Here is a 454,869-nt window from a genome sequence, read left to right on the forward strand (position 1 = left end):
CGGCAAAAACATTAAAAATTATCCCCTGCTCCAACATACCATAGGTGTAAATATATATATGTGAAGTCATTGTAAGAAAGAAGTGATTAACCTTGTGAAGGACTCCATAAACAGCCTCTTCACACTTTCTCTTTCTGACAGGTCTTACCAGGGGATCGGAGTCTCCTCTGCAGGCTCTGCAACATCTTCGTTTCTCAAGCTGTGAGGTTTGCAAATGAAGAAAGAAAGAAAAAATCCCTAATCACCTCCAAAGAATTGTAAAATCCTGGCCAACTTGACCCTCCCAACAGACAACACCACCACATGCCTGCAAATGTGCACAACACTGAAGTCATGTTAGCATAACCCTTTGTGATTAACTACCCACTGCCACTGTATGCAATGTAAGACTACAAACATGAACCCATTCAATTATTAAAAAAGGCACAACCTTTCATTGCTGATGTACTGAGGAAGAGCTGCGTTAACAAGAAACAACTTTAGAAAAGAAACAGAACTTTGGTGGTAGGCTGAAAGAATCTACACCTTGGGTTTTTATAATGGAAGAGCTGAAAAATGAGAGAACAGCGCTTTCCTCTTTAGTTCTCAAGTCTTCACCAGCCTCCATCTGACATCTTTCCTCATTCCTTTCATCTTCAAGCCCTTGGAACGGGAACATCCCACGGCCATTATTAACATGTATTTCATATGTTGCAGCAACAGATGGCCGACTCATTTCATTTTTGCTGTTTTAATTTAATGTGCCCACAGAACGTGTCTGTAAATCATTCAAGGTTCTGATTAAAAGCAAAAAAAAAAAAAAAAAAAAAATTGTCTGGAGCAATAACAAGGTAGATTCTCTTGATCTGTTGCTCAACTAAACTCTTTGAACTCCAACATTATCCTTGCCCTGTGAAACTGAAATATGACGCTTTTTAAAACAACGTGTACGTTTTCCCGACCTTGGAGTACCCTTGCCTGCAGTTATTAAATTAGTTTTTCTCAAGACAACAAAGCTCCTTTTTTTTGCGTGATTGCAAGTTAACTTGTAATTTTCTTCAAGAAAACTAGCTTTTAATGTAATAACATACAGTGAAAAATGGGAAAACAAGCTGCCTTCAGATCACAGTGCTTATGAGAATCTTGAAAAAAAATGAGTGGTTCCTGTGTTAACACCTAGTTTCATCATTCATTAGTGCCGTCATGACAGTAAGGGAGGGTCTATCATTCTAAGTCAAGGCATGAACAGTACGAGGGAGTATTAGGGTAAGAAAAAAGTTTTTTTTCCTCCTCAAATTTCAAGTTGAAAGTCAACTTGTTGAGAATAAAGTCAGACTGCCCAGAGTAAAATAATCTTTTCAAGAATGAAGATGAAATACTCGATTCAAAACAAAGACCAAACAATAAGAATAAAGTGGCCATTCAACGTCAAGAGTGGAAAAGCTTAGAAAAAAACGTGACATTTCAAAATGAATGCGGAGTCATTGAGATTCGATCAAAGCAGCACAGGCGGTAGGCCTGATGGCTACAAAATGCCTTGTTTAAATGAGCTGCATTTTTAACCGTGTACAACAAATCATGTCTTTTTAATAAAAAAGCATCCTTCAGTCAGTGAGAAGCAGATCAGCTTAATATCGACAAAAGTCAACTGTTATGTATGCGCCCAACAAACTAACCCTGGAAATGTATTAGAAAATTACAATTCAGCTTCTTAATGACCAAATGTGGCCTTGCAGGAATTCATGTTGGAATTGTAAGACTCTTTTAGAGCCATCTTGTTCAACCGTGTAACGTCAAGCCAAAAACAACCTTCTGTACAGAGGTTTGGGAATTATGTTGTGAAGTTCAACTTGAAGAAGAACAGCTGGTTGTTTTATGTTAACTTGGCAAAGAGGACAAGTTGTTTTTGGGAAACCATCACGACGGCGTCAGCTGTGTAAAAAAAAAGTGCGAGGATCGTTTCATCGCGGAGAAATCTGTTGCAAGCTTTCTTGATGCATTTCTATTGATAACTAACAAGTAGAACAACTCTGTTTGTCAGTAATAATCAGCACAGCATAATGCGCTGCCCTGCTCGGGGCTTTGTATTCTCTGAATAACAGCTACCATCCAAATTGGGTTGTAAGCTGTCAGCTGTCATCACAGAATACATATTTCTCAGACACAGCACACGTATGTGCTCTTTTTTTTGTGTGTGTGTGTGTGTGTATACACAGATACGTTGCCTTTCATTCAGAATCCCTGCAGTTTTAGCCACACTTTTCCTCACAAAAAGGTTCATTTATTGCGCTGAACAAGAAAATGATAAAAACACAAAGATAAAATATGTACATACACAAAGCAATAAAATTATTCATGTATTTAGAGAGAAAATTAACATTCGATAAGGAATTTCAGATTGCATTTGAAAATTGCTAAAAAGAAAAAAAAAAAGAAAAAAAAAAAAAAAAGAGCACCACAATCTGGAGAGAACAACTAATCCCCTGTGGCGTCTGAGCAACTGCAGCCAGAGGAGCTCGTACCGTTGATTTGTGCATTTCATTTTTTTCGGTTTCAAGGCTCGGAGCAATGGGAGCTTTACAATAAGGGTGAGAGCACACAACCACACACACCAACACAAGCTTTAAAGTGGTGGGTAGCTACATGGTCTCCTGGAAAGTGGAAGAAAACAAAATCAAATAAAGGATTAAGTTAATCAAAAAGGGCTTAATCTAACTATTTAAAACCAATCAGAGAGGCTTAAAACATCAAAGACTCTCATAAATGTGTTAAAATATAAAAGAGGATGCCCTTTGAGGTAAAACCACACACACACACATTCACAAACAATCAAATCTACATGATCATCTTCCTTTCTTTGAGGTCTTCTCCAGCACCCAGTCAATGACCTACAACAGAAAAGAATTAACTAAGAATTAGTTGTGAATTAAAAAACAAAAACAAAAACAAGTCATCATTTTGTTGTAAAAAAAACTCAATCATGTGGAGAAGCCTTTATTTGGTGACATTACTTGTTTCACATTGCTGTCGGCTGCCTTCTTCATCTCGTCGTGCAGACCCCGGGAGGTCTTCAGATCCTGGAATCGAACATCAGAATGAGGAAAACTCCTAACGGCTCCTTTTTGGAATCTTATATATTGGCACACTTTTGAGGTTTCTTATATATTGGCTTCTTTACAACACATTTACAGCACATGCAGGGCTTCTTATATCAAACGTAAAGAATAGGTGAATAAAAAAAAGCCCTACTTTGGTAGCAACATGTTAGTTAAACGTTCTTCCCATGTCAAAAAAATAAATAAAACAGGGCATTTCCAACCTCTTTTATACAATCTGCAGTGTGACTTTGCCTTTCTGTGGGCCACTTGCTCTTCTAAAATACTCGAAAGCAAGGAAAGGACAACACAAAATTAATATTTGAAAGCATCGCTGAACTTGATGCAGAGTAAATCGAATTCAACCTTTAGCTCGACTGTTAGAGAAACTGTAGGATTAGAGGATTAGTTGTATGCAGACGACATAAGTTGACTTTTCATAAAGAAGTCTCTGTGTTTTTTAACCTGCGGGTCTCATTCAAACTAAAATAGCCCCTCATCAGGGAAGAAAAAGCCATTTGATATGGTAAATGTAGAAGTTATTTGTAAAAAAAAAAAAAAAAAAAAAAAACCTTAAAAAGACATTAACTACTACGATGTGATTAAAAGGCATCTTATTAGCAAATCGAAATGATCTAAATCATGTAAATGATTCAAAGAATAAATCCTTTACCACTCTGCTGTGATTGCATTGTTGGCCTACTCATACAATAACTAACAGACAAAAAAAAAAAACACCCCAGTTTTACATAATACTTGTACACTACATTTCAGAGAAAAAAAAAAACAACTTTCAACTATATTCATGTGATGCTTTGGATACAAAAAACTCACAAACGTATGGAAAGCTTATGAGATATAGTGTTATGTCTCGTCATCAGCTAAAGTAAAACTGAAACAAGAGTAAAGAAAAAAAACAAAAAAAACTCATGTTTCAAACACTTTACATAGATATACACAGACCACAAGGATTAACATTTACACATATATTTCAGTGATATGTAAACCAAGATGTATAAAAACATGTACATAAATAAAAACTAATTACAAAACATCCATATGCCACTGGCTTGGGAAGAAAAAAAGGATCTGTTAAAACGACACAACAAAACCAGACACAAGTCCTTCATGTACAGAGAAAATGGTCAACTAAGAGGAAAACATTGGCTGTGTGAGAGCAGTGAGAGGACTAACCTTGAGGTAGAACTTTGAGATATCAAACAGTCTCTTGCTGCAGGCCTCAAAGCACTCGTGCTCCGCAGTGATCCCGTGGTGTTTAAGTGTCTTAGCTACTACCTCCTGCAGCATCTGAGGACAAACAGACGCACGCTATTTTATTAGTACAACTGTAAAAACATGCAATTCTGTTTATTCCCTAAACACCTCATGGTAAGACAGTTCACAGGGACTGATTTCAGCACGGCTTCCTTTATGAAAACAAATGAATGTCAGGGAGTCTTTACTTTTGGGAACATCCTTGTGTAAACGCACGCCTTTGCATTCACAGCGGGTGTTTGCAGGTGCAAACATACAAATCACTCACTGGTAACGTCGACGGGGAAAACACGTTCCTGAAATAAATAGATCCGCCTTTGATCTCGTCAAGGCAACGGTTCTGAGAGAACGCCATAAATTATTGTGAAAAATCATCAGTGCCATTCAGTCTCAGGAGGAGAAGAAAGGCGGCTTTTAATCTCTGTCCTGAATAACGTGCTATCGTTATTTCTGAATAGGGCCAACTGTTCGTTCTTTTCTCAGGTTTGGATGATAAGCGCGTTAGCAATCATAACAAGTCAAGGTCGGGATCGGGAGCACAGGGTGAGCCATGCGTGGGACAGAAGAAACCGCGCAGAGGTGTGTGTGTCCTTGTGTGAAAGCTTTGAGAGTAAAGTCTGTGGCAGCAGGCAGTAGATGGCTGTTAAAGTGGATCTGCCACAGCATAACAATACAGCCCACACATTCACAATGATCATGCCAAATATAAAATATTTATCTCTGCTTGAGCTGTTGCATGGTTCTAAAAGTGGAGCAGGAAGACTCGTGTCTCATTGTGTGTCCATCTGCGACATTATACAGTGTGGAGACCCCAAGAGTTACGTGTTCATCTGTTCTCAGATATTCATAGAAGTGAAACAGGTCAATGTTAAATAAAAGAATGGTGGAGATCTGGGTCTCACTTTGTGATATGGTTCCAAATCAGGTAAAAATCCAATGGGACTAAGAGCAACACAGCAGTCACTTTATTCATCAGCACAGCTTAGCCTCGACCAGATGCCCCCTAAACCAATCAAAAAAGAGGAAAAGGGACCTAAAAGGACACAGATACCGAAACCTTACATAAGGTATCTCTAAATGAGGGAATGGCAGTTTTGCATGACTTTAAAAGAAACCTGCATGTGCTTGTTACTCAAATAGTTTGTTCTGTCTTATGTGTGCCTGGGGTGACATTTTTGTAGTCCAACCAATCTAATCTTCACTTGTCAATATGAAGTTAACTGAGATTCTAACATGGTTTGAGGGATTTTAGAATGTTTGAACTAAAATATTCTTAGGGGGGACAAAAAGTCTGAGGAGTGTGAGATATATTAGATATTCTGATGTGTTTCTGGTAATTATAATCACAGCATGAAAGACTTGAAACGTGAACACAAACATGTGCAAACATAAGCAAGAGTTGGAAAAACAACACAAAAGTTGCAGTAAACCAGGGCTTCAAAAAATTCCTTTTTCACTACTTTGCTTCGATAATTACAGCATCGTGTGTCAGCAGCATCTGAGCAGAAGTAACACAAATCTGCTACACTGAGCGCTCAGTGACCTCAAAGGGCAAGTTTTGTGTTTTTGTTTTGCAAGATACTTGATAGCGTTTTCATTTCAATCATCTATAGATTTATTCATTTTAGACCGTAGTGATACTTATCTCATTTCTTATTAGCCCCCTGTACAGGTTGTTCAGTCTTCCTGTAAAACTGCGTGAGTAGAAGAGTAGCTGACATGCACAAAGTGAGCTTGGCATGCTGAGATGAGAACTTAACTACTTTGGGTTGTATCTATTTTTTTTATTTTTTATTTTATTGTGGAACTTTAAGGCATTAATGTGCTGAATTGCATACAACATTGATGAGAAAGCTGATAATGCACACATCACCTACCCTGTTGTGTTTCTGGGAACGTGACTCTTTGGAAGGTTTGTCCTCAGCGTCTCCTTGATGCGTCCTCTGCTGTTGAGGTTTAGCTCTCTCAGGACAGGATAGAGTCACCAAATCTGGGGAGGCAGGTCAGGAATATTAACAATGAACCACGCCAGTACAAGTCGTGCAGTAAAGAAAAAAAGATAAACAACCGTGCGAGTGTGCAAGCCTAAAATGTTAAGGTCTGTGTCTGTAAAGTGTAACTGTTGAGTGACTTGGTGCATTGAAATACGTTGTGTAGACCTTCCATGAGCCACAGCTACACTTTCTTACATTCCTATCATTATATACACACAGTGATAACAAGACTGAATCAAGAATTGTTGCACGGTGTTGTAGAAAGTGTAGAAGCTGGTCCAAAAGTCAAGTTGTCTGCTTTTACCGGAGGTCCGTCTTGTGGCTGAGGAAGTGCCAACGCAGGATGACGTGGACTGGGATCTGCTCGGTTGCTGTCGCAGAGTCCTAATGGCGGGATGGGTGCCGCTGCTGCCACTGCTCTGTGAACAGAGGGAGTCGCTGCTTTCTGACTTCACCAGCCTGGATCATTCAGACAAACAGGTACAAGCACGCGCAATCAAGATTAAGAGCATTAAAGTGATAACGTTTCATTTCCAAGATCTGTCCTATGCTGGCATCATCCTCACTAATTCACATATTCTTGCGGCTAACTAAAAAGGAACAAACGCCATTGTACCTCTTGCGAGGATACCCTCCGACCATGTCTGTTTCCCAGGACCTGCGCTTGAGCCGTGCCACATCATTGTTCTGCAGAGTCTCTCCATCAGGCACACTTCCTGGCTCCGACATCACAGCAGGCGAGGGGGCGGGGCTAAGGGCAAAGGGGAGCGCACAGGGCTCCTTGGAGCAGGTGGTCTGGGTCTCATAGCGGATCAGACGGGACTGAAGCCGCGCAAAGGTCTGGTCTCGGTCTAGGGACCGCTGATTATCCAGGCAGAACCTATATGAACAAATACATATGATTTTTTTTGTGAAAGTAAAGAAACATGGTACAGAGAGGGACGAGTCATGCTTGAGGGTCATGCTTGACAGCTGCTTGTGATGAACACTTTTTAGAAACTTACTCTATGCCGTGGTAATGAGAGGCTGAAGCCTTGCTGAAAGGCATCCGACTGATTCTTCTGGGAGAGAGGTCAGGCGACAACTGGAACACATTATTACTGGACAGAAAACAGAAAAAGGATGGGAGACAGAGGGAGAGAGAAAGCGTTTTTTCTCAATTCAACATTCTCTTCATTAAACAACATTTTGGTCTGACAGAATTTGTATTAGTGCTTATTGATTACTGCTGTGCTTATTCCCCAAGCTCACTGACCTTGCTCTAAAAGCTGTAAACACGCTGTATAGGGGGTAGTGATCATTATCAAACCCTAATCATAGGCTCATTAAGCGATCGTCATTCAGATCCTCGAAACAAACCCACATCGACTACACATGTGCCGTTTATCTGGCTACAGTATGCATGTGTTCAATTATAAATCTGAAAATGTTCCATCTGCCTGTGAAGGCTGATTTAAAAGCTTCGGCTGGCACTCACTCTGGAAAACACAGCTCAACAAGCCAGGGAGATGCTATCTGAACTCTCATGACTGAACTTACCCTCTGTTGATAGCCAGGGGTTGTAAATCCCCAGTGGGTAAGCCATCAGATGTGAAATGTTTTAGAAGTTCTTTGGCGTCTAGTGAAGCAGAGGAGCCCCTCTGGTTGTCTTTGGGACCAAAAAGACTGTCACTAGATCCTGGACCTAACAGACCGAATCTAAAAGAGACACACACACACACACACACACACACACACACACACAGAGAGAGAGAATTAAATTAATAAAAGAATGATAAAAGAAAACTAAACAAAAGCATAATGGAAAACGATCAGCCCTTTGGAGGCAAATTTGTTCAAACAGAGACTGTCCTGTTTACCTTCTCTTTTGTCGTCTCCTCTGCAGGTTTTCTATGTTGTGGAGGGCGCTTCTCTCAGGCCAGTCAGGTGGTTGCTGGGAAATAAGCTGAAAACCTAAAATGAGAACAATAAAGTTTATTCCTGCAGTTTTAGAAAAGCTGCATCTGCAGTGCTGAGAGCATTTCAAGTGGTATGAAACATTTTTAAAAGTGACACTGATGAGTCAAAATGTGCAGCTGAAAAGGCAACTTCTCTGTCAAATCATTAATTAGTCGGTTTCAATTAAAAGCCGGAGCAGTGTGACGCATTACATTTCAACGGAACAATGAAAGCAAAAGTACATTGCAAATGTAAATGAGCTTCCACCTGAATAGGACACTTCGCTGCGAGGCATTTACGTGCCTAAAAATCCAAATAAAAGCTTGACCTCAGATGCCTCTGTAGTGTTTATCTGTGCTCAGCCCAAAAGCTGGGGCACACAGTGGTTGATGACTTAAAAGAACAAATGGGAGATATCCATCATTTTCAAATGCTGATGGATGAGCATTCACAGCTTTATGCAGGAAATAAAGTTGCTGCTGACAGAAATAATGAGTCAGACCTTATACAGGTGGCATTATACATTATCAAACCTCTCACAGATCACAGGCACTTTCCAACAGAAGCAGCTGTTACAACATAAACAAACCAAGTGACAGTGCCCACACTCAGCATGCTGGATAATGTAAGCACCATCTACTGCATGATGGATTGCACAAGTTATCTGAACTTTCACTCGATGCGAGTTAACACACATAACTCTTAGTAGACAGGACTCTGAACAGATGAAGCATCCAAAATATCCCCTACTCTGCACTCTTTTTGTGCTTGGATAGGATGTTATCTCTTGTTGGACAGAAATATGATAAATCTAGATGCAGCAGATTTACAGGCGACGAGAGGCCGTGTGCGGTGATGGCCTGAGGATGCAAGCTTTTCGTATGAAGAGACCGACGCTCTCTGCCAGAAGTTTGGCAGCCCACACAAAGTTGTTAACACCTTCAGGCAATGTAGGAAGAAAAAATGCAAAACACAGACCTAATGGCACAAAGGGTGAGAAAGGATTAGGACATAAGCTGATTTTCACTTTTGACTGCTTGTCTATACATGTGTTCAGTATCTTATCTCCTCTGCTTCTGATGCTCTCTGGTTCACATCTTACTGAGCTCAAAGTGCTTTCTCGGAGGGGTGGCATAGCCACAATGCGGGTAAATGGTGCGGAATAGGAAACTGATAGAGCACAAAACAACATACGTTCATGCTGGGGGCTGTTTGTTTAACTAGATAAGTGGCAGTTTTGCTAATAAAGGTGCTCGTCCATTGCAGTTTATGCTAAGGCTGTTACACATGCTGAGCCAACGACTCCATCCACAAGCACTGATGATTATACGATAAACATAATGACGGAGAGTGTTGAGCAGGCACTCAAAACCAAAAAAAACCCAAACAATATAACGTTTATGACGCCAAACTGCTAGACACGTGGGTCTATTAGGCCCAAAGCGATATCTTTAGAAGTAGAACTGCCTCCATCGTACACATTTAGCTGTGGCTGCTGGCAGTAATTTGTTTTATTACTAACAATTTATTAGCCGTTATTGTTTCCTAAAACTGTCACCCCACGGGGGCACATGTAGTGAATAATGATGCGCTGCTGTGTAATTCATGGCATTTTGATAAAGAGGGTAAACAGACATCAGACATCCTTTTCGTCTTGCTTGAATTCAGGCACACGGTGTTGTGAGGATTCCTGTTTCTCCATTTATTGACTGTATATGCTAAGACCAAGCAAGGTCTATAAAGGTCAGTGAACTGTAGCAGCAACTATAAATACAGTCTTCTGAGTCAAGTGAGTTTTGCTTAGAATTTATTCCATACCTGATTGTTGCAGCGCCTGCTGGTTCATCAGGCAGTCGGCGGCAGTGGGCAGAGTAGAGTCGGCCATCCTCAGGTATTGTTGCCTGGCCAGATTCAGAATGGCCTTCAAATCACTCACAGGTACTGAATTTGAGGCGGAGGCTCCTTCTTTCAGTCCTGATTACACAGAGGCATGTGTTCATTTTAGCAGCGTGTGAGATTTTGTGTGCACTCACTGGGAAACTCACAAGAGCTCCAACGAGTCGGCTTAAGTGCTGATGTTGAATATCAATAAAAGATCCTCATTTTGGTTCAAATGAATTCCTCTAATTAGTTTCATTTTAAAGCTCTAGAGGGAGGACAAAATCATAAGTGAGCCTTTCAGAATTTCTCTGAACAAACCAACATTTTAGCCTTAATGTTTGAGATAAAATAGTTTGAATAAATTGAAACATACTGTTGGTTCTTGGTTCGCGAGCAGTTTGATTCATGCGCTTTATTCTATCTGAAGTTCATTGTGGAGAAGAAATACAATGACACAATACAACCCGGAATGGGGTTTTTTGAGGTAATGCTGCCCAGTTAGAGATCCGGTGAAACTGTGAGAGAATGATAAAATAAGTTCTTGACACACGCGTCGGGCCTGCACACTTATCACACACATGCAGAGACACAGACTGATTGCAGTGCAAGAGATAAAAAGACAGACCCGCGATTGTGTGTGTGTGTGTGTGTGTGTGTGTGTGTGCACATACACTTCACTAATCAGTAAAACTTCCAACAGTTCCTCTAAACTTTTGCAACTTACTCGGACATGCCATTCCACTATTTAATGCCAAGACTGAATAAATTGGGAGGAATTTCATTAAGGCTCGTAGTGTGGCAGGATTTTCAACTCTGCTCGTGGCCTTTTTCAAATAACAGCCCCGCTGCTTTTCTTCAAGAATGAAGAATTTTACTCCACTTTCTCTAATCTGGCTTCACTCCGCTGATGTTTCAGTATCTTGGTCTGGCAAGGGGACATTATGTGTGTCAGTAAAATAATGGGGCTGTGGAGAGCTGAAATTCCTCGACAGTTCGGTGAGCTCTGAGTGGACTTCACAGTTACACCGAGTCTATAATATCAGCCAACACTGAGAACCGCGGCTTTTTCTAAACCGGCTCAATTGAATCATTCTTAATGTGAAAAACATGTTGTTGTTTTTTTCTTAAGGTGCAGCTGTAGTAGTTTTTTTAACGTTTTTCAAAAGGTAAACCCTCCCAGATTCTTGAATCTGGTTCATTTCAGTTGGTAATAGAGAAAAATTCTAAAAACAGTTTCAAGCTGATTTATCGTTTTCATTATTTTCAGACTAACCAAACAACTGATCTTTTTGTCCCATTAAATTCTAAATAATTAAACAAGACCATACATATTATGCCTTAAAGGCTCTTCCTGCTCCATGGTTTTTCCCCACTATTGTTTGGTTTAGTATTGAAGCAATTTTTTTCCCACAGCCTCTGAAACTATTAATGGTTTTCTTCTCATCTGAAATGGTCGAATTCTCCAAATTTCAAGGAAAGTTTCTTCCTACATTATCTTTTTTAGCATGTTAAGCCATGGACGAACCTTTACGAAAGTAGATAAATCCCTGCAGTTACAAACTATTTTTTAGCACAAGTAACAAATAACACCTAATAAATCATATAGTTCCATGATTGTTTTTGAAATAGACAATGATAATGATAAAATCCACATCAGTTCTAAGTTTGGTTCCTGATCCTGAAAAGGGCTTAAAATGTGTGATAAGACACTTATATAGACTGTATAGACGATCGAACGGCTTTTTAAATGCTTCCTCTTAAAGGAAAGCTTATCCATGTTTCTGATCTTATAAATACTTCACTAGGAGGAAAACGTAGTCATATTCAAATGGTCTATTAAGACCTATTACCACTGTATCAACCTTAATATTTCCTCTCAGATGAAAGTTTTTTAAAGATTTGTTATCATTCATTATATCAACCGTTCTGTTATTAGCTATATTTTTAAATGCCTCCTCTTAGAGGAAAGTTTATCCATGTTTGTTAGCTTTTGTTAGTTTACTCAAATTATGTATTTCTGTGTTTGATTTTTTTAATGTTTTTATTTCTGTATTTCTGTGTTTCTGTGTTGTAAAGCACTTTGGATCGCCTTGTTGCTGAAAAGTGCTATATAAATAAATTTCACTTCACTTCACTTAAAAATGTGAACGGAGGGGTTTTCCTGCACCCCTGTTGCCTGGTTGCTGCCTGGGGTGGGGGGGGCCAGGAGGAGGAGTTGTCCTGCTGGTTCGGGGTCTGTGGTGGCTGGGGGGCTGCTGGCCCCCAGATGTGCCCACTGTGCCACACTCCAGCGGAGTTGGGGGATGGATGCATGTGCTGTGCGAGTGTGTGTGGATGTGTTTTTATTTTTTTTTTATTTTTGTTGTTGTTTTTTTTCTTATATGATTTATGGGGTGACTGGGTCTGGGTATGGGTCCTGCTGTCCTCTTGCCTGCTTGTGCTGTTCCTGATTGGGGGGGGGGGCATTGCTTCTCCCCGCTGCTCGCGGCCTCACCCACCTGTGGGCACGTCTTGACTCCCGGGGCGCTTGCCCAGGGGCACTGGGGCGTGCGCTGCACTGCGCTTGGCTATCTGCGGCGCCTGGCCCTCTCGGGTGTTGGGCGGGGCCTCTGCCGGGGGGTTTGGTGGGGCTCGGGCTCGGGCTCGCGGGGGCCGGTTCTGGCACGCGGCCCATGTCTGGGTTATGGGGGCCTGGCAGGGCTTGTAGGCTGCCACCTCTGGTCACCGGGGGGCCTCTGTCCGGGGGCTTCCTCTGCTGTCTTCTGAGGGGATGCGTGGTTGTCCCTATGGTGGGCTTCCCGGGTTTTGTGCTCCTTGGGGGCTGTTGGTGGCCTGGGTCTGGGGGCCCTCTCGGCCTGCTTCTGATTGCTGAGGGGGGTGGGGATTGTGGCCCTATACACTGATATTTAAGCATGGTTATTATGTGGGACCATCTATGTGTATTGCATGTTCATGCACACACGCGTACACACACGCACTCGCACGCACTCTCACACACACATTCATTAGCCCAGTAGCATGCTCGCTAAGCAGTTGTTGTGTTATCCACAGTTGTATTATATGAGATTGCTGCTGCTTGTGCTTTTTTGTTTGTTTGTTTGTGTGTTTGTTCTCTGCTTGTCTGTCTACAGGTGCTCCTGGTGCTTCTAAGGCTGGATTCCCCACAAAAGCCGTGAATCGTCTTCAGTTTTGTTTTTACAGGTGTAGCAGCTGGTTGTCTGATTTTTCATTGTTTTTTATGTTTGTCTCTTCATATTTCTGTTCCTTTTTTTCCCTCTCTCTCTGTCCCCCGGTCCGGTTCGGCACTATCACACTATCACATCATGTTAAGTATTGTAACAAAAATAAATAAATAAAAATAAGGAGTTGATGGGCATCAAGGGGAGCTTTACATTCATAAAGCTTTCCATTTGCACAGCAAATGTGTTTAGCATAAACGGTATTCAGATTACAATTCTGCTGCCATTTTGCTGGACAGGACAAGGGGTATAAAAAAAAAAAAAAAAAAAAAGATGTGAATGGACGCATCTAATGAAGCTTAAAAGTGTTGTTCTGACGGATAACACTAGTCGTTATCACACAGACGGTAGCGAACAGTTCTTTCGGATTCTAACAGTGCAAAATTAGTTGCTTAACCATCAACATGATGCTCAGTTCCAATGTGCTCTTTTTAACTTCAGATCCACAGTGCATTCCTTCAAATGTTGTACTTACTAAGATATTCTTTGAGCACCAGTGTCTGAACCTGGGCCATCTTCCTCTCTCTCTTCAGCAGGCGGTCTCCTTGGAAACATGGCAGAGGACGAAGGAAGTTCCCTAAAGCGACATCTGAACAAGACGAAAGAAATAGTGGAAGAAAAAACACAGACATGATTACTACACGTAACCTGTAAAAATATTATTGACCCATAACAATGAGGAAAAGTATGAATCAAAAGCATCATCAAATTATCTACAACATACAAAATAGCATCAGACCCATTTCTGCCACCCACAATAACTTTTCTTCATCTCTTTGCAAGTGATGAAGGATTGCAAGTAAGACAACGTTTCATTTAAAGGCATCATAAGTTAAAAGATCAGTCTGGATCTGCATTCGTAAAGAAAGAAAACCAGACAAAAGAGCAGGGTCAGGTTAGTTCTCCGATACGTTTCAGTAAACTTTTGGAGGTTCGATGACCTTTGAAACCTCTGCTGGCAAAAAAAGAAAAAAAAAAAAAGAAACTTTTCTCCTGAACGTATTTCTGGCACAAGATACAAAGGTCAGAATCAAGATTTTGTTTAGGTACAACAACTCTCCTGTGTGTATTTCAAGATGAATTTTAATGAAAGCTCTGCTGTGTCATTGAAGCAAGTGAGGGCATATTTTATAGTCCGACTCTGCATTTGAAAATATCTAAAGTAAAGAAAAAAGGTCTTCTGAAGGTTGCGTAAAATGTTAACAACAAGAAGGAACTCTCAGGAGGAAACATCATAGCGGGTCTCGAATCTCGTTCACAGCCGTAGAACAACGAAGCATCCTTCTTATTATAGAGTCCAAGACAAGAAAATTATCAAAAGAAAAACCACAACGATTGCTGCTGTGAAAGAAAAGAACAGCCAAGAAAGAGAGGGAAATCGAAAAAAAGAGGCCTATGTGGATTTAATTAAGGTAAGATCTTCAGTCTGGATGGCCAGCGGCAGTGAACACCATCAGTTTTTGCAACACAGAATAACATGATGAACACTGACAACCCTCAATTTCAGTCAATGAAGCCAGAGGGTCTTCTACTCCAATCAAGCTGACGCGCTCTGCACTTGAAGGGCTTTTTCTTTGCAAAATAGCAGATAATAAATGACTACTAGATGTTCCCAAAGCTACAAGTACTCACGAAATGCTCTTTAAATATGAGTAGAGGGCAACTGAGGTTTTCAGATTAAGAGGCACCTCTTCTTCAGAGAGATAGTGAACTTGAGCTGGAGGCACACATGGAGGCAACACTGTATTAGGGGCTGGTGCAACATCTGAAAGTTTAAATTTATCTATCGGTGATTTAGCCAGCCTTCCAGCTCTGTCTGCTGGAGCGACGACATACAGCTCACTCATTCATTTACAAAGGTGTTAGTTTCTCAAAATGAAAGTTTCAGAGGGGACCCGCGCCATCAGGCTTTGAAAACATTTACACTGAGACGACAGTTTTGTGAATAAATGCCACATCAAAACCCTCACATGGACAGTAGTGAACACACAAAAAGATACCTGATGATGGAGACTTCCCGCTTAGCAAGCTGGAGATGGTTGCCATAGCAGCCGCTCCATTAATTTGACTGACCGAGTGTATCATCCTGACCGTGCAGGCTCTAGACTCAACATCTTCTGAGCCCTGGACCAACAGGAAATAGAGGGCGCTCTCACCTTTCACCTCCACGTCAGGTACTACGGGTGAGGCAGGGAGGACAGAAATTGTATACAAAGTTAATCCATGGCATTAAACAGATTTTTCATGATTTAATGAGTAATCTTTACTAATGTTTACTTGAGCGCTCTCCGGCTGTTATTTCATCCTTTTTTCCAGAAAAACTTATTCCGCATTTTGTAATAATCCTTCATCAGTATAATTAAGCATCAAAGTGTTCAATATACCTAATCCCTGTCATCTTATTTATTTTCTTTTTCTTTTTATCTTCAACCAAATATAAGGAAGGGTACGGTTATTAGTTAAATCTTATTTTCTCAGGTTTTTCCAGCAGCGTTTTGCATGTAAATTCAGCACCAAACCGAGTCTGCATTCCCAACAAAATACCTCATTATGTAACTGTAATCAATTCATTTGACTGCAGAAGATGCCATGGCACATCTCTGTTACTGCTAGTCTTCAATTAACGGGGACAAAAGCTTGAAAATACACATTCTTACCTAATAAGGACTTTGGTGTCCTGGCAAGAGACTCTTTCCAGCGCTGAGAGCTGAGTTGGCTGGCTGCAGGCTGCGCAATGGGAGTGATTATACAGGACAGGCTGAACAAAGCTCCAACCTGGAGACGGAAAGACGGTAGATAAACATGCATTCACACAGACACCGAGTCCTTTAATGACATGCAAGACTGACCAATTCTGAACCGAGGCTTTGTTTAAAATAGCCTCTAAAACCTGGCAACTGTTCATCTCAGCCTCTGAAGAAACTATAAACACGAAATAAATACTGAGAGGTAAAACCTTCAAGCTTTTATTGTAAACTACTAACTTTGCCCGCCAATAGCTTTTAAAGATAAAGGTCAAATTAAAGGTGATACCACACATACGTCACTCCAGGTAAAAATGTGTTAATCTCATACGTCATCTTATTCATCGTCTTCAAGATTCATTTCTCAAGCAGATCTCTTGGTTTCAATGCATTTAAACTGTCCACTCAACCGGAAATGACAAATTATTTAAAGGGCCTTCTGCACATATAAGAACACAGAGACCAATACCTTTCCACGAAGAGACCTCAGTTGGTCCAAGAGAAGTTTAGCTTTGGCCGACTTCCCCGACAGACCTCTATTTGTGAATTGTGAAGGAAAAAAAAAAAAAAGAAAGAGTGGGACTTATCACCTTTAGAGACAAAAGTTACAGAAGTTAACAGCTGTAATTTAAAATGTATATTAAAGGTTTCAGCTACTTTATCATGTTCTTGTGACAGCCAAAGGGCTCACATGTCACAGTTAGCTTTCTGGTATTTAACAGGTTTAATTGGTGCTCGTTATATGCTGGAAGAGATTACTTTCTAGGTATTTAATGAATGCCTGAAAAAAAACAACTAACACACATCGTAGCCATTTCAACCAAACATACAGTGCGGCGAAAGTAGAGCTGATTTTATTTGACTTTTCAGGCACGTACAAAACATTCCCGTAAACAGACACATTTAAAATAAGGATACAGGTCAAACTGGGTGGTGGACATTAGAAAGCCGGGCACGTCAGATAGATTAACAAGCTGAACCAAGTCTAAAACCGGTGCGTAGTAATGGAAGACCTGCAACAACACAGAAGACAGAGGGTGAGTAAACACATACAAACAGAACAACAGTCCAAAGAAGATTCGTCTTTGTGATGCACACCTTCAGGATTTGGAGACTATTTATCGGTGAGAAGACTGAAATTGACTGAAGATACTGTGTTATTCAGCTTATCACAGAAAGTGATCTTCTGCTCCAAATCTGATATAGGATTGAGTCAACAAAACAACTTTTCTTTAAAGAAGCTCAAAACACCAACATCCTTACCTGTCTAATGAGCAAAAATCATGTAAGACATGGTAAAACAGGTCATTTGTTACCACGGAATGTCTCAGAAATAAGAATCAAGAACTTACATATCAATAGTTACCGGTCAATGCTCCAGTTTCCTAAGACAAAAACATTCATTCTTCCTTTTTCCAGCCCAGCGTCATCAAGACTTTCGATATTATAATAATATATAATATAACCTCTTCAACCACACTTTGTGAAAAAACACTGCCTGTGGCAACAGTGTTTTTGGATGTTCAAATGTGACCAGGAGTGACTGAAGATGTTACCGGAAGAGTGACTCATCGTTCTGCTTCTGTGCTGTGTCCTTGTCCTGGGTTCATCAGCTCACGGTGTACGCAGCCCTGTCTCTACTGTCATTAAACAGATATCATATTTCAGAAAAGAGCAGAGATCATATGACCCTTCAGGCTCTAAACTGTGTGATTGAGTCTGAATCTGCCATCTAAAGTGTGTAAAATTTGGAAAGGCTAAAAGGTTTTTGCAGGGATTTAAGAAGGCTGTCTAAAAGGTGCTATTTGAAAGTACTTAATCTTTTAAAGTACAAAGCAACTTGCCAAATCCCAAATTGCATTTTCGTACTTCCAGGTGGGCTGAGTTGCTGTTTTTGGTGGTCTTTAATGTCACTAAGCTCCCTAACCAGTTCATCCCTCATACAGCGAATGAACTGCTGCTCTGCCATCTTGGACTGCAGCTGTTGGTGGCGGTCTTTGTTGTGCTCACTTGAAAAAACCCGGTCGTGTCCTGCCACGCAAAGCTCATCACGGCCGCACAGCTGAACGAGGGCCATCCTCACCAGCTGCATTCCCAAACAGTGAAGGTGTGGTTCGGTTTGTATGCTGGACAAGACACTTTGTGGACGGGAGACTGAAAGATGTCCGCCGCAATTGTTACTTTTCCAACCAGCAAGTGGGAAAACAAGATGGTATAAGACCAGCTGGACCAAAAAAAACAAAAAACATTCAGCAACTCTAAATTCCCGAAGTAAAGTTATATGTGAAGCTCTTTTCCTCTTGACACGCAGGGTTGAGGCTCCTTTAAAAAAGAGCACTCAGAGAGATTAACTGTCACCATTTGAATATGCTGTATGGCAGATGGATCAGTCCAAGACTAAATTTACTATTCATATTTTCTCCCTCAATATGCAGCTCACAGGCTAATCAAATTAGGAGAATGGAAAAGGTTTCGGTGACATAAGCGACCTCCATAAATTATGAAATGAGTAAAAGAGCAAAAGAGGTGTACAGTTTCTCAGCACCATTTTCACTACGCCTGCCAATGAATCAGCGGAAATGATAATATTCCACATTTTACCTTTGAAAAAGTCAAACTTTCTCACTGTTGGGGAACAAAATGTTTACATTTCACGCCCACTGAAAGTGCATCCGGGTATCATTACAAGATAGCAGGAAAAAAGTAGACCCAAACTTCACCTTATGATGGGAAACTCGTTCCATTAGTCTTTTCTTAAGTTTTAGAAAAAAGAAGAAAAAAAATGTTTATATAAGGACGTTAATAAAATATTTATGCACGGTTCTTGTTTATACAACATCGTAAAAATCAGGTAAAAATAAAATGAAAAAACATCAGGTAATATGGTAAATCTATGACCTCACTGGCTCACTAAAATATGTTTATAGGTTGAATATTGCTAATCAATAATAACAGTCACAAAAATAAGTGCAACGCATTTCTCATTTTAGACATCACGAGCTGTGTGTCAGCTTCAACTTTCCCACAAGTATGTTGACAGTTCGTCTCGTATCTGGTCCCAAAGCACACTGAGATCTCTCTGTCCACGTTGGACAAGCAGGTCTGGATGTATGTAAGTATGTGTGTGTGTGTATTAGTTTATAATTATCATGCCAGACCAAACACTTTGATCATAGCTTAGATTACATTTGTATGTGTTTGAGGCGTTTGAGAGCAAGTAATTATTATTTTTTTTTCCACACAAAGATTAATCCCAGCAGTGAGTAGATGCTTGGGTTTTTTTCCCCTTTTTTGTTGCACGCCAAAACAATCATCGCCATCTGCTTCTCTGCACGCAAGTCTGATGAGATCTCACACAAACGCACCTCGTCTCATTCCCCATAGAAAGGTAAATGAGCATCATGCACAAACACACAGAAACCAAAGCAATAGACCTGTTTAAACTTACTAATGACTACACACGACAGAATTAATAGTGTAAACACCACACTCGCATCATAATAACCAAAACAAACAAAAAAAAACAACTTGAATTGATTGCCACAAAACCAACACCTAAAGAGTGAATGGTCCTATTTATGTTTGCATCGGAAATCCTTCTAACTGTCTTCGTTGCCAATCAAATTAGATGTGAATCAGGTGTGTGTGTGTGTGTGTGTGTGTGCAGCCGATATCAAGCCATAAAGTCTTGAGGGGCAGCTCCTGTACGGTTTTATTGTTGTGCTAATTAATCTATATAAGAAACTCATTACTACACGGTCCCATGTATTATGATAGCCATTATAAAGGATACTGTCATATGAAAGGCCCATTTTCCGTACTAATTAACATCTTTTAAAGACACAGCCTCCAACTCATGTATAGCTATAACGCTCGTTTTCCACAGGAAGGTACAAACGAACAGATTAGAATTTTGTCGTGTTCTACAAACGTAGGTGCGCTTACAGATAATCTCGGCAGACATAAAATCATGTCTGACCTTGAGTGGTAAAACAAACAAATGCATTTTTCTACCCCACCGCTCTCAAAGAACTACAGTTAAAACAGAATTATTTTCAAAGCTGCAATGCAGCCCTGAAAGCCCCGAAGACACAACCCGCAGGGGTCGCGTTGCCCAAATAAGTCCGAGCACCGCACAGACCTTCCTGCTACCTTGTGCACAGTATGGGTAACGTGCTTATTCCTGCAAGCGTGACTGCTGATAATGTTTGCTGCTTCACCCCCTGTTCCGTTTGCCTGTACGGCGCATTCTGCTCCTTCATCAATGTTGTAGATACGTGTAGTACTGATGTAAAAGCAAAAGAGTTGATAGACTCATCTGCAATCCTCCTTTATATGAGCCTCCCAAGAGTATTTGTAGTGAGAACACATCTCACACGGAGAGTCTCCTATTGTGGTGCATGAGTGAACGGGCTGCTCTGTACAGTGTCAAGACCAGATTTGCCAGACTTGATTTTGTGTGTGAAAATAGCTTATGTCACAGTACTAATTTTGAAAAATGATGCAGTGATTTAGTAAACTGATAAGTGTTATTAGACTATAGTTTTTTTTTGTTTCATTTTTTTAAAAATCAACCAACAAGATCAAGACTCTACAGCTATGCATGCAATTTAATGAGGCTAATCTGGGCCCCACAGTGACAATTAAGTTAGCATGCTTAATATTATTAAGCAGGTAGTGTTTTTCCCAATTATTGCCAAGATGATGAAACGTAAGCACTCCATTAGCTGAATACAGAGGACAATTCTCCACCAAATAGAAAAAGGTACATGTATGTGGTCTGGCAAAGACCTTGGAGAAAGTGAATTTAGCATGAAATTTTGAACAAATACAACTTGTAGGTTTCTCTCCCCATCTTTATGCTGCACTTCAGCACTGCCTTTGTAGCCCATGGCAACGGTGGAAGTGACCCTCATTAGGTTCTTTTGCATATGACTTTGAAAAGCCAGTACTGATGCGCCTTTCTTGTGCATCAGTGTCAAGAGAGAAAGTACAGAGGCAATATGGTGGGTCAAAGTTGACCCGCCACTGGAGGGTAGGAGCAGAAGTGAAAGTAGAAGAGCTGAAAGGGGCTATGTGTATATGACGCTGTCGTCTCTGGCTTATTGTGTTTAAGAACACACTGATACGATGCTGAGGTACCTCCTGTTTAGCATGTGAAAAATACCAAAAAGGAAAAGCAGCAGGTTAAAGGTTTTTGTGTGCCAATAAGGTGCAACCGATATGTGAAATGGGCTATTGACAGCGACTGGAGACTTCTCTCAACTCAGACCGGTTGTCATCACTCAGGCGTTGTGGATTCTTGCAAATTGCTTGAGGAGCACTAATGGGAGATCCACAGATTGTCTGTCCCAAGAATTTCAGCAAATATGACAAAAAAAAGTTTTAATCGTGTTATCAAGTTCTGCATTATAATACTCACTTGTGTCGTTAAGCTAGCTTGAACTAGCTTATATTTTCAATAGGAGTTAACAGCAATGATTTAGACAAAGCGTCACCTACGCTATTAACTGTTAATTGGGCAGATAATATGCAACAGAAAATCTTGAAAGGCTAATACTGGAACGGTGAAAGATGTGGAACCACTCAACACTGGCCTGAATCTATATTCCGACAGCTATTTTTCTGGATAAAAAGACATGAGACTGAAAAGAGGCCGGCACACATTTGGAAGATAAAATACATTTGGTTTATCTGACTGATGGTCACAGGTTCCACAATATCATGAAAGGACAGCCAGGAGGTAACCATTTTGACCTCATCTCCCTCCAGCCCGCGGAAATCATTAGGAGATGAACTGCAAGGAGCTCATTCAACTCCATAACCGGGAGGTAAGAATGAGGGCAACTGGGGTCAAAGGAACAGGCTCTGCCCTAAATAAAAATTCAGTCATTATCTACTCCTCCTGTCAATCCAAACTTTCCCTGGAGTTTAAAAGAGCACACAAATGGACAGAAGAATGTCATTATAGTCTTTTGGAGCTACAGAAATGGAAAACCCCTCAAACTGTGTTACATCTCTCAACACTGACTTGGATTGAGGGCAGACACTACAGCACTCTGGCAAAAGACTATTTGCAACAGAGGGGCAACTGCTGCTGGCGTAGGGAACTCTTTCTTTTTCCAGCGAGGACAAAGTAAGAAATGATTCAACTTTTGGAACCGCAAACTAAAATAAAATGGTCATTAAGGCCGATTAAAATGTGATCCCAAGAAGATAACCATGATCCTTCTCAAATCACTGCGAGCTTTCACTTCATTGACTTTGAAGTCGAAGTTAAATTAAACAAAAGGTTCGGTGATGTGGAAATGCTTACCTCAGAGTGCAGTTTATGATCTGTGGTGGCGTAGGGAGCTTGCAGGAGGCTACACTCTGGTATCTGATGCACAGGAAGGCGCAGAGAAAAGCCATCGAAGCGGAGTTCTGATACATGCTGAGGGAAACGCACACAGTGGAAAGAAGTTTAGAAATTCCTTTCTAACTCGGTCAGTACAACTGTAGACAGAAACGAACTGTTACACGACATACAACCGATAAAGACAAAGGGTTTGACCTCACTCGGAAGGCTACTGATATGACAATATGCTGCTATCTAGGGCTTTTTCTCATATTAAATGAAAAATGGCCACGTGGCTGTACGGTAACAGATCTGCATGCAGTCACGTTAAAAGAAAGATCAGCTGTGTTACATGACAGTGAAGTAGTCAGCTGTTCTTTGCCAAGCTTTTCCTCCTTTGTTTCATTTCTGCCCAACAGTGAGCCTTTTACAGACTGACAGCTGGAGCCCACTTACTTTTGAAGGGTTAGCTAATCAGGAGTCACTTTAACAAAGGAGCATGCTTGACTCGGCATACTTGCAGCATAACAGACGGATGAGGAATGACTGGAGAAGACAAAAACATTCCAGAATGCCATCGTTCTAAAAGCTGACTGGAATACAACTAAGGAGATACCGTAGTGTCAATGATGCAGACGACAGAGGATCTAGTAAAAGATGCATCTGCCAGCGTTCCGTCTCTTATTCAAACTCAAACCTCAGATTGTGGCTACTATTGTGTCCCAAACTTTGGGTAATGTTAGATGTTCAATGTCATCCAAATAGCAGGAGACCGTTCAGTTTATTAAAAGATATACTGGGCTGTGGCAAAAAAAAAAAAAAAAACTAATGAAAACCTTTGGTGTGTAACTTTTAAGCAGTCTCAAAAAAACCTCAACAGTACGGTTTTCAGAAATGAGCTGATCAACATTTAAAGTCATTGATAAATACCAACAGAGGGTCTCAGCCAGAATGAAAACACAAAACTAATGCGAGACGCGAGGGAAAATAAATAAATAAAAATAAATAAATAAATAAATCAGCAGGGAAACAGATTGCTTGTTCTCCCAAGAGTCGTGAAATATGCAAAAATTCTGTCCAAATATGCAAAACTGGTTCATCTGCCAGAGATTACCCAAAATGGAAAATAAGAAGCGTGCAGGAAAAGATGTTAAGAACAACAAAAATATATCGTCCCTTCACCTGCAACCATTTCTGTTTCAACCAAAACATGGTAAACTCTCAAATAAAGCGAAATGCAAAGACTATAATGCGATCTTTACACCTCTTATGCTGTTTATACATACAGATATAAAAGCTTATTCTCCTCTGAGAAGGCTTTTTACAATATCTTGTTGCAGAATTTGTTCTTTTTCAGCCACAAGAAGATCACTCAGGTTTTCTATAACAGGGCTCTTTGTAAGCCAGTCGAGTTCTTCCGCACCAAACTAAGATGAATTATTTTCTGGACGTGTACAGACCAGGACAGCGTTGAACAAAAGGATCTCTGACATACTTCCCCATCAGTGAATGCTCACGGCTTAGCATGTGGGGCAGGAAAAAGGCAAGCAGTGAGCCACACGCAATGACTGGACAGCCCACCTCCTTTCATTATTTTTTTGTGGTTAAACTCAGATTTCCTTAAAACACGAAGCGTAACACCCTGTCTGCTCGTCTTGAACCCAAAGCGGTGTCCACTGAGCGCAGACACAAACTGTCCCGAGACCTTCTCCAACATTTGCGCGTCGAAAATCATCAACCGCAGCCAACTTTCCAACTTTTGGAAACACGCTGGTCAGGGGCAGGCCAGGCGGAGTCAGCTCTACAAGGGCAATGCTGGTAAGACAGAGATATTTCCCATGACCCTTAAATGACCTGAAGTGACATTAATTCAGCAGAGGAGAAAGGCTCGTCCCCACTGAGAAAAAAAACTCACTCAAGTTAAAAGGAAAAAATGTGAAAATTTACCCTGTGGCCTTGTGTGCACTGCATGAGTAACTTTGTATGAAAGGATATATGGGCACAAAAACGGAGGCAAGAATCAAGCCTACAAACCATGATTAACCCTGGTCTAGAGGCGTCTTAACCAATTAAGACTTGATGAGAAATGTGTGAGAAATGTGTGCTACAGTCTCATAACCGCTGATAAAGAATTGTCTGATTGCTTCTGCAGCTCTGGCCCAGAAAGCACACGCACCAGTCATACTGACTCAGAGGTGGAAATACAGAAGAAGTTTTCTCTCTCTTAGTAACTTACTTGCAGCACACAGTATGTCTGTGTGCAGAGGTTTCTGTCCTGTGAGGAGACTCACAGATATACATCTGTACCATCTGTCTTTTCTTTTTTGGTAAGCCAAACAGCATCCACATACACACATTTCTGTCTCCAACTTTTCCTGTAACTTAGAAACTGCCAACAAAAGACATACCGCCAACAGAATCCTCCTGAAAACCCACAATTTATGAGCTAGTTCAATCCAGTTATTACTGTTATTATCATTAAAACAATAATAACACAGTAATACTGAGCAATTGTTTTGTTTTGTTTGTATCCACCTCTTCCAGTCTTTAAAAAAAAAAAAGGCACAGAAGAAAAACATCTAAGACATTTTTAGATCCTATTGCTTCCATTACATGGTTTGCTCAGACTGGGGAAAAGAAATATCCAAAGCACACATTTAGACGCATGTCTTGTAACTGTAAAAATTAGCGGAGATGAGTTAGGAAGTTTCAACGGTAATACACATGGCTTAAAAATGTCTCCATCTCCTGCCGCGTCTCTACTGAACCCGACTTGATGGTCAAACGGCTACAGAAATTGTCTCGGAAAGCCATGTCCAGCAGGAAATTTAGTTGAGGAAGGAGCGAGCCTTTGCGCTTCTCTCTCCAGCTCTATTTATTTATTTTTTCCTTACACAGCTGACTCGGTCGCTTTCTTTCAGATAGATCTCAGGGCAACACGATTAATGTGGCGTGAAAATGTGCGCCGGTGAAATTACCTTCTTCTCTCTGATAACCAGGCTTCCCCTCCACATTTCCTTGTGACTGATACAGCTGAGCAGATCAGCAGGCTCAACCAGACCAGCGCTCAGAGAGGATGCCGCTTTCTGCCAGCTGAATAGAGAGAACAATCAGTCACGCAGGTTGGAAAACTGGCACAGCAAGGATAAGGCTTAGGGAATGTCTTGATATACCTCAAAAAGTGGGCTTTTGTATAAGTATTTGATAAACTATTCATCCATTATGACAAGTCGACACTGCTCATATCCATTTATCTAACTCCCCCTTGTGGTAAACGGAAGCATTGTCATTTTTGGAGTGCAGCATTAGGTGAGGAAACATGGCAGAATGCATGCGTATTTGTCAGGTCCTCACCCAGCTGTGTGCTGTGTGACTACGCTGATCTTCGCAGCATGCCAGCAGGACATGTGTTTAAGGGCTCCCAGCAGAGGAAGAAGGTCCTTGATAGGTGGAGACTGCTCAGCAGAAGCCAGCAGCAGAACGTCCAGCAGGGCTTTACCTGAGAAGGGGGAAAAGGACAAGCCAAAGAGGACTTTGGTTTTCTCCAATGTTCTTGTATTTTTTTCCAAGCAAAAAAAAAAAAAAAAAAGAAATTTGAAAGGAGTGTGGACATTTTTCTGACAGCTGGGTAGAACTCAGTGCAACATATGAAGAGCTTTAGAAGAAAATCTCCTGATACCAGAACTGACCCCAACTCGTGAGTAAAGCGAATGTTGGCCTCAGTATAAAACCTTTTCATTTCTTGTTTTGCCAGCTTTTGGCAAAGATCAAATGTACTCTTAAGACATTGTTTTTTTTCTTTGTTGCTCTATTGGGAAAAAAACAATTGTGAGACGTGCAGAAGAGGTAATCTTAACACATTTGAAAAGTTTTGGAATCAGCAACACAGACGGAAAAATGATGAGTTGAACTACTCCAAACACACAGATATATCAGTTTTCTTTCATTATAACTAATATTTTTCAAGTGCAGGCCATTGTAAGGACACAGTGAAAGGTTTCATGAAGGGACCGAAGTGGCGACTGTGGTTGAGTCGAGCCTACCTGGAGGTGGCAGCTTGTCTGACAGCTGATGAAGTCCTTCAGCAGCCTCCTCCAACAGCCTGTTTGACAAAGACATTCAGAGGAATTCAGCTAAAATATTGTCTGAATGATACATCTGTGCCCATCTTTTACTTTTTATTATTACTTGTACATAAACAAAGATATATCTTGTGAAGTCTTGTGAAGACTGTATAAAACACACAAAATCTAAATTATTGGATTTCCAGTAAAAAAAAAAAAAAAAAAAAAAATCCTCACAGATGTCAGATATCGCTAACGTGGATGACACAACCTGCACTCACTCTGTCAGTGCGGGCTGGTCGTCATTTTGGTCCTCTGCCTCCTGGTTACTCAGTGAGGCTAAACATGCTTCAACTGCAGTAGGCTTCTCCTCCTCACTGTCAGCTTTGTGATGGTTTGGCCCCAACTCTTCCCAGTCAGAGCTGCAAAACTACAGGAAACAGATGATGGATACAATTACAGAAGAAATCTACTGATACGACTAAAGGTGGGTTCAACCTTTTACTGACAAAGGTGTGGTGGTATGTTGAATTTCCCATTTTATTTGTGTTTGGTATGGCAGCTTCTAGAGAAAAAAAGAAACTACCGACTCTTAACACTTCTCTGGTAAGAGAAAGAAAGAGTAAACGGAGTTGTAATGTTTCAATTGAGAACTACTGAAGATAGAAATCTAACAAGAGCAAGGTTTTATTCTCTACTCCCATACACCCCCCGTTCCACATTTACATACGAATTATCAAGAAATTATGCTGACAACTCAGGTAGTTCCTGGCATTTTGTTTGGAACTTAAAAACATTTTCAGAACTGGGAAAAATGTCCTTATTTACGTAAATAAGCATAAAAAGCTTATTTTAAAAGCCTGCAGGCACATCTCTGGCCTCGAACGATCACCTGTGTTGCCCCCCGGCAAGCCTGAACTGCAAAGTACCACCTCGGAGCGGATGGCTTTCCACTGAGGGAGCAAGCTGGGGAAAAACGAGCAGTAGGAGTGAGTTCAGGAAGAGATGTGGTCGAACGTATACATCTGTTTGAATAAACGATGCCCACCATTATAGGAGTTTTCTTACCTGGAAACACAGAGATCCCTCTCACTGAGTCCTGGGTTGAGATCTCATCAAGTTTATCAAATATACTTTTTTGTGGCTCCAAACCTGAGAACAGTGACACACTGTCAAGCTTCCTCACAACCAGATTACTGATTTCTTTGAGACTAAAATATATTCCAGAAAAATACTTTTAGGCTATCATTAGTCACACTGTAATCCTGAGAGGCACTGCACGTTGCTAATTTATAATCCCACCATTCATAAAACTGTTAATATTTACAAATCAATTTCTATTTTTTACTGTAAAATGGTTTCAGTTTGGGATCACACCAAACTCTGGGACCTGATAAGGATATTCAGCTCCTATAAATGTTTGTACTATAAAATTTGCCTTTGTTCCAAACATGATGAAGCCATAGTACTTACACAGAGTCACAAGTTGTTACATCTAGTGTTAATTCAGGAATTTCACTGTCTATGACACCAAACTGATCGGCCATTTGGATCTATTACCTACATCTACATCGGAAGCAAAAGTGAGCGATTCAAGTCGATTATGAAGAATGGTTATAAAGCAGCCAACGTGTTGTCGTAACTTTGAAAGTACAACAGTTACTGAGACTAAAGCTGCACATCACTTTAAAACTGGAAAACAACATTTGACTAAGCAGCGCTGACTTTAGCAACGCACTACGGTCGGTTTTCAAATAAAAACTTACATTTACAGTCCCGGTGATCAGCAGTTTGACAAAACGATATAACCAAGACGTATCGGTCCATTTCTTGAGAACATTCGTAACTTCAGGATCAACGTTTGTTTATATACATGGCAGCTTTTCCCGCGACGTCAAATTTCCCACCAGTTCTTCTTCTATGCAAAGCGACATGTAAAGAACGTCAACGTCAAATAACATGAAATGCAACACCGCCACCTACTGGACTGGGCCTGAACTAACAGATAGGTCAGTGGACATACCTGGCACTGTTGGTGATGCAAACTCACGATTAAGTCAAATCATTTGAAATGTCTGCAATGATATTTTTAAAGTTTGCAATGAGCAACATGGTCCCTTTGATTTTAATATGGATTATCCCAAAACCCAGCATGAATAACATTCCTCTTTATGAAAAATAACAATAATAACTTTATTTAAATATACTTTGAACAAAATATACCACACACTCATACATACAACATAACTTAACTGTTCTAATTAATCTGATGAAGGGATCCTGATTATTATAAGTTAACATTCACTAAATCATGACTTTATTGACTACAGCTACATGATGTTAAAACACTTTTGTCACTAGTTGATCTCAACAGTTTGTTCCTGTACATAGACGATATAGTGGTGCATGTTTTCTCCCTGAGTGAGGACCGTCAGAGTCTCCAGGCCATGTGCCTCCTCAACCACCATCACCTGGTTGCCATCCAGACCGCCCTCTGCATTCACCACCATCAGCTGGTCGCTGCAGTCGCTGACTTCCTGCTCCTCAGCCACCTGCAACTTCAAGAACAGCTCTGCATCAACATTCTGCCAATCCCTCATTGGTCCCTGAGAAGCTGACATGATGCTGTTTACCTGCTGTACTACTGTCACAGTGCCTGGAGCCATGGCAACCATAGAGGTGACTGCATCCTGAGTCTCTGAGCTGAATTCAGTGATCTGCTGGATATTAACTGAAGAGATAAGAGGCACGGTTAGTGTACTGTGTATTTCATGATGAATAATCCTCAGTTTATCTGTTTATCTCCCAATTTGGCTACCGTTGTCCTCCATGACTGCCAGAGGTGCTTCTGTCAGGTGCCCTTCATCCTCCACAGACACATACTGGGCCTCTACTTCCTCAGCCACCTGCATGTTCACAAATACGGCAGAGACTGCATCAAAAGCTCTCCATTGTGCTGCTGGTGTCTTGCTCAAGCCTGAATTTTTTTCTCTCTGTATCTGAACACTGCTTACCTCCCATGTGCCTTCTACCACTTTCAGACTGTGTTTGCTCTTGAGGTGACGGTTTAGCTCCCACTTTGTTCCGTAAACAAACTCACACTCCGGACACTTCATACCACCTAAACACAGGCACACAAAAGCAAGCGTGTTGAGATTACTTTTTTTAACCCAACCTTTATGATGTAAAAAATCCCTAAAGTTTACGACAAAATAATATAACAACAGACATATCTGATATTTTCTCAACATCCCTCTAGTGTTTTTTTTTTTTTAAAGAAGCGTTACACTGGTGAAGAAAGATGTGACTTTAGAGGGAAAGCAGAGATAGGACCTTGCTGCTTGAGAGTGTCAGAGTTAGGCAGTCCAGGTCCGGCATTCTCGTATGTCTGATCTGGGTGCTTCATGTTGTAGTGTCGCTTCAGAGCACCAGCGATGTTGCAGGAGTAGTGGCAGTGAGCACAACGAAACGGCTACAAAACACAAGCACACACCAAGAGAATTCAAATGTTATACATGTGAGATAAAGATGAAAAGTTAGCTTAGCATTTTCACCGGTTATTACTGCTCTTTAATCTAAGTTATAACACAACAGCAAAAAAGGAAATTACATTTGACTTTGGTAACACTATAAATCAGACTGACTTACCTCACATTGTTGGTTTAAACTGTAACATGTTGGTGACATTCTGAATTTATGCCAACTGCTTTTTACACAAAAACAGATTTAACTGGGTTTTTTTTTTTGTTTGTTTTTCTTTTTGCTGGGGATTTGCCATCACACCGATGTAGTATAGAGATGTCATAGACACCGAAACTGTGCATATTAATACACAGCTATGTAATAGTACTGCATAGTTGTTACTAATACTAGTACTAGTAATACTTGTTACTAATATTAGTAACAAGTGCATATTCTCACCTTGAACTTAGCATGTTGCTCCATGTGTCTGAGCAAGGACGGTTTAAAGACTGAAGAGAAGTCACACTCTGAACACTGAAAGCGCTTCCCTGGACAGAGACAAAACCCATCACTCTTCATGTTTATCATTGCCCAGTCAAAGTCCTGCTATTCCAACATGAGGCCTGCTGTGTTAACAAATCTGAAGCAGCCTGCGTCGTACCTTCATCCGTGTGACTCAGTCTGTGGCTTTTCAGCGTGAGCTTAGATTTGAACTTTTTACCGCACAGATCACAGAGGTGATGTCTCTCTATGTTGTGTCGGTTCATGTGAGTCTTCAGATTGCTCCGACTGCGGCTTGTGTAGTCACACACACTGCAGACATATGGCTTCAAACCTGCCCGCACGGACGCAAACAAACACACTCAGATCAAGACGACAGATACATTTCCATTGTGCGGAAACAAAGCAAGAAAAAGGTGACTTAATGAAGACAATTTCATTCTAAAATGCTGTTTTTTTGTTGTTTTTTTTAAATTAAAGGTCATTTGAGAGTAAGTACTTTAATCAAATATGGCTTTTTAGTGACAGTTGTGGACAAAGTTCTCTATGGGTGACTGATGTATAGGCATGTATGAGCTACACAACAGCTGCCAACGGCTAAAAACACCACAAAAAGCAGTACTGGGAAAATGAAAGAGATGTTAAAAACTGTGTTCTCTGAAACCTTCACCAACATCTGCTCCGAGCTGCAGTATCTCAGCCTCAGGACAGCTGTAACTTCAAGGTAAATAGCTCATCAAGGTGAAGGAGTACAGTGGGGGCCGGGAGGAGCATGTGTACGGGAAACAATTAAAACTGCACTGCATAGTTGCTGTGGCTCGTGTGTAAACTGCCTCCATCACTTCACAGGAGAATAAATGGGGGAGAGCAAAAATATGTGTGAAGAAACAGAGAAAAACTGCAAAAGCAAAACAGTCATTATAACCCCAGAATTACATAAGAGAATTACATAGTATGTTCCTACGACGCCTACATGTGCATTTTCATTCTGGTCCTCCCTTCTGGAGGGCAGCCAGGAGGACGAAGAGACAGATGGCAGCTGGGCTCATAAAGAAATGAGAAAGTCAAACTCTGCGCAGAGCTGTAACCCCGTGCTGTGAGTGTGTGCTTGTCTGTGTTAGTGCCGGAGTGATATCGCACCTTGGTGTGCCCAGATGTGCTGCTGAAAGTCACTGCTGTTCTTTAGGAAGTAGGAGTCACAGTAAGGGCACTTCTCGGCACGCTGCACCATCAGGCCTTTGCCTCGCACGGGCAGTTTGTCTGTCAAAAAACATTTATGCAAACAGAAAAAAAAAAGGTCCAATCGCTTGCAGAGAGCTAAAATGAACGAAATGCAGCTGAAACACTATCATGCTTTTAAAGACGGGTAGAAATAGCTTTTAAACAACAGACATTACTGAGCAGTAAGTGTGTTTTGGCTTTTTCTTTAAATACACTGTTGTCTTGGTGGAAAATGTTTCCTTTACCAGGGTGGGATGATTTAATGTGGTTTTTCAGCTTGTGCTCTGGATAACTGCGATGGCAGACAGGACAGGTCGCACTGCTACCCTGTAAACGTCAACAAGAGAAAGGAAGATTACCAAAGGAAAGGACTGACGCGCACATCTATTACAGATATAACGTCGGAGGTGTATTTCACCCGAGACAGCCTCAGATACTCTTAGAGCTGGCATGTTTGATAAATATAGTGTATCGAGGTAAAAATTAAAGGGGACGAAGTATATACAGTGTTTCTGTGCAATTGCAAATGTCTTCAGGCAGGTTACCTGTTCGTGGTGTGTCCTCATATGGGCTTGAAGTTTGTACTTATCAGGTGTGGAGTATTTACAGCTGGGACTGGAACAGGGCAGCAGCAAGCCGCTGTGTTTTTGGATCTGGTGCCGCTTTAAAGAACTTTTGGTGATGGAGGAGTAGCTGCACTTTGAACAGTAATGCAAGTGCTCCTTGGTGTGTGTGCGTACGTGGACATTAAAATGGACTTTGTACCAGAACAGTTTACCTGTGAAGCAGAAAAATGTGATTAGAAGCAGCTGATACTAGCATTAAAAATACATTTAAAAAAAACTTCAGAAAGCTAGTGTATAAAAGGGGCATCATCTCACCGCAGTATTGACATTCAAGGTCACCATAAATTTTTCTGAGCCTCTGGAAAGTCTCCATATCAAGCCGAGTCTTCTGAAGAGATGAAAACACCTGCTGGAAGGCACTCTGATGGAAAACCTCCGACACCCACCCAGAGAAAAGAAAAAGTCAGGACCAAGCATAACAGGATAAATACTACCTTAGGACACCACAGACAAATTAATATATGAGCGCAAACCAAATTAAAATGATGTCTGCTGGTGTGAAAATCACCACTGTTCCATGTAAATAAAGAAAAACCAAAGGTTGTTAATTACTTGTTGAACTGATAAATTCAGAAAAGGAAACACTCATGCCAATCCAGCTTTAAATTTACCTTTTCTGAGGGCAGAGTTTGGTCATTGTCCACCTGAGGACTAGAGGACGAATGCGTGTCTGTGCTTAAATCAGACAAGTTTGCGTTTCCAGATGATGAAGATGTGTGAGTATTTTGGGCCGCAGATGTGTTTTCTGCAGATGTTTGTGTGTTTTCTTTAGTCTTGTTCTCCAAGAGCGGGGTGTGAATGCTCTCTGGTGATAAAGAGGTATGCGTGTTCTCTTTAAGTCTTTCAGCTGCGGCAGTGCATGCTGACGCATTGTGTAACTTCTCCTCAACCGTTGCTTCGTCACATCTGTCTTGGGTACTTTGCCGAGTACTTCCTTTATTCAATTGTTCTTCTGCTTCTACATTTCTTTCCTCAGGTTTGGCTTGTTCTTCCTCCCTCTCTTCCCTCAGCTCCTCTCCATCCCCACTTCGCCGCTCCTCCCTTTCCGCAACATTACTTCCAACCTCCTCACTCATCCGGTCGTCTTGGCGTTCCTGGACCACGCTGTGCTCTTCCACCGTTCCTCTCTCCGTCCCCTCGCTCCCTGTGCCTCCCTCGGGCGGAATCAGGTAGTAACTCATGTTGATGCAGTCGGTGAAGGCCTGCTCTTGAGCCAGCTCGGGGTGCGACTCTTCCAGGTGACTCTTCAGTCTCTGCGAGCTGACCAACTTCTCATTGCAGACACAGCAAACGTAGAGAAAGAGGTGCTTCCTGATGTGCGCAGCGAGGGCGACCATCTTGGTTGCAGCGTGGTCACAGAGAAGGCAGGCGAAGGGGCGCTGAGGCCCATGGATCAGCAGGTGGCGCTCCCGCTCCAGCTGGTTCTTGAAGCGTCGGTTACAGGTGGAACAGCGGTACAGGAGCTGTCTGAGGCCCTGACGTGTCTTTAACCTGGATTACAAGGACAATGAATCAGAAAGGCAGGTGTGTTGGAGTTAAATAATTAAAAGATATGAAACATTCAGAAAAACATGTCTCCAAACAATACCACCATCCTTGTAAATAAACTATTTTACCATGGAGACAGAGTAATTACTGTGGGTTTCAACTATAGTTAAAATCTTTTTCAGACACAGTTAGTTTATGTTATTAGAAATGTGCCTAAGGAGCTATTCGCCATCCCTATGGAAATGGACTTTTATTCATATTAACTGTAGATCAAAATTGGTCGGCGAAACAGGGTCAAACCTCAGTTGTTGGTAGTTCTGGTAAACAGCCGGATCTTTCAGATTATGTCGTTTCTCCATGTGTTTCAGCAAGTTCTTCACATCAGAGTACTTTTTGTCACAGAAGATGCAGTGCTGCTTCTTCTTCAGATGGACCCGCTCTATGTGGACCTGCGTCACCAGAAACACAAGAGTTCCAGTTGCCACCGGGAAACACTATTGCCACGCTCAAAATGTATCCAATTAATTTGATTGCAACGGAATTTAATGATTAAATATTTAGACTCTAAAAGACACGGAATAAAAAAGGGGGGACTAATGTACTGTATTAAGGTAAGTGATGGCATAAATTAAAGAAGACAACAGTTTGGTCATGATGAAAAGAGTTTAGTCGATGCATTTTGTTTATGCTAATTATGTGAACAAATTAATAACAACACCTTAAGGTGTCCCGGGCTGAGGCAGCTGAAAGGACAGTGCTGACAGCTGAACTTCTCTCCTGTGTGCTTCCTCAGATGAACGTTCAGGTTTGCTTTAAAGGCAAAAACATGCAAGTAAGAAACACCACTGTCTCTCTTTCCATGTCTTCCTACTTCAGTTTCTCAAAACAGTATAGTTTTAACATTTTTGGAGTACAAACGTGTTCTTCGTTCTGAGTCCTGAGTCCGCATTTACCTTTGATGGCTGATGCGTAGTCACAGTTTGGACACTGAAAGGGTTTTTCCTGGGTGTGTGTCCTGAGGTGGGCAACCAGCGAGTGTCTGAACTTGAAGATCTTATTGCAAAACTCACAGGCAAAGATCTTCAACTGGCTCTGAAGTAAACTGGGAAGCAAGGAGTGAAAATAGTCATTTTACAAGTTCACCAATGTCATTGTTAATGCTACTGTAGTGATGGGAGGTGTTGTTAAAGTGGAGTAAAACAGATTAGTTCTTCAGTTGGCTACAGAGAAAACATGTACTGCCAACATGCAAACAATGGATTATTAGAGGGAGCCTTTACCTCCAATTCTAGAAATGTCACAAAATAAAATCAATATCTACATATTTACAAAAAAAAACATAATATTCTAATAGTACTTGGAAGCTTCCTGCTTGATAGAATATTCCTGGAAGCCTTTGCTGGCGGCTGCTGTTGTAGTAGAGGTTGGGCTAGAGTTAGGAGCAGAAAACATGAGGATCAGAAGATCAGGACATTAATAGGTTACACTGCCACTTCCAGCAACTAAAAACATCCAATTTGTTTCAATGTAGCAAGATTACAAGCTATCAGTTCACTGTGACTATGACATATGTGTTACATCTGAAGAATTAGAAGAAAAAAGTATATTTTCTATTACTATACCTTTGTTCCTGGTCTGTTGCAGGGTTATTTTCACGTGCAAGGTGCTAAAAACCCAGAGACATTCAGTGAAAAGGACCATAGAAAATCAGGATTTATACATAAAATCAACTGAACCGGTAATTGTGAGATAATAAAAACTAGACTAGACCAAACGTTATCACAGAATCGCCACATTTTATTCATAGATACACTGTAAAAGTGCCACGATTTATTTCAGAAAGCACAAGCTTCAAATGAAACGTTTATTATGATCAAGTTAAATCGGTTTACTGCATCACAAAATGCTGTCAACAGCTTTATCTGGAGCAGTCTGTAAATGTAACATGATGTAAAATGTTCTACAAAAACAAGTGGACTATCCAAAGTAGACCAAAATTAATGAAGTTTTATACACCACAAAGGTATTGTAGTGGAGGCACAAATGTCAACATGGTCTCATATCATTGTCAAATGTTAGTAAAAGTAAGTGAATTAAAACGTATTTGAAGCTGGCTGAATACAATGCTCCACAATATTCCTTGCTTACCTGCGGTTGAGCTTGGACAGCCACAGTTTCTGCTGAACTGTCCTCTACTGGAATCATTTTAGAAACCCCTGGAATTGAATAAAAACACACACACACACAGACATATATATATATACACATACACATATAATCTTCCATTTTAGCCAAAATGTAAAAAAAAAAACTAGCACAAAGATCTCTTTCAGACTGACCAGGAAGTGTTTCATCCTCTGTAAGAACAACATTGATGACTGTTTTTTTGTGCCCTGCTTCGGTTGATACACGACTTCGGTTACTTCTTGGGGGTCTAAAGTTGCTCACACCTTCATGCGGAGAGGAGATTGTATTTAGTGCAGACTAAAGGAGTCTTGTTTTGTCCGAGACTACATGTAGATTTCAAAACGTACCTTTTTCTCCATTGAGTCTCGGTCTTGCTGGGTTTTGTTTTGATTGGTTTGAATCTGCACTTCCAGAATCCAGATTTCCAGAGGCCTCACCCTCTTTTCCACCACAGATGCTCCCTAAAAGTGATCGGGACCGTCAATCCGCACAACCTAAAATGCCAGTTTCAATAAAGCTATACTGTCTGTTCTTTTTTCAAACATGTTAAGGTTAATCCAGAGATATTTATTCATCTTTTAACATGTTGCGTATATCTTCCAATGCACTACTGTTCTGTAGAAGCATCTATAGTACATATTGGCTGCACATCGTTGACACTTAAACAAGTCTGCCTTTACTTTCCTTACCATTCTCGGTGTCATCCTCCTCTTCATCCTCTTCCCTCAGGCAGATGTGTTTCAGGATTTGTCGCCTGTTGCGGAACGAACGATGGCAATCTCTGCATTTCAGCCCTAAAATCCCCTCTTCTCTCTCACCTCACCAAAGTAAAACAATAACAGTCAGAATGCAGTTATGCACATTGTTTTTTATAGGTTACAAATACATTGCAACAATACTACCTTGAGCAGAGGTACTATGTCGGTCTCCTTCCTTTTTCTTTATTTCTTCTCTTTTAAAAGGATCCTCTGGTGAATGGGTGGTGATGGCCGTGCCCTCAGTCAAATCCACACGTGTCTTCTTTGTAGAGCCCTTCGGTCGTCCTCGTTTTCGTTTCACTGGGCTCTCTGCGAGTCAATAAAAGAGTGAGATAATTAAGAAGGCAGCACTGTTTTTGTCTAACTGTAGCCTGCGTATCAAGTCACGTCACAAAACTCCAATTCCTTTTTTCCTTTCTGATCATGTGTATTTGTTTTGCATTTCAACTGATTGATAAACAACTATCTACAATTAATTTGATGGGTCCAATAATACATGCCCAGTGTTCAAATATATCCTTGAGCTGCAGAATGCAGTGATTCTTATTCTACCATAACTTCTACAATTCTAGAAATTCGTAGACACGTTCTGTAACAGTATTGCCAGGGTACTCTTACCTGCCAGCTTCTCAATAGGCTCTGTTACAAGGGGCTGCAATGCAATGATGATATCATCTGGAGGCTCATGTTGGGGGTGCAGCTGAGAGCAGTGGGTCAGGAGCTGAGAGCGACTTGGGGAGAAGAGGTTGCACAGCCGACACATGAACACAGACCCAGCTTGAGAGAGACGAGGAGAGAAAAGGTGGCAGATGCAGAGGCCAGTACACTGTTCAAATATACACTATACATGTATTAAACAACTACTACACAACCATTCATATACTTCCTTTTTAAAATTAACCACAACTGCTTGCCGTGGTCCGCTTAATTAGGTTTACGGTCTCAAAACTTCCTTTCCTGAACTTTTTCAGCTTGTTAACAGTCAGCTGGCACTTGAAACTTTCATAACAGGCACGTCAAAATACTCGGTAACTATTTGTACTTTTACGACAAAGTCTTTACTTAAAGGCCACAGTTTGACAGAAAATAAAAAAAAATTCAAATCAGCGCATGCACGGGTTTCGATGAGTTTAAATTGGAGTACGTTGGTTTATTTTGATTGGGCCCAAGATAAAATGAGGACCCAATAAACATATTCGAGTTTAAACTAGCCAAAATTCTCACCTGTTTTTTGCCCCTCCATTTGTTCCCACGTCTAGAAAGTCAATTAAATGTACTCTATCAAGTATATATCCTAATGGAATCGCGATATCAAGATTCAAAGCTTAATTTGACTTTACGAACAGATAAATTTCTGTCGAATCTGCGACACAAGTGCATCCAGCCAGCGGAAGTAGACGGGACTGTCACGCTGGCCCTGTAACCTGCAGCGCCTCTCAGCGGCGGGAGGACAATAGCTATACATTTAACCACATCTAAAATGGGTTTGGCAAAAAAAATTCTTACATTTCTAGGTACCATTTTGATATTAAGTTGGTGAATAACACTATAAGTTTTTACTAATAAAAAAAAAAGAAAATACTTAGACCATCAAAAAATTCTACAATGAGAGAAATAACTTACAACTGGAAAGCAATGAGAAATAGTTTTTAACTTACTAAGGCTAAATTATTACTTAGTTTTAAAGGTTTTCTCACTGGGTGGAGTGATTTGCAAGTGTCCAGGCTGTGACTGGAGCAGGCTGAATTATCCTTCTTGACCTTCCTAATGCAGGACTTACAGTAGTTCAAGGTGGTTGGTATTACCATCAATCACTTGCAAACTCACGGCTGCAGGCAGGCAGATGTCAGCAAAAGTGCAATTCTAATGTGCTCTCGACTTAATTTGAAGAGCCTACCATTCAATTACAAAAAAATTCAGATACAGATATATAAGGTAAGGTTTGCTACAAACTCATCTGAATGAACGTTTTGTATTGTGTTGTTTTTTTTACCTCTCTCAAGTAGCAGAACAAAAATGTTTTAGTTTTGGTAAACAAAATAATTCATAGTCATTATGTAGATAGGTGATTGAATAAGGTTCACCCACTGCTCTTGTTGTATCACTGATTGTATATGTAAGGTTTTAATTTCAATACATACATTGATCTTTTTAGATCATATATTATAAATGATATACTTTATTAGGTTCCATTAGCCATATGGAGCTCAGTCAGATGAAAAATTGAAAAAAGTCATGTAAAAAATGGAGGACCCATTGAACAGCGACAGTTTTGTCAGGCAAGACGAAATCTTTATTAAACAATGCAAAAATTTACAGACATACATACAGTTACAGCTTCTTTTCTTTTTTTTCCTTTTTTTACATAAAAAAAGTGTCAGCCCAGGCCACCTACAGGATACAACAATATCTAAAGACTGCTGGTCTCACACACACTCAAACAAACACATGCACACACATCATATGAACAATGCTCTCCTTCATCTTCCCTTAATCTGCCTCTTGTTTACTTCGACTTTACGTTCCCTTCTCTCTCTTTGTTTCCTCACAAATTGTTGTTCAGGAAATGAGATCAGGTTGAAGATGATTTTTAGATAAGACCACAAAAGCAACATACTAAAACATAAATAATGCACACTCTCTATCGTCAGCAAAAGTTATTTGTATATTAAGTGCCAAAAGCAGTTGTGTACATGCATTGTGAAGGAAAAATACAGGTGCAGTAAACACCAATCAAGTACGTGTTAGAATGCATTATGCATGAGGATTTGTCCAAATATCTCAGATGTTTTAAGACCGAAATTTGCTTTCGATATAAAAAAAAGAATTTTAGTTTTGATCCTCAGCATTATGTGTTACTAAGGATCTTCAATGTCATAAAAATAGATACTTACAGATGCTAATTATTGTTTCTGTGATTTAAACTTAAATTTTGCCGAGGTTTGAACATACTGAGGTCATCAAGTTTGATGGTCTGTCGTAAATCGTAATTATCAGACCCACAACAAAGATTTTCATTGGTGTCCCGATAAAAATCTGAATGTGAGTCACATACTTTAATACATTGTTCACCACCAACAACTTTGCATTCTTTCTAGAAATATCTATATGTAACAACAATCAGTTTTAACATCTCACTCCTGTTTTTTTTTTCTGTCCTTCAACCACTATGTGCACTTTTGTGCTCTCTCACCCATACGATGGAGCAAAGGTGCCCACAAAATAATCAGTGAAAGAGAAGAAATGATTCAAATTAAAGAAGCTAAATTTTGAGCGTGGCCAAATGGGGCCTCTCTTTCACTGTTTGCGACAGCATTGGATGGATTCCTGAGACATTAGTTGAGATGTATCATCATATGTATGCATGCGTTTGTCTGACTGTGTGTGTTTTCACATGGTGCAACATTTGTTCTTGTGCGTGTGAGAGTCTTTGAAACGGAGTCTGTGCTTCGATCGATATTTCTCCAGGTAGGTCAGCTGTTTACTGTTGATGGCTCCACGCCGCTTCCTGAAACACAAATATTTTACAGTGAAAACCAGTGTGGATATCCTTTAAATATTCTCAGTGATTCTCTGTATAGTTATTGATTACAGACATTCTCCATGTTTCACATCCAATACTTTACAATCAAGAATCAAAAATAAATATATATATATATATCTTTAGCTGTGTTTGTTTTACCATTGATCGGGTACAACATTAAAACCTCCTGTTTGATATTATATTGTTATCTATGAGGGCTTGGTATTCAGGGCCTCTGTGGACTGGCATTTTTCCAGTGTGTCCTCTGAATACTCAGTTGAATTGGGATCTGGCTTTGGAAGCTGGGTCAGATTTTTGTGGTGTTCTCTGAGTTGTTTCTTAGCGTTTTTTCCATTGGTGAATTGGCCTGCAAGGGAAGGCCACTGCAGTCGGGGAGTGCTGTTTTCATAAGGTAATTGCATTTGTCCTTAATTATGCTTAGATACTTAGATAGATACCTTTTAGTGGTTTTAATGTTGTAACTGATCAGTGTGTGTTCATTATGCATTTCTTCCATAATCAGGTTCTTCTTTTGGATTTAATGAAAAGGCTACTTAAAGTTTAATAAGAAAGATTGCTAACTGAAAACTGAACAACTGATTGAAATTATCAGCAGTTGTTTTTTTTTTTTAAGTAAAGTTTTCTCATGTACATTTGTGTACTTTGTTGCTACGATATGAAGTCAACAAGCTAGCAGGTCTTTAAACATAAAAGATGGCATGAATAAACATTGTTAAATTACAAATTCAAGGTACTTTTGAGGCACTGTTAGTATGAACAAAAGATCATTTTAGCAAGCTACCTCAAAAATAATCCTGTAGGATTATGAAAAACAGAGAGTCAGCAAGTCTGCTGGGAACAGTTTGCAAGCTTCAACACATTTTACAAATGGTTTAAGTTGCAATAAGGATACTAGTTAACCAATATGAGCCTTCTCTACATCACTTTTTAAATCTTTTTATGTGCTTACAGTAGAAGGGTTATCCTGGCGTACATCTACATCACCTCACTTAAACAAAAGTCATGCATATATGCCTATTGTGTCTGTGACGTACTTTGAAATCACTAAGCTTTTTTTATTATTATAAGTGTGTCTTATTTGGCACAGAATACATACAGATAAAAGAAGAAAAAAACATGAATTCATTCTTCTTCAACTAGTGCCATTTGTTTTGTCCATTTCTCTTAAGGATTATTGAAAAATTACCAAAATGGATTTAATTCAATTTGATTAATATTTTATGAACTTTGCTATAGGACTTTTAGCTGCGCTGTGTACGATCATTGCTTTGTTATATTTTATAAATCAAATTTATAATTCTCTTACTCCATGGCATTTGTTATTTTTGGATATAGTTGTGTATAATAATGTACTTACTGTCTGATGAGTTGAATTGCATCTTCATACTTCATCCCGCTTTCTATCAGAGCCAAAGCAACCATCACAGGAGCCCTGTATGCAAGCACACACTAAAGAGTCACATCGTCTGTAAAGACAGTTTCTAGGTAGATAGAAAATAGACATAGATAGAAAAATAGATAGATAGATATACAGACATGGATAGTCAAATACCTTCCCAGTCCAGCAACACAGTGAACAGCCACACAGCTTCCTGGGTCTTCCTGAAACTTCTTCTTCAGCAGACTCAACCAATCATCAACCAATTTACTGGGTGGTGGTGCTCCATCATCGAAGGGCCAATCCTACATGGCAGCCACAACAGTTACTGCCAGGAACTTTGCATCTTGTAACAGGATGACTACGTTTCAGTGAGACTGGCTGGTAATTTTGTTCTTACCACTACAGTAATGCCATCCTTCTCAATTGGTGTTTTGTCATAGGTGATGTCACAAACTCGCACCACGGTGGTTACGCCAAACCGCTTTAAGTCCTGAAAGGAGCAAACATGAATAAGACTAACTTCAACTAACCTTTTTTTTTTTTTTTTTTTTCAACAATTTGCATAGTTTAAATGGCTACTATTGTTTATTATTGGTCAGAGGGAGAGGCTCCGCACTCAGAATAAGATGTATGTATATGTAAGATATGTGCTTATGTGCATGTAGGCCCATGCCTTAACTTAAGAACACAAGTTTCTTACCTCTATGAAGGAGCTGAGTGTACTGTCTGTGGGGTTGTGTGTGATGAGGAATCTCATGTTCCTGTGGGATAGTTCCACTGGAGCTGGACGGTTCATGGTGGCTAGTTTAACCTTTGACACCCCAGGAGGACCTCTGACCTTTATGAGAAGGCAGGAATTTGTTAGAGGAAACTGTCTGCTCTTAAAATGACAATGATCTTAAATATCTAAACTATATTTAAAGCACCCTTTTTTGTAAAAAAAAAGAAAAAAAAAAGGGTGAGAAAAATGTTCTTCAATGCTGCCTTCATTATTGTCCACATTATCTTTGAGCATAAATACCTCGCCCTTTCAAAAATAATAACAGTCTTGAATGTAATGCTCAACATTTTTTAAAGAAAACGTGCCTAAGTCTGTAGGCTATGCCAAATATAAATCTTGAGCTAGCAGGCAGTTAGCTCAACTTAACATTAAGACTGGAAAGGACAGAAAAGAAATTGGCATTATTGCATGTAATCGCCTGTAAAATCACAGATTGTCTTTTTCACATTTTTTCTATATGTGAAGATTAAACAGACCTAAAAATGATGTGATAATAATGATCAAAATGTTTAGAAGCATGTATTGAGGGAGCATGCTTTCTCTGGCCTGTAGCTTTAATGCTAAGCTAATAAGATAAGCAACTCAGCATGAGAGGAAACATACAAAGTCGTATACATTTCCAAAAAACAGCAAGCTTTTGTTCAAAAACTCTAAAAACACATCATTTACAGCGAAAACAAGATAAACTGCCTATGGTACAACAGCATTAAAATGTTGTATACAATACTGCAGATAATGTAGGTAGGCTATGTAGGAAACATCAGTCCTCCCACACAGGTGTTATCAAACCTCCCTTGATTAGACCTTTAGTTTGGGTCTGTGTATGCTGGAGTACACGTGGCTGATATCTGAGCCTTAAGTAATTTAAGGGGGAACAGAACACACCACAATCAAATCAGACTTTTTGGCTCACACATGTTGGAATGTCAATGAATGAAAGGCGTATATGTGATTTTCAGAACTGCATTTAATTTAGGAGTGCTGGTTCCAAGGTCTATAGTATACTTTGTCCTCTGTCATGACTCGCTAGAATGGACCCATGCAGTTTGTCACTCCTAACTGTTTAGACAAGTCAAAATGTTGGCAGTAAAATCTTGACCACTCAACCTCAACAGCTCCCCTTAAATCTAGGTTTACAATATAAATGTGAGCATGATTTGTGACATTACAACTAATTGGGATGTCAGTCCTGGATGTATAAAGGACATGTGATGTGAAAACTTGTGGCCTGCAAAAACACAATGGACCCTCAGTGATAAATTAAGCATCTTGTTTCCTGTGGTTAAACTTCTGAAATCATTTCCATGTGAACTGTCATAGCTCATGGGATGTTAGAAAAAGAAAAACTTTTTTTTTTGCATTTTTTCACACTGACCATCTTAAAGAGAAACTGCTGCAGAATCTCATAACCAACCCCATTTTAGATACCATATCACATAAAGTTGAGTTAAAGTGTTTGCACATCACTATATTTAGTCCAGATCTGGTGACCAGTAACCCCCTCACCTTTAGCTCCAGAGAAGCAGTTAGTGATTATGTGTTCAGCAACACAGATTGAGCTCCAGGTGAGTCTGGGCTCCCTGTCCCTTTCAGGAATTCAGTTTCAATGTGGTTTTTTTGGCTGTGAGATCCAGTTATCCGGATTGTTATCCCATCTGTTGACTGTATCCAACAGTCCAGGAGGCTGCAGTGTGTCAGCTCTGTTTGTATCCCTGTGATTGTCACTGAACCTGGCTTGCCTTGTCTCTCTCAGTCAGTCTATCTTTGCTTTTTTCTCCAGATAGCTTTTGGTGTTGATGCTCCTCTTGTTACCCCCATGAGCTGGCAGGTTCAGAAGGCAAAGGCCAGTGGTCTTTCAGAAGTCATGGACCCAGGACTGCATGGTGCAGCATCATCCCAGGCAGGGTCTAAATGTGTTGAGCGTGGCAGTAGTCACCACTCTGTCGCACAAACTCCATCAACCAGCGATTCTACAATACAAAACAAACACAAAAAAGTTTAAAGATCCCACTTGCAAGAGTAGTTAGAAAGGTTACAAATAATATTTTAACCTCATGTAGGCTATCTTCAAGGAAATTATTAAACAGATAAATTACCCTAGCCCAACACAATATTCTGTGATTATTCAATAATGGCATCCTTACCAACAAATACAACATTTTAACTTAAAATCAGCACAATCTTAGCCTGCATATTACTCTAAAAGATTTTGTAAACATAGAATTTTCCGGCCGCTATTGCCGCTAAGGCTTAGATTAAAAGGGTCTGAATTGCCATATACCAAGATATTATCTCATGTAAATATTCAAAGCTACCGATATTTGCACAAACAAATCTTCCTCCTTACACATAATGGACAACAAAACTGGACAAACAGTTTACAGATGATTTCTAAAACAGAAAATCTAAGATTGCACATTAACAAACAAATTTAATCTGGTCTAGATAATAAAATTCAACCAAAATAAGAAAAATTGGGCTCTATACCATTAATATGTACAGGACTTTTGGCTGTTGCTCAGCAAGGCAAAGTTTATTGTGTCCTGTTTTGCAATATTTTGCACTGTTAAATGTACCAGAAAGACAAAGTGTCTCAGAAAGATAAGATTTTTGTTTGCTAACACAGAAATTAGGTTGATGACTGTTTAGGATGAGGGACTGATGGAACTATAAAGTAAGGAAGTCAAAGGTCTAAAATTGTGCTTACTCACGTGCTCAAATAATCAGAAAAACAACCAGGAAAAGCTTTGGTAATCTGTGGTCACCTCCAACATACTTACACACAGACTTACACACTCACGCAGAAGACTGAAGTCTGAACCAGGTTGTTTACTGATTATAATTAGAAATTTTTCCTGTGTCGCCTATAATCAGAGTAGAGATTCATTAACCTGAAAATGAGACATAGAGGAAAAACTAATATAAGGGCAATATATAAATCACTGCCACAAACCTGAATCAAATAAGATATAAACTCATCACAAGTACTGCAGTCACTTTAGGCAGTTAGCAGACATCAAAAGCAGAGTGATTTCATATAGTTATGATAATATCTAGACAATTGATTTATTTCTATTTAACACTGCAAAGCCAATCATCACCGTCATCTTAAAATGCATTTTTGTAGATGGTGTATCCCCAGTTATAGGCTGTGTCAGAACCTAAGTTAAAAGTGGATCTTTGTATAATTTTATATGTATAACGAGACATCTCGTGGAATCAAAAGTTTTCTGAAAGTAAGCTTAACAAGCCACATTAGTAAAAGCCTCAAATAGGATAAATCCTACAACAACATCAATAATTAACGTCCCCTGACTTCCAGTTAAACACCCAACAAAGAGATTTAATGACAGTGTCAGTAACTCAACTCACTCTGAAAAAGTCATGCTAAATACCTAAAATTGGGCTGTTACTGCGTGCTTAAGCCTTTTCCTTACCTCTTGGCTGCTGAACAGGGAAATCCTCAAAGCATTGACTGGTAGTTACACTAAAGTCCTGCAGAAGAAGCAGCCCCACAAAAGTTTGAGTGCTGACATTCAACCAGCTGACTGCCTGTTATAGTAAACCTTCATAGACACTGAATACCTACAGCTGTATTTATAACTCTAATACTAGAGGCTGATTCTATGACACATCAAATTTTTGTGGCAACAACTGTTTCCAGACTCTGCACTCTTGTCTTAGCACTCTCCTCCAATTCCAGAGAATTCTGTGATTAGCTTGATTGCAATCTCTGGCAGCACTATAAATGTTTACTGAAATTCTCACGAATTCTCGACATTCCTTATCTATCATATCAGCTTAATCTATCACATCAGAGCTTGTTAGAGAGGGGCACCACACTTCTGTAAATGATAACCATGAGGGAGTTTGCAACAGCAAAAAAACATATACAATTTGTGTCCTTACCACTTGGCTCTTTGATGTCCTCTCCAATAGACTAAATTTGAGTCCTTCTGGCTTTTTGCCACTTTGGAGATCAACTTGCTTTTAGTTTTTTTTCACCTGTAACAAGTGGCTGAGATGGTTGTTGGTCCAGCAGCAGAGAGTAAAGTCTTTCTGCAGCGACCTGCAGCTCTGCCCCACTAAAACATTAAACTATCCACCTCTCCCTGTCCCTTCTAGCCTGCTTGGTAATCACTGCGACGTGCTGCATGTGCCAGCTAGTTACTCCGCTCTGCTCTTGTACAGCAGTGTGCTGGGCTGAAGATCTGCTGTGAGCTGGTCTAATCAGGCTGAGGGGCCGTCTGACCCTGACAGTCCTGTCACCACCAGAATGCGCTAGAGTTAATGCTCTTAGAAAGAGAGGAGAGGAGACAAGGGTGAGTGAGAGGAGCCTCACTTCTCTCCTCCTCCATCTACTCCTCTCCGTCAGTGACTTCAGACAGTCTTTTCTGCCTCCTTAATCCTAGCTGTAATGAAGTGGTGCTGTGTTGGCCGATGATTGCATGGTCCATGAACTCTCGCACATGGGACCTAACACAAGATGAATGAGGGGCAGTGTTTTTCAGTTCACATTCCCCTCAGATAAAACAGAAAATTTGCAAAATAACTCTTTTCGCTAATATCTGTTGCAGTAACGTGTTGACTGAACCTCTGTTGTTTTCCAAACCTCCCTCACTTTCCCTCCTGGAATCTAAAAATAGATGGTCCTTTAAACTCCTCGACAGATTGGACAAGTGAAGTCACTGCGTCTCAGTTAATGGAATTAACTTTCTCTCGAAGTGACAATCGTCCAAAGTTTCCTTGTTTCCTTTTAGCTAATCTGTGGTGTGAGCTTATCCTGTAAGGTTACCTCACCGCATCAGTTAATGTCTTTGTCCAATTAATTAATGGATATGTGAGTACAAAAAGTTGCATGGTAGTCATAGCAGACACGGGACTTTTAAAAGCAGAACAAGTTGGGGCCTCACTTCTCGAAAAATCACTCTTAGTTAATATGACTGTTCACCAACTCACAGAGCGTGAAAACCCAATTCTTCCTGGCTAAAATTACCTGAAGAACTGGTAACTACAACTTCCAATTCATGATATTAAAATATCAATGCTGATGATCTCACCTACTGCTTTAAGTAATTCTGTGTATATTGTATGTATATTTTCTCAGAGCTCAGGCTGTTTTTGGATGGAATATGGTGACAAGTATTTGGCCCCTGTGTGATGGCTCACTGTTTTCCCACTTTTGCTTTTCGTTACGGTAGCCTGTCGCCTTTTGTATCCTAGATAACAAGCCTAAAAATAGACACAAGAGGCGATTAGCAAATTCCAAATACAAAGTGACAGTTTGATTGATAAACACTATCAGAACAGAGATGTAAGACCTTGATTATTTTTGCCTTGTTGTGAAATGAGAATTGTGACCACTAACAATATCTAATTGTAGAATGGTATTGTGGCTTGTTAACAGTACAGAACTGAGGGCATTTTACATATTTTATAGTCAAGTTGTCAACAGTATGTGTGTGAGGCAGCTGAGAGAGGCAGGAATATGATGGCGTAAAAGGTTCAAACGTGGAATTTAAGATGTGCAGTAAAATGTAGAAATGTAGGCACTCTACATTTCAAATTTCTGTTATTCTATATATATATTTATATTACTCTGATATATATGTTTGTTTATAATTAGCTGGTATTCAGTTGAATCCAAGCTTTTTTTCAACCAGTGAGATGTTACCCAAAAATAAGCCCAGAGCATGATCAATCCACCTCCATGCTTGTAAGTTGGAGAGGGGATGTTTAAAAAAAAATAATCCAAACACACCACTGCGCATCGATGCCAAAAAGTTATTTTTCTTAATTTTTCTGATGCAGACTTTAGTGGCTATGCTGATGGAAAGTTTTCCTCTGAAGACTCCTCCATGAAGGTGATATTAGTGTACCACAGTGTCTGTGTAAATTTCCTGAGGGTCTGTTGAAGTAAAATTAGGGTTTTATTTTTATTTTTTTTCTAAGCAATTTCAAGCAGTTCTCTTGAAATCTTTCACAGTCTTCCAGACCACAACTTGACCTCCTTCCTTCCTGATAACTGCTGTTTCCTATGAACAGAGGAAACAGCTACCTGACAACACTTCAGCTTCTTCTTATAACTTCCTCCTGCTTTGTCGGAGTGCCAAACAATTGATAGCTATAACTGCTAATTGCTGGAGAGTTTGAGGATTGAAGATTTACGTAGCCTGTAATATACAGTAACCTTGTGACATAGTCTTCATCTCATGTCTGTCTTCTGTTTCTCATGTCACCTTGTGTACTGTTCGATCTGCTTGTGGAACAGGCAGCTCCAGTAGGAACCTGTTTGGTTGCTGCAAGCCTTAAGATGGCTGCTGCAATGGTTTCTGGACATGTGAGCTGACACTCAGTAGGTCACTTGTCACCTGGCAGTCTTGTGCTTTTTAAGGGGTGCTGGCTATGGCTTCTCTCCAAGTTACATTAAATAGAGCACCAAGCTGACCTGCAAAGACTTCAGCACTGAATAGTTTTAGCGGTAAGGAAATATCAATGCAGTGTTCAAGTCTTGTTCCCGCAAACCAAAGACTGCTGATTGTGATGGTCACAGCAGTTAAAGTGAAATAACAGAGCTTTAAGTGAAACTCTCACACCAAACTTTTAAATTCAGATGCTGCAATGTTTTTGCATCCGTTTGTGTGAGAGGGCTTTTCAGTTTTAACAATGCTGAGCTTGTTACTAAAACGGGAATAAGGTTTTGTTCCAGAAACATTTGGGGTTAGCATAAGAGGTTAAAAATAAGCTGTTTAGGTATGGATTGATGTGACTTGAAGGTTATCAGTGTATGTGAAAGGCAAAAAAAATTGACTACACTCCATGAGAATCTCAAATAGTCCTTATACTCTTGAGCAAATACTGTTGGTGTTGTCAGTGTTGAACTAGATCCTTCTCGGTAGGCTATTCTTGGCATTATGCAATGAGTAGTTCTATTTAAACCTCCCATCACCTTTGAAGAGGAGCTCTAATCTGGCTCAGGAGCTTCTGCTCTCACACTGGTGTATTTGTGTTCGATGCACAGACATGCACTCTGTGAAAAAAAAAATGAATGAAAATAAGAGTTAAGGCAGCTTCTTTAACAATGTTTTGGGTAACTACAATTCCTATGCTACTTCTACAACATTTGCTGCTCCTGCGTAGACAAATTCATGACTTGATGAAGATTCTCAGTCATCAAGGTCATGGTAATCCTAAGAGCCTGAATAAGGGCAACTGGACAAGTTCATATCATAATACCACTAACATTTCTAAGAGTAAATTGCTTGAAGATTATAATTTATTTACAGCTGGTAATTAACAGCAAATAAAAGAGAAGTCAGAACTTTAGCAGCACTTGTAGTATATATGAAGAAAAACTTTCTGTCTGTTCAAGCTTGTGGCCTGAAAGTTACTTCTCTTGACTTTTTCCCTCTCCAGCCACTTTCAAAGTTGGTGAAGTTGTACCATGAACTCTTGTGCTTTTAATACGCAGCAAGTTGCCCATGTTTACCTGCAGTCTTCTCAGAAATTAGGCTAATCTATCAGAGACTCACCTCCTGGTTAGTTACTGGCTAAACATGTTTGGTTCTCAGTATTTCACTCACAGTGAATGACTAAATTAAGAATATGAGTACACGTGTGCTTTAAACTGATTAACCATGCTGATACGTAAAATCACACAGTGCATCCCCGCCTCTGGAGTAGTTTGTAATTCTGTCTAACAGGCACACCTCTCCCATTGCTGTTTGAAATACTACATCCTTCACTGAGAAACTGAGAAGAAACTAGAGATGAAAAGGATGCATAGCTCTTCAGCAAGTTAAAGCTTTTAAAACCTGTTTCACACACAAGTAGTGTTAATGAGCTCCACTCCTTGTCAGGTTTCAGATTTAATCCATCTTTAAGGGGCTTCCTGTTGAGCTATCTGAACATTTTCAAGTTCAGTTGGATTAAATGTATAAACAAATGATAGTGTGCGCCAGTATACTCTATATGATCACACCATATGGAATACGAAGGTACAAACTACTTGTTTGAAGCGGTTCTAAGCCAGAGATTTCTTTGGCTCAGTCACACATCCTCAGACATAAACTCTCTCACACATAGGGCATTACATTGACTTTCAATACCTGCAGACTCAAGCTGATCTTAGCCAAAATGACTAATTAACTAACAAAAGTCACAACCCCAACCCTAATCTTAAAACATTTCTATATTTGAATACTTGGTGCTTTAGGTCATGAGGTTTTCCACAAGGAAGACACATACTGTACTTAGAACTTGTAAACAGATTTATGTCTCCACAGCATGAGTAAGACCTTGATCACACAGACAGACTCACTCATAAACATACAAACAGAACACACACACACACACACAGCCAGGCATGTGGCAAGCAGCAGCAGCTGCTGTGTGTATAATTAGAATGTTTTGAAAGCTGAGAAACGGACATCAGACTTTTACCTGCAGACAGAAGAGTCCCCACAACAAGTTGTCAGCTTGACAATGAAACATTAGAGAAATTTAGAGAATGTAGAAAGTAAGAGAAGGAAATGTTCATTAGTTCTATGTCATCAAATACTTCTTTACTCTTCTCACTTTCCATCTCACCGTCCGTAGAGAAGACGCATGGGATTATCAAGAGAAATAAGAGTCCAAATGGATTCCCAAAAAATCTTCCCATTTCCATTCTGTTAACTGGGCTACTGCTGTGTGGGCCAGGACTCTGCCGAAACCTGGATTTTTCCTGGTGAGACTAAATTCAACCAAAAAAATGAAAAATATATGAATGGAAATTTAGAGCTAAAAATACACATAAAATAAGAGAATATCAACCAACTTATATAATGTGATTATAAGGAATAGTGATGTCCCTCGTTTATCACCTTGTAAAACAAAGCATGAGGATAACTTCCCGACCTTCCCCATGCAGTCACATGACAAATGACATTAAGAAAGTGGACATGAAACTCCATCTAGTGGACTCTACCTGGAAATGACACAAAGGTGTGCTGCTTAAACCACTCTTTGCACTGGATTCTGCCAATAATTCCCCCCTAAAAATGAAAGCTTATTAAGGTATATTTCCTGCTTGGCAATGACAGGACAGGCACTCATGTTTGAATAGTCACACTCACCTGTTTAGTTTATATTATCAGATAATTCTTTTGATTTTAAACTTAATTGATTTAAATAACAGTAACCAATGTGCCCTCCATTTTTGTTTCTAAATGAGGGATGAGCTCAAAGCAGTATCCAGTTTAAAATCAGACTTAGTTGAAAGTCTTTGTATATACAAATGTGAGCCATATAATAAACTATCATCATGCTTTATAATGGTCTGTGTGTTTTTAGGTAATTTCCTTTATCATTATTTAACATGTTTTGGAATATTTGAATTGTCAGACATATCAGTACTGGGTAGAAATATTGTGAGCTGGCAGGGTGAAAGTAAGATTAAGTAAGTGTGGTTTAATTGGATGGACACTAATATTCAAACACAGTTTCTAGAACACATCCATCCATCTATTTTCTATACCCACTTAATCCAATTCAGGTTCAAGGAGGGGCTGGAGCCTTTCTCAACTGCCATTGGGGAAGAGGTGGGATACAGCCCAGAAGGGGCGCCTGACCATTATAAGGTCACACAGAGACAAGCGAGACAAACAACCATCCACTACCAGACTTCCTTTTAACAGGAAAAACCTCTGGCAGAACCAGACTCAGGAGGACGGCCATCTGCCTCGACCTATTGGAGATGAGTGGACAGGAAAGAGGGGTCAACAAACACCATAACACCAGTCCAGGGATACTTGCTGAGAAAGACAAACACAAGTTATGAACAAAAATGGTCTCATATGTACATGGAGAGCAGAGTGAAGAAGGGTGCATCATTGGAGGTCCCCCCAGCAGTCTAAGCCGTTAGCAGCATAACTGTGGGGATGTTTTAGGGTCACCTGAGCCACACCTAAATACAAGCTCTCTCAAAAGGGAAACCCACTCTTAAAGATAGAGGATGTCTGCTTCCCAAACCCACACTAGCGCCTCGTTTCATGAGAGAGAAGCCTGACAACTGAAGGTTCTGTCTCCGATTCTACTTTTAGAAACTCCAGGAATCAGCAAGGTTAGTAAGGCTGCAGTCTAGAAGCAAAGTGCTCATTTGGGAAATTACTAAACTACAAGGTCTTTAAGATATGATAAAGGTTGGTTATTAAGAGCTAAGAGAGTTATTGAGATTATTGCCTTATACTGCTGCTGTTGATCAGAAACCTTACACCTTAAAAAATACTAGTTATTTAGGTAGTTTGAAGATAGAGATAGGGAGGAGATGTGAGGTTTTGCAGAAAATCTAACATCTAATAAAGTAACAAGGTTAGATCACAGCATTTTTAAAGTCTTGTCACTGGATTGTTATCTGTGGAATAAGAGACAGATGTGAAGGCTGACCAATAGAATTGATTTATTGAAAAAGCAGTTCTGACATATGGAGGCAAAAGGTTTTTAAAATATGATCTCTCGTGCTAGTTCTTATCAGAACTATAACTGCAGCATTTTGGATCAGCTGGAGGCTTTTCAGAGAATCTTTGGGACGGCCCAATAATAAAGAATTACATTCTTGAAGTAAGAAATGCATGGACTAGTTTTTCTGTATCACTTTTTTGGCAATATAGCTGGACAGTGTCCTCTTAAATTGCTCAAGTCCAATGACAACAACTTGAGTTTTATCTGAATTTAGAAGCAGAGAATTCAGTCATCCAGGCCCTTAAGTCTTCAAGACATGCTTGCAGTCTAACCAACTGATTGGTTTCATCTGGCTGTGGATAACCACAGCTGTATGATTTGCGTGGCAATGCAAATTTATGCCATGCTGTCTACTAAAATGAACTAACAGAGGCATGTACAGAGTGGATATTATCAGTCCAAGGGAATTCCATGACTCACTACAGAGCATGAAAATTCCTGACTTACATGAACAAAGTGGAATCTATCTGATGAATATAACTATAAGTGAATGAAAGTTAGTGACAGACTTGGAAAAAAATGATCGAATGAACTTGTTTTGAATGTAAGACGTCTGGTGGAATATTGGATAGAGGTTGATGGAGAAATAGGTTTGTAGGCCAGAGCTTAGTCAGGGCCTCAGAATGACTTGAAGCTGAGTAAGACCCATCTGCCTTCCGCTGCTCATCGGCCACCGCTAAATGGATTAAACCTGCTGCACACATGGCTTTTCTCCAGCACTGCGTGTTTGCTCCGAGCAGTTGTGGCATTATGTCTTTATGAAGGTGGTTACCGTGCAATCTGCTGTTTCCACTTAGCCAGCTGCTACTGTCTGCAGGGTAGTCTAGATACAAATATCCACCTCCAATATTGACTGGTTTTTGATTTATAAATCTTATAATTCTAAATAACATTCTGTAGTAACACAGCAAGGGGTCTTTTTGGACGATGCCTTTGCTATTACTGCATGGATTCAGTGTGTTTTAATTTGAGATTCAGTGTTTTGCAGTTATCATTTGTCTGTTGTTTGTGTTTTCAGCCATAAGACAAACACTATTTGATATATTAAGGCTGAGGAATAAAAAAAATGAAAATAAAAGAAACAAGACTCCAAGAAAGCTCCTCAAACCTATGAATATCCCAACTAGGCCTTTGTGAAATCTGCAAAGACATCTGGACCAAACAACACTGTTAGCGAAGCTAAGAAGAACAGACACAAACATATTATAATTCCATATGTGGTGGGAGTCTCTGAGAAGGACCTTCTCCAAACATGACATTCCAGTGCACTTCAAACCCAAGAACACACTCAGACAGAGATTTGTTCAACTAAATGGACAAAACACCCAAACGCAAACTGAGTGGTGCAATGCAGCGAAGAGAGACCAAACAACAGCTCCACAAGCACATGGCACAACATAGGAGAGCCGTCTCTTCAGGTCAAGACTCAGCAGTCACGTGCATCTCAAGGAGAAGGGACACTCATTTGAGGACAGTAAAGGACACATTATGGACATAGAAGACAGATGGTTTGACAGAGGAATCAAAGAAGCCTTCTATGTTAAACTGGAAAAACTATCTTTGAGCAGAGGAGGTGGTCTCAGGTATCACCTTCCCAGCACCTACAATGCAGCATTGTTTCTCCTCTTCAGCGAGTTTCAGAACCATTCACACTTTGGATCCTGTGACCAAAACTCCCCCTTTCAGACAGGTGGACAATTCATCGGTGAGGTGACTTAAATGACATGCATATTGGTCAGCGGGTTCAGTGACACATGACTGTAACGACCCTCTCTGCTACTTATAAGCTGATTCTCAGCAACATCTAGTTTAGAACTAAAGAAGTCTTTCGGATGAGAGGTCAAACGTCTTAAAGATTCAAGAAAACCAGTTCCCCTTATTTAAGCTATTACGACTATTTCACACAATTAAATCATGGACACTTAAACACTAATCCAAGGTTTATGATTTTAGTTGTTTTCCAAAACACACTAAAGTTACAAATATGTGTAATTGGGTTTAAAATGGAGATTCTCTGATATAACCCATTATGTCCTGGTGCAATATAGGTGCCATCTTACTTTTCAAGCCTGGAGTGGGCACACTATGTTAAACTTTCAAAAATAAAGATAAACATGGAGACCAAGTCAGTAATTTAACCTCTCAAGTGGTTCAATTTCATGTTTCTAGTCGAGCCTGAGACATAAAATGTTTTAGTGGACAGTAACAAATGCTCCAGAAAACCCTCAGCTTTTAGAAGGCTGTTCTAAAGAAAGCCTTGGGTCTGAAGAATCTAATTGGATGAGTTAATTTGATTAACATTCAAATTGGAGGGAAGGTTTGGAAATTGTAGTTTTATAACGTGTAAAACCCACCTTTTTCTGGGGCTTAAATGAACTTGCACAGTTGATTAATATAATGTTTTTATGGGCAGGTTTTGAAAGTAGATTTCAAAAGGGACATTTGGAGGTTGCTGCTGTGAATCTACGACAAGTAGAGAATGAAAATTTGGCTGATGTTGAATGATTGTACAATCAAAAATCCCTTTTAAAAATGACTAAAAAGCTCTCTTTTGGAGGTAGACGTTGCATTATACGAGTCTGTTACAAAATGAAGTCATCATTCAGTTATCACCCATCACTTTTCTTTTGTATTTTCCTACAGAATGATCACATCTGCTTAAAGTTAACCCACAAACTGTTTTAAATGTGTAAAAAGGAAAATATAATGCATCTGTTACCAAATGAAGCCTTGTAATGATGGCACGCTATCAAAGCTTTTTTAGGTCAACATGGATTAACCTGTTTAAGGACCTCTTTTCAGATGTTTTTGTTTGTGTATGTGAGTCTGTGTCCAAAGTAATACCCCAGTTAGGTTCATTATAGCTTCTGTGCTTACAGTAGAAGCATGTGCAGAACTCAGAGAAGCGATTCTAATTCATTTAATAGCCAACATTAACATGAAGGTCAAGATTACGGATGTACAGAGAGCAGCCTGCTTTACTGTGAAGAACAGACGGGCCACTGGGATTAAACAGCTGACCTGCTCAAGACTTGGCTGACCGTGTTGTGATTCTACTGATGCCTCACAACAAAACAAGAAATATACTCAGCTTTACTTGTTGATCAAAGTTCAGTCAACCTCTGTCAAGACCTATGGTGGATTTCAGTCAGTTTCAGGTGTACTAAAGATACATGAATCAAAGCTAAATATAAGACAAAAGAAGTTTAAGAAAGTCCAAGAAAAACGTAATCTTGGAGGGCTATGAATAAATTATCTATATCTTGTGTTTTTATCTAAGCACTTTAAGAGGCATGTTAATTTCAAAATAAAGTGTTTTGTTTTGTATTGTTGATGTTAACTCCTTGAAAAAGAAAAAAAGATCCTGTGCTGTCTTTGAGGAATCAAGCAGCCTGAGGTCAGATTAAAGAAGACTAGACCAGTTGGCCAAACCTGAGCCAGGTTGGCATTAAGGCTTAGAAACAGATCAGTGCCTGAGGATATAAAAACCAGCTTAAACATATAGTCTGTCACTTATGTACTGAACTGCTGCTCTCATCCGGTATCCTCCTGCAGGGCTGGCCAGAAATACAGACTGAAAGAATATCACATTTGAAACAAACCATTTACTTCACATCTCTGTGTATAGCTATTGTAATCCATCTTTGAAACAGAAGCCATGGCTCTGGAGGAGCATGACGGCGACTGTGTCTTTATGCCCCATATCACTGTGAGTATGACAGAAAACTCCAGTTCATCTTGAAGCTGGATCCATCTAATAGTTGATATTTGACATTTGGGTCGAATCTTAGATGGCTTTTTAGTTGGTGTTTAGTAGTGATTGAGCTTTGTTTCAATCAACATTAGAATTTTACAGTAAAAATAAATGTACTTTGTCGTCAATAACACTGTGCCCCCTTTTAAAATTTGAATGTACCTATTTTTATCATTTGTAAACTCTGCAGAGTGACCAACTTCGCATAATTTTGACTTTTGAGCATGGCTTGTTTTGTTTATGTTCACTATTCAACTGATTTGTTCTGTCTGTGTAAGAAAGGGACACAAACAGCTGCAAGTTTATAATGAATGACTGTTTTTTGTTTTAGGAAGAGCATGTGGAGACTCCGTATGGGGATGTCCACTGCACCATAGTAGGGACTATGAAGGCAAACCGCCCCGTCATCCTGACCTTTCATGATGTTGGACTGAACCGTAAGTTCCAGCTCTTAGACCCAACAGTGCAGTGTTTGTAATGTTTACATTCTTCAATCATATCCATAACAAAATTCATAGTAATTTTGGTATAACCCAGGTTTCTGATTTGTTTCATCCGCTTGAAATATTTCACGAGAAATTTGTGCATCTTGTCTTCTGTCATCTTTAAGCTTAATCCAAGCTCAACTCACAATTTTCTAAATTTGCTTAAAAGAAAGGTTATTCTAAATTGGGTGTTTTCCTATTGTTGAGTTTGCATCATCTTACATCAACATAATTTCATTTCATCTTTGTGTTTTTTTTCATTGTAGACAAGACCTGTTTTGAGTCTCTGTTCAACCATGACGACATGCAGGAAATCGTCAGACATTTACCTGTTTGTCACGTTGAAGCACCGGGGCAACATGAGGGAGCCAAAACTCTGCCTACTGCGTCAGTAGATGATCTTTATCTTAAGTCTATATTTCCTCGGATGTCTACTTCTCATTGTGTTTATATCTTCATTTCATTTAGCAATTAGACAATTATTTAACAAGTTACATGACTACCCATCAGTGGGCCCCTTGTCTGCAGCTGATAAATTTAATGTTTGACCCCTCAGGTATAACTACCCTTCCATGGACCAACTCTCTGAAGCGCTTCCCATTGTCCTCAAACACTTTGGGTATGATTGACCTGTAGCTTTAGAAATTTCTTCTCTTCCATGGTAACTTTTGAGCAATCAACATTTTGACTGTGCTTTGCAGGTTGCGTAGTGTGATTGGCCTGGGAGTTGGAGCAGGAGCACACATCCTGGCCAGATTTGCTGTGAGTTTGAACCTTTTCTCCAAATCAAATTAAAACTTAAAATGCCGTTGACGCTACATAAGTACATATCCGAACCTGGTATTGATTTCTCCCGCTGTATTTGGTAGCAGTGGAAGTGTCTCTTTACAGTGCCGACAAACACATATCAATATTCTCATCTATCCTCTGTGTGTAGCTGAATCACCCTGATTTGGTGGATGGATTGGTTCTAATCAATATTAACCCAGATGGCGAAGGCATAATGGACTCTGTTGCAAACAAGGTAGGCAATATTTGTGAGTTCATCAACCACTTACAGGATGATTCTTATTCATGTTAACATGTGGAAATGACAAGTATAAAAAAAAAACTTCTCCATGATTATGATTTTAAAACCAACCTATGTTTATACAATTAAAGGAACACAAGGTGCAACTATTTATGTTATAGATTACTGACTGGACCCATACTCTACCAGACAAAGTCATCACTCACTTGTTTGGAAAGGTAAGCTATCAAGGACACCCAACAGGGGCTGGCTTTCGTTACGATGACAAGAAAAGCTAATAAGACTATGCCTCTTAAAAAGATTAACGGATAGGATCTTTTTTTTTCTCTTAAAGTGAATAAAGTGATGAGGATAGAGGGCTACAGAGCAAATGTACAGAATTCAGACTTTATCTGCTCTACCTTTAATCCTAGGAGGAAATCCAGACAAACCATGACCTCGTAGCAACTTATCGTCACTACATCACAACAACAATGAACCAGTTCAACCTGAGTCAGTTCTTCCGCTCATACTGCAGCCGCAATGGCCTGGAGGTGGAGAGGCCCATTCCTGGAGCAAACATCAATGCCAGGACCCTCAAGTGAGTGAAAACAATTCACCTTTAATGATGATTTATGTCACTCACAGGCTTCCGCATTTGCAGCAGGCCTGTTCAGATCCTGAAGATTTTGGCCCCTCCGCCTAATTCACCTCTCTGTGGGTTTATAACGTAGGTGCGCATCTCTGCTGATTGTGGGAGATCATTCTCCAATTGTGGAAGCTGTGGTCGACTGCAACTCTAAACTCAACCCAACCAAGACCACACTTCTCAAGGTAAACACATATATAATGTTTAATCATTAAAATCCTTGAGGTGCCATCTTTTTTACGGTAAATTCTGCACCTTGTTTTTTTTCCTAATATGACTTTGTGCAGTAGTAAAACAGTTACCATGCATCACTTTTCTTTTGTTGTTACCTAGATGGCAGACTGCGGAGGGCTTCCTCAGGTGGATCAGGTACGAAAGGCTGTGCAGACAACACTTAGAACACAGGCTGCTTTTGACTGGTTAGGAAAGTATCTAATAAGTTTCATCTTTCTTTCCACAGCCAGCCAATGTGATTGAAGCCCTCAAATATTTCATCCAGGGCCTGGGATACCGTAAGGGAACATATATTAACTCTAAAATACTTACAGTAGAAATCAGAACAGTTATATATTAGTATTTCAACCGAGTCTTTGACACTCTTTGTTCTGTTATCACATCATCATTCAGTTCTTTCCCTGTTGGTTTGGTTGTTACAACCTACTGTTAAACATCACAACCTGTAAGCAGAAGGAGTGATCTTGATCATGTTTGCTGGAAAAAATGAATAGATAAATAGAAACCGTTACAGTGAGGAGATTCACTACAGGTTGAAATAATTAAACTTTGAGATAGATAATAAGAGACTATTAACCATTCTGATTAATTATTGTAAGAACGCACGTCTCCTTTTTCTTTAGTGTCCAGTGCCAGTATGACCAGACTTCGCTCCCGAACAGCCTCCAGCTCCAGCACAGTATCTTTTGATGGCTCTCGGAGCCGCTCACACACCAACGAGCTGCAGCGTGGCCGAACACACTCAGACATCACTGACGGGAAGCGTGGGAACGCACACACTGATATGTCCATGGAAAGTGTTTCCAATGTCAGCCAGAGCACCTTAAAGAACACTGAAGTGGCATGCTAGAGTGCACACCACTCTAAGCCTCATGCTCTTACCTCTTTATATCAACCCATTTGTTTGCTTCTTTCTATCTTTTCCCTCTGCACTCCTCTTCAAGTAATACAGAGACTGTATTCCCTTCCACCTCTGAAAATTCACAGGTCATACTTCATTCAACTTTCTTTCATCCCTCTCTTTGTCCATCAATTTCCATTGTGTCTTTTCTTACCAGCATAGGAGGAAATCAGAAAAGTTGTGAATAAATTCTTTGCTAAATATGTTTATATAAAACTTTGATGTGGTTTTATGTATAGCGGTTACGATAAAGATGTAAAAAAGAAAGTATAACTCAGTTTAAAAAGTGCATGTTCACAACTGTAAAAAAATTAGTGTGATATTATGCAACTATTACAGCTGTGTACAATTAACGGCAGGAATGTGTTATGGACAGCCACTGTAGTTCACAAAATGCCATGAATTGGAAAATAAAGTCATATTACGACTCAACTGAAGTTTTGCATTCAGTGTGATTATTACATTACCATACGTAACTATCTCTTGTGTTGGCAGTGAATATTTTTCGATAAGCATCTTTTCAAAGACCGTGCAAAACTGACTGTTGAAACGACAGAATGTTGTTAAAAGAAAGGTGGGTGCAACACAGTACTAACCGTGGCCCTGTCCAAAACTTTTTTTAGACGTGTTGCTGCCATCTAATTCAAGATGAGCTGATATTTTTAAGGGAAAGAGTAAAATGTCTCAATGTTTCTCCGCTGAAATGTGACCAAAACCTTATTCATTCCTTATTATTCTATTTTTAATCACATATAATTCAATAGATAGATAGATAGATAGATAGATAGATAGATAGATAGATAGATAGATAGATAGATAGATAGATAGATAGAAATTCTTCAAAATGACCACTAGGTGGAACAATATAACCGTTTCTTTTCTGTTGCTCTGAAACTCTGGGTTTGTTTAAGCAACTCAAATCCTTACTGTGGTTAATGTCACCTAACTGCAGTGTTAAATAAAAAAATGCATTCAAATGACTTCAATCATTTAACTTTTGATGTTTATTTCCAACTTCACTCTTCACTTCTTTTTCAGGCTGCTGCATTAAAGTGCACAGTAAAAAACAAGCTTGTCCCCTTTTAAGATGATGATTTTGTTCCCCATGTTTTCTCATAGACACTCACGTACCATTTATGTGTTCCATCATTCAGCTGTTTGCTCATTCCTACCCCATTTAAGGTATTCAACAATTTTTGGATTATCTAAAAAAAACCAATCTTTGCGGCATGCATATGAAAATAACAGGACAAAAGGGAACATAATGAGGTAGATGCCAGTCTTTGGCTGATAAAGTATAAAACTAGAATCACTCAAAATAACTTTATCATAAGAACATGTGTTTCATTTTCCAATCTATAATAAACTATATGACTGTTAAAATAATTACAAGCATCATTGTACAACCTTATCATTTATTTGTTCTTTTGACTGACCTGAAATGCCGTTTCTACTGCATAGAGGTTTATTGTATACAGTGCACTGTAATGATCTACAATATCTATGTTTCAATTGAAAAAACATGGATAATCGTTTTACTCCAAACATGATGATGCCAACTTGGAAATTTGGGAGGCACAGTTGGCTCAACATGATGTAATCGTGGCATCGTGAGTTTTTAACCCGTAGAAATCTAACCCTCCCTCACACCACAATTTCCATACCTCATCTGTGGGAGCAGAGAAATAATCTCTGAAATCAGTGTGCGTCTGCATGAATCTATGTTTGTATGGAAATGAGCTGCATGCATGGACGTACTGAACGTGTAGGTGGCACCGCTTGTGTAGGCTGGTGAGTAGACGGATTGTTTTGAGTTGTGACTGGAAACAGCCAAGATACAGACCCAAGGCAGCAAAAGGACAGTCAACATCAAAGTCACAATTGGTTTGTTTGTGTGCGCATGCGTGCATGTATGTGCGTGCGTTTGGGGTGCATCTTTATTTCAAGGCCTCCTTTGTTTGACTTGCAGCAGAATACTAGAATGAATAATTTATGATAGAAACCTCTTAAGATTTTAATTAGACATAAGATGTCAGCTCTCAGTTGTTAAGGAGTTGGAACCTTACATGTATAAGCCCTTTAATTTAGTCGTACTGGTCTGCTCCATTTAAAACAGGAAATCACATATTCTATAAAGTGGATAACATGGCTGCTCTGCCACTGTATTGATTACTTCCCCAAAGAAAGGCTGATAAACTGGAGAGCAGTTGACTCACCTATAGCACGGCTGTTTTGATCACCTCGGGGTATACTATATATCTATTTTGACACTCCCTACACACACACAAGGAAAAACACTGTATCATTCCAGTAAACTCAACACGACAGAACACAATATAGCAGAAAATACAGTGAAGATCCAGAGAACACATAACGAATAAAACGCAAAAAAGAATTGGGAAAGCAAAAGTCAAACAAAGAAATTAAACGGCCTCTCAGAAAACACATCCAAACAGAACTTATGCCCCTTTTCCACCGAACATTTTTGTACCTATACAGCTCTACACGGTCCCACTCTACCCTGATTGTGGTACTTCAGAGAACACAACAACCACAAAACACAGCATTTCGAGAAAACAACAACAACAAAAAGTGAGAAATTGCACATTTTAGTTAAAGACAAAAAAAATTCTCAATTGTCAGCAGTAGATTGCTTGTAGTTTGCTTAAATGTAGTTATTACTGATTCGTTGAAAAATCACAGTGTTTTCTGTTATGTGAGTTTTTGGAAGATGTTGTGTTTTATGGAAATTTGATATTCTTGTGTTTGGTCCAATATCACTTTTTTTTTGTTGCACCGTACAACTTAAACTTCTGGATTTATGTCAAAGATATGTAAGGAGAATTTTGAACACAAATAATGCCGTCTTTATGGGTAATCAACTAGTTAACTTTTGTGATGGGAGATATATTTAAAACAAAACCGGTACTGCCACCCATCAAGCACATCATCAACATCACTGTGATCACGAAGCCTCATGTGCACTCTGAGCAGTTTACTCTATTAGATTTATGGCTCCTTATATGAGCGGGGGGATCTTTCGTCGAAAAACATTCAGGGAGCCTTGATGTATTATTGGACACGTACGGCCCCCTCTCCTACTGTCAATGAGCTCTGCCAGCTGCAGCCATGTTGGAAAAAAATCAGGCTCCTCCAGCAGCAGCAGCAGCAGCAGTGCTAACAGCTAACGTCAGTGGACACCTTCAGCCGGGCACGGCGCTGTTGTGGACAAAAACAGACAGGGAGACAGACCCATGCACTGAACCGGTCCTGATATCAGCGGGAATAAATGCAAAATTCACACCTACTTGCAGGATAAGGTGAGCGGCTTCAGAGAGAAGGCGCGGCCGCACTTTGGGACTGAAGCGGGTGAGTATTGAGCCCCTCTTGGGGGCAGACTGAGTGGGAATAGCCCACCGTTAGCCGAACTAGCTTAGCATTAAAGGGGGGCAACACACGCACACACACACCCACACACACACACACAGACAATGGGGTTAACGTTAATGCTACACGCGTGGGTGTGTTTTCAGTAGCTGGTATCAAGATTAAGGGAAAGTATCGTGGACCAACTGATACGAAAGACGAGTCATTTTTGACACCATGAAGTCATTTGTATTCCTAACAGACCGACAGTGGTGCAGTGGCCGAAACCACCCCTCTGTGCTACTCCGGTAGGTGCAAAGGTCCAAACCAAGGAGGGTTTCTGTCAGCAGGAGCAACAACGCTCAGGCGAAACATCTGTGTTTTTGTTGAGCAAAGAGTTTCCCAGAGCTGGTCTCATTATTGCAAGCTATGCTATTTTTTTCTTTCCCCTTTTCTTTTCTTCTTTTCTTAGAAAAATAGGTAGATAGTTCTGTATTAACCTGTGTGTCTTCAATTTTTAACGCGCTGCCTTGTCAACCACAATAACGCACATTTATCTTTTGGTAGGGGGCCGACTAAACTATATCAATATTCAAATAAGGTCTGATTTTGAGAAAAGGGGAAAAAAAAACCCACAAAACACTAATTCGGCATACTTGGTAGGATCAAACAGAAATGGATGTGACGTAAAAATCTCCAGATTTCTACATTGTGATGCCCCGCAGCTCTGTGAATGTGTCGGTTTCCTTCCTTTTTGGTTGCTTTCAGCGGTTTTGATGTCAAAGCTGCCCTCTCGTGTCCTGCCGTTTTTCCTATTTTGTTTTCCACCAGCAGATGACTATTATCCCATATCTCGTTTTTGTACCCAACAGAACAAAAAAACAAGAGAATCAGGACGTGAAACTAGTGGGATATCAGATATTCAGATTTAGTTATGGAGAAAAAAACACTGGCTCCTATATGAACAGCTTGCTGACAGCATGATAAAGTACACTCCAGTTAGATGAAAAGGCAGTCAAGGTTGACATTAGCTCCTTTTTTTGTTGTTGTTGTAAATAGACTCGAATAACCAAGACATTTTTTTTTATTATCATCAAGTAATATCACTTCCTTGCATTTACAGTACTAACCAGTTCAGTTGATTGAATGAAACAAGTCAGCTGTTCTGCTGCAGGGTTGGAACAAAAACCTGCAGCCACACCGGCCCTTTCACGATCAGTTTGAGACCACTGCTATAGATGAACACGGACACCTTTCTGTCTAGATGTTATTGAAGCTCTTAATTTTGCTGTGTCGTATACCATCAGCTATATAAAACATCTCATTTTCCAAAAGACGGAAAGAAAACTTTATTGTATAAATCAGAGCGAGTATTTAGCAAGAGATGTGGAAGAGAACTTCTCCTCGCCTTCTCTGCTATTACCTCTACATATATGAAGAGGCAGGGATGAGGACAGCAACACTGAGGATGCTGGACTGTTCTTCACCCGCTGTCTTAAATTTCAGTTGGGGAACGGTGGAGGCGAAAGGTGGAGGATTGTGGATAGGATGGGAAGCAGAAGTGGTGAGAAGGTAATGGGAAATGAGAGCGTATGAGATCAAAAAAAAAAAGAAGAGGCAGCTGTTCGGAGGTAAAACTCAGCCCCCAGGTGTGTCGCTCCGAAACAAGTGGGCGGGCGTTTTCCCTCTTCCACACAGTGACAGCATACAGTTTACGAGGAAGTGGAGAGACCAGGAGAGGAACGTTCACGGACGCTTTGGGATTTTAGCAGAGGTTTGACCCTCTGTGAATCAACTGCCAACATGCAGTTCTTGGATTTTTTGGGCTGCACCACTGGAGGTATGTAGGTGCTGTGGTCATGCTGACGGCTCGCTGAGTCCGATAGTTTGGTATATGGGTGCTCGGCAAGTAGAGAGGGTCTGGCAGGCTGAGGGCTGGAAAGGAATTTGTGTTGCTCACCGCTGAGCAAGCAGTTGCATGCGAAAAACCTCACAGACAGGTAGAGAGTAGAGCGCAAACAAAGAGGCTTGAACATCTGATACGGTGACAGCCCTGTTGTGTTTCACTTTGATTAACCTGGCTGGTTGCTGCTGACAACAGATTTGACAGATGGGTTAAGTGGCGCAAATGTGTTTATCTCTCTGAATCTACTTTGGATCGCAGCTGCCAGGCTTCCTTCCAGGGAAAATGTGCTGTCTTATCAGAGTATGCTCATATATTCTGGTGAAAGATTTTAGATTCTTGCCGACCTGGAGATGGGATATCACAACCACTGCTGACTGTATCACAGTGATCCTGAAAGTGTTACATTTAATCGTCACTGACACTTATGCCAATGAAAGCCAAAATGTCAACAGCTGTAATTTAACAACCCGCTTATCTGCAGGAGCCATTTTCAATCAATTTTCAATCACCTGACTCTGTTATAATGTCCGGAGGTCATTTCCTCCGGCAAAACTTGCATTAATTGAGGCAAAGGGGTCTCGATGTTTAATCTGGTTCCGATGGTGTCTTTTATTTTGTTGTCTACTGTGCAGAAGGACCGTATGCAATCTGATCTTGTAGACTTCTTTGGGCCTTCGGGTTTGGTCATACCTGTGATGCCAAGTGTTAACAGATGTTCCTCTGTACAAATGCTGCTTAAAAGTGACAGGCCTCAGCTATCAAATGTCCCTTTTGTCGTCCACAGGAGGACGTGTAGGTGTGCAACTGTTGTCACGACGTGAGAACTAGTGGCGAACAATTCGAAAAGCTAAAAACACTCTTCTCACCGCTGACCCTGTAGAGGAGTAATAACGTAAAAGATCTGGTCTTGACTTTGCAGCCAGATGAAGATGGTCCTCAGGTCTATGGACTTAAATACATAGCGAGTTTATGGCTTCAGATGTAGGAAACAAAAGAATGCACACCCTCCTGATCTATTAGGGAGTTAAAACTTTACCCCGTTATCTCGGTTAAGTTGTGTGTCTCTTAGTCTTGCCTCCAGTGTGATTACTTTATTGTGCTGTATTGAATTCCAGGAGAGGTTTGCCTCCGACACCCAACCTGTGCCCCAGGCCATGTTTTCTGCTGCCGCACTAATAGATAGCTAAGATACCTTATAGTTTCTGTCATATCCTTCAGATCATATATCCTCTTTAAAAAAGCAGAAAGAAGACACTGATGGACCCAGTTCTTTTGCTGCAGTATCCACGAATGATATATGATAAGATGACAAAATTGCATGTACTTGATGGTGAACATATTCGCAGCCGATCGCTATTTTAGTTCAAAACAAACAAACTTTTGAGAAGACACGGTTGGGATCAGTGGTTTTTTTATTTCGATGAGCAGGTTATGCTTCCTGTTACAGGCAAAAGAGGAGAAAAGAAAAGATTGAAACACTCCTGCGCCATCATCAGTTGGCCCTTATTTGCATGAAGAGCTTGCTGTTTTGTTTATGTTATTCGCTACGGTCAGCACTTTGACTCAGGCACAGAGGTTATATGATGACAAAACACACCTCATGTAAGGTACTATGGTTGTTTGAGTTCACGTAAAGTTGTGGGTGCATCTTCTATGCGAGTTAATGTGGTATATTTGATTCCTCCATATGTCTATCTCATCACCCTCAGGCAGCCCGATATGGAAGAAGGTCAGCGTTGCTATAGATGGAACAATTGTGTTTACAAATGTTTCATCTGTCACGAACAAATGACCTAAAGTTTTGAAGTTTATCATTTATCACATTGGAATGACTTCTGAAGTCGTCATTGTATGGCGAACCTGATTTTGCAGCTAATGAATATTATTGTCCACATCCACAAACCCATTTGTGTAAATGACACAGTTAAAACTGTAAACTGCACTGATTTGCAACTCAGCACAACACTTTGTAACTGAAATAGTAAAAATCTCAGATGTTAAAACTTGTCAATTTTATATGCTTGTTTTTTGTTTTAAGTGCCATTTTATTGTGAATTTAACGACAGCAAAGTGTATCAAAGAAGCTTGGACATTAAACCTTTGGACCTCAGAATCCATCCATCCATCGACATGAAGGCGACTGAAGCTGCCTGAAGCTGGAAACGGGGTGCAGCATAATGGCTCCATGATTGTATCTGACAGCAGACGACAGCAACTGTTGACTTGAAAAGTTATGTTAGAAAATGAAATAAAACATCTAGAGGGACATCTCATGACCGATTAGGTTAATCGGTCACAAGTTAGTAACATGATTGGGTATAAAGAGAGCGTTCGTGATTGGTTGAATGGCAAATAGCTCAACAGTTTGAAAATAAAGTTTGTCACATGATGTCATAGACATTCATTTATTTATTTTTTTTGACATTTCAAATTTTTTAGTTCATCTGTAGAAAAATTGTGAGCAAGGGACAAGGCTAACAACCAGTATGAGAGGGTTGCTTTAAAATCAGTGAGAGTGAAAAGAAGCTTTTCGCTGCATCGTCAAATTCAAGTTAAGGCTTCACATTGTACAAAGCAAAAAAAAACATTAAAACAGTTCTTAAATGAGCCGGTGCTAATTTCAGTTGGGCAGAAGTAGAGGGGGAAACTATCTTGTAGTCTAACGTGAATCACAGTTTGAAATTCATTTTGGAAACACTACGCCTGCTGGAGTTAGAGGAGGAGAAGGAACCATCTGATTTGTTATCAGTGCACAGAACAAGTCCCGACATCCTTCATGGTATGTTAAGCATTATTGCATGCGGAAAGGAGTGAGTTGCACATTTGTGAAGACGCCAAAAAGGCCTAACATACAGGTTTTGGAGCATCATATGCTGTCTTTTTCAAGGAAGGTCCTGGTAATTTCAGGTAGACGATCCCAAACCACACAGCTCGTTCACTGCAGTTCAAATGCAAATCAATGTAAAAGCACATCCAAGCAGTTACAATTCAAAATACATTCAAGCCTAAAGTTATCGTTGAACCCATTTGATATCATAGTGTCGAGTGTGTATATCCAAAACAGCAACTCCCGTTGAGGAGTTTTTTGGGGGGTTTTTTTATGAATTTTTTTAAAAAGCTGATGTTGTAACCCACTGAATTCCACAACACCTCAGTGACGTAGGTGACGCATGTTTTGCTTCAGCATAATGTTTTGCAGTTGCACAATCCATGTTGCCGGTACATATTGCTGCTTTTTGTTCACTGATGCTTATCGTTTCAAAGCTCTTTTAGTTTGTCCAGCATATACTAAACCACAGGGACATCACAACATATAGATTGCATCGGGTAGATTTACAATTTACAAAATCCTTAATTGGAGTTTTGCTCCTCGTATGAGGGTGATTGAACGATTTAATATGTATTGCACAACAAGCACAGTTACCACATCTGTACATGCCGGTGGTGTTAGCCATGAATTCTTTTGTCTATGACACATTTGTGTTTATAACAACATTTTTGATGGTTGGTGTTCTCCTGAAAAATATAACAGGCAGAGGTCGTTGTTTTGGATCTATACCGTTAACACTATGGTACCATATCATAGACCTAACGATGACCTCAGCCTTAAATGTATTTGGAATGAGATTGTTTGTCTGTTTGGATGTAGTTTTGCATAGTTTTCTATTTGATCTCAAATGAAGATGTGACCTGAGCTGGATCCGGAGTAATTCTCTCTTCCTTATTTAGAGGTTGAGTTGTGAGACCCTTCTAAACACTTTGGAAAACTTGTTGGATTTTTTGGCGTCGCTCTCCACTGAAGAGTCCGCGGTTGAAGTGCGACCTCGTCCCTTTGACTTGTGTCAAATTTTCTCAGCCTTTTCTTCTGTTAACGGGCCGAGCTCTCTGGATCGAAGTGGAAGCACTTGCAGTAGTCGTGCACATGTATGGATGCCTAACATAAAAAATGCAGATGTGAAAAAGGGTGGCGGTGTACACGAGAGTGTGTTCTGTCTTCACTCCCGTGCCTCTGCATTAGTTCCACTTCTTCAGTGAGATTGTTTTTGTTGCCGCTTACAGCAACAGCCGCCTCATTAAAGCCGTAGCTGCCACTGTGGTGACTTTTTGCCGCTCTCTCTGATGTTGCATCGTCTCTCTGCTCGGCTGTACATTACTCTCATTACACATGACTGTTGTTGTTTCCCTGATGAGGATGGAATTGTGCAATGCCCCTAGCATGGACTCAGCTGGCTTAGTCTTTGTGGTTTACAGCTTTTTTTTTTTTTTTTTTTTTTTTTTTTTTTTTACACTTTGAGTGGGAGAGAGAACAAAACAGGCTGAGATCATGAGAGGGGGAATGTGATGGAGTGGGACGGGAGAGTCTGCGAGGACTTATCATACCAGTGAAAGGCAGTTGTAGTGACAGATGTTGCAGCGCCGCTTTGAGGTTCCAGATTTGTGGCATTGAAAGGTTAAAGTTGGGCTGTTTTTCATGACGCTGGGAGAATACGTCTTGATGTGAAAATGGTAAAAAGAAAAAAAAACAAGTCTCCTGGATAAAGTATGCATGTGTGTGCCGATGTTATGATTGTACTCCTTTGTGTTCATAGTTGGAATCTTTCTGAAGATACAGTAAAAAAGATCTGTGGACTGTTTTCAAGGGGAATAGAGCCTCAAAATTCTGCACGCAGATAAGCCCAGGAAACATTTCAATACATGTTTAATCCGTTGGCTGCCTTTTCTTGAATGTGCTGCCAGTCCTGGCTAAACTATGCCTATTCTCTATTAATGCTGTATGCATCACTGGTGGATGTTCGAATGAAAGTAAGAGAGAATAATGCCAGGATTGGTGTCATGTTGTTTGTTCATAGCTACTTTGTAACTTTGTAGCCCACAATTGGACACAAAGGAACAAATTGGATTATGTGATTATAACAAATTAATGTGAGGTGGCAAAACACACACTGAGCACCCAGTAAAAGTGGGTAAAGTATTGGATTGCATAAAGGAGCAGATTAAGATCATGTACACATGCAGTTTGATGCGTTAGCCATCAATTAAAGGAAAAACAAATTCTGTGAAATGTTTTTAGCATTCACTAAAATGTGGTAAAAAATGTCCCAGATATGAGGACGACCTCTACAGTATTTTCTCTGAGCAAATAGTTTACTGTAATTCTTTATCATAAGCACTTCTTATTTCCCAATTTATTTCCCAAACTTGCTTAAAATGCATATCCGTGGCGTACACAGTACACTTCAAAGTGAACTGAGAGCTGCTCAAGCACCCCGTTGAGTAAATGCTTGGTCCGTTACATTTTTTTTGTAAATCGATGCCTGCAGATGTGCGTAGTTGTCCGATGTCTTGTACAGATCCAGTCCACATAAATCTATAATTTGATGGCAATAGCCTGTGGACGTGACATGAGAGCTCCTATAGGTTTGAATTAGGTGTCAATCAAAAGTCTTCTGAAATCAGCATATCAAGAACGTTTGTATCCAGACTAGACTTCTAGGAGAGAATACATGAAAGATGAGGCACAGCGGCTGGCCATATGATGCCGAAACAGCAACATGTAGGAATATATTTAAGGAAAGGGTTTTTTGGAATAAAACCTTTAGTGAGCTTGATTTTCAGGATATTTGTCAGTAAAAAAAAAAGGTCTTGTTTTTCTTTTTTCACACTCTTGGGGTGAGTCTTTACAATACTAATGTTTTAATATTGGGGTAGTCTCTATGTTTTCTAGATGTTTTGTGGACAAATAAAAGTACGTACTTTTTTTTTTTTTTTAACTTACTTTAAGCAGCGGTTTACACAATGTATGCTAGTCAGGGTCTGTAAGAAGTTAGAGCAAAGCTTTTATTCCGTGTGTCTTCTAAAGGCAAAGCCATAACATTTCATATGCACTACAGTCCTGCTTTGTGGCTGTTGCTTAGTGACAGAAGTCAGCATAGCATCAGAGTGCAGGACTTGTAATCGTGTTGCTAATTTTGATGTCATTTTTTTTTGCTAGAGAATGCCACAAAGTGTTTGCGAAAAAGGTTGAATGTAGGAGTGGTGAGCAGAGGGTGCCTGGAGGTCATGAGGCAGCTTTGACAGTCGGGGTAAAGTTATTGCAGCATGACAGAGCAGATACACTCTGCCAAGTCATGGCTCTCGCCTCGCCCTAGCTGTCTGGGATGCAGCACACATCGTACATCCTCCTGATTCATTAATTAAACTTGCTGCATGGCCTGATCGGCAAATGCTGACTGACATGTAAACAAGTGGATGTGCTTAGCGAGATTAGGAATTGACTCGTGCCGATAAAGCGGGCGATCACTTAGACTGAATCATTAGGCTTTTCGAGGGCTCAGAGTCCTCTTTGATTTGCCTGTAACTGTTGTTCAGTTATATTTGCTGTTTGTCATTTGGTACTCAGGCCTTTCTTTCACATGGTCTCCCTCAATGGCTCTTTCTTTGTACCACTTGTTTTCTGTCCTTTTATACCCCCCATTTTTTTTGTATCCCTTTCTGTCGTCTTGTGAAGGCTAATGAGGAGCTCTTGAAACTGGATTGGAGAATGTAGGCAAACAAATCGCTCCTTAATGCACTTACAAAGAGACGCTGAAGGATGCACAGACGGCAATCTTGTCTTTTCATTCATGCAAGACAAATCTTTGTCATCGGCATGATGAGATGATTGGACAATGTATTCCATTTGTTTTATTATCGAGGTTCAGAAACGCCACATTCTTTGGAACACAGAACAGTCTTGCAATAATTGCACTGTGGTTGCATGCTGCGCAGTGCAGTGCGTTGGCTCTCATCGATTAATTGATTTTATGCTATTGTTCTGAATTATTTCCCTTTGTAAGTCACTGAATTTTCCGAACAGATTTATGGAAGTAAAATGGATTTTCTTCTTGTCTTTTCTGTTCCAGATATTTCCAGGATATCTTACTACACTGGTGAGTAAAAAAAAAAAAAAACGTGAACAGGTTTTTCCTTTTTTAATTGCATGTCAGTATTGTCGTTTCCACCTGTCTTTAAATACACTGCAGCATTACATACGTGTGTGTTTGAGTGAGCTGTGTTCTGCATGAGTTCTTGTGTCGGAACTGTTACAGAGGGGATGTTTCACTTATTTTTTCCTGAATATAGTTTTGTTTTTGAACATTGACGGTATATGATCAATTTTTCATGATTAACACATGCAATACACACAAGGTTTTTCAAAAAGTCACGATGCGGCTTTGCTTCAGTCTGAAAGAGATGCCTTCACTGTGTCACGGAGTGGATCGAGGAAGAGCAGAATATTTTTTAGAGGTATAGATAAGATGTTTTGTGGCCCCTTAGCTCCACTCTCCTTCCTTGGTTGTTGCTAGGTAACAGCTGATCCTACAGCATGTCTTCCATCAGAATGTTTGGAGCGGAGAACCTCTCTTTCTTAAAAAGGAACCGAAAAGTAATTAAGATTTCCGAAACTCAACTTTGGTTGCTCTCCAGTGGGAGGTGCACTGCTTTTTTTTCTCCGAGATTCTCATGAACTGAAACTTTAAATAAGATGATCTTTTTTTCGTATTTGCTAATGAATTGTTTTGCTGATCGGTATTACTTTTAATTAAAACCTAATGATCTGGCCTTGGCGGATGATGGGATGACTGAGCACTCGTGTTATTCTAGGGTTTCTCAAGTGCTTGACAATGTTGTTGCTTTCTTCACCCACTCGAACATACGCTCACTAAGAAATGGCAACAAAGCTGCCCTCTGATGCTGTGAGCAACCAACCACTGATCCAAAGCCACCCAGTGGAGGACAAACTGAGCGCAACATTCAGCCTCTGTATGTCTGTCATGGCACATTTTATATCCTAGAGTACTTTGATAAAACTCAAACCCAAAATTTCCGGGTTCTTGGTTTGCAAAGCCGGTCTGCCTGTGCTTCCTTTTACTGATGGTATATTAAACTGGTCTCAGCTTTAAACACGACGATTCTGTAAAACAGCATACATTTATGTCAAGTGCTCCCCCTGGAAATGTCTTCATATTGTCGGGGCTAAATGGGAAACAAGAGAATGAAACGATCAATTTACTGTATTAATTACAATTATGTCAAAGAAGTTAACAGATTCTTAACACGATCTCACAGTGGATGTATAATTAGATTCCTGATCTCCAGTTCAATCTAGCTGATGCTGGCAAAGTACCACTGAGCTATTTTTCACTGGCTGCTAAACAAATGAGAAATCGCTCCACGCACGCTCTTTGAATCAGTGTGTACCGCTGAGAAATTTACAGGCAAGCCGAGCACTAAACTAGCACCGAGGCTGTGGCTGCGGCCACAAAAAGTGGCAGGAGTCCTGGCAACGCTGTGCCACTGATCGCTTCTTCTGAGCATGCCCCCTACTGAGTTCATGTGCGACGAACCACAGTCTGCACTACACGGTTAAAAGCTGTCCGTCAATCAACCCCCAGCAAATCAACAGTAGTCATCCAGTTACCTGTTACCAGTTGTAATGTCTATTGAAACCACCTTCCTGCTGATGCAGTGTCTTACCTTTTTTTCATGGCTGATGACTCATTATCAACTCTGTAGCTTATTTTTATTACAGTCTTCAGTATCGTGCTGAACAGGATGAAACTGTGTGTTTCGCCAGTCTGGCTGCACCAGAGCGTCCTTCCATAATCCAGAACTTTATTTTTTTGTATGTGCTTTGAAGTATTGATTCAAAATGTAATCATCTTGAAGCCGAACGAGCTCATCTTAAAAGCAAATGTATTTCGCATCCGAAACGCTAGAAATGTAGCGGCCCAAGTCTCACAATTTCTTTGACAGATACGTGTCGATATTTGTAAGATGAGACCTAATTTAGTCCTGAAGGGCGCTGATATGCCGGGGGAAATGGATGTGCAAATCGGTGCATAAATTTGAGCATGAAAACTGTCTTTGTACCGCATGATGTTTAATTCAGGACCCCTCATCTGCTTGTTGTTCTCGTTTTAGAGAGGGAATATTTCCACGAGCTATGCTGTTTTAATTGAAAATGTAGCAGTCAGCTGATTTGACAGAGCTGTAGATGTTCTTTTTTGAAGAGTTATTTCACTCATTGCAGTTTCACAAAAGACACGAGCACTTAATGTGGCAACCGATGCACCTCAGAGTTGACAGCAGCGTTTTATGTGCCTCATCCACAGGCTGACTTTTGATAATCCAGCAATTGTGTTGATATTTGTAAATATAATTTTGACAATTTCCGTGGAGTGAAGATCTCTTGCCCCTCCTGTGATCTTTGGCGCCCCCCGTAGGGGATGGGGGGGACTCCAGGTTGGGAGCCACTGCTTTAGATAACAGTTATTCTGAAATCCAGGCCCATCTACACACCTACTGGCTATTTCTGAGTTATTTAACCAACGCTGTCTGGTCATATATCTGAGCGGAATCCAACTTCTCAAAATCACTATGCCACAACCACCATCGCATTACCCACAATGCCTCCTTCTTAAAGGAGAGGGCTCGGCTGGTAGAGTAACAGTTCTGAATTGGCTTTTAAGCAGCTTTTCTTTGGAAAGATTTCAGATTGCATGAAATTTTCATTTAATTGACAGCGAAGAGTCATGCAGTCGAAGATTTGAATGAATGACAATTAATACTTTCGAATTGTGATCATTTTGTTTGCTCTGAAACTTTTACAGTAATGATTTAATGTACACAATGCTTTTGCCACGGAAGGGGTGACATTTCACAGGAGCTGGCAAATACGTTTGGAGAGAAGGAGAGGAAACTAAGTGAAGATAGGAGGCAGTGGAGACAGAGAAGGAGAAAACAGAGAGAGAGAATCAAGTGTTGAAAGCAGTAAAAGGGAGTAAAGTACGTTTTCAATAGCTTAGCACTGATCTTCTAAGACCTTGTGAGTACGTGGTTATATGAGTGCCAGTTGATTATCGATGGGGAGTGTGGTCCTCTTTATCATAGTGTCCAATCAGCTTGCCTATTTTCCACTGCATCGGGTCTCAATTACAATATTTCTATCTCTCTATCTTCCTCCTCCTCTTTCTCTCCTTCCCTGCCCTACACACACACACACAAACACACACCCACGCACACTCCATCGTTGCCCTCCCTCGATGGTTTTGCCTGTTAGAGATCAGAGCAGCTTTTTCACAGCGTGGACACAGCAGAGGAGAAACACTTGGCTCATGCTCACTTTTTGCTGACACTCACACATGCACTCGCAGGATTTGACTTTTAATATTTCTCTCTCTGTCTCTCTCTCTCTCTCTCTCTCACACACACGCACACACACATGCAGTTGCGTCCCTCCTTACCAACATGCACACACACTCTCGTTCACCCCCTCCTGGCTTACACACATACGTTCTCCTTCTACAGGCTCTTTGGCGCACTCAGTTTGACTGCTCAAGGATTCAGCTGGATAAACTCTGTGTTTATGTTTTGCTGTGTTGTGTGTGAACGGTTGGAAATGAGACCGTGATCTAACTTCTCTTGCACTGCCACAGAAGAACGCCTTCAGAAGCCAGAGTAAACAACGCTCAGTGGATTTACTTTAATAACGGATTTACTGCATCAAGCCCGCTCTTTCAATCCAATTTTTCCTTTCGTAGTCTTCCTTCCATCCCTTTTCTTTTTTCCTTTTTCTTTTTTTTTTTTACTCTCTACATCTGCATTCAGGTCTCTGTCACATCATGTTCCTCTCCAACATCAGATACCTGTTTTGGCCTGGCTGCCTCTCGCAGGCTCTGAACAATGTGAGCGAGCTTTGGAGGATGTGAGGCTCAGCTTCTCCCTGGGGTTTCTCAGTTTTCTTTTTTTATTCTGCTCATTTTATTAACCCTTCTTTCTCTTCACAATTTATGTTTTCTTTCCTTTTCGATCTTTACAATCTTTTCCAACTCAAGATCTTATTCTCTGCTTTCCTGCTCTCTCTGTGTCCTTTTCTTGTCTTTGCTCTCCTTTTTCCCTCCTGCATTCTCCGCTCTCCTTTTCCTCTCCCTCACTATGCTCCATTTCTCTGCGTCCCCTCTCTGCCCTACATTTGTTTCTTTTTCCTGTGATGCCCATTTTTCATTTCTTCTTAATATGATTTACCATTCTCTTTAAGCATGGATTTACAGAACAAAAGTACTACTCTTTTGGAAAATTGCTCTCTGATGGTACTGACCGTAGTTATCCAGTGAAGGCTGCCCGTGTCATTTTCTAACCTGGATATTTGATGTGCATTGCCAATCCGAGTGACTTAAGATTTATGGCTGTGCGGACAAGACCGTCTTTGAATTTCATGTCACGGATTGATGAATTGGACAATTAGGTCTGCACTGATGGCCTGAATTTGATCATTTGTGAGGATTTATTAGACCACGGGATGACCTAATGGGCAAGGAAATGATCTGTTAACTACAGAAGCAAAGCTTGAGCATCTGATTTTTAAAAGCTTCCACCCAACTGAAGTATTCAGCACATTACGGAGTTATCTGTATCCTCTGAGACTCTGACTCCTTCAGATGAAGGAGCTAAAATAAAAGAGCTTCTTGACTGGAGATCATTACAGATCCCATTGCACAATGGTGAAGTTATTTTGCTGGGTCAAAGGTCATGACGTGAATTGAATGGATTGATTATGTGGACCTCCAACGCACGCTGCTTCAAGTCATGAAAACGTCTCAACAAGATGGAGAGGGCTGATTTCTTTCTTCCTGGGGTACTCTACATTCAAATCTGAGTGGATCTTATTTGATTGGTAAATAAATGATCACAGAAAAGAGGGACTGACTTCAAATGAACATTGCTTTGGACAGAGTAAGATGCCCGGAGCAGACTTTTATCTCATTCTTTCTCAAAGATGAATGTATTTGGATCTTGTCTATCAGTTGGACTAGTACCCTGATAACAGATGTCAAATGCAGAGAGAGCCACAGACAAGTCTTTCCTGGACCCTCTTCATCACCAGATTTTAGAGAACTATTTGACCTTCTGTTTCCTCTTATTGGATCATTGGCTTTGCTGAAGTAAGCAGCAACCAGTTTTCAGTACAGCGGGTGTCGAGGTTTAACTTTTTGTGGGATATTTTTTAGACACCCTTCTCGTTCCTCTTCCTCGACTTATCCAGATATATCTACCTGGAATTGTTTTTTTCCTAGAATAGACAAGCTTGGGACAAGGGTGGCAGATTAGGAAGTGGTCCTAGTCTTTGGCTCTATGCTCTTTTTTTGGGCCCAGAATCTCTGTCTGGGCCCCGTAGCCCAACCTGACACTACCTCCCCAAAGAGAAAATGGAGAACAGCGGCTGCATCCCTCTCTGCTGGAGCAAAGCTGCCTGCATCTATGCGCAGCGCTCCTTACCAAGTATGTACTAAAAATGGTCTCTGTCAAAAGTCCAGTCAGAACTAGAAAACTGTATGATGCAGTTAATTGTTTACTCTTTGTCATTAGATCCTCCAAAATGACCTCCTCGTGTGCACTAATCTTTCATCTGTCACCATCAGCTAAAATGTTCTCGTCCACCAAACAGGACTTTCTACTTTATAGTGGTGCAAATCTGACGGTCGTGAGACAAATCATGTATTTTACCTCCTTAGTTATTTGGAGAACTTCTTATTGGAAGATTATCACAATTTACTGTAATAGATGACAAAATACTGCAAACATTACTATGGAAAAGTTTCCGTCTTCTGTATCTGTTGGCCGTCAGTAATTATGACAAATCTCATTTTTAATTCATTTTTCCCTGAAGAGAAAAAAGGCTCCCAAAGATGGAAAGTTTTATTTGATTTGATTTATTTTAGTATTTGCTTCCACTCATATAAGAAACATTAGAGCTGGGGGTTATTCACATATTTTTATCAATATACAACTAGTGTTTACGCGTCACACTTTTGCCTCTCCTTTGTTGCAGATGATGCGCATCCCTGGCAGAGGAAAGTGGTGGATTAGTAGAGTGAGAGAGGGCGAAGGCAGAGGGAATTGTTTGTGGTGAAAAGAAAGATGAGAGGCAGGAAGGAAGAGAGCTGGTTCAATAGGACAGGAGGATCAAATGGAGATGATAAGACGGGAACGGAAAGGTCTGTAAGAATGAAAGAGGTGAGACGGGAGGAGTTCCAGCTAGGAGATGAGTTACAGATGAAAGGTGAAAAGATGGAGACGGATGGATGCGGGAAATTTGGCGGATGACAACTGAAACAGGAAGAATGGAAAAAGGGGGGGGATGAGCATGTGAGGAGAAGAGATAGAAAGGGGGTGGTAAATGGATGGAGAGGGCTCAGATCCCCCAGGAATGGGCTAACTCCAGTAACCCAGATACACTTAAAGAAGAAGATAAGCAGTCCTCCTGCTGCTGCTATGGGGCAAGGCCCAACCACAGCCTACTGCAGTTTAACGGGCTCACTGTCAGTTAGATGAGCCCCGCGGAGAGGGAGAGGCTGGTGGGCCTGCCAGCTGCTTGATCCCATCCTGGCTGCTGCCCTACTTGATTCGATTTCTGTCCTTGTGAGAGTTTGAGGGCATCTGTGTGTGAATTTAGTGCTGCCAGTTTGAGGAGAAATTGGTTCAAATGAGAGACGCTTTCATATGCAATATGTAGTGTAATGCACCTACTTTGATATAGTGCAATGTAGCAGTACGCTGTATCTTCGAACCCATAGAATGGTTATGCGTTCATATAATTCAAAGTTATAGGGTTCGATGGTGTATATTGGTTTGTTATTTTCATAACCTGATGGACTGGAATGCAGTTCTGTTTATCAGAAACATACCAGGCTTCAGAGCTTTCAATGATCTCAATGATGAAAAACTGAAAATGCACCATAAGTCGTTCCCCTAAAAAAAAGTTGGTGGTATTTTCCCCTATTACAGTACAATACAGAGTCCATCACATGCTAGTAGGTTTGAACACGATGGTGCTCAGAAACAGGCAGACATGGTTTTAGTACATTTCCCTGAGGTGTGATGTAACGGTATTTGAAGTATGAAGTGGGCCGTATGCATGCACGAGAATATAGAAATTCCTGCTTCTCTAATAGGATTTAGAAAAGCCGAGTTGTATTTAGATCATGGTTACGTGTACGCGATTTTGCTTCACCTTTGTGCTTTGTACATTGTGACACTGTTGCTCCTACTTAAAAATGTGTTGCGGACAAAATAATGCCCCCCGATGCATTTTTCTAACATTTCCCATAGAGAGGAAGAATGAAAGCAGGAGACGGTGCTGTTAAAACAGCCGAGGATGTGAGAGCCAACTGCCTCACGACTAATTCAGGACTTTCTTGATTCGTCACAATTATTCACAAAGTGTTGTAGTTTCAATTCACTCCCCACAATTTACAGTAAGGATTTGTTGACTGCAAATTAAGAATAGTCAGTGCAGTCTTTTTCCATTAAAACCACAGTCTTGAATTTGATTTCAATAAATCCAATGATCGAAGGGTGATTAGTTTCTCAGTGGCGATGTTTCTTACAAGAAACAACAAAATGTCCTGAAGTTACCAAAAAAAAAAAAAAATCATTTTTCATGGAGTAAACTATGAAGTTTATTTGCTCTGTAAATTAAGAAAGGATTGTGACTAATGGGATATTTTCAAAATGATAGGGAACACGCTGCCTGGGATTGTCTCCGCATAGCGCATCGCACAAAAAGCACAGCTCAGTCCAAGAAAAGTCAGGAGCAGCGTCAGCAGCTGCATTGTGCCTGCACCTTTTTAAATGCATGCTTGGATCTTAAGCAAGGCTTTTAAAACAGATAAACCACAGGAGCTATAAGGGATCCAGCTCAGAGTACCTCGAAATGTAAGTATCGTCACCCAAAGACACAGGACCAGGCTTTTATTGCCTCATTGTGAAGCTTAAGAGTTCAGCTGCAATAAAAAGTATCAAGAGGGATTCTTAACACCCTATGATGTAAAACCCCAATTATACATTTATTGGGTTCAAGGGAGCAAAATGATCTCATGTTACAGTTTTAACATATCCTCTGTGATGATAGGTTATAGATAATTAATATTTCACTGCTTTTGTTTCTGGGATCTTTTGACCTTAGTCATTGTGATGTTTCCGTGCTGTTGCAGGTGACCCCCTGCCGAAAAAACCCAAACGCAACAACCACTGTCACACAGTGACGATAAAGCATATAACAATCTCAAATGGAGGTTATATAAAACAGCTATATTAGATAATGGATTCAAAACTGTTACAAAAAAAAAAAAGCGATGACTTGAAGAAATGAAGAGCGAGAATCTTTCAAGCCAAAACAGCCACAAGAAAAACTTTGTCTCTCCATAGGACCAAGAAGTGATGTGTGCACGAACACAGCCACATTTAATGTCCTCATTTACACTTTTGCAGTCATTCACTAAGACGCATCACATATTTCATAGCGTTTTCCTCGAAAAGGCAGCTGGCGGTCAACCTCCTTAAAGTGCTGAAACAATGTTTTCTGGATCAGTTTCCGTATTTCTGCCTCTTTCTGTTTCACTAGAAAGCAATCTGGATGTGACCCGAGCGCAACACAGAAAATGCTGAATATACTGATTTAAATGTTAATGCAAGTTTTTTTTTTTTTCTGCTTGCTGCAGGCTGTTCATCTGCAGTAACTTTGTCTGTTGAATTTACTCTCTCAATATTTTGTAGATCAGGGGTGTAATCTAACGAACCAGAGCATGTTGATTCTAGCTTTGATTGGTATTTTCGCCAGTTATTTTAATACAATAGCCCAAAATCACAGTCGGTTGGGGCCAGTTCCTTTAGCGATGATGACTCAACAAACCCAGCTGGGATAGCCAGGAAGTGACAGTAAGCTGGAGGAAGCATCGGGGTATGCGGTATTCTCACTAAACGATAAGACTGTGGCAAGACTACAGTAGAAAGAGAGGATAAATCTATAACTCGAAACAGAAGATGGGGGATAAAGGATGTTGTTGTTTCTGCTCAATTCTGGTTGTTTGCATCAGTTAAGCTCTGCGACATATTTGTTGTAGCTTCATACTTCTGTGTCAGTAAATGTGCAGCCTTGCCTCCAGGATGTATCTGTAGTGAAAGTCGAGCTCCGAGTATCAGATGAAGAATCAGGGTTGGGAAATACCTGGATGTGGAAAGGCTTTCTTATCGTGGGCCACGACTAGTATGTCCGGAACTATCCACTTATCCTCCGTGTCTGACATATTGTTGTTTTGCTTCTAGCCGGGCAGTCACTTGGCCCGATCAGGGTGCTAGATATGCACACACGAGAGGCTCAATTCTGGCTCGTAGATGTGGGCCTCATACTCATTACACTGCGGGGAGGATGTTCTGACCAGTTCCCTTGCGCACTGTTGAACCTAATGCTTAACAAAACTGCCGACATAGTTCATTTAGAAACTGGCTGTCTTTACAGTTTTACAGCTTTATTTCCCAGTGTTTGAAGATTTGTTATCATGGTTTAGAATATTGTTCACTTAATGGACTCTCAGTCCCTTGGGACCTCATTAAAAAAATTTTTTCTCTACAACTGGATTTGTTTGCCTGTTTTGGTCATGACTGAGAGGCTGTGTGAGTGTCTCCATTTAAAACAAGATTGAGAAGTATTTTACGACATTCTCTCATCATATTAGCTCTGTTATACTGTAATACTGTGTTATTCTGAAGATAATTAAAGGACTTTCCCCTTGAGGAATTTTGAAGTTCATGAGAGTGTAATATAATGGGCACTAATGCTCCTTACACTAATATGTTTTTTCCATCCCCATTTTCAGAATATGACAGCCAGTTAGCCCCAGCAGGACCGTCTGAGTCTGGCATGGCATCGTCTTCCTACCTGGAACCAAGCCTCAATCACTCCGCAGCGGGTGGTTGTGGGGTTAAGTCCCGGCCTGGAATGCCTAGCGGTCCCAGCACAAGTGGCTCTGCTGGAGGACTAGAGCGGCCCCCAGGCTCCATGGACCGGGTTCTTAAGATCTTCCATTACTTTGAGACAAACAGCGAACCATGCATGTGGGCAAGTAATATCAGGCACGGCGATGCCACAGATGTTAGGGTAAGATGCACAAACCTTTCACACATGTCAAGTCCTCAACCGCTCCCCTGAGTGACTTTTACTGTCGCTTTTACTTTGTTTGTCGTCTTGTTTCAACAGGGTGTTATCCAGAAAATAGCAGAAATCCACAAACTGCGCTGTGTATCTTCTTTGGGCCTCCGGCTAACCCATTTGCACTCTGACGCTCTCCACTGGTTACACCCTGATTTGGGTGTGTCTCATGTGAGAGAGAAATATGAGAAACGGCATCCACAGGAGGAGTGGAGGTAAAATTCCCAAGATTCATCATCTGCTCCCACTCCTTGTCTCCGCCCTTCTTAAACTCCCTACTTTAGGAATACTAGAGGGTAATAGTAAGGTACAGTCTGTGGAAGATTATCAGTACTCAGTTAAGGCTGACAGAGTCTCTTTTTTGCTTGTTATTTTCTGCTTGACTTCTAAAGTAAACATCCCACATTCCACAATGTTGTGCTAATATAAAACAGCAGGGCAAAAAAACTGGCTTCACTCTGTTCAGAGTAAGATAACTGTCTGATCGATAAATAACCCTGCCAACTAACAATAGTTTATCACATCTGCCTTACAAGCTGTTGCTGGATCCCATTAAGCTCCTCATTTAATAGTCTCATGAAACATCACAGCAAGATGTAAAAAAAAATTGCCTATGTAAGCTACTCTATGCAAATAATATAAAATTCACCCCAATATTACCCCCAGTAGTAAGTTCCTGATACTTTAATACAGTCCAAAGTTGATCTTTATCATTCTTCTGTACCATACAAACGTTTGTGGATTATTCAATTCAAATCATTTGAATGCCCTTTTCATCTTATTAGGCGACACAGTTGCCAAATGTGATGTTTTATGGAGAAATCATTCATTACTTTTTCTTAATGCTCAGCATTTGAAACCAGCTCAGTCCATTTTTAGCCTGAACACCAACCATTCTGGCACTTGGCCGTCCTCAGGTCAGTTGATGTTCTTAGCAGCTCTCCTCAAAATTCAGTCCTCTGCCATTTGATGTTCCACCCGAAGTCATTACGATTTAAAGGAATTCAAAAAAGAATTCAACAAGAACCATTAAGATGGAGCGCAAGAGGTCTGCCATTTGTTGCAGCCAGTGTGCCTCAGAGGGCGGCAGAGCTGCAAGCCCGCAGGAGTTTCTGCTGCTGCCAAGCTATTGTTAGAACAGCAGCAGCAGCTCAGGGGATGGACTCACTCTGTCTCACTCCGTTCTCTCTACCTTGCGTGTTTAGTGTTATTCTTTCTCGTGTGTGCACGCTCTCTCCTTTCACTTTGATCCTTCTGTCCACCCTTTTTATAAATATTTTTTTCTCCTTTGCGTTCCCTCGTTTCTCTCGAGCACATTATTTTCTTTCCTTTGGATTGATTCATAATAGAATAGAAATGATTTATTCATTTTGTCCTCGGCCTTGATAAGCCTTGTTATCTAACTGCAGGCATGTAGCATCACAGCAGTGAGGAGCTCACTACTCTCCTGACCTATTTCTTTCTCCTTTAGTCACTGCAATGTGTCACTTATGAACAAATATGCCAATGCAAACATTCGTGCCCTATGTGGGCACATCTGTGGGCAAGTGTAGATGCACGAGTATGTTTATGCTCTGTCCTATTACAGCTTAATCACTTTCAGTCAGTTGATGTGTCAGCAAATCATTACGTAACATTTACTGCACCACCAGATATAGTACAGTGAATAGAGAGAGCCACGTCCTTCAACTTCAAGACACAAGAGTTTCATGCTCTTTTGTTGGCAAACGGCCACCATGTTAAAGTGATGCAGCGAAATGAGCACAACACACAGAATCTACCCTGATCCATCAGTACTGTCCTGTCAGATGCTCTCTGTACCTCTCTGTGCACATGGGGGGGGGGGATATCCCACTGTCACATTGTCCCTGTCATTCTCAGGTATGAGTTGCGGATACGGTACCTTCCTAAAGGTTATCTCAGCCATTTTTCTGAAGACAAACCTTCTCTTAACTACCTCTATCACCAGGTGAGGACACCCAGCAGGATCGCAGAGAAAGAGGAGAGAGAGAGAAAGTGTATTTGCTTTGAATTATGTCTATCTTTTTATTGACACCTGTTAAATGCGACTGCTTCCCATCTTTTACATCTTAACCACGCTGGCATGCATGAAATCGCTGAAACATACACTCGAAGGAATTTTGCTGAAACCTGAAATGGGATGATGATGTTGTGTCATTCCAGGTGAAAAGTGACTATATGCAACATATAGCAGACCAGGTGGATCAAGATGTTGCGCTGAAACTAGGCTGTTTGGAAATAAGGTGAGAAAAAAACAGGAGTAAACGCAGTTAGTAGCTGTGTTCCCACCCAACCGTCAAGCACACTTGAAATGCTTAAGGAGAGGCCTTCAGGAATTTGTTGCGGGTGGGGTTGTGTCTATTCTTTTATGCGAGTATGAACCATGATTGATTGGTTGGATTGGAATTTATTTGCAAAGGGCATTTTCGTTTACCCTGATATCTATCAACTCTTTGAAAATGAAAACTTTCTTGTTCAGTGAAGACGCCTTAAAGAATTTAGCATTTTCTAATGTGCGACGTGCATATACAAAGAATAGATGGAAAAGCCCACTGGTAACAGCTGTCTGGCTGTCAGAATTTAAGTTAACGCTTTCAGTCTTGGTGAGTTAGTCGTTGCTTATATCACATACATTGCGTAAACTATGACACAAATTCTAGTTTATTTACAGACATCTTTTAACTCTGCTAATACGCAATGTCACCTTCTGCCGATGAACTACACAGGAGGTTCTTCAGAGAGATGCCAGGCAACGCGCTGGATAAGAAATCCAACTATGAACTACTAGAGTAAGATGGATATTTGGTCCACACTGTGAACTATGTTGCCTCAAATTCAACTCTCATGATCATATTTAACAGTGTGTGAATGTAGATTTGTAACAAAGATAAACGTGGCATTGTTCTTTGCAGGAAAGACGTGGGTCTGAGAAGGTTCTTCCCCAAAAGCCTGTTGGACTCCCTGAAGGTGAGGTGAAACCGCTGGAAAACAAACAAAGCCAGTTAGGGATTTTTATGTGTACCACAGTCTGAAAAACTGGAGGCTTCAAAAGCAGTAATGATATCCAAACCCTTCTTAGTGTGCTGGTTGAATTACAGCTGACAGGCTGTTTGGTCGACTGACAGGAGAACAATCTTTATGACTGAATGGATGTCTGATTATTTGATGATTGTACTGAATTTTGTGAAACCCCCTGTTATCATCTCGCAGCATGCCCCATCAGTTATGTGTTGTACTTTTCTTGGCTGTGAACCAACTTTCTCTGAGGGATTTAACCCTAATGTAATGCATTTTTTTTTTCTCCCTCTCTCCCCTCTCTTTAGGCGAAGACTCTTCGTAAGCAAATCCAGCAGACCTTTAAGCAGTTTGCTAACCTCAACGATGAGCAGAGTATCCATAAGTTCTTTGAGATACTCTCTCCCATCTATCGCTTCGACAAGGAGTGCTTCAAATGTGCTTTAGGGGTAGGATGACGCTCTGCTTTTTTCTTCTTTATACTTACATTTGCAGTTTTTGGACCACATGCCTACTCAGATTTAGAATTTAGTTTGATTACACTTTTCTCTACAGCAATGTTTTATTACTTTGCAAACCTGTATCCTGTCTTTGGGGGGCTTTTTATATCAAAATGAGATCAGATGAGCATTATTCTTTATTTTGTAATGTTTCACCAAACATTTTTTTTTTGTCAGTACAATATTAAGACAAAAACAAAGCTATTTTTAATCAGAGATATTTGAATTTAATGTTTTTCTTGCTGTCTTTTCTTCTCGCCCTTAGTCTAGTTGGGTAATATCAGTAGAGTTAGCAATCGGACCAGAGGAAGGAATCAGCTACCTCACAGATAAGGGCTCAACGGTGAGTATGTACACATATCTTATACATGCATACTTACAAGTATACGTTATGCTCTTGATTGGGATGAATGGTTGCAATCCACCATAGAGCCCTCTACTGGTTTGTCTGTGTAAGCCAGATTTCCTCTCGTCTCCACAATTAGTTTTAATGAGTTTTTGAAATGCCTAAAAGCCCAAGCAGCTTCTGCTATAAGTAATGTGTTAGTATGTGCCAGTAAGAAGGCCAAATGTGTTATCAACAGGTCACAGTGTAATTGGGAAAACTGAACAGCACTAAGCAGGTACTGCAATAAGGAATCAAAATATAATGGACACGTTGAATAGATGTAGTATCGACATCTATACAAAAACAATAAGTCTCAAATATCATCCTCTTTGTGCTGTAAGCAAACCTCAGCGATTTCGGTCAAGTTCTGAGTCCTGCGCCCTCGACCCTGCCAACTCTCCCTCACATTTGCAGTAGCGATAACACCCGGAGGCACAGAATCACCTGATGAGATAAGCTTGTGTAAACAGCAGCTGCTGAGAAATTCTCCATCCATCGTCCTAAAAGATGTTGGTGTTTATATGTGAAAATTGCTTTGAAGTACTTTCTTGAGTTCACTGTGTGCACTTCTTGAAATCTTTGATTTACTGGTTAGAAAACCTATGATGTTAAAACTCTTTGGCCTCTCCTAAATGCTAAGTGGTGCACACTTAAACAGCACTGCTTTTTTTTCTCAGTCAAAGCTCTACAAGTTTTTAATGCAAGTGCACAACTCCAGAGTAGTGAAACACCCCTGGGCAAGAATATTCCCCCCACCATGTTCCACTCTGGGTTTGATACCCTGCTGCATAAATGCCTTTCTTGTTCATCTCTCTAAATAAAGTCCTCTCTTACCTTGGATTGATAAATATATAGAACTTTGCTTACATGCACTGTTATCTTTATTTCTGCTGTATTTTCAATTGATTTCAATTCAGTTTTATTCAGAAAGTGCCAAATCACACCTTCCTTCAAGGTTGGCTCTCCCCCATCATTGTGAAGTATAATTCGCCAAGCGGAAGATTGTTCACCCACTAAAAGGGAATGTGAGCTGGGTTTAGACTGTCGTGAGACCGGCTAGTTTTACCCCCTCTGATGATGTGTTGTTGCAATAGAAACAACACATCATCATTTGATACAGCTGATCTAGTTTCCACAGCGCTTCCAAGTGCCTCCCTGCCTCCTTAGAGATCTCCAGTCTATATTATTTGATGCTGAAAAAGCTCCTCTATTACTATCGTGATTTCCACTATTACTTTGTAATGTGCAATTTCCAACGTATGATGGAAACTTGAGACACAATCACACGTAGTGAGCTGCAAGAGGATTTTCTTGAACTTGCTTCTGTGTGCAATCTCAGCGGCACCTCAATGAGTACATCTCAAGTAAATCTGAAAAATTGTTGCCTTTTAGGAGCAGCTGGGTTTTATTTTTAGATTTAGAGATATGTTTAGAATCCATCTTGCCAGCATCCACACTGTCAGTTTGTGGTGAAATCGTAACAGTTAGAACCAGTTAGTGTCCTACATGGGTAGTTACAGGCTTTAGGTGTGATAACATTCACCAGTGGCTGCTCCCATTCACAGACTGGTTTTGTGTGATTCTTCTTGATCCATCTGATTGGCTGAAGAACACTTGGCTTTGATGCTTTGATAATTAGATACAGCATCAAATCGAATCTTTTTTTAAAAAGCCTGCCCTTTTTTTCAAACTGATCCTGACGACGGCTCGATGGTTGAGTGAAAAAAACAAAAACATGAGGCTCGTCAGTTCCGAGCAATGATGCAGAATCTGAAATAGTTTTTTCTCAGTTTACGGTCCAAACTTCTTTTCTCAATATCCGTTTCTACATGAATGCACTTTGTGATTAATTTAAGTTTGCACGTCAATCGATACTTGCATCATATGGGTCCGAATGTCTTTTGTCTCTGCAGCCTACTCACTTAGCTAACTTTAACCAAGTCCAGTCCATTCAGTACTCTGCTTTGGAAGAGAAGGACAGGAAAGGGATGCTGCAGCTAAACGTGGCAGGAGCTCCAGAGGTAAACATGTACCTTGAATCCTATTCCTTTGGCTTTTCCATTCAAGGGTGGCTAGTGAAAACGTTACTTATTGCTTGTTACATTAGAAGCACAAGTACTTTAGGGTACTTATATATCCCTAAATATACATATATATATATATATATATATATTTATTTAATTTTATGAATCTAAATCCAAAATCCCGTTGCTGGTATGTACATGGCTTTTAACCATATTTGGCGCATTGTATTTTAGGCACTATCTTGTTCCTTTTTTTTTCTTAAAGACCATCGTTACTAAGAACGAAAGAAAGAAACATACAGTATATTTATCTTGTTTAACAATTGAAGTTGTATTACCACACAGGAAAAAAAAAACAGCATTTGAGTATGTGAGGGCATCTGTTGCCATACCCACTTGAGAGTCAGAGTGGGTCTGTGTTTGCAGCAGGCCTCAGTTGATGGAAAAGCATGTGTGCATCACTGCGACAGAATCAGTGTAGGGGTGTGTACGCCTAGATCATGTGCACAGACTGGTAGGGGACGTTATTCCCAATAAAGCTCTCATTGTGCCATTGTGAAGCAACTCCCTGTGGCACTCTTACACTAATCCCTCTGTCTGTGTGGGTGTGCAGCCCCTCACTGTCACTACGGCACTGCTTACTACGGCGGAAAACATGGCTGACCTGATTGACGGCTACTGTCGGCTCGTCTCCTCAGTTACTCACTCCTTCATTGTCAGAGTTCACAAAGGTAGGGTGCACAACTGCTCGGATTTTACGCTAAACACGTGTGCCCAAATGTGGGTTTTCTGGAATGTTGTACAGCATTATACTTAGTGGTAGAGTTCTGCAGAGCAACATGATGATTGTGATCTTTTTTTTTTTTGTGTTATTTGAATAGTAGCTGTGGGAAGGGGAAGAGAAACCTTATAGCAAAAATAGTATCCAGACTGAAATTTTAAACTGTACTTAACTCTGATTGTTGCTAGAGAGACTTCGTGCTTGTCACTTTGAATAATAACCAGCCCGTGTGTTGTTAGTCCTCTCTAAAAATAGCTATGGCTGCAAAGAAATGGCTGCAGTTAAGTTGGGGCTCTAACAGGAGGTCAGTCTGCTCTCCGTCTAATTCATCTGCTCATTTTGTCTCTGCAGAGGGTGATAGAGCCCTTCCTTCTATACCAAAGTAAGTGAACTAATTCCCTTTATGGATATATAGAGATGTAAGATGTAAAAGCTTTAGCTGGTTTCACACACTAGAAGTGTTTTTTGTTTTTTTTTAATCAAAGGTCTGCTTATGGATAAGAAAACAGCATATGTTACCTCACTTTTGCTAGGACATCATTTAAAAAAAAAAAAAAAAAAAAAAAAAAAAAAAGGTTGATTCAATGTCTGGCTCTAATCCACAGCGACATCTTAATTTTGATAAGTTTTTCGGTCCTGTAATTGCTGATACGATGAACAGAATATTCCGAGGGATATACAGACACTTGCCTGGGTTCTTAGTTTAACACTGTGAAGCAGGACACCTGACAGCAGGAGCTTCCTTTTCTCTCCGCGTTTCTACAGATAGTAGCTTATTCTGACTATGCTGCTTGGGTTAATGTGAGCCAAATCTCAATAACGATTCTCTCATCTCTGCTGCAGAGTTTCAAATCATGAGAAGCGGATGGAGAAACGGATGGAAGGAGTACGAACGCGAGCTGTTTGTGTTTCAGGTATAAATCCCCGTCTTGTTTTCTCTTTGCCACTTTGTCCACTTCACCACCGTCTGCTTTAAATGTCATGAAGGACAGTGAGTGTTGGGTAAAAGCTTCATAGATATGTGTGTGCGTACCCAGCTTCCCTGATAAAGCCTCATCTGTGCGTGCAGTGAAGAGTCCTTGTCTCGCCAGATGTCCTAATGGAGAGCTTTAGTCACTGTCACTGGTTCTGCTCTGACCTCTGACTGACTCACAGTTTAGAATGAAAACATCTTCAGTGCTGTGGTTGGCGCTTAAATTCTAGATTTTGATCCCATTAAGAGGAAACTAATGCCTTGTTTTTCTCTAATGTGTTTGTGTTTCATGCTGCATGTGGCTTCTGCAGGTCACATTAGTGGCGATGGTAAACTCATTCTTTTTATTAAACCTCTTTAGGTAGTAACACAATAAGATTCGGGGGCTTTTTCTTTTGCAGTTAGTGTGTCGTACATATGCACCGTATCTTTGTGTCTCTTTTTTTGTGTGTGCGCTAGCTGATGTTTTTGTGTGACCCATGACTCAGGCTGGGTTTCTTAAGCTTGTTTCTCTGGAAAGAGAAAATCTTTCCATTCCTCCCCTTTCCTCTTGCCTGCATTTTTCTGCCTTTGTCTCTCACTATTGAACTGCTCTGGCTCATTCCTTTTGTGCATCTGTTCAGTAGTACATGAACATGGTAATTGTCGCCCTTGCGTTTTGAATCGGGTACGGTGGCAGTCTTTTGGAAAGGCACTTCTGTCTGATGAGTGTTTCTGTTGCAGTTTGTCTCTGTGAGGGTGTGTTCACTGAATTTTTTCGCTGCGTGCAGTGATTTGTGTTAATGGGAGGTGGTAGATGTCAGGAGAAGGGTTACAGTTTTTCATAACACAAAGCGAAGATCCAACTTTTTGTTCTGTGCTATGTCAAAGATGTGTTCTGTCATCTTTTTGAGTTTTTGAGCTGACTTTGTTGTCAGCTCTCTGTCTCTTATCTGTCACCAACTGAGACGTGATGTTTCTTGGCTCTTTCTCCTCTCATGACTTCATTTTGGCTCTGCAGAAACAGACGACTATGCTGAGATCATAGATGAGGAGGACACTTATACCATGCCTTCAAGTAAGTAAACATACGCTGATGGACATACACTCAAGATGTTGACGGTAGCTAATGTGTCAGGTGTGTCAGTGTGTGTGCGTTTCTGCTGACCAGTGTAGAATACTGTGAGTGTGTGTGCGAGCGTTTCATGATGTGTGTGCAGATGGAAAGGTTACGTGGTGATATGTGGAGAAATATGTTGACATGTGTCTGTGTGTGTGATTGTACTTTTAAGTTCTGCATTTAACAGCAGAGTTGAGAAAAACATTTTTACGTGGAGACCTCGTTATTCTGTCTGAAAACCAGATAAAGGATGTCTCCTTAAAGAATATTAAAGTCACATGGAAGGTCAGATTCAGCTTTGAAAAATGCATTTCTTTGAAGCTCAGGACCATGGTATGCTATTAACCGTATGTTATTTAATTAAGTCAGACATCAGCTTTCATTCGAGGTCTTTTCAGATGGCTAAATAGATGGATGACTGACCTTTGAATGAAACTACATTTTCCATAGTAACATTCAGTCTTCACATTCAGAAGAGGAAGCTTCTTGAAACACACGCTGTGTACTATTACGCTTGCAGTCTATATTTGTTTTGGTGAGTTGCCACAGGATTAAGCAAGATTTGGGGATTTCCCTTTGACACATTATCTACACCACGTCTGAATTATAGTCAACACTCTAAATGATTCTGTATCTCTCAGAGTGCCAGTGTGTTATTATTTTCAGTGTGAAACATTAGTTGATTAAGATATTGTACTTGAGGAAAGCCTGCATTAGCTGCTGAGTAGTGCCTGTTCATCAGGTTTAGGACTGTTGCTCATATTATGCTCACTGCAACGCTAAATGGGCAACATTGAGAGGCAGAGAAGATGGGTGATGTGACCTAAATGTAGGGGAAGCAAAGCTTGGGCATTAAGTAACAATATTTCACATCACTTGGAAAAAAAAAAAGACTTTTTGGAATTGCCCATTTAAACTGCCCCAAAATGCTGCCTGGATATTGTAAACTCATGTTCCATCCAGCGCTTGCTTTTTGACCATTCATGAATTATAGTTGTTTTACATCCAAATCAGTCAATTTTCTGGACTCACAGTTAGTTGTAAACACAAAGACCCTCACAGAGAAGAGAATCAGTGAAATGGTGACACTGTACTGTATTAAACTATGACGACTGTATCCATTCTGTTGAGCGTCACTGTCTCAGACTGTGAGATTTTGTTAGAGTAAGTCCAGAACTCAGTTGACCTTCTTCATGAACAGCTGTTCGCTGTTGGGATGAAGCAGACTCGGTGTGGCTGTCCTCGCCGTGCTAACACCAGGTTACCAAGCAATCCGCCATCGTAGCCTTTGAGAAATCTTCCAGCTCAGTAGTGACCAGCGGTTGTGTGACTTTAGCTTTCTTATGTCCTTTGTTTTAGCAAGGCTTTGGTCAACCTAACATCTAACAAAAACAGAGCAAAAGGTTTTGAATATTTAACAGTGCGCACACTGATGTTATTAACACTTTTCAGAAAAGACTTTGACATGCAGTCCCCCTAACCTATCTATGTCACTGTGATATTGACATGATTAATAAGGACAGCAGTAACTATTTATGGCTCTCTGTACTCACAGCTAGTTATTTCTGTCTCTTATCGCTAACCATTTTTCCCAGAATACTATGGACTAGATCAAGGTAACAACTGTACCATTGTGATGGCACTTGATTTGGTGGTTGTTGTGACCCCTCTTTATGTTTGCTTGCACTTATGAAATAAACTGAATATTTTCCTAAATCTTTACCCTGTTCATTTGACCCTCCTCTATAGATTTTTGGTCCGTCAGGTTTTAGCTTCCGAACTGAGTCCCAGTTGTTGGACACCGATCCTGTTTCTGCTTTTCGTGCAGAAGAAAATCAAATGCACCGATTTGTTTTCATTTAGCAAAATGAGTGAAATGTTTTCTAAATGCACACAGAAAATTCTACGGTAACACAAACCGATGTTACTGCTGAGTATCAACCACATGCCGGTGGTTCAGAAAAATCTTCATATACGATTTAACCAGGCAGGTTGACTCAGAACACGTTCCGTTTTACAACTCTGGACTTGAGGACGAAGTGTAGTGAGAGGGAGGGCTTCGAATGGATACATATCTTTATATACTTTTAAATTTATAACCCAAACCACTAACAAACCCGGTAGTCGCACCTCATTGATTAACCATGTTATTGGTTTTTCTTAAAGCTCCAGCTACATGGGCGACTTCAGAGGCACAGTATATATGAGAGCACAATTTTTATGGCCAAGTGGACTTTTTTCTTTACTCTGTGTCGGGCCCGTTTCCACATTTAGACCATACATGCCGCAGGCTTTTTACTGCCTGACATTATTGTCTTTAAAAGTCGCTCATGTGCTGGACATTTGGACAGCAATAATTATCACAAAGGGGAAGTTTCAGATCTCTGTAACCTGACAATTATGGCTTTGTGTCGTCCTCATATGCCTATTACATGGAAAAAGTCAGGCAAACAGTGTACCGCCTGTCAGGCAGAGCAAACCACCAGCTTTCAACAGCCTGGGTTTCACAGACCATTGGATCCCTATTTTTAGTATGAGAAAATGTAAAAAATTGGGAGTTTACATTTAACAGAAAGAGAATACCGACTGTCAAGAGATTGTTTTAGGCAAATAATACACTGGCCTTATATTAGCCAGTGAAGGATTCCCTATTATTCGCCTGACTTTATCCATATAACATTTGAATCAACATAGTAATTCATGGTCATATGTACATTAAGTGTTATTGGCTGTCCGTCTGTGTTACATGGCATGTCTCGCTGTGGTTTGCTGATCCTGTTGTTGCATGCTGTTGACGAGCTTTGCTGATAGCAAGAAAACCAAGCTTGTCAGAGCAGAGGGTCATCACCGTAATCGACGTCAGATTCCATGCACGATGTCACTTTGTTGCGTTTTGGGTGACATCTGAAATCAGACATCAGCAAATTTAGGTGAATCACATGGAAAAGAGACAATCTAAAGTTTTTGTCGGTGGCTAATCCTGCCCTTTGAATGCAGAAAGGAACAGGTCCGCTGTAAGGCACTCTAACAAGCTTGGAAAATGCAACGCCCGTTTGTGGACATAAATGCGTGCGATTGATCTGAAAATCTCCTCTGTTCTCATTTGTGTGTTGGTATCTGTGCGTGTCACGTCTTGGTGTGTTTTGCGTCTAGCATGGGACTATGAGATTCAGCGGGATTGCATTGAACTGGGACGTTGCATTGGCGAGGGTCAGTTTGGAGACGTCCACCAAGGAGTCTACATCAGCCCGGTATGAAGCCTCTGTCTCATGGAGACCATAACTTCTTTCTTTGTCGCACGTTTGGAGGCAAAATACGCACTTTTTATGTTCTCGCTCACATTCTGTAGATACTATAGACAGGATGTAATTTGTTTGATATAAGTTAATGACACAGCGACTGTTTTGTATTATATACTGTAAAGCTGTGCAACAGGAAAATAATGAGACAGGCTTATTACTCCATAATTTGTTGATGAGACAATAAACTCATAATATGTGACATAATATGTATTTGCAATGTTTCCGCTGAGTTCTGCGCAGAGGGTCAATACGCTGTATGTGGACGCCTTCGTTATCACACTGAAGCTGCTGCTGATTTTTCTGTGACGCGTCCGTTTGTTTCAGGAGAACCCAGCTCTGTCCGTGGCTGTGAAGACCTGTAAGAACTCGACGTCAGACAGCGTCAGAGAAAAATTTCTCCAGGAAGCATGTAAGGTCCTCGTGTGTGTGTGTGTGCGCATTAGTGATGCATTTTCTGCAGACAAAAAAAAGCAAAATCACCGTCTCCTTTGTCCGCCTGTAGTGACCATGCGTCAGTTTGACCACCCTCACATTGTGAAGCTGATGGGAGTCATCACTGAGAATCCAGTGTGGATCATCATGGAGCTCTGCACACTTGGAGAGGTAGGTCACTAATAGCTAGTATAAAGGTTTTCATTTTCATAGAAGTGTGCATTCGTTAAAGGTGATAGAGAAAGGTTGAATGGGGCATTAATCCTTGTTTTGTGATGTGATATGTAGCCCAAAAAAAATTGGTTGGGTCTGTAATGGCTCAGAACCTCCCTAAAAGGCTCTCTGAAACAGCTATGTTACTATGCTGGGTTTAGAATGCGTCGTTTGCCCTTATTGGCGTCGTTTCAGAGCCTATCTGGCAACCTCATTATGAAATGCAGGTAGGTGTTGGCGCTATTCGGTTGCCGATGCTTGATTGGCTGCCCTTGCTCTCACTGAAAACAGAGCTATAGAGTAATACACTGACTGAAAAGAAAGCTCATTCCCTTTAGATGAACAAGCCAGAGCTAACGTGCAATTCTTACAACAGGAATATGGCACAACACACATTTAAAACAAAATAAAATGTGATACTTACAGGCTGTACTGATTGCTGGGGTTGATTTTGTTCAGAATCAGAATCAGAATTCGTTTTATTGCCATTGTTAGTGAACAGTGTTCACTAACTAGGAATTTGCTGCGGCGTAAGGTGCAAACATGTAACATAGGATATAATAATAAAAAATAAAGAATAAAAATATATGAATATAAAATGTTTAAAATGTATATACAGAGCAACAACAGTGCAGCTTCATTAGTGCAATTTTAATGATGGTAAAGTGACTGGGGCAGGTTATGAGGTGATTATGAAGTGTTCATAAGTACAAGGGGGGGGGGGAACTGTTTTTGTGACGGGAGGTTCTGGTCCGAATGGACCGAAGCCTCCTGCCCAAGGGGAGTGGAGCAAATAGTCCATGTGCAGGGTGAGAAGGGTCAGCTGTGATCCGACCTGCTCGCCCCATAGTCCTGGAGACGTGCAGGTCATGGATAGATGGGAGGCTGCAGCCGATCACCTTCTCAGCGGAGCGCACAGCTCGCTGCAGTCTGTCTGTCCCTGTCGGAACTGACCCTCTACTGAGCAAAATTCCGACTGAAGCCTGCTCGGAATCGTGCAAGGTTTGTGAAACTGTACTCCGTGAAATGCGCAGAGCAAAGGAAAAGTCGGCGGTTGTATGTACTGGGGATCCTGTTAAAAATAAATAAAAGCCATTGATCGCGAACATTGCTTTCCGGGATCGTAGTCCGCTTTCACAGCCTTGGAAGGCACACCAGTTCCTGTTTCTGTTTCTTGCGGAAGGGGCGTGTCTGAAACGGGGTGGCTGTGGATTTGGGTGTGGGGGGGCGATTGCTGAAAAAGTGACGTCACTTTTTCACAAAAACGGATTGGCACTTTTTCTGGGGGATATTCAAAAAAGGGGGAGTACTTGAAACAGAGGTTCTGACACTTGCTGGCACTTCGTGTGTACTCCCCACAGCAGGGAGACTCAGAACTAACACCAAAAACGTGAAAAAGATGATTTTGATTCTCTATCACCTTTAAGGAGATTATTGAATTCGTCATAGAGAGATTTGAAAATATACTGTATGTACCCCATTCAACATGGTTTCCCATGCAGTGGGTGTTGAGTAATTTTTGTGGCGGTTATACGTGTGGAACCTGAGGCTCATTGTTTAAAAAAAAAAAAAAAAAAAAAAAAAGGGAAGAAAAAAGTGAGATGATGAATTTTCCATTTACTGGTGAAGCATTCTGAGTCTTGCTCATTGTAAAACGTGTTGTTTAGTTTAGATTCCCTTTGGCAAAAATCGGGGAGAAAATTGGATTTATTTATTTTCAGGGTTTTTGTTTCTGTACATTTAGACATCTTCCTAAAATCTTTAATTGGTTTCACAAAAAATGCTACAAACCATTCGTGCTTTCTTGTTTGCATTGTTTGTTGCACATTTGCTACAACTGTGCATGTTGTTATTCTCACATAGTGCTTTTCCTCCGTTTGGAGCTTTATTTTCCTTTCCTCTCTCAATTTCTTCCTTTATTCCACTTGCTTATTTGATCAACTCTTTCCTTCTTTTATGTTGCTTTTTTGGTTTCTTTCTCGTCATTTATATATCTTCTGTTTTTTTTTTTTTATGTTTTGTTTTTTTGGTCTAAATGATTTCTCCCCTCGTTGTTTTTTCCGTAGTTACGGTCATTTCTCCAGGTTAGGAAATACAGTCTGGACCTGGCCACTCTCATCTTGTACTCTTCTCAGCTTAGCACAGCGCTGGCATATCTGGAGAGCAAACGCTTTGTACACAGGTATGAATGAGCACATCCTGAAGCATTATATATAACCACAGCCCTGTGTGGCCACCTTCTGGAAGGAATTATTTCATTTATTATATGTTCTGCTAAAAATCTAAAGCCATCCTGATATGGCTGAAAGCTGCATCAGTTTTTAAGTATATGAAGTAAATGTCAACATGTCTCATTCTTACAATAAATCTGTTTTGCCATCACCAGAGACATCGCAGCACGGAATGTGTTGGTGTCCACTGTTGACTGTGTAAAGTTGGGAGACTTCGGTCTGTCACGATATATGGAGGATAGCTCGTATTATAAAGGTAACTAAATACACACTCTGTAGTCTTTGAATTTTCTGTTTGATCAGATGGGAGAAAGCTCTATTATTATTCATAGCTCATATGTGAACAGAACTGACAAGTGAAGTGTAACACAGTTGTCTTCATTGCCATTCCCCAGCATCTAAAGGTAAATTGCCCATTAAATGGATGGCTCCAGAATCCATCAACTTCAGACGATTTACAACAGCCAGTGATGTCTGGATGTTCGGTAAGTCTAAGCCTCTGTAGTGTTCTTTCCATCTTTGTGTCTGTTTTGTCAAATTTTTTCTCGTTGCTGAGCAGCGGGCATATGCTTAAAGTTTCTGTTCTGGTCAGCCAATATGTTTCTGTCTCATTTCGATTAAGTTTTAATGTTAACCTGTCTGTTCATAGGCGTCTGCATGTGGGAGATTCTGATGTATGGCATCAAGCCTTTCCAGGGTGTGAAGAACAATGACGTCATTGGCAGGATAGAGAACGGCGAACGACTGGCCATGCCTCCTCAGTGCCCTCCTACTCTTTACAGCCTGATGACGAAGTGTTGGTCGTACGATCCCAGCAAGAGGCCGCGCTTTAATGAGCTTAAAACACAACTGAGGTACGTAGGAAAGTGTTATTGTGAGTTCCGTGCATGTGGATTCTGCAAGTGTGTGTTTGGATAAACCTTATTAAAGGAAAGGTTGGAATTGTGATTACAATACAGGGTTTTTGTTTTCTTTGGCTGAAGTGGGATAAGCCTGCAGTTAAGTCTCTTGGTGTCTTTTTTTCATTGCTCTGCGTGTATTTGCAGCAGGTATTCATATCCTTTTTGTAGGTTTTTGGTAGGTTTGGCTGTAATGGTATTATATGTTGTATTAAAAGGGTCCAGCAGCATCATATTTCAGTTTTGCTACATTTTCATTAAATCACATTTGAAAATGGTTGCCCAAGAAATTGCAGCTGTAGTTTAAGTGAATAGATTAGGCAGGCCATAGAAAGAGCAGCCTGTCTGTGTTTTTAGAGGTGAATATTTGTGTTCTTGATTTCCATGAATTCCCAGTGCATGGATTTTCTTTCCTGCTTTCACCTCAGTAGTTATTCTAAAAGAATGTGACTCAGTAAATGTTTTCCAGATGAAGCGTTTGCTTACAACTTCCTGACAGCAGGTGTCACTCTCTGTATGAGGCAACTACATCAACGTTGAACACAGTGAGACAACAGATTTTAAACTTTTCCATTAAAGTGTGACAAAACCTTTGTAGAAAAGCTCACGTTTATTCATGTTTTGGAAGTCCGGATAAAGCCCTCCGAGTTGTTTTCACTTCTAATTTGCGTTTTTTTAGTTTTTTTTTTTTTTTTTTACAGTTGTAAAGTTAGAATTTCTTATTGAATGCACGATTAGTACAGTACTGGTGACTTGTTTTACGAAAACAACCATAGGTAAAATATTGACCAAACAAGCAAAAGTTCTTAATGTTGGCAAACAAAAATCTTAGTTTAGTTTACTCTTTACTCAAGAAGTTATGGTGAGTTCTTGACGGTGTTACTAACCAACAAGCACCGGCTACGTGTGGTCTGAGCTCTCTGGCCATTTAGGGTTATCGAGTACTACAAATCACAAGAGCGTAGGCCGTGAGGGAGAGAGGGGCAGAGTGGAGTCGAGAGGTTCACTCCATGCACTGACAAGATCCTCTTAAATTGGGATGTAAATTGATGCATTAAAAAAGGAGCAGCTATACTGTCGTTCTCTGATTATTTATTCCTTCGGTAAAGTAAGACTTCACTAAACTGCATCAGTTTCAGTTAAGGGCAAAATGTGCCTGCTTTAAGCTGCAGCTTACTTACTGCAGTAATCCACGCTTTGAGCAACACACTGTTGCTGTAATCTATACAGTTGATGTCCAGGAGTCTCTTTTTCCTCAAAAAAGCCGCAGACAGGACGTTTTTGCTCGGTTAAACAACTGACTTGCTGTTTGTTGTTGACTCGTTCTAAATACTGTATCCAGTCATCATATTCGTGCTGGATGGACAGCACGGGAATCCTGTCATTCTGTTTACTGGATGTATTTATCCATTGAGCCAGGACTCCAGAGAGTGCATTGAACCTCATGTTTGGTCGTCATAGCAACATAGTTGTGATGATGATGATGATGATGATGATGATGATAGAGATAAATTGAGTCACCGTGGTTATGCTTTGCCTTTTTGGTGAATTATGCATCACCGCCTTGTTACTGGAGTTGGGTGGAATGCGGCCTTACCTTTGTAGACACAATATCCTGGGCATGTTTTGATTAGATAAGACGAGGACACACGTCAATGTTGGTAATATAAAAGCCTGCTGAGTAAGTCCGACAGTAGTTCATCACAGAGAACAGGAAGTGTCCAACCTATTCATGAGTCAAATAAAGTCAGAATAATAGTGAAAGACAGCTTACAGTTTGTGAACAGTTTAATCAGGTGCATTCAGGTGCAGTCAAACAAAGAGACCCCAGAACAGACTGAGTGATGCTAATGCTATGATCTTACTGCTGAAGTGTCATCACCAACTGTGAGAATCAGAAAAAAAAACTACACCAGTAAGTTACATGTAGTAGCTTAAATCTTTGACCCTTGTGACCATAAGAGGGTATAAAACAGAAAATTCAAAGTTCCTGTTGAATGACTTACAAGTCATTGTCTTTCCTGGAAAGGGCATTTCACAGCCATCGTTGCTCAACAAGTCATAGTCACTGAGACAAGAACAGACCTGCACTTTTCTGGAAGTGATGTCTCACTATTGCCCCTTGATGGGAAATGGAAAAGCTGATGTGAAAGCGTAATCTCGCGTGCTTTGCCGTGTTTGGATATTTGCGCATGAATTTCGCTCAAGTCAAAGTCAGTACGTGAGCATCAGATAAGATGGGCACTAGTCATAAAGGAAGCTGCAGATTCAGCGTACAATAATGTGAAATGTTGACATTTGTTATATCTGTAAAAACAGGTGGTATCTAGTCTTTATAGGCCTTGTGTTGCCCGATAGCGCAGCTGTCTCAAAAGAAACAGTTTTTTGATAAACGTTTTGCTTCACACTTTGAAACTGAATTACAATTAAAACTAGATGTAACTAGATGGACATATACCCTAGTTTGTAATTTTAAAAAAAAGGAGCGCAGCAAGATGCCATCATTGTTTCCTTCAGCACGCACATTCTCCAGTCTTTTTCTCACTAACACAGAAACAGGAAAATAAGAGTGGACATTTTTCTCCTGCGGTTTTACGAGTTTGCTTAAAACCAGCATGACTCACACCTGAAATTCCACCTTTCAGCTTTCCTGTTTCTCCCCCTTATTCCACCTTTATCGTGCCTTTTTTCCCTCCTTCTCCATCTTCACTGTTTGTGCTCTTTCTTGGTCCCCGTCCTCGTGACCTTTTTCACCTTTGCATCATATCTTCTTGATCTGACGTTCTTTGTTTTTTGACTCCAAATTAGTTACAGACCTTCGTATCACGGAGGTCCGCGGGTTCGTTTGACACGGACCATATGTTTGTGGTTTGCGTGTTTTATCAGGCTCAGAACAAAATGTGAAACCGTAGATCTGCATTCAGTGCTCAGTTGACAAAATTAAGGACATTTATTCAAATTGACTGTAAAATCTAGGAACCCCTCAATGAACCTCATCAAGTGTCTTGGATACAAAGTCAATATTGACCATGTTCGTTGTGGCCGCCGACTATAAATAGGAGAAACTCGTGCCATCAACGAGAGTTTGGGCTACTTTTTGTCTGGCTGGATTCTGTATCATATTATCAATTATAGGTCTCTCCTGCCAAATATGCAACTCTCAGCTACTACTACAGTGTTGCTGGATGGTGAAGCAACATGAACGTGTGTGGGGGTGTTTACACAGTGGGCAGCTGCCAGGAGCTACAACTTTCCAATGAACAGAGAGAGAGAGAGTTAGAGAGAGAGAGAGAGAAAACTGAGAGAATGAAAGAAAGACGGAAAAAGCCAGGCAGAAATATTGTAGCCCCGCACTCCTACGGTCTAAGCTTGCCTGCTGAAGCTTCTTACACTCAGATATAATATTCTCCTGATAGCGATGTGTGCGTGGAAGGAGTGAGGCCTTTGGCATTGTCAGATTCGGCTGAAACAGAGCATAGTTTTCTAATCCCTCTAGGAGGAGTAGGATTTATCTGTTTCTTGTTGCAAGTGTTTGAAGTTGTTCATGCTGACCTTCAGCGGGGAGCCGGGTCTGAGTGCTTCTGGCCCTGCATCGTTCCAGTGGCTACGTAATTCTTCTAAAAGTGCCTGAGAGGATCCACTCTGGTATGATTGGATTAGCTCTTTTCTAAGGTAAAGTTGACATCCCTCTCAGTCTTTAGACCTTTATAATCGTTGCGGTGCCTAATCAGACTTATTTTTGTCTTTTATATAATCTTCAGCTCTGTAGAGTCGATGTTGCTGCACCTATGAGTTCAGTTCAGTTTTAAGCCTCTTTAATTGCTCTTCCGCGCCCCCCCCCCACTCCCTCTGGATTAGGTTCGGATTTAGGCTGATCGCCCCCTCATGGATAATTTGCAGCTGATTATATGTGACTGCATGATTATATGACTGCATGTTTCACAGTAATCAAATTGATAACCAAAAATCACCTCATTACTCCGTGTGTTTTCGTTGTCTTGCTTTTGTTGTGAATAAAAAAACAAGGAGAGCCATCACATGGAACGAGCAATGAAAAGAAAGAAGGCGTAACAGGAATAAACCCGGTGAGGCACGGACGAGGATGAAACGGCCACTGATGTCACAGGCGCTGTGGGGAGGTTGTTTTTTCTGTGTTTCCACAAAAGTTTTGGACACATCCGTTCTACGTCCAAAGCAATGTGTCGAAGGGGTGGCCAAATGTGGGTGATATTGATGAATGGTGTCCGGTATCGATGGAAAGAGTGCACGTGATTATTTTGGAGCCACACGTTTTTTTTCTGTTGAAATGAGTTTTGGAAGCAGAGATTGTGAGAGGATATTTTCATCTTGTCAAACATGGAGGGTTGTTTTTCAGCAATTGTTGGGGCGACCAGAATGGATCGCTTATACTTCAGTTGTGGATCAACTGATGTTGGACCTCCTGGCGGACGTGTAGACGGAAAGTTTGGAATGTTGCGACTTGCGGTTGAGCAGCCTGTAAGTGTGACGCTGTTACAGACTGTTTGAATGAACAGGCCAGGTGGGATCATCTGTGTTGTCCGTTAACCAGAGTGGACATATAAATACGTTACCTCAATTTATATGGTCGTAATGTGTTACTTCAGGGTAGAATTCCTTTTGGATGAGGATAAGTCTTGGAATGACTGAGCTTGATGTCTGTCTGTTTTTGTTTTTTTTACTAGAAAACTGTAGACTTATGTTTTGGTTTTGTTTGTGAACATTATAGATTGAAAGTTTAAACTGATTATTTGCGGGTGGTTACAGTGAGCTGTTTGATATGTTGATTTCTCCTGTTAAACAGTCTTCCAGTTGTAAATGTTACAAGGAGCTGTTACCAGTGCTGGTAGATTATTAACAGATCTGACAGCCTGTGATACAATGCTCACCGAATTGGAGTTAATTTGTTAGATGATGCTGAATGTTTTATCATTTTTGCTATGCCTTGTTTTGTTTCTTTTAAGGAGGCGCCTTTTATTTATTGACTGAGTCAGAAAGCAAAGGTTTGATATTGATCACTTTTGGCAGTCGTATTGTTTGATTACACATCCAGCTGGGGTTGGTGTGGTGAAGTGCGATTTGCTGTGTGGTATGATCTGAAATGAAGGGCAGCCAGGCCTCCACGGCATCTTGGGTTCTGCAGAGTGGATAATTTGATTTGTGGTTTTTCACTTTCATAATATCGGACCGTATATTTTTCCAAAACAGATCATTTTCAAATCCCTGAAACTTTTTTTTTCTGGAATGTGTCACTGTACTTTGCAAGTATGTGAAAAAAAATCTTCTATTTAGCTCTCTTTTTGAAAATGGCTCACTTTTCATACTGGCTCTAATGTGACATTTTGACCTTTCTGTCTTTGCTCCTACTGAGCAAAATCTCAGACACTTCTTAAGTCATCTTAGACCATCTTATTCGTTGCTACATAACGCTGCTTTCAGGATTAGTTTATGGGTGAGGTAAATGAGTAGATGATCTACGTCCAGTGTTCGTGAACCTGTCATAGAAAATCTTTAAGCCTGTGTGTTTGGCTGATCCTGAGTAAATAAACTAAGGAGACCTTGTTGTTCCAGGTGCTAGTGCTGCTGCGGGCGGGGGACGAAACTATATGTGTTGATGTTTCCCGGTGTATCATCATCACACATGCTAATGCATGATGTCATTTCCAGTTATTACTATGAAGCAGGCTTGGTGGACTGGTTGCATGTGGATTTCTAATGAACTGAACTGATCATAAAGATTCTAAAGAAAAAGGAAATTATTCAGCAGTTAAGCCATTCAAAACACAGAAAAAACACACTCGCAGCCAATAAGAAGCAGTTTTTTGTTATTTTGGTGCAAAACATTTAGTGTTTTAATCTTTTGGTTGTATTGCTATTAAATACAAAACTGTAAGTGGAAAATGTCATTGATAAGCTAAGTAAAAAAATAAAATAAACTACATAAAAAGAAGAAAACAACTACTGTAATGGTCTCTACAGCTGTTTTATGTTTTGTTTTTTTATTCTAATGTATACTGTGCATTTGTGCACAGTAATTGATCCCTAAGCCGCCATTCAGGGTGCCTTATTATAGGGAGGAATGCCATGTTTGCTGATATTGTTTTACATGAGTGCGACTGTGTGGTGATGGAAAGGGAGACTGGACAGGAGAGACTGACTTGGACAGGTGCAAGGACACACAAACACTCAGCAGGAGACAACAGAAGAGGAGGGCAATTATGTTACTAGAAATAGCTCTTACCCATGTGGAGGGAAGGCGAACAGAATGTGTGTGTAAACGCTGGATTGTTCGACAGTGCATTTCTCCGTTTTGTGGAACCAACAGCTCCTCACGATAGGCTCCTTCCTCTCGGATTCAGGGCTCGCTTTGGCCTCAGGAACTAGTCGGTATGAGCTTTTTTGGTATCTTTAACTACACATGACCTGTAAATGAAAAGTTATTGGCATGGGATTTTGCTAAAATTCTAAGTGACTCTGTTTTTAAGCAGTATTACCCAAAGATTTGCTCTTAATTTCCGCTGCAATTTGTCTTTAAAGACAAAAATGATCTCAACTGTGTTAGCATGAATGTAGAGAGAAGTGTAAGCATTTCCTACAGCATCACAACACAACTGGAGTTCGAGGACACCTGCAAGTTGAATGGATAGATTCGTTGTTTTTTTTTTTGTTTGGTTTAGCCTTTCGAGCCAAAACTGTCGACAGTGATTTGATATGGCTCTGAAGGTTATTGGGAGTTACTTGAGTGTTCAGGGATAAACGGCTGCGTTAAGAAGCGCAATAACTCATTTTGTGACGAAATGGAATTTTCCCCTCCGCACATAGTAGTTTGTGTTTTGACGGTCTGCGCTGTGTGCGAGGAATGCTCTGTATGCAGAAGTTTTAATGAGTGCACGCCACAGCGTACTGAAACTCTGACAGAGAACAGTCTGTGCTTTCTAATGGGGATCTCGTATTATTGGCCCGTTTAGAAAAAAACGAAAGAACACACTCGACCCTCGAATGTACAATTGTGTTTTCTGTAGCAGCTTGTAGCACTGCTTCATGAAGTTCCTTTACTAATAGGACCTGGCAGAGGATGAGAGAGGATATGCATCATAAACAGAGTAGCCTCCACTAGTTTTCAACACATTTGTGAAGGGATGTTTTACAATGCCCTCACTGCGGGATATGTCATGCCTGTTCTGAAATCAGCAGAGGTGGACATGCTTGTTTGTTGTGGTCATTGTTCACTTCCAACCTGGTTCGACACCATAGCGGGTGTCACAATATTTCATTTACTTATAGGCAGTCTGAAGTGTTTAAATGTCAATTACAATTTCCTTTTCTTTTCTTCTTTATCTCCAGCACGATATTAGACGAGGAGAAGCTACAGCAGAAAGAAAGGAGCAGGATGGAGATGAGGAGACAAGTTACCGTTTCCTGGGACTCTGGAGGGTCTGATGAGGCACCACCTAAAGTAAGACACTCCTTCACTGATTTGTGTGTGTTTGTCTCATTTTTATGGCTGCAAAGTCTGCTGTGTTTGTGCTGTTGTGAGTCAGTCACCCTGATCTTGCAGTCTTTATCTGGGATTATAGTCCTTGTTTTATTCTTTGTGCCAGACCTTGTTTCTATAGCTGACGTCGAGGCAAATATATGTTAAAAGATTTGAGTGCTTCAATCCATGACTTTTTTTTAAGGGACAGCATGAGGTGTGTGAGTCGTTAAGTCAACTGTTACGGGAAAGCTATCCATCCACAAAATGCGGTGGTTCTTAAGATGCAAAACATGTGACGAATGTGACGCCTAAAACTCCTAGTTTAATGTCTACTCTTAATAATTTACTCATAAATTTGTAACCGCCTTAAACCCCACCCCCTCCCACCTCAACTTTTACTGTCCCACCTCACAGCTTGTTGCCCCAGCTGCTCGTCACTTCACCCCAACTTACTGCCACCATTCCCTTGCTGTCAGCATCTGTTAACTGCCTCTTTTGGTTTCAACCAAAGCCATATATCTTGAATGGCAGGTTTCAAGCCTTCAGTCATTCAGTTGTCCATGTGTGAAACTAAATTTGGTCACTGGTATACAGTCAGTGACAGAGACATTTAGTTTTTCATTTCAAATTTACTATATTTACAGACACTTTCTTTAGGCTACTTCACTTTATGGCTTGGGATTGACTCATTTACATTTCTGTCTGTGTTTTGGTACTTTCCTGTTTCCTCAACCTTTTCACCACAACTCTTTGCCTTATGCGGTACTTTTTTCCCCCGCCACATGTCCTTCCTCTGCTTTTGTCTCTATGTTTGCAGCCCAGCCGTCGTCCCCTCCTGCAGCCCACCTTCAGTCTGGATTCTGTTTCTGCACCTCCTACTCCTCCTCCTCCTCATCATTGCCATCAAAACCAGCGCTTTGCCTCACAGCTTTCCCTCTGTATTGGAAGCTCTCATCCACCATCCCCCTGCATCTCATCTCACCCGCCCACTCCCCCTCTCTGCTCGCCACCTCTGAAATTTTCCCATCACTTTCCCTCTTCTGGCGGCCTAGAGCCTCACTCATCTTCTTGCCCAAGCAGCACTTGCTACAAATACTCTTTGTTAAATCCTGAATCAAACTCTCATCCCTCTTTGCTGTTCCAAGCGCAAACTATGTACTCTTCACCTCTCACATATTCAGACAGCCTGTCCAACGACAGCTGCCCCCACAAGACAAATTGTCAAGCTAATGTTCACATGCTAAGCTCTTCCCTGTCAAACTCCCATCCCTGGAACTTCTCTCCACTCCTTTCCCAAACTAGTCTGTACTGTGACTCACTGCCCTGCAGCATGTCCAGCGTCTGTCCCTACACCCCCCAAAATATTCAGTCAAAGTCAAATTCCAATCCTGAAACCCCGCCACTGCCCAGATTTCACCCTGACAGACAGACTAATCCTAATGCCCCACACCAACCCGACTCCAACACCCAGACCAAACACCCTGCTGTGCAGTCATGCGGGAGGCCCCAGCTGGTCCCTCCTCACGCTGAGAAAGCGCTTCCAGTGTTCTCAGCCTTTAGTCTGTCCTCCACCCACCGTCACCTACCCAGCACAATGTCCAGCCTCCCGGTAACTACGAACAAGCCCTGCTCTGCTATGTCTAAACCCCTTGAAGGCATGATAACAAAATAAGTGTCTGTGTCAAAAATCGCCATGTCATTCCAGTTTTTCAAGCATTTTGAACATATCTAGTGATCAGATGTAAAAGGAAACAGCCATGAAATTAAATTCCATGCTTTAAAAAAGAGGAAAAGTTGCAACATTATTTATCTCCCTTTAATATTTTCCATCAAGTATCAACCATGAACTAGTCTTTGTTTCATTAGTCATGATTTACTGAAGTGATTTACGTTTCCAGCCCAATCCAGCCGGCATGTGTCTACTCACCCCCTGGTAGCATGCTTTATCTATCCCAAACCTGCTGTTGAAATGTTCTCTGTCTGCCTGTATTTGTTTGCCTTTGTCTTGGATTATTGCACCCTATTTCTAGCCTGCTCAGAATGCCTGTGATGAATCCTAAGTTCACTGGGCTAACAGTCCGACTCATGTAACGCACGTAAAACATCCGAACAACACGCGCTGAGCTTAAAAAGCAAACGTTCACAGGGAAATGAAGCCCTCTGGTCACGAATTAAATGTGGTATTTGTTTAAAATGTTGTTAAATCTATTCTTTAACTAATAGGAAACCAATGTGTAGAACTAATGCTGCTGTACAGTGCACAGCCTCCATGTTGAAGAGGAGAGCGCTTCACTTTACGTAACCTATGTTACAGTTCAGTTGTATTTTACGTGTTGAATCATATTACAGTTATTTATTTATTCCATTTGCTACTGAAGCCTATGAACATGACAGAAGTGTTGGATTAAGACAGTGTCTATAAATACCTCGAGCTCAAAGATCTGTCGCCATCTAAATCTCCTCATACTGACAGCGTCACCTTGAACAACTGTAGGTGTTGTACATATACCTTGTATTTTTGCGCTGAAGTCTTGCCTCTTCACCCACAGAAGCACCCTACTGCCTCTGCATCTGCACTTACACGTATATATATTTAAGCCTTCAAAGATAAAGGGGGAGAAATAACGGTTGAAATTCTGACTCTGGTTAGAAACCAGTGAGGAGAAACTGCCTGAGTGCAGCATGAGTTTCCCTTCACTCGGGCTTCTGTTGAGTTCTCAGCTGGAAGGCGCAAAGTTAAATCTTTACAGCAGTCAGAATCTGCTTCTGCTAAAAGTGACCGTGAGACATTCCTGTTTCAGAGCTATTACTGTAAGTTTGCCCCACACTGTTGCCCTCAGTGGTGATGGATGTGTCTGCGTGGGAGTCGATGAGCTGTGCCCCGGAGTGATACATGAAGTCAAAGAAAAACCTTAATTACACAGTGCTACACAGCATTCCCTCAAGGCTCATACGGAGTTACGTCATTTATTTAATTTTTTTTTTCTTTTGGCTAATGTGTTTCACAATGATGGGTTGGTTTGAAAATGTAGATTTCCACTCACTGTTTATGTGCCGCTGTGAAATCTCTGGGTTTTTTTAAATGACACAAACTATTGGAAAAACGCATGCTTAGATATAATTTTCGGCTTGTTTTTTTTTTTGTTTTTTTCCCCCAGAATTCGTGTTTCAGAACTACACAGAAGCCAGTTTCCATGCTCTCAGTTTATTAGTGTTGGGGCCCATTCTGTCCATGCACATGAGGCGAGAGAATTGTTTGCTCCTTTGTTCATTTGTAACCGACGCAAAGCAAACCTCTTGAGCATGTCACAGCAAACGCATTTGTTTCCAGCTAGTTGCAGATGCAAAAGAACAAACATGGCTATTAAAAAAAAAAAAAGAAAGAAAGAAAGGAAAAGCAGAGATGGCAGTTATGGTCAAAAAGTGCAAGTGGGACGCTGCCGACACTGACCTGCTTGTTGATGCTCTGTGTCCAAAACCATTCATTTATTGAGTCATTTATTCTCCGATTCGGATATTTATCCAGAAGTTGATGAGATGGTATCTCGCAGTTTCCATTTTTCAGTGTGACCGTCCTGCCTAACAAAGCTCCAGTCAGTTGTCCACGTGTTTGTCTTTCTGTTTTTAAACCCGAATATTTCCTGGGAAACTTCCCTCCCTGATGTCTGACTGCCACCAGGAAGCGAATCTGATGAGGCAGATTTGAACTTCCAAATATGAAGAAACGTTTTCCCTCTGCGTGTGTGCTTGTTCCAAATGTGTCTTCACATTCAAAGCTACTGTTTGTCTCGTCTTCAGTGTTTCTGTCTCTCTTTCTCCCCACGATCCTGCTTTTTTTCTTTTCTCCTTTCCTTGTCTCCTTCCGTGCACTTTTCTTTCCTTTTTGTATCCCCCTCCCTGTGTGTCTCTGTGTCTGTCTTGCTGTCGGAGGTGTGGTCCAGAGAAAGCTACTGTGAGAGATTGTGGAAGGTAGAGGTTGCAGCAATTGGCTTCTGTGTCGTGTCATTAAAAGAAACGTTTTGTCATTCTACGAGGGGGAACTTCCTCAACTTTCAGCAGCTTCATCCCAACCAGCCAACAGAAGAATCAACATTTGTGGGTTCACCAAGCACTTCTGTTTTTAGCTGAAAGTACTAGAATTTGACGATTCGGGTATCGGACTCTCTATCTCACGCTGACTCTACCTTTTTGGTCAACTGTGTCCAGCAGAAGCTTGGATTGATCTGTATTAAATGCCACACAATGGAAAAAACCTCTTTATAGAACGTTTCTCTCATTCTGCCTGCTCAGCAGCGGTACAACCTTTACAGTCTAAAAACGTGCTTGAAAGAGAGGTCTTTGGTGAACATGCAACACACCCACATCACATCTAACCAGTTGTGAACAGTTCACTAATATAACATAGCTTCTTTCTTTTTTTTTTTTTTTAAATCAGTCTTCCATGGGTGTTGGTGTTTGTAGCAGAGGAACAGTGTTCTGTGGCATTTTGACTAACAGCTTGCTGGACTTGCAGCCCAGTGGGTGTTCCCTGCTCTGTTTGACCGCTAACTTGGCCACACAAACGGGGGTTTTGTGTGTGGATTGTCTGAATGTCCCATCCTCTAACATTTAACTCAGGATAAAGACGATGAAGCATCAAACCTGTTTTTTTTTTTTTTTTTTTTTTTTCCTCTGTTTTTTTGTATCACAACCTCTATCTTCCCCTTTCCTTCATTCATCTGTTTTTCTCTTCATTTCGTTCTCTTTCTTTTCTTCTGTCTCTGTTTATAGCCGAGTAGGCCGGGCTATCCCAGTCCTCGCTCCAGTGAAGGTTTCTACCCAAGTCCCCAGCATCCTGGACACTACCAGGTATGTACACAAGCCCATTGACTCTTCTTCTTGGGTCGTACGTGCTGTGTAACTCCGAAACTCAAAGCATGTTAAAAGATGAAAATAACGTGTTGAAAGAGAACAGATTCCTGTGTTACCAAGTGTCTTTATTTCTGCTCTGCCCTCTGCATCAGGTGGCGGCGTATCCAGGCCCTCACACGCTCCCCTCGGTGCCCAGTGCCCTGTACCCCCCACAAGCCGCTATGCTGGACACACACCACGCACACACACACCCCCGCCACCACGTCCACTCACACTCGCACGCACAGCACCTCCCCCAGCCGCATGGACCGGACATGGCGCTCTGGGGCTCTGCATTGGAGGTAGGAGACCAGTTTTGCACACACGCACACACACACAAGTATAAATGTTGTTTTTTTTGTCCCAGTCACAGCTCGTTAATTAAATCTGTGTGAATAAAGTTAAAATGCTCAGTCATTGAAAGTAATAAAAACTTCTTCTTTTTTTTTTTACACAAAAAATTGAGAGCATAAACATTGCTGCCTATACACAGACTCACAGGGTTTGGCTCCCAGTTTACATTTATATTCTGGTATACGTCAACACCTCATTGCTGTTCATTATTTTCAGTTACTGCACGTCCACCATTTCGGCTCATCTTCTCATCAGCCTGGTGTTTGCGTTGTTTCTGTCTTGTCTGTGTGCATGTTTCTCTCCATCTGTATGTGTTTGTATGTTTTCCTGTGTCGGTGTGCATGTCTGTTGTGCTCTGCTTGTCTTTTGTTGCGCTTTTGTTTCCGTGTGTGTGTGTGTGCGTGCGTTCGTGTATGCGTAGGACAGGGAAGTAGACATGCAGCAGTGTGTAGAACAGCAGTGCCTGTTAATGGAGGAACAGCTGATGATACAACAGCAGCAGATGGAGGAGGATCAGAGGTGGCTGGAACAGGAGGAAAGGCTGCTGGTAACACACACACCGCACACAGTGCAACATGCGCTCATGCACATCTGGCACATGCACATCACTTAAACAGTACATTTAGCTGCTGGTCTCATTTGATTTGCGGTACGTTGTTAGTGGCTTCACATCGCTGCTGTATTGTGAGCACAGTTTGGACATCTGAACTTAAATTAACTCTATATTTCAGTTACATGTGATGAAAAAAACTGCAACATGAATTTTATTCTCGAATGAGCATAAAGATTGAAAAACAGCACCGTGAATCTGCATTATTGTGGACATAAAGTACATAAAGAAACAGCTCTGAAACAGTGCTTTGTTCTTGGTGTTTATTTGCACACAGCGACGTTGTGCATGCTACATTTTATCAGTGACTCAGTGCATGTTGTCAAATTCTCGTCATTGTGTCAATGTTTCTTCTTTTTTTTTTTTGTTTAAATCATCAGCGTCTCAGCGCAATAAACTTCCACTCATTGGTTTACTGTACCAACAAGAAATCTATAGCAGCTCTTTTTTCTTATAGATTAGATTAGGATATGCTTGTACTTTTTACAGTGGCCCTGAGAGCTCAGTGAGATGGAAACATGTGAAAGCACACAAAAATAAGCAAAACACCATCAAACCATTTTGACATGAAAAAAAAAAAAGTACTTTCAATTAGGTGGCCTAAGCCATAACTCTAAAAAACACCTTCAGTAAGCCATATTGTACTCTTTAAGGGCACTTTCCATCATCAATGTTTGCATTAAATGCAGTGGGGGTGTCTTTGAGAATCACACTGAATCCTCAGCCTTTTGGATTTCCCATAAAGCAGCGAGTGCAGTGACATTTTCCTCTATATATTTACACATTGCATGTGAAGACAGAAGCTGGAGAGACCACCCATTTTCTCCAAAAGCCCTTCTTAAGCTGCTCTGATTGGTCACTTAAACTGACTCGATGAGGCTCCCCTAAACGTTTCTCATCAAAGTTTTGTGCAATATGACATTAAAAATTAAACTAATAAAAAAGAGAGACCCACAACTGCAGTATCAATGGTCATGTTTCGATACAAATCCCACATTTGTCAAGTCTGATTTGGGGAAAAAAAAGAAGCATATTTTGAAAAATGTAATGCCCCACATTGAGGTTTAGAATGATTTTTTTTCATGAATGTGCCTGTACGTACAGGGTTTCACGACACCTACTACATTATTGACTCAGTTCTGTGTTAGTGCTTACCTTTCTTGGTAATCATGCGTGCAGTATCCTCCTTCATTTTTATTTGACCCTAGGTCTCGAGTCAGCGCGACACTAAGACTGGCTGGATTGTTTTTTTCACCACTTTAGCAGACATTTGGCTTGTTTGGGGGAGGTCCGGGACATAAATCATGGCCTCTCCTGTAGATTTCTTTTCAGGATTCTTTAATGGTAGATTGCCTCCTTGTGCTGCCCTGACTGTGTGCACAGCCAAGTTCCTCTGCGGTGTCTTGTGATATGACGTTTTTTTCCCACTTGCATTTAACAGTTTCAGATTTCTCTTGAATTAACTTCTATTGAAGCATTAGTTGTGCAAAACCTACTAAATGTTCTCACTTTTTTTGTTTCGGGAAGTAGCTACATACACGGGCGGTCTTTTCTTTGGCTTCTCAGACCAATTTGAAAGGAAATCACATTTTGAATGGAAGACTGTTAAGTCCTTACTTCCTTAAACTCAGGCACAAAAAGATTAAGAGAAAAAGAAACATGATTAGACACTGCCCGGGAGATCAAGTGCATGTTGTTTTTGATAGATAGACTCACTGACAGAAAGACAACGTTGACAAGAGGGAGGAGGGCTTCATGCTGGTGCATTTTTCTTTGAACACTGAAAGAAGTAGCTGTCTGGTGTTTTTTTTTCCCCCAAGAATTTTATTGTACACGCGTTTGCATGTCTGTGTGTGTGTGAGAGAGAGAGAGAGAGAGAGAGAGAGAGAGAGAGAGAGACAGAGAGAGAGAGTGAGAGTTTGTAGGCAGGTGTGGCCTGTGTGAATTCCAGGCTTAATGATAGACTTACAGACTCTGACAGCCCAGTCAACAGTCTGTCTTTGACCCATAACCACTAACCGACAACACACAAGATTGCTGAAAAGCTGAGGGGGCATTAAATGTGTGTGTGAGCACGCGCATGTGAAAGTGTGCATTGTAGGCTGGCTGTTTTTTATAACAGCTTTACTTCAGTGAGAAGGGGAGGAGTAGGCTGAAGAGTTTGGGAAAGAAGAGTAGACACGCTCGCTTACTGACAGCTCGTTGGCAGCGTCCTCCATCCATCCGTCCTCCTCCTCCTCCTCCTCCTCCTCTCCTTCACTCTCTGTTTGTCGGAATCAGATATAAGTATGCTGGAGGCAGGAAGCTGGAGTTTAATCTGAATTATTTTCTTGATGAAGCTGCCGGCACAGACGAGGATACAGACAGGCAACAGACAGACAGGAAACCTTCAAACGGAGGCGGAATGATATTGTAAGATCAGAAGATAACAATAGGCAAAACACCTCAGACATCCCGGACACAAACGATTCATCAGGCGACTTTTGATGAACTCAAGGGCAATGCTGGTCTTCAAGTCCTGTCTTGGAAAACTGGTATGTGAGGACGGGTGTGCGAGAGACGGCTGGTGAAATGGTCTGGTTGTGTTGCATGCGTAGAGGTGACTGTCGTGTTATGCTGGCTTCATTTGTTGGTAATTAGGGTCGCATACCCATGGGTTGCTCCTAAAGTGCTGATCCTTCGGTTTTCTGCAGATTTGGACAGCGTGTTCCATCTTTAACTGAAATCTGTGGAACAGGATATGTTTGTTTATTTCACGCTGAAGTTCAGTCGTTCATTTCCTTAGTTTAGACATTCATTTTAAGAATTGGGATCTGATCAAAATAGTTTGTTGGAATCCAAAAATCTGATGAAGTAGTAAATCCACTGAATTAGGGGAAAGAGTTTGCACCCAATACGGCACGAATGTGACAAGAGCAGGGGCCACTGAGCCGTTTGTAGTCCATAAAAACAGTTTTGCCTCGGAGGATGTAGCGCTAATGAAAGTCCTTGTCCTTGTAAAGTCACAAGTAGAAAAGCAATGGCTCATTTTACTGTGGAAAAACAAACCCAGACATCTCTTATGACCTTAATGGCCTCTATGATTACACAACTGTAATGGTCTTTAAAGCTTTTTTGTTGGATATCTCAATGACTGCAGTTTGAAATCCAACTTGAGCAGCCCTGACTGCGACTGCTGTTGATATACGGAGATCTAAGGCTTGTGCTTGTTTGTGCTTGCTTAGAAACCAGACACAAGGAGTTCTAGAGGGAGTTTGGACAGAGAAGAAAGTGGACTCCAACCCCCAGTAAGTAACTTTTTCATTCTCATTTTTTTCAGTCTGTGGCTGTTTTTTTTGTCCCCACCCATCTCTGTGTTAGTTACCCTTATCCAATATCCATGTTGTCAGAGTTTAACTTCCCTGTTGATCTGTTACTTTTAAGCACTCTCTGTCATAATTATGACCCTTTGCAATCATTTTTCTTAGCTCTCTGTTTTTTTTCCCTAGCAAGGAGGATGTCTGATAAAGATAAATGTTGACTAAAGTCCGTGTTATGGTCGGACTCGTCTGCAATGGGCTGCTGAATCTGTTTGTTTTGATTCGAGCTGAGAGTATCAAACCGGGGAGAGGAAGTGACCTCTTGGGGGTGGGGTCAGCAATGTGGGGTCAATGGATTCTCACAGCATCACTGGATATTATTAGAAGTCTGCTGCAAGGGAAGTAAGCTGTCCATCGTCTTTTTCCCTCAGTGTTGCCCACAGTTGCTCAGCATGCTGTTGGTCAGTAATCTATCAGTCTTCGCCACGGGTCTATTCATTTAAGAGTGTGAAAAGCTTAATTAGAGGTGCATGTGGTCTCATAGAGCCAAAACTATGAGTGTTACACACTTTTAACAGGGTGTTCTGTTGCCCTGTTGGTAGCTTATAGGTTGCAGGAATAACATACGGGATCTTTTAAACTTTTAAGACTTTCATTGTCTCATAAACTGAATATTGTTTGATTTGTGATGAGCTTTTTTTTTTTTTTTTTAACCATGTTCTTACATTTTAGAGACCAAATCATGAATTTTTTTATTTACTTTTTTTTCTGTTAGAGCAGATGGAATTTCTGGGCTGTGTCATTTATAATAATTTGAGAGAGAGTAAACCGCACATTTTCTTATCTTTTTGAAAGTACTGAAACACAAATTTGCTCATTTCACAAAACACACTGATGATTAAATTGCTGTTAACATTTACAACCCTGATAGTGAACACTTCCTCTTCTGGGGATAATGTTTTCTGATCCTGGATCTTAACTCTTTTGTTGGTCAGAGCTCATGTGTAACTTTTTCCCAAAACTGGAGTCTGTGGAGCTGCACACTGAGCCGATTGTTGACATGTGTTATTTCCCTGATTCCAGCAGAAGTTGTTGTAGCAGTCTGAAGTTGCCACGGGCCAGATATTTCCGTCTCTGTAATTCATCTCGCTGCTAGTCCTCCTCCCATTGAATGGCTGTGGTTTGTGGTGGGAAAATCTCCCAGTTTGTGCGTGTGTGTGTAAATTACTGTACTGGAGTATTTTTGGGTGTCGGTTGTCAGACCACAACACTCCGATGGCACCAAGGATTCTGAAGCCATCTGTGCTGGTTTCTCACACGGAGAAAACGGCACAGATGCAGGAATAATACAACAAAGTGGATCCGTTACATGCTTGGCACCGCTAGTGAGTTTGTGGGCATCATTTTATGCTCACAGCCATCAAATCATAAGGACATTTTCAATTACTTTCCAGCTCTCAAGACAGGAAAAGACTTCTTTGTTTTCCCTGCGTAGCACCGCAGAACATTCTTGTTAACAAAAGTAACACAGACCACACACCATTGAAAACGGAGACAGCTCCTCAAGTGGAAACGACTGTGAACTTGCCGTGTACAAATTGAGAATTGGTGCCGTGTGACAGACTTAAATTGAAAGCTCTTCTCTTCTCAGAGACCACTGGTGGGGTTCTTTTTGTCTGTGGAGTTCTAATTTCCTGCAGAGGCTCTGATTATGTCTGTGACTGTACACTTGCTAAACCAATGTTTTGTTTGTTTTTTGTTCTTTGTTTTTTCGCAGACAGGAAATCAGCACATATACCAACCCGTCGGAAAACCAGGTAATTGACAGGCTTCCAGAATTCACATAACCACATAATTCAGACACATAACCACTATTGTTTTTTTTGTTTTTTTTTTTGCTCCTGTCTCTTCCTCAATCTCCCAAAATATGTAGCTCCCACATATAACATCTCTCTCAGCTCTGTTATCCCCTCTGACTGCGCAGATCGTGTGTCCTTCCTTTTCTTTCTTTGACACAGAAGCTCAAGTGTTAGTTTGTGTGTAGCGCTGTCTGCCTGCAGAGGTTACAGCCTGTTGCTTCATTATGACAGATCCGATTGTGAAGTCTATTCTTCTGCTACTGAGGAAATCGTCCTCTGCGTAAATGGACCCAGACGGCGTATTTGGCTCGATATGTTGTGTGAATTTATCAAACCGTGCCCAGCTCAGAGAAAATAGAAAAAAGCTTGTTTTTCTATGTTTCCTAAAACAGTTTTCCTCATTACTTCTTGTATTGATCGGAAAGCTTGCCTCATACAGGTTTATAGATTATTTATTTATTTGATCATTTTACAGATCATTGGTCAATTTGAAAAAGGGAGAACAGGAAATGATTAAATTAACCAACAACAGCACCTGAGGGAGCAAAGTGGAGTCTGTTTTTTCGTTTTGTGGCTATGAGCATGAAGACGTTTTTACATTTACTTTTGGTTTTCTGCAGAGCATGCGGCCCCCCCAAAGAAACCCCCTCGACCCGGGGCCCAGAGCCAAGTGGGTAGTCTGGCTTGTCTGAATACTGGAGACAGCTACAACGATGGAGTGAAGGTACACGTGCGCATAAATGATGTACATAACAACGGCAACAATTGTATGAACACCTGAAACGGCAACATGCACACACGCAAGGATACAACATTTACTAGTTATGCATGCATGTTTTTAATGCTGACAGCATTAATATTTTCCTTTTTATCTTCTTTTCTTTGGCTGCTCCGTCTCCCCCTCCTCCTCCTCCTCCTCCTCCTACTCCTCCTCCTCTCTGCCTTACTGTTGACCCCTAGCCCTGGCGGGTAAGCAGCACACTGTCTGTGTGTGTTTACTGTGCGTCTTGTCGACCGGATGGTCTATCAGGTCCTTGATTTCTCTGTTCAAGTAATCCCATTCTGTAATATCAACATTTGAATACGCTGATGCTGTTCCTGCAGTCATCCCTGTTGTGTATTGGTTGTAATCGTCTTTTTCCTTTAGACTAACATCTAATTCTGGTTGTTAAGTATTGTTTAAACTGTTATAAAACTAGACTGATAATCTTGATTGCAAGACAGAGGAGGCTTCCCGTGTTGCTCTCGTCAAACTTCATTCATTTTGTTGACATTATTAAAAGGTTTTTGAAGCCTCTCCTCCTGATCAGTATGTAAATAAACTGTTCATAGGATTAGATTTTATACATACATACTTACAGGTATGTTACATGTATTCAAAATGTGGGGGTATGTAGATGGTCAGTGGTCAGGAGAGGTAAGACGCAGATCGGAGAGTTGCTGAAGTGGAGCAGGGCCATTCGTGATCTGTTTGAAGATCCTTCAGTTGGCTTGAATTTGTCATCATCTGCACTCTGTGCAATACTGCCATCTAATGGCCAGAATTGAGAGCTACATCTACTAACGTTTCTCTGCTGTGGTTCTTTAAGCATTGAGGATCCAAATCATCTGCCAATATTTATTCAGTCATTCATTCATTCGCTCACTGCTCATTAATCTACTCATCAGTCTACCTCAGTGACTTAGTGCCCCCCAGCAGCTTCTCCTCTGCACCTGATACTATGAAAATATTTTTAAAACCAGCACCGAGGAAGTTGGGATTATCTTGGTTTATACCATCCGATATAAATGAGGGCAGATGGTTCTTGGTTAAGAAGAGCATCATTAATCTGTGCATCTCAACATGCATCCTGACAGGATCTGTGCGGATCGCTCTAATAAGAAATGTTGTTTTTTTGTTTGTTTGTTTTTAAATCAGAGAGCTCTTAGTTTTTTGCTTTTGTGCCTCCATCAGTTTTTTTTCATTCGTTTAGTCGGCCGTCACTGACTGCCTTTTGTCCTCTCATCGTTCAGCTGCAGCCTCAGGAGATTAGCCCGCCTCCCACAGCCAATCTGGACCGTTCGAACGACAAAGTGTACGAGAACGTGACAGGATTGGTCAAAGCTGTGATTGAGATGTCAAGCAAGATTCAGCCTGCTCCACCAGAAGAATATGTACCCATGGTCAAGGTAACAGGCGTGTCCTCGCAGTACATTTTAAATTGAGGCTTTGAGAACTTTTGTGTACTCAAATCAGGCTAAAACAGATCTGTCCTTTAATCCTCACCTAGGACCTCTGGTTGCTTTGTAACTGAAGATTCCTCAATAGTCATTATTCATTTGTTATTTTTAAATTCACCTCACAGTGGTTATATGTATTCTTGTGATGTTCTGCTGCGTTTTCACAGTCTCAGCAGAACGGGTAGCAGTAAAAAAAAAAAAGAAGTTTACTCATCATTCCAAGGCTCTTGCGCTGGCTTTGTTCTTCTTTAAGATGAACAGCCCGAACAGCCCATTTCAGCAAATGATACCAGATTAATACAAAGAGGATTTTTAATCTGACAGCTAAGTCTGATCATAATCTTTATACGTTGTGTGTTTTGAAATCTAATTTCTTTGCGTTTCTCTTGTTCAGGATGTTGGCCTTGCACTGAGGACATTATTGGCCACAGTAGATGAGACTCTACCTCAACTTCCAGCCAGTACACACAGAGAGGTAAAGCAAAAACACTCTGATTTACACTCTGATTGGCTGATTAAATCTCCTGGTTTAACCAATAGCTGTGTGTGCCGCGCTCTGTTTTACTCGACAGATTGAGATGGCACAGAAGCTGCTGAACTCTGACTTGGCAGAGCTGATCGGGAAGATGAAGTTAGCCCAACAATATGTGATGACCAGGTAGGTGCCAACAAATTACTATATATACAAAGAATAGCTTTCTGTGACAGGTAGTGTTCTGTCAGCTACAAGAAAACAGAGTAAAGGGCAAGTTGAAGTTTTGTCTCTGAAAGCAACTCATCAGTGCACACTGCTGTTTAACACGTTTTTTTTAATATATATGTTACCTCTAGGAGAGGCCGTATTTCTACACAGAGTAATATACTACATGCTAAATGTTCCTTTTTGTGCTCTCAGTCTCCAGCAGGACTACAAGAAGCAGATGCTCACAGCGGCTCACGCACTTGCTGTTGATGCCAAGAACCTCCTGGACGTCATTGACCAATCTCGGCTCAAGATGATGGCCCACTCCCGCCCGCACTAGCCCCGCGCCGGCTGAGCTGACTCACAGAAGACTCAGCACCTCTGCGGTACCTGTTGGTAGTGGAGAACTTAAGACTCCTGGATTTGGGAAAGTTGACGGGTGCGACTGCTTTACATTGTAGAACAACCGCTCCTCTACTGCGATCACACCCTAGGGGGAAAAAATCATTGTATGTTCAATCTTGCGTTGTCCTGGGATTAAATTCTCGACCACTGTGACTTTCCTAATACAAGAACAGAGCAAAAACGCCTCCTGAATCAGAGACCTGGCAGCTTCACTCTCTTTGAACTGGATTACAGGGACGTGAGGAGGAACAGCAGAGAGGATAACAGGAATTGATTTTTCAACTCTGGGTCTGAAGGCTTAACAGGTGACAAAACTTCTGACAGTATGCAACACTATCGTGGGAGCTTATTTGAGCTTGTGTTGCCGACATCGGGTGTCTCAGTGGAGTCCATCGATCTGAAACATATCTTTATGAAACTTCACAGTAAGATTGGAAAACCAGCCATCAGACGTGTCAGTGGGCTCATGGACATTGACCATATGTTTGGATCTGTGGTTGTGTACTCTCTTTGCAGTTGGAAAATGGCACAGTCAGGTTTGTATTCTGCTTTAGTGGTGTGTTGATGCTTTGTACGGATGCTTCAACAAGGCAACGTTCAAGGAAGACGGGCTCGGTTTGGTCCAGGAAAGCAGCCTTCCACCCTTTACGTCTCCTTCGGCTCCTGTGTTCCCTCCGGCTCACCATCTTTTATTTATAAACTCAAATTACAGAGGAGATGGAGGGAGGAACAGGAAAAGCAGATTAAAACTTCAGGACAGTTTAGCACTGCTCTTCTGACAGGAGAAAGAGCACACTATCCTCTTCCGTCTTCTCCTTTTGGCTCACTTTTCCTCCTCACTGGTCTTCTCTTCCTGCGGTCTTCCTCAGCTCCTCTCTGAGTAGGATTCAAAGACTCCAAATGTGAAGAATCCAAATCTGTCTGGACAGACGGGAAACCTCCCACTTCCCAGTTTAGTCTGCTCTTTATTTTTTATCGGCTGGCTCCATGTTTTTTGTGTTGTTTTAGCGGCCACCTTGCTCTTCCTCTGAAAACTGTTTGTAAATTGGAATGCAAGAATATATTCAGCCCCAGCAAGGACTGATGAGCAAATATGGCAAAAAAAAAAAAAGAAGGGTATAGTCCTCATACAAGTCTGATGTTACACCTTTATAGGTCTTATCACCCAGCAGTGACACAAATGCTGTATTACCAAGGGACATACACACACATCTGGAATCTTTGCAAGTCTAGTGTAACACTTTAAGAATGTCCCTGCCAATGATAGTCTCCAGAGAGACAAACGCACCCATGAAATGTGGAGCCACATGACTGGAACTTGTCTTGCAGACACAAAAGAAACACTGAACTGAAAATACAGCCGATCACATGTGTCTTCGTTGATCTCGACCCCATATGGAGTGTTACATAATGCTATATGAAACGTACCGGTGACTGTACTGGTGTAGCATGGTATACCGGTATGGAGAAGAGCATATTTGCACAGCACCAAAAAAAGAAAAGGAAAAAAAAACACATCCTAAACTCCTTTTTAATCCCGTTTTACCCAGATGGGATGTCCATGTTTAACCAGCAATTAAACTATCAAGTGTCTGGGTGTTATATGGATTAAAATGTTTTAAAAAAAACACACACACACACAGACAAAAAAACAAAACAATCTATTTTATCTCAATGTTGTTGCGTAGATCTGCTCATGTTGGTATATTGTAAGCTATACTGGTGTGTATCACTGGTGAATTGTACAGAACTCGTTCTAGTAAACACTGGTTTTTATTTTGTCTTCTCGGCTAAATCGGCCATCTTGTCAAATAGGAGGAAGAAACAAGGAAATAAAACAATGATAAAAGGTGATATGATACAGTTTTTATTTCATGTTAGCGTGCCTCTTTTAATTCCCCATTTAAATAAGAGTTTTGTACTTTTTTTTTTTTACACAGCGATTTTAAACAATATTTACACGATGCGGTATGTGGCAAACAGATTGCTCAGAGTGCCGTCTCTGCGGAAGCACTGCTGTGTCTGAGTATCACTGCGACAACAGCAGTAAAGCACCAACAGTGAGGAGCAGCAGTGTCGTGTGCGTGTGAATGGATTCTGCTCCACTGAAGTTACAGAAGCCGTAGCCACTGCAGCAGTTCACGGCATTTCCGTTTCCCTCTGAGTCGACCGATGCGGTCGAGGCAGCTCCTCTGCATGTGGCCCGGCTGGCACACTGCTTCACTATGGCCTTCATGACACCTGAACACACAATAATACACACAGTTCCCTTCAATAATCAAACTTGATATACCACCAAAAATTATCTTTATAGAAATGTATCCATCTCAAAATGAGAAAGTATTGTCCAGCATCAAAACTTTACTTTTAACGTTACTTTTTGTTTGTTTGTTTGTTTCTAAAGAGTTGAAGATTTTTTTTTTTTTTTTTTTTTTTTATTGACATTCAGAAACAAACATTCACATCCGGTACATGTGCATACATCTTGTATCTCTTGTCTGTCCTAAATGCCAAAGTGGTATTTTTGTTTTATATCTAAACCATGAAAAGAAAACCAAACAACAACAAAGACAGTTACTTTAAAGGAGTTATTGTGCAGAGTTATTGCTGTGGACAGGTATGACCTGCCCTAATGTTCATTATTATGATTATTGCATTATTTCTTTATCTCTGTTACCCAAAGTGTCCACGATGGTCATGCACGTGTCAAGCGGCTGCTGACACTCCTGACTGTTCTGATTGCATTCTTCATTGGTCGTCGAGGAACTGCACACGTAGCACTTCAACGACAGCACTGCACAGAAACATGATCCAAAGTAAGATTAAAGATTAAGCGATAAACTGCGTGCCATTAGAGTCAGCGCATGATGGTCAGAAGCCACAACCACAAAATTAGAGGTCAAGACCAGCGTCATTGTTGGCTCCACAAATTTTTTTTTTAAATCTAGACAGGCAGGAATTTTCATTTATTTATTGGTCACCATGGTGCTTATGGAGAAGGGTGTAATTGACAATCTTGTACAAGAAACTCACATAGAAGTGCATCCAAAGTAGAAAGAGAGCTACCTCCACTGTCTAACTTGTCAGGCTTGCTTCTTTAATCATAGAGGTTGCGTGTTGTTCCGCCCATTCAGAGATTATTGTTCTGCTCTCCTCAACGTAAACTTACGTATGACTTATATTGCTTCTAATATCTGATAAAAGCAAGGCAGCAACCTACCGGCACATCCTTTACACAGAAAAAAACAAAACAAATGCAACCTCTCGCATGTGATTAATTCACATTAAAGAAATCCATGTGGTGTTTGGGGCATTTCATGTGCGCTGCGTTCACTGGTATGTGTGGCTGTGTCCGGTTTGACAGCTCTCTGAATATCAGTCACACCTAGACAATTGCTCATATAAACTGCACATTGATGCACACAACCTACTGTTGCATAGAATAATAATCTTTAACTTGGGAATAGTGCGGGATATGTAAGTGTGTATTAAAATCCAAAAGGATCAGTCCGTTAAGCTCAGTATTAGAATTAAACAGTTGAAAATGGCAGGACAGCTGGTACAGTTGAGACTAAATGAACAACTAGAACTGTCTTGAGTGGAAGATGAAGCTGACTTAAACATGCATCAAATACTGTCATAAATAATTTAAAGAAAGAAATGACACTGTGTACACACAGATGAGAAACAGAAAGGCCAAGCGTGGAAAAGTAATGCAATAGTAAGTCATCTCTAAAGTTATAAAACTTTAGAGATGACTTGGCTAAAACGCCGGTTATAGTTATATCTCTGGTTACAACTCAAACACTTAATTTATACATTTGTCACCCTGTCTTTGCATAAGAAGCAAAATAAATCTGTTCCCTGTTTCATGGAGTGTGAATATTCTCAGGCAAATTCACATACCTGGAGAGACGAGGAGGAAAAAGAATGCGAGACGAAGCACCATCCTGTCAACAGATGATAAAGTCTGCTCGCTGTCGTCCGAGCGTCTGCGGTCTAACCTGTTGTGTTCTGCTCTCTGTGAGTTTTAAGTTTCTCTGTTTTGTTTGAGAGGGAACTCCTGAAGCTGTTCCTCCCACATCAGCCACCATCATATCACAAAGCTGAAAGTATGTGTCCAGTGTAAACCACAGCCCAAAAATGCACTTTGAGAACAATATGACAATGAATCAACCTTCTCTAAAGACAGTGCACTAAAGCATTTAATGGCCACGTATATATTTAATGGATTGCTTTTTAAAATAAAAATTCACTTATTTTTTTCTTTACTGTTATGGCTTGAGGAAAGTACCTGTGACCCAAATGTGAACATTTTTACAAGTCAGTGATTGTGTATTGTCTCACATTCTTCGGTCTCGCTGTGGTTTCATAGATACTTACTCTTTATTTATCTACTGTCAATCAGAGACACAAGCCGAGCCAACAGGTCTTATGTCATGACTTTCGGTGTGCGCAGCTCCACCCTTACAGCAGGACTTCTAAGATATTTGTCAGCTTCGGATTAGACAAAGTGTAAGATTGGAGCTTTGTATCTAAATCATAAATCAAAGCATTTAATAGGTTAGACAGTGAAGTTGTAATCACACATAATCACATACCATGATTAACGACTCTCAATATGACCATGATTTCATTTTGTTGATTGTATGTGTACTTCCATTTCCTCTTGCAAACACATTTTCAGGGAGACATAAGCAAATAAGAACAGACGCCCCCAAAAAAAAGCGAACCATCTTTAATCTACAGTATACATCAAAGGTTCACTTTGTTATGATGCCCACAAAACGCAGGACAGCATCTGTTTTTGTCCGCTGTTGTTCTGAGGAATGTACACACCCACGACACACCCATCACGCATGCACAAGCACTTTTTAAGGATACGCTTTCAATTAACAAACATTCACATCCCAACGCTCAACCTGAAAGTAATGCATTGAGAATATTCATTCATCTTTTAGGGGGGAAAAACAGTCGAGCCGTGTAGTTTTATTCATACAGACAGACGGACAAACCTGGAAGCTGATTTGTTCACATTTACAGGCACCTCGAGGTCATTAAAAGTTTTTTTTTTAATCCATTTATTCAAAAAAGAAAACAATGATTAAAGGTTCTGACTCGGGGTTGAAGCAGTTCAGAGAGCTAAGGAGCAAACATAAGTAGTGAGTCCATTTACAGTGTTTCTCAAACTGTGCAATGTGTCTGTGTGCTGACTGAAAGATAACAAGCAGCCTTTTAAACCGAACAGCTGTACTGCTTGTTTTATCTCTTATAAGTGAAACTGTGTTTCCACAGAACATCCTAAATAGACACAAAATGGTTTGCATGCGTATATCTGTGGACATGTTGCGCATATTTTTGTTCTCTTTTTTTCCCATCCCTCTCTGGTCGTCTTCTGTCCTATTGTTTCATTTCTACGCTCATCTGTATGGTAATGCTGTAAAGTCATTCTTCTAAAAGACAAAGTCTTTGCTCTTCATACACAACAGCACGGATTCTGGAAACACGGGTTGAACCACACAGGTAAAGTCACATCAGATATGCCACTAAAGTTACTCATTCTTTTTGATCTGTGCGATCAGAGAAAAAGGACCTCACTTTGTGGGCCTGATGTTCTTGCCGCTGGTCTGAAAGATGTGCTTGCAACCCTGCAGGTTCATAATTACATACATGTTTTGTCAAGTACTGCAGTGTCCAAATGACAGGACTATATTTTACATTCTATTCAGAACAGACAGGTTTCGAAAGCCATCAATTAAGTTGCATTGCAATAATGTCAAATGATGTAAAAAGATAACCGGAATGTTTTCCATTTGATCAAATGGTGCAGTCATAAAAAAAGTCTATGCAGCTTCAGTGAAATGCTGGAACAAGCACGTGGAATATTCTGTACATATATATATGCTCTGCAAGCAATAATGGAAAAGAAACTTCTGCAGCTTCATAAAGTAAATTTTAAAGGGAGAATCTGCATTTAGACCCCTGAGACCGTAAAAATGTCAGTGAGATGCAGAGATTAATACTTTATAAGGTGCACTAATTTAGAAATGAATAATTCACAGTACACAAGACACTTCATCTCCTTCAGAAAGAGCAGATTCAAGCAAGTGAGCATCACAAGTAGTTACTGAAATAATTATTGAGAAGTAAACCAGAATAAATAGAGTTCACTCTTCACAGCAGTAAAGGGAGGCTCCGTCAATACTAAGCCAAATGCAGCAGCTCCACATTTAAATCCTGGAGTCTAAAGCAGAACAGCTGGCCTCGGATCAGTCTGTAAGTACTGCAGCACAGTTGGGCAGGTGTCCTGTCTAGCTGTGTCTCTGTTTAACATCTTCTGTGTTGATTAGTTCCTGTCTGCTTTACAAAGCTGGCATTTTGTATGCATCCACCTGTCTTCTCCTCAGTGAGTCTTCAATTTCTTGGTAACAGATTCCCGTCTTCTGGGTTTAGGAGCGTAACGTCTGGTGAAGATAAGACATAACAGCAGATTGCTGTTGGTTTTATTTCAGCAACTTTAATAACAAATGAATCCAAGCAGATTCTAAATAATCCAAATCAAAAAGAAGAAACCTTCTGGGTCATTTTATGCGGTATATAGCAATACTGGAGTGCCAAATAGTGTAACATAAATTCTACATGATGCAAGGGTGATAACCTGAATGAAATGGATGTGTGCGTGTTGTGCAGTGTTTGATTTTCTTCTATGATTTCTTGGCTCTTGACTACCCCCAGTGCATGCTGTTTGTGTTTGAGCTGTAATGCATTAGGATTGTCGCACCTTCGCTGGTAGAGGTACAGAAAGAAGAGGATCTCATCTCTGAAGCAGGAGAGTTGATGAGAGGAGGAGAAGGATAAAGAAGAGGAGAAAAGGGAGGCGCAGGTGCACAGATCTGAAATCAGCGTGTTCACACCCTGGTGGAAGAAAGTCGATCGATCATAGATGTTAAAAATCTCAAATTGTGGTCAGGTTCATTTTGAATGTTGAATCATTGTAATACCTAGTACAAATCGTCCAGCAAGAATCTGACAATGGACACAAAAGAAGAATCTGAGACGGATAAATACTCACTCTGTACATCAACACAGTGCCCTGCAGGTGACTAACAGACTTCAGCTGTTCCACAGAGAGAGAGATTATGGAAAGCAGTTTAAACATCTAAACAATTTAAGCACACAGCACAGTTGTCAATGTTTGTCAAAAAAAAAAAAATTGCCAGGAATTGCTTCATATTGATCAGACCTTGTGATTGATGAAGAGCTGAGGGGCCATAGACAGGAAACCAAATGCATACACGCCTGAGAGGAAGAGAGATGAAGTAAAGTGCCAGCATTACTAGTGTCTCTTATAAAAAAACTTCAAGGATGACTTCAAACTTCAAGTAAATCTGACAGAGGTTCAGTAAAATGTATCCTATGATGGAGCTGGTGCGAGGACGAAAGCAAGAAAACTCACCAGTTATCAGAGTGTTGATCAACCAGGAGTAGTAACTGTCAACATATTACAACTTGATGTTAATAAAGTGGATATGAGCACATACTCAGACACATACTCTGTTCTAACATTTATCTGACTGCCTAATGCCAGGAAAGAGTGTGTGTTGGAGTGTTTAAGAGAGAGTTGAATCTACTCATCCGCTCACCTCTTTTGGCGTAAGTAGGCCAGCGAGAAAACAGCTCCACTGATACACAGAGGATACACCAAGTAGGACAAGTATCTGGACGCCTAGAAGGGAAACCAAAAAGTACTAAAATTAAACAAAGCCTGAGGCGGAAAATAAACTCAGAGCTCTGATGAACAAGACAAACGCAGATACCTGAGTATCATACTCCACTGTCTTTCGTTCTTCTTCATCCAGCTTGTTTATCTGCATGAAAGACAGGAGGCCATGGCAGTTTAAAGATTTATTTAGACCACAACAGCTCCCTTGTTCAGTCACAACACACATAATTCTTAAGCAGATTATGTCTTTGTACACATGTTGCAGCCAATGAGAACATGAGTGGATAAATGTTCCATACTTACTTGAAGCTTCTTGCTAAACTGGATTTTAAACACTTTGAACACCTTCCACACCTGCAGAGATGAAAGATTAATGGGTTCAAGCTGTCTTTATTGATCTATTCAACTCTGGTTTGTTTAACAAGTTGGAGGGAGTTACCTCCACACATGCACCCAGTCCAACAGGAAGGAGCACCAGCAGGCTGGTCTCCTCTAGCAGATGAAGGAAAATGAGCAAAGTGCTGAGACAACGCCACAAAACTGAAAACAGAGGAAGGGGAAGCGGGACAGGTTGTTTTGATATTTTTCCGTATTTATGTCTTTCTATTTATGTCAAACGTGGTGAGATGAATGTCTCTCTTGAATGCTGGAAAATTCAAAAAGTAGAGATTCTTTTAGCCTGATGGTTATTACCTGACTTCCTTGACATTCCCGCCATGTTCTTCTTTTTCATCCATGAGCTGATGTCATTTTTAAGAGCCAGAAATTCACAGATGAGCTGTATGAAAACCAAAATGCACTCTTTGTTTTATACAGCTTGATTTGTTAATTATATGGGCTGTTTGTGTGTCCATTTTAGGTGCAATACTGCGTGTCAGAGGTAAGGTTAGTTCACAACACAGTCCATTGTTAGTACCCCACTGATGTTGAGTTCTCTTACTTCCAGAGCTGTGATGAGTGCAGTCAGCACTAACAGGTACAGGTTGGAGTCCACAAGAGTTTCTTTAATCTCATCTATATTTTCCTCTGTGAAGCCTGTATAAACACAGACGCATGTACTGTTATGGCGGTCCACAGCTCATATGTCTAACTGTTAGGCTTTGACAAAGTATTAAATATCATCTAACCAACAACCCGTGTCATCCCATTTGATAAATTTGCAAATAACTTCTTGTACATCTTATATCTCCTAAACTCACCAAACTGTCGAAGGGAATAAACTATGTCATGCAGGTGGACCCAAAACCTGAATCTTCTCAGAGAGATTCCCTCATAGGACACAGTCAGAGGGAGCTGCACGGTGCTGCTGTTGATCTCCTGCCAACAGAAGGATGGATAGGTTCACGTCTGACCACCTTGATTTAAAAAACAAAACAAAACAACAACAACTGGTGTGTGTTAAACTTTGTGTTAAAAACTTTCCTACCATGAGATCTCTGACTCTGAAGCTGACCTCATTGACCAGCAGGAGAGGCAGATAAATCATCTGCCTGCCCTCATGAGAGCTGTGCGAAGACACAGACAGGAGGTTCGATTTAAACAGATGCACTTAAAGCCTGGGAAGTTTGACAGTGAAAGTAAATGCACACACATACACTGAAACAGTTTGTTTAGCAGTTGGGAGTTCTGAAATGGTTTAACTAGCATTTTATGAAGACTTTTTTTTTTCTTTTTAGTTTTTTGACAAATTACTCTTGCTGAGAACTGCTCACATGATCTGTGAAGCACAACCCCCCCCCAAACGCTTTTAACAGGTCCAGACTATTAAGAATATAGTTTTATTTATCACAATAAAAGCATATCTAAGTTTGATTGTGGTATAGAACTGCAGAGAATATGTTTTCCTCAAGCCTTCCAGCAGTAGAATAAAAAAGCATGCACAGCAGCGGCAGAGGTCAGCAGCTCTTTGGCTATAGCTTTCACAGCTCCATGTGACTTACACTCTCATGTAGCGACGCACATCACTTGGAAGCCCCGCCTTATTGAAGCTGAAGTCCTCTGACATCATAGTGATTGACAAGTGTGGTCTCCAGTGTGATACAGGACTCGCAGATCTATGCTGCTGATGCCGAAAATAATGATTTATCATCAGGAAAGCTGCACACGTACATCTAATATAAAGGTGGCATGAAGCTGGAATACCACACAGCATTACAGATAGAGTTTACATGCTACCGTCAGTGTGTCCTTCTGGCTGTCGGTGTGTGGAGGAGTGATGTAGGTTGTGAGCTGGGCTGTGTAGTGGACTTCTCTTCTGTCCTCCAGAGGTGAAACACCAGCTTTGTGAACATAAACGACTGCATACAGGGTGCCATTGGCCCGAGTCTCCTCTGGCAGAGAGACATTCACCTGACTGTGGAGGGAAAGACATGTTAGAAAAGTTTAGAAACATAGAGATGTGTTTTTGCTCTTGATATATATTCCAGGATGCCACTTTTTGTGTTCTAACAATTTGAATTAAAAACAACAGTGTTGCCACCATCATTTTCTTTAGTGTTGCTCTTGTGGTGGTGATGAGCAGTAACAGTCGTCTGCATAGTATTTGTCTATGATAACACGTGTTCCGGTTGCGTCAAACCCACCTCTGAAACGTAGACTGGGGGTCAAATGAGTCTACTCTCACGGCGAGGTTGAGCTGACTGTTGTCTGGCACGAGGCAGGTAAAGACACTCAGCTGAATACAGGAGGAGAGAACAGTATATAAGCACTCAACATTTAGGATAATAAAAAAATGTGACGTGGGTGCAGAAATGTGATCTGAAGAAGAAAGAATAACCAGACCGTGCTCGAAAGATGTGCATTGATTTTTCATGGCAGAAATAACCAGTGACAAACAACTCAGAATTATGTTTCACAGACACCATAATGTTAAAAACAATTAAGCATTAGTTAAATGATCAATCTATGAATTATTTTTCAGAATATTCTGGATCCTTATCCTGAATGCCCACATGTATGGACTTTTATTCTCGATGTAAATCGTAGCTCAGACTGAACATGTTATGTTGCTTATCTCTGATTTGTCTATTTACCACAAGGAATAACAACAACAACAAAAAAGAAAATTCGTGCAAACCTGCAGTCTGGTTCTGGCTGTCAGGTAGGAGGTGATGCAGAGCTCTCCTCTGTCCTCATCGCAGGGTTTGGTGTTGAGGAAGCCGTACAGCAGCCAGGCGGTGTGGAGCATATATACCACAAACACCCCGAACAGCACCTTAGCAACCGAGCTCCTCTTACCTCCGCTGTCCGAAGCTTTGGAGTAACACGATGGAAACATGGCGGATCACGATATAGCCTTCCAAAAAATAAAAAATAAAGACAAAGACGTTTTGTCGTTTACGATTCTGACAAAATATGATCGGATACAGCATCAAACAATATAATCCCCACGCTTCCTCCGTGCCGCAGCATCCTTCCGGTTATCTGCAGCCAGCAGTGAGATGCTGATGCTGACAAAAACCTCCGCGGCTGGCAGCGCCCACATTGTTATACTGATCTTGAACCCACAGAGCGATTCAAGAAAATATCCTTGTCGAACGTCATAAAAACACAAAATGAGGAATCATCTTATTACTTAGTTTAAACACAATTATGTTTGTGCAAAACTTCTAAAAAGCTACCTGGACACAACGGTGGACGTTTATCACAGGAAAATAGAAACGACGTTCAGAAACAATTGTTTATCTTTAAGTTGGCGATTTGGTTACTGATACATAAAATAAAACGCTAAAGGTCTTTGTTTTTTAAGTTAACGTGACCAACCTTTTCACAAAGACAATATAATCATTATAAGTTAATGATTAACATTAGCTCCATGTGATGACCTCTCTGTTTTCAAATGATGGCCCTCTATTTTATGAATATATTATCTCACGAGGCTTGCAGTCTTTGGTCTCTGGTCTGTGTTGCAAACTTGCCTTTGCAGTCCGAGTGATAAACCCAAGCAGAAACGATCTTCGGCAGTTGTCGGCGCGGTGCATTGTGGTCCGAAACAGTAGTTGCTCTTGCCTCTGTCCTCCTGTATGCTAGTTCCTCATAGGACTCCGAACTGGAGGGCTGTATTTATGGTCTGAAACACAATCCCATGTGTTGGTTCAGGACAGTCGCTAGTTAGTAGTAGGTAACTGGTTGACGTTACTTGGTGTTTTCGTTTAATGTTACCTAGGACCCTGATAATTATACGATGAGCAAAAAAAAATGTGCGTTATACAAGCAGCTGGGACAGTTAGCATAACAAACCGAAGTTCAGAGCACTGTTGAAAACATTGGGATGAAGGTTATTAAAATAGGTAACATTAGTCGAGCAGAGACCACACTAGTTTACTTATAAACCAACATTTGCTGATACGCTGTTATTAGTATTCACCCTCTAGTTGCTTATGAGTGTACTCAACCAAGCAAGTCTGGTACAACTAATGATAGAACTCAAGCATTTTACACGTATGGGGGCTGAATCTTTCCTTCATCTCCTCCACCATCGCCTGATGCCACATTTCTCTTGACCTCTTGGCTGTGGTGAACACCAGCTCTCCTAAGGCAGGATGGCAGTCTGTGTGAAGGCTGTGTGTTTTGGCGGTGTGGAGATTAAATTGCACAAGTTGCTGCTGGCTGGCTGTGTGAACTCCTCCAGAATGCCATTTGTTGGCAAGTTTTATCCAAAGCGCCTTTTCAGTTCTCTGCGTCCCTTTCCCTCAAGACCCGATGGGACTGAAACCTTCATCCTTTGTGGTGCGTCTTCAGTGGTGTACCCACTGAAGCATGCTGTGCCACATGGAAATAGTAAAGTGGGATTGTTCAGCAGGAGCTACAGTGATGTTTGCCCAAATTCACTCTGTAGTCAAGCCCCACGTGTGACTAGATGTCTTCCCAGAGGGTCTCAGTCTGTTGGGCGGAGAAAGGAAACCCTGCTGCAAGGAGGTACAGCCTGGCCCGGTAAGACCCAGAGAATATTAGGCTAGACTCTCACATCAGGTTGTTTTGCAAATACGGTCAATTTAGACAGGTATTTGTTAATAAAATTTAATATTTTCAGATTTTAAATTTGCAACGCTGTATATCTGTTTAACTGGGTCCCAAGAGTTGAGGACAGAGTGATGAAGATTGTTTCTCTTGTTTCCCTGTGGTAAAAGCTCAGGTTTACAGTGATGCTTGAAAGTAGACCTATGTGAAACCTTTGGAATTTTGTCTTCAATATTTACACATGAATAAACTCTAAAATGTCACCAGATTTAAAAGCAAGTGGTGAAAGTAGATCAAGAGAACTCAGTTGGAAAAAAAACGAGTGTAAAATACTATATTTTGGTCAATTTAAATGGGTCACTCCCACATAAATGGGTCAGAGCAATGTGAAACCTTTAGGATCGAACAAACTAAAACAAACTTTTTTTTCTGGATAACTTTAGTAGCAACTAACTCGCTTTCTCAGCATCATTAAAATGGCATCAGTACTGAAACATGAAGAGATGCGCAGCAGGTCAACGTAGCCAAATGGAAAACATGTATTAAAAATCCATTTTTCTCATCTGTGAATTGAACCTCATTTTTGAAGATTTTTTTTTAAATGGGAGGAAAACAGTGCTTTCAGGAGCCTTTTTCTTTTTTTTTTTTAAACAAGTACTTGTTAATGTTTTGGATTTTGCTTGTTTTGCCGCGTCTGGACATGGATGGTTTGTCTCCACCGATGCAACAATGAGTCCTGAATTATAACAGCAAACTCTGATTAAGAATGTTAGGACATCGTTCTGTATTTAAAGAGAAAGTGGGTCATGCCACCGAACAAGGTATGAAAACAGGTTCACATACTTTTGACACTCATGGATTAGTAATACTGATTGAATTTTTTCCTCAATAAATCAAAGACGGAGTGGAATATTTTTTTCTGCCATATGCTTCATTGGGCTTAAAACTGCAAAGCCGTTATTAAAGAAGGGAAGTGTTGTGCACATGGCTGCGCTCAGCTTTAAATGTAAAACTCATTCTTTTCTTTCAACAGTGTCCTTTTTCCGCAGAAGAGTGACAGACAGCCCTATCTCCACTGTGTCTCCGACTTTTGTAGCGGTGAGATGATAAATAGATTGATAAAGGTTGTTGAATTGAATTGTAGCTCCTGATATTGCTGCTGTTTTGTACACATGGTTAGCACTAAGATGCTATTTGAGAAACTGATGCATATAGTTGTATTTCATAGCTTTTGGATATGAAGGAGATTTTGAACTTGTACATAATCAGCAGTAAAGTGTTGCTGGTTAAGACTGTTTGTGAAATGTCATTAATCGCTTTTGTTTTTTTTATTGACAGATGAAGTTTGATCAAGAGGGAAATGTGACCTCATTTGGTAAGTGTTGGAAAATTAATCTCTCCAGTCTGTTAGTAACTTCCTTGCGGTCTTTTACGTGATGACAAAAATCCTCCACCCGATCGCATGTTTGACACATCTGCGAAGTATACCTTTCAACTTTAACCGGGCAGCGCTTGACACAGAGTTTGTTGTCACTCGTTGGCGCTGCTGCTGGGACATGTTGTGTAACGAGTCCCTAAAGGCTTCAGTTGGCCCCACTTGCTCTGATATCTTTGCTGTCTTATTGCAAGAAAAAAAGGTGGAAATGTGGCAACCAACAATGTACAATTTGTATATATATTTTTAAATTGAACTTACTTATTGCTTCTTATATGGCATTTAACACATGAAAAGATTAAGGCTAAGGTCAGGATTAAGTTGTTATGCATTGAGACGAGATGTGAAATGACTCGAACCATGGGAGATGACTTGTTGGGTCATTTATAAATCCTTTCATTATACCGGGCTATGTAAAGGAAGCAGCTGATATAGTGTGGTGCCCATATTATCTACTCTGCCTTGGCATTTCTAATTTCTTTCTCTCTTACAGAAAAGAAGAAGACAGAACTTTGCCAGGAGCTCGGCCTCCAGGCCAGAGACCTTCGTTTCCAGCACAGCACCAGCCTCGCTACCAGAAACAACTGCATCATCTTACGAATGGCGGTATGTTCTCCTTCTTCTCATTTCAGACATTCCAAGGCAAATCAAGATCATCCGCAATCTGGTTCCTGATTACGAAACATAGTTGTCATTGTAATCCAAACCATTTATAAAGCTTGCAAACTGTGAAATCCACGGTCAGCAATATACTAAAAACACTCACATCTTTGTCTGCTAGTGCAACATTTTGTACAGTTTTATTTAAAATACAGGCAAGAGTGTGAATATCCCTGTGCAGTAAAAAAAAATAAAATAAAGAAAACTGTAGCTAAAAGTTCAAAGAATGCACAAAACACAGCACCAAGTACAGGGAGCGAGCTCATTAGCATTTTTTAACCCGAGACACAGTCGATTGTCCTCTCGGGGGCAGTCCGGAGAGGGTGTATAAGAAGCAAGAGTCGTGCGTCCTCATTTTGCAGAGAACCTCATTTTCTCCTGGAATATCGTCTCCTGTGTCCACCATCGTCACTGTGAGGTAGCCACACTCTCTGTCACAGCTGATAACACATGAGAGAGCAAAGTAAGGTCAAAGATTAAAAGCCCTGTTTCAGATGAGTAACAGATACCTAAGTGAAGGGAAGAACAAATTTGCACTTAGAAAATCCTTCCACCGAGAGTAATAACTGACGTTAAAGCCAACAATCACGCAGAAGGCATGATGTAAACTAAGATGTAACATATTCATGTGTTTTTCTCTAAATTTGTTCAGAAACTGGTCAATCGACAAAGTTTTTATTATCTTACTGTGATATACGTCGCTCTCTTTCTTGGGGATGTAACGCTGTATGCAAAATATTTGAAACCTATATACCTATATTTTGCATTCTTAGAATACCACAAACACGTTGAGTGGTAAATGATTATCTGATCTCACATGTTGGTCTTTGCTCCTGTCCCAAACGCCCGGCACTCCACACATGCAGCATGCTGCTCACATCTGTTGTGACAGCTGGGGCATTCCTCACACGTCGGGCCTCTGTACGGTGGCTCACATCGACACCTTCCGCACTGACACAATCCTCTTCCGTTACACAACGGCCCGTTCGTTGTCTCGCAGGAAGCGGTTTCTACGGAGCAGGAGCAGTCATCGCCGACCCATTCGGAGTCACAAATGCACTGTCCACACTCACACCTCCCATTACCTCCACACATTCTGTTAAATAGAAATTGTTGCATTTTAAGCACCAATCTTTTTCGTATTTTAGTAGAATAAAAATGGGAAAGAGTATTGCATCCTTACTAATCATCTCCTTCAGCATCATACCTGTCGTTATGGCGCGGACAGTTAAAATTGCTGCACTCGCAGTATCTCCCAGAGTACATTTCGTTTGGATCTTCACGCTTCGCGCACACACAGAAGCCCTCTTCGCACACCCCCTTGCCGCTGCAAACTGGGGCATTTGGGCCTGAGCGGCAAGCACTATCATCTTCAGACCACAAGTTGTCACTGTCGCTCTGGTAATGTTTTCCAAAATGAGAGTCATAGCACTTGCACTGGCCGCACTCAAGAGCCCCATGGCCACTGCAGGCAGGGCTGTTTTCCTCACGGTTCCCATTGCAATCACACTGACCTGTGGGAGGAAGAATTATTTAGTCACTCCAACACAAGCCGTTTGTCACACTGAAAACGCATGCTTCGTTGTTCCTTCTAGTGATAGATTGTTTTTTTTTTTTACCAGGAGTGCATTTATTTAAGATATTATCTTAACGGGACTGATTTTATTTCACTGTCCAATATTGGGATTCTCAGCCCTCAGATTGCAGTGCGTTTCTGTGTGCTTACACAGCAAAGTAATCTTTAACTTCACGCTCAGTGAAAAGCCTCTGGGTGCAATAAGGATGGACCATGGCCCGATCAAGTTCTGGTTGGAACTGTCACTCTTACTGGGACACTGGGCAGCTTCCACGTTAACCTAAAGGGGAAAAGGGAGCTGTTGTTATCATTATTGATAATGTTATTTGTATTTTGTAAGAGCACAAATGAAAAGCACCACATTCTCTTCATGAGAAGTTGACTCTAATATCCTCTACACTATTATCTTCCATTATTGCTCCGACCTGTATGTGCTGGGGGTTTCGTTTTGTCACTCTACTGAAGGTGATGTTGACTCCAGCTGGCACATTGCTGGAGTCCATAGTCGGATCTGTTACAGGCTGGTCTGTTGGCATGGAGATGGTGAGAGGGAAAGACTGGCTCACTCCTGGCCTAAGATGGAGGGAGACCTCCTGGGGCTGGAGGAACAGAGTTTTGCTCTACTGTTTGATCTACTGGGTCTGTGCTGCAGATGTTCAGGAGTCACACACAATGAAATCACTATCTTAAAAGTCACGTCAATCTTCTGCATCAGTGTCTTGTGTTTTTATTTGTTGCATGTCCGTGCTGCACTTGCTGTTAGTTATTTACACTGAGATTTGATAGATTTACGCAGTTGGGTTCGATATTTCAAGATATGTTCACAGGTTTTCAGATCGTCTCCACTTCTTTGTGATAATAACATGGACAAGACAAAAGCTGCCTGATATTCTATTTGATTTATTTTTATTTTATTTGGGAAGATAAAAATGTATAGATACAGTTTTCCTCTTAAAGACTTATAGGAATTTTAAAGATAACTGATTCAGTGGATATATGGGCACTGAGCCATCAGCTTCACACATGCTCGTGAACATTTTCTCTAATGACGTGTTCGTCGTGGCTCTTTAAACCAGGAGGCTTACCTGCTGTTCCTGACAACGTGCATGCTGCTTTGAGGGTTATAAATATGTCTTTCACCGCAGCCTTCTATCTGCAGCCCTTTCACGTTGCGACAGCGAATGTAAGCTTGAGGGTCGACGCACCAAGCGCACTCTGAGCCCGACTGGATGCACGCATCACAGCTCGACGCAGATATGAGACACTTTTTTTCTTGGCCTGGCTGAGACCCAGCACAAGCAGCAGCAGGCAGAAAAAGGGCAGCTTCAAAGCCATCCTGTTGTCAGAATAAAACATTAAGATAATGCTCATTACGTTGCAAATAAAGGTTATTAGTCCAACAAAGATGGAAGCTACCATAAAATACCATGAACAGAACAAATAAGCAAACAAAGTTGAGCAGGACTGTGGCTAAATAAATTAAAACACAAATACAGAGCAACAAGAGAACATTACCTGAAGTCTTGACGGCTTTCGATGCTTTTATCTGTGTTGTAAGATTTACTTCATCACAGTGTGACCCACTGACATGCTGCAGCTATATATTGGCCATGCCTAATGCTGCTGGAGGGGAAAAATCTGATCCTGATTGTTGTGCCGGTTTTGTATTTCTAATTCTTGCTTTGGAGAAATGAACACAGAAGTGTATTTGTAGGTTATCGGCAGGATTTCATTGATCAGGTATCCCCTCTGCAAATATTTACAGATCAAAGTCAACTGTGGAGATGGCAGGCTTTGAAAGATACGTATGGATATGTAACGCTCACTTTGCACAGTCAAACACATTCGCACTCATTTGAAATGTCATGCAGACGATCACAACATTTAACGTAAGACTTTAAATCTAGAAGTCTTGAGTGAAATTTGGAATGGTGTTCTCAGAGTACAGTAGTTGCAGCTCGTATAGGTCAGAGGGCGTCTTTCTGATTTCCTTAAGCAGCTAACCTTTCCCTTTGTCCCCTTGTTTCCTTCTCAGTCTTTGAAAGCCATTCTGACCCCACAGTCCCTTTTGGTGTTGGATTTTCGTGGTCTGGGACTGGAGCGCTGGTTGGTACTGGAGCTTGCCCCTCAGCTAGCGTCACAGACGCACTCTCTGCCGTTTGAGTTCAGAGCTCTGGAGGCCATCCTGCAGCACAAGGTGAGAGAGCACGCTTGTGTATTTAAGCCTACTCTATCTCGTATTTAGAACATGCCTGAAATGCTGTTTCAGGTTAAGGTGGGATGTGTTTGTCCTCATGTATCTGTGTTAATAGGTAAACACCTTACAAATCCGGCTGAATGACGTCGAACCAGTAATATTGGACACACTGGAGTCCCTCGTGGATCCTAAAATCCTTTCAGCTGATAGAAGTAAACTGCATATTCTGCTGCAGAACAGCAAAAGGTAAAGTACGCAAACATATGTAGCAGTGTTAGATTTAAACCTTTATGTATTCACGTTTTTTTCGGTCTCTTTCTCTTGTTTTTGACAGCTTATCAGAGTTGGAAACGGACATCAAAGTTTTTAAGGACTCCTTGCTGAAGATCCTGGATGAGGATGAGATCATTGAAGAGCTCTGTCTCACAAAGTGGACAGACCCGAGAGTTTTGTATGTTACCTTTGCACTCTTATTCCCGTACACGAGCGCTAAAGTGGTCTCTTAAAAACATCTGTGAAGTCAGTCAGTCAGTGGTTGCATCATAAGATAAAGAGAGACAAGACTTTGATAAACCCCACAAGGTCAAAGTCTTGCTTCCCCATTTGAAGGGTATTTTCCCTCCAGATAATGTTTTTTGTTCATCATCCTCATTTGTTGAGGTCAGGGTCTAAAAAATTAGGTCAGGTCTAAAAACAAAAGAGTTCAACTTGCATAAAACAGTGGTGTGGAATGGCCATTGTCTATTATGTGTGTGGGGTGGGGAGTGTTTTTTTTATGAGAGTTTTCAAACAGATTGATGAAAGAAGCTGTTGACTAACATTGTGGATCGAGAGGTTGCAGAGTCCCCTGCTCGATGGTAGAGAGTCAAACGGTACGTGAGGGGTGAGAAGTGTCCTTCACAATGGCAGAAGCTCTGCATACACAGCATGCTTGGAAGCTGTCATGTATGGAGGGGAGGGATGAGCATGTCAGCCGCCCTCACAAAGAATGTTGTGCAGTTCCCGAACCACACAGTGATGTAGCAGAAGGCAACATGTCATCAGGCATAGTTCCATCAATGGCTCATACCCATGTCATGTCCCCACACATCATTTTTTCTTTTTGCTTAAAAAAGTTCAAATGCTGCGCAGACCTTGATGTGCGAGTCGTCTAGAAATTGTTTAGTTTTGATTAATTTGATACAACTGGATTAAATCGGACTGTATCTTTCATTTTGCTGTCAGTTTTAACCATATTTGTATGTTTCTGCCCTTTCAGTGAGGAGAGCAGTTTGGGAATTGACCACGCTGAGGAGATGGAACTTTTACTGGAGAATTACTACATGCAGGTAGTGCTGCTTTTTAACCAAAATAATGAAAATTGTTAAGTATGAAAAGCTATGACGCATATCGGCTGCTGTAGATGTGATGGGTGAGCTCTTAAGTGTTCACGCTGCACACAGGCTGAGGAGTTGGGGAACAAGGCCAGAGAACTGAAAGGACTGATAGACGACTCTGAGAGTGTCATCTTTATCAATCTGGACAGGTACAGATTGTGTGCAGCTTTTTTTTTTTTTTCTTTCTTTGATATTTTGGAAAAAGATTCAGAGAAAACATCTTAAGTCGTCTTGAAATAATTGAAATAATAATGGCCGTGTGTTTCATTCTAGCCACCGTAACGTGATGATGCGTCTGAACCTGCAGCTTACCATGGGTTCCTTCTCCCTTACGCTGTTCGGTCTTATCGGAGTGGCCTTTGGAATGAATTTGACGACAGCTTTTGAAGATGTAAGACATTTCGTACCACAGCTGGAGTCTGATCATTTCATTTTCTCATGTCTGCACACACACATCTAAGCTTACGTTGGCCTGTCTGTGTTTGTTACAGGACCCTCGTGCTTTCTGGCTGGTGACAGGCTTCATGTTCTTGGGCAGCGGGCTGATATGGAGACGACTCTTGTCATTTTTGGGACGACATCTAGAGCCCTCAGTTCCCCCGCTGGTAACCGAAACACATGTGTCCATACTGAGTCCAGTCCATACTCTGAATTACTCTGATAGTTTTATATGAGAATGCCAGAGCAGTTCTTTTTGAAGATGATTTCTTCTGCTTGCCCATACAGATCCCTCCAGTTTGGAAGAGAAACCTGAAACCGTCAGACATCAAACCCGGAGTCAGATGAAGTCCCACCTCCACTCTGTGAAGTGCCACCACCCCAGCCCTCTTGAACTATTTATGAGGGCTAACACACCTCTGTGTGTCGCTCTCCAACACCCACAGCAGAGTTCGCTTCTGGAGACTCGACTGTATTATGTTTTCGCCTGTGTCCCCATCACCGTCTTTTTGAGATCCTCGATCTCATATCCATAAGGACAAAGGAGTGGGCAGAGTGTTGCTGTGTCATTGCTGGTTTCAGAGCTGTGTGGGTGGGTGACAGTGCTTAAGCTAAAACAGATGATCGTGTTACTCCGTAGTTGGACTGTCTGTTTCACAAATATACGTGTTTCAAGGGCAGAAGTCTGTTATTTAATTTATTGTAAAACATTTAAATGCGTGTTTAATGTTCAGTGTTTCCTTTGTGCTCAGCATGTACGTAGGGAAACCTTTGTTAAAAACAGAGACTCCACTTCACAACATACTGCTCTTGAAAACAAGTATGTATCAGGTGATAATCTGGTATGTGGTGTTGCGGTGTCATCTTGTCATTAATAGCAGTAATGCAATGGTGACAATACAGTTATATTTACATTAAATACTCTCCATACGTGAGAAACTTGCAGTATGATTTTTTAGCTGTTTTATGACTCTGTCCTGTTGTTAGTATTCTGAATGTTTAAGTTAGAACCTCAGTGGAAACATGAACGTCTGCTAATAAAGGGAGTCCTTATCACTTTGGACTATTTTAACTTGAAACAAACTTAAGGGAATTTGAGCTGTTGAGTGAAATTTACTAAAAGGTTTGCCTGCACACTGTTGGAGAGTCATCTAATACTGTTGGTTTGATTTGGAACCATGGGTAAGGAGATATAAATTACTGTTACATCAGGTCCTTAATGTGAGTAAGATTTTATTAAATGTTTGTAACATTAGTTTATTACATACTTTACTTGAGTTGGTCAAAGCCAGAAGACAAATGAAACATCAAGGTATTTTTGACTGTCCTGAACATCTGCTTTGTTCCCTTCTGGTAGTTCAACCTCATCTTCTTGTTGGGATCATTTTGTCTCTTTTAAACCATTTTGCCACATTTATCTGGATGACATTCTGATGTACTTGCTGTATATCCCAGCTAAGTGTATCAATGAGTCAATGCCTCACTCAGTTCCTGGCATACAGCTTGATGTTTTCGACGTTGAGGAGGTGAATGGTCCACTTTGAAACCGGTTTCCGTTGCCACTCTTTGTGGTGATGTGGCTGAGGCGCTTGAGGAGTTGAGAAACTACCCAGCCTGACCGAAAAGTTTGTTGAAACCATTTGAAAGTAGTTGTTTTAATGTCCAACGCTCCAAGTGAGAGACTTGGGTGACGTGATCCACCGTGACGAAATGCAACACTGATTTTTAAAAGCACTAAAATATGAATACCACTGCAGTTTATAAAGGCTCATTAAAAACTAGGAAGCAGTGGTATTTTGCTGTGTTGTGCTTTAATGCCACACTGAAATGATTTCAGTTGCTGAAAACAGATCAGCTGACTGTTATTTGAAGTTAACTTATGGATGTGGATGATTTTACAATAAAAAAGAAAGATCTTTAAGTGAAAAGTGCAATTATACAAGTTTCTCTTGGTCAAACTGAATAAAAAAAATTGGGTACGTACAGTTTTGCTGGTAATATAACGTGCTTTGTATTTGAAGTTGATGAGGTTTATTTGGCTGTTGTAACGGTCATTCTTCACAAGAGGGAGTCCCATCTACAGCTAATAACTAGTGTCTCCCATAAACTGCATATATCTTTTATCTACAGTCTGTTGGTCCCTTATCTTAAGTACAATACAGCACATTATAATAAAATCAGCTTTGAATAAAAACGCTTATCAACAATTTAAGCATTTCTAATTGAAGGAATACAATGTCCACTTCGTAGTCCTTAGTATTTATTCATAATATATTTTCGTGCAACCAGTCCAACACTTCTTATTTTCATTGATACGTGAAGGCGGTTAAATATCTCCTTAAATATCTATGTTTATCTGGTACAAGAGTGGCCTTTGGGTGTTCGTCTATTAAATCATTTCCCTGGTACCTTTCACAAAATCAGTGTGCGTCTGTGTATGCGCGCGCGCGGAATAAACGCCCCCTTCTTTCGTGCTGACGTCATTGCGGAGCCACGCTGCATAGCCAGTCTAAATACTCCACAGTCCAACTTCTCGTCACAACGAGTCCAGGAGCTGTGCCTGAAACTACCGATATTGAGCGAAGTACTCGAGATTACCACCGGAAGCGTGACCAGTAATTAGTCGAACTTTTTTCTCTCTTTATTTCTTTTCAGACTTTGTTTATTCAAGTGAACGCCATTATTATATATACATATTCTTATATTTTTTTTAAACGTCGCTTTCCCTTTTTTTTTTTCCTACCGTTGTTCTTGTTTTTTTTTCCTCTGGTCGTGAGGATGAGGAATCTGTTGTTGTTGTTCCTCGTCGGGCTGACGACAGGGTTCATCAGTGATAAAGTAAGTACCTTTTAATATGCGTTTTTGTTTTGCTCGTAGACTAGGAGACGACACCCTCAACTTTTTGTCTTTCTTTCAACTTCAAACAAAGTCACTTTTGAGCCGTTAGGATACGTTAGGAAAAGTCAAACCTCCGAAACGTTTTATGTTGTTCGGTGTTATTGTTTGTTTTTCTTCTTAAACGTTCTCATTTTAAAATGGTGGGTGTTTAACTGTCTTTTCCCAAACTTTAATGCCATGTTGTCCTTGGTCGTTAAATTTGTCATTACACTTTTAGTAGATCCCTCACATCCATGTGGTCCAGTAGCAGAGAGCATGTGAATAAAACAAATGTCGACAATCAACCAGTTTTTTTTTTTTGTTTGTTTTTAATGCATGATCAACCGCTATCCTCTTCGGAACCAATAGTGCTTACATAAGATGTAAGTTACTAATACAGGGTTTGCTGGTATTTGGCAATACATTGTGTATTCAAGCCAAGTTCAAGCGTCCATTTGGTGTCAGGTTCACCAGTCTGTTCATCCTCTAGCTCACAGCTTTGACATTTAAACCAAAACTTCCAGACGTAGCCTGAATTAATCATCCTTACAGGGTTTAGGCCCCGTTTTGAAGCTTGGGAACTTGCTAAATGAAATTATGAACCAGTAAATGGTTAATATTCAACCAGAATTTGCTATGAATCTGAACATCCCTCTGGCTGAACTGACAAATCTGTCTTAACTTAAAACTAGATGAGTTCCTCCCTCTCTCTCTCCTCTCTGGTGTCTGTGTCTTTTAAAGAATTGGGAAAACACCTGGAAATGGCAGGCTCAAGCACGGCTCTGTTCGTTGTCACAAATATGAAAATACATCCTGGTTGCGTGATTTATTGACTGTAAAAATCCCAAATGAGAGCCAAGGAACTTCACCAGCACTCCAGAAATGAATATTTAAGATTTATGGACTGTATATTGTGAAAGGGAGATAAATAAAACCTGAGACTTTGCTGGCCGAAGGAAAGGCAGACGCTAAGTAGAACTGAAAGAGTTTCAAAGTTGTTCTATACTGTTTGACTGTTTTTTTTCCTGTTTAAGATTCCATGCTTTGTGTATCTAATACAGTATTCAATCTCCTGTGGATACAATGCAACACACACATGCTTGGATTCAGAATAGGATGTTTTTTGTTTGTTTTTTTTTTTAATGTGAACATCCACAAGCCAAACACAGATAAATGTTTCAATTCACCACTTAATTGTGTGTACACTTTGTTTGTTTGGGTTTTTTTTGTCAGAAAACTACCACCCACTTTCCTATTTTGCTGGAGTGAAGTTAGTGGCTTAAGTGCTAATTTGCCATCCTTCTTAGTTTCCTTTTTGCTTCATGCTTCCAGTGCTGCCCTAAATTGCTGGGCGTGATGGGTTGCATCGTATATCTAAACAGTCTCTCTCTCCGAGTGGGGCTGAGGTGGCCACACAATTGCCGGTTAGTCAGCAGTGATGGTGCTCCCATCTGAAAGATGAATGTTGAAACAAGATTTCCGCCCCTGACAGTTTGTGGGCTGGTAGCTGTGTCATTTTCTGGATGGATGACTCACAGTGAGTCCCACAGGGCTAGTCCAGGCAAGCACATAACTGCGTGGGATACACGCAGTTTTCCATCCAACCACACAAGGTATGAGGAAGAGGGTGACACCTCATCACAATATCACTTATTGATGTTTTCATGGTGCCTTTGAGGAACAATACTAAAATATGGTGGCTGAACTACTTTTGGGACAGACCTCTTTCTTTTTTCTTTTATAGATGTGTATTGCTGTGGAGAATTGTTAAACAGCTAAGTCTGCCTGAAGCTTCATGCGCTCAGTTATCAGCTTTAGACACAACATTGTTCAGTGTTAGAAGGGAACACCGCATGTTTGTGTGGCTTTGAGACTATATCCTTGATATTGTTTTGATGTTTTTTGGTTTTCAGACTCACATTGCCCTTGTCAAATGTTTCCGACTAAACTCCAAGAGTCATTAAAAACGGAAGCAAAGCATTTTGCTGTGAGAAACGCCAGAAACTAGATTTGAGCACAAAAGTTCTTCGACCGGCACACAGCTTTGTTATTAAATGGTGTTGGCTACGACCTTTAGTATGGAGTCAGCAGTTAGGACTTCTTAAAGTTGTCCACGTGTCGGGCAAAAGTAGATATCGTGTCACATGTGTATGTTTGGAGAAAGACGGTCTTATCAAACATCGGGAAGACCTGCTGAGCCCTATCAGAAATTCTCTTTCTTTCAGTATCGGATATTCCAGAGGCCACAGCAGCTGGTAAATAACAAAATATGTCTTGATGTTGAGGGGGTCAAACATATTGTGGCTCGTATCCTTTGTTAAACATATATCTCATTTACGCAGCATTGTGTACTGTGGCCCTGGCCAACTCGATGCTGATGACAGCTTCTTTTTGTGTGCTTTTCTTTATTGCACAACCTCGCTCTTGACCCCAGTGCTCTCTCATTGACTTCCATCTCAAGCTCAAATTATTTGTCAGCCCAGAAAAAAGCCGGAAAAAAAAGATTAGTTAATTTTAACAACCCTAATTCCATCAGAAATTCAAGCTTTGGAACTGAGCTCCCATAACGTGCCAGATAATCCCTCTCCTCTGTATTCCAGAGAATGCAGCGTCCCTTATTGCCCAAAACATTTTTAAGCTTCGATTTTCAAGCTCCTTTGCCACAGTTAATTTGAAATAAACCTCTCTGTCTCTGGATCGTGTTTACATATGGCTTTGCCGATAGAGCTTTTAACTTGCATTTGTGATTGGTACAGTGAACTGTGTTCACAGACGAGGCTTTCTGCAATCTCTTTACTTGAGTCCATACAGTGACTTTTATATATTTTTTGTAATGACAGAATCTCAAGCATTTTTAATGCCGTGTCACCTCAGGGCCTAAAGACTATGGTCTCTGAATCGTTTGATATTATTCACTGTAGATGATGGAATATCTCACGTCCTCACCTTTTATGTTGAGGAACATTATCATGACATTTCTCCACAGTTTGACACTTTTTTTTTTTTTGTTAACTGAACTTCTGAGAGACTCTGCCTCTCTAAGGGGCTCTTTCTATACCAAATCATGTTGCTGACCTGTTGCCTGTTAACCCAATTAGTTACAACATGTTCCTCCAGCCTTTTGTCGTCTCCATTCCAATTTTATTTATTTTTTATTTTTTTGCGGACGTGTTGCTGCCATCAAATTGAATAATATATTTCATGAAATCGTAAAATGTCTCATTTGTTTTCTGTTTGATTGGAAACGGATTGTTGTTTAGAGATTTGCGGGTCTTCCCATCGTTTACACAGCCTCCCTAACTTTTTAGAATATTGGGTTGGTAGATTTGATAGTGTCCTCTTCCAAGACACTTTCTGTATCGTATATCTGTTAAATTGTACCAGTCTGATCCGGCTGTTTCCAGTAAACCGTCCTCTCTATGACAAAGCATCAGGATACCACATTTTATATATGCCCCGTGTCTATGTGTCTGTGTGTGTGTGTGTGTGTGTGTGTGTGTGTGTGTATGTTAGGCTACATACGTATGTTTTCCAGATGTTAGTAACCTCTGTGTCGTGTCTTCCCTGTTGCAAAGCTTCTCTCCGTCTCAGGGGACACACAAAGAAAGTGATTTAATGCTTTAAAGTTTATGATACATAACCTGTCTTTCAAACACCATATTTCCTACTTTATGAATAATCCAGTAGATGGTATGTTGTGATGGGTTTTGTAAAGAACTGGCAACATCTTTGTAAAATAGACCCCACACACACACAATTAGGCCTATCAGATTTTCTTTTTCCATATCTGAATATGTGCATCTGCCTTATTTCTTATTATTGATGTCGTACTATATTCTCAAATGAGAATCATGATTTCAACCTTACAACATGGCACCATCTTAGTGTACAGCAGGGTGTTGGTTTAAAGTAAATGTACGTGGTGGGAACGGTATTGGTATTCAGCAGCACCTGAGGTCACAGTCGGACTACTTCTTGTGTCCTTACAAGGGAATCCTGCCGCCCTCACAGGAGCTCTTATGTCAGTATTGACCTGCTCTCTGACAGAGCTACAAACAGTCCAGCCTGCTCACGTGTATTTGAAGGTGAATTGAAGCTACCCTTAAGCTTACAGCTCATTTACAGAGTCTGAAATCAAAGACGTATCAGTCTTTAAATGGAAGTGGGTGTGTTGTATGCATTTTGTTAACAATTGCAGCCTTTTTGTGTATTAGTGCTTGTGTGTTTGGTTTTGACAGGCACAGCATCTGGTTTTGTAATCCCTGGCTGAAGACAGCTGGAATTACTCTTCTGCTATTTTAGTCAGGCTTGATATTATGATATTCTGCTGTCTTCTGAAATAAATGTTGTCGACTTCTGTCCCCGCAATTTAAACCCATCTGGCTTGTCTCATTGTCTCCAAATATATTACCATATTGTTAGTCTCAGAAACCTCGGGCCAAGCTTCAACTAAGAAAAAGTCTTTGCAGAGTTTCTTCTAGTTTATACAGCCCCAAAAGGGGTTCTCGTAGCTTTCCGATAGTCTACAGAATGCAAAAATGTTTACTGAGCAACTACAGGAGGAATATACAAACTTGTCTGAGTCTCTGCTCACTTAGTTCTGACATTCTGATCGCCAAAACTGGTATTGACAAGTGGAGGCTCTTTTCTTTAAGATATCGTTCATACCCTAACTTCCCTAGAATAATAGATATTCATTGCAGTAAGACAGAATGATTCACCTCGCTACACGCCTTCTTCTTTGTCTTTAGCACCTGTTTTATGAAACGCACACAGAAGTATCTCTGTCTCCCTCCCTCCCTTCCTTCCTCCAGTCTCTCCTTTCTAACTCTCAGCACCTGTGTTAGTGAAAGCATAGTATACATACCAGACATACTTTAAGTCTCAATGGGCCATATTCATCCATTTGCATGTGTGTGTTCCACTCTGTCTTTACACCAACTTATGAGTGATCCTTCCCTTCCCCTCTCTTTTTTTTTGAATTTCAGCCATTGTCAGGCTTCCATTTTTTTTGTTTGTTTTCCAGTTCGCCTCAGGCGTTTGTTGAATTACCCGCTGTCTGACTGGGCTTTAGATGAAGAGAAAATAGGCCTTTGGTCTTCATCACACTCCTTTCTGTAGTGTTTTGGTTAGTGGGAGGTTTTCCAGAGCTGCAGCAGTCTTTTCCACGTGCGTGTGCACGTCTGTGTGTTTTCTTTGAAGCTGCTTTATCTCTCCCCCTCCTCCGCTGAAAGACACTTAGATCTATGCTAACTGGCACTGTGATGTATTGCATATTACTGCCACCGCACATGAATTGAGCTCTGATCTACTGTGCATACAATAGTATGGATGCACTGGTTTCCATCACATGCAGCATATTTGGCGAGCTTACATCATTGGTTGTGAGAGGTATTGTCTTACTCCAGAACGCCAGAGACTTGCACATGGTTTCAATTAGAGGAAGGAATTCAGCAAGTGTGAATTTATGTGTGGCTTCGTCTCTCCTTCTCCTTTTTTGTCTTTTGTTAGTTTTTCCTCCTCTACTTGAATGATGATGCCTGTGTTTAATTAATTTTTTTTTCTCGTCTCCCTTGCAGCTCTACGTCTTAACCCAGCCCACCGCTACCACAGCGGATGACTTGTACATTGAAGGCCAAACATCAGGTGACCTCCCTGTAGATGATGAAGATGGTGCAGATGATGGGTCAGGCTCCGGATCTGGATATTGGTGTAAATAGACTTGCCTTTTCAACTCTCTTTTGTTTGTAACGTGATTTTAGAAAATAGAAATTGCTGCGGGGGATGTTTCAAAAGGTTTGTGAAAATATGCAACATGCGTGGCTTATGAACCTTATTTGGAGCTAAATCTCTTGTCCTCCATCACATCTCCTCACAGGCATTTCTTAGAATTATTCCTCTACTTGCTCGTTGAACGGGAAGTTTTATAGTGGAAAATAATTATTACACAAATGAGACATTAACCCCGTTCCTGTACATATGTAAGCCGATGAGCAGTAACAAATGCTAGTGCTTGTACATTGAGACACGGAAGCACTCTGTGAGCCAGGTGTTTGTCCTGAGGTGATGTGTCATTAAACAGGTGAGGTTTTATTAGAAGTTCGGAAACGTCAGATGATCCTTGCCAGTTCTATGAATGACTTACCTGTACTGTATGCACATCATGAAAGATCTGGCTGAACATTTAGTGCAATCGGATGAAAGATGTACGCTCACAATTCGCATTCTGTAGAAAACTGAATGGCAAGCATATCATTTTACCGCCACCGTCCGATTAAAAGTAGTTTCGTCTCAAAATGTTTTGTCTTAGTAGACGGCCAAATAGAAGTTCTTTATTTCTCACTATTCAAGAAAAAAGGTTTAAAAAATAAATAAGGTGCCCTGCGACGTGTGGGTTGTGGTGGTGACTGTTTCCTCTATCTCAGCTCCCAGCTCCCTGGATGAAGAAGAAATGAGCAGGAGGGCCAACCTCTCCCCATTCTCCAAACCTCCGCCATCAGCGGTCTCCACTGCAACCACAGTGACAGACAGCCAGGATGCAGCGCGTACAACACAGGACAGGAGTCAAGAGGTAAAATAACACATTTCCTTTCCTCCAAATCCTCACAGAAAAGTCTGAATACCTTTAAGACTCGGCTCCTAAACAACAGATGTGATGTTCTGTTTATTTCTCATGTTTTCAAGGCTTAATAAAAAAAGTCCACTCTGTGGACTAAACAATGCTGTATTTAATACCAGGGAATGTCTTGTTTTTAGTTTTACATTGTTATCAAGTGCTTTGTGTATTTTTCGTGTGTTCTTCCAGATGCTGGACACAAACCCAACATCCAACGGTGTCTTCGATATGTCCAGCCCCGACCCCAGCAACGTTCCTCTCGTTGAAACCACTACGGCTGAATTCAGCACAGACATCGCTGTAACCAAGTATGTCAACGAAGACGAAAGTCTGGATACTGGGAATGGGGTGACGCCCATAGAGGAAGTCCTGCTCAAAGCAGTCGAAAAGGACGTTTTTGCAGATCGAGACAGCCAATTTCATGACAGAGGCACTCACGAGGAAGTGACTTCTGAGAACATGTGGGAGAGGACGGAGGTGCTGGCAGGTGAGGATAGATTTTTATTTATTTTTTTCTCTCTCTCTCTTTACTGCTGACTGTGTTTCATAAGTGGCTTTTATTTCTAAAAAACTTATGGGGTGAGCATATTGTTTTAAGTTATTTTATTCCGTTGTCCTCTCCAGCTGTGATAGCATGTGGAGTGGTTGGATTCCTCTTTGCCGTGTTCCTCCTCCTCCTCCTCGCCTATCGCATGAAGAAGAAGGACGAAGGAAGCTATGACCTGGGAGACACCAAACTCTCTGCAACAGCTTATCACAAAGCGCCGACCAAGGAGTTCTACGCCTGAACCCACCAACAGAGACAATCTATAGCGAGATTTTTCCCCTGCCAATCAGGATAGAATACGGATCTCTAAACGGCTGCATAAGATTCCTTTTTGTTGAAGTTTGAAGTAATTTTTCATCATTCCCACCTTTCGTCCCCTGCCATATTTTCCTTTTTTTTTTTTTCATCTTTTGCTCTACAAAATGTTTAGCTTTTGTGCAGAAAGAGTCATAACAAAACCAAACGAGACTCCTATGATGCATTCACGTCATTTCCTGTTCGGGAAAGACTCGGCCATAATTACACATCCTACATTTTAGGAAAGGAATCTTTTCCCTTGTATCACCATCGATCAAAGCTGTTGTAGTGTTTGTAAAGTTGTCGACCTGTAGCCTCTGATAACACTGTGCCTTTAGACCCGCTAAACTTCTCTAAGTGGAACCACACTGAAATTGATTGTTCCTTTTTTAAAGGATCCGCAGCTGAAAGAGCTCAGCTTCACATCTTGAGGGAGATGACAGAAACATGAATAAAGACACCATTTTAATGTTTTTGGAATACTTTTAGTATAAACGGTACTAGATATAAGATTATTGTGATGAAGGGCCTTTAAAAGCTGACTTAATTTCCCATTTGAGCTCATGTTTGCTTTGCTTGTTAACAGCTGTGTGTGTTACATTTCATTTTGCCTCTTTTTTTTTTTTTTTTTTTTTTGTGCTGTAATGAATATTTTTGTTATTTTCATATGCTGTTCAGTATTGCTACGAGAGATTTTGTTACTCTGTAGGTACAAGTGTGTGTTTTCTCACAGATATATGATACTTATAGAACTGACCAAATATAAATGTGCATTATTTGTGTTTAATGGAAATAATTTGCGTAGCTTTTTAAAGGTGTTTTTAAATGTTTTGAGATTATATTTCGTTACGCCAGTTTCGATGAGATTTCTGTTGTTGGACTACGTTGGTGGCCTTGGCGAAAGTCCCTCGCGCGTGTATTTTCAGAGCATTTGTGATTATTTTCAGGATTATTTTTTATTTTGGTGACTGCTTTCTGCAGGCACGTGGAACAGGTGAAGCCAAAGCTGATGACTATAATTCAGAACCCAAAGAAGTGACCGATGTTTTCTGGCCACAGCCAAAGCACATTCCATTCTGACTGTCCGCTGCATACAGCTGTAATAGTGGGTTTGAAGTTAAAGGGACAGTGATGGCATTTCGTGTTTCTTTACGGTTCGGCGTGTCAGAGTTTACACAGCAGGGTTAGAGTTAAGAAAAAAAAAAAAGAAAAAAACTCTCAGCTTTGACAAGAACTTTCTGTTTCATCATCTGATCTTTGTGTAAATAGGTTTTAAAGAAGTGTTCCCTCATATTCAGACTTTACCTCAAACAGCCAAAAGAGTGGCGGGAGCTGCAGTGAGGATGTGGAAGGCAGTCAGTAGCAGTGACTGGAGGGTGGTATTCCCTTCTGAAAGCACATAAACACCCTGCTGAAGGTATATTTTGGTAATAGATTTTAGGACTTTGCCATGTGCACGGATTTAAAGTAGCTTCCTAATGCCTACAACATGTCAGGGAGGACAGTTTTACAGCTGCTTCTTACTGAGTTTCTGTGTTTTTTGTAAAGGTCATGCTAACTTTTTTTTATAAACATCGGTTATCAACATGAATACAAACAGTGGTTGATGTAGAAAGGTGAAGCAAGAGGCAGCAGACTCATGAGTTATCACCAAAATACTTATACCGGTACATATATTTCAGAGCTTTTGATGTTTTTGTTAGGTCTCATTCTACTCATTCCTGTGTAGAAGTTTAATGAATATTTTCCTTCACTCGTGAGTCAAAGGTCGTTGTCTTTTTTTACGCTGGCGTTTTTTTTTTCTGGTCTATATCAATAGAAGTTACACTTTCAAAAGCTTCTTGAGATTAATTGCAAGCCGTCAGGAATAAACAGGAGGATGTGGTCGCCAACACACTGTGACATACTTTAAATGTGGTGAACGCTTGAATCCGCAGTGCCTCGCAGTGCTTTCGTGCGCTTTCATTTGCAGCGCGGTTACAGTCTTCGGGGTCAGGCTTTGAGCTGTACAGGGTCACGGCTGTTCGTTCTGGGTTAGATGTCGCTGCACCAGTGCGATCGAGGAAACTTTCTGTCTGTGGGAACCAGACCCAACAAGGTGGCAAAGACAACGGGTTAGTGCCCACTGGCAAACCAGCAAGAGAGGACACACAGTAACCCATCAAGTTTAGTTTATACAGAATGTATGTTACACTATAATTTATATAGATTAAATTATACTCGCTTAGATTAGAATCCAGGACAATATGACAGTGATAATTAGGATTGTGTAGTATTGTACAGAAGCCTATTTGTATTTGCTTAATGGCCAGGCTTTTTATAAATACATATAATCGTGTTTAGCATAATTGACTAGATTTGTTCTATTAATTTTCAACTTCGTTATCTGTTACCAAAAATGCTCTTTCTCATATAAATACATTTGATAAAGTTCTTTCTAGATAAAGTGTACCTCTATCTTTATTACAGTTGAATATGGGTGGATTGAAGCCTTGGTTTCATTAAATAAACTACTACACAGCAGTGATCAACAACCATGCAATATGATATTTGTGTCTGGAGGCGTCGAAGAGACAACTGTGTTGCTGATGTATCTTTGGAGCTGCACTACTGAATAAAAGATGTGGCTTTGATTCAGAGGTAAATGTGGCTGGTTTCATTTCATTTGCTCAGGGGATTGGTTCAGTGTGAGAGCATGCGTTACATATTTTGCTCTCATACACATGTCAACAACGCAAATGTATTGAGTTAACAGTGTGTGTTGCTGTTTCTGCCCTTCTGTTGACCCTTTCTCATTCTCACTTTTCTATAAATCTTTCTTCTTTGTTCTACATGTTTGCACAGTACTGTAGAAAAAGGGGGAAGAAATCCTCCCCGCCTTCGCTAACAAATGTGATCCCATGAGAGAGAGAAAGAGAGAGAAAAAAGGGTTTTCAAACCACGGCGTCAAACCAAGTGAGCAGCATTTGGACTGAGCCAAATGGTCAGATGTTTTCCAATACCTGATGATGCTGAGAACAAAGCTCATGTGACAGTGGAGGCTGACGAAAGGCTGAGAGATTTATTATGTTGATGAAAGTCAATAACAGTTCCCTAAAAAAAACTTGCGCATAAGTACCTAATATTACGCAAGTAGTAGTAATGTGTAAGAACCCAAGTTAATTTGATATGGGTGGGACACTTGGAGTGGAAAGCATAGCAGGGACTGCAAAGGAATGCAGATTAGTGGTAAAGAAAGATGGGGAGGAGGGGACCACAGACTGGGATGTGGGCAGATAAGTGCTGTGTTTTCTACAGTGGGGATACAATGCATTCCAAGCACAGGCATTATTATGTCAACTAAAAATGCTCACAAGAAGAGCAAGGCCTGTGTATAGTGATATTATAAGTGGTGTAAGTACCAAGATACTTTAGTTGGACAAAAACACAAACACTGTACAGGCTTTGTTACAAGTCAAAGTCCTGCATAGCAAATGTGAATTCAGTAAAATATGTAAGAATGATCATAAAAATGTATACGCATTAAAGGGGAAAGCGTTATATAATACATATGTCATAATATATCACAGTGCATATATTATGCATAGACATATAATCAGATTATTACTCGCGTGTTAATATAAATGCAGGGATGTGACTGCTATAATGTTGGTGGTAAAGCTCATTTTCAACATATATAAATACGACTGATGGCTATTTTCACTTCTAACTGATTAATTGTTTTACTCTTAAAATGTCGCCAATCAAGTGTTCCAGATGATTGCCAAAACTTTTGCCAACATTCTTCATCTCACTGATTCATTAATCCACCATTTGTTTAATCCGTATTTGCATATACCTTTTGGGTAGTATGGTTTGTAATGACGTCAACTTACTTGAGGCCTTTATGTCTTAGGACAAAAATCTTAAATGCTAATTAGGGAGTACAGTAGTGAAATACACACTGAATCACCGAACAAACCATATTCATTTTGTAATTAAAACAAACTAGTACATTTAACTTAATGTTCTTTATCAGTAATTATCTTAGATATTTTTTCAGTGGATGCATTTACTGATGTTCTGTCGATGTATCTGTTCACGAGAAGCGTACATATGGTCTTTACTCGTAGGAGGAAAAATATGTACACAAATGTCATTAAACGATTTACTCTTGGTACAAACTGTGCTTTTATTGTGAAAGCGGACACACCGGAAGTCTTTGATTGTCATCGAGAATACGGAAAGCATAGTTTACAAATTACAGTATTCTTGCGGCGTATTTGCGCAAAACCTTTACCTTTTGGGGAAGCCTTGCAGCGGATAACCAACACACCAAGTTGACGTGAAGGGTCTGTGTTCTTCTGTTGTGGAGGTTTAAGGGCAAATGTTCCTTTCATATTTACTGTCAAGACTTTTAACCGCTGTAACGTTTCTCTCCATCCTCAGTTCATCTGCATATTGGAAAAACACCACAGATGTCATCCTCTCAAGTGTTTTTTTGTTTTCTGAGATGTATATATAAATCTCTACAGAGGATTCTTCCTTATGATTACGATAACGTTTGTGTTTTGGAGTAGATACACATTCACATTCAAATACTTAAAATTCAAATGCCTCAGCTGAAAGTAAAACTGTGTGGTGGCGATAAGAGAAGCACAGTCTGGCTATTATGATGTTTGTGCAATAATTACTGAGTAACTTTGTGCTAGAAACGTTGTTTTAATGCTCACTTTACAGAAGTGTGTGATCAATTCTAGAAACTATTCTGCAATATACTTGTTTTGTTTATTTTGCAGATGTCTTGGGAGGAGAGAACGACCTTCCTCAGCACCGTCTTCATATCTCTCATGCTGTCAAGTGTGTGTGGCAGCCATCCCCGCTCCGCTCGATTCATGAGTTCGACATCTGTTTCTGGGTCTGCATCCAGTAAAACTATACGGAGAGGTAATGCATCGGATATGCAGTGGGGGGGGGGGCAGTTTACCGTCTACCATCATGTACACATTTATTTGTATACTTATCTACTGAAGAGATCCATTAACTTTCTTATTTATGTTCTTCTTGTGCATTTTTCAAAAGATTCCCAGGGGGTGGACATGGGGTTAACACTTTCTTTCTAACCCCAGTTTCAGACATAGCAGCAGAAGTAGCGGGCTACAGTGACGTTGCTAAACAGATCATTGAGCTGGCTGTGTTTGGTGCTGCCCAGAAGCGCTCGTACAAACGGCTGGCTGACTTTACCGACACCATAGGGAGCCGTGTCAGTGGCTCCCACAGCCTGGATATGGCCATTAAATACATGTACAATGCCATGACACAGGATGGGCTGGATGTACACCTGGGTGAGTGTGTTTGAGGTTTACCTCGAGTGATACATTGAAGTTTCACAAACTCTTTCAACAGGAACTTGGACTTTGGTGTTACAACTCTTTGTTTTTTGTGTCCTCATGTGGTTTCCTCTTCAGAACCAGTCAAAATCCCACACTGGGTCAGAGGAAAGGAGAGTGCAGAGATGATTTTGCCCCGGACCAAGAGCTTGGCTATACTGGGTCTGGGCAGCAGTGTGGGAACACCTCCTGAGGGTACAGACTATACTTTGTGAAGCCAGCTAAACCTGTCATCCACTGCCCTTTTACTGCTCACCGCATCGCTCTGATCCCTTCAGGTATCGAGGCTGAGGTATTGGTGGTTCAGTCTTTTGAGGAACTGAAGCGTAGAGCCAGCAAGGCTGCAGGGAGGATCGTGGTTTTTAACCAGCCATTTGTCAGCTATGGAGAGACGGTGGCTTACCGCGCTTTTGGTGCCTCAGAGGCAGCCAAAGTAGGAGCGGTGGCCACACTCGTTCGATCTGTCACTCCATTTTCTATTAACAGGTATCTGTCTGTTTGCCTCCACACCGTCTCACTATGTGGTACTGTGTACATTCCTCTGAGACCGGCACTTCATTCTGAACTTTTTTTTTAGTTTAGTCAATAGTAATACATCCCGTCTTTGCCTTTCTTTGTGTAGTCCCCACACAGGTTGGCAGGACTACGAAGATGGAGTGAAGCGCATCCCTACAGCCTGTATTACTGTGGAGGATGCTGAGCTGATGTGTCGTATGGCTCAGAGGGGACAGAAGATTGTGGTTAGACTCACAATGGAAGCTAAGACTCTGCCAGATGCTGACTCTTTTAACACAGTGGCTGAGATTAGAGGCTGGCAGTACCCTGATCAGGTAGCACTGGCTCACTCATCACATATACCTGCATGTCTCACTTGTTTATCTCTATATACCATCAGGCCACACGCTCTTTTCAGTTCAGTTTCTAGGTTGGTGTCAGAGTTAGTCTGTTTGGCTGGATGTTCTGAGTAAATTAGAGGGAAAGCAGATGTTACAATGTACTTCTTTTGGCTCAAGGACTCTTTGACTTGTTTTCCTCTGAGTTAGTAGCTGCTCTCAGTTAGCGGCACTGTCTTTACTTCAACAACAAAGAGACAAGGAAAGAATGGTGTGTCCTAGTTTTGCTGATTGCAGATATTCCAACAGATGTTTAGTCTGCCTTTATTATGCACGTGTCCACAGTGTCAGTCGAAAACAGCTGTGTTTACCGCGGAGTAGATTGTTTTTCTTTTGAATTGCACTCCTATTTCCAAAAATTTCCAAACCCATACCATTTTAATAAAGATTTATTTATGTATAAAAAATGTAGGGAAAAAAACTGGCAACTCAACGAAAATAATAGGCTTGTTGAAATCAAGCAAACTACTCTCATTTTTTAAACTTGTGCCAAAGCACCACCTGCAGTTATTTAGCTTATGTGTAAGAAATGTTGGAGTCAGATGGGATGCAGAATCTTACTTAACTGGAAGTAAAAATAGGATACTTAGAACGATCTGATTCCATGATGTATTGTCTGAAAGATATCCTGCAGCCTTGTAAAGTTATTTGCCGTGATGTATATAAGAAGTGAAACCATTTGTCATTGAACTGCTGTAATGAAGCCTTGGGTTTTTGTTGTTTTTTTTTTTGCCTTTGCTATGTTGGTCTCTTTTTCAAGCCAGAAGTGGGATGCTTGAATGAGTCTACAACTGATTATGGGATTCCTCGATGGCAAAATTGACCAAAAGCAGACTGAGAAGGAGTTTTTCTATCAAGTGAAGCCATAATGACTTGTAGGAAAAATGTGTTTTGTATTTTATGAGATAAGTTAATGCCTTTTTAATGGGAATGCACATAAGACTAAATTATTATGGTAAGCAGTGCCTAGTGGTGGTATTAAGTTTTCAGGAAACCTCTTCTTTGGCTTAACATCTCAGGCCCGGTGCCTGTATCCTTCTTTTATATGCAATGTATGGCTGTTGGTATGTCACAGGGTGAACACATTTATACAGACAGCTTATACTAGTTAGAGTAGAGTTTTTTTGCACGGTTAGACTCTTGATTATCGAATAAGATGGCAAAATATCCCCAAGCTTAAAGTCTGAAACTCATCGGTGCTCTAAACAAACACATTACGTGATGCAGCTATGCAGGACGGTGTTGTACACCGTTTGTTTGTGTGAATGTGGATAATGATCAAAACATGTCTAGCAGGTAGAACCTGATAAACAGATAAAGTGCTGCTGCAGATATCTCTAAATGTATGTGATTACTTCACAGCAAAGTTAGCACGATGCCCCTGAAATAAAAAAAAAACACTGATTCAACATGTCCACTGGTAGACTGGGATGAACAAAGTGCTTGGTCAACTCTAAGGTGCATGATGCTTGATGTGGGCACACAGATGTGCACACAGTGAAAGTGGTCGGAAAACGAAGCAGAGTGCCGTTTTCCTGCGCAGTCATGACTTTTTTCCTGTAAAGACCAGAGCGAGGGAAGTTTGATGCTTTCGATGATTGCTTCTGTCTGATCAACAATTCCCATTTCCACAGGGTTCTCCAGTTGGATTGAAAATCTCCTGAAATATCAAAGTGGGGCTATGTAAGTTTTAGTTGCACTGGATCGTGCCAGCGTTGTTTTATTTCAGATAAAATCTGTGAAAGAAAACTGGGATGGAGCTTCTTGTTAGGCAATGTCAAAACATCACGTCCCACCTGTCCAGCCCAAGACGACCAAACACAAGATTCCTGACTTTGCGCTAAAGCTTGCAGTAGCAGCAGTATGCACGCCTTCGCTCAGAGCAGAAGTGTATATTTGAGGTCTGGTGAGTCATCTCTTGCCCTTCAGAGTATTCTAAGATTGCTGACCTGCTTGGATTTTTTTTCCACCCTCTCAACCTCCTCTCTTCCCATCTCTCTTTGATCAGGGTTTGCATCCCCACCCCGCTGTGACTGGTGTGCAGTTGGTGAGAGGCTGAGGTAGATTATGGTTGTTGTGGTGTGAGGGGCAGTGTTGGCTGGCATTAGGGGGGTGACTCTGGGACGCCAGTGGTCATCGTCTAGCCTCCTGGAGGTGTCGTGGGCCCAACTAGACGAAACACTGATGAAAGGAGGTTCCCACCTGATGACCCCAATGACATGTTGGTCAGCACTGCTCACTGATCTATATTATAGGGAGTATAAGAATTATTCACTGAGTCTGGTCCTTTATTTTTTATTTTTCTTTAGCACAAGTTTCTTGTGTTTATATTGAATGAAATTGAAATTTCAAAGGGAACATCTACTTTTTAGCATTTTTCACTCTACTTCAGTGCGTTCTACAGCCTTTTTGTGCGTGTAAAAGGTCTAAAAGTTAACCGCAGTCTCTACTAAAGGGAGGTATTCTCTCCCACAGAAGACACTGCCCTGAACTGTCTGAATCATTTGATGTCAAGGAGTTTTTTTTTTCCGCTCGCATGTTGTCATCACCATGAAACACATTTGCCTAATGCTTGACTACTGGCTAGTTTCACACTCCTCAAATAAACAATGACAAGGTGCCTGGCAGGACTGGGCCTTTCAGGAGGAGACAGTAGCGAAAGTGAGTAATTTAAAAGACAAGGGTATTTAAGGTACAGTGGGAGAAAAATAACGTGTTTTTTTTTAACATTAAAGTATGTAAAATTATTGTAGATACCCAAACTAAGATTAATAACATGTCAAAGAGCATGTGGGCACTAGAAATAGAAAAGTTTTGATGTGCATACTTTTCGCTGTAAACTGCAAAGTCACAAGTGTTAGTCGTTTTTTGTTGTTTTTGTTGAAAAGAATATTTTTGGATCTTCTAATCTACTTGTCACTATGACATATCCATTTTTTTCATGGCTCTTAATGTAAGCTTGCAGCTTATCTGGTCTTCAACTTCAGAGTAAATGATTGTAGTTCTAACCGAGGAGCTGAATGTAACAACTAAAAGTCAAACACGGGGAAAAGTAATTTTGTAAGGTTAAAACTTGTCTAAGAATTACAATAATGATACATCTGGGCCGGTGACCTGAATTATTATTATATATGCGCGTTTATGACACAACCAGGTATAAAAATGAGGAAACAGATGGAGATAGTTCTGATACTGTGTGCAATCCAAGTGATTCACAGAACTTGCAGACAGCAGCATGCTTTTGAGTGTTTGTGTCTCTGTAATAGAATACATCTGTGCATAGAACACCTTACATTCCCACATTCTTGTATTCCTACTTCATTCACATATTTTTTTTATACTTTTATGCTGCTACTTCTTTTTAGACGGGCACCCCTACAGAAATATGCAGATAAAGTCATCAGGGTGGGTGTTATCTGCTTTACGTAGATGGAATAGGGTTCTTGCATGTTCACTCTTATTGAGAATGCCAGTTAGAGCCAAACACAGGGTACTGATGCCATATTGCAAGTATTTGAGACCAACTGCAACTCCCACCTAATAACAGTTTTAGAGGAAAAAGAATTAGGCTTCAAAAATGTATTTCTGTTCATCATGTACAGATAATGAACATCTGTATATAATTCAGTCTCGACCAAAGTGGCGTTGTCTGCCTTGAGGCCATGTCACTGAATCCCTAAAAATATCTTTTCGCATTCTTTTACTTACTTGCATTTTAAAGGAATGTTTGACCATTGGTTTGTTGTCCAAAGTTTGCTCAGGTCAGAATTATTTTTTTTAACCAGGAGCATGAGGTCAGACTCGTCCCACTGACAGGAATCCCTCCCTCTTAAATTCCTGGAAGAGGCCATAACACTCAGAACTGTGTGCTTCCCCATTTTATTATCATGTTTTCAGGAGCCTTTCTTTCCTTGCTTGATTGATGAGGAAAGCCTTTCTCATTAGGTGTACTGAATAAAATGTCAAGCGTGTTGTTTTCATTATGTGTATGTTTTCATGAAGTATAGACAGGATACAGTTCAGATAGTGTTATCTAAAATGGCTGAATTTCCCTGATTAAGAGTCTCAGTAAACTGTCCCACCAACTCCCTCAGTTGCTTTTCTCTGTGTTTACACAGTTTCTCTTTATCTGAACAATCCCCTAGGTCGTCTTACTGAGCGGCCATTTGGACAGCTGGGATGTGGGCCAGGGTGCTATGGATGATGGAGGTGGAGCCATGATTTCCTGGGAAGCCCTGTCACTTATCAAAGACTTAGGTAATACAGAGACAGCCATCTACAGAGCGTGGTAAAATACAAGATGAACTTGCACATGTATTTACTGCAACAATCTATAAAGTGGCAGACAGCTGCAAGTTAAAACATTTTCCTGCTGTTTTAGCTTCATCCAGTTTGCCATAGTTCCCTTATGTTTGATTACATAACCATCTGTGTAGAGACGCCGATGCCACTCTAAATCTCTGCTCAGCCACCAGCTCCAGGTTGATGAGGAATGACCCCTCACAGACTGCTGTGGCTGGTTTTGGTCTGGTTTTACAATCAGTGGTGTCTTCAAGGCTGGATTCACCTCTGGAGTAGAATTTCAGTGGCTTTTAGAGGGAAAATGCTTCAACTTCAACTAAAATCTTGTGTTTTCTAATAGAATAATTACTTGATGGCATCACTGTAACTTCAAATTCGTCACTACTGCAATGTTATTCACATCTTGTGATGCTGAATGTCATATTCACAAAAGGTCCAATGAGACATGTTGATTGAGCAGTTTTGTCGGTTCGGCCGATCTAAAAAAAGGGAAATTATTATTCACAAATCAGTGTCTTATATATCTAAGACTTGTAAGGAGTCACAGTACTGAACAGTGGATGTTGCAGTGCATCTGTCTGACATATTAACAGTGGTAATATGATAACATCGAACAGATTAGATATTAAGATCCACCCAGGAGAAATGTCAAAGTTTCTTTAATCTCTAATATTTCTGTTATTTGCCTTTGACTGACCTGATTTTTTTTAAAGTATAACAGATAGCTAATGGATTAATTGACAGTTATTTATCTATTTATTTTTTTCAATATAACGACTCCTTTTTTTCTTTAATGTGATAATTGGATATTTCTTCCTCCGGCTTCCTCCCACTGTCCAAAAACATGCATGTTAGGTTAATTGGTGCCTCTAAAATTGTCCTTAGGAGTGAGTGTGAGCGTATGTGTGGTTGTTCGTCTCGTGTGTTTCTGTGTGGCCCTGTGATGGACTGGCGGCCTGTCCAGGGTGTACCCCGCCTCTCGCCCGATGACCGCTGGGATAGGCTCCAACTCCCCCCGCGACCCGACCTACGGGTTCAGCGGGTATAGAAAACGGATGGATGGATACTCTTGTTAAACATAATTTTTAATTGAATATGTTTCGTCCAATTTTAATATGTTACCTTGAGCTCAGAGGATTTATGAAAGTTATCAAAGCTGCATCCCTGAAACAGTTATGTCAAACAGGGCTCTATCTCCTTGGAAACATGAACATGATTATGTCCCAGGGATCCACAGATCCCCTCTGTTGTGATAACTGGATTTAAAATGTAGCTCAATCTTAAGAACAGTGCAAATATTCAACTGTAAAGCTAAAGAGTTACTATTTTCAGATAGTTTTAGTGAGTTCAGTTGTTTCAAAATTGGGGCCATCGTGTAGCCGTCCTCCCTCAGTCTTTCTCAGAAGAGTTACAACTTTCTGTTGTGGGAAAGAAGTACGTTAGGGAGTAACTAAGTACTACTCATGCTGCAACGTTTAAGTCGGGCTTGTTTTTTTTCAACGGGATCATTATTTTGCCTTTGACGCCTATTTCCTTTCTCACTGTCAGCCAGACACTGACTGACAACAAACAGCAAACCTAAAACGTTCAACATTCAGATCCAAACTAGCTGACGCCTCTTTAGGTATAACCTGCACTGCTTGAATTAATGGTTAACCTTAACCACCTTCCAACATGGCTCTAGGTAGGTCCGTGACACAGACCATTCACACTCATACCTACAGCCAATCAAAAATCATAAACTATCCCAATATGCATGTCTTTGGATTGTTAGAGGAAACAGGAGCAGGTCAGAGGTTTGTAAGCGTACAGAAGCATTATGAGTGGGGGGAACCTCTCAGGAAGAAGATCATAATGTCTAAATTTTTAATTTAAAAAAATGTATAGATATCTGTATATATATATAGAGAGAGAGAGAGAGAGAGAGAGAGAGAGAGAGAGAGAGAGAGAGAGAGAGAGAGAGAGAGAGAGAGAGAGAGAGAGAGAGAGAGAGAGAGAGAGAGAGAGAGAGAGAGAGAGAGATATCATCCTCTCAAACTGAGACCATGCTCTTAATTAGGTAATAAAGCCCCATTATGAAAGTGAATATCTAGCCTATGAGTACACGTGATGAATTGTTTTCCTAATGTATCAAGGTTAAATATAATGAATCTGAATAAACAGGATGGAAGAGAGAAATCTTTTTTTTTTCTTCCATAATCGGAATCCGGTAAACTCCAACAACCTGTTAGTGAGTACCATAAGGTGAGAGCAGAGAGTATCAGTTCTCACAATTAAGGAGAAAATGACAATCAGTTCCTCAAACTGTAAACAGGGAAATAAACCAGATGTTTTTTGGAAGAACAAGACCTCACATAACAGGGCACCTGACTCAAATAAACAGTTCAACATTCTTGGGGACAACAGAATGCAGCGGAATAAACTGAGAGCTAGAAAAGACGAGAACTTTTACAATCAAGTTTTCTTTTCTATACAAATTCTACAGAAAAAAAAACAACTCCAGTAGTATTAATTCCAGCTGTTATCTTTATTGATATTTATACATTATGTGAGTATTGTTTCTGTGTTCATTTGTGTCTTCACCTGCTTGTAGGTTTGCGTCCAAGGAGAACTTTGCGAGCAGTGCTGTGGACAGCTGAGGAACAGGGTGGAGTCGGAGCACAGCAGTACTTCAATCTCCACAAGGTACTGTTACAGTCTGTTGCTGTGGCACTAGAAAACACCATGTGAGAGTCATAAAGCAAATATCCACCCCCCCTAATAAGAAGCAGGAAGGGTCAGAGCATTGTGAAAGCAGTGTAGGAGTGTGGAAATGTGCTTCCAGCAAACCGGAGAGGCCTTGGCTAACTCCCAGATTTTTCTCAGTGTAAAGGATCTATGCAACAGTCCACAGTCTACAGTTTCCAATTTTAGAGCTTTGGCTGCCTACCAGGCTCTGACCCATAATAAACTATATACTAAAAAAACAGAGGTACGGGGCTAGTGCTATTTTGTGCATGAAAAAGTACATTTTTCACCAGTGTACCATAACTTCCCTAGTTGGCCGATACAGTTCTTACTTTTGTTGCATGAATAGAATTTAAATTGCCTCAGTTGGCTGTGGCAGCTGCTCTAGCAACTCCTGGTGGCTGTAGGAGTGCACAAACTCTTCGAAGGTAGGTGTTAAAAGGTATGATGTCGTTTCAGTTTGAATGCAGCTCGTGTAGATTTGAATTCAAAGTCAATTTCAAGGTATGCCCATGTTTTTTGGTCTTTCGGCTTTCTCTTTTTATTCCTTTTTTAAATTTGCTCTGTCCCTTTTGCACTTTCTCGACACAGGTGAACATTTCCAACTTTGACCTTGTTATGGAGTCCGACTTGGGGACATTCACCCCAGTGGCTCTCCAGTTTACTGGCAGTGACGCGGCACGACAGGTTAGGCCAAAGGTCAAATTATGACTAAAAAGAACACCCACAATTACACATGATACAGATTCTGCAAGATGAGACGATATTTTCCCTTTTTTGCTAAATGAAGGCAGAGAAAACCAAAGCTTTATAGTGGTATATTTTATTTAGATGTGTCTCCAGGACACTTTCACACAATCTTTTGTTGTGCTTTACCATTTCAGCGCCTAGAGTCTGCTTTACAATGATCATATCATTCAAATAATGGATGATATATCTTGGAGTTACAATTATGCCCATTAAATAATAGTGAGGCATGCTTGAAAAGCTGTGTGCATATCAACAGGTGATGGAAGAGGTGGTGAAACTTCTGGCTCCCATGAACACGACCAAACTGGAGACCAATGGTGAGGGCACAGACATTTCACCATGGATGCAGGCAGGGGTACCAGGTCAGTTCAAGTAATATAACTGTGTAAAACTTGGGGCAAATGTTTATATTAACAGGACATCCCGGTTTAACATCTTTGGGAAAAGCAGAATCCTGACATGGGGGGATAAGAAATCCTAATTTTAGTTGCTTTGCTTTCAGTGACTTCATCTCCTAAATGTTCTGCATAGAAAGTACCACATCCTCTCTGTTGAACCACAAACACTGTTATACAGTTTAGAGAAATGGAAGCAGCAATCCACTTTAAGCAGGATTTCTCAAAAGTCCAAAATAAAACTTGAAGACTAGATATGGATGTTTAGTTTTCAGTGAGCTAGTTTTCCAATCAAATCTCCAGACATCAATCTTGATATCTATGATGAAAGATCATAATTTTATTGGTATACTTTGCAACAAAATAAACATGATTATTATATGAAGAGTCCCTCATCAGAATACATATTGCTATAATTATCAGGTATTAGGGTTTTCTTGCTTAGACTTTGCTTTCTTCAAAGTAACCTCCTCTGGCTATAACAACAGCATGGCATATATGAGGCATTCGTTCCACACGTTTTTAAAGGTATGTGCCAGGAATTGCATTCCAAGCTTTCTTAAAGGGCTAGTTCGCCTCATTTGACATGAAGCTGTATGACATCCCATATTAGCAATATCGTGCATGTACATTTTCTTACCCCCTGCTGCGTCCTGTGAGCAGAGTTCCGGGCCTCGTTTTGGCGTTGACGAAGGTAGTCCGGCTAGTTGGCTGGGGCCACAAAAATAAAGCGTTTTGCTTCTCAAAACAATATGCGTTCAAAAGAGTAATACATTTGCATCACAAAATCGTTCTCCAGGAAAAAGTCAGACCTCACAATCGCTTGGCGCTATTTTCTCTCCCTTCGTATCACTGCGTGCTGCCGCCTGCCAACAGCTGCGCCTGTTTCAAGGTGCAGACCGAGCAGTCCCCTGCTTCCGAGCAGTAAACACTGTAACATCGATGAAAGAATGCTGATTCGTGGGACGCACTTTTCTGATTGATCGATCCAATTATTCCCCGACACAAGCTCACGTGGAGAGAGATCTGGGGACTGAGAATCAAATAGTGCAAACCTGCTTTTGTTGGTCCAGACGACTTGTTTCCATTCATCATAGGTCCATTTTTTGTGTGCCATTGCACACTCATATCGCTTTTTCTTGTTCTGTGGATGAAGTAGTGTTTTTTTTTTTTGCAGACATACAAACCTTCAGACTAGCCTTTCTCAAGCTTTTTTTCACAGTTGTCAGGCATATGGGTTTTGACCTTGTCGTGTTGATTTCCTCCCTTATTTGTGGAGCTGTTTTTTGCCGATCCACCTTACTGGTGACAATGACTTGTTTATCCTTTGCTTCTGTAGTAACCCACTTTCTTCCAGACCAATGAGTATGGTGCAGTATCAAATTTTGAGTGAGAAACAGAGAGGGAGAAGCACCTCGGCCGAGTATTAGTCTTCCTAAAACGTAAACTGCTGTTGTCTCAAAGCTGTATAATGTCTCAACAAACCCTTTTGTTCAGTTAAAGCTGAGAGTCTCCTGTGACATATAAACTTTGAATGATGTCTCTGTGATGCTGTATGGCTGAGTTATGAGGCCTCCAATTCACCATTCTGTCATCATAACTTACAGTTTCTTCTACTCTCTTCAGGGTGTAGCGAACCCATTTATTGGACACCATTAGGCGTTTTGCAATTTCTTTCTCAGTGTACAAATCTGTACTATTGCTTGTTTACTCAGCTGTTTCTTTCTGTGGTAGTTTGTCAGAGATATGAACACAGTTGAAATTTTTGTATGCAAACTCTCAAAAGCAAATAATGCAAACTGTTTTTCACTTTTGCACTGCAGTTGTGACTCTTGCTAATTTTTTTTGTTTTTTTTAACATTTATTTAGCAATGGTCTGGATACGAATATATACCTAAAGGTAAATTGATATATACACACACATATATATGTGTATATATATATTTATACACATGGAGGTGGGTAATGCTTATCAATAACCTATAAATTCAACGGCCTAATGTAGAAAAAATAGAAATAACCTCATTCAAATCAACTAAAAACACCATGTGGCATGACATCTCAAGCTTCTCCAGACTGTTTCTGTTCCTTTTTACACAGGCCTATTTTCAGTGTAATTTCTGTTGAATGTGGTGTTTTTCGTAAGATTCCGATTCCACTGCAGCTTATTTTGAACTGCGGTTTATAAGTGAAGTAAGAACTGGCTACATTATTGATGAGATTTTAACTTTTCTGCATTACTTCCATCAGGGGAGAAAAATCTCAAGAATGTTGTACTTAACACCCAGCAGTGTGGTGTCATGCCCGCCCCCCCTCCCCACCTCTGTGGCTTTGATAGATTTCACTCTTTCAGCACCTTTTGCCTTAGTCTGGTTTTTTCTGAAGGTAAATGTTCCTGTAAATGCCAAAAAAATATGGAACCGCCACACTTGAGGACGTTCAGTCAGCTTTTCTTTATTTCTTTGAAAAAAATAAATAAATAAATACAATAAAAAAAATTTTATTTGATAGCTGAATATTCTGGCTGTGTAAAACATAGCTCTAGGTAATTGAGCAATTCCATCTTCCCCTCTACTTCATCTGGGCTGTGAGGAAAAAGTAAATTTGATCAATTTCTTTTATTCATGTTTTAAAAAGCCAGATTGTTCAGCTAGTAAGAAAAAAAAAAAAAAAAAAAAAAAAAAGCTTATTATCTGTGTTTTGTTTATATGTTGATGGTTTTTTTTTGTTTTGTTTTTTTAAACAAAAAGTACTGAGTGAACGCCATCCAAGTGGGGTGTTTCCATCATTTCAGGGTTGTACTCACAAAGACAACATGTTTCTAAAATTTGGAATAGGAACTAAAAGAAGACACATAATATACATTCTATATAATCAAACATTTATTTGTAGCAGTGGAGCTGGCGAGATTGGTACCTTGTTTAAAGGAACTTAGGAGGAAGTGGAATTTCTTCAAAAATTTCTCATGCACATTTACTTAGAAACAAGACCAGTAAATAAACTAGTAAAAGATCAGTTTCACGTTTATTCTGATAGGGTTACTAATAAGGTTGTATACACACCATTTGCTCTTTGGTGCTTTCATACCATAATAATCCAAGCCCTCAGCATTGCTGGTTGTTCCATATCCTACATATGTCAACTGCTGATTGTAAAAAGATTTACAGGTACGGGAAAAACTTGATAAAGTAGTGAGTGGTCACGCTGAATCCTCTGGTTCTTGAACCCCCTTAGATAAGCTGCACTCTGAGGGGCCTTCCTCTTCGTTTGCGAGGCTTAGTCGAGGTCTCTTTGACGGTCGCTTTGCTACTGTTGGATGAAGGAAAAGTTGCGGGCTGTCCAAAGGGAAGGTGAGGGTGGAAACACCACAATCACTGCGAGGCACTCTTGTCTGGGTAGCTTCAAAACACATCCAAAAAATAAATAAATTTAACTTAACAGGAATAAAACCGAGCAAAGAAATTTGTAACGGTACAAAAACAATTACTGCTTATTTCATGCACAAACCCCATGACTACAAACCTTTACTTGTGACATTATTCTGCGGTGTGCCGACTAATCGCTTCTCTGTAGGATCTGTCTGAGAGGCCAAATGTCTTAGAGCAGGTGAAATACGAGATGCGCCACTGTTATCGTCTTTGTCCTGAATGGAGGAAACACAATTCATGCCTCAACACAAAAATAATTCATGTACAGAAAACATGGTAGACGGATGCAGCTGTAGTATTAGTGGTGCTTCCTTTATGGCCGATCTTTAGTCCATTTCAAATTTTGGTACCTGTGATGAATTTGGTGGCATAGAGGAACGCAGGCTGCGGATACCGTCCATCAGTGTAGACACCACAATTTCATTGCTTTGCAGAATGCTGCTCACAAGGCGTTCTTCCCTCTGGTGGCTTCGCTGGATCTGCTCCATCCAGGTCCTCTGCATCTGCTGCATCCTGTAGATGAGCAGTTCCACATCAGATTTACGGCGCCTCCTCTTCTCTGCTGGTGCCACTCTTGGCTCTACAGAAAGAACTGGAAAATTATATATATTGTATGTACTTACCAGAGGAAAATAATGCGATGTGGTTAACTTTATGATCTGGGAATAGGAAGCATGTGTTGGAAACAGAAGAACTCACTTGGTAAATCCAAGGTAGGAGTGCTGATAGTCCTCTGCAAAAGAGGAGTGCTGCTACTTTGTGATGTGGGAATCTTCTCTGATGACTCGGATGAGTTCTCATCCAGCTCCAGCACTGTCTCGGGCGGCGACTCTTCTGCTGCCCCCTCCAGGTCGCCCGCTTCCAGCACACTGTCTACAGAAAACCACCAAAAAAAAAAAAAAAAAAAAAAAAAAAAAAAAAAGAGCTTTCAAATCCCTAAACGTGCTCTCGTGTTAGGCATTTTCTTTTATTTGTACGGTTAATGTAATACTTTTGTTCATCTTATAAGGGATTTTGTGCAGGGTTCTTGAAATGAGAACCAAGACGAGGACAAATTTCGCCACCTGAAACAACTCAAACGTGAAGATTTCAGAGCGGTTCAAACAAGCCCCGTAGTACAGACTTTTTAGATTGGATCACTTTTGCAACAGTTAGCTTTGACACATTTTCTCAAGCGAAAAACGTCCATCGTGCAGCGCGGCCCGTGTAACAATAGACAGTGTTTCAACACGGTCTGTTTACACCGTGTAACAGTTCTACAGCTGTGTGCTGCGGGCAAAACGTTTAACTACTCATGTACTTCAACACAAATATACTTTAACAAGTTAAATACATGTGTAATTATTTTTTGTAACTTCATATGCATCTTCTATGCGATAACAATAATTACCAGTTGTGAAATTGTGTATGGGCGTTCATGCACCAGCTTGCTTCATATCAAGTTAGCTTCAACGTAACATCAACTCACCTGAAACGGAGGGAATTAACCCGATGTCCAGGCCCTGCTCTACGGATCGGTATAATGGCTGCCCTCCAAGCAGCTCCTCCAATATTTCAGAGTACGTGCAAGAGAGTGGGTTGTTGCCACTTGTTTGGTTGTTGTTCTTCTTGGCATTGTAGTAGGCCTGCTTAAGGTGCTTCCAACGAACACGGATTTGCTCGGACGTCCTTTTAAATCCAGCCTCCTCCATTTGTTCTGCCACTTGTTTAAACAGACGGCCATTCCGTGTTTTCCTACCGTCCATGTACTTCAAAATATTTAAGTCTCTCAGTTGGTACAGCATGAGCTCGGTCTCTTCGTCACTCCAAAAATGAAGGGGTCTTGAGTTTGCCATGTTCTTGTTAGAAATTAGTGGTCCGTTACTCTTGGTTTCCTGTTACTTCCGGTTCAAAGCCCCGGACCCTGCACTGTCGCGCATGCGCTTCGCCACTGGGTCGAATTGAATGTATACACGAAAGAGATTCGACTCCCAGTCGCATTATTTTGGGTATCATTTCTAACAGATATTTTATATGGAAGAATTGTATTTATATTAACTCCAAATTTTTGTTCTCTCTAACATAAATTATATGCTGAATAATTGGAAAACAGGATCTGGGCCACAGACCAAGTTTTGGTGTGTCTGAAGGCTTTAAGACATTTGCAAATCTAATTGATACTCTACTGTTGGTTGTAAGTAAGCCAACTGAACACAAATAATTGTCTTTAGAAATAGAAATAGTTAACCAATTTGCTGTGCCCCTGTCATTTTAAGGCTCAAGTGTTAACTCATGGGGCCTTGTCCCACAAGAGGCACCCCATAAAATAAGTAAACCCATACGATGCTCCTTTGACACGCGATATGGTGTGACTGGCTCATCTCAATGTCTTACTTTGATTTTCCACTCCTGGTCGTACGTGGCATCCAGAGCTTTTCTTGGCATTTCATCAATTGAGATTCCAAGCAAGCTGTGCCTGCATTAATGGTAAAAAAACAACAACAAAAAAAAAAAAACACTGCAGACCAGCCGTTGGTCAAAGAATCCTCATCCATGGGCATTAGTGTCTCTGTAGGAGCGCACAAGTTCTACAAACACAGACCTCCTTGTCTGTCGGAAACAGAATTAATTTGCAACACAGTGCACACAGCTTTCACATCTGTGAGGATGGACTGAAAAACATGGATATATCCATGCGCATGAACTACAAACCCAAGAATTCAGCTTATAAACAGGACAGATTTATTCACGATTCTTTTTCTTAGCCGACGACCGGCATCAGCCATCTACAGTCACAGGGTAGTTTTGTGTCCATTCTGTGGTGGCAGTTTCACACAGCAGAACGACGATGGGATACCATCTGCAATGGACAGCGTAAAAGAGTTCAGTGGTACAACGCAAAACTTAACAGGATCACGTCCAACAAAGGCAGCTGACGTTTTACCAGCCAACAGAAAAAAACATTTTTTCATGCAGATCTACATTATTGGCAACACTGTAATAAAGGCTTTTAAAGTGTGAGGAGGCCTCTCTGCTAACACTTCTGGTTTTCCCAAAGTCAGAAACTAATAACTTAGGAAAGACCATTTATTCAGCGTATTCTGGATTTGTCAACAGCAGCCAGCAATGTGTTATTTTATTGGTTCACTTGCAAAGTGAAAACAGATTAATCAACAATCATGATCCTACAGGCATCCAGCAATTGAGCAAAAATGAGCATAAAGGATGAGTTTGATGTCCTTTTTATTTTGAGGAGAGGCTTACCGTCTCAGACTTAAATCCTCAGATCTAGTACAAGATTGTTAAAAACAGCTTATTTACCTATAATGGAGAAAACCGTACTGGGTCATCGATTACCTTAGTTTAAAATGGGGTTTTAAACTATTGTTGCTCTTCTACGTTAAAATCTTCGCTGTCTAGTTTTTGTAGCATTCAAACTGCGCAGCATTTAGAAAGACAGTTGGGTTAACTCGTAGAAATCAAACTTAATGTATATATATTTTTTTATATAAAAGTCACTCTCTTGTGGAGACGAACAAAACATGACCAGGTCAGAGTTATTTACTAAAAGATACTCCGTCACTGTCTTCTATTATTGATATTAACATATTTCAATAGAGCAGCTGGAAGTTTGGTGCCAAGGACACTTAAAAAGGTAGTTTTACCTATTAACTCTATTTTACTCCAAAATCCAAGTTGTCTCAGGCTTAGTGTCCACAAAGTGTTTTCTTTTCTCAACCACTTGTGCCTTGCACAATATACAGTTGCTTTCAGCGCCTCAGAGCTCTTCCCCCAGCATCTTGTGTCAGAGTGTGGAGTCTGCTCCACATACATCGAGTTTAAAACTCGATGTTACCACCTTCACTCGTTTCCTGGCTGCCAGTGCCATCAGGAGAACTCTGATCTACAAATGGGGCAGCTCTGGCTCCGTCTTATCCTAAAGTGTACTCATTTACGATAACGGACAGAAATGATCGCAACATTTCACCTGTGGGAGCAGATTAGTTAGACATTGAATTTTTCAATCGCGGCATGCACAGCGCGCTGGTGAGCTGTGGAGTCAAATTTCACATTTGAACTTTTTTGGGGGGTGAAATGCTGGGATGAATCTCTTCCCAAATAAAGAGAAAATGTTATATGGACACATCCCGTTATTAGCTTTGGTCCGTCATTCACCGCCTCCTATCCAAGATGACGTTACTGAAAAGTTAAAGACAGAAACGCTAAACCACAGTAGTCCTCAGATTCATGTTGAATCCTCTGTTTTGTGAACCATTGTAGACGTGCCTCATTCTGAAGGGCCTTCCTCCTCGTCCTCTGTGAGGTTGAGTCGAGGTCTCTTGGAGGGCCTCTTTACCAGCGTTGGTTGTAGGAACAGCATGGGACTGTTCAAGGGGAGCGTGACCGTGCACATACCGCGATCTCTGCTGGTTACTTTAACCTGGGTACCTTCAATGCACATAAAAAAATAAATAAATTAAAAACAAAACAAAAAAAAGTCTGGCTGTAGCTGATTAAGCAATATTACCCAGTAGTATACGGAGCACAGTTTCATAGAGGACAACATACCTGTACTCCGGAATGGATTTTGCAGAGTTTTCATGGACAGCTGTGTGCCGACCGACCTCGTTTTCGGGAAATCAAAGTCTGGTGGGTCAGTCTGGGACGCGACATGTCTTATAATAGGTGACACTTGGCAGTTGGCGTTTACATGGCATTCCTAAACAGTGACACAGAATAGGAACATTTTATTCTCCCATCATCAAATCAACCATTTTAAACCTGAAGAGTTATGATAGTGAACAGTTGACTTTCGTATTCCACAGTCTTGCATGCAATGTCGGGGACGATCCCACCTGATTTGAGGCTTTCTTTTGTGTGCATGGACACCACATTCCAATCTGAAGGATTGCATTTTTTGGACTAACCTCTAAATAAGATTAATTAATCAATTAAATAAAGAAAATTCACATTAGTCTACTTATTACTCCAGTACAAAAACATAGCTGGTTTGGGGATTTGTAACTTTTTAAACTCGTACACATTATGCTGGTGAAAGTTGTGCATCATCATTTAGCCAATGGTCCACTCTACTGTATGCACCGATTACTTGTCAACAAGTCCCCGTTTCTGGACTGTTTCAAACATTTTTCATTCGCAACCTTCTGTGGTCTTAGCAAGAGGGTTCTTCTTGTGCATACTTTACCTAAAGGACAGGAAGAACCGACATGGAGACAACACCTTGGTGAAATGCTCGCCATGCCACCTTTTTACTCAGCTAGTTTGTTGATCCGATTGGTTGAAGCATGCCTGTGATGGATGGTCCATCCAATCACCTGATCTGTACGGCAAAACGTGCAGCCCCCCAAAGGAGCCATGGCATGAAAATAAATGGAGGCTTTTATATATTTTTATAGGCTTTAGTGGTCCCCTAATACGGTATCTGAGTTTTTTCCCCAAAAAATTCTGCCTTGGTGCACAATTACTTACCTGACTCCCGCCCTCTGGTATTCGCATACCATCTGGGACGAGCCCACAACCGACACGATTTCAAATGGGGCTATTTTTTCTAAAACTCGTGCATGTGATTGGATGAAGAATCTGTCCGTCATCTTGACTGACACGCCACTTCAGCCACTCCCAATGACTCAACCCGTGACGTAGCTCAGAGCGACACCAGGACCACTATGCAACCAGCTAGCCTTTCATAACAAACACCATGGCGGCAGATAGTATGAAACGGAGCGATCAGTGAACGATTGTCGTATGTGCAAAGAAAATCTCAGGATTAAAGGCATTCATCCAAAGTCCCACCCAGCTATTAATGATTGGCTCTGATTATTTTCTAATCGGACGAAACACCAATGACTCCCAGGCTCCTCAGATGGCTGTGTGAGGAAAGGGAACGCCCCCGCGTGTAGTTGGTGAACGCAGCCAGATGACGTGAGTCAGGTTACAGAATTACAGCCAGTCCCAAAAATTTGCTTTCCTTAGGATCCTCAGAATGAGCTGTTTAGGGTCTACAGCTTTAAATGCAAATTAGGAGGAGAAAGGTGGGGCAAAGCAGAGGGTGGGGGTGTGGAAAGGCAGATATTGTGCACGCCATAACACCAACAGTAGGACGGCTATCAAAACAACAAATAAGTACACAACACTCGCGTTACAGTAAATGAGGTGTCCACTCGTATACATCATGCTATTTACCGTTACATTAGCAACAGTGACTGAGCTATTAGCTGCAGAGCTAACGACACAGACAGACTGACCGTTTTGACTCTGGAACCATGAATGAATCATTATCCTGATGAAATGCACTGAATTTGCAGATTCATTGTTCTTCAGGAAGCTTGAAGTAGGGGGTTTTGATGTAAAATGAGCGAGCTAACCATCTCATAGGCATGCAAACACCTCTAACAGCCCAGTTGGCAGAGATAAGAGCTTGCTAACATGACACACGTGTAACCGGTCCCAAATGTCAGGATTGCTGTAACAGTGATGTGCACAATCTGATGGGTAATAAAAGGATTCAGTGATGACAAACGAAACACAGCCTTTAGCATCCAGATTGCGTCTCATTTATTTAACCACAAACCTTTTACAATGTTTATGCTTTACTATACCTTTATTTATTAAACCTCATTTACTTTTCTTAATGATTGACAATTAATATCACACATCACCTTTCTCACCTAGATGGAGATAACCAAGGCAGTGTGCTACACAGCACAAATCAACCGTTTCTGCTTTACTGCATTCAGTTGCACATCAACCGGTTAGAGCATAAGAATGTACTCTGGTTTCAACTCAATAGAATAACAAGACTTACAAATAAACCAAGAAACTTACTCTGAATATTATTCTAACAAGAATGATATAACCTCGTAACATTCAGAATTAATAAGGTAGCGCCGCCTCTTCTCGCGGGACTTTCCCGGCGTGAGCTAGCTCCCTGCTAATCCAACCCCTTGGCTGATAACACATAAGTACCGTCAAAAAGGATAACAGAAGCCGCAACATAGCGATATCTTGAGAGAAAGTAAGAGTTAAACATCTTAGACTAGTTTTGGTGTATTTTCACCGTGTACTGACCTGATAAAAGAATAAAAGAAGGATTCAGTGATGACAAAACGAAACACAGCCTTTAGCATCTAGATTGCGTCTGAGGCAAAACGGAAGTCTGCCCCAAAACCAACCCAGAAGCAACGGTCTCCAACCAAAGGTTCCGCTTCGCCACCACCGCTCCCATACAAACCCCAGGACAGCACTCTAAATGCTTTGTTCGCAAATGAACATGGCGAAAAGTAAACAAAATACTTTTTGCTCATTCTTGTAAGAAAATAGAATAAATTACACATAAAAATACCACACCACACACGCATACCTGATGCTGTTAGCTGCATAGCTAACGATACAGACACTTTATTGTGGTAACAAGCTATGTAACTATACTGTACATACAGGAAAGCAACATAATTATAGAGCGTTAAATTACTTACTTGTTTTACTGTAGTTGGGCCAAAGAGAGTTGGTACTGATCCAGGGTTAATTTTAAGACGTTCGGCAAGGCCAGCTCGGTATTGGCCCAAGTTCTGGAAACATTCGTCCGTGAAATGTTTGGCGCACACATACACAAATCTCTTCGGTTCTGTCGTCACTTTCCCAGAAAAAACAAAATCTGTCCACTGGCTCTTTAGAGGTTCTGAAGCAGGAGCTCTAAACAGATTTTTTACATCCATTGTACATCCATGTACAGAGCAACTGCTATGCTTTCGATCAGCCATGATCTCCCTATGCAGAAAAATCAAGATGGCGTCGCACAGACTTTCAACCGATTTTATAATGAGCTGGCCAAAGAGCTGTGGGGGGAGGCAGTTTTGGCATAGCCATATATGGGCTCTGGGGGGGAAATAACCTCGACGTCACATGAGGCGCTACGTTGCATGAGGCAGCTTTCCCGATCAGGCCACCTGCATGGTCACATTACCAAAGGCGGAGAATAATTTCCAGTGCATGGTTTAGGTCTATCGTCATTTTAGCCACTGGGGGACCGCAGGCAGGCTAGGGGAACTCATATTAATGTTAAACAACCTTAAAAAGTGAAAATCTCCCCCCCCCCCCCCGTGTTCAGATGAAAAGCAAATCACTTTGAATCGCGCAAAACTTCCAGGCACTTTGTTTTGTTTTCAACAGAAATCACATGTAAACGTCTACAGCTGAGCTGTGGGCGCCGCGAAGCTACAACCAGCAGCTCTACACCTCAATACTAAGATGTAGCTATAGTGTTGCTTTGAAAAAACAACTCTACAACTTCGTACTCTTACGTATATCGGTGCTGGTGAGTCTTCCGGTGGGCTCATCAGAGTAGGAACTGCTCCGTCTTTCAGCAGCAACCGTCTGGAAAATCCAGCACAAAACTGTGCCCGGTTCAGGAAGCATTCCTCCGTAAAATGAAGCGAACATAATACGAGGTTGGGGCTGTACTGCTGGGGGACAGTGTTAAAGATGAATTTCAACCACTGGTTCTTCTCTTCGTCTTCCTTTGGGAGTCCATACAAAGGATATTTGCGCTCGCAGTGAAAAATGCAGCGTCTCCTCGACATGGCGATGCCAAAACTCTTGCTTTATGGTGGTTAACATCCTACTTTCAACGGCGTTACCGCCACCTTCTGCTCCGGAGAGTGGATCACACCGTTAATTACAACCGTCCATCTAATCAAGGGTACCAGCAACGTGAAATCTACTCAGATTTAACTCAACTTCAGCCTCACTTACAAATTAGATTATTTATGTTTATTCCAGGGGGTCATGCTTTGTGACTGACTGCGTCACATTTAAATGTCTTATTTACAGTTCACACCCCCGATGAGTGAGAAAAATGAGTAAAACTTTTAAAGCAAATGACATTTAACCTGATGGTCTCCCAATAACGTGGCCAGTGACAGTAAGGCGGGCTTTTACAAGCTTGACCAACCTGTTTCCCCACCTCGGCGGGGATGGTGACAGCATCGGGGTTCAAGAGAAGCAGCTTCATGAACCCAGCTTTCACCTCTCCAGGGTTGGAGAAGCCCTCGCTCGTAAAGTGGAGGTTGCACACGTACAGAGGGGTGGAGGGCATGTTGAACCGTCCCATTGCATGCAGCGGAGGGCCATCTCTCTGTTGGACGGCAAAACGTGCAGCCCCTCCGTGCTTTTGCACTCGGGATAAGCACATTTCCGACCCATGTTTCACAGCCAGCACTGTGACAGTATTCACATAATCAATTATTGCATTCACGATTTTGACTTACGTCGGTAACACTTTGTCGTGGTCTGTCGATGCCTTCAGATGCTGGCCTTGGCAATTTTGACGACGGGGGGCCAGTTGGTGTTGAGGGTTGGGTACGCAATTTAGATGGAGTCCGGACCCTGTCGCGTTTAAGTGTGGCTGTCTGTACACTAGCGGCTGATGTATCTGTAGAACTAGTTCTAGCAGTCTGATCAGCACTCGGTTCCTCTTCTGCTTTTTGCCATCCTCTTATTGTGGCCAGAGTAGTCTCGTGCCTACCCACCAAGCGAATACATTTCTGGCATATTCGAAATGACTTTTCTGGGATGTTTACTAAGTTTAGGTCAAGTTCTGCAAGACGCTGGTCTATCCTCTTTCCGTGCGGAACTCCCTGAAATATGCGCTGGCTGTTGCAAATGTTGCCTTTAATCCTGAGATTTTCTTTGCACATACGACAATAATCGTTCACTGATCGCTCCTCGCTCCGTTTCATACTATCTGCCGCCATGGTGTTTGTTATGAAAGGCTATGGTTGCATAGTGGTCCTGGTGTCGCTCTGAGCTACGTCACGGGTTGAGTCATTGGGAGTGGCTGAAGTGGCGTGTCAGTCAAGATGACGGACAGATTTTTCATCCAATCACATGCACGAGTTTTAGAAAAAATAGCCCTATTTGAAATCGTGTCGGTTGTGGGCTCGTCCCAGATGGTATGCGAATACCAGAGGGCGGGAGTCAGGTAAGTGACAGTAGGCACGAATAGCTAACCATGCTAAAACTATCTTAAACTTCTTCCTTGTTTGGACTACTCGGTATCTGATAATATAATTAGTTAAACACGCATTACCGCCCCCTACTGGACTGAACGAGAAAGTGAACGGAGGAAGGGGAAGGGTCCGTGCAAACAATCGCAAACTTTTACTCCATCATGTCACTCATGCCTTCAGGGGAGTCACCCGTTTTACCTCAAACGATGGAGCAATCACAGAGCACATCATATCCTATGTGAGAGCAGAGACTACCTATCTTTTGAGCTCACACCAAACTGACTGGACTGGGAATTTTAGTGGCGATTCCTGAAAAGCTGAGTTTTCACAGGGCTCATTTTGGCAGCGACACACACACTGCAAAACTTTCAAGTTGTCAAAATTACAGCGCGTACACTTTCAGCTCGTGTTAGCTAATGGACAGAGTCAAAGCTTAATTATGACTCATATACTTACGTTCTCCTCGTCTGCTTTTCGGCCACGGATAGTTGGTACCGATCCCTCTTTTAGAAAAAGTCTTGAGGCAAGTCCAGCATTGAACTGGCCAAGATTGCTAAAAGTGTCTGGAACACACCAGTAGTCTTTTGCCAACTTTTGCTGGAGCATTGCCCTCAAAAATAAAGTCTATCCACTGGGCTCTTAAATGACCGGTGGCTGGGGGTCCGTGCAATGTTAGCTGCTCATCTGTACAGCTGAGCACAGAGCATCTCGCGTATGAAGCTTTCTTCATGGTCCCTGCTGGTTCCGTAGCCTACATACAAGGAAAAGAAGGAGGCTTCCTCTTCTTCTTTGTCTTCTAGATTTATCGGTGATTGATTGGCAAACTAACTTAAAGGCGCATTACCGCCACCAACTGGACTGTGGAACAGGTGATCTTTAAAAACATTTCCCAGCTGGATGTTTGCCTCTTCTATTTAATGTATGATTGAGACATGTGTGTTCTCTTCTTAAATGTGTTATAATGTTGCTCTCCCATCTTTTGTGTGAACAGGGCATAGACAATACAGCCTCTAAATAAGGCATTATCGGTCTTTATTTCACAAATACTTTAAGACGAATGAATGAATGCGTACTATTGCACTGTCAGTGCAATAGTACTGACTGCCGTGTTGTGGATAACAACACGGCAGTCAGCCACCGTGTTGTTATTTCCAGAGCTATAGTAATACAGAGTTGCGACACGCTTTGAAGTCGCCGCTAGGGCTGTCACGTGGTTCATGTGAGCCTCCGGAGTTCCAAACTTCACAGCGCTGTCAGTCAGTTTGAACGGGTCTTAGCGGGACGGAGCACAAAAACGATAACTTTAACATTTACGACGCAATTTTCGGTAAATATTGACCCATAATGGGCATTGATCACTTCACCGACGATGTATTTTATCAACGTTTTTCTTTTTTGGAGTGGCAGAGACACATTTATCACTGTTTTAGATCTTATAGGGCACCCCTGCATGCCAGCAGGGGGCAGCTACCTTGTCCTCCTTTATACTGAATCATGCCAGTGGTCCAGCTTACCTTCAGATCTACATCCTCCAACAGAGCCTGATGTTACTGTCTGTTCCCAGGATCTACTCCTGTTGTCCCAAACACTCCATCTGTAGAAGATGTCATTCAGTCTGTCTGTTCTTTCTGGTGTCAGATGGACAATGAGCCCCCCGCGACATGACCGACGGATTCATTGGGTATAATGGATGTATTAAAATATGAATTTAACTTTTTTCTGGTTAAAACCATATTAATGACAAAATAAATGTGTCAGTTGTGAAAAAAAAAATAAACAAAACTGATTTAAACCAAACATTTTATTATAAAATGTCATCATGGAAAATGTAAAACAAGCCTTAATAAAGAAGTTATTTTACTGCTATTTATACTGTTGGGAAGATTAATCTGCAACAATGAACTGTATTTGATCAAATTCAAGGGTTTGGACATTGTGGAAATCTGCTGAAGCCCTATTAAGGGTGATCCATGGCAGCATGACAGCAGCGACCACCACATCTGCTGACCTCCCTGACAACAACAACAACAGAGAAATGAATTAATTCATTATCACAGCTGCAAAGTCATGCTGAAAAAAACTTACTTGATAAAAGACCAGTCAGCTAATGGCTCACTATGCCAAAAATGTTGTAATTTAATCAATTTACCGGAGAAAATACGTCAGAAATACCAAAAATGTATTAAATGTATTATTACTATTAGGCCTATAGTATTTTGGTAATGTTTTAAAACCTAACAATCAAAATAACTTTACATAATGTCACCTGACAATAAAAAGTTAACGGACTTTAGTGAAATGATCACGTTAATTACCTCACGTTAGCCTCCGTCACCAAGCTTTCAGTTAGGTCTCTAAATCCATTACATTTTTAACATCGACATTTCATGCAACCAAATGTAAAAATAACGATATCTAAGAGTATACTTCTGATAGATAATGCTTAAAAATGTAAACAACGTGTAAAATGCTGTCATTTTATTTACTTACCAGTAATTGTTCTGGACGAGTAATTGAGGTTAACCACAGATTCTATAATAGGACAGATACGCCACTCACGGTGCATTTCCGGTTTCCAACGAGGCGATTTTGGTTGCAATTCCACCCTCTTTCCACGTGGGGCGCTCAATTTTGGAAACCAGAATGAATGGAGTCCTATGGAGCTATACGCACTATTGTGCCCTTATCTCAAGATATAATTTTTTCTCTAGTAATTCGAATGTTGTTTTCGAAAGAGGGTGTTTAGAAAATACCCATGGCTGAGTTTTAGATTTTTAGAGCCACTCATTTGCTTAAAAAAAGGATTTGAAGTGTATATGACATCATACATAGCTGGTCGACCAGCTGTCATTAGCACAATGCTAGCGCGTTGTGGACAACAAGAAGCCAACCTGTAAGAAATCAAAGGGATATATGTACTCGTTCAGTAGATTTTTGACTTGAAACCCATGTTGAGCTCTCAGAAACTACATTCAAATCTGAGCGCTCTTGAGGAGACTTAGGTGAAACTGACCATTTGTAGCATCTAGCTCCATTGGGCCCCATTCATTCTGGTCTCCACCGACGCCCCCAGTGGAATTCTGGTGGAACTGCAGCCAAAAAGCCGGTACAATGGGGCTTAATAGAGAGTGGCAAGGCTGTTGTTATAATGGCTGTGGGTTAACGGAGCTGCGTCTCTTGTTTGGAACTCTGGCGTCTCCGTGACCCACGTGACTTCCGCAGTGTCGCCACTCTCTTTTTACACCACTCTGCTTCTACCCTCTTATTTTGAAAACCGGAGGTCATTTCACGTGGTTCTAAACTAGCACTATCTTTCTCAGTGGACTTGGAGCATTCGCTGTAAGCTCCATGGTACGGGCGCAGATAAAATGTTTGAGCGGCTGGTTTGACTACGCGAAGACGAACGGCGGCTCATTTGACCGCAGTTCTCAATCTAAGCAGGTACAGGGCTGACAGGAAGCGACGTTAGCTTTGGCTAAATAGAAACATGAAACTCATTATTTGAAAGTACTTACATCTCCTTCATCTGCTGACTTGCCACGGATAGTTGGCACAGAGACATCCGTCAGCCGAAGTTTGCTAGCTAGTCCTGCCGTGTACTGTCCGAGGTTTTCGAAGCAGTCTGTTGAAAAGTGGTTCGCACACACCACAAGATTCTTGCCAATTGTAGCAGGGACATGACCATCAAAAATGAATTGGAGCCACGCAGTTCTTCGAGTTTCTTTGCTCGGGAGAAAATGCAAAGATTTGTGTTGCTCCGTGCAGCCAACAACACAACACTTCATGTGTGATTTTCCTTTCGTAGCCATTGCGCTCGTATGCTCGATACAAGATGGCGGATCTTCAACTAGTGGGTGGGGACTCGACAGGTCTATGCAAATTCCCTTCGAGTGACGTAAGGATAAGGGAGCCATCCAAATGGCTCACAGCAGCATATTATTCTTGACACCAAAGTCTTTCTACTGACCTACAGAAAATGGATGGATGGGTTTATTTTCGCGCTTGGAGTGTTTAAAAGAACAGTAGAGACCCAAATATGAACACAAAGGCCCGCAAAAAGTGAGTTTTGCATATGTTTTCAGATGAGAGATCTTAGATCTTTGAGTTCACGATTGTTCAAACAGTAAGCTCCTCAACATATTATGCTTTGTGTGACAGTTTGTTTCACCTTTAACAACTGTGTGGGACCCTTTCGCTGTATGTTTCATCCAGGCGCCAGCCTCCATGTGGCAGACAGTCGTTACTTTTGGTTCCACCACAGTGAAGGGGACACCATGACCGTTCAGGACCCCCGAGACATGGACCTGTGCTCAGCATTGTGGGCCGTAGTTGCCTACGTCGTGGCCGACTTGCAGGACATGCTGCCAAGATAGCATGTGGACGACCAAATTGGGATTAATTAGCTGATTTTCACCACCTGGTTAAATGCAACCTATTTTTTTGTAACTGTTGATTAATGAGAAGATAAAACGGATTTTAAACCTGAGTGACATCAAAAAGAGATTTTTTTTGTAATTATTTTTTCAAAGCAGAGAAAACACATTACATTTGGTGTGTTTCCAGGTGAAAAAACGAATATTGGGTTCTGATGTTCCGTCTTAGACAAGACCTGGACAAGGAGAATTTAGGATTTTCTCAGATACTGTATTATAAACTGTGCTGCAGAGTGGATGGAGGTGGAATATTATTCTGAAAGCGAGAGATTGAAGATTTGAAAAAAAAATAAAATAAATGTAGAAGATCATTCATAAGTGAGTGTGCTGTGTGAATAATGTCGGTCTCTGAGCAACCTAAGCAAACAAGCAACATTAATGTCCTCAGACAGCATAGTATGATGCTATGATTAGTTCCTGTCAGTTCTATTTTTACTGTTTCCTGATTTAGGTTGGATGTGGTTGATAATTCCCAATTTTTGACTGTCTTTTTTTTCATGATGCCACCCTCATCACTGTAAGAGAACATAAAAAGTGTTCCTGCACCATTAAAGTATTAAAAACACCCTCTGCTCTTCCTCTGTAATCCTTCTAATTCTGCTGATCACATAGTTTCTGAAATAAAAAGGGGAAGATAAGACATGGTGACGACAAAAAAAAAACACTGTCCAGTTTTTAGAAAGGGGAAACAAGAATTGGGAAGCAAAAGGAGACACGATGATGTGAGGAGACTCAAAAGAAGAAGAGTTCATGCAGAACAGAGGAAGTAAAGGGAATTAATCACAGCGGGTGTTATAAAGACAACCAGCTACAACAAACACACACAGTCCCCTCTTACCCCATGAACTGATAAGTCAGCTCTCCCAGTGGGTGATGTCAGGGTTAGTCAGCCAGTCAGTGCAGATGAAGTCTTTGTGTGCGTGTGTGTCTGTGTTTGTTGAAACCCAGAAATTTGTATCCTTTGTAATTGTCTAGTGACATGCGTCAGAAACAGTGATTCACGCACCGAAGGTTTAGTTAGTGAAGTAAAACAGTCTGCATCTGTGGATCTTTAACTGAGTCACTAACATGTTCCTGACATGACTTACAGAAAAAAACCACATGCACACCTGAACATCAGTGAGACAACCTTTTTCTTTTACACACACACACACACAGCTGTTTAATATACCAGTTAAATAAAGTGACGGTCGACCTCTTCTATGAGATTTAAGATCAGCTTAAGCTTTTATTTCACTGCAGCGACTCCAGCTCGCATAGGAGTCAGCTGATTGATCTCTTTCCTTCTTATCAAGGTTTTCTATAAAGACCATTTTTAAAATAATTTCTGAAAAACAAATCAACAGCCCATCTTGTCGTATTTAATCAGATATGATAAAAATACTCAACCAGGATAAAGAAAATAGAAAATGGAAGCAAATTCTTTGCCCTTTTTTTCATACACAAATGTCAAAACTGTTGATCAATTTCCTTTCACAGTAATCAGCTGAACAACAACTAGTTTAAAGTTTGTATATGTTTTTCCAAAGTGCAGTAACCGCATTGTTTTGAGTAACCGGGGCTCATTCAGCTTGTCAGTGAATCAAAACCATAAGCTTTAAGTGTCATTTGAATGCAGAAATGAGGGAAAAATTATCAAGTGGATGTGTGGAGCTGATGTACGGGGCATTTATCAGTGTAGGTCGCCACCTTGTGGACAACCAGCAGAGGAGATTCTGCTAACGTTCCCCTGAAGGTGTAGCCTAGAAATCTAGACGCCCCTAGCGACCGCAAATTGAATTTGCTTCCGAATTTGCTTATCGAAGATGATGGAATATGTATGTGGTGGAGTCGAGCATCTCTCCGCTAGTGACTGGGATATGATCCTTACATCCTCATGTCCAGAACTCTTACTCCAACCATCTCTGATGTGGTCCTCACCTCTTCATCTGATGTTGCCTGCTCCGTTTCAGCCACTTCTGATGTGATCGTAACCTCTTCTTCTGGTGTAGCCTGGTCTGTGGCACAGCTTTCAGCCAACTCTGATGTTGTCAAACATTAAAGACACGTACACATAAGACAACATAACCCAATACATGTAATGTACATGACATTATTTGTGTGTGTGTGTGTTTGTGTCTGTGTGTTACTTCTCACCTGATAATTGAAGGTCTTCCGTGCTTCGGAACACACCACTGAGTAACATCTCAGACTCCCTTCTGGTGTCTATGGAGGTTTCGTCCTGCTCTTGACTGACAGACTGACACCCAGCTTCCATTGCCAGGAATTCTTCATTTTGCCTCTTCAATGACCAAAGACCAGATCCACACTTGGCCAATTCCTTTCGCTTTCCAAGAGCACTATTGTACGTCGTTGAAATGGCAAATTTGCTGAGCCTTTCAAACACGGCTTTCTTTGCACCCCCATATTGGAGAATGCAGTTTATGTAGTAAGCGAAACCTGACAGGCGATCTTCTCTACCTCTTAATGCAATTGCAGCAGCAGCACAGGTGACAAAACGTGAGTGTTTTGTGATCGTTGTAAAGAAGGACAAGAGGAGTGGTGAGAGGCGCTGCAGGTCTGACTCAAGGCTGCTAAATGAGAAAGAACTCAAATCTTCTGGTGAAGACCTCCACAACATGCATTTCTTGCTGGGGTCGCAGAGAGTTCTGGATTCACTTTCAATGACTGTAAGGATGCTGACCTTCACTTCCTGTGAAAGCTCCTCATGCTTCATGATTAATTTGGCCGCTGCTTTCCATTTTTTGTTCATTATGTGTTTCACCAACAAAGCATCCTCAGCCTTGTGCAATTCTTGATCAGAAATCACCTGAAAGAAGTTAAAAAAAGAAGTCAGAAATATCAATATATGATAATAGTAGCTTTGCAGCATATTATATCATTACTTAATACTTTTACACACATAGGCCATGAAGACCAAGCAACATCTGGACTTAGAATAGCTGACAAAGTTCCCAAGTTATCTAAATCTGTATCATATGCCAATCTGTATCATATGGTATATGATACAGTATGGTATCATATGGTGATGGTAATGAAATGTTTTTTTATCAAGATTTTTTAAAGCTTGTTTATGTTGTGATTTTAACAGTGTGGGCGGGATAAACGGTTGCCTGTTAAGTTGCCTCTGCACTCCAATCAGAGCGATGAAGAAGGATTACGTAGTCAGCGCGACGGAAGGTACATGGTGGAGTGTAGTCTAATGTCAGAGAGGAAAGAATACTTTGCCTTTGCCTGTGTTTTCAATACCGGCACTCCAATCTGTTATTGTTGAAACTGTACGCGAATAATGTAGAAAATGTATATTTAAATCTTCTAGAGTCGCTGCCAAAGCCAAATCGAAAGACTGTTCGCTGGGCGCAGCCATTGTTTACCTCTCTCTGGAACTACACACTGAAACGTCGCACCTCTGTCGTCACTATGTAGCCCGGCCTCCGACTCCGCTCACGATTTGATTGGCCTGATTAAGTTTAAATTTTCAGCCTCGCAAAACGACCACAACTGACTAGACTGCGCCCGGGAGCAAATTCAATTTGCGGTCGCTAGGGGCGTCTGGATTTCTAGGCTACACTGTTACTGGATGTTAAACAAATGTCATAATGCAAACATACCTGGGTGATGTTGAGACGTGGTACGGCAGCCATTCTTCTCGGACTTGCAGGGTTATTGCAAAACTTTGTCAAGGCCCTTGGTGTTTTGGCAGGAGTAGGCTCACGGTGACGTTTCTGCGCGCTAGCTGAAGTGGAGGCTTCCTCGTTTTCATCCTGCACCCATCTCCGGAGCACCGGTAGGTCATGTTCTATTCTCGTAAAAAACCTTTGACAAACTTTACAAATTCTGTTTGACTTTGCCTGTGTTTGCAATACCGGCACTCCAACCTGCGTTAATCTCTCGGCAATTGTTTGTTTTTCTTTCTGTCTTTCGAAGATATGAGCTGAATTTACAAGGACGCCAGAAATCCTCATATTCTTTTTGCAAAAACGGCAACTGTCGTTTAGTTCCATTCTTCCACATTATTCGCGTACAGTTTCTACATTAACATATTGGAGTGCCGGTATTGAAAACACAGGCAAAGTCGAAAAGAAAAATAATATTCTTTCCTCTCTGACATTTTACTACACTCCACCATGTACTTTTGTGGTATGAAATGCGCTATATAAATAAAGATGCCTTGCCTTGCCTTGCCTTGCCTTTCCGTCGCGCTGACTACGTAATCCTTCTTCATCGCTCTGATTGGTTGTTGTGCCATCCTATTGCGTGGCGTTGAGTGCAGACAGAGCCCGTCTACGGAGAGCCTTGCCACTCTCCGTAGCCCCATTGTATCGAACTTGGTTGCAGTCCCACCAGAATTCCACTGGGGGTGATCGCGGGCGAGTCCAGAATGAATGGGGGTCTATGGGGCTAAACGGCTAAATATATTTATTTCACCTGCTTGTCGTTGAAACATCGCATATTTTATTCTAGATTCGGCAAGTTCAATATAGATTATAGGTCGAAAGTCGAATTAATGAGTATTTATGTCCTTTCGATTTCTTTCAGTTTGGGTCGTTGTTGGCCATAACACGCTAGCATTCTGCTAATGAATGCTGATTGGTCAGTGACGGACATGCGACTGATTACGACCAGAGACCCCGTTTGATGGCAGCTGAAGCCAAAGCAGTGGATGTCCAGAATGGAATATGAAACAGAATCTTAAGGAGGACCTTCCCGCTATTAATATTTAAGTTAATATTTGTGTATAGTAACTTATTTCTTCCTGCGGGCACTTTTGTTTTCAGATCGTTATATATGTATTGTGAAAGTACATGGGTATAAATGGAATTTGAGTCTCTTATTCGTGTGTTCAACGTGTCAATATACATGGTTTAGTATTACGACCTTAAAAAGTACAGTAAATGTCCCGCTCAATAATATTAAACAATCGTTTTTATTCCGCCATTCGGAATAAAAGATAAAATGCCTCGCAAGTGTGCAGTTATTAATTGTTCAAATAGTGGTAAAGGATGGTCCTTCTTTTCATTCCCAAAGGACGAAAAAAGGTAACGTTATTGCTCCTGTATAAATGATCATAGGCTACGTGACTTATTAAAGGGCTGCACCTGGGACTTAAGGTTTTTTAGGACTTCGCTTATGCCATTGCACATATGGAAAAGTGTCTTCTCATTGATTTCTAATCATCCGATGATCTTTAGAGATAGGGTTTGTTGTAAGCCATTGAATTTAATTTGAATTAACCACCTGCCCTATGACACAGTGGGGTTACACATAAGTTACACAAGTTCCTTAAATGAGGAATATAGTCTAGGCGACATCATGAGCTAACACAGATTGAGAGTCACATTTAAACTGCAACGAGGCAAGTTTATTCACAGATTCAACAATAAGAACTAACTAACATTAAGAACTAACAAAAAGAACATTAAGAACTAGCAAAAAGAACATGAATTAGCAATAAGAACCAACAAAAAGAACATTAAGAACTAGCAATAAGAACCAACAAAAAGAACATTAAGAACTAGCAATAAGAACCAACAAAAAGAACATTAAGAACCAGCAATGAGAACCAACAAAAAGAACATTAAGAACTAGCAATAACAACCAACAAAAAGAACATTAAGAACTAGCAATAACAACCAACAAAAAGAACATTAAGAACTAGCAATAACAACCAACAAAAAGAACATTAAGAACTAGCAATAAGAACCAACAAAAAGAACATTAAGAACTAGCAATAAGAACCAACAAAAAGAACATTAAGAACTAGCAATAAGAACCAACAAAAAGAACATTAAGAACCAGCAATGAGAACCAACAAAAAGAACATTAAGAACTAGCAATAACAACCAACAAAAAGAACATTAAGAACTAGCAATAACAACCAACAAAAAGAACATTAAGAACTAGCAATAAGAACCAACAAAAAGAACATTAAGAACTAGCAATAACAACCAACAAAAAGAACATTAAGAACTAGCAATAACAACCAACAAAAAGAACATTAAGAACTAGCAATAAGAACCAACAAAAAGAACATTAAGAACTAGCAATAAGAACCAACAAAAAGAACATTAAGAACCAGCAATGAGAACCAACAAAAAGAACATTAAGAACCAGCAATGAGAACCAACAAAAAGAACATTAAGAACTAGCAATAACAACCAACAAAAAGAACATTAAGAACTAGCAATAAGAACCAACAAAAAGAACATTAAGAACTAGCAATAAGAACCAACAAAAAGAACATTAAGAACTAGCAATAAGAACCAACAAAAAGAACATTAAGAACCAGCAATGAGAACCAACAAAAAGAACATTAAGAACTAGCAATAACAACCAACAAAAAGAACATTAAGAACTAGCAATAACAACCAACAAAAAGAACATTAAGAACTAGCAATAACAACCAACAAAAAGAACATTAAGAACTAGCAATAACAACCAACAAAAAGAACATTAAGAACTAGCAATAACAACCAACAAAAAGAACATTAAGAACTAGCAATAAGAACCAACAAAAAGAACATTAAGAACCAGCAATGAGAACCAACAAAAAGAACATTAAGAACTAGCAATAACAACCAACAAAAAGAACATTAAGAACTAGCAATAACAACCAACAAAAAGAACATTAAGAACTAGCAATAACAACCAACAAAAAGAACATTAAGAACTAGCAATAACAACCAACAAAAAGAACATTAAGAACTAGCAATAACAACCAACAAAAAGAACATTAAGAACCAGCAATAAGAACCAACAAAAAGAACATTAAGAACCAGCAATGAGAACCAACAAAAAGAACATTAAGAACTAGCAATAACAACCAACAAAAAGAACATTAAGAACTAGCAATAACAACCAACAAAAAGAACATTAAGAACTAGCAATAACAACCAACAAAAAGAACATTAAGAACTAGCAATAACAACCAACAAAAAGAACATTAAGAACTAGCAATAACAACCAACAAAAAGAACATTAAGAACTAGCAATAACAACCAACAAAAAGAACATTAAGAACTAGCAATAAGAACCAACAAAAAGAACATTAAGAACTAGCAATAAGAACCAACAAAAAGAACATTAAGAACCAGCAATGAGAACCAACAAAAAGAACATTAAGAACTAGCAATAACAACCAACAAAAAGAACATTAAGAACTAGCAATAACAACCAACAAAAAGAACATTAAGAACTAGCAATAACAACCAACAAAAAGAACATTAAGAACTAGCAATAACAACCAACAAAAAGAACATTAAGAACTAGCAATAACAACCAACAAAAAGAACATTAAGAACTAGCAATAACAACCAACAAAAAGAACATTAAGAACTAGCAATAAGAACCAACAAAAAGAACATTAAGAACTAGCAATAAGAACCAACAAAAAGAACATTAAGAACTAGCAATAAGAACCAACAAAAAGAACATTAAGAACTAGCAATAAGAACCAACAAAAAGAACATTAAGAACCAGCAATGAGAACCAACAAAAAGAACATTAAGAACTAGCAATAAGAACCAACAAAAAGAACATTAAGAACTAGCAATAACAACCAACAAAAAGAACATTAAGAACTAGCAATAACAACCAACAAAAAGAACAATAACCAATAGTAAAGAAAAAATATAAGATGGGTTACTAAATAAAGACCAACTCCAAATAAAGAATTGAGCAGTGGGGGGGGGGGACATAAGTGGAGGACAGAACAATAACCAATAGCAAAATAAGGGGTTGGAGGCAGGAGATGAAGGCTTATCACAGCATCAAGGTCCAGCTGTAGAGATCAAGAAAGGAAGAGGCGTTAGGGGAAATTCTCCCGGAGATTGACTCATGTAAATAGTTTATGTAAGTTCTAATACAAAGATGGTTCAACAATCAAAAAGGACAAAAATGTTGGTGAAGAACCAACAAGTGGAAAATTATGATTCTAATGCAGGTTTCAATTTGAGGAGACGGAAATGGCTCATTAATACGAGACGGAATGACCTGCGGTTGACAATGTCACATGAGGAGTTAATGCAGGGGGGGTACGTGGTATGTCAATTGCATTTTGAGGAATGCTACCTGGAAAAAGTGAGTCGTGCATTTGGAATGAAATTACCATTTCAATTAAATAAATGCAATTACTGATGCATGCGTGTGTGTGTGCTTCAAACAGCGCAATGGAAGGGCGGCACTCACCAGTAATGCCGTCCCTACATTGGTGGATTGCGCCAACCCGCCACCACTTGCCTGCCCACCAAGAAAAAGGCAGAAAAAAAGTGAAGGTAACAATGACAAACTGAGGCCAAGACCAACGCTCCTGGCCACAGTGTCTGATGACACCATCCCCTCCACAACAGCCCCGCCGACCTCACTGGCCCCAGGAGAGGTAGAGGCTGGGGAACAGATGGTGGTGTCGGACATTGTGGAAGACAAGGTCATCTCCACAACACAAAACATTGCATTGACACACCTTTACAGTCATGAATCACATTAAACAAACATTCCACATATGATCATGCTCATATTTGATGTAACACTGTATTTCCCTTACTTTATAGACTGTTGGTGATTGCCTCCAAGAGGAGGGCCTGCACTATGTGGCTGGCTGGGTCATCCGGGTCCTCCAGCAGGAGGAAGTAGTCCAGGCCTGTCCCCAATGTGAGGTGGTGCTGATGGGTGCCAGAGACCAGGACCACAACTATGCTGCAGCAAGCACCAACCACCCCTTCCTGGAGGCCAAAAAATTTACGTCAACGGCAAACTTGATGAAGCCGTCTGATAATTTTTTCGCAGCCATCCAGCTGTTGGAGGGGGAGTTTGTGAGGCTCATCAACGATTTCTGGCCACACAAGGGAATCACGAAAAAATTAGAGAGCGCTCTCTTCAAGCTGGGGGCATTTAACAGCCTGTTTAGGGCTCACCAAGAGCATGCCAGCCTGTTAGAGGCAATTGCAATAAAAAAAAATTGTTATGTGTAGGCTTGGGGCAGAAATACGTGAGAGGAACAGGAGGCTGCTCAAACCTCAAGGCGCCTTAGCAGCTCAAAGAAAGCTGTCCTCCTTCACGGCCTGAATTCTGCAGCTTGACTGTAAATTGCAGTGGCAGTAGGGGGGGGTTAGTAGATAGATTAGGGGGTTAGTTAGGTTTGTTAGATTAGGTTGGTAAAATAGGTTATTTTAGGACATTAATAAATATATGTTTCACAACAAGGGCCTACTTTTGGAATCTTTACTTAAGTTTGTGTTATTATCTTTCATACTACATGCAACAAGTGTTACTTATTTAGTCAATTTATTCATTAGTCCTTTGTTTTATTAAGAAAATCAAACTCACTGAACGTGTCCATGCATTCAAACTGAGCTCTGTTGGTATAAACTTTCCATTAGACATTCTCTGCAGTGACTCAGAACTTGCCGTAAAGCAGAACGTACGCAATCTGTGACGTCATCACCATTTTTGAACGGCTTTTTAGAACAGATAAGTGAACTTCAAAAATGCAATATTCAGCCGAGTGTATTTTTTTTTAGTTCCCCCTTTTGAATGCAACTTTCAAATTACTTGACAAAAAATTATATCCTGAGAAAAGTGGATTTTTAGGGTGCAACCCCCATAGACCCCCATTCATTCTGGACTCGCCCGCGAGCGCCCTCACATGGACAGAGACACCAGTTCAGAAACCGGAAGTTACCGAGAGTGGCAGTTCTCTTCCATTAGACATTCTCTGGTGCAGAGGCAACTTAACAGACAACCGTTTATCCCGCCCACACTGCTATCCAGCTTCACTAGACCCCTGTACAGCTTTTTGCTGTACGGGTCTGGCTTGCTAGGCTACTGAAGATGTTAATAATTTGTCAAACTTAAGTAGATACAAGTCAATAGAAGACAGAGAAATCCAACAATGTGGTAATATTTCAATAACTTATTTTTTATGTGAATAATTTGTTAAAACGGACAAAATTAAATGAGAGCCCCAAATTGACCTTTAAGTGAGCCAAAAACCTTTGATCACTTGTATATTTTTATTCATTTTCCACACACTGTACAAGTTTACCACAGAAAGATGGGTGACTCGTGTCCTCAATGCTAATATTTCAACAAACCAATTTGGATTTGCTGAAATAGTCACATTGGAAATAAACGTAACAAAAAGAGAACCAGCTGCTTGACAGCTGACGTGTTCATGTGGCCACAGGTCGTCTGGAGTTGAAGACTTTATGCCCGTTTTGCATCGACGATCGAGCGTATTTGGTCAGCAGGGCCCCGGTGGTCTGTTTCTCTCCACACAGGTCACTGGAGAAGAAGAAGAGAAAGGAACCAGATTAGAAATCAGGTAGCCCACCTGTTGATATCTTTCTTCATTATATTTCCTAAACAGAAAATACTCACTGTATGTATGGTGTGATGTCCTCTTCTGTCCATTTCTCTCTGAGTGTGAAGAGGTGGTTGAAGCGCTCCGCTGTGTCCTCTGGGAGATCCTCCACTTGGAGCAGACTGATAGTTTCTGGGCGGGAGGTGCGGTCCACCAGTGCGACTCCCTGAAAGAATTACAAAGCCACCAGGAAACTAAAACATGGCAACTAATAACTCAACTACAAGGACATGCAGGCTGACTTGAGACAAGGATAAACACTTTTAAAAGGGAGTTAAATGTGTGCATCTTTAGTTAAAAAATTCTATTCATTCTGAATCTTCATCATATCTCTTGCCCCCAGAATTCTGTATAAAATGAAGACAATCACCTTCAACTGCTCCAGGCTGGTACTCATGCCCTCTGGGACGCTCTGCTGCCAGACCTCCTGAAACTCCCTCAGGTTGAACTTGACAGCATTATGCAGCAGCATTAGTGCCGTGCCCCGACACACTCTGTCCTCATATAATGCATAATACACCTCGTCTGTGCAGAGGAAGGAGGATACATATATTGAGTGAGATTTTACCACCAGTTTACCAATGAAATATCATTGCATCTTCGCAGACTGTTTTCTTTCACCGTTTTCAGAGTAGCGTTTCCCGTAGCAGTTCAAACAGTGCTCGATCATCTCCCTGCGAATGAGCAAGAGAAAAGAGTCTTTACTCATTTTCAAAAAGAATAACCAGCCTTAAAGCAGATGCTCTGGCAGTCACTGACACCTCTTTGGTTATGTGATCTAGAGCTTTCTTTCCCAAATCTTAACTTACCTTAAAACACCTCCGCTTCAGAGAGGTGTTTCCGCCCTAACCTGAGCAGAAGGATCTCACTTATTAACTTACCTGGGTTCCAGTGGGGCCAGCTCCTGCAGACTGGTTTGAAGGGGGACCTTGTTGAGGGACCACGACTCAGAATCCACCAGCTGGGTCACATGACCGAGCAGCTTCATCTCATAGTCAAAGTCCAGCACACGCCAGTAGCCTGGAAGAAAAACAGAAAGACGCCCTCTAAACATCGGCTTGGTATCTCAGAGTAAAATAAACTTCATCACGTGCACATGCCAATGCAGGAATAATAACGAAAACATTTACCGTCTATCTGACAGGCATGGATGGTCTCCAGGTGGGACTTTATCTCTTCTTCACTGGCCTGAATCCTTTCCAACAGATCCTGCAGTGTGTACTGCCAACAGAGCCAACGGATTACTAACCGATACTATAGCCTCGCAGATATATCCTTTGTAGTAAACATGTTTTAACATGCAAAGTTAATCTAAGCAAAGTCATTTTAAATGATACAAGACAAGACAAGAAATAGAAGGTTATCCCCAGAGTAAAGGTTTAAATCGAACTGCTCACAGTGGGATACACCTAGGATTACACAGTGAGATGTATTCACCCTGTTCTCGGTATTTTCCTCTTGCCCTGCTAAAGCAGGTCCTTCATAAGGATTCTCCATTAAAAGCTTCTTCAGCTTCTTCAGCCTTGGGCGCTGTTTCCTCAGCTCCCAGTAGCTGTTACAGAATCCCCAGATCTACAACAGAGGCAGGACATCAAACATCAGCTGTAATCATTTGTTCCATAGTGTGTGTATGTGGAACCAGCTCATCAGTCACAAGAAGACACCTGTGTGTTTGATTTTCAGACCTGAGCGTGAACTACATGAGAGCTGTCCTGGCTGCTGCTTAGTTGGTCTGGTGTTCTGCATTCTGGTAGAAACAGCAGAAGGTTGGAGGTGTCGGCTATTTTCAGATCATAGGTCTTGTCTCTACTACAAAGTACTGCACGCTCATCTTTATCCCCTCGAATGATGAGGCTGGTGACAAGGAAAAATAAGGCAAGGCAAGTTTATTTGTAGAGCACAAATCGTACACAAGGCAATTCAAAGTGCATTACAGCAACTTAAAATCACAAGAAGGCAAATAAAATCATTCCATAAAACATTAAAAAAAAAATCATTAATTAATTAAATTAAGAGTGAAGAATGCAGATAAAATACTTTCAGGTGTCATATGCACAGCTAAACAGAACTGTTTTCAGCCTGGATTTAAACATTGTCAGAGTTGAGGCCTGTCTCACATCTTTTGGAAGACTGTACCAGATTTTTAACAAGTACAAGTGATAGTTTACCACTCACATGAACATCCATCCTGCTGCTCAGGTGTTACGTGTTGTTGAGCTGCTTTCAGCTTTAATCATCATCACCTTAAACATTTCCAGAATTAGAAAAAAATTATAGATATTTTTGGGTACTAGGCTTAAATTAGCCTGCTGAAATGATGAGTTGATTAGTCTTCATCGTCGGATAAAGTGGCAACAACTTTGAAAGTTTATTTAGGCACTTAAAATGCAGAATATCCACTCGTTAGACCTATTGAAATTAGGGAAATTTGAATAGCATTAAGATTTCAGCATTCTGAAGATGCTATATTCCGAAATCAGTGTTGACACTAAACATAAAATCACAAAAAAACAACAATCAGATCTTATGAGGAGAACAGAACAACACAGAACATACATGTCCCGTAAGGCGTTTTTAATTCACATTATCAACACTTTACCTTTGGCCAGTTTCGATGTGTTTGCACAGCGTGTCGTCCAGCTCCATCAGGCAGTAGTCTGCAGAAGAAACGTTTTCCCCGAATGACAGACAGTGGACTGTTGTGAGTAAATCTTCCTCTTTCAGCTTGGCAATCTGGAGCGTGGCCTGCACCTCCTCTAACGTTCTCATCTTCGCTTAATAGTTTGGAGAACAAAAGGCCAAACTCCCACAGACGAGACCCCTTCTACCGAACAACAAATCGACAGTAATGTTACTTTGTCAATTACTATTAACTGTCAAATTTCCCCGCTCTCTCTGTCGCGGAACGGAAGTGAGATCACTACGTTTCGATGCGACGTATAAATTACTCCCGAAAACAAAACAGAAAGCCAAATAATTATACGATTTGTTAAAAGGTTGTCTTTCAAATGTACTATGTACAAACACGGTGGAATAATAACTTTGCACCACGTCAGTCGAATGAAGATTAGCCTGGAGACACTCCAGGAACAGTGAAGTTTCAGATCGTGTTTCAGCCGAACAAAATTACCAAACGGACTGCATCTCACGTTGGGGGTCAAATGTTATGAGGATGTGCACGTAGCGTCGTCAAAATGTCAAGTTTCTCCAGATCTGCTCAGGTAATTGTTGTACTTTTTTTTGCCGAACTTTTGTTTTTAACGCGCAGTTTGGACGTATGTACGTGTGAAGTGGCTAATGTGTTCTAGTAGAATAACGGTTAGCTAACGAACTAGCACCGCTCCGCCAGTCGTTAGGAGAACACCCGAGATTCGAGTGTGTTGTAAACTGTTAACAACAACAATATACGGTGTGCCAGACTTTATCATTCTAAAACCGGTACCAATACAAGTTATACGTTGACTTCTCTGTACTGTCATACCTGCCAGGTGAATTCAACCTGAAGAAATGTTTTGTGGATATTTTGGAGCCAAATATTTACTACAGATGTTTTTTTGTTTGTTTTTTTAAAGATGGAAATACACGATTTATTGGAGTTGATTAAATCTCTCTAGTAGTTGCCTCCAGTCGTCATTTTTCCTTGTTGCTATATTTGAAAGCAAGTCAGCATGCATTATGTCAGCACCTTGGCCAACTAAACCAGCCAGCTTTTAACGTTATTACCTATACCTGTATTTTCCTACAACTACGTGTGGAAACTACACGTCTCCCACGAAAATATATCAGTCATATAAAGTACTGCCTCTCATTTGTCCTTTACAGTCTGATGGTCAATGGCTTGTTGCATTATTAAGTCTACTCTTTTCTTTTTCTTCCCTCAGCAATGGGCGACTTTCGCCCGTTCCTGGCTCCTCATTGATGCCAGGATGCAGCCGCCTGGCAAGATCGCAACTATGTGTTCTGTTAGATTACAGGGGAAACACAAGCCTATCTACCATGCATTGAGTGAGTAAGGGCTCCATCTGGATCACAGGAAGCTCATATAAACCACAACTGTAACTGTGACGCTTTTCTGACTTAACAACATCTTACACTACATAAAACCCGCGGTTTAGTGAACACAACCATCCTTTGATATATGCTTGTTTTTGTATGAAACGGCCACACGGTGACAGCAGAGGATAAGCTTTCTCATTATTGCCCCTTCAAGTTAAACGCTGAGAATCCTAGATGTAGAGTTGAAGATGAATCTTTGTTTCATGTCACTTTTTCTAAAAATTCTCAATCTTAGAAAAATTTTCTCAATCTTTTCAAAAATGTTCATTGTATTTCAATCTGTAGAAACTACCCCGTAAAGATGGTAGCGGCAAATCAAGGTGACAAATCTAGCAGCAGCTTGAACACAAAGTAAATATCTGTTCCTTAAAATGCTAAATATGAGGATGCACGGTTTTATTTTCAGTATCTTAATGGAAACCAAAAATACATATCTCTCATCTCTCATCTCTAACGTAACAGCTCTCAAATCTGGGCAAAAGTGAGAAATTCCAGGAAATTGCTTAGTCAAGGTGGTGAGTCGTCGGCCGGGACCAGGGGTTTTGCGCGGATAGCGTTCCGTCGGGTGGGGGTGGGGTGGGGGTGTACTTGGAATGGGACGGGGGCTGTTAGAGCAATAACGAAGCTGTTTAAGAGCTGTAACACTTTTTTATTTACATTAACAACCATTAGGTGTCGCAATTCAATGTTATCAATGCTGTCTTTTAATGTCTGAGCCTGGCAAAGCATTATTACTTTTTTTTTTTTTTTTTTGGGAACATTGGCAAGTGCGAGTTTGCTAAGGCGGCCGCCTTGACTATAATGCGCTGCGGGAAACACTGAATTCCAATTACTTCCTTTAGAGTAAATTTGATTTTTAAAATGTGAAAACGCTATGTATAAAGCAGAACTCTGCACTGTGCTCACAGGTGACTGTGGAGACCACGTGGTGGTAATAAACTCCAAACACATTGCTTTCTCTGGAAATAAGTGGGAGCAGAAAGTCTACTCGTCACACACGGAGTAAGTGTATGATACTACCTGCAAATTTATGTCTCTATTTTGCTTGCAGTTTGTCTTTCATCTTCAGTGCCTTTGAACCATTGTTCCAAGAAAAACAAACAAAAAAATAGGCTAAATAAATGCATCGTGGACAATGCCCTCCGTGATGTTTGGGACAAAGTCACATTCTTCTTTGAACTCCTGCTCTGCTCCTCAGTGTAAAGTTCTACATGAAACAATTCAGACGTGATTAAACTGCAGATTCCAGACTTTAATTTAAAGTAATTTTCATACATTTCAGTTCCACCGTGTAGAAATTACAACACTTTTTATACACAGTCCCTTCATTTCAGGGAGCCGTGATGTCTGAGACAATTGGCTTCCCAGGTGTTTGATTACAGAGCTGGGCTTATCGCTTCATTAATGGCGGGATAAGATACCTAGACTTGCTTCTTTAACATGATGGAGGACACTGTACAAAATGATTAGCAAAGGTCGATGTTTCTTTAAAATGTACATCTCCAGTAGTGTGGTACTTTAAAGGGGCACGCAGTAAAGTTTGCATTAAGTGATTGGATATTCCTGAGCTGGGCGGAAAGGATTAAAATGCTAATGCATTTCTGTTGTTTAAAAGAAAGCAGTTCTTTAGATCCAATCTTGTTCTCTGTAAGACTGACACGGCTTTGTCTTTTTCCAAAGGTACCCGGGTGGATTTAAACAAGTCACAGCTACGCAGCTTCATCTAAAGGACCCGAAAGCTGTAAGCTGTGTTGCCACACTCTGTTAACCTTTTTGGTGTCAGTAGCGTCGCTGCTCCATAACCTGCGCCACATGTTTTCCTCATTCATTATTTATGATTTAAGACCCCACACACAGAGATTAGTACACATTTAGTGTGTGCCCACCCGCAGAGCAGAGGAGGCGGTTCCTGGTTTGACACTCATCCCTTTCTTCATACGTATTTGAATATTAATGACTCTTGCAGAGAAGTGGGATTAAGTGGCAGTGGATTTGCGCTGCTGAAGGTAGCGTTTGCTGTCAGTTTAAGGATAATTCCTGAGATTTTGGTTCTGTTGCATATTCATGGTTCCACGGTTCGACTCTTTTCTGGTTTAAAAGAAGTGTCGAGCTCAGCATGACATTAAGATTGATAGTTACGCACAGAGCTTGTTGGTATAAACTAACTAAGCCAGCTGGAATTGGAACCCTGTGTTCCACACTACATTTATTTTTTTTTATAAAAGGGAGAGTAAAACCACTCAAGAGCCAGTTGTTAAAGCTCTCTGTTTTTACTTGTATTACTGTCCAGAGACTCAGCACGAACACATCAGTGAACCATGCTTTTGCACCGGAGGACTTTTTCTTCCCCTCATTTTAAACTTGGGAAATGTAGTCAAGCAATCAAATTTTGTATTCTGCACTTTAAACCAATCCCCAGCAAATCGCCTAATTTATCCCTTAAGATTGCCGTTTTATTTTGAAAACTGCGTGTCCGTATGTGTTAGGAACTGTTTTTTAATGAGGGGGATTGAAGCCTACAGACAAGATGAGACAGTCAGGAGCTATTCAGACAAGGACTCGAAAACGAAAAATCAAAAATAACACTGGTTTTATTTGTCAAACTGAAGTAACACGGAGAGTCTTTGTGTTTTTCAGGTTGTTGATTGACGTTTCACTTCGGCAGTGTAGAGCTATGTTTGCTTTTACCACAGATAAAAGGCACCGTACACTTAGATTTCCTTGTTTAACGTTAAATCAGGTTATTGTTGTAAATACATATCAGTGTTTGACTGATCCCAACTAAACAACATGCAAAAATCCTGTTCAGAGATTTCAGAGCACCTCAGGGGCTGCTCCTCTAAACGCTGATCTGCTACACAAAAAAAACAACAACAACAAGCCTGTTCAGAATCATTTAACATTCAGCTGCAACAACACAAGAAGAGCTACCCAGCCAAATTTGGTATTTGTTTTCCCACATGCATCTGGTGTAAGCTAATAACAGGACCGTAAAACTGCGTTTGTAATGTGGGAATCAGGTGAATGAGTTGTTGTGGTCTCCAGTCTGCTGTTGACAGTTCCAGGAGAGACATTTACTCTGCTGTTGGCTCTGCTGCTGAGGCAGGTTTCACGTCAGTCTGCGGACGCGTGTCCTGATGGTGATTTAGTTAAAGGGAAGTTTGGCAGGTTGGTGAGCGAAGGGGGGGGGGGGAGTGGAACTGCACAGAGGGAATGGCTTGTCAGCATGGCCTCTTTTCAACATCTCTCTCTAGTAACTCTGTCCAGGTTGCGTGAGCTGCCTCAAGTCGCAAAACACGGCTGCATTTTAGCGGAAAATGTAAGAAGCACATGGAGTCAGTATGTGAAGGTGGTAATAGACTTTATTTTATAAGAATAAATTAATTGACTGCACGTCGTGCTTTTCATTTTGTCTCTTCTCTCCAGATTGTGAAGTTGGCGGTTTACGGCATGTTGCCTCGAAATCTGCACCGGCGCACAATGATGCAGCGATTACACATTTTTCCTGAAGATGTAAGTTCCGTTTCACCTCATCTCTCTCTACTCTTAACTGAGTGTTTTCAGACTGGAAGAACTTCTTCATAGTTCTTCTAACTATTGGAGGGGCCCCCTTTATTTTATTTTTTTCTGTCCGGGCTCCGGACAACTAGTTTGAGGAAGTCCTTTTGTAGGGTCTTATTTGAGCTCCTGTCTCTCTGTAGGTTTTCTCACCACATGAGGTAAATCTTCTTTTACATAAAGCGCATTTGTACCAAACCAAGCTTTTCGAGGCATCTCCAAGTCCAAGTTTTAAGTACAAGCAAAATGAGGGCACATAATGAGATTGGCTACACTGACTCACATTTCACCACCTTTCATCATTGTGCAGGTTTCCTTAAAAGGAACATATTTTTGGAAAAAAATGTCACTTTTTGAGAGAATATATTTGGTTGTCTGAAGTAACTACCAACTCAAAAACTCACCCCTGGCATTTTGTTTTGGGCCGTATATACCTCTCAGATTTGCAGAGCGAACTGCGGTCACTTTACAATCTTATTGCCGTTCCCTAAAGGGGATAGAGAATCAAAATCGTCTTTTTCACGTTTTTGGTGTTAGTTCTGAGTCTCCCCGCTGTGGAGAGTACACACGAAGTGCCAGCAAGTGTCAGAACCTCTGTTTCAAGTACTCCCCTTTTTTGAATATCCCCCAGAAAAAGTGCCAATCCGTTTTTGTGAAAAAGTGATGTCCCTTTTTCAGCAATCGCCCCCCCCCACACCCAAATCCACAGCCACCCCGTTTCAGACACGCCCCTTCGGCAAGAAACAGGAACTGGTGTGCCTTCCAGCGGACTACGATCGTTACATATTCTTCCCCCGGAAAGCAATGTTCGCGATCAATGGCCTTTATTTATTTTGTACAGCATCCCCTGTACATACAACCGCCGACTTTTCCTTTGCTCTGCGCATTTCACGGAGTACAGTTTCACAAACCTTGCACGATTCCGAGCAGGCTTCAGTCGGAATTTTGCTCAGTAGAGGGTCAGTACCGACAGGGACAGACACAGACTGCAGCGAGGTGTGCGCTCCGCTGAGAAGGTGATCGGCTGCAGCCTCCCATCTATCCATGACCTGCACGTCTCCAGGACTATGGGGCGAGCAGGTCGGATCACAGCTGACCCTTCTCACCCTGCACATGGACTATTTGCACCACTCCCCTCGGACAGGAGGCTTCGGTCCATTCGGACCAGAACCTCCCGTCACAAAAACAGTTTTTTCCCCCTTGCAGTTGGACTTATGAACACTTCATAATCCCCTCATAACCTGCCCCAGTCACTTTACCGTCATTAAAATTGCACTAAAGAAGCTGCACTGTTGTTGCTCTGTATATTGGATACTGTGTATTGTTGTACACACCTTTTACATTTTATATTCATATATTTTTATTCTTTATTTTTTATTATTATATCCTATGTTACATGTTTGCACCTTACGCCGCAGCAAATTCCTAGTTAGTGAACACTGAACACTGTTCACTAACAATGGCAATAAACAAATTCTGATTCTGATGAGCTTTCTTTTCAGTCAGTGTATTACTCTATAGCTCGGTTTTCAGTGAGAGCAAGGGCAGCCAATCAAGCATCGGCAACCGAATAGCGCCAACACCTACCTGCATTTCATAATGAGGTTGCCAGATAAGCTTTGAAACGACGCCAATAAGGGCAAACGACGCATTCGAAACCCAGCATAGTAACAGCTGTTTCAGAGAGCCTTTTAGGGAGGTTCTGAGCCATTACAGACCCAACCAATTTTTTTTGGGCTACATATCACATCACAGAACAAGGATTAATGCCCCATTCAACCATTCTCTATCACCTTTAAAGTTTCACTATTTACCTTTTAGGATGGTAGAAGTGCTGATTTCCCCTTTGTCATTGAATGCACCTTGAGAACATCACCGATGGCTGCTGTCACAAGAACGAAAATAGGTGAAATATTTCCCAAATAAGCAACAGTTTTGAACATTAGCTGCTGAAAACCTAAACATAATACGGAGGTTGAACTGCAGATGGAGGAGCATTTGAGAATTAACTCAAAGTGCTACAGATCTCAAAGAGGCAGACCCTGAGGAAGAGGGGGACAGAGTGGAGTCAAGTGGGTCAAATAAAAGGGCATAATTTCTCCTTTGATGTTACTCTTTCACCTTTGTGGTTCATATGGGCGAATATAAGTTATTTCTTAACACGATTGTCTCCTTCTACCAAGCAGAGTCTACTTAAAGCTAAAGGGTATCTACGTGTAAACTGAAAAGATCCCCCGCCTGTGCAGCCGCCCTCAGCTTTACTATGCTTTGCTTCACTTTGCTCTCATGGCTTTGTTTTATTTTTTTGTTGAAGCTGCTGAGCTAAAAATCCTAAAAGATGTAAGCTACCTGACCGAAAACAGATACCTCCCTCGGGAGGTGGTGTCGACCACAACTGTTTTACAAGTTGATATCGCTTTACTACACAGCTTTAAACCCACAAATTCAAGTCTTTTGTGACCAATAATTTTCCTTTCAGTTTAAAAAAAGGAGCCAAACTTGTTGATTTGAAAGTAAACTCGTGGATTCTGTTACTGGCGCAGTTAAATTTATTTCTTTCTTTCCCTCTGCAGTTCACCACTCAGAGCATTTTAATTGGTTCAGTATTACGTCATAACAACCAGAATCTCCCACCACCGCTTCTGAGATGGATTTAAACATAAGAAAGTGCTTGGCAGGGTGTTAATTCATACAAGTGTTCAAATATTGACTGATGTAATTACCATCACTGTGAGAACACCGTCATTAATTCCAAGCATTTGTCACAGCAGATCAGATCTTTATATTTTGACTGATAACACATGACTTTGCAGTGTTAGAATTTAGAGGAGAGATGGCTTTCACTTTCACTATCCTGATAGGATATTTACCAGCTGAACTAAGTGTGAAGTACGCTTCCTGGATTGATTGGGAATGAGCTTCCTGAGCACGAGAATGTGTTATCTGCAACTGAGAATACTCAGTGTACCGTTGCTTTGAGTACTTTTTGAAAGTTTCCTAGTCTAATCGTCTGAACATTTGACTTCGCCTTTAGGCTACGGCTACACGAAAACGTTTTTCACTGTAAACGATACTTTTTCTTATCGTTTGGCTGTCGCGGCCACACGGAGCCGGCGTTCCCACTACCCCAAAACGATAGTTTTTGAGAACGGGTTCCAGAGTGGGAAGATTTGAAAACGGTGTCGTTTCGTTTCCATTGTTACAGCGAAAACGGATTTGTTTACATCTGCACAGCCACATGGCTAACGCAGTGACGTATACACATATGTCAGTGACCAGAACAAAAAGCGGCTTCCATTCAAAATCCGGAAGAAGAAGACAACACAACAAGGACAGACAGCGATCATCATGGACCCCACAACATTGATAGCAGCACTGCTGCAGACACTGCTAACTACAGCGGCGTTGTTGAAGGAACAACGTGAGCTTCGCGCTGGTAGAAGTAGGGGCGTACACGCATGCGCATTGCTTCTTCTATTGTTCTGGTGTAACCGGTGGGGGTGGCTTACAGCGCACCTAGAGGTGTTTCGTGTGTACTGCATCGTTTTTCATCGTTTTCGTCTGGACCTGAGTCTTTACAGCAGCGTTGCCGTATGGCCGCAATAATTTTCGTACCCGTTTTAAAAAAAACCCTCGTTTCGTTTTCGTGTAGCCGTAGCCTTAAATGAACCTGTTGGCAACTATCCAGCTGCAATGAATAACAATGAGATCCTTAACACTGGAAAGTGACAGACCCTGACACTTTCCAGCCTCTGAGGAGAATATCTGAATGAAATGAGGTTTCTTTATATATGTTCAATATATTTGCCTTTTTATTTGCGTGTCCTCCTCATCCTGTTTCCTTTCTTTGGAGCTCTGTGTTCTGCCTAAAATTTCTTCAATGTCTCGTACATCCACCCCCTAATAGGAACTGCCAGATGACATTCGAGCCAACCTGACAGAGGAACTTCCTCAGCCCAGAAAGATCCCCAGAAAACTCAGCGAATACAGCCAGGAGGAGATCGATGCCTTCCCCAGGCTGTGGACTCCGTATGTACACACGCAGGCTATCTTTTTGTGTTTAAATACAAAAATCCCCCCACCCCCCATCTTTGAGGAACTTTGTAACAAATAATGAAACACACTTGAAGATCTTTGTGTCTTGTATTGATGAGCCAGACGAACGTGTGCTCTGTTTTTCAGTAGGTGTAGCATAGGTCGACATGTTGCGATTCTTTGGATCGTAGATGTTGATCACGTGGTTCTGTGTACTGAAACACACCATCAAGTCAAAGTTTTGGATTGTGCACTGTTATGAAAACCTATTTAGAAATCATTAGCAGCGATTTAATTCAAGCTGTAGACTTTCACAGCTGAGCCGCATTAGGTGGTGTGTCTCTGTTCATGAGCCAGTGCAGTAAAATGAGTGTGGATGGATGATTTGGACTGGCTCATTGCCTCATTCTGCGAGAGCTTGTTAGCAGATGACAGTTCAGGCCGTCTTACAGATGCAGCTCCGTATTGTTTTGTCTTACTAAGCAACAGATGCCTAAATGAATTCATATCAGAAAGCAGGCCAACCCCCCGCCCCCACTTTCCCCTCATGTTGAGAATATTGTGATGCAATGTTTTTACTGTAACCACAGACACATGTGAGAGTAGAGTGAATGATTGCCAGCCCTTGTTCACATAAACGCGGGCATTTGACAGACGGGCAAACAGATCAACACAAGTCCCACAGCGACAGCTAACTGTGCACAGAGTGCAGGTGGTACCCATTTATTTTCCAAAGCTCCGTTATTGTACACAATCTCTGACAGCTTTAACAGGTCATCTCTTTCCAGATGTCTCAATGTTCAGACGAAGCAGCTCACGCAGAGACAACAGAGCAAGTTTCTTGTTATTTTACAGCAAAGACCTCTTTGTTTTCAGAAATGTTCCACCAAATCCAGGTCAGATTCGGTCTCATCCAATGTCATGATGGCACACAAAGGACAAACAGGCGCACAGTCTGACGTGGAAAGCCAAAAAAAAAAACAGATACCCTCCACACAACAGCAGTGTAACACGAGTCTGTAAATATCCTCACCTTCACAACCAACGTATTAAAAAATGACACGATTACAGAGGCCAGAAACCGTTTGCATGTGGATCATGGGTGCAAAGGTGTAGAAAGCTCAGGGTTTGTATGGGTGGATAGGAGCTGTCACTTTATGCACAGCAAACAAAAACCAGCTGTTGGCTGGATGGCCACTTAGTTCAGGAGTTTGATACATAAATATGAGCTGTAGTCTCTCATCTAACTCGGTTTGAGTGCCATTTGAGCTGTACAGACAAACCGTGATGTAAAGGAAGGCCACTGCACATGGTGACACTGAACCAGAAAGCAGAAATCATCAAATGCCACAAAAGACACATGGGAGAGTCAACTCCGTCCTTTTCTCTTACTGGATTTACAAGGTCTCTCTGCAGAGCGAGCGCGCCATAGAGAAAGCATCTGTTACTGGTTATAATCATATTCATGGTTTTTCTGACTCACGTATTTTCAGGTTGGAGATTAGACTGACACTGTGACCCGCAGTTTGCTGGCAGGATAATGTCATGCTGCTGCATTTCTAAGCTCTCACCTGCAGTAAACCTCATTCTTACGGGTTAGCAGAGAGCATTCTCTCTTCAGCTGCTCAGCAGCAGCCTTTGCATCCATTGATCCACCAACACATCCATTTATTTGTCCATCGTCCAGGTGCCGGCTCTGGTCAGGGTCACTGCTCTCCACAGGAACAGTTCCCCAGTCAGGCACTAGAATCGAAAGCTTAGATTCTCAAGGTAGTAAACATTTCGCACATGAACTAAACAGCTGCTTGACCTGAGAATTATTATTATTTAATTATTGACTCAGACTTAGATCAGCACGGGTGGCATGAATGCCATTTATAGCATCGTGTTCAATACGGAGAATGCAACTAACCTTTAATTATTTAGACTGCTGTTGCATGTTATATTCCCTCTCAGTCTCATATCGGTCCCTGCATGAGTTATTGTTTTACTTGGATTCACCTGAGTTTTCTGGTGTCTGCCTCTGATTTCACAATACAGTGGAGGTGAATGGAGGCCTTACTGAATATGAGAAATAACTTATTCCGATATCATCAGCAATATGTCCAGAACCTACAGAAACAGCTTTTATTGTTGGATTCTAGTTTTCATTTGAACTTCGAGTTATATGCAAATAAAGAAATGCTCCCAATCATAGTTTTTGGTAAAAATGCTGCTGCTGTTTTTTAAAAAAAAAAAATACATTTCAGTACACTACAAACAATATATCATTTAGTGCTACTCAAGCCTGTCAAACACACCCAACACTTGTTAAGTGCATGATTAGTTATTACAAGATAAAATTTTGGTGGAGTGACACTTGTATATAAAAACTTAAATTTAAACAACACAAGCCATATTTGACCTGAATAACTTAGATTTTATGTGATATAAAATGAAATGAGTCAACATTAAGGTCTCAATGCAATCATTCTGTTACTGCTGTGTGTGCACCTCGTATAGATATGTACAGCATGTCTATCCTGCGTTCAGCATGGCTGTCAGTGTGTGTGCGCTAGGTGATAAATGAGCCTCTCCTCATTGTTTACTGGTTCTGTCTTGTCAGCCAATCAGCTCGTGTGTTGAGCCTGGTTGTTGTGCAGCTGTCAAGGTCAAACTAATCCTGGCTTATTTAAGACGTGCGCCTCAGCCTAGTTAAAATTCACTCTTGCTCTGCCTTACTCATTTTACTGATCAAGTGTGCGTGGGTGTGTGTGTGTCAGGGGGCGCTAAGGTTGAGGTCATCGAGGGCGATTCAATCGTTACCCTTTATTAAACACATAATTAATATTCTCTCAGAAGATCGCTGGAGCAGAGGCGAGGGATGATTATTAGATATGTGCCCCCACCACTCCTTTAAAATACACACAAAGCGCCCAGACAACATAAACATACTGCTGTGGTTGATAGCAGCACCATTATGTTTGATAACACGTTTTTCTGCTTGGTATCATGCTGTATTGGAGCTATGCTACCGATACAGCATGCACTGATAAGATATCTGCTGCGAATGTTAGCTAGAAATGAAAGAGGAGAAACAAAAAGAGGATGCTGCATCTGAACTTGTTTTAAAAAAAAAAGGGGGGGGTCAAAAAAAAAATTAGATGAGCATAGTTTCTTAAATTTAGTCACTTTTTTTTAATCCATGTTTTTCCCTCTAAACTTTTATGCCTCCCAATAACAATGTGTTGTCCTGTGTTTTCTCCACAGGCCTGAAGACTACAAGATGAAATGAAATAAAAGCTGCCCAACGGGACTCAAGCTGAAAATCTTTGTTTTGTTTTAAATACTGTAAGCAATAGTATCCTCAGTTATTCTTATAATACTTACAAATCTTTGGCCAAACAAGCTTAATGAGAATTGGACAAAAACAAATTTTCTCTGATCGCATGAAACAGCTTTTCTGCTCCTTTGGAACTTCAGCCAAGTTTAGTTTTTCCTCCAAAACTGGCATCAAGGCTCGACTGGACTTTGAGCAACAGGTCATAATGTAGATGCCAACAGCATCAACACAAACTCCATCCCTTTCTCTGTGTGCGGTTAAAGACAGAGCCTCTCTGTCGGTTGTCTTGGGCCCGACGCGACCGCGGCAGACCTGAATTATCTAGGAACAGCTTGAGATTTCACCATGTGGCTCAGCTCTGATCAGAGAAAATCAGAGTCGGTGGCTTTTTGTCTGATTAAACGAGCATGAAACGATCAGATCAGGCCCGTGAAAATGACATCTGTTAGAACTGGTCCTGCCTTTTATAGGTTTCGCTGTGGAACCAATTGTGTTACGATGACAACATAAGTGTGCTGCAAATGTTAACTTTAATCAGGACTTGTGTTCCCATTGTGTTTCCATAGATTTGTCAGAATATAAATCAGTTCTGTTTCAGTGAACGTTAAAAATAGGCTGATAAACATTTAATGAACCTGCTCTTGTCAAGACGCATTTTTACATAAAGGTTGTAAAATCTGTTTATTTAACCTTCCTCTAGTAAAGAAATGACCTAAGAACAATGTTTTTGTCTCATTACAGATTTATTGGTCATAAAAGAAAGCAAAACAGAAAAATAAATAAGTTCATTTGGAACAGAAGGGTGTGGTAGCGTGACACATTACTTATAAAAGCTGTTTGCACTCAACAGTTTAAATCTAGACCATGGCCAGCTCACTGCGAATATTCCAGTTTGCCAGAAGGGGAACAGTTTTCACTTCAGTCCTTTTCTCATTGAATGTTTTTTTGATTTTCAGTAGTAACCATCTTTAGGTCTCAGCAAGAGGTCAGAGCTTGGTTTGTGAGCTGCTACCTCACATCTTCCACAGTGAGTGGGCCCAAATCTGCATGAGAAAAGTGAAACACGGGCGGCAACACGAGACACAAATAACACACATTTGTTCTTTAGTTTTGGTACAAAAACCCAAAACGGAAATCTTTGTGAGAAGAGAATGACATTTTACCAAACACTGTAATAGTTGCCAATTTGTAAATGAAAAAAATGACTTTAAAAAAAAGTAACCGTTGTGTTTGGTCCTGCATTTCATATTAGAGGATTAGCTTAATAGTTAATACACCTTTTAGTTTGGTAATTAAGCTAACAGTTCAGCCAAAAACCCAACACATTACTAAACGTTTTACACACAGCTCGGGTGCAGGGGAATCAAAATTCATCATTATAAAAAGCCTGTACAAATGTTGCCTGCTGATCCTCGATGACGTGAAACACTCCAAAACAAGAAATGTGTGTCCAGTTACACACTTGTTGGACGGCTCAAAGGAGACATGCAAATGTGGGGTTTAGTCCAGAAATCAGCTAACCTAAGCTTTGTAACTTAAGATTGGAAGGAACGGGTATTATCGTTACATTAACAACTGGACAGGGATAACATAGATCAGGCACTTTTCGGACCATCCTTTTACAAAGATATCATACAGAGCTATTTACATAGTTTTTCTTCTGGTAGGGAAACCCACTGGAGACGCAGGGAGGGGGGCTTCTCACCAGTTTCAGATGGGTGGTGATATATATGTGCATGTCTGTGTCAGATTTGTTGCATGCGCGTGTGCGTGTGTGTGTGTGTGTTTTGTGGCTTGTAGGGCTCAAGCACTTAAGGTGAGTCCATCCTTGCTCCTAAATCCTTCCTCATTCTCATCCATGATACCTCCTGGCGACACCTGGTGACCTCAGCTCCACATCTTCAGAGTGGCTTGGGTGGTAACCATGGCGACTGTGAGCCAACTGAGAGGGCTGTTGTGGATAGTATTGCGAGGGGTAACCACGATTATAAGGATCCTGCTCTTCTTCCTCCTCTTCCTCTTCCTCCTCCTCTTCTCCTTGGTTGGTGTTGTAAGCCACTGCAGCAGGGTTGTGCGGCTGTCTGTATGGAGGATTGTAGGGCTGGTAGCCGCCGTGAGGCAGGGGTTGGACTGAAGCAGTGGGAATATTTAGGGTCAGTTGGAATTTGTGCTTCTGGATTGGAATGAGATTAAGGCCAGTTTTGGGACAACAGGCATGATAGATACCACCACCACTTAAAAGCAACACGTAGGTAGTGTGTTATAAAAAGCTGGAGGGGAATTTGGACAGAGGCACAGCAGAAATGTGAGGCATGCCGACTGAGATCCTGTTTTGCAGCAGGTTTCAATGAATTTCAGCATTTAACAAGTCTCATTTCACTGATGATGAAATAAGTTCTGAGACTGCACAGCCAGATTTGGGACAAGAAGGGTCAATCAAAGTGGTTTCAGCAAGAATATATATGGATATTTTTTAAATCCCATTACTTTTGGGGAAAAATTACTTCAAAAAATTTTTTTTCAGAGAATGAGATGCACAGGTAGCTGAAGCTTTCAGTAAAAAAAAGAAAATAATAAAAAGAAGAAAAAACAGCAAATCAGCATCAAAGCAATTCATCATCGTTTCGCTGAGTGATCTGGCTTTGAAAGATGTGATTAGCTTTAATGAGATTTGAACTTGAAGCAGGGGAAGAGAAAGCTGCTGCAGTAAAACAGTGTACATGATTAATTGTTGCCAAATGGAAATGTGATCAGTGGTGGCAATAGTCACAGCAGCATTAAGGGGTTTTTCTTTTCTTTTCTCTTTTTTAAGCCAATCCATTTTTTTTTTCTTTGAGTGATAACAACTAGTTTAAGAAACCTGTTTGAATCAAGGAATTCATCTGAGAGTAGATAAGTGTTTAACCTCTTATCATTCAGGAGTCACATGGAATTAGACAGACGTTGGATGACGTTTTTAAAAATTGGCCCTTGACACAAATGAGGGCACAAAGTTGTGTTAAAAGACTATATTAGGGTAGCCTACCTTGCTTTTAAATTGCAGCACCTTCAGAAAAGGTGGAAAAAAAAAAAAGATTTGCAACAAAAATGAAGTATGTTTAAAGATTCATTTTTAAACTTCAAGGAACCAAAAGCCCCTGCGGCAAGTTTTAAAGGTTAAAGAGTTTCAGTAGTGCTTATCCATCCTGGTAAAATACGGCTGCCTTGAGGGAATGACTGGATGGGATTTTTAAATTTCTTTTCCAGGGCATGGAGGAGGGCGAGCTCAGGGGATGGAGGAGAGGAAGATGGTTCGAAAGTGCTCCTCAGTAATCATTTCCATAGTCCCGTTGAACTTCAGATTAGAAGAAGGAGAAGATGAAAGAAGGGGAACAAAGGGAGGAGAGAAAAAGTTAAAGAGAAGATGTTACCTCATATCAAGATGAAAACCCAGTGACACCAAAGATTTTTTTAAACATCAAAACAACCTTGACAGAACATCCACTGCTGAGAGATGCAAATAAAAGAGACAGAATTTGATTTATTCTTTTAAGAAGAAAACTAGAGTCGTACAGTCTGTGAAATATAAAGACATTAATATTAAATGTTTGGAGGAATGTAAAATGTGTCAGATCTCTATTTTTCCTTTCTGTTTACAAGAAAGTTAAATAAAGATTTCTAACACAGAAAACAGCATAAGGACAACATGCGCTGGGACACTGAGTGAAAGGACACATTTGTTGCAATTACATACTGAGGAGACATTTAACACGCCGTGTTAAATACTCTCAGCGGTTATTCGTTCATGTGACGATGTATATTCAAGTGTGTATTCAGAAAAAAGGAGGGCATTAGTCAGTGTAACTTGTCATCATATATATATATATATATATATATATAAAAAACAAAAAAAAACATGTTTAGGTGTATTATAGAATTACATTCAGGTAAATAAATTAAGAGTATATATTTATATATATATATATATATAAAAAAAACATGTTTAGGTGTATTATAGAAAAAAAACATGTTTAGGTGTATTATAGAATTACATTCAGGTAAATAAATTAAGAGTATATATTTATATATATATATATATATATATATATATATATATATATATATATATATATATATACTCTTAATTTATTTACCTGAATGTAATTCTATAATACACCTAAACATGTTTTTTTTTGTTTTTTTAAAAGCTTTGATAAACGTGAAACTACTTGATGTGAGAAATCCTTTCATATCTTGGTCCAACTCAAGATGGACTTTATTCTTTCTCTTAGGGTCAAAACAATTATACAATATCTTAAACAGAAAAAAAAAAAAAAAAAGTTGTAGGACTTCCCAAAACCTTTCCAGTCTGACATGTGGTTGGGGGTCACTGTCCTGCAGGAACACTCTGTTATCTCGGAGTTCTGTGGTTATCCCGAATAATTCTGGGGCAATTTAATTTCATTATTCCATCCATTTCGTGCAATCTACCAGTTTGACTGGCAGTTTAACAGCCTCAGGAAGCTCAAGGCAGTTCTCTGCCTTGATGGTTTATGGGCTGCTCCCAACCATCTAAAGCCAATTTCTTGTAGTTATTTAGAAATCGCTCCAAGAGACATCCCTGATGTATAGATCTACACTGAGCTCCTTGGACTTTCCGATTGTACCGTGTTGGTCAGTGTATTGAGTGCTGTCAATCATGATCAGACACAGGAAGTCAAGAAACCTTTGCAACTCAAGTCAGTGTTTTTACTGACAGGAAGATTATGTGGGTGTATCAGTTTTCTATGTGGGTGTATTTACGCTTCTTCTGTTTCTGTAATTATTTCACTTAAATAAATTCAGAAGACCTTTAAATGTTTGTTTTTTTTCCTTTTAAAGATGTTTGTTATACATTCAGTCTGCCCAAGACAGAATGGTTCAAAGAAATAACAAAAAGCCCAATACTTGGGCTTGCTCCAGATGAACTTCCTTTACCTCACACAGAAACAATGATTCTACTAAAATACAGTAACTAACAGCTACTCTGGCTTTGAGCTGGACGAGAAAATACTACCAAACTGAATCATAAGAATGAAGAAAATAGCAAAGTTTAAGGTAAAAATGTAGCTGCTGTGAAAATGAAATAAATCAATCAAAATCCTGTACTTTGATGTGGTCTGAAAGGCTGCATTTCATGCTTCCATGGCTGGGAAAAACAGACAGGATTCTCAAGTCTTGTAATACAAAAAATTAAAAAAAAAAAAAAAAAGAGAAACATTTAGAGTTGAATCCACTGGTAAATCTGGTTTGATGGGTGAAGTAATGTCTCATCCATCGGCTACTTTTAGCAGACGATGTGTCAGCAGGGCAATTTGTCAGAAGCCGCTAAATGTGTACCGAGCTGACGTGACCCAAGACGATGAACTCTGCAGACCCCTTCAAGATTCTCATTAGTATAAATATTCAAAAGATCATCAATGTGTGTGTAACAGCATATTTTATTAGATCTCAATACAGACAAATGGCTGTGGCCCGCCACCTCTTTAATCCATCAGAGTGGGCATGAATGCATAAACTTCCCCGTGGAACGACAATAAAAGTCACATCACTCTCCAACTCTCTGAGAGCTTTACAAGAACAATAACTATTTGAGAGCCTGGCGTTGCTGTGAAAATAACTTTAGACTCTTTCGTTTAAAAGAGTTAAGAAAATGACTGATATGACACTTAATGTTGAATATGTGCATCTAGAAAACCATATAATTCCATCCTAATTCTTGTGTAGTCAAATGTTTAGAGTCTACTAGAATGGAGAAAAAAAAGACTGAATTTAAAAGATTCTTGTTCAGAAACAAAAAGGACAAATCAGGACAAATAGGGCCACGTAAACCACAGCGAATGCTTTGGTAAGGTCTGCATATTTCGTGTTTTCGCCATGAAAATATTATTTTGGCATCAGTTACTAGATGCTGACCTGCTGTGCACACTGTGTGCATGTGCTGCTGTGTTCATTTCTCTGCAGCACTGGTTCCAAACGTTAGCTCTGTCTAAAATCTTAGATAAATATGATCATTGGAAACTTTTATTTTTTTTTCGGCTCATTTCTGTCGTGTAAAAAAAGAATCAGTTCTCCTTTTTTTGTCTTCTCACTTGATTCAATCATCTATTTTCTTGATATTTTCCACCCAATTGACGCTATTATAACCGTTTATAACACATTCTAACATGGTCATAAGCAGATATGTGAGCTGATTGAAATGTTTACTCAAGTATAACTCCTAAAGAAGAGATGCCTTAATATTTATACATTAAACCGTCACTACGGTGACCTCTGTTTAGTGTGTTAAAACATTATGTATGTGGTCTGCTTATAAATGCTGAATATAGGTGTTGATATGAAGCATTACCAATTTTTATATAACAGCTGAATGATATTTACCTCCAACGTTGTATCCCAAACACGAGTTTTGGTCACAGTATCCTGGGGAGCCGGCTGGTCCTGCGGCTCCAGGATTTCCAGGCCTGCCTGCTGTTCCTGTGTTACCAGGACGACCAGGTGGGCCCTGGCTGCCTGTCCTTCCTTCACCTGGCAGGCCTGATGACGGAGGAAAAAGTTTGTGTTAAAAGGCGGGTTAGTACACAAAGTCATTTGACATAAGGTTGAACTACTCCAGCTGTGTGACACCTGGTGAGCAAAGATACATTTTTTTTTTTTTAAAGTGAGGACTATAGGCTGAAAATACACCATCCAGGCTACATTCTGTCACCGTACTATCATCCCTTCAATCTCTTTTAAATCCTCTTCTCTCTGGCTGGAAGAACATGACATAAAGTATTAGGAGGCTGCAAACGTTTGCTTGTCATCTCTGCATTAGGGAGCTGATAGTAAATGTCCTGAGGGCATGCAGCAGGAATAACAGTTCTTAGCGGAAAATTTAGCCAGAGGCTTCCGTTTTATGTTTTGACAAGAGAATCTGCTCCACTGGGACTCAGTTGAGCAGTCAGCGAAAAAATTAAATCAATATTTTGATGGGAGCTTCTTTTTCCAAGCGCCAGAATTATCATCCCGCAGATATTCAAGAAAAGCACAATTAATAAATACTTCCTTTTCAAATATCGACTCTTTGCCGTTATCTGATCATAGAAAAGTTTCAGGGGAGTTCTGCCAGCTCGTTCTATGAGTATTGATCGAAGCATACAGAAATCCCAACACTGACATTTTTTCATAACACAAACCTCAAATTCCACACAGCACTCAGGAAAATCAATACAGAGAATCATATTCATGGCCCAAAATGTCTGCTTGCATTTCTCAGACAGATATTCAATAGAGGGAAAATCTGTGCAATCTGTTCAATCTGTGCTCTTTCGGTTAATTGTTTCAATATTTGAAACACTTGAGGTTTTGTTTATAAGCAGCATAATGACAAACTTATCACAAATTGTAGGTGTGCTGAAGATCTTAAAATGATATTTGAGCCTTGGGGCTCAAATAGAAACCAGAAAATGCAGACAGTGAAATCTGCCCCCTCAGAACTGTGCTGCATCTTACCAGGAGGACCAGGTGGTCCTCGAGGTCCCTGACTTCCAATCCCTGGACTCCCCCGTTCCCCTTTTTCTCCTGATGGACCTGGAAACAAAGTTTAAAGAGACTCACATTAGGTGAAAAGCTCTTCTCATTTTTGCCTTTTTTGGTGCCCACACAGCTGCGTGAGGGTTTTATTAAGGCTTCGTAGTGTTAAGAAGTGGCTCGAGTACAGAAGTGATGCAAGACTTGGGAAGTATTTTGTGTTGCACTTCTAATCCACTCCTCATCTCAGAGAAGTATTGTTTATTTTCACCACAACGTATATTTGACAGCCAAAAAAAACATTTAATAAGCTTGTAAAAAAAAAAAAAAAATAAAATAAAAATCACGAAATATTGCTGATTTAAAGCCTTTTCCAATTTTGACAACTTTTCAGAGGGTTTCACATAAATGTGTGGAAGTTACACTTTCTGAACTGACACAAAAGCTCAAAAAGTCCCAAAATATCAATACAGAAGTGTAGTTTTCTCCTGACCAATCAATTATTTTATGACCCCAAAATCCTCATTTTCATCTCGTGATCCTTTCTAAATGATTTAAGCAATTTCAAGTAGTCAAAACTGAAGCATCAATGTTTATCTTTCATGAATAATGTCAGTCAGAATCTAACTCGGTCTTAAACACTTAGTTTGCAGGTCTTTACTTTTGCATGTATTGGTACGTTTGCCTTCATAAAACGTTTTCCATTCGATTGCTGATCTTTATATCAGCATTACATTGTAATTTATTGTTGTACGTGTTCTGAATGAATGGATGCCTGAATGGTGAGGCTGATAAAATGTATGATAACCTCAGAGTCTGCTCTCTGCTTCTGTTCATTAAGGCAGCTGTTTGAATGACCTCATGGAATATCATTCATACTAACTAATATTAGAGAAACACATTAAACTCCGATGTGCACATTTTCTGTACAGCTGCCTTTATGACAGTCTTAACTGTGTACAGTGAGGCTGCAGCCTTTATTCCTGTTTCTGGTATCCTTGCGTTGACATCTTTTAGCCAAACGCATAATATTTGTCTGACTCTGGTTTCAGTTCAGCCTATAAAACATTAATGCAGTGTGTATGTGTGTGGTGGACCAGTGGCTACAGATCATAAATCCCACTTGGGAGAATCAAAGGTTTGAACTGCTGAGAAAAATTCATCAACACTGAACAATTCTGACTGACTTTCAGCTGCTCTCAGCTCTCCTTGCCCTTTGTGAGTGTGTGTAGGGGCTCATGCGGTACAAAGTCCTTCAGTGTGAGTTGCGTGTTTCAGTGATGAAGAAGGAGCCTCATAAAGGCTGTTTGTCCTCTAGGCCTTGTGGAAGAGGAATGACCTCATGGATATTGAAGTTACTGTCCTCTGGCCTGCACTGTGGGTTTATGTGACGAGTATGGGAGCCGGCCAGACCGCAAAATACAGCAGGAAGGCCAACACGTCAACTCAAACAATGGACAATTTCTGGATTAATTGTGTTGTCTCTTTTCTGTCCCATTATAATGTTTGTTAACATAAAAGTGCATCATTTTACAGACTGGAATGTTTGATGTAGTGTAGACTGCAGGAGCCCAGCCCATTGTGAAACTCAGACAGAAGCAGCGCGACCAGAAATAACAGCAAAATGTGTTTTTTCTGTTCCTTTGGTTTAGCCACCGTGCTCAAGTAAAAACCATGTTTTTTACTTTGGCATGTTGTCGAATATTGATGACATGCTTATGTAAAAATATATCTATGTTGAGACTAAATAAACACTACCGCAGTCAGAAAAAATACATATGATAAGTAGATAATTATCGTGACAGGCTTTTTCCATCCAATGGACACTCATGAGCACAATCAATACTTCGTCTCGTCTCACCTCTGTCACCCGGTCGGCCACTCTGGCCATTGGCACCGGGGAATCCTGGCCTACCAGAAGGGCCTTGCTCTCCCTGAGGACCAGGGAGGCCTCTCCTACCCGGCTCTCCGGGTGGTCCGGGTACTGTTCGGAGTGATACTGATGATTGTAAGGGGATCTGGTTCAAGATGGAGTTATACCGGGACAAATGACCTGCAAGAAGAGGAAAGAAATACTTTAAAGTATTTTCAGTTTTTCAAAACGTAATTCTGTTTGATGTTTTAAAGATAAAAGATATTAACAAAGTTAAGGCAGTGTAGCTCTGCTCAGACATTTTCTGCAAAGGAGCAAATGTTTTACTTTCTAAATTTTTTACTTATACAGGCTCACATGCATGGTTAAAAATCCCTGATTACTCACTCTGGATGAGCTGTTCACACACTTGCCGTGCAATAGCTCTCACTGCAGCTTGGGACTGCACATCACCCTGAACAATGAAGAGAGTGCTCAGAATTTTATAGCAGACAGACCAGTCACTTACAAACCTGTGGTTGACAAATTGGTAGGTGGGTGTTTAATAAACACTCCTTTATTTCAACACCGATGCTTTTTCATTTATGTTGGCCACAAATTTGAAGAAATTTAAGCAAGGCCATGTAGAGTCAAAATTCAAAATACACTTTATAGTTGGGCTTAACTTTGTTGACTTGTATAAAACAGTGCGAAGTGAGACTCAGGGCTAAACACTAAAAAAATAATGATCAGTGTCTGACTAGGTTTACTCACAACTGGGCCACCTCAGTGAGGAGAAAATCCTGTCATGTACTTTTTCAGAGACTATCATGTTGAGTGTTGGAAGTAAAATGAACCGGAGCAGGGTATAAGTGTCCCCAGTAGTTGATTAAATGAAGCAGGAACAGGAATTACAGGTTTGATTCAAGTTGGCAAGTGGCATGTCTCTCAAGCCCTCGGCAGTGAGTGACTGTGTCAGCAAAAACACAGAGTCTGCCTGCTGCAAATGTAAACTATTAACACTGATTTGATTTGGTTTGCTCTAAACGAGGTTGAGGGAGTGCAGGAGAAATAAAGTATATGTTTGCACAAAAGGCGAATGGGAAACCATGACTGTGTTCTGGAGAGTAATGGGATTTCTTCAAAACAAGGGTGTGAAGCATAAGTGAGTAACTGAGTTTTACTTGAGCAAAATAACAGAATTTCCACCACAGAATGGAGCAATAAAACTCGATTTGCTGCAACAGCGGCTCAAATGTGCACGGGAAAAAACTTACTCTTTCTCCCTTATCGCCTTTGGTACCAGCAGGACCCTGGAACATAAAAGCACAAGAGAAGAATAAACAGTCGACAAGTGTATGTCCCTCGGAAGCAGCCATGCTATTAGCTTCTCTCTTAACTCTCCAGCACATTACTCGCCATCTCTCCATCTACATGTCATGTCATCTCATGTCTTCTCTTGTCTTCCAGAATTATTAAAAACAATAACATTTTTTACAAAGTGCATCCAGATACTTCGTGTACAGAATATGCACCCAAACAAAGCCCTATGTTAGCAAACGGACAGAGAGTGACAGTGATATGTGCTTTGGATGAACTTGCTTTTTGCTATTGCAAACACTATAAACCAAGGGGATGCTCACAATATATACACACATATGCGTACACACAAACCTGCCAAGCCTGTGCATATTAGAGTGTAACGCAGTGTAACCCAGAGACATATAAAAGGCAAATATTTCCTGGCCACAGAACCATGTGCTGATATGATAAATATCAGCTGTAACAACTTTATTCAAAAGCTGTAACAGCTTTTGAATAACGGTTTGTTTATCTTGGGGAAACATGCCCTTGGCCACCGACTGACTGGCTGTGTTTGTATACGAAGGTGGGTTGATGGGCAGAGAGGGATACATTTGTGTGTAAGGCCTGGGATATGATATGCATATTATACTGCTGATGACAGAAGGTCCATGCCAACAACTGACACAGCCGCTGAATTGAAGTGCGGGCCTCAACAATAAAAGTCTGGTCCTGGACCTCTTCCACATATGTGCCTGAATCCCACAAGTCTTCCTGGGCAGATAAATGTCTGCTATCTTGTCAGAGAGACATGGAAAAACCAAGTCAAATGAGGGAGCTAAAGTGGATTGAAGGGACATGACTATCTCTACTAAAAGTCTGATTTGATTTATTATTCAATCAAATCTCTCTTCCCATTATGCCAAGCCACATGCAGAGTATATTCAATCCAAGACAACTTTTTTGCCCCCCTTCTCTTTTTTCATAACTGGCAAACATAATAAGCGTACTTGTAATCAAGTAAACAAGAAAAAAAGAAATAGAGATTAAACAAATTTTTAAAAAAAACCTTGGGTGAGTAACTGGAAGCCACATTTCAGAGAGAGTGTCAGGTCCAGGTCAGACAACCCAAACCCCCAAACACACACACACACACACACACACACACACACACACACACACACACACACACACACACACACACACACACAACATCAACAAGAGCTTTAACAACCTGGCAGACTTGTTCAAATATGTACACCTGTTGACAACCATGCTGAGTTCTTCCTAAGATGTGGGTGATACAAACAGTGAACCAAATCTTGTTCTTGGCTGTTACGTTAATCTACAGGGTTCTTGAATACTGATCTTGGCAGATGTAGCACAACATCTCGAGGTGCACTGTGTCATTTCTAAAACTGAATGGTTTGGGTTTGTATCAAGTGCTCAGGTCAGACATTTAAGGATACTATTATCAAAAGGAATCTATTTTCCAGCATTACATGTCATTGAGCCTTAAAAAAGGTAAAAACCGACTGCTCGATACAATTCTCAGTGTATTCAGACATGTGTGGGTCTTTATCACAGAATTGGGCAGGGCGCATTTCTGAAAATTTTCCTCAGGATTTAACTGGCTGCTGCTATTATTGTTTTTTCAGGAGGAAAATTGGCCAACTCCACGGTGCAGAACAGGTACTGAAGTTGGGTAAAAAAACCAGACAAAACCACTGTTTATACATTAGCTGCATGTGCACTCATCAGACATGAGGCAGATGTGATCTCTCATCTTTGAGTGTGTGTGTGTGCGTGTGTGTACATGTGTGGATGTGTGTGAATTGGGGAGGGAATAAGTGATTTATAGCTTGACTCTCGGAGCCAAACTTACTGCTGGACACCGAGCTGACCTGAGACTAGAATAGCCGTCACCTACATCGCAGTATCATCTGTTCCTAATAGCATTACACATAGTTTGGAACCAAGCATGATCTCTACAGCATCCTTGTATGTGCTTGAGTTGCAAATACAAATTCTTCTTCTTTTAAGGGGCTTGATAGAATCTGACCTGCTGATCCTTTGTGAAGAAAGCTGCGCCATAACATTTAGGTTGTTAATGTATCATTTCATAAGTGTGTGATGACTTGCCTTTTGGACAATCTAAAGCCATATGAATGTAGCAACAACAATTTATGACTACATTTTACAGTTTTTATCGTGATCTGTTCAAAACAAACAAGCTACATCCAGTTATGAGAGGGGAGATCAGATAACTCTTTAAAAAAAAAAGAAAAAAAAGAAGAAAAATAGACAAAAAGTGAAAGAAGCACTCACAGGAAGTCCTTGTTCTCCTGAAGACCCTGTTGATCCACCCGGCCCTGAAGCTCCTGGAGCTCCTGGGGCTCCCTGAAACAGTAAGAGAAAGAGACAAATGGAGAAGCAAGGTGACTGGGGGCGATTTTCCAGAGAAAAGAATGATGAGATGAAAACAGACTTACAACAGGTCCAGGGGGTCCTTGTCGTCCCTGTGGTCCATTATTACCCGGTAGACCCTGACAGAGTGATTATGAAACACATTCATTCAGCAAATCATATAATGGCGCTCATTCATTAAGTGTTGGTTGTTTTGTGTGATGAATTTCTGGTCAGTGTCCGGAAACACATTAAAAAAAAACAACGACGATACACACTACTGGGAAAAACCAAACCGAGTAGAAAATGGATCTGTGTCTCCCGTCACTTTACACACTGGAAATCTGCCGACTGCTCCCTGGGGTCAAACCCCTGTTTGGTTTTACTTTTACTTTCAGACAGCTTATATAAAAACAGGTGCATCATTCCTGACTGAAAGGTTTATCATAGCTGAGCCGTGGTTTCCCAAAGGTGTTTAAAAGTATCTCTAGCACTTGATATCTTCACAATGATGTTGTGGTTTTCTGAAGTCGAGAGACAAATAGAGGAGCTTTCAACGGCAGCTTTCATCTGATGCACATTGACAATTCTGTAGGCCATCGGTCTGGTTATGCAGCATATAACAACATAATGTAATAACGTCCTGATGGCGTTGTTGCAGCAGCTTTCATGGGTCATTCAAACTAAACAAATCCAGTGCTATTAATACACAATTTGGAAGCTGAACCCAGCATAGGAAAACAGCTTAATCAGAGACTCGGCTATTATATTTGAATAAAGTATTTTTCTATTCTATTCTATTTCTGTTATTACCAGCCTTTTCAAGGGAACAAGTCATTGGTTAAAAAAAATTTTAATCACTCAAAAATGTATGGTTTTAGATGGGGGGAAAAAAAACAAACAGTGTGTGATAGTGAGAAAACTTTCCATCCTGTGGTTGTGAAAAACAGCTATGACATAAAACTTAGTTAAATTCTCGTGCTAAAGTTGACTGCACAACAATAACCCCTCATCACACCATCCAACATATGCATTAGTCAGAATGTGACATCAGAAACTTCAGAAGTGCAGCAAAACCTTTTTATGTTAGACTGCTTTGCACTGTAAGTATTCACAGGTAAATAGCAGTAGAACTATTACTAATTGGACGATAATGGAGAAATATCCTATCAGCCCAGATTTAGAGAAATAGAACAAAAATCCCATACGTCAATTCTAGTTTTTATAATCCAGGCTTTATCAAATGCTGACAGGAAAAGACTAAATACGTTAAGAGGAGCATGTTGGCCAAGCTGACATCTATCATGGACAACCCCTCTCAGCCCGTGCGCCACACAGTGGGGTCTTTAATTGGCTCTTTCAGCAACAGACTGCTGTTTCCACAGTACAGGAGTGAACACTTCTGTAGATCTGTCATCCCATAAGCCATCAGGGTCTTCAACAACCACTGCTGATATACCACGATTTTTCTCTGTGCAATACAAAATGTGCAATCTTCATTACTAGGACTTAAAAATGCGAAATATGTTCAGTTTATTCCCTTTACTTTGTTTTATAATATAGTCCATATTGAATATTATACTTACTTTTAGATTGTCATTCTGTACTAAATATGTTATCTATTTTATGTTATTCTATATATTTTCAGATATATTATTACGATAACTTGATGTGTGATCTTTCTTTTGGTCACTCGCGATCTTGTATCCTGCTGCTGCTGCTGCTGTGACAAAGAAATCTTCCCACTGCATATCTTATGTTTTGTTTTAGATTTAAAAAAGAAATCCAATCTCTTGCCTTCTCTAGCAGAAGTCAAGACTGCTGTTACACTTTGGCCATTTGTTTTCAGACAAAAGTCAGATCATAAACCTGTTGTTGCATTTATTCCAATCCAATTCCCGCTCTTGTATACCCAAATATCCACAAACAGGTTCTCCGTGTCACCTCTGTGGACTTTCTTATTAATTTAAAACCCCCTGTGAAAAAGGCTGTGAAGAGCAATTCAAAGGAGAACGACACCTTCCTGATGCTGGATCAGTTCCAAGTCATCAGTGTATCCCAAATGAAAAGGGTGTGAGCCAAAATGATGACACAGCTTTTTGAACATGGATCTTAGAGCAAACTTGGATCGACTCAGCCTGGTCTTGAGCAGAAAAAAAAACCTCTGGAATAAAAACCTAGGACAAATCAAGATTTATAGCTTTCTTGGATCCATTTTATTGTGATTTGAACAAATGGAACACCCAGGAGACAGTTTCTCTTTCAGCTGATGTAACTGGCTGCTGCAACAAACCTTTAACCACACTTGTGTTCTTCTTCACTCTGAGCCAGGCTGTCTTTGGCTTATATGCATCTCATAAACATTGTGTACGGTGTGCATGTCGAAAGGACCACAGAGATGCTGAAACAATTTGACTGTGAATCAATATAAAGCTGTCTGCTCTTCTGTCCGGCACTGTACACACTGGATGATACACAGTAGTTGTTGGTGTACATCCCAATGAAATGGAAATTTCAAAAAGAAACCCCATGTGTGAAAATCAGATTTCAAAGGCTCCATCCTGCCTGTAATTGCAGTTTAATTAGTTATAATCTACTTTTTTAAAAATTAAAATTTCCTACAGCTTTCAATCTATTAAACACAGCCTGAGCATGCTGCTGGACACCTCGGATATAATTAAAGTACTGATTGCAGATATTTCCTGTGTTGCACAAAAAATTAAGAAAAGTTGTGTAATTCTTCAATCTATGTATGTATTGTGGATTTTATGCCATGGGTCTGCAATACTTACAAATAAAAATTACACAACAGATTTGTAGCTGTTGATTAGGTAAATGTCAGTGTTGCAGTTTGTGTGTTGAGGGGGCGTCTTCCTCTATTGATAGAAGCTAAAATGCAGACTTGTAATGCAAATTTTTTATGTATTTTGGTTCACTGAGCTGTGAAGGGTAAAACTTTGTATTTTTCCTCACACCTGATGGTAACTTGTTGGTTTGCTCTTTTTTACAAAGAGCTTGTAATAAAAACAACACCAGCTGACATGGACTTTTAGTTAAAAAGCTGTAAATCCCATTCCCACAAACACAGTCATTGTCGTTGTATTTATGTAACACATAAAGCATTTCTACATCCACTTGCTGGCAGGTGTCCTGGCATGATATGATATAGATATATGTTCCAGCATGGTACCGCACTAGCAGCCTGTTTCAGTAGCTCTGGACATATTGTGTCTTTCTTTATATTTTCTACTGAGTTTTTTCAACAGTGGTTTGAATGATGTGTCGCTGGAATAATTTCTGATGGTATTTCGATCATTTTTTCATCTGCTACTATGTGTCACCACATCAGTGGGAAAGTTGTTTGGATATGGGATCAGCTGAGCAAGCTTTTCAAAGCCCAAGTAATACCTGGAACAAACCCCAAATCAAACTCAAAATAATGTCTAGGATGTAGGGCAGAAGCAAATTGGAAATCAAAGAGGAAGAAGTTTAAAGCTTTTCTTCCCTTTGATCCTCATGGATATCACGTAAGTAAGGCGGATGAGCTTGGAGCGCTGGTGAGGACATGTCAGTGGAATTCAGGACAGTGTGTTATACGAACACTTGGCGGCAGGAACATATCTCTCTCCTCGAGATCACGGATAGAGCATGTTGAGCTGTCGGCTTTTAGTTTTGTTCCAAGTTGTCTATAATGAGAATTCATTTGTGTTATCTGCCAAACTGAATGTCACATCATCAGCTTAACTGTTGCCAGGCTACAAAAACAAAACACTCCAACGCATTCACAGTGATCTCTGAAGGTTTCAACTACTCCATACTCTGCTACACTTTCCCAGAGTGATAGAAAATTCTTATCCTTTGCATTTCTACTTCTGTGTAACTGCTTATGTAGCAAATATTGTTCCTATGCATGAGAATTATTGCTGCACTCGGAGAAGTCACCACTGTCTGCTCCCAGAAGGGCAGAAGGGAATGCCTCATGACTCGTATCAGCAAAAATGCAAGCTTCCGTCTTTCTACCCTCTAAAAGCAGAGAACTCTGCATCTTTGAACATTTGTATCACAGCCTCTGTATGTAGATGTTCTCTTGTTGCAACATGATTAAATGTCCTATGCTTTTGAATTTCAGACAGTATTCCTGAGTATTCTTATAAATTTTCCTAAGAAAGAGCTTGTCACCCGATTTTTAAATATTATATATATTGTTGTTATTAATTTGGTTATTTTTCCTCAATAAATAGACTGCAATAATTTAATTTCCCTTTAGGCATAAAGAAAGTATTATTTTATATTAAGTACAAATTTCAGGCCAACACATTGATATGTCAGATTTTGCGGCTACATACGTCTGACTGCCTCTGATCATCCATTTGAAAGTCTGTCAAATGCAGTGAGAGCAGAGAAAGCACACAGGTTTTTTTTTTTTTTTTTAAACGACTGACGTGAAAAATTTCTACTAAAATAAAACAAAATAAAATCTGTTAATTTGTTAATGACTCTGTTTGTTTGTGAACTCTAAACCTATCTGGCACAGTGAGAAGAAGCTACGGTCAACATACAAATGTGCTGAATAAAACCACATGACGGGCACAAAAACTGTTGAGTACCACTGAGGGCATGAGCGCTTCAACTCCTGTCAGCTAGCAAATAGAGGGCAGATGGATTACACGCAGTCTTCCACCTCTCCAGGAACCAGGCCAAGACATAACTATTCTGTTATCATATTACATATTTGGACAAGCGCTCTTTTGCAGCACTTTACCCTCTGGCTGCGTTTCTGTGTTGGTATTTACAGCTCAGTTGGGCACTGTTAGATTTGATCCCACTGTCAGCAGTAACTATAGCCAGCTGGCATCACAGAGCGTTTATGAACGGGTTCTCAACTAGTCTGAGTCTCAATTTTTGAAAAAAAAAAAAACATTGTTCAGTTTTAAAGTGTGAAAAGATGTGTGCAGTTTTATGGAGAGACATAAAACCAAACAGACAGACACAGCTGGATATTTAGACATCGTACACAGCTGGACAAATACTGCAAATACAGTTAGATCTGGCAATATTTGGAGACTGACATTATATTTTAGCTGTTTACCAAAACTAATTGAGGGTACATTTATGTAACAAACACATGCTTACAGCGCACACTCATTTTTAATTTGACAGTATGTAAATTGGAGAAAAGGTTCAGGAGTTACAGCTCTTTCACACGTCAAATGTTCAGTCCCAAGGGACCATAAGTAGTTGAAAAGTTGTCTCAAAAGCTGTTTTATAGAAGGGTGTGGGTTATTTCTTTTTTATTTCCTCATCAATTAAAGCAAGTCGGGAGCTGATTATAACCATGGCAAATGCGTTTGGAAGCTGTTGCTGCGATGCCACAACATGCAGTGAAAGGAGCTTTGAAGGCAACTGAAAATAAACGTGGGCAGCAGCAACTCAAATCCATGGGAGAGGCAGTGGGAATATTAGCAGAGGCCAAAACGGAGAAAAAATAAAACACTGGTGTGCTCAGCGTAGTAAAAAAGGCCTGAACATGAGGATTCACTGAAAACAACAGAGGTTGAAGATCACAGGAGCATCTTCATGAGAAGTAAAACTCCTGCACAACATTAAATGCAAGGGTGCAAACCATCCATAAGCTTTAAGGATAGAAAAACCAGATAAACCCCCCACGTCTATACCAGCTCTACTAGATAACTTAAAAGAATATGGTGAAATATCAGGGTATTTGACAAATGAAGCCAAATCAAAAGCTATGATGCTCTCAGGAGACTATCCAGGGAACTTAAAGAAAAGGTTCACTTTAAGTGGACCGAAAAAGGGTTTAGGTACCTGGGTATAGTTATCACTCCTAATACAACACAGCTATTTGAAGCTAACTATGAAAACTGATAATTGAGATTAAGGATGATTTGGCTAGATGGGAGATTTTACCATAGACTCTGGTGGGAAGAGTAGAAGCAGTAAGAATGAATATACTGCCAAGATTATTGTTCTTATTCCAATCACTGCCTATTGGGATTTTTGGAGCTTTTCTAAGAGAATTAGATAAAATTATATCGAAATTCTTATGGCAAAATAAAAAAGCAAGAATTACATACAAGACGCTTCTCAGTATGTGCAACATACAGTATGTCAGTTTCATTTTAAGTTTGTCTAATAAATAGGAGCATATTCTTCAACTAGTAATTATATGGTCAGCAGAAGAATATGTTCATAGCAGAATATGTATCTCATCCATAGAACTCAACTTTCTTGGATTGTGCTTTACAAACTGTTTTACTCAAATCAAAAAAGGGCAATTCAAATTAATCTATGAATTACACAACTCCTACAGTATACTATACTGCTTATTACAGAGGACATTGCAAAGGTCAGCTGTAAACGGGATATCAGTCTTGTATCTTACCCTCGCTCCAGGAGGGCCATCTCTACCAGGTGAGCTGGGACTTCCAGGAACACCCTAAACAAAACACAAAAATACACGACTGTATTACTAAAATAATACACATTAATACTGTAAATTACAATAATTGTTTAGACAAAAACAGCTAAGCTGAAATAGCCATGGTAAACACAAATATTGTATTTTAAAAGTGTTTCATGTGTACAGTAGGAACCACATGGTGCAGTGCACTCAAATCAAGAACAGACATTACTGTCCAGATTTTGTCTTTTTTTTTTAAACTGACATCTCCCAAATCCCATACAGTATAACTTGGACTATCTTTTGTTATAAACACATCATGATAATAACATCCAATAGTTTGGTGTTTTGTTCAGCAGTGAAGACCAATTTGATTGATAGAGAACCACCCTCTAACCCTCTGCACACAGACAACCTTTACAACAGCAGGTGACCCTACTGTTCATTCTCCTGCCCCATTTCCCCCCCTCATCCACCTTTGTGCAGGTCAGTGCACACAGCCAGTTCCAAAACACAGTCATAGATTATGTGCTGAGATGATTTATTGCTGTACTTCAGTATTAGTGGAAGGCTCGTAAAACAGGACAGTTAACACTGTTAAAAGTTCTACAAATTACAAGATGGGGTCGCAGAGGACAGGCCTCATATGATTGACGATGTACGATCGTTCAGATGTTGGCTGATGTGCACTCTCCCACAACATCCAGGGTAATATCTCTTCTGTTACTATCACTCACTTATAAATACACATGTAGCTGGGAAATTAGCCTCTACATCTGCACAAAACAGTGAGGCAGCCTCAGATCAGCACCAGCTCTACAAGGAGACAACCACACACATAAAGCACCCACACTCCCCTCTCAGACAAGACCAAAAATATGAACTGATAAATAAAATGCACACTGAAAAGCAGAATGAAAGTGAAAGATTAGAAGGATGAATACACAAACATCCACACACTCTTAGCAATTCATTGCAGCTGCATTTTTCTCTGTCAGATTGAAATTAGGACGAAGAGGCTGATGACACGGTTACATTGTATTTAATGCAGCAGGGAACTCAGAGTGAGAGAGAGAAACAGGAAGAGTGAGATAACTGATGCTTTGGAGTTGTGATATTCTCTGTGGTCCCTTATTTATTACAAAAGGGCCCTGGAAGCTACTATATTCCCCCACTGTGCCACACACAGCCATTTATATTCCTCTCTGTGATGAACACATTATTACTCAGTAACAGTGCAGCAGGGCAGTACGGCCAACTTTTATTAATAGGGCTATGCAGACAAAGGGAGCTGGATTGTGCTGCCTCAGTTCTGTTTAAAGGCTAGTTGTTCTCATCTCATGGCTGCTGTCACTGCTGTCATACAAATGAACCAGGTCTTGGAGAAACAAACACAGAGTTACTCACAGTCTAGCCCTGTATCAATCAATTCTAGTCCCAAAAAATCTTCACAAAACTTAACAAAAGAAGATTTAATGATTCAAACCTCTAGAACAGCAAATACAAATGGATAAAAATCCCAAAAGAGTCATCAGTGAATGATGATCAACAGCAGTGTCAAATAATTTTCTTAAAAGCTGCTTTTGCTGATGACAGTTTATCCAGATCATAATAAAAACCTGTCCCAGTCAGGTGTAAAATGTAGACCTTAAGATAAAAAGCTTTGACTCAAAGAACTAAATCAGTTTTAATGACAGCCCTGAATAATTTTAAAGTAGTAGTACTTAAAGGTTAAAGGAAACCATATGAGTGATCATCCGGTCACGTTACAATGTGCTCTGAAAGTAGAGTGATGTACCAGTTTGACATCATCATCGAGTTGCAGATGGGAGCAATGAAACATGAGAAAAAAAAAGATAAAAACGAGGCCCCTGTTTGCTCTTTGGCTATCCATCAATATCCAAACTTTTGTTGTCAGTTCCACACAGAGAGCTTTATCTGGCTGAAATAGTAAGCAAAAGTAAAGTAAAACTCTGTGTATAGCACCTTTCAAGATAATCACAAAATGCTTTAAAACAAAATGCTAGAACATAAAAACATGGCAATGGATCTTAGAGGAGTTGATCCACTCATTATCAGAACAAATTACATGAACACAGCTCCCAAAATGAGCTAAATCCTAATGTCTAATCTTCAACAGCTAATGCATCTAATAAACACTGTAAGCAATAAAGAGGATACTGCTCCATTCAGAATGGATTTTCTCAAAGAGCCTCCTGGCCAGGACACTACACAAGTAATATTTGTGTTCTTTTTCCACGTCAAAGGTCTGATAAAAGCTACTATTTCTACAACACTATCTGACTACAGTGCAGATAGTGCTGCATCAGGATTCACTTTGACTCGGTGTGAATAAACGAATGGTAGCTGTAAGAGCTTTTAGATGTTTCGGTGTTCACACGCTTCACTTTAAAACATGAATTTAACAAAAAATTGGCTAAAAAAATGTAACTTCAATTACATTAAAAATACATAGAAACACAGGAGATTGCTTTGTGTGGAACATGAAAACATGACAAATTTAAAATGTCTAGACCATAAAACTGACAGAGAGGGATGAGGAAACTATCTGATGTGAACAAATAAAAGCAATGGTAGATTTAATATCACAGTATGTTGTCCAGCTCCTACCACGATGTACTATTTCTCAAAAGTGTGAAACAACTCAAAGAGCCCGTAATCCCAACACTCAGTCACAGAGGTGTTTTCACTTTATTAGACTAATTAGTTCTTGCGACAGACTATATGTGAATATAACCATTCTTCTAGGAACATATATTATTTACATAGTGAATAATATATGTTCCTCTGGGTGAAGATTTTTAAGTTTTAATAAAGGAACAGTAAAGTAAGTTTCAGAAATCTCCCAGAAATGAATGTTGCTTTTTGTCTTGTAATTCTGAAGTGATCAATGACAAATAAGAGATTTAATCTGTTTGTTAAAGAATTTGTGGAATTACCCTGTGCTGGGGGTGGTGGAGATACGCACAAAAGAAAAGTTCTTCAAACAACAGAAAAGCCCAGAGAAGCAGCTCCAACTGTTGTTCAACTAGCAGTGAAGAAATGTGACAAAATCCACAACATATTGTGTATAATTTGTGTGTCAGCAGTCTTTATTGCAGCATAGGAGAGAGACTTAGGCTTCCATTTTAATAATATAATCTCCTGGTGCTGAGTTATTAGAACATTGATTTTGTCTTTGCTGGTATCCAGGGCTCCTTGGGAGAACACCGTTAATTAATTCAGTATTACTTTTATTGGTTCACTGCCCAATAATGGAGAGGCTGGTAATGATTATTCACATCTCAGCGATTCCATTAAATTGCTTTCTGTGTGAATATGTATACTTAAACAATCTTGTTATTCTTTGTCCATCGCCCTGTCAGCTCTCACTCTCATGCGGCTCTCTTAAATGTTGTGGTTCTGCATCCATTAGGACAAAAGATGCAATATAAGAAAGAATATAATATCAGGCAGGAGCTCAATAATTACTCTTTAAAAGAGCTGCGGCCGGGACGACACTGAATGAATGAAGCCGCATCTCGTAAGAATGAGCAGGATGAGTGGGTCCGATTCTTTAATAGCCTGGATAATGAGCCTTTTTTTTTTTTTTTTTTAACATGTTCCCACTTGAAGTTGTTTGTCAGTCTCAAAATTTGGTCCAAATTTAATAAAGGTTATTCGAGTGGCAAGAATTTTCTGTACTGCGGTAGAAAAAAAACAAAAAACACTTCTATGGCGGTATATGTATCACGTTCACTCTTTTTGTTTCTGGAGCAGTTTTTTTCCTCTCGCTGCGATACTACTGAATTCATCATCCACACCTCAGCACTATAGTTTTAAGCATTTAGACTATTCTTAACTGATAATGTTGCAGTATACTGGTGATTGAGACAATTAACTGACTTCACTACAAATTATTCAGACAGAGAGGATAAATGTAATCGAGTTACAGCCTGAATTGGAATGAGCTAAACATGCCTTTATCAAAGAAGTCTCTTTTCTGTGAGTCTGCAGGCACATGGCACCTCAGTGATGATGGCTCCAAAGTTCATTTGTATTCCCGACACGTATACAGTGTAGAGCAATATGCAATCAGCTGGGTGTATGATCACTGGTTAGTGATTTGGACCAATGGGAGTAAGGCTCCAACTTCCCCATCACCAACAAACACACCAACAGGGATGACAGGTTAACAAGTTGAACTCATTTAGATAATTTTGCTGATAATGCTTGATCACCGTTAAAACCCTCTTCATCACTCTTAAATTGCCACTAGTTATAGCCCAATCTCACTTGGTGTCTTTGATTTAGAAAAAATATATATATACCCAACATGTCAGGAAAATTGTGAAGTATATGCCTCTCTGGGTTCTTTAGTTGGGAATCCTATCAGTATTTCTCACAAACACTCCACCACTCTATCTTACTACCATGACCTTTTGGGAAATCTTCTCACCATTGGTCCGGCTGGTCCAATCTCTCCTCTCTCTCCCTTCTCCCCAGAAGTGCCCTGAAAAACAAAAATGTCACTGCATCTCCAGTGGACTTGAGTTTTCACCAAAGGCCTGGACATCATAATCAACATGAGTTATCTCACAAAGCTGCTGGGCCACAACAAGCCTCAGCAGACTTCTGCATTTGGACAGGAAGTCCATGTCTGGAAGTCTATTTGAGGAATATTTCAACATTTGCCATTTAACACTGACTGGTGCCAGATGAGTTATTATGTCGATTTATAACTGCACACATTTTTAGAACTTACTGGAGAGAGGAGGAAATGAATGGCAAACAGTACACGCTTAGTAGCTGTTTTTCCAAAATAATCTACTGTGATGTTTGGGGAAAAACAAAACTTTTGATTCCATAATTGTCTTGATTTCAGATGCAGATCTGATAAGTTGCATTTTTTTCTCCATCTTAACAATAGGACTGCAGTTGTTTTCTCTATAAACCATGATCGTCACATAAAAAATTCAAATAAATCCAAAATATTTTAGGAAATTTCCAACATGTATCATTGCACTAATGAAAACATAATCACAAACTTACTGGGGGTCCTTGAATGGTGAGGCCACTGGGTCCCTGAGGACCAGGTGGTCCCGAAGGTCCAGGAGGGCCAATTTCTCCTGTTGGTCCATGAGGTCCCTGTTTAGAGAATACAATATGAAACAAAATTAGCACCCTAAAATGACATAAATTACACTTACCATAAAGAAAGAATAAAATAATTTAATCAAAACATTGATGACTTAGGACTGCTCGTAAATAGGCAAAGGGATGGCTCAGACTCGGGCACAGACTCAGACTCATTTAGGTCTGATCATTCAGGTTCAGTGGAGTAATGGATACAATCAACGAGTTGGGAAAATAGTTTGAGATTTGTGTGAGGTTGTGTTCTGCTCGTCCAACAAGTGTTTGATAAATTGCTTCGAGATTAATGCTGTCCTCTCTGTGGTTTTGTGCGAGTGAGCAGAGCAGACACAGACAGCAGAATTGTGGGCCGAGTTGAGACACAAAGGCAAAAAAGCTAATATTACTCCACATGATTTTATATAACATTTCTTTATTTTTGCACCCTTCCAACAATACCCCAGGACTCCTCCAGGTTAAGAATATGCTCATCCAAACACATTATTTCCTGGTGTTCTTGTAACTAACAAATGCCTAATGGATTAATAGTTATTATTTATTTGACAACATTGCTCATTCAAGAGGTAATGGAGGTGCTGCTACTTACATGAGTGTTGAACCTGCTCATAGTTAAATCTATAAAGCCTGATCATCATAATCTCTATACACCTTGGGGTCTTTTGCAACAACTGATTAACAATGAGATCTACAGCAGGAAACAAATTAGAGCACTTGTTCATCCATCTACATTCACACTTTGCTGATTTAGCAGCTTGTTTGATTTAAGTTTATGAGGTGCAGTCAGACTTCCTGCTTTGGGAGCCAGAGAAGAGAAATTCCTACAAACCACAGCTGATGCAGCTTGTTGGTTCAGTGGCTGCAGCAGCCATAACAGCTTTCACACTTGCTGGATTTATTGTTTTACTGTTCAACCTTACAGGTTCTGGAGGTTTCTCATCCGTGAAAGCTGCCAAGAGAAACCATGTATCAGGTATGCTTAAAAAGAAAGGGACTGAAAACAAAAAAAAAGGGTTATTTCATGCTCAACTAAATGATAAATAGCACTCAAATATGGCACCAAGATATCTGTAAGGTTAAGTAAATTGAAAGAAGACTGAAGATTGAAATTATCTGCAATTATTCCCAGACTGGAAAATCCGCTAATTCTGGAATAGTTGCACCCCTCAAGGATGAGGCTCATGGAGGAGCTTAACTCATACATCAGACTAAAACAACTATTCAAATAATTGAATATATTATTCAAAGACCGAAGCCATAAAGTTACGACTATAACTGACCTACAAGAGACATTTGGCAGGTAACAATGTATATGCTACACGTCTGAGTCCAGACAGAAAATGAACATGATTATACACAAATAAAATACAGTCTTTACTGGAAAAGCTTAGATTGGCTGAGATTCCGTCTTTATTTTCTTATTGAAAAGGCTAATGTGTGAGATGGTCTTGTGTTGTGGGTGGACCACTTCACATCCTGCACTTAATATATTGTCAATCAGTAGGACCCATGCTGCTTCTTTAAATAACAAAAAGCTTAGAAACATTTCTAAACCTGTGATTGAATCACATCATGGGAGTTGCTGAGAAATCTCCAACTTTATCAGGCTGCGTTGTGACCGCCACAGCTGGATGATTTGCAACAGTTTGGAACAGATTGCCATAAAAGAAATTTAGAAGAAAACTTATTTTACTACTAGTGTGCAGCAGAATTTTTTGCATACTTTGTCTTAGATACAGAATAGTAATGGCAGTGATCATAGTCTGCTTCCATCCTGCAGCCAAAAAGATAAGAAAACCAGAAATACTCATAAGGTGGCTTTTTGAAATATGCATCTCTTTCAACTCAAAAGTACTTCACATTCTGAAGGCACAAGGACTTTTATTGGAAAGGCTTTTATTGTTGGCAGGAAATCTTTTCACACATTTAGCTCCTTTTATCATCTAATCTCTATGTTGAACAGGATGAGAGCTGTACTGTTCTTGGATATAGAGGAAAACACAAGCAAATGCAAAGTAAACTTAAAATATAAACAAGTCTTGTTGGTTCCCTGTTATTTTCATTACGATTAAATGTGCTACTGGACCTACTTCTGCTAGATTTCAGCCTGACTGAATATTGCCAGGTAAAATCGCAAAGCTCTGGTGGTTAGGATTGTTGTCTGATCCAAGAAAATGCAAATATTCACAGTTAAATTTGTTCACCCATAAATATAAAAATGATGACAGCTTTCCCAATTTATTCTGACAGCTGTACCCACAATAATGCTGGCCAGTTTCTTACCACAGCATCTCACAAAATTATGCCTGGCAAAAACCCTGTCTGAGCACCTGATTACTGTTAGCTCCTCACGTTGGAGCACAAAGTTACATCAAAGTGAAAGATTTGAGGCTTATTTTGTGCTGATGCCCCAGCAGAAAAGACAGTGTCTTAGAATTTATGAGCATTTTACAAACCGTCACTCCTTGCTCTCCTCTGTCTCCTCTGGCTCCCCTTATGCCGGGACCACCCTGAAACAGCCCGAAACCACAATGTAACATTAGGTTCAAAGTTAAGGTTTGTGAAAGAAAACTGAATAAAAGCTGAGACACATGCCTTGACGAAAGTATGTGAAACTCTTTCAAACATGTTTAAGACCCTGATAAAAGTAGAACCATCTGGGTCCTCATATCAACGGGTTATGGATATGAAGAGGCAAACATCATATTGCTATAAACTGTCTTTTAAGCTCTGCAGTTTATTACACTGCACCTGTGACTCATCAGGAATATGGAGCCAAAAAACCTTGGGCTCACCTCTCTTGCCCTACGGTTCATCTGGGGGCAAACAACACATCTGCTTATAATCTTTTCATTTGGGATATATCCTCTTCCTGTGTTTGCTTAAATAAGTCTTCTCTGGGAACCACAGAGCAGTAATTTAGTTCCTTAACTGTTTAGCAAGAGGGGCAGAGTAGGTGGGATATTAGAGGAGACATACAGAAGTGGAAAACAGGAAGTCTGCTGACCTAAGTCTCAAGTTCATTAAAATGTTTTCCCACACAGGAGCAGTAAGGTCCCTCAATTTTATCCATTTAAACTTTAAATTTAAAATGTGTTTAAAATGTGATGGCTCAATCGATCAGAAGATGTATATTAACATATACTGTAGACAGTATATGTTAATATACATCTTCTGATCGATTGAGCCAACAGAAATTTATCAAGATGCTAAGTGGGGATTTCATGAAGCTTGTTTGTGCTTTTCCCACAACTTCACACTGCTCGGATAAGGCGTGATACTAATGACACTTACATCCATCTTTGTAAATACCCATACCTTTTCCTGTCTAAACTGGTTGTGACTTCATCTTTTTCATTGTAAAATGTAATAGACAAAATCGCCAGTCATCAGTCAGAGCAAAAATGTTTTATCACTTTAGATCAAAACAAGCAGAGTTAACCAAATCATATGGGCATGAAATGGGTATTAAAACATGCAGAAAGTCAAAAGGAAAAAATGATCTTGTAGAGCAATTAATTCTTTGTTGTCTTTATGAAATCTTCTAAACAGTGTAAGGAGCCTGTTACTTTTGGAGACTGAAATTACCTTTCAACAGCAGCAGTACTTGTGATTGCTTCCATATGCACATAGGTCTAAAAAAACTAAGCAATTTGACGCCACATGCAATTTGAAATTTTTAAATAAGCCGCGCATCTCAGACAGAATTAGCACCGTTCAGTTTTAACAAACAGAAAAGGTGGGCTGAGCATGGCTTGTGTTCCTTCATTTTAAACTGATTGCTGACTGATGTTCAGTATTGAGCCGTCTGTGTCAAATCAGACGGCACAGATTGCAGGTCAGTTGAGGCAATCAATACAATGCGGAAGACAGAAAAATAAAGAGGCCTGCTGCTGTGTGAGACAGGAAAAGAAAAATATCTGACAGGGCAGCAGATGCATCAAAATTCCTCCCAGGAGGAAAAGAACAATGTTATTACACTGATTACCTGCACCAAAAGGTAAGGTGGTGATCAAAAAAGTTTGTCGGTAAATAAAGTAAAGTAGCAGCTCCATCAATTATAACACTTTCTCAGGATTGATCTTTAGGATAAAAAACCTTTGATCCCCTAATCTATGATTAGCATTTCCTGCATATGCGTTGATAATTCTTTGATCTGTCATTTGGCTCCCAGATGTCTTTCAGTGGCAGTGGCATTAGATATCACCACAGATCCAAATATTTGTCTTTATTCACACTCAGGGAATTGCAACAGAATAACAAATCCTGTATCAATCCATCCACAGTTTATTTGTTTGTTTGCAGTCTGGTGTTTTGGAGAGATTCAAGTCTTTAGGAAGCTTGAATTCCTTTTCAGATAATGTACATTTCTGTACAATAATAAGCATTATATTGTGTTTAATAAGGGCAATTACACTGTTTTTTGATCCTTCCTAAAATCCCCCTTACACTGCTGAGCAGCTTCAGCAAATAGAAAAGAAACATCTATGATTAAACAAACAAAGCATTCATATATACCCATGGGCTGCAGTTAAAATGGGAATTTAGAGCCCCTTTCACTTCAGGAATGAGCACCAAACACTAACAGAAGGAAAGCAGAGGCACAGAGGGGCTTAAGATGATAATGAAAGAGCCTCAAACATTGGGAGGAAGTGGAAGAAAAAAAATAAAAGAGAGAAACAATGAAACACTGAAAGCTAAGCTATTTACTTTGCTACTTCGATCTAGGACTTAAATTGAAGAGAAGAAAATTGAGGCAACACATTGTCAAGAGAAAACTTGACAGAAATACATAAACAATGTAATAGTGCAAAGTTTTAACTTGATAAATAAATGTGTAAATATAATGAATACTTCAGTTATAGAAGATTAAATGAAAGCCTAAACAAAGCAAAAAGAAAGATCTAGACAGTTTGAAAGAATGGATGTGACCTGTGGATATAAATCCACATATAAGTATATATTGCTCTTCAGTCATGAAGGAAAACTGGGAGAATTGTAGTAGGCTGTGATAAATGGAACTGCTCCACAATTAATGTCTCAAACTAAACTAGAGCCGATATACACTGCACATCTGCTCAGTGCCTGAAGGAGCAGACAAGGACAAAGAGAAAACTGAAATAAGCCAGAAAAGAATAAAAGTTGAGACAATCTCGACAATAAATCTTCATCAGTCTTATTTACTTGCCCTCATCTCACAATGCTGTTCCAGGTTTGTGGCAGGAGTACAGCTGCTAAATATGCCCATATTTACTGAACCCAACAGCCACTTCCTCCAAAAAAAATAAATCTGTAAAAAGTATTCAGATGTTGATTAATCAGTGAATGAGAGACCTCATTACTGTGTATAAATGACAAATACATATAGTATTGACTATGAATTTAATATCGATTTACTTTTCAGCCACAGCATTAAAACTGCTAACAAGTGAGGTTTAATTGAATTAAACTTAATCAAATTTAACTATTATGCAAATATAATTTTTAATGAGATGCCCCTAATGGCCGTTTAGAATGGGAGCTGCGGGCAAATGTCAAAAAGAGTCCAGTAAGACAGAGAGATCTGTCTTATCTTCCATTAATATGATATAATGGAAGATAATCCAAAATAACAGGAAATAAGCACACCAAAAACTGGAATGCAGTTTAGAAATAATAGAGGAGGTACAAAAACAAACAAGCAAACACAAAAGAAAGGCTTCCTCGCAGGTCTCAAACAGACTCAAACCCCTTTGTTGAGCATAGGAGAGTACAAGTCACTAAATCACAGAACAGATTAGTGTATGTGTTCTTACAGGGGGTCCTGATGGTCCTGGAGGTCCTTTGCTGTCCTGGGAGCACGTACATGCGTGGGGCATAGGAGGACACTGCTCTTCAACTCTCTGAAAAGAGACAGCATCAAATTTACAGCACAATAAAACCAGTGTTTTTTTTGGCGTTCTTTGCCACCAATACCATTGGCAACAGCGAACTCAAAGCACATAACGTTAAGTTTATACATCAGTTCAAGAAGGACAAAACAGTTGTGAGTAAGAAAATGTTCTGATTTACAGAATTAGAAAGTGTTTCGTGATTAGACTGAGATGGGGCATCATGCTGAGTGAAGCACTGGTGAAGGAAGGGAAGGTGGATGAGCCAGGATGAGGAGGGAAATACTTCTGATGAGGCTGCTGGGCATGAAATGGAGGCGGAGATTGGGAGGAGGTGGGTTGTACAAAAAATGGTTCTGGCTGATTGGCTCAGAAAAACAACATGCAAGAAGATAATTGGGCCACAGCAGTGACATCAAATTAAGAACGAGGTGAATTTGACAGTATAAAGTTGAAAAAGGAAGTTACAAAAGTAATGGATGGAATCCTAAACACCAGGGAATAAGGGCAGGTGAGAAAAAAGAAAAATCCCTCCCATTAAACTTTTGTAAAAGCCTAAATTTCAATAAGAAAGATCTGTTCCTTCCCATCAGCCCTCATTCTCAGGTGTTTAGACTTTTTGTCCTGCTACACTTCTCTTCCATGTTTTCCACACTGTCAAAACTCATGTCATTCTCAGTCTGTCATCACTACTCTGGTTAAATCAATCTGATTCAATCAATCTGATTTCTGCTCTGTAAAAGTCTTGTTTGTCTCATCAGAAGTAAAAGAAGTTCTAACATAACATAACTTATTATTTACAAGAACCCTTGTAAAAAAGTCCAGGTTTCGATATGCAGTGATGCCGCTGTAGTGGCTCAACCTCAGATAATACCAGAGAATTGCATCAAAACATCTTTGAGCATTATTAATGACCAAGCAGTTTTTGCTTCACACAGCTATTGCAGCATCGTTTTAAACCAGATAATACAGATGAGTAATTTCCTGAGTCTTATCAGTTTGTTGAGTGTTTTCTTGCTGGACGATTTCCTTGATAATTACTGTTCTCATAAAAAGTACACACACACACACACACACACACACACCTTCTGCATTTGTGAGAATAGTTTTGACTTACAGTGTGTTCATTAGTTGAATCACAATAAATTAAATTAGATAAAAAGGTAATCCAGCTTTGGTCGGAACTATAATTATCACTTGAATTACTCGGGGCTGTTTTATACAGAATGTTAAACAAATGCAAGCTTTTGAGGGTGGAAGAGGCTCGTCTTCGTTTCTTACCAATGCTGGCAGCTCACAACACTTATCTCTGCTGGCCCAGGACGTGCTGCAGATGATGTCAAACATCTGGAGCTGGAACTGTAAACATACACATGCAAGCATGAGTACACACATGCACACATAGCCGATGCCATTAATGCTGCAAATAAAATTTTATCAGTTAACACGTTTCAAAACACAAAGACAAAACAATGGGTGTCAGTACAAATGAGTATCAGCTATGATGTTGTATAGTGATGTGGTTTTGTGGGTTTTTTTGATAAGAAAGGAGAAGACAGTTTATCTGCTGTTTACTGTACAAGGTTGAATTAGCAGCTGGAATGCATTAAAGGACAGATACATGAAGTGTGGCTGATAGCTTTAATAGACCAAATGTTTTGGATTACACAATGGTCGAATACTATTATACTAATAGGCCAACTGTAGCTCATTTAAAAACGTTAGCAGCAGAACTGAAGAGAGGCTTTCCCCATTAGTAGAGGGACAGTTTACATTGTAGTTTAAACATCCATCTATCATTGATTATCATCCATCTTTCAGATCCATGTCAGACTTAATAAACATATCAATGCATCAGATACACTAACATATCCCCTGTAAGTGAAATAGTTTCATCTTGAAAGTTGAAAGCGTACCAGACTACACATGATACAGAACTGCAGTCTTGGATGAGATTCTGTCAGTTGGTTAAAAACGGTTTCTTTCTGCTACTGTATTACTTCCACAGTCATTATCTGTGCCATCTCATTAAAGAGGGTGGATTTGCTGCAGGGTATTATTTGCACTGCAGTATCAGGGCCATTTTCTTGTCAAGAACAGAAAACTAGACTTAAGTTTCATGCGTTTAGTTCAATTAAATCAAAGTTAAAAGGAATCCAATGGGAAATTGTGCTATGAGTACTCTAAATCAATGGAAAATTGTGAAGAAAGTAATGGTATTCTGAGTCAAATGTTTTTTTTATTCCCAAAGAGCGAATGGGTCCCCTGCAGTATGTCTGCAATGTTCTTATCTTTGTAATTATGCTGCTTCTATCTGGGCACTACAGGGGGTTTAGATTTAAAAGACCTCAGGACTTTGAGTCATGCTTCAACTTAAAGATACAGATCTGCTGTGATGATTTGGGAGTTTTGACCCATATCCATAGAAATCATGGGCTCGCTGTATCAAATGATTTGATATAGTCATGTTTATGTTACTGTCTTTTGTAATCCCCTTATTCAAGCCTTCACCTGAAAATCCAGTTTCATTGGTATTATGTATGGGATAAAAACTAAGTTTCTTTAAGACTTTCAGTCTTTACAAAAAAGAGATACTGTCCATTTTGGAGCCTGAAAGCAGATCTTTACACAAGACTTTACTTTAGGCTATTTCAAAGTACAGACAATGAAGGTTGATTAATTTGCACCTTATTAGAAGCCAGGCACTGCTACAATTATGGTTTCATTACAGCAGTGTCAGAAAGAGTATTTTCTTTATTTTCCTTTCATTTTACAGCTGATAGTTTTCTTTTAAGCATGTTAGAAGTATAAAACTACCAATACTCCCACCACAGCGCTTAGTATGTCCAGAAGCGCCGAATATCTCACCATCTTGCTTGAGTGCGTCTGTAAGGAGTAGAAAACAGCTAACACAGTATCTATATGGCACCTTGTACATTTTGAGTTGCAATAAATAAATTAAATGAACTCCCACTGAGTGACTCACTGAAATGGCTGTAGATATATGTGGTTATCATCTTACCAACCATACTGCAATTGTTCTCACACACACACACACTGACAGCAGGTCAAAGAAGGAAAATAGAGTAAAACATCAACCAAACTCTTTCTTTATTTTAACCATGTATTTATCATACCTTTTGACCAAAATACCACATTTGTAATATACGTGTGGCCGAGGGTGCACAGCATGAAAATCTTCATCACTGTAAATGAGCAATTCACTGTATCATTTTTATTTCAAAGACCTTGTATATTCTGCTGTCTTAATATCCTTATTAGCACATTACAGTGATGCAAAGTAGTATTATATACTAACTGGAGCAGAACTATCTCGTCTGCCTCTGGATTGAACCATCCTCCCGAGGATTTCCACTCCATCTGTGGTGATGTTACCGGCAGCGTGGATTGATTTCTCTCCAACCACAGAACAGTCCAACACCACCTTCACTGATGTCTTACTGATTGTTACATGGAGCTGTATGGAGAAAGGGTATAGGGGGAATTAGAAAATGAAGTTTCCTAAACAACAAATACATATAGGCTATCCATCACATTTTAATGAATATTCTGCAAATAACAGAAAATCAATCTTCTTTTAATCTCCGGGATCTACCAGGGGTCCGTTTCAGAAAGTAGATTCAACAAACCTAGCCTGGGCGAAAGCCGACTGTTGACTCCGTCAAACAGTCTGGAAAAACCCAAGAGGAATCCGTTTCCATGGAGGGTGGGACCTTACTCAGCAACTTAAATTCATTGGAGTTCCCTTAACCAATCAGTAATGTTTAGAAAGGACATAGGTTATGCGCCGAGGTTCATGCTTACTCTCGCGAGGCTCTAGCCCGCGAATCACGCTTTCCACATCCGCTTTCATTATACCGGTACCATTTGATAAATCAAACTTTTCCCAAAGCCAGTTGGAAGGAGAGCTACGACATCCTTGCCACTAACAAAATTGACGAGGCATTCCTCTTGCTCTTGTTTTAATTGTGTAATGCTCTCCAGAGTTGAGACAACTTCATGGATAGCTTCTAGCATTCTTCCGTCGCCATGTTTATTTCCGCTGCGGTTGAACTACAATTATATGGACTACAATGGACTCCGCGCGTGAGTTCTGCGTCACCACTCGCAACTGTTTGCTGATTGGCAAAACACTGAGCGAACCGAGGTAGGGGGATTTGGCCAGACTATGTGCGGAGCCAAAATCTTTGGGCGGAAGTACGTAGGATGGCGTCGCCAGGCTACAACAAACCGAGTCTAATCCTGACCTCTGAGTGGATCTACTCTTGAGATAAAAAAGTCTGAGTTTCTGGTCCCAGAAACGCTGATTTGAGTTAGTTTAGTCAACTCTGAGTAGTTTGAGTTAAGCGCGTGCACCACAACTATAAAAAGCCAGCATCAATGGAGCCCCGTTTCGACAAGTCACCATGGCAATGTGGGAAGAGAGGAGGGCTAAGTTTTTCATCAACCTCGAATTAGAAATCTTAATGTGCTCATACGGCGAGTTTCAACACATTTTTAGAAAGAAGTGCAACACCGCTGCAGCTGTAAAAGAGAGGAAGACCACGAGGGAGAACATTGCTGCTGGGGTCAATGCGTAAGTTTAAATGTAGTCCTTTGCAATCACAATAATATTACAGGGGAAAACTGCTTGAATGGTAGCCTCTTCATTTATCTACTTTAGGTGCAATCCCGCAGGGGAGAAGCGCACTTGGCAGGAGCTTAAGAAGAAATATAAAAACATTGTTCAAACAGGAGAGACCTCGGCATGGAGGTACCTCATTTTGATCATGTTTTACACTGTAAAGTAAATATTAAGTGGCTATATGACTGTGCCGTTGTTTTATCCCCAACATAATACTGTTTTCACACACAAACGTCTTCTCATCTATATAGAATAGAATAGAATTGCCTTTATTGTCATTATAATTTGCATTACAATGAGATTTGGTTGCAACTCCAAAGGTGCTTTTAAGACATCAGAAATTAAAACAAGACTAAGTAAGTTTAAATATATTTAAATAAAATTAAATAAAATTAAATAAAATGAAGGCACAGTAATAAAATATAAAATATTGCACATTTTTCCGAAATTGCACATGAGGTGTATTGCACAGTTCTCATTGCGTGTGGTGATGAATGAACTGTAAAGATTTGGTAACTATTTATTTCTATTGTTCAGTAAAGTGATGGCTCTTGGATAGAAGCTGTTCTTGAGCCTATTTGTTCTGGATTTGTGTGACCTGTAACGTCATCCAGACGGTAGCAGGTCGAACAGGTAATTTCTGAGGTGGGATGTGTCTCTTATGATGCTGTCCGCTCTGCTGAGGTAGCGAGAAGTGGCAATGTCCTCCAGGCTGGGCAGGGAGCAGCCAGTGATCCGCTGGGCTGTGTTGATCACCCTTTGTACCGCTTTCCTGTCTGCTGCTGAGCACCCTCCGTACCATGCTGTGATGCCGTACGCGATGATGCTCTCAATGGTGGCTCTGTAGAACAGCACCAGAAGCTTTACCTCCAGGTTGTTCCTCCTGAGGACCCTCAGGAAGTGGAGTCGCTGCAGTGCCTTCTTCACCACCACTGTGCTGTTAGCAGACCAGGAGAGACTGTCGGAGATCTGCACTCCCAGGAACTTTATGGAGCTCACCCTTTCCACACGGACCCCGTTTATGTAAAGCGGGGCTGGGACAGCTCTTCCCTTCCTGAAGTCCATTATTATTTCTTTCGTTTTTGTGGTGTTCAGTGGCAGGTTGTTTGCTGTACACCACAGTGTCAATTTGTTTACCTCCTTCCTGTAATCAGACTCGTCTCCCCCTGAGATGAGTCCAATCACGGTGGTATCATCCGCAAACTTTATGATAGTGTTTGAGAGATGGGTCGGAGAGCAGTCATGTGTGTACAGGGTGAACAGGAGAGGGCTCAGTACACAGCCTTGAGGGGAGCCAGTGCTGAGTTTGATAGTGGAGGAAAGGTGAGGGCCTAATTTCACAGACTGAGGGCGGTCTGTGAGGAAGTTCCTAATCCAATGGCATATGGGGGTCGAGATGCCCAAGAGTGAGAGTTTCTGGACTAGGATCTCCGGGATGATGTGGTTGAAGGCTGAGCTGAAATCTAGGAAGAGCATCCTCACGTAGCTTTCCCTTTGCTCCAGATGACTCAGCGCAGTGTGTAGCGTGATATTGATGGCATCCTCTGTGGAGCGGTTTGCCCTATAGGCAAACTGGTAAGGGTCCAGAGTGGGAGGGAGGCAGTCTCTGATGTGTTTTGAGACCAGTCTCTCGAAGCACTTCATGACCACCGGCGTAAGTGCAACTGGCCTGTAGTCATTTGCGCTCTCCACTACTGACTTCTTGGGGACTGGGATGATGGTGGAGGATTTAAGGCAGAGTGGGATGATGGCCTGCGACAGGGACAGGTTGAATATATCGGTGAAAACACCAGCCAGTTGGTCAGCACACGCTTTTAGCACCTTGCCAGGTACACCGTCGGGGCCGGCCGCCTTCCTGGGGTTCACCGCCTTCAGCACATGTCTAACGTCATGCTCCTGGAGTATAAGCGCGCTGGTGCTGGGGGTTGATGGGTGTGTCTGGTGGGGGAGGATTGCTGGTCTGTCTGCTTCAAAACGGGCATAGAAGCGGTTCAGTTCCTCTGCCCGTGAGGCGTCAGTACTAGCGTCTGCCGGGTTTCTGCATCTGTAATTAGTGATATGATTTATTCCTTGCCACATCTTCCTGGGGTCATTTACAGCGAAGTGATCCTCTATCTTTGCTTTATAGTCCGCCTTTGCCTCCCTGATGCCTCTTTTCAGTTCAGCTCTAGCCGCGCTGTACAGGGCCCTGTCCCCCGATTTAAATGCGTTGTTACGGCTTTTTAATAGGGATTTGACTTTGCTGTTCATCCAGGGTTTCTGGTTAGGAAAAACTCTTATTTTTTTCTGGGTGGTAACCTGATCGATGCAGTTTTTAATGTAAGAGAGTACAGTATCAGTATACTCCTGCAGGTTGTGGCTGGAAAATAAATCCCATATAGTCCGATCAAAACAGTCCTGAAGTTGTGTGAGGGCACCCTCAGGCCAGGTACGAATTATTTTCTGGTGTGGCTTTGTCTGTTTCAGCAGGGGGGTGTAGGTGGGGATGAGGGACAAACAAAGATGGTCAGATCCATTAAGGTGGGGGAGGGGAGTGACTCTGTATGCATGTTTTATGTTTGAATAAACTTTGTCCAAAGTATTTTCCCCTCTGGTTGCACACTATACTGTTCATATCATGTTCTGTTAAATAATTAAGCCTATTTAAACTAACACAGACTTCTACTCAGCCAACAGAAAGAAGGCAGATGCCCGTAAAACGGGTGGTGGCCCAGCACCGCCATCTCTAACGGAGGCAGAGGAGCTGGCCCTAAGCCAGAATATTGGAAGGCCAGAGGCTGAGGGATTCCCTGGAGGGAGCTCATCCTCTGAGTCCACCCCCCCAAGACACAAGTGCCATTATAAAATGTAATAGGCCTATAGATATATTTTTTTAGCCTATTCATACAAATATTTGTCTTTTTTTCTTTTGTTCCAACAGATTCTGATGGTGCCATCTGCCTGGTGGAGCCCCCTCACGCCACAGCAGACCTTGTAACTGTTTGTACGCAATACTCCAAAGATTTTACCAAATGGTAGTTTAAGTATACTGAAACATACCACTCATCTGGGATGAAGAGGATGACTACGGTTGGTAATGTTGCAAATGTAAGGACGGATTAGGTTGTGTATGTAAATGATGGACTGTGACGTGACACAGTACCCCTTATCAAAAAGATCATTGTCTGGAAATGCTAAAACATCTATAACGTCTGATAACCATCTCCCGACAAATATTTAATTCTATGCACAGTAATACAGCACCTTCATCCACGGGATCGTTGTCAAAAGGTATGCCATGTTCGTGGAAAAAGTCGCCTCCTGCGGTGTCAAATGAACTTCTAGAAGTAGAAGAACTAGGCTACGCCAAAACTTGCCTGCTGACTGAATGAATGAGGAAATCAATTGCAATGTGTGGCTGAAAGAGGGCGGAGACAGAGAGAAACTCGAGGTTCATTGAGATAAACCTTAGGTTCAAAGAGTCTGTTACTACGGTAACTGACCGAGAGCTTAAGTTACCTCTCTTGCTGAAACAGGCTAGAGTTACCCCTCTTTCTCTGGTTTGAGTTACCTCCCTTTGTGAAATGGAAAACTCAGAGTTTCCCTCATTTCAGGGTTAATAAACTCAGAGTTTCACTAAACCTGCTTTGTGAAACGGACCTCAGTACTGCTGTCCAAAAATAGATTACCTTGCACAAAAATAAAAATAAAATAAAAAATGGAGTCAAAGAGTAAAAAGCATGCTTGTGAACACAGCATTGACACCACCCTTGATAAGAAAGAATATAAAAGTTGGACTCTGTATATTCCAAGTGCGTTTCGTAAATAGTCCACTATTGCACTGTTAACAAATACCGTAGTGTTTGTGCTTTACCCTTTTAACTAAACAGTCTAAAGACGTACAGCGAAGACACAAATGACCTTGTCCAGTCAGTGATGGATGTCTGAGATGAAACTGCATGCCTTGAATCATCACATTCAGCTGGTTATACAGTTAATGAGGAGAGAAAGCTGCATTTGTGTGAAACACAGTAAACAGGACTGATTTTTCACTATTATGGGAGTTTTTCTATAACTTTGCTCATCCTCAATGCACTTTAAGTCACATATACCTCCATTAACAACACAAACAAGGTAAAGTTAATTTGGAGCAAGACAAAGTTCATATTTGAGTGCAAGAGCCCATTCCTCTGCTTATGCCTGAACGGCTGCTCTGTAATGACTTCTGTTCATATCCTCCATTCTGCACTCTTCACTGGGCATGATGTGTTGTACTTTTGTGAAATAAATATGATGAAAATCCTCTGAGGTGCAGACATTTTGCTGGCATTTTGTGGCATTTAGTGGATTCAGTTGAGGTTAATGGTAATGGTTTGGGAATGAATATGGGGCAGTAAAATGTCTATCATGATATACAAACACATGTGTAGGCGTGCGCGTGTTTGTGTCCTTTAGGTTACAGTTGGCTCCTCCACATACCTCAGGCTAAATTTCAGACTAAAGCATATGAAAGCTTAACATTTTCTGGATGCATTTTCCTTCCAGACAACTATTACTTTTCTTTCATGTCTGTAGTTTTTCATTTATGGCGACTTAAAACCTGCTTTATATAACAAAGATGTTTACAAGCTGCATGATCATTGTGTGGTGAACCTATTTCATATCAATCTGAAAGGCCTTCATCGCTTAAGCGAGTTGCTATTAAAGCTTACCCAAAGAATGTCAAAACACTCAATAAACCAAGGGGAATCAACTGAAATAAGTACAGGCATCGTCCACTTATTATCACAATCCTGATGACAGAAAAGTTCAATTTTCACATGTGCACTGACATGAATAGGTGACTTTGCAGTTATTTCAAGATCACAAGAGTTTTGTTCTTGTTGAGAGACACACAAGACTGACAGGAGACAAGCCTCAAATCTGAGCCAAGGGAATTTAGAAGTCAGCAAAAGATAATGAATGAGGATGAGTTATAAGAAATATAGCTAGCATACCCCTTTTTGCTTTGTGCTTTTTCTTGGCAAGTCATCTACGGCAACAAGTGCCAGCAGAAGATATATTATCCAGTCGCAGTCCCTCTCCACTCTTACAAAGTTATAAATCAAAACTTATTGTCTTATTTTTCAAATGCAACAACTGTCTTTAAGGTCAACAACATCTTCCTGTCACATTAAGCTCTTCCTTCATTCTGTCAACACATTAGGTTTTATTGTGTTTTTCCCTTTAAAGATGAGTTTCTTTTCATCTCATTTTTCAGACAAAGTACAAATTAGATTTAATGACTGACAAATACATTTTCTATGTAAAAGGGCTTTTTAATAACTCTGTGGTAGCCGAAACCCAATAACATCTTAAATTCAACCGTGAGCAGTATCAAAGTTTACTAAGCTGCCTCTGACCTGCCTTTAAAACTACATTAGCACATGTTTTACATGTGTTTTACTTTACAATTCATTGCATCTATATGTACAACACATACTTTCCTATGCTGCCTGCAATTTGAGGCATGAAAGGTAACAAAACTGCTAATTCACACAAAGAAACCAATTGTTTAGTTTACTGTAGTTACTTGCTCCCACAGTTTATCTACGGCCTCATGTTCAACTCAGAAATGAACATGACTGGGGCACAAATAAAAAGCTATGTGAGAAAAAAGATAGAAACAAAAGTTTTAATTACAGATAGAGACATGGCTTGTGTTTATGACCCACTTGGTATATAGATTTATGTGGAGTTGGTTTGAATCTGCAGTTCTGATGAGCAGCTAAATAGGCTTTTGTTACAAATACAAAGAAACTATCTGAGATCATTACAACATGATCCAATGTTGAAATTAGTGTGTGAATGTTGGCAAATGTAGTACACACCTGACATCTTTAAAAAATAATTTTCTTTTAATCAACGTTTGTTTCCATTTGATAAACATTTAATGTGTGTTGTATGCTCCATTGTGAATAAAATATTGTTTTATGGGATATGTAAATGATCATATTCTGTTCAAATTTACATTTTACACAGCGTCCCAAGAGGTTTGGAACTAGGTTTGTAGATGTTAGTACCACTACACAAATATCATGCTAGTGAGAGAACTGCACACATGCAGTTTAAAAATATTACCAACTATGGCACAAAACATTTCTTCAATTCTATTTTGTAAGACAGAGTTGATATATTTGTTTCCATCTGGCTCACGCAGGGAAATAATCAGCCACAAGAAGCAGTGACTCTGGTCGTGTAAAGTAACAACATGTATAGATGCGAATAATAATTTATGGATGAGTGAATTACACCCCAAGATGTAGGGCATTGCTGTAAGCTAAATAGCTCCAAAAGTGCTGGAGCCACGATGAAAATTTTTACACCAGAGAAGGAAAGCTTTAAAGCACAACTAGTAACTTTTTAAAGTGAATTATTAAATAATTTGGGGAGGCAAAAAATAGCATCTAAACACATCTGGAGTATAATATGGCTCTGAGCAATCTATGAGTTATAGCAAAGATAAGCTTCACGTCATCCTACTGTGTCTACATCTCTACACTTTTCTGTCTATATTTCTCTTTTTGTTTGTCAGGTCTCCTTTGTCCCTCCTTCACCTGTTTCTATTTCCCTTCTCTTTTTCTCAGTTAGAAGATCTGTCTGTGCTAGTGTGCTTCACTGAGCATTGACAGATCCTGCTGGGAATTCCTCCTTTTCTCACACTGTGTCTTCATATGGTAATCCATTTACAGGGGCCACACAAACAAGCCTACGCACGAGAACACGCTTCTTATTCAGTTGTCATCCTGTCTAAACGCAGACAAACTCTTCCTCTTGTTTGGCAGTCCTCTGCATCTGTTCACTCTCTGAACATTGTCAGGTTCTGACAAAGACAAAAAAAAAACAATGAAGAAAAAAGAAAAAAGGCCCAGAATGACGGACAGTTATTCCTGTACATTTAAGGAACCGAGATAAAGAAAGAAAGACCAAGAGCTGGTGGGCTGCTGATAGTTTGTTTCCATCAAAAATCCGCAATGAGTCGGGGTGAAGAAAAAACAAACAAACAACAAATCATCAGTTCTACAGTAGAAACACATTTCTTGCATTTATCTTCAAGTACATTTACATACATCAATTTGTCAAGCAAATGTATTAGTCTTTTAAGAAATAACAAAACAATGTACGCAACAGATCAATTCTATCATCTCTGCTAAACAATGAAGCTTATTCAAAGAACATCTCGTTAGGATAAAATAACTGATTATTTTTCAGCGAGTAATTTCTGTCAGCTTATGGTGTTGCCGAGGACAAATCTATGCCATTATCTATTCTGCTGAAGTATTTGCATCACTATTTATTCCACAATTAATTTAAAAAAAAAAAAAAAAGACTTGATATCTGTCAATGAAGACATGAACACATTTTAAATACAATTTAGATGCTAAATGTCTGTAAGATATGATGTCGTCGTCATCATCTAAAGCAAACCCTTTCTTGAGTGTAATTATTTAGCACAGTCTCCTCACAGTACGAGGGTTTCTTGTTCAAATCTCAGCTGGGACCTTTCTGTGAGGAGTTTGCATGTTCTCCATGTGCATGTGTGAGTTATCTCCGGGTATTTGTACTAACCAGTGTAACTAATTAAGGACGGTTTCTGTAGAGGTTGATGAGTGATGCCGTTTCACTCACTGAAATCTGAATCCACAATTGGTGGCTCCTTTACACTGTCAATTCCAACTATTCAAGACATTTTCAACACAGTTTTTGGAAACAAACCTTGTGGAAGCTTCCGTGGAAGATTCTTTTTATTTCTGGTCCTTCAAAGGTAGCAGTCTGGAAGTCTCCTCTGTAGTCATGGTTGAAGAAGGACAACGTCTTTCCAGAGTCTGTAGGCAGACATAGCTGGTAGTTAAGGTTGAAAAGGTTGATGTTTTGATCCACTTTAAACTTTCTTTGGATACACATGGGCTTCACAGTATCAGCAACAAGCATGTACTTTAGCAAGATTCTCAAATGCTGTAAGGCTATTACAAATATCTGGACCAACAGTAGTCATCTGTTTTGACTTTTGAATAAAGCCAGTTTTAAAAAGTCTTGCGCATCAGGGGTTCTGCAGCAGTGTAGCTGAGGTCATGGCCTGTGCTTACACTGAAAGCCAGTGCCATTAAAAAAAAAAAAAAAAATAGGAGCATTCCCCAATCAAATAACAAATTCATTTGAGTCTTATTATCAATTTAAGTAAAGAGGGAAGATGAAGATTTTGTTTCTTTACAGAGAAATGCACAGATGTAGTGGATAACAATGAAATTAATACTGAAACCCTATAATCCTATGATTAATGATTACAGTTTAATTTCTAAATTTGGCTGCACTGTAAACTCTCCTGTTGATTTGGAAGACAGGAGGAGAGAAAAGGAGGGAAGATAAAGAAACAAAAATGCAAACAATTCGGACTCACTGTCGAGGATTAGTCCAACCAATGGATTATTGTCCTTGTTGAGGATTTCCCACAATGCAAAGGATTCCTGCGGGGTTTCAGGAAGTAAGCGGAGCATCATAGAAATGGTGTAGTCAGAAGGTAAACCTTCAGGATGAAGGTACCTGGAACACATACGAAGGAACAGGCAATACACACACAAACATCAGGCCTAGCTATGTCTTAAAGCCATGTATCCACTAAATGTCTTTTAAAGTGTCACCGTCTCTTTTCAGCTGCTGCAGATGCCTGCAGAGAGCTTTCTGCGGGCTCTGACTGAGCACCAACCTCTTTTTGATCACAGAGCTTTGCCTTTTTGAATAAGTGCCTCTAAGCACATCAGGTTTAAATCTCAGCTTAAAATGAGTGTTTGTCGCTGACATTTTTCACAAACTGAGCAATCACACAGCAGCAAGCTAAAATGATATATTATAGCTTGTTGACAGCACACACTGAGGAAAAAAACAACAACTCCTATCCTAACATCACATAAAGGAAGAACCTACAGGAGCAGAACTCAAACCACTATCAGCTCCCACTGTAAGATTGTGCCAGAAAAATGTACTTAAAGCTTCTTTGTGGCCATGTTTAGCTGGAAAAAGTCAAACCACTGATGGCAATGATCAGTACACTAGCAAGAACTGGCTTGTTACATCTCTTACCCTAGTGTCACTGAACAAATGGTCTCCTTCAGTTGTGTAGAGTACACGGTGATCGGTCTTAAATACCTCAGGGAAGTTTGTAAATTTAACAAAGTATATAATTAGCTGCTTCAGAATTACTGTTAGCTTAAATTACAGGTTAGATTTAGGAGTATTCTGGCAAGAGGAAAAGATAAATACGTGGAGTAACAGCTAATTCGGTCAGCAATCACTTATCATGACATAAGAAACAAATAGTAGGAGCTGTGATGATGGAGGTTTATTCGTCCACAAAAATCTGAGAGTTCGTTACAAGATGATGCTATGATGCTCAATTTGCAAGCAAAATGGAGCGGAATTTTCTAAAACAATCTTGTAAACTGAGGTTGTCCTTGCATGTTCCGTTACTGTGTTGTTCAATTCTTCCGCCTTAGTGTGGACATGTTCTTACTCACTTGGTGGGCTGTAACACCAGGGCGTCACGGTGTAACCTGTAGCAGGGGTAGCTATTTAATGAACCGGGCTCCAGAGAAACTCCAGGTATGTTGCTGTACTCCTTCTCTACCAGGCCAAACTTCTCCATCATTTTGAAACCTGAAGCAGTATCATTATCATCATCATCATAAATAGCACCTTTCTGTGTAATCACTGCCATCATACTCATTACCAGAAACACCATTTGGACCATCATTATGTCATTGCTATTTACTTCTAAATGGATGGACCTCTGTGACTGTTCTCTTGTATATTGATCTTGTTGTTGCACCTCTTACCTGCCATTGTGTTACCGCTCATTAAAACAGACGGACAAGCTGGAAGACAGAAAGGTATTTTTTAGCTCATTCTTAACACTTTAACTCTCAGCATTAAGGTAAATTCTCTAGACATGCCTCTGTGACTGTCTGTATCCATGACGAGACAATTTCGGTTTAAAACATGAGGTGGTGTTACTCACTGGCAGTGGCAGCCTCGCAGACAAAAGTAATAAGCTCCTCTTCTATTTTCCTCACAGCATCCAGATCGTCCACAAAAAAGACGTGTCTATCAATGGGTTTACTGGCAATGTTCACCAGCTCGCCATAATCTGCATCCGCAAAGCCAATTGCGAAGATGATATAGCCTGAGAATGGGATTAAATAAGAAGACTCATTACAAGTTTAGAGTGAGTGAATAGTCTTTTATTCTGTAACATTACTTGTGATATACAGTCAAACAACTGAGAGGAAGAACTGGAATCTGTCTTAGGTCTATTCTGTGAGCACCAACACACAGCATGTAACAGTGTAAAAAAAATAAATAAATAAATCACAAACTTTACATCCAGTGTAAATTAATTCTGAATGAATGTTTTTTTACTTAAACAATCATCTTATTTGTGTTTAGTTGATAAAACACCTACCATCCATTTGCATCTCCTTTGACACTTTGTTGACATCATCTTGTGAACGTCCGTCAGTCAGAACAACCAGGACCTTAGGAACACCCCTTCTGGCTCCTGCCTCTGAGGTGAAAATGGATTCTTTCACATGTTTGATGGCTCGACCTAAGAAAGGACAACATAAACCAAAATAATAAAAATACAAACAACCATACACAAACAAACACCCGTGTGTTGGCATGTTTTAGCCATTTATGCAACGCATGAGTTAAAATTAACCACGGGGGTTTAGGCAAAACACTGAAGTTGTGTGTGTGAATTCTCAAACATCAAGGTCATTGATTACTTAAATGACTAAAGAATATCGATGTGCTTAAAGAAAAGGCAACTGGAGTTTGTTTTGGGTCTGGAAAATATTTCAGCACTCAAAAAGTCCCTGACTATACTTACACTTATACTGGTTAATGGGCCTCAGATGTTTCCAATAAACCTCACAATCTTCAACTCATTCACATGTGTAGTTAGCATAACAATATAAAACACGGACTCTAATGCCTGTCCCATCAATGACACTCAGCAAATTATGCTTCTGCTCAAACCGACTGGTGAAACTCCCTCCACCAGAACCAGCTTCCTCGTTTTGTCATTACATATCGGTGATTAAACGAACGTTGAAGTGTTCTTTCATGAATGTAATGATGCAGTGAGCTCTCTCAGATGAATCCCATGTGCTGATTTTATCAGATGAAGCTGTGGGTTTTTTGGGGGATTTTTTAAATAAAGATTTTATTTGTTAGCTCAGCTTTGAGAGCTTTAGTTTCACACAATTTCAGTCAAACTTATAAGTGTACATACATTTTTAGTCCAGTTTAGGTCAAACTTACATAATGATTTTTTTTTTTTTTCTTATGTAAATGTGATCACTGTCAAATGCGACAGACACAGATAAGTTGAAATAAGAACAAATAAGAACACCCGTTAATGGACTTAATCAGTCATTAAAATATGTCTCAGCAATGGAAAGGTTTCCAAAGCCGCTCATAATAAAAGTTACTTCTTGCCAGTGAATTTAATGATGCTTTACTGAGCTCATCAAGAAAAGAAAAAAACTTGGAGTCTTTTACTATAAATTCAACCCTTTTTGTCCCAAGACTGCTCCCTCTGTTGTTGTCCAATGAAGAGAGCTAGACTACAGCTGAATCATGAACTCTGACCAGATGATGGAGGGTATATTCCAGATGGATTGATTTCCAAAGTAGATAATATGGTCACTGAAAATAAGGGGGATTGCAGGGTCTCCTTTGCAGTTTTAATTGAACTAAAATTTCAAAAAGTATCATGTTAATGCAAGCTAGCAGGGAAACTGTATGATCATCACACACAGGTCATATCTACTAAATGCCAATATTAGCATATTGTCCATCATAATTCACATTAATTGCTCATATAGCTTCACTTCTCATCTCCATCTGACCTTTTCAGAAGTCAAAGCGACAACCACCAACTTTCTCCTCTAATTCCTCTTGCATTCTTCAGAGTGTGTTTGACCTATTGGGACCAGTTTCAACAGTAAATGGCTCGCAAATTTAACAACCACACAAGTATGTGCAGTGTAAATTGATTAACAGTATACAGTGTGCATTGTGTCTCTGCCTCATCATTTTTAACAAAAACAAAACATATCATCACCACCGCCATCTATTTTTTTTTCTTTTAAGTAAGCTGTCAGTGATGAAAAATAAAGGGGCGCTTGGCCTGTAAAATGTTGTTACGTCATATGTGCCAGTGTTACAGCTGTTTCTACACTGTCCTCTGATCATGATGGGCAAGACTGAAATTACAACAACAAGCCAGGCATGAAATAACACACAAGACAGAGCAGGGAAGGGATGGCAGCCAGATAGAGTAGAGGCTTGGTAGATGGTAGAAAGGTGGGGAAGAATAGAGAGATCAGATGGGGAGATTAGAGCATGTAAAAAAGAAAGTAAGATAAAAAAGTGAAAAAAGAAAACCACTTGTCAAGGCAGCGTGTGTTCAAAAGCCTATCATCAATCAGAGATCCATCAGATAGTGTGTGTGAAATGTCAAATTCGATTTGTTTTTGGTGTCTGGCAGTTTGACAGCTTTGTCTGTCATCTGAGGAGAGAAACAATACGACACAAAAAAAATGAAATCCTCTTTTTGTTTTAGCTGCCAAAGGCTTGGGGCAAAACATTAAAACGATAAACCATTTTCTCATTTTTCATTTATGGCTGTAAGGGACATCTGTACTACTATGTCCTAGGGCCATTTGGTTCTCTAATCTCCATATAGTTACAGTAAATTCCTATTAATTATTTAAAAAAAAAATCTAAGTCATCAAATGTACTATTGAAAATTCAGGATATGGATTTTGAATGGGTTTTACCTGCTTTAATAGTCAATGAAACATATTCATGGGCCACATGGGCCTCAAACCGTTGAATTACTGCAGCTGAAGCATGGTCGCTGCTTAAGTAAAACCACAGAAGGCAAATCACACAGCAGACATTTAATGTGTTAACATACTGTGCTGCTTTCACATTTACCAAAAGTAGATCTGATCAGTTCCTCAGTCTGTATGTAGTTCAGTCAAGCAGTGACTGTAGACTTAAAACATACACACACATGTGCATGCCAATATATTGAATATGTAGGGACGGCCACAACACCAAAACAACTATTAGCTTAGCTCACTAATACCTCAATGAACAAATTCATGGTAAGAAGCCAAATCCCAGAATATCACCTTTAAAAGCTTGAATTCTCAAAATGTTTTTCTAGCATATTTGTAGCAAAAAAAACAGGGTTTGATGGAGGCAGCTCCCTTTACATACGGTTTGTGAAATGGATAGAGAGACAATAATCATTAAATGGAAGTTGCAATGAGGGGGATAATGGTCTTTATTCTTGAGAATCTCTTGAGAATAGCCTTGACAATCTCACTGAAGAAGAATCTGAACCTCAATTATTACTATTGCTACAGTGGCAGGTTCTGGTGTGATATGAGATAGTCTTACATTCCTATGTAGGGTCAAACAATACTTCTCAAAGTAAAAGAAGATGAATATACAGACTTTACTCCTACAGTGTCATTTTGACTATATTTGCTTTACCCAAGGGTAGTGGAACAGACGATATAATGTAGGCCAACCATTTGAAGTAGAGAACTACAGTCATGTTCTTTAGAACGTTTGGAGATTTACACAGTGAGAAGCCCTGATGGGCACCCTTAAAAGAATTTGCGGTTTTTATAATGACCAAGGGAACAGTTTGGGTTTGGAGCGCAAAAAGACTTAAAGCTTGGAATACAAGCCAAAGCCTTGAAACTAAGATAAACTATGATTTCAATGTACCAGAGGTACAATATACAATGTAAGTAGGAAGGTTTAGGGATCCACATGATTTATATTCCAAATTATTATGCAATACTATCAGAAGATATCCTATTTGTTCCATATTCTATAAAATACAGCCAAGCTCATAAACAATAAACATGATAAGAAGAACGAGGAGTCCTGCCACAAAAGCCTGCAGATTATATAAAATGACTGATACTAAAGCAACATGAATCCCCACAAATATCCTCACACTATGTAAATGCCTAAATCTGTTCAACAATAAAGCCACAAACGATGAATGTTGGCCTGCGTGATTAAAACAGTTCAGCATTAGGCATGCAAAGTTACAGAGGGGAAAAAAATGACCATGGAAACAGGCAACGTCTGCTCGTCTTCATCTGTGGCAGAAGGTAAAACACAAACTTAAATATAAATAATTTCCTATTCTATCATTATGTTTCACACAATTTGTCATATGAACTAAAACTTTGATCTTCAGTACATTGTATGCAAATTGCACAGTGGGTATTGAATGTGTGTGTAGGCGACAGACAAAACGATAGAGGGAATGTCAGACAGATATGAGCCTGTGAGCATTAGCATAACCTCAAGAGAGCCGGCTACTTCTCATCACTCACCGTGTGGTGAAGATGAGATTTCATGGTTTATTTTCTGCTCCATTACATACCAGATGCATATACATCCAGTACTGTACACACTGCCATGTCAGCTAAAACACTGAAAACACCTTTTTTGTTGTTGTTGCTTTTGCCAGAAAGCTCAGAAGATATGAGAATAAAACACCTGAGAGGAACATTAAAAGAAAGGGAAAAGAAGGAGGAAACAGAGTGTGGAGAGAGTAGTAGCAGGCAGGAAAGAAAGTAGAGGAGAGAAAAGAGGGAAAGAGGAACAAGCGCATGGGAGTCGAGATATGAGATGAGATATGAGTGCTGAAGCAGCTAGGTATTCCTCAAGGACACAATTACTCTAAGCAGACACTGAGCCATGACAAAGACTTTAGTAGAATGAAATTGCTCTGAACTGCCAACATTATCTGAAAAGTCACATTGAGTTATTGACATTCATTGTGTGTTTACTGGCACAGTGGAAGCTCCCACCTGTTTTTACATAAGTCCTTGTCATGCATTCTGACCATGAATTTAAATACTTTATCTTGCTGCAGTGGGCTGCTTTTTGCTGGCTATTTTTCTTTGATTTTCTAGTCGCCATTATATCGTGTTACACATGTCGTCCAGGTGTCTGTTCTGGAGCTTTTGACTGTGTCACAAAATCTTCCTCAAGAAATATAGTTTGCCCACTTGGCCATGGATTACAAACACCCCATGTCACACAAATGAAGTTTAGTTTCTAATGGACCTTGTAGTGATATTGTGTTGTCAACATCTCATTCCAGTAACAACTTTTAAAGTGAGTTGACAAGTTCTTTGTTGGTCTGAAAACGAGGTTTTTCCTACCAGGGAACAGAATATCTGCTAATACAAGCCGTGGATTAAATGTTGTACCGGTGTCTGTGTGGTCAGCTCGTTTGGTCGACAAGCTGAGGTAAACTTAGACTTGGCTATTTAAAGCGATATCTGAATTTTCATCTGTTGCTTCATAAAGTATTACCGCAATGATTTTGATAATAGCCTGCTCCAACCTGTTTTGGTGTTTCCTCCTTTGTATCTGATCCTCTGAATAGCTTCCAGCAGTGCTTCCTTGTTGCCATGGGAACTCAGCTGGAATTCTGTCCGTGCATCGTCGCTAAACTGAGCAATGGCCACCTGCAGGGATACAGAGAAGTTCAATACACATGTCAAATAGAATTATAAAAAGTTAAACTCCCTTTTTTTCTGAGCCATCTGGATTTACATTTGCTACAAAAAGGGATAATCTCCCCAAAATTAATTAAAAAAAATATTTTAAAAATATTTTAAAAAATCATCTGTTAACACTGATGTCAGTTTGTTTCAACGGCCTCCAAAACAAACAGAAGGTAGCCAAAATACTCCAGGCAACTTATCTCACATTATCTGAGGAGTTAGGAAACTAAATGGCTGCTGTTCTTAGGTTGTTGGACCCAGAGTACAAACTCAGCATTAGGCAGATGCTGCCGTTGTTCACTGAAGGAAATTATCTCACTAAACAATTTTGTTAGACAGTGAATATTTACATATAAGTTTAACTGTCCATAATATGAAAGCAGGTTCTGGTTTAAGGGTAAGGTCTAATAAATGATGGATCACATGTTTCACATATTTTTACCCAGTGGCTGCTGATGGCCTTAACATTAAAACGCCATGATGCTTATACACTGATTAAACCTGACCACCTGTTTGTGACGATGGATGCTAAAGTAACATCCACGTGGATGCCAGGGTGCAGCTTTTTTCTCAGTTCTCTCAGCAGAATTATTACTTTACTCACTTTACCCGTCAGTAGTTTTAATGTTGTGGCTGATTGGAGCATGTCCAGACTCCCAGCCAGAAGTATAATCACTCTAATTGCGTTCTAAGACTGACGAACAGCTATCATTACCTCCAGATCGCTAATGGTGCCGTTGTTGGCTCAGTTTACCAGCCAACTCTCTTTACTGTGCAGCCAACTTTCTCACATTATAGCGGGTGTTTTGCTGTTGGTAACCTGCTGCCAGAGGGTTATGGGGAACAGTGAGGAGCAGCAAACTGCTTAACAGCAGAAAATTACAAAAATGTAACAAAAAGGTTTAGCCAGCACCTCTACAGGGTGACAAATGAACCAGCTGAGGTCTGCTGACACAGTGGAAGCCATGCAGGAAAGAGGAACAAATAAATCAGTACACAGTGACAGTAGGGAAGCAACTGCCCCAAGATAGAGCCTGGCATTACTATTGATGAACCTATTAATGAGAAACAGTCTAAAGCAGTGGAAATGATAATACAGTGGTAACATGATCCTGAGAATTGCCATATAGCAATTAGTCTCTTCTTGAATCACTTAATGCTTATTTAAGCTTTTAATGCATGTAAACTTAACTTATGAAAACCTTAATTCATACCAGAGAAGTAATGTTTCCTGGCAGAGAACAGTGGCAGCAAATTAAGTGCGTTAATCGAATACAACTCAGCAATGTGAAGTCCTTCCAGAAAGTAAAGATTGACTCACTGGGGGTTTAAAGTTCGTTCACACTTTCCTGAACTTTACAATATATACAAAGCTGTGGCCCTGCTGATTTCTCAGGGGACTGCCACAGCAAATTGAGTGGGGAACAAAGCAACCTTTCAATGTAAAGTTATTCCAACATTAGCACCTTCCCCAAACAATAGCCAAGCATATGGGTGAGGAGGAAAGGGAAGAAAAATGAATGACTCAAGAGATCAGGGAATGGTGCACTTTTTCCATAATTATGTCTCATAATGTAAGAAGAGACAAAAAGAAGGAAGGAACAGACAAATAAGTTGCTGATCTTGATATCATTTTAATTTACCGTTTTTTCATCATCTACATCTTGTCTACATTATGCCATTATTTAATAAATGGAAAGCTTGTTAAAGCTATTGTAAAGGAAAAGAAAATTTGTTACTCTCTTTTGGTGAATAAGTAGAGGATGAAGCTCATAAGAAAGAGGATGAGATAGTTGGCTATAGAGTAGCTTTAGGGGGTAATGTGATAATAAATATTGTTGAATTTTCCTTTATACTGGAAAATGTGTTGATTCTAAAGTGGTTGGTAATCTTTCTTTTGCAGGATCAACATCCCCATAACATCTTCTCTAAAGTTTACACTAAGACATGTCATTTTGTTATTTATTCAATTTTGTGGTTTTCACTGTGGCTACATTTGGCTTTATCGCCATCATCTGCTTTACATTACATTTCTCATGAGATTGTCTTTTTTTTCAGGAGATAAACTGTGAGACAAAGAGAATAAATTACAAAAACAGTGAGCTAAAATGAAAAACCTTAGACATAACTGTCTCAGTTAAATTATAGTTCTGTAATATAATCATTTTCACCAGATACAAACGTTTAGACTAAGCACAAGAACCTCTTGCAGCCCTGAATGTAAATACCAGCACTCCAGGGGCACTCACTGAAAAATCATTCAAAATAAGGTCATCAACAGTGAAATTTGAACCCATGTAAAAATGGCATCAGGAAATGAGAGGCAAGAAAAAAGAAAAACTGAGTAATCTCACCAATGTAAAATTACATAGAATTCAGATACGGCCACATGACTGACCTGGGTGCCATCTGGTCCAATCAGATCCAATGATCCCATGGTGCTGTAGAGAAAACGTGTGATCTTCATGAAGTTGTCATCTCCAATGGACCAGGAGCCATCAACTAGGAACACCAGGTCAGCCTTTGCCTCCTTACATACTAGACAGAAAAGCAAGGCATATAGATTTAGTCAGCATGTCATTGGAAGACAAAGCAGAAGAAGATTTTAACTGGCTGTCCAAGATATACAGACTGTGAATATTTACAGTATAATATCTGCAAACATCTGCCAGAAAAAACAAATACAGACCGAATCTTTAGAGCAGTGTACACAAAGTAAAGTTCAAAAGATTAACAGTATGGCGCACTTGCAGTTTAAAACTTACAAAAAATCTTCTCCATCTATTGTGTGAATGTAATTTGATTTATTTTGTTAGCTGCTCAGTTGTATCCCTGGTCCTGCAGGGACTTTTCTCTCGGCTTTTATACTTCTAAGGTTCCCCAATGACTCCCAGTAGCCTTATCATTGATGCTGTAAAGTCGTTCTGGGGTTTTAACGAGTTTCCAGGCTTCAAGCCGTTAAAGTCCAAGCCCTGTTTAGGACCTTGTCAACCTCCATAAATTTTCGAGGAAAAACATTAAATATGGTTATAATTCTTATTGAATCAAAGCAGGAGAAGACAAGAGCAGAGAGGAGGAAGCTGTGATGATAATACTGGCACTTCTTCAAGTATCCTGCCTGTGTTACCATCTGTCCTTTCTATGTTTGCTTTTTGCTGCACCTCTTTGTAATGCAGCCTTCTTCTCATTTCTGTAACTAAAACCGTGCCTTTATCTCCATTCGGTTTATTCTTACTGTCCCCCTTTTATTTTTTTTTACCGTCTGCTGGCCTATTTCTTTTACATGTCACTTTTTTTCACCGTCTCCTCTTTTTGCTTTAGTTGCACATCTTCTTGCAGAAAAACCTAATGTTTTTCTTTTCTTTCTCTCTTGTCCTGAATAAAGGTTGCCTGTCATTTCAGATGGAGGCACTGATGTGACAAAGGTCAGAAACTAAAACAGAAATGCTTAGAGACGGACTCAGCAGGTGTGTCGGTTCACATCTGTGGACGTCGTGCTGTGGGGCAACCTTTTAACAGAGAAGGATTGTCTGGGTGTGAGATGGATGGTCAGACTACAGCATTATAATTTTTAGGTATGAAATAATCAAAAAGGATGGAATTAATATATTTTCATTTAATTAACAATTCTAAAATGTCATCATTATTACAGGTTGCATTCATAGATTGTAATAATGAGCTGAGTCAGCTGTTTAAGGTGACTCTTCTACATTAGAGCCAGTGTAGCCGGTTTAAATATCTACTGCGTACACCTAAAGATCTACAGTAGGATTTCAGAGAACAAATAAACTATGTCAAAGCTAAGACTCCCAGTTACATGCGACAATCATCATGTCAATGGAAATAAATTTTTAAAAACTAAGTTGTCATCAGTTGATAGCCAGTGGCTTTAAGATTTTAATTTGGCAAGTCTTTTGCTCACCACATGATGTGCATTTGCATGCGATACAAGCCACTATTTTTCAGTATTCATAAGGTTACTTACAACACTAAACATGAATATGGATGTGTGTACATTTGTATTATGTTTCTTACTCACCTTCTTTAGCAGGTGGGATGGTGGGCGGTTGCTCTGTGGTGGGTGGTTCAGTTGGAGCCTGAGTGGGTACTGGTACTAGATACACACAAGCAGTAAAACAAGATGAGAGTCATCAATCATGATGGCAGTGACAAGTGGTGCCGTCATAAGGTTTATCTGCTGACCATGAACACGCACAGAAAAAAAAGTCAATTTGTCGGCACATTGAGAATCAACACCAGCCTATTTCAATTAAGTGAAGAGTTTGCCAATTCTGTTCTTTCCTCCACTAACTTAGTCATTTGAAAAAAAATAAAAGTTTTTCAGACAGTCTGTACATAAACTGTAGGTACACATTGCACAAGCAATACAACTGCTGTGTTTCATTTAATCCCTTCTTCAATTGCTCAGGTACAGTATAGTATACTTTGTCCTTCCATGTTAGTTTTACACAGCCTTCTTCCTTATCATTTATAAGTAGGAGGCAGCACAAATACGTCTTTCTTTGGTCCAGTGTCCAGCCAATTAAAAAAAAAAAAAAAGAAAAAGAAAAAAGTACAGCAAGTACATCATCCTTAAGAAATCTGTCACCGGAAAGAAAAAATAAATAAACGCACATACTTATGAGAAATAGCTACAACTATCACTGTTGTGTTTGATTCAATCATTCTGGTGCGATATCGTCACGAAAAACAAACATTTTGAGTTTAAGAATACTTCATGGCCGAGAACAAGAATCTCATTACAGTAGTTCAGTACAGGTCTGATGTTTGTTTTTTTTTTTATTCTACACACTGCGCTCTTCTAAAAAGTATCAATAAAATACATTTAAATAGTACAGACAAATCCTACAAACATCAGTGCAGATGGTACATTTCATTACAGTTCATTAACAAGTACTGCACTAAAAGTTACAATAATGCAGTACTCTTGGCTTAGTTAGTGCTTCTTACTTCTAATTCACAACATTTAAGACGCAAATAGTGCACTTATACTACCACTGTCTGACAGGTATTGTATATAATAACAATAACATTAATCTCACTGGATACAATGTTAAAATTATGCTTACAAGTTTAAACAATAATTCTAAAATATTGTAATAGTACCCTGTAGCTGAAAGTCTTACATTTCCAGTACATTAACTTTGGATTCTTGTGTACATTTTCCTCAAGTTACTTTTGATGAAGCAATAAAGTTTCATTTCAGCAAAAAATGCTGCTGAACCCAAACTGTGGAGCTGAATATCAAATCCAATCACCAGCTATCTGTTACATTAGTTTGGTAATGTGTGTGTGATTGTGTGAGACTTTCTATCTATAACCCTGGTTGTGAGGTGAGCTCTTTTGTCCCTGGAGCTGTGTGGTTCATCTCAGCTCATCAGCTGACCAATGAGCCCTAACTGGTGACTCTATCTCCTCAGAGAGACGCCGACCACACTAAAGAGGTAGAAAACAAAGTTGCAGAGGTGAGACAGATGCATGGCAGAGGGTGGCTACAGCGGGACAGACTGGATGTATTAGCTGAGGAAAATAAGGTATGGATAGACAACAAATGGAGGGAAGAAAGCAGTGAGTGAATGACAGCAGTTGATTAATGGGTGTAAAAGAAAGAATAAAGGAGATGAGTGTTTGACTGCTTCCGTAAAAATGCTGATTGTTGCAAAAAAATGGGGGGGGTGAAACTCAAAACTTCTTAGGGTTTACTGTTATAGCTTTGTCCTGAATATAAAAGTATGGGTGTATACATACACGTCATGTCAGTGATGGATACAGAAGGTCCTTCCATTTCTTGCATTTGTGTGTGAATGCTGATCTGGTATTGACTGCTAGGAGTGAGGTCATAGAAACACTGTCGGGAAGCTCCACCTCCGAGGTTAACTTCCTGTCTCTGACCATCTGGAAGTGAACAAAACAAAAAAAAAAAAAAAAGTCAAACAATTAGCTGACAGTTGATCAAATTCAGATCAGGAGTCGTGAAATGCTAGCATGTGAAATTTGAGAGTGCAGCAGAGAAGTACAGTATCAGGTTGGCTGGGAGGTAAAGAATGAACAGACTTTTAAAGTAGGCTGGTGAAACAGGACAGTCTTCAGATCATCTGGACAATCAAAACAACTGACAATCTGAACTCTAACTCCATGATTATACACTTGTGGCATACAACAATTAGATATTGATACAAGCAATGTATCAAATTAAGCACTTTACAGAAAACCCAAAACACATCGGAGGCTTGGAAGCTCCAAACTGTCTAAATTACTTCATCAGCCATCAACTTTGATACATCCGTAAATGGATCCACCCTAATCAGTCGGATGAGCTCTGGATAGACCTGAAACATTATGCAGAAAAATCAATCTCAAAGACTTATCCTTCATTACCCCCTTCCTTTATATGCCACCCATGCTTCAAAAACCTGACCATAGCTATAACTCTAACAGCCTGGTGGGACTTTCACCAGATCCAACACAACAATATCAATATTTCCTAACAATTATCAAAACATTCCATTCCTAAGATATCACACATTTCAAACACATTTGTCCTAATAATAATACATTTTCCAATCTAAAACTAATATTAAAGCACCCAATTTAAATTAAAAAAAAAACAAACAAACAGAAAACAAGTAGTGCAGTTATATTCACTGGACCAAATAATAAAATAACAAAAAAGTTTACTGATAACAAAATTACAAATTAAAGCTAACGAAAAAGAAATCCCCATGTTGATGTATTTCACAGCTGAATGACAAGAATTTCAGTTGGAGTCTTTATTTCAAAGGGAAAGGATTCCCGAGGAGGAAAACAAACTTGTGTTTGCAGCTGAAAAGGAACAAACTAAATGCTTGCGTTATACAGTACACACTCCAGTGACTGTCGTAACTAATTCTATTTCCATTTGTTTCCATCTTGAGCCGCATTTAATATATTACAGTACAAGTAACCATTATAAGAGACCTAGATGAAGCAGAGTTATTGTTAACATATATCAGTTTCAGGGTTTACCCTCAATTGAGAAGTCAAATATGTCCGTATAGATACTGTTTCATACTCATGTACCCATTCTTATATTATAGAATTTCTTTTTTAGAAGTAACTCCTAAAATGGGGCACAATGGGGCCAACACTGACTTTTGTTGAGGCCAGCAGCATATCGCATGAATGTTCTATAAAAATCAAAAGACTTGGCAGAAAACAGAGCATTAATTAGGTCATGCTTACACAAACTACGTTGAAAATTAGCAACAAAAAAAAAAGTGGTATTTTCCAGGTCTGACTGTGGGCAAAAACATCTCTGAAAGTATCACGAATGGTGTCGGAAAACTTTAAAGCCCTTGTTGCAAGAGCAATTGCCCTCTGCAGACAAATAAAAATAAAACTTGAACTTGAAAGTGTTCACTGTTATTGGATCAGCTACAAAATACAGTCGCCCCCTAAGAGAATTTTATTTAGGCATTTCATATTTTACACATTTGACATTGGATTTGATGAAAGAGAACAAAATACAAGAAGTCTGGGTTTTAAATGCACTTCTTTCTTTAGCTAATGCATTTGATTTGAACATATTTTTCTTAAATACTTTTGCTAGTTTCCATTTGTAAGAGCCATGTTCTTTTCTCTCTCTCCCTTTTACCCCTGTGATAATCTGATTTTAGGTTTCTCAGACTTAGACTTTAAAAGGTCACACATTTTTTATTTCATTTTATTTCTGATGTGATCTCAAAGCAGTTTCCTCCCATTCCGTTTATTTTGCATGTCAAGTCTCCCTTCCTGTCAGGTAGAAGGATAATTCATGGATTTCCAATTACGACATAAACCACCACCACATGAGAATGTCAGAAATACGTAAAACATTTTCCCTCAGAGTCATATCAATGTGAATTCAGATGACTGTGAAAGGTACGTACTGTAACTAACACATATTTAAGTCTTGACCTGACAGTTCTTTGTGTTGATAATAAACAGAGGAGACATTTTCATGAGGTCAGACTGTAAATCTACAAGGAAATATAGGAGGTTGGAGCTTAAATTCATCCACATCACCAAATATCACGACTCCAATAAAGCTTTTGATTTATTGAATGAATATTGCATCTAACTCAGATGGGAGAAGAGCTGTTTTTCATCACATGGAATTGAGACATAAGTTGGATGAACATGCAAAACTGTTAAAATAGCAACCCCTTGACTTTATCTCCACACAGCATTAGAGTTTCTTTACTAAACTACAATGCAAAAACAGTGTGTGAAAAACAAATAACAAAATTACTGATTACACGGGAATTAAGAGGGTAAGTGGCAGCCAGGTGCTGCTAATTAAATACATTTGATAAATTCATCATGAGCAAGCGTGAGGACCTCAACTCATCCCAAGGTCAGACTGTTTAATGCTCAGAGAACTGCAAAAATCCCAAGAGCTACATCTTGAAACTGTAGTCCTTAATTCTCATGTTAAATATCAAAGTTAATGACATAAAAATGATTTAAAAAAGCATGAATTAGTATGGCCTGTTGGGAAAGGTTAACAGGAGAAAGCCCCTTCTCTCTAAAAGGGACATGGCAGTTTGTCTTAGGTTTGCAAAGCTGCATCTGAACAAACTACAAGATCATGATGAGACCAAAGTGGAAATGTTTGGTCATTATACACAGCACAACATTAGGAGAAAACCAAGTGCAGCATATCTTCACAGACACCTCATACCAACTGTCAAACACGATTGTGGAGGGCTGACGATTTGGGGTTGTTTTGCAGCCACAGGATGTGGGAACCTTGCAGTAACTGAATTGACCATGAACTCCGCTTTATATCAATGTGTTCCAGAGTCAAATGTGAGGTCATATGTCTGACAACTAAAGCTTGGCTAAAACTGGGTCATGAAACAGGACAATCATCCCAAACACAACAGAAAATCTACAACAGAATGACTTAAAGAAAAGAATCAATGTGTTGGCGTGACCTTAAACAGACTGAAACGTTGTGGTGAGACCTGAAGAGAGCTATGCAGAAACAAATGCAAACAAACATCAATGAACATCAATAAGGGAGAAGACAGAAATTCCCTTTCAATGACGTGAGAGACTGATGTTACCGCTGCAAGTGTTTCTACAAGCTATTGAATTGTGGGGTGTATTTATTTTTTCCACACATTGACTCTTTCTTATTTTGTGGAACAGTTTTTCTTAAATAATGACAGTAATACTTTGGGATGTTTATCCAAGGTTATATTTATCGAATTTTGGGACCTGATATGGATCAGGGGATTTTTTTTTTCTTAAAATTATTTCCTATTTTGCTAAACATTAAATCTGAAAGAGGCAGTACTGAAATTTTCATTTGACTGTGGGTAAATAATAATAATAATAATTGCCATAGGTGATTAATTATTCTTCTAAGGCTCTAATAATTGGAATTGCTCTGTTATATAGATCCACCTTTCACCAGGATAAAAACAAGAATTAAGAGGTGGGATGTTTTTAAATACATTGGTTGAACTGACACAGATTCGCCCAACAGTAACTGTACTTACTGAGTGTAGACTGTATGGAGACTCTGTACAATGTAGCATGTAGAAGAGGCTGCCACTGAACACACATGCTGTTGGGACGCACCTGATAGGTTGACAAGCCAGAGACACCGAGGAACACTGAGAAGAGATAAAATTAAGAGAAAAAGGACAGATCAGTTTAACATGTACTTTTTGATTTCTGATAGGTGAGAAATAAACGGATTCATGACAGACTCAAGTGTACAATCTCCTACACAAGAGCTTATCTATGATTAATTACTACATTAATCTGCATCTGTCAGGGAATTAATAAGTATGCTAGTTTCTGTTTAACTGAACACACATCTTGACATTCTTTAATTATAAATGCACTCATTGTTCTTGATCACAGTATGCCATGACACCATGAGAGATTTTCATAGGCCGTATGCGCTGCAGCCACTGATCATATGCACACCAAAATTAAGCTTAAGCACAAGTTCACGAAAGAAAACATCTTTCACATACGCTGTCTATTCATCATGATTTTGGGCTGTTCCTGCAGGTCTTTTCTTTTCATCACTTCTCCTCAAATTCACTACTTTCATCACCCTCAAAATAATTTCATCCTCAGTCTCATCACATACTTACTTTAATACATGTTTCAAATACACTTGGGCAAAAGGTCCAGGCATAGCAGTAAGTATTAAAGTTGGGGGAAGTAGTTTCCAGTGGTTGGAGTACCACTGATAATAGTATGCAACATCTAGACAAGTGTTTCTCCATTTCTTTTTTCTTTTCCTTGGTCTGTTGCCGGGTGATCGAAGTAATGGATCTCATTACAACATTCAGTTGGGTTGATTTTAGAACAAATTCTGAAGAAACTAAATTAGTTGGAGTTAAGTTGTTTTGTGGAGAAATACAGAGGCATAAAGCAGCAAAATGCAAAGCAGCCCAAGCAATTTAAATAGTTGGTGCTTCTTTTGGAACTTTAAAGTACTATGGGCAAACAAACCTCCGAGGAGACACTTTTGTACTTTCCTCCTTGTTAACTAAATTTGCTGATGATATAAAATAACTTGGCTCTTGTGCCTGTAAATGGATATTATACACTGGGACCATATGGCAGGTGCCTTGTGTTATTTACTTTTGAATAATGCATTTGACATCCAGTCAATCCTACAAATAATATTCAAAGACGCACACAAACTTAACTTTACCCACATGGGAGTGCAGAACTCACTGGCACATGCAGACATACATGAACGTGGACGTGTGATCTCATATTAGTGCACATGTAGTTGCATGTACATGCTGTATATATAGATGTTCTAAGCTTATACTAAACAAAACCATCCTGGCACATTTGCTCAATGAAAGTACTCAATCCATATGAATGGTTGAATTTGTTCTCCTCTGCAACAGCAGTGTGAAAAAACATGGGAACTCTCTGGAAAATACATTTTGTTGATTACACCCGTTTTGCATTGTGCTGTCCTTCCTCGTGGGGGAGTTCAAGTCAAACTTCTCACTCTTATTTCAAATATTTCAATCTTTAAACATTCAGCAAACTCTATAGAAATTTCTTGGAACTGTGTTGGCTGAGCATCCTTCAGCTCTTCTTCAAAAACAAATTACTTTCTCATCTTGTGACGCTGTGAGCCGCAGCACCACACAGAACTTTATCTGGGCGGAATAGTTTAATTTCATTCAACGTTCCCCTGGGTAGCTACAATTAGGTTTTTAGGCGACATGTTAGCATCCGTAATTTATTGGTGCAAACATGCCAGTTGGTTCCCATAGTTCCAAGTCTACAATGAAAGCACGGTGCCCAGGGGAAATATGTTATAATACACAACACAAATGACAAAGGAGTGAATCCACTGCACATAAATCAATTCCTTCAGTTCTCAGATGATATAGTAAAAAAAACAAAAAAAAAAAACACTAATGCAGTAGTTATCTGAAAATATATCAGGGCACTGGGAATTGATTGCATTCGATAGTTTGTCCTCCACTAAATATTTAGCCATGACAGCAGTGGAGAAAAGGACAATGTGATAAATATACATGGAAATGTGAATCTCAGACAAGTAACATACTGTACAGTATGTATAGACATATTAAAAATGTTACTGTGATAGTTCTCTTCTGTGCCTGTGCATACCAGAGTGGGGCTTGTGAAGTGCTGTTAAATCTACATGTGAGAGTTTGGCATTCAATACTTCTCCCTTATAAAACAATCTTTTATTGTGAGAGCATAATAGACACAGGTAGGGAGTCATAACTTAGCCAACAGAAGTATGATTAATTAAAAAGATGATGAATGGCACATCACTGTAGAACAAAGAAAAAAGGGATCAGTGAATCAAAAGCATTTCCCTTCATTCGACAAAGATGTATAAATCAAACCATCCCTGAACATTCCGTCTTTCCAGAATTTTAATTCATAGTTATAGGATATAGCTCTTCAGAAAAGACAGTGACATTTTTTCGTTGCCGAGTCTATTATTGTTAATGAGAAATTCATGAGTTATAAAAATGAGTATATTTATTTTAATCATGCCGCTTGTAGAATCCCTTATTGCTAATCAGACAATAAGCCTTAAGGACAACAGTAGATGAAGGTCAAAGTATGGTTAAAGTAAGGGTATAAAAATAAATTTTATGCAAACCACACACACAGTCACAAAAATACAGTCCCTAAGCTAAAAAGACAGCATAAATATAATGTCTGTGACACAGTATCATCATGCAAAACAGAATAAAGCTATAACCTGCATCAGGTAAACACAAATGTGGAAAACGTAATCTTTTCTTTTTATTGCCGTCAGTCATTGAGTCTCAATTTCTTCATCTATTTGGTTTAGAAGAGAGAGAAATTAAAGTCTGAATTAGGACCCACTGATACCAAATCTATATGCAAAAAGGATCGTTCTTGCAGACTGATGGGCAAAATATTAATATCCTTCTGTCTTTTTGTCTGTTTGCTAGGGTCTCAATGGAAATTAAAGAACTTGGTAAAAGCAGGCATTTAATATGCATGTTATATCCTCCAGCTGTCTTTAAACTGGTTTGCTTTTCTCCCATCTCAGTTCTCTTAATAGTCACAATGGCATAACGAATTTAAACTTCAGCTGGTGATGGTCTGAATATATTCTGAACTTTTGAATAACTTGCTTTTGAAACTACAAAAATAAATCAGGTTATCCTCAACAAAAAGGCAAATTTCAAACTATATTTACTTGTTCTTAAATCTTTCATAATTACCATCTGACCTACACTAAGACTGAGTTTTACATTTACAGTCGTCCAATGCACAAATGTTCCTCCTGTTGTTAAAGAGATGGCGTCATCTCCGTGAATGATAATGTAATTTCTCTGATATCAGTGATGTTCTAAATGAATAATTAAGATGCTTACATGTCTTTGCATTAACCAGCAGTGGTTCACTTTGTCCCGAAGAGTAGGAAGCCGTCACTTGAACACTGTACTCTGTCCCACTCAGGAGATTGAGAAGAAGGATAGAGTTCACATCTTCAGCCACTGTCGTCTCCAAAATGGGACCTTGAACTGAGAAAGATGCATACACACATTAGTACAGAAAGGAAAGACAGAGGATAAGAATAGCATGAATTTTTGCTGAGTTAAAACTTCCCCAGTTTATCCCTTTCTGTTCAGCTGGATGTTGTATAGCAATGCAAACAACCAAAACTTTGCTGCTCAGAATCCAACCATAACAGAGAAAGGAAGAAATCTTTGTGGTAGTTTGTTAGCAACATGCCCCGAGTTTCCAGAGATTAACGGAGGCTTGCTCTGTTACACTCACTGACACACACATGCATTCTCATCAAGACTACTAAAACAAAAATAAAATGACTTTTCTTAACACAGCTTTTTTTTTTCAAATATCTGCTACAACGACTGCATAGTAAAAGGCAAATAACAAATCAAACAAAAGCAAAATTGTAAAAACCAAAATCATTTAAAAGAAAAAAAAAAGCCACCACAATAACACCCCTCACTGAAAACAGTGTTTAATAGGAAACATAATGTATAATACACTTGTGGCCAGATGTCTTTGAAAGTGTGTGCACCATTGTCACTGTCAATCTATGAAAGAAGTGGAAATGCCTGCACACATGCAGATCTCCTCCCTCTGTGTGAGGATTCTCAGAGTTGGAATGTAATTCCCTCAACTTTGTTCCTAAATTCAGACTACTGCAGCTATGTTTGTTTGAAGCTGGATCCTCTGAGACACAGTAGTTGTGATTCAATGACTAAAAACAGATGTGGAAACTAAAGACTAGAGTTCTGTTTAAGTGCTTTTAATGATATTTCAAGATGAGAAAATAACTGAGGCATGGTGATGTGTTATTTTAGTGCTGGACTGCTCTTAGTTTTCTTGAAAACTCAGAAATTTCTCGAGGAAAAAAAAAGGTCTGGCTTGCTCCTGGCAGGCTCTCCCATAACAAACAGATTAGTATGTTTATACAAGACTGAGGCTCATGGCAAAGCACACTATTTGTCAATCAGTTAATCAGTTTGTGTGTGTGTGTGTGTGTGTGCGTGCGTGCGTGTGTGTGTAATGGATGTGCAGAATTAAGCAAATATTCCTCTTTTTGTATCTCATTTCTAATAAAAAATTTAAAAAAAACAGAACGAGAAAAATAGTTAAATTTAGGATTCCTGCTACATTATACAAATAACATTTAGATTAGGCTCAGTATGTACCACTGAGTTTGTTTTTGTTTTGTTTTTATTTTTTGGTGGATGCGTGTGTTTTTGTACCATATATGGGCTGGTAGATGATCCTGTAACCCTCTGTAGGAAACTGAGGTGGGTCCCAGGTGACCCTGAACCGGTTGTACCACTCATCTGACACACGAATGTTTTCAGGAGACAAGAATGGCACTGCCAAAACAAGACAAAAATAAGAATATAGGAGAGATTGTCAAGACTTCACTTAAATACTGTAGATGAGGTCATCACGAGTTATGACTGCACACAATATGACTTGGATTTAATATCACTTGCAAGTTTATAGTGGTGCTGAGGAAAATAGTTGTGAATAAGAAAAAAAATCATTTGTATGTGAAATACAAAGGATTTCTTTCAGGGATTGCATAATTTTTTTGGTTCTGTCTTGCAATATCAGTCTAACTCTGAAAACTATATAGAGGGACAAAATAAACTTTGCAATTCACATTTGAGCACAACATTGACAAACAAGTTAAATTAGACTTGATCTTAGACCAAAGCTCTCCAGACTAAGCTTGTGTTGTTCTTCCAAAAGATTCTGATAAAGAAAGGCTGACAATAAACCACAAGAGAATTTATCTGCCACCCCAAAATCACTAATTTGTCTGCTTGAGTACTCGCATTCCTTCAGCTTCAGCTTTTGTAATTTCATAGTCAGTCTCTGTAATAGCTCCTACAATCAGTTTACTTACTCTGAAAAAATACAGTAGTGGCTGAGGAAGTGAACATTTGTATTAAGAGGGACCACAGTGAGTCAGTAAAACACAATGCTGTTCCATGATATTTTCACAGCAGTTATGCTCTGAGGCACATATAAACCCTGTGGGATACTTCACAGCCAGATCGGTTGTGAATACACCTGAAGTGTGAGCCCATCACACACAAACAGACCTGCAGCTCTGACACAGAACAAAGAGGAGTAATGTTGCTTTTTCAAACACCAGTGGACTGATTCATGTAATCACAGACTGGAGAGGAAATTCATTCAACCACAGTTTGAGATGACACACATTTCCTCAAATGTAGTAATCTTGAACACAAAGAGAAGTTTTGCCAAAATGTTTTGAAAGCAACGGCGTGAAGGTAAGTTGAAACAGTCGGCTGGCTGATGGTAGTGCTTGGTGGTGGAAAGACTTAATTTGCATTTGAAGAGCTGCACCTCTGTATGTGGAATAACAAACAGTTGTTTTGTTACGTTCATCTCTTTGTTTCACACCAAGATAACGCAGAAACAAGTGAGCCAAACTTCATGAAAGTGGAAACAAGAGTGGACAAGTGGAGTGTGGCATGGCATGGCATGGGTGGAACCCATTAAACTTTGGAGCCGACAAAAATGAGTTTCTTTAGAGATGGAGCATTGGCCTTTAATCTAAGGTTGTAAATCCCTTCAGTCACTGATTTAGGGGAGAATTTAACTTTAAAAAAGTATAAAATCATCTTATTGAGTAAGCTTGGCCTCAATTTATTACTACCTTCTTGCCAAGTAGAGATATTTTTTTACATTATGGTGAGCTTTAAGGTCATCATCTGATGACATCTTTAATCCGACATTTCATTTCTCTGGGCAGTGAGGAGATAATCACTACTAACCATAAGAGTTAATCATTAGGACAGTTGAGAAAAATCAATTAGAGCTGATGAATTCAATTTAATCATTTAATTAATAAAATGACCTGGTGATACAATGAGCAGCCTTTATTAAGACAATTAGGAACACGTCAGTTTTTGTCATCAGTTTAATCATATTCTCCGCCGTGAAAATAGATTGACATGAAATTAATGCAAATGAACACCGCTCACTGCAATTAAATGATCGAATTGTCTTTCAGTTATGTCACGTGTTATAAACTAGAAGTTGCACCTGTTTTATGCAGAGAAAACTGAGAATCAGAGAGTTGACTGTGCTGGTCAATAATTCAGAGGAGCTTATTTGGACATGCTGATATTTGGGATAATTGTGTGAGTGCTGGGGGTTGTTAGGCTTACATGTGGAACCCAATGCAGATACACTGATGCCGTCTTGTCCATCGTTGTACATTGGTGTGACTATCACTTCGTACTGGGTGTCTGGTAGTAAGGGCTGGAGCACTGCTCTTCTCCGACCACCACCAACTAACACCTAGACACAAATATACATATTTATACAGTCAGGGACCAATTGAGAGATTGACATTTATATTAAATCTAAAGTGAAGTGGCACACAGCAGGAGGACACATCACACACACACACATCCAAAGAGTTTGCATGTACTACTGAAAATGGGAAATCTGTTGTTTTTCTGTGCTGGGTTGTGCGACATTTGGAGAGAATGATCAAAATGCTGCAAATACATTAAGTATTCTGCTCACTTCTGTTTAGTCAATAAAGCCTGTTGATGCCAAAAGTGAAGTGGAGAGGAGCTAAGAAAAATCAATTACTCTCCAGTTTTCATTTGTATGCGTTGAATTTCCTGTTTCACTGGATTTTCATTCAGATTCAGTTAAATTTCTTTGTATATTACAAAGCTCTTTTACTCAATTTCGAATAAGCTAGGTTAGCATAAAAATGAGTTTCTGTATAATACCTCAATTGTAAAGCTAATAGACATGATGACATTTTACAATCCGTTTTAAAAACATGCTGTCATAAAATATGGATAGGACTAACAGACTACATTTATTCTTTACAAGGCATTTTCAATCACAAGCAAAGCCGACATTCATGGCTTCATTAAATATAACATCTGCATTCAGTTGTTCAGCTATTAGCCACTTTTGAACGACTGTATCTCACGGTTCCATTCAGATACCTCACTGACAGGGACGAATTTGCTATCAAGCTTAGTGAACTCTTGGTGTTAGAGGGAAGTCTGGCTGACTCCATACTTGAGGGGGCTTTATAATTCTTAAAGTAAGAAGTGTTCTAAGCTCAAGAAGTCCCTTATCTTCTTATGTGTGTAACAAGAGAAGTTGCAGGCCAACTCAAAAATGCTCCAACAAACATTCAGAGACACCCCCCCAATTTATCTTGTTCAGACAGTGTAACAAAAAAAAAAAAAAAAAAAGAGCAAATATTGGCTTGAAAAAGCATGAAATAGAAAGGTTTTGACAGCGCTATTATTTACTAGTTATTTATTGAAGCGATCTGTCAGACTCCTCTGAAAGCCTTATCAAATTGCAGGTGCATGTTTATCCACATCGATGTATGCAGTTCAAACTTGTGTTGAAAATGGTAGATAAATATAACCACTTTCAACCTTGTAAGATTGTTGTAACTTTTTATAGACGGCAACAGGGTGCTCATTCAGTCATGATGCAAACAGATGGGGGCTTCATGCGGTATAGGTTAAAACACAATAAACACTTTCTTCATCATGAAGCAGTAGAATACTAGTTTCCATAGTACTGAGCACTTTTTGGAAGTTATACAATTGGCTATAAAAGAGTTCATTAAGTTCCGTTTCACTAAAAGACTTCAGAATACTATAAAGGAAAGATAATTTAAACATTTTTTTAAATTTTCTTTAAGCGCTGAACTTTGGGTGAACTTGGTGGGACGTCCTCCCCTGAGAAGACTGGCAGCTGTGTAGAATGATGGACTCTAAATTGCTTGGAAAGGGCCGTATAAACCGTCTCAGTTTGATGGACAGCAACAATACCTTCTCAGATCTCTCTGTTGATCGCTTTCATCTCTTGGTATCATGTTAACACACAACTAAATGCTCCAAACCAGCAAACTAACAAAACTTTTGCTGCTACTCATCCTCTTAATTCACATGGAAGCAGTAAGTGTACTTCTCTATTTTGGCCTGTTTTTTTTAGTTTTTTTTTTTAGATAAATAATGATATGGTGTAATATCAAATGCTTTACATCTAAGATTGTATTTACCAGATTTTAAGACCTGGTAAGGACCAGAACTACAAGAGAAATATAAGTATATGAATGCACAAACTTTAGAACTGAAAGAGCATCTACTGTCTTCTTAACATGACTGTATTAAAAAAACATTTGTGTGCATCTCTGTCTGTGCACAAGCCAACAAAGGTGTATTTTTTTAGATGAAGGTCTCTTGCAGTCTCACCAACCACTGCAACAAGTTGCTGTAGAAAAAATACTTAAGAACTGACAAATAAAATGTTTTCATCACAATTTCTGTGAGTATGTTTGAACTTTGCCAGCCAATGTCGTAGTACTGCCCTGGTGGAGCATATTTAATAAGGAGGGCAACTTGGGACTCAAAACAACGTAAAAATCTTTTGCTTTTTTTTTCTGCTCGTTTATTTGTTTCTCACTCTAAATAAAAAACTTTAAACCAAGGCAAATTTGCTCGGATAAAAACCAGCATGAGGGCTCCGTAGTTAATGCAGCTTTAAATTACAAGCCTTGCTTTTAGGAATGAGAGGCAGAGGAAGTCATATTAAGGCAAGGGCAGGCAAATGTGCCTGAGCTATTGCATAAACATTTCATTATGTAAATATTCACTTAACTGGCTAATAGATTTGTGTCGCTCGCATGCACATTGAAAGAAATCCAAACCTTTAGAAAGGTGTGACCTTTATACATCAGCCAAGAGACAGATTTAAGCCTTTCTCTCATTTTGTTTAGTACCCTTTTCTTTTTCGTTTCTTTTTGTCTTTTCTCAGCTGCCGTCTATCTCTGCTCTCACTGAGGCAAATGGCTGCTGAAAAGATAATGGACTGTCTTCTGGCTTAGCCCGGACTCTCCATCTTCTACGGCTCTGACACCATACCAGGAAATTAAAACAGGGAGAGAAAGAAATGGGAGATGGAGAGAAAAGACACAAGGGAGGGAAACCGAAAAGCGCAGAAACAGAGGGTCAGAGGGGGGGGTGGCGGGTGAGAGTATGCCTGTGTGTATGTGTTTGGGTGTGCAACAGTGATCAGGGTCAGTAAATGGCACTGAGCTCAAGGGCTCTTAGGAGGGATGGAGGGAGAGGCTGAGCAGACCGCGACTAAAAGTGTAATCGGTTTTCTGACTGCAGCAGATGGCCCAACATGCAGTTGGCTGAAGGTGCAAAATGACAAAGATCTTCTTCCACTGAACACAACTTCAGTGTTGCCTTTTCCACATGATAAATGTTCACAATTGAACAGGAGAATTTTTGTATGTTTACATGCATCCATTTGAGAGCTACGATTTCTGGGGTTTAACACAGATTGCTGTGATCACATGGCATACTTGGATCCCTTGTTTTATAACGTAACATTATTTACTGATGTAAACACTACTTTTGACAACATAAGTCGAATGTTGTCAAATGAGCAGCAGGCCTTGAGAAATATTAGTTACATCATACTCAATGTCTGTCTCAAGATTCCGATTTAATGCTTTTAAAAGAAAAACTGTATACTGTCATTAATAGAAAAGTTGTCGCCATGTGCTGTAAAGTTGCTGTAATGTTGACACCTGCCTGTTGCTTGTGGGGCTGACATATGTTGAGTGCAACATTTTATGTGTTTGTGAAGTGACCTGAAACATCAGACACACACAGACACATTAGAGCTTTGAAGCCCTAAAAGCTTAAAATTGATGGTTTATTTCAATCCAGTTTTTTCCAGTTTACTCAACTGTATCACTCATATTGCACTCTAACAGGCTTTGCTTGAGATGGTGCAGCTTTTCTCTTGGTTTGAAATACATTTTGGAAATAATTGTTTCTTTCTTTTTTGTGAACAATAATCAGCTTTTTTCTACAAATTTCAGCCAGCAACAATTACCTTGAAAAGGGATTAATAAACAAAATCGGAAAATATGTACCACATACATTCATGGATCCCCACAGAAAATGCTCCTTAAATTTCTGGATCTGAACTTAATCATTCTTAGGGACTTTTTTTGCATCCGTGACAACTCAAAATTTGATAAACTCACAGACTCCTTGTGGTCACCACCGAGGCTGGCGTAGAATAGCCTGTAGCTCTTCACATTGGGGTCCTCCAGCTCCCACGATGCATCTAAGCTCTGGGTGGTCTCGTCATTCAGGTAAAACTTTTTCACACCTTGTCGTGACACTGTGACACAACAACAACAGTTACTACTGTACAGAGTTAAAGCTAATTTCCACATCTATTGGCAGAACTGTATTATAAGATTTATAACAATGTGCTTATTTGTTTAAAGTCATGTGAAAATAAGAATTGTTGTGTTTCATGGCTTTGAAACGTAGTCCGTTTGATGTGATGCAGCATAAATTATGGCTTTATAATCAACTGAGACTTCATGATTGATTGAAAATCAATATGGGTGTCTACAGACTTCATCTATAAGACCCGATTTGTTAAAACCGATGCAACACTACAGTTTCAAAGTTGGAATGATAGTCGGACACACTTTACTTTTATAAGTTTTACACATCTAAAGTGGAGAACTCGCTTTGACCCAATTAGCTGCTTCTAAAGCTCCTCAGTCACTTCTAACATAATGAAGTTAGAGGTTTTTACTGGGGAGGATGCAGCTTGGTAAGAAGACTTCTAAAATATGAAAGACATACTAACTTTTTTCCATAAATTGCAGCAGTTATCAGTATTTATCTTTTGAATTTACCAGTTTTTCTCTTTCCAAGATTAAGTGAGTGATAATGTTTAAAATCTACAATGAGTCATTTGTATATCTCAAATTGCACTTTGGGAACATAAGTGTGTACTGGCAGCATTAAAGACTTTCATAATTTAATGGTTCTGGACTTTCTTGACAGATGCCTTGGCTTGACCCATGATCAGAATATGGCCAGTCTCACTGCTCTCACTTTTATTTTTTTTAATGTACCAAGTGAAATTAGCCTGCTGCCCAGTGGGCACATGCTGGGGAAGTTATTAAAAGTGAGGCTCCGACAGTTTAACCTTACTAGAATTATAAAAAAAATAAATTGCATTACACAATTTCAGACAGCATGAGACATCCTGTTGAGTCATCTCTTCTCAGGCCAATGTTTGGCTGTCTTAATACAGGTCCAACATGGAGAGTGTGTTGCCCTACCTAATGACATTTTGCAATATTACAGAGAGCCCGTTTGAACCTTTCTTACCTGTGGCTGAGGTGGCAATCGTTGTTGTCTTGGCAACTGGGGAAACACAGAGAGCACCAATCAGATAATTGAATACAAGCTCTATTAAACAATAATGTGTCAATAACAAAGCCAACTCGACAGAAATATGTTACAAATTATTGATGGTAAAATAGATTTTCTTATTCTGAGATAAGAGGGGAGAAATATCAATGCAAATGCGTTATGCAGAGCTTTGCTTCAACTCAAAAATGCTCATGTCTTTATCTGAAAATGTGCTCATCTAAAACAGAAAGGAGAAGGCTTATTTCAACATCAGACCAGAGGAGGGGTATACATCACTGAAAAAGCTCTAAGAGGATGATTTTTCCCACGTTGTGAAATAACTAAACAAGCCAAATACCTTGGTCAACAGCCATATGCTATGTTGCCAATTAAACAGTCTACTGTCACTTACATGTTGTCTCTATGACAGAGACTGTGTCACTCTCAGATTCATCTTTGAATATGGCCGTCAGCATGACTTCATACTCAGTAGAGGGACTAAGACCCGTCAGGATGTATCTGTTTTCACTTCCACCCAAAACCACCTACAGTGTAGAAGGGAAACAGACATAAAGGTCTCATATTACATTTTTTTTTTGCACAAGTATGCTCACTTTAAAAGTCCTCTTTAGACAAAAGTTGCTTGGTATTCCCAAAAAGGTCAGCTCTCATTTTATGACCCGTTTATAACACGCTATCCTACTCAAAGATTAAGATTCTCTAAGCATATGCGTTTTGACAACAGCCAATTTGTTTTTATAATGCAACACTTTCATCTCAAGTTTTAATGTCAAAGAAACTATTAAAGTAGAACAACAGAGGGTCTTTGTGTTAAGAATAGACTCATTTAGATTTTACATGTTCAAGAATGACAGATTTTTTATTCTGCCATGCTGTGCTTCAAAGAGCGCTGCTAGGTCCTACTTAGATTTATTTGGTAAAAGAAAATAAATAATTACAGAAAGAAATGTGAAAAAAATGACCAGCAGTCTGAAAAGATTATTTATACTCTGAACACAACTTCACATTTAAGAAACCACGGTCATAAATGAGTTTTAGTAAATAAAGCTGCTTGCCTCAGTGCTCATCATTTCTCACATAAAACATGAGGAAATAGAGATGTGTATCCTTGAATTCAATATAAAATGTGGAAGAAAAAAAATCCTATTAATCAAGTACATATAACTCAAGTTTGAAGAATATGTTTTGTTAAATTAAATGAAAAAGGATTTGGAAACGATTGGTGAAACATGGTGAATAATAAAGAAAAGGTGCCAGTTGGATTGATTGCTGCCCCAAATGTGTAGAACATTCACAAATAGGACTTCAAGATAAATGCAAAAAGGTCATAAAAAGTACAGCTTTTTTGAACAGAGAGCAATTCAGAAATTAGAATTGAATGAAGATGACTCAGTAACCAGATTAGGATTCCTTACACAGGCTTTCAATGCACAATTATATGCAAATTTCACCACTGAGGTCATTTGTTTTCCCTGGAGCAAGTGTATGAATCATGGTCAATCTACCCTCAAATATCATGTGTGTGTACATCCACATGTGTGATATGTGGATGTGAAACAGTAAAACTGCATGCATCCCTCTTTCCTCAAAGCTGGTAGTACCACAAGCCTTCCTTTCCAATTCCCCAGAGTGTAATTTTCAGCTCTGATGACACACACACACACACACACACACACACACACACACACACACACACAGGACTCTATCGCTGCCTCCCAGCTGTTTCAAAGCCCCAGATCATGGTAATAAAACATTCAAGCAGGTCATTTCTAGACTTATACAGCCTTTATTTATACTCAACCATGCCAGGGGTTTTACTGGCTACCATTAGAGTCATAACGCTTCTATGTAAGTCTAACGAGTGCAGTCTTCTCTTTATCTCGGCAGACGGAGTGCAGCCATTTCTTTCCCTAGAAATAAAGAGAATAACAGGACTCGTGGCTTAACAAAAAGCTCTGAATTCATGCAGATCAGTTTTTATCCAATGCTACATGATGCATTTTGTTCACAAAATAGATATCAGAGGTTCTTCAAGCTCCCAGACGTTTCCTCAGAGTATTTCAACCACACAATGTCAGTCTAATCTGTGTGGATCTATTATGAAGAAGTAACCCTTTAAGCCTGTATGGTGCTGAACAGTGATTTACCTAAAATACATTTACTTATCTGATTTTAATTGGACTGACCTCCTTTGTGTCACCACCAGTGAATGGTGCCCAGGAGAGTCTGTAGAGGACAATGTCACTGGCTGAGTGATCCCAGTTGACCTTAAAGCCGTCTGTGTTGACATCAGAGGACCGCAGGTTTAGAGGACCGGGAACTGGAGCTGAAAGACGCAGGGAGACTCGTTTTGATCCAATTATATAGATGTTTTATCAAACCGCTTTTAGATTAGACCAGTTTACATGGTTAGTTTTCAGCAGTTACCCTACTAAAACTTTGTTGCAGTTTGTCTATGAACTCTCATCTTGCCAGTCCACACTGTTACCACCTCCACTCAAAAAAATTTGAAGCGCTAGCATATTTGTTTTAGTTCCTTTTCATAAACCTCTTCAATTGAACAAAGTTTGCCAAGAGATAAATAAAAATCCACCTGGTCCGCATCTTAACAGTTGCTCACCTCACAAACATTTCTTTGGGCTGACTCAGCACTTGAGCCGAAATGATTGTGGCTTAAAGAAATATTCCAACAAATAAATATTTGTTAGTGTGATGAAATAGTCAGGGATAGTGAAATGGCTATTTTATGTGACTGGGCTGTTATGCCGAGGTAGAAATAAGATGGGCAGGGAGCCAAAATAGCAGAAGGACTGGAAAGGGAATAAAATTCAACATTTGACACAAAGATAAATAGTTTGCCTTCTAAGGATACTGATACAAGCATTTCCTGTAATTCTGTAAATGTAATGAGACACGATTATCCTAAGCCAAGAAGGGGACTGAGAAATTAAATCCACTGGTGATAAACAATAAACAAAATTTTAAAAAATGAATAGTAGTCATCTACATTCAACCATGAGTACATGGGCCTATGTAGCCATAGGCTATATAACCTCATTAAAAGAATGAGTTGAGCTCATCTTGAAAAGCAGACGAAATGTACAGCCAAAAGTCAGGAGCACATTATTTAAAAAGTAAAAGTGAAACTATAAATGCATTGTTGACATTATCGGTTTAAAACTAACTCTGTAACTCTGTCCCCCGTGCAGCCCTGGGACTCTCTGACCACTGCATGGTTCATCTTATCCCGACCTACAGGCAGAAGCTGAAATCTGCTAAGCCTGTGGTCAAGACGGTGAGGAGATGGACCAACAACGCCAAAGTGGAATTACAAGCCTGCTTTGACTGCACTGATTGGAGTGTTTTTGAGACTGCAGCCTCAGACCTGCATGAACTGACTGATACCGTGACATCTTACATCAGCTTTTGTGAGGACATGTGTGTGCCCACCAAAACCTTCCGCACATACAGCAACAACAAACCCTGGTTCACTGCAAAACTCTTTCGTCAGGCCAAACTCTTCGTCAGGCCAAGGAGGAGGCCTACAGAAGTGGGGACAGAGTCCTGTACAACCAGGCCAGAAACACGCTGACAATGGAGGTGAAAGCAGCCAAGAGGAGCTACGCTGAAAAGATTAAAAACAGCCTTTCAGCCAACGATCCAGCGTCAGTGTGGAGAGGCCTGCAGACCATCACCAACTACAGGAGACCATCCCCAAACACTGCAGCGAATCATCAACTGGCTGACGAGCTGAATGTGTTCTACTGCAGGTTTGACACATTCACACCTCTCCACCTCCCCCCCCCATTGACATCACCTGCCACTCTGCCACCTCTCCCCTCTGACCCCCCACCAGCACTCACGATCTGTGAAGAGGATGTTCTGTCAGTCTTTCACAGACAAAAGATCAGGAAGGCACCCGGCCCAGACGGTGTGTCACCTTCCTGCCTGAAGGTCTGCGCTGACCAACTGGCCCCCATCTTCACCCGGATCTTCAACAGATCCCTGGAGCTGTGCGAAGTCCCCTCATACTTCAAACTCTCCACAATAATCCCGGTCCCCAAGAAACCCACCATCACAGGACTGAACGACTACAGGCCTGTTGCCCTCACATCTGTAGTCATGAAGTCCTTCGAGAGACTGGTGTTGGGGTACCTGAAGGACATTACAGACCCCCTGCTGGACCCCCTGCAGTTCGCCTACCGAGCGAACAGGTCAGCGGATGATGCCGTTAACATGGGACTGCACTACATTCTGCAACACCTCGACTCTGCAGGGACGTACGCCAGGATCCTGTTTGTCGACTTCAGTTCGGCGTTCAACACCATCATCCCAGCCATCCTCCGCAACAAACTCACCCAGCTCACTGTGCCCTCCTCCACCTGTCAGTGGATTACAAACTTCCTGACTGACAGGAAGCAGCAGGTGAGGCTGAGGAGCATCACATCCAGCACCCGGACCATCAGCACAGGTGCCCCCCAGGGGTGTGTACTCTCCCCACTGCTCTTCTCCCTTTACACCAACGACTGCACCTCAAGAGACCCGTCTGTTAAACTCCTGAAGTTTGCAGATGACACAACAGTCATCGGCCTCATCCGGGACGGTGATGAGTCTGCATACAGACGGGAGGTTGAACGGCTGGTCTGCTGGTGTGGTCAGAACAATCTGGAGCTGAACACGCTAAAAACAGTGGAGATGACAGTGGACTTTAGGAGAAGCCCCCCCACTCTGCCACCCATCACCATCATCAACAACGCAGTGTCTGCTGTGGAATCCTTCAGGTTTCTGGGCCCCACAATCTCTCAGGACCTGAAGTGGGAGACCAACACAGTCACTACCATCAAAAAGGCACAGCAGAGGTTGTACTTCCTGCGGCAGCTCAGGAAGCTCAACCTACCTAAGGAGCTGCTGATCCAGTTTTACACCGCCATTGTTCAGTCTGTTCTCTGTTCATCCATCACCGTTTGGTTCGGATCAACCACCAAACAGGAAAAAAACAGACTGCAACGGACAATAAGGTCTGCAGAGAAGATTATTGGTGTCAGCCTGCCCTCCATCCAGGATCTGTACCTGTCCAGAGTCAGGAAACGGGCAGGTTACATCTCTGCAGACCCATCACACCCTGGACACAAACTGTTTAAACTCCTCCCTTCTGCAAGGCGCTACAGAACTCTGTACGCCAAAACAACAAGACACAGGAACAGTTTCTTCCCTCAGGCTGTCTCTGTGTTAAACAGCTAAAACCGGACTTCAGTGTTTCATCCTTGCACCATGCACCAATTTGCACTTCTTATTTAATCTTGTTCTATGTCTATTTTTTTTGTCTATTTTTTTTGTAATTGTTGCACTAAAGAGAGTGAGGTGTAACCGGAGTCAAATTCCTCGTGTGTGTCCACATACCTGGCAATAAAAAGCGATTCTGATTCTGATTAAATAATGAATATTCTGTTTGAATTCAGACTATATTATTATTGTGGCAAAAAGCATTGATAAAAAGTTAAAATTGTTAGACACATGAAAAAAAAAAATGCTGAAATTGTTAAGGAACAGCTGTAAGTGTGAGTGAGCTGTGTGAAGAAACTACTGAAATCATGAGTCAACAGAACTGATTGGCAGTTTGAATTCTTAACTAATGTTACGCTTAAAAAGATGAAAAGGTTACTGAACAGAATAATGAGTTGTCAGCTGAAATAATGAATGGATACATTAAATTCAGCTTTTTTATATAAAAACTACATAAGTATTAAAGTAGAAGTGTGGCAATGGACTGATTTGTAATTACTTACAAAAGTAACAACGATACGTACAATTTGCATTTCCAGAAATCATCAAATTTACAAAAAGACTAAATGATTAAATTGGTATTGACTGTGCAAAAGAAGTCAAATCAACTGATTTTGGAAATAGAAAAAAGGTGACAAATACCTTAAATATATGGGGAATTGAGATTGAAAGAGTAAATTAAGTAAAGCTTTTGGTACTTGGTGAAAAAGTATCACAGAAGTCAAAACTTTTTGCTGTGTTAAACAAGAAAAAGCAATGTCTGTATTGTTCACTTGTGGGTGTGCATGGCGGTAAAGTAATGATGACGTTTTGTAGTGATATGTGATTAATTATAGTTTATTGCTATGATTTAGATTACTAAAAGTTAATAAACTGCTGCAATAACTAAATATTTTACAGTAACATTTATAGTATTGTGAATTTTTTAACAATCAGCATGAATGAACGTGTAGTTGTTAGCTACTACTATAGATGAATTGTTAAACTCTTATCAAGTAGTATGGAGAAAACTGAACTTGGCAGCTAAAAGTCCATTAACAGCTGGGTTAATGAGATGAACTCATAATTCATTGAAACTGGAATATAAACATGGATAAACATCTGAAATAGCTGGTTAAAATATGGTTTGAAAATGCTGGACCAGCAGTTGAAATAATCTAAGCATTTAACTTTAGTATTTTGTTGTCAATCACTCTTGAATTTCTTACTAGTGGTAAAGCCATCGGTGAGCGGCTCTGACTGGCCCTCATTGTACAGAGCAAAGATGGCCACCGAGTACTCCATCAGAGAAGTCAGTTCACTGAGGTCATAGGAGGTCACTGGCCCCACCTCCACCTGCAGAACACAAACGGGTACAAAATGAAAAACAATAGTCTATAAAATAACAATTAGCATATAAAAATAAAAAATTTAAATATGACTACATGTCCATTTCTTTTGTGGTTCTTGGTGAATACAAAAGTATTGAGGGAACTGCAACATTTCTATAAGAATTTTCTTCCACAATAAAGTGATGGAGGCAATCGATGAAAACATTTAACACAGGTCTGCATCATTTGCCTTTTTACACAGATGCTTTCAGATAAATTAAACAAAAATACAATTTTGAAAAAAGAAAACAGAATACCGATTCATACAGACCTCCTCTGTAACTATTCCATCAGTCTTTACCCACATGATGTGGTAACCTTTAACCCCACTTGATGCTGGATCCCAAATGATGTGGGCAGAGTTGTGAGTGATGTCAGAAAACTGGAGGTTTCTGGGAGGACTCAGGGGTACTGTAGGGGAAGGAGATTTTAAGCTTCACAGGTTTGAATGGTTTTACTTTGAGAGAGGATATTTTTGATTAAAATGAGAACTCAAACTTAAGCTAAAAACTGTATCAGTGTGCAAGAGCATTACTAACAAGTGGTGCCCTGATTTGTAATGGGGTCGCTGGCCTCTCCTCCATACATGGCATAAACAGTCACAGCATATTCAGTGTCGGGTATCAAACCGTCCAGCTCCAGCTCCGTCACTGCATCAGATACTGTGACCTTAGTATAACAATAATAAAAGTCTCAAAACTTTTCTTTGGCAGGACACTGTTAAAATTTTGCATTTAACATTTTTTTGTTGTCTAAATGTTTATTTTCTCCAACTACCTCCTTCTTATCCAAGTCTCCGTCATCTCTGAGAGTGGTGTACAGCAGCATGTAGCCTGACACTCCATTTACACTGTTCCATCGAGCATTCATGGTGCTTTGAGTATGATTAAACAGCTGGAGGGTGGTCACTGAGGGGAGACCCACTACATGTACACACATACACACAATTGCAAGGTAAAATACAAGTTCACAGTATGTTTCAGTATGTTTATCTGTGTCTTATAAGTTCTTCATTTTCATTCTGGCTTTCACAGCTCTCAAAATTCAAAGCCAAATATTTTCCAGTATGGATCAGGCAAATAACCTCCTTGTCAAAGAAAAATGGGAAAAAGAGTTTGGTATGTTAATCATGGAAGACATTTGGGAGACTATCTCTTTGCAAATACATAAAGTCACTAATGCCAATGTTTGGAGAGAGTTTCAATGGAAAATAGTTCATAAGTTCTTTAGAACACCCCACATCCTCTCCAAATTTAATCCAAACCAGTCAGGGGCCTGTTGGAGAGCATGTGGGGAACAATGTGCCAACCACCTTCACATATTCTGGAGCTGCCCTGTCTTAAAAGATTTCTGGAAGGAGATATTTGACTCTATAGATAACATTTTCAACTGTACAATAGTGAGGGGTCCGCTCTTGGCCATTCTGGGTGCAGTTCAGACTGAGACAACGAGCAAAAAGAGAATATACTTGTTACATATTCTTCTTGTTGCAGCTAAGAAGGCAATCACCCTTAGTTGGCTTAAGGTGGAACCACCAAGATATGAAACCTGGCTGGACATAGTTAGGGGAATATACACAATGGAGAAGATAACATTTCAATTAAGACTACAGGAGGAACAATTCCAGGAACGGTGGGTTCCAAGGTTGAAAGCTATGGAGGGGGAAAACTGTGCTTCTTGATGATAGGGTTTCTAGGTGGGACTATTTCATACATTGCTTACAGCAAGATGGATAGTGGTTGGATGAGACCTATTATGCATCTGTTTATGGTGTGTGTATCTTGTTTTGTTTGTTTTTTGTTCTGTAGTTTTGTTTCCTTTTTTTTTTATTGTGCTTTTTTGTTCATTGGTTACATTGCTGTGATTATAATCTTTAATATGGGAATTTCACTGCGTGGGCATGTGGTATTTAATTATGTCTAAAATCCTAGAGGAGAACTTTTTGTGAATGTTGTGAAAATCCTCCCAATAAAAATTTAAGTTGAAAAAAAATAAAAAATTCAAAGCCATGTGCCCTCAGATGTTTACTGTGGCCTTTGTGTGGGATTTTGTATAAATGTTTCTGCACATGCGTAAGAGTAAACTTACAGGTTGTTTCTGATCCTCTCAGAGCTTCACTTGCTTCGTTTGCATACACAGCAAACACAGCGAGCTGGTACTCTGTGAGAGAGCTAAGATGCAGCAACACCACTGAAGTCTCAGTGCCATCCACTACAGCCTGAGGTGCAGGATGGTGAGTCAGAAGAGAAAAGATGGATGGAAAGGATAAAAGTGCAGAAATTAATGGGGATAAAAATGCAGCACAGTAGTAAGAGGAATCAAGTATAATGGGGAAAATGGAAATTGGGGCAATAAATGGAAGAAGATAAAAAAGATGACAAATGAAAGAGGAAAGAGAGGAGAGAAGGAAGGAGTGATGGAAAGAAAATGTGAGAGGAGAAAGAAAACAACTTATTTATTGAACATCACCAAGCACAAACATCCAAAGCTGAAGAGTTGTGATAAAGATTAAGTCCGGGCTGAGTCAGCTGGAAAAGCCTCCTCACGTGCACATTCTGAACATTTGGTCCCTGGGTTAAAAAAAACTCCACTATACAAAAGATTTAATGGTATCTGTCATCACATGTTCTGGAAAAATCAAGCAGGTGCCTGAATCAGCCAGAGTATAATTTTTAGTGTACGCTCCTAACCTGCACTGATTATCTGGGGAGTTGTGAATGGAGAAATGAGAGCAAGGAGTATCGATGAGTGATACAACCTTCATCTCAAAGAAAAAATGATTTAAGGCTATAAATCTCCCCCATACCAGGTAACTCTCACCAAAATCATAAAAATGTTCCCACCTCTTTCTGCTCCCACTAACTACAGTATTTTTCAGGTTTTGCTTGTGCTTCTATACATACATGCCAACATTGCTAAGAAACATTAAACAACTGATTTTTTTTAAGCATTGTGTTGCACCGATAGATATTCCTTAATTCAAGGTGGTTATAATTTTCATTTCTCAATTTTTCCTGATTTAACTTCCTGAACAAGCAAGTTCAATAACTGCAGAGTAGGTCTCAAAGAGGAACACAGTATTTACCTCCTGTGGTTCACCTCCCTGAACTGGGTAATAAACCACTCTATATTTCTCTACATTTCCGGGTGCGTGACTCCATGAGACCCGAAAACTCTGGGCTGTGACCTCTGATGTCATCAGATCTAGAGGCGTTCCCGTTTTTTCTGGCGTAAATTCTGAAAGACGGCAAGGAAAGGAGAAGGGAGAGTTATGTAAGTAGACTGCCAAAAACTTTTACACAATTACTCCTAGAGAGGAGCTTTTAGGAAGAAATCTCACATGCACTAAGGATCAGGTTAAGAAGATGGAATTGAAATATAACCAAAAGACATTCAACTGGATTTATGGCATCTTCTGATGCCGATTCACATCTTAGTTATCCATCTGGTGACTTAATGTGAACAGAGATGGAAACATGTTTAAGGATAGAGAAAGAAAAAGGGTGCAGGATAAACATTTGCCAAATAGAAAATATTGAAAATCTTCATGGGAGTGGTGTTATTTGTTATGACACCTTTTTCACACAAATATTTCATTTAACATGAGCTAAATGCATATCAGGAAATGCAAGTTTTATCTAAATATACATAGTTTGATTTAAAACAAACATAACCTACTTTGAGTAAATCAGGTCCAACATTGGCTCTTTCAAGTGTATCTGACTCTGGAACAATGTCCAAAGTGATCACAATGTACATTGATAAACCAAACACTTATTTAATTTGATTTTGTTTTTAAATAATTTTCCAGTGTTGTAACTTCTTTATTCCTTGCAGACTGACTTTGTCATGTTATCTTACTCTGCTTGATGTCTTTGTCTTGCTGCTCCACTTGATCACACACTATTCTTGTCAGTCCTTCTACTATAGAGCTCATAATGCTGAAGTCAGCCACATTGTAGACATGAGTGTCGTCCGGCTCTGAGGCGATGGAGCGCAATTCATTCTCATCAGCATTCTTAACACCTGGAAAGGTGAGGGCACATGAATGTTAGCATCACATCAACAGCAAAAACATCTGAATAAGAAATCTGACCGACATCCCAACCAGACAAAAAATGAATTCATCAAGCAGAGCAGCTCAGTAACGTAAGGAGGAAGCTGACAACTATTTAGAAACAACATTATACAAGGTGTTTTGTTTTTTTAAGTAACTGCAGTACAGGTGGGTCTGCCCTTACCAATAGCAAACAGCTCAACACCAGCCTTCCGCAGGCTCTCTGCTGGTGGTATAACATCATCCTGGGATCTCCCATCTGTGATGAGAATGCCAATCTTTGGTACACCAACCCGTGAACCAGATTCAGGCTTGAAGCAGTTCTCCAAGATAAAAGTCAATGCAAGACCTGTGGAGAGCAATAGAGAGAAAAACAGAAGGTGACGAGAAGACATCATGTATGAAAGAAACGCATAAATTAAGAATATATTTAAACAAAAAAACAGTAGCCAAAGAAGACAAAGACAGACATGAGGAAGTTTTTATCTTCCCCTAAATTCCTACCAAATGAAACTAGCGTCCACTCCAGAAAAGCCCCCCCCCAAAAAAACCATACAAATAAGAACAATATTAAAATAATATAATTTATATGCAATACCTGTGAGAGTGGATCCGCCTTTGTACGGCAGGTTCTTGACTGCATCAAGGACTGCATCTTTAGTGGAGAAAGTATTTAGATGCCACTCAATCCTGGGATCATCGCTGTACTGTGCCAGACCTGCAAAATGGATATTTACACATACATAACTTGTTAACTGCTTTCATTACATTATCAAACCGATTTAAATGAGTGACACCATTTCTGGACAGATCCAAGCAAAAATATCTGTACAGGGTAACATCAGTTTATACTATTGATCCCATGGTGTACCAATCTATTCAAGAGGGAAAATAGCTGGGACTCACCTATCCTTGTCATACTGATGCCAACATCAAAAGCATTCACCAGGTTTTCCAAAAACATACGGACCAGCCTGAAGTTGATCCGCCCTATACTCCAGGAGCCATCCACCAGGATTACAATATCTGCAATGGCCTCATTGTGGCACACAAACTGATACACTAAAAGAAACAGTCGAGAGGACAGACTGACATAAATTAAACTGACCAAGGCCAGCACAGCATGAAAAGACAGAACAAATCCATAATTTTATTACTGAATCAAACGCATGAAAATGACAAAAAGGCTTGGAAAAACAACAAAAAAAAAATCCCCCCCAAAAAACAATTTCTCTCTTCAGAAAATTTACAAAAATGAAAACGTGCAGTCTAGAGTAGTCAGTCATCCGAGAACAGACACATATGCACCTCCTCTTTTTTTTTATCTTGCTGTGAAGTTATTTACAATGCTTGTCATAAGAATGGCATGCTGGGATTCTCCTGAGACTTAAAGACCTCAATGAAGCAGCACCAGTTGAGGAAAGACACCTTGCCCAGAACACGCAAACTAGGGAACTCCTCTGGAGCCAGGCCATATGGGGAGTCTCAGCTCCTGTGACATGGCCAGGCCCATCCTGAAAAAGCTATAGGATGCCACCTCCCTTTGGACCACATGGAGGGAGAAACATCAAGGTTGGGTGCATTGTGAGTTGGTTAGCAAGTAAAGATCGGGGGCCTGGCTGTGCCGATCCCTGGTGTCACAAACTGTAGAGCAGTACCAACTATGGAAAGCTGGGCTCACCTCCACAGTGTGGGCTATGGAGTCAAACTCTTGGAAAGAGGCTGGACTCTCTCATATTCCAGAGTTGCCAAGGAGGAGCGGCATCAGGATGGTGTTGAGATTACTGCAAGGCCCCAGCTGAGCACCTTGGTGTTGGAGTTCTTCCTAGTCAGCCAGAAGGTTGACATCCTGCGGCGGCAAGTTGCAGGAGGGAAGGCTCTGACTACCGTTTGTGCTTATGCACAGAAAAACAGTTAACTCATTGGCTGCCAGCCATTTTCAGTTCAGAGAGACCCATACTGCCAAGTGTTTTACAGTATTTTGACTGATTTTCCAAGACCCACAGAAAAGTGTGTCTTATGACTATGTACACACCGAAATTACCGAACGAAAGAGTAGACTCTCTTCTTTCATCAGGAAAAAAAAGTTTGTTTCTACCATTTTCAGTCCTTTAGTAATAGACAGTAGAACATAGGTTGGTTTCACCAAAAACAGCTGTTTGACCCAAAAAAACGGAGAAAACACGCTTCTTCTTTTTTTGTGCAAAGTGGCACTGCTGCCACCTTGCGGGTAATTTTGCCAGTATATTCTCTGTTTAGTGTTTACAAGCCTAAGATTTAGTGACAAACTCCGCTAGATTGTCCCCCAGCCCGCTCCGTTAAAAAACGCAATTGACGTCTATAGACGTCTTTGGCAGTCAGCGTTTTTTTTAAATTGACGTCTATAGACGTCAATGGCACCGAAAGAGTTAAGAGCACCTGCCCTGGAGAGGATGCTAAAAAGGATTTGATTGTTCTCATGGGGGCTGTCTATCCCCATATGGGCAATGACAGAGTGATCTAGAGGGGCACTACTGGGAGGAATGGCTCCTTGATCTGTTATTGGACTTCTGTGTGGGTCATGGATTGGCCATAACAAACACCATGTTCAAGCATAAGGTGGTCCATAAGTGTACATGGTACCAGGTCACTGAAGCCAAACCTGATTTATGCTTGTACCACCATGAGATGGTCAAATGCTAAGATATGATATATGGTGTAAACCTTAAAAGTCTATGTGTTGATGTATCTAAGGCTTGCTCGAGAAAGTCCAGGAGTCCTCTTTTTAAAAGAAAAAAAAAAAAAAAAAAAATGTTGGACATAGAACCTGAAGATAAACATGTTGTTCTCCATGTACATCTGGTTACAAAAAAGACCTGGCTTCTTTGCCCTTTGTCATACATGTCTATGGCATGCAAACTGTATGACCCTGTGTACACGGTATTAAAGAAAACTCTCCACTAAAGATGATTGCCTCGTGCTTTCAGTGTTACTTTACCTCTTGGCACTGAAAACATCAGAATATCTGCCCAGAGCAATCCTCCTAACAGCCACTATAGGTCAATGGTTGGTGATCAATTTCCTAGTCATCTTATCAGACCTGTGGCCATCAGAGCCCACCTCAGGATGTGTTTGGTTTTGGTGGAGAGCTGCCGACCAGAACTGAGGACAACATTGAGTCGTAGAAAGAACACTTTGAGGATCTCCTCAATCCAGCCACTATGTTCTCCAATGAGGAGGCAGAGTCCAAGGACATGGGAGAAGGCTCTTCCATCATCTTGGCAGAGGTTGCAGAGGTAGTTAAAAAGCTTCCTGGAGGAAAGGGTGCTGGGGGTGGACAAGATTCGCCTGGAGATGCTCAAGGCTCTGGACATGGTGGGGGCGTCTATGCTGGCATGCATCTTCAATGTCGCATGGAGGTCTGAGGCAACACCTGTGAAGTGGCAGACTAGGATGGTAGTCACCATTTTTAAGAAAGGGGATCAGACAGTGTGTTCCAACTATAAGGGGGTTTTGCTACTCAGCCTTCAAATGAAATTTACTCCAGGCTGTTGGAAAGAAGGCTCTAACCAACTGCCGAACCTCTGATCCAAGAGGAGCAGTGTAGTTTTCTCTCAGGTCATGGAACAGTGAACCAGATCTTCACCTTCGCTGAGTTACTAAGAGGATCATGGGAGTTTGACCATCCAATCCAAAGATGTTTTGTTATCTTGTAGAAGGCTATTCTGTGGGGAGTGTTGCAGAAGTACAGGTTGCCAGAGTTACTTCTCTGGGCTATTCGGTCCCTGTACAATCAAAGCAGGAGCTGTGTCCTCATTCTTGGCGCAAAGATAAGCTTGTTTACAGTGCATGTTGGACTCAACCAAGGCTGTCCCTTGTCACCCATGCTGTTTGGGATTTTCATGGGCAGGATCTAAAGGTATAGTCGGGGAGAGTAGGATGTGTGGTTTGGACACCAAAGGGTTGCATCTCTGCTCTTTGGACAGATCCAAGCAAAAATATCTGTACAGGGTAACATCAGTTTTTACTATTGATCCCATGGTGTACCAATCTATTCAAGAGGGAAAATAGCTGGGACTCACCTATCCTTGTCATATTGATGCCAACATCAAAAGCATTCACCAGGTTTTCCAAAAACATACGGATGGTTTGGTTCTGTTAGCCTCTTCAAGCTATGACCTTCATGAGTGTGGAGTGGCCGGGATGAGAGTCTGCAGAAGTCTGAGATCATGGTTCACAACTGAAATAGGATGGGGTGCTCCCTCAGTTCAATATAGCTCCTTGCCTCAAGTGGAGGGGTTTAAGAATCTCAGGATCTTGTTTATGAGTAATGGCAGGTTGAAGCAAGAGATGGACAGACAGATTGATGCTTCATCAGCAGTAATGAGGGCACTGCTCGGGTCCAGTGTGTTACAAAAGGTGCGGAGTTGAAAGGCAAGCTTTCACGCACATTCAGGTGGGAGGAGATTTTAGGGCAGACCCACAACTCGCTGAAAGGATTAGATATCCCTGGGATCCTCCAGGAGGAGTTTGAGAGTGTCGCTGGGGAGAGGGCCGCCTGGGTTTCCCTCATGGGTCTGTTGCCCCCATGACCAGACCTCAGGTATTCTGAAGACAATGGATAGATGCTGAGATCCTCTTGTAAAGTCCTGAGGTTTTTTTCATTATTGTTGAATTTCTTCAAATTTGATCTGGAAAGTGATTCTCTTTTAACCTGAATGAGTGTGCATCCCACATGAATACAACAGTGTAAAGAAATTTGACATTTTGTGGAAATACTTCAAAGGAAAAGGTGACAACTGTGTGGGTTAAAGGCTATATTTGTGATATATATATATATATATATATATATTTCAGAGAAGTAGCATATAGTTTACTGTCACTACTTGCTTAAACTTAACTCATACGCAAACCTCTTCTTGGCCAAAAATTGGAAGTTGTGTATCAACAACTTTTTGTGTTCCTTCAGCATTAGTGATACAAAGAGACACTCACACATATGGACACATACATAAACACACTTTCATTAGTTCATTCATCACAATCCCATAACTGCTTATCTTGTCACCCTGCCTAAAGCGATATTACCATAGACCATATTCCTGTCTAAAAGTGTAATGGAGAACAATGTAGAACAATGTAGAACATGCTGATGAGGTCGGAGATTTGTGTCTTGATGAAGACGGGCCATAAGAGAGAATGCCGACTGTAGGATATGTGAACCAGTAATCAACATTTTTTGATCAGAAGAGTATGTTTAAATGATAAAGATACAGATTACAGAGGAGAGTGATGATTCACTGTATAATTGAGGTGGCACTAAGCACACCAAATCATCCCAGACTGAAAAAAAAGGAACCATGTGTTTGTCTTTAAACATCAGTATTTAAACAGGAGTGTGAAATGTTACATTTTTTATTCTTTTTTAAGAAAATATTCTCGTAAACTGCACAATTATCTGTTTCATGAGATGGTTTTCAAGACAGAGCCGTCTGTCTGCTGTCTGTATATGTCTGACTTTTTTAACCATCCATCTGCTACAGGCAGCAGATGAAGGAGAGGCGGCAAAACAACAAGGGCGACTGTAGCTGCTGACACTCTTGGCCTGCTGATGCATCACATGAATGAATGAGGAACTTTCAAGAAATACAATAACAAAAATGTTTTTGAAAAAGCCAAAAAGGTTATGACAAAATAATATAATAATGGTTGTGATTTTACTATGTTTAGCCAAAAATGCTATGAGGTGGAGAAGCCAAATGGTGATTTCTTTTTGCTGTGGTTTCCCGCGTACAAAAATCAAATATAAATGGTCTTCAAGGAAACTTTAGGATTAAAGAACATACAGAAAGGACCATAACTAACAAAAAACTTCCATAAAAGTAATTACAGAACCACAGATTGAGTATTCTTTGTCACACAGTGAAAGACACAAGTATCTATGGCAACAGTTGTCGCCTTGGCTAAATAGGGAGACAAGGGTACTTTATGGTTATTAGAGATATAGTCAGAGACAGATAGACCTTTCCCAACTTTGTTTGCACAGTGATTTGTCACAGCATAAAACAAAGCAAATCGGTGTCTTATGGGTGCTTAATTTTACAATGTGTGGCATTCCGAGTCCTCAAAATATACAGCCATTGTTAATCATGTGTGCCCTCAGATGTTTACTTTGGCCTTTGTGTGGGATTTTGTATAAATGTTTCTGCACATGCGTAAGAGTAAACTTACAGGTTGTTTCTGATCCTCTCAGAGCTTCACTTGCTTCGTTTGCATACACAGCAAACACAGCGAGCTGGTACTCTGTGAGAGAGCTAAGATGCAGCAACACCACTGAAGTCTCAGTGCCATTCACTACAGCCTGAGGTGCAGGATGGTGAGTCGGAGAAGAAAAGATGGATGGAAAGGATAAAAGTGCAGAAATTAATGGGGATAAAAATGCAGCACAGTAGTAAGGGGATCAAGTATGATGGGGAAAATGGAAATTGGGGCAATAAATGGATGAATATTTAAAAAAAAAATGACAGAGGAAAGAGGAGAGAAGGAAGGAGTGATGGAAAGAAAATGGGAGAGGAGAAAGAAAACAACTTTTTTTATTGAACATCACCAAGCACAAACATCCAAAGCTGAAGAGTTGTGATAAAGATTAAGTCCGGGCTGAGTCAGCTGGAAAAGCCTCCTCACGTGCACATTCTGAACATTTGGTCCCTGGGTTAAAAAAAACTCCACTATACAAAAGATTTAATGGTATCTGTCATCACATGTTCTGGAAAAATCAAGCAGGTGCCTGAATCAGCCAGAGTATAATTTTTAGTGTACGCTCCTAACCTGCACTGATTATCTGGGGAGTTGTGAATGGAGAAATGAGAGCAAGGAGTATCGATGAGTGATACAACCTTCATCTCAAAGAAAAATGATTTAAGGCTATAAATCTGCCCCATACCAGGTAACTCACCAAAATCATAAAAATGTTCCCACCTCTTTCTGCTCCCACTAACTACAGTATTTTTCAGGTTTTGCTTGTGCTTCTATACATACATGCCAACATTGCTAAGAAACATTAAACAACTGATTTTTTTTAAGCATTGTGTTGCACCGATAGATATTCCTTAATTCAAGGTGGTTATAATTTTCATTTGAACAAGCAAGTTCAATAACTGCAGAGTAGGTCTCAAAGAGGAACACAGTATTTACCTCCTGTGGTTCACCTCCCTGAACTGGGTAATAAACCACTCTATATTTCTCTACATTTCCGGGTGCGTGACTCCATGAGACCCGAAAACTCTGGGCTGTGACCTCTGATGTCATCAGATCTAGAGGCATTCCCGTTTTTTCTGGCGTAAATTCTGAAAGACGACAAGGAAAGGAGAAGGGAGAGTTATGTAAGCAGACTGCCAAAAACTTTTACACAATTACTCCTAGAGAGGAGCTTTTAGGAGGAAATCTCACATGCACTAAGGATCAGGTTAAGAAGATGGAATTGAAATATAATCAAAAGACATTAAACTGGATTTATGGCATCTTCTGATGCCGATTCACATCTTAGTTTTCCATCTGGTGACTTAATGTGAACAGAGATGGAAACATGTTTAAGGATAAAGAAAGAAAAGGGTGCAGGATAAACATTTGCCAAATAGAAAATGTTGAAAATCTTCATGGGAGTGGTGTTATTTGATATGACACCTTTTTCACACAAATATTTAATTTAACATGAGCTAAATGCATATCAGGAAATGCAAGTTTTATCTAAATATACATAGTTTGATTTAAAACAAACAAAACCTACTTTGAGTAAATCAGGTCCAACATTGGACATTGTTCCAGAGTCAGAAACACTTGAAAGAGCCAAAGTGATCACAATGTACATTGATAAACCAAACACTTATTTAATTTGATTTTGCCTTTAACTAATTTTGCAGTGTTGTAACTTTTCTGTTTTGTATGTCAGCAAACGAAAAGGGTATTTTCTGTATTGCTTGCAGACTGACTTTGTCATGTTATCTTACTCTGCTTGATGTCTTTGTCTTGCTGCTCCACTTGATCACACACTATTCTTGTCAGTCCTTCTACTATAGAGCTCATAATGCTGAAGTCAGCCACATTGTAGACATGAGTGTCGTCCGGCTCTGAGGCGATGGAGCGCAATTCATTCTCATCAGCATTCTTAACACCTGGAAAGATGAGGGCACATGAATGTTAGCATCACATCAACAGCAAAAACATCTGCATAAGAAATCTGACCAACATCCCAACCAGACAAAAAATGAATTCATCAAGCAGAGCAGCTCAGTAACGTAAGGAGGAAGCTGACAACTATTTAGAAACAACATTATACAAGGTGTTTTGTTTTTTTAAGTAACTGCAGTACAGGTGGGTCTGCCCTTACCAATAGCAAACAGCTCAACACCAGCCTTCCGCAGGCTCTCTGCTGGTGGTATAACATCATCCTGGGATCTCCCATCTGTGATGAGAATGCCAATCTTTGGTACACCAACCCGTGAACCAGATTCAGGCTTGAAGCAGTTCTCCAAGATAAAAGTCAATGCAAGACCTGTGGAGAGCAATAGAGAGAACAACATAGAAGAAGGAGAAGAGGAGGGATTAAAAAGGAAGATTCAGGAAGAGAGGACATCATGTATGAAAGAAAAGCATAAATTAAAAATAGATTCCATACAAAAAAGTAGCCTAAGAAGACAAAGACGAATATGAGGACTATTTTTATCCTTCCCCAAATTCTTACCAAATGAAACCAGGGTCCACTTCAGAAAAGCAAAAAAAAAAAACATACATATAAGAACAATATTACTATAATATAATTTATGTGCAATACCTGTGAGAGTGTTTCCGCCTTTGTACGGCAGGTTCTTGACTGCATCAAGGACTGCATCTTTAGTGGAAAAAGTATTTAGATGCCACTCAATCCTGGGATCACCGCTGTACTGTGCCAGACCTGCAAAACAGATATTTACACATGCATAACTTGTTAACTGGTTCCATTACATTATCAAACTGATTTATAAAATGAGTGACACCATTTCTGGACAGATCCAAGCAAAAATATCTGTACAGGGTAACATCAGTTTATACTATTGATCCCATGGTGTACCAATCTATTCAAGAGGGAAGATAGCTGGGACTCACCTATCCTTGTCATATTGATGCCAACATCAAAAGCATTCACCAGGTTTTCCAAAAACATACGGACCAGCCTGAAGTTGACCCGACCAACACTCCAGGAGCCATCCACCAGGATTACAATATCTGCAATGGCCTCATTGCGGCACACAAACTGATCTACTAAAAGAAACACAGTTGAGAGGACAGACTGACATAAATTCAAACAGACCACAACCAGAACAAGCACAAGCACAAATAGACAGAGCGATCTTTCCCTTTGGATGTGCAGGTTTCTCAGATGGCACACTGCAACTTGGCAAGTTTCAGATTTTCTTTATTGAATCAAACATGAAAAGTACAAAAGAAAGCACAAAAAAGGTGGGGGCTACAGCTCAGGAGGAAGAGCACTCGTCCGCCAATCAGGAGGTTGTTGGTTCAACTGCTGGCTTACCTGGACCACATGAGAGTGTTCTTGGACCAGACACGACAAGACGCCAAGCAATGCGAACATTGTTGTGGGAGTGTTTGTGATGGAGGAAAAGCACTGTGGGACATTTGGTTGAATGTGGCTTATTCTGTCAAAGTTCTAAAGTGGTTTAGACTAGACTAAAAAAACTCTAAAAAGAAAAAAAAAACAACTTAAAAATGCAAACACACTTACTTTTAGTCTGAACTAGATAATATCTTGAGTGCGAACACATCATGCATCTCCTCGCGCTAAACACTAAACTCTATAGTCAACAACTAAAACAGCTGGACTGCTGCTTTTTTCAGTTTTCAATTTCTGATAACATATCTACATAGAGAGTAGGTTTGTGTTCCAACTTGCTTTAAAAACATGAACACTGTTTGATATAAGAAAGGCATGCTGAGATCCCCCTTAAAACTCCTGGGTTTTTTTTCCATTATTGTTGCTTCAAATTCCACCTGGAAACTGATTCACTTTTAACTTGAATGGCAGTTTCGCAGGGGAAATCCTCAACTGAAGCATCCCAAATGGATGCAACAGTGAAAATAAATTATACGATGTCGTGGAAATAGTTCAACACACACAGCTGTGTATTGTTTCTTCAGAGGACATCATTTGTGATATATTTTCATTTCTAATTTAATTTCTGCTTCAGTGATTCATACCCCGACCTCTTCTCCACCAAAAAATTAAAGATTTTCATCAACTTGACTTTCTGACTTATTTCCCTACAACATGAGCGATACATATACACTCACACACGCACATAAACACACATCCTTTCATTAGTTCATTTATCATAATCCCATAATTGCTTGTCTTGTCACCCTGCCTAAAGCGATATCCTGAAAATTATTATATCCACTTAAAGTTGGACCATAGATCATATTCCTGTCTAAAAGTGTAATGGAGAACATTGCAGAACATGCTGATAAGGTCGGAGATTTGTGTCTTGATGAAGACAGGCCATAAGAGAGAATGCTGACTGTAGGAAATGTGAGCCATTATTCAACATTTTTGATCAGAAGAATATGTTTAAACGATAAAGACATAGATTACAGAGTAGAGTGATGATTCAAAGTACAATCCAGTTGGCACTAAGCATACAAAATATCCATCACCAACACTTTACTGCCAGTAAGCTTTTTAAATAGCCTAGTAACTTGGACGAGTCAAGTCGAGACGAGTCTATCCCCCAAATCCTAGCCCCGCTCTCCCTTTTCCGGGCGAGGTAACCATTTTTAACTGGTGCCTCTCCATCGAGAGAAGAAGCTAACGCCCCCTGACACTACAGCTCCCAGGCTCATTAGGATACTCACAACCCTCCACCACATTAAAGTGGTGATACTATAGAGGGGCAAGCCAAATCATCCCAATTATCATCGTCTTTAAATGTCAACATTCAAACAGGAGTGTGAAAAGTTACATTTCTTATTCTTCTCCAAGAAAATATTCTAGTCAACATCTAAATCTAAACTCTCAAAGGATTTCATTATTGAAAACAGACAATATATCATGTATACAGTACAACTTGCTTTGGACAACTGAATGTCACATTTACCCTACCAACTGTGCCATTTCTGTACTTTAGGTTAACACTTTCAGAAGATCATAATTGCTAAACTAATAAAAGACCCGCTGTCCAACGGGGTCTGTTTCACGAGACGGTCTTACAGACAGAGCCGTCTGTCTGCTGTCTGTATGCGTCTGACTTTCTGAACCATCCATCTGCTACAGGCAGCAGACAAAGAAGAGGCAGCAAAATAAACAAGGGCGACTGTAGCTGCTGAAACTCTTGGTTTGCTAATGCATAACAGGCATCAGAATGAATGAGGTACTTTCATTCAATGTTTTGAGAAAGCCAAGAAGGTTATGAATAGATATCCTCACATTTTACTATGTTTAGCCAAAAATGCTATGAGGTCTCGAAGCATAAAGATGATTCTATGTTGTGAATTCCTGCTTACAAAAAACTAACAAAAATGGTCTTCAAGGAAACTTTAATATCAAAGATTATATAGAACAGACAATAACTAACAAAAGACTTCAATGAAAGCAATTAAACACACATGCACAAAGACACAGATTGAGTATTCTTTGGCACACGGTAACAGACACAAGTAACTATCGCAACGGTTGATGCTTTGGCTAAATAGAGAGACAAGGGTACTTTATGGTTAAGAAAGATAGTAGGGTATTATTAAATTTGAAAAGCCTTCATGACTGACAAACCAGGTGGTAAATAAAGGATTAGATAGTCAGTAATTATGGCTAATTATAGCCGACTGAACATTCCCAACTTTGTTTGCACAGTGGTGAAAATGTCATCTCAGCATAATGCCAGTGTTTTACATCTGAACCCTTAATCAAGGTTGTCCCTGTTCTTCACATTATTCCTGATGACATCTTGAACGGCCCAGTATGTTGAAGAAAGCCATTTGCTCCCATCCATTATCTTACACTTTGAGAAAGAGAATTTTGGCTCAATATCAAAATATCTGAAAATAGGTCAACACACAACAAATCATCTAATAAATATAAAGTAATCCCAACACATTTTACTGCTTAAATCAATATATTTTCATTTTTTTAAATCAGCAAAGAGTTTCTATCCTGAATGTATAATCGAGTCAATTTTGTGTCTCTCACACCATAATTCCACCTTAGTTTGAGCAACAATAAAAAAAAAATATATATATATTTTTTTTTAATTCTCTTAGAAGACTTTGAAATACTTGATACTAACTAAACGTTGGTTGCCGATTTATCACTGTTCAAGCTAGTATTTGTGGTATTGTGTTCTGATAAACAGATACTTAGAGAAACAATATCTCACTAATCCACTAAAGCTTCTAAACCCAACATAAGAAAGAACGAAAGCGATCAAAAGAGAAGCGACAGCTGGTTTATACTGTGTAATTGTATTTTCTTGATTTTGAGAAGTAGTTTGTTTGTTAACTTGTGGTTAAACCCACAGCCTATTGAAAGGTTGTGTGAACGTCACTGAATGTCAGTGAAGGGTAGCCTGACAACAGCAGATTGGTCAAAGGTCCCACCACTTCTTTTAAGCTCGCTACGTCTCTTCTTCTCCGCCACTATTCTACGTCTTTAACCAACAGCCAACGTGTGTGATGGACAGCAAAATAGGGAGGAAAGTGCAGCTTTGGGAGAACAGTGGGGATTTGTGTGAAAAAAGTCAAATGATGGTACAAAAAAATGACAAAGACTGTTTCTGGGTGTTTTTCTGAAATATTACTGGTACAACTGATTTTGCAAAAAAAAAAATAAAAATTGAATTTTACTGTAGGCTACAATGTGAATAGAAAGAAAATGTAATGATTTGACATTCATCCAAATCCTATATTTAATTGAAAATAGCACCAAGACAACATAACAGCCGTTTTAAAGTTTCCTGGTACAATGACTTTTTCCAAATGTAACACGAAACCATTTCTGTGTTAAACACTGGCTTGTTTTCTCCTCTCTGCTTGCAAATGTGTTCAAGCTCTGCCAGCTCTAGGAGCTAAAACCACTTTTCAAGTAATAAAAGCAAGCCATTGTGGGTTTAGCTTCACTTGCCTGTCATGTTATAATGGCATGTGCCATGTAAAGTGAACAAATCATATTTATGTTTGAAAGTTGCTGAAAACCTTCTACTTACATGACATGACGTAAGTTTCTATGTTCAAAGACTGTGCAGATGTTTTAAAATGTACAATAAAACTAGACACCAAAATCTGCCTATAGACACAATCAATGTTCATTTAAATTATTTTCAATGGCTTTTACAAATTCAAAAATGCAGTTGTTTTTCAGTTGTAAAAAGGTAGAAATATTTCTATCACAGTTTTTGTAGCATTACAGACTGCAATTTAAGAGCATGTTTCAGAATTTCACATAACACATCTTCACAAAACAGTCCAAATTGCTGAAGTGAAATTAAAATTAAATATCTTTTTAAAAAAAAGATTTAAAATAACTAAGTTGAGTACTTTTGCAAGAAAATTTATAATCAACAAATTGATGAACTACATCTGAACTTTATTTGCATGGAAGCACGAGTAGATAATGTGCTGATTGAACTAGCAAGCACACAATTGGACATACACCAAGCAAAACGGGCATGCAAACACGTAATTAGGAGAATAACTTGACAGTAATCTTACAACTCACAGCCTACAGAGCAGTCTGCAGAGCTGTGGGAAAGAGTGTGTGGCCCCCAGACAATTGAATTAACTTGTGTGGGAGTGCAATCCTGGGTAGTAAAAATGTGAATGCAACAGTGGAAGCCACTGTTGACTGCAACGTCTAACAGAGCAGAAACAGAGACTGAACAGCTAGGAATTGTAAGAATCAGTTGTCATTGAGAAAAGTTGTAACAATCTATCAGCACACCAGTAATGCACATAGTTGTAAAAACCTATAGTTGGCTAGGTGTTAGCACTGATAACGTGGAGGTGCGTCGCTTACTTAAAAAAATCCGGGTTACTGTAATTTTGAATTTTTGTCGTAAAGTGGGTGTTACTGACGTCATCGTCGTGCTACTACCACAGACAGCCCACAGACCTGCTGCCTATTTATTCATTCGGCTAAAATTCAAAATTAGTAACCCGGATTTTTTTAAGTAAGCGACGCACCTCCACGTTATCAGTGCTAGTGTAGAGTAATTAATAAATTATAAACAGCATAGTTTGTGCCTGTATAAACTTGCCCATAGGAAACCGTTTCATGGCCGAATATCTCAAGAGAGCAGCCAGACGCCTCGCGAATATCTTCGGAACAGCTCCAAATGACCAACAACAAGCAGGGGTGAGTAGAACATCATGTTATAATGTGAAATCAAGGGCCCAATGTCAAAAAACCGGTCTTATCCTTTAAATGTTATCCATTAAGAGAGAAGATTACCTTAAGTAAAGCAGGTTGATTTGAGACCTATTGCTCTTAGAAACTTACACATACTCAAACTTGTTAATGCGTGAAGAAATAAATACAGGGTTGCATAAAAGATGTTAACACCCATCTTTTTTAGAAAACCTTTCTACCCTCCTCCTCCTTGTCTCTCTGTGTTCCCATTAACAGTAGTTCCTCCCAGTTGGCCTTGATTTATACCGGACCTCTATTTAACCAGGGATCAGACAGAGTGCACTGTCATTTCAATCCCTCTCTAGTTAAGTTTTATTTCCCCCGACTCTGCGATTGTGTTTCAGCGTCTGGAATTAACATCGAGGGCAGTGACAGGCATACAGATAGATGGGTAGAAGAAGCCAGTCTCCGCTGACAGTCTTTCCTTCATTCTCTTATTCAGACAGATTCCATGCTAAACCTGCTTTTAGAGGAGCACTTCAGCACCAACATAAGTTCATTTATTTTGAAAAATAATTGGACACAAATTCCTAGTAAGACAAGCAGATAGACTTGGTTTTTAACATATACCTCAAAATGGTATTGGCATCAGAGAAATTATACTATTCAGTGGGCAAACTGCCATCTCAGTCCCCTTTGCCATATTTCAGAATATATCATTTCAGAATGATATATTCTCGATGAACGAGACAACAGAATGAATAATAATGAGATCCATCTCTCTTGCCTGCTGTAAGGTGATGAACACAATGCTTTTATACAGTATAAGCAGTTTTCTGTAAGTTGTAGCAGAAACTTCCACTTTGAATCACTGCAGTCTTTTTATTTTCCACATTACCTGCTCATGTGTAAGTGTGCTAACTTAGTGCTCTAACAAACTGAGCTGAAAATGTGGTTAATATTTAAAGAGACAGCCACAGTGAAGCCACCAGTAACTATGCTTGCTGGCCAAAAATGTGGAAGGGACCAGCACAGTGCAAAACTAAAAAAAAAAAATAGACAAAGAAGAATCCAAAACAAGGAACACTATAAGTGGCAAGTAATCTCGAGACACGGTTACTAAGAGCATTTTTTAAAAAATGATCTGGCAAGAGAGCAAAGAAAACCAGGAAGTATGCTGAAGCTGCTATTGATTCAACAGTGCACATAAGACATATTCCAAATATTTGTTCCTTGTGTTGGGAATATAATTTAAGATGAGGCTTTTTTTTTTTAGCGTTATTGTTTTATTAACCTCTTAAATTGATGATGAATACATGAACTATGACAAAATTCTGAACTCTTTAGCAGCTCTACTTTTCCTCTTTGACATTTCAGCAAGGAGCAAAGACTGATTGGTAATCTTAAATTTCAGCTTCTAGTAATATGATGAACCACTCTTCATTTCACAAATGTCTTTGAACTTAGCCTCTTTTTTTTTCATTTTTCTAACTCACTTAGGATTTTAATCATATTCAACATGGCTGAATACACTGCGGTCCATTTTGCAGAACAAGAGAACTGGAAAGTGCCCGACGACCATAGGCGTCGATTACGGGGGGGACGGTGGGGACATGTCCCCCCCACTATTTATGATTTGAATTTTGTCCCCACGACTTTTAAAAATGTGCTCTGATGCGACCGAAAAAAAAATCCCCACATTCTCAACCGAAATCGTCGAGTCTAAATCATGCGATAGGCGCGCACGAACATGTGAAAACCCCAATTTGGTATTTAGTCGTTTGATTTGCCGACTGTGAGCCACTGTAGAAACATGAAGTTGTAAAATGACAGCGGAGTCGGTGCATTCCAATGACGTCACACCAGAGGTCCGTTTCACGAAGCAGGTTTAGTGAAAACTCTGAGTTGATTAACCCTGAAATGAGAGAAACTTTTACTCAATAAACCTTGAGTTTCTCTCTAGCCCCTTTCACACTGCCGAATAACCCGCGTTTAATTCGCGAATTTAGCGTGTCCGCTGTTGTGTTCACACTGCCGACCCGGGCTGCCGCGTCAACTCGACTCGCCTTTCGACCCGCGTCGGACCCTAGTCTTTTTGCCGAGCCGAGTTTGATGTGAACACAATCGACGCGGGTCGGACGTGGGCGTGACGTGAGGAGTTTAAAAGACAGAATGGACAGCTGATTCAGAACAACAGCGACAGGTGAGGACAAGTTTTACTCTGTTTTAGCCTACATCAAGTTGGAGACATTTTTTAATATGGCCAACTGGTGAGACAAGGAGGTCCGCGAGCTCCTCAGCCCCCGAGCAGAGGACGTTATTTTCCGCCACATTTCGGGGACGGTGAAAGATGGACCTCTGCTGGAAGGGCTGGCGAGAAAGATGGGAGAGCGCGGTTTCCCACGCAGCAAGACGCACCGTAAAGTAACATCTCCATGAACTGCATTGCAAAAATGAGTTCTCAAGGTGTCCCGCCATCGTTTGTTTGAAAAATTTGATGCAGACAGGTGTATTTCACCCTACCTCCGGCGCATGGCTTGTGCCTACGTCATTGTACACGCCCAGCATTTTATGTGTTGCGTGTGACGCTCTGCCACTAGGCAACGCCCCCTGAACTCGGCTTCAGGCGACACGGGTCACCCTGACACGCCAAGCGTTCACATTGCTCGACGCGGGTCGAAGGTGCAATTTGGACCCGCTAAGATAGCGGGTCGCAGTGTGAAAGGGGCTTCTGTCTCCGCCCTCTTTCAGCCATTTGATTTCCTCATTCATTCAGTCAGCAGAGCGAGTTCTTCTGCTTCTATAAGTCCATTAGGCACAGCAGGAGGCGACTGTTTCCACCAACATGTCCTTTTGACAACGATCCCGTGGATGAAGGTGCAGCATTACTGCGCAGAGAAATAAATATTCCTCAGGAGATGGTTATCAGACCGCGCATAGATTTTTGCATTTCCAGACAATTATCTTTTTGAGCGGCACCATCGGAATTTTGTTGGGACAAAAGAAAAAAAAGACATAAAATACAAATAAATATTTTTATGAATAGGCTTAAAAAAAATTATATAGGCCTATTATATTTTATAAAGACACTCGTGTCTTGGGGGTGGATTCCCTCCGGGGATTCCCTCAGCCACTGCACTTATTTCTAAAAACGTATTGAAACTCGCCGTATGAGCGCATTAAGATTTCCAATTCGAGGTTGGTGAAAAACGTAGCCCCTCCTCTTCCCCGTTGCCATGGTGACTCGTCGAATCGGGGCTCCATTGATGCTGGCTTTTTAAAGTTGTGGCGCACACGCTAAACTCAAGGTCCTACTCAGAGTTGATTAAACTCACTCAAATCAGCGTTTCTGGAACCGAAAACTCAGAATTTTCTATCTCAGAGTAGAGCAACTCAGAGATCAGGAATAGACTCAGAGTTGGTGGAACCTGCTTTGTGAAACGGACCCCGGGTAAACCGCTTTCCCGGCGAAACTCATTTAGAGCTACTTCTACACAAACAAAAATGCAGCGTTTCTTCGCAACTTCGCTGGTGGTTCTTCCAAGGATAACTTTAGAGGATATACACAGGATCGTGGAGTCACACTCACCAACACCACAGTCCAGGCTGAGGAAAGGGTACAAGTTATTTGTGGAGGAGTATATACACAGTTATCAAGGTAAATTGTCTAACGTTTTATTTTTATCAGTAGGCTACTCAATAGCCTTCCACATTCATGTTTTGTAATGATAAGCAAACCATATACGATCCATAGAAATCATCTGAAATATTGTCTGTGTGTGAAATGTGTGTTAAATATTTGTCATGTGTAGACTATAATATTATGAATATAATTTGCCATGGTGGCTATGAAGTCTCCGTGTGCAGAGTTAGCATTTTAGTATTAGGTTAGCCAAGGAAACGTTAAGCTAGTTATTTGCTTGTTTTTTTTTAGCAACTCCTGAAAATAACATTCTGTATATGCTCAGTGTCAAATGTAGTTGATGGAAAGGTGGTAGTGAGAGGCTCGATGAGGAGGAATGAGGAGCCCCACAGACTACAGGTTTCTGCTTAGTTATAGGGCCCGTTGGCCGAAGTCTGTGTTTGTTTTGATAGTCTGTCCGGACTAACAACTGCAGTTGCAGTTGCACTTTTCCCCTTTCTTACAAACAGTACAGTAGCGTAATTAATTAACAGTAATTAATTCATGAATAAATACATACTTTCGAATCATATCATAATGATATGGAAACATGAAATTAAAGGATATATTTTATAAACTCTGTATGCGTTCATCAAAAAAAGGGCCGCTTATTAAACATGACGCTGGAATCATCTAGAATGCGTTACTTTTTAATGTGCTGGATGGTGGGTGGTCCGTGGGGGGCATAGAATGCATTACGTTTTTTGTCCCCACCACTTCTAAAACCAAACTGACGCCCTTGCCGACGACCAACTGAATGCAGAAGTGCATATTCAGTTTACTGAGAACAGGTGTGGAGAAGCAAAGAAGGAGGCAAAGCTGACCCAAGGGTTCGGAAAACAAAGCAACAGTCAAAAAAAAATCTTTCCTTGATGAAAAGACATTATGAGCTTATGGAAAGATAATTAGAATTTTGTAAGGAATAAACAAAAAAAGAGACTGACGAATCCAACTGCTTTCACACTAACGGTGTGTTCACACCGGAATCGTTCGTGCGACGTGATTACATACAAAGTCAATGCAAAGACGTGAATAGACGCGGATTCGAGCCGGCGGCGCGATGAGGCGAATGCCGCCGCGCGAGTTAAAAAAAATCCAACTTTGGCGAAATATTCGCGTCAGACAGCCTATCAGCGTTGAGATTCTGGACGACAGTGACGTGGAGACAGATGGACAGGCGCTCTGCAGCTGAAATGGAGTCGTGTCTGGGTCAGTGACATCACCGCCTTCTCCAGGATTTGCGTCTGGATGACGGCCGCTTCCAGCGGTATTTCAGGCTCACCAGGACCCAGTTTGATGACCTGCTCGGGAGGATCGGTGCCGTGATCTCTCGGCAGGCGCTCAACTACAGGCGCTCCGCAGCTGAAATGGAGCGCCTGTAGGTGTCCTGCCGAGAGACCACGATCAAACTGGGTCCTGGTGAGCCTGAAATACCGCTGGAAGCGGCCGTCATCCAGACGCAAATCCTGGAGGCGGCGGTGAAATTATCCGAGCTGAGTGCACCTCCGGATGATGTCACTGACCCAGACACGACGGCGTGTGCGTTTCTGACGAATCTCGGACTGCCACAGCAGGTACAAGTAGGCTACGCGATGGTACTTATATCAGCCACGGTTGATGAGAGAATGAAATGGAGGGAATGGCGTCCAATAGCCCCTCGTTTTTTTACTCGCGCGAATGAGGCGAGTAAATTCAATTACACCCGCGGCAACACTCGCGCGAATATTCGCACCGCGTCCGGTGTGAACGCACCGTGAGCTGTGATGCAATTTTGCAATGTGAAACTTAAGCTGTTTAATTAACAATCTTAAAAAAAGCACATTTACGACGTGCCAGATACATTATGTTGTTTCGTTTAGACTATATAAGGTATACTTACCTTCATATAATATATACAAGATATTTTTTCATCATATCTCCATAAATCCCATTTAATGTGACAGCATGAAAATAATGAATCGCGGCTTTGAATGTTTTGCTGTAAGGAATCGTAGGAAGGAATTATCTTTCTTTTCATGAAGGATGGTCCACAGTTTCCTGCTAAAGGAGACAATAATGGAAGCATTGGTTCCCTTTTCCTCATTTCTCATCATGTTGGCCACTTATACTTCGAGGTCATTTCAATCAGTTAAGATCAAAAACTATTAAGAGGGTATGATTCTTACTTAGAAAAAAAATGTCAATCTGTAGAAGCACAAAGGCCACTGAGGGAAACGCATCAACAACTCATTATCAATCCCTTTAGTTCAGTAAATTGCACTCAGCTGTCTCAGTAAATCATGACACAGGTCCATGATGCCCACAATGATGGATTAACCCTCCTGTTATCCTTGGGGTCTATTTGACCCCTTTCAATGTTTGACCACTCACAATTCACAAAGTGCAATTTCTTTTTGCTTCATACTTGATGACTTTTCCTAATTAAGTGGGGGGAACATGGTAAACTGCCATTTTTCATCATAACACTTTCTTGATGTCCTGTACACATCTTGTATACATCTGTGTTCCTTGGGGTCAATTTGACCCCAAAGCGATTTAGCTGCATAAAACATACAAGAAAATGTAGAATTACTGTAAATTCACTTACACTGACGCTTTATTGGTCTCAGTTCACATGAAGGTCACACTTGTACATACTTCAGAGGGCTTGTTTATGTTTAGGGCCCTAACACTTATAGTTCTAATGACACAAACATTTGTCAAACAAAAACGATTCCCACGAGAACTTTGATATTTGATCTTTCCCGCGCTTGAGTGGGAGGAGCCTCTTACACTGCAGCATAAAATATAAAAAGACCTGACCAGCATTTCACACAATTTCCTTCTGTGATATCTGTTAGCCAGAAGAACAGATGACTTCGAAGGAAAGATTTTCTACTACTGAGGTTTTATCCCAGCTTTTTGATCGTGACAGTGACATAGAGGAGAATGAAGATGCTTCTGAAACAGAGGATAATGTTGAGGAGAATCCTAACCATGACTTATCATCAGATGAGGGAGAGGAGAATGAAAGCCTTCATGTTGATCCCCCTGTAGTGTCAGACGCTCCAGCAGACAGGTTGCAGTCAAAAAATGGCAAGATATCATGGTCCGTCTCCCCACTTGAACAGCACAGGAGACGAAGCGCTGCTAATGTAATCAAAATGGTTCCAGGGCCCACCAAGTATGCAGTTAGTCATGTCCAAAGCATGAAAACAGCATTTGAGCTTTTCATTACACCACCAATAGAAAAGCTCATACTGGACATGACAAATTTAGAGGGGAAACGTGTATATGGAGACACATGGCAAGACATCGATGACACCCTTTTCCAAGCCTATGTGGGGTTACTCATTTTAGCAGGGGTCTACAGATCAAAGGGGGACGCTACAGCTAGTCTATGGCATCCTAAAACAGGAAGGGCTATTTTTCCTGCCACAATGTCTCTGAAGACATTCCATATGTTGTCCCGTGTCATCCGCTTTGATGACAAAGAAACCAGGCAGGGCCTTCCCTGCTCGTGACAAGCTTGCTGCCATAAGGGAGGTATGGGACAAGTGGGTCCAAAGATTGCCCTTGCTGTACAATCCAGGACCCCACGTAACAGTGGATGAATGTTTGGTTGCGTTCCGTGGGCGCTGTCCCTTCCGTCAATACATCCCGAGCAAACCAGCTAAATATGGCATAAAAATTTGGGCAGCATGTGATGCCCAGTCCAGCTATGCCTGGAATATGTAGGTGTACACTGGCAAGGCACCTGGTGAAGCACCAGAGAAGAACCAGGGGATGAGGGTGGTCCTGGACATGGCTGAAGGCCTGCGTGGCCATAATATAACATGCGACAATTTTCATGTTAAAAATTACAGAAATATGTAGTGAGAGATAATAAGAAGGTATTGAAGTAAAATAAATGTCTTTCTTTCCAGTTTTAAATCAGCCAATGAGATTTTATGGATATTTTCACATTTTCGTCTAGTCATTGATTAGGTGTTTTGGACAAATGGGGTGTGTGTGAGGGGGGCAGGAACACTTGAAGGGCTTTTTTATGCTAACAACAAATAAACCTGAAGGGCCAGACACAAAAAGTTGGGAACATTTCTGAATTACAGTCCTTTTTTTAATAGATTAAAATCGCTGGGGTCAAATTGACCCCAAGGATAATAGATGTCTGAAAAAACGAGGGTAACAGGAGGGTTAAGCAGAAAATAAAGCAGCAAAACTTATGTTAGCACGTGTTCGGTGAAAAAAAGCTGGTGGTCTGAACTTTATGAAGACCAGACAGCCTTTTTATACCATCTTCACCTGTCTAAGCATTTGATCTTAAGTTAGTTTAGACCTCTGAAGCTGTTCAGCCTATTAAGTTGGCAGATTTTTTTCTGAAAATATAATATGTTAGGACAATTTTCTACCAACAATCTCGTAGCATTTCTTGAAACTGTCATTAAGCAAATTCTATTAATTGGACATGACTTATTTTTTTAACCTATAAGGTATACTTGCATACACAAGTATGCAGGTCACAGTCTGAAGAAATTTTGAAAACCTATCAAAAGAAGAGGGGTTCCATATTGAAAAAAGAAAATTCAGATGAAGACAACCGTCAAAGAAACTCGAGTCCATCTCCTGCCCCATCTTGTTCTTTTTCTACATTTTGTTTAAAACTTCACTTCTGCCTTTGCTCACTGTTTGACTAGTTTTAACAGCTACTGGGTTAGGAAAAAGTTAGGAAATCATCATGATTATAATTAACAGATTAGCTCCTGATTGGAGCAACATTTATTACTTAATTTACCTTTCATTTAAAAAGAAAAGAAAAGAAAAAAACACTAGCATTTGCACATCTGGACAAAAGCTGTTGATTAAATTAAAAGAGCAAAACATTCCTAGTAGCTACAGGCAAGATCTTAGAGATCTTGAACAAAGAAAGGCAGTTGTATAAAAAGCAAATAGCAGTCATCTTAATGACAACTTTCTCCCAGATGCTGGTGGTTTAAAGAAAAAAAAAAAGTTTGTTCATAAAGTCTAGAAATGGGCAACGGATTGATTGCCTGTCATTTGCTCAGTGGCCCTCAGTGTTACTCAGACAAGCTCAGCCAGGCACAAACATTCATATTCATCTGCAAGACCTGTGGGCTTGCATGAGTGTGTATGCGGGTGGAAGTTGTGTGATCCACAGGGTTTTAAGGTATAATCCGACAGCTGTTTTCAGAGGGTTTGTGTCACTCTAAGAGAGACCTTTCCCTGCTTGGCATCCTCATCTTTAATCCGCCGCCTTGTTTTGTTCCACTTAATTTAACACATGCAGACAGAACAGATGCTATATGTATGCAGAAAGCAGAACATGATCGATAAAGTTCCCTCTAGCTTTCTGCCTTTTTTTATCTTTTTTCTCCATAGCATGGTATCCGTTTGGTTTGTATAATGTCTCTGCCTAATAAACACACAGACGAATACAAAGAAACTTGTTTAACTGTGTGTTCCCATGCTCATCTTATCATATCTGGTTGGGTTTTTTTCAGCCCCATGCACACATTGTAAGATAAATTGATATTGGTGTGGTGCTCAGACTACTTTTGTGTGCCTATGAATAACAATAGCTTAGTTATTAGGCCCGCAACAGTGACAGCTTTCCAGGTCACCCCCTTCTACTACTTTTCTATGCTCCCTGTATCCATCTTTACTTCGTCTCAGTCAAGCATAATCCACTGTTTGTTGAATAGTTACATGCATTTATTAATTCAGATTAAGGAAAATAAGCCAGATAAACCGTTAAATGTGGGCCATTAGAAAATTATAAAAATGTTTGAAAACAGAGCTATGACTATGCTCCATAAATAATGCAATATTAGGCTTTTGACCTTAAAAAAAAGATGACTGCACTTCTTTTCAAAGTAGACCATTTCCTTATTAATTTATTTTTCATTTCTTATATCACAGGTCCATTTCTGAATCTCCATCTCCACCTGCTTTCTTCTAAAGTTCTGCCTCATACAACAATTTGACACCAATTTTTGACATTGAGATTATGAATACCACTAAGATAGTTATAGTTTCAACAAAAATTGACATTCATAAAAAGACTGATTAGCATGGTTAGAAAAATCTAATTTGGATTTCATGCCCCGTTTCCATAACATGCTCTAACAGTATACTAGCCTTTTTGGATAAACTGGAAGAAAAGGGAGAGAGAGTCTGATGCCCACAGGATTCCAACCTTTCACTGGAAAGCCCAGGATGTGTTCTGGGAGGGCAGGGAAACAGTGTCCACTACACAGAACAGTAGTCAACGGGAAGAGTCTCAGGAGGCTAGTACAACATCCACTGGTTTCCAAGGTCGTAAAATTGACCGTTAAAGACAATTTCTGGTTAAACAGTCTGCATTGCATGTTTTTCTGCAGGAAATAGACAAAGGGAAATAAGCCAACAGAAAGCCACTGAATTGTACGGCAAGAGAAGCTACAGTAAGGTAAGCTGTGAAGATTTACACACCAATTATTCAAATTGAGTCCAATGACTAAAATGCTATTAACATATCCACAAATTGCACTTATTAACTACTGTCATACAGTTAGCTTAAGTCACCCATGAACAACCTTTTCTAAAAGAGGACAAGGACAAGGACAGAAATCTGGTCAACGCTGAGAACACACGCCTCCAAATGGACAAATGCTGATTTGCTCCCAAGTCTCTGAACGCACATAAAACATACGTGAGGATTTCTTTAGTTCCCCTCAGCAGGAATAATTCAGCAGTTGGAAAGAAGCCTAAACAAAGTAAAACAAGACTTGCAATAGTGGAAAAAGTGAAAACAGACAAATGGAGATGAAATGTGCATTTCTGAAGGGCATTTACTCGAGTTCATTCTTTGTCTTCTCAATTTCCATTCACACTAATTTTAATACTTTGATTTAAATGCTTTTTTTAAAACACAAAGCTTACTTTGCCTTTCGGACAGTTTGACAGATCATACTGAATCTGTGCATTCTTGTACAATTACTTTCACATAAACCATCATGATTAATATATATTTACTTACACATATTTGGCTTGTTTTGCTCTCAAATGTAAAGAACTAATGTAACGTTTAGAAGCTTTCAAAGTAAATTGCAACATCACTCAAAAGTTACTTAGAAGTAAGCTTTTGAGCTGCATGTATTCAGTGTATCTGTCATCCCTTCATCAGCTTCAGCTTGCTCTCAGTAATTTTGGCTATTTGACAGCCCAGCAGCACATCGCCCTGACCACAAAGCCTTTGACATCTTGTGTGTCCATGGAGCATTACACTGAGTGGCAAACAGTGAGAATCAAATTAAACTGAAGTTAAAATGTGCAAAGACTGCGAAGTGTATAACTGTTAATTCTGCAAAGTAATAATACAATAAACGAAGCATGACAGACAGCTTTTGCCTATTATTGCTCAATGATTTCCAGTTGTTGGGTCTGCTGTTGGCTTGGCTCTGACCGCTTGTGTTCAAAAGCAAGTCAAGCATTTAATGAGCGCGTTGGTAATGATATCAAAGTCTAACCATTTAAGAAGCTGAAGAGGACTGATCTGCACTACTGCCTTGCTATCGATCCTCGCAACTACACACAAGTACATTTGGGGCAATGATAAACAGAGTGTATTGTTAAAATAGCATGTTGAAATTCAGTTCGCTCAATTCAAATGGATGCTGTGATTCAGCCAGATCATAAATCAATGGTCTCATTTACCCAGACTGTTGCACATTTGCTGCCCTTTGCCGTTCTCTGTATCACCTGAATAGGCATCAGAGAAAGTCAGAGCTTAAAAATATTGTCACAGTAGCAGGAGAAACATTCCATCATGCTAGCTGAAACACTGAGACAGGAAAAAGGTACCTCAGTTTGGCGAGGCTTAACAAGCAAAGTTGAGCAACTCCAACATCGCCAAAGGAGTTTTCTGATATCTTGTTAGAGCATGATCTGTGTGATGGAGGTTAACAGAGGTCAGCTGAGGGGAACATGCATTAATCATTTCTATTTCTAATCCCTGTGGTCCATCCAGAAATGTAGATTTATCATTAGAAAATGAGACAAGTTCTGAATTTAAGCATCTGTTGCTACAGACCACATTTGCAAATCCAGCCATTAAAAACTCTGAAACACCCATGCGCGGACACGCACCTGAGCTTATACTGCACAGCTGTCCAAATAATGGCTGTAATAAAAATAAATAAATAAAATGTTTAGGGACAATTTCCAAAGAAAATATATTACTGTGCCTCACAAGGGACACATTAATGGATTTGCTCTGAGAAAAACACAAACATTTGTTGCTAGTGGTAGCAGAACTCCTTACTGACCGGAATTAAATCTTCAGCAACAGCTTACTGTGAACTGGAAAATGGAAGCAATTTAAATTTTTTTTCTATTCACTGAAAAGACATACTTTGGACTCCACCGTAAAGAACAACAGAGAAAGAGGCTTAGGATTACAAATAGTACTCTACAGGTAATGCATATAGGGCACCAAGATCCCCAATAAACACGAATGGAGTGGAAACAGCAAACAGAATTCACAAATAAATCGTTTTGATAATCTAAGGGAAAAAAAATTAATTCAGATGGAAAGAAGCTGCTGAAACCAGTCTGAGACAATTTTCTGTGGATCAAGTGAACAACATTGGAAGCTTCATGAACTGATGTCATTTGATCCCCGTCGCTCTGTCTCTTTGTCTCAAAGTGGAAAGAACAGATGATTGTGTTTTGACACTTTGGACTCTGAGTGCTCAGAGACGTTTCTTTTTAATACAGCCTGATGATTAAGGAGCTGAGAGGGAGTCTTTCACTGCCAAACATAAAGATGTCAGAAACAAGCAGAGAGTGAATGTATGAAAAACTTTGCTTGACATTCCAGCTCAAACCTTGGCGTTCTTTTTCCACAATTTAGGGATTATGATATGTTGTCTTTGTTGTACCTGATCTTCCTTTTTACAGCTAGTTTAGAACTTAACTGTCATATTATCACAAGGAGACTTAAAATATTGTCCAGAAGTTTTCCTAGAGAAGTTAATATCGTCAACCTAAATGTGAATTAATATTTTCTTTGATGCAGCAGAAGTGATGGAACATAAACAAAGACAGGATGAATTCCTCGAAGCAGAAGTGTCCCATAGCTCTGAAGTTCTGAAACTTTTAGCAATAAGAAATTGTTTAAAAAAATGTGGGTTTTCCAAGCAGAACAATTGGTGATGAACAATAAAACTATGCTTATAATTTGTTTTGAAGTACATAAACCCTTTGTTATGCACATTTGGTGCCCTGAAGTACCCAAGATCTGAGATCCCACAACTTTGGTCCCCTGCCAGCACCACATTGTTTTGCATTATGCTACCATGTCACGCAACCACAAGATATAAAACATACTTTTACCATAATAAAGTTTTATTTCCATCCATCCATCCATCCATTATCTTCCGCTGCTCCGGGGATCGGGTCGCGGGGGCAGCAGCTTGAGCAGAGAGACCCAGACATCCCTGTCCCCAGCCACTTCCTCCAGCTCTTCTGGGGGGACCCCGATGCGTTCCCAGGCCAGCCGAGAGACATAGTCTCTCCAACGTGTCCTGGGTCTTCCCTGGGGTCTCCTCCCAGTGGGACGGGCCCGGAACACCTCACCAGGGAGGCGTCCAGGAGGCATCCTAACCAGGTGCCCGAGCCACCTCATATGACTCCTCTCGATGCGGAGGAGCAGCGGTTCTACTCCTGCTCCTGCTCCATTCGTCCCCCACTCGTGAACAAGACCCCGAGATACTTGAACTCCTCCACTTGGGGAAGGATCTCATTCCCGACCCGGAGAGGGCATTCCACCCTTTTCCGGCCGAAGACCATGGTCTCAGATTTGCCGCTTCACACTCGGCTGCGAACCGCTCCAGTGAGAGCTGAAGGTCACGGTCCGACAACGCCAACAGAACCACATCGTCCGCAAAAAGCAGAGACCCGATTCTGAGGTCGCCAAAACTGACCCCCTCAACGCCCTGGCTGCGCCTAGAAATTCTGTCCATAAAAATTATGAACAGAATCGGTGACAAAGGGCAGCCCTGACGGAGTCCAACCCTCACAGGAAACGTGTCCGACTTACTGCCGGCAATGCGGACCAAACTCTGACACCGGTCATACAGAGACCGAACAGCCCATTTCAAGGAGTCCGGCACTCCATACTCCCGGAGCACCCCTCACAAGAGTCCCCGAGGGACATTGTCGAACGCCTTCTCCAAGTCCACAAAACACATGTAGACCGGTTGGGCGAACTCCCATGCACCCTCCAGGATCCTGCCGAGGATATAGAGCTGGTCCACTGTTCCACGGCCAGGACGAAAACCACACTGCACCTCCTGAATCTGAGATTCGACTATCTGGCGGATCCTCCTCTCCAGTACCCCCGAAAAGACCTTGCCAGGGAGGCTGAGGAGTGTGATCCGCCTATAGTTGGAACACACCCTCTGGTCCCCCTTTTTAAAGAGGGGGACCACCACCCCGATCTGCCAGTCCAGAGGCACTGCCCCCGATGTCCACGCGATGCTGCAGAAGCGTGTCAACCAAGACAGCCCTACAACCATGGCCGTAGCCAGCTATGAGGAAAGCGAGGTCTGGACCTCGGTAATTTTCAGGGATTTTTTATTTTTTTAATCTCGGTTGTCGCATACACGTTTCAATTGACGTTTGTGTTGACATCACTTTCGTGAATGTGTGAGTGCGTGTTACTATTTGAAAGGTCTGTTTCTGCCCTTTCCAACGGTGTGTATAACACGTGTGTGCGTGAGAAAAGTCGGTGAGAAAAGTACCGTCAACATAGTAGCTGCATACCAGTAATCAGTAATAGAAAAATTAGACGAATTTGACGAACGATTTCCTCGGCCACTCTGCAGTGCAGCGGCGATTGCTATATACTGACGGAAAGCTCAGCTCGAGCTCTTTAGAATGATATGATTGTTATATCGGTGTCATGTATGGTTCGTGAATAAAGAAGCAGAGAAGCATAGGTGCGCTTTTGAAAGAGCACCTTGTTATAGCAATGCACATTTATGTAGGCTGGAGACAATTTTTCACATCCAATTTAGTAATGAATTCAATATAGCCCATACATCTTTATAGGTTGTTTAGCAACAGCTATAGCCTACAATATGCATCTATCCATCTATATTTAACTCTATTTTTTATATTGGTTAGTTAGCCTTACTCTATGTCTGGCCAAATGGCCTTTGCTTGTACCAAACATTTGTATAGGCTTGCATTGGGAAATATTCAGGTTCTTTTTAGCTATGGGTTCTTGTTACATTATAATGGTTTATTTTGCTACTAGCCTCAATGTGCAACACTGCTATATATTAAAAACTATATAATGTAAAAATGTTGGCGCGCGCTATGCACGCGCATCATGGACCTCGCCTATTCAAAAATCCTGGCTACGGCCCTGCCTACAACATCCAGAGCCTTGAGGAACTCAGGACGGACCTCATCCACCCCCGGGGCCTTGCCACCGAGGAGCTTTTTAACCACCGAGGCAACCTCAGCCCCAGAAATGGGAGGCCCCACGTCCGAGCTCCCCAACTCTGCTTCCTCATTGGAAGACGTGTCGGTAGGATTGAGGAGGCCCTCGAAGTATTCCCCCCACCGACTCACGACGTCCCTAGTTGAAGTCAGCAGAGCCCCGCCCTCACCATACACGGTGTTGACGGTGCACCGCTTTCCCCCCCTGAGCCGCCGGATGGTGGACCAGAATCTCCTCGAGGCCGTCCGGAAATCATTCTCCATGGCCTCCCCGAACTCCTCCCAAGCCCGAGTTTTTGCCTCAGCAACCGCCGAGGCCGCGTTCCGCTTGGCCTGTCGGTACCCATCAGCTGCTTCCAGAGTCCCACTGGCCAAAAAGGCCCGATAGGACTCCTTCTTCAGCTTGACGGCTTCCCTCACTACTGGTGTCCACCAGCGGGTTCGGGGGTTGCCGCCACGACAGGCACCGACCACAGCTCCGGACGGCCGCCTCAACAATGGAGGCACGGAACATGGCCCATTCGGGCTCAATGTCCCCCACCTCCCCTGGGACATGGTTGAAGCTCTGCCGGAGGTGGGAGTTGAAACTCCTCCTTACAGGGGATTCCGCCAGCCGTTCCCAACAGACCCTCACAATACGTTTGGGCCTGCCAGGTCTGACCGGCTTCCTCCCCCACCAGCGGAGCCAACTCACCACCAGGTGGTGATCAGTTGACAGCTCCGCCCCTCTCCTCACCCGAGTGTCCAGGACATACGGCCGCAAGTCCGACGATACAACCACAAAGTCGATCATCGAGCTGCGGCCTAGGGTGTCCTGGTGCCAAGTGCACATATGGACACCCTTATGCCTGAACATGGTGTTCGTTATGGACAGTCCATGATGAGCACAGAAGTCCAACAACAAAACACCACTCTGATTCAGATCAGGGGGGCCGTTCCTCCCAATCACGCCCCTCCAGGTCTCACTGTCATTGCCCACGTGAGCATTGAAGTCCCCCAGCAGGACGAGGGAGTCTCCCGGAGGAGCACTCTCCAGTGCCTCCTCCAGGGACTCCAAAAAGGGTGGGTACTCAGAACTGCCGTTCGGTGCATAAGCACAAACAACAGTCGGGGCCCGTCCCCCCACCCTAAGGCGGAGGGAGGCTACCCTCTCGTCTACCGGGGTAAACCCCAATGTACAGGCGCACAGCCGGGGAGCAATAAGTATGCCCACACCTGCTCTACCCCTCTCACCACGGGCAACTCCAGAGTGGAATTGTCACGCAACCACAAGATATAAAACATACTTTCACCATAATAAAGTTTTATAAAAGTTTTATTTTTTGTCAAAAAGACACTTTTACTACAATAAAGTTTGGGGGTAAACATATAGCTACAAGAAAGATGACTAACAGATGTAAACTTAGTTTTTTGTTGTTGCTTCTGCTATCGGTTGACGGGCCTCTTTGAATAAGCAAAGTACACCCACGATGTTTCAACAGTTTTTTTTTTAGTTTTTTTTAAATTGGTGCTCCCGTTTAGCTTTTAACCGTCTGTTGTCTGCCAATCGAATGAATGTACATTGCACTGTCCATGAATGCAAGTGGAGTGTGCCAAGCCTGTGACTGCAGAAAGCTGCTGAATCCGGTCGATTAACTGAGAAATTGTTTAAAATAAATGCTTTAGTTGTCTCTCTGAATCTCCCGTCTCTGACAAATGATTTAGTTAATCATATTTTAATGGGGGCTGTGGACCTGTAAATGACTGACATTCAGAGAAGCTGAACTGTCGATCTGCACTGACGTTTTTCTGCTCTGAATGTGGCTAATCGACCAGCTGATCACCAATTAAACCTCAATAAATACTGGTGTTAGGATGAAGAAGGAAACAGTTATATTAATTTGAATGTGTATGGGACAGTCTTTAATAACTGCAGGGAATTCATTTGAATTCTGAAGTATTGAAACATGAGCTCCGAGTAACCATAAAACCAGTTAACCCATGGACATCTATAATGGGGATTTTGACAGCTTACAAACTACTGTAAAAAAAATCCTGCACAAGCCATTCCTGTTCCTGAGCCAGAGTCAGTCAATGTCACTCCAGGAGCAGACAGAAAATTTGTTTCATTTGAGGCTCAAAAAATGGACAGTCTGTATTTAACTCAGAACACCCGGTGCTTTAGCTCTACAATATGTGGTTAAATCATTTGTAGCATATCTTCAGAACAAAAAGTAGGTGGCCAATATAATTTTTACAGAGCAATTTTCATAGCACATCTTTGGCTAATGGGCCACACCCAACCAACTTTAAGCCCCTTTACTGATGTACTCACAAAAGCAGTTGTTTGTGCTCCCCATTTTTTAACCTGTAGATGTGAACACAGTTCTCACTGTATTTTACAATCCATCTTCAGGTGAACTACTTTAATTCACAAAAAGAAAGTAAATCTTTCTAAATACTTTATGACAGAGGTCTAACACTTTTACACACAGCTGGAAAGAGTGCTGAAAGAAAATAGGCGTCACTGATGTCTGCAATACAGAAACATGCACAAACATGCAGAAACACATCAGGGAAGAGATAGAAGTGTAAGCCAGCTGTTAATAAAATGTTTTGTAAACATACCACCCTGACATGAAGGCAACCCGATTACTACTCTAGAACAAAGTGGTGAAGGATTGGGTTAGCATCGCTAATGCACATGCAAACACACACACAGAAATGAAGACCGACTAAACCACCACCTCTTTGGAACTCAGTTGGGCATTGGTATTATCACCATGAAATATAAATAAACACAGCATCACAAAGAGGGAGAAGAAGAAGGAGCAGTAACACGTTACAGCACAACACAAAAGAGTGTGTTCTACTGATCCACAGATATATCATTATCTTCACAGCAGAGCACATGGCTGCATACACAGACACAGAGTGTATTCTACTAAGGCACAGCAGGATATTATTATAATCCCTTTCAGGTAGGAGGTAGAACACCAATCAAGGTCACTGTGCTGCAGTGAATGGTGAGTGGGGCTGATGACAGACTGAAGGAAATCCAGTTTATTAATCTGCCGACTGACAGGAAGGAGAAGGAAGGAGAATAGAATATCTGTGAACAAAACCTCTGCACGTGCATTTTACAGAGGGAAACAGAAATGTGGTGCCATGATTAATCATGTTTTTGTTTCTATAAATTTACTCATAATTTGGGGTCAGTGGTAGCTTAATCTAATATGTTGTTAATACGTGCAGTGTGGGCTGTTTTATTATGTGAGCTCGTATAAAAGCTTTGTCATTTTGCGGTGGCCCATATTTGTGGTCGTCTTTGTCTAACACGATCACTCTCCCTCCTCTCTTGTGTTTCCAGCTGTAAATGTTTCCCACTGTGAAGAATAGGTAATACAGCAACAGCAGAATACGTTCAGACCAGATTTTCTGTATATTGTCCAGAAAATCCCCTGAGCTCAGATGTGAAACGACCCCGTTTTTCCACTTAGTTAGCCTTGCGTCGTCTTCCCCCAGTTTACAGTAGTTATTCTTTGAAACATGGTGTTTTCTGTAGCCATGTTTTCGTATAACCACCAAGGTTATACTAAGTTTGATTTGTTCATTCCTGGTTCAGAGCACATAAACTAGGCTGCATCATGTCCTTAGAGGGTATAGCCACAGACAGTAATAATAATATTAATGCAGGCTAGGCTATGCATTCTTGTTTTAAACAGAGTGGATGATGGTAACTGAAAAGAAAGACCTTAAAGGATGAGATATAAGATGTTAACAAACAAAACTATTATCTGCAAGAGAAAAAAAAAGCTAATTATTCTTTCTAATTATGTTTGCATGATTTTTGACAAGAAGCAGATGTTCATTACATCACCTCTTGAACTCTTTTGCAAAAAGTGTTTCATTCTTACAGAAGCGGCATCAACCTTTTCTATTCCGTTAGTTGAAGATGTGTATAAATAGATCTCTTTGCAAAAAGGGAAAAGAAAGTAACCTCAAATCCAAACCACAAAATATGCAAATATACTAAAGTTACAACAGAACTGATTTTAGTAGCATGACATGAGGGGGGGGGGGAAATCCCAAAATATTTGAAAAATTTTCTTTTCTAATAGAAAATAAATCAAGAAATCTCATCTCAGTAAGGTTTAAATCATGGACGTTTTGTCCGTTTTATTGTGTTTCTGTTTTAATCTTTTCTTGTTCATGATTGTTGAATTAAAATTAGAAACAATAGAAGTTCATGTATAGCAAGTTCAATACTTATATGTATATATATATATATATATATATATAGATATATATATACACACATACATACATACACACACAGTCTGCATTAATAGTAGTACAGATAAAATGTTATTAAAAATTGTTGTAAATTTGTAATTTATAGTTAATGCGCTCTCTATCCAAGACCTAATTCATCATTTATTCTTGAATATGACTGATTTTTTCTATATTGTACTATATGTGCGTCACTCATCTGCTCTACCTGCCATCCTGAAGTGCTCATATAGCACTCCGGAGAAAAATTATACTGTGGAAATAATATATAAGAGTAATAATGCTTACAATGATGGCAAACGATCCATATCGAAAAAGAGGCTGCACCTTGAAACTACATCAATAAATTACAACTATGAATATTTCTGAACCACTGCATCTTTTAGTTTCTCCTGATAACCGATATCCTTTACAGGGTGGGTTAGACGTGGAAAGAGGATCTAAATGCTGACATGGAACAGGTAGAAGATGAACAGACTTAATTTACTATAAACTATAACAAAAGACGCGGCCGAGTAGGAAAATGAATAACTCAACTTGAGAAAAACAAAAAGCTAACATAACAAGAACCTGACTGTGACTAAGGACGTGAACATGAAACAACAAAGACAAACCATGGATGAAACCGTGGTGAGGATCTGACAATGACTATAAGAAACCAGAGAGCTTAAATACTGTGGAGAACTGATCAGTTGAAGCTGAGAAGATTCAACACAGTGGCAGTGGAGCTAATGACCAGAAAGGAGGGGACCAAGGAAACTGTGGCTGAGGAGATGAAACAAGACCAAACTACTGACCCAAGTAAATAACAAAGACAAACACGAATGTAGCATGACGGACAACTAAAGACTAAAAATATCCTAAAACTAATAACTCAACAACAGAGAGTAACCAAGGAGGAACTAAGAACAAGAAGGCAAATCTAGACAAGAGGAAAACAAACAAAAATCCTAATAAACACAAATGACAAGGTAACAGAAAAGAAAGATAGAAACAAAATGGAAAAAACAAAAATTGAAAACAGAAACCAAATTCCACTGATCATAACAATCCCAAACAAAATTAAAAAAATTAAAAAAAACAGGCTAAAGTAAGTGAGCTGAAAAAACACCCTTCCTCCATGTAATGAAATTCTGTCTGTGAGAGCACTTTAGGCCAGAGGGCTACAATGAAATTGCCACATTAAAAGAAAAAAAGAAAAGTTTAAATCTTGCAAAAATAAACACATCCACACTTCAGCAGCAGTTACAACATCTTAGATTTGGCCACAAGCACCATTCATATCATCTTACCAGCTTCGCTGTTCTCTCTTAGACACATAACACAAACTGAAAACCGTATTACAGTAATCGATTATACAGAAGCCAAAGATTCTTTACTTAACTCCGGTTTTCTGAATAAACATCAGCAGACAAAAGTAGCTGCACAAGCAGACTGTCAGAAAATAAAAGCCTTCTTTTGCTCTAATTCTACACTGAAAAGTGGTTTAAATTACAGCCATTTAAATATGTGCGCATTGATGCTCTGAACAGAAAGAAGATTTGGGTTTCAAAAGTAAACAGACAGAAAGCCAAACATCTTGTGTAAGAGTTGGCTAAATTCAATGGTCAACCGCACAGACAGTAAACAGTATGGGTTCCTCACTTAATATCAGGACATTTAGTTTACACAGATCATAGCTTCAAGTGATTTGCCAACGCAGCATAAGTTTCAGCTTCTCAGCATGCCTGAGACTGATGTGTGTCTGGGATCTTCTTTAAAAGGTGGATTTCGAGTAGCTTGTTGCACACAAACTCTGTACGCTGTTTGAATGGATGAACTGGATGTGGACAGACATCACACATCATGTCGGCACCAACAACTCACTCCAAACATCACTATGGCAACTAAAATAAAGAATTCTCTGTGCAGAGTCTTATTGAGGTTATTCATGGGTTCATTTAGGTGTGAGATTTGCATGTGGCCTTCTCTCCTGGAAACAGTGTTTGTATGCATTTGTCCTACCTCCAGAGATCTCATTGGCATCCTCAGGAGGTGAGACCACATCAGTCAGCTTCTGGGGCTCCGTCTTGTCTCCTCCATCACTCTCACCTCTTTCCCCAGCATGAGCTAGTATTGATTAATCACAGGTTAGAAGAATCCTAATGAAATGTATCATTTATAAGAATACCTTTCTATTTGGGTTTGCATATGGTGTACTAAAAGACCAGGATTATTAACAGATAAAAAAAAAATATATATATATATATCAACACAATAAGAGATTATTGAAAAGAAAAACAGAATGAAAAACTTAAAGTTAATAACAAGGACAGTGTAAAGAAGAGGACAAATACAGAAATGTAGGAATTGAGAAAAAAATAATAGGAGGGAGGAAGAGAGGAGAAAAAAAGAAAAAAAAAAAAGGGGAAAAAATTCAATTTAATTAAAAAATAAATTAAAAAAATGAAAATAAATCAGGAAAATGGGAAGAGTTGATACGAAGTTCTGGGAAGATCAACATAAGGTTTCGAAAAAGAAGGGAAAACCAACATGAAAATATTCAAGGGAATAATAAAGTAGTACAGAAAATAACAGTGTCACACACAGAAGAACAAAGTAAAGATGAGCAGAAAGCAACAGAAAAAGCATACCAGCAGAACATAAATGATTATATATGAAACAAACCTTTAAATCTGCCCTGAAGTGGTTTGCTCTGCTCGCTGCCTCTGACTGTGATAACACTGAAAGTGTAACCTTTAGAAGGATTGTAGTCTGTTATCAACACCTTGGTGTGTGATTTGGACACTACGATTTCCTTCTGCTGACCATCTGAAATAAAGAGAAAAAGAAAAGCGGCAAAGGTTGGACTCACAGATCTATTTTAAGTATTTCTTGTTGTTATAATTTGCTGATTGGAAACTAAAATTAGTATTCACAAACAAAGCTATAACGAAGTTAATTGGAAAGGCTGATTAATATTCTGTGTTTGGGTGGGCAAACATTATGTTTGAGGTTAAGATATTCTCTTCCATTAGCCATTTATTGTTGCATCTACATGTGGGCGCATACGATTTATCATCATCATACAAGCAGTAAAATCCCAAACAGAAAAATAGAAATAAATCCAAAATAAATCCAAAATAAAGGAGTTTTTTTTCTAAAGGTTAAAAGCTAGTATTGGTTGCCCTTGTAATAAAATAATAGTGTGGTTGTGTCTGTATCCCCTCCAGACCGGTTAATATCTATCAGCACATGAAGTTATATTATCAGCCATTTAAAATTTGACTCTGTAATCAATAATGGCTGCGAGAGAGTGTGCCCACTTCTCCGGTTCTACTGTCCCCTGCAGGGCGATAACCAATGACACCTGTAGGAGAAGGGAGATGTATGTTTCCAAAGGGGACTGCAGATCAGGTGAGAATACTGCACTCATAAGCTACATATTGGAAGCTCAGTCGGTGCCGATGAACCAAATCACTATCAACAAAATATCAGAACTCAAGTTGAAGGAGGAGCTCTCACTTGATCACTATACTGAACGCATGAATCATCCTCTTGATTTGCATTTTTACACTTCAAATATCAAAGGTCACTTGAAGTTAAAAACCAATTAATAGGTCTCTGTGACGCAGTTAACAAGCTTTTATTTGAGCATATCAAAAACAGATAAATAGTCAGAAACAAATAGCATTTAAAAAAGCCACATCATTTATAAGTTATCTTTGATCTTTGTTTGGTTAAAATGGACTGGGGCTCAGCTCTGGCATACATAGCTTGCCATGACTTCAATTGAGCCTGTGTTCAAGTTCTTTGAGGGCCAGAGTCCTGGCAGAAAAAAAATTGATCTGAGAAATAAGACTTTGTCACCATTGATTCAAAGGGTTACGTTCATAAGCATATAAGAGCAAACCCCACATTTTGTGGAGTGGATTCACATCTATAGCTGTCCACTTTAATATGACCCCCCAGGACACATGGTAATGTCAAGGGCTTCATACATCCTCATCCCCAAAATACGATGGCTGAAGTGACACCTCTCAGTCTTTGCCTATTCCCTTATTCAAAGTCAGTCTCCAATTATGTTTCATCAGCTTTGCTCTTATTAACCATTAAAAATACAAGTTTACACAGCATACTACCAGCTAGAACACTTAACCTGGAGGAGTGACGCATTTATTTTCACATTTATCTTTGAACACAAGTGTGTTTTAACTGTATTTTGAGAGAGAAAAAAAATAAGTTTGGATAAGGATCAACTGCTTGGTTCTGGTTTTGTGTCTAACTTCTGTTAAAGCACAGATGCTTCACTGGAGTTTTTGTCCTTTATGGGACCTCTGGGAACATAAGGGTCTGCCAAGCAATGGATGAGATTTTCCTCTCAGGGGAACCTTTCCATTTTGTCAGAAAAAGACCAAGCACCTCTGATGATGTAAGATTAGTCACACATTTAAGCTTTTTCTGGATCCAGCTACTATTAATGAATATGTAGAGGTACTATTCTCAGTGACCCACTGCATCATGGCCGTCTACATTCACTTCTAGCCAGTTAATAGAAAATTGCATAAAATTATCCAATTTAAAAGGTTGTCCCATACAACAATGACAATGATAAAAAATGTTACTATTATGAGTCTTTTTTTTCTTATTAGAACTAAACAACACTTTACTACTGTAGTTAACACACCATTTAATACACACGTTTCCCTGTACTCCTGCTGTAAATACCAAAGCACAATCCATTTAAAATCTCTGAGGTCACAGCTGGTTTATACCACTCGTACCTTTCAGGGTTTGAAAACCAAATGCACTTTCACATTATGTCTCTAATATTCAGCTGCACACAGGAGTTTCAGGTGCATGCAATATAAAATGAACTTGTTTCAGCTGGCTTTGACTTCATCTCCACTGAGATTTGAAGGGAGAAATAAAGACATCTGCAACTAATAACTAGAGAAAGACACAAGTATGTACGTACACACAGACCCAAACCACAGTTTCTGAATTGCAGAACTGATGGCAGGCTATTGAAAAGACCTCATGTAAGACATCATTAGCTTATTTTAGTGTAATTCTAACAGAGAATTGAAAATAAAGCCACCTGAAACACACAATAAAGTTTAACACAATATGACACGAGTAACATTATCCACAAGGAAAAAAGCTGCTTATGATGGGAACTAACAAGAAATAGTGTTTTAAAGATTATAGAAATATAAGTCATTTGTGTTGGGGAGAAAGTAAATTATCTGCTGCAATATGAATCCAGTTGCACAATTTGCTCCTACTAACAAAGAGGATATCTTGTTGATCCAAAAGGTCAACTGCCCCTCTGCTCCTTGATTTAAAGAAGGTGTTTTGCTCTGAATAAAATTACTTTTCTATTCTTAACAAGTTTTACCGTACCAGACATTGACCTCATCTGACTCGCAAACGGACTAAAATCAGGACACAGCACAGGTTATTTTGTCTTTATAGAAATAAAAAGAAGAATATGAAATACGAGTACATCAGGGATGCTCTTCAAAGTCCAGTTTTAAAGAGTATACACGAGCTTCTGCTGCTATCCTCTTCAAGAGGGAAAAGGACACAGTAATTCAATTTTTTAGTTCTCGTCTTGGTTGTCCAAGGCAACAAGAAATTGCTGACCAAGGGGTTTCTTACAAAGGATCATTTGCAAGAACCAAGTCTTACGTTACTTGTTTTTTTTTGTTGGCTGTCAATTAATTGTCTGTAGTATACAGCGTGGCACTAATAACATATGCAGACGGCGGTGCAGCAGGGAAAGACCTGTGCATGGCTGTGTATGCAGGTGCATTATGATAACACAATGAAGTAGATGTCAGTTGTGATCATAGTGATCGCTACTACACTGTGAATGCACTTTGTGAAACAACTGATCGGCTTATGAAAGACGCAGAATAAAAGTAGGACGCCATGCATCCATCATAATATTTGCATGTAGTGATTATGCAGATTAATGCTGAATGAATGATTACTGTGGTTGTCTTTGTTGTTCAGATGTCCTGGACAGAACTCCATCATGACATAGTAAATGCCCTTCTACTGTCCTGTGTTAGTTCCACTTTTAAATCTGCTAATGGGCTCCACATAAGCAGGAACACTCCCTCATCTCAAACTTGGCAAAGGTGAAGAAAAAAATTTGAGGCCTTCATATCTCTCAGGAATGTAACCCTTTCAAAGGGCTTTGATAAGAACTAAATTACATAATCCTTTCTTGCAGAAAGAAAATTCAATTCATAAAGGCCTTTCCTCCAAAATGTCAAATTTAGGTTACATTACTCTTTGGCATGATATTTTCTCGTTTATGTGCATGTGTCCAGACATCCTACCTGGTATGCTGTTGTAGAAAAGCAGGTAGCTGTCAACATCTCCTTTGGGCTCCCTCCATGAAATAAGGAGTTTGCTTGAACTCAGCACTTTGAAACGCAGCCTCCTCGGAGCTGGAACTGAGGTACAATGTTTCAGTTAAATCAGCTTCAGTAAAGCAGGGAAATGACAGGAAATTAACAATTTGGGATGAAAGGAAACAATTGTAATTAAAAGTTATCAGCCATCAGTCAACATGATAATAGAAGAAAGTGAGTAGTGACATCAAACCCAAAAAAGGAAGAACTTTTAAGTAATTCCAAGATTAAATTAAACTGTTGTTATGAGAGATACGAGGAAACTTCAGCCCTGAAGCTCCTACAATAAGAGTAATATATAAAGAGCTCAGTATGATGACGATCTTAGCTTCAGCTCAAGAACATGAAAAAAAAAATGTTGAAAAGCAAAGATTTAGAAGAAATGGTTTCCAGTCAACTTCTCTTTGTAGTAAATAGAAATAATACATTGTTAATGATGGGGTTTTTTTATAAAGTGGACCAAGCCGCTGTGATGTCTCCCATTTCAGGATTAATGCTGCCTTTAATGAACCTCTGAAAGGACAATTTAATTATTTTTTTCAGACTTCTGCATTCTCAGCATGGAAGAAAACATTGCTGCCTTTTGTCTCTTTGTTGGCTGGTCAAAATACACAGTTGATTAATTAAAGTAAAGTAAATTAAAGTAATCCAGCAATAAAGGTTGGCCAAAGAATACAAACGCGACACCGAGTAAACAAAGTGGCATTTTGGAGATATTTTGGAATTTTCAACATAAATGGTGTATTAGCAAAGAAAAGGAAAAGCCCTTTTGTCAACTTGTACGAAGCTGCTCTTTTACTCTACAATAACAAAAATCTGCAGACTCATCTGCTAGCTTGCCACCAGAGTGAGTTGGCAAAGACTGCACACATTTTCGTGAGACAACATCTGGTGTTCAACATCATCTGACTTCCTGCTATTTGACAACGTCAGCTACAGCAGATCTGTTGCCAATATTTGTAAAAATGTCATCACAAACAGCATACTAAGATTTATATGCAAAGAAATGTGACTCATCTATATTACTGCAATGTTCACGTAGCTCAGAGCATTGTCTCTGAACTGCCACAGAATCATTTTAGGAAGAAAGAATCTATTGATTTTCTTTTCCCCTTCTGTTCCCAGAGAGAGTGTATTGGAGCCAACACATAGTGACCATCAGCTGTATTGCACATTGAAGAACTCCTTCATCAATTTCACTTCTCAAAACTGGTTGACACATCCAGTACAGGCAAAAATGTTGGCCTGTGCTAATGTATTTAGGTGTGTCCAAATGTTAATTTTCAATTTACACCATTTTAAAATAGAAATGACAGGCGTATAGTAACAGCTCCTTTGTCTGCGCTGGCCTGTTGAAAACAGTAACAGCAGCCACTCTGATGGAGTCGTAGACAGCACACTTCATATATTCAGTGTGTCAGGGAGAAATTGATCATTTCTAATCTATACAAAGAGAGATACAGGGCTAAAGAGAAAACTGTAAATTAGAAATATGGAGAGTGAGAACAGGGAGAACTATAACATACCATCATGGAATAATTCACCTCAGATGAAAACATAAGTGACTGACATAACCATTATATAACCATGTCAGCACATATCAGCATTTCGCCATATTATCCCATGTTAGTTTGTGAACAGAGTTCAGCAAAAAATCTGATGATGTACCTAATGCAGAACCACTTCACTTGTCTCTACCTGTTTCAAAGTGAAGATGGTAAAGTCATTAATAAGTGAGCAGTAAACCAGCAAACAGATTTTGGGTGAGAATAAAACTTAATATCTGGATACATGGAAAAAAAGAAAAGATCAATAATACCTTTATGATATAGAATGATAGATCTACCATATTAATGAAAGAGAAGAAAGTCAAAAGGTATGTTGTCATTTATGTCTTTTTTAAACACTTGGCCGTAATCTTTTACCTTATTATAGAAGAGCAGCGGAGTTATGTTGCTATAACAAGGTAAAAGATTACGGTCAAGTGTTTCAAGAAGACATGAGGACAACGTACCTTTTGACTTTCTTCTATTTCGTTCATATGCTCGATCTCCCATAGTCGATCCCCTATCCCACAGGTCGAGACCCCCTAGTTGCCTGGCGAACTTCCGTTGTGTTTTGGGGTTTGCAGCGTTTCTCTCTTGCATGTGTTTTGGGGTTTGCAGCGTGTGTGCTCCGGTCGTTTTTGTGATTGCCGAATTTTTCTCTTGCAGCGTTTTACTGTTGGATTTGTTTCGGCGTTTGCACGTGTCGGCCACCGTAGTTATTGCCCATCAGTGAGTACTGACAAAGTGGTACTGACATGTAAAGACTGTGCATCAGGCCTAAAAGAGATACAGAGAGGTGATATGACAACAACAAACCTGAGGACCACTGTTCATGATTTTCACTTGAAGAAAAACCTCCGTCTCTCTTAGTGGTAAATCCTATTAAGAGCCAGATTCGAAGGCACTGTATCGCCAAAGTTGTATTTTCATTAGTGGAAAAGCAGGACTGGGTGTTTGGGTAAAAACTAACGGTAAACCAGTTTTTCCAAAAAACAAATTAAGTCAAGTTGATTCAATAAGCTGATGGAATCTTTGTGCTACTTTTAGCATTTATAAAAAAAAAATATATACAATGTAGTATACAGAACTTTATAATACGTATTCAAATATTTCTGTCCAGTAAGGATCAGTCACCAATGCTGTAAGTACACAAGTGGAAAATATAATCTTTTCCAAAAACTAATTTCAGTCTTTCCTCACAAACATCTTTTTTTAGTCACGGTATTATCTTAAGTTGTAGTTGTGTCCCAACTTTTAGAAACGCCAATCTAGAGTTGTCTTTTTGACTTTTTGAACATTTCATAACCAGATTTTCCATGCTGTTTGATTTGTGGAGACAGTGAAGCACAAAACAATTTCATATCTTGCTTGCTGCTTCTCCGAAGTAGTCACACCATGCCACCTATCCAATATTCAGAACGCATAGGATGAAAAGGTATAATTATCCTGCACAATAAGAATCTATGAATAATTTAAGTGCATGATAGAGTTTAGTAGATTACTACTTTGGTATCATTTAGTGTGTCTGAGAGAAGTTGTCAGTTGACAGGGTATGAATAACTGGGTGAAATTTGCCTTGAATACCTCCATCTTGGCTTTACATGTGAATGAACACATATACACCTACTGAATTATAGATCAAAAGAAACAATGTAAAAACTGAATGAGCCAACTACAACAATGTACATCACCATCTACAGTAGAAGTTGAAGGCAATTCCAGAGACATCATCTATGATTAATGATTATGGCATAAAGCTGTGGATGCTGACAGAACATGAGGGTCTCCGATATAAATTACCCTTCACAATCCAACACGTCTGTGCTCGTTTACCACCGTACGGCCATAAATATCACCCAAAAGCTTCACGTCGCACGCCCTCTCTCTGAATCCAAGTGCCAAGCTGCTTAGTAAAATACACAAGACATCACTTCTCTGCATCTCAAAATAAAATAGTTTGTGGAAATCCAGCACCAACCCTGGTTGAACTGATTCAGACCTGCCCTAAATGCACAGTCTATGCGTACATTACGCAGACAAAGAATTATATCCGATAGACTCACACCACTGTAATCATCGAGATTCCAACAGCGACTTTTTGTCAGGCAACAAATGCAGCTCCAAATCTGTGCCACACGTTTTGTTACTACAGCATAGTGACTAAGTTTAACTACAATAAATGGTCTCAGCCACTGAGGCCTCAATGACAAAAAAAAACAAAAAAAAGGATTTTCATCATTTTAATATTGTGGGTGTGCCATTTATTTTTATTTTTTCATTTTCATTTCAGATCTGAACTGGAGTTAACTCCTGGAGAGAGTAAAACTCTTTTAGAAAATTATTTTAGCCCAGTGTGAATGGGAATTATCTGGGATGAAGTGATGTAAGCACAGTTTGATGCCCCACTTTGAGAAGGGATGAGGCCTCCCAGGATTGTGAGTAATTGAAGCAAGCAGGAATTGCTGTGTTTACTGTCCAAGCTCTCTCCCTCCCTAATCTGCAAGTTTTCATTTCCCATCTTCTGATTTGTCTCCTCATTGGATCTCTGTTGGCGTCTTCTCATCCAGCTTTTTTCTTCTCTTTCTCTCACTCCACCCTCATCTTTTCCTCTGTCCTTCCATCCGTAATACCATTCAACATTTTTTCCTCGCGCATGCTGGTCTTCTCTGACTTTCTCTCACTCTTTTCTGTTATCCCCATCCCCTCCTTACCTTTCCCATGCTTTCTTTTTTCTCATCTTTATTTTTCCCACATCCCTCTAACTTTTACCCCCCCCTCACTCTATTCATGTCAGACATATTTTGAGGTTTCCTACTTTGCCTTGATCTTCGGTTCCACATTTCTTTCTCCCTAATTTTTTTCCTCCATCCTTTTAAGTCCCTGGTTTCCTTTTCCTCTTGCCAGATAAGCCTGGTACAGACTCAAGTGATGCCTTTTCCCTTTAGCACTCGTCTCTCAGCTGCATAATGTGAATGTGTGCGTCTACATGTGCATGTGGAATCTCTCTTAAGGAGAGGCTGAATACTAAGAGTATGTTGCATGATCGGTCTCCATGTGCAGTCTGTTGAAAGAAGCCAGAAGGTATTGTTCATGCCTGCTAATAAACAGTGAAAAAATATCTCCGCAGCAGACTCACCAGGAATAATTCTGCAGGTCCTGATTGATATCAAACAGGAAGGAAATTTGTAACTAAACATATTGCAACCAATTAGATTAATTGGCAAGATATTAGTTACATGATTTGGGATAATAAAAAATATATATATATTTTTTTTTTTTTAAAAGAGGCAGTCTCTCAGATAGGCAAAGATTCAGCAATCTCCATAAAACTGTCTGCAAATTGCAGATCAATTTCAGAATTATGTTCTTCAATGATGAAACACAGACTCTGAACATTTCATAATCTACAACAGATAAACCCAATTTAAAATGGACCTAGACAAAAAAATAAGGTAAATATTTTATTGACTAAATAGTAATATGACAAATGCATTGAGATTGGGTTAGTTAAAGCAATACTATGTAACATTTCTACCTTAAAATAACAGTTTGAAAAAAAAATTGTGCGGCTAGAATGAGTTTTAATATTACGATTGGCCTGTCTCCTATGCCCTTCGGTGGTCTGAGTTGGAATAACTGCGCTATGTAACTTTGCTGGACCGGCCCGGTAGCTGAGCGGAAGTACTTCGACTTGCTTTCTGGCACACCTACCGCAAAAACAAATAGACCCCTCTCACGCTCCCAGGTATAAGGCTAAGCTAGCGCAACATTGTCAGTACGATCATCATGGCAGAGGCACCGAAGAAACAGAAGAAGACGTTGACTGATGAAGCAAGGAAGAAAAAGAGATTTACGACAGTGTCTTAACCGTACATTACCTCCAAGCCTGTAGGGGGAGCTCCATAATGGGCTTTTTGAGAAGTTACATAGTATTGATTTAAGTGATTCCTACTTAGTTGTGAGAAACAATATCTTGTTGAATGAACTGTGAAAACAAGTAATTAATGCTGAAAGAAAACCATAATTGTATGGATATTTGTTCCATGGTTTTTTAAGGTTCATTTAAGTTATTTCTTATTATTGAAGTTATTTCTGAATTGTATTCTGTGGTCAGACGATTCAAAGTTTGAATTTTTTTTCTCTTTTTTATTTTTTTTAAAAATCAGACCCCAAGTCCTCTGAACTAATAAGGAGAGGGACTATCAGACTTGTTATCAGCACTCAGTTCAAAATCCTGCATCTCTGATGGTATGGTGGTGCATTAGTGCCTGTAGAACTGTAAGTTTGCACATGTGGAAAGGCACCATCAATACTGAAAGCTGTACACAGGTTTTAGAGCAACATATCCTCCCATCTGAACATCTTTTTTTCCTTTACATATTTCAGAAAAACAATGCTAAACTGCATACAACAGCATGGCGTCGTAGCGGAGGAATCCTTGTGCTGGACTGGCCTGCCTGCTGTCCAGATCTTTCACCAACTGAAAACATTTGGAGCATCATGAAATACAACATAACAAAGAGGACACAGGGCTGTGGAGCAGCTAGAATCCATCATCAGACAGAATGGAATAACATTCCTCTCCCAAAGGTCCATCAGCTGGTCTCCTCAGTTGCTCAATATTTATGGATGGTTAAAAGAAAAGGGATGCTACACAGTAAGACATGTTGCTGCCATCTTATTTAAGATTTGCTGATATTTTTCATGGAACAGTAAAATGTCTCACTTTCAACATTTGATATGCTTTCTTTTAACTCTTTTGAATTAAATATTGGTTTATGAGATTTGTAAATTGAATCTTGAATACAGGAAAGGACATTGCCCCAGTACTGAAAAGGAATGCCTTTTGCTTACCTCATCTCAATCAACATGCAACATATTTGCATTCACAAAGTGAGTAGCAGTAGATGCTTTCAGCAGGATAGGTCTCAGGCCTTCTACAAACAAACATCTCTCTGTACATTTTTGTACAACATGCAAAGAGTCCCGTAAACAAGATTAGCACTAGTGCTTTCTTGCTGGTTTCTCCCATTGTCATGTCAACGAAGAGGAGTTGAATTCATATTCTTATGTTAAATAAAAGAGATTTTAGTCTGGCTTGCAGTTTTAGTAGCCAAAAACTGCCTGTACATATGAACAATGGATACAAATGCACAGAAAATGTACCCATGTACATGTGATTACCACCTAAAAGTTAAAATGAAGCATTGAAGACTCAAGACAACAAAAGTGTTTGAGTGATGCACAATGTAAAAAAAAAATCTAGACAATTAAAGCATGTTAACCTCCACTTGTAGACTGTAAATGCAAACATCGTATTTAATTAGAAATAGTAAATTGACTTAAATCAGTTTTTATCAAATTGCTATTAACACTCGCTTTTAGTAAGTTACTTGTAATTTGTGGTTGGAAAATCTCACCAGCTCAGTCTACTTGAGCTGGATTCATTTAGAAAAAGTAAGTTTTTGATAATTGTGCTTATTTTATGTGTTGGAATGTAGATAAAATGTAATGTACATTTACTCAATACTGCACTTAAGTACAACATACTTTAAGCATTTTACTTGAGTTTTTTTTTTATTTATTTTCATATTACTTTCTACTTTTACTCCACTACATTTCAGAGGGAAACATTGAGTATGCTACTTTTTTAGTGTTAATATTTTAAGCATTTCTTTTTGTGGCTATTTGTTTTTACTTTATTGAAATTTCCACTACAGGACCTGTACTTATGTTGTAACAGAGTAGTTTCACGACGTTTTCAAATCGAAAACCGAAGACAAAAAAACTTCCTATGCAGTAGATGTGTAAGTACTGCACATTTTGTGCTGAAAAGAGGGGCTACTTAATAAAGCATTACCGCTTAAATGTTAACACCTCTGCCATCTCTCCATACCTACCCACCCCTCTCTCTACCTTTTCAGGTGTTTGCCTAGTTTAATAGAATCGCCAGTAATAATCTTGAGGGAGACTTCTTTGAGGCTCTGGACCAGTACGCCCCACGGTTCATCGAACTTTTCAAAACAAAAAAAGGGAACTGTTGGCCAGAAACTCAGTGAGCTGATGCAGCACATGAGCTGGATGGTAAGTAGGTTAATTTAGTTTTTGATCTTATATGATAGTTCATCAATCAAGTTGTAAATGAGATGATCCAGACCAACCTGTTCTATTTCCTGTCTGACTTGTGCTTGTGCAAATAACTCTGTTAACTGGTCTTTTCTCTCTCTGTGTATCATTAGACACCAGACGTGACAGCACTTCGCTCTGTTGTCCTCAAAGGCATTCCCATTTTACTTGGTGACGACTCCAGTGAATTCTTCACGACATGCTCTGTAAGTACTTGCACATAAGAAAAAGTTTGGTCTGCATTAATATAAAACTATACCTGTGCTGACAGAAGATGTAATTCTATCTGCACAATATACAACATACATTTTGTACTCCATAGCTAATATGAGAGGTATTTAAACAGCCAGTACATAAAAATGAAATTTGCCACATAAACGTTGTACACATTAATTCATTTTAAATCAAAGGGGACGGAGTCTAGGTTGAAAGGTCAGTGTCACTGTTCAAGAATATATGGACCTTGTGGACCATAGCTTCAGTTTAACCATACCAAATTTATTATTTGCACATTTATTATTTATTTATTTTGTTGGACAATCCATGTGAACACATATTTAAAACCACATTCTCTAGCAAATGCTTTCAACACTAAAAATGTATGTTTTAGAAGAGCATAAATTGCCATGCTGAAGAATGTGTGTGTGTCTGTGTAGGATACAGCGAGAGACGAGGCCCTAGAATGCATCGCTGTTGGTGTGCTGACAGTTGTCAGTGAAGATAGTCCTCACAAGGGTCCAAGTTCAGTGGACCTCCAGCCCATCTCCACTGCCATCATTCTGGAGGGAGGTATCATCATGGATCGTATTAAAAACTTGCCTCAGGCAGTTTGTCTTGGGATTGGGATTACGTATGCGTTGCATTTGGATTACCAAAAATGCATGGCAAATGCACTCAACTTCATTCAGACTGTGATGCTTGGACTGGGAAAGAAAAACCTCCCCACCAAAACTGTTAACTCTGAAGAACAGTCTCCTGGGTTAGACCAGTAAAGAGCCATCAGCTGTCAGATAGCACTTTGCAAGATATAATAAAGTTCTCCTGTTATCAGATAAAGTTTGATGCCTTCATGCAACTGAGCTGGCTTGATTATGATCTCAATTTAAAAAAAAAATAATAATAATAATCCATTAAAGTCTGTACCATGTTATGCTAATGGTGGAAATAGTGTCACGTTGTCTTACAAAGAGTTGTTGTTAGATAATGTTATCGAAAAGGAACCTAGCCAGGTTAACCTTTTTATATTTGTGTTTTGGGAAAACTTTTAATAGTTGTAATGTAGTACAAATACAAAACTCAAGGAGTGGTGTTTTTAACCTTGTTTAAACCTTGGACTGATGCTCGCTTTGGGACACAAAAGCATTTGTTTTACTTTCAGTTTAGATCAGAAATGCAATCATTTTGCATGCACTGAAGTCCTGTAGTTATCAGGTGTTTACCTGTTTAATATTATGTGACTGTTAGATGCATAGAATTAGCTCACAAAAATGTGGTTTTATTTTTTATATTTGAGAATTGGAATCAGAAGTAATAACAATATCAAATGTTTATTGTTCAGCCTAGATCTGTCAATGATGCAATTATTTTTTAATAAATGTTGTAAAGCAGCTGAATCAACCCTGTGAGTGTCCTTTTAAAGTATATTTTTGTGGTGTTTTCGCCTTTGTTAGGTAATAACAGCTAAAATAGATAAGGAGAGAGAGAGACGAAGGACAAGGACCCATTCAAGGAAATTAGTTTGTTTAATTTAAGTAAGCTTGAAAAAATGAGTGAGTTGTAAGTTGTAGGTATTTAGTCATTCTAAGTGGGGTTAAATTAGTATCAAGTAGTCCCCATAAAATGAAAAAATTAACTTAACACTAAGCATGGCTATTAAGTTACATGAACTTAATTTTTCTTTTTTAGTTGTACTACTTGATTTAGTACTGCACACTTAAAATAAACAAGCTTCTCTAACTCACTAATCTTAAAATTACTTGGCTTAATTTTTCTGAGGCAACGAGTTTGCATACTTTTTTTAAGTAAGGTCAACTAATTAGATTTTACAGTGTAGGACTCCTGTAGGAAATAAAAAAAAAATTAAAAATGAGCTTGTAAATGAGAATGTGAGATGATAAACTGAGTAAAATGGAGATCTCCCTATTTATTACTATATTGGTTTGCAACAGAAAATGTTGTTTGTGTTTTTAAAGTTTTGAAATGACTTTAAAAGTTAACCACTTTTCTAGCCACAGCTGTTCTTGGTTATTTTAGCCAAATATACATCTGATCCACCCAATCATACATATCTGTGTTATCCTGAGTTACTTCATCCATCTTCTATACCCCCTTAATCCAATTTTAGAGTGGCAGCAGGCCTATCCCAGTCGGAGGAACGTTGGGAGGAAGCCGGAGGAACGTTGGGAGGAAGCCAGAGAACCTAGAGAGAACCCACGCACTAGGACAGGGGTTCCCAAACTTTTCTATGCCAAGGCCTCCCAAACAGTATTAGCTTCTGGCTGGGGACCCCCTTTGCAAACCACAGACAATGCTACAAAATATGTAAAGAAACATCAACTTTTAGAACGTATTTTCTTTCTTTCATTCATGGACAGTAGCTTGCCGTGTGAATGCAGCCGGACTAAATGCTCCTCTTTACGTCTGAAGAAGTCAACCGTTTTTTCGGACTCTGACGGATGTTTTTGTATCAAGTGACGCTGAAGTTTCAAAGGTTTTGAACACTCATTTGAGAGGGTCTCCAGACAGAGGACGCATTTCGGGCAATCGTGGCCATTTTTCTGCATGGCTGTAAAGCCAAACTTAATGTATGCTGCCTCATACTTTCTGATTTTAGTCTGCCAGTTCTTTCAGTCTCTTCCAAGTCAAAAATCTGTCCATTTTGGCTAGCCACCAACACGCTAGGTTGAGGAGCAGAGCAGCTTCAGAACAGGCCCAAACCGCAAGGTCTATGATGTTTTGACTGGCAGCCAATCAGAAAGACAAGCTTGGCAAATAACATTTCGATATGATATATTATTATAAATTGTATTTTACAATACTGATTAAAAAAAATGTGACAATTTTTTATAATGATGGTTAAAAAAAAATTTAATTCTATTTTTGCATTTTTTTCTTATTTTCACTCCAATTTTGAGGTCCCCCTAGCGCCCCCTGGCGGCCCCCACTTTGAAAACCACTGCACTAGGAGAACATGTAAACTCCACACAGAAAGGCCTCAGCTGGCCCGGGAATCAAACCTGGAACCCTCTTGCTGTGAGGTGACGGTGCTAACCACCACTCCACCGTGCAGCCCCTGAGTAACTTCAGTGTTTGCATAATATACCAGAATATCCCACTTTATGAGGCACATCTATGTTATAAAATGCTTTTAGCCCATTTTGTGCTCGTCACACCGTGCAGTGTAGCTTATGCATGCATACTGAACATAGAGTGAACTGGTCACGGCTGTGGATACTGTGTGCTAACCAGTTATAGACTTACAGCGTTTTAGGTGTAAAATATTTCTTCGAGCTTTCCTGTGGCCTGAAATTTGGTTTTCTTTATTTGAATTCACAAAACACTATTTCCCCACTTTCCGACAATAACAGAGGGACTTAATTGAAACTGCTCGTGCACACCAGATCTCTTACAATTTAATGCTCGATTCAGTCTGAAGTGGCTGATCTTGACAAGCTGGATTAACATCAGCCGCCGGAGAAGGGTGACAGCAGTCGAGGTTAGGATAATTTAGCTGTTTTACAATTCCAAACAGGTCGTGCCATCCATCTTTTGTTTATGAATCTCATCATTGACTTTTTTTCTTTGGTCATTATAAGGGAAATTACTGGCCAACAATTTCAATCATATTAAAACACCAAGCTGACTTTTAACCACATGCGCACAAAAAAAAAAAAAAAAAAAGTGCAATATAATTACAAATGTGGACTTGAGCACATAATCTTTTGTGATGTATCCTAAAGGAGTATTGATCCAGGTTGGTGACCAATCAACAAAATCAATCACCATAATCAACTATGAGAGTTAGCACACACAAACCCATATACATATTTAACATCTTTCTGAGGACTTGCTCATCCAGGACTGAACATAAAAATAAATGCTCGATTTGCAATAATTCATCTTATTCTTCCAGAGAAGAATTCCTGTCGTCTATCCTGCTGTTTTTACTGGTGTAATGGAAACAGCAATCAAGAGTGTTGGGTCATTCACTGCACCCGCTGAGTTGGACGAGCAGAGAGCAAAATTTACATTTCCCTTTGCTATACTTTAAGTCCAAAGACACTGCCAGAGAGGGAAAAAGAAACAATTCACTTTGTTGAACAAAGTCTCAGAGCTGTTCCCACACGTTAGACAGGGGAGCAATGGAACGCTGTAAAGGTAATATATATCGTGTCCAAATCCTGTATCCTCAAAGAAACGGATTGGTGAGGAGTGCTTTACGATAAACTGATGACAAAATGATGGCTGCAAAATAGAGGATGCTTTTGGATCCCAAGTGGTGCAAAAACTACACCATTATGGTTACATAATAATAAAAACATGTTCAGGAGAGGGAATAAAAATTGTTTGGGTTAAATATCAATAAATACAAGTTTGGCATCCTGTCATCTAAATATGTCCTTACTCGAGAAATGTAAAACATTACAGCTTCACCATTTCTGCTCTTTTACTGTGACACTACTACATTTTGGATATTAGGACAAACTTACCCACTACATGTCTTCTTGTTAGACTGAGCTGTCTAGTGTGGCTGTAAACAATTAGCTTCCCCACAAAATAATTCTGCTTAAATTAATTGTTGCACAGTATTGACCTTAACGTTAATGATCCACACAGGATCAATCCTTCCAATTCTGATCACATCCTGACTTTTATGCCTCTCCGCATCCAAACTTGGCAGCAGTATAGCGAAAGTTTTTGTGTGGTGCACGGCCTTCGGTCCCAATTAGCTTCATTGGCTGCACCTGTGAAGATGTGTTGGAGCCAAGCCTGGTGTGGTTGCCAGGGAGATCCCCTCTCCTGTTCCTGCTCACCCTACCAGTGGTTACTCTGCTTAGCTAGATTTTTGTTTAACATTAATTGTTTGATTTACTTTGATAAACCTCTACTTTTCCTGAATTCATTCAGTCTCCATTCTATATTATGGACCAACGAGCCTGGGCAGTAACGCAACTACAACACCGTTTGTAGCTTCAAGAAATATCTTGAAAAGTCTTGTGAAATTTTATCATCATGAAGTCAAAGCCTACTTTACAAAAAAAGAAATGGCTAACTCAAAAACACCTGCAAAAGTAACCCTTCCCTCAGCGTCAGCTGCTAAACTAAATGGAGTATGAGATAAGCCTCTCAGCGGTGCCATTGTGAGGATGATGAGTGCGCTGATGTTCCCATTTAGCTTAAAGCACTGCTGTGTCTACGCACAGTCTCAGCCCGCGTATATACAGAGACAGGAAACTGGAACTTTATATCGGGTCATTACTGGATGGATTTCAGTGTCACACTCATGTTGGTCAGTGTAGTCAGCAGAATGACACTGCAGACTGGAGTCTCTGTTGACTGTGCGAAGCAGCTAAATGCAGGTCAAACACATACCGAGGAAACCCATGTCATAAGCGCATCTGCTGCCTGAAAGTGGTTTCACAGAGCAGCTTGCATACTTGTGTTAACAGTATTCAAAAACGGTGAAATGAAAGCATCTGCAAAACTTTGGATAAATATTTATGTCTGAAGGGTTGGGGTATGTCAGAAAAAGACTTGTGAGTAGTGAAATGGTAAATGTTGATTGGAAGCATGAGACGGTAATTGCCTTCTTACAGTGAAGTGGAAAAATGTTTTCATTAACATATTTAGAAAAGTAAATTTGTTGTATAAACATATATTTTGTGAGAGACTTTGCAGGCTAACAAATCATACATCGGTGAAGAAAAATATGTGAAAAATTGCTTGTCAGGTCTGAATTCCAAAGTATTTGTGACAATTCTTGCTGTGAAAAAATATTCCTGGACAGGCCCACTCTTTTGGTGGGAGTTCCAGATGATATCCAGACATTTCAGTTGTATACACAAAACTTCCTGCATGGGTTGAACACACTAATCCTCAAGCTCTAATCCCCTGCAACCAGATGTTGAAGCTTATGGGGACAAGCAGGGCAAAAATTAATGGTTATCACATGCTCCCTGATGAAGGGATTGAAAAAGGATACACTCCCATAGTGTCTGGGAGGTCGTCCATGTTCCCAGTGAATGATCCCATTCTCTGGGATCAGATCCCATCCTAATCTATACAGTCACACTTCTGTCTCACTTTTCATTACTGTTTGCCTATAATGGAGACCAAGACATAAGTGCTGGTCAGACCTGGTGAAAATTTTTTTTTTTACTTTGACTAAAGGGGTGGGGCGAGATAAGGGGTTGCGCGGAAAATAAAATTGATGAATAACACAGAACAAGATGGATGAAGGGATAGAGTATTAGGGAAAAGAAACGGGGGAGAAGCAAAGAATGAGGACTAAGAGCAAGAGCAAATGGAAAACTACTTTAATTTAAAAGTAATCGTTCATTGAGGACTCCCTCACGCAAAGCAGTCCCACACTGATCCTTTCACGATGGAAAAACAAAGAAATATTATATAATCTGACACAAAACCTGTGCAACCTCTAGAGGAACAGTTTATTAATTGATACATTTTCAAGACTGAATTTAGTTAATTAATAAAAGGACTGTGTTACATGTGGGCTCTGTAATTTGAACACCTTCAGAATTTTACAAAGTAATCCTTTAATCAGGACCTGCCGCTTTCCTGCCCCTCTACCTCCACATCCTGGAAGGAATGTGAGCTACACACACACACACACACACACACACACACACACACACACACACACTCACACAACAGGATCAGCAACATTTTTAAGCATCCCTCTGCGTCATTTTTATACGACTGCTACGATCCGCATCACATCAGTAGGTCTGACACTAGATGGCAAATGAAAATACAGACTCAAGAGGACTCACTAAAAATATACCTTCACACATAGTGTCACATACAGATAAACATAAAATGCAACAATAAGATGACCAAAGAGCACTTGGCTGCATTTGAATGAACATAATTTTGCAGCCATAGCCACCTACAGTACAGACGTAGTAAAAATATTGGCAATAGACACGTGTCATGTGGTCCTTTGTGCTGATCACCTGACTAAAAAGGACTAATGCAGCTTCGGAGACTCTGAAGTTTCTGTATCAAAAGATATTAAGGTAGAGCAGTGATGTCAGAATATCTAAATGAAAAATACATTTTAACACAACAGCCAAATAAGGAAGTCAATTATGTGTTCCTTTTAGGGAGTGGAAACCAAATGAGTAGCATTCACGATCAGAAATATTGCACAAAAAACACACTTTTTAATAAAACTCATTATGATTCCATCAGGTTTGCTTATGTTATTGCAAAGCACACTGGAGTGCTGTATATTGTGTGGGAAAAGCGTGACAGCATGAAGCACACCATCACAATGCATTCATTAAAACTCATCTTAAGTATCGCAGCATTGACAGCAGGGTTGCAACCATCACCATGCTGCAGGAGTGAAATGGTGTAACGATACGAGAGCGATATGATCTGAGCCTGCAAATCAAACAGAGGGATGACAAAAGAAGGAGTGAGGTAGAAACTGTGAGGGAGGAGACTGAAAGAAATCAGATAAGAGGTGAGGGTATGAGCTTGGGAGAGGACAGGAGGAGGAGTGAGGTGGTTTAATGAGAAGAGGATGGATGGCAGAAGTTCTGGGTTTAGATGGGGTGACTAAGGGAGATTATCAGGGTGAAGGTACAATGAGAAGGTGTGAAGGAGAAAGAGAGAAGACCAGAGAACAGGAAGAGGTACTGACCTTGGCTCTGAGCTTTACTGGGGATACAGGTAATGAGGGCCAGTAACACCAGTGGAACCCACAAACACCACCAGATTCGTCCTGTCGACAACATTCTCACAACCAGCTGTCTAGACCTACGTGGAGAGGAGAAGATCGCGTTGAGTAAGTGAAGGAAAAAGTAAAGAACAGAAGGGGAAAATGAAAACGAAGGCACACAATGGGGATTTCAGAGACAGAAACACCATGAATGCCATTCGGCTTCACAGACAATCTGTGGGTCACCGAGACCCCCTTTACCCACACAGTCACTGATCTGGAATCAGTGGGTTATGTCTCAAATCTAGTTTTTTACAATTAGAGAGCAGCACCCTGTAGTCTGGACTGACCACAAAGCAGTGGCCGAGCCTTCCGCCTACACAGTGCAGACAGAGGGTGAAACAGTGGAGGACTTTGTTTGAGAAAAGAAGAGAGGAGAAATTAACAGAAGGCCCAACAGAAAAATGAAGGAGGATGACATGACAGAAAGAAAGAGCAGTTTGACTGACAGTCCAGAGAGAACATCTCATGAGTGCCATTGTCTGACAAAAAGAGCAAATACAACGGCACTTCTCTTTTCACCCTATCTCATCTCCTGCTTTCATTCTTCACTTTTTGTTCTCTGCATACTCTCCATCACCATCTCCTCTCTTAGCCTGCCACTCATTATCACAAGAAGGATGGATACATTACAGACTTATCTTATCATACATCTCTTAGGAGCACACCTGGCTCAGTCACATGACTAAAACAGCGCTTGGGGCAAAAGGTATTCTAAACTGAGTGACAGATGTAACCCCGTGGTCTTGAAAGGAGTTAACTCAGAAAGTGCCAAAAGATCAGAAAAAAATACATATTAATAAGTATTTAATCCTCCAGGAAACAGCATTCTTTTTTTCTTTTTTTTTTTGTCTCTGTGCAGATCAGACTGGAGACATGGAGGAAGGAAATGAAAAGGATTAAAGAGGAATAAGTCTCTCTGAGACACACACAAACACAAATGAGAGCTAATTATACATAAATGAGACTAGGCAGCCTCAGAGACACCTTTTCCCGTCCATGTGACTGCTCATAATGCAAAAGTTTCTCTTGTCCTGGGACTGCATCATAATGACCTTTAGTTCACGATCCAAAAGGCATCGTTGACACTGGTTAATTGATCAGCGAAAAGCAGAGTTAAGACGTCCCTTTCATTACAATTTTAGTTGTTTATTAGCCAAATGTGCTCTCTTTTATTGCTGCATGTGGGACAAAATTTACACGCACACTGCATTTGACTGCGTTGACACTCTTCACGTACGCAACATTCTTTTTTTTTTTTTTTTTTAAAAGCATCAATAAAAATAACTTTTTCCCCACCTGCCTGAAAAATTTCCCTCGTTGAACACAGCACATATGCGTCTTCAGTGGTCGTTTCAACGCACTGCTTGGTGAATAGAATCCAATTTCTGCGCAAAATTTTAGACAAACTATCACATTTCTATTAATTAACAGGTTGCGTTGAACACTCCAAAGCCGCACACCTGAGACCGACTGACTCACAATGAATGAAATCGCCTTTCGTACCTCTCCAGTCATCAGTTCAAAGCGTCCTTTTATCCCCAAAGGAAATCCTCTGAATACCAAAGACGGCTTCTGCTGCTGCCTCCCAAAGCGCTCCTCTTTCTCTCACTCCTTCTCTCTGGATACAATTCGGCCAGTCCGGAGTGGGTGTTTCTCTCCTCGTTATTCAGCCATCCCTCCCTCTGGCTATTCCTCCCTGCCCCAACCCTTTCTTCCGTCCGAGTACATCCCAGACAGGGAGAAAAAGACGAAACGGTGGCGCTGCGCAGAAATTCCACCTCTGTCAGTATGCAGCTTTCAAAATCGGTTTCAGCCCCTCAGGTCCCTTTGCGTGCGCTCCCGTGGTCAAAACGGGACCCGTAGAGGAGGACATGACTGTGATCTGTGGCTTTAGATGACCCACAAGTTCATTACTGAAAGTCAGTTGAGCGTGATGACTTGTAGAGAAAAAGTCAGTGTGAGGATGGCTCAGTGCGCTCGGAGCAGGTGCCTGATCATGCCCCGCTGCGCAGCCAGCTTTGATGTTAAAGGCGCAATGACGCAGGTTTTCACCTCTAAGTTGGAATTTCTGAATAAAGCTAGATGTGAATTTTAAACTCCCAAATGTCAGTCTGTCCCACAAAAAGGGGAAAAATGAAATTCAATTCATGTTGCAATTCTTTTTTTTTTCTTCCTGTTAACCTACAAAGGTCAACTCAAGGGATATTTAAATGAACAACTTGAGTTTAGCAAATGCACAGCACTCCTGTCGAGATAGAATAAGTCATCAAATGTAAATGACCAATTTGGTTGGTTGTCCACCCACTTAAATATGACCCATAACAGTGGCCTATATACTACAGCCCCGACAAATTAGACTCCTAACAGTTTTCATAAACATCAGTCTCAAGTGTTTCCTTAGTTGTTTTGCTTAAGTATTGTCGTAGGTATAATATTATTTGGTTTGGTTTAGAAATCAAAAATACTTGGTCAAGTTTTAGAAAACTGGCATTTAACATTTTTTTAGAGAACAATATGTGAGAGGTTGTGTCTGTCTATCAAATGCGAATCAGTAAGCTTCAGTACAATGCAGACAAGAGGGTACTTTGGCAAAGGGCCTGTTTATGCTTGCATGGAGGTATCCATCTGCATCACTCTCAACCCCAGCAAAGTGAAGGATTCAGGGTATTTTTCTTTCCTCCAAAATGTATTTGTCCTCCAAAAGAGCATGCAGGCTCTGGAGATCACGTCACATGTCGGTTGAATACTGATTTGCAGGAGGGGCCAACAAAAACAGATTTAACAACAAAGCACCAAAATAACAGCGAAATAGCAAAGAAGCACATACAATGGCTGAACTGGACAGTCTTCGTAAATTGAACTCTTAGTTTTCCTTGATCAGTAAGAAGCTCTTTGTCAATTTTGTCTTTTCAGAATTGGGGTAAAGCTAAAGGATCAAAAACATCACTAATACTACCAAGAACAATCTACTGGTTAGATTGTTCTAAATGTTTCTGTGAGTGCCCCCAAGTGTCAACAAAATGATTTAGATGAGCATTTGCAAGGGCCCAAAAGCAGAGGAGACACAGAACTGGGGTCAAAGCCTAAGTCTAAATATGGAAAATGAGGTAAACATGCAGTTGAACTCAGTCCAAAAGCTTCTATAGCCCCTACTACCAACGCCTCTAAACTCCACCAGTCTCTTTTGATTTTATTTGTTCAGAAAGCTATGTCTAAAAATTAGTTTTATGGCAGGTTATGTTGGGATGTTTCAATGATTTTTGCCAAGCTATCCATCTCCTGGCTGTAGCTTTCATACAGGTAAGAGACTTAATTCTAAACAAGGGAAAGGAATCCCCCAAAATGTTTAACTATTCCTTTAATCTAAATACGTCTATTACATTGAACCAGAGAATTCATCTGCTGAGTTGAGAAAAAAAAAGAAAAGAAAAAAGAGTTCACTGTGTAATTCTGTTCATGAACTCAACTCCTCTGCTGTTGGAGAGACTTTGTGACTTGCCCTCAGGGGGGAGGAATAGGAGTCATGGGAAACAGGCTGGTGAAATGTGCCAGTGGCTAGCTGAGTTGAAACACTGAATAGCTTCACTCCAGGTGTGTCCCTTGGGTAAATACTCTCACAAAGAAATGCTCCTAACACACAAACACACGCGCACACCTTTTCCAAATAACTGTCCAAATGCCACAATAACTATAATCAGGTGAGTAAGGATTCTCAGTTGTCCTCCCTGCTTCCTCCCTCACTGTCCTTCTATCATCCTCTTCCCCTTTATCTGTTGCCCATTTGCAACAGACCACACACCAAACAACTACAGCGCAGTAGACACTGTATTCAGTTAAATGTCAAAACTACTTTATTGAGCTGCACTGCTTTTTGTACAATGTGCAGTTCTCTAATTGCCAAAATGTCTTATTTCAACATTTTATTTTTAGCCATTCTAGTATCACATGATTGCGTTAAATTTTCGGTACATCCCCACCATCACAGCTGGATTAACTACTATTTTATCAAATTGATAATGTTGCTTAAATTCTGGAGATTCTGTTCCCCTAACTATTAAAAGCTCCACCTTGGGCTTTGTGGTTTTAAGATGTAGGTGGCTCAAGTAACAACTTTTAAAGGTGCTTCCTATGGAAATTGTTGACCAATCTTATAAATTATGGCCAGCAAAGCAATTGATCCTGTTTGAAACTGTACTTACTGACAACAATGACACACAATATCATAGAATTTTGTAATTATTTTCATAATAGGAAAATAGCACAGCACAGTATCCATAAAATTAGACTCATGACCTTTACCCTGGGCCTTAACGATCTTTACCTTGTTAGGGCCTGAAAGGTAGAACCTTGTTTAAGCCTATGATATCTAGGTACTTGCGTTTTCTGTTGAAGTGTTTGTAATTATACTAAAATCCAAGGAGATCTCAAAGGCCTTCGGTAAAAACAACTTGTGGATGCCTCTGAGGCTTCCAAGGGAGCTCCACATTGTATGAAACAAATAATTTAATTGAAGGAGAAATCAACAAATGGCACCATTAGTTTTTCCCAGACTGCCAAATTCAGCCCCAGCAGCCCGTTTGGTGCAAAAATAATATAAGTCTCTAAGAACCCCGGCATTTAATCACAGGAGTCCAACAATGGTGATGAACGCTCACAACGAAAATACAAGAGAGACAGATGTTCACTGACACTCAAGATGTGCCCAACGGCTGTTTGTCTGCTTGGTGCACAAGGCTCCTAACTCTTGCTGTTGTTGGTGCATACAATCGGAGAGAGACTGCACAAACTGAATTAGAGGCATACCAAGACAAAGCCTCTGCTCAAAAATAAGATTACAGCAAGGGCAGTTTGGCAGTAAAGTAACAAGAGTTGTCAAGCCACTGTAAGAGTAGACCTGTCTGGTTCAGACCAAGAGCAGAGTTTCTGGATAACAACTGACTGTTGAGGCATGGTGGTGGAAATGTTATCATTTAGTGGGATTTTGCTGCCTAAAGAACTGGGCAGCTTGCAGTCATAGACTCAATTCTGAACTCTGCTTCAAGGAAAGAGAACTTTTCAAAAGGACAGGGATCCTACACACACGAGCAAATTCACCACTGACCAACTAAAAAGAAGAGAAAAAGTAATCAAGTCAGTGCCATTATTTTAAATCTTATTGTTGTGATGGATTTGAAACTGGCAGTATAAATTCCAAACCAGTCTCAGAGACTGGGGGATAGCTGTTCAAATGAACTTATTTTTATGAAAAGGAGCAGTTTCTGAGGGCAAAAGTATGTTTTTCTGTAGAGTTGTTAATGTTTTTCTTTCCAACCACAACTGCCCATTCCATCAACCTGAGTTTTGAATACTACTTTTAATACTAGTTAGAAAATGTTGTTGTGCTTTTATGCAAAATGGTAAGCATCGTGCCTGCTAAAACATGCTAGCATTGCCGCTGTGAGTATATTAGCCTGCTGAAATTAGCATGTCGCTACAGTGCAGTCTCACAGTCACAGAGCTGTTTTGATGTGTGAAGATTAGACATTGCAATATACTGTAGGCTTATACACCAAATGTAGGACTTTAAATTCACTCTTGATCTATGCATCCACTCAATGGCTTCACAACTGATTTTGTGAAGTAATGTTGTTACCAAATCAGACAACACTGAAACCATTTAAGGACACCTAAAAGTGTTTTTTCTCTAAAACTGAACACCTGAAGACATCATCAATGGATGAACTGCACCTTTGTCTTTCCTGCATGGCCCTTTTTCATTTTTACCCCGTGTCATTTCTCTTTAGACCCTTTCTTTGTTCATTTGATTTACTATTCAACTTCATTTGATTTCCTCTTCCCTCTCCCTCTGGTTCTATTCCTCTTTCTCTCTTTTTCATCCTCAGTACGTCCTGGCAACATTTTTTCATCATTACTGTTTCTGTTGAATAAATGCATCACCCACATGGTAGGGTTGATCCAGAGGTCATTTAGCATGTCATGTGGTCCATTTGTGACGCTTCAGAAAGCTTTTAAAGCCATGTCACTACAATATCTGTAAAAACTGCGGGTACACTTCTATCCTAACAATACAAAAATAGTCTCAGAAATGTTTTATCAAGAAAAAATATATCTAACAGGGAACTATATAGTGGCAACACCAAGTTCTGCTGGCAAAGAAAAGTAAGAGTCTTAGTTTTATCCTTACAAAACTTCAGGAATTAGACAGATCCATGCAGCTCTTCTCACTGCATTCAGGTGATATGTTGCAGATCTCACTTTTGTAAAAGCTGGATGGTGCTTTGTAGGAAGACTTTATGGAAAGAAAATAACTTCTCATGCATACAACATATACATTGAGGAGATTTAGGCAGGTGACATCTACACAAAACACCACACCTTAATGAAATAAAGCTGTTTTTTTCCCTTTCATATTTTACCTGATTTTGTACAGCGCTTTAATCAGAAACCTTAACGTATTTATCCATACAGGCTTTGATCTGTGCAAATGAGCCGTTATTTCATGGTGTCCACCACTCCCTGTTTGCACTGGCACATCTTGTGACAATAAAAATGATCAAACTGTACATCAGTCTCTTGTATTTCCTCCATATTACTGTAATTGTTAGTAACAAGCCACCATTGTCGCTTTGACAAACAGAGAAAGCATTATTTCCTGTGCAGCAGGGGATATCCTCCAGGAAACAGGAACCCCTTCATTTGTGTTTGTAAGAACACAAGTTTAAGCTTGACGTGGATCAAAGATGAATGGATGGTATCAATTAGCTGCAATTCATGAAATATTAGAAAGTTGTATCTTTAAAATTCTGACAAAAATAAAATAAATACAATATAATATCAGACACTTGTACACACACACACACATATTTCAGCATAATCCTGTCCCACTTCTCAATTTCTGCCTCACTTGCAGTGACAGAAGTCTGCAACTGTCCTTTTTCCAGTGTATCTGATACACTTTTTTCTCTCTTTCCATTTCACCAAAGCCCCATGTACTACATCTTACAGATTCAGAGATAACCTGAGATATGGGGTCTTGGTGCCTTTTCCACTGACAGACAATCTAAATCACTGTTTCACTCCCATACACAATAGGTTGCATTTAAACTAACACAAGAAATATGGTTTGTTTGTCTTATAAACTCAAGCAAAAGACCCGGACAAGTTCAAAGAGAGTTGACATTTTTAAAGCCACGCACACACACACACGAACACACACACCCTTCTTGAGCTCTGTGTTAATAACAAGCAGTGGGTTAATATGAGGGCAGTTGCAGACAGAGGTGAGCACAGCCTACTGATTAGTTCAAATCCTCACGGTTATTAGCCTGCTTGTCATCTGGTATCTGGTCTGTTGTTCTCAGAGCACTGCTCATCCAACATCTGTTGGGGTTGTGATGCTTTAAGCAATTGTTTAAGGATAAGCAAATTGATTGAGGTGATATATTAAAGGAAATTCTGTTACTTATACTTAAAAACTCCTCTTGGTTAGGAATAAAATTGGAAAAACAAACCATTTTTACTTGTCAAAATGAAGAAATATTGATCCACATCTATTACCAAAGCCTGAAAACTTAAACAGTGATTTTCTCCTTCTTCAGCACTGACTTACAACAGAAAACAATCAGGATTCTGATCCAAGATGAGCGGTGCTCACTCGTGTAGTGACCACTCCCAAAAACTATGCAGGTCAAAGCATTAAAATGACCACAGAGGAGTCATGACTGTCATTCCTCAAGATTGATTAATTCTCCCTAAATTCAGCTCTGATTTCAGAAGCCATCACAGTGTAGAGCTCATGATCCCAATCTGCTGTTGCTGCTGGAGGGGACAGTGGACGAGTATCTTTTGATTTCAGAAAGCTCTCTATTCAATTATATTTTTTAAGGATGTATCAATTAACAGATAAAATACAGTTTTCTGCTGTAATGTTTATATCCTATCAGTCTGCAATTTAAAATCTATCTAAACAATAGGAGTGGCACATTTTTAAATCAACTGAGCTAAGTCCAGACTAAGGTGTCTGCAAATACACTTCTTAGCCAAGCAATCAGCAGGCAAGAAATAGCTTTTTTGTCAAGCTAATGACACAAAATACACGGGAAATCATTGTAGAAAGTAATAAAGCAGGTTTTGGTCAATTCTGATGATGATCCTTCTAAAAAAAAAAAAAGAAAAACCTTCAAAAACAACTGTCAATTAGATTTCTGTTAGTTCATATCAAAGCATGGGAAAGTTTTCTTATGTCTCATAGAGTATCAGTTCAAGGATTGTTTTCATGTCCCTCTGGCTCTTGTCAGAATAAGTTTTAAAATGGAAACGCTGCTTGGCAAATGTTGACTTCCTGTCAGAGTAGCTCGCCAAATCCACTGAGATTGCGGCCCTAGCCCAAGAAGCATTTGGCAGGTGGCTAACATTTCTGCTCGCTGCGACTTGTCCTGTGCTCCTCGCTTGCGGGGAGAGAAATGAAGGACAGAAGACACATCACCAAATACACACTCGTCACGCCTCAAAGGCATTCAGCCCATCAACCTGAGTAAGCACAAAAACATTTCCTCGTTGCAACTGCATCAGGTTTTTCTCGTCTTTTCTTTACAAAATTCAAGGCTCCTTTTTTTCCTTATTTCCAACGAGCGACAATACAGCTGACATTTATTTAATCAAAGCAGTAGGCACATCAAAAAAGCTCATTAAAGTGCTCCAGAGAATTTAGATGTTTTCACTTGCTTCGCTCTGTCATAATGTAACAAATCACATGGTATAAAAGAAAGGAGAAAGAAAGAAAAGTTATTAAAATGTATTGATAGCCTGAAACCATACCCTTTTTATGAGGATATACATAATCTATTTTGAGAGGGGAGGATTGTTAATCCTCAGAGAAAAATTGCAAGTAATGACCTCAAGTTACCCCGCATGCAAGAGCAGACTGAAGCAGTGGAAATGGATGGACAAAGGATCCATAAAGTACTCCTCACGCCTCAAAAATACCACCTATGGAATCATTTCATGTCAGATTCCTTCATATTCATTTCAAGATATGCGTTTAAAGAGGGGAATAGAAAAGTGGAAGAAACATTGTTTTCTTTTTTTTTTTTAATCCAACTGCTTTCAATGTAGTTACCTGTGTTTGTGTTACTTTAATTGGAACAACCGGGCTTTTCCAACCTTAATATGATACTGTACAGTACTATATGCCACTTTCATCCCAGGCAGGTTCTTTGTGCACGTGTGTTGGCCCCAGTTGGAGTTTAGCAGTGTGTCTGTACTCTCAGCGCTACAGCACTTTAAGGGCTCCTGAAAACAACTTTTGCTAATCAAAAAATGCTCACCACTCCTCCAAAAACATCATTACAGTTTGAAACACATTTGATCTTAAAACAAAAATTGAGTTTTGAAATACAAACCTATCCAATCACTGCAAACTAACTGGTTTGCAGCGACTCTGTTAAATAAACACATTTTATGATGGACTGAATGACTGACTTAAACGCTACGCATCCTGATCCCCTTTGTTTTTTTATCTTTCCCTGAAGCAAAACAGTCCAGCAGGCTCTTGGCTTTCTGCTTGGTGGCTTTTAATTTCCTGTGCGTTTGTATCACACTGTATACACATTACAAACATCTGGACTGATAGATGTTGGTGACAAAGTGAAGGTCGGTTAGTGAGCTCATCAAAGGATCTGTGATGCAGTAGTCAGACAGTTCATGAAAAAAAGGAACGGAATGTCTCTACCACAAAACTCTTGCTGTGTTGATAAAAAAAAATCTAAAAAGCTCTTATAAAACTTTGATTAAAAGCTTGGATATGCAGAAATGTTGAACTTCTGCTGCTCCCTTCTCTCCTCTCAGTGTGAAGGACCCCCCATGAGACATGAGACATGTTTCACGCTGACTAAAAGTGATCTCAATCATCACAGCTGGATCCAAAGCTTAAGTCACATTTTCACACATCAAAACAAGAAACCATCTTGACAGTCTGAAAATCTGGTTGAATTTTTTTCTCTGGAGTTGCTGATCACACAATCAATTCATAGTGGGAGAGTCTCCTCTATAGAAGCATTTTCACAGCTGGACATTCTACAGAGTCGAGCCGGGAGGACACACGGTGCCCAAAATACACTGCAGAGATACCATAGTTTGATTACTACCCATGAATGATGGACATGTTTCCCTGATGATGGTTTTTGTGTTCGTGTCAATCCCACATACAGTACATGTGGACATGTACATGATCTCAACGAGCAGAAAGCAGTACATTTATTAGCAGAAAATATTATGAAGAAGCAACTCTTCACACAAGATGCCTCTAATTTTCCAAACTTAGTAGCTGCTCTGGTGGAAATCTTGCAAACATTTGTGCTCTCACATGCAGACCCTCCTGAACATGTCTGGAAAGTTTTCAGGGAGGCAGTGCAAGTGTGAAGATTTTAACAAGAAATAATAATAAAAAAATATATAAAAAATGAAATAGCAACATCACTCTCTTCTGTGTCTTTTAAAGATTAGATACTGTTTCAACTCTTTGGTTTCCCTGACAATATTAGAGGTATAAATAGTTTAGTTAAATTGATTGCTCATCTAAAACAAGCCCTCATTATAGCCATGTTGTTTCAAAATATGTCTCTGGACATTCATTTTCTGAGTAATCCAGTTTTTTCAAAGATTAATTACAATAACTGAAATGTGTTTTTGTGAAAACAGTTCAGCAAAACTTGCTTTTTTTTCTCTTCATTTCATTTCCTGGATTGTTGAAAATGAACTTGGACACTTGCTCTTTGGTTGCTCCTTTGGTTCCTTGCTTTTATGCTCATGTCCCATGAGCAATCGTGCAGTCACTCCCACTTACTTCCATACATAAGGTAAAATACAGCAATTAAGAGAGTATTTATGTCTTCAGTGTGTTTTTTTTTGCTCCCATGATAAAGGGTCATTGTTGAAAATATTTCCTGAATTTTATTTTCTGCCATTAATAATAATAATCAATTACATTTGTAAAGCACTTTTCATTTCATACGGAATCTCAAAGTGCTATGCTGATGGTGGCAGACTACTGGATTGTAGCCCCAGCTGCCCTGGGGCACACTGACGGAGGCGAGGCTGCCATGCACCGGCGCCATCGGCCCCTCCGACCACCACCAGCAGGTGGTCAACCTAACATGCATGATTTTTTGGACAGTGGGAGGAAGCCGGAGTACCCGGAGAGAACCCACGCATACACGGGGAGAACATGCAAACTCCACACAGAAAGGCCCCAGCTGGGTGTTGAACCTGGAACCTTCTTGCTGTGAGGCAATAGTGCTAACCACCACACCACCGTGCAGTAATTAACGCATTAACACCATCATTGTGAGAAAGGACCAGATGAAAAAATGCTGCTTTCCATTAAGATTTAATTGAAATCAAGATCAAACGTCAAATGAAATTGATGAAGAATGTTTAGAGATGTACAAAGTTGACTTAAATGCTTTACTGTCTTATCAATAAAGGAAATAAGAGACGTTGAAATCTGAAACTGCAATCAAAAGGAAAAATCAATAATGAATTAGGATATCTGTGCAGCCCAATACAAAATTATCTACTTGGATGAAGAAGTGAGTCTTAGAGAGCAATTTGAATATGACTTAAGTCTCAGTGGTGGCTATAAGGAGAAGTACGCTGCTCCACGGAGTTGGGACAGCCACAAAAAAATCCCGATCACCTCTATGTTTTAGTCTGGACCTTGGAACATGAAAGAGCAACTGGCTGGTTGACCAAATGTGTCAAGGATCTGTACATTAAAAAATGACATTGATCTATTTATAGCTTTAAAAATAAGCAACACAATCTTAAACATAAAGAACAAAACAAAGAAGGAGCCTACAAATGGGTGCGCTAAATTTTTTTTTTTCAGTTGATCAATAAGCAAGCTGCTGCGTCTTTGCAGACATACAGAGATTACTGCTCTAAACCAACATACAGTGCAGTGGAGTAGTCTAGTCAAGAGGCGGTAAAAAAGTGAAAACCTTTTTCCTGGTCTTTGGGGGCGTGAGATAAGTCTTCAACTTGGCACTGGTATTAGTTGGAGAAAGCTTGCTTTGACAACTGCAAGTCCAAAGCTCTTGCTCGCAAGGAATGCATGGCTCTAGATCAGTCTTAGGGATTGTTCATCTGGTGCAAACATGAACACGCTCATAGGGAGAATTAGAAAACCTGGGTTGAATTACCAAAATGACAACCAGCACAGAGACACCACTAAGCATGAGGTCAACTGCTTCACTAAAGCCAAATCATGATGCCCTGGGTATGTTCGAATCAATTTATAATGCCCGGCCCTTATCTGGGCCACATTTTTTGAAAGCCTACGAGACGATGCACAAGTCATGTTCTTTTGGGACTTTAGCCCAATGACACGTAAAATGTCCTACACTAGCTAAAAGAGATTTGTCTGCTATATCACATTAGGGTTGTACAGTTTATTATTCATCCCACGTGGTAAAAACGCAGTCACTCACAAACCACAAACACCTCCATGATCATGCCTTAGAGGACATCAGATATGTGTGTAGGGAAACAGAGAGATCAGAAACGTCAGTGCAGAGAAATTTAGCGGAGGAGTCAGACAGTTTGGAGGATTAGCTTTCTGAGCAGTAAGAAAATCCATTAAGATGTGCAAGCACGTATAGAATAATGAGATAAGAACAAAAGAAGAAAGGGACTGAACGTGGAAGACGAGAAATCAAACAACTGCTATAATGTCAGCCATGCTTTCACACCCAAACTTGATAAAGATGGAAACAGTTTTATAAAAAAAAAAAAATGTGTGTTCTACAATTGTCCCTTGAATATCATAAACATGTTAAAAATGACAAAGCTTAGGGAAAAAAATCCATATGTGAGGCTGCAGCATATGCAGACTGATGTGCAGGGTAAGATTACCCCCTTTTGGCAGATGAGTGGTAGTGCATCGAGAGAGTTAACGGCATCGTGTTTCTTTCATCTCAGATTCACATCAAGATGCCTCAGGATGCTCATGCTCAACCATTCTGGATTGCAGTCTGTGTAATGTCTGCTTGAATGAGTCACCATGAGTCGTTATTTTGTGTACTCAACTACACAGACGTCTGAAGGCCTTGAGAGTTGAGAATATAAGAATACAATAAAATAAGTAAGAGACAAAGAACTTTTTCTGTTGCAGTTGTTCTTTCTCATTAAATGTCAGATACAGCTTGTAACACCAGTTAGAAAATTAGTGCCCCAAAATAGACATGTGCTGTGTTTAAATGCAGGGAAAAGGATGGTACACGTTGTGCTTTTGGCAAAATCTGAGTCTAAATTAAATCCCTGCAAGGTTGTTATAAAGGCATTAAGAGTCAAGGGAGACCTTTGTATTTCATCACATTCATCATTAGATGAGACAAGGTGATGCATATTTCAAAGGTTTATAAACTATGTGCCTCTGGACTCAGCAGAGTTTCTTGCAGAACTGCAAGAAAGCCAAATCACAACCCTTTGACTGCAAAAGACCTATGGGAACATGTGGTGCCCTGTTCTACTGTGCAACAGGAACTGTGTCAAATGTTGCATCAAAAGTTTGCAAAAGAAGGTAAAACAAAAAAGACTTTTGGCCCCATTTAAGGGATGACATATATAAAGGGATTTTCTTGTCTTGCTGACCACTCAAAATTATTACTCACACAGCACTTTAACACAGACACACACTGATCAATTCATTGAAAGACAACATGGTTAAGGACACTTGGACATATAGACTGATAAAGCTGGGGTTCAAACCAATGACAGGACACACAAGACAGGTCACTATGACATTTTATGTCATAGATGCTGTTGCCTTTTCCTTTAATCATTAAAGAAATGTTTCATCTTGAACTTCACACCTTGTAAAAATCAGAGCCTCTCTTACCTGGTGAGTGACACACAACAGCAGAAATTTAGACCAGGAGTGCCCATACTTTCACACGCCACTGTGTCTTTGTGTTAATTTCATAGATAAAAGCTCTGCTCTTGCATCACGGATTTTTTCCTTTATATGTGCAGTCACGTGAACTAAATAAACTCAACACAAAAGCCCAAACCAAAGAAATCCATACCTTTTGATTGCAATTACGCAGGCCTTAAAGGAAAAGTAACTGCAGCAACATTAATGTTCACAGCATGTGAACACTCCTGGCACACGGTGACACAGAATTAATTTGGCAAGCTTCAGTTTGATCAGTCATTCATCAATGTCACCAACTCTGTCTGCACGAGAAGCAAAAACTGGGGAAAACTGCACTCTGTGTTTGGATGGTATAAAAGGGCCCACTCAGCTTTCTTAATAAATGAATCATTAATTACATGTAAAAATCGTGTGACTTCCGCTGCAGTGACAGGTCGTTAAGCTAAACCGGGCAAGTCAGCCTTTAGTTAAACTGCTTTACTCATTAAAAACACAGGCAGTGGGCAAATGGGGCTGTTTTTTTCTGCTTATTTTAGCTTTCTTACACCTTAAACATGCACATTGTACAACATAATAACCCTGATATGAGACACATCAGTTTTTGTTGAGTGGGAATGTGTGATGAGATCCAGAAATAACCACAATTTGCGAGTTCAATCAGGTTTTTATTGAACACTGAACTTTTTAATACACAAGAACATCATAATGAAACAGACTGGTACCGTGAGCTTACATTGCCTCGAAACCCAACATTCGATCTCTGACAACTGAGAATAACAAACACGCGGCTGTACCTGCTAAAGCTCGACAGAAATCTAAGAGTCCCTTTAGTTATATGAGTCATTTCAGCTGACAAAAAGTGTAAACAGTACTATGTAGAAGAAGGCAGAGACATACATTCTGTCAGAGCGCTGCTTTTTAAACCAATGTTGAGCTATTAAAAGGTGGTAGTCTTAAAACAGTGATTGTCAGCGGAAGTGAAGGAAACAAAGAATTTCAACGCAAAAGTTGAGAAATCAGGTGACCACCAACTGTGATTAGCAGCACAATGAGAGCTTAAGGCAAACACTTTCAGTTAAACAGTCAGGGAACCCACTGACAGCCAACCCAGCACAACAAACCCTTCACAAAGTATATATGTAAAGGTTGTCACATCTGCACAATGTGAAGAACCTTCACACAGATCATTTCCCACACGGTTTAAAAGAACACAAAGTGAGTTGAAAACTGCAAACGGAAGAGTTTTGATAAAACAAAACAGAAAAAAAAAAAAAAAAAAAAAAAAAAAAAAAATCAAACCCAGGTGTAGATATGAACTATTATTAACTAATAACATACAGTACAAATGTGTGGTATGGCGGGATGCAAAAAAAATGTAGTACAAACATTTATGTCTAAATATCTGTATCTTTTTCTTTATGCACAGTAAACAGCCTCCATGAGTTTGGGATAACGTGTGATAGAATCTGTAAACAACATGAGTGGACTTATGAGATCAGCAACACGAAACACAACGTTAAGCAGAGGCTACCGGAGGACGCTATCAGTGTCTGAGAGGATGTAGAGCTGAACATTTTTAAGGGCTCAAAGTGTACTTACATCTAAAAGGATTTGCCTGGTTAATCAGTTCGACTGAGGAAGTGCTCTGGATCAAAAGATAAAGCTACATATGAATCTATTTACAGTATCCATGCATTTCACTGCCTATGACATTAAAGCAGCAGGAAAACTACAAATAGGTCACATTTGGAATCGGCACAAATTCACTTTACTGCATTTGTTCAGTTTCGCTGTTCTAATTTTACTTTAGGTCTTAGTAAGTATCTAAGTATCTATTAATTGTCGTAGTTTGAACTAAAACAAAACTCAAGATCACAAACTGACTTTATAAGCAATGAGAGAACCACTTAACAACGGTCTCGTTTCAGATATGATCTGTGTGTGGGAGCATGTGATGACACAGTCTATTAACATACAGTTAAATATGGTATTTTTTCTACGTCAAACCTTTATTAACCCAAAGGGATTCACCTTTGAGGGTCATTTCAACTAAGGTCCTATATATTTAAGAAAACATTGTGTTGTATCCGGCAAATCAGATCATTTCTCTGGAGGTGAATCAATTTTTTTTTTGATGGATTTAAGGAAAGCATAAGGAATTAAAAACAAAAACTTCACAGCTGGACATCATAAGAAATTAAGTGAGGTCACTGTTTTATTATTTGGCCGATACACAAAAAACTAATCAAAACTAATCTAATATCAGTAGCTGTGAGATTGTAGTTAAAAAATTATACATAGATTATGTACCTACATCGAGCGCTTCTGTCAACAATTATTGAATAACCTCTGCCAAAGAGGTTATGTGATTGGTACCGTTTGTGCATTTGTTTGCAATATTGTGCTTAAATTATCAAGCTGAATTTTTATGAACTTGGACTTGGAGTGTGAGCAAAGAAAGAAACCCATTAAATGCTGGAGCAGATCAGGATGACTTTTGTTCAGATTTCAAAACCCTTCAACATTGGCCTCGGTGGACGGTGCGCTCTCTGACATCTCTTGTTGTTCACGTGCTCATTCCAGTCTTTAGTCAAATCATATCAATAACAAAAGCAGTATTTAAGTATTAAAAGGTATACTTTGCAACTATTACATGATAGTTCTCCAGAAAGTCTGGAAGCACAATATGACACTGATCATAGTTTAGGTCTTATTTGGCACTGTAAGTATAGAAAATATCTGATACGAACTGCCCTTTGCAACTCTAACTCTCTCAAACAAACTATGTCTCTCGAAATAAACTGACACCCAGAAATTCCACAGTGGCAGCATAAAAAGTGTGTATCTATTCTTGTCCAGCAGGGGGCAGTGTGGGAAAAGCCATAAACCTCCATCATAAGCTGTAAACTTACAAGAGACAGAAGCCACTGAGCACCTCCATGAAATGTGCACGTCTATTTTTACAGTTTCACCTCAGGTTTCAATAACAGAACTTTTTTTTTTTTTTAAACACCTTTTTATGCACTTTTAATGCTTTCTCAAGATCAGCAACAATTGTGTGATCTAAACACATAGAGGACACGCGTGTTTTCTACTCCACAAAGGAAGTCTGGAGCGTTCTTATTCAGACTGGCAGTCTTTGTGCGTACATGGAAACATTTTGATCACAAAAGATATGGCCCCTGTGCTTTCCCTGTCAACGTTTTTAAAAAATCCAGAACAGCCCGCACGGTTTCTCTGGAGTCATTTAGTCTGAAACACACCCTGTTTCTCAATCATTCACCTTGTCCAAACAAGAGATCGTGGGAGCTGCGTTTCAAGTCATCCAAGATTCTCTGTAGATGTGGCCTTGAGGTCATGTACTAGACTTTCTAGTCCCTATATTTTTTACTGCATTTTTTGTTCCACATGTATGAGGTTTTCTCTGGTAACTGTTGTCAAACTTGTACCTCCTCCATCACTTCCATGACGATTGTCCTGGGTCCAGTCAGAATCAGGTTGCTGACGGTCCGGTAGTCGTGACAGAGGACATTCAGTCCATTCACAGACACCACAAACTGACACACCTGGAAACAGACAGACAAACGGGAGAGCTGCTTGATGATTTGGCTCGTGAAATAAAAGGATAAACAGTACAAACATGAAAGATTGTGAGAAATAAAGGAATACCCCCCCCAGCTGCTTTGTTTTAAAGCTATGACGATGCTGTCGGGTGTCTGGAATGTGACAAACGTAAAGATTAATGCTGCTGTGTGAACATGTCTTTACTTATTCATGACATTACAAACGATGGCTCTGGATCATCACCGAAATTAGTTCAAACTATTCACAAAGCTGCAAAATTAGGCTGGCTCCTTTAGAGTCATCCCTTCAGCCCACAGATTATTGTCATTATTCTAAACAGATTAATATTTGACGTATACACTCTGTTTATTCAGTTTAGACACAGATTTGATGCTATCCTTTTGGTATGTGCCAGTAAATTGAATGGCTTTGGGTTTCACTTTTGGCAACATAAAACAATCTCAACAAATGACATTGATGATTTAACAGGCATTTTTTTATGCAATAAAACATGCATTAACAACAAGCACACAATCATCTGATAAATCCACCCCAACACAATCCATAAATCTACTACTTTCATGTCTTTTTTCTATTCATTTCTCTCTGATTGATGATTATCTGGATTCTTTTTTAAACATATCTTAGAGCTCAGCATTAGTGTACAGTTCCAACAAATAGGTTTTTTGTTACATAAAGGGAGCATGTTTCTAGCCTTTGGTTATTGTCTTGATACTCTTGATACTAGATTGTTTTGGTGGTTTTTTTTCTTTTTATTACTCTTCCAATCACAACTGATAAAGTTCATAAAAAGCAACCAAACACAGGGAGAGTCAGTGAGCATAATCATAGCTCCAAAGTCAACAGCGTGAGGGCTGACTGACATAAAGTGATAAGTGATTCTAAACAACACCAGGACACACACCGAGTTCACTCTTCTGCCACACCTGAACTCCGCTGTTCTTATCAATAAATCAACAGTGCTGCAACGCTGCAGGTTCCAGATTAAATTAAAACACCTCGTCGGAGCTGATTTTTAATCATTCAGATCATAGGTGTTGTTAAAAAAAAATCTTTTTAAAAACATAAGTGTTTGAAAACACCCTCCTTAAGTTTTCTAGAAAAAAAAATATATCTCAGCCTTTGAAGACACTTTAAATATGTCATTCAACCCTTTTAAAAAGGGTAATCTGGCTTATAACCTTCATACGTTAAACTGAAATGGAAGCAGCAGCTAAAACTTGCATCTGCTTATATATCGCATCGGGGCTACAGCAGAAGGGACCAACAACTCCTGTTTTATTTGGAGCGGATGAATGCACAGCCCGTACTGTATACAGTCTGTGTGGAGATGATCAGTAGGTAGACAGTCATACAGATGGAACGACTTTAAATGAGAGTTTATTGTGAAACCTGACAATAACAAACAAAATCTGAGGAAAGAGAAAATCACTACCATACTGAGCAAGCTCCATGAAATTGTCTGATTTGTTTTATGGTAAATGATGTGGCCTCTTTTTCTGTTTCAACCTCATATCAGGGTGGCACTGCTATAAAAACGTGTTTGCACATGGTCTGAAGAATGCACGAGAAGCACACATTCTCACAGCACATTGTTCCTTTATAAATACCAGTTTGTGGGTATAAAAAGGTGCGCACATAGTTCTGTGTGTAAACTTCCTTTAGTTATCTTGCCTCAGGTCTTCAAGAGAAGATACGGGCATATGCAAACAGTCCTGATTCTTTGCTGGCAAGAGCCCTAAAAGCATGATACATGTAAATGAAAACACATACTTATATTTGTTTTTAAATTAAAGGACAGACAGAAACAGCTGAGTGAGGAAAAACTGAATGAAGAAAAACCTTTACAGATGTTTCGTGGACTCTACAGCACAAGAAGTATCACAAACAAAGAGAGCAGCCATTCATAAATTATCTCTTGCGTACATGTAGATGCTTCATGTACATATCGTGATCGTTTTTACAGCGAAAAGATGTACTACGAATAGGTGAGAGATGGATTAAGAGATATAAAGATACTTTATCTTCACTCCAGCTGATGACTTTCTCTGTTCTAGGTTTCCTATAAACCTTTTTAACTCTCTCCTTACACCTCCCCCTCCTGCCTCTCTGCCATTGCTATTCTTTTTTCAGGCCCTTGAGTTGTTGGTCTTGGGTCCAGCAGAACTTAATGACTCCTTGTGCCGAGTGTTAAAAACAGAAAAAAGAAAAGACAAGGAAAAGGACATGAAGAAAAGACATGGCAGCTGAAAAAGGCAAAGGTGAGCCACTCATAGTAAAACTACTCAGGTGATAGATGAGCCAAGACAGCACATTTACTGCATGTTGCATTTACAATAATAAAAGCCTAGCCTCACTGAGAAAGTAGAAGACTGATACCACTGATACCTTAAAGCTAGGAGACAGCTGGCTCAGCTTAGCATGACGCTGGGGTTTTATTAGCCAAAAACGAGTTGTGGTTTCACAGCGTGATACATGCTTGGATCACAGCCAGGAGCAATGGCTTGCAGAAGTCCAGTGGTTGCCTGGCAACCTCAATGTGACAACAAGATTCCAGGAGTCCTAACAAGTGAGGTTTCCAAATGTCAAACTACTCCTTGGTATCTTTTTCGATTTTTCTCAACATCTCATGACTGTGTGCATCTAAAGTGTAATGGAAGTATTCTTCATTTAATATCTCACGTTTAAGACGTCACAATTTTAATTTTATGCCTAAATTTTATTTTATAGTGAGGTAAAGAGACTCTTTCGTCCATGTTATAAAAATACAATACTGTAATGGTGAAGCATTCAGAATAAATGGACATGAGGTGAGACAGACACACTGCTCTATGTTCTGCTTTAGAAAGTGCATCTGATTTAGCTCAGAAATAATGTATCCGACAGTTAGATAAGTGCTCCAACGCGTTATGGCCAGAGCAACGCTGACGTGCGTCTGTGTGTGATGGAAAAAGAGACACACAGACCAAAATGAAAACGTTTGTGAGTGTGTGTGGGTGATGAGAAATGAATGTTTTTTTACAACATGCAGTCAGAGTACAGTGGGTGTACACCTCTCCTTTGGTCTTTTACCTGGAAGTGCCAACTCTTTACAAACTCAGTAACTCTTCATCTTGATTGTGTTCTTGACTCATCACACATCACTAAAACTATACAGGTGAGGGGAAATGGGAGTTACCTTCTGGGAAGTGCAAGCAAATAAACGGGTGAGGTCCTAACAAACTGCTGCACACCAGAACTGCAGCAATATAAGGCAAAAAAGAATGTGATAAATCTAACCCAATATTCGGATTCTTCAGCTTCACTCTTAAAGGCTGAATTGTGATAAACTCACAAAGAAAGTTTAAAAATCAGTCCACCAGGCCTTCGAAAGGACAAATCACACACACAAAAAAATATGAGCAATGAGAAGTTTATGACCGACTTGAACCATGATACAGTAGATGTTTCCATGGTAATAAGAGTAAGCAGAACTGATATTATTTCCACTGACCGTTTCCTCTTTTTGTGTTGATACTTAAACTCCTCCACATCTACCTCCTTCCTCATCTTCCACAAACTTCAGCTCACACGCTTTAATTCAAACATGACAATAATCACTGCAGTTACTTTAAAAAAAAAACAGAAAAACACATCACTTCTTTTTTAGGGAAAACAAAAACAAAAATAATAGTTTCTCGGTGGCTGGGGGATATCTTCGGGTGGCCGGAGCATTTTCATTATGCTTTAAAAGCTTTTTATTTCATCATCATTAATCAACGCCTCAAATCATTATTTAAATGTTATTCTTTCGACACCAGAAAGATTTTTTCCCCTCCCACTGCTTTTTCCATTTAGTCCTTGCCCTCTCTTCCAGTGTCCTCCCTCTTCATGTTGAGGCTAAAGTTGCTATACCGTGCATTCCCAGGATTCCTGCTGCTGCCCTTGTTGACATACCATCATGCCCGCTGTGGCAGCAGAACCACAATTGCCCTGTTTTCGTCGTCCTTCACTTTTTTTTCTCCTTTCCACTGCACTCAGCTCCTTATCCTGCAGGCCGAAGACACTGGAACCATTCCACTTTTCTTTTCTTGTCTAACCTACTTATTCAAAGGTAGATCTTAGAAATATCAAACTGCAATGCACAGTGGAGCAAACACCTAATATGATGTAGATCCCAGAAAATATAACGCACTAATATTTTACCTGACTACAGCTCACAGTTCATCCCTCCCTATCTTCCTTCATCCAAACTTCAAGATGATTAGTTTCTTTTGTTCAGCACTTATTGCCACGAATCAACAGATGAAAGAGACCCAGAGAGCTTTCTGGACTCCACGCATCTCTTCTGGTTTTACCTTCATGCCAGCAGCAGCTGCAGGTCCACCAGGGTCCACAGCCTGGATGTGACAGGGTTTGCTGCCTCGCACCACGAAGCCCCAGCCCACAGCATCGCCGACAATCTAAGAAACCACGGCAACGGATTACATGTCAACATGATGAATCACTGTGTTTCGCACTGGAATAAGGACCTCTGTACACAGATCCTATTCACAACATGGTGTTTACGACAGTAACAGAGTTTTTACAATTACAATAAGCGTGGAAGTGAATAATTCCAACCACCTTTATTCTTCAACACGGCCTGAGCCTTCTTACACAAGCTTTCTTGTAATTCCTTTAAGTCTTCCTTGAAGGACATTTCAAAGCTCTTCTTTGGACGTTGGCTGCCTTTTGTTCCGTTTTCTGTCAGATTCCACCCCGCACTGCTTCAATAATGTTGAGCTCTGGGGAGGATTCATTACACCATACGCCTGTTGCCACAGATCTTTAGTCCAGTTGTGTCATTTGGCATATCTCAGCCTTTTCTCCCTGTCTCCCTTCCTTAAGGATGGCTTTTTGACAGCCACTCTTCCATGGAGACCATTTCTGATGAGACTTTGGTGAACAGCAGACAGTTCAACTGAAGGCCCAGATGCTCCTGTGCTGCTTCAGGTCATTGCTGGATGTTTTTTTAAGTTCCAGATATTGTTCAACTACTCTACATACATTTTTAGGCCTGACACTTTTCTCTTTCGTCATCCACTTGTCCAGTTTCCTCAAGTTTTATGCCAATTTTTAACCTAATAGCTCTTTGGGAATCATCTTGTTGGTGAAAAAATGTCATGCCAGTCAAATTTAAAAGACATTCTTTATTACATTGTCTGGTATACTTGGACACTACACTGGTTCATGCCTTGAGTTAGGACCCCGTTATTATGCTTAAATGACTCATAGGTCGGTGTTAATTGGCTTGAGAAACTAAAAAGCACATTGCTCAGAAAATGGTCAGGACCAAATTAAAAGTTTGTCTCCTTGGAAGAAAAAAATGTAAAGAAATGAGAGTTGTCCCAAGACCTTTGTATGTGAGAGGGCACATGCGCCTGTGTGTGAGTGTTCCCTACGGTGAATGTCTTCTTTACAAAAGGCCCTCCTGGTGACTGCAGCTCCTCTGGACTCACTTGTCTCTTTAGAACTGTAGAGAAAAAACCCACCAACACAGCACATAATGTTACTTTGTACAGTGAGACAAAATCAGTTACCCACAGTAAGATTAAGATTGACCCAGAAAGCATGGATTAAACAACATATCTGAACATTCAAAATCAAGCATGAGAAAACACATACAGTACAAAGTGAAACCCAGAGATCTAATCTTACAATCATATATTTGTTTTTAAAAATGCGTATGCATGTGTGTGAAGAAAACGTGAGTGTTGGTCACGTGCTGACAGAGCCTGAAGGAATGTTGCTTCCTGAAACAGTGCAGCTTTTCACTCCTCCAACTTCCCCTTACTATTACTCAGTTCGACATAACTCTATACAGGGATTAACAATAACTTTGCATCTAAAAATGACTTTAAATCAAATTCTTTAAAGCAAATGACTAAAAAAATCTTAAAACTTAGATTGCTCAGGGTGACACCTGAGTATACAGATTACATTAAAGATTATACTGTGGTGGACTAGTAACAAGTCCGTGTTTTAACCAGCCTCTCGCCCAGTGCATGCTGGGATAGGCTCCAGCCCCCCGGCGACCCTGAACTGGACTGAGCTGGCATAGAGGATGAATGGATGATGCTTTTGTTTCTTTTACTCCCTCAGACACTTTCTTTTCTTGTCATTCAGTCTCTTTTCTTTAGTATTCTTTCATTCAAATGTGCTTTTTCTGGTCTTCATCAAAACATTTTAAACAGAAGTCCTTAAGTTAACAAACCTGAGACGGAAGATGATGACTAAATAAAAAACACTGTCACCTATAAATTAAGAAAATGTGTGTAACAGAACGATGAATTAATCTCACGATGCTAAAATCAGAGTGTGCTCCTTATAATGCCCTCAGGCCTGTGTGGAATGCACTGTATGTGTGTGTGCTGTGGCCTGTACACCATCTCACACTGATCTGATAAGAAAAAGGAAGTGAGAGTAAAAAAAATCTTTTTTTTTCAGGACAATTTCATAATCTCTCATTGGAATCCTGATCTGATTAGATATACGGAACAACTTTGTTTTAATACTTTTTCCATCTGTCGCTTTCACCTCATATTACAAGCCAACGTCAGGCAAATTCTTTTGATCTGTCTGACTTCATAAGAGCATAAAAGCAATCACACCAGACACTAAGCTCATCATATTTGTAATATCTGCTATGAATGTTATAGACTTTCCTCCTTATCTTCTCATCATGTGATACACAAAACTAACTATGATGAGGAAGAGGAAGATGGGAAATACCCCAACAGTATATTTTTTTATGTGTGTGTGTGTGTGTGTGTGTGTGTGTGTCTCTCCGTTCCTCTTTCTGTTCATTGTCTGAGTTATATCGACGGGATTCTGCGTAGTCAAGATACAGAAAGTAGAAAAACACACAGTAAAAGATGTGCATTCAAAAGTTCAAACAGTTTATCTCAATATTATTTTCCTGATCATTATTAGGAACAAGCAGCCTATATCTGTTTTTGTCTCTAGTAAACAAACCCTCCTTCTTAGCACTTTAAAACCCCCAACAACAAAAAGCAGGTGAGCTGCTTTGTGGTTTGTGATGGAATTTGAGTCCTGATCCGTTGTGAGTCTTCTACATCTACGATGAATTAATTTTACAATCATTAACGTGCATTAACTGCAAAAGCAAATTACTAATAAATGTCTTCTAAATTGGTATAATCCTTTAAATTGTCCGAAGAGCTGTTCAGATTTGCAGGGCCAAAGTAAGCCAAAACTCTCAGCTCAGAGTATTGCTGCCCAGCCTCCTCATCTATATCTCACCCAAGTTCAGCTTCAAAAAGTGCTGCATTCGCTGTGCCTGAGAATTAGGAAGTTCTAACTCTTTCACTCCTGCTTTATCCTTTTACAGCAGATTCTCATCAGCAGCCAATAAATCCCTTAGCTCAAAAATAAAAGGAGCCAATAATGCTTTACCAGTCCTTTGTTTAATGTTTTATAATTAAACTAGAAAATAATTTACCTCTAACGGGAATTCTTTTACTTTTTTTTACCAGTCAGAAGCTAGATTTGCAGTTTGTCATTGAATGGAGAACACTCAACATTAACTCCTAAAAACTAGAGCAAAAAAGAGAGGAAAGGGCCCACAGTGTAATATTATGTGCTCTTTAACTTTAACTTCTCATTTTTTCATTTTATCAGTACTTTTTATTGATCACCGACAATTAACAAATACACAACAAAGAGAAGATCCTTGAAACAATGTTCACATATTTTCATTTATATGTCACACACACATACTCACACATACACTTACCGGGGTAGTCCCCACTCCCCCATCCCACCCCACAAACAACCAACAGAAGGGACACTCACTCAAAGAAGCAAGGGAGGCATAAAGCTGTGTACTGTTCATAAAGTTATACACTATTTGCAATGTTTTGCATGGAGGAGCGTAACTGAGAGAAAAGACTGCTCAGTGAGTTCGAGTAGGCATAGTTTTAAGTCTACCTAAATACGTCAACACCGGGTTCCAGTTGGAGAAGAAGTTTTCCCGAGACCCTCTGAGTGTATGTTTAATCTTTTCTAGTTGTATGAATTGCATCAGATCACATAACCATTCTTGGATTTCCGATGTAATAATATTCTCCTGCGTGCCAGTAAGGTGATAAAAACATGTTTATGTGTTTATGTTTATCTTTTCCTAATTGTAAAGCAGTTCCTATCTGTGACACCAAATATAGCGATAGCGGCACTGGGTTGTAGATTAATATTCAACCGCTCTGACAGTGTTTTAAAGATCACCGACCAGTAGGTTGTCAGGGAGGGACATGCCCAAAACATATGAGTTCGGTTGCCATGACACCCGTCACAGCAAATTGTATTATGCCGGGTTTTGCACAAGAAGTACTGTTATTTACTCTTCGTAGAGCGCTGTTCCAAATATCCTCCTAACAATTCCTCCCCCAATTCATGCTCCCACTCAGCCCTGATCTTTGCAAGGGAGATGTTTTTAATAGAGGTTATACAGACATTTGTTCTTGAAATTAGTCTCCTTGAGTCTAAAGGAATTTCTAACAGATTATTTATCCAAGGCAGACATTGATATGTACGGGAAGTTCGGGTCATGACATTTAAGAAAATGATGGACTTGGAAATGGCGGAATAAGTTAGACCGAGGAAGGCTGACTTTTAGGGATAGGTTGTCAAAACCATTTATTTACATATCCTTAAATGCATAAATCCCATGTCTTTTTAACTTTCACTTTTAATACTTCTTGTATTAGATAAGTCAAAGGTCATCCATGTGATCCTACCAGATTTAGGGTTGCAGAGGACAGGTGGACTGCTGCTGAGTGTCGGACTGCTGCTGTAATAACCACTGCTGCCACAGCTGCTGCTCATGCTGCTCCGCCGGGCTCCGACCACCACCTTTATCTCTTTGGTGGGACTCACTGAGACAGAGGGAGAGAGAGGCATTGCACTAAATAACATGCAGGTCAATGAGCAGTTGAGTACTAACATAGAGCCTTTACCTTAACAAATAATTCAAAGTCCATCTTACTAATGTTGCACATTGGGTCGTTAGGAGTGACATGCAAAACTCTGGTCAAAATATAAAAATGTCTGCATGCATGAATAAGCAAAAAGAAAAAAAAAAAAAAAAAAAAAAGACAATAGGTTAAAGATGACACTTTGTTCGGACAAGCTACATAGTCTGTAACTTTTAACACAATCTCTGACCCAGCGTGATCACAGTGTGTGAGAGCTTTCTGTAGCAGTGAAGAATCCTTTGTTTCTTTTTTGGAGAGTTTTCTTGCATTCTTCCTTGAAAAGGCTTCTCATTCTGTGAGATTCTCAGGTCATCTTACATGCACTGTTTTGAGGTCTGTCCACAGATATGCGATTACTTTTTAGACAGTGAGGGCCATGGGAAAACCTTCAACTTTCACCTTTTGAGGTGGTCCATTTTGGATTTTTGTTACATGTAGTTAGGATCACTGTTAAAAAATAATCAAAGCTGTCCTCTTTTTATATTTAGCTTTTTTTTTTTTCTACAGACCACAGAGTGCTGTTTTTTTTTTTAAATCAGCAATTTATTCATTTCTTTTGTTTTGTCAAACATGGGCTTTAAATTTACATCTCTATCAATCTTAGGAGCTGTTTTATTGGCCTTGCAGACTTCAAGTTGACTTCCACATTCCCATTAAGAGCCATAATCTACTACATCAAGAAATAAGGAAAAAGTTCTGGGAAATTTCTGTGCTACCGTCTTATGACCTCTACCTGCTTTGTGGATATTAATCAATTTAATTTTAGAAAAATAGGGCAGCTGCTGAGGAGAGCCCATCGCTGCTGAATGTTCGGATAATCCCTAACAACTAAATCATCAACGTCTTTGACCATACTGAAAGTTACGAGAGCTGGAAGGTTTTACCATTTTATTTGCTTATGACGACAGTTTTATGCCACTCTTGTCATATGAGCCTGTTTCCGCTTGTGTGCAAGTAAGCGTCTGCAAAAAATGCTTCGAGCTAAAAAAAAAAAAAAAAAAGGTCTCTAAACTAAAATTAAAGACAAGAGTTGACTCACGATAATTCATATCTTGTTTTCTGCAGATTGCAATGCAGCTGTCAAACAATTTTACACTAACAACCATTTTGTACAATCTGGGAGGAAGATTTAAAATATTCTTAAGAAAACAGGAAAATATCCTGATCCCTCTTAATTTGACATTCACACAATGCAGTAGTATAACAGTGGAATAAGGCTTATTCAAATTCCAAGAAGCTACTTATTTTTGGAAATGTTATGATGACAGTTGAGCACTTTTCACAATCTTATTCTGACCAGTAACACAAAACAGGACAGCTTTGTTATCTGTACATGGCAGACGCCACCAAGGACACCGGCTGCCTGTGTTTGGGTATGTGGGTCAACAGATGATAAGACAAATGGGATAACTATGTCACTGTTCAGTAAAGAATAACAGGGGCAATTTCCAGCTTCTATAATTACAGCTGCCTCGGCGAGCACACAACAATATCGCCACATTTAAAGTTTTTGATGAAAGAGCAAATGTTGGCCTGTACCACTTCCCAGAACATGTGGCGCCATTTTCAAATATCAGCAAATCCTTTTAAAGAAAGACTTAACCTAAACTTTTTTGGTGTGTGTGTGTGTGTGCAGTATACTGTCTACCTGAGAGGAAGCTGGTGTTGCCTCCGTCGGACTGTTGTTTACGGAGACAGAAGGGGCTGTCGTGGCTCTCGGGGATGCTGCGGCTTCGCTCGTGAAGAAGCTCTAACAGACGCCGCCGTCGCCGGAAGTTCATCCTGAACTGGTAGAGGAGAGGCCCGTCGACAAAGTGATGCTTGTTGGTGACTAAAAAGATGGACAGAGAGAATTATTGACACTTAGAATGACAGAAATTAGAACAAGCTAGATTCAGGAATGGATTTATCAATTTCACAATACTGAGGAGCATCTGTTAACTGGATTATCTTTATCAGAAGCTGAGCTTTAATGTCATCTATAAATCAATTTAGAGAAATGTCACAATATAAATAGAAAAAAATAGTTTTTTACAGCAGCAGGTCCTCTAAAATGAATCAACTCCAATCTCTGCTGACTACATTGACATGCCTAGAAATCAGCTTTGACCCGATTATAAACCTGATATCCAGATGAGATGGCTTAAAACATCATCATTTTTTATTATTGTGTTGGTTTGTTGACATTGCACTTGAAACCCACACTTAAGATTGAAAACAGTCCTTGAAAAGAACCATTTTCTCGTTTTTATAAAGTGTTATGCGGTGTAGTGTATTGAGAAGTGCAGTAGACATATGCAGATGAGATTCTAGAGGCAGGCCAGAGCAAAATAAAATAACTCTAATTGAATAAAACAAAAGACGCTACAGGAAATCCCAAGAACTATAGAGCATTTGGCAAAAGACTGGACATAGCAAGGTGAGAAACACAACCATAACAAGACAAGGATCTGACAGAGGACCAAGGAAACATTTACTCAGAAGGTGCTGAGGGCGCACAAAAGGCAGGTGTGATGTAATTGACAAACTGAAAACAGGTGGGTTGGAAGAGCAGAAAGCAGGACTGACTGAAACAACCCAATGAAAAGACAAAGGGAATAATAAAAGAATAAAAGAACACAAAAACAAAGAATGAATGAAACAGAATTAGAAAGATTAACAAAATGAAACGCAGAATTTTTAAAATGACAAAACCTGGAAATTAAAAAAACAAGATACAAACAGAATCAAAAACATAAGAAAACCCCTGAGACCATGACAGAAACTATGCATTCAGTTGGTGTTTTCTTTTCACACTGTAGTCCACAGATCTGCCCCACATTATGTTGTCATGTTAACTGAATGCATTTCTGCTGAATACTAACCTGGTTGTAAGTAATGCAGCTCAGGCTTGTGGTTAGTTCACCAGCCAATTTGTGGATACAAGGCTGCAATCAGCCTGACATATTCCCTTTATTATGCATGACAAAAGGGAAAAAAAGAAGTACACACACACCATAGATCAGCCTTCAGTGTGTTTTACACTCCTCTTCACTTTCACAGGCTGTGTTGAGGGGCTGGTCTTTCTCTGTTAACTGATTCAGGATAAAATTATGTCAGACAAAGAGTAAGTTTAAGATGTACTGTGTAAATATCTTGACTGCTATGACCACAGAAAACCTGCAGGTGCTTCATAGTCTTTGGCACAATGAGACCTCAACTGTTCTATGACAACTTAATTTGTACCTACATCATTCACCTACATAATTACACACTGTCTGCAACTTCTCAAGTTGTCTAAATTCTTGTCCAAATTAAAGAAAAACACCTCAAATGCCTGTATCTGACTGACTGACTGACTGACATAAAAATGAATAATAACTTCCGTTCTGCCGAAGTGAACACGACGACCAAACAAAAAGAGGATTAGTCCAGATATTCTTCTTTACATTAAATGTAGGAGCATGACCTCACTAATGATCAGAAAGCAGAAATGCAGTCAAGCTGGGCCTTTTTCTACTCTACTCTAATAGGAGCCACAGGCCTCTACAAACATCATCTGAAAAAATCCTTCCTTCGGTAACAATCATGTAAAACAAGACACACGAGTGTAAAATCCACAAATCATCCATGTGACACAAGAGCCTCCTCAGGGAAAATGAGGCTAGCGGGAAGAAGATCAGGCTCTGTATCACAATAAGTAACTGAAGTGGTAACAAACAGCATGTGTGTGTGAGTGTATTGCATCACCCCATTCCTCTGACCGTGATACTACAGCTCTGGAGAGCTGGGGGAAGCAGAACAGATGGACCCACTAAATGATGAGAACCATTGATGCTGAAGAAGAGAAGCAGGAACAGAAATAGCTTTATCACATGATCAACAGTGCCTCCATTCATGTTTTCTTACTCTTTTTCTTCTGTAGGGAATCATTCCTTTCCTGTCAAAATCTATTAAAAAATCCTGGCAACAGTAATATCCTATCATGTTCCGAACAGGCTAAGCCATGCCAAATCACAATGACGTGCATATTGCAAATTATCTGTCCCTGACCAACATAAAGCCAAGGAGAAGGAGTGTGATAAGTATCATTTGTTTGTATGCAAGAGGACACATTTCATTAAACCTGTTAGAGAGGCAGAACATGGCCAAATAATAAGGAGCGTGTGCTCCCCAAATGCACTTCTATTTCTATCATGTATCTAAAACTGTAGCCAAGTGCCAATACAACTTAGTATATCACTGGTAGAAATTTAAAGACACATAAGCCAAATGTGCATGAATTATCTAACAAAAATAAATAAAATCTTAACCACTGAAACTATGGAACATCTCTCCTGTCTAATCGAATCAGGCACAAGCTGCAAACCTAATTTTCTGTCATGTGGTGAACCTACAGACACTCATTCAGGATCTTTTGTTCAGCAAGCGTGAAGGGTCAGAGACAGACTGCACAAGAGGAGAATGACAACAACTGTTAGACAAATGCCATAAAACTGGAAGCCCTATTAGCACTATGTAACAGTGATGAGCGGCAGTAGATATTCACACCTGCGGGTAATGTGTTTCATTTCACTGCAGACAGAGCAGAAGCAACTACATGCTGCTGAAACCAAGGAGAAAAACACTATGGTTTTTAAATTCCTCTCACACTCACTGACCAGCTACCAATACTGACACTCAGTACAAAACAAGTTAGAGCATCTGATTCTACCTGACCACTGCTTTTCTGACTTTTCTAACTTTATTTATTTCAGTCAGGAATCATGACAAAATCCTCTTGCCTTTTTTTCCCCCTCTAAACTAGCGTCAATATTTCCCAAATCAATATTATCTAATACTGTTTCATACTATTCCAAAGTACCTCAACCAGGATTAAATGTTGTACAATGCAGTAATAACGGTCCAATTCTAAATATAAAACCAATGGAATTTGCACAGTACTTGAGTGACATTTTGAGTGCCGTCAACAATATCTTTTGTTGTGTAAAAAGTCTAAGTGGCTTTCACCCCTTTACTCAACTGAACACATAAAACTAGTGTGCGTTTAAACCACACAGTCATAGATAACAAGAAAGACATGTTTCCTGGCCACAAAGTCAAAACAACCTGATGACCTCCTCAAGCTTGTGTCATTAAGGTCTCATTTTCTTCTTGTTCATCACTCGGCACTCATTCTTGAATACAGCCCCGAGCTAGTTAAAGCTAAGCAAAGGAGACATAGCAAATCAAGAAATACCATCAGTATGAGATATGATGTGGGTCAATTCAGACTCAAAATTGGGACTCAAAATAAGCAGTAATGCGGTGAAGGAGCCAAAACTAACACAGTCTCCATATCAAAGTCTTCAGATACTCACAAGAGGCCATAATGACCTATTTTTGTTCAAGGCAAAAGCGGTAGGAGATATTTTTAACAAAAAAGATAATCTCTTTAGGGTCCATCTCAACTTTTCTGTCATGCCAAATTGGTAAACTGGGCCCTCTTTTTGTTAAAACTGCTGCAGGCTCAGACAGAAGATTTTGAGTAAGCAAGAGTTAAATGCAAGGTGTTTAGAATTAACTGAAATTTTACATCTTCAATAGTTATCAGCTTTTCTGACCCAAAACATCAAATCTAGGTCACATGTAACATACAGTTGTGTGAATTTAAAACCTCCCCCATCTTTCAATTCTAATATTTAAGTACCAGGACGTAATAAAAAGTCATCTGTTCCTTATCAGGTCTTATAATTAGGGCAATAAAACTTTTTAGCAATGTGGAGACCGTCATTCTAAAGTGAGATAAATTATTCACAACTTGCAAACATTGCAAAACAGCTACCAATCTTCCCACGAGTGGACCTTCTAGCAAGTTCATCCCAAGGTTAGAGCATGTAATCCTAACCAGAAACTGCAAATGAGCCTAGAGGTCCCAGTTAGCATGTTAAATGTTACAGTTCATGACAGTTCAGTTGAAAAAAGACTGAACAAGTTTGTCTTGTTTGGAAATGTTGCCAGGAGAAAGCCTCTTTTCTCTTAAAAGAACATGGAAGCGTGGCTTAGTTTTGAAAAGTTGCATCTGAACAAACCACGAGACTTCTGGCACAACAGTCCTTGGACAGGCGAGACCAAAGTGGAGATGTTTGGTCATAATGCACAGCACAACATTTGAAGAAAACCAAACACAGCATACCAGCACAAACATCTCAAAACAACTGTCAAGTACGATGCTGGAGGGCTGATGATTTGGGATTGTTTCACAGCCACTGAACATAGGCACCATGTCCACCATGAACTCCTCTGTATACCAAATTATTCAAAAGGCAAATGTGAGGCCATCTGTCCGACAGCTAAAGCTTGGCTGAAACTGGGTCATGCCACATGACAGTGACCCCAAACACAGCAGCAAATCTACAACAGAATGGCTGGGGGGGGGGGGGAGTCAAGGTGTTGTTGCAATGGTCCAGTCAAAGTCCAGACCTCGACCTGATTGAAATGGTGTGGTGAGCGCTGTGCATAAAAGAGTGCTCGCAAAGCTCAATGCACCGAGGAAACATTGTACAGAAGAAATTCCTTCACAACCATGTGAAAGAAAATGATTATTAAAGATGACCTACAAGCTATCACATCATGAGGTGGACGGAGTTTTTCCTCACATTGTTTTTCACACATTGCTTCTGTATTTCGGCTCATTTTTGTTAATTAAATAATGACACAGCCATGTATGCCATGTCTTGATATTCATCCGAGGATGTACTTATTTTTTTAAGTTCTCAAACGTAAAGTCTTTTATCGAACAGAGAGTGTATTTTCCTTTTTCACATGTGGCACTGTACAGTATAATGTCAGGGTCTGGAGGTTAAGGAGGAGTGGTTTTAGCCAGAGCTATAGAGTAATACTCTTTTTACACCACTCTGGTTTTAGCAGCAGAGCTCTCTGACACAGTTTCATTAGCAAGGACAACATGCACTACCACATTTACAGTCACCAAGTGTCTTTTAGAGCTCATCAATCCGTGAACAGTACGGTTTACAGTCAGATTTTTATGAAGCATGAAGCTGTTTGAAGCACATGCAGCAAACGATAACAACATTTTTATTCTTTAAATGTTTGAGCAGATCATTTCATGACTAAAAATTTGGTCACTTCTTTACAATTCATGAAAATATCAAAACTACTCGATACATGACAAGTTCAAACAAATTCAGCAGTTACAAATAATTTATTCCGAGTTGTGTTTATTGATTCCTAGCTATTTCTGTTGAATGTTTAGAACTAAACATGTACCTCCATTGTGTTTATCATAGTTTGAACGCTGCTGCTAGAGTTTTAACCCGCACTGAGAGATCTGAACACATCACACCAGTTTTAAAATCTTTACACTGGCTTCCAGTCAGTCACAGAATAGATTTTAAAAGCCTGCTGATGGTTTACAAATCCCAGAACAGTTTAGGCCCAAAATACATCTGTGATATGTTCAGAGAATATAAACCCAGCAGAGCTCTTAGATAAAAGTCCAGAGTCCAGACTAAACATGGAGAAGCAGCATTTAGCTGTTATGCTGCAAACAAGTGGAACAAACTGCCAGTGGAGATTAAACTTTCACCAAATGGAGACATTTTTAAATCCAGGTTAAAAACATTTATTTTCTTATGTGTCTATGCATGAAATCTGCACGCTATCTTTTAACTTATCTAGACTGTTGCTTGTTTTTAAATTAATTTAAATTATCTTATTTGTTTCTCTTTATATTCTTTTATGTATTTTAATGCTTCGTCCACTCCCTGCTGCAATGCTTTTATTTTATGTAAAGCACTTTGAATTGTTTGTACATGAAATGTGCTATATAAATAAATTTGATTTGATTTGATTTGATTTGTTCCCTAAAGACAGTGTTGAGAGCAGTGAGAGTAACCAATGTTATCAAGTATGGGCTGGCAAAGCAAAACAGAGAGTGAAAATGTAACATATATAACAATAAGATAAATATAAAGCAGTGTTACCACGTTGTAAAGTGTAAATGTAACAAATAGTTAAATCTTTGTGAGTTAATCGCAACGAGGGACCCGTTCATATTCACTTTGATTTTCATAGTCAACATAAGAAAGTTGATTATTTGTTTTGTTACATCTTTAAGGGCTCAAACAGTGCACACAGTAACCCTCGTCCTCACCATGCTGAATGATTCCATGCTCAAGAAGCCGTCGTCCCAGCCGCTCAGTCTCCTCCCTGGTTGGCATCTCCCCCTCCTGCATCAGCCAGTCGACGAACTCAGAGGCCACCAGCGTCCGCTCAAACGACTCGCCTTCCTCCTCTCGAGTCTGTATTAAGTTGTTCTCTGTGTTCATCAGCCTGTAGAGAGAAAAAGTCAAACTCAATGTCCATCTGATGTTGTAACCTTGTGGAGACTGTAAAGCAGGACGAAGTAGAACATTTGGTTTTGGATTCATGTTGCATCTTCAGCACAATATTTATTCAAGTATGAGAGAAGGGTGCATATGATCATTCATTCATTCATTTTGCAGCTGCCTCTGGCAAATGTTGCTACACTTTGCTCTAGCAGCAATGTCCACAGCTCACAGCAGCCGACAGAATACAGATGGTTTTTCAAGAATGCTCCAACATTCATAATTGATAGCCACAATATAACCCATACTCCTGTTTTACCATCTGAGATAAGAAACTTGGCGTACTATAGAATACAGCAAGGGAAGAAAAACTCCTAGATCTCCTTTACTGATGATTAATGTAGGATTAATTTCTTCTTCTGCTGCTAAAAAATAAAAAGCATAACAACTTCAATGAATGTTTCACTTCTGGTGTTTTACTGCTGTGGTGCATGTGATGCGTGTTTCTATCTGTATACCGTCTCAAGTTGGTGGTCTGGTCTCTTCTGGATGACACTGGTGACAGAGTCACAGAAACAAAATAACCTACAAGTTTTAATGATAAAAAGAGCCCTGCAAGCCATGTCAGAGACAATGTCCGTTGAGAGAGAGAGAGAGAGAGAGAGAGAGAGAGAGAGAGACACTAATACACTCTATTTAAACTATTGTTATTCACTGACCTGTCCACTCCAAAACTCAAACAGTGCACTTCAGACAGGTTTCAGGTATAAAAGTAATAGCTGGAACATTTGAAATAAGGCTCTGAATATTTATTCAACTGAAATAGCAGAAAAATAAAAGGTATCCGGTAGGTACACATTGTAAAAATGAAGGTATCAGACTTTAGGCTATGAAACCTTAACAGCTGCTCACATAATTAGATCGGTCCAAACCAACCGGAAGAACAAGTGCTGCCTGCCTGTCTGACAGTGAACAGATCATCCTTAAAACTACATTAACTTCAGCAGAGATGAGACCAGATCAGCAGAGGCCTGGAGTTTCCATTGACTGCTCAGCTGTCTGCCAGGAAATCCAGGCAAACTGTCTTTGTACACTTCTGACTGGTTTAGATGGTTAGCTGTTGTCAAAGGGTTTCTATGGAAAGTGAAAACATTCTCTTTACCTAACATTTAATAGCAACACAAATACATGCATTTACCAAAAAGACGGCTTGCTCTGTCCATGTTGGTAATCAAAAGCATAAATGGCATTAATAAATGTATGCAGCAATAATTTTAGCTTGGCACATGACATTAGAGGCAAAACCATTACGGCCAAATAAGGGCTGCATCTGCAATGGTTTAGCTGAATTGAGATCTTAATAAATCAAATCAAACTATATTAGACTTAAATCAGGTGCAGCATGTAAAAAGTCTTCCCCCTAAAAAAAAAAAATGAAAAAATGAATAAAAAACCAGCCTTCAGTTATCATGCATGCTGTGACTAAAATCTCAAAGAAAGCCAGAGGCTCATAAGTCAAGAGAGAAACTATAGCCTCAATAAACTTGGTCGCAGGGTCATGCTGTATTTCTCAAATTTCAGCCCTGACTCGTGTATAGAATAGAATTAGAAAATGGCCAGAGGTGCACACCCGGAGCTGTTCACGTCTTTAAGTTTAAAAGTCAACAACCACGGAACAAATGACTTGTTTTGCTGCCAAATTTTGACGGATTGGGAGTTTTAGTTTTAGTTTGCAATGACTCACATTAGAAGCCAACATCACAATACAAATGTTGAAAGCAGACATGGTGTTCCATGAGACCTGGCTGTGTGCAGAAACCTATTTAATCCATTTAAAGTTATTAAGTAAACCGCTCGTGTTACATTAGCTCATCGGGACTCGCTCACAGTACGGCTCTCTGTGCTTTAAATAAAAGCAACTTGAGCAATGCAATGCATTATTCATCACCCAAGACTTTAAACACAGCATGTGAGTGGATCATGATAACTGGAAGTGGGACAACCTGAGCTATCATGACCTGGGTATGCACTTAGCTGTTCAGTCAGAGTACCAAACTAAGCCCGAGAGGTGTCCACTGAGAAGCACTGATGACTCTACAACCATGCAATACCTTTTAGCAGTGATAATGTGACTTTAAGGGTCATTCAAAGGCCGTGTGAGGTCGAGTCAAAGCTGTTTTATGGAAAAAGCTGAATATGAGATTTTCTCTTAAGGTTTGGGTTTAATTATTTAACACAGAGTCTAAGTAATTACTATATATGGGAGATTTCCAAAAACAACTGAAGTGGAGAAAATCAAGCTGCCCCTCCTACAAATGCTCTCAATTACCACTTTTGAATAAAACGGGATTTGCTTTTTGCCAGATCGTCATTGTACATAAGAATTTCCCTTAATGACTTGCCTGGCTAAATAAAGGTTAAAAAAAGTAAAAAAAACAATGAATACACAGTTCAATGGCTTCGACTGTATGCATTTCTACAACACCAACTGTACAGCTGACACACATTGAACAGGTTTTCATTCACTGGCAAAGCTAATCTGAAGCGATGTTTCGAAAAGCTGCAAAAAGAAGTGTAAATCAGACACACTTCCCTTAACTGGTTTGAAGCAATCAAACTTAATGTCTCTATAATGTCATCAGAGGGTGGAGATATAGGCTTGGTTGTAAGTGGTTGCAATTCAGTGGAAGAAATAGTTGTCCTAGCCTGAAACAAACCACGAGCAGGGGAAACCAACAACAACTGCAATGGACATCCACAGGATGGAAAGAGACCTCATCTTCGGGAATTGTTTTCATCTCTGAAACTATGTAGAGCATTATATCATGCATTGGAAGACACTGTTAAGTAAGTAAGTTTATTGTTTGCCGGCTCAGACCGGAAACAACTGACAATTCCTGTTAATGTAATTTATTTTCCAAGTTAGAGAGGATTTGCAAAGTTGTTTTCTCCTAAAGCGAGGACATGAACTTGTTTGGGCATTAATGGAAGTTGGTTGTTGTTGTTGTTGTTACTATTTCCATTCCCTTTTCTTATTCAAATAGTCTAAATGCAAATTAAACATTTCCACACTGTTTTCTTCTTATTCTTATTCATAGCCTCAGATGGTTCTTAACCCTCACCTCATGGAACAACAAAAGAATGTTAGCAATACTTATCAGAACTTTCAGTACACATTAGATCTGCTGTCTAACCTGAAATATTTCATTAAAACTCTTTGTCAATAACCTTCATTCCTTTTTATTATCACTGGGATTTCCTACAGTAAAAAGATATGTTCCACAGGTCATAAGTCCTTCATGTGGAAATATTACAACTATTCTTGAGTATGAAGAAGAGGCCACTATAAGATACAGTTCAGTAATGTTGCTTTTGGGAATGAAAGGTTGCGCTGTTCTCTCTCAGTGTTTTCAGTCTGTAAATATCTGACATAAACGAGAGAACAGAATAGAAACCCAGTGTTATGGATGCCTAGAGCTCAGAAAAAAATGGTTGCCAATGATTCAAAGTATATACAATTTGCCTTTGCAGTGGAAAACATGCAAAACCACCAGTACAGCCCTGTAAGGACTGTGGTTCCATGAAGCTGGCAAAGGCTCAGGCTAAATGGCGACCGACCAAGGAATGAAAAACTTTTTGTTTTTAACTAAGGCGTTTTCTAGACTTGAGAGTCAGTAAACAACAATGTCTATATCAGTCTCTGGCATACAAATATTCTGTACAAAATGTCAATGAACAAACATAAAGAACAGACATGTATGTGCATAGTTTATGACAATAATTGAATTTCACACCAAATGCTAGTTCATATTAGCCTGGTGATAAGTTAATTTTCCACACAAGTTGGTGATCCTGTGGTGTTCTTCCATTGCATTTCATGTGTCCCAAAACTTCTGACATTAGATGCACCACTTTATGTCGAAATACCCTACAGTTCATGTTATGTGACATAACACCTCAGTTTGTAACTAAGCACTCATTAATGTTGCCACAAGTAAAAGAGGAAACTAGTCTCTAAAATAACCAAGACACAGCTTCTCACACAAAATTTAACAGCAACTAGACAAATGATGAAAAAGCTACAAATCAGCACTAAATTGGCAAACAAACCAACATAAACCCCCATCATCTCAAGAGACAAATAAAAAACAATAACTATGAGTTACACTTCAAGCTACTGGCTGGAATCATCATGTGGCACCTCGTGAAAGTGAATCAATAATAAATGACCTCATGAATCATAGAATCTTGTCACCAATATAGCTGCTATCGGCTAAAGATGGTGACTTCAGCAGACAACTGAGCTGTTTTCAGCTGAGGTGGACAGAAAGTGCAGGAATACTACTACAAGGCTGATGGTTGCATACCAGCACCAACAGGTTAAACCTGGGTGTGGAAAACGTCTTTCAACAAGACACATTATGCACAGCTGGTCCATTAAAGCTGACATAAAATACTAAAAAGGTGTGTCAAAGGAGTTCATGTGAAGTGTATCTACTGAAACTACCCCAGAAAACTTTTTTTTTTTTCATTGAATATTATGCAGATGTAATATTTGGGTTAATTTATCTAACCATTGGGGCATTACAATGCTCTCAGCACCGTCTGCAGCAGCACACGTCACAGATAAGCAGATGGTGGGACAGAGTGAAGCTGTGCACTGGTGATAAGTTTTAGAAAATTCAGTATTGGCCTGCTTCTAACAGAGATTAAACCAAATCTATGAGTATAATTTATATAGAGCTTGGACACGTGGACAGGGGGAGCCGAAGATTAAAGTAAACAGCATCATTATCAGCAGAAATCTTGCTCGAGACTCTCCTCCTAAGGCTCGTGCATCAGTTTCATCAAAGGGTTAGTTCTGTTGAACACAGGCAGGACGAAATCTTAAACTCAGACACGGTCTACATTCACACACACACACAAGCACGTCCCCGCAACATAAGTAATAACCTTTGAACCTCAAACACACAACATAGTGAACAATGCTTTAAACTGCCCTCCCAGGCCTACTCTGTCGTTTGGGAACTGCTGTCAAAACAACATCTGCCAGTGGTTTGTTTGCTTAATATTGTTTATGTTGCTTTGACAATCGACAATATCAGAGATCGGTCCTTGTGTGAGCAGGGATGTTTATTTTCCCAACGGAAAAATTAGACATTATAGTGGCCAAACGGGAATGGTACGTTATGAAACACACGAACATGAAGTTTGTACAATATAAACAGTCGGAGATTCTGCATGTGAAGCTCACAATCCTAACCAGTAATATAATAAATGATGGCCGCATTCAGTTTTAGTAACAAGACATTTTTCGTATAGCTTGAAGAGATCAGAGATATTTCATTGGTATTTACCAAGGGACCAAAAGGGCTTTCTTTAGAGGGACCAATGAAAATTTCTGCTGTGAAAAGATTTATGGTAATATATCTAAATTAAACATGAAATTTAATTTTGTTCTCAATCTTAGTGCATTGTTCACATTTGTTCATTCGTAATTAAAAAAATCTGAAGCTAATGGGAGTTCATTTTGCCGATATAGTTTGCTAACAAGTTTCAAAATCTGTATTTTGAACTTCTGGGCAGCGGCGCAGGAAGTATCAGATAGTAGGTTAGTTGTTAAGATATTTCACATGGCAAATGGAAACTTTATCACGCCTGAAAAATGGAGCCACTGCTCTCAGAATTACTGAGGCCATAAAGATTAATCATCTGTTGTGAATTTAAGGAACAAGTAAAGTTTGGTGACGGGAAATACGACAACTAGACGGTGCAAAGTGTGTCCTGGCTATTATCTGGTGGATGAAAGTCCCCAAGCAGAGTGTAATGAAGACATCAAGTTTGAGTTTGTTGATCTTGCTCAACTTGTAACCCAGAGCAAAATAGTTCACAAATATAAGTTGTGTCATGTTTTATGAAGCAATCTGTTTAACAGAGAACTAAATCACATATTGTTGAACTCTATAAAAACAAAAAGTAGGAATAACAATCTTCCCTGAATGCGAGATGTTTACCCTTTGCACTTAGGCTCAAGAGACACAGATGATGATCATCTGTATGTTAAAAGACTGTTATTTGCGCCTTAAATGTAGCTGTAAAGCAATGCTAGTTCACAAGAAGGCCACCACAAGCCTGAGAGTGTCTGTGTGCTGGGCTGCACCACAGTGATTACATAAACACATAGCTTTGAGACTTGACATGACAGATGTCTCCTCTTGCACTACTTCTTTCTCTTATGCAACAACTTTGCGCACGCGCGTGTGTTATATTATAAGTGTGCCGCTGTTTATGTGTTCGGAGAAGCACTGACACACAGTTTTCATTTGTATTTGGACAGAACAGGAACACGTTGGTGCTTTCACACAAACTATTAATCCCACCATCACTGGAAAACGTGCCTAATGGATACAAAGTTGATGACAAGTAAAAACAGACCCACTTGTGATGTCCTTCTCTAAACGGGGCTCATCTGAACAAAAGCTGTGAGTCATCTTTTGTTCAAGGTGTTTCCAGTGTTTTCTGACTGCTCCTGTTCTGCAGGCTTTTATCACATCAAAAAAAAAAAAAAAAAGCAAGCAAGCTAATTTTTATGCACTCCAACCTAATGGAAGCCATTTACCAGCAAAACATATTTTCAAAGAAAAGCCTGACGCTAATATTTCTGATGTACCCAATCAGCAGAGTAAAAGCAACAAAAGCGCCTGAAAGCAAACAGGTACAAAGTGGAAATAAATAACAGTTCATTTTTTTTTCAAAAAATTATTCTGTTGCATCGATTGGTAGTTTTCATCTTATCAGATCAAACGTTTGCCGCAGAAAAGTTTAGCATTTTAAGAAATGTACCCTTAAAGTTCATTCATAGGATTGATGTAATTATCTTGAATCCGACTTGTTCACGGTTTTAGTGGTTTGTAACAGTTACTTTAAAATCATTAAACTACCTTGAAAACAGAAAGCGGACCGTGCCTAGCAAATGCTAGATGCTTTTCATATCCAAACTGGAACAACTGCTTTGAAAGAAACATAAACTAGTGTTTTTCAGAGTTTGTGTGTGTTCATACTTTTCATAGATCCTCTGCCCCCTCATGAAGACCTTGGCCTCACTGTCCAAGGGGAATGTGCCATCGTCCTTTCTGAAACGGTACAACAGCTTCAAGTTTTTGAACTCCCGGTGCTCGTCACACACTGAAAAAACAGAGCCATAGAAACTTTGTTTAAAGGGCTCGTCACCTGCAAGAGTAACACTCTGGAAAAAGAAAAAGACCCAAACAATAAGAGCTTGTAACTTTAACACAGTTCTTTGCTCAAAAAAATGGTGGTTCTCCATGTCATACTGTGAGAAAGATTCAGGCGTGGCTGTTGTAACACACCTCTGACCAAAGACAACCTTGAGCAAAATTCTTTACCATTACCTGTTACCATGTCAACCAAGGACAGTGTAGCATGAATAAAGTAGTCAAGAAATTGCAGCTGTGCATCGTATGATGCTGCACAAACTGTTTCATGTTGCCATAAGCAAGTGCTATATTCATTTATGACAGTATGATATAGCACCAACAGAAATGTCCCGTTGTGGGATCATGGAAATTCTTATTGTTTAGATATACCAACCACTAAGACGTAAACATTATTAATCCATTGGCCTTAAGCTCGGTTAAGTTTATATAAAGTATCGGCTAAAGAGAGCGAGGCAGCCCTCTTTTTGCCACTCTCTGCCACTGTTGTCTGGTCAAATGTGAAGCAGGTAGTGAGACAATGTGTTGGGGCCAAACTGGTAGGGAGACATGAAGAATCATCCATCAAGAGGTACAGCTTGTTTCCATAAAATGTCAAGCGAGACCTTTGCCGTTACAGAAAACACCAGAGAATCGCACACAAGACAAACCTCACATACACACACAGCCTCACCATGGTGAATGATGCTCTGGTCTAAAAGTTTCTGCATGATCTTGATGGCTGTTTCCCGATCTGAGGCTTCCTTATGTTCGATCAGCCAATCAATGAGCTCCTTGGCTACAAAGCAGTTTGGGTAAGTTCGTAGGTGGTGCCTCCGATCTTTGATGACCTTCCCCTCGTGGAGGCGCAGCCTGGAAACAAGCAAACAGGCGGCAGAGGAAATGTGATTGATGCATGTTTCCAAGAAAATTAGGACAACCTTTGTTTTGTTCTGTTTAACACATGAGAAGTAACTGCCTGTCCTGACCAGCATATAAACAAGCCTTACACAAACAGGAGGACTGTTTTTTATCTAGCAGGGGTCTATTTTCAGCTGTGGGTTGATACACAATTGTTGCTGAAGAGAGAATTCACAGCGACAGCATGGTGTACGGGACTCAAAATAAACTGCAGGTTTGAAGGAACATGTCGCGCAGTACAACCTTATTTCTCATTCATTTAATCATTTTTTAGTAACAACTGGACGCCGTGGTACTGAATGTGTAAATATTATTACACATGCCTACATTTCCTGTTTTGTTATCTATGTTTGATGCATTCCATATATTGAGTCTTTGAGAGAAAAAAAAAACTGTAAAAGAGAAGAGAGCAGGTTTTAGTTTGAAGAAAAATTTGAGCCTATGACATCAATTTTTTTTTTCTGATAAATTAGAGCAAATCAGTGCTCTGGCTTCACGGTGGATTCCTGATATTCAAACACCATCTGCAGGGACTTATAATTTAGCTATATTACAAGATGGCATTGCAAAAACTTATTTCACACTATCCCTGTGTCCTCTACCTGAACCTGGGTATTGTGAAACAGCCCACCACAGCCTTAGCCAGGCTTCCCGCAGCTAGGTTTCACTCCACACTGGGTCTGTGTGCAGCTGACTAGCATCACCCTAGATCAGGAATGACGGCCAGCCAAACTGTCCTGGCAAGTTTCAAGATGGGCAAACAAAAACTCGGCTGAACAATTCACAGACATAACTTGCAATTGGGCCTCGTTTCATCTGCTCTCTGTGCTCAGCTCTGTGAAGTTTCAGCCCACTCTCCATTTGAGAAATTCATTTCCAGGGAGGCTGGCAACAAAATACTTTCTTAAACTTGTGCTGCAACAAACAATAGCAGGCAGGAGCCATTCGGAGTGACTCCCAGTTGCTGAGTTCCAGGCTGAAAAACATCCATGAAGCCTCTCTCTCCCACACATTTTGCCATGGTGCAACAATCTCTCTATTCACAGCTATGAACTGGTCACAAGACTTACAACAGCAGCCGCATGTGCCTCTGTGCCATGATGGCTGCCCCGGAGTGAGATCTGCTCTGAGATACGTTAACATGATGGGACTCAAATGTGTGATAAGATTTAGCCTGCATGCCATTTATCAGCATCAGGGACTGTGTTGCTGATGTTCCATGAGCTGAGGATGATAAAATGAACAAACAAAGGTGTGTATTATGTAAACCTCTTTCTTTTATAGAAGCTGTTTTTCATAGCAGGTTTAATTATAAGCTCATGTTTACTCTTTTTTGTTTGGTTTTTTTAACATCCTTTGGTCGGAGGCATCACCTCAGAGTGACGCCAAAATCACAGAGAACAGGTAAAACAATCGGGGAGAGTATTAATTACTAAATTGTCCAGTGATTATATGGAGCAGTGTCACAAAAGTGAGAGTCTACAGCAGCACAAGCGACTGTGTGTTCAAGCAAAACAGTGCTTTGAACTAAATGCCAACATCAGCATTCTAACATGCTCAGACAAACAATACAACATGGAGATACTATGGAGGTACGATGTTTGCAACCGACTTTCATTTTAGTCATAACAACAATACGCTGACAGTATGTATATTTGAAATGTGATCTTATGAAGGCACAAGATTAAATTTAAGGCCCAAACACATTCAAAAGTCTGAATGTGTATGAAAGTATGAAAAATAAAAGAGCCCGAGTGATTTTTGAAAGTCTGTAAACAAGTTCATGCTAACCCTGACCCAGCGAGGCAGCTAACAATTTAGCCGACCGCACTGTGGCTCAAAAGCCGAGGTCAAATTTCATGACAATCCACCAAGGTTAAAACAGAGTAGTGGATCACCAGATGGAATTAGGCATGCAGCAGGCAGAAATAAACACATAAAGAAACGGACTATAAGTCTTGTCGGTCATAACCTTGTGTACTCTGACCCAGAACAGCAACATCTCAGAGGACTCTGGGACAGCAACTCCAAGAGAACCTCCGTTCACTGACACCAGTCACGCTGCCAACTGGCAGCTTCAGTGCACAGCTGTGCCAGGGACACTGACACACACACACACACACACACACACACACACACACACACAGTATACAATGATGAACAGACAAACACACTCTGGAGCTAAGCAAGAGAACACTGTGCACTGAGCAGTATGTGCAAACTATTATTTACTTAAGTGTTGCTGTTTGTGGATCTGAAAAACAACATTGCTCTGGGTACTTCTAGAAAAACAAACAGATTTCACTCCAATTTTCACACTCAGCAAGATAAAAACCATTCTGTAACAAATTTTCCTCATAGTTGAGTTGGGGGCTGAAATTCCAGTCATTGGTGCCATGCTTCCCTACTGAGACTCTATTCATTGCTTAGGTCATGGGGCAGTTAATGCCAGTGTTATGAAACCCCGCTTTACATACTTTACTGTAGGTTAAAGAGCACAGCATGTCAACAACACTGCCAGGGTGACTGGTACAACTCCCTGATAGGGTGAATGGGCAGGGTATGATAATGACATAGGGTTAGCAGGCTCTGTTAGTCTCAGTTAGAGCTCAAAGGGCCCTGTATTAGTGGAGCAGGACAACAACAACAAAAAAAATAGTGTGTTTGGTCCAAACAGCCATGCAGTCCTGCAAAACACACATATTGCAAACACATTACACTGTGTATAACACATCTAGGTGATGCCTAATGAGTGCTGTGCATGCGTTGATGCCTTTGTTTGGCTGTGCATGCGGCCGAGCGAGGGGCTGAAAACTGACTCTAAATGTCAAGCATGCTGACAACACCCAGCAGTCTCCTGCGGTGTGCAATGTCCTGTCATGTTCCAGCACTTCCTTATTCAGACTACAGGATCATGCAGGGCCCAGCACTCAAACAACGAAATCACGTGCATAATAACGAGTGGCATGCCAGTAATCGCATCCCTTTGATTCATACAGCAAACGTGCCACTTTGCAGGTGATAACTGACCGAAAACCCTAAACCTTTATCAGAGCAGGTGAGAGCGGGAACCTGGAGCAGGACTGACCGACCCACCTCAGCTGTTCTCCGGTGACCAGCACCTCGGCCAGTCGCTCCAGCTCTGCAGCCTTCTTCTGCATGGTGGTCCCGATCCTGTCCATGTCTCTGCTTACATAAGAGGCACAGGCAATAAGACATCAGCGGCCTTGCGTTTTTTTGCAAATATACGTACCGGCATCAATTTTTTAGCTGACAAACTGCTTTGCTAAACAAAGGCATGCGGAGGGATGGCTTCAGAGTATACATCTATTATAATGATACTATAATGATTTTACTTACCGTTCAAGCACCATGGAGAGCGAAATGGTGACTTTCTCAATTGTTCAGTAGATAAATGTGTGGAAGAGCTAATTATTCCGTGCCAGGAAACACATGGGGTCCGCAGTGACCGTAGTCCAGACAGTGTTTCAGTGTGCCAGCAGCAACAGCAGCATCAGCAGATCTTAATTCCTAGAAAGCCTCCAAATATTTGCGCACACACACGCTCTCTCTCGCTCTCACACAAACACACACACACACTGATGCATGCATGCATTTCCCTTTCCGAGTCCCTCTGGTTATCTGGTGCTGTTTGGATGCAGCGTTTGTGAAAACGGCGTTCTCGAATTCACCATAGCTCCGTCCGCGCTGCCAACTTTGTTTGTGACCGTGTGACACCACCACACACGGCATGAATACACGTTTTCTCCACGACGGAGAACACAGAGCCAGTCCACAAAGCCCCCGCATTGGGAGGACTCTGCTGTCGTCATCGGAGGGGAGTAAACCCGGGTGGGCGGGGTTACAGAGCAGTTTGGGTGCGCTCGTTTCTGACACAGTCATCATTTGTGTGTTTATGTAACATCGTTTGTCACCAACTTTACTCGTATTTTTTTTTTTTTTTCCCCGTTTACAAGAACAACACACAACAGGCAGATTAGCTTTTAGTGATTAGGGATTTTTGCAGAGAAAAATCGATAAGGATCCGCACACCCAATGAACCACCTGACTTTATCCCACAGCCCTACGAATAATACAACAAAACTAATAAAAATTCCAATTCCCTCCAATGATGTGTGAGCAGGGTGTAGTCGCACCTAAACAAGGATTCTTTTTTTTGTTTGTTTGTTTTAAAGGAGCCCTGGGTGTGCTGGCTGCTAATATCTTTGCTCAATTATCAAAGATGTAAGAAAACAAGTTGAAACATGTCCAGATCCTGAGGCTCTGCTGTTACTGTTTCTACAGACACTAACATAAACAGGTCTCTGTTAATACGATAATTATATGAAGTCTTAACCGCTTTAGGAAGGAATGCCCTGATAACAATTTAAGCAAATCCACAGGAAATCTAATCCACTACCAGATTCAAAATCCGCGTCTGAGTCCAATTTGCCTGTGCAGTGAATATAAAACCAGTGCTTCCTCTCTGCACAGATGAAGTCATCTGGTGTGTTATTGGCTACACGTGTGTGTTTGTTCTGCTTGATAATGTCTTTTTTTATGGGTGTCCACTGACAGTGACTTTCAGAAGCAGTCTTGTGTCCATTCTTAGGACAGGTTTTCTCCCAGTTTTTGTGAATCTTTTGCCACAAACCTTTTGCAGTTTCATGCCAAGAAATGACAAATTCTTAAACCTTTCATCAACCTGCCCATCTTTAAGAGAATGTCTCCACATCTTCACTTCTGAGAGACTTGCTATCCTCTTTATTTCCCAAATCAGGTTAACGATCTGTTAACAATTGACCTAATTAATTGGGAAATGTTTTGCAGTGTCTCTCTCTCTTTACCCAACTGACTGCACAACAGTTACAGCTTTGCTGAAGATTGTCTTTCTTCATTAAAGTTGGTACAAGTGATTGATGAAGAAGGCCAGTGTGCTACTTGCCAGATCTTGTTGCAAATCATTTTGTTGCCCCCTGCGCTGTTTGATCATTTAGGAGAGGGTGTTTTCAACTTGTGGAGCTCCCCATACACAGGTAAAATCTTCTGTCAGCTTCTGTCCAAACAATGACTGAAGAAGAAAGAAGTCTTAAAAGTTCAGATAGCAAACTTAATTTGAAGGACACACTGCCGATCTGCAGCTTGAGCTGGTGTCTTTATGTCACCTTCAACCTGCCTGAACTTTCTGCCTGCAGTTAATTCACATTTCAAAAGTCTGATTGATTGTGGTACAAATGTAAGAGGGTCAAACCCTATTCATTTCCTCAAATAACACATAATATTATGTTAAGAAGAAGAAGTATTTTTGAAAGGTTTAAAAGTAAGCCTCTCCAAACTGTTCAATCATCTTTGACCTGAACACTGAGTGACTTGGAAATGTTTAATTTTATAATAAACTGGGCTCCTCCAACACTTGTCACACTCTATTGCATTTTCAGTTTGTTAACAGTAATGTTTCACCTTAAAGTGGTTTTCAGAAAAAAGCCATTTGTGTTGATGTTTGCTTGCCATCTAGTGGACGGCGGCATGAACTAACTGCACATCGTGACATCCAAGAAGATGATTCCTGCGAGTCCACTTAAACTAAAGAAAAAACATCCATTTCCAGCACTCCAACTCATCAGAGAAGACAGCAGACATGTGTCTAAGATAAACGTAACCAAGGTTATCCTGGTAGCTCTCCTCATTGTCTTGAAAGTTTTTGTCTTTGGATTTCAGTGCTAGTGAGCAAGCAGTCAAAAGATGCTAAATGTTTCCATATCTGAAACCTATGCAACGCAACACAAGCTTTGGAATAAGAAACGCAGTTAAAATGAGGTTGAAGAGAACATTTATGAACCAACTGACTGGGTCACTTTTTTCCCTGCTCACTGAGGTAATAGCGTCATTTTGATGAAAGGACGTGGAGATGCAGAGAGGGTGGATAATATGAGTAAGAGCATTATTAGAGAGATTACAGATGATAGTATGCAACATCTATGCAACTAATGGGGATGATCCAAATTGATTTAATGTGATAAAAAGATCTGGAGAGAGATGGATGGACAAATAATACAGGCAGGTGATGGATAAAAACAGCCAGAGAGTCCATCTCTGACGAAGCCCATAAACAATTCACCTATTAAAAGATGTGGGTCTCATTAAACTTCTTAAAAGAGAATATACATTTATCACTCATTGTCACAGGCTCTATTGGCGAATCCATTTATTTTCAATTGCCAACTCCTTAAGAAATAAGTAGCATATTAGTTGTGACACAACTGTTGCCATTTCAGACCATGCAGCTGGGGAACAACGTACACATGCACGAAGGAGCAGATGGAGAACCTCTTTACTCCAGGACAAATCTTTTAAAACATTCAGCTGCAGATCTGAGATTCTTCACGGAAATAAGCCTTCACAGCACACAAAGCTGTCTGGGGAAATTCTAAAGCATATAAATCTGACAGTCAGCGCTGCCTAGGACAAAGGAGGCAGCTTAAAACAAAGCCCCCCCTTTGACAGCAAAAGATTTCACCTCTGGAGTGGCGGCGCCATGACAGCCACGCCTGAACAAATGCGACCTTCGGGGGAAGTTACAGAGAGAAGATCTAGATACCCTTTGGACGCATGTCGTGTGGACTCAAAAATGAACATTTTTAGCTCCGCTGAACGAAGTTTCGTTTGAAGGAGATACATTTGTCCAACTGTTGGTCACTGGAGCGGATGGATGTGTCGCAGCATCTTAAAATCAACAATGTACCACATACACGGGTCAAAGGTGAAGGTTGCTGTTAAAAAGTTTGATAATTAAGTCGTGAACTTAAAAAGAACAAAATGGAAGAAATGGAAAAAAAAAAAAAAAAAAAAAAAAAAAAAAACAAGAGCTGGCCCACTGACATTTATTAAATATTTTCTTTACAACAGTCACATAGCACAAGGCATGTTTGCTCTTCATCTCAGCCAACAGTTGGCCGGGACATAGTCACTCACAAATGTCAGGCAACGCAAGTATTAAGTTAGTCAACACAAATCACGAATAACAGCATCAAAGCAAAATCGTTCACTCTGCAAATCCAATTAGTATTTCCAGGGGATCCGACCATAGCCTGTGACTGAAGTTAAAGTCCTCAAACAATATTGTCAGTCTATGGTTTGCATCAAGGTTAATATCACAAAAGGCCACTGATTATAGGCCAAGCAGATATATGTTAAGATATACAATGTTTGAAAATATAACAAAATACATGGATCTACAGGCCTAATACCATAGGTGCATAGAAAAGGTCACTGATCTATCTCTAAGTGCTTACAACAGGCAGAATGTGACGGGGTCAGCTTTTTATTTACGACAAAACAGTATAGCAGGGCTCTCCAAAGCTATCTCTCTTCTCTCAGCTTTAATTAGGAATAAAAATGTCCAATATGAGAGTGAATCAGGAGGTCCTTAGCACGTTTTCTGGCGTCGACAGGGGCCAGTCGTGTTCAGAAGTTAGTTTGGTCTAATTTATCACAAAATGTCTCCACGTCGAACAATAAAAAAAAAAAAAAAAAATTTAAAAGCGTTGACTGGATGCAGGTCCTCTTACAGATTAGTTTTGTAATTCGCCAACAGGGGGCGACGTTCATCAGTCCGAGATGATGAAGAAGACATTTCTACACAGATCAAACGTGAGCAGAAACAAGTAAATGTGGTTTTTCGGAACTCTCCTGCTTTAAATAAAGCGAACAGCAGCCAAAGCGTTCCTTCTGATGTTGGAAAAATAAACAACAAAAGCATCTGCGAAGCGCCTCTACAAACTGTGCGAATCAAGATTATGATTGACATATTATTCTCCAACAGCTGCATCAACCGTCAAATTGTGCTTCCTCTCCGACTGAAAGTTTCGGTACCAGTGATTTGTGTCACAGTCCAGAGTTGACTTTACATAATTTGCATACAAAGAACCTTCAAAAGGATGATTCGGGGACAAACTTTTAAATTTGCTGTCGAAGTGCAAGTGTGAAGCTGAAGGCACACGGCGTCTTAAATGAGCAGAAAACAGGATATTTACAAAGCCAACGCAACTGATATTCATAGAAAAATAATTATATGGCAACACTTCAGCAAAGTTTGCAAAACGCCACCGCATTCAAAGTTCAGTTTTGGTGTATCACAATACTTCATTGTTGGGTCATACCCATAAAACATTCTGCATATGTGAGACTTCAATAACATTCCTGTCAAAATACACATCAAACTATGTTAGAATGTGATGCATCAAAACAGTCAACCCTCTACAACAAGAATTGAACAAATCCACTCCTGCTTCCCGGGTCTGGAAGCTCCTCTGCGGATCCAGCAGGTGTCTCCCTCCACCGGGACAACTGTTAAAAAGAGGCGGCAGCGACCGAGGAGGGACAGGCAGGCTGGATGTGCTGCAAGTGGCAGGAGTGGCAGAGAAGATGGCCGTTTAGAGGGTAGCAGCGGTGACCCTCCTCATCATTCAGCTCCATCTTACAGTCCTAACAGCAAAGGAAAAGAACAAAGATGAGTACACCCACTGACAGAGCTCCATCAGAAGGACACAGGGCAGCTGATCCGATCTTTGCGGCGTATAAAGCTCATTATTCGACATTGCTGAATCTGGACTGCTCTGGTCCATATGGGACCTCCGACTGGTCGTTTTCAATGACAGAAATGTCTTGACGAAGAGAGAACTTTCAAGGGAAGATGCTCCTCTTTGACAATTTAAGAGCCAAGATCGCACTGCTCGACTGTTACGAAATCAGCAGGCCGCCTATCACAGTTCACTAATGTTATTCTGATGGGAAGAACAATAAATAAATAAAAAAAAAGGACAGCGGCTGTCAATCAGACTTTGGCAAAGAAAAAGAAAAAAAAAAAGAAGATGAGATTCAGATGATGAGCGGTTGCAAACCTGCTTTACTCAGCACTGCATAATTACCGAGACAGTAATTAAGATCAGTGATCTACTCATTATCATTTCTCTGAATGAGCTGCTCAGAGGCTCAGAGTCACTTCACACACAGTTTCCAGTGTGCTGCATTTTGACCCACCTCGCAGTGATAACATTCCACATGATAGTCTTTGTCCATGGACACAACTCGAATGGTTTCGTCAGATCCCTGGAAGAAAAATCCGGGCAGAAAAATTCATATGAAGCCAATCTCACTAGAACACATTCTGCCGTCTTGTTTAATTCGGCTTCTTCGTCTGACAAAAGCTTCAGAAGATCAATACAAGCATGAGGACTTTTGATGAAAACCATAACTTGCTGTTACTTAACGATGCTCTGCGTTGCAACCTGGGAGCTCAAGTGTTTTGCAATCATCTCTGAGTGTAGGCATGTATTGTTGCCACCTAATCATTGTACTTTTTATTGTATTTTCTGAAATTACTCAGAAACTACAAAGAGCTCATCGTCTGCTCTTGTTTTGAACATTTCTTTGCTATCATGTCTTGTCTGTATGTGACTGAGTTTTTTCCTCAACTAGCCACTGCGTAAGCTATCAGATATATTAGATGCAATATTGTCCTGGTTAGCCAGCTAATGCAACACATGTCTGTACGACTGAGCTCTCCATCATCTGCAAAGCTATGTTTAAAGGTCTGCTGAAGGTCCAGCGATGAGTGTGGACGAACCTAATGTGTGCGATAAGGGTGCGAGACTGAAAAATGTTGTACTCCTGTACTGAAACTGTTTAAAATGAATTATCCATCTTAGGCAATTTGACTTGGATTCACCCCAACGCAGCTAATACCGCTGAATGTCTGAGTAAGTTTACAAGAGGGCTGATCCTTTTCCAACACGTCCTACAAACATTTATTATGATGATATTTGTACATCTAGGGTTGGGCTTCTATGCATATTACATCAATTATTCAGGAAATTAAGAGACTTCACTTCATTACTGGTCGGACACTTAATATTTAAAATGATGCGAGCCACCTGTTAACTGTTATAACGTTATATCAGGACAGAGTTTAAAGTTTGCACACGAGCAGGTTTTGGTCTCGTGGGTGAAAGTGCGGACTTTAAACTACACCGTCAGGTACGCACAGGTTTATAAGGTTAAACAATACAGACAAAATTAGTATTGTACACAGAGAGGTTGGTAATTTGTCAGTATACCTCTTCAGATTACTATGCTTAAAAACTTCACTCCATGCAAAATATCATCTACCATGTAAAAAACTGTAAATATTTTCAAATGTCTAATAATTAAAATTGAAGAAGTAGGTAAAAATACAGGCTGATGTTACCTCAGAGGGCAGGATGGGCTGGTTACAGGCTGCACATTTAGGCGCCAGGACCCTTAAAGAGTGAGATGGAAAGAGAAAAACGTTGCTTGGACTTCAACTTGAAATAACAAAACATCACAAACTGGAATGAGTGCAGTTGTTGAATTTAAATTGACTTTATCCAAAAAAGCAAAGAATACTGTTCATGCTATTCAACCCTTTTAACCCACTCAGCCTCCAGTCTTTCTCTGCTCTGAGTAGATTCACAGAACCTGATTCAACTAAAGAGATGCCAGGTTTGCAGATGTGCTGGCTTTCTTTCATTCGCAGGATTCCACAAAACCACCAACGACAAAAGTTGAATTCATGATTACTAAACACTCGGCTGGCACCTGGATGTCTGAGGTCTCTCAGCGCAAATGGTCAGAGCTAAAAGTCAAACACACACACACACTGTATACACAGTAAGGTTTGTCTAATTTAATCAGCAAAGAGAACATGTGTGGGCTGCCAGACAGTGAGCATCCACACGTGCTTGTTGGAGCTGCACATTCTGTTCTTCTGCAGGTGCTGCTGTTTCGAGCTTGTATGTTAAGGCAGTTCCTTTGAGTTTGTTAACAAGCATATGTGTCAATATGTTAGATTTAACGTATCAAGACCTGCGTTTGTTGTGAGTGTGTTGCTGTCAAATTTGGACCGCAGCAGCCATGGCCGCATGCCACTCTTCACACCTCTAACTGAACAGTGATCCCCCCCCACCCCCCTCCTCTGGTCATGCCAGATTAAACTTCTCATGTGTCTGCCATGTGTGGCAGGGCGACCCTCAGTCAGCCTGTGCAGGCCTTCTCAATCTCATCCAGCGATGGAAGTGCTTGTTAACAACGGTAACCATCTGTGCTGTGACACATGGAAACCCTAGAAATGTTATTCAAGGTGTCAAGCTGAAGTAATTCGGCGAAGACAAATCCACGTCTGTGCCTGCATTTTCCCCCAGCGATTGCGATAAGCTGACATTCTCACCTGTGGTAGTCTTTGACACAGTAGATCTTGTTTTCAGTGTCAACAGTGAAGGGCACTCCGTCGAGGCTCTCGTTACAGATCACACAGCGGAAACAGCCGGGGTGGTACGACTTGCCGAGAGCCTGCAGGATCTATAGAGAGAGACCAGTAAGCAGTCAGTTTTTATTTCTTCAGTCAATTCCAGAAGAAAAAAACATATATATCAGTATAACCAGATGACGGTTTATTGATCTCTATTGGTTTGGACTGTCGTTGCAGTCCAGATGTTGAAACGTGTTGCGTGTTTGCGCAGCGAGAGCTGCGTTGGGGATGAGCAGGACCAATAAAACTTGAGACGTCTCATTCACATTCTCTGCTGGATGGGAAACACGTGTAGATTCATGTCAGAGAAATCGTTTCCTGACTTGGTGGCTTGATGCTTTATTGTAATCCTACAAGCCTGTTTTTGAGTGGGTGGATGAGACGAAAAGAGATGCAGAGTCGAGCCTTTCCCCCTTATGTACTTTATCCAGATGTGCACGCAAAAAAAACCCCCAAAAAACTCAGTCAGGTAAAAAAAATATATCAAATTTTCTGTCCAGCTTTGATTCACAAGCCAAAAAAAAACCAGAGAGATGACAGACGCTCACCATGTCCATGATCAGATGTCCGCATGCGTTGCACTTGTCAGCAGACTGCTGGAAACCAGAGTACTGGAAGAGAAAAAAAACAAAAAAAAACAGACGATAACATCATCTTCGTGGACGACAGATCTCTGACTGGTGTGAAGTTGAATGTGAAGTTTAACTGAGACTACTCTTTAAAAATTTGTTTTCAATTACTCCTTCCCGCTCTCTGAGACCATCCTTTATATATTCTATAACAAAAAAAAAAAAAAAAGGAAGAGGTGTGCGTTTAAGTGTGCCCACAACACCAACAGATTGTGAACAAATTAGGTCATTAGAATTTGCTCGGGTGCGCTTTCAAAATTAGGGTTTAACTACGTTAAACTCAAAATACAACATTTGACTCCGCATTTGTTATGTATAAGCCAGTCCTAGCAGGGCTGGAGAACACCACAGAGTTAACTCGGGGAGCAAAGCCGGAGCCAATTTAACTCAAAGTAATTTTGATTCTAATGGCATAGCGAAGAGCTTTTGGTGGAAGGGCAATTAGATGAGGATTTATACAGCGAGGGCTCCTGGGTAAACGCACACAGAGCTACTGAGAATGTGAATACAAGAATGAGATGGGAATATACAAGAACACAACATGGCTGTAAAATATATTCCTTAAATAAATGGCAAATATTACCAAGGGGGTTTCGTTGTATTCAATGTAAATCCTCAGATTTGTGCATGTGGTCAAACTCAGCTGGTGGAAACGTCCCATCTGCCCTTCACCACTTAAAGCAAAGCAGCTTCTCCAGTTACTGACCTCCTTCTAGTCCCACCCACACGAGGAAACGGACATAAAGCGGCTGCGTTAGATGCTAAAACTGGGTCACGGGGTCAAAGTTGAAGGCTGACGGAGTACGAGCCGCTTATACCGTAGGTCGGTGAGAGGAATCCCCTCAACATTCAGGGAATTCTGACTGAGCTACTTTCTGGTATCTGGAGACATTTTGGCATCCCAATAAATGGTTATGAGGGCACAGACCTGAACTGAGGTATACGGATTATTGATTGCATATCGACCACCCACCAGGAAGTCCTCCTCACAGAAAACCTTCCCTCCGACGTAGTAGAAAGCCTTCCCTCTCAGCCTTCGACCTGCGGAAACAGAAAAGTCTATTTGAATTGTATTTTACATTATTAGTAAATGAAAATAAGTTGATTAACGCCAACTAGAAAAGGTAAGTCGGTGACAAATTGTTAAAATGTCATCGTGGAAAATCCTGCGTGAGCCATGGGCTCAATCCCAGAAAATAGTTACAGCTCTAATGTATGAGGACCGCAATGATTAATTACAGCCATTCGAAGGCAATGGGCCCTCTTGCAATATTAATCACATCCTGCTGAACCCCAAGTAGATAAATCAAATAGTAGATCTATGGTGGACTGGTGAATTAATATAATATTACACTCAAAGCAGGCTTCAGTAAGATAAGGAAGACATCTGGATGAAACACGTGTGGGGAAAATGCTGATTACGCCCAATTACTAGACAGGTGCTACAGATTAAACACGGCTCTATTCGATTTCCTGGTTAACCACAGGCCAAGGCCTCCAACGGCCTGCTGTTCTACTTCTTTGTTCCTTTCCAGCGTCTCTCCCCATGGTTGGTATGCTTCCTGCCTGTGTACGGTCTGGATCTGGCTTCTTATAGCAACACACACACACAAGCTAAACCTTCATGCTCACTTCACATCGCTATTCTTGCCCATGTCCCACAGGAAGAGGGAACATTCCTCACATTTTCTGAGCGGGGAGGTTAGGGAAGGAGACAGAGGAAAAGAGCGAACAGCAGCCTTTCATATCTGTTTACCTGGGTATTTGTATGCAGGCTAGTACAAAGTCGAGGAAGGGTTTGTGTGTGTTACAAAAGAAAACAAGAGTTCCACAAAACCGTTTGGTATGTCTTTTGACATCTAAAGTCTTTATGACCAACTTGATTGCTTTATAGTTAATTTACGGTTTCGGACAGTCAAAGAAAAATCTTGTGATTCCTTATTTTCAGTCAGTGGCACAATAAACTGATTAAGCCGTCTAAACTTTCTAAATTATCATACTTTAATAGAATAGTAATGATCATGCAGCTAGCAGGATCTGACCAAGGGTCAAACAACACTATCTAAGAAGACCAGCCACTCCTGTCACTGCCAAGGTGTAGAACTGGCTTTTGATAATTATTGACCGACAGTCTTAGAAACTGTGTCCCCAAAGTGAGGAGGGAGGGATGGGGGGGAGGAGAGTAAGTTAAGGGCCATTCCTCTCCTTCACATTTTTGTCTTTTTCCCCAGTGAGTCAGAAAGGGAAGGCACTGAGCTTTGCAAAAAGATAAGCGCTTAATTAAAGTCAAGAGTCAGGACTGATGGCTGGAAAAGCAGCAGAAAGGACCACGACTACTGGCGCTTTCATAAAAATGCAAAACACCTGAGGGACAGAACAAAACACAAAGCTACTTTCTAATTAAAGCATTCTTTGGATTCCCTCGTGTAATTCAATTCACAAAATAAGCAATGAAAAATGACCCTGCCATGACTTCCTATTCAGACCTCAACCTTGCTCTGCCTTTTCCTCTTGGTTTACTACCAGTGAGACATCTCTGGAAAAGAGCACTTTTTAAATGTCAAATTTTAAAATAGTTCACAATGAGCTGTCCGTCCTTTTTTTGTACATTTCCAAAGATGATGGGATATGTTTGGAAAGCAGGAACTGTCTACACAGTTGACGAGGTCTGATCTCTAACTGGGTTGTACCTTTAAAATGGCCCCCTGCAGCGAAGTGCAAGACCCCAGGCAGTCCACAAGGAATGTTCTCCTGCTCCTCAGTCACCTCAAGCATACTGGTGGACAAAGGAGTTTAGGAGGTTTGAGTTCATAAAGCCTCGTTCGTGCAGCAGTTGTCTTGATGTAATGTAAAAACTCTTGAGGGCAAAAAAATAAAGGGATGCTTCATATGAAAGCAGTGAATATTTGACAGCACTGTGCTGTTGCTTATGCATATTAAGCATGTCCCTGCATACCGGCTGCATGTGGTGGGATGCGTGCTCCCACTGAATGATCCCCCTGTCCACACTGTAACCCCATTTCTTTGCACTTCACTGACATAACAGCACCTACTGTCCTCCTAGGGCTCAGTCTACTGAGGGCCCACACTGTGCATTCCTCCCGAAAAGAGAAACGTTTCCCTGGGGCCACTCTCAGCGAACGCAGCCCTAATGCCCTCACATGGAGCAAGCTATGAGAGGTATGTGGTGTGTAAACTCTCCCCATCCAGATCAGACAGCCTCAATCCGAGCCACAGTGTCTCCTCTCTTTTATCTCCCGTCTCTCGCACGTCCACGGGACAGAGGGTAAAGGAAAACAGAGATGATTATCAGACATTTGAGAGCATAACCAGCGAGGTCAAAGGTGCAGCAGAATGCAGAATAATGAGCCTTTGCATGGGTCACCAGCACAGTGGCACAAATACTCTACATACACACGATCTGATAATTGGGGCAGAGATTCTCATTGTTGTCTGGGTATGAAGCTACGGGTCAGTAATACAGCAGGCGATGCAGCCAGGGTCATGAGCTTCAACAGTTTCCGTGTGGCAGAAATCAATCGATCGAAGTAACCAAGTAAACAAAAAACCTCGCAAATGCATCTTTGAAAGGGCTTCCATGGAAATAACAGCAACAAGACGTATCCATAGACCGGAAATTTAACATTTCCACAGTGAAAACTATGCAGCTTCACTAATAGAACTGATAAGTCCATTTAAAACTCCTCACCGAGCCACAAATACCTCTTGCTTCCTCACAAGTTCCACAAAGTAGACATGCCTCTCAAACCAGGGATTTTTAGTCTGCGAGCTCTGCATCCATCATCTCAACACTTTGCTCCATTGACATATAGAGGAAGTAGGCAGGTAAAAGGTTTTTCTGTGTGTCTTTGTGTGGGCTGGAGAGGAGGGACTGGCACACCCAGAAACCAAACAGCAGTAATACATGGCAGTTATCCCTCAATAATTACGTGTTTTTTGCAAGGGAAGGAAATGACTGAAGAGGGTGCCACTTTCATTCACTATCACAGTCTCCTCGGCAGCCTGTTATTAAGTGATTAATATAAAGCTTTACATGCGGTAAAAACTGCTAAAATGGGAGGCCGCTGTGGAGACACACAGTGGGTGTGAGTGCATATACTTACTGCAGGCACTACAGGTGAAGCAGGTGTCATGGTACAGGCTACCCATAGCCTGGCAGGCCTGGTTGGCTCCATAAACGGCCTTATTACACTTCACACAAGCTCCTGGAACATAACAAGGTCACAAAAAGACAAATCAGTATGAATGAAATTATACTTCAATACAAATAACACCAAGGTAATCAAATACCCAAACTATAGGCTCCAATATTTATAGAGGCAGAAAAAAAATAACAACTTCGCAAAAGTCAGGAAGCTATGGTAGTTTAGTGAGCCGTTTCCACAGCAAAGGGAAGTATATCTCTGTGTGCTTATTTGACTTGGCTCTCAGACCCGGGAGTTCTGTTAATAAAGCAGTTGATAGCAATCAAAGTGTGCCTACTCTCACAACACACACGGTTTTTGTGTGGCTTGATATCAAAACACTGGTGTCTACTTACGGATAATCCACCCATTCATCCAAACCGAAGCACATTTGACCAGAAGTGCTGAGGAAATAAGCCATGTCAAGAAGAACAAACCCATGACAACAACAGGTTTTTTTGGGGACTTTTTTTTCCCCTCTCTTCTGTGTGTTGGATGAAGACTGCTAATTCAGGCCTTTCACGTCAGCAAATCACATGAGAGCATGCCAGGTCAATTACATAATCTCTCCTTTGACTCTGGACAGCTCCCCGAGCAACACAAGGTTTCCGTGTGATCAATACATTACTATTTTTAATTTTTCTGGGGCTGTAAAGGATGCAACTCCTTTTTCCAACGCAAAAAAAATAAAAAAATCTTTCGTTATCCCACCTCCCTGCTTTGCATTTCTATCATTGAGCATCCTGGATATGGCGTGACATAACTGGCATAGGGGCCAACCATGAAGGCTGCTAATGGCTAGTCAGTTAGATGCTGACTCAATCAGATAAGGCAGGACACGGCTATCCTGTCATTAATAATTAAGTCCAAACACTAGCGCTGACAACACTGCAGGATGAAAGCAAGACCTCGAGTTTCCCGATAACAGAGAGACGGTGTGCACATGGGCACAAGGTTATTTGTGTGTGTGTTTTTATAGAAAAACTCCCTGGAGACTACGAACTGGAGCTCTGCAGAAGAGAGCCGCCCAGCCCTGCTTCTCCTAGAACACTGACAAAGAAACTTCTGTTTTAACTGTATCCACCGCACACGGCGTAGCCGTCGCCTCCCAAAAAAAACACGCTGTTACACTAAATAACCTTACTTTCACCGATTCTCCTCTCTGGCTTTTGGTAATACAATTTACAACTGCGTTATATATAGTGTAGCTAAGTCTCTTCGCGTGCCACCACACAGCAAACACATCGTAGGGGACCCCAATGGCTGGAAAGAAGATTTAGAGATAACACAGGGATATTATTAGAAAGCAAAAGAATGTTGCTCTTATGCAAGCTATTTTGTCAAGACAAAAACACAATAAAAACAGTCATGGCCTCAAACTTCTAAAAGGAAGCGCTGGTCCTTGAAATCCCATCTTCTAAATACTTTTTTTTTACCCGTATTCCCAAACAGTGTCCGAATTATTTAGGGGACTGACTGGCTTCGAGTGAAGGGGGGGAAGGTGGGGGGAAGCAAAACAAACCACACGGCAAAACCCCCCATCCTACCCTCACCTTTCCCAGCTGTCAAAACTCGCAGTAGATGGCAGCTTACGGGCTAATATAGCACAGTCAGAAAACCAAACTCTCGCCATATGGTTAAGAAAGTGTCTTTCAATTTAAATGTTAAAGAATGAGCACATCACCATGTAAGGAGCTACAATTTACAACAATCAACAACTTTCTAACCCTGCAAAAAAAGTACCAATGCATAACTAATGGGAATGTGTCACCTTCCAGCAGAGTTAACATAACCCTAATTCCCTTCGTTTTTAGGTCCACCGTTTCAGTTACTTCAGGCTGAAGACTTCAAATGTCTCTCCTTTACATTAAGCAAACAAGATTGGCTCGCCCGTTTGCTTACTACTTTTTAATGGAATCTCCGTGGGATCATGGCTTCAAGGTGCGACTCACTCAGGTGGGGAGGAGATGGATACTGAGAGGCGAATCGCAGCTTGCAGCGTGTGTAGAGCTGGTAATGTTATCACTTCACCAATTAGCCCCAAGTATTCATATAATGAAGCCAATGGACTGAGCTGCGAAGAGGAATTATAGATCAATTCTAAATTGCATTTTTTGAACACCGCAAAATAACCATCCATTGCTTGTTCACTAAAATAAACTGTACTGTAGGCAATTTCATTTTTTTGAAGACTTTTCTAACTAAAGACTCCTCTCCCAGAGCTGATACAGCACAAAAAAAACAACTATGTCAACTTCCGCAGGGCATAAATTCACAGACAAAGACGCACACATGTGCACAATGGGATATCACATTCGCACGCATGAAAATAAGCCTAAAAGAGACTGTCGGAGCAGAAGCCAAGAATCCCTGGGAAGAGTTAAAATGACGCTTTCCACAAGACAGCCAGATGGGATAAATTAATCCTCCATCTTAACACGACACTAAATGCTCCACTGAGTCTTTGTGTATGTGTGTGTGTGAGTCAAAGGAATGGGGCAGGCATAAGTCTGGGATGTCCCACCACTTCTCCCCTCTTGGATGAACTCATCAATAAATCTCACATCCTTTTAGGCTCATGTGGCCAAGGACAAAGGCACATCCACAAAGTTGTCCCTAAATCTCTGCAACCATCTACTCATCCATTCAGCTGCACCACATGCACCTACTAAACTTGTCTAGGGCGCCCCCCCCCCAACCACTTTTAAAATCTTAAAGCCTCATTTTCTAAATTCCTAAAGACATTCCTCAGTGTTCCCCTGGTGCAGCCATTTGGCAATGAACTCTTTTTCCCAGACCCTACGACTGCAGTTGCCAGTCCACATAGTGCAGAGATGGGAAATCTGACAGGCCCGGCCCTGCGGAAGGACCCAGCCCAATGGCCCAGGTATGTGCAGGAAAGTGCCCACAGCTTAATATTCACAGGTAAGATCCTCAAATGTGATAACAAGCTAAAAGAAACCTGAAAATGTTCTGATGATGTGTAGGAAACTAGCTTCCACCAGCATTTTCTTTTTTTCCTTTTTTAAATCCAGCATGAAAGCATGACTCAGAATGAGCCACGGTCTGGTGGGAAACTCCTAAAAGGAACTATTATATATGTGTGGGCTATGTGGGAATGAGTCTGTGAAAGAAAGAAAAAAAAAGAGAAGAAAAGAAAAAAAAAAAAATCTATAAATATCTGTGCACTGAATCATTTTAAAAGCTAACCTTTGCTAGTTGCGCACTCTTCTATGCATCCATAATATTCATGTTGTGAGGCTATTTATGAGCCTCGTCGTGACAGTGATGTATGCCAGAACATCTTCCCTTACACACCAAAGCAAGCATACAGGGGGGGCCGAGGAAGGCTGCGAATTGCAATCGTGACATTCCAGCAGAAAATTCCTCCCGCGAGGAGGTGAGGGTGAGCGGTGTGCGTTTGCGTTGTGGGGTGTGTACTGTGGCTTCCAAGACATCACACATCCCCTTTTCACAAACTGCATGGGCTTTGAGGAAACTGGCAAACGCACGAACGGCAGCTTTCCCTCCTTAAAACAAGCCGTGCATCTTTCCTCATTTCATCCGTCTCCATCTGTGACAACAGCCTGTTCACTGATCTCAGAGACGAGTACGTTTGTCAGAGTTGTAACGGTCCACGCAGAGCAGCTCATGTGCTACACACACCGATACAAAGAACAGGGACCAAAGCCTCTGCTGATAATGGACATTCCTTTCTACCCTGCCCACATCTGCAGCCGCTAACGGCCCCAGGTGATGTTATTCATTAGGATTTTCCATGTGCGCTAGTGGTCAACACATTCACAAGCACGTATGGCGTGACCAGAGAAGTGAGAAAAGTGGAAACACGCGGCTCTGGAGGCCACTGCCAGACCAGTCGTGTCTAAACAGGAACCGACAATAGGAGTCAAACTTAATGCCACACAGTTCCGACTGAAAAGATCGACATCCAACTACTGAATTAACAGCGATGCGTCAACAGTAATAAATCAAATCTCTGGGAAGAGACGAGAGGAAAACATTCTTCTTTCTGGCATCTGGCTCCCTTTTAGAGACAAAGGGGTTTTTTTTGTAGTCAGACAGCAAATCATTTAAAAAAAAGATTTAATGAATTAAAAAATTATGCCGTCTGGATTCCACAGAGTCCAACAACAAAGGCCTCCCTCAAATGTCTGCCTAATAAAGTGAATAAATTTATCAGTGAAGACCACAAACGCCATCAAAAACAAAACAACTGGGATGCAATCCAGATGAAGCCACAGAAAACACACAAGTCGTTTTTGTCTATGTGAAGTAAACCCAGAGGAAAGATGACAAAGAGCGGCAGTGTGTGTGTGTGTGTGTGTGTAATATGCAATCAAAAACAAGTGGGTTTATGTTCTGAACTGTGGGTGGGTAGCTCTGTCATTCAGTTTGCTTCAAAACGTTCGTCTAACTGACAGAAGCCCCCTTGTTGATGCTGCTAATCTGAAGTCTTACCAAAGTAGTCAGCCTTTGGTTGGGCATCCATCTCTTTTTCCAGTCGTTGAGTGAGGGCCTCTAGTTTTATTTCAGCGGCTGAAGGTGCCTGTTCAGAGGGCTGTGCGAGCAGAGGCTGAGAGGCTAGTTGTTGGACAGGCCTAGGCGACGGCAGGCCTTCAGCTTCCCCACTGATGACCTGACCGCTGGCAGGTATTTGGCTGAGAACTGGAACTTGGCTGGTGTTTCTAGAGACACTGCCAGGACTCAAGGCAGCAGATGCCACCTGGGCTTTGGCTTGAGGCATTTCAGATGATGTACAAGGGACAGGGGAAGCTGCCACAAGACCATTATGGCCGGCAGAGGGATTTGAAGTTGAAGCTGGCACATAATGCGCTGCAGGCTGGGTGAAGGGCTGCTGAACATGGAAGTCAGCTGCTCCTGTGAAAGCACTCAGAGGCAAGGAAGGGATCAGGTCTGGTTTTGCTGAGCCAGAGGGCTCTCCGGTCCAACCTCTGGCTCCCCCAGAAGAGTTGGATGGTGTCGGACTGACAGCCTGACTCTGTTGTGATGGAAGACCGCTGACAGTGGAAGGTGCCTGCGGGCGCTGGGGCTGTTGCGGAGATGCACTGCTGCCTGACAAAGATGGGGAAAGCTGGCGCTCTCTTGATGGGGCCCAAGTACCCGGTGGGCTGACCGGGTGGCGAGTATGTGAAGGCGCACTTAGAGCAGAGTTTCCAGAACTAGGCGGAGAGGGACTGTTGTGCTGGTATAAATGTGGCTCCAAACGTTCCTTATTATCGTAATTATTTGCGTAGCCATATGCCCTGCTGGCTTGAAACTCAGACTGGATTCCCGTGTGGTGTTTCTGGCCGTCAAACTGAGCGTACTGACTCCCTGGCGCGGAGCTCGGCGCGGGGCCAGAGAGCATCGGGGGCTTCGCTGACGCCTCACCCGGCTGCCTGTAACTGTTAATGGGCGGTCTGTCTTTGGTATAGTGAGCGCTGTTGTGACCCCCATTCATTTTGATGGCCTGGTTGTTTTTTGCCATCTCCTCTTGTTGTTTCTGCATGTGTATTTTGGACATTTTAGAGGCAAAAACTCTTCTAGTCTCTTCAAAGTCGGGATTGTTTCCTGCATCCCTCTTCATTCGAAATAAGCCATCTCTGGATGCTTCATACATATTCAAGTCCTCGATAAACTTACTCGCTTCCAGTCCTAGATCCTCGTATTTATCCATTTTGAAAAAAAAAATACGCTTTGCGTCCGCTTAGACAAAGTTAGAAGTAGTTGAATTTGAACGCCAACTCTTACATTAATCACAGGTTTTTGTAGAAGAGTGATACTTCCAGGGCGAAACCAGCAGTTCCAAGTCCTGACCCAAGGCAATAGTCCACATACAGAGTCAACTTTTCAGTTATTTCCAACCTTTCCGTCCCTTTAATCCCTCGAAGTGAGAAATTTTAAGTTTTTCCCGGCGAAACTATCCGTCCGTCCGGCTCAACTCAGCACCGAAGAAGCCACCGTCTGTCTGATTAGAAATGTGAGCAGATCCCAGATCAGATACCCCGGACGACCCCGCGACAACCTGCCCCCTCCTCCTCCAGCTTTACCGTCCCAGCGGGAAACCTTCATCCAAAACTTTGTCCGCTGCACCTCGGACGGAACAAGAAAAGTTCCTCAAAGAGGTGGAAAAAAAGCCAAACCGTCGTTTACGTCGCGACGGCTAACCGATAAAAGTTGTTAGCGGTGGTTAACCAAACCGTGGGAGAAACGTTGGAGCGCGGAGCCATACGTGGCCACCGGTCGACAGTTGGGACTGGAAACAGGGAACAGTTTGTTTTTAAAGGCGCAGAGCTCAAATTAAATACGACGAGCAGGCGTATATGTCGGCGTTTTTCTTATCTAACGTAACTTGTACGGCCAAGCTGTACAAACGAACTCATATGAATCGGTCGTCCTGAACTCATTTTAAAATCACCGGAACATGTGGGCAGATCCTCATCCGCTTTTGTTTGTTCACAGGCGTTAGCGTCCTGTCATCTTTAAATATATCAGCAGGCTGACTCAGTCTCTTCTCTTTGAGACAACAAATGTCCAACAACCTCCTTTTGCTTCATACAAATCTAATTCAACAAGATAGCTGAAAGTTACCCCCCTCCAATAACTTTTACTTTAATTGTTCAGTGCTTGTAGAGTTACTTTTGATCATAGGGCAGCTCTAATTATAGGTAAGCTTAAACAGGTGGATAACCTTCTACACACTTTCAGTGGTGAGAATAAGCCTTCACTGAAGCCAAAAAAACAACAACTTCACTATGAGTACTGTATAAGCAACTTAAATTAAGTAGCCCATACAAGTCCATACTAGGACAATGTATATGTTGTCCAAGGAACATTTACTCAAATTGAACCACATAGTTTGGGGGGAGAAATTCTGTTTGGTAAAACCATTTAGATATCTGAAATGTGCATTTTCAGAAATCTGAACATGTGGACAAAGGTTGGCACATGGTCACACACATCCAACCATTTCTACTGGTTCCATTTAATAAACAACCGATGCGAGGAATAAAACCACAAAACTGTACTCTGATATTTGAGACAGAAACAGTGTCCTGCAACTTGGACCCACAGCAACACATTTAATTAAGTTTTTCTCCAATAAAAAAAACTTTAGTGTACATATATTTTCAGACCGCCCCAGTTAATTTGTTTGGGGGGGGGGGTAAAAATGTGGGTCTGGGATGTTAATGGGGCCCCTCAGCTCCTGCTAGTGGTATAATTAAAATAGTATGTTTACTGCAAGCAAGGCTCGACCATCTGTACGTGTGAGGATACAGAGATAATACATCTTTTTCAAGCAGAGTGCTTAACTGGCTTTACTCCTTTCTGACACATATTTATTGAAAACAGCTGGGGTTTTATGAAGCAAACACCCCAGAGAAGTTGTTCACATGCCAACTGATGTTATTCACACAGAGGTTTATTAAAAGTGTAAGCCGGTTTTTAAAAGAACACAGCAGAAGCTGCAAAGTTGTGATATACGCATTTCCTCATAAAGCAGAACAGAGAGAGGTTATTGCAGGGTGGTTTTCATTATGCATGATGGAAAGTGCTAATGAAATGAAAATGTAATGTGACACGAGAAGAACACTAAATATTCCACATGTATGGGCAAGTATCGTAAAAGTTGGTTCCCGTTTTGCTTTACCAATCGGACTTTGACGTGTTGTTGAAAACTACAAATTCTACGTTTAACTTTTTGTTTCCTTCTTGCTGAGAATAATTCAAACACGCAGCTCTGAAGAAAAAAAACTGAGCTAGTTTAGCTTCACTAGTTGCGTTTTACTGTGTCGTTAAAACTTCCAACATGAAGCCTTCAGACTTTCCATATGTCATATTGCTCCTCAATATTGCTGCTGTCGTGTTGGAAGCAAGCGGGCTGTATCTCATTAAATCATATCACCCCATACACCTTTACAACCTGCATCACAAAGTTTATGGCACGCTTAAGTCTTGAACTGATGACTCAGGGCTAGCTTGTTGTACGATAAAAAAAACAAAACAAAAAAAAAACAATAGGATTTGAGCAAAGGCACATGCAGTTGGAAAACTAAATTCAAGCAGAGCAGCAATTTTTGTCTTGTGTACGATTGAATATTTGTATTCCCACATGTGTAGCTTCATCCTCGAAACAATTAAAGCACTTGTGCACACAGAATGAGGTCACATAAAGAACATCCAAAGAGAACCAAATTATCAGCCTTTGTGTCAGCCCACAAGATAGTTGCTGGATTACTGTCCTTGTCCCCCTGTGAGAACACGCAGTCCAGTCCAGGGACTGAACGTGGAGAGTGACTGGGATTGTGTTGCTGTGAGCCTCACCCATCTTTTTTCTTTTTTTTCGTCTACCCACCCGTAGAGTTTCTCAAGAGGAAGGAAAGTGATTTTCTTGATCATCAAAGACAAACTTGTGTTGCACATCTCTTGTGTAAGAAAGGCTATGACAGTGTTCTGAGGAGAAAGTGAGTCACAGCACAATACCACTGCCTATTCATAGTCGCCATGGCAACTGCAGAGCTGACAAAAAAGTGTTAAACGACGGCAGAGGCTGACGGCGATAAAATTAATTGTTAAAAGAAAATGCATCAGTACAGCTCACACCTCATTTCAGCAGAAACACTGCGTAGGAATATCTGTTCATTCTAAAAGTGTGGGAACAGTGTTCCGGCCATCTCTGACCCATCTAAAAACAGCTACGCTGTAGCTCCATTTAATGACACAGCAACTTCAGCCAATTGTTCCAACCAGTTCAGGTTTGTATGTTTAGAACGAGAGCAGAGAACCTAAATGGAAGGTGTGAAAACAGCTGCAGTGATGCCACAAAAGTGAAAGTGATTGTGGGTTACAAACAAACTCCAGTGAATCTAATGGTTGCCGCACACAGTAATGTTGAAAGGATTAAATAATTTGTTACAGATACAAAGATGAAGCAAAAGAAAATTAAAAAAGGCTGCATCTATGTCCTTTTTCTGTTTTGTGCTGTGGCGTCTGGCTGAGCTCATTTGCATAATTTATGAGGATACAGAGAACACAGAGCCCAGTTGTGGCTCCCCTCCTCTCATTCCTGGTTTCACTTCCTGTTATTCTATCTCTCCTGAGAGCCCTTTCCTGTCACCTGATGGCCAGCGATAAATCCTACAAATATGGAAAAAGGTTTGGGGCATTGGTAAAGATCATTGTTTTTCCATGTGCACTCCTTGCGTTCACAATGTGTCACTAAAAAAAAAAAAAAATAATAACTTTTATCACTTACAAAATGAGACAGGACAGCCTGACTTCATCAGTCATGTGCTGTTCCTGTTATCAAATGAAAGCGTGTCCTAGAACAGAAGCTGACCTTGCAAAACCGATGAATGAACTGCGCATTTCAGAATGTGCACGTTCACACACTGACACTAGGAGACATGTTAGTCATACACATGACAAAACCTTTTGGATTAATCAGAGTTGTGGGCACTAAAAGTTGTGCAGGATGCTTGTACATATCAGATGACCGCTTACTCACACAGGCTTTAAAGATAGGCCTGTGGGTGGGCACACAGATACATTTCAGTGCCTCTGGCGTGTGTGTGCTCTGCCAGGACAGCACTAACAGCTGAGTCATGTTGACCCAGGGTTGAGACACAGAGCTGCTGGCGATGATGCGCAGAGCAGCAATGGACAACCGAGATGTGATGGAGAGGTGAAAAATCCCCACCCACATGAGGCTCTTCAGTTACCTCCACCTGATGTTTCGATGGTAGAAGGGTTCACAGATAGTTCACAGCGGCATATCCCAAAGCCAACAGTCCATATACGGTGCTTAGAGGAAATCTGCAGCTACAAGAAGAAGCACAGACGTACACAAACACTGATAAGGCGGATAATGATTGTGTGACTCGGCTGAGACACAGAGCAGAGAGGCTGAGGCAGTCTCAGAGGTGCGAGGCATCAGTCATGTGTGCAGCGCTGCGAGTGGTGGTACAGGAGGAGAGAACGTGAATGTTGTCTGGAATCTGACAGTGTGACAGTCAAGAGGTTCTGATTAACTGATCTGATCTGAAAGTGCCGAATCTCACTTAACAATGTTTCCAGAGACTACAGAAACTGTTTCTTCAACCTTTTAATAAAAACAGGAAAATATAAATAAAATATCTCTAAAGAAATGTACAGATGACAAACTCTCATTCAGTCTTTCTCTTATTACATTGAAAAGTCCATTTTTCTTGTCTTTCTCTGTTCCGAGTCTCTGATTGACAGACATCACCAGCAAGCAGTTACAAAAAGAAGTGATGAACGCCCAAACGTTACGCATCAACAAGGAAGTTGATGAGGGCAGTCCTGGGAGACAGGATGACTCGCTTGATGCTGCGCTCGCTCAGAAACTTCTGTCCGATGGGTCCCTCCAACACCAGCTGCCGGACCCGATCGGTGTCTTTGGACACCTGCAGAGGCACCGTCACTGTGCCACAGGCCTTGTTGTTTATCTGAGGGCATGAGATGAAAGGCAAGAGATGAGAGAAGTTACCGATTTGTTCTTTCAAGGGTTTTCCATTAAGCTACTTTCCATCTGACAAATGTTCTGCCATGTGAAGCTGTACCTAAACTCTTTCCTGGCACAAGGGTCCCAAAATAACAGACTCCACCTCTCAGTCTGCATATACAGTACACCCTTTCAAACACATAGTTAGTGGTAGGTATGGGAAGGGCACTCAGTCCTGTATGTTTAGAAGCAAGTGTATGCATGCACACGCTGGATGCGATCATGTCTCTGAAAATGGTAGCAAATTAATGGTGTGTGGGTGCATGTGTGTGTATGTGTGTGTGTGTGTGTGTGTGTGTGTGTGTGTGTGTGTGTGTGTGTGTGTTTCTTAGAGGCCACGCCGCTCAGCCTCCTTTCTGGGACAAACCCCAAGAGCATGATTAGAAGAAAGAAGGCATGTGGAAGCCCACAACAGAGAGCTCAGTCGAGAGGAAAACCAACATCATCATCATCATCACTGAGCGCTGGGAGCTCAGATACGTGCTCTCTTTCGGTATTTGTGTTTGTAAAACTACCTTTGTGAGGACGAGGAGTTTGAGATCGAGACTCGTTAGGAGAGTTTTGGAAAGTGAGGGCATTTTAGCGACCCCCACTTTCTCACTTCCATCCGTCATTCTTAGCTTCCACAGCTCGATGTTCCCACTCCCAGTTAGCACATTTACAAAATGAAAAACATGCATCTAAATCTTCCTGGAGACCAACACTAACTATAACTACTACTTCCTACACTAACTATAACTACTACTTGCCTAATCCTAAACCTAATCTTAATTTAAACTTGATCCTATCCTGACCATAAAACATGATTTACAGCACAGGGATGTGCTTTTTGTCTCCAAAAGGAAGGCACTTCCCCATAATGGGGCTTTGTAAATAAATTTAGGTTCCCACAACATGAGTAATAACTGAGCCACACTCATATGGACGCTCGCTCTTTAATTCCACGTGACAACATCCGCTGCCAAACCGAGAGCTTTCACTTTGTAAGCTCACAGGCAGGAGTGAAAAAGTGCACTGGGGAGTAACAGTGTAGCCAAGAGTAACATGGCAGCTCTCTTATTGGCTTTTAATGACTGCCCAACTTGTCTATTTACCTTAAAGCGCATCATTCACACACATTCAGGTGCACACACATGTGCACGCGCAGCCTAATCATAGGCCCTCTTGCAAATTACAGACTGTGATTGTAATCCTGGACCTAAAACTTTGAGAGGGGAGATTTTAGGTGAGAATGAAGAGGGATACAAAAGCGAGCATGCGAATATCCCCGTTAATAAAAGGTGTTGGTGTCGAAAGAAACAATATTTTTTTAAACTAGAAACTAAGAAAAATAAAAGTTTGGCTTTTGCTTGGCATAGATTTTTGTTATGTTTATGTGTGTGTTTATGTGATCCTACCAGCACAGAAACTTCCACAAAGTCAGGGACCTCCAGATACTGGAGGTCCACAGTCGGCCAGGACTGTTGCAGGACGTCTCCTCCCTGCTGGAGGATGGGGCTGAGGGGGTTTTTCACCTGGCAAAGACCTGGGAGAGATGAGCATTGTGATCAACACTTTCTGTCAGACTAAATATAGATATGATGAGGTACTGTTAAATAGTTGGCACGAAAAAAACAAAAAACAAATAGAAAAGTAGCCGAGGATCTCGGCAAAGGGTCAAACAACAACCCAGCTGCCCTTCTACCTCCTATCCTGACTCTGAGTTACACCAGCGACTGTACATCCTACTGGAGGTACAAGGGAAGGATGTGAACTTCCTCCATCCTGAACTGTGTGTGTAAAATTACAACCAGCCAAAGTCCAGCGTGGCTGAGTGCAGCAGAGGTCGCATGTCCCTCAAACTGTTTAATAACCACATACGTGAGCACAAACACACACAAACACATTCAATCCTCCTGGCCATCATCTGTCAGCTTTTCCTGAGACTCTGGCTATCAGCTGGACTCCGTGTTTTTCCGGAACCCCTCTTCTCTCAGCTGTGTGCTGAAATCTTGTGTACGTGTGTCAACAACAATAAAGGGATGTCCTCCGGGGGCCAGGCCGAGGGCGAGCCTCTACACGAGGCATGAAAAGTGACGCTGGATCTTCCTCTCTATTGTTTATTGTTACAGAAGGCCTGACAGCACTGCTCTCCGTTTTTATTTGATGTACAGTCATTGGATTTCAGGTAAAATGTTCTTTAGGTCTGTTATTGCAGTTAATTACAGAAAAATAAAAAGCTTAATGTTATTTTTTTTTTTAGGGGATTTATTGTTTGCTTCATCACTGCTGAGTACATGTAATCTTTTGAATAAATGTTTGCAAAATTATGAAGTGACGTGTGAACATTTTACATTCGAAAGGGAAATCCTGATTCTCTGTTCTTCATCATCTGACAAATGACAGCTGCCTTTCCTTCCTGCCAGTCATTTTGCACCACATGCGGGCCTGCTTGTGAGAGGGAGATTTAAATTTGCCAACAGTCTGAATGCCACCAACCTGCCCAGAGTTCAGAAGCCAAGTGAGGAGCCATGGGCGCCGTCATCACAATCAGGGCAGCCAGAGCTTCCTCGAACTCCACACTGTGCTGCAACACCCTGACCGTTGCACCCTGAATGCACACAAAGACACACGCTGGTAAAAATGTTATCCTCCAAATGTTTTGAACAGTAATCGTGAGATGTTTCCTTTAGGTTATGCGAGGGGACACTCACGCTCAGTGTGTTGGTGAGTCCCATTAGACGAGAGATGGCTGCGTTGAAGAGGAAGTCCTCTGTGAAGTGAGCAGTCACCTGAAAATATATGGTGTGTGTTATTAGATGTATGAATACTTTCATGTGGACTGATCGTGTCAAAGAATATTTCTGCCTCTGATGAATCTTTAATAAACATCGACAGGCTTAAAGGAGCGTCCCTGGTACAGTCAGTGTGTACCAACTGGGAATGTGTTAGCATTCCCATGCTTAGCCTGGTGGGAAGAAGAGCCCACTTGGGAATGGCCTTAGAGGGATATTGATCAATGTGACTTTTCTGTGGGGCACATCAAAGGACAGCTTCGGCTTTGAGGCCTCATAGCAAACAGCCTGAGGTCGTTTAAAAGCTCTGATGGGAGGGGGAAGCGAATCCAACCTGGCAGCCAAAGAAGGCTATTTATAAAGTGTGAAAGCGGAGGGAGCGGATTTAAAATCAATTTTTATCCCCTTCTGCTGTCGCTCTTCACTCTGGGGGTTTCGGGTTGCAATAGATGCTGGGACACAAGACTTTATACAGATTGTATTAAGTGATTTATTGCTCATATGCCATCATCCTATACCTTGTACCTGAGAAATGCAGCTTATTGTTGTCAGTTAAAATGTCAAAAGGCAGCAGAAAATAAATGGATAATTGACATTCAAATAATTTCCACAGATAACTAGCACTGTGAAGAAGAGAAAGCAGACCAACAATAAGGAACATAAACTTTTTTTTTTTTTTGTAATAAAATCGGTGTGGATTTTGAAAAGGAGCCCATAGCTGACCCCTGCTGGTAAGAATTCCTGCAATAAGTCACTTTTACAAAACATCAACATGAGACTGCATCTTATCAAAGATCCCAGCAGGTCACACGCTGCAGAGCAGCTACCTCTTGAATCGCGTAGTTCTTGTTTCCCCAGATCTTCCGGGCCTCTGCCACCTCCTTCTTTTTTAGCAAGGAGGGGTTGGGGGCGTCTCCAAGTTGCCGGGCTCCTCTCAGCTTTGTCACCAGCTGCCACAGTCGAGACTGCCATCGCAGAACGCCAGGAAGAGCATCCGCTGGAGCGCGTTAATACACACAAATGCAGAAGCAAAGGATAATTTGATAAATATTGGGGGGAAAAAAGTCAGGTAACAGTTTATTTTAGGTGACAATTCATGAGGTAAAAAGAAAGTCTACTCTAAAAGAAAAAAAAAAAGAAACTAATATCCTCCGCATCATTCCTAATTAGTGTTCATGAATATTTCAATGCGTCGGCATCATTAGCATTTGGGCTCACTCTTGACATTCCAGAGGATGTCTTGCTCGGGCGGCGCGGCGTAAAGGATGTAGAGTCGAACCGTGTCCACGCCGTACTGCTGCACCACCTCTTGGGGGTCCAGACCATTGTGTTTCGATTTGCTCATCTTCTCCCACGTCACCTCGACACGGCCACCGCTCAGTGCCACCGGCTCCTTATCTAGAAGAAGGGTGATGCGTCAGATGTCAGACAAAGCTGGGAAAAGAGACATACTTCTTCAGGAATGTCCAAGTCAGTTTTTTCAATGTTAGGAACGTAACAACAATCTGATAGTGTCAAAAAATTCTAGCGTCATCCAGTTTTATTTGGAGTATGTCACCTTTGTCCTCATGGATCCTGTTCAGCCAAATTTAGCAAAAGACAAGAGTAAGGAACGCTTGGATAAACAACTTCTGTTTACTCTTTTACCGAGCAATAGCTTAAGGCTGAACAATTGCATGGGTCTCCTCAGCAGATTTTCTGTGATTTCACTTTCATCAAGTGTGGCTGTATAAAATATGATTCAGTTGGGAGAAGCAATGAAGCACAAACCAGAGAGGGCTTAGCAGAAAACACAGAAAGAAGAGGGACACTTATCACAAACTACTACAATTCTTCTTTTTTTTCTCCACGTGTGTCAATCATTAGCTGTGCCATCCCGCAGAGCCATATGGAAAGAAGCCATCTGTTACAAATGCGTCACATTAACAGACACGCCGTAGACTCGGTTAGTGTGTACCTGTGAAGTCTATTTCTTCCCTCTTCAGGTACTGGCCGCTGTCGGACAGTTTAAAGGTCTGGCCCTTGATCAGACCCTGGACCAGCAGTTTCCAAAAAGGTTCCCTAAAAAAAACAGAAAGGGGTTCACTGACACGCACGCACAGAGTACGCCTGGACAACAAGAGCACATAATTCACAGTTTATTCCACCTGTGGGCCACGAGACCTTGATCCTTGCAGAAATGACAGAGGAAGCGAGCATAGTACAAGTGCATGACAGCGTGCTCCTTCCCGCCGATGTACACGTCCACAGGCAGCCAGCGATCTGCTAGGTGGCGCTGGAAAGGCCTGAAGAGGAAGAGCAGATTTACGCTCATTTATGCTGTTAAAAACTGAAACTCTACAAAGAGCTTAGTAGTCTTTATGCCTTTTCCCTCCCTAAGATTTCTGCTGATGGAGGTCATGTTTTCTTTATTTCGTAAACATCAACATATCTATCACCGCTCATGCTTACTTCTCTTCCTGTCTCTATATACGGTTTCATGTCAAATGCATGGCTTCATATCGTGTTTTCTTCAGAGAAAACACAGAGACCTAATCTTCATGACCATGTATGAGATGCTCAGGCTTCAACTTTCCTATTGAGTATTTGATTGTTACACTTCTATTAAGTGTTATACAAACACCAACCATTTCTCTCATTTCATCTTATCATATACCTTTACAGAGCAAAGCGTGTGTTGCAAAATAGTTCAAACAAAGTCGCTTCGTTTTTGACACAAGTTCACAAAAATGGTTTGAGTCTTAAGAATTAGATTCGTCGGCCACTAAGAGTAGTTTTTTGCTTATGTACGTTTCACATTATATTCTAAGAAAAGGTTGGACGAGACGACGCTGGCTGCTGCATGGTTTCTCACAGACTCGTCCTGCAGGGGGCAGGATGATTCTGACACACAAGGATGAGGTGAACAGCAGCATCCTGAGGCCTCTCCTCTTTAACTGGCCTCACACTCAAAATAAGTCTCACATGTTAACAGTTAACCAAAAGTGTTTCTCTGGATCTCTGCACGTCATCTGCATGCGGTTAGCCTGACTGTTGCGATAATCAGCATTAATGATGCTCTATAAAGGCACACTGCTGTCTCAGTGCGTCACTTTTTTACACAGTCATTACTCTCCTTCACACCTCTCTGCCTCTCACCTTCCCCGTTGTGGTTGATGGGGTCTCTAGATGATTGAACCAGGAGAAAAAAAAAAAAAACTTATTAACTTACAACGCTGAAAATAATTTAGCCTATTAGATGGCATCAGGTCACGGAACTCTAATGCATAACAATACACAAACTCCCATAAGGCACCTCCCTCTCATCTCCTTACTCTTTCTTGCTACTCTCAACATCTCTTGCTTCTTATTTTCATTTTTCCCTCCAGTGCGTGTGAGGCTCGGAGAGCCAGCCGAAATTCACAAATAGTGTAATTACTTTTTCTGTTGCGCCATAATCTGTCCAGCTCGTGAAAGCTATAGAGAGAGCAGTTCCCTTCCCTTTTAAAGCAGCTTTACTGCTAGGTCAGGGCACTGGGAAATTAATCTCTTTTGTTAAGCTCAGGGTATCGCCACCATCCCAGCAGGTGACAGCCATGGCTCCATAATCTCCGTTGGCAGAGAATGAAACTTTCAGGGAAGAGTGTGCACATGTGTGTGTGTGTGTGTGTGCGTGCATGTACACAGCCAATATATGAATGTTTGAAATGGGTAAGTGGGAGATGGAGTGGGTGATACACAGTGAGCATAATTATATGGTCCAGCATAATGTTCTCAAAAAGCGCCTACAGCATAAAATGTTTGTGTGAACTTAAGTGTGTGTGTGTGTGTGTGTGTGTGCGTGCGTGCGTGAGAACCAAAAGAGAAAATCAAGTATGCATTTACACAGCAGAGATCAGAAGGAGAATATGTACTGATCTAAACAGACACATATGCACTGAAACTTTTACTTTCATCCGTTTCATTTCATTTCAATTTGAACAGACAAAAGGACTTTAAAATCAGTGTCGTTTGTGCCAAAATCTGTGAGAGTAGGAGAAAAAAGAAGAAAAAAAAACATATGCTCAGGAAAAAGCAGACAAATGTTAGCACTGGTTGACTTCAGAGAAACAAGACCGGATGAAAAAAAATAAATAAATAAAGAGTGAAGTTGCACGAGGTGGCTGCACATACCCATCTGTGTTTTGAGGGTCCGTGTACCTAAAGTAGTACCAGGCTGAGTCCACAAATGTGTCCATGGTGTCGGTCTCCCTTCTCGCCGGGCCCTTACATCTGGCAGCAGAGAGACAGACAGACAGACACAGATGGCAACACAATTATTATTAGGTTGACAAATTAGAGCAAATGAATGATCCCTGTTTGCATGGTCAGAGAATTGTGAGTTTGAGAGTGTAAGCTGGCTCCATCTGGCTGCTGGGGTCATGTCCCTGCAGAGAAGCACAGCTGAAGCCAGACTGGCAGCTCGGCTCTGTTCTTGTGCCCTGACTAACAGGCTGTGCTAACAGAGAGCGAACTGGCACGCCTCACTCATGATTGTGTGTTTGTGTTGGAAATGCCACCTTGTAGCCCTTTTTTTATCCAAGCCAAACAACACTTTAGGGCGCGATGCATATGTGCCAACGGCATTTTCACAGAGCAGGAGAGGACATCCACAAAGACACGGGGAGAAAAGAGCTTTTTGGGGAGTGTTCTTTTGCTACAGATTTAAAGCACTTAATGGAACAGCGAAGGCATCTCGCTTTGAGTTTATAATGAGTCCCAGAAAGATAAACAGTAAAACAGCTCAAAGCTTTGCCACAGTATGCCTAACAGCTCTGGTGTTGTTTCCTGGACTTTATGCGATGTTTCTGTATCGTCTCTCTGTCTAATTGCCTGACATTCTCCGTCTCGTAGTCAAATCTTTAATAACATACTCACCAACTGACACAACGAGAGGCAAAAATGCCTCGACCACCTACCATATCAGTCTATAATAAGGCTCTGATGATGAGGTAAGAGCCGAGTGTTGCCTAGCAACAAGGCTAAGGTGTAGCAAGGTTAATGTTTGGAAGCCAGGTGTTGTTTCATATGATGAGAACACAGCAGTATAATAAAGCCTGGCCATCATGACACAACACCGGGAAACCTCTTGAAATGAAGAAAGAAAAAAAACTGCTTAAACAAGGGAAATTTCTCGAGTTTTCACCTACTTTAGACAGGAGGCCGACCGAATGCCTGAGTGTGTTTTGCTTAAACCTCCTTTTGAAGACGAGATTAGTCGACACACACGTAGTTTTCTGTCTGTAAATAACACTTCTCTAAGCCTCAAAGGAATACTTATAGCGAAACTAGATAACTAAATCTGGAGCAACCTGTGTGAATGAGTATGCAAAGTGTGAGCGTGTGTTAGGAGCATGAGCCAGAAAAAGCCAAAAGGCTCTCAAACAGATGCAGCAAGGGAGCCCGCTGCCCACTCCACTAAAGTCCTCTTCCAAAAGAAAACAGTCCTCCATCTGCTGCGCGTCTGTGTGACTGCCCACCAATGTGTTTGTGCCGTGCAAACCAGGTCTCTCTGTTTACCTGTGAATACACGGAGCACACACTTGCACGCACACCCTTTTTAATCAGGCTAAGCTGAGGCAGGCTTCAGTTGGCAGGCTAATTTACAGTGCCACAGAGGGTCTGAGACAAGATGAGCACACAGGAAATGACTTCCTCAAGGACAGATAAAACTGCTTCTGCTGCCCATCTCTCACCACCCAGCGTCTGTGTTCCTCTCCAACTTTAATTGGACATGGTCGACGAGTGAAGAGAACAAATTTCGACAGACACTCAACAGCGGAAGGGAGACGGGTAGAGGGGAGATAACGGCGTCTTCGGGATTGTTGCCATCAATCACTGCTGATGGGAGGATTTATAGTAGCTTTGCGGAAGTGAGTGAACACAATCTGATGACTTGTGCCATCTGCGACTGAGTGGGCCTTTGTTTTAATCAACATGGTGCCTTGACGGTGATTAGTCTTATTCAGAGAGGAATTCCCATATCAGCATGGGACTCTCGAGACGCCAGTGGAGTAGTCATTCTGCATTTTCTGAGACGAGTTGCTGAGTGGAGTGTGTGTATGTGATTACGACTGTGTGCACTGTACATGTACAGTGTTTGTGTGTCTCTCTCGGCACAGCTGTCTTATGTAACCTCCATCCTCATCTCACCCTGCTTCTGTCACAGATGCCACTCTCTACATAACCGAGTCTGAACAACAGTATTAATCACACAATTTACAGGCTCTCTCTCTCTCTCAATGCTCTGTGCTCGTGTAAAGCTGTTAGTCCTCTCTGCTTTCCTGACAGCGGTTTTGTCAAAGCTGGTCTCCCGAGGAAACACAGGAAATACGGAAGAGAGGCATTCTCCGGAGAGGGTTTACTCGTAATTCAATTCTCACTCCATAATGCACGGCATAATTTCCCTAACTGCTCATGTTTCTCCTAAGATAAACAATTCTGAACCCCACTTACAATATCAAGCAGCTCGATGCCAAGATACCGTGTGCTTATGCTATCAGTGTTTCAAGAGACACTGGTGATTCGCGGACCGAGTCAAGGGCTCTTCAGAGGGGTGATCACTTTGAAAATGGGTCAAAGATCCACAACCGAACATAGACATCGTGGGCTTGGTGAGAGCCGTGATATAAGGGCTTCCCACACTTATCCTGAAAAGTCTTTTTCAAATATTTGTAAAGCTTGACGAAATTTCAATGAAAAATTTGACAGTAATTTATACATAATCGAATTGACTTGTGACCCCCTTTGAGATTAAGGAATGTTTTCTTGTGACCAGATCCAATAAAATTAAGGATTTGGACCAATTTGGACTGCAGGCCGACCAATTCAGCCCACAACTCTTTAACTGCTAAGCCCTGCTGCTGTTTTCGTGTGCTTTGGTAATGTCCTGCTAAAACAAATAAGATCTTTCCTGATCAGGAAGCATCTGAGTGTCTCACACAGCATTAATGGCAGACATGATGTACATTAATGTAACAAGCAAATGCTGCGTTTTTAATGGACACATAGTCGGTCGGACCCTCTGCTAAAGACATCCGGCCTTTACAACAACAATTTAAAATGTCAGGAGCATTAAATCAAAAATGGAGCATATTTCATTTCAGAACTTTAAGGTGTCAAGAACTAGTTTATTAAATAAGGATTTAAACGACTTGCAAATCATTGGTTTTGCAGTTTTCTATGAGCATTTTACACGGCACTTCAACATTTTATTTCTAGGAAACGTGGCTGTACTTTAAATCTTGAGACTAAACATTAATGTTACAAATAAGTATCCTGAACTTTCCCTTTGTTAACTTAACTTGTCTTTCTCCATCCTGACTTCCACTTCCCTAAAAATAGGGATAGATATGACTTTATTTTCATTTAATTGTGCTTAACAATTTGTATTTTAACATTATGTAATGATTTTACAAAGTGCTTTACACAGTAGAATGAAAGAAATATAAAACCAAAAGGAGGCAGATTGAGTGATGAGGTCAAATAAAATATGACCAGAAGAAGTTGAGACAATAAGTTGAGTATAATAAACAAATCAGACATTTCCTAAAGCTTTCCCATAACAGCAAGTTTTAAAAAACTTTCTGAAAGTAGGAGTAAAAAGAAAAAAAAAAAAAAACTGGTGGCCAAAGTTTCATAAAGTGGGAACTGACAACAAAGGCCCGAACCACCTTTTTCACAAACCTGGAAATAATCAGCTCGGCTCCATCTGTGGATATTAAATGTCAGGAGGATATAAAGCAGGTCAAAAAAATCTAAGATATATTTGCAAGGTCATTTAAAGCATACAAACAGGGTACAGATGAAACATAGAGATTCTCTCTGTATTACAGAGGCATCTAATTAGAAAGTAAAAACAATTCTGGATCAAACCTCAGTATTCTCACCTGGGACATTTGCAGTTGACCCAGTCATGCGCAGCTTCAAGAGGCGACACTCCTTTTCCAGTGAGAGACAGCATCTTTGGCAGAGTAACTGGTAACTCCTCCTTGGGGACTGCAACTGCACCGCAAGTCCCACAATGCACCACAGGGATGGGTGTGCCCCAGTACCGCTGCCTGGATATCAACCAATCCCTGAGCTTGGAACTAGTAAGGTGGCCTCCCACCTTTTGCTCTCTGGCCTTCTTGGTAACGGAGTCAAAAGCCTGCTCTCTGGTGAGTCCTGAGAACTAAACAAAAGGAAAAAAAGAGGATTTATAATTAGGGATTAAATAAATAGGGATTGGGTTGTGGTCGTTATCATCATCGTCAGAGCTGACCTCCTCAGAGTTGATCAGAGTTTGCGTTCCATCTTCATGGGTTTTCAGCACTGTGGTCCAACTCAGGTTCAGGGCTCTAGCCACAGTCTGATCCTTCTCACTGCAGTCTGGAACACCTGTCACAACCAAATGCGGCATGAGCGTGTAAAACAGCAATAAAACGTGGAAATACAAGGTTACGCATTACTGATTCCAGAAGAGAATAAGAAGAAAAAGCCTCCCTGTGGTGATGTTAAGCATGTTGTGATGTGGTTATCAATCCCTTGGGTTTCCCCTCTACTCTGTGAGACAAACACCCTCTAATTTCACCTCACATCTACATCTAGAACACATCATAGTACAGGCATACATTAATAAAGGCTTTTTGAGATGTTAGTAACCCGGTAACTCACCAACCACTGTGTCCAGATAGTCCTCAAACTCCTGCTTGTGAGAGATGACCAGGGGAATCCCCTGGCCGGTGAACAGGTTGTGAGCCGTGACCTCTGTAAGAGAATCTGGGGAGCGAGTGGTGAGACGTGTGAGAGACATTGCTGCTTCCCCTGGTGGCTCATTATCAACAACGATTCACTGCTGACACCGCCTCAAAGGGAATCGCAATTAACATAATCTGCAGCTATACATTAACAGATGGTTAACGCAAAGGATAAACGAGGCACAAACATACATCCATACTGGTGATAGTGGCCTGTATGAAAACGAGTACACTTTATAAGTCTTTAGGGATATACTTTCTCCCCTGAAGCACTTCTTTTGATTAGGCACTGCTACACAAAGAAAATATAAAACATACAAAAAATCTGAACAATTTCAAGAGCTGTTTCCTGTTGACAACATGCAGATGCAGCTATGTTATTCTTAGACCGTAATGAAGGTAATAATCATATTGCTGAGAGGGAAACATCTAAACCTGTATTTTTCCTAAAATAAGCCAGGAAAGCATATACTTATAAAGATGCCCTGAGCACCTAGGAGCGTGAAGAGATGCTAACCTCTGCCTGGCTGAAAGGCTTTTTCCAGAGCAGAGCGGACGGAGCTGCTACCGTGCAGCAGTCTGTGGGAGGGCAGGATGGCCAGGTAAGCTGCTCCGAACACCGTCTCTGGGGAGGAGCAGTAGGCTGACAGGGTCTCCCCCATCTCCTCACCATTCACCTGGGGAGGTAAGAGAAGAAGAACGAGTGAGAAAGAGCTGTGTTAATGAGGAGGACCGGCTGGCTTTGCAATTACAGTTTCGTTTCTGCAGAAACGGCCGAAACAATCCAATTATCAATCAGTGGGTGGACGGGAAGAGTGAGTTTCACGATGCTCCACAGTATTACTCGCTTAACAAGTAGAAACCTGAAAAAAAATGGAAGATCTCAAATTCAAAATTTGTTGTTGGATCCAATCGAGGTTAAAGGATCTGATGTCTCAGCAGGACCTGGAAAAACTAGTCCATGCATTCATCTTTAGTAGACTTGGCTACTGTAACAGCATCTTTACAGGTCTAAAAAGTCAGTTAGACAACTGCAGCTTATTCAGAACTCTGCTGTTCGAGTCCTCACTAAGACTAAAAAAGTGGACCACATCAGTCCAGCTCTGAGGGCTTTACACTGGCTGCCTGTCCATCAGAGGATAGACTTTAAAGTTCTGATGCTGGACCAAAATACATCAGTGACCTCCTGACCCAGTATGAACCTTCCAGATCCCTCAGGTCATCTGGATCCGGTCTTCTATCAGTTCCCAGAGTCAGAACCAGACACGGAGAAGCTACATTCAGCTTCTATGCTCCACATGTCTGGAACAAACTCCCAGAAAGCCCCAGATCAGCTGGAACACTCAGTGTATTTAAGTCCACGTTGAAGACACACCTATTTTCAGCTGCATTTGAATAAAGCTCAAAATCTGAAGCTTGAGTTTCAAAACTTAATCACATTTTAACTACTGATTTTATCTGTTGTTCTTATTTCTTTCTTTTTTGTTTAAAATTTAAATCATGCTTTTTATTTCTACTGTATTAATGTATCTGTAAAGCACCTTGAATCACCTTGTTGTTGAACTGTGCTATACAAATAAACTTGCCTTGTCTTGCCAAGTGATGATTTCGGCACCTTGTGATACGATGCCTCTGGGAGCTGTGAGGTGTACGTAACATGCGCAGCTCTTTAATATCAAAAGATGACGCCCTTATTAATGATTAGAAAAATATAACGCTGAAGACATACTGATAAATATCAAAGGATATAAGCACTGTAAAGTCAAAGTGTAAAATAAGAAGCCATTCAAATGCTTTAATAACTGTTAGCTTTGACTTTATTTATTCATTCTGCCAGAGAAACCCTTCTCATGCTCAAAAACACAAGTGCTCTCTAACATCTATATTCCTCTAAAAAGCTCAAAGCCTTTTATAAGAAGAAACTGACTGAAATAACAGCATTTCCAAGGAGCACGCTTTAATAATCAAAGGGCTCTCAGTGGGGTTTTTGCTGCCACACAGAATGAAACTCCAGGCATGTGATGAACTGTGTATGCGACTCCCGGAAATGCAAGTCAAAACTAATAATCTGTTTGGGGAAATTTCCACTTGCGGATGTTTGCAGCTATTTTCCGATAATAAAAGTGAGGATTTCAGTGCTTCTGTGTGTGAGTTTAAAAGCGAAATAATCAGGAAACATGAGCGTAAAAAAAAATAATTTTTAAATTATTAAAAAGATCAAGCAAAATGCAAGAAATTAGTGTTTGGGGGAAAGATGGATTAAAAAGAAAGGCAGAGAAGAGGGAGAACTGTGAGACACTTGATGTAAAAAGACTAAGAACCTGGACAATGGTGAAAATGATGAATGACTGAATGATTAAAAAGTCAGAAGAGGAGAAGGGGGATGCGACTCACCCTTAGTTTGAAATCAAAGAAGCAACCGGTGCACTCTCCGATCCAGTTTGCCTGCATGGCTTTGACCCCATACCACTCCGGAAGGTCCTCCAGAGCGTCCAGGAGAGGCTGCAGGAAGGAGGCGGAGACGAAACACCAGCGGTTACAACTTTTAAATAGGTGTGGAAAAAGCTAATACTCCATCTCACAGCTGGACAAGATCAATTCTCTTTGGTATTTAGCTGAATAATGCAAATAACTCCTACTTAGAGTAGCCTCTAATCAGGCCATAGCTTATTTATTTTGACAAAGCAGTCCATTCCTACCAGGTCACAAGTTTCTAAAGAAACCAGCTCTCGACCCTTCAGAGATCAAGAATTACAGACCGGTATCCCTTCTACCCTTTCTGTCCAAAACTCTTGAACGTGCCGTCTTTAAACAACTGTCCTCTTACCTCCACCAGAACAACCTCTTGGACCCCCACCAGTCCGGGTTCAAGGTGGGCCACTCAACTGAGACGGCCCTCCTAGCAGTAACTGAGTCACTCCAAACTGCTCGAGCTAACTCCCTCTCCTCTGTCTTGATTCTCCTGGACCTTTCTGCAGCATTTGACACAGTGAACCACGACATCCTTCTCTCTACCCTGGAGGGAATGGGGGTTTCTGGCTCTGCACTCTCCATGTTCTCATCCTACCTGACAGATCGCTCCTACCAGGTAACACTGAGAGGGTCTGTGTCAAAGCCACGTAGGCTCACCACCGGGGTTCCCCAAGGTTCAGTCTTGGGTCCTCTTCTTTTCTCCCTCTACACATCATCTCTTGGTTCTGTCATCCACTCCCATAACTTTTCCTACCACTGCTATGCAGACGAGACCCAGCTGATTCTGTCTTTTCCCCCTTCTGACACCCAAGTGGAAGCACGCATTGCTGCGTGCCTGGCAGACATCTCGGGGTGGATGTCGATGCACCACCTTAAGCTCAACCTGGACAAGACTGAGCTGGTGTTTCTCCCGGGGAAGGGCTGCCCGTTCCGAGATCTGGCCATCACCATGGATGACTCCGTGGTGATATCAACCCGGACCGCGAGGAATCTGGGTGTCGACCAACTGTCGTTCTCGCCAAACATCGCATCAGTGACCCGTTCCTGCCGATTCCTCCTCTACAACATCCGGAGGATTCGCCCCTTCCTCACCGACAAGGCAGCACAGGTGCTCATCCAGGCTCTTACTCTAGCACTAGTTTTGCTCTTAGCTGTTTGGTTTTGGAAGGAAATGCACTTATGATTTCTTGTGACCTGAAGTTCTTTTGCCTACCGATCATGTTGAACGCACTTATTGTAAGTCCCTTTGGATAAAAGCGTCTGCAAAATGACCGTAATGTAATGTAAGTTGTCAACAAAAAGGAATTTTCAAAAGCTCTGACCTCCGCTCACCTTACCTTCCTTGAAATCACAAAGCGATCGCTTATACAGTAGGCAAGCTCTGTCTCTCACACAACAACAGTTATTCTGGGTGATTAAAGTAACCTATGCATATCAACGAGGCTCAGGCCCAAAAGCCACAGCTGGTCTGCAGAAAGAGATATAATTCTCCATTTCCTTTTTTCAGGCCGTCACAATCCATTACCAACAATTCCTGCTCAGCACGCACCGCCTCACCACGGAGGTATCGATACAAACATTGGCGACAGTCATCTCTAGCGTGAGTGCAGAGCATGACAGTTATGCCTTTGTTCAAGAGTTGGAGAAAAATAGACTAAAATACAACAAATCTGTGTCAGTGTGACTGAGAAAACGAAAGCCGTGACAGACAACCAAAGATAGCTGTTCAGCGAGAGGCAATACATGCTTTTTCTTTCCTGGAGCAGAAAAACACAGAAATGGCACAGTAACTGAAATATGTACAGCAAGGACAAGAGTCTCCATGGCAACTAAGAAAAGCTTGAAAGAAAAGGCAAGGTACAGCAATAACCCATGATTAGAGTGCGTTTGAAAGAAAGGCACGTCAAGTGTACTTCTGACAGAAATACTACACAATGCGTCGCGAATGGTTGGCTGGTTCAGAGATTTGAACCAGACTCCTCCAACTCACAAGCTGTTTGTGGTTCATTTGCACTGCACTGAAAGACCTGCACCTTACTTTTCGTTGTACTCGTTACAATGACAATAAAGAAAATCTGAATCTGATTCACCAAAATTAATTATTTTTTCTCGAAAACTTGTATGCTCACATTTGAACATTACAATCACAGAACGGTGCTTGTAGTCGGAGAACAAATTGGATATTTGTGTGGTGTAATGGACCGGCAGTATTTGACTGACTGCAACAAGTGTGATTGTGCATGAAATTGAAAACTCAGCTGCAGCCACCTGATAATTTAGCATCCAGTACGCCGTACATTACAATCTTATTATTAATACGCATCCATTGTACAACGTGGAACTACTTGACAGTTAAATCAATTAATATTGTCTGAAGTTAATGATGTCTAGCAAACCCGAACACACGTGCAGAGGCAAGCAGACGGAACGCACAAGCAGGAAATCAGAGTCCAATTGCATCACATTTTACTTGGCACGCTCCTGCTTGACACGCTCCTCATTTTCATCCATCTGCCTTTCTCACTTCTTTCCCTTAACGCCTTCCTCTTCCTTCCTTCCCACTTCTCTGCTCGTCAGAGAAAATTAGAAATGCAGGGACACATTGTCACAGTGGGCTGCTTCCACCTCCACTCACAACTCTGACATGGACATGCATGGGCGACTTCAGCGCCACGGCTGGAACTGTCGGCCATCGGTGGACAAAATGAACGAGCAAAGAGTAAGTCCTCAAAGGACCGTTTTTATTTTTTTTAATCCATATATTTAAAATCAAAAAAGAAAATTTCTTGACTGCCAACCACATTTTAACAGCTAAACCCACAGGTTGATATAATTTACTCTGCCTGTCGTTCTTTAGGCTTTAGGCTGCTCAATTTTGAGGGCAACAAGCAAAGCTGAAATAATTAGTAATGTCACTAAATCTAATCAACTTACTCTAATCTCCCCTTTATCACGTTTTTGACTGTTCAAACACAACAATATATCATAAACTGCCTGTTTGACTGATGTTACAGCTCTTTTTTTTTTTTTGCATTTTCCATTGACCAAACAAAGTGAAATGACTTTGAAATACTAATGATCAACCTTGTATCACAACATTGTGATGCCACGCACCACCCACCTTGTTGCACTAACCCCTGCCTTCGGTTCATTTCTGATGAGGCTATGGCCAATAGCAGATGGGTCAGCTGAAAGGCCAGATGGATCTCTCAGGTCATGTGTCAGGTCTTAAGGACAACACTTTCAAATACAGTTCATCTGCTGTAGATAGTTTTTAGACTTCTTCTTCTGTCCTCTACTTGTCCACTTTCCTCTAAATTTTAAGGACACGCTGCACACCAAGCTGAGATATGTCAAATCTTCAACTAACAGCTTTGTGGGAATCAACTTTTCAGTGCAAAAAAAAAAAAAAAACAGAAAACAACGATTTCATGTCTGTCAAACTGTGTTATCCTTCAAATTTTTCCGAGATTCAACTAAGGAAGCGGGAACAAATGATGCGTCTTTGCGACAGGCTGTTGGAACAAAGCTCCCTTGGATGCAATTGAAAAATGGTTCTTTGCTGTGTTGTCTGTTATGTGAGGACACAACGCTGGTTCATCATGAATTAGGGGCCTTTTTATGCTTGAATGATTCATCAGTCAATGTTAAGTGGCTTAACAAAAGAAAATAATCATTCCTCTGAAAGTCAAAAGAAAGTCTGAAGAAAAACACCTTCAGAAAGCCTATTACTGAAGGCTACTTGAAAAGACTACAAAGAACTCTGGCTTTTTGGAAGAATAACACTACGAAATGAAGGACAGCTCAGGACTTCTGCACTATAAGTTATGTCGCTGCTGAGGGTACTTTCAAATTATACATTTCTGTTTGTCTGCAAGTGCTTTCCACATCCACATGAAGCAATCACATTTAACACCTCTAAACACAGTGCATGTCAGCACTTGCGCACCTACATGGCTAAAATTACACATAAAGGTGCTGCATGTCAAAGGCATCAAAGGTCTTTCCTGATGTTGTTTCAGTACAGAGGGGCTAATTTCACCCTTTTCACCCTTATGCTGAAAGGTTAAGGCTCATCAGTAAGACAGGCTGACCCGAAGTCTGCTGGGGGGGCTTTCCTGTGAACAGAGAGGCCAGGCTGCAGATGACGGTCTCCAGGGGTCTGATTGCAGAACCAGAAAGGCAGGACTGCAGCAGCTGCTGCTACTGACGTGTCAGTCATGATTGTTCTAAGAGGCGTCCACCGCTTGTTTTTGTGTGACTGCTGGCCAGCCATTCAGATGGCACTTGTCACACACACATACATATTCATAAACCGCACCCTCACACATAAAGCAGCTTTACCTTGGCATAGTTTGTAGTCTTGATGAACCATTGTGTCAGCAGCTTCTGCTCCACCAGAGCGCCAGACCTCCAGGATCGACCATTTTCATCCACCTGCTCATCTGCCAGCACTGTTTGATCAACTGGGTCCCAGTTCACCACAGCCTACATAACACACACACACACACACACACACACACACACACACAAAGTTAAAACGAAAAAGCACAACTTAGGAAAAAGTTTGGATTTAATAGACAGACCAAAAACTTACTTCATGGCTGTCCCATTTCATTATACATAAATCAAAAGGCTTCAATCCTGCTTTCTTCTTTTCAATTAATTTATTTTCCTCAAAGAGTGATGAACATGCTGCGTCTACCATTTCTTCAACTGTCAGGAATCCCACACTTAAGCCAATTATGTCATTCCTTCCAAAGGCAGACCAAGACAATTCCTACCTCCTTCTGATATGCCAATCCAGCTTCAAAGAGCTTGATGAACAAATACTGCGTCCACTTGTAGTAGTCCGGAAGACAAGTGGTCACTTCCTATCAGGAAAGGCCAGAGTTAGGTCTGCTGTGCAAGGTGCAGTGCACACTCAGAGGAGAACAAATAAGACTATAAGGTGTCTTACACTCCGATTCTCTACTTTCATCAGTTCCTGCTTACCCGGTCCCAATTGAAGCACAGTCCGAGGCTGTCCAGCTGCTCCCGCATAGACTGTATGTTACTGAGGAGCAGCACAGTTAAAAAGACTGTATATGCATACTTTTATATGCGCACATAGACAATGGAAAAAAAATCCCATAATTAGATGTAATTTCACGTACCTCTTAGTCCACTCCTCTGGGTCGAGACCTCTTTCTATCGCTGCATTCTCAGCAGGAAGTCCAAAGGCATCCCAACCCATCGGATTCAGCACCTGTCAATACGATTACCAGCACTGTATTAGTGGTCATTAGTTAATGACTGAAAAATTGGTCAACAGCTGTGTTACTATGTGAAAAATACCACACAGTGTCTGTCGGATTTTTAAGTGGGGATGACAGAAATGGACTTTGCTCATCGGCTCCATCCTACCGTAATGTCATTTTTAGGCATAAATCCATCAAAGCAAAACAGTCTACGCCGTCTTAACATAGAACAAAAATGGAGCCAAAATGTGTATATGGTGTTCCCTGCTGAGATTAAAACTTCATTACACATTTAGTTGAATGTATGCAGACTAAATCAAGGTGCAACAAAGTAAAAGTGAGTGAAAAAGCAAAGCTAAGGCGGTAACAACCACACACTAGCCAGCATGATACGAATGACTTAAGCTGTTGTAGTAATAACATTCTAAACTGTATCACTTTACTTTCCCTCAAAATATCTGTCTGCCCCCTATTTATCTGTGCTTTGTATCCACACCCATTTTATTAACCCCTCTGGCTCAGAATCACTCAAGACAACGTCCCCTCTCAGTCATCTCTTGAGCTCCTTGGCTGTTTCTCTGCTCACTGAGAGAGAAACGATATGAAAGCACATGAGTGGAAGGAGTGAGTAAAGTGGAGGAGAGGTAGAGTGACAATGAGTCGAGGTCTGGAGAGGATCATTGCGCGGACTCTTAACGGGTCTGATGTTTCCGACGGATTGGTATCCTTGGTAACTGCATGGGTCTCATTTGTAAAGCTGAGGGCTGGATAGTGTTAAACCAAGAGGCTCAGCTTGCTCTACTTAGGGGAAAATACAAGTACACAGAAAGTAAAGCAGCCTCCAAGGATAGCCTACATAAATGAAAAAAAAAAAAAAAACATTTTAAAAAGCAGGAAAAAAAGTGTGCAACACACTGGAATCATGTTACTTTGTTTTTTATTCAGTGTAAATAGTTAAAGTGAGAGTGTTTGTGAGAACCCGTTATGGAAAGGCTGCATAAGTGAGCTAAAATTCTCATAGTTCAAAGAGGGTGGCAGAGGCAAATTATGCCTCCACATAGTACCACTTATCGTTATGTCCAAATAAAGAGTGTCGCTTAGCCCGAGTCTTAAGCGAACCGTTATCATGGTGTCAATGGATTTCAGATCATGAGTTACATGAGGCATGGGAGGATGGACGTGGGAGTCAGCAGAGCCTGATTACATGACAATTTGTCTACTGTAATATCAAACAACTCGGTGCCATCCAGAGACAGATGCATGCATCCACGGCTCAATGCATCACAAGGGAGACAGGAGAGCAGGGAGACTGATTTTATGAATGTGGAGCGACTCTGATTAGTACAAGTGTCCACCCACACAACTCCAGTGAGAGGCTTGAATCCATCTGTGGCACCTTTAAAATGCATCTTCATAATTACACTGATTCTAACCAAACACCAGGAATTGTTTCGGAATTAATCCGTTTCATCTTGTTCGGTGGACAAATTGTATTTTTGTGTTGCACTTTTTTTGTGAGAATGCACAAGTGACAGCATAGCAGCGGCTGCAGAGGTGAAGGAATGACTTGGATAACTCTTCTGTTCCTTTCGTGAAATTGATAAAAGAGTTGATAAAAATATGTTTTTCTCCTATGTAAAGTTTAAAATCCTACAGACAGTTGATTGGCATGCCATAATCAAACATTAATAGAAGTTTGAAAATTTAAGATTTAAAGGGGAAGTTCGTTGTTTTTTTTGTTTTTTTGACAAAAGCAAAAAAACAAACTAAAATCTTAGTAATGTGAGATTAAGAGAGGCTGAGTCTGTCAGAAGTATATATAAGAAGCAAGTTCACCACTATTCAGAAGCCAAAAACAGTTAAACAAATAATGCCTGAACAAGAAATTATAAAAAAAAATTTAACTAAACATAATGCAAGTTAAAACTGGGGCCATGCAGCTTGTTATCAGCTCCCAGTTCAAAAAGTCAACATCTGTGATGGTGCTGGGGTGCACGAGTGAACGCAGCATTGCCAGCTTGCATCAGGAATGTGAGGGAACTGCGAATGCTGACTAATGGATTTTGGATGACATCTTTTCCGGGGCAAACTTCTTTAATAAAGTGAGTGAAATAAACAATCCACATTCAGAATGTATTTAAATAGCTTTGCTTTCTAGTAAAAGTCTTCAAGAGCTGAGTTGGACCTGCCTATGGTCCCAACTTGGTGGCCACCTAAAGTATGTAGTGCACCAAGAAAATAAAAATACAAAGGAGTTGTTGAGATGTGGAAGTCGAGAAAGAATCGGAAGACATTTCACTCTCAAAACAGCAGAGATTGGTCGAAAATGTCTATAAATAAAAAAGCCACAACAAGCTCACAAAATAGCTTTAGGGTATAACCGCTGACGAAAAAAAAAACACTTCTCAATTAACAACTGAAGAGAGTAGACTGTGTGCATGCTGCGGAACAACGCTTACTTTCAGACAGATGCTGAGAGAGAACACTTCAATGCAGGAAGCCCTTACCAGTCATGTGAAACCATTTTTCTGTTTGGGGAGAACCCAGACAGGATAAACAGGGATTCTCTCTGAGGGTTAGCTGGAAGATGCATATCATTTTAGTGTAAAAACCACCAGGGATGCTAAACACAGAGGAGGGGAGATGTTTGTCACACACCAATTTGTCAGGTATGAATGATCGAGCGGACAGGAACTGAGCAAAGAACTCCGGGAAAATGATCCGCCTGACAGACACCGGCCACAGTTTCATCAACAACTGTTTACTGGAATCAAACGGAGCAGTGAGGGAGCTACAGACTGCAACACTTTGATCTGAGTGCAGTCAATAACACACCAGAGGGCTAAAGATCAAAAAGTATGGATTTTCCTTGATTTACAGCTACTTCTAGCCAGAAAAGGAGACCTCACAGGGAGGTTTAAAATTACCACAGCATGTTTGAGATCTTACAGTTTCACCAACTGGCAGCTTACAACAACGAGAAAAACACAGGTTTATTTTGAAAACAGGAGGAGAAGCGCATCACTTAAAATATCTCAATTCACAGGTCGAATTGTTCAAGCCTAGTGAAGCTGTTAAAAAAAGAATTGTGCATATATTTGGTATGTGATGGCCACACTGTTGAATAAACACCTCTGAACAGTTTCCCAGGACTCTTGCATAAGTCTTATTCAGGCAAACGGGCAAATGAGTGCAGTATGTGCCCGAGCGGTGAATGTGTTTTCTGAAGGAAGTAGGTAGATCATTTAGAGTACTTTTTTTTTTTTACTTAAACTTAACTCATTTCTTGCCTCAAAAAGACAGTAAATATGAAGAAGAAGAAAAACATTGAAGAGGCCAAACCTTTGGCTTTTATACTGAATTATAGGCTAAGAATTAAGCAAGAAATAAAAAAAACACTCATGGGTAATGTATAACTTCTTCAGGAAAAACCTGCGACAGGGCAGCAGCTCATACCATAACAAACACAGCTGAAACTGGGAGTCTTTTTAAAACCAAGAAAGTGTGTTCATGTGAAGGACAAGCTGGAACTTTGGAGGGTCCAGAAGTGAACGGCATGCGTGTTGTGAAAGCACAGAGCTTATAGGCAGGAAATATAAGTTACAGGAGGGGACAGAGGCAGTGTGCTCTGGTATGCACAACAGCATGCTGCTATATATTCATGCAGCACGTCTCATGGTGTTCTAAGTTTCAGAATATCATATTGGAACTGTTAACCAAACTCTTGTATGTAGTAGAAGTTTAAAAGCTTTCGGTCACAGTTGGCTTTATCTTACATAGACAAACAGACAACTACAATTAAATGTTGCTTATAGAAAAACTTTGTATGATTCTTATGCTTTTTCCAACATGTGTAGCGTGTTCCAACTGTGCCGCTGCCGCCGTCTTAGCCAGAACTCTTGCAAAAGAGAGATTTGGTCCAAATTAGACCTTTCCCAGTTAAAAGAGGGTTGTAATAATTAAGAAATCATATAGGTGTGTCTATTCATATTGGGACACTTAAACGACTTATCATCAATTTATTTTAAGCAGTTTTAACATGGAATTTAAACACAAGGGTTGCCATTCGTGCCAAAACCATTTCAATTTCACTGGCTACGTCCATGAACATGTCACGAAACGTTTGTCAACATTTCTTCTAGAAAAAAAAAGGAAAAAAAAAGAGAGAGACTTTAGGTGGCACAGTTGCAATACGTCTAACTGTTCACTGTTTCTGTTCAATATACTGTAATGTTTGACTTGGTGTGTCTTGTTTTCTGCCACATCAGTGCATGAAGATGCAGTGGTTACCATGGCAACATGTCTCCGATTCATTCAGCAGTTTTTGTTCTGTTTGTGATGAGCTAAAACAGATTTAATATTCTCCACAATGTGCAGCAGTTTCACAGTCACTAAAACTTTGCTCCTTCTCTTGCTTTCATCATCACGTCTGTTTAGTCGGGGTGCAAATGATGTTTTCATGTGCAAATGATTACCAACAGGAGTGTCCGCATCCACTAATGGCTAAAAATGCAAGTAGAGAAACAGTTTAATTCATGTGCACATAGTTCCATGATGATTAAAATTCATAAAACCCAGCCTCTCGCACAATGGCAGCGAGGATAGGCTCCAGAAGCAACCCATTAAACTCGCTATATAATTGATGGAAAATCCCTATAAACTCTGAATGTGTGCAACTCACTCAACTGTAGACATCAGAAAATCCTCACAGAGTAAATACTCAGTTATCTCTTTGGTTTTGGGTTAGAGTAGTAGTGAAGAAACCCAAGTAATATCTCATGAGAACAAAACTCCTCAAGCATCTTGCAGCAGTGTGCAGCTGAATCTGGTGCTTCTCAGCTGAATGACACAAACCTCCAAAGAACAAAGAAACGGCTGGAGCTCAATAAATATCTTTGCAACATATCAACATTACTGCGTTTTCATCAAGGTCAAGGTGGAGACAGAGCACAGGCAGGCAATTACAGTCAACCAAAAGCAGGTGTACACGAGCCACTGGACAGGTAAGCCAAAACAAAAGCGTCAGAAAAAGTCTGATGTCTCTCAAATGAGCAAAATGTGGAAGTAAAGAATAGATAATGGTTAGCATTAAAATAAAGAATAGACTTTTTTCAGTCAAGTCAAGGGGAGCCACTATATCCAAAGAATGGATCCGAAATGCCTCTCTGCAAAGCAGAGGTTTGAGGAGGAGGAGATGCTGCAGAGCCACGGTTAGCCCATTCTTAACGATGGATTTCTCACTCAATCACATAGTCCATGTTTTGTGTACATATTGTGGGGTTTTGCAAATATTCACTTATGCAAATATGTGCATCATTAAGGCTATTTTTGTTTGTCCCACATAAACCAGGCCACAAGGACACTTCAATATCTTCGCTACGTGTGCGCTACTGCAGTTGATAAAGGATTTATTAAGCATTTCTTAACAGTACGTGGATATATAAACAACTTGGATGAATAAGAACACAAAAAGAAGCTTGTAGGCTGGTTAGAGAAGTAGGAGCTTGTGTTTTGATCTCCTAATGACAGAACCAGTCTGTCTTTTAAAACACATAAATATTTAAATGTGATCAGAAAGAGCATATTCCTGTGTTTGAGAAAGTTATTTTATCCTCCCTACAAATGTTGAATACTTTGTAGATATGGTAATGTGTGTGGAGGAGGTAGTAGGTCTAGTTTTCTTAACAAGGATTCCCTCTTTGTACACAAAGCTTCATGGTAGGTGGGAGGAAAAACAAAATGTATGACAACCCTTCTGTTGAAAGCGCTGTTTAATTTCAGCAGCTTTTCACTGAGAATCTTAGACAATATTGCAGTTTCTGCGCAATCCTAAGAACCGACCGACAGTTCTATTCTGACCGGGTTGTTTTGGATGGCTGCTTTCGGCCCTTAAACGTGTGTTTCTGCTCAAACATTTATGGTAGACAGTAATCTCAATGTATTGTCAAGTCCCTCTAGTCTGTTCAAAAGTGAAAGAGATAGTCAACTGCAGAATTCATATGACCTAAAAAGAAAGGCAATTCCTCCTTATTACCTTTCCATATAACCAAAATATCATGTATTTTTCTTCGATTAAGTAGTGGAAAAGAAGATAGTCAAACTGCCAATACTTTTGGGTTCAGAATGCATTTTTTGCACTTTGGGGCAGACCATAGGGAAAAAAAGAGTCTCTCTATGATCTGCCCCCAACATTAATTTAGTCAGGAATTTGACTCTTAAATTCATCCGTAGTGTTTGACATTCTTTATTAGTTGACTTTTTACGTCAGATTGATAACACTCGAAGCCCATCCCCACAGCTGACCCACCTTTCACCTTTTAACTGATCACCAATCAAGAAAGCCCTTTGCCTTTACTTTCTCATCCCTTGACAGCTTTTCCATTAAAAACTTAATGAATAAAAGCTTACAGATTAAAAGGTCTTTTTCACTCTATAATTACATACCAATGATGACTCCCTGCTATTCGGGACTTGACATATGACACAGCCACAGCTGCTGGTGTGCCCTGTTTGTTTAAGGGAGGAAAGTGGTAAAAAAGGAAAGGAAAAGGAAATAATACAAAGGGCAGACATACCTTGTGGCCCCTCATTCTTTGGAAGTGGCCAATGGTGTCACTGATGGTGTACACTCGCACGTGGCCCATGTGCAGGCGCCCCGATGGGTATGGAAACATAGAGAGGACATAAAACTTCTTCCTGTCCAAATTCTGTGAGAAACAAGACGATTGTAATCATTGACCCAGCTTGAGAAAACATAAAGAGAAGTGGAAACATCATAAGGCTTGATTTCAATCCAGACAAGCAACAATTTTAGAGGGTAAAGTTTGTTTTTCCATTATCGGTCTGGGTTTTGAATCAGTCTTCTGTGGAAGAAACTGTATTAAACTGATGAGGTCAGGACAGGAGTGATAAGTCATCGCATACAGAGTGAGAGCGCTGACTGGGTTCTGGTGTATTACTGTATGATCCTCAAACAGCGGCTGATTACAGTGTCAGAATTTAAATGGCGGCAGTGCAGATAATGGATGGTTTACAGTCAAAACACTGTTACCAAGGCAACATAGTAAGTACCAGTTCCAGCTACACAAGATTACAGGAAACCTGAGTCATGAATTTTTTAATAAATTAATTAGGACTGGCGTCCTGTCATAAATGCACTTAATCACTTCCAGCCTGGCCCAGACAGCCACACGCTCAGACCATTAGGATATATAATCAGCCAGAGCTCTGGATCCGAGATAATCTACAAGGCCCCGGCGCTTGTAATAGCTGAGAGGATCATTTGAAAGGATGCATAACAACCTAATACTCTGAAAAACAAAACAAAAAAATCCACAATTCCTTGAAATGTTTACAGATTTCTACAGATTTTTGTTTTCACCAGGAGCACACTGGGGCAAAATAGAGCTTTTTCACAGCAGATATTCCGACTCGTCATTGAAACAAATTTCATTGACAGTGGCTCAGCTCACCAAGTGCCCGAGACAGCCAGTGAGGCAGCCTCCACAAGTCACATGTCACGTTCGATACCATCAATTACATCTGTGCTTTTCTTGCAATGACGGCCAAAGTGTGAGCTGCGAAAGAGGTTCTACTGATCGGTGCAACCTCAATTTGTAAACTTCAGTTTCAACTTTCACCCATTCACTCACAGCTGTTTCTATAGCTAGAGGAAAAGAGAACCCATCTAAAGCCCAGTACCTCTGTTCATTACACGGCACGTGTATGAGTAAAAGTACATCATGTGCACAGGTTTGAAACCTTCTGCACAAGATTGTCTATGTGCTAATGCTGTAGGTGCAGTAAAGTGAGAAAATAATGGCATCCCATTAAAACTGAGGACTTCTTTAGGAGATGTGAACAAGCAAACACTTGATTGTGTTTGGAAAAGTTCCATTTAACAAAGGTTATGATCCATTCCTACTGTAAATAGCAGGTTGTAATCTTATCAAGGTTCTAAAAGTGCTTAACAACGGGTTTCTCATTCCCCCATTCACACAAACACTGATAGAACTGCACTTTCATCTCATAGCAATGAGAATACGAGGGGCAACGAGACACTTTTGGCACACCGAGGGTAATGAAACTACTGATCATCAAATATGAAGACAACCTCTCTTCTTTATGCTGGTAGAGCAACACTACTCTATCTTTTGTGCCGGGGACGGCTCTGGAGCCTCTGAAGCCGATTTCCCAACTATGAATGGTGCACAAGTTGATGAAAATAATGGACAACACTGTCCATCCTCTACATAACAGTGTTGAAACAAGTTTCAATCAGAGTGTGTTCAGTCAGAGGCTTCCTCAGCTGAACGGTACAAGAGGTCACTCCTGCCAGTAGCAATAACCTTACATTATGACAGCTTAAGATGATTAATAAAATAAAATAGAAAAATTGCAATATTATATTTTTCCTTGAGGATTAATAAAGTATTTTATCTTTTTTTTTTTTTCATTTCTACCCACCTGAGCTACAGCTGCCTATGTGATACACTAAAACAAATTAATCATAAAAATGTCATTTTTATCATCTTAATGAATAACAAAGATTGGTAATTGGTCAGTTTATTCCAATCAAAATTCATGCCATCACAATCGGTGGTCCTAGGTTGGTTTTCAATCATTCCAGCTGCCACTTTGGGACGTTCTCATAAATATGCAGAACAATATGAGCTGTCGGCTGCTCTTAGTTGTGTTAGTGCTGCTTTTGGTCATTTAGCTTTGCTCTGCAGTGGAAATAACAGAAGTCAAGGTGAACACAGATCTGCTTCGTGATTTAGTGAAACTAAGTGTTAAATAATGACCCTAGTCCAGTGCAGATGCCTTCCTTGACTCTTCATTCTGTTTGTTGTGAAAGGGGTTATTGTCAGCCTCTCCGAGTTCTAGCTGGCTGAGGCAAACTTCTGACCTATTAGCATTTGATCAATGAATAGCATCATCGTCAGGGCCTATGCACTGTCAGCAATGTCTGTTGGCAGGGGTGAGACCCACAGACAGATGCCTCCGTGAAGGTATAAAACGTATTTTGGAGAGCAACAGGTGGACCACGTCTAACTCAAAGCTCTGACATCTAACTCCTGTTGTTCTCTTTAAGTATGTGATGTCATCATGTCAATATCTAAAGAGACCCTTAATCGTAAAAAAAATAAATAAACTGGATGTCTAGGAGTCTGACAAAAGATCTTCAAATGATCAAGAATAAATTGTTTAATTGAAAACATGCAAGTGGTTTGCATTTCAAATGACTGGGAACTTACGAGAAAACAAAAAACTGCTTGTGAACATGGAAGCAAAGTCCAGACCTTCTGGAATAATGTGCTCTGGAAAATGAATCAAAGATAAAGCTGTCTGGTCATGATATCTAACTTTAAACCAGCTTCCAGGCATGGTGGTAGGATTGTTATGGCTTGGGGTTGTTCTGCTGCCTCGAGGAGTGGCCAGCTTGGAGTCACTGATTTATTTATACATACATTTTGTTTCACATAAAAGAGTTCTTCAGGGTGAAGTGAGGCCATCTCTTTGAATGTTGAAGCTGAACCAGAAATGGACATTTAAAAAAAATATAATAACTTTAAGCAAAATGGCAAACCCTTCTAACGACTGAGCAGAAAAGAAAAATGAAAAAGAGTTGTGTAGAAAGTTGGAGTCAAACAGTCAGATATGAAAAGGTTTTAGAGGAGTAGCAGATACAGAAAAACCTCAAACATCCTGCAGCAAAATAAATTATGCACAAAAGAACGGTAAGAAAACTTTAGCAAGGCCATGTCAAACAATTATGAACATTTAAGTGAAACATCTAGAAGACCTATTTCCGTCAGAAGGAACAATACTTTTTATTTAGGGGAATATTATAATGATGTTGTTACCTCTGGTGATATTCAAATTAAATTGATGACTGAAAATGTATATTCTCCTTGTTGACTTGTTCAGATATACCACCTTCACCAATGATCAAAACATCAACATGTTGACAAAAAAAAAAAAAACCTTTCACTGTGTATTTATTGATTTCTCCAAACCCAGCTTGTCAGCCACTCTTTTCTTTTCTTACCGATTTACCGCAACAGCTTTCATTTTCCTCCCTTGCAGCTCGTCAACAAAACATATTGAACAACTCTGATGATTATACGTAGTCATTAAAGGGCTATTGTTGGTCCCAGCATCTGAAAATAGAGGAGTTGCTGCTTTTCATGTTTTCAACTGAATATGCTTTGCTTTTGAACAATTGGTTAGACAAAAATCAAAGACTTAATCTTGAGCTCGGGAATCTGGCTCTCTCGTTATTCTTGTATTTATTGGAAGAGAACAACCAGCGACCTCAACAAAGTGTTAGCCTGCCACTGCATCCAGGTATCAGTTTGAGTACAACAATTAGTGCATCCCAGTTTCTGAAAAGTGGAGTAAATGTTTACCCGTTTGCGCCAAAAACCAGATAACAAGTAAGACAGTGGCAGACACCGTTAATCGTGACATCACCGCGCCAAAGAAGGTGTGCTGGCATGCTTGGCAACGTAAAAGCCCCTCTAACCTCCTCCAGTGCATCCATCCGCCACTGCTCCATAATCCGCGGGTGCCACCATTCTTCCACTCTCTGTCTGGTCTCACTTCGATAGTCTTTCTCCCAAACTCCTGTCTCACTGAACAGGGTGCGGAAGCTGGGGGAAAGAAGGCGGAGCCCCAAGGTCGGGGGATCGGCCGCGCATCGACCATACCGGGCTGCGCACAGTGGATACAGAGTCAGCCTTCTCATGGACACCAGCATGATTGTGCCTCCTGAAAAAAATACGACAGTCGAAGCAAACCAACAGTCATTTCTGCTGTAGAGGCAGGTCAACTTCAGTAAACTACTTCCGACACTGGTGTCATTTTTTTTTTTTACCATACGCAGGAGACTGGAAAACACTGGCAACATAAAGTATATTATTGTTTGCTGTAACGCTGACAAGAATATTTGAAACTCCAAATTAAAACAGAAAACAGCGCATGCTCCATATTCTCAGGTATAAGAAACTTCTGTGTTTGTAAGTGAAATGTGTTGCCATTGTGGATAGTTAATTGCACACTAGAGAAATGTGGTGTCACTTTATACTTCAGGACAGCCAACCATTTACCCAAAGTTCGTATTAATCCACAATGCTAACAAAAAAAAAAACTTAAACATTCATATTGTTACAAATTAATCTGCCGCTGCAGATGTTGGTATAAGCTCGGCCATACATTCAAAAAGACTGACAGCTCTCCCCTGCAGCCTTCCGTGTAATATTATTTCTCACTGCTGCTGTTTCACAGTTGGTGCATTTCACACCACGCCATTCACACAACAGCATGTTTCTTGTGAAATGAGAGGTTTATTCAGTGTGATGCCATCATGGCTCCACGTCTCCGCGACGCCTCAAAGAGACTGTTTTTATCAAACCGCCTGTCTGCTGAGATGAGTGGATGACATTTGGAGTTTGGAGCAGATCTCTGCTCGTTCAATCTTCCCTGTCGTTTTAGATTTTTTTTCACACCCACTTACAGGAGGGGAAGTACTCCAGCTGTCTCTGAACACGAGCTGGATAGACGTTCCCACTTACTGACGACACGTAAGCAGTGAGAACTGTTCATTTACAAACTAGAAAAAGGTTTCGCTCTCTTCCAGGAACACAGCAGCAGACTCAACTTTTCTTTGGTTTCATGTGGATCAGACACTCAGGTGCATGTACAAAAAAAAACAAAAAACATTTGACCTGAATTTGTCTTTTGCACAACAGCACACGCACTTAGACATGTACATAAACACAGTTCCCATGGTAACCTGACATATCTGTACAGTCTGCATCCTTGGCCAGAGGACGACTGCTGCTACCCTGACCTGTCGAGGGAGAGTAATCTCACTGCGCTGATGCATGTGGATCTCAGACAGCGAGAGACCTTTAGAGCTGCAGACTGCAGGAAATGACGGTTCACACTGCCTGACAACAGACTGAGATAGGTATGTAAATTGGGTAAATAAAGGAGAATTGCCATTGCTTATTTAAAGCTGTGGAGGAGACGTTAAAGAGAAGAAGAAAATCAGCAAAAAGACATCGATACCCTTCCGTTTAACAAACGTTTAAACCCGATTTGAGCAAAGAAAACAAAGAAAAAAAAACATTTTCTGATCACAGGTGTTTTTGAAGAATAAAGGGTATCATTGAAATGATAGTGCAATCCTCCTCATGGCGCAGAGGAAATCTGACCTGCCTGAAGGGAGGGTGACTCTCCTGGGGATAACCGAGTTATGTAAACCAGACGAAAAAGTAGTAGTCTCTCCACTCCTCTCATACACCCACCTGCTTGTTGGGATGTTTACCCCCCCCCCCCCCCCTCCCCTCCCCTCCCCTCCCTCTACTTCACCTCCACCTCCACCTCCCACTATATTCTCTGGAGTATAAGCTAAGCATGGCATCAAACAGCGCTGCTCCCTCAGGCAGCGGCTGGTAGAGCCGAGCACTCGAGCCTGGGCTGGGCGCATCCCTGACGGCGTGAGTGAGTGGGCTGAGGCGAGAGACCGAGATAATGTTTCTATGGTGACTGGGCTCATGCGTTTGGGAGTCTCCTATGAAGAGGGACTGAAAACTTCTGCAGACAGCCCCCTGGCTCCGATGTGTCTCCAGGCATTAGTGGGAGGCGACGCTTCGTCAGAGGTCAGCGTCCGAGGCCACGTACTGGTTTTGGAACCAATTGAAACACGTTTCACTCAACGAATTCAGCAAATTGGCACCAGTGTTTGATTAGACTTTTGTTCACGTTTACTCATTCTTTAATCATATATTTACAACGTTTAAATAGAAATAGTAACAAAAGTAAATAAAAAGAAATTCATAATCTTCTAAGTAAACAATTCAAGGAAAGTCTTTTCATGGCTATCAAAAAGCGTGAAACAACAACTGGAACCATGTTCTATGTCCACAACCCAGGAGGCTTGGTCAGCCATTACAGAGAGGCTGTGTAAATACTAAGATATGCAATCAGATCATATTGGCCATTCTCATTGTGACAATGTCAGAGCAAATTCAACAACAACAAAAAAAAAAAAAAACAGAACAAACATGATGTCCATTGGTTGCAGTTTTGGCAACTTAATCCTCACCCGAGCATCCCTAAGACAAAAAAAAGTGGAGCGCTTCTTCTATAAAAAGCATTGTAATTCAATATAAATAGTCAATAAAGTCAATTGAGCACCATACTTAGTTTTAAGTTCTTAGATTTATAATGCAACTTACTGTTTAGATAAATCTGATTCATATAGGGAGCTGAGACTAAAAATACTTTGCTAAAGCAATTTTTTTATTATTATTTTTTTTTAAACTTATTCTCCTGTGGTTTATAAATGTCAGATCAGCTTAAATTGACAAAAAAAAGTAAATAAATTCCAGCATTTAATCTGGGAAAACTGCAGACAGACAAACCTTTGGCAGAAGATCAAAGATAAGAAGATCACAGCCATGATAAAGCGGACCGGAGCCAGGTAACAAATGTTAGTCCGCAGACCAAACGGAGGAGCTAAAAAACATGCAAAGCAGTGGCTGATACAACAAAAAAAATCTTAATCCGTAAAAACAAGTATAACAGCTTCCATCTGAAAATTTGTTTCTGGCAGAAAGTTGTTAATCCAACCCGCAGTGTTCATAAAGCTCAGGCAGATGCACACCAAACTGCGATATCCCACATATAAAGCTCAAGAAAAGAAAACAGCTTTAAGATAACTGCCACTCAAAGAAAGTTTTTAAAGTTTATATTTGCAGTCCCCCTTTTCTTTTCGCTTTAAAGTCACATTCAAGATTAGACCACAAGTCTGTTTAATAAAAAAAAAAAAAGGCCCCACAAAATGATTTCAGATGCCAACTATAACTCCATTAAGCGTTCAAGCGAATCAGATACTTTCATTGACTCAGGTGAGTGTTTAACCTTTACAGTTATCTCTGAAACCAGCTTCAACGTGTTTGGCTTTCAGCAAAAAAAAAAAAAAAAAAAAAAAAAAAAAAAGGTGTACAAGCACCTCAGCACAGAATCAGACTCTACAAGCAGAGTTTTCATGGCTGCCAGAGGGAAAGGAGGGTACACTTTTTGAACAATACACGTAAAGTACCACTCATTTAGGTATGTTTACAGTGCTGTTTGTCCGTCTGTCAACACATTTATGTACAGAATTAAAAGGGCCGAATGTCGTCAAACTTGGTGCAGAAGTGGTGTATCTGCAAAGCTTTGAAGCCATTGAGTGTTTAAGCGGATCAAGATCACTCTCCTTAAAACTGAGATACCTGAGCATTGGAATTCGCGGATGACTGCGTTCTCGGACTTAAGCTTATTTTTTAAATCATTATTATTATGCGTTATCAGTTTGCAGACTGTTGTTCATAGCAAGGAAAAATCAAGGAAAACGAAACTATATTGTCACAATCACAGCCGCACACTACAGAAGCGACAGTCTCTTCATTTAATGTGATAATAGCATTATTTGGACTCGCTCCTCGTGAAGCTGTACGTTTCCGGCCCCTTTCTGCGACAAAGTCGTCCATTTTATTCATCGTAAACATGTACTCAAACACGAGACAAGACCAGGCGAGCACCTCTTTAAATGTACATGAATGTTTTCAGTCGTGTTTGCTGACAGACTGATTCTGTCCGTCACGGTGAAGGGTGAAGTGTACAAAGAAAAATGTATTTTCTGAAGCCACTTACTGTTTTATTTCTTAGTCCTCTGTCACCGCGTTATGGTCACACAAACATAAAACAATTTACCGATGTCAAAAACATCACGTCCGACTCTTAAGCATTTTATAAATGACCCCACTCCCTGCTTCACGCCAGAGACATAGGCGCCGCCATCTTGGATTTCAATAATCTTTATTAACACGATGCACGTCGACAAAAATAAATCGACAACAGTGGTGGGTCTGGTTTTTTTCCCCCCTCCTTCCTAACCTCCAGTGATATGTACGCGTCGTGCGCGTGCACCTTACCACTGCGTACACGTGCGAATGCCAGACTTTTATTGTGGATTTTACCTTGTGAAATCTCCATTTGTTACCTTAGCAACCATTAGCAACCCTCTTTTTATTTTTACACTATAGCCTCCAGAGACGGGAAATTGATTCCAGCAGTTGAATTGTCTAAATTTGACAGAACAAATGTCATGCAGTGTTGAGAGCCTTTTTTTAATACCCTGTCCAAGGCCACAGTCAAAGCAAAGTTAGGTTCTGTTTTAGCCTGTTGCTCCTGCGTTGGTCAGCAAGATTGTACAAAAACAAGGCAGAATTTCATGATCCTTGTTGGAGAGGCAAAGCATGGGCACAGGAAGAAACCAAAAACCTATTTAAAACTTATTTTATGAAAAGAAACTTGTGCTTTGAGGACCGCAGTCTTCAGACACAAAATGACCCAGAACCCCACATTTTTTTTGCTTCAGTTTGAGTTTCTTTGTTGTATCTATAATAACTTTGTGTCTATGGTTTTATTTTTGATTTTAGTAGGAAACAATTTCCCTTATAACCAGTCTTTTCCTCTGTACAACGTGAGCTTCACATGGTTGTCTTGTTGAAAGACCAAAGAACTTCACCGTGAACTATTCATTCTAGGTTGAAGAACCTGTAACAGCAGTGACAGCCTCTAGATGTGTTTTCTGTAGCCATTTAAAGGGTTCTTGCACCAGTCAGTTGGTAGTTTGTCCCACTCTCACGGTATTATGCAAACAGACTGATCCAGAAAAACTATTTATGTCTGGATAGATGATACTATTGAATACTGTTATTATGTGCTTTTAACGCGTGCTACATGACAGAACTCCCGCCATGTTTTAGCTCTTTTGAAGTGCGCTGATTTTCCAAAGGAACTCTACTTTATTTTCCCCTAAACATGTAAAAATCCTCTCAGAAAAACTGGTTTATCAATGTTTTCACACACTCGAGCTTTATTTCCACACTGGTGTCATTATTGGCCCTCACCAGCTCTGCATGTTTCAGTGTGCAGCATATAAATAAAACCACCTCTTCAGATTGCTCCAGGTCAGCATCAAGCTTATTAGATTCCTGTGTTGTGTTTTTTCCATAATTCCATCAACCTTGCCAGACTTCTCTCATTTAGTTTCCCCTTAAATGTCACGTTCTTGAAGGATCGTACCCATAAAGTGAAATTGAACTTTTTGATAACATTAGAAAATGTGAAAACGAGGATTTTTAATGATTGTCTTGTAGCCTTTTGAGTTTTGATCCTTTCTGATAGCATGTTTCATGCTCTCAAACAAATCTTGTCTGGCAAATACTGTCCTTTTTGCTGAGGAACTAATTCAAATTCATCAAATTTGTCCTAGGAATTGTGTCCTGCATGCCGTTTGTGAAAACCGAGTGTGTCTGTATAAATCCATTTAATCGACACGGAGGCAGGGAAACAGTTTAGTCATTCTTTACTTGAGAACTTTGACGGCAAAACAACATCATCCAAACTGGGGTGTTCTACACTAAAAAGCCCCCGGCGGGGCAACCCCCATTTAACTACAGTTCCGTCCCCAATAGTTTCCAGTATATAACACTTCTCCCCCTTTAAATGTAAACATATTATGGCACAAATTAAAAACAGTTGTACCTCTCTGTCTAAACTTGGTTTGAACTTAAAGTGTTTAGGCTGTTACCTGACTTAACAACATAACAAACATTATGGGTTACCAGGCAAGTCTGTCTGGAGGCCTATGTGGCCTTGTTGATCTCCTAAGGTCTGGTGTTCCCCCGAGCTAGGTTTGCCTGGGGGCCAGCGGAGTGGTCAGAGCTGCTGGTTGGGCCAGCGGAGTGGTTGGAGCTGCTGGTTGGGCCAGCGGAGTGGTTGGAGCTGCTGGTTGGGCCAGCGGAGTGCCCGGAGCTGCTGGCTCTTCAGGCGTGACCTGGTCTTCTTCTGGTGCCTGGGGCACTTCAGCTGGGCCTGCAGGGCTGAACACACTGTCCTTGTGTGCCACACGTTGAGGCCCCTCCCCTCCTGCATCATAGCGGTCACGTAGACGATCCTGGTGCCTCCGCACCTGCCTGCCATCTAACAAATCCACAACAAAAGACACAGGTCCTGTCTGGTGCTGAATAACTCCTGGCAGCCAGGGCAGACCAGTAGCAAAGTTTTTAACATAAACCTGATCACCTGGCTGAAGGATTCTGTCTTTTGCATGCTGGTCCCGCCTCAGCTTCTGTTTGTCCTGCGACCGGACCACTCTCTCACCGACGTCTGGATGCAGGAGATCAAGGTGAGACTTTGGCCTCCTCCCCAAAAGCATCTCTGCTGGTGATACCCCTGTTGTGGTGTGTGGAGTAATCCGGTACTGGAAAAGTAAACGAGAGAGCTTGGTTTCCAGAGAATGTCCTGTCATCTTTTTCAATCCATCTTTTAGCGTTTCCACAGCTCGCTCTGCTAGTCCATTTGAGGAGGGGTGATAGGGGCAGTGCAGACATGTCGGATCCCATTTTTTTCAATAAACTCTTTGAAAATTTCACTGGTGAAAGTGGGACCATTGTCTGTCACCACCGTGTCTGGTAATCCATGTGTAGCAAAGATGCTTCTGAGCTTGTCAGTGGTGACAGCCGCTGTCATATTTGACATGATATGTGCATCGAGCCATTTCGAATGTGCATCCACCAGCACCAGGAAGGTCTGGCCCATAAACGGACCTGCAAAATCCAGATGGAGCCTGGACCAAGCACAGCCCGGCCACTGCCACGGGTGCAATGGGGCCGACGCCGGCATCTTCTGGTTGCTTTGGCATTGTGCACATTTCTTGACCTTTTCTTCTAAAGCATTGTCCATCCCAGGCCACCATACGAATGACCTGGCCAGGCTTTTCATCCGAGAAACTCCTGGGTGGGCATCATGCAGGGCATCCATCACCTGTGCCTGGCCTGGGAGGGGGACGATCACTCTGGAGCCCCAGAGGATACAGCCATCCAGAACACTCAGTTCTAACTTGCGCTTTGCATATGGCTTGAATCTCTCCTCCCCCACTGCTCCTGGCCAGCCCTGCATCACCCACCTCTTTACTTGTGATAGCACTGGATCCCTTTCAGTCCATTGTTTGATCTGTGTTGCTAAATGCCAATCAACAGTAATGTAATACGGGCTACGTTTGGGCTTTGTTTTGAAGGCTGCCCCAGCGCGTTGTTAGCTACTGTCAGTGGACTGGGCTCCGACGGTCAAGCTGGGTTACCAAAACACAGAGCTAAGACACCGTCATCGGTGTTTCATGCGATCTCTGAGAGTGGTTGATCTAAACAAAACAAATTTGTCACGTCGTCACAATCTTCACGTTTCAGTAGTATCCACGAAGTGCTTAAGTGCTAACAGCGCACATTAGCTCCCAGGTTCTTGACAACAGAATCGCTCGCTCTCTCTCTCTTGTGCATTAGGCTAACAAAGACACAATGTCAGCATTTGGATATATGGATCTCGGCATTTTATCAAAACATGAATGCCAACATTCACAGCTCGGCATTCAACATGTTAAGCAGCTGGTCATGAACTGTGTTAAATTTTCATTTTAACACCCCCTTTTTTGCCGTCACTGGTGTGTTTGCCAGTCTGTCCATCAGAAAAACTGACTCTGGTGGGAAAACGGTGTGGCTTGGTGTGTCGGGGAGTGGCAGGCGGCTGAAAGCATCAGCATTTGCATTCTCACTACCTGCCTTATACACTATGTGGGACTGGTAGGCAGACAGGGTCAGTGCCCATCGCTGGATTCTTGCAGATGCCATCGGGGGAATGTCTCTTATCTCACTGAACAGACCCATTAAGGGCTTATGGTCTGTGAAAATGTCGAAACGGCGACCATAGAGGTATTGGTGAAAACGTTTCACCGCAAAGACTACAGCTAGTC

General features: G+C 40.4%; 19 protein-coding genes and 1 long non-coding RNA gene across 42 annotated transcripts; 8 read left to right on the plus strand and 12 right to left on the minus strand.

Moving 5' to 3' along the window:
• Window positions 1-2,146: 2,146 nt before the first annotated feature.
• Window positions 2,147-28,587, minus strand: mtbp (MDM2 binding protein). The gene is made up of 23 exons (XM_075465128.1): window positions 28,313-28,587; window positions 27,615-27,698; window positions 27,439-27,512; window positions 26,828-26,976; window positions 26,526-26,584; window positions 25,837-25,981; window positions 25,461-25,575; window positions 22,462-22,578; window positions 17,064-17,158; window positions 16,615-16,681; window positions 16,059-16,176; window positions 15,402-15,578; window positions 13,877-13,990; window positions 10,100-10,255; window positions 8,203-8,296; window positions 7,883-8,041; window positions 7,348-7,443; window positions 6,960-7,223; window positions 6,648-6,802; window positions 6,227-6,339; window positions 4,269-4,382; window positions 2,991-3,056; window positions 2,147-2,867 (listed from the first exon to the last, which is right to left on the minus strand). Exons 1-23 carry the CDS (start codon window positions 28,371-28,373, stop codon window positions 2,823-2,825), a joined length of 2,637 nt encoding a protein of 878 aa, XP_075321243.1. The 5' UTR covers window positions 28,374-28,587; the 3' UTR covers window positions 2,147-2,822.
• Window positions 28,588-28,714: 127 nt separating this feature from the next.
• On the minus strand, window positions 28,715-38,178 carry zfat (zinc finger and AT hook domain containing). Of its 3 annotated transcripts, none has more exons than XM_075465130.1 (24): window positions 38,014-38,178; window positions 37,408-37,566; window positions 36,934-37,098; window positions 36,721-36,849; window positions 36,379-36,492; window positions 36,184-36,294; window positions 35,993-36,060; window positions 35,467-35,510; window positions 35,202-35,273; window positions 34,798-34,946; window positions 34,563-34,654; window positions 34,145-34,293; window positions 32,968-33,847; window positions 32,612-32,729; window positions 32,276-32,508; window positions 31,976-32,057; window positions 31,650-31,769; window positions 30,670-30,843; window positions 30,468-30,556; window positions 29,880-30,018; window positions 29,561-29,667; window positions 29,365-29,452; window positions 29,180-29,277; window positions 28,715-29,098 (listed from the first exon to the last, which is right to left on the minus strand). In XM_075465130.1, exons 1-24 carry the CDS (start codon window positions 38,030-38,032, stop codon window positions 28,904-28,906), a joined length of 3,594 nt encoding a protein of 1,197 aa, XP_075321245.1. In that variant the 5' UTR covers window positions 38,033-38,178; the 3' UTR covers window positions 28,715-28,903. The 3 variants fall into 3 exon arrangements, with proteins under 3 accessions (XP_075321245.1, XP_075321244.1, XP_075321246.1); XM_075465129.1 differs by having other exon boundaries at window positions 28,715-29,104; XM_075465131.1 differs by lacking the exon at window positions 38,014-38,178 and having other exon boundaries at window positions 28,715-29,104; window positions 37,408-37,973.
• Window positions 38,179-39,059: 881 nt separating this feature from the next.
• Window positions 39,060-46,770, minus strand: LOC142379829 (protein tyrosine phosphatase type IVA 3). 2 transcript variants are annotated; one of them, XM_075465133.1, is made up of 8 exons: window positions 46,405-46,770; window positions 45,933-45,990; window positions 44,002-44,465; window positions 42,415-42,552; window positions 42,112-42,204; window positions 41,886-42,016; window positions 41,691-41,765; window positions 39,060-40,297 (listed from the first exon to the last, which is right to left on the minus strand). In XM_075465133.1, the coding sequence occupies exons 4-8, from the start codon at window positions 42,508-42,510 to the stop codon at window positions 40,180-40,182; spliced, it is 513 nt and encodes a 170-aa protein (XP_075321248.1). In that variant the 5' UTR covers window positions 42,511-42,552; window positions 44,002-44,465; window positions 45,933-45,990; window positions 46,405-46,770; the 3' UTR covers window positions 39,060-40,179. The 2 variants fall into 2 exon arrangements, with proteins under 2 accessions (XP_075321248.1, XP_075321247.1); XM_075465132.1 differs by lacking the exon at window positions 45,933-45,990.
• A 9,883-nt stretch (window positions 46,771-56,653) lies between these two features.
• LOC142380714 (protein NDRG1-like) lies at window positions 56,654-60,164 on the plus strand. Its single transcript, XM_075466614.1, has 12 exons — window positions 56,654-56,704; window positions 57,081-57,186; window positions 57,501-57,621; window positions 57,791-57,853; window positions 57,936-57,996; window positions 58,172-58,258; window positions 58,426-58,482; window positions 58,678-58,844; window positions 58,978-59,077; window positions 59,226-59,261; window positions 59,353-59,404; window positions 59,750-60,164. The coding sequence occupies exons 1-12, from the start codon at window positions 56,654-56,656 to the stop codon at window positions 59,974-59,976; spliced, it is 1,128 nt and encodes a 375-aa protein (XP_075322729.1). The 3' UTR covers window positions 59,977-60,164.
• A 3,039-nt stretch (window positions 60,165-63,203) lies between these two features.
• LOC142379830 (focal adhesion kinase 1-like) lies at window positions 63,204-121,874 on the plus strand. Of its 8 annotated transcripts, none has more exons than XM_075465140.1 (35): window positions 63,204-63,396; window positions 72,202-72,228; window positions 81,997-82,277; window positions 82,377-82,543; window positions 84,210-84,297; window positions 84,513-84,592; window positions 85,076-85,138; window positions 85,262-85,316; window positions 85,673-85,813; window positions 86,130-86,207; window positions 88,166-88,273; window positions 88,890-89,007; window positions 89,409-89,439; window positions 89,901-89,971; window positions 90,342-90,359; window positions 91,031-91,087; window positions 92,725-92,745; window positions 94,283-94,380; window positions 94,756-94,840; window positions 94,934-95,034; window positions 97,143-97,258; window positions 97,463-97,563; window positions 97,703-97,792; window positions 97,957-98,161; window positions 105,569-105,680; window positions 110,472-110,549; window positions 110,705-110,893; window positions 111,367-111,492; window positions 114,780-114,842; window positions 116,632-116,671; window positions 117,334-117,437; window positions 118,727-118,882; window positions 119,328-119,408; window positions 119,506-119,591; window positions 119,829-121,874. In XM_075465140.1, the coding sequence occupies exons 3-35, from the start codon at window positions 82,041-82,043 to the stop codon at window positions 119,953-119,955; spliced, it is 3,291 nt and encodes a 1,096-aa protein (XP_075321255.1). In that variant the 5' UTR covers window positions 63,204-63,396; window positions 72,202-72,228; window positions 81,997-82,040; the 3' UTR covers window positions 119,956-121,874. The 8 variants fall into 8 exon arrangements, with proteins under 8 accessions (XP_075321255.1, XP_075321250.1, XP_075321257.1 ...); XM_075465135.1 differs by lacking the exon at window positions 63,204-63,396 and adding an exon at window positions 65,119-65,233; XM_075465134.1 differs by lacking the exons at window positions 63,204-63,396; window positions 72,202-72,228 and adding an exon at window positions 75,458-77,620.
• Window positions 106,262-107,387, plus strand: LOC142380525 (uncharacterized). The gene is made up of 2 exons (XM_075466442.1): window positions 106,262-106,294; window positions 106,519-107,387. Exons 1-2 carry the CDS (start codon window positions 106,262-106,264, stop codon window positions 107,371-107,373), a joined length of 888 nt encoding a protein of 295 aa, XP_075322557.1. The 3' UTR covers window positions 107,374-107,387.
• Window positions 121,875-124,645: 2,771 nt separating the features above from the next.
• Window positions 124,646-131,156, minus strand: LOC142380715 (lipid scramblase CLPTM1L-like). Of its 2 annotated transcripts, none has more exons than XM_075466617.1 (17): window positions 130,820-131,156; window positions 130,326-130,417; window positions 129,919-130,096; window positions 129,684-129,802; window positions 129,170-129,248; window positions 128,943-129,060; window positions 128,684-128,778; window positions 128,437-128,521; window positions 128,183-128,283; window positions 128,047-128,097; window positions 127,838-127,888; window positions 127,664-127,746; window positions 127,477-127,511; window positions 127,264-127,319; window positions 127,093-127,137; window positions 126,802-126,935; window positions 124,646-126,484 (listed from the first exon to the last, which is right to left on the minus strand). In XM_075466617.1, the coding sequence occupies exons 1-17, from the start codon at window positions 131,018-131,020 to the stop codon at window positions 126,424-126,426; spliced, it is 1,584 nt and encodes a 527-aa protein (XP_075322732.1). In that variant the 5' UTR covers window positions 131,021-131,156; the 3' UTR covers window positions 124,646-126,423. The 2 variants fall into 2 exon arrangements, with proteins under 2 accessions (XP_075322732.1, XP_075322730.1); XM_075466615.1 differs by having other exon boundaries at window positions 129,684-129,805.
• Window positions 131,157-131,760: 604 nt separating this feature from the next.
• Window positions 131,761-141,639, plus strand: mrs2 (magnesium transporter MRS2). Of its 2 annotated transcripts, none has more exons than XM_075465143.1 (12): window positions 131,761-132,675; window positions 133,736-133,800; window positions 134,041-134,077; window positions 134,631-134,743; window positions 138,409-138,570; window positions 138,686-138,816; window positions 138,905-139,021; window positions 139,829-139,898; window positions 140,013-140,095; window positions 140,220-140,337; window positions 140,438-140,551; window positions 140,673-141,639. In XM_075465143.1, exons 1-12 carry the CDS (start codon window positions 132,285-132,287, stop codon window positions 140,730-140,732), a joined length of 1,461 nt encoding a protein of 486 aa, XP_075321258.1. In that variant the 5' UTR covers window positions 131,761-132,284; the 3' UTR covers window positions 140,733-141,639. The 2 variants fall into 2 exon arrangements, with proteins under 2 accessions (XP_075321258.1, XP_075321259.1); XM_075465144.1 differs by lacking the exon at window positions 131,761-132,675 and adding an exon at window positions 133,325-133,523.
• A 1,272-nt stretch (window positions 141,640-142,911) lies between these two features.
• LOC142379832 (syndecan-2-A-like) lies at window positions 142,912-153,366 on the plus strand. The gene is made up of 6 exons (XM_075465146.1): window positions 142,912-142,999; window positions 143,162-143,222; window positions 148,841-148,973; window positions 149,687-149,832; window positions 150,067-150,364; window positions 150,502-153,366. Exons 2-6 carry the CDS (start codon window positions 143,163-143,165, stop codon window positions 150,663-150,665), a joined length of 801 nt encoding a protein of 266 aa, XP_075321261.1. The 5' UTR covers window positions 142,912-142,999; window position 143,162; the 3' UTR covers window positions 150,666-153,366.
• Window positions 153,367-154,926: 1,560 nt separating this feature from the next.
• LOC142379834 (carboxypeptidase Q-like) lies at window positions 154,927-187,650 on the plus strand. Of its 3 annotated transcripts, none has more exons than XM_075465151.1 (11): window positions 154,927-155,052; window positions 155,500-155,647; window positions 155,830-156,045; window positions 156,169-156,285; window positions 156,369-156,576; window positions 156,713-156,920; window positions 161,129-161,240; window positions 163,879-163,970; window positions 164,604-164,699; window positions 165,019-165,124; window positions 187,565-187,650. In XM_075465151.1, the coding sequence occupies exons 2-11, from the start codon at window positions 155,500-155,502 to the stop codon at window positions 187,603-187,605; spliced, it is 1,344 nt and encodes a 447-aa protein (XP_075321266.1). In that variant the 5' UTR covers window positions 154,927-155,052; the 3' UTR covers window positions 187,606-187,650. The 3 variants fall into 3 exon arrangements, with proteins under 3 accessions (XP_075321266.1, XP_075321265.1, XP_075321264.1); XM_075465150.1 differs by lacking the exon at window positions 187,565-187,650 and adding an exon at window positions 182,805-183,591 and having other exon boundaries at window positions 154,927-155,075; XM_075465149.1 differs by lacking the exon at window positions 187,565-187,650 and adding an exon at window positions 182,805-183,591.
• Window positions 168,163-170,494, minus strand: LOC142379835 (uncharacterized). Of its 2 annotated transcripts, none has more exons than XM_075465152.1 (5): window positions 170,054-170,494; window positions 169,285-169,458; window positions 168,936-169,177; window positions 168,680-168,800; window positions 168,163-168,556 (listed from the first exon to the last, which is right to left on the minus strand). In XM_075465152.1, the coding sequence occupies exons 1-5, from the start codon at window positions 170,418-170,420 to the stop codon at window positions 168,357-168,359; spliced, it is 1,104 nt and encodes a 367-aa protein (XP_075321267.1). In that variant the 5' UTR covers window positions 170,421-170,494; the 3' UTR covers window positions 168,163-168,356. The 2 variants fall into 2 exon arrangements, with proteins under 2 accessions (XP_075321267.1, XP_075321268.1); XM_075465153.1 differs by having other exon boundaries at window positions 168,936-169,165; window positions 170,054-170,489.
• Window positions 171,284-187,219, minus strand: LOC142379833 (uncharacterized). 2 transcript variants are annotated; one of them, XM_075465148.1, is made up of 6 exons: window positions 186,637-187,219; window positions 185,162-185,834; window positions 184,946-185,046; window positions 173,134-173,284; window positions 172,852-173,013; window positions 171,284-171,424 (listed from the first exon to the last, which is right to left on the minus strand). In XM_075465148.1, exons 1-5 carry the CDS (start codon window positions 187,027-187,029, stop codon window positions 172,853-172,855), a joined length of 1,479 nt encoding a protein of 492 aa, XP_075321263.1. In that variant the 5' UTR covers window positions 187,030-187,219; the 3' UTR covers window positions 171,284-171,424; window position 172,852. The 2 variants fall into 2 exon arrangements, with proteins under 2 accessions (XP_075321263.1, XP_075321262.1); XM_075465147.1 differs by having other exon boundaries at window positions 171,284-173,013.
• Window positions 180,376-184,932, minus strand: LOC142379837 (uncharacterized). The gene is made up of 2 exons (XR_012769795.1): window positions 182,108-184,932; window positions 180,376-180,604 (listed from the first exon to the last, which is right to left on the minus strand). It is a non-coding gene; the product is annotated as an uncharacterized LOC142379837 (long non-coding RNA).
• A 291-nt stretch (window positions 187,651-187,941) lies between the features above and the next one.
• Window positions 187,942-192,124, plus strand: LOC142379836 (uncharacterized). Its single transcript, XM_075465155.1, has 3 exons — window positions 187,942-188,064; window positions 191,190-191,450; window positions 191,575-192,124. The coding sequence occupies exons 1-3, from the start codon at window positions 188,029-188,031 to the stop codon at window positions 191,992-191,994; spliced, it is 717 nt and encodes a 238-aa protein (XP_075321270.1). The 5' UTR covers window positions 187,942-188,028; the 3' UTR covers window positions 191,995-192,124.
• A 903-nt stretch (window positions 192,125-193,027) lies between these two features.
• dscc1 (DNA replication and sister chromatid cohesion 1) lies at window positions 193,028-196,281 on the minus strand. Its single transcript, XM_075466618.1, has 9 exons — window positions 195,985-196,281; window positions 195,071-195,239; window positions 194,823-194,957; window positions 194,516-194,606; window positions 194,267-194,405; window positions 194,007-194,059; window positions 193,756-193,910; window positions 193,403-193,551; window positions 193,028-193,306 (listed from the first exon to the last, which is right to left on the minus strand). Exons 1-9 carry the CDS (start codon window positions 196,152-196,154, stop codon window positions 193,195-193,197), a joined length of 1,173 nt encoding a protein of 390 aa, XP_075322733.1. The 5' UTR covers window positions 196,155-196,281; the 3' UTR covers window positions 193,028-193,194.
• Window positions 196,282-196,425: 144 nt separating this feature from the next.
• On the plus strand, window positions 196,426-209,078 carry mrpl13 (mitochondrial ribosomal protein L13). Its single transcript, XM_075465159.1, has 7 exons — window positions 196,426-196,606; window positions 197,267-197,390; window positions 198,350-198,443; window positions 199,122-199,182; window positions 200,868-200,954; window positions 204,907-205,028; window positions 208,284-209,078. Exons 1-7 carry the CDS (start codon window positions 196,580-196,582, stop codon window positions 208,306-208,308), a joined length of 540 nt encoding a protein of 179 aa, XP_075321274.1. The 5' UTR covers window positions 196,426-196,579; the 3' UTR covers window positions 208,309-209,078.
• A 1,443-nt stretch (window positions 209,079-210,521) lies between these two features.
• On the minus strand, window positions 210,522-349,039 carry col14a1a (collagen, type XIV, alpha 1a). Of its 3 annotated transcripts, none has more exons than XM_075465157.1 (54): window positions 348,581-349,039; window positions 346,997-347,112; window positions 331,358-331,474; window positions 327,693-327,836; window positions 327,030-327,134; window positions 300,337-300,489; window positions 300,026-300,145; window positions 299,582-299,746; window positions 299,202-299,366; window positions 298,390-298,541; window positions 297,427-297,556; window positions 292,123-292,278; window positions 291,815-291,934; window positions 291,401-291,565; window positions 291,021-291,185; window positions 290,245-290,396; window positions 289,248-289,377; window positions 287,937-288,082; window positions 287,699-287,828; window positions 287,431-287,570; window positions 286,998-287,124; window positions 282,693-282,832; window positions 280,898-281,030; window positions 280,462-280,497; window positions 279,309-279,448; window positions 275,422-275,554; window positions 273,466-273,588; window positions 272,098-272,247; window positions 268,717-268,833; window positions 264,938-265,084; window positions 263,208-263,282; window positions 261,567-261,706; window positions 259,006-259,129; window positions 254,008-254,151; window positions 253,564-253,728; window positions 253,382-253,420; window positions 253,064-253,202; window positions 251,950-252,092; window positions 251,268-251,377; window positions 242,208-242,366; window positions 240,170-240,247; window positions 238,814-238,900; window positions 235,475-235,528; window positions 232,920-233,015; window positions 232,327-232,380; window positions 227,850-227,903; window positions 221,533-221,586; window positions 221,369-221,440; window positions 219,016-219,051; window positions 218,147-218,213; window positions 217,748-217,939; window positions 215,869-215,946; window positions 214,756-214,911; window positions 210,522-211,690 (listed from the first exon to the last, which is right to left on the minus strand). In XM_075465157.1, the coding sequence occupies exons 2-54, from the start codon at window positions 347,088-347,090 to the stop codon at window positions 211,662-211,664; spliced, it is 6,240 nt and encodes a 2,079-aa protein (XP_075321272.1). In that variant the 5' UTR covers window positions 347,091-347,112; window positions 348,581-349,039; the 3' UTR covers window positions 210,522-211,661. The 3 variants fall into 3 exon arrangements, with proteins under 3 accessions (XP_075321272.1, XP_075321271.1, XP_075321273.1); XM_075465156.1 differs by having other exon boundaries at window positions 300,337-300,492; XM_075465158.1 differs by lacking the exon at window positions 221,533-221,586 and having other exon boundaries at window positions 300,337-300,492.
• Window positions 349,040-361,654: 12,615 nt separating this feature from the next.
• deptor (DEP domain containing MTOR-interacting protein) lies at window positions 361,655-393,864 on the minus strand. Of its 3 annotated transcripts, none has more exons than XM_075465161.1 (10): window positions 393,414-393,864; window positions 393,150-393,239; window positions 389,827-390,005; window positions 388,980-389,103; window positions 381,744-381,922; window positions 375,258-375,440; window positions 373,373-373,510; window positions 370,019-370,089; window positions 368,933-369,037; window positions 361,655-364,576 (listed from the first exon to the last, which is right to left on the minus strand). In XM_075465161.1, exons 1-10 carry the CDS (start codon window positions 393,425-393,427, stop codon window positions 364,448-364,450), a joined length of 1,212 nt encoding a protein of 403 aa, XP_075321276.1. In that variant the 5' UTR covers window positions 393,428-393,864; the 3' UTR covers window positions 361,655-364,447. The 3 variants fall into 3 exon arrangements, with proteins under 3 accessions (XP_075321276.1, XP_075321275.1, XP_075321277.1); XM_075465160.1 differs by having other exon boundaries at window positions 393,150-393,242; XM_075465162.1 differs by lacking the exon at window positions 361,655-364,576 and having other exon boundaries at window positions 368,944-370,089; window positions 393,150-393,242.
• A 3,056-nt stretch (window positions 393,865-396,920) lies between these two features.
• limd1a (LIM domains containing 1a) lies at window positions 396,921-412,652 on the minus strand. Of its 2 annotated transcripts, none has more exons than XM_075465163.1 (8): window positions 410,693-412,652; window positions 406,133-406,234; window positions 402,937-403,049; window positions 401,928-401,990; window positions 401,299-401,429; window positions 400,300-400,351; window positions 399,093-399,161; window positions 396,921-398,537 (listed from the first exon to the last, which is right to left on the minus strand). In XM_075465163.1, exons 1-8 carry the CDS (start codon window positions 411,909-411,911, stop codon window positions 398,403-398,405), a joined length of 1,884 nt encoding a protein of 627 aa, XP_075321278.1. In that variant the 5' UTR covers window positions 411,912-412,652; the 3' UTR covers window positions 396,921-398,402. The 2 variants fall into 2 exon arrangements, with proteins under 2 accessions (XP_075321278.1, XP_075321279.1); XM_075465164.1 differs by having other exon boundaries at window positions 402,982-403,049; window positions 410,693-412,651.
• Window positions 412,653-416,323: 3,671 nt separating this feature from the next.
• Window positions 416,324-450,866, minus strand: lars2 (leucyl-tRNA synthetase 2, mitochondrial). 2 transcript variants are annotated; one of them, XM_075465165.1, is made up of 21 exons: window positions 450,708-450,866; window positions 446,530-446,774; window positions 442,577-442,708; window positions 435,918-436,009; window positions 435,757-435,817; window positions 435,546-435,635; window positions 435,106-435,249; window positions 430,684-430,791; window positions 428,807-428,966; window positions 428,207-428,311; window positions 427,815-427,930; window positions 427,441-427,724; window positions 423,686-423,784; window positions 421,681-421,818; window positions 421,491-421,594; window positions 420,752-420,931; window positions 420,361-420,530; window positions 419,453-419,530; window positions 419,238-419,349; window positions 418,157-418,284; window positions 416,324-416,703 (listed from the first exon to the last, which is right to left on the minus strand). In XM_075465165.1, exons 2-21 carry the CDS (start codon window positions 446,761-446,763, stop codon window positions 416,524-416,526), a joined length of 2,715 nt encoding a protein of 904 aa, XP_075321280.1. In that variant the 5' UTR covers window positions 446,764-446,774; window positions 450,708-450,866; the 3' UTR covers window positions 416,324-416,523. The 2 variants fall into 2 exon arrangements, with proteins under 2 accessions (XP_075321280.1, XP_075321282.1); XM_075465167.1 differs by lacking the exon at window positions 446,530-446,774.
• Between the last annotated feature and the right edge of the window lie 4,003 nt (window positions 450,867-454,869).

This window comes from Odontesthes bonariensis, chromosome 5 (assembly GCF_027942865.1).
Source record: "Odontesthes bonariensis isolate fOdoBon6 chromosome 5, fOdoBon6.hap1, whole genome shotgun sequence".
In the NCBI taxonomy this organism is placed as follows: domain Eukaryota; kingdom Metazoa; phylum Chordata; class Actinopteri; order Atheriniformes; family Atherinopsidae; genus Odontesthes; species Odontesthes bonariensis.

Bases quoted from the DNA above. Each gene is read 5' to 3' on its own strand.
- mtbp (XM_075465128.1), bottom strand. From the start codon at position 28,373: ATGGACCGATACGTCTTGGTTATATCGTTTTGTCAAACTGCTGATCAC. The intron at 10,256-13,876 runs GTAAGTACAACA...CTGTGTAATCAG, and splicing joins GGTGCTCAAAGAATATCTTA to GACTGAAAGAAGGAGCCTCC. The intron at 6,803-6,959 runs GTACAATGGCGT...TGAATGATCCAG, and splicing joins GGAGGGTATCCTCGCAAGAG to GCTGGTGAAGTCAGAAAGCA.
- zfat (XM_075465129.1), bottom strand. The intron at 36,850-36,933 runs GTAGTATTGTTG...TACTTTGGTGAG, and splicing joins ACATAGTACCTCTGCTCAAG to GTGAGAGAGAAGAGGGGATT. The intron at 29,453-29,560 runs GTAAGCAGTGTT...GTGAACATGCAG, and splicing joins TGGTAGAAGGCACATGGGAG to GTGGCTGAGGAAGTAGAGGC.
- LOC142379829 (XM_075465132.1), bottom strand. From the start codon at position 42,510: ATGAACCGTCCAGCTCCAGTGGAACTATCCCACAGGAACATGAGATTC. The intron at 42,017-42,111 runs GTAAGAACAAAA...GCTGCCATGTAG, and splicing joins AGGATGGCATTACTGTAGTG to GATTGGCCCTTCGATGATGG. The intron at 40,298-41,690 runs GTAAGTACATTA...TTTGTGTTTCAG, and splicing joins GCAATTCAACTCATCAGACA to GAAGCGGCGTGGAGCCATCA.
- LOC142380714 (XM_075466614.1), top strand. From the start codon at position 56,654: ATGGCTCTGGAGGAGCATGACGGCGACTGTGTCTTTATGCCCCATATC. The intron at 57,854-57,935 runs GTATGATTGACC...TGTGCTTTGCAG, and splicing joins ATTGTCCTCAAACACTTTGG to GTTGCGTAGTGTGATTGGCC. The intron at 58,483-58,677 runs GTAAGCTATCAA...CTTTAATCCTAG, and splicing joins TCACTCACTTGTTTGGAAAG to GAGGAAATCCAGACAAACCA.
- LOC142379830 (XM_075465134.1), top strand. From the start codon at position 77,548: ATGGAGAACAGCGGCTGCATCCCTCTCTGCTGGAGCAAAGCTGCCTGC. The intron at 85,139-85,261 runs GTAAGATGGATA...TGTTCTTTGCAG, and splicing joins TCCAACTATGAACTACTAGA to GAAAGACGTGGGTCTGAGAA. The intron at 110,550-110,704 runs GTATGTACACAA...CCTCTGCATCAG, and splicing joins AGCATCCTGGACACTACCAG to GTGGCGGCGTATCCAGGCCC.
- LOC142380525 (XM_075466442.1), top strand. From the start codon at position 106,262: ATGTGTGAAACTAAATTTGGTCACTGGTATACA. The intron at 106,295-106,518 runs GTCAGTGACAGA...CTATGTTTGCAG, and splicing joins AATTTGGTCACTGGTATACA to CCCAGCCGTCGTCCCCTCCT.
- LOC142380715 (XM_075466615.1), bottom strand. From the start codon at position 131,020: ATGTTTCCATCGTGTTACTCCAAAGCTTCGGACAGCGGAGGTAAGAGG. The intron at 128,779-128,942 runs GTGAGTTTAGGA...GTGTTTATACAG, and splicing joins TTATTCCCTTCGACAGTTTG to GCTTCACAGAGGAAAATATA. The intron at 127,512-127,663 runs GTGAGCGGATGA...ATATGTTGACAG, and splicing joins GCCTACTTACGCCAAAAGAG to TTACTACTCCTGGTTGATCA.
- mrs2 (XM_075465143.1), top strand. From the start codon at position 132,285: ATGGCAGTCTGTGTGAAGGCTGTGTGTTTTGGCGGTGTGGAGATTAAA. The intron at 139,899-140,012 runs GTAGTGCTGCTT...CGCTGCACACAG, and splicing joins TGGAGAATTACTACATGCAG to GCTGAGGAGTTGGGGAACAA. The intron at 140,096-140,219 runs GTACAGATTGTG...GTTTCATTCTAG, and splicing joins ATCTTTATCAATCTGGACAG to CCACCGTAACGTGATGATGC.
- LOC142379832 (XM_075465146.1), top strand. From the start codon at position 143,163: ATGAGGAATCTGTTGTTGTTGTTCCTCGTCGGGCTGACGACAGGGTTC. The intron at 143,223-148,840 runs GTAAGTACCTTT...TCTCCCTTGCAG, and splicing joins CAGGGTTCATCAGTGATAAA to CTCTACGTCTTAACCCAGCC. The intron at 150,365-150,501 runs GTGAGGATAGAT...TGTCCTCTCCAG, and splicing joins GAGGACGGAGGTGCTGGCAG to CTGTGATAGCATGTGGAGTG.
- LOC142379834 (XM_075465150.1), top strand. From the start codon at position 155,500: ATGTCTTGGGAGGAGAGAACGACCTTCCTCAGCACCGTCTTCATATCT. The intron at 156,577-156,712 runs GTATCTGTCTGT...TTCTTTGTGTAG, and splicing joins ACTCCATTTTCTATTAACAG to TCCCCACACAGGTTGGCAGG. The intron at 165,125-182,804 runs GTCAGTTCAAGT...TGTTTCATCCAG, and splicing joins GATGCAGGCAGGGGTACCAG to GCGCCAGCCTCCATGTGGCA.
- LOC142379835 (XM_075465152.1), bottom strand. From the start codon at position 170,420: ATGGCAAACTCAAGACCCCTTCATTTTTGGAGTGACGAAGAGACCGAG. The intron at 169,459-170,053 runs GTGAGTTGATGT...GGTTTTCTGTAG, and splicing joins GTTAATTCCCTCCGTTTCAG to ACAGTGTGCTGGAAGCGGGC. The intron at 168,557-168,679 runs GTTTGTAGTCAT...TGTGTTTTGAAG, and splicing joins GAATAATGTCACAAGTAAAG to CTACCCAGACAAGAGTGCCT.
- LOC142379833 (XM_075465148.1), bottom strand. From the start codon at position 187,029: ATGGAACTAAACGACAGTTGCCGTTTTTGCAAAAAGAATATGAGGATT. The intron at 185,047-185,161 runs GTGAGAAGTAAC...TGACAACATCAG, and splicing joins GGAAGACCTTCAATTATCAG to AGTTGGCTGAAAGCTGTGCC. The intron at 173,285-184,945 runs GTGAGGACCACA...GTCACTGTTTAG, and splicing joins AGGCAACATCAGATGAAGAG to GAATGCCATGTAAACGCCAA.
- LOC142379836 (XM_075465155.1), top strand. From the start codon at position 188,029: ATGGTCCTTCTTTTCATTCCCAAAGGACGAAAAAAG. The intron at 188,065-191,189 runs GTAACGTTATTG...TGCTTCAAACAG, and splicing joins TTCCCAAAGGACGAAAAAAG to CGCAATGGAAGGGCGGCACT. The intron at 191,451-191,574 runs GTCATCTCCACA...CTTACTTTATAG, and splicing joins CGGACATTGTGGAAGACAAG to ACTGTTGGTGATTGCCTCCA.
- dscc1 (XM_075466618.1), bottom strand. From the start codon at position 196,154: ATGAGAACGTTAGAGGAGGTGCAGGCCACGCTCCAGATTGCCAAGCTG. The intron at 193,911-194,006 runs GTGAAAGAAAAC...TCCTCTGCACAG, and splicing joins GAAACGCTACTCTGAAAACG to ACGAGGTGTATTATGCATTA. The intron at 193,552-193,755 runs GTGATTGTCTTC...TAATTCTTTCAG, and splicing joins CCAGCCTGGAGCAGTTGAAG to GGAGTCGCACTGGTGGACCG.
- mrpl13 (XM_075465159.1), top strand. From the start codon at position 196,580: ATGTCAAGTTTCTCCAGATCTGCTCAG. The intron at 199,183-200,867 runs GTAAGCTGTGTT...TCTTCTCTCCAG, and splicing joins ATCTAAAGGACCCGAAAGCT to ATTGTGAAGTTGGCGGTTTA. The intron at 200,955-204,906 runs GTAAGTTCCGTT...ACCCCCTAATAG, and splicing joins TACACATTTTTCCTGAAGAT to GAACTGCCAGATGACATTCG.
- col14a1a (XM_075465156.1), bottom strand. From the start codon at position 347,090: ATGTTGTCGACAGGACGAATCTGGTGGTGTTTGTGGGTTCCACTGGTG. The intron at 291,566-291,814 runs GTATTGCATATA...TGCTCTCCACAG, and splicing joins AGGCGGATCCACTCTCACAG to GTCTTGCATTGACTTTTATC. The intron at 221,441-221,532 runs GTAAGTCTGTTT...TTACTGTTTCAG, and splicing joins AAGGACCCCCTGGACCTGTT to GGAGCCCCAGGAGCTCCAGG.
- deptor (XM_075465160.1), bottom strand. The intron at 389,104-389,826 runs GTGAGGCTGTGT...CTGTTTTTTCAG, and splicing joins CCAGAGCATCATTCACCATG to TGTGTGACGAGCACCGGGAG. The intron at 373,511-375,257 runs GTAGACAGTATA...CCTCTGTCTCAG, and splicing joins CAACACCAGCTTCCTCTCAG to TGAGTCCCACCAAAGAGATA.
- limd1a (XM_075465163.1), bottom strand. From the start codon at position 411,911: ATGGATAAATACGAGGATCTAGGACTGGAAGCGAGTAAGTTTATCGAG. The intron at 401,991-402,936 runs GTCTGTGCCCTC...TTTCTCTTCCAG, and splicing joins ATCCGTATACCTCAGTTCAG to TACTCTGGTTTCCAGCAGTC. The intron at 398,538-399,092 runs GTGGGTCAAAAT...CTTTGCTGTTAG, and splicing joins TGGAATGTTATCACTGCGAG to GACTGTAAGATGGAGCTGAA.
- lars2 (XM_075465165.1), bottom strand. From the start codon at position 446,763: ATGCTGGTGTCCATGAGAAGGCTGACTCTGTATCCACTGTGCGCAGCC. The intron at 423,785-427,440 runs GTGAGAATACTG...CTCTGCTGCCAG, and splicing joins GTCAACTGCAAATGTCCCAG to ATGTAAGGGCCCGGCGAGAA. The intron at 421,819-423,685 runs GTATGTGCAGCC...CTTCCTCTTCAG, and splicing joins GACCCTCAAAACACAGATGG to GCCTTTCCAGCGCCACCTAG.